The 529621-nt window shown below is 39.2% G+C and overlaps 6 protein-coding genes and 3 long non-coding RNA genes across 12 annotated transcripts; 3 read left to right on the forward strand and 6 right to left on the reverse strand.

The window, feature by feature from the left end:
- Window positions 1-8562: 8562 nt before the first annotated feature.
- LOC138912142 (uncharacterized) lies at window positions 8563-9522 on the reverse strand. The gene is made up of 2 exons (XM_070212002.1): window positions 8953-9522; window positions 8563-8790 (listed from the first exon to the last, which is right to left on the reverse strand). The coding sequence occupies exons 1-2, from the start codon at window positions 9520-9522 to the stop codon at window positions 8563-8565; spliced, it is 798 nt and encodes a 265-aa protein (XP_070068103.1).
- Window positions 9523-15766: 6244 nt separating this feature from the next.
- Window positions 15767-16777, reverse strand: LOC138912143 (uncharacterized). The gene has a single exon (XM_070212003.1). The coding sequence runs from the start codon at window positions 16775-16777 to the stop codon at window positions 15767-15769; it is 1011 nt and encodes a 336-aa protein (XP_070068104.1).
- Window positions 16778-85147: 68370 nt separating this feature from the next.
- On the reverse strand, window positions 85148-86930 carry LOC108065260 (uncharacterized). Its single transcript, XR_006412369.2, has 4 exons — window positions 86789-86930; window positions 86633-86714; window positions 86199-86305; window positions 85148-86138 (listed from the first exon to the last, which is right to left on the reverse strand). It is a non-coding gene; the product is annotated as an uncharacterized lncRNA (long non-coding RNA).
- A 14205-nt stretch (window positions 86931-101135) lies between these two features.
- LOC138912337 (techylectin-5B-like) lies at window positions 101136-448021 on the forward strand. 4 transcript variants are annotated; one of them, XM_070212977.1, is made up of 7 exons: window positions 101136-101817; window positions 187237-188244; window positions 188298-188601; window positions 257164-257295; window positions 257346-257533; window positions 392706-392892; window positions 447700-448014. In XM_070212977.1, exons 1-7 carry the CDS (start codon window positions 101531-101533, stop codon window positions 447889-447891), a joined length of 2298 nt encoding a protein of 765 aa, XP_070069078.1. In that variant the 5' UTR covers window positions 101136-101530; the 3' UTR covers window positions 447892-448014. The 4 variants fall into 4 exon arrangements, with proteins under 4 accessions (XP_070069078.1, XP_070069081.1, XP_070069079.1 ...); XM_070212978.1 differs by lacking the exon at window positions 101136-101817 and adding an exon at window positions 140600-140736; XM_070212980.1 differs by lacking the exons at window positions 187237-188244; window positions 188298-188601 and having other exon boundaries at window positions 101705-101817; window positions 447700-448015.
- On the reverse strand, window positions 436697-437858 carry LOC138912658 (uncharacterized). Its single transcript, XR_011418221.1, has 3 exons — window positions 437524-437858; window positions 437071-437186; window positions 436697-437006 (listed from the first exon to the last, which is right to left on the reverse strand). It is a non-coding gene; the product is annotated as an uncharacterized lncRNA (long non-coding RNA).
- Window positions 448022-487033: 39012 nt separating the features above from the next.
- Window positions 487034-493442, forward strand: LOC138912144 (uncharacterized). Its single transcript, XM_070212004.1, has 4 exons — window positions 487034-487201; window positions 487437-487761; window positions 487926-488934; window positions 493067-493442. The coding sequence occupies exons 1-4, from the start codon at window positions 487034-487036 to the stop codon at window positions 493440-493442; spliced, it is 1878 nt and encodes a 625-aa protein (XP_070068105.1).
- Window positions 493443-493547: 105 nt separating this feature from the next.
- On the forward strand, window positions 493548-495640 carry LOC138912145 (uncharacterized). The gene is made up of 4 exons (XM_070212005.1): window positions 493548-493715; window positions 493951-494173; window positions 494290-494463; window positions 494628-495640. Exons 1-4 carry the CDS (start codon window positions 493548-493550, stop codon window positions 495638-495640), a joined length of 1578 nt encoding a protein of 525 aa, XP_070068106.1.
- An 8222-nt stretch (window positions 495641-503862) lies between these two features.
- On the reverse strand, window positions 503863-504360 carry LOC138912146 (uncharacterized). Its single transcript, XM_070212006.1, has one exon. It carries the CDS (start codon window positions 504358-504360, stop codon window positions 503863-503865), a length of 498 nt encoding a protein of 165 aa, XP_070068107.1.
- Window positions 504361-511986: 7626 nt separating this feature from the next.
- On the reverse strand, window positions 511987-514470 carry LOC138912424 (uncharacterized). Its single transcript, XR_011417968.1, has 2 exons — window positions 512966-514470; window positions 511987-512914 (listed from the first exon to the last, which is right to left on the reverse strand). It is a non-coding gene; the product is annotated as an uncharacterized lncRNA (long non-coding RNA).
- Window positions 514471-529621: the final 15151 nt, after the last annotated feature.

Genomic DNA, 529621 nt, shown 5'->3' on the forward strand with positions numbered 1-529621 from the left:
TAAGGGTTTGTGCTGGAAGTTTGCAACTTGGCATGTTGATTACATAGTTCTTATATAATTTAAACAAATTTTAATTTTTTTTGTATCTTTCAAAATGGCGGCCGTAGAAAATTTTTTGACAGGCCTTTTTTAAAAAAGTAGGCCAGCTGCGGATCGTCTACAGGTCGCTGTGTAGATCCGATTTTTGTGAAACCAAATTTATTTTGTTGAGAAATAATGTAGAAACTGTCTGAACCTAACTTACATAGAATATCTCAAAAACTCTGGTTGGGGCACTCTTTTAAAGTCAAAAATAAATTTTTGTCTTATTTTTCTTGTTGTTTTTGCTTTACAAAAAAAATTTCAATGTACAAATTTTTAGAAAAGTAGGTTCAGGCAGTGGGCAATTTCATTACAAACATTTCCGTAAAAGCAGCATGATGATCGAAGCACTACTTTTTGAGATACACGATCCGCAGCTGAGAAAAACATGGTTTCGAGAAAAAAGCATTTAAAGTAATGAAATATATCTACTGCACAAGGAAGACGGGTGCCGTCATACTGAAAAAAGTTCCAAAATAGTTCGAATTTCTTCGTGAAACTTTCATGACACATTCTTAAAGAGTTAAACTACCAATTTAAATAATAAAAAAATATTGCATTTTTTTTTCTATATATATATATATATACATATATGTATCTCCCCCCTTAATTTGATCCTAGTGCCAAAAGAAAATAAGTCCTGGAAGATGGTTTTGTTCACCTTTATGAAACTCGCGTGCGACAGCAGAGAATTGCCCATATACTAAAAAACCATTCTCAAAATCGAGATAAGAATTTTTAGTATGAGTCTTGGCTAGCTTTTGAGATCGAAAATACTGAAGTCAACATCGATGAGATCGGTTTTTTTTTCTCGGTGTACAAACACAAAAGCACCCCCCAAAAAATGGGGCTGGGTTCGGTGTCAATCTCTGGCATGCAATAATATAAATTTCGGGCCACACACACAGCCTTTTAATCGTGGTACGGCGGCTAAATGCTGAAAAAATCCAACATCAAACTATAAATAAAGTCAGGAATTACTAATTTTAACAAGAAAGGAAGCTAGCTTCGGCAAGCCGAAGCTTATATACCCTTGCAGATCATTCTATTAATTTACAAATCGCAAAAATGTTAAATTTCTTATTATTTCACATTAATTTTTCGATCGTTTCTATCACAGCTATATGATAATGTAGTTCAATCTTTTAAAAATTAAAATCGAAATTCGGAAATATTTCAAAATAGTCATATCCCAGAGTAGAAGGAAATGTAATAAAAACCAACAAAGATATAATTTTTTTCCCATTAATTTCCATTTAATTTTTCGACCGTTCCTATGGCAGCTATATGATATAGTGATCCGATTTAAAAACCAAATATCAGAAATATATAAAAAAAAATATTCCCAAGAGTAGAAGGTAAAATTTTAAAAAGCGCCGGAGCTAGAATTTTTTTACGTTTTTTTTTTTTGATTTTTCCTATGGGAGCTATAAGATATAGTTGTCCGATCCGGTCGGTTCCGACATATATACAACCTGCAAAATAAATACGACTTTTACGAAAGTTTCATCCCGATAGCTTTAAAACTGAGAGACTAGTTTGCGTAGAAACGGACGGACAGACAGACGGACAGACGGACGGACAGACGGACATGGCTAGATCGACTCGTCTAGTGATGCTGATCAAGAATATATATACTTTATGGGGTCGGAAACGTCTCCTTCACTGCGTTGCAAACTTCTGACTGAATTCATAATACCCTCTGCAAGGGTATAATAAATTACATAAAACAGAAAAATAATAAATAAAAAAAATTTTAAATTATTGCTTATTAAATGGACGGTTAAATTGTGAGTTTTTAATAGATTAAAAAATGATTTTTTAAGGATCCGATGTTTTTTCATAAAAAAAACAAACTCGATATTTTAAAAACTAAAAGTGGCTCCAAATTTTTACAAAAACCGATTGAAAGTAACAATATGGCGTAAGTATTAAAAAAAAAAAATTTTTTTTGTGGGAAAAATATTAAAAAATTAAAAAAAAAATCTAACTAATAAAATAGTTTTTTTTTTTTCCGAGTAGTACGTGTAAAAAAGTTTCAGGCAAATCAAAAATGTGACATTTTTTTTTGGCAAAATCTGTTCAGTTTGTAAAGGACCTGCCCAGGTGCAAAAAAGTTTCACAGCCCTTTGAAAAAAGTATAACTCCAAGAGAAACAAAATAATCTCACGAGTTCAGTGACGACATAGGCAACATTTGGAATAATAAACTCGTATTTGCCAATACACAGAAGCTAAGCCCCATTATCCAGGAGAAAAATCATTGCTGCGAGTTGGGGGTCGGTTATCGAATTCTCTTATCCCGTACGAAGCCAAATTCCCGATGTTGTTATCAAAAGGCTCGCAGTTTGTTAAAACTGCTGGCCCTCGAGCTCTTGTAACTCTGTTACGAGAAAATATATGGTTGGTCTATGCGCAGGATGTTTGCCGCAGAACAGTTCGTTCTTAATTTTGCTGCTTTCGGTGCAAGCCTCAACTCTTATGTGGCATTGATTTTTGTGTCCCATTGAACATCCGTGCCAAGCCACCGTACAAGTGTCGTTGCTTATACGTTTTGCGTCCAAAGCGGTCCACTGAGAGTTAGTGTCTGATCTCACCACTGATGCGTTTTTCAGCGATCAGCTAAGCCCAGGTCATCTTCTGATCTGCGGCCCCCTCCTGGCTCCACCATCAGCAGCGCTTCCGGACCAAGTCCGCCTAAACTGCTTTCGACGATGGCGCTGTGTCTCGTCTCTCAGGCACATGTTTTGGCAGCGATGGTCCCGGTAGTACGTCTCCAGCCTCCAGGCAAGGAGCAAGTGGCACCAGGAGGTTTCGAACGCCGCCGTGGGAGCTCTCGTCGTCGTCGCCGAGGACAACCTTCCGCTATAGCAGTGGATGATCGGAAAGGGCGGTGTTCACGCATTTCGCTTTTTTTGGTTTTGAAATTTGTTGGAGAGTATAGGGCTGGAGCGGGAGAGCAATAAAGTTTTCCTCTGCTCTCACGAATTCGCCCGTCTCTCGCCCCTTAGTTAAGAGGCTTAAGCGACGTAAAATGGAATGAAATGGTTCAGTTCTTAGATAAGAATCATTGCCCACACTCTCTTTCGTCATCGATAAATAAATTTGCGTTTTTGTTAGTACGAAATAGTATTTAATTTTCAATAACAAACGCTTGTTTGGCTCCGAATTGTTTGCGCCAGTTAGTCTAACTTTGACTTCCTGAGTCGCTCGCTAGCCTTGATTGCAGGTATGACTTCCTCCTCGTTTGTTAGACTGTCTAGGTCCTCTATCTCTAACTTTTACATCGTCCTGATAGTCCTCACTGGGGCGTTTTATTTGCGCGTGTGCTTAATGCTTTCGCAAAGCTTCTTGGACTTACTTCCTTTTGATAACTCGAGAAGCAAATCTTCTGACTTGGTTTTACTGACTGAGCGGATGGCTATATCGTTGCGCTTCAAGTTTTCTTTAAGATCCCTTAACACATCGGTGTAACTCCTGGCTTCTGCGTGCTTTGGGGTTTTCTCCTTTCTTCTCTGGGTTAATAGTGACCGTTTCTTTCGTTCCCTCTGTTTGGGATTTTTGGGATGTTTTGGGTTTGTCCTTCTTCTGAGTCACTGTTTTATAGTCGTCCTTTGCTTCTTTACTGTTTGGCTTTTTAGATGCCCCTTGCTAGGCCGGGCTAGAGGCAGTCCGCTTTTTTCGGGAGGAAACTGGTGTGTCAGATCATTTTATCCTTTGATTGGCTTCAGCTGCCACTTTCTCTATTATGACCCTCTCTGTTTCGGCAGTCTACCAGCTTTTCCTCTAATTTTCGACAATATCGTAGAGTTCACTCAGTTCTTACGCTCCGTCCTTTCATACTGATGCCTTAATATCGCACACTTTATTATTCGAAGCACTGCTCTGCACTTTTTGATCGCTTCCTCTTCTAGAGTTCTCATCTTATAAATAAGATCAAATCTTGGGATGGAGCAGGGATTTGCTGATTGTCGTGTTGTTTTTCCGTAGTTGGGTTTGGTTATTGCTCGGGAATAACAATTTGCGCTGTATTTCCTTCTATTGTAACGCCTTGATGTGATGACCTCGTAATTCTTTTACTCTTCTGGAATGCTTTTCTCTCTTCCTCTTCGGGTTTATTATGGGCTCAAACCACAAAAAATTAATAAATCAATGAAAATAATTCATACATAACACAGGTCAACAAAATGGACTTTATTAAAAGGTGCAGGCTTATTGGCATTAAAACATGTTAATATTGACGTATATAAGCATATCTGCATACTTAGTTTTCGCGTTTAACGGGTGGTATTTGGGCAATCGCGGCTTGAAAAAAATAGCAACATTTAATTTTTTGATTTAAGATATCTTCGAGGGTCTGTGCTCAGTTGTAATAATACCTATGCCAAGAAATTGCTTAGATGCCCTTCTACATTATTGCACTTAAGGTTCCATCATAATTTGAGTCAATCACAGCCTATGAGCCATTGAAGTAATTTGTTCACCTCTATTCCCAACCAACTTAATGCGGTGAACACGCTTAAAAAAATACAAGGAAAAATATATGCCCTAAAATATTTTACAGGCATCTAGAGGCGTCTTTTACCGAATTTTTAAGACAAATAAGACCATTGTACGTCGAAGGATGGAATTTATAGAATTTTTTCCGTAAGAACTTAAAAAGTAACAACTATTTTTAAATCCCATTTTACATAAATATCTGACACATTCGTAAAAATTTGCCTTTCAATTTGGTTGGCAGTAGGCGCCGAACATAGACAAATTATATTTTTAAGGGGTTAATATGCCTTAAAAAAAATCCCCACCACAATTTTAAGGCGACGCCACTGTTATCTTTACAAAGCCTACTGTGTAAAATCACGACAAACTCGTTACGTAAGAGTGACTCTAAAATACTTGTTACTTTTCCCATTCTTACGGAAAAAATTCTATAAATTCCATTTTTCGAAGTACAATAGTGGGATTTATCTCAAAAATTCGGGAAAAGACGCCTCTAGATGCCTGTAAAATATTTTAGGGCGTATATTTTTCCTTGTATTTTTTTAAGCCTGTTCACCGCATCAAGTTGGTTGTAAATAGAGGTGAACAAATTACTTCAATGGCTTTTATTAACTCAAATAATGATGGAACCTTAAATGCAATTATGTAGAAGGGCATCTAAGCAATTTTTTGGCATAGGTTTTATTACAACTGAGCACAGACCCTCGAAGATATCTTAAATGAAAATATAAAATGTTGCTACTTTTTTCAAACCGCGATTGCACAAATACCACCCGTTAAACTCGAAAACTAAGTATGCAGATATGCTTATATCCGTCTATATTAACACAATTTAATGCCCATAGGGCTGCACCAAAAACACTGTTGGCCTGTGTAATTCCACAAGATAGATCCCACTTTGAAACCAGTGGCAAAAAATCCCATAAATCTGGGGCCTTTTGAGAAAAATATAATGGTATTTTTGCAGACTGGCCCTTTAGACGAAATCCTACTTTTAGACTTTAAAAACGCTATCGTTTGGTCATTTACGGTCTAATAAAATCCATTATTTTTCTCGTAATCGGTCATGGAAAGACAGATTTTTCTTCTTTTGAACCATGCCGATTGTGTCTTTTGTTCGCAGGTTGAAAATGATTTTGTGTTTTCTTTTCAGCGCGACTATACGGCGAAAGAGTGGTAACATTGACAAAATAGGTATGAGGTAAAATATTGGAAGCAAGGGACTTTGCAATCAATGTGGTATTGTTCACATTCAAAAAAAATCAAAAAAGGGTGTGGCCGGGTTGATATGGAACGTCCCATATATGACTTATCTTATTGATATTAGCATCTAAAGGTTTACTGGCAGAAAGTGTCAGCTGCCTTAACATTTCTCATATTTTTTTCTGTTGCTTTAGTAATATTTGGTAGTGTTAAAAGTTACACAAGTTATCAAAATTCTGTATATATTTATGGGAAATATTATTAAGGACAAGACGGAGCGAGTTATTATTTTCAAGTTTTTTTTTTAATAGTTTGAGAGCCGCTACACGCACGCAGTCATCTTGAGCCAAGGAAGGCACAACGCCGACCAGGCGAGCCGCAACAGCCAGCTGACGAATTGGATATTTTGCATTTTCTTGGGTCACTATACTTTTTGAGCTAGTCGCTGCGTTACGTAGCCATCAAATCTGGGAGTTTGATAAGAGTTATTTGTCAACTTTTATAATAAAAATTGAAAAATAAAACTTATTTGTCAATTTTTTTAAAAAAGTAACTCTTACTTGCGATCCCTGCTCCCAGAGAGAAACGTATAAAAGTAATTTTAAATGTTAAAAATATTAAAGTATAAAAAAATATTACTGAGCTTATATATGAGCATATGTAAAGTTGCTTTCGGATATTCTCAACAATTCTATTCTTAGTGAACTCCGATGGTATCTAACTTAACAGCAGCTTATTTTTATAAAAAAAATTGCATCTGCGGTGCTATTAATTATCAAAGACCTTGGCCAGGAATGGCAAAATAGAGATTTGTCTGTTATCATTATAACTTTTTGTTATAAGTAATATTTTAGCTATTTTCCGGGTACAAGGAGAGGATGTCATTAATACAGTATTCATTATGTGAGTTATATACATATAAACGCTAGGCAGTAAAATTCGAATAAATTTGGGACTTATACTGTCCAGACTTTTTATTTTGCAAATGATTTTACATTAAAAATAGACTTTAATACATCTCAGTTATTAACACATAAAGTTAAAGCTGATATCACAGGATGGTTGCAGGTTCAGGTACTCATTGCACAAGGCATCAGGTATCTTCACCAGATGGATTAAAAAAATTTTGAATATAATTTGTTAGGATCAGCCTTAATACTGCAGTACTGCTTTGACTTTCTAATAAATAGGTTGCGCAGTTTAGCCCAGATTTTTTTTATAGACGAAAAGTTGGGGAATTTATTTAAAATAAATTATTTTACTGTATTTGATTAAATTTTAATTATAACATAAAATATTATTTTGTATCTTGTTGCTTTTTTCTTACCAATGGTGGGGAAAACAAGAGTCAATTATTCTTTAACACCTTAAAGTTTAAGTTTCCAGCTTGTTGGCAGCACTCTACGTTCCTGACATCGACTTTGCCGCACACCCAGCAAAACAACAAGCGCTGGTTTCGACAGCCGCGTTCCCAGTGTCTGGACCCGCCACATTTTCGACAAGCCTTCTGGGGGTCTGTGATGTGGGTATTATTAGCGAGTTAGCGTAATAGCTGCGCGGCGAAGAGAGTGTGGAGAATGAGAGTTAAGAGAATGAGAGAGTGGAGAGTCTAGCTCCGGAGAGAAAAAACTCGGATGAAGAGTGTATGAGTCGGGAGAACAATGGTGCAGAGAGAAAGAGAAAGAGTGAAGACTTCTCTGGCAGAGCGAGAGTGCCGGGTGCAAAAGGAAATAACGGAACTGCACCAGACGTTGGACTCTGCCGTGGACTTTGGACCAGGAGGACAAGTGCCACATCTTAGCAACGGAGCGGCATCACTGGCGTGCCACATGCACCATTGGAATCAGCGGGACGGCGGCAATATCCGGAACTACAATTGGAAACCGTGCGTGAAAGACAAGTTGGTCAAACAGAAACCGCGGACTTTGGACCTGGATTGGAGAGCACAAAAGGGAAATAACGGTTCCCGGAAGCAATATATATATATATGGCAGCTAGATCAGTCAATCACGAGGAGTCAATCTATCAAGATCAGTCAAGATATCAAAGTGAACAAGTCAGCCAGAACAGGGAACTACAATTAAACAACAACAAGTCGAGTCGCCGGAAGCAACGCCGTGCCTACAAGGAGCAAGATCGGTACGACGAGACGTTCGGGATTGGATTACCGAAAATTTTCGAATTGAGACACAGGGCATAACACGGCTAGGTCAATGCGATCCGTTCTCATTACTGTCTCAACTAAATCCTTGCATTCTGCCTGGACGGTCGATCGGAGTTTGAGCGGTGTAAGCCTGCGACAAGAAATCGTGAACTCGGGGAGAAACCTATCTAGACCCAGTGTACCTTACCGAGCAGGTCCTGGCGCGTTCAGCCAGAGGGAGATCGGTCAATCGTTTGTGGTTTTGAGTGGAAAACTCCAGAAGAGCTCTGCGGTGTGAGTCATGTAGTCCCTGGGCGGCGTGTGTCTGAGCCCCGAGTGAAACTAGCCAGAAGGGAGATCGTAAATCAGTTCGTTACAAGTTGATGACGAAAGGAACGCAATGACTTTTAGCGAATCAGCCTTTGCAGAGCACTCATAGGATATTAAGTGGTATAGTTCATTATAGTTGTCACATAGCATTCGGAAGGGAAGTGCTAATGGACGGAATTGGCGAGTAGCTGTGCAAGGAACGTTCCTAATGAGGGTAGATTTAAATTTCCTATTATTTTTTCTGACCTTCGTATGATAAAGTCGTCCGATTTTTTTTCAATTTTATCCGAAATTCACTAATTCCCACTAACAGTCTGCAGTCTTTCCGTGGTAGACGCAGTACTTACTGGCTGAGTTTGCCGTTGATTGGCAGGTCTTGGTATTCCTCCACCTGCTTTTTGCTCGCGTGTCCTCCTGTTTCTCCAGGGCGCTTTGGAGCGTTCGGAGGGAAACAGGCACGTTCTCCGTTCTGTCGTTTGCCAGCTCTACGCCCTCCTTTGCAAGAACGTCAGCTGTCTCGTTGCCATCGATGCCCTGGTGACTGGGAACCCAATAAGTGCTAAGGTGGTCTAATGCCTACCTGCTTGTCATCACATTTTTGGAACTGACTGTTGACGACTGCATGGATCTTATCGCCGCTTGGCTGTCCACAAACAAGTTGACCACATCGTGTGGTCAATTTATATTTTGAGTAACTTCAGCAGCTTTCCTTATGGCGAAGACTTCCGCCTGGAATATGCTGCAGTCATTGGGTAGCTTAAAGGACAGCCTTATTTCAGGGTCCGTACAGTATAAGCCCGCTCCTACTCCTCCTTCCATCTTGGAGCCGTCCGTGTATATATTGAGGTGTTGAGTCTGGTCCCGACCCGTTTTCCAGTCATCTAAGCCCATGAACGAGGTTGTTTTAACCTCCGGGCACGTTCTGGGGGTCATATGGTCCGTTTTGTTGATCATGCTTAGGCCAATTGAACTATTCCCGAAGCTTTGCGCCGTCATGTTACCTGATGCAACTAGACGTTGAGCTGCCTTTCCTGCAGTCAGTTGTGCTTGGATGTCTATGGGGTCGACTCCGAGGATCGTTTCTAGAGCTTTAGTTGGGGTTGACTTCAGCGCCCCCGTTATGCAGACCAATGCCTGCCGCTGAATTCTCTCCATAAGCTCGGTGTACGTCGTCTTTTCAGTGGCTTGCCACCACACTAGGGCTCCATACAGCAGAGTCGGACCGAGATGTAGATCCAGTGCATCAGAGCAGGTGACAGGCCCCATGTGCTGCTAAGCATCTTCTTGGATGTATATAGCGCAATGGTGGCCTTTTTCACCCTTTCCACTACATTGGGTCTCCATGCCAGCTTGCAGTCCAGTACTGTGCCTAGGTAATTGACCTGTGTTTTTGGGGTCAGCCTGGTTACGCCGATTTTCGGAGGGGTCCATTTTGGTACCTTGTATCTCTTAGTAAAGAGAATGAGCTTCTTTTGTCCGCATTGATACTGAGTCCTACCTTTTCCCCCCACTCACATATCTCCCTGAGTGTCGATTCCATTATTGAGCTGAGGGTCGATGGACAAACTCCCGTAATAATTAGGCCTATGTCGTCCGCATAGGCTATTATTTTTGGGGCTCTCCTCTCGAATCTCTTGATTAGATCGTCGACCACCAAATTCCATAGGAGAGCTGGCTCTGTATGGTAGGTGGCTTTGAAAGCAGCTTCCGGAGTCTAGCTGTTTCCGGGACCTTCTCGATGCTGGAGCAGAAGTTTCTCCACGAGCTTCTCTGCGCCCTGCGTGTTTCCTTCTTGTAATCCCTCAGTAGGATTTTGTATTCCTCGTTAATTATTTCATCGTCTGCCTTTTTGGCGATTTTTAAGAATTCTCGGAGGTTATGTCTTTGGAGTGTAAGTTCCCGATTCCACCATGGTGGCCTGGTCTTCTTCCTTGTTCTTAAAGTCGGGCATGATGCGTGATACGCATCCAGTATTTTCTTGGACAGGGTCTCTAGGGACCTTTTTATGTCTCTCTCGGATTTTACTATGCCTGGGCTGGTCGCGAGTTTCGAGGTCACTGTCCTTGTAAACTTTTCCCAGTTCGTGTTCCGGGGGTTTCTATAGACAGCTACCTTTGGAGTGCTTTTCAAATCATATCTGAACTGAATATACTTATGGTCCGAGAAAGATGGTGTTATATCTAGCACGTTTGACGAGGTGGGACCTACGAAGGTGTGCTCCTCCCCCACGTTTGCTATATATAGATTAGTAGATAGAATAAAGTCTAAGAGTGACTCACCTCTGTCGTTGATGTCTGAGCTTCCCCACACGCTGTGGTGTGCATTGGCATCTGCACCAATGAGGAGTTGGTCATCCTTCGAGCCTAGCTCCACCAAGATGCTCGGCTCGTCTGGTGGCGCCGATCTGCCGTGTGTCATGTAGCAGGAGGCTACTAAGAGGCGCTGCTCCTCGCTTTCTAGCATCACCGCAGTCAAGTAGTCAGAGCTGTAAAGAGGCATAAGGTTAGCATGGATACCCTTCCGCACAAGTACGGCGCTTCTTTTCCTGCTTACCGTTGGTGAGTAGAATGTATTGTAGTTTGAGGACCTTAGTCCGGCCACGATATTGCCCGAGGAAAATCCATGGCTCTTGAACCAAGGCTATGTCGACGGGCCCTTGCTCTAGGGCAATCAGGAGCTCCGCCGATGCGAGTCTGCTTTTATGAAGATTGAGCTGCAGCACCCTCAACGTCATGGGTTGCTGGCTCATCTCCGCTTAACGGGTTGGCTATTACAGTCAGGTCACCGTCCTCTTCGTCTTCCGAGTCGTTCAGAGCAAGTTCCTGGGCGGCATCCACGATGGCTTCCAGACCTAGGTCCTTCTCCACCTCGCCTGCTTGCAGGATGTGTGCGCCTTTGTCGTCGGGGTGTCGCTTCTTGAGGCGCAGGTAGACGCTACCCATGCCCCACGCCATCTTCCCGAATCTTGGTTGATTTGGAGAACCACACTTTGGCTCCCCTCGTTGGGTAGAGGGCTGGCCATGTGCAGAATCTTCCAATTCGCCGTCGGGACGTCTGGATTCTGCCGTTGAAGCAGCTTCAGCACTTTCACCTTTGGTATGGATGGGATTAATTCCCTGTCCACAACCTCTAGCTTGGCGCCCTCCCACAGCGCCTCCAGTTGGCAGACCATTTGCGTCAGCCAGTTCCTGGTCGGATCGTCGGTTCACTTCAGGATTTTCACGCCGTTCAACCACCCTGCACCATCGAATGTGGGCTTGGGGGTGTGGGTGATTCATCCATCCGTGCAAAGAGAGACTCGATCAGTCGCGCATAGACGATCTTCCATTTTCGTCGTTCCTGTCCATTAGTGCTACGATCAGGTGTCGGTTGACTACATCACTGATTTGATCACTGATTTTAGCCCTCTTGTTGGGCTTCTGTGCTGCTTTGGTTGGCGGAGGGCCTGTCTCCTTGGGCCCGCGTTTCCGCTTGCTCACCGGAATGTCCATGGCGGCACTCTGGTGTGAGCGTTGCCTTTTGTAGGCAAGCATCTCCTCCACCTTATTGGCAAATCCGCCTGTCGACGCCATTGCGGGTTTGCTTGCTTGCTCGGGGTAAACCAGTGACCATTTCCCAGCCGGCACCCTCGTGGAGGGTTCAGCTGGAGGATTTTTGCCAGGCCATTCTTTACAAAATGGCCGTTCTTTTACAAACCGAACAGATTTGTCAAAAAAAAAAATTCACATTTTTGATTTGCCTGAACCTTTTTTTACACGTACTATTTGACCGAAAAAAATAATTTTTATACCCTTGTAGAGGGTATTATAATTTCAGTCAGATGTTTGCAACGCAGTGAAGGAGACGTTTCCGACCACATAAAGTATATATATTCTTGATCAGCACCAATAGCCGAGTCTATCTAGCTATGCCCGTCTGTCCGTCTGTCCGTTTCTATGCGAACTAGTCTCTCAGTTTTAAAGCTATCGCGATGAAACTTTCCTGAAAGTCTTCTTTCTATAGTACATATGTCGGAGCGAGCCGGATCGGACCACTATATCTTAAGGCTTCCATAGGAATATTCAAACAAATATAAGAAAATTCATTGTAACTTTGTAGGAAGTAGGCGATTTGATTCTTGACTACTTAAAAACAAAATTGAAATAGAAACGCTGAATCTGGAATCCCTGGAACTATATCGAGTGAGCATTACATTGTCTGCTAGGGTATATAAGCTTCGGCTGGCCGAAGGTAGCTTCCTTTCTGGTTTTAGTTGGAATTTTTTTAAGTTTGCCAAAAATTGCCAAATTTGAAAAGTACTCTCTTATTGAAAATCTGTATCTCCGGTTATATGAATCTAATTGACTTCGTGTCTTTTGCATTAATTCCTCTAAAACCTCATCTTTCAAAATAAGGACAAATTAAGATCTAAAAAAAATTTTTAACCATACTTGCGCCATATTGTTAGTTACAATCGGTTTTTGTAAATAGTTGGAGCCACATTTAGTTTTTAAAATATCGAATTTGTTTTAGCAAGGCCTCGGCTTTTTTCTATTAAAAAACGTCGCAGCATCCTTATGGAATTCATGTTTTCTCATCGTTTACTGGTCCTTTAACAATTGTTAATGATTAAAAGTTAAGTTTTAAGTCTTTTGACAATTTCTGAATGACAAAAAGTAAAAAGTAATTTTTAATCTATTAAAAACTTCCAATTATTTATTTTACCGTCCTGTTGCGAAAATAACCTGGTTATTACAGCGCCGTACAATAAATTAAACTTCAATTCAAGCAAAGTATTTATTTCAGCTGCACCTTTTCGTGGTGCAGCGGCTGTGACGCTTAAAATTTCTGCAAATGCAACGTTTTACATGTGATCTGAAATTTACGTAGATTGCCTTACCCTAGCCCTTCGCTTTTCTATTCACAACTGAACCACAAAATAAAATTGGCAATCTTACCAGACTTGTGTGTGTATGTATGTAAAGCTCTGCTAGCGTGCTGAGTAAGAGCGACTCAGCGATTAAACAGCTGGACGAGCCGTAAGCAAAGGAAAATGGGATAAAAAATGAACAGAGTTGTCAACTTCGCAAACATGTTCTCACTGGGTGCTTCAGCCGTTGTCGATTTCGATTTGAAATCCTCCTAAACGGGCTGAAGGGAGCGGAGCCATAATAGGTGGTTGAGGTTTGGCTCTGTCCATCGCCGGCCGCATACCAGTTACGGCGAATTAGCGTAGTAGCGGCGCGGCGAAGAGAGAGTGGAGACTTCAAGGTGAAGAGAGAGTGAAGACTCTAAAGGAGAGAGTTTGGAGAGTGTGAGTCGGGAGAGCGAGAGTGCAGACAGAGAGAGAGAGAGTGGAGACTTCTCCGGCAGAGCGAAAGTGCCGGGTGCAAAAGGAATTAACGGAACAGGCACCGGACTTTGGACTCTGCCGTGGACTTCGGACTAGGAGGTCAAGTGCCACATCTCGGCAACCAAGCGGCTCACAGGCGCGCCACATGCATCATTGAAAGTAGCGGGACGACAGCAACAAGCAGAACAACAACTAGAGGCCGTGTGCGAAGTGCGAGGGAGTCAATCAGGAACCTTGGACTTTGGACCTGCATTGGAGAGTTGCCGCGGGCAGAGCGCAGAAGTAAATAACGGAACTGCGCCGGACTTTGGACTCTGCAGTGGACGTTGGACAAAAGCCACATCTCCGCAACGGAGCAACACACAAGCGTGCCACATGCACCATCGGGAACAGAGGGATGGCAGCCACACGCAGAAATAAAAGCGGAGGCCATGCGTGAAGGACAAGTTGGACAAACGGGAACCATGGACTTTGGACCCAGAGTGGAGAGACGCCGCGGACAGAGCGCAAAGGGAAAATAACGATACCCGGAGGCCCTATATAAAGCCGCCGAGCGCTGGCAGCAGGATCAGTCGATCACGATCAGTCAATCTATCAAGATCCGTCCAGATATCAAAGTGAGCAAGTCAGCAAGTACAGTGAGCTACAAGTAAACACCAACAAGTCGAATCGCCGGAAGCAGCGCCGTGGGAGCCTGCATGGAGCAAGATCGCTACGTCAAGACGTTCGGGATTGAATCACCAGGAATCTCCGAATTGAGACACACGGCTAGGTCAAGGCGATCCGTTTCATTCCTGTCTCACCAAATCCTCGCATATAGCCTGGAGCGTCGAACAGAGTTTGAGTGGTGGAAGCCTGCGACAAGAAACGTGAAACTCCTGGAGAAACCTATCTAGACCCAGTGCGCCTTGCATAAGGCGCGATCAGCCAGAAGGGAGATCGGTCAATCGATTGTGGTCTCAAGTGGAGATCTCCAGAAGAGCTCTGCGGTTTGAGTCGTGTAATCCCAGAGCGGCGTGTGTCTGAACCCCGAGTGAAGCTAGCCAGAAGGGAGATCGGTCGAGCGTTCGTGGCCTCAAGTGGAGAACTCCAAAAGAGCCCTACGGTTGAGTCGTGTAGTCCCGGATCGGCGTACAACCACGATCCCGAGTACCAGAAGCCACGCCTACGTCCAACCGCGCAGCCAGAATATCCAGGAGCAGAGCGAAGGACATCGTCAGCGGCAAGCCAGCCAACGCATCGCGACAGATCGCGCTACGAGGAAACGTCATGGACGATAAGCCAAAGGGTGAAGCTAGGGCGGAACGTTCGTCTGCACTAGGCGTAGAAGCGAAGTGAAACGCTCGGCAGTGTCCATGCGTAACTTGGGCGATCTGAGTGAAACACTAGTGGGACCATCCGGGACGGAGCAAGGGACAGGTGGTGGCATCGACAGGAGAGATTCCTTGAGATCGCGGCATCCGTTCACCCTAGTCTGAGAACGGTGACGCTTCCCTAAACCCGCGCAGCTGATCTCCTGGCGAGTCTGGGGCACTACGAGTAGTCGTCGATCCCCCGCATCAGTGACGGGCAACGCCAAGCGTCTTCAGGGAGCTTCAGCGTCTTCAGGGAGTTTTAAGGATCGTCGAGGGAGCTACAGAGCCTGAACGTTAATTCGACGAGGAGAGCACCGAGTCATCAGGGCGACCAGGAGTCACCGAAGGCCAATAGTGGCAACAACAAGACCAGCCGAGCCTACAAAAACACTGTACTACCACACCCGCAATAAAACCACTAAGAACCCGAGAATTCTGTGCTTTCTCACTGATCTACTGGGCGGTCACGTTTATATAAATTTGGTGGGACGAACACACAACCTTACTGAGCTAGCCGCACGAATCTCGTAGCGAGCAGACCTAAATAATCAGTTTGTTACAGAGCCTATAAAATACCGAAATGCGAGTGGGCTTTGACTGCTTGCGGCTTTGGCTGGTCAGCTGTTCCTTAAATAGGAACAAATAGGCAACGGCTCTCGACAGCGTAATCCATTTTGAAAAGGCTTCGTAGTTTGGTCTTATTGTGGCCTGTCGTATATATAGAAATCGCGGTCGCAGTTCTTCTGTTGTTGAATGAGTTGATTCTGTGATGGGCCAAGTTTCCGCTGGTAGCCTCAGAAATTCCGGTCCTGCAAACCATCGCTCATACGCCTCGGGTCCACGACGTAGCGACGTCCGCTATGTTGTGCTTGCTAGGAACCCATCTCCTGTGGTTGACGTCCGGGAGCTCCGAAATTTCTGCGACACGAAACATAACGAACTGCTGGTAGTTGCGTGGATCGCCATTTAACCAGGCCAGAACGGACGAATCAGTCCACAAATGTGTCTCCGTGAACTTGATGTCATGCTGGGCTTTTATATCTCGAAATAAACGTGCACCTGTCAGTGACGATTGTAGCTCCATTCTTGGTATAGAGAGTGGCCGTACTGGGGCTACTTTGGATTTGGCTGAAACGAGACAAACAGTTATTATGCCTTGGAATTGGATACGGAAGTTCGCTAAGGCTGCATAAGCTTCTTCCCCTGCATCAAAAAATATATGCAGCTGGGTGCTGCAATCCTCAGGGGTTCCGTTTTCAAAGTAGAGTCTTGGTATGGGGACCTGTGAAATCAATGGCAGATATGACAGCCATAAGTTCCACTGATTGTATAGCTCCGGCGGTAGTTCGTCGTCCCAGCCCATTTTCGTGCGCCAAATATTTTGCAGCAGGATCTTGAAATACATCATAATACACGATACAAATCCCATGGGATCAAAGACAGACATCAGGACTTGTAGGACTTCTCTCTTGGTAGGTACTATGTTCTTCTTGAAAATATTTCGCTTTAAACGATCAAAGCGGAGAGCATACGTAAACGCATCTTGACTTGGGCTCCATTGCATGTCTAAAATTATTTCGAAGGAATGAATTTCTTCGTTATTGTAGAACTCCTTCTCTTCTTGTTCTGCACACCCGTTTAGATCGGCAACCACTTCTTTGTGGTTCGAGCACCACTTATGGATGTGAAAGCCACCTCTGGAATGTACCTTCTTAACTTCCTTAGCTAATATGATAGCTTGTTGTGGAGTGTCGCACGAATCAATATAGTCATCGACATAGTGAAATTTGGTGATAGCTCGTGCCGCTGACTCGAATTCCTCTGTCACGCACATAATGTGCTATGCAGGGCGAGCAAGCTGCACCAAATGTTAGCACGTTGAGTTGGTAAACATCGGCAGTGCCTGACTCGTTGCACCAAAGGAAACGTTGGGCGCAAGCATCCTCTTGTCTTACAGATGTGCGGTGGAACATCTCCGCTATGTCTCCGCTGATTGCGACGGCTCTCATTCGGAAGTTGTACATTATCCTTAAAAGTGGGACCAAAAGGTCAGGGGCTTTCAACATATAGTCGTTTAAGCAATATTTCGAGGCCAAACCAATTGTACCAGGTTTGGCTTGTGGGTTTTGCACAGTAAATATTGGCAAATACCATGCGCCGGCAGCATCCTTTTTGGTTTCTTCGCTCGACAGCTTTTTTTGCGTATCCCTTGTCGACCAAATTTTGTATTTGCTGGTTCAGCTCAACAGCAAGTTCAAGATCGTTATGCATTTTTCGCTGCAGGCATTTTAGCCGTCTATGTGCCATTGGAAAACGGTAATACTCTAGTTTACGGTCCTCACCCCTAAAATTCGCGAAAGAATTATCCTCGACGGATCGCGAATTCCGTGGTTCACTAATAATCGAATTTCAAAGTTACGTGTTTTGTTATGGGAATACAGTTGGCTTTTCTACGACTTGCTATAAAAAACATATATGAGTTTCATCAGTTCCTTCTGAAAAATTCAACCAAAATGTGTAATTGCTATAATAGGGCCAGACCCCACAGCCGCGAATTTAATATTCTCGATGGACAGCGATTTCTTAAGAATTTATTTGACCATCGATGACAAACTTTTTAAAGCGAGTCTGAAGAAATCGCAGTTGTTGACTGACAGGAGCCAACATAGTACTTCATGGACCGCGACCTACAAAAAAGTCGTGATTGCAGACAAATTTTATCTAACTCTGTAAAGCATTAAATATTACACAGCTTCTGTTTTTTTTTCTATTTAATCATTAAAATTTTTCCGCACCTCCATATTGTATCGGGAATCAAAGAATTGGACTAATTATTTTCAAAGTCTGCATCTGCTGGATCCTAAATAAATAAATATTTATGAGAATATATTTGATGTAAGTTAAAAAAAAGAAAACTAAAAATTCGTAAAGATAAAAATTAAAAAAAAAAATTAGCATAACATTTAAAAAAAATCGCCAATGAGGATTTTTTATTTTCCTTATACTGAAAAGCATTATGGCATTTTGTTTAATGCTTACATTGCGTTCAAAATTATAAATATCGCCTATGGCTGAGATGTACGAACCATTCGTAATGGGCTTGTCAAGACCACAAAATACTATTTTGAAAATAGGTCGTTAGACCGCGATTTCTTCAGATTTGCTTTAAAAAGCTATATATCGACAGAGTAACAAAAAGATGTCGAAAATTGCACATGTTTGGAATTATTTTAAAAGGCCCGACGACAATAATGTCTCGAATGTGTCTCGATTGTGGCAAGGAATACAAGACAAGCGGCAATACATCTAACTTGCGCTACCATTTAACAAGGTTCCATCCTGGCGTGAAAAGTAATAGCCCAGAATCGAGCACACAAGTTGTACATGCTGAGAGAAACGACTCTGCATCTACAAGCAGCCGTTGCAGATCGATCATGAACTCTGTAGCTTCTTACTTTAAAAGAGCCGTCGTGTATGATTCAAATTCTAAAAGAAAGACCGACATAGATAAAGCTCTAACTGAAATGGTTGCCAAAGATGTGCAGCCCTACAATATTGTAGGAAACGAAGGGTTCGTGCAATACACTCAGGTATTGGATCCACGGTATAAATTACCCAGCAAGACGCACTTAAGAGATGTGCTGATGTATAATTATTTTACCGAAACTTCTGCCTAGCTATCAGCAATACTTGTAAATGTTTCGAATATCGCAGTTACGTGTGATTTGTGCCAATGCTAGTTTTTTGACTGTGACGGGTCATTTCGTATATAAGTACGAATTAAAAACAGCATCCTTAGCAACAAAAAAACTTCTAAGCACAACTAATCACTGTTCTCAAAACATTGCTGATACATTGCTGGATATTTATATTGAGTGGAACATTTTGGAAAAAATTATATGTATTGTTACCGACAATGCGAGCTCCATGCTTAAAGCATGTGTGCTATTGCATATTCCCAATCTTCCATGCTTTGCGCATACAAAAAATCTCGTGGTGCAAGATGCTCTAAAAGTTGATGACCCAGTGCTTCGAGCTTTATTTATGAAGTGTAAAAAAATCGTTAGATTTTTCAAGCAAAGCACCATATCAAATGAAAAGCTCAAATTAGCTCAAGAAGGCTCAGTATATACTCTGTTGCGAGAAACACCAACTAGGTGGAATAGTTTTTATTTCATGATTGAGCCTATTATAAAAGTGAACGATGCTATTGCCAAAGTTTTACTATCAGCAAGGAATGCACCGCATCCATTTACTGCTGAGGAAATACTTATGCTGAAAGATTTTGAAAAAGTATCGTGAAAGAAAGCCAACTCTCTCTTACGATATCGCTTATTATTCCTATGACATATGGATTTTTTCGGAAAATCGAAGGTGTTGTACCTTTGCTACAAACTCTTCAAGGACAAACTTTTAACAGATATTGGCTCAGATTTAAAACCACAGAAGGTGGTTTTATAAAGACTTCTTGGCAGTGAGCTTGACAGGAATGTTTATTGGCCAAACGCCATAGAAAAACAAGAAAGAAAGCTAGCTTCGGCAAGCCGAAGCTTATATACCCTTGCAGATCATTCTATTAATTTTTCGATCGTTTCTATCACAGGTAGGGGAGAGTGGGGGAATTTCGTCACAGGGGCAATTTCGTCACCTGCAATATATCGGAATCCATAAGTCTTAAAAATATATAATTTTTTAGTTTTAGTCCTTCAAGACGGCCAGACACAACCAATGCATTTGTTTTGCACAGAAGGCCAAAATAATTAAGCTATAATATTAAATGTGTTTTAACTGTTCAAAAGCTACATTTAGTTCTCGACGAAATTTTTTCTGTATGCCACAATTCAAAAGGAATAAAATACACGATTTTTTATATAATACACAGTGCTATAATGTGCATTTCTGCGTCAGTGATTTTTAACTTCGCGCCTAATTTCGCAAGAAAAATAATTATTTCTAAAAAAGTACGGTCTGGGGAAATTTCGCCACCCTACGCTAAGGGTAAATTCGCACCTATTTTAAATACATATTTTTATATTTGACGAGCTGGCTAACGAACAGACTACCAGCAGCAGCAACAAATATAGGACGTCAACAAAAATGGTACGCTTGATCAGTGTAGCATATTTTCAGGCGTTAAACTCCCTACATTTTTCAGGTGACGAAATTTCCCCAGTTGTGTGGTGATTTTACCCCCCTGTGTGGTGAGATTGCCCAGTATATTGGTTTTACATTTTATTTTTTTATAAATCACCAAGCTAATTAAAAAAATAGGGGAATGTCACATTTTAAAGCTTGGTGCTAACCGCGTTCAACAATAAAAATAGAAATATGATAACGTGTCTCAAGATGGACAAAAAATAGCTTTGAAAAAATGCTGACGAAATTCCCCCACTCTCCCCTATATGATATAGTAGTTCGATCTTTTAAAAATTAAAATCGAAATTCGGAAATATTTCAAAATAGTCATATCCCAGAGTAGAAGGGAATGTAATAAAAACCAACAAAGATATAATTTTTTTCCCATTAATTTCCATTTAATTTTTCGACCGTTCCTATGGCAGCTATATGATATAGTGATCCGATTTAAAAAACAAAAAAACCGAAATTCATAAATATATAAATAAAAATATTTTCAAGAGTAGAAGGTAAAATTTCAAAAAACACCGGAGCTAGAATTTTTTTACGTTTTTTTTTTGATCTTTCCTATGGGAGCTATAAGATATAGTTGTCCGATCCGGTTGGTTCCGACTTATATACTACCTGCAATAGAAAAAAGACTTTTGGGAAAGTTTTATCCCGATAGCTCAAAAACTGAGAGACTAGTTTGCGTAGAAACAGACAGACGGACAGACGGACGGACAGACGGACAGACGGACAGACGGACATGGCTAGATCGACTCGTCTTGTGATGCTGATCAAGAATATATATACTTTATGGGATCGGAAACGTCTCCTTTACTGCGTTGCAAACTTCTGACTGAAACCATAATACCCTCTGCAAGGGTATAAAAATACACAATTATAAATGGTTGAATAAGAGCTAGAACTTAAAAGTTTAGATTAGCTGTATTAATACATTTTGCCAGCTCCCTTGAATGAAGCGGATCTTTTTTGGTTAGTAATTCGTTAAGATCTTTATAATATTTGAAAATTTTGAATTTACTAAGGATGTTGATTAGTTTTTGGCAGGTAAAAATCGAATGCTCGGCATATTACACAGATCACATAGGTTAGTATCGACATCTTTTATTTTGTGAAGAAATACCTTGTCATATGTTGAGTCGACCATAGGTCTTTTTAATACTTTAATACTTTGGGCATTCCATTTTAAGAAATGGTGTCAGGGTTTATTGGGAATATTTGGGAAGATCTTTAAAAGATTTGATCCCTTAATCATGCATTTATTTTTATATTCTTCATTCCACTTGTATTGTAGGATTCTTATACCCTTGCAGAGGGTATTATGATTTCAGTCAGAAGTTTGCAACGCAGTGAAGGAGACGTTTCCGACCCCATAAAGTATATATATTCTTGATCAGCATCACAAGACGAGTCGATCTAGCCATGTCCGTCTGTCCGTCTGTCCATCTGTCCGTCTGTCCGTCTGTCTGTTTCTACGCAAACTAGTCTCTCAGTTTTTGAGCTATCGGGACGAAACTTTCGCAAAAGTCTTCTTTCTATTGCAGGTAGTATATATGTTGGAGCCGACCGGATCGGACAACTATATCTTATAGCTCCCATAGGAAAAATCGGAAAAAAAAAAACTTTAAAAAATTCTAGCTTCGGTGTTTTTTGAAATATTACCTTCTACTTTTGGGGATGTTATTTTTTAAATATTTCTGAATTTCGAATTAATTATTTAAAAAATCGGACTACTATATCATATAGCTGCCATAGGAACGACCGGAAAATTAATGGAAAAGTAATAGGAAATAAATTCTAGCTTCTTTGGTTTTTATTGTATTATCTTCTACTCAAGGAAATGACTCTTTTTAAATATTTCCGAATTTCAATTTTAATTTTATCAAAATCGGACGACTATATCATATAGCTGCCATAGGAACGATCGGAAAATTAATGGAAAAGTAATAGGAAATAAATTCTAGCTTCTTTGGTTTTTATTGTATTATCTTCTACTCAAGGAAATGACTCTTTTTAAATATTTCCGAATTTCAATTTTAATTTGATCAAAATCGGACGACTATATCATATAGCTGTCATAGGAACGATCGGAAAATTAATGAGAAATATTAGAAAATTGAACATTTTTGCGATTTGTGAATTAATAGGAATGATCTGCAAGGGTATATAAGCTTCGGCTGGCCGAAGCTAGCTTCCTTTCTTGTTTTAATCTCTCTTAAAGCATCTTTGATGTTGAGACCTTTGTCTATTTCTACCCCTTTATTTACGGCTATTTTAGCAATACTATCAGTCTGTTCATTTATGTTAATGCCTTTGTGGTCAGGTACCCAAACTAATTCTACAATTTCCACCTCCGAATCTTCAATTAACCTATGTATTTCTTGTACCATTAACCTATGTATTTCTTGTACCATGTACGCCTCAGACTTTTTGGTATACCCGTTACTCGTAGAGTAAAAGGGTATATTAGATTCGTGCCAAAGTATGTAACAGCTAGAAGGAAGCGTTTCCGACCCCATAAAGTATATATATTCTTGATCAGGGGCACTAGCCGAGTCGATCTAGCCATGTCCGTCTGTCCGTCTGTATGAACGCTGAGATCTCAGAAACTACAAACACCACACATATTCATTGGTTTCCTACGCAAGTTTATTTTAGCCGAGTGCCACGCCCCCTCTAACGCCCACTAACGATTTTAAAATGGGTCCTGCGCCCACATTTTTAAAGATTTCCGAGAAGTATAAATGCAATTTTGTTGTGTATATTTATACCTATCGAAATGTTGAAGACATTTTTCAAATCGGACCATTAATTAAAAAGTTATACGCAATCCAAATTTATATATCTATCTCCCTCGCACTATTCAGTACAGCGTTCGCACTCCCTTTAGCTGAGTGACGGGTATTAGACAGTCGGGACACCAACTCGACTATAGCGTTCTCTCTTGTTTTTTATTAAGCTAATGGCACCCAAGCAATCACAAATTATAAATACATTTTTGTACTTGGATCTGTGCAAAATCTCACATGTCATTTTGATTCCAGCAAGCTCGGCACTTACTGAAGAGAGTGGCACATCAAATTTAATTTTGTGAGTCGCACCGGTGGGCACTTCGAGTACACCAATACCGCTTATGGACCTATGGACGCGTCTGTGGAGATTATGTTCCACCCATTTTTCATGTATTTCTCAATATTTTCCCCGTAAAAGGCACAGAGTTCCTCAACTGAATACTAATCACACTCTGAAGCACACCAACGCATCTTCTCAGCCTGAGCACTGTCTAAGCTCTTGTTCGCTCCACTACCCATGTCGGCAATGCTGGTTATGGCGTATTCCTGCTTGCTTCTTACAAAAAATTTAAAAAGATTTACACTAATTTTGGGTATCAGCCCAGACTTGATAGTAGTAGCATAGTGCAGAATTTTTTAACTAGTCTTGGTATCGGCTTTAATCTTTTTGACATTCTTTTTATCCGACATGATTCCAGATATAATTCTACCAAGAAAAGAAACACTTTTGAGATTTGGCACAGCCACATTTTCCACTGCTACATTCACTACTTTTTTGCTTCCTCTACCGACATTTATTACCACCGACTTGCTCGGGTTAAAAGTAAAACCAAAGTCCTTGCAGAGTAAATTTAAATCTGTGAGTGTGTTTTGCAAATTTTCAACCGCACTGTTAAATGCTTTTCCTGATGAAATAATCATGAAATCATACGCAATCTGCATAATCTGAGTGTTTTTCATCGTTTATTTGGTGCAATCTTTTTGTGTATGTGTTGAACAAGATTGGAGATAAACAGGATCCTTGAGGAACCCCACCATTCGGCACCTGTACTGCATTTCCCAACTTCAAAGCACGATAAGATAGAAAACTAAGTCTATGAAGACTTTAGGGAAGCCATAATTTTCCATAATCAACTTTAGAAAATTCCGATTTACACAGTTGTATGCATTTGACAGGTCGACAACAGCTAGTGAAACATTAACCTATTCTTTTCCCTTAAAGCAATGACATTTATCACAGCATTTATGCACATCTCCGCTCACTTTCCTTTCTGGTATGCATAAGACCTATATGACAGTAATTTCTTTTCATTTATGAAAAGTTCTAATCTCTTTTTATACCCTTGCAGAGGGTATTATGATTTCAGTCAGAAGTTTGCAACGCAGTGAAGGAGACGTTTCCGACCCCATAAAGTATATATATTCTTGATCAGCATCACTAGACGAGTCGATCTAGCCATGTCCGTCTGTCCGTCTGTCCGTCTGACCGTCTGTCCGTCTGTCCGTCTGTCCGTCTGTCCGTCTGTCTGTTTCTACGCAAACTAGTCTCTCAGTTTTTGAGCTATCGGGATGAAACTTTCCCAAAAGTCTTCTTTCTATTGCAGGTAGTATATATGTCGGAGCCGACCGGATCGGACAACTATATCTTATAGCTCCCATAGGAACAATCGGAAAAAAAAAACTTTAAAAAATTCTAACTTCGGTGTTTTTTGAAATATTACCTTCTACTTTTGGGGATGTTATTTTTTAAATATTTCTGAGTTTCGAATTAATTATTTAAAAAATCGGACTACTATATCATATAGCTGCCAAAGGAACGATCGGAAAATTAATGGAAAAGTAATAGGAAATAAATTCTGGCTTCTTTGGTTTTTATTGTATTATCTTCTACTCTAGGATATGACTCTTTTTAAATATTTCCGAATTTCAATTTTAATTTAATCGAAATCGGACGACTATATCATATAGCTGCCATAGGAACGATCGGAAAATTAATGGAAAAGTAATAGGAAATAAATTCTAGCTTCTTTGGTTTTTATTGTATTATCTTCTACTCTAGGATATGACTCTTTTTAAATATTTCCGAATTTCAATTTTAATTTAATCGAAATCGGACGACTATATCATATAGCTGTCATAGGAACGATCGGAAAATTAATGAGAAATATTAGAAAATTGAACATTTTTGCGATTTGTTAATTAATAGGAATGATCTGCAAGGGTATATAAGCTTCGGCTGGCCGAAGCTAGCTTCCTTTCTTGTTAATCATACAGTTAGTTGTTTTGGCAAGACAGGATATAAGCGATATGGGCCTGAAATTTTTGACGTCTGATAAATCTTTGTTTGTTTTGGGAATCGGATTAATTTTAGAATTTCTCCATTCCTGTGGAAAATCACAGCTTGCAACCTTGTTGTTGTATAAGGCTACCAACTCAATCTTGGCTTCTGTACTAAGAGACTCAATCATTTTGTACGTTATTAAATCCGCTCCTCCTGCAGTTTTTTGTCTTGATCAAGAACTTCTTGAAGATCTTCCAGAACAAATTCCGGATTTTCATTGTTCTGTTTCATTCTTTCAATAAAGAAATCAAAAAAAGAACTTGATTTATCCAGATCAAACTTATCTAACTTTTCTTCCTGACAGTTTTTTAAGTTTTTTAAAAACCTCCACGCGTTTTTCGTGTTTGGTTGGGTGTTTAATTCAGTAATCTTTTTTAAAAAACTAGTTTTCTTTGCTATTTTGACTGACTTCTTCCATTTGATTTTGGGATTGGATGCATTTACATAGTTTTCATACGACGGATCACGACATGCTTTACTCTGTTCAACTCAGCATTTATTTTGTAAACAATTGGAAAATGTCGCCTCCCACCAATGAAAAAGCTTTTACATGTCCATTCAGTGCAGTGAATACCTTTGGTGAATGGCAAATTTAGCACTGATCCCGAGACTGAGTCTATGTTTCTTTTAAAAGTTGAACTGTCATTGTTTTCAAGTCTGTATCCAGCACTTGACATTACTCTTTTTAGAAAAACGCCCTTCCTGTTACTTACACTGCCTCCAAAATCACTTTTGGCTTTCACTTTCACGCATTGAAATCACCAGATATAATAACTTTGTCAAAAGAGTCAAGTTTTTCTATTAAGTTGTTTACTTCATCTTTGAAGTTGTCGAGAGAAATGCTGGGTTGAAAATACACAGATGTTTATTAGAAGCACTTGCAATGACGATGTCACAGTTGGAGTTGTATTTAAATTTCTTTAGTTTTAGGCTATTTTTGTAAGCTATTGCTACTCCTCCGTAACCATCATCTCTGTACTTTCCATTAAGTTTAAAATTATTATATTTCTATGTGATAAGTCGTCAAAAAAAAAAGTAAAAAAAAAACTTCGTCCCTACCTATCTTCTTGATTGTCATGATTTTGTTTATATCCTGCTCCTTTGCCCACACCGGACATATTTGACTGTTCCTGGCTCTATGGTTGCACAGAATGCATTTGAGCACCGAGCAGGTACCACTACATTCCTTCTCACCACATTTCCTACAACGTTCTAATGACTTGCATGTGAAAGCAGTGTGACCCAGTCTACCGCACTTAAAACACTGACGCACTTTCGGTATGTAGTGGTCAACCTTCAAAGAACATATTTCAAACAGGACAACTTTCTCCGGTAAATCAGCTACGTCGAAGCTAACCTTAACAGTCTCAGTTGGTATCAAGTTATACTTCACACCCTCAGCTGCATTTGTGCTTTCCTGACGCCTCATCTTTCGCTCAACACGGATAACCTTAACTGCAGAATTTAAATTCTCGAAAATTTCTTGCTCTGAGAAATTTGTGGGAATACCCCTAATAACTCCTAGAAACTCTACAAAGTTTCGTAGAATAAAAACATTTATCTTCATCTTCTTTAACTCAGCATTTAGGACTAGGGAGTTGGCAACTCGAGCATTTTGAAAGTATATTTTGCATAGAGAAGCTGCAAGCGGAATGATTTTCTTGAAACCATTTAAATGTATTTTAATTCTTTTATTTTCAAAAAGCTGACACTCCTTGGTCGAAACTAAAACTGCAGCAACACCAACATGATTAGATCCATATAATCAAGATAGACGCTTTTCCTCAACTTTTGTTGTATTGAAATCACTATTAGTTTATGTATTGGAACTTGAAAATGTATTGCTATTTTTTTTTTGGTGACATCCTGGGAATTTTGACTACAGTCGGCTGCAGCCACATTTTTACTGTTTAGGTTTCCACTCTCTTCGCTACCTGACTTGGCGGCCATGGTTTTTGTGTTCACATAACTGTTAATTTGGTCTTCGCTTGTGTCCATCTGATTCACACTAACATCTGCATACTCAGTTTTGCCCTTGCACATTTTTTTTGCACTAATCTTCTCGGAAGAACAACCTTTCAAAAAACTGGGTGATGGTTGCTGATCAAGGTTTCACAATTTTTTTGCTGTATACATTAAGATCGGGGGGTTTGCTCTTGGCCAACACCGTTTTACCGGCGTACGCCATGTTAGTCGCTGGTTTTACCAGCCTGCCAACAACTCACCAGACCACACCACTTGGAAGTAATTTTCCATTTTTATTCACTGATAACACAAAAAGAAAGCTTTTAAACAGTTTTCTACTTTATTTCACACACTTTTTACCAGAGCCTTTGACACTCAAAAAGTTTTTCGCTGAAACGGAGCAGAAAACAACCGGTCGTGCTTGCTGCCGAAATAGAAGTCGTACGGAAGTCTGTGTCGTTGTGTTTGGTTCATCCATGTGAATTTTGTTGACAGTCTTTTTTAAGGCTCGCAAAATTTTGTGTAGCGTCATAAGTGTTTGTGTATAAGTGTGTTAAGTGCTGTGACTATTCACAAGGTTTCATAAGGAAATAAAGTGAAATGGCGTTGTGATTTATTTTGCGCATCCTTGTAAAATTGGTTTGGATTCTTTTTACAGACTTGCTATTTTTTCAAGTTTGTTGAATTTAAATTTAAATTTTATATTTTTCTAAGGCCTGCATTTAATGTGTGCGTTTACTTTCCTTCTGCCTAAGAATTTTGTTTAAAGTTTTAAAAACTTGCAAATTTTTAAAATTTTATTGAGAACTTTTTCAATTTTTTCTAATCTTATTTTTAAATCAATTTTTAGTCGTTTCTGTTTTAGGGCCGTTTTCTCGTCCGTACTTTAATTTGCATGCCGGGACAACGGAGCGATAAACAAAAAATGGTTTACTCGTCCTTATGTTAGCGCAGGTAGCGACGAAGTGCGTTTTTCTCGAAACCACGTTTTGAAAGTCCGTGTTCATCGGCATTTCTAAACGGCTCAACCGATCGCTTTCAAATTTGTCGCAAATTTTTCTGCATAAAAAAAACCCGCCCCTATGAAGCGTTTTTTTCATTTTCCTAAGCGAAATGTAAAAACAAAATGGAACTCCGATAATTTTTAGCGGAGGTACAGTGAACACCGCAAAACGCCTTTTTTAATAGTGTTCCAGCAATCGTTTTGCCACCGATATATTAGCCGATAGTATCGGCTATAAAAATTAGTGGATGTTAATTAAATGACACTTAATAACACAGGCCGACAAAATGTGACATGGGTCGGTGTCCAGGCCTGCCACCATTTTATTTCGATAAATGAGGCTTTTCTAAGCATAAGTTGCCACTACGCCTATAGTCCATCAGCTCTGGTATTTGCGGTATCTTTAATTTAAGAAAATCACAAATTTTCTTCGTCTTTTGGGATATATCTTCAAAAGTGGTCAACCAATTTTGGTAATCTTTTCGGAATTAAATAGTTACATGTCTCTTTTATACGGTCGTTTTGGAAAATTCAATCTAACTAAACCACAAGAGAAGGTGGGCGCATTTAAAATTTTAAAGTCACAGCAAAGTTTAAAAATCTTCATTTGTGAACAGCGTTTAAAAATTAAATAAAAATATTTTCTTCTACAATGCATTTTTGATCCAAAGACACCTTATGTCCCTAATTTTTAGGACACTCATCAGGCTTTTGTGTATTGTTTTGGAATTTTTAAAATTGTTTTTCTTACTTCCTTCACAGTGACAATTCACAAACAGTGCCCAAAAAAAAAAATGGCCCGGCCAAAGGTTTTTCGCAATATCGATTTGAGGAAGGGCGCACAGCGGTTTCCCATACAAAAACGGCTTGCTCGTGGTCAACACACGCCGTAGCGAGCGTAGCGTCAACCGACTACAGCTGTCTATGGGGGACTTTTTATCGTTTTGTATGGGAAACCGCTGTGCGCTTACCGAAAAATAGGTATTGCAAAAAACCTTTGGCAAGGCCATTCTTTTATTTTTTGGATCCTTTTTATAATGAATCAAGCTTCATTTTGAAATGGTTTTAAAATCGGACCTTCGGAACAGGTGTGGCTCACTTGGCAGATTTTGCCTCTTTTTAAATCCCATTGTACATAAATATCTGACACATTCGAAAAAATGTGCCTTTCAATTTGGTAAGCAGTAGGCGCCAAACATAGAAAAATTATATTTTTAAGGAGTTAATATTTCCCCCCACAATTTTAAGGCTACGCCACTGTTATCTTTAAAAAACCTACTGTGTGAAGTCACGACCAACTCGTTACGTAAGAGTAACTTAAAAATACTTGTTACTTTTCACGTTCATACGGAAAAATTCCTATAAATTCTATCCTTCGAAGTACAATAGTGTTATGTGTATATGTGTTATATGTGTATTAAGTTGGTTGGGAATAGAGGTGAACAAATTACATCAATGGCTCATAGGCTTTGATTCAATCAAATTATTATAAAAACTGAAATGCAATTATGTAGATGGGCATCTAAGCAATTTTTTGGCATAGGTTTTATTACAACTGAGTACAGACCCTCGAAGATATCTAAATCAACAAATTAAATGTTGCTACTTTTTTCAACTGCGATTGCATATATATATATACCACCCGTTAAACTGGAAAAATAAGTATGCAGATATGCTTATATCCGTCTTTATTAACACAATTTAATGCCAATAGGTCTGCACCAAAAACACTGTCGGCCTGTGTTATCATCCAATAAAAGCTTGAGTACCCCAAGGAAGTGTGCTTGGGCCGACATTGTATATTATTTATACAGCAGATCTACCGCCAACCACTCTTACAACAACCTGCCATCCTAAGTCGGGGTAAATGTCCTCTTAGAGCAACGCAACACATAGTAGATCACCTCGTGCTTCAGGAACAATGGCTAGCAGACTGGCACATAAACGTCAATGAACAAAATTACTTTTATCCCAAACAGACAAACCTGCTTTCCACTATCCCTGAACAACATTATTTAGGCTTAGTTAAAGACGAACTCGACAAAGCGAAAGCAAAGTACAATCTCAAGTTCCAGGCCCATCCTAATGACCTTCCGCGTTCTCTAACCTAGACCACAAGCTATACACGACTCCGGCAAAGAGACCTCCCCACCCAACAACAATAGTTAGGGCAGTTATTCTAAAAATTTAATTTGTAATTAATTAAAATATATAAACTAGATTAAGATTTGCAAACTTGTCGTTAGTCTCTAAGAGAGAAGATTCGATAAATAAAATACCGCTTTAAAAAAAAAAACCCAGTTGTCCTAGCTAAAATAACAAATGTCACCGCGAATGCATCGATTACAGACGAATCAATAAACTCATCATCAAAGACCATTTTCCTCTCTCTTTGATCGAGGATCAACTTGACAGATTACAAAATGCGCGTATTTTTAGCTCGATTGATTTGAAAAACGGGTTCTTCCACGTCGGTATAGAAGAAGAAAGTCGCAAGTATATGTCGTTCGTCATAGACAACGGACAGTTTCAGTTTCTTTCGAGTTCCTTTCAGGCTCTCCGATTCGCCGGACGTATTCCAACGACACGTGAATGCTATCTTCAGAGACCTGACTTGTAAAGGAGTGGCCATATCGTACGTCGACGACATTATAATCCCTGCAAAAACCGAGAAATAAGCGGTCGAAAACATCATCGTTCTAAAGTTCTGAAGAGCTGCTCAGAGTATAGACTTTTAATTAACTTAAAAAAATGTCAGTTTCTGAAAACCAAAATCAAGTACATTTTATGTGACCCATAATTAAAAATCAGAAAATAAGTTCATCGATGTTCCGAATAACCTGAAACAGCTACACATTCTTTTTGGCTTAGTGGGCTATTTCCGAAAGTTCATCGCCAACTTCTCGCAGATAGCTAAACCCTAAGCTGTTGTGGAAGCCTTCAAAAAGTTGGAGCTAAATATAGTCTTATGATTATTCCCATTACTCGTAGAGTAAAAGGGTATATTGTATTCGTGCAAAAGTATGTAACAGCTAGAAGGAGGCGTTTCCGACCATATAAAGTATATATATTCTTGATCAGGATCACTAGCCGAGTCGATCTAGCCATGTCCGTCTGTCTGTCTGTCTGTCTGGATGAACGTTGAGATCTCGGAAACTACAAAAGATAGAAGGTTGGGATTTCCTGGCCGCCGGTGCATGTCCAGGCACGTCCACCGCGTTTTGTACACGACTCGGTGACCCGAGTAAGAATTTCATAAAGAAAACGCCTGCAGGAACTGCGGGGAAAACGGCCATTTTTAACGGGAGTGCCGACAGCCCCAAATTTTAGTCTGCTGGAACTGTGGCAGACGTGGTCTTCGTACCGTGGAATGCTGCCGGAGATCGGGAAACGGCTACGGGCCTCGAGCAGGCGGGAACCGCCCGAGGAACCCGAGAGATTCCCCAAACCACTTAGTCAAGTTTTAAAGCAGGGATCGCACGTAAGAATTACTTTTTTAAAAAAATTGACAAATAAGTCTTATTTTTCAATTTTTATTATAAAAGTTGACAAATAACTCTTATGCTTCAATTTTGTTGATTTTTATAATAAAAATTGAAGCATAAGAGTTATTTGTCAACTTTTATAATAAAATAAAGATTGAATTGAAATAACTCTTGAACTGTGGGGTACATTGGTTTAAAATTTATATATGTATAATCTACGCTTTAATACCTTTCTGTTGATATGCCATATGTCCCCAACATATTTTTTATAATAATAATATTTTTTACATCATCAAAAATATTTTGGGGACATATGGCATATCAACAGAATGGTATTAAAGCGTAGATTATACATATATAAATTTTAAACCAATGTACCCCACAGTTCAAGAGTTATTTCAATTCAATTTTTATTATAAAAGTTGACAAATATTTGTTGATTCTTATAATAAAAATTGAAGCATAAGAGTTATTTGTCAACTTTTATAATAAAAATTGAAAAATAAGACTTATTTGTCAATTTTTTTTAAAAAAGTAATTCTTACTTGCGATCCCTGTTTTAAAGTTAGAGCAGGCACAGGTCCGCATCAAAGGGAAACCGTTTAAGGCCACCCTGGATACGGGAGCCACACGGAACTTTATTAGCGAACAACGCGAAGTGGAGATCGGTCGTGGAAGAGACTCGCTCCCGGATCCGATTGGCCGATGGATCCCACCATGACCTTTCGAGGGGCCTGGTAGTAACCATCCACCTGGGCCTCCAACAAGTAAAGCTGTTCCTGCTAGTGATGCCCACGGTAGAAGAAGATCTTCTGCTAGGAATCGATATTACAACTGGACTCGAGGGCTGCGCTAACCAGCGATCGGCGAGGCGACGAGGAAACCGTGAAAATTTCAGCGAGGAACAACGCGTCGGACAAGGAGTGCGTGACTGCTCCCTCTGAAATATCCAGGGGCAACGAGGACACAACGGAGACCCCCACAGTAAATTCTAAACGACCGAATTAAACTCGACGGACCCGAAACCGCCACGAGGGCAAGGGAAGCCCAACCTAGTTGGACTGCGGCATTGCCCCGAAGAAACCAAGCGGCTCAGCAGCGTAACCCTTTCCGACAAGGTATAGGATCACCTCTATCGACCAAAAGAGTTCGATTTCGGGATCCAGTCGTGGAAAGCGTACACGAGTCTAGGCCCGACCAATCGTCGTCGATAGACTTCCGATGCGTGGAAAGTCTGGCCATCATCGACACCAACTCGAGCTTGACAACGGCGAAATAAGCTATGGATCCAAGGGTGAGTAATTTTCTGCAGACCGAGCTAGACAAGTTCGACTATCTGAAGGGCACATCTAATATCGCGGAACTTCAAATCGTTATAAGGGATGGTAAGCCCATCAAACAGCGATATTACCCGAAAAATCCAGCGATGCAAGACGTTATCAATAAGCAGGTGGACGAGCTATTGCGTGATGGACGGATCAAACCATCAAAGGGTGCCCATAGCGCGCCCATAGTGCTAGTCGGCAAGATGACAGGTGATATCCATATGTGCGTGGACTATCGGCAGCTGAATGCGCGATCCATATCCGATCCATACCAGAATCCACATTCTGGAACGGTTACGAAACGATCGGAATATCTCAACGCTCAATCTTAAGAGTGGATACTGGCAAATCCCGGTCGCACCCGCCAGTCTGGAATACACCGCTTTTACTGTGCCGGGTCGAGGCCTCTTCCATTGGAAGGTGATGTCATTCGGGTTACAGTCGGCCCCCGCAACCTTCCAAAGAGCCCTCGATAGTGACATAGGTCCGGATTAAGAACCTTCGGCATTCGCGTACTTAGATGACATTATTATTATCAGTACGACCCTCGACGAGCATATCGAAAACCTGCGCGAAGTCTTTAGACGACTTAGGCAAGCTAAACTAAACTTAACCGGGACAAATGTAGCTTTTCCAGCGGAGTCAGAAACTTTGCATCCATCGTTGAGCCAATATCAACACTCCTCCGAAAAGGCAAGCAATGAAGTTGGGACACGGAACAGGAACAAGCTTTCGAAACACTGAAGACCCGACTCACTGAAGCCCCAGTCCTTGCGTGCCCTGACTTTGCTCAGAAATTCTCCCTACAAACCGATGCTAGCGATCACGGGTTAGGAGCAGTCCTGCTTCAGAGCATCGACGGAGTAGAGCGAGTCATAGCCTACGCCAGCCGACAATTAACACGAGCCGAGGAAAACTACACAGTAACTGAGAAAGAGTGCCTGGCGATCGTATGGGCCATTCGGAAAATGCGTTGCTACCTTGAGGATCGTCAAGGAAAACAGCGAGCGAGCATCGAACGAACAGAGACGACACTACAATCTCAGACGCCGGGAATGGCGTCCTCCGTTGCCACGTGCTATCCAAGGCCTCAGAGGGATTTACCGCAAAACTGGCGGCCAAATACGACGGACTATACAGCAAGACGACTTACAATTACAGGTACCTGGGAGTCGGAGGCGACGCACAGCCGGCCTAAGTGATATAAAGGAATACCATCACAACGACACCGACGACGACGAGCCACCTGATGCCACCGAAGAAGCCACGTCCTGAGTAATGGGGCCACTTTCTGGTAGTCGCGACTACCCAACGTCCCTCCCCGCCCGGGGAACTCAGTGACAAGCCACCAAATAATGTTACGACCGAGGCTTATTATTACTATTGAATACCGAAGACGATGACTACGAGGTCATCACCAATCAGATGGACGAGGCTCTACAGCTTTTCATGAGAGACCTCCTGACTGACCCGTTGTGGGGGCCAGACGAACTCATGCAAGAGGCAGAGGCCACCGGTCTTTCCATCGACGACGTGCTCGACCTCTGCGCCCCAATAGGAGAACACCTTGGGAGCGCCAGCGACATGGACGTGGAAAACCAGACGGCCGATTCGGAAATTACCACAACCCGATCCCACCAAGGCCCAGCGACGTCGTGATGTCCATTATTGGCGAATTGTCCCACGATACCTTGCTGGCTACTATTGGCGAGTTGCCCAGCGCCGCTGTCGCCGTATGGTCCACTCCCGCCGAAATGCCGACCCTACCGACGGGGTATGAGGACATTTCCAGCGCCGACGAATCGGAGACCACGGCCAGGTCAACCGCCACGACGAACGGAAGTACGGCGTCCAGAACGCAGTCATCCCTCCCTACTCCAGTCGAAGTCATCGAGCTCTCGGACTCCGACGACTACCGCCCAACCCTGTGGAGACGCAACCACCTATCCAACCAACCTATCGAAGGAGCCACCAACAACGAACCGCTGTTCGATGTCCCCAGTACTTCCATCCAAGCAGCCAGGGCGCGGGCCGAACTACAACGACGAAACCCCCATAATCCGGACCCCGACGACAGCCGAAGAGGATACGCGGCCGCTAAGAGGGAACGTCGACGCAATAAGGCCAGGGCACGGTTTCAACGGCAACGTATGGAAACTGTCCACCAGACATTGGAAGAGGTCGCAAGCAGGGCCGTGCACGAGATCGAGTGCCCAGTGGCCGGTCCAAGGTCCAGTCATCGTCGCCGAGCCGTACGATCAAGGAGCAACTCGTCCACAGACAGCTCACCCGAGCCGAGGCCTGGACCGACCAGACCACTCACCAGTGCGGTCGAACACCAGGAACCATCCATGGTAGTAGCCCCGGACCAGTGGCGAGTGGAGACAACCAGACGAGAGATCCCGACAATGCTCCGAACCCGGATTGAGCAGGAACTATCGCAACCCCGGACGAGGGACATACGACACTTGAAGAAAGTCGACGGAGCGCAATACCGGATTCACCTGTCCAAAAACGGGCGCGTCACGGTTCATCCACACCCCACCCCGAAGTAAAGAGGGGGTGTGAAGAATCACATTTGGAGCTAAATATAGTCCTATGATTTTTGGTTAGATTTAAGTAAATAGTTAAAGTATAGGATCAGAGTTGTGTCTATAAGCATTAACATTGTTTTTGAAATATCATGAAAAAAGTAATGCTACTGAAAACAAATTTCATTAAAGTAATGCTACTGAAAAATATTTCATTGGCATTGGAAGCTTTCAATGCTACTGAAAACACATTTCATTGGCATTGGAAGCATTCACTGCTACTGAAAATATATTTCATTAAATTCTCCAAAAACAATGCTACTTAGAAATGTAATTCCAAAAAGTAATGATAGTTAAACAAGAAAGGAATCTACCTTCGGCCAGCCGAAGCTTATATACCCTTGCAGATTAAAGAATGCTCACTCGGTGCAGTTCCAGGGATTCCAGATTCAGCGTTTCTATTTATTTAAATTTCGTTTTTAGGTAGTCAAGAATCAAAAAGCCTACTTCCTACAAAGTTACAATGAATTTTCTTATGTTTGTTTGAATATTCCTATGGGAGCCTTAAGATATAGTGGTCCGATCCGGCTCGCTCCATCATATGTACTACCTGCAATAGAAAGAAGACTTTCGCGAAAGTTTCAACGCGATAGCTTTAAAACTGAGAGACTAGTTCGCATAGAAACGGACAGACGGACAGACGGACAGACGGACATGACTAGATAGACTCGGCTATTGGTGCTGATCAACAATATATATACTTTATGTGGTCGGAAACGTCTCCTTCACTGCGTTGCAAACATCTGACTGAAATTATAATACCCTCTACAATCCCAAAAGTCTTCTTTCTATTGCAGGTAGTACATATGTCGGAACGAGCCGGATCGGACCACTATATCTTATGGCTGCCATAGGAATAATTAACAAAATAATAGAAAAAACTTTACAGAAAGTAGGCTTTTTGATTTTTGACAATGTAAAAACAACATTTTAGGTAGGCATACCTGCAAGGGTATATAAACTTCGGCTGGCCGAAGTTAACTTCCTTTCTTGTTTAACACTAATATTTACACATTAATAAAAAAAAATGTATTGCATTTTTTTTTAGCTCATGAACAATTATATTTTCATATAAATGATGTTTAAGTTTTTCAAATTTGAAACATTCAATTACTGTTACTATTGAACCATAATAAATATATAAATATTAATATTAATCAATAAATATTTAAAAGCAAAATTAAATGAACAACTAAAAGGAATAACCAGAAGGGAGCCAGATCAATTTGAGTAAAAATAGGAGAACAAAATGTGAATAGACTTTTTACAGCGCCCCACGCAGCTAGTAGAGTGCTTGACTGCAAACTGTGAGGCGAGCGGTTAGCGGTTCGATTCCCGGGTGCGGCGACCAAGATGTTTTTCTCAAAATAGTAAGTTATTGGGTTTTTATATTTATAATTTGTATACTCATTTCAGTTATTATTACAGTTCCAATTTGAAACCACCCATGCACTATGGGCAAATATTCAGTCTTTGAGGCATAAACTCCAGTTTTAAAGACACAAATCTAAAATTTTTGTTATATACTTTTAAGGCTAAGATGTAATTTCGGTTTTGGTTGCTTTTTGAATCGGACCACATCTTCATCCTACGCCCACGCCGCATATATACATTTGAAGGCAAGGATTTAAAGAAAATGTTATTTGTGTTGGTAACTGTAATACAATTTCTGTTTTTGTTAAATTTTGAATTGGACCAAGTCTCCATCAACCGCCAACGCCGCATATTTACTTTTAAAGGCAAGGATCTAAAAAAAATTTATTTGTTAACAAATATTTCATATTTAACGCCTTTCGCAACAAAACTGAAGTATCCTCTTGTTTGATATTTTTTGCTAAATAGAAGCACCATGCAAAAGCAATGGCATCGAATTTTCTTTTTCTTTCGCCAATTGAGATGCCACCTTACGCTTTAATCGTGGTCCTGCCTCATTAGAAGTTAGGCATTTGCGACCAGGTTTGTCGCTTGGCAAGCCCTTTTCCAAAAATGAAATTTTCATGTTCGGCGAAAGCCACAGGGAATGTTTTTCCTTGAATCGGTCTATTATTCTATGACATTTGGGCAAATTACGACTAAGAAAGGCAACAATCTGCTTAATTTTTTTTTGACTATTGTGTGCTGACTATCGCTTAATTCGATTCCGTTCAGAGTTTGCAAAACAAATTCCATCACAGCGGATTGTTGCCGGTTGTTGTCGATCCAAACATTAAGCAATGTGTAGTGACAGAACTCGAATGCAACTACAACATGGAGGTTTTACGTAAAACGTGAAAAAAGTATTGATAGGGTTCGATTAGCAATTGTTTTGTTTATAACTTCCTATTTTTACCTTGCCTATACTCTCCTATACTCACAACTTACACTTCACAGAAAGCAAAAATACATTTCTTATTTTTCATCTAAAAACTAAGCGACAACACATTAAACAAATGGACAAAGAAACACATATAATAAACATTCAGTGTTTATAATTTATTTAACAATCCTTCACTCAAAAAAAAAATAAAATTCTTTGAAAATGGATTTTAGGTTCCTTCAAGTATTGTAAATAACCACAGAAGGTCATTTATGTAATACTGAAAAACAAAAAAATGTAAAAATGCCTCACTTTGGAATTTTTTGCCCATAGTGCCATGTGCTCAATGATTCTCTTGCTCTTTATTACACGTGCTCATATTGTTTAAACAAATTCAAATGTTTAAACAATTTGATTCACGGCTTCCCCGCCCACCTGCCCTCCCTATCTATATCAATATTTGTCTTGATTAAAAAACGGTCAGTAGCAAATTCCACCCAGAACGGATTGACCTAAAAATCTAAAAAAATCAAATTAATTCGGAAATAATTAAGCGCAGAGTGTGACGTAGAGATTTAAACAAAAAACGACCCCAAAGTGCCCCAAAAATCGATTTGCTTTTTTTTAATTCTTTCTTTTGCCATTTCTCTGTTATAAATGTTGTTAAAATGGTTTAAAAATGTGATGTTCATAATCTCATGGCATACCCGCAAATAACTGCACTTAAATTTCTTGGAGATTCAGCATCCTTAACCAAGTCCCCAATATTTTCAAATTTGGCTAACATAATGTGACGTCACGCGTCCCCATATGTTTGTATGTATGTTCTGCTGGCGCATGTATGTATGTGCATATATATGTCCTACTGTCGCAATTTAAATGTGACCGCGCAAGGGGAAAATGAAAATACCACAGCCAAAAAAAATCGATTATATCGCAAATCTTAAGTAAACGTTAAATTTTAATATATCGGAAGACCTTACAGAAATCCCATTAAGCCGAATTTTACAGTCGCAATTTTCCTTAAAATTGCTTTTGCAATTCCAAATCAAATACATCAAATACATCAAATACATGTATCAAATACATAAAGCAAAACATTGCTCCGCATATTTGTTTCCCTTATAATAGTTGTCTACTGTGGATACCTTCCAAAAACCCCCCGGTAGCAAATTCGCCAAGAGTATTTGGTTTGTAATAGTTTAAATAGATAGTTTAAAAATTGCATCGTTAAAAAACAAAAAATAGAAATAGAAAATAGAAATAGAAAATGTAGAACGAGGTAGCAAGGCCAATATCAAGGGACCGATGAAATAAAATTAAGCCTAAAATTATCCTAACTCTGGCATTAATTTTTTTTAAATAAGAATTGGAGACATTACATTTTTTTTTTACTGTCGAAGGATAAACATTCCATCACATCACGCTAATCGATTTGGAATTGAATTACAAACTTAACGCGGCGTGATAATCCATATTTTGGCAGTTTTTTGCTTTGTTTTCGATAAAGTACTGCTTTGAAATTCATATTTTTGCACTCTTAATTCATACAAAAAAATGCATAAATTTATCTGGGTAAGAGCGAGACAGCAATAGTCAAAACTTTTCGAAATTGAAAAAGAGTTTAATATTTTTAACATGTAAATTTAATCAAATTCGTATCCTATATATTTTTTTCTTAAAGAAATTTTTTTTAAATAATGTTTCTAGGCTTTAATGGCAATGGATTGGGAATTTAATTACATGCTCAACGCAGTATGACATTCCATATTTAAATAATATGTTTTGGACAAAATTCTAATGTTTTGAATGAAATTAGTGTAAGGATTTGTGTCGAAAAAGGAATGTGTTTGTTTCTGTTTTGTCCATCTGTTAACTTATGCAAACAATCCATAATAATTTTAAAAAGATTTAAAAACAAGAAAGGAAGCTAGCTTCGGCCAGCCGAAGCTTATATACCCTTGCAGATCATTCCTATTAATTAACAAATCGCAAAAATGTTCAATTTTCTAATATTTCTCATTAATTTTCCGATCGTTCCTATGACAGCTATATGATATAGTCGTCCGATTTTGATAAAATTAAAATTGAAATTCGGAAATATTTAAAAAGAGTCATATCCTAGAGTAGAAGATAATACAATAAAAACCAAAGAAGCTAGAATTTATTTCCTATTACTTTTCCATTAATTTTCCGATCGTTCCTATGGCAGCTATATGATATAGTCGTCTGATTTTGATTAAATTAAAATTGAAATTCGGAAATATTTAAAAAAGGTCATATCCTCGAGTAGAAGATAATACAATAAAAACCAAAGAAGCTAGAATTTATTTCCTATTTCTTTTCCATTAATTTTCCGATCGTTCCTATGGCAGCTATATGATATAGTAGTCCGATTTTTTAAATAATTAATTCGAAATTCAGAAATATTTAAAAAATAACATCCCCAAAAGTAGAAGGTAATATTTCAAAAAACACCGACGCTAGAATATTTTAAAGTTTTTTTTTCCGATTGTTCCTATGGGAGCTATAAGATATAGTTGTCCGATCCGGTCGGCTCCGACATATATACTACCTGCAATAGAAAGAAGACTTTTGCGAAAGTTTTGTCCCGATAGCTCAAAAACTGAGAGACTAGTTTGCGTAGAAACAGACAGACGGACAGACGGACAGACGGACGGACAGACGGACATGGCTAGATCGACTCGTCTTGTGATGCTGATCAAGAATATATATACTTTATGGGGTCGGAAACGTCTCCTTCACTGCGTTGCAAACATCTGACTGAAATTATAACACCCTCTACAAGGGTATAAAAACATGTGTTTTTAAAGTATAAAGTATATATATTCATGATCAGCATCACTAGACGAATCTAGCCATGTCCGTCTGTCCGTCTGTCTATCAATTTCTACGCAAACTAGTCTCTCAGTTTTAAAGCTATCGCGATGAAACTTTCCCAAGCCTTCTTTCTATTCTATATGTAAACTTCGGCTTCAGGGATTACTTTCTTTCTTGTTTTATTTTTAATTTTAGTTTTCCGACAGTTTTTATGACAGCTATATGATATGGTGATCCGGTTTTTTTAACATTTATTTCGAAATTCAGAAATTTTAAAAAATGAAGAAAGGAAGCTTGCTTCGGCCAGCCGAAGCTTATATACAATTGCAGATCTCTATGGACGGCAGTCCATGTAGTGACGAAGCGCACCACGAGAGTGTGCGAAGGCGACTACTATATATACACGAAGAAATGAATCTACTGTGATGGTCCGATCATAATGAATGATACACCTATCGAAAGGTATTGCGAAGACTAACAGGATTGCATTCCAAGACTTTAAGAAAATCAATTGGCTTGGGAGAGAGAGCGGTGAAAGTGAAAAATTGAAAATTTCGAAATTTGGAGCTGTTGGGGCCGGTGGGGATAAATGCCCCCTCGCAATGTTTTAGTTGTATTCCTTTTGAAAATACCCGTCGAATGAGGGGTCATATGATAATCCGACGCTCCGTTCAAAAGTTATAGCCAAAATAAGATTTTCTTCGTCTTCCCATAATGAAAATTTAATTCTGTTTGTCAGTTTGTCCAAAACATGTTTTTTAAGTTTTGAAAATTTGATATGACGTTCATCACATCGATATAAAAAACTTTTGTTCTACCACTTTTGGAAAAACTCGCTAGTTTAGCGGGAAAACAGCTATAAATAGCTAAAATTTGGAAAGCCGTAACTTCTATACTACTAATGCTACAGACTTGTGCTGCATCTCGTTTGAAAGGTATTTTTAAATGCTATAAACGCTCTTTATATGCAATTTGTGTAAATGTAATAGTTAAAAAGATATGAACAATAGAATTTTTTTTAAACTTTCTTTTTAGCTTTTTTTAAATTTTCTCAAAAACGGCTCTAACGATTTTCCTTACAACTTTAAACTGAGCACCTCTTAACGAGGTAAAAAACTAGTGACGATCGCGCCTTCAACATACAAAAGTTCTGATATCAACATTTGTGACGAAAAATTATTACACTTGTCATTAAATAGACTTTCTAATATTTTCTCATTCGGCACGCTGCAATAGAAAATGCCTGTAAAGGGAAAAAGGCTGAAATAGTTTGGGCGGGCCGAATGAGAAAATATTAGAAAGTCTATTTAATGACAAGTGTAATAATTTTTCGTCACAAATGTTGATATTAAAACTTTTGTATGTTGAAGGCGCGATCGTCACTAGTTTTTTACCTCGTTAAGAGGTGTTTTTATTTGATATGAAAAACAACGTCAAAAAATTTTGTTTCATATGAAGTTTTTGTTTTGGACGACTTTTTGTTGGGTTGAGTACTAGCCCTTAGAGTTAAAAAAAACCGATCCTTATATTTTAATCCTCTATCGAAAAAAAAAGTTTCGATTGATTCTGAGATTTGATCCAAATGGGCCTGTCACGTTTCACGTGGAATTACCCTTCTACATTTTGATAGGTACATATAAACGCAGCCAAATTGCATTAATACCAAAATCTTTAAAAATTTTATAAATTTTAAATTTAAATTTAAATAAAGTTATTTTTATTTATGAACAGCACATTTTTAAACCATTTTGACAACATTAATAGCAGACAAGTGGCAAAAGAAACAATAGAAATAATAAACAAATGGATAATTATTTCCGAATTAATTTGATTTTTTAAGATTTTTATGTCAATCCGTTAAGGGTGAATTTTGTTTCTGACCGTTTTTATACCCTTGCAGAGGGTATTATAATTTTGGTCAGAAGTTTGTAACGCAGTAAAGGAGACGTTTCCGACCCCATAAAGTATATATATTCTTGATCAGGATCAATAGGGGAGTCGATATAGCCATGTCCGTCTGTCCGTCTGTTTCAATACCGTTTGCGAGCTCAGTTTAAAAGCTAGCGCCTTGAAACTTTTACAGTCGTCCTAAAACATGTGTACGCAGATCAAGTTTGAAAGCCGACCCGATCGGACATCCATATCCTATAGCTCCCATGGGAACAATCGGATATAGCTTTCACAAAATGAAGATATTTCGCTCAGTGTAAGAGCTATTGACAAGAATCTTTCTAAATCTTATTATTTTACGCATACCTTGATCAAGGTAAAAGCGCGTGCCGATCGGACATCTATATCCTATAGCTCCCATAGGAACAATCGGATATAGCTTTTACAAAATGAAGATATTTCGCTTAGTGTTAAAGCTATTGACAAGAATCTTTCTAAATCATATTATTTTACGCATACCTTGATCAGGGTAAAAGCGCGTGCCGATCGGACGTCTATATCTTATAGCTCCCATAGGAACAATAGGGTGAAATCGGTCAAAATTTGTCGTTTTTCAGGATATTTCGCGCAGAATATAAGCTATTCCCATGAAACTTTCCAAATCGTATTTTTTTGTGCGTACCTTGATCAGGGTAAAAGCGCGTGCCGATCGAACGTCTATATCTCATACTTTCCATATTAACAATAGTTAAATGCTGTAAAAATATCTCTTTTTTTATATTTTTACATGACATTTTTGCAGTACTAAACTACTGACATGAAACTATGCAAATCTAATTTATTTATGTATACCTTGCTCAGGGTAATAGTTCTTGCCAATCAGACAACTGTATACTAAAGCTGCCGTTTAATAATTAATTTGGTTACATATAGGAAATATTTTTATACCCTTGCAGAGGGTATTATAATTTTGGTCAGAAGTTTGTAACGCAGTAAAGGAGACGTTTCCGACCCCATAAAGTATATATATTCTTGATCAGGATCGATAGGGGAGTCGATATAGCCATGTCCGTCTGTCCGTCTGTTTCAATACCGTTTGCGAGCTCAGTTTAAAAGCTAGCGCCTTGAAACTTTCACAGTCGTCCTAAAACATGTGTACGCAGATCAAGTTTGAAAGCCGACCCGATCGGACGTCTATATCCTATAGCTCCCATAGGAACAATCGGATATAGCTTTCACAAAATGAAGATATTTCGCTCAGTGTAAGAGCTATTGACAAGAATCTTTCTAAATCTTATTATTTTACGCATACCTTGATCAAGGTAAAAGCGCGTGCCGATCGGACATCTATATCCTATAGCTCCCATAGGAACAATCGGATATAGCTTTCACAAAATGAAGATATTTCGCTCAGTGTAAGAGCTTTTGACATGAATCTTATTCATTTACGCATACCTTAATCAGGGTAAAAGCGCGTGCCGATCGGACGTCTATATCATATAGCTCCCATAGGAACAATAGGGTGAAAAATTTAAAATTTTTATTTTTTTCAATTATAGAATATTTTGTTGTTTATTAATTCATGTTGCTGTTTTAGTCAAGTTTTCATTAGTGAAATCTGCAAGGGTATTAAAACTTCGGCTTGCCGAAGTTAGCTTCAGTCCTCGTTTTACAGAACATTTGCATTTGCTTAAGCAATATTGATTAAACAATTATGATGCACATTTAAGGAAGATCAAGAGAATCAATTAATTTGAATATTTAGTTTTACCCTTGCAGTGGGTATTATAATAGCCGTGTCCATCTACCCATGTCCGTCTGTCCGTTTCTATGCGAACTAGTCTCTCAGTTGTAGGATTGCTTGTCGTTTGGCTTGAAAATGTTTCGGCCCAAAAGTAGGCAACGGAAATTGGACAGAACGATTTTGGACGGGGATAAGTCTCTTGAGCCAAAATTCCGGAATTTCACCACAGTGGTGAGCGAGGTCGTACTCAGGGTCCCGACCCGAAGTAAATTTCATATAGTATCACACCAGAATTACCAGTTGCAAGTGCAGTGAGCAGTGCATATATCATCATATAACTGAGCAAAGGAAAATTCAAAAATTACCAGAATTAGCAAAACTACCGGCAATTGCCGTCTCAATTTGTGAAAGTGCCCCTAGAGGGTAAGTTTTTTTGTAGAGAAAGTGTGGAAACGGCGGCTGAACGCCTTAATATTTCAGGTGGCACCCGGTTACATAAACCCGGTCCGCCAAAAGCCAGGCTTGGGTTTAAGAAGCGTTTGAAGAACAAATGGCCAACAGGAGTAAATTTATAAACCTGCAACCTCCAATCAAACCAGCAGCAGCAGCAGCATCCGAGATCCCGCAGCAGCAAACATAGCGCTGGAAATTTTATTTTACATTTACCCATAAATATATTTTTCTACATACCCTTTTATATGTTGTAGAGTAGCCTAGTAGCTAACAAAATTTAGGCTAGGGACAATTTACCGGCAATACCGTCCATAAGCCGTAGGGAAACACAGCCCCAAGAAAAAAATGAAATAACTATCCTTTGAAATACAAAATCAACTCTAATCACATTTAAAAACTAAAAGTTACGAATTTTACGCGTCATTTTACGCCGCTAGACACAGATCGAAGCAGAAATTTAGTTTAAGTAGTTTTAAGAGTATAGATTTAGCCATCATCAAAAGAGAAGGTCAATAACAGGAAAAACATGCATTAGAGCAGAGCAGTCCCTTCTTCCCATGTACGTTTCCTTTCCCTCTCCCATATCTTAACGGCAGAGTACCGTACCGCTGTAGATTGCGAGTAAGGCGAGTAAGAGTAACACATGTGATCTCTTAAGTAGTTGAGGTTCTCTTTCACAGGCCCGCCGAGAAGCGCTTCATTGTGGGAAAACAAAGTGAGTCTATTGTAATGTAGGGGAAAGTGGGGTAATTTTGTCACAGGGGCAATTTCGTCACCTGCAATATCTCGGAATCCATAAGTCTTAAAAATATATAATTTTTTTGTTTTAGTCCCTCAAGACGCATGACACAACCAATGCTTTTTTTTTGCACAGATAAGATAATTAAGCTTTAATATTAAATGTGTTTTAACAGTTCAAAAGCTACATTTAGTTCTCGATGAAATTTTTTCTGTATGCCACAATTCAAAAGGAATAAGATACACGATTTTTTATATAATACACAGTGCTATAATGTGCATTTCTGCGTTAGTGATTTTTAACTTCGAGCCTAATTTCGGAAGAAAATTAATTATTTCTAAAAGAGTACTGTCTGGGGAAATTTCGCCACCCTATGCTTAGGGTAAATTCGCACCTATTTTAAATACATATTTTTTTATTTGACAAGCTGGCTAACGAATAGACTACCGGCAGCAGCAACAAATATAGGACGTCAACAAAAATGGTACGCTTGATCAGTGTAGCATACTTATAGGCGTAAAGTTCCCTACATTTTTCAGGTGACGAAATGGCCCCAAAGGTGTGGCGATTTTTCCCCCCCATGTGGCAAGATTGCCCCAGTATATTGGTTATACTTTTTAATTTTTTATAGATCACCAAGGTAATTAAAAAAATAGGGGAATGTTACATTTTAAAGCTTGGTGCTAACCGCATTCAACAACAAAAATAGAAATATGATAACGTGTCTCAAGATGGACAAAAAATAGCTTTGAAAAAATGCTGACGAAATTACCCCACTCTCCCCTACTACATTCATAAGAATCTCAACTACCTTTTTTTAAAATAAAACAAAAGTCTAAAGAGAAAACAAACTCGTTACAAAATTAAAAATTCACCCCTTACTAAATGCAGTACTAAAAAATAATTAAAGAAACTCCAATTCCAAAAATTTTTTCCCCGTAAAGCCCAACCTACAACTCCCTGCTCAATAATATACAAATTTCAAACTACACATATAATGTCATAATTTTACATACATTCACCAATTCTACCCGATCTCTACTTTAATTTTGTTCCATGTAAAATCGGAGCCTTATCTACATGAGCTCTAGGAAAATTAAGCGATCGCTAAATTTAGTTTTTATACATTATATTTAAATTTTTATACACAACTTATACTGTAATCACTTCTTAGGATCCTAATGCTCTTGTTTAGAACTAATTTTTGTCATTTAGTAGGATTATTCTATGTTTAAAAATAAAATTTATAATGTTCACTGAAGTTGAGTAGTTGTCTATAGGGAAGCCATGCAAATTATATATAGTTATTTTAACTCGATATTTTATTTAATTTAATTTTATATTTCATTTATTTTATTTCGTTTGATGGTTTTTTTTTAAATTTGTTTGGACAGAGTTTTATTGTGGGATCTACTCTCGTTGACGTTGACTTAAGTACTGAAGCTTAAAGTTAAATTTATAAAGAGGTACAGCCTAATTGAATGGCGCCTCGTGGTAACATAACCGTTTATTCGCTGGCTTATCTGGAGCTTGAGCTTGCTGATAAGATCCACAGCGTTATCTGCATAAGCGAGCGAAAGAACGGAGAGAGAATCTGACAAAAAGAAACCACACTGTAAAAAGTTTTATATATAATAATCTAGATATATAACTCCTCCCCTCTTAAGAATGATTAACGTCCTCGTTATATTATATATAATACTCACTTAAAAATAACATGTTAAAAACAAAGTTCCATTTTATAATTTATACAACAATTCTTAAACTAAACTTGTTCGCTGCGGCTTTCATTTGAGTTACAATTTTCGTTCCTTTTGTTTTCATTTGAGTACTTCGAATTTCTAATTAATTTTGTTCGTTTAAATTTAGATCTGTGCCGCCTTATATTTCTATTGTTTATGTATTCCTTATAATGAGTATCATCAAGCTTCGATATTTCTTTAGTTTTCCGAAATGGGTTATCAATTTTTAATTTTCTTTTCAGCTTCATATCAACTTTAGCAAAAGCTGTATCTATTTCATGTTCCTTTCTCTCTTTATTTAATCGCTTAATTTTATTTTCCTTACTTTGCTGTACGTCTATCGTTGGCTCTTCGTATATAAAAATATGGATGCTGGCGTTTTGCCTGTAGCATTATGAATAGTTTTGTGATTATAATTATAAATAATTTCTTTCATATCCATTGCAACAGTTTCTAGTTTGTTTTCTGTTCTAATTATACGCATTTTTTCATTTATTGTTCTATGACAACGTTCAATATCAGCTATTCCATTTTTAGAGCTTGTTATTTCAATGATTATATTTTCTTTTTCTAACCATAACCCTAAGGCTCTACTTGTCATACCTGGATCTTGATCCATTTTCAGTACCTTGGGTTTACCTAGAAAATTAAAAACCTTTAACAATGCCTTTTTTGTTTCGATCCAATCAGTTGATGTGGTTTCGGTTGCTGACAAAAATTTTGATTTTAAATCAATACAAGTTAAACGAGGACTGAAGCTAACTTCGGCAAGCCGAAGTTTTAATACCCTTGCAGATTTCACTAATGAAAACTTGACTAAAATAGCAACATGAATTAATAAACAACAAAATATTCTATAATTGAAAAAAATAAAAATTTTAAATTTTTCACCTTATTGTTCCTATGGGAGCTATATGATATAGACGTCCGATCGGCACGCGCTTTTACCCTGATTAAGGTATGCGTAAATGAATAAGATTCATGTCAAAAGCTCTTACACTGAGCGAAATATCTTCATTTTGTGAAAGCTATATCCGATTGTTCCTATGGGAGCTATAGGATATAGATGTCCGATCGGCACGCACTTTTACCTTGATCAAGGTATGCGTAAAATAATAAGATTTAGAAAGATTCTTGTCAATAGCTCTTAAACTGAGCGAAATATCTTCATTTTGTGAAAGCTATATCCGATTGTTCCTATGGGAGCTATAGGATATAGACGTCCGATCGGGTCGGCTTTCAAACTTGAAATGTGTACACATGTTTTAGGACGACTGTGAAAGTTTCAAGGCGCTAGCTTTTAAACTGAGCTCGCAAACGGTATTGAAACAGACGGACAGACGGACATGGCTATATCGACTCCCCTATCGATCCTGATCAAGAATATATATACTTTATGGGGTCGGAAACGTCTCCTTCACTGCGTTACAAACTTCTGACCAAAATTATAATACCCTCGCAAGGGTATAAAAATATTTCCTTTATGTAACCAATTTAATTATTAAACGGCAGCTTTAGTATACAGTTGTCTGATTGGCAAGAACTATTACCCTGAGCAAGGTATACATAAATAAATTAGATTTGCATAGTTTCATGTCAGTAGCTTTAGTACTGCAAAAATGTCATGTAAAAATATAAAAAAAGGGATATTTTTACAGCATTTTACTATTGTTAATATGGAAAGTATGAGATATAGACGTTCGATCGGCACGCGCTTTTACCCTGATCAAGGTACGCACAAAAAAATACGATTTGGAAAGTTTCATGGGAATAGCTTATATTCTGCGCGAAATATCCTGAAAAACGACAAATTTTGACCGATTTCACCCTATTGTTCCTATGGGAGCTATAAGATATAGACGTCCGATCGGCACGCGCTTTTACCCTGATCAAGGTATGCGTAAAATAATATGATTTAGAAAGATTCTTGTCAATAGCTTTAACACTAAGCGAAATATCTTCATTTTGTAAAAGCTATATCCGATTGTTCCTATGGGAGCTATAGGATATAGATGTCCGATCGGCACGCGCTTTTACCTTGATCAAGGTATGCGTAAAATAATAAGATTTAGAAAGATTCTTGTCAATAGCTCTTACACTGAGCGAAATATCTTCATTTTGTGAAAGCTATATCCGATTGTTCCCATGGGAGCTATAGGATATGGATGTCCGATCGGGTCGGCTTTCAAACTTGATCTGTGTACACATGTTTTAGGACGACTGTGAAAGTTTCAAGGCGCTAGCTTTTAAACTGAGCTCGCAAACGGTATTGAAACAGACGGACAGACGGACATGGCTATATCGACTCCCCTATTGATCCTGATCAAGAATATATATACTTTATGGGGTCGGAAACGTCTCCTTTACTGCGTTACAAACTTCTGACCAAAATCATAATACCCTCTGCAAGGGTATAAAAAGATCTATTATTTGTGAAGAAATAATCAATAATGTATTTATCTCTTATATTATTAGGTGTTGGAGTAATTTCATATGGTAAATAGTCCGGGTAAAAATATAAATTTCTGAAGTCTATTATCATTTTTTGTATTCCTTGGTGAATTTTATCTTCGTGTATTTTATTAAATGGGGTCTTAAAATTCTGAATAGGTACTTATATTTATACGATTTTTTGTAGCTTTATAGAGTTTAGTTCCAGTGTTTGGTCGAATTATTTTCATATATTCATTTTGAAATATAACAAAATCATTAATATCTTCGAACGAAATAGTAGAGGTTTGTCCACAAATGGCTTCTAGTATTATGTCGTTTGCCTTTTCACTGGTCATTTCAGAATAGAATATTTTTAGAATAGTTCCTCGTCACCTTTAATTAATATTAATTGCCTTTTATAAATATTAAGAGGGCGCTCTGTAATTGGAATACCTAGAAAGCCATCTTCTTCTGCACTATGAATTGTAGGGACTAACGATTCAAAATCTTCGGTTCTTGATACAGATGAATCTAATTCATTGTTCATAAAGTTTGAGGCTGTTTCTTGACTGCTATCTGATATATTTACTCTGGAAAGAGCGTCTGCTACATAGTTTTGTTTGCCTTTAATGTGCTCAATTTCAAAGTCGTATTCGTTTAGTCTGATTTTCCACCTCTGTAACTTCATGTTTGGCTCTTTTACATTGTGTAACCAGGCCAAAGGCTTGTGATCAGAAATGATTTTAAACTTTCTACCGTAAAGGTAACATCGGAAGTACTTGGTTGCCCACACTATCGCCAATAATTCTTTTTCTATAACAGAATACCTAGTCTCATGTTCGTTGAGAGTGCGGCTTGCGAAACAAATTGGATTTTGGTCTTGCGACAAAACAGCACATAACGCAAAGTTGCTGGCGTCTGTCGTCAATGTAAATTGCTTATTGAAGTTCGGATAAATTAGAATAGGATCACTTGTAATCAATAATTTTAATTTGTTAAATGCGTTGTTATATTCTATGTTATTTATATCGATTGACTGACCCTTTTTTAAACTTTTTGTAATAGGCTTAGCAATTTTAGCAAATTTTTTAATGATCTTTCTATAAAAACCACATAAACCAAGAAAGGATTTAATTTGTTTGTCTGTTTTTGGGATGGGAAAATCTAATATGGCTTTTATTTTGCATGGGTTCGGCTTAATACCATTAGGTGTAATTATATGCCCAAGAAAGTTTGTTTCACGTTTTAGGAACTCACACTTTTCCAATTGTAATTTTAAATTAGCTTCTCTTAATTGATCGAAAACTTTAGTAATAGAAAGGATATGTTCCTGCAGTGATGTAGAAAAAATAACGATATCGTCGAGATAAACTAAGCAGTGAACACCAATTAAATTCTTTCGAATTTCATTCATACACCGTTGAAATGTCGCTGGGGCGTTTTTCAACCCAAAAGGCATTCGAGTGTACTCATAATGCCCGTTTTGCGTAGAAAATGCGGTTTTTTCGATTGACTCCGGGTCCATTTCGATCTGATGAAATCCTTTGGCAAGGTCAAGGGTCGTAAAGTATTGACATTTTCCCAGCTTGTCTAGTATTTCATCAATATTAGGAATTGGGAATTTGTCGTTAATTGTAATATTATTTAAGTTTCTATAATCGATCACTAAGCGAAATTTCTTTGTCCCCGAAGCATCATCTTTCTTTGGGACTATTCATATTGGACTACAATACGGAGAAGATGATTTTCGTATTATACCCTGACTAATTAATTCTTTTATTTGTTTCTCGACCTCATCTCTATAAATGTATGGGTATCTGTATGGTTTTACATAGACAGGACTTCCATGTTTAGTTTTTATTATATGCTTAATGGTATGTGTAAAGGTCAAATTGTCACCTTCAACAAATTGTAGATCTCTATATGTTTTTATTAAATGCATTATTCTTCACTATTAAGATGACTAATTCAAATTTTATTAGAATAATTAATTTCTTCATTAAGCGCATAATTAAAGTCATTATCCTCTAATTTTTCGTCCAAATTTTCGACTTTTTTAATTGTGGTATAGTTATGTTTAATTTCTTTATTTAAGTCGCTTGGAAAATGAATATTGTAATTAGGTTTTTTGGAGGTGAAGTCAAATATTATGTTATTTAATTTTACATATTCTTCTTCAAAGTTTATTTGGGCCTTAGTTAATTCTAGAATATCTCTTCCAATCAAAATATCATATTTTGTCGAAAAATCATGGATAAAAAGTTTTAATTTTCCAGGTTTGCCTGTTAAAGGTTTGGCGTTTATATCTCTAACAGTACCTAAAATTACTTTACCTATCATTGTAAATATTACTTTCGGACTTGTTTCATGCCACGGAAGAGTATTTAATATATCTGGCCGTATTAGACTAATACTAGATCCTGTATCTACGAGACATAAATATTTTTCATTTCTTATTTGTATGCAAATTGTGGCGTTCCTTGATCGACCGAGGCTTCTATTAGAAAATTTTCATTAGTATCCATCGCTTCGACTCGCTTGTACTGACCAGAATCTGACATACGTTTTCTTTTCTGATTCTGAAATTCGAAAGGCCTAAAATTGGTTGAATTGGCTTGTTGTTGAATGTTTCTGCTATCATAATTATTTTGGAACCTGTTGTTGTCAAATCTATCGTTTCTAATTTGCCTAGCTTGATTTCTAAAATAATTTTGACTTTGGACTTGCTGATTAATATGTGGATATGGATGGTTATTATTTATATTTTGAATCGGATTCTGATTAAATGGATTAAAGCAATTTGGGTTTTGCATAAGTGGGGGCTGATAGTCAAGATTAGACAGCATTTGAGGGTTGTTATAACATTTCTTATTTAGATAATTTTGATGTTGCTTAATATTGTTGTTATAATTTTCGTATATTCCTAGTTCTTGAGCAACACGTCTTAGTTTACTTGGGGTACTAACATCAAATCTACACACAGACATAAATTTTCGGTCTGGTAATTTTTTTCGAATAATATCACAAATAGCTAAGTTCATTGCTTCGGTGAACAGGTATCTATTATTTATACTACCATCTAAGTGTAATTTGTTACAAATAATGGATGATTTTAACTCTTAGTCATCGACAAATTTTCGTAAATTTCCAGAATATTTTGTTTTGTAATTGAGGGATTGGTGTTTGGGTGTTATACTCTCCGATTAGTAGCTCCTTCAGATCCGTCCATCCTCGTGGTGTAGACCGCATGAGCAAGTGTTGAGCGTTTCCAATGATGAGGCTCTCGAGGGTTCCATAAATAATGCTGGACTGGGTTATTGGTGGAGTACAGGCCAAGTTGTTGTTCGACTCTTTTGATGAAAAGGGCCAGGTAGAGTACGTCGCCATCAAACGGAGGTATTTGTCGGATCTGTGTTAAGCATTGGGATAACGCTTGATCCGAAAGGACATGATCTCCTGCCATCCTGTGTTGTTACGATTCGCAATTTAAACTTTTACTCAGCTAGCTGATTTTTGTTTTAAATTTTGTTTTGCGAATTTTTCGTAAGTCGTGCGTTGTAAATCCACGTGTTCGGGATTTGTTCACGAGGTACTTTTGCGGGTCTGGGTTTTATTTTTTCAGACCGCACCGACTGCGCCAATTATATATAGTTATTTTAACTCGATATTTTATTTAATTTAATTTTATATTTCATTTATTTTATTTCGTTTGATGGTTTTCTTTTAAATTTGTTTGGACAGAGTTTTATTGTGGGATCTACTCTCGTTGACGTTGACTTAAGTACTGAAGCTTAAAGTTAAATTTATATCTCGTACACTTTAGCACGCGAATTAAGATTTTGTTGTTTAGCCATAGAGCAAGTAGCAGCGTTCATAAAACATATCCCCGACCCCCCTCTACTGGTAACGCGTGCTTAACGTAGGCTACAATTCCATCAGCTCTCAAAACGTAGTTCGCTACACAGTTCTAAAGCTATCGCGATAAAACTTTCCCAAAAGTTTTATTTCTATTGCAGGTAGTACATATGTCGGATCGAGCCTGATCGGACCACTATATCTTATGGCTCAGATAGAAATATTCAAAAAAATAATAGAAAAAACATTGTAACTTTGTAGGAAGTAGGCGTTTTGATTTTTGACAATTGAAAAACAACATTTTAAATAGGCATACGTGCAAGGGTATATAAACTTCGGCTGGTCGAAGTTAACTTTCTTTCTTGTTTTTTTTTTTAATGCGATTTGAATTTTAAAACACAAAAGTCTGTAAGAAAATGTATTAAATCGGTTGTGGAAATGTTAATGAAATATTCGAGAACGTGAATTTAAGCAAATCTCACTTCCTTACACGTACACACGCATATATCTACCCTGCAGTTCCATTCATCACCTTTTTAGCAGTGAATCACTGTCAAAAATTGAGCACTAAGCTCTCAATCACTAGTTAATTTGTTTGAAAAATAACGATGATTTTAACATGGGCATGTCCTAGGGGTTCATCACTGCCAGAATCATCGCCTGTTCATCACCATTTTTCACCGCCTAATTCATCATCTTTTCCAGTGCCTAATTATCAGCTAAAATCATCACCTATTTACTGCCCATTTTCATAACCTGTTTACCGCCAATTGTCATTAAAAATATGTTGAATTTTGTCGCCTTTATCAAAACGTTTATTTCTTTTCAATTTTCTTTCTTTCTTTTCATTTTTTTTTATTTTACTACATCATTTTTGGTAAGTTATTTTTATACTTTTACATTAAATTAATAGAGTTTTACAAACTTCTGTGACTTGTAGGGATCTTCGTTCTTAGCAGGTAAGAGTCACACGCGTTTGTTTTATTTCTGTTTTACATTTATTTAATTCTTATATATATCCAAAGAAACACATGTAGATCTGCTCTCGGTAGATGCTTGATTAGTAATGAGAGTCCGCGTGATCGGCATCCTGGGACAAACCATCGTCTCTCCCTGTGGTCAGTAGAGAGTCGCTTGCAGCTTCGGAGAGTCATCCGATTAAACATTAGTTCAGAAGGACAGGTCCCTGTTGTGCTGTGTGGAGTAACATTGTGCATTAAAATAAATTCTTGAATGTCTTCTTGAAAATTGGCTTTGTTCAGTTGAGCTATTTTCAGCCTTTTCATTAGAGATCGATTCATATTTTCGACTTCGCCATTCGCCTGTGGCCAGTATGGTGGAGTCCTTATTAATTCAATGCCATTTGTGCTACAATATTGTTCAAACATCGCACTAACATATTGTCTGCCGTTATCCGTTCGCAGATATCTTGGGAAACCCAATCTACATAATATTTCTTTCATGGCTCCAATAATCGATTCCGATGATATTGACGATAAAAACTTTATTTCCATATATCTGGAAAAATAGTCTATGAATACGAGAACGTATTTGCCGTTTGGAAGTGGGCCCAGTAGATCGCTAGCTAAAGAGTTCCATGGGCTTGTCGGAAAAACTGTTCTTTGCATCGGGCCCGGCCTCAACGGTTGAGAGACTAATATGCAATCTTTGCATGATTTCACAAAGTGTTCTACATCTCGATCGATGCGTGGGTAAAGAAAATGTCACAGTTTGAAGCTGCTGTCCCCCCAAATGTAATAATTAGCTTTTTTTTCTAATAGGCAGCACGATTACTTCGGCTTGAAGGTAAATCTCAAAAGCTCGTAACCACTTCTCCCACTCAATGCGCAAAAGAGTTTTTTTAATAATCTCGCATAGATTATGCCTGAAATAGAAATAAAAATCTTGCTTATTTGGCTAACTGCCACTGACTAAGTCAGATCGCATTAAATATCGAGTTTTACTTTGTAAAACTCCCAGACTTAGAGTCAGCTTGAAATTATTTAAATTCTGCCCGTACTCTTTGGTACTGCCCCTGACTAAAAGTCAGCTTCAAATTATTTAATTTTTTTTTAATTCGGCCCGTACTGTTTGGTACAGCCCCTGACTAAGAGTCAGCTTCAAATAATTTTAATTCGACCCGTATCAACAAACTCTCTTAAAAGATTCTCTTTAAATGTACGTCACGATTAGCTTTTACACCTTTCTTTCCATTTTCGTTACTCTCATTTGCTAATGCAAATTGTTCTCCTCTTTTCCTTTTACTGTACACCACTAGTAAATGCATGTACGAAAACGGAATTTGAGAGAATAATTAACGGCACTTTTAACTGTAAATATCCTGGTGTCCCTTTTAATTTGCACAAAACATTCACTTTATTTATTTTATTTTTTTTAAATTTACCTCGTCGCCAATTTAATAACCCGCAGGTAAGAGTCACACGCGTTTGTTATATTTCTGTTTAAATTTATTTAATTCTTATTTATATCCACAAACACATGTAGATCTGCTCTCGGTAGATGCTTGATTAGTAATGAGAGTCCGCGTGATCGGCATCCTGGGACAAACCATCGTCCCTCCCTGTGGTCAGTAGAGAGTCGCTTCGAACGCTCTCGCGCACCGGTTCCCACAAATAGCATGGAGATTTTTCACACATCTCCGAATCCTCTCCGGAGGCTCTGTAGGCTCCACCTGACCTATGGGATTTAAATTTGGAAAATATATATTTTTATAAATCACAATCGATTTAGCATCGCTTGCGAACGGTTGTGTTTACTTTTGTGCTCTGCGTTATTTTGTGTTTTCAGTGATTTTTGCGAGTGTTTTGTGATTCTTTACAAAGAAAGCGTAGCCTAACAATTGTGTTAGTGTTTTAAACTAAAACTCCCAATTAACGGGTGCATTGTTTTAGTTATTTTAATCATTTCTATTTGGATTTGTTTAAATCGCTTGTCTTTGTTAGTGTAATTACACGCTCTAAACCTGCTAAAACTCTTGTAATCTCTTTTCCACTCTCCCACTCTTACTCTCTCTGAACTTGCTGTATTTCTGATTTCTCTCTCTCTTGCTTGCTTTACACTTGTAACTGTTCGTGTGTATAGTTGTTAGTGTAACACAATCCACGCTCAGTCGATAGACTTTTTTTCTCTCACGCTCTCTTGTTTCTAATTAAACTCGCGATCTCGCGCTCTTATACTTTTTGTTGTTTTTGTGTCTTTGCGGTTTTGCGAATTCAAACCCAGTGTCAAATTTAGTTGAGTTATTTTTCATTATTTTCATATTTTTATTCTTATTATATTTTATTTATTTTGAATTAACATATTTTTCCTATAATGTCTTTTGCCTGTATTAAGAAAAATTGTAGGACATCATTCAATGACCCGTTTATTCACTGTTGGCTCTGCGAAGCGATGATGCATTCTAAATGTGCAGGGTTCACTGGCAGAGTTAAATACTTCATTGAACTTCGGGTTGGTCTCATGTGGGTATGTGAGTCCTGCAGGGAATTGGAAATTGAGATGAGCAGCTTTATGAGGCAGACTCGAGACGGCCTATGTAATCTTTCACGAGTTTTTAAACAGCTCAATGATGGATTAAATTCCGTTTGTGAACAATTTAACAACAAAAAATTATTAACCGATTCGCCCAAACATAAAAAAGCTAGCTCAACGATAAATGCGAGTGTAGAATCTGCCTTAGATCCAAATTTAGTAGCTGCTGCAGTTTCGGGTGACGCAGGGGTAACTGAACATCCTGTGCCAATGGATACTGCTAGTTCCGGTGTAGTCCCGGTATCTGAAACTCAGGCTCTGATAAGATCTCCAGAGCCGGCGGAGTCAACCAGTTCGGTGCCGACCATACCCATAGGTATAGTAGGCGCCGTTTCTGTCTCTCAGCCGAATGAGGTTCAGGCTGCTGCTGGGGGGCGCAAAAATCTCTCAGTTGTATCCAGAGGTACAGTAGGTGCCGCTTCTGACTCTCAGCTGAGTGAGGTTCAGACTGCTGCTGGGGGGCGTAAGAAACTCTCAGTTGTTTCTCATAGGAAGCAACTATTTGTTTCAAGATTTACGCCTGATACCACATCTGAGGATGTTTTGGAATTCAATTGTGAAAAATTCCCATCCGAGGATATTGCGGTTGAACAATTTAGATTTTCATTCGCCCGCAGGATATCATCTTTCAAAATTTTTGCTCCGCCTGATGTGTTTAAAGTACTGCTATCTGAAAGCTTTTGGCTTAATGATGATTTGGTTATAAAAGAATTTGTTCCTAATAAACCGAGAACAAATAACAGGCCTTCCACGGTGCCAAAAAACTGAAAAGTTTATTCTTGGCTTACCAAAATGTTAGAGGGGTTAACTGAAGCTACCCAAGCTTTATGCATTCACTGACGATGTCTTAGCTTTTACAGAAACTTGGCTGAAACCAGAGATAAACGACTCTGAAGTTCTGTCAAATAATTTTAATACCTACAGAACCGATCGGCTTTCCCGTAGGGGGGCGGCGTCCTAATTGCCGTTACCTCTACCCTAAATTCTGAGAGAATTCACTCTCATGTCCCTAGTGACATTGAATTTGTTTGTGTGAAAGTTACCCTCAAATCTTTGTCTATCTTTATTACATGTTCCAATGTTCCACCTGGCTCTGACCTTATAATTTATGAGCAACATCTAGCTGCTATTAAATCTATTCTATCCTTTCTTTCCAATAGGGACCTTTTGATCGTTTTGGGTAACTTCAATCTCCCTGATATTTCTTGGTCCCCTCCTACTGACTCACTTGTCGCTCTACCTTTATCAGCCCATGACTTTGTGGATGGCCTTTTAGAATTATCGTTACAGCAAGTTGGCTTTATACTAAATTCTTTAAATAGACAATTAGATCTTGTGTTTGTTTCAGATCCGTCTGAAGTCACAGTATCTAGAATTGACGCTCTTGTGGTACCAGAAGACCGATACCACCCATGGAATTGACACTTTGTCTCCGCTACCTTGATACCACCTCTCCTTTAGTTTCTCCAACTAAAATGAGATGCTTTCGGAAATGTGACTATAATAAACTTAACCTTATGATTTCGCAATATAATTTGACAGATCTTTATAACTGTGTGGACATCGAAAGTGCAACTGAACTTTTCTATAGCGTTCTAAACACTTTTTTTAATGAATGCGTTCCTGATAGGCTTCCTCCAAAGCCGAACAGCCCCCTTTGTGTACAAATGCGCTTCAAAGACTAAAAAATCTTAAAGCAAACTGTTATAAAAAGTATAAAAAATCGGGTAAGCCATCCGATTTTTCGAAATATGTGGTGGCTCGATCTGATTTTAATGTCCTTAACAGTCATTGCTATTCTATGTATTTAAATCGTTGTAAATTTGAATTTACAAATGATCCGAAGCAGTTTTATAACTTTGTTAACGCCAAGCGTATGTCATCAGCTTTGCCTTCATCGGTTCGTTTTAACTCAATGGAGGCATCGACAGATTCTGAAATTGCTGAAATTGCTATTTATTAGCCGACTTTTTCCAAACTAATTATAGCTCCCCTATAATTACCGAAAGTTCTCAACCTATTCTCCCGGTCCTGATGGACTTCCTGGGTGTGTGCTTAAGTTTTGTGCATCAACCATCTGCAAACCTATTCTTAAACTTTTTCAATTGTCTATTTCATCATCAGTTTTTCCAACTATCTGGAAAGATTCTTTTATTATTCCACTTCACAAAAAGGGTACGAAGGCGGATGCCCAGAATTATAGAGGTATTTCTAAATTGTCGGCAATTCCAAAAGCCTTTGAACGTATTATCACATCTCATTTGCAACATTTATGTTCCTCGCTAATATCACCGTGTCAGCATGGTTTCGTTAAGCGAAGATCGACTACCACCAACCTACTTGAATTGTCATCTATTGTAATAAATGGATTTAACAATAAAATGCAGACCGACGTTATATATACAGATTTCAGTAAAGCCTTTGATTCCGTTAACCACTCTCTTCTTTTATTCAAACTAGACTTGCTTGAATGGGAGGACTCAGAGGGACTGTTTCTAAAATGATCCACGTGACATCTGGAGTGCCCCAGGGTAGTCATCTGGGTCCTTTGCTGTTTACTCTGTTTATAAATGATCTTCCCTCTATCATAACAAATTCTCGAGTAATAATGTATGCTGATGATGTTAAGCTTTGTTTGACATACAATAATATAGAGTCTGGTTTCGGCATACAATCAGACATTGATAATCTTCAAGTATGGTGTGAGTATAACCTCTTAAATTTGAACTGCCTGAAATGTAACGTAATGACCTTACATAGGGTTACTCCAACGTTTATAAGTTATTTGCTTCAGAACCTGCCACTTGACCGTATATATTCAGTAAATGATTTAGGCGTTCTTCTGGACCTGAAGCTTAAATTTGACTGCCACATAATGCTGACTGTCAACAAAGCTATGAGTGTTTTTGGGTTTATAATGCGTTGGTCAAAAGAATTTGATGACCCTTATATAACCAAATTACTATTTACCTCCCTTGTCCGTTCTATATTGGAATATTGTTCTTCGGTTTGGAGCCCACAATACCAAATGCACATTGACCGTATAGAGTCGGTACAAAAAAAAATTTCTCCTTTTTGCCCTTCGTAGTTTGAACTGGGATCAAAACGTAAGGCTACCTTCCTACCAGAGTAGATTATTATTGCTTAATTTACCGACACTTGCTAATCGTAGAATAATGCTTGGTACCATTTTTATGCATAATCTTATAAGAGGTGATATTGATTCTGTAGAACTTGTTAGCCGCCTAACTTTTAATGTTCCCGTTAGACTAACACGTAATTATCATCCTCTTAATTTACCTCGATGTACATCAAATTTTGGTCTGCACGAGCCCTTTCGCGTACTATGTAATAACTATAACGTTCTTTATCATTTAATTTGCACATCAACTTCTATCCCGGTATTAAAAACTAGCATTTTAACTCATTTGCTTCACTCCTAACTGCATGTTTTTTTTTATTATTTGTCCCGTCTTTATTGGTTTTATGTATTCTTCCTCGCGAACTCGCATTTTTGCACAAATTTAAAAAAAGGCCCCGCGCGTAACAAGCACGTGCTTGGTGTCGTTGGGCCACTTGTTTGTACTTCTCGTAGTGCATCAACGTCCATCATATATTATCTACTCCTAAATTTTGTCAAATTTTAAATAAGTCAAGGCATCCTACAGAATGGGAGTAAACATATACATTTCTCTATGTATTCTTAGTTCTAGAGGTTGCCATGACTTATTCAAAATTTGACAACATTTAGGAGTAGATAATATATGATGGACGTTGATGCACTACGAGAAGTACAAACAAGTGGCCCAACGACACCAAGCACGTGCTTGTTACGCGCGGGGCCCTTTTTTAAATTTGTGCAAAAATGCGAGTTCGCGAGGAAGAATACATAAAACCAATAAAGACGGTTCAAAAAAATTACTTCTTTTTGCTCTTCGTAATTTGAACTGGGCTCAAAACGTAAGGATACCCTCCTACCAGAGTAGATTATTATTGCTTAATTTACCAACACTTGTAAATCGTAGAATAATGCTTGGAACTATTTATACCCGTTACTCGTAGAGTAAAAGGGTATACTAGATTCGTGCAAAAGTATGTAACAGCTAGAAGGAAGCGTTTCCGACCCCATAAAGTATATATATTCTTGATCAGGGTCACTAGCCGAGTCGATCTAGCCATGTCCGTCTGTCCGTCTGTCCGTCTGTCTGTCTGTATGAACGCTGAGATCTCGGAAACTACATAAGCTAGAAGGTTGAGATTTCCCACACATATTCTTTGGCTTCCTACGCAGCGCAAGTTTATTTTAGCCGAGCGCCACGCCCCCTCTAACGCCCACAATCGCCCACTAACGATTTTAAAATGGGTCCTGCGCCCACATCTTTAAAGATTTCCGAGAAGTATAAATGCAATTTTGTTGTGTATATTTATACCTATCGAAATGTAGAAGACATTTTTCAAATCGGACCATTCATTAAAAAGTTATACGCTTTATAAATTGTCAACATATATCTATCTCCCTCGCACTCCCTTTAGCTGAGTTACGATTATTAGTCGGGACACCAACCCGACACAGCGTTCGCACTCCCTTTAGCTGAGTGACGGGTATTAGATAGTCGGGACACAAACCCGACTATAGCGTTCTCTCTTTTTTTATGCATAATCTTATAAGAGGTGATATTGATTCTCTAGAACTTGTAAGCCGCCTAACTTTTAATGTTCCCTTTAGACGGACACGAAATTATCATCCTCTTAATTTACCACGTTGTACATCAAATTTTAGTCTGCATGAGCCCATTCGCGTTCTTTGTAATAATTATAACATCCTTTATCATTTAATTTGCATCTCAACTTCTATCCTGGTATTAAAAACTAATATTTTAGCTCGTCTGCTTCACTCCTTATTGCTTCGTTACGCTTATTATGTGTCCCGTCTTTATTTGTTTTATGTATTCTTCCTCGCGAACTCGCATTCTTGCCCAAATTGATAAAAGGGTCCCGCGCGTAACAAGCACGTGCTTGGTGTCGTTGGGCCACTTGTTTGTACTGCTCGTAGTGCATCAACGTCCATCATATATATAATATTGTATAACGCGACAAGAATGATAAAAACTTACTTAGCAGTCCAAGAATAACATCCTTCTGGGCTGCAGGACAAAATGATCTCATTTGAAACGATATTGTTTATGCACCTTTTCAGGGTGATCTAAAAATATTAAAAATAAAACATACATACATACATGTTCTAAAAATGAGAAGATATAATAATTTAGACAAGACAAATATTTAATACCCTTGAAAATTACTTACCTAACAATGTATTTTTGATTATTATCACTTGTTCACGCCAAAAGGGCATTTAATTTCGGGAGACAGTGTCGAGCGGAAGTATTCTCTAGATATCCACATCTCGCTCGCTCGCACTGCCCTTCGCTCTCCCTCTCCAACTTTCCAGCAACTCTCCTACATTTGGTCCTTTGTGCCGGATTTCTAAGTATCTGGACTTTTCCTCTCCTGGAATTTTCTGGATTTTCACCAGCAGCTACGGTGGCTTGAACCGCTCTAGATAAGTTCCACTTACTATTATTATTTGCCGGTAAAACAGCGAGTCGTTTGAATCCCACTTTGTTCAACTTGTTGTCTGATTTCTTGTCTAAGTCCAATAGAGATTTAATCCGACGCAACGGCATTTAATGTACATATATATTTCGCAATTCCTTTGTGACCGAATTTCGTACACTCGAAATTATTCCGAGCCCAAATTTCCGATTTCGTAGTGCTTATTTATTTAAATAACAAATATATATTCAAAAAAAGTGCGTGTAGAAATATAACCCACCCAAAGTTTTCGATTTCTTCAAATTGTGTCCCAAAAATTGCAGTCTGCATTTTTTACATAAATATTTTATTTTATATTTTTACATAAATATTCCAAAATACAGTCCACTTCTCCTACTCTATGTATATCTCAAAATTAATTCTAAAATCCTTAATATACAACGACAAAAACTTGCAATAATAGCGTGCAGTTATAAACAAACGCACAGATATACATGTATACAAAGTCTCCTGTTGAAAAACAGTACCATTTAAAAGCCTTAAAGAGTCTTCAAAACACCATTCAAGGATGTTTAACTGCCTTAGAACTATCCGGCATTCAAATTGAGAATTGGGACTAGTTGAATGTTCACATTAAAAGGGGCGTTTAATTTCGGGAGGCAGTGTCGAGCGGCAGTTTTCTCCAGATGTCCACATCTCGCTCGCTCGCACTGCCCTTCGCTCTCCCTCTCCAACTCTCCCGCAACTCTCCGCTCCGCTCTGGAGCTTCTAAGATAAGCTAGGCTTAAACACTTCCAATGTACAAGTGCACAAACAAAGTTTTCCACCGTGTTTTCGATATAATTCTGCGCGGACCCCTTTTTCCTGGGACTCATCATCTCCTACAATATCTCCCGCCTCAATATCACTTTTGTTTGAACTTGAAACAAACTTAGCACATTCAAAATGCAGTTGAAAATAGCGGAAAATCGGCACCTACCTTTGAGAAATAAAAAAAAATACTGAAAACCAAGATCTCGCTTTGTCTCTAATTTGTCTCTACCCTGCGCACGCAGAGAAAGAGATTAAGAGAGAAATTTGGGCGCCGTTTTGTTCGGCTCGGTCGGCGACATTGTTGGCCTAGAGATGATTTTGTGATGAGTTTTGACCAAATTCTGCCGGCGCACATTGGGGCGGAAAAGCCAAAAGTCTGCCTTAAATCAGCGGAGCCTTACAGCGAATATCTATTGTAGGGATATTGTTTAAGGCAATTAAATGCGTAAAAAAACTTTTTTAGTGAAATTATTTTGTTGTAGGAAACTTTTAAGTTTCAATTAGTGATTTAACTTGACCTGTTTTTAACATAAATGTGAGGATTCTAGCGAACTCAAGGTTATAGTTCGTTATAAATAACTCAATAATTTAGGATTTCAACACACTTGCACTTGCTGAGGAGTGAACCTCGGACTTTCTAGAAAACTTTACAAAATGTTTTTTTTAGAAAGAAAATATAATATTTCTTATAGGGTTCTAAGTTTCCCAATATTTTGTTCTAATTTAACTTGATTTTTGGAAAAACAAATTATTCAAATCGAGCAACTATATCTTATAGCTGCCATATAAACGCTTATTAAACAAGAATGGAAGCTAGCTTCGGCCAGCCGAAGCTTATATACCCTGGTAGATCATTTCTATTAATTTACAAATCGCAAAATTGTTCAATTTCCTAATATTTCTCATTCATTTTCCGATCGTTCCTATGGCAGCTATATGATATAGTAGTTAAATTTTGATAAAATTAAAATCGAAATTCGGAAATATTTAAGAGAGTCATATCCAGAGTAGAAGAGAATACAATAAAAGCCAACAAAGCAATAATTTTTTATACCCTTGCAGAGGGTATTATGATTTCAGTCAGAAGTTTGCAACGCAGTGAAGGAGACGTTTCCGACCCCATAAAGTATATATATTCTTGATCAGCATCACAAGACGAGTCGATCTAGCCATGTCCGTCTGTCCGTCTGTCCGTCTGTCCGTCTGTCCGTCCGTCTGTCCGTCTGTCCGTCTGTCCGTCTGTCCGTCTGTCTGTTTCTACGCAAACTAGTCTCTCAGTTTTTGAGCTATCAGGATGAAACTTTCCCAAAAGTCTTCTTTCTATTGCAGGTAGTATATATGTCGGAGCCGACCGGATCGGACAACTATATCTTATAGCTCCCATAGGAACAATCGGAAAAAAAAAACTTTAAAAAATTCTAGCTTCGGTGTTTTTTGAAATATTACCTTCTACTTTTGGGGATGTTATCACTATGGACGGCAGTCCATGTAGTGACGAAGCGCACCAGGAGGGTGTGCGAAGGCGACTACTATATATACACGAAGAAATGAAAATCTACTGTGATGGTCCGATCATAATGAATGATACACCTATCGAAAGGTATTGCGAAAACTAACAGGATTGCATACCAAGACTCTAAGAAAATCAATTGGCTTGGGAGAGAGAGCGGTGAAAGTAAAAAAGTGAATATTTCGAAATTTGGAGCTGTTGGGGCCGGTGGGGATAATTGCCCCCTCTCAATGTTTTAGTTGTATTCCTTTTGAAAATACCCGTCGAATGAGGGGTCATTTGTCAAAATCCGACGCTCCGTTCAAAAGTTATAGCCAAAATAAGATTTTCTTCGTCTTCCCAAAATGAAAATTTAATTCTGTTTGTCAGTTTGTCAGTTTGTCCAAAACATGTTTTCTAAGTTTTGAAAATTTGATATGACGTTCATCACATCGATATAAAAAACTTTTGTTCTACCACTTTTGGAAAAACTCGCTAGTCTAGCGGGAAAACAGCTATAAGTAGCTAAAATTCGGAAAGCCGTAACTTCTATACTACTAAAGCTACAGACTTGTGCTGCATCTCGTTTGAAAGGTATTTTGAAATGCTATAAACGCCATCTATATGCAACTTGTGTAAATGTAATAGTTAAAAAAATATGAACAAAAGACAATTTTTTAAAACTTTTTTTTTAGCTTTTTTTTATTTTTTTCAAAAACGGCTCTAACGATTTTCTTTAAAACTTTAAACTGTATAGCCCTTGAGATTCCTTAAATTTTGGTATATAACACATTACTGTAAAAAGTCACGTTTAAAAGTTATTTTTATACGAAAATAGCCACTTTTGCAAGCTCGAACTACTAACGCTCCCTGAGTATTGAATTTTGTGTGAGGGTATCCGAACTGTATTTTAGGGTCATGGAATCAGTAAATTTGCACTTAAGAGTTCCATATAGGAATCTTTTGTTCTACGACTTTTGGAAAAAGCCGCTACTTTAGCGGGAAAAAGCTAAAAATAGCTACATTTCGTTAGTTTGTAAGTTCTACACTACTAAAGGTACAGACATGTGCTATACCTCGTTTAAAAGGTATTTTGAAATACTTCAACGCCTTTTTAACTGAATTCGTTAAAATACAATAGTTTAAAAATTATGATTTATGACCAATTTAAATTTAAATGTTTATATTAGCACCTATGAGAGCAAAAGTAAACAAACAAAAACTTCTGATATCAAATAAAAACACCTCTTAACGAGGTAAAAAACTAGTGACGAACGCACCTTCAACATACAAAAGTTCTGATATCAACATTTGTGACGAAAAATTATTACACTCGTCATTAAATAGACTTTCTAATATTTTCTCATTCGGCACGCTGCAATAGAAAATGCCTGTGAAGGGAAAAAGGCTGGAATAGTTTGCTAGGGCGGGCCGAATGAGAAAATATTAGAAAGTCTATTTAATGACGAGTGTAATAATTTTTCGTCACAAATGTTGATATCAGAACTTTTGTATGTTGAAGGTGCGTTCGTCACTAGTTTTTTACCTCGTTAAGAGGTGTTTTTATTTGATTTTTTAAATATATCTGAATTTCGAATTAATTATTTAAAAAATCGGACTACTATATCATATAGCTGCCATAGGAACGATCGGAAAATTAATGGAAAAGTAATAGGAAATAAATTCTAGCTTCTTTGGATTTTATTGTATTATCTTCTACTCTAGGATATGACACTTTTTAAATATTTCCGAATTTCAATTTTAATTTAATCAAAATCGGACGACTATATCATATAGCTGCCATAGGAACGATCGGAAAATTAATGGAAAAGTAATAGGAAATAAATTCTAGCTTCTTTGGTTTTTATTGTATTATCTTCTACTCTAGGATATGACTCTTTTTAAATATTTTCGAATTTCAATTTTAATTTGATCAAAATCGGACGACTATATCATATAGCTGCCATAGGAACGATCGGAAAATTAATGAGAAATATTAGAAAATTGAACATTTTTGCGATTTGTTAATTAATAGGAATGATCTGCAAGGGTATATAAGCTTCGGCTGGCCGAAGCTAGCTTCCTTTCTTGTTTCCTATTAATTTTCCGACCGTTCCTACGGCAGCTATATGATATAGTGTTCCGATTTTTTCTAAATTTTATTCGAAATTCATAAACAAGAGTGGAAGCTTATCTTTAAAAAAACTCCGAAGGTAGAAATTTTTTTACGGTTTTTTCCCGATCTTTCCTATGGGAGCTATAAGATATACTTGTCCGATCCGACCGGTTCCGGCTTTTATACTACCGGCAATAGAAAGAAAACTTTTGGAAAAGTTTCAGACAGACGGACATGGCTAGATCGAATCGTCTTGTGATGCTGATCATGAATATACATATATACTTTATGGGGTCGGATACATCTCCTTCACTGCGTTGCAAACTTCTGACTGAAATCATATCAAATCAGAAAGTTATGCATACCATTTTTTTAAATATTCTATGTTATCTTATAGGTGTGATAGAATCAATCAAAAAAATATAGCAAATTCAAAAAAATCTGGTATTTATTTCATATCTATATTTTTAGTAATTTTTCTAATTATTTTTAATTATCTATATCTCTTGCTAACTTAAACTGCAGTTTTCTTAGAAGAGGCACAAAAGGGCGGACTATTTTTTTTCAGAATTTGAAGTTAAATATCTAATTTTTTTTTTAAGAATTAAACGGAAATATAGTGTGTATCACTACTTTACGTCCAGACTATCCAAAAAAACCATTTTTTTGACCACTTTTATTAACTTAATTTAAAAATTAAAAAATTTTTAAAATATTGTTCTGAAAGATATTAACATGTCCCACAAAGTTGCATAACAAATATTTAAATATCTCAAACGAGTCTCAAGTGCTGCATAACTTAAAAATCGGAGATTTTTAAAAAAATATTTTTTTTAAATAAACGGTAAGAGTTAAAAAAAAACCGATCCTTATATTTCAATCCTCTATCGAAACAAAAAGTTTAGATTGATTCTGAGATTTGATCAAAATGGGCATGTCACGTTTCACGTGGAATTACCCTTCTACGTTTCGATAAATTAAAATCTACATACAACAAAATTGCAATACTACCGAAATCTTTAAAAATTTTATAAATTTTAAATTTAAATGCAGTTATTTGCGGGTATGCAATACTGTTATGACCAGCATATTTTAAAACCATGTTGACAACATTTATGACAAAAAAAAAAAATAGAAATAATAAAAAAATTGGATTTTCGGGGCCTTAGGGTCGTTTACTGTTCTAAATTGTAGCTCACACGCTCAACTGCCTAATTATTTCCAAATTAATTTGATTTATTAAGATTTTTATGTCAATCCGTTAAGGGTGAATTTTGTTACTGACCGTTTTTTACATATTTACATATTTATTTATTTTAAGCGATTAACTGCTAACTTTGACTTGAACAATAAAACTAACAGTTATACATTAAATGCGGCATACAATAATAAATTTACATGTTAGAACTTAGGTAATTGTAAATTTTACACGGTAGAGAACTTAAAGTTACCTCAGGGGAAAGGATATCAGATTGTAATTGTGGCAAAGAACACAAAAAGGTTCGCGTTGAAACCTACATATTGGCAAGCGCAAAGGTCGAAATGTGCGTGTAAATCTTGAAGGAACCGTGAGATCAATATAGGAAAGCAGAGTTTGTGAATCAACTAAACCGAGAAGAAGCATATGAAGCTTATAGTCTGTTGTTCCATGTATTGTAGGCTTCAAACACAAGAACAATACTAAGCACTAACGATACATACAGAGTCTTGGTAGTAAACGGGTCATAAAATTCCTTACCATGGCTGATGATGATTGAAACACAGTTTGTGATCAAAAAGAACACCAAGGTCATTTGTCACAGAAATTCGATCAAGGGTATGATTTCTAAGGGAATATGATACAAGATGAGGAGAGGAACGGTGAAAAGTCAAAACTTTACATTTTGTATGGTTAAAAAAAAGAAGATTATTTTGGAACTAATTCTGGAATTCATCCAGGTCGAGCTGAAGGCGCGTGTGCAGATACCAGTCAGAACAGGACAAACAGATTTTAACATCGTCAGCATACATGAGAATGGAAGAGCTTAAAATTACTTGAAGAAGGTCATTTATAAAAAGTATGAAAAGTAATGGAGCCAGGTGGCTCCCTTGTAGAACACCAGAAGTTACATTGACAACATTTGAAATAGAGCCCTGCATGAATCAACAGTTTTCGAGACATTTTATGTTTCGAAACATTTTTACAGTAAGATTCAAATGATTCGAAACATCTACAACAGTGTGATACTGACGATTCGGTCTCCAAACGTGACTTATAAACAAAAGCTGTAATAGATAATTTTGTATTAGCAGGTTTGGAAATTAAACAAAATTGTATTTTAATTTATGGTTTTCACAAATATTTTATTTTATGTTGTTTCACTAAAATTTAGATTGCTGTTCAAAAACATAATTTCATTCACCAAGCTCGGATTGTTCCCTATGGTGCTCCTTTTTTCACTCAGCAAATGCCTTGCTCGTGAAAATGCCCTCTCCGATGAGGCGCTACTGGCGGGTATGGCAAATACTTTTTGAGACAGTTTATATAGCGACGGAAGTTGCGATTTGCTGCTCTCCCACCACGTCAAAACATTAAATTCGCTAGTATATGGAACTTCCATATTTATGTATAAATTAATTTCATTATTGATTCTATCCTGTGTATTATTGCGGTTTTGTTGTGGAATATATTCCATGAAAATATGTTCTATATTGGCTTCAACGCCAGCATAGTTGGTATTATCAAGGTACTGCTTCATCATTCCCTTACAGATTTCCATTGTTTCCTTTTTATCCTGGTCGCTGAATTTTATCATTTGATTTGTTGGAGGAAACAAAAAATGGGCCAACTTGTGAAATTTTGTAATGTATGGAGAGACCACATTGTCCAAAGCGTGCTTCAAAAATGTTTTGATTTTTTCAGCGATTTCTGTAGTTGTTGCGTTGTCGCTACAAGATTTTTTTAGTTTACCAATATATGGTATTACGAAATGCAGAGTAGGGTATAATTCTCCCTCAAAAACCTTAGAAGTTTCTTCAAAGGGCGTTAAAACTTTAACTATTGAGCTCAGATCCCTCAAGTTAAGGTCCATAATCCTCTCAAATTCATTTTTCCGGACTAATATAGAAGTTATTTCATGCCAGTTTTCTTCAATAGATTTAACGGTATAAAATATGGTATTCCATCTTGTAGGACAGACACTTTTCAAGCTGGAGTTTAAATTTACATTTTCTCCTGACTTCTTAAAATATTTTACTAATTTACTCGATTTAGATAATAGTAGTTCTAGTTCAGGGTGGATCTTGAACGCTTTTTCAATTATGTTGTTCAATAGGTGGTTCATACAGAATAAATGATCATACCCTCTAAAAGCTGCTACCATATTAGATCCTCGATCGGTGACTATAATAGTTTTTTCTATAGCAAGGTTGAACTTCTTAAGGCAGGACGCTACTTTACTGCGTACTCTCGAGCCTAGGAGTTAATATATAAGATAAAGAATTTCTTACTAATTTTACATAAATACCTGTGCAGGATTCTCCGTCCATTGATATCATTGTTAACAGCCGGTTTACTAATTTGTCTTCACAAATGTAGTGAGTTGTAATGCCGAGGTATGACCTTTTGAGGAACATGTCCGTCCATATATCGCATGTTATTGAAAATCCGTTTTCATTAGTTTTCTAGTTTTATCTTCGATACTTCTGCTTCGTAAAGGTCTTTGATATTTCTTGAGATCGTTGTGGGATGAGGCATGCATGTTTTAATGTTGATATTTGAACCGTGCCGCGCTCCGATGTCAACGAAAATTTCTGCCAGGTTCAGCAGCCCTTCGTCAGCAACCATTTTAAAGGACCTCCAGTTTTTCAGGGTCCATTTTGTCATTGCTTTGGTAATTTTTGATTTTGTTTCCGCGTCTAAGAAGTGGCTGCAGGTACATCAGAGGAGGGTTTTCTTTGCTTGTAGCACTTATGTCTCACAAGATTTGATGTATTCCCGAAATACTTCATGCAAGATAGGAAAGTGCGACACGCAACTAATCCACTGATCTCTTGCTTGTTATCGTCTAAAGTTTTTCCGAAAACCTGCCAAACCTTACTGCGACCATTCTTCTCGCTAAACGTAAATTTCCCTGAAACAAGTTTAGCTTTTAATATAGCATGGCTTTTTTCTTGAATTGTTTGGAGGGCCTAGTTATGCAAAATTATCATGGTGACTCTTTTATTAAATTTCAAAATATACTCACAGAACTGCTGGAGCCACTTGGCAAATCAACGTCCATTTTGGAAAGCACTTTTAGACAAACAAAATAAACTGATATACTGTCAAAGCTAGGCATCCCCAATGTTTCGAAACACCTTAGAATCAAAAGCCTTGCTAAAGTCGGTGAAAATTACGTCGGTTTGCAAGCGGCTCTGAAAACCTCGATTAATGAGAGAAGAAAACTCGAGAAGATTAGTCGCGGTTGGCCGATGTTTAAAGAAACCATGCTGAGATGGAGATATAAGACTGCTGCAGAGGTGTTGCAGTTGGTGCGTGATTAGATGTTCGAGCAGTTTGGGAATAGCCGAAAGCTTTGCAATGCCTCAGTAATTTTCAATGTCAGACCTTGAACCTTTTTTGTGCAGAGGAATAATATGGGATTCATTCCAAATAACTGGCATGCAGGGTTGGTTCATAGATAGATAGAAGCAAATAAGTTTTATATACCAAGATTAGAAGATTCAGCACTATTACGATAACGGAGGGACGAAGGAAATGCCTTAGATTTAGGTTGGAGTTAACAAACGAGTACGCGCGAAAGTTTTCCTTGCACTGGGAGAGATAGTTCATGTAACATTGACTATTCGTGGTAAGGAATTGGGAGCGGGTGAAGGAATATTAAGCGAAGTCAACCAAAGATCCAGATTTATGGTATTTTTTTAATAGCCTAGATTTTTTATTTTTTAAATAAGAAAGATTCCTTGTAAACTACGGATGCTTGGAAGTTGAAGTAATACTAACTTCGGGAACAAATGTATCCAGGGCCGAGAGAATAGAAGCGTAGAAAGCATGAACGGCACAATCAATATTCTGGAATGCATATAAAAATAAGGGTGAAAGCTATAGTCGAGTTCCTCGACTATTAAATACCCGTTACTCAGCTCAACAACTTTAATAAAAATATGCCTTCTTGTATGCTTTTCGCGCGCCCCATTTCAAATAATTTAAATTTTGCCTTCACATATGAGTGATTCCTTGTGAAACGTATCGAGATTTTCTTAATTGCCTCAAAACGATTTCTCATTTTTATCACGATATTACACCATTTAAATAGGATTTTTAAAGAAGTAAAAAAAATAATCTATTTGACAGAAGCGAAGATATGGCGATGCTTTATTTTTGTTTATTTTATTTATAACTGTAAATTACGTGGGGCAAAAAATAGATAAATATACTCAAAAAATATTATTTTTGCCAAGCTTTCTGATAAAAATAACACCTATAATGGTCCAAACTTGAAAAAAATAATTTCAATCGCGGTTTTCTGCAAATCGGCATTTTTTATCTTTATAAATAAATAGTATAATGTTCGATACTTAATCCTTGTTGGCCACTGAAAGTTTCGACATGGGACCTCCCTTACTTTCTGCATAATAGAATAAAACAATAAAAAACAAAGCAGTCTTTCCTTGTTAAACATTTTTAATAATGTTGTAACGAACTGTTTTTAACCATTCTGATCGCTACGAAAACATTGCAACTAGCTGAGATATACATTCGTCCCACCTAATTTATATTGCGTGACCGCCCAAAACTCACGAAAATGCAAGATATCCGATTGGAACATATCGGCTGCGCTCCTGGTGGGTGACGCACCTCAGTACCTTTTCTTTTTAAATTTTAGCCGCCTTTCTCTTTTTCTCATAAATCCATTACTATCAATTTCAATTATTTATTGAACATCCTATTTTTTTAGAATGCACTAAAATATATTTTTTAAATTAAGTTGCAAGAAGTTATGGTCCCACGTCGAAATTGGTAGGGATTTCTTTGTTGTACTAAACTAAATTTTTCTTATTTACTTCACCTAAATGGGAACGGTCGATCTCCTGGAAATCATAAAGAACAATAGTGTTCGTCTAACTTAACTAAGGGCCGGTTTCTCGAGTCCCTGTCAAAGTCCCTGATAGCTATCTGTTCGGAAAACTTAAATACCAGATAAACTGTTCGTAAAAGCAAATCCGCTTTCTCGACTACTTTAATTTATCTGAACGAGAAACAATTACAGAGTGCTGTTAACGCACAGAATTGTGCTGTGAAGTGCAAAAAATGGCTTGCTTCGATTATTTCATCAGCTGTTTGTGTATAATTCAAAGGAAAAGTCAGCTGTGATTTCGTTTCTTCTTCATAGTTTGCTTTGGGAAATCAGCTGTCATTCTATCGAGTCGAAAACGCTTAACAGGGACTCCGAGTCCCTGTCAAAGGTAGCTCTCACATTTATGCTCGAGAAAGCCAAAATGCCTTAGCAGGGACTTTATCTGTTCGAGAAATGTTAGCCGGCACTCGAGAAACCGGCCCTAAAAGTATTACAAGAAAAGACTGCTATGTATTTTACTGTTTTATTAAATTATGCAGAAAGTAATGGAGGTCCCATGTCGAAACTTTCAGTGGCCAACAAGGATTATGCATAGAACATTATACTATTTTTTCATAAATATTAAAAATGCCGATTTGCAGAAAACCGCGATTAAAATTATTTTTTTTCAAGTTTGGACCATACTTTGCACTGGAACTATTATGGGTGTTATTTTTATCTGAAAGCTTAGCAAAAATAATCATTTTTGAGAATTTTTATTTATGTTTTACCCCACGTAATTTACAGTTATAAATAAAATAAACAAAAATAAAGCATCGCCATATCTTCGCTTCTGTCAAATAGATTTTTTTTTACTTTTTTAAAAATCCTATTTAAATGGTGTAACATCGTGATAAAAATGAGATAGCGTTTTGAGACCATTAAGAAAATCTCGATACGTTTCACAAAGAGTCACTCATATTCCAAATTAGAGTGACAAGCTTTTTTCCAGCACCAGCAGGAGTGTTGAACACGCGGCGACGGCGCCATCTTTGGCTCGGAATTGGTACTGTTTGTACACAAAACTGTGGGCGCCACGTCTTTTTGCGGTTTGTGGGCGCTAGAGGGGGCGTGGCACCTTGATAAAATAAACTTGCGCTGCGTAGGAAGCCCAAGAATATGTGTGGGAAATCTCAACCTTCTAGCTTTTGTAGCTTCCGAGATCTCAGCGTTCATACTGACGGACAGACAGACAGACAGACGGACAGACGGACATGGCTAGATCGACTCGGCTAGTGACCCTGATCAAGAATATATATACTTTATGGGGTCGGAAACGTTTCCTTCTATCTGTTACATACTTTTGCACGAATACAATATACCCTTTTACTCTACGAGTAACGGGTATAATGACCAGTCGATCCCCGAAAGATGCAAGTTAAGACCGTTAAAATCTGTTCTTCTGAAACATTTAGCACGGCACGCAGTTACAGAATTGGAACTTGGGATTGAAAACTCAACAGAAATAGCTAGGCTTGTGTGATAAGGATCTTCCGGAAGAGATATCGGGTTAGCTCTCGACACAGTTGCAAGCGAAGAATCGCTTACAAACAACAGGTCTAAAAGTCTGTCGCGGCTATCTTTTACGGAGTTAATTTGAACAAGAAAAAGATTGGTTATCCCTTCGATGAAATCATGAATAGTGTTAGGTAACAAATAGTTTGTATCATCGCAAGGAAGCCATGAAACGAGTGGAAGGTTAACGTCACCCATCACAATAAGGCTGTCAGCGCAGCCTAAGGCTGACATCACAAGTTGAATGGCAGAAAGGTGGCTTGAATAAACGCTTATGTCGGAGCAAGGAGGGATGTACCATCAATTTAGGAAAATAAAAGCAGCACCGACGCGGACTTTTACTGCAATAAATTCAATTCCATCATTGTTGGCGTAAGGGAACAACTCTGAGGAAAAATCGTTTTTAACTGCTATAAGAACCCCACCCGCAAAAGAAGGACGATCCCTTCTATAAGTGGTGAACTTATGAATAAAAATTTCAGGATCGGAGACAAAAGAATTAGGCCAGGTTTCGATTAAGGCGATTGCAACAAAGTCTTTTCCACCCCACCCCTGAGGTATAGAAATTAGCGCGTTTTTATATCTGTTACTCGTAGAGCACCCGTTCTCTCTTGTTCTGTCTTATAATCTGCCTGCACTCGGCGCTAGCAGAGACAAATTTCGGCCGGTCCGTCATTCTCTTTGCGCATAACCGTTATTGTCAGCTAGCGACCAAAATTTGGCTGGACTAATTTTCGTGAAGCAGCGACATGTGTATGCCCTTATATTTTAGGAGCATTATTGTATTTCGAAATAAACAAATTAATTTCCTGTTGTAGTGGATGGAGAATATGTTTTCTAGTTTTTTGGATTGGTAATTTTGGAACTCGGGTTAGAATCTTTTTGCAAAAATTCATGAACTATCGTGTGTTCAGGCCATATTGTAGGTTTAAGAGCTCGGGATAATAGAAAAGTTGGAAGAAACATTTTAAATGAAGAAATTTTGCGCGCATTGTTAAAATTAAATTTGGTTACAATAAAATTTTCGGAAGTAACTGCAAGTTTAGAGGATAAATGGTTTTTAACGGCATCGGATGTAGCATCAGGAACGAGACGGGATACAAAAATAGCTCTACGAGAGCTGACAGCCCTTATACGTGATCCAGAAGACCGTGAGGGAGGCGGTACTCCCATAAGAGGTGGATCCACAGGGGTAGTACTTGCAGCGGCGTCAGCTTGACGAGTATCCAGTTGAGCGGAACCAGGAAAAACGCCAGTTTGGCGCCGTACGCTAGCAGATGAACTATCAGTAGCAGGAGCAACAGGAGCTACTGTGAGATGGTTGAGATGGGTTCACCGTGAAGGGCAGCAGGAGGTTCAGTTAAGCCTTGGGCAGGTTCGGTATAATCCATCCGATTATATGTAGGTCCGGGTGCAGCGGGTAGAGATAGATGCGTGGCAGTTATGGCAGCGAGCGCAATAGTAGAGTTAGACGCCAAGTTGGTTTCAGTTGGTGATTCGCTTAGCAGTTTCATCTCACGAAACCGCGACTCCACAGAAAGGAATTCATTCAATTTCTCGGCATGCCCCACAATACCAGGTGAATCCAAATTTTTTGGATAAGAGATCGGCTATGCGACCATTATGGCCACCACCACCACATTTAACATGCGAGCAGTTATCGCAAAGCCAACACAATAGGTATGTTTCGCAGGCAATGTTGTTACCAAAATCGCATTTCTTAGCGGCATTTTGGCAGTTATTTGAACCACTGTGTGGGCAGAGTACAGACCAAACTAAGAGCGATAGATAAGAGAGCAAGTAGCAAGCAGCAAATCCAGCGGCGATGAGTACCACGAAGAGATGAGCACGGCAGAGACGTATTTTCAAGTGGTTCTAGAGGTGGGAGAAAAGAGCATTCGACAATAAATGCTACTACATTTCGATATTCTCGTGCCTAAAATACCAAATATCTGAGTATTTTTTGACTATTGACAAAACGGCCATCGCAAAATTTTCGAAATATTCAAGGCCCACCATAAATGATTTCTCTGCAGAAAAAAAATTACGAATAACTGCAGTTAACAAAACCTGACCAGTCTTTTGCCGCTCAGTTTTGTTACAGGAAGTAAGAGGCAACATACCAACATATCGATAAGACCACCGAAGGATTGCAAAATCAACAATAAAACAAGAAAGAATGCTATAGTCGGGTGCCCCGACTATCAGATACCCGCTACTCAGCTAAAGGAAGTGCGAAGGAGATGGAGATAAAAGCTTTGATCCGCCGTAACTTTTTAACGAATGGTCCGATTTAAAAAATTTCTTCTACATTTCGATAAGTATTGATAAACACCATAAAACTGCATTTTTACTTTTCCGAAATATTAAAATTTTTAAAATCATATATAAGCGATTGTGGGCGTTAGAGGGGGCGTGGCACCCTTTTGAAACAAACTTGCGCTGCGTAGGAACTCCTAGAATCTGCATGCAAAATGTCAATCTTCTAGCTTTTATAGTTTCCGAGATCTCAGCGTTCATACAGACAGCCAGACGGACAGACAGACGGACAGACGGACATGGCTATATCGACTCGGCTAGTGATCCTGATCAAGAATATTTATACTTTATAAGGTCGGAAATGCTTCCTTCTAGCTGTTACATACTTTTGCACGAATCTAGTATACCCTTTTACTCTACGAGTAACGGGTATAATGATCCCAAAAAAAGATCTAATGTGCATGCATAGCTTAAATAATAAACAATAAAGATAATGCAATATATAATGCAAAAAACAAAAGCTTAATAAAAGATTCAAATCTTTATTGTCCATGGTCAATACATTTGTTCAAATCCCCTGCTTGCGGATGATAGTATTTGAGAAATTATGCCCATATTTCAGGTTTTGAAAAATGTCTTCCTCATAAAAAGCTTTCAACGTTTTCCTTTATGTTTCCGTGCCTGTGCTTTTTCTCAAGCTGTTTCTGAATTTTCAGCAGAAAACACATGACAAAAATAAGATAATTTTTATTAGCATTGAATATTTTGAATTTAAAAGCAAAGCACATCTGTTTTCCAAATAATAAATGCTGAATGCTAAATGCTGTCCCGTGCGGACAGGAAATAGCATTTTTTTTTACCGAAAAAATACTACAGTATGTACATCAGTGAGGAAATGGCATAAGAAATATTGATTAAACAATTAAGATGCACATGTAACGAAGAGCATAAGAATCAATTAATTTGTTGCATTTCAAGCAAAAGTCCAGCGTTAAATAGCGATTCGCACCTTGCCCGGGCTTCTTCGCCATAGTCCGCCATTAGGCAGCTTTCAGTCTGCGCCGCAGCAATTCCGCAGTGAAGCTGAAAACCAACAAATAGTTATTTAAGAAATTAAAATATGTATATATAACTTACCCTTCCTTGTCCATTGATGTGGATTTAAATAAGTCCATCCTTTTTCGCACGTAAAGTAGCTCGATTTGGTCGTGGGAATCCCTGGAAATGAGGAAACCACATTAGTCGATAGGCACTTACCTCATTAGATTTGTAAGCACGTCCTTTCTCGTCCCTCGGAGCTCCTCAGGACTAGGCGACCCAAAAAGGTGCACTCGTCCAAATACCGCCTGCGCGAAGTATTGCTTTCGCGGCGTCTATAGTCTTCTAATCTTCACTGGTGCTACCGCTGTGACCTCTTTTAAATATTCAGCTAGGAAGCCTAGTTAAAGAAACATCAATTTAAGTACCTGCAATGAAAGATATTGTTAATTATTAAATGTAATCAGAGAATGGAAATGATTGTGTGAGTCGCTTACCTGTTGGGGGAGATGGACCGGTCGTAGACCGCCTGGAGGTGAATCCGGCCGTTGGCGATGGGTGGTGCCTCCCTCGTATCCCTTGGGGCACCACAAGAAGGGTGGGTGCGCTGTGGCAGCCACATCTAATGTCACTTTTCCGTCAAATTGTCCAAAATTTGCAAGTTTTAGCCTTTGTTTACGTTTTGTTGTTAGAGATGTGTTGATATATGTACAGTGAGACGTCGATAGTTATCGATATTTAGTGTTGCGGAACTGTGGGACATTGGGGGTACTCCGCCCTGAGAATTCCGGAGCTAGCCGGTGCTGTCCCGGGAGATTAAATCTTAGCAGTTCCATAACAAATTTGAGTATTTATACCCTTGCAGAGGGTATTATGATTTCAGTCAGAAGTTTGCAACGCAGTGAAGGAGACGTTTCCGACCCCATAAAGTATATATATTCTTGATCAGCATCACTAGACGAGTCGATCTAGCCATGTCCGTCTGTCCGTCTGTTTCTACGCAAACTACTCTCTCAGTTTTTGAGGTAACGGAATAAAACTTTCCCAAAAGTATTTTTTCTATTGCAGGTAGTATAAGTTAACTAAAGTCAACCGGACAGAGTCGATGACCGGCTGTCCGAATACCATGCACCGGCCAAATCGCTGACACAGCATTTGACCGGATGCTCGTGCATAGCCGGCAAACACAGCACTTTTGCGTGGCCGCTATGAGTTAGCTTCTGTTAGCTTTAAGTCCAAATTCATATTCAGTTCTGTTTGATATCTTGAATAATGAGCACACTGCTCGTGAACATTACTCCGGCCACTGCCGTCAATATCTCTTGTTATTTTTGCACTGTCTGAGTCTCTAGGCCAGCAGGTGAAGGAGGCAGTTACCTCCCAACGTAAATCAACCTAATCATCAATTGTAAAAGGTACAGCCATCCGGCTCTGACTGCAGCGGGGGATTACCAATCTCTACGAGAATCAAATTAAGGCACCTTCTTCCCCCGCACTACCGAGCGGGCTTCAGCAGCAGCCTACAACAAGGACCTTGCCGGTACCCCCTGCATCCAGCGAGCGCACGGTCGGTGCTTCCTCGATCTACATCCAGCAAGCACCCCTTCGGTGCCCCCTCGCTCTATATCCAGCAACCACCTTACTGGTGCCCTTCCAACCCCGACCCGAGCAGGAATTATACCGCCACTGGGCAGCATACAAAAAGTATAATTGGCGCTCAACGTAAATTAATTTAGGAATAAATTTGAGGGAACACAACACACACACACTAAAAAAAATGTAAGTGAGCCCCTTATTTAAATATTTTCTAATCTGCACAAGGTTATAAACAGTTTAAAAAAAAAACTTATTTAAAATAGAAAAAAAAAATTTAATTTGTTTAAATAAAAAGAACAATAACTTATTACTGAAAACTAATTCTGCAACTCCATGTAAAAATCAATGCCTTAATAAATAATAAGTAAAAGAGTTACAACGGACTCAGATTTAGGTATTGCAGATAAATTTTTTCCCAACAAGAGTTATATAACGCATCGCTCTTATTTACGCTACATCCCAAATAATTCATATTAGTTTATTATTGCTATTAGCACTATATTCGCTAGCTTTGCATTTAGTGAACGGAACCACCCGTTCGCCGTCTTAAAGAAATATGACCCCGCATTCCTCGTCGTCTTTTTGTCTTTGTTGTTCTTTCGTTTAATTGCTTGCGTTCGCGTATAGTCGATAGGGTATTTAAGCCCATGAGTGCACAATTTCGTCAGTATAGAAACGCTGACCAGTACCCTAGCGATTCAGATTCCGATAGCGAAGAATTCCTTCGGGCTTCAACTCCAATAAACGCGGGAATAGACCCCCCAGCAGGTAGTGGGATGGATCCCGAGCAACTTAGGCAGGTTGTGCAGGCGGCCATTGACAATGCGTTGGCAGAGCAGGCCACCCTAAATCGACAAAGGGAGGAACAATTAAGGTTAACTATCAATACACTGGCCAGCGAGGTGGCAGAGTTACGCGCGGCACCCGCCGCAGCCCAAGCACCGGCGCCGGCTCCAGTAATTAAAGTTTATGAAGCCATAGAAATTAGTGACGCAGTTCAATGCAGCGAGAATTTGCGGGGGCACAGGAGGCATATGTTTCGTGGAGGCAAGCCGCCACCGCGGCCTATCACATATTTAGAAGATACAATGGTAGTTCACGCCATTATCAGGCAGTGATCATCATTAGATGTAAAATAAGAGGACCTGCTGACGCAGTGTTGTCATCCTTTGGCACAATTTTAAATTTTGACGCGATCATAGACCGTTTGGATTTCATTTACAGAGACAAACGGCAGATCCACGTCATTGAACAGGAGATGGGCACCCTCAGACAGGGAAGCTTCACACTCCTGCAATATTACGATGAGGTTGAGAAAAACCTCACCTTACTCACAAATAAAGCCACGATGTCGTACGAGACATCGGCGGCAAGAGTTCTGTGTGATAAATTCCGGGACGATGCGTTCCGGGTATTTATTTCGGGTCTTAGACGCAGCCTATCTGATGTCCTCTTCTCGGCAAAGCCGAAGGACATGCCAACTGCGTTGGCATTAGCGCAAGAAGTGGAATCAAACCACGAGAGGTACACGTTCGCAGCATCATTTGCAAAGAGCCTAGAGGATAAGGACCGTAAGACGAACCCAAAGGAGCAAAAGCGCCAGCAAACAGACCCTCAGGTTGGCGTTAATAAAAATCCCCATTATACCAAACAAGTTAAAGCGCAGGTACATCCTGACTCGCACAATAACAAATGGCAGAGTAGACCGGAGCCGATGGAAGTCGACCCCTCTACAAAGGTTGGCATTCCTGCCCAAACTCCACCCTATCAGAATAGGAGACCGGCAACGTCTGAGCGCACAGGCGCCCCTAGAAAACAGCAGAGGGTAAACCACGTCACCCAAAGCTCAGATCAGGAAGGGAAATCTTAGGCCAACACTGCGTCCAGCGCAATAGCAGAGATCAACGACGATGCTATTTGCGATTACGATTCAGACGTGGTTCATTTTTTAAAGGAAAATCCCTGCTGCCCGTCATCAGACGAAGAGTAGCGGGGATAAATATGAAACTGCTTGTTGACACGGGCGCCTCGAAAAATTTCATCCGACCGTTCAAAGGATTGAAATGCGTCCCGGTAGAAAGCCCCTTCGAAATTCACTCAATTCACGGCAACACCACAATCACGAAGAAATGCTTCGTGTCACTTTTTGATTTGAAGGCCACCTTCTTCATCTTACCCGACTTATCTTCTTTTGATGCAATTGTAGGCCTCGACCTTCTTAAACAGGCGGGAGCATCTCTTTGCCTGGCCTCCGGCCACATCAAATGGGGCAACAAAGAGGAAAAAATTGATTTTCACTCGTGCCCTGATGTCAATTTCACCGAAGTGGATTGCTTAGATGCGCCACCTTTGGTCAGAAAGACATTTTTAACAATGCTCCGCGACAGGAAAGCCTTTGCGGACCCCAATGAGGCTTTACCTTACAACACATCGGTGGTAGCCACCATCAGAACTGTTGATGAGGAGCCCATTTATGCCAAACTCTACCCATACCCAATGGGCGCAGCCGATTTCGTCAATGGTGAGATTCAAGAGCTGCTAAAAAATGGCATAATCCAGAAGTCGAGATCCCCCTACAATAACCCGATATGGGTTGTAGACAAAAAGGGCACCGACGAAACGGGCGGCCGTAAAATGCGACTCGTATTGGACTTTCGCAAATTGAACGAGAAGACAATACCTGATCGCTACCCCATGCTAAATATCTCTATGATACTAGGGAATTTAGGCAGAGCGAAACACTTCACTACGCTCGATTTAAAATCTGGCTACCATCAAATAACACTGGCAGAACGCGACCGTGAAAAGACTTCCTTTTCCGTAAATGGAGGAAAGTACGAGTTTCGCAGAATGCCATTTGGACTAAAAAATGCTGCCAGCATTTTCCAAAGAACGATAGATGACATACTGCGAGAGCAGATAGGCAAATTTTGCTATGTTTATGTTGATGACGTTATCGTCTTCTCAGAGGACGAAAAATCTCACATCCAGCACGTAGAATGGGTTCTCAAAAGCCTTTACGATGCTAATATGAGGGTATCAACTGAAAAATCTAAATTCTTAAAAAAAAGCGTTAGCTTCTTGGGTTTTATAGTCACCAGCAACGGTGCTACCACTGACCAAGAAAAAACCAAGGCCATTCAGGAATTCCCGGAACCCAAAAACGTGTTCGAAGTTAGATCATTCCTTGGCCTGGCCAGCTATTATAGATGCTTTATTAAAGATTTTGCGTCCATTGCTCGGCCCATTTCAGACATCCTGAAAGGAGAATTCGGTAGTGTCAGCAGACACAGGTCGAAAAATATCCAGGTGCAGTTCAGCGAGCCGCAATGGCTAGCTTTTCACAAGCTGCGTAACATTCTAGCTTCCGAGGAGGTCATCCTCAGGTATCCCAACTATAAAAAAGCATTTGATCTAACGACAGATGCCTCAGCTTACGGCATTGGCGCAGTCCTATCCCAAGGGGGGCGGCCCATTACCATGATCTCGAGAACCCTAAAGGATCGAGAGATCAATTATGCCACCAATGAAAGGGAGCTGCTAGCAATAGTTTGGGCATTGGCCAAATTACGTCACTATCTATATGCAGTGAAAGATATCAACATCTTTACTGACCATCAACCACTGACCTTCGCGGTATCGGAATCTAATCCGAATGCAAAGATCAAACGGTGGAAAGCTCGCATCGACGAGTCCGGCGCCAAAATTTTTTACAAGCCCGGCAAGGAAAACCTCGTTGCGGATGCCCTCTCAAGACAGCAACTTAACGTTCTGGGAGAGGAAGAAGCTTTTTCAAGTGCGGCCACGATTCACAGTGAGCTGTCACTGACCCACACAATTGAGGTAACGGATAAGCCCTTAAATTGCTTCCAAAACCAGATAACTATGGAGGAAACTCGCTTTCCGCAAAAACGCAGCTTTGTCCTCTTTGGAAACAAGAGACGGCATGCGATCAGCTTCTCCTGCAAAGAGTCATTACTCAATGAGCTCGCAGATTTAATTCTTCCTAAGGGCGTAAACGCCATTCATTGCGATTTGCACACACTCGCAATGATACAGGACCAACTGGTACGCCAATTTCCAGCAACAAAATTTTGGTATTGCAAAAATCGCGTTACGGACATTTTTGCAGTCCCGGAGAGACGGGAAATTTTGTCCACTGAACACAACAGGGCGCACAGGTCGGCCCAAAAAAATGTAAAGCAGGTACTCTTCGAGTACTACTTCCCGAAAATGGCCAAGATAGCTAGCGAAATCGTCGCTAACTGCAAAACATGTGCTAAAGCTAAATATGACAGGCATCCCAAAAAGCAGGAGCTTGGGGAAACACCGATCCCGTCCCAAGTTGGGGAAATATTACACATAGACATCTTCTCAACGGATAAAAAATATTTTCTTACATCCATTGACAAAATTCTCAAAATTTGCAATGGTCCAACCAATTCCCTCTAGAACCATAGAGGACATTAAACCTGCACTGCTACAACTCTTGAATGTTTTCCCGAAAGCCAAGGTCATATACACTCATAGAAATTTTCCGGTAAAATCGCCCTAAAAACAAGGAAAATCGCCCTAAAACGGGGGTCAATGGCGACTAGACAACAAAATTAGGGCAAATTGCCCTAAAAATACGGGTGAATTTGTCACACATTTAGGGCGATTTTTCGTAGATGTAGGGCGATTTTTTTATTTTCAAAGCTAATTGCCCTAAAAATAGGAAATGAGACTCTTACACTAAAGGCAGTTTCCTTTAAATCCAGGGCCATTTTTTTGGATTATAGGCGAATTGCCCTGGAAATCGGAAAAAATACCTTTAAACTAAAGGCAGATTTTCATAAATCTAGGGTGTTTTTCTGGATTTTAGGGCAAATTGCCCTAGAAATATGAAAAAATATCCTGAAACTAAAGGCAGATTTTCATAAATTTAGGGCGTTTTTCTGGATTTATAGGCGAATTGCCCTAAAAAAAGCAAAGTGCTTCCAAAAATTTCACGGCTTTTTTTTATAAATAAAAATACGATTTAATTATATTTTTTTGTTTTTTTTTATATTTTTGTTTGTTGTTATTTACACAATTTCTAATTATATACATTTACATACTTTTCTACTTATTCTTATTGCTAAAAGAATTACATCGATCTTAAAAATAATGTTTTGGCTTAATGTATTTTTTGGTCTTTAGGTTGTGTGCTTCCGCCGGAGGGAATTTTAGGTCTTTTAAGATTTATTACAATAAGTACTGATTATCAAATTTTACTTCTAATTGAATGCATAGAAATAATATTTTTTTTTTGAATGAACAGATTGTTTCTTTAAAATAGTTACAGTTTTAAGGTTTTATAATCCTTCAAGAGTTCGGATAAAGCTTTACCTTTCTTATCAGACTCTAAATGAATTTCATAAAACATTTTTTGGATAAATGTCGTGGTTTAAAACAAAAAATATTTTGAAGCACACATCAATACTTTTCAATAAGGTTCGCATTCTATAAAAAAACCTCTGATAGGTAAACTGGAAATTCACTAAGGTCAAAAAGGGCTTGTTCCCACGTTGCAGCTGAATGGTTGCAGTTTCGGCTTTCCGGATTAGCAATTTTCCGTCAATGCCTTTAGATGTGTTTGCAGTTCCCCAACAGTAGCCTTCCAAACCTAGAAACGGCTTCGCGGGTCCGCAATGGTGTGCTTCGCGTTCTTGCTCCCGCCGTCCTTTTTATACCCTTGCAGAGGGTATTATGATTTCAGTCAGAAGTTTGCAACGCAGTGAAGGAGACGTTTCCGACCCCATAAAGTATATATATTCTTGATCAGCATCACTAGACGAGTCGATCTAGCCATGTCCGTCTGTTCGTCTGTCCGTCCGTCTGTCCGTCCGTCTGTCCGTCCGTCTGTCCGTCCGTTTCTACGCAAACTAGTCTCTCAGTTTTCAAGCTATCGGGATAAAACTTTCCCAAAAGTCTTCTTTCTATTGCAGGTAGTATATAAGTCGGAACGAGCCGGATCGGACAACTATATCATATAGCTCTCATAGGAACAATCGGGAAAAACAATGTAAAAAAATTATATCTTGGGTGTTTTTTAACATATAACATCCTACTTTTGGAAATGTCATTTTTTATCTAATTCTGAATTTCGAATAAAATTTTTTCAAAATCGGGCGACTATATCATATAGCTGCCATAGGAACGATCGGAAAATTAATGGGAATATAATTGGAAATAAATTATTGCTTCGTTGGTTTTTTTTGTATTCTCTTCTACTCTAGGATATAACTCTTTTCAAATATTTTCGAATTTCGATTTTAATTTTATCAAAATCGAACTACTATATCATATAGCTGCTATTGAAACGAACGCAAAATTAATGAGAAATAATAGGAAAATTAACATTTTTGCGATTTGTAAATTAATAGGAATTATCTGCGAGGGTATATAAGCTTCGGCTGGCCGAAGTTAGCTTCCCTTCTTGTTTGTCATTGCTGTCGCACCAACACTGAATGGATCGCAAGCCAAATTAAAGTTGATTGTATCTCTATTAAATAAAAACAGTCTATTTATTGAATGAGAAAAGAAAAAGAGAAAAAGCACATACCTTCAGCGTGGCTTTCCAAAGATTTGAGCAGTTTCATTCCCTTACTTTCGCTTTTAAAAAGTGGGAAAAGTGGTTTGCGAAAGCTGGATCTCAAAGACGTTCTCAATCTAAAACAAGAGAAAAAATTGTTAGAAATTAATATAAAAATGCACTACTAACAGTCAGAATTTTCATTTAGCCTACGATTGCGTTTGCTGCTACTAAAAAGAAGCAACAAAAGCAAATTTCGGTTACTGACGAAATGACGCAATATAAATTTGGGGGTTATTTTGGCATATGCACTTGTGAATGCGGTTTGTCCGGTGCATAAATACAGATTTCTTGTAAATATATACATATGTACACATGTGTGTATTCTGTTGCATCATCTTTTTACCTCAAGCATTATTTACATATACACATACATATATGTATACTCTTATTAATGTTCTTACTTTGTTCTGCCACACTTCCAAAACTCTACATCTGGACCGCTGCTTCCAGTCAAATCTTTTTAAGTTTCAGCTGCATTTTCCTCTGTTACAGATACATATGTAAGTTCAATTAGTTATTAATATCCAAATTGCACAATTATATATTTATGTACTCACCAGAAAACTGAGAAAGAATCGCCTCCCAAGTCCTTTAATAGCGTTTACATTTTTCACTTTTTCACAAACAAAAGGTTTCACACAAACACGTCTTTCACTGCCAATCGCCCGAAAAATTGTGACAAATGCAACTCTTTCTACCCCCACCCTTGCCACTGCAACGGACGAAAAGTAGCGAAGAAGAAGAAAAAGGGTGGACTTCTCTAAAGTCAAATGCGCTCAGCATTTGTTTCGCCCTAAAAAGAAGGAATTACTTTTGGAGTCGACTCATAAAAATTCGCCCTAAAAAGTAGGGCAAATTGGCCTTTTTGAAAAAACTAACCCTAAAAAATATTTTCCATGGCGATTTTTCGTATCTTTAGGGCTAGCCACCCGTATAATAAGAAAATTTTTCGTAGTTTTAGGGCGACCTCGGGTTTAGGGCGACTTTTCTAGTATTTAGGTAAAAATTTCTATGAGTGTATTGTGACAACGAACCATCGTTGAATTCGCACACCATTTTGTCCATGCTGGAGAACCATTTCGGCGTGAGCATCTCGAATGCACCGCCCCTCCACAGTGTCTCAAACGGACAAGTGGAACGTTTCCACAGCACTCTAGTAGAGATTGCTAGATGCCTTAAAATTGATAAAGGCATCAGTGACACCGTCGAACTAATCTTGCTGGCCACGGCCAGGTACAATAAATCTATCCATTCGGTCATCGATAAGAGGCCAGCCGACGTAATTCAAACACAGTCGGACCAACCACAATATGAGATTCAGGATAAGATCAAAATCGCCCAAATCGGAAAATGCTACCCGACAGAACAGGGTGTTCAAAACTGGTGAAAAAGTCCTGGTAAAATCCAACAGGCGGCTAGGAAACAAACTCTCACCATTGTGTGAAGAGAAGATTGTGGAAGCGGACATGGGGACCACAGTCCTCATCAAGGGGAGTGTGGTTCACAAAGACAACCTGAAATAATTTAACCAACCAGAAAAAACAATGTCTTTTATTTCTGTTTAGCCACTTGGCACAAATTTTTAATTCTATTCGTAGCCAATTGGCCCAACTTTTAATAGTTATAGGCATAGATGGTAAAACATATTTTTTAAGTTTAAGCTAATTTCCGTTGGTGGTGGGCAACCTTGTCATAAACAAAAATATAGCTTCAAATTCATTTCACAGGTTCAAAATCGCTCTCTTCATCTTGTCTCTAACTACGGCATCGACCCACATAACTGACTATTCCCAGGCGAAATACATTCCCATCATTGATGGTCGCATCCTGGTTTGGGAAGAGTATGCGTTCGTAAGGCACTCGGCAAATCTGTCTGAATATAGGCGCGTAGTTGAGGAAACGGACAACATGAGCGAAATGTTTTCCCTATCGCACATGAAAAAGCTTTTGAGCGTGGATACCGCTCCTCTCCGAGACCTACTTGACTCATTGGGCGTACACCATAGGGTGGCTAGAAGTTTGGATTGTCTAGGGTCAGCATAAAAGATCGTGGCAGGAACACCAGACGCAGAAGATTTAAAAAAGATCAAATTTACTGAGTTGCAACTTATTAACTCAAACAATAGACAGGTGGAAATTAACAATAGAGTACAAGATCAAATTAATAAGCTTACCGCAACAGTCAACCAAATCCTGAAATCAGCTAAAAATTCACAAATTGACACTGGTCATTTATACGAGACATTGCTTGCTTGGAACAGGATGATCATGATGGAATTGCAGAACTTAATACTTGCGATCACACTTGCAAAAATTAATATGGTTAGTCCAAATATATTAGACCACGCAGACTTAGAGAATGTTTGGCTTGAGGAGCCCACCGACACTCCCATAAGGGACATTTTGTCTGTTGCGTCCGTAAAAGTTCTAAAATCCGATAACATTTTACACTTCATCATTAAATTTCCTAAGGTCAAACTAGCATGTAAGAAAATCACAATTTTCCCCGTAGCACACCATAATGTGATGTTACGATTAGTTGGTAATACAGTAGCCGAGTGCAACGGAGAAGTCTACTCGATTAAGAACTGCTCGGTGGCACCAGGAGTCACCTTTTGTCGACTAACGGCGGAGAGCTCGTGCGCAAGAGAGCTACATGCTGGTGGAATAGCGCACTGCGAGACCCAGCCAAGTGATCTACATCCAATCACCTACGTCGACGAGGGATTCATCATCATCAATGACCAGTCAGCCCAAGTGCAGGTGGGCAACGGAACCAGCGTCTGGGTGCATGGAACGCACCTTGTCACTTTCGATGAACGCGCCACCGTTAACGAAACCCTGTTCGTAAATCACGACACTGACCGGAAGAGGACTGCAGGGTAGCCAATTCGCCCTCTCTAAATATCACCATCAGTCGAAGCACTCTGAGTCTTCCCTACCTTCATCGTTTAAGTGAACGTAATTTGGAATATATTCAGAAGTTCGGAGAGGAAATTAATACCAATCGAACACACATGGTAGCGCTAATCGCAGGAGCAATATTTTGCGCATTGATTTGTGTCGGTCTCACCTATCAGCGACTCACCAGGGCCAGAAGATCAGCGATCCAACTAAGGGAGGTGATTGCCACAATAGGGTCGGCCGAGGGCGGCCTCAATCTTGAGGGGGGAGTAGTTAACTAAAGTCAACCGGACAGAGTCGATGACCGGCTGTCCGAATACCATGCACCGGCCAAATCGCTGACACAGCATTTGACCGGATGCTCGTGCATAGCCGGCAAACACAGCACTTTTGCGTGGCCGCTATGAGTTAGCTTCTGTTAGCTTTAAGTCCAAATTCATATTCAGTTCTGTTTGATATCTTGAATAATGAGCACACTGCTCGTGAACATTACTCCGGCCACTGCCGTCAATATCTCTTGTTATTTTTGCACTGTCTGAGTCTCTAGGCCAGCAGGTGAAGGAGGCAGTTACCTCCCAACGTAAATCAACCTAATCATCAATTGTAAAAGGTACAGCCATCCGGCTCTGACTGCAGCGGGGGATTACCAATCTCTACGAGAATCAAATTAAGGCACCTTCTTCCCCCGCACTACCGAGCGGGCTTCAGCAGCAGCCTCCAACAAGTACCTTGCCGGTACCCCCTGCATCCAGCGAGCGCACGGTCGGTGCTCCCTCGATCTACATCCAGCAAGCACCCCTTCGGTGCCCCCTCGCTCTATATCCAGCAACCACCATACTGGTGCCCTTCCAACCCCGGCCCGTGCAGGAACTATACCGCCACTGGGCCGCATACAAAAAGTATAATTTATACATGTCGGAACCGACCGGATCGGACAACTATATCTTATAGCCCCCATAGGAAGGATCGGAAAAAAAACTTTGAAACAAGAAAGAAAGTTAACTTCGACCAGCCGAAGTTTATATACCCTTGCCTTTTTAAAATGTTGTTTTTCAATTGTCAAAAATCAAAACGCCTAGTTCTTACAAAGTTACAATGTTTATACCCGTTAGTCGTAGAGTAAAAGGGTATGTTGTATTCGTGCAAAAGTATGTAACAGGGAGAACGAAGCGTTTTCGACCCTATAAAGTATATATACTCTTGTAAAAATCGGATCTTTCATTAAAAAGTTATACGCAATTAAAAAATGTTATATATTAGCCGAGTGACGGGTATTAGATAGTCGACTATAGCGTTCTCTCTTGTTTTTCTATTATTTTTTTTTGAATATTCCTATCTGAGCCATAAGATAGGTTAGGTTAACCCGGACGGCCCTCACGGGGCCACGCATAGGCCAATATGGCCCTAAGTTGTGCGGTTGATGCGCATGAACCTTGAGATAAGTTAAGAGGTTTTTATGTCCATAAGGATCGAGGTGTTTTTGGCGAAAGCAAGTAGTTCTCCTGGTTCCCTGCTGGAGGCGTCTCCTAGTGATGCCAGTACTGGGGCACCGAGGTATCTTCTTCTCGCTCTTGAGAGAGCCGGTCAGTTGCAGATAAGATGCCAGTCAGTGGCCTGTAAGGATTCCCACTAACAGTCTGGAGTCTTTCCGTGGTAGACGCAGTACATACTGGCTGAGTTTGTCGTTGCGCTCTTTGCACGTAGTTCTTGACCTGCTTTTTGCTCGCGTGTCCTCCTGTTTCTCCAGGGCGCTTTGGAGCGTTCGGAGGGAAACAGGCACGTTCTCCGTTCTGTCGTTCGCCAGCTCTACGCCCTCCTTTGCAAGAACGTCAGCTGTCTCGTTGCCATCGATGCCCTGGTAACTGGGAACCCAATAAGTGCTAGGGTAGTCTAATGCCTACCTGCTTGTCATCACATTTTTGGAACTGACTGTTGACGACTGCATGGATCTTATCGCCGCTTGGCTGTCCACAAACAAGTTTACCACATCGTGTGGTCGATTTATATTTTGAGCCACTTCACCATAAGGAATGGTGAAGACTTCCGCCTGGAATATGCTGCAGTCATTGGGTAGCTTAAAGGACAGCCTTATTTCAGGGTCCGTACAGTATAAGCCCGCTCCTACTCCTCCTTCCATCTTGGAGCCGTCCGTGTATATATTGAGGTGTTGAGTCTGGTCCCGACCCGTTTTCCAGTCATCTATTGATTGAACTATTCCCGAAGCTTTGCGCCGTCATGTTACCTGATGCAACTAGACGTTGAGCTGCCTTTCCTGCAGTCAGTTGTGCTTGGAAGTCTATGGGGTCGACTCCGAGGATCGTTTCTAGAGCTTTAGTTGGGGTTGACTTCAGCGCCCCCGTTATGCAGACCAATGCCTGCCGCTGAATTCTCTCCATAAGCTCGGTGTACGTCGTCTTTTCAGTGGCTTGCCACCACACTAGGGCTCCATACAGCAGAGTCGGACCGAGATGTAGATCCAGTGCATCAGAGCAGGTGACAGGCCCCATGTGCTGCTAAGCATCTTCTTGGATGTATATAGCGCAATGGTGGCCTTTTTCACCCTTTCCACTACATTGGGTCTCCATGCCAGCTTGCAGTCCAGTACTGTGCCTAGGTAATTGACCTGTGTTTTTGGGGTCAGCCTGGTTACGCCGATTTTCGGAAGGGTCCATTTTGGTACCTTGTATCTCTTAGTAAAGAGAATGAGCTTCTTTTGTCCGCATTGATACTGAGTCCTACCTTTTCCCCCCACTCACATATCTCCCTGAGTGTCGATTCCATTATTGAGCTGAGGGTCGATGGACAAACTCCCGTAATAATTAGGCCTATGTCGTCCGCAGAGGCTATTATTTTTGGGGCTCTCCTCTCGAATCTCTTGATTAGATCGTCGACCACCAAATTCCATAGGAGAGCTGACTCTGTATGGTAGGTGGCTTTGAAAGCAGCTTCCGCAGTCTAGCTGTTTCCGGGACCTTCTCGATGCTGGAGCAGAAGTTTCTCCACGAGCTTCTCTGCGCCCTGCGTGTTTCCTTCTTGTAATCCCTCAGTAGGATTTTGTATTCCTCGTTAATTATTTCATCGTCTGCCTTTTTGGCGATTTTTAAGAATTCTCGGAGGTTATGTCTTTGGAGTGTAAGTTCCCGATTCCACCATGGTGGCCTGGTCTTCTTCCTTGTTCTTAAAGTCGGGCATGATGCGTGATACGCATCCAGTATTTTCTTGGACAGGGTCTCTAGGGACCTTTTTATGTCTCTCTCGGATTTTACTATGCCTGGGCTGGTCGCGAGTTTCGAGGTCACTGTCCTTGTAAACTTTTCCCAGTTCGTGTTCCGGGGGTTTCTTTAGACAGCTACCTTTGGAGTGCTTTTCAAATCATATCTGAACTGAATATACTTATGGTCCGAGAAAGATGGTGTTATATCTAGCACGTTTGACGAGGTGGGACCTACGAAGGTGTGCTCCTCCCCCACGTTTGCTATATATATATTAGAAGATAGAATAAAGTCTAAGAGTGACTTACCTCTGTCGTTGATGTCTGAGCTTCCCCACACGCTTCGGTGTGCATTGGCATCTGCACCAATGAGGAGTTGGTCATCCTTCGAGCCTAGCTCCACCAAGATGCTCGGCTCGTCTGGTGGCGCCGATCTGCCGTGTGTCATGTAGCAGGAGGCTACTAAGAGACGCTGCTCCTCGCTTTCTAGCATCACCGCAGTCAAGTAGTCAGAGCTCTAAAGAGGCATAAGGTTAGCATGGATACCCTTCCGCACAAGTACGGCGCTTCTTTTCCTGCTTACCGTTGGTGAGTAGAATGTATTGTAGTTTGAGGACCTTAGTCCGGCCACGATATTGCCCGAGGAAAATCCATGGCTCTTGAACCAAGGCTATGTCGACGGGCCCTTGCTCTAGGGCAATCAGGAGCTCCGCCGATGCGAGTCTGCTTTTATGAACATTGAGCTGCAGCACCCTCAACGTCATGGGTTGCTGGCTCATCTCCGCTTAACGGGTTGGCTATTACAGTCAGGTCACCGTCCTCTTCGTCTTCCGAGTCGTTCAGAGCAAGTTCCTGGGCGGCATCCACGATGGCTTCCAGACCTAGGTCCTTCTCCACCTCGCCTGCTTGCAGGATGTGTGCGCCTTTGTCGTCGGGGTGTCGCTTCTTGAGGCGCAGGTAGACGCTACCCATGCCCCACGCCATCTTCCCGAATCTTGGTTGATTTGGAGAACCACACTTTGGCTCCCCTCGTTGGGTAGAGGGCTGGCCATGTGCAGAATCTTCCAATTCGCCGTCGGGACGTCTGGATTCTGCCGTTGAAGCAGCTTCAGCGCCCGATCCCCTTGGATTACGACAGGGGAGAGCACTCTCGCCTTCGGTATGGATGGGATTAATTCCCTGTCCACAACCTCTAGCTTGGCGCCCTCCCACAGCGCCTCCAGTTGGCAGACCGTTTGCGTCAGACACTTCCTGGTCGGATTGTCGTTGCACTTCAAGATTTTCACGCCGTTCAACCACCCTGCACCATCGAATGTGGGCATGGGGGCTGTGGGTGATTCATTCATCCGTGCAAAGAGAGACTCGATCAGTCGCGCATGGACGATCTTCCAGCACGCCTCCGTCATCTTCCCATTTTCGTCGTTCCTGTCAATGAGTGCTACGATCAGGTGTCTGTTGACTACATCACTGATTTTAGCCCTCTTGTTGGGCTTCTGTGCTGCTTTGGGTGGCGGAGGGCCTGTCTTCCGCTTGCTCACCGGAATGTCCTTCGCGGCACTCTCGTGTGAGCGTTGCCTTTTGTTGGCAAGCATTTCCTCTACCTTGTTGGCAAATCCGCCTGTCGACGCCATTGAGGGTTTGCTTGCGAAGTGCAGCCTTCCTTCCTCTTTGTTTTGGCTTCGTGTAGCACGCTCTCCGAGTCCGAGTCTACTACATCTACGGCACCCGTGCGGCTTAACTTTGCCTGAGATGTTATGGCAGTAACATTGCCTCTGGAATGACCTGCTCCCGTCATCCCAGGGGTTCGACCGCTGGCGACACGCACCGTGCTCGGGGTAATGCAGTGACCATTGCCCAGCCGGACAATACTAAGTTTATTTCTGAGCACAAATTTTGTATGACACTTATATAGCTCAATAAGGCTCAGAGTCCGTATGCACAGTTTTCTGCCGCACCTAGTCGCTGTATCCATCCTTAAACTTATTTTTTTTTTTTGGAGCTATGAAATAATTTTTAATTTGAGGTTCTCATATTTGTCCTCCACCAAAGTCATTATGTTTCGAGAATTTACAACGGGCATATCCAGTCCTTTAAATATGTGCCCCGTTAAGACTCTAAAACCGTTTGAGTCCAATACCGATAATGGCAACTATTCAGTCGTCACTAGCTCCACACACGCATCTTTAACTTCGCCCTTGCTCAACGAGGAAGAAAACTTAATCAAGCCATACTCACTTGGATGACGACTTTCTAAATGGCGTTTTAAATTGCTAACATAATTACCCGAAAACGTCTCGTTACATATTTTACATATTGATACCTTTTTCTCAGCATCACTGGTAAAAAAACTTCAGGGAATTCTATCCGATTTTCCACCCATCTCTATTATTTGACTTTGATACGTATATTAAATCAAATCCAATAAAACGAATTGGGAATATTTTGCAATGAGTACTAGAGCTTGATTACTTAACTTAGAATAATAATTTATATAAACAAATTTTTTTAATATTTCATATTACATATAACACATTTTTTTTATCAAATAATTGTGAAAGAAAAATTAAAGCATTAGCAAGTCCCGTGGCTTTTTGGGAAAAGATTTGAATTCTTCAGTCAAAAGATTTCGAATTCTTCAAGTAAAGCGGATTATTCGACTTTAGCAATATCAGAATCATATGAATCATATCGAATTCTTCAAGTAAAGAGAATCCGCGAATTCTTCAGGTCAAAAAATACGCGAATTTATTAGGTCAAATGAATCGCGAATAGTGAAAACAGTCACACAACTGAAATATTGCTGCATTCTCAATTATGACCATGATATTTTCCCGTCATAATTTTATGGAAGAACAATTTAAATACAATTCGTTAACTCTTCCGGCTTAACTTTGAATTGCGAAAAACTTAAAAGATCATGCAACTTAATCGAAAGTTATCAGATCCATAAAAACCAATATTTATCCTGCCTTCACAAAAAAGTTGTACAAAAAGGCCCATTTTTCACCTTTAATCAATTTTTAAAATAGTTTAATGTTAAAATAAAATTTTTTTTATTAAATGTACTAAAACTACATGGCCAAACGAACATAAACCAATTTAAACCATATTTAAATTCCCAATACAATGGCCGCAAAAGCGAATTGAGTTTTGTTTTGAGTTATATAAAATAAAACTCACACATGATCGTTATTGATGATTTTTATTTTTCTTACTCATCATGATCATGAGTTTTATAAAAAAACTCAAAAAATAATTATTACCATTGATTTTTAAAAATAAAACTCACAAAATAAAAATCATTGCAGATTTGCATAACTTGACCAATTTGGAACTCATTGGTGTTCTTGATTTTTTTATATCACTTTTCTAAGTGGATGATTTTTATAGTCAGGAAAATTTGAAATAACTGTTATTTTCGGTCCCTGCTCAAAATCATCTCCAAAATCCTAATATACAACGACAAAAACTTGCAATAATAGCGTGCAGTTATAAACAAACGCACAAATATACATATAAAACTCGAAGTCTCCACAATTCCCGCAATCGGTACCCATCCGCTATCCAGCTGGTTAGTTAAACACGTACATACATACACAAGCTCTTTACATCTTAGCGGCGCACCGTGTGCAAAGGATATCCAAAACATTATAATATATTATTTTTTCTAATATATTTAAACAAAAATTACAAATAACTAATACAGTTAGTAAATTAATGTACGCATACACGAGTGTCAGTATGACTTAAATATTTCCGGTCGAAATTATTTCTAAAAATGTATATTACGGTTACAGTATGACCGTATATCCTTGCGGATTTTCAATTGGTTTCTAAATTCCAAAGTGATTATTAATTTTGTACCCACTTCTATAAAAAGTAATTACACAGGAACACAAAATTTAACTTTGTGAAATTTCCACGAACCATTTCAGGTTTTCCATGATATTTGGTTGCTCCTGAGTAAAAGTCCCATACAAAATTATTTTCCATCACTTACAGGTTCCGCGGTGTAGCTAAGAATACAAAAACCCGATGTTTGCCGACATTTTTAATTACGTGGCCTATATAATTGGACTAACCTTTATTATTTTCGATAGGACCTACTCTCAATACATCACGGCACTACTTAAAAATAGTCCCCATCGTGAACAATTGTCTATGTCTTTGGAATTCGACGACAAAGTTGAAACTCCCAAAATTTTCACAATTTCTGTGATGAAAAAACAATTCTGAGAATTAAATGTTTATTGTATTCTTTAATTTCGGTTTAAAGCAATGAGGATATTATTTATTGGATATATTATACTAATAAAACCGTTTTTTTTATTTCATTATTTACTCCTAAATGTTGTCAAATTTTAAATAAGTCAAGGCATCCTACAGAATGGGAGTAAACATATACATTTTCCTATGTATGTTCGTGAACGAATTTATTTTCTTAGTTCTAAAAATTTGACAACATAATGTACATAATGAAGCTAACTTCGGCAAGCCGAAGTTTTAATACCCTTGCAGATTTCACTAATGAAAACTTGACTAAAATAGCAACATGAATTAATAAACAACAAAATATTCTATAATTGAAAAAAATAAAAATTTTAAATTTTTCACCTTATTGTTCCTATGGGAGCTATATGATATAGACGTCCGATCGGCACGCGTTTTTACCCTGATCAAGGTACGCACAAAAAAATACGATTTGGAAAGTATCATGGGAATAGCTTATATTTTGCGCGAAATATCCTGAAAAACGTCAAATTTTGACCGATTTCACCCTATTGTTCCTATGGGACCTATAAGAAACTTTCGACCCCCTTTTTGGGAGTTTACCCACTCCTACAGCTTTAACAGGAAAAATAATAATGCAGTTCTGTTTTAAATGTTATTATTATTCAAAAACCAACCAGCAGAATACAGCTGCCAATCTTTCAGGTCCAGCACGTTCCTATGCATAATTTGTACCCAGATGTTTTCAAATTGTGTTCTAATATGGTCTTTTACTAAAAAGAAACCATAATACCTTCGACGAAGACCAAATTACCTTCTCGCAAGGCTTCAACTGATTCCCACACCATGACTTTCCCTCCATAGTCCCACCACAGTACTAATTTGGACCAAAAAGCACTTCCGTAAGAGTGTCATTGTGGGCGCCTACGCCCCCAATTGAATGTTGTGCTAAAATTTGATTGCTCCAGCTCTTACGGGTTGGGCTGTGGTCGTATCCCCTTAAAAATCGGTCTTTCATTTTATAAACTTTAGAGATGGTGGTGTTGGGTTGCTCATGAGTTAGTGTTGAGTGAGTTAGTTCTTTATTGTTCACTTCTTCATTTTTGCTCACTTGCCCTTTTTTGTTCACTTGTTCATTTTTGCTTGCTAATTGGATCTTTTTAATTCCTTGCTCAGTTGATCAGTTCCTTTCTTGCTGTTTTGGCTTAAAAAATTGTTTCTTTTTGGATGGATTTTGCATACGGTTCGACAATCAATCAGAGCCAGTGAGAAAGTAAAGGACAAAACATGTGAGCAAGTGTGCAAGTGAACAAGTGAGCAAGTGAACAAGTGAGCAATTGAGCAAGCGAGCAATTGAGCAAATGATTTTAATACACTATGCAAGGGTGCAATAAAAACATAAACAATTTTTTTTACTTTTATTTTCCTGATCTAGGGGCCGAACTCTACCAGGAACTACCATCATCCTTTTTGGTGTATTTTCAAAATTTATTTTATAAACTAGTATACAAAATATGTTATTGTTAATCCTTTTTTAAGCATTCCAAGCATAACAAAATTATATGTCTTCTTTCGTTTAAAATTCCTAAAATTGTTTTGACGCTGGGGCTTGAAAGATAAAGAGTTTCACCAAATATTTGACTGCATAACAAACAAAGACAAAAGGATAAATAATGCTTCAATTTAGTGTCACAGTGTAGTATTACAAATTTGTTTTCATATTCTTCGTAAAAAATCTCTAACCGAATAGAATTCAAAGGATAAAATTTGGTCAGTAGCAAATTCCACCCAGAACGGATTGACCTAAAAATCTAGAAAAATCAAATTAATTCGGAAATAATTAAGCGCAGAGTGTGACGTAGAGATTAAAAAAAAGCGACCCCAAAGTGCCCCAAAAATCGATATGTTTTTTTTTTAATTTTTTCTTTTGCCATTTCTCTGTTATAAATGTTGTTAAAATTGTTTAAAAATGTGATGTTCATAATCTTATCGCATATTCGCAAGTAACTGCATTTAATATTTTTGGAGATTCAGCATCCTTAATCAAGTCCCCAATATTTTCAAATTTGGCTAACCTGATGTGACGTCACGGCCTCCCCATATGTTTGTATGTAAGTTCTACTGGCGCATGTATGTATGTATGTATGTCCTGCTGTCGATAATGAAAATACCACAGCCAACAGTTTTAAAACGAAACTACCACACTCATAATACGTTTAAAATTCGCGGTTAAAAAATCGATTATATCGCACATCTTTTCTTTTGCTCCTTTTTCTTAAGTAAACGTTAAATTTTAAAATATCGGTAGACCTTACAGAAATCCCATTAAGCTGAATTTTACAGTAGAAATTTTTCTTAAAATTGCTTTTGTTTTTTTTTAAATGCAAATGCCCGATCAGCAAACTATTTCGACAAACTTTGGATTTGTAAAAAACAAAAACGAACAATGTTTTGCTCTGCTATGTACACATACACGCACAAAATAAATATATCCAATAAATGCGTATTTTACGCACACAGCCATTAGATACATATATGCGTGTGAACGTTTGTGTGTGTGCATTGCAGCTGACTAAGGAATTGAGATTCGATCAAATTCAAATTCAAGATAATACTGATATCCTTTTGCTAAAAGAATATTTCATTTACATTTCCACAACATACTTACATAAGACATTTTGTAACCGATTTTTGTTAACTAAAATTCAAATCGCATTGATAATATTAAAAGAACATTAAATATTGAAACCAATTGATTCTCTTGCTCTTTATTACCCGTGCTCATATTGTTTAAACAAATTCAAATGTTTAAACAATTTTATTTACGGCTTCCCCGCCCACCTGCCTTCCTTATTATTAATATAATTCTAATCAAGGTGAAAAATTAATGTGAAAACAAAAATACTGAAACAAAATATCAATGGTAAAATGCAGCAATATGGAATTGCCTTTCTTGATGTCTTTTCTTAAATTAGTCGAATATATAAAGCAAAACATTGATTCGCATAAATATTGGTTTCCCTTATAAGAGTTGTCTACAGTGGATACCTTCTAGAAACCCCCATATTAGCTAAATCGCTAAGTATTTGGATTTTATTTACCTTTTCGTTACCTAAACAAAAATATTTCCTCTAACTTAAACTTAACTAAATCTTAACCAAAATAATCATATTGGTTTTTGGAGAGCTATCTTTTAGAGAAAGAGGTATGTTTAAGCGATGTTTTGGTGTATTTTTTTAAGAAAACAAGCTAATTTTCTAGATTTACACGCTTATCGATTTGAAATTTAATTACATGCTCAATCCAGTATGACATTCTATATTTAAACAATATGTTTTGGACAAAGTACTAATGTTGTGAAGAAAATTAGTGTAAGGATTTGTGTCGAAAAATTAACTTGTTTCAGTTCTGTGTTTCAGAAATTTTTTCGCAAGTTTTTTTTTATATATTCTAAGAAGCCTGCATAGGACAATATACAATATAAAAACAAGAGAGAACGCTACAGTCGGGTTGGTGTCCGACTATTTAATACCCGTCACTCAGGAAGTGCGAACGCTGTAAAGGGAGTGCGAGGGAGATAGATATATGTAGATATTTTGATTGGGTATAACTTTTTAATGAATGGTCCGATTTAAAAAATGTCTTCTAGATTTCGATAGGTATAAATATACACAACAAAATTGCATTTATTTTTCTCGGAAATCTTTAAAAATGTGGGCGCAGGACACATTTTAAAATCGTTAGTGGGCGATTGTGGGCGTTGGGGGGGGGGGGGGGCGTGGCGCTCGGCTGAAATAAACTTGCGCTGCGTAGGAGGCCCAAGAATATGTGTGGAAAATCTCAACCTTCTAGCTTGTGTAGTTTCCGAGATCTCAGCGTTCATACAGACGGACATTACTAGATCGACTCGGCTAGTGACCCTGATCAAGAATATATATACTTTATAGGGTCGAAACCGCTTCCTTCTACCTGTTACATACTTTTGCACGAATCTAATATACCCTTTTACTCTACGAGTAACGGGTATAATAAGGAATTTGTAAATTTAAAATAATTAGCAAATATAAAGGTACGCATAATTTTCAGTTATAATTTCCGCAGGCGAAGCTGCGGGCTACAGACCCTGCTAGTTATAAATAAAAATCGATGTATTTTAAACAATTTTTAGAGTTTATTCCAAAAAATTCGACATTATGACCATAGTGCGAAGGTGAAAAAGTGAAAAACGCAACGGAATTGTTTCTGTTACCTTTTGTCTGTTCTGATATCCGTAAAAGTAGTTAGGTCCACGGAGACATGGAATTCGAAGGGCTTACTTTTTCATCTTAGTACTAATTTTTGCGCACACTCTTTATAAACATAAACATAAACATAAACTTTTTTTAACTCACTTACAGTATATCTAAGTGAAGTCTGCTTGTGTGTGTCTTTATAATAAACTGTAAAGCAACTCTCACTTTCAAACAGAGTAAACAAGTTCCATGGTATCTATTATTGTGGTGTGTTTCTGGGCATGTTTGAAAATTGTTGCTTGTGGATTCACTACTACTAACGTCTATAACAAAAAAGTTTCTCCAAACGTGTTAGTCGCTTGTGAATAGTTAAATGTCTACCACAAAATTGAATTGTAATGAAAAAAAAACATGAAATGACTTACTAAATAATGATGTGCCCACTTAAGAATTAAATTATATTCACTTTTAATCAGTGGTATATAAAATTAATTAGTATTTCACTACTTTTAATGTTTTATGGGTAAATTGATCTGTTAAAACTTCCCGAAACAATGTCTTACCTAAATCCCATCAAAAAATTCGGCGTTGTGTTACCCGCTTATTAAAATATATTTTCGTTGACTGTGTGTTTATACAAAAGCTGTTTTGTTGTTGCAACAATTCGGTAGTTGCATGCAAAATACTTGAAGCAGTAGAGATTGCGAGAATTAACATCAATAATGGTAAAATATCAGAAAAAGTGCTGGCGGCATATTTTCATTGGTCGGGTGGCGCTGATACTTACTTGTTATTACATTATAAATATTACACATCCACATATTTTACCAAATGCTCAAGCAACTACCGCTAGTGTTGCGTCGCGAACTCTTGCAGGGAACGGAAGTTTAAATCATCGATTACCGCGTACAAGTGCCAGCCAACTTAGTAATGGATTTAGTGCCACCACAGGTTTTAAACTTGCTTCAAAATCCCTAAATACAACCAGAAACGGAAGCTTTCGGATTAGGTAAGTTAAATGTTCTTAAAAAATTCTTTTTATACCCTTTTATAAAAATATAAAGTTGTATATTTTCATCCCTTCGGTGGTTCTAAAGAAACCTTTTCTTGATGCTAAACATTTTTTAATTAAACTTAGAAGAATTTCTGCAAAGTGGTTTGAATTAAAACAAGAAAGAAAGTTAACTTCGACCAGCCGAAGTTTATATACCCTTGCCCTACCCTGCCTATTTAAAATGTTGTTTTTCAATTGCCAAAAATCAAAATGCTACTTCCTACAAAGTTACAATGATTATACCCGTTACTCGTAGAGTAAAAGGGTATGATGTATTCGTGCAAAAGTATGTAACAGGGAGAACGAAGCGTTTCCGATCCTATAAAGTATATATATTCTTGATAAGGGTCACTAGCCGAGTCGATATAGCCATGTCCGTCTGTCTCTCCGTCTGTCTGTCTGTATGAACGCTGAGATCTCGGAAACTACAAAACCTAGAAGGCGCCCACACCTTTAAAGATTTCCGAGATGTATAAATGCAATTTTGTTGTGTATATTTATACCTATCAAAATGTAGAAATCGGATCATTCATTAAAAAGTTATACGCAATCAAAAAAATGTTATATAATAGCCGAGTGTTAGCCGAGTGACGGCTATTATAATATCCACTGCAAGGGTATAAAAAACTTGCAAAAATGTTAAATTTCCTATTATTTCACATTAATTTTTCGATCGTTTCTATGGCAGCTATATGATATAGTAGTTCGATCTTTTTAAAATTAAAATCAAAATTTGGAAATATTTAAAAACAGTCATATCCCAGAGTAGAAGAGAATGTAATAAAAATCAACATAGATATGCTTTTTTTCCTAATAATTTCTATTTAATTTTTCGACCGTTCTTATGGCAGCTATATAATTAAGTGATCCGATTTTTTAAATATTTAATTCGAAATTCAGAAATGTATAAAAAACAAGAAAAGAAGCTAGCTTCGGCAAGCCGAAGCTTATATACCCTTGCAGATCATTCTATTAACTTATAAATTGCAAAAATGTTAATTTTCCTATTATTTCACATACATTTTTCGATCGTTTCTATGGCAGCTATATGATATAGTAGTTCGATCTTTTTAAAATTAAAATCGAAATTCGGAAATATTTAAAAATAGTCATATCCCGGAGTAGAAGAGAATGTAATAAAAATCAACAAAGATATAATGTTTTTCCTATTAATTTCCATTTAATTTTTCGGACGTTCATATGCCAGCTATATGATATAGTGATCCGATTTTTTAAATATTTAATTCGAAATTGAGAAATATATAAAAAATAATATTCCCAAAAGTAGAAGGTAATAGTTAAAAAAAACCTCTGCAAGGGTATAATAATATTCCCAAGAGTAGAAGGTAATAGTATAGTTTTTACAACGATTTTTTTTCGATCCTTCCTATGGGGGCTATAAGATATAGCTGTCCGATCCGGTCGGTTCCGACATATATACTACCTGCGATAGAAAGAATACTTTTGGGAAAGTTTTATTCCAATAGCTCAAAAACTGAGAGACTAGTTTGCGTAGAAACGGACGGACAGACCGACGACATGTCCGTTTCTATGCGAACTAGTCTTTCACTTTTAAAGCTATCGCGATAAAACCTTCCCAAAAGTTTTATTTATTTATCTTATGGCTCAGATAGGAATATTAAAAAAAATAATAGAAAAACAAAAGAGAACGCTATAGTCGGGTGGGTGTCCCGACTATCTGTTACCCGTCACTCGCCTAACACTCGGCTAATATATAACATTTTTCTGATTGCGTATAACTTTTTAATGAATGATCCGATAACTACATTTTGATAGGTATAAATATACACAACAAAATTGCATTTATACTTCTCGGAAATCTTTAAAGGTGTGGGCGCCTTCTAGGTTTTGTAGTTTCCGAGATCTCAGCGTTCATACAGACAGACAGACGGACAGACGGACATGGTTATATCGACTCGGCTAGTGACCCTGATCAAGAATATATAGTTTATAGGGTCGGAAACGCTTCGTTCTCCCTGTTACATACTTTTGCACGAATACAACATAAAACCAACATAAACATTGTAACTTTGTAGGAAGTAGGCGTTTTGATTTTTGACAATTGAAAAACCAGAAAGGAAGCTAGCTTCGGCTAGCCGAAGCTTATATACCCTTGCAGATATTTCCTATTAATTTGCAAATCGCAAAAATGTTAATTTTCCTATTATTTCTCATTAATTTTGCGTTCGTTTCAATGGCAGTTATATGATATAGTAGTTCGATTTTGATAAAATTAAAATCGAAATTCGAAAATATTTGAAAAGAGTTATATCTTAGTGTAGAAGAGAATACAATAAAAACCAACGAAGCATTAATTTATTTTCTATTATATTCCCATTAATTTTCCGATCGTTCCTATGGCAGCTATATGATATAGTTGTCCGATCCGGCACGTTCCGACTTATATACTAACTGCAATAAAAAGAAGACTTTTGGGAAAGTTTTATCTCGATAGCTTGAAAACTGAGAGACTAGTTTGCGTAGAAACGGACGGACAGACGGACGGACAGACGGACAGACGGACAGACGGACGGACAGACGGACATGGTTAGATCGACTTGTCTAGTGATGCTGATCAAGAATATATATACTTTATGGGGTCGGAAACGTCTTCTTCACTGCGTTGCAAACTTCTGACTGAAATCATAATACCCTCTGCAAGGGTATAACAACATTTTAAATAGGCATACCTGCAAGGGTATATAAACTTCGGCTGGTCGAAGTTAACTTTCTTTCTTCTTTGTTCTGAAATACTTTTACAATAACGTATTATACAACAAAATTCAAATAATCTCAAGGGCTTTACAGTTTAAAGATGAACAGAAATCGTTAGAACCGTTTTTAATAATAATAATCAATAAATTGTTATTAATTTAATTGTTAAACTACACCCAGGAAAAATATGGACTTAAAACACAACAAATTAACTTAAACTAAGGTAATATGGACTAAATTTGTACCTAAGCAATTTTAGACTTACGTTAAATCCATCATGGTTAAGGGGTTATATACCTTTTTGAGCGAAAAAATTAATTAATAAATATTACCAAACAATTAGATTTCCATCTAAACTTACAAAAACAGTTAGACACTCGAAAATTAAATAAGGGTTTTTTAACCGGGTTGTATTTCAATTTTATTATATATATTCTGTCTTATATATCTGTCTGCCTGTCTGTCCGTCTGTATGAACGCTAAGATCTCGGAAACTACAAAAGCTAGAAAGTTGGAATTACCCACACATATTCTTGGGCTTCCTACGCAGCGCAAGTTTGTTTCACCTAAAACAATTCTAAAAAGTGTCTGCTGCCCACACCTTTAAAGATTTTTGAAAAATAAAAATGCAGTTTTATTGTGTTAATTATACCTATCGAAATGTTGAAGAACTTTTTAATATCGGACCATTCGTTAACAGCTATAAGAAAGCATTTCCGACCCTATAAAGTATATATATTCTTGATCAGGGTCACTAGCCGAGTCGATATAGCCATGTCCGTCTGTCCGTCTGTCTGTCTGTCCGTATGAACGCTGAGATCTCGGAAACTATAAAAGCTAGAAGATTGACATTTTGCATGCAGATTCTAGGAGTTTCTACGCAGCGCAAGTTTGTTTCAAAAGGGTGCCACGCCCCCTCTAACGCCCACAATAGCTTATATACCATTTTAAAAATTTCAATATTTCGGAAAAGTAAAAATGCAGTTTTATTGTGCTTATGAATACCTCTCGAAATGTAAAAAAAAATTTTTTAAATCGGACCATTCGTTAAAAAGTTATGGCGGATCAAAGTTTTTATCTCCATCTCCTTCGCACTTTCTTTAACTGAGTAACGGGTATCTGATAGTCGGGGCACCCGACTATAGCGTTCTCTCTTGTTACTATTATTAAGTCCGCAATGTACACTCAGAAAAAAAAATCCCTTTGAATTTTAGAAAATCGTCATACTTTTTAAGCCAAAGGCATCTAGCCTTAACTTTAAAAAAAAAAAGAAAGGAAGCTACCTTCGGCCAGCCGAAGCTTATATACCCTTGCAGATAAAGTAAATAAGGCTCACTCGGTGCAGTTCCAGGGATTCCAGATTCAGCGTGTTTATTTTAATTTTGTTTTTAAGTTGTCAAAGATCAAAACGCCTACTTCCTACAAAGTTACAATGAATTTTCTTTTATTTGTTTGAATATTCCTATGGGAGCCTTAAGATATAGTGGTCCGATCCGGCTCGCTCCGACATATGTACTACCTGCAATAGAAAGAAGACTTTCGGGAAAGTTTCATCGCGATAGCTTTAAAACTGAGAGACTAGTTCGCATAGAAACTGACAGACGGACAGACGGACATGGCTAGATAGACTCGGCTATTGGTGCTGATCAAGAATATATATACTTTATGTGGTCGGAAACGTCTCTTTCACTGCGTTGCAAACATCAGACTGAAATTAAAATACCCTCTGCAAGGATATACAAATTCCTAAAAAACAGAAAAATTAAGAGAGAAGGCTATATTCGGGTTGGTGTTCCGATATATAAAATTTTGATTGCGCATTACTTTTTAGTTAACAATCCGATTTGAAAAATGTCTTCCACATTTCGATAGGTAAAAATACACACAACCAGATTGCATTTATACTTCTCTGAAATCTTTAAAGGGATGGGCGCCAGACATATTTTAAAATCAATAGTGGGATATTGTGTGTGAGTAATCCCAACCATCTAGCTTTTGTAGTTTCCGAGATCTCAGCGCTCATACGGACAGATGGACATGGCTAGATCGACTCGGCTAGTGACCCTGAATTATGACGGTTACTCCCTTCTGAAGGTGATTGTTGTTGATTCCCGTTTCGCAACTTATGATTCTAAACATATGGATGATGTCACGATGTACGCACTTAAACACACCTTTAGTTTCATATTTTAATTGAAATAATAACAAAAAATATTATATAACTTACAAATGATATATATAAAAATCAAATAACTTACTATCTTGAAAAAAACATCTTGGTCGCTCGTTGGCGTTTTTTTTATGAGTTTCAAAGAAAAATTTCTGAAACACAAAAAGGATTTTCTATTAGTGGATAACGAGAGGAGTTGATCTAATCAGGGTAAGTTTTTCTTATTTTTTAGAAAAATATTTCTAAAATCACCATCTTAGGCAATGTATTTCATGTTCCCTTAAATATAAACAATATCTTAAATAAAAGTATTTTAGAAGTAGTTCAGAAGTTACGAATTTATAAAATTATTCTATTAATAGTAGCTAAACTATAGTCGCTAAACTAGCTGGTTTTCCAAAAGGCGATAAACAAAAATTTCCTATATGGAACGGTTTAAATCATTTTAAATGATTGCATGACCCTAAGTACAGTTTGGATACGCACACACAAAATTCCATGCTCAGGCACCGTTAGTTGATATTATACTGTGTTTATGTGTTGCCGAATTCACGCTTTCATTTAACGCCTTTTTGTGAATTCGGCAACACACGAAAGTTGACTACACCCAGAAAAAAAAATGACCTAAAATGTCTAAAAATGGCCTAGAATTTAGGTAAAATTAGCCTAGAACTGGAGCTAAGTCCTTGAATGGCCTAAAATTTAGGATTTTATGACCTAAAATGTTAGGCCATTAATGGCCTAAAATGGGGTAATTTTTGGCCTAGATTTTAGGTAATTGGCTGCCTTAAAAAAAAATTTTAGGCTTTATTTGGCCTAAAAATTTGTACTGAAAAATGTTTCATATTATAAAGTAAATACAGAGAAATTTATAGCTAACTCGAGGTCAATGTCGGCTTAGTCTTCAAGAAGTCGTCATTATTCCAACACACAAAAACGAGCGAAGAGGCTTCACTGTTCAGCAGTGAAATCGCTGTTTTATTCAACGATCGAAGTGGGTTACCATGCAAGCCGCGCTATAACTGGTTGGGAATTATAGCGTCGCTAGAACGGTATCAGAGTTCCGTGCAAATTTATTTAGGTAAAATGCATTAATTTTAAGGCCTACGATGAACTAAAATATTAGGCTATACGGGACCTAAATAGTAGCGCAAATATACCAAAAATTTAAATTTTTAGGCTGTACATGACCTAAAAAGGAACTTTTAGTCCATTTAAAATGTTTTAGGCTATGCATGACCTAAAATGTTGTCCATCATTTTTCTGGGTGCACCCAGAAAAAAAAATGACCTAAAATGTCAAAAAATGGCCTAGAATTTAGGTAAAATTGGACTAAAACTGGAGCTAAGTCCTTGAATGGCCTAAAATTTAGGATTCCATGACCTAAAATGTTAGGCCATTAAAGGCCTAAAATGGGGGTAGTTTTTGGCCTAGATTTTAGGTAATTGGCTGCCTAAAAATATGAGAAAACCCCCATCCAAAATTTTAGGCCTTGTTTGGCCTAAAAATATGTACTGAAAAATTTATAATATTATAAAGTAAATACAGAAAAGTTTATAGCTAACTCGAGGTCAATGTCGGGCTTAGTCTTCAAGAAGTCGTCATTATGCCAACACACAAAAACGAGCGAAGAGGCTTCACTGTTCAGCAGTGAAATCGCTGTCTTATTCAACGATCGAAGTGGGTTACCATGCAAGCCGCGCTATAACTGGTTGGGAATTATAGCGTCGCCAAAACGGTATCAGAGTTCCGTGCAAATTTATTTAGGTAAAAGGCATTAATTATAAGGCCCACGCTGACCTAAAATATTAGGCTATACGGGACCTAAATAGTAGGGCAAATATACCAAAAATTTAAATTTTTAGGCAGTACATGACCTAAAAAGGAACTTTTAGTCCATTTAAAATGTTTTAGGCTATGCATGACCTAAAATGTTGTCCATCATTTTTCTGGGTATAGGGGAGAGGTCTGTAGGTTGGTACACCTTTTGTTTTTAATCTGCCATTTCGACATTCACTTGTGAAACTTCACGTATTTGGTACTGATCGAAAGGTTAGTCTAATAGCTGTAAAAAAACCAAAAAAAAATTTTTTTTTTGTTAGAGAAAACTAAAAAATAATTTTTTTTGAAAAGTATCAAAAATTGACATTTTGAAAAAGAGGTCTGTAAGTTGGGACACTTTTATAAGTCAATAATACCCACAACAAAAGTACTCCAAACTTTTAAAAACTATTTATTTATGTTAATTTAATCAATTTTAGTTCGTTTAAATTATTTAAAGATTTAAGATTAAATAACAATTAAATAACAATTAAAACCAAGAGGCTCATTGAACATTCACTTTTCCCCTAATATCAATGAAATGTACTAGGCAGAAAGCGACCTCTGTCGGGCTAAGGCCTTTTTATATGAAAAACGAGTGTCTCAACTTACACGCTCAAAGTGTCTCAACTTACACAAAATGGGATGTTTTGGGAAAAAATTAATAACTTTTTTTCTGACTGTCACATTAAGCTGATTCTTTTTATACCCTTGCAGAGGGTATTATGATTTCAGTCAGAAGTTTGCAACGCAGTGAAGGAGACGTTTCCGACCCCATATTCCTGATCAGCATCACAAGACGAGTCGATCTAGCCATGTCCGTCTGTCCGTCTGTCCGTCCGTCTGTCCGTTTCTACGCAAGCTAGTCTCTCAGTTTTAAAGCTATCGGCTTGAAACTTTCCCTAAAGTCTTCTTTCTATTCAAGGTAGTATATAAGTCGGAACCGACCGGATTGGACAACTATATCTTATAGCTCCTATAGGAAGGATCGGAAAAAATTACATTCTACACTTGGGAATTTTATTTTTTTAATATTTCTGAATTTCGAATTAAATATTTAAAAAATCTGACGACTTTATCATACAGCTGCCACGATCGAAAAATTAATGCGAAGGTAATAGGAAATAAATGTTAGCTTCTTTGGTTTTTATTGTATTCTCTTCTACTCTTGGATATGACTCTTTTTAAATATTTTCGAATTTCAATTTTAATTTTATCAAAATCGGACGACTATATCATATAGCTGCCGTAGGATTGATCGAACAATTAATGGGAAATTAATTGGAAACAAATTACACAGGTGAACAAAATTGACTTTATTAAAAGGAGCAGACTATTGGCATTAAAATATGTTAATATAGACCAGCGGCAGCGCCCTATTAAGTGACCATAGGCATTTGTTCTGCCCAGCCGCTGCTCGCTCACGTATACTGTAGAACAACGGTCTGCACACACACTCTGATGATCTGCCCACTGCAACCCCCCTGCAAGCATTTTCTGTCGCGGAAGTCACTATTTAGTGACGTCTAGAAGATGAAAACGATCGTCCCCGATGCCGCATTCGGATCGCCAAAATCACCCCCGTCGGGAAGAACTGTTCCACTACGGTGACACTTCGCGAAGTCACTTCCAGAAGTGACTTCGGCGACGCTTCTAAAAGTGCCGCCGTAGTGGAACATTTCTTCCCGACTTCGGCGATCCGAATGCGATATCGCTTAAGTCACTTCCAGAAGTGAAATTCCTTCATTTTGAGACGTAGTATCGACCGAAATCAAATATTTTTGGAATAAAAAAGATTTTTTCCAAACACGCAGTTCTTTAAAAAATGATTTTTGAGGTCTGTTTCGTGCACGTAATATACTGAACAGGATTCATATTTGATTCAAAAGTATTAAGAATATTGACCAGACAAAAGTTAAGACGAATTGTGGGAAATGACTTCGAAAAAAAAATTTTTTAAGGTATAGAGAGAAGTATTCAATATTTATGTATGGGCCGAAGATTAGAAGGATCAAAGATCCAGCCCAAAGCTGGATTACTCTCAAAATCGTCCTGCGCCACTCCCGCAACGTCCTGCGGAGCAGAAACGCACGAGTCTGGTAAGGCGACAAGGAAGGTGGGAGCCGCAAGCGAAAGGCCAGACTCCAGAATGGCCAGTACTACCAAAAGAAGAAGGCGCTGGAGGCAGAGAGCGGAAAAGTAGAGGAGCTTAAGGAAAGCAATAGGCTGCAGGCTGAGCAGAACGATCTCCTAAAAGAATGTTTAAGCAAAATGAACAAGTAAATAAAAATAAAAACAAGGTTATAGCATAATGAAGAAGTGAAAATAAATACATAGTTATAGTTATAAGAGATCTCATTGCAAACTTTGTAAAGTGTAAAAGTGTATATCAATTCCAACAACAATTTCTATACAAAATAGTTTTAAAGGCCTACTTTTGAAAACTATTTTGTATAGAAATTGTTGTTGGAACTGCCTTACACTTTTACACTTTACAACGTTTGCAACGCAATTGAACATCCTAAATACATATACTTTATAACATATTTTTATTAAAAAAGCTTATTGTAACATATTTTTAATAGTATCTCTTTTTATAGACGCCTTAGATAATTGTCTTTCCGATTCTGTTGACCAATTACAAGTCACTATTTCCTCATCGTTGTCTTCCAAAATATCCCAGTCTTCTTTATCACCATTGATCAAAATAAAATTGTGCAACATGCATGACGCCAGTCATGATTTTACACAGCGCCTCTTTTTCTTAAAAAGACGAGTTGTTAAATCTATATCGTCCACCGCCGCAATTACAGCATTGCACACTGCATTGGTAGCCACATTAAAATCAAAGAATTCTTGCAAAATGACAATAGATTCAACCGAATTCATGGTTTTTCATTTATATTTGCCTTTGTTTACATTCTTCTTCTTATGTCCATTCTACTCGATATTTCGTCCGTCTGTCCGTTTCTATGCGAACTAGTCTCTCAGTTTTAAAGCTATCGCGATTAAACTTTCCCGAAAGTCTTCTTTCTATTGCAGGTAGTACATATGTCGAAGCGAGCCGGATCGGACTACTAAATCTTAAGGCTTCCATAGGAATATTCAAAAAATATATAAAAATTCATTGTAACTTTGTAGGAAGTAGGCGTTTTGATTCTTGACTACTTAAAAACCAAATTTAAATAGAAACGCTGAATCTGGAATCCCTGGAACTGCACCGAGTGAGCATTACTTTATCTGCAAGGGTATATAAGCGTCGGCTGGCCGAAGGTAGCTTCCTTTCTTGTTTAAAATTATATAACGAGACAATGGGCGCGTTCGGCAGAACAACATGATACCTGATGGATTTCTTACGATAGTTCTGCTGAACGCACATGATTACTAATCATGATGCAAGAATTTTGCATTTCTTGATACATGATACATGGCTTCTGGCACGTATAGATTGTCGAAATATCGAAACTTATAAACATAATAAAAAAAAAAAGAGAAAGCTATAGTCGGGTTGGTGTCCCGACTATCTAATACCCGTCACTCGGCTAAAGTGCGAGGGAGATGGATATATAAAATTTGTCGGATTGCGTATAACTTTTTAATAAATTGTCCTATTTTAAAAATAAATATACACAGCAAAATTTCATTTATACTTCTCAGTAGTCTTTGAAGATGTGCGCGCCAGACACATTTTAGAATTTTAGTTAGAATGGGCGTGGCGCTCGGTTGAAATAAACTTGCGATGCGTAGGAAACCCAAGAATATGTGTGGGAAATCTCAACCTTCTAGCTTTTGTAGTTTCCGAGTTCTCAGCGTTCATACGGACGGACAGAAGGACATGGCTATATCAACTCGGCTAGTGACCCTGATCAAGAATATATATACTTTATAGGGTCGGAAACGCTTCCTTCTCCCTGTTACATACATTTGCACGAATACAATATACCCTTTTACTCTACGAGTAACGGGTATAAAAACATAAATTCGGTTGAATTCTTTAAATTTGTTCAGCCATTTTTTTTTTATGTATCCGCTAGCGGCTTTTAATTAGTAACTTCTAAACGAAAATAGATGTCTTCAGTCGGTTTTTTTGCACTGATCAAAAAAAGTTTTTAAAGTAAAAACTTTTTTTTTTTAATTAAAAAAAAAAACGTTTTTTAAAAATTATTTTTTTAAACTTTATCTAAAAAAGGCTAGAATGTTATTCGGAATCATCGGAATCTGAGAGAGGCATATCTAGATGCGTTATTAGAAGCAAACTCTTAACATCATCGTCCATAATAATTGTTTTTGTAGAAGTAATTGCAGACCCATTTGACAATTAAGTTATCAAAGGGTCGGAAAAAACTAATAGGGCATTTATCACATCTTCCATGGTATTTTTCCTGCAATTTTTTCTTGTATTGCTCTCTCGTACGTTTCGGAAGTCCTTGTTCCTGGCTTCAAGAGCTTCTTCGGACATCATACCAATTGGAAGGCAAATATGGCTCATTCCACGTGAAACGTGACAGGCCAATTTGGGTCAAATCTCAGAATCAATCGAAACTTTTTTTTTCGATAGAGGATTGAAATATAAGGATCGGTTTTTATTTTTTTTTTTTTTAACTCTTACCGTTTATTTTAAAAAAATTATTTTCTAATTAAGCTCCGACTTTTCAATTATGCATCACTTGAGACTCGTTTGAGTTATTTCAATATTTGGTATGCAACTTTGTGGGATATGTTCATGTCTTTCAGAAAAATAATTTAAAAAATTTTTAATTTTAAAATTAAGTATTTTTTAAGAGAATTTAAATTTTAAAAAATTCTGTACGCCGGAATACACGCGGTTTCCGAATAAAAAAATTATCCTCATATTGCTTCATCAATTCTTCACGAAGTGGTAAAATAAAATTTTTGTATTTGCAAGACCTACTAGTAAAGACAACGATTTTAGTTTAGCAACTTTCTTTTCTCTGCTTTCTGGTGAGTACATACCTCAGGGAAAGAAGTATATGTGCACTTTTTAATTTGCTTATATTTTCTCTAAAGTTAACGGTACAGTTTTTGTAGGTATGCAAGTTTGTAGTGCGAATTATTATGAAGATCGTCTACTTGAACGGTCCTATTTGGGCTTCATTCGTTGTACCGTTTTTAATAAAATGTGCTGCAACTTGCTGTTTTCATAGGAAATAAGTATATGTGCAAAACAATATTATTGTGCTATTAATAGCGAGTCAGCTAACAATGTTATTCAAAAAAATTCTATAATCAGCAGAACGTAAGTAACATTATTTTTGAATGCTTTTGGAATAAAATAATTAATAATATTTTTAGTTTTACTCTAGAATTCCTCGTGGAACACATTTGTCAAAGAAAGATCGCAGTATGATCCATTTTCTACAGGGCGCTGTGCGCCCTTCTTCAAGTCGATAATGCGAAAAACCTTTGGCCGGGCCACTCTTTTTTTTTTTAATCTTTTTCGTAATGAATCGAACTTCATTTTCAAATGGTTGTAAACTTTATAGCTGGTGAAGAACGCTGAAAAAAAAAAACTAAAAAAAAATTTTGATTTATTTTTTGGAAAAATAAATTTTAATTTTTTTTACATTTTTTATGGAAAGCCATAATAATTCTTGAGCGATAAGTGAAAACATCATAAAGATATCTCATACCGTTCCGAAGTTATGAATTAATGACTGAGTGCAACTTTTTCGAAAAAGTGTCAAAAATGCCATATTTTGACCCCAATAACTCCGGTAAAACTCAAAATTTCGCAAAACCGTTCAAATGAAGTTCTTATATTATCGTTGTGAACCGGAAAAGTAAAAAAGTTCGATGAAAATCGGACCTTCGAAACAGGGGTGGCCCACTTGGCAGATTTTGACTCACCTCTAAACCAAATTTTGAATGAGAACGAAATGGTTACATATGCTTCATGCGATGCTGTGTCAGGGCTGCAAGAACGACACATAACCGCTCGCCTACAATTTGCTGAGAAGACCAAATTTTGGTCTGAGGAGCTTAAAAAATTATATTTTCAGACAAAAGAAATGTAATTTAGACGGCCCTGACTCATGTCAAAAGTATTGGCGCGATAAATGGCAACCACGACTGGTCTGCCTTACACGAAACAATGGTTTGATGATTTTGGCAGGATTTGGGTATGCTGGGAAGTCTTTTCTTTGTTTTATATCAACTAGAACCAATGCGTAAGTATAAATAAAATTGCTAGAAACAGTACTCATAGAATTTGCTTGAGACATTTACGGAGATGAGTGGATATTTCAGCAAGACAACGCGTTAATCCACACGTCTCTTAAAACAAAGGACTTTTTGGCAGCTAGAAACCTACCTTTTTTGCAATGGCCAGCAATCAATCCGGATCTAAGCCCAATAGAAGATCTTTGGGGAATATTATCCAATAAAGTTTATAAGAATGGACGCCAGTTTGACACCGTAAATTACCTCAAGAAGGCATTAATCTAAGAATGGCATCAAATTAATCCTACAACTCTACAAAATTTGGCAACGTCAATGCTTAACCAGATTAATCAAGTTGTTATTAAAAAAAGCAAACACATTAATTATTTAAAAGTTAAAAAAAAATTCTTTAAAAAAATTTAGAACAGTATTTTGAATTTTTATTAAGTATGCATTGCACATATACTTATTTCATATGAACTTAAAGTTGATTATTAAATTTTAACTTAACTTAGAAAATTACGGAAACAATATTCCTATTTTTTTTGTTAATATGAATTCAAAGGATATCACAAAATTTAATCCAAAACATTATCTTTGTTTTTAATTGTTTTTCTCCAATTCTTTTCAACGCACATATACTTATTTCCCTGAGGTATGGGCGGCTTACAAACCGAATACCTCGTATTGGGTCATATTTTTGATTTGCCTGAAACTTTTTTTACACGTACTATTCGGAAAATAAGTAAACACGTGTATCAGGACTTAACCAAAAAAAAAAAATTTTTATTTAGTTATAATTTTTTTAAGTTTGTCAAAAATTGTCAAATTTGAAAAAATACCCTCTCGTCGAAAATCTGTATCTCCGGTTATATGAATCCGATTGACTTCATGTCTTTTGAATTAATTCATCTTTCTTTCTTTTCTAAAAAAAAAGTTTTTAATTTCTTAAAAATAAAAACAAATTAAGATTTAAATATTGCTATTGTAAAAAGTCATTTTTTAATGTATACAAAAATTACAATTATATTTGTAACCCCCCATTTCAAAATAAAATATTAAAAAATAATTATTTAAATAAGGTTATTTAAATACAAATACAAAATTTTTGATTACATTTTAAAATTTTTTATTTTTTTTAAATATGTTTTTTGAAAAAATTAAAAAATATGTATTTAAAAATGTTTAGTAAATTACATAATACAAAAAAATAATAAATAAAAAAATTTTAAAATGATTGTTTATTAAATGGAGGGTTAAAAAAATAATTGTAATTTTTTAATAGATTTTTAATGATTTTTTACTATTTGTCATTCAGAAATTGTCAAATGACTTAAAACCTAACTGTTAATAATAAATATTTGTTTTTGACTTAAAACCTAACTTTTAATAATAAATAATTGTTAAAGGACTATGTAAATTAACATACAGCAAACCAAAAATAGATGGAATCGAACTCGAGCTATCGGGTAATGCTAAGTATCTAGGAGTGATACTATACCAAAAGCTCTCGTGGAAACTGAACACCACGGAACGAGTAAGAAAGGCCAGCATAGCATTCTACTCGTGCAGAAAAATGTTCGACAAAAATTGGGGTATACACTCTAAAATAATATTATGGCTTTACACAGCAGTGGTAAGGCCAATTCTCACATACGGGTGTAGCGTGTTGCGTGTAGATGTTGCGGGACAACAATTTGAGTGTTTAGAGACAATCGGCGACTGCGGGACCCTTTAAACGGTAGCTCATTCGGGGTGGGGTAGGTTCTTGCCGAAGGCTAAACACGACACTACTAAATTTTACTTTTAATTTTTATTTTTGCTTCTTTAACGAAGATGGGACTTATTTGAATATAAAGAAAGAATTTTTAGGTTAATTCCTTTTCCAATAATTACTCTTTTATCAGTTTCTAGTTTGGATGTTGGGCGCTTAATTTAGTAATGAATCTATTTAGATTTTATTCTTGTTCCAAAAGATATTAATTCATTTTCATTATGGTGGACTTCCCTTTACGTTACGTTATTTTACTTCACAATTTTCTCTAAAATCAATCACCATTCTCATAACAACACCAGCTGGAATAAATGTGAATATATGTGCATAGCAATAGTAATCAAAACAAATAGCAAAATCAACGGTCTAATCAGCCAAGGCAAAGACAACAGTGCATAAAGATCATAATCACAACGAACATGCCTGAAATTCAAGGTCGGTTTCTGAAAACGGCATGCCTGTTTCACGTGATCGTTGTGTACTGTTTTCGCCAACGGGTTACATGATTTTGGGTTGTATTCTTTCTGAAATCTTCTTTTCGTTTTTCAGGTTTGCTTTTGTTTTAATTTGGAGTTAGGTTTTAGATGTTTGCATTTGATTTTCTTTTACTGATTTTACGTTTGCATGTATGTATTTATGTCTCGAATTTTTCGCACTTCACACTGCGAAAACTCACCCACTCAGGTTGCTTGATGAAGGCCTTCACGTTGCTCCAGAGGGTTGATGGGTGTATAGATGCACGTTGGTTATGATTGTTATCTAGACTCCTTTATATTTGCTGAACGTTTGATCCCAATTTGCACTCTTTTTGCTGGTTGTTTTTGTTAGGAGAGGTTTTTGTTGATTGTTTGATTATGTCTTGATTGTTTTTAGTTTGTCTTTTAGAATAATTTAGTTTGCTACTTTTCCCACGTTTGCCATGTTGTTTTGGGCACTATGGCCACAAAAGGGTCGTAATTGGGTCGCTGCTGTTTAGTGAAGGCTGTGCAGCTTCGTATGCATGTGAAGATGTTTGGCGGCAGTAAGTCAGGTGAGCCACGAGGGGGCAGGTCCGAGTTTTACCGCAAGTGGATATTGATATACATAGGGGAGTGTAGGGTAAGGTGACGAACGATTCGTTTTTTGAATGTAACTTTTCTAAAAATCAATATTTTTCAAAAGTGTAATCGCAGAAAGTTGCTTACATCTACTGAGCATATCCCTGTAAAATTCGGATTCGAAATTCCAATGCAGCCAAATCCCACAGCGATTGGCGTGAACCCCTCTTTTTTTGCACTTTCAAAAGTTGTAGGGTAATGTGACGAACGATTTGTTCTTTAATGTAACTTCTCCAAAAATCAATATTTTTTAAAAGTGTAAAAGCAGAAAGTTACTTACAATTCCGTTTCCACAAAAAAAAATTTTTTTTTATATATAATTTACGGAAAAGTTATTTTCGATACGGAAAAGAAAGAAGTAATAAGATAATACCGAAAAAATGGTCAAAGTGCAATTTTTTAAATTAAAAAATTTTTTTTTGTTTAATTAAATTAAACTGACCTCACTATTAAAAACAACAATAAAACTGCAGCAGTAAATGTTATCTGGTATTATTATATTTTTTTTACAAATAATCAACGATACCAATTAAAATTCTTGAATAAAAAAAGTTCGTCACAATACCCTACAAAAAGTTCGTCACGATACCCTACAAGGTAGACTTGGAGCAAAAACGGTGTCACTCTCAAACGGCGCAAAAGAAAAAAACGCGAGGTACCAAAAACTGTTGATAAAGATCTCATGTATACGTGCATATATTTGCCTGATTTTATTTTCCACTCATCTTTTCTCTGGCACTGCTGAAACACAAGTAAATTGAATGGGTTTGCTAGTTTGCGCACCACATTTTTAGCGAAAATTACCTCACGAACAAATTACGGGACTTCTTATTAATATTACTGTAAATACATTGTCGACACGATAAGGGGAGACGACTACATTTATTTGGAATTTTTGTCGTGACGTCATATTACCCTACTCGTCAAATTACCCTACACTCCCTCATGTATGTAGGTTTCTGCCACACCTCAGCTGCCTGCTTACGCTGTTCGCCGATCCCGAAGACAGAGCTTTTTTTTTTTTTTTGGGGACAACTTCAGGGTGATCATACGAAGACTGCGCTGCTGGTAAAAGGGGACACGTTTATTAGATGGGGATGCCTGTGATAATCACAAAAAGGTCACTTGCTCGAAAAATTCTGGTTCTGCCACTAGAAGAGTTTGATGGGATCCTATAGACGGGTTTTAGTCAGCTTTTGCTGTTAGCTAAAACGTGTCTGTCCTCTATTTAAAAAGGTTAGGTTAGGATTTACTTCATTTTGTTCAAAAATAATCGCGAATATTTACCTTGTAGAGTTAATTAACACTTTTTAAGCTGAGGTGGGCCCTTACTAATCACTGATTAGTATTTATGGCAACGTATGCCTATGGATTGTGGACTTTTAAATTCTTCCACGTTTCTGTGCAATGGCTTTATTTATCAAAGACTGGGAGCGATTAGAACTGCTCAGTGGCACGACTTGAAAAGGAAAGACAGTAAGATCGGCTTACGAACCTTATCTCGCCCATCCGAAGGTTAAAGAGATGCGTTTCGATAAACCACTATTTTGCTTGCGCTGTGAATTTTCAAAGCGGGCAGAGAAATGGGTCACCCTAAGGCGGAATTTTATCGAATTTTAATTAATTATAATTAATTATTTCTAAAATTATTTTCTTCTCCAAAACCATAAGCATAGGAGAAAAAACCACTGACTGAACCTAGACCCGACCATTACAAAACCAGATAATTCTGACAACTCCTAGGAGGAAGATTAGCTGGAATTATACACGGATATCCTTGGCATGGAAAGTTCCTATCTCACGTCCTTGCAAAGTTTCTAAGATATAGTAAGCTTTTCCCAACTTACGTTTTATTCTACACTTAGTAAATTGTGGACCAAGTTTTTTGTTATAGTTCTGACTAAAGTTGCTGAGACTAAAACTTCTTTTGAAGACTTCCTGACCCTCCTTATAGTAAACTGGTTTTGATCTCAAATTGTACTGTCTAACATTTCGGCCATAGGCAGATTTACTGCTGTCCTGGATGTCCTTTCTTATTAATGCTAAGTTATCAGGCCAATCTAACGGAACAGATTCCTCTAACAAGTTTAAGATTTTTAGTAAGCGAAAGTCTGAACCATGCTTTATCATGTTGATCCCGAATAAAGCCTTGTACGGTGAGCATCCTATAGATTGGTGCAAAGCGGATCGTAAAGCGCAAGATATATGAGTCAGGTATTTATCCCATTCTCTCTGGTCTTGGCTAATGTATGCTCTAACCGCGGATAACAATGATCTGTTAACGCGTTCAGCCGCATTACTCTGGAGCGAGTAATTGGCAGTAAAAACATGGCTTATACCAAATTTTGTTAAAAAGGCCTCGAACCCTTTTGCTTTAAATTGAGATCCATTGTCGCTAACCACTGTCTCAGGGACACCATAACAATAAAAAATACTGTTTTCCAAAAATTCTTGGACTTTTTTGGATGTAAACTGTTTTAGTGGGCATAGCCAATGATACCTGCTAAAGTGATCTAACACAATCAGAAGGCCTATATGCCCCGCTTTACTTCTAGGGTATGGACCTAAGATATCAATTTATAATTTCTGAAAGGGTCTGTAAGATACACTCTGTTGACGCATCGGTGGTCTTAAGGTAGAATTTGGTGCCTTTGTTTCCTTACACGTATCGCACGATCGAATGTAATTACGAATGTCCTTAGAGAGACCTGGCCAAAAAAAATGTCTGCGGACGGTTTTAATGGTTTTGTGCATTTCTCCATGGGCGGATAGTACGCTATCATGGGCTGGCTGACTACATTGGGTCTTAATTTTTCGGGGACCCACAGTCGCCAACCATTGGAATCACCAGTAGAATCTCCTGTTGAATGCTCGGTACGAATATAGACAAAGTTATCCACCACCCTTAAGTCTGGAAATGTATCTGCGTTATCTACAACTCGTTGCTTTAGATCCTTTCCTTTTCTGTGCGAGATTGAGAATTTAAACGATTGAAGACGAAAGATCCACCTAGCCAAGCGACCTGAAACACTTTGTTGCCGCATTAGCCACAAGAGGCTAGAATGATCGGTGATAACTTCAAATTCCTGCAATTCTAAGTAACATCTAAATTTTTCAACTGCAAGTATCACCGCTAAACATTCCCTCTCGGTAACACTATAATTTTGCTGGCTTTTACTGAGTTTCTTAAAAAAATATGCTATGGGTCTTTCATCTAGGGTTTCTGATATTTGAACGAGGACTGCTCCCACGCCGTAATCACTAGCGTCGCAGTGCAAATAAAATTTCTGAGAAAAGTCGGGGTTTTGCAAGACTGGTGCAGTTGTCAATCGATTTTTTAACGGATCCATGGCTTGCTGAGCTTCCTCATTCCACTTAAATACATTTAAAAGTTTCCGTTATTGGATAACTGATTTCGGCAAAGTTATGCATGAAACTGCGATACCAACCACAGACTCCTAAGAATCCTCTTACTTGTTTTAAATTTCTATGACTGGGCCAGTTTAAAATGCAAGATATTTTTGTTGGATCAGTTGATATGCCACCGCTACCTATAATATATCCCAAGTAATTTATTCGAGTTACGCAGAAATTACTTTTCTCAATATTAAGAGTCAAATTAGATTTTCTAAACTGCTCTGCAATACGGACAAGAATGGCAAGATGAGAAGAAAAGCTCTCTGAGACGATACACATGTCGTCCAGATATCCGAATACACAAGTTCGTAGATCTGGAGGAATAAGCGAATCCATCAGCCTACACATTGTCGACGGGGCATTGCAAAGACCAAATGGCATTACCGTAAATTGGTACAATGGTCGACCGGGTACGGTAAAGGGTGTTAAAGGTTTTGCTTCTGCGGTTAACCCGATCTGCCAGTAGGCGTCCTTCAAATCTAATTTGGATTTTATATTGGCTTTCGGTAAACGGGCAAAAATTCCTTCAATACTTTGTAAGGGGTAAGCATCCTTTTTAGTTACGTTATTTAGCCTTCTCGCGTCCAGACAAAGGCGAACTTTGTTGGGTTTCACTACTAATCTCATAGGCGAACTCCATTCGCTTTCGGCGGGTTCTATAACTCCTAGTTCTAGCATTCGGTCTATTTCAGCAAACATAAGTTTTTCTACGGCTGGACTAACCAGGTAATATCGTTGCTTTACAGTTTTAGCTTCGCCTATCTCATTGTCATGCTGAATGAGAGGTGTACGACCTAGACCTTGTTTTTGAAAATCCGGGAATAATTTCTTAACTGCTTCTAATTGGCTAATTTCAATCTCCGACAAAGGAAATTTTTCCGAGTCTTCTTGGTTACTACTAAAGGTTAGTTGATTTTTTTCAATCCTTTCCTTTGCTTCTGTAGATAAGTGAACTATTGCTTCGGGAGCATCTGGCTGTTCTGCTGCGATGCCCCTTTCTGACGGTTTTCCGACCTACGTAAACAAGTTTGGCAATCAGGACTATGCACATTCTTAAGTCCACATCTGTAACAAAATATCTTTTAAATTTCACGACAATTTTCCAAGATATGCCCCTCCTTATCGCAATTCCAGCAAATTACCCGAGTGGAGGGTCTTTGCATGGCCGCAATATCTCCGGTGCATTCGTCTGCAGTTTCGTCCTCACTGAGGGTTCTTTCAACGGTATAAACTTTATACGTCGCTGGCTCTCTGTTCTTTGAGGGTAAGGTTCGAGTTTTTCCTAATTCCCTTAGGAAATTTTCCCTTCGCTGCACCAACTTACGCAGTTGAGCTATTGATAAGATAAATCTTCGAATAACAGTCTATCCTTAATATCGGTCAGCAAATTTCCTTGAACTATTTCCACTATTTCACTTTCATCTACGCTAACTGCAAGTCTATCCATTAATTTACTAATGCTTTCGTAGTAGACCTCGAAAGTTTCGCCTACTTTCTGTTTTCGTGCTCGAACTTGTTCTCGTAATTCATTATTGGACCTACTCTCCTTGTACTGTATACTATTTCAAAAATCATTCCAGGTGTTTTCTGTGGCTGCTTTGCGGTATCGCCAATACCAGTCCTTCGCTTTCCCTATCAGTAGTGCATGAATGTTTGTGTTTACTGCTGCAAAATCGTTGTTAAGGTTCTGTGCAGTTAGCGTTTTAAATCGGTATAGAAATTCTTCTACCGGTAACCCCGTAGTAGCGCCATCGAAATGAATTCCCCATTTCTGCATTATGTCTGCAATCTTAGCTGACGAAATAGTTAGGGCATTATCGCGCAGTGACGAATGATTTACCACATGACTTTCTTGGCGAGAATTATTTTGCGACTCCTGCGCAGTACTAATATGGCAATTTTCTATTTGCTGCTGTCCACTATTTTGCCTAGATGCCGAAGGCAAATTCTGAAAATGTGGTGCACTTTGCGAAATGAATGCTTGAGCTACTGCTTGTTGAATCCACGACTCTAATTGTCCATAATCTATGTTATTCGGGCTGGTTGGATTATGATCTCTCTGTTGCTGTGAACGTCCGCTACCTCTTCTAGGTCTTCCCGGACCTCTTCCTCTAGCGCCACCTCTAGGCGGATTTTCTCCTCTATTTGTACTGTGACTGATTTCTAGAGGCGGAAGATTTTCCATGCTTGAATTTCTCTAGCAGCTGCTCTAGTTTGTACTCTTTCGGACACTGGGGCTGGAACTTTTGAGTTTGGGGAACAGTTTACTACAACTACTTTTAGATCTTTTATGTGAACAATGGCACAGCACGATGGACAGTCTGCATGCGATTGTAGTCGATTCTCGATGCAGGACTTGTGATGTATATGTTTGAACAATGTAATTGAACATGTCTGAGTGTCAGACATTACTTCGCTGCACACAAGGCAAACGTTATCTTCCTCATTTGGGGTTTGATTTTCAAAACTGTGTTTTAAAACCATTTTAATTTGTATTTAAAAATATATTGACAATTCTGGGGCACACTAAAGTTCAAAGGGATGTATTTACTTCTCCCTAACTTTTCTTTGAAGATGAGAATGTATACTGGGCTATGAAAATTTAATACGGATTTTTTTTTTTTTTTTTTTTTTTGCTAAAGAAAAAAGTTAGTAGTTAATCGCGCACCGAAGTAAGGTTGAAAAATTCAGAAACATAAATAACCGATTTCCATAAAACGTGTACGACTTCCACCTAAATCTTGTACTTCTACTAAATCAAAAACTTTCTTTATCGGAAACAAAAGAGTTAGATCCATACATAATTGATGTAGTTTGATATTTATTGGGTCGACTTCTTTTTCTATTCAAATTGATCGAATCCTCAGGAAATACTAATTACAACAACTCTGTGTGGCGGGCTTTGTAAACCAAAACAAACTCCTATCGGAATTGTGTCTATTCGTCAACATGCCCCATTCTTGGGCGCCAAAAATTTGTAGCGTGTTGCGTGTAGATGTTGCGGGACAACAATTTGAGTGTTTAGAGACAATCGGCGGCTGCGGGACCCTTTAAACGGTAGCTCATTCGGGGTGGGGTAGGTTCTTGCCGAAGGCTAAACACGACACTACTAAATTTTACTTGATAGAGTCCCTAAAAACAAAACAAACTTTCTTTCAGGCGAAGTAACTACATAAAGGTCAAACAAACTACTAGAAAAGGGTGATCCTCAAGGAATAGAAAAGGGGGTGGCGATGATGTTAGGGGACACAAGTTTTCTTAACCCACCCAACCATGTTTCTCGTTGCCGATGAAACCCAAATGTTAATTCTCCCTCTTTTATTTAGTTACACCCCCATGTCTTTTAAAACTCTTAGCAATTCATATTTCAATGTATGTACATTCTTTAATTATTCATCATTGACGGTGTTAAAAGTAATAGACAACTTCATGGTAAATAACTTCTATTTTATGTTTGCTTCTTTAACGAAGATGGGACTTATTTGAATATAAAGAAAGAATTTTCAGGTTAATTCCTTTTCCAATAATTACTCATTTATCAGTTTCTAGTTTGGATGTTGGGCGCTTAATTTAGTAATGAATCTATTTAGATTTTATTCTTGTTCCAAAAGATATTAATTCATTTTCATTATGGTGGACTTCCCTTTACGTTACGTTATTTTACTTCACAATTTTCTCTAAAATCAATCACCATTCTCATAACAACACCAGCTGGAATAAATGTGAATATATGTGCATAGCAATAGTAATCAAAACAAATAGCAAAATCAACGGTCTAATCAGCCAAGGCAAAGACAACAGTGCATAAAGATCATAATCACAACGAACATGCCTGAAATTCAAGGTCGGTTTCTGAAAACGGCATGCCTGTTTCACGTGATCGTTGTGTACTGTTTTCGCCAACGGGTTACATGATTTTGGGTTGTATTCTTTCTGAAATCTTCTTTTCGTTTTTCAGGTTTGCTTTTGTTTTAATTTGGAGTTAGGTTTTAGATGTTTGCATTTGATTTTCTTTTACTGATTTTACGTTTGCATGTATGTATTTATGTCTCGAATTTTTCGCACTTCACACTGCGAAAACTCACCCACTCAGGTTGCTTGATGAAGGCCTTCACGTTGCTCCAGAGGGTTGATGGGTGTATAGATGCACGTTGGTTATGATTGTTATCTAGACTCCTTTATATTTGCTGAACGTTTGATCCCAATTTGCACTCTTTTTGCTGGTTGTTGTTGTTAGGAGAGGTTTTTGTTGATTGTTTGATTATGTCTTGATTGTTTTTAGTTTGTCTTTTAGAATAATTTAGTTTGCTACTTTTCCCACGTTTGCCATGTTGTTTTGGGCACTATGGCCACAAAAGGGTCGTAATTGGGTCGCTGCTGTTTAGTGAAGGCTGTGCAGCTTCGTATGCATGTGAAGATGTTTGGCGGCAGTAAGTCAGGTGAGCCACGAGGGGGCAGGTCCGAGTTTTACCGCAAGTGGATATTGATATACATAGGGGAGTGTAGGGTAAGGTGACGAACGATTCGTTTTTTGAATGTAACTTTTCTAAAAATCAATATTTTTCAAAAGTGTAATCGCAGAAAGTTGCTTACATCTACTGAGCATATCCCTGTAAAATTCGGATTCGAAATTCCAATGCAGCCAAATCCCACAGCGATTGGCGTGAACCCCTCTTTTTTTGCACTTTCAAAAGTTGTAGGGTAATGTGACGAACGATTTGTTCTTTAATGTAACTTCTCCAAAAATCAATATTTTTTAAAAGTGTAAAAGCAGAAAGTTACTTACAATTCCTTTTCACAAAAAAAAAATTTTTTTTTATATATAATTTACGGAAAAGTTATTTTCGATACGGAAAAGAAAGAAGTAATAAGATAATACCGAAAAAATGGTCAAAGTGCAATTTTTTAAATTAAAAAATTTTTTTTTGTTTAATTAAATTAAACTGACCTCACTATTAAAAACAACAATAAAACTGCAGCAGTAAATGTTATCTGTTATTATTATATTTTTTTTACAAATAATCAACGATACCAATTAAAATTCTTGAATAAAAAAAGTTCGTCACAATACCCTACAAAAAGTTCGTCACGATACCCTACAAGGTAGACTTGGAGCAAAAACGGTGTCACTCTCAAACGGCGCAAAAGAAAAAAACGCGAGGTACCAAAAACTGTTGATAAAGATCTCATGTATACGTGCATATATTTGCCTGATTTTATTTTCCACTCATCTTTTCTCTGGCACTGCTGAAACACAAGTAAATTGAATGGGTTTGCTAGTTTGCGCACCACATTTTTAGCGAAAATTACCTCACGAACAAATTACGGGACTTCTTATTAATATTACTGTAAATACATTGTCGACACGATAAGGGGAGACGACTACATTTATTTGGAATTTTTGTCGTGACGTCATATTACCCTACTCGTCAAATTACCCTACACTCCCTCATGTATGTAGGTTTCTGCCACACCTCAGCTGCCTGCTTACGCTGTTCGCCGATCCCGAAGACAGAGCTTTTTTTTTTTTTTTGGGGGACTACTTCAGGGTGATCATACGAAGACTGCGCTGCTGGTAAAAGGGGACACGTTTATTAGATGGGGATGCCTGTGATAATCACAAAAAGGTCACTTACTCGAAAAATTCTGGTTCTGCCACTAGAAGAGTTTGATGGGATCCTATAGACGGGTTTTAGTCAGCTTTTGGTGTTAGCTAAAACGTGTCTGTCCTCTATTTAAAAAGGTTAGGTTAGGATTCACTTCATTTTGTTCAAAAATAATCGCGAATATATACCTTGTAGGATTAATTAGCACTTTTTAAGCTGAGGTGGGCTCACACAAAAAAACAACGGTAATAATTGTCAAACAGGCCCCAACCAGCAAAATTGTCAATTCTACTAAGTAAATAGTTATTCCACAACAACAAAATACACACAATTAGCAAAGACACACACCCAAAGCAAAAACAAAATACACGTAACTATTTTAATAGTTAGGTAACTATCTTTGTTGGTCAATTTTACCAAGCAAATTCTTTGTGTGCTCTTACTAATCACTGATTAGTATTTATGGCAACGGATGTCTATGGATTGTGGACTTTTAAATTCTTCCACGTTTCTGTGCAATGGCTTTATTTATCAAAGACTGGGAGCGATTAGAACTGCTCAGTGGCACGACTTGAAAAGGAAAGACAGTAAGATCGGCTTACGAACCTTATCTCGCTCATCCGAAGGTTAAAGAGATGCGTTTCGATAAACCACTATTTTGCTTGCGCTGTGAATTTTCAAAGCGGGCAGAGAAATGGGTCACCCTAAGGCGGAATTTTATCGAATTTTAAATAATTATAATTAATTATTTCTAAAATTATTTTCTTCTCCAAAACCATAAGCATAGGAGAAAAAACCACTGACTGAACCTAGACCCGACCATTACACGGGGCACTAGTCTGGTGGCCAGCCCTGACAAGATCATACAATATTACCAAGCTGACAAGAATACAGAGATCAGCTTGCGCAGGAGCTACAGGGGCATTAAGGCCATGCCCGGCTGCCGCGTTGAACACTTTTCTGGATATAATGCCTATAGAACTTTTCATAACGGAGCGCCGAGTGCGGCCAGACTGAAGGCTACCACACAGGGCACTGCCGTATCTCAGAGGACAGTAACTATCTGGCAAAGAACAAAACGGACTATATGACAGCGGTGATAAGATTTGGAAACGGATTTACGACTACCTTTCCAACGAGAGAAGACTGGGAGAATGATAGAGTAACCGGACAAGATGAGGTATCTCTCTACACTGACGGCTCCAAGATGGCCTGTGGTGTAGGGGCTGGAATTTTCGCTGAAAGCTGGGGGATGGAATCGAAATTCCACCTCCCAGAATCAGCGACAGTTTTTCAGGCTGAGGTACTTGCTATTTTAGAAGCAGCCAAGTTTTCGATTCAGCAATGCCTCAGGAATACCAAGGTAAGGATATACTCTGATAGCCAAGCGGCTATCAAATCTCTCGCAGCAGCAAGAACCAACTCGACACTAGTAGCCGATTGTAAGTCGGCTCTTAACATACTAGCAACAAACAATCATGTACAGATAACATGGGTGCCATGGCACAACGACATACCAGGAAACGAAAAGGCGGATGAACTTACACGAATGGGGTCGGCAGACGACTCCTATACAACTAGTCTACCTGAATCCCTAAATACTGTCCAAGCTAGGATTCACGAACACTACAAAACACAAGTTAGTAAAAGTTGGTCAATAGCAAGAGAACTCGAGAGCTAATAACCAAAAGCAAAAGGGATATTAGAAGGAACACGGCACTCATCACAGGTCATTGGGCCATTGGCACGCAAGCCATGAAGATCGGGCTTCCGTACAACGCTAATTGCAGAAGCTGTAAAGAAACAGACACACAGGAGACACCTGAGCACATGATGTGTCATTGCCCAGCACTAAACCATATCACGGCGAGATACTTCGGGGCGTATCAGCTAGAATCATTGGGAGAAATAGGAAAGCAGAGGATAGCTGCAATCCTAGGTTTTCTAAATGACGCAGGCTGGTACTGAAGAAAACGCGGAAACAACAATTTACGAGGGTGTGGATCAAAACGGAGCTCAGCTCTACTTGGAGTTCCTCAGAGAGGACCTCATCACTTCTACCTACCTACCTACCATTAAAATGAATTTCATAAGGATCCGATAAGAGTGAGAGAGTACCCCTACTTGCTGTGACGTTTTTTCATACGAAATTGCCGAGGCCTTGTTAAAAAATTCGAATCTAAAAATGGCTCCAACTTTTTACAATAACCGATTGAACTAACAATATGGCGCAAGTATTAAATCAAAAAAAATTTTTTTTTTTGTGGGGGCAATAGCTAAAAAATTTATTTAAATCTTAATTTGTTTTTATTTTTAAGAAATTAAAAATTTTTTTTTTTTTTAATTTTATTTTGAAAGAAGAGGTTTTAAAAGAATTAATGCAAAAGACATGAAGTCAATAGGATTCATATAACCGGAGATATAGATTTTAATGTAAGAGTACTTTTTCAAATTTGACGATTTTTGGCAAACTTAAAAAAATTCTAACTAAAACAAGAGAGAACGTTATAGTCGGGTGCCCCGACTATCAGATACCCGTTACTTAGGTAAAGGGAGTGCAAGGGAGATGGAGATAGAAAACTTTGATCACGCATAACTTTTAAACGAGTGGTCCGATTTGAAAAATTTCTTCTACATTTCGATAACACAATAAAACTTACTTTTCCGAAATACTTAAATGTTTTGAATCGTATATAAAGGATTGTGGGCATTAGAGGGGGCGTGGCACCTTCTTAAAACAAACTTGCGCTGCGTAGGAACTCCTAGAATCTGCATGCAAAATGTCAATCTTCTAGCTTTCTTAGTTTCCGAGATCTCAGCGTTCATACGGACAGACAGACAGACAGACAGAATATATATACTTTATAGGGTCGGAAATGCTTCCTTCTAGCTGTTACATACTTTTGCACGAATACAATATACCCTTTTACTCTACGAGTAACGGGTATAAATATTATATATCCTGTCGCACTTCCTTTAGCCGAGTGACGGGTATTAGATAGTCGGGACAGCAACCCGACTATAGTGTTTTTTAGTAAATGCATTTAACAACTGAAAAAACTCATTTGCACCAGTGGGACTCTAACCGGGGTCCTCTCGCTTCAAGGGCAGACACCTTACCAGTAGCACCATCTGACAAAGTTAAGTACATGTGTCTAAGCGATCTCTTAAATACAAGTGTATATAAAAAAATATTATTTTTTAAAATTTTAATTAGATAAAAAATTATTAAAAAATAATTAATAATTGTGAACGACGCACTCTCTCACTGAGCTAACATCTCATATTGGGCAACATTTAAGATAAACATTGTTTATAGTTAACATATTTACGACTATTTACAAAAAAAAATGTCAAAAAATATTTCAACCTAGTTCGATTTATATTAAACAAATTTTGAGTGTTATTGTTTTTGGTTTGTGTATGTTTTTTTAATGCCGCAATTAAGAGCGTCTTTGATTGCAGGTTATGTTCCTTTTAGGGACCCTAAAAATACATTGAAGCTTTGAAAGACAACGATTTTAGTTCATCAAACTTTGGGGCTGTCCATATATTACGTAATCACCAAATAATTACTGTAGTGCAAAAAAAATATTTTTTGTTAATATTAAGCTATTTTACAAAGTTGCATACCAAATATTAAAATAATTCAAACGAGTATGAAGTGCTGCGTGACTTTCCAAATCAGAGCTTAATTCTAAAATGATTTTTAAAAAATTTGCCTGTCACGTTTCACGTGGAATGAGCCTATGGTAAAGAATTTAGTTAAATTAACGGTTTCGCCATTTAAAAAATTTTACTTTACTTTACGGCAATAAATCTTAAAATGAAGAAAAATTTTCTTGAAAATATAAAAATAAAAGTATATTTGTTTATGGACTAATTTTTTTTAAATATACTCATATATGGGTAAACTTTTGATAAGTACCAAGATCGTAATTTCCCTCCGAATATAAAAAATTATTTGTTTTTAGGAGTGGTGGTGGGGGGGGGGGGGGGGGGGGTGATTACGGTCTTTGCACAACAAAATCGACTAAGGGCCGCTTTCTCGAGTCCCTGTCAAAGTCCCTGATAGCTATCTGTTCGAAAAACTTAAAGACCAGATAAACTGTTCGTAAAAGCAAATCCGCTTTCTCGACTGCTTTAATTTATCTGAACGAGAAACAATTACAGAGTGCTGTTAACGCACTGTAAAGTGCAAAAAATGGCATGCTTCGATTATTTCATCAGCTGTTTGGGTATAATACAAAAGAAAAGTCAACTGTGATTTCGTTTCTTCTTCATAGTTGGCTTTGGGAAATCAGCTGTCATTCTATCGAGCCGAAAACGCTTAACAGGGACTCCGAGTCCCTGTCAAAGTTAGCTCTCACATTTATGCTCGAGAAAGCCAAAATGCCTTAGCAGGGACTTTATCTGTTCGAGAAATGTTAGCCGGCACTCGAGAAACCGGCCCTAACTTTGCGATTTTTTCTGGTTGGATGGATTTCATTCAAACCGTTTGTATATTGGGTAAGAATTTCTCAACTGCGCTTATGAAATTTTAGATTTTCTTCAAACTCGGGTACTTCGTAGAGTTTGGCTTGGTTATCATCTGTGATTTTTTTTAAATTTGTTGGTGTCCATTTGGGGGCGCACTGTGGGGCGCCTAGAACAAAAAGCCTGCCAAAATGGTTCTTTTTTTAAGATTTTTCAAAATGTTGCAATGCAACTTTAAAAACAATTGAATTCTCTTTACAAATTAAAAGGAAAGAGTGATCTGTGATGAATGGTTTTCCCACTACAGATTTATAAAGTGGATTTTTCGAATCAAAAGGTATTTTTACACATCTTTGAAATTTTTCTGAAAGCGCCCAAGGGCCTAAGTTGTATATGTAACGATTGAAATTTTAAGAGCAACCAATTCTTAAAATATTAAAAAAAACAATACAAATTTTTAAAATTTTTTTTAATTTTTTAAAAGGGGTCCAAAAAAATTTTGATTTTTTGGATATTTTTGGACGTAAAGTAGTGTTACACCCTAGATCCCCGTTTAATTCTTTTTTTTTTAAAGTTTAGATATTTAACTACATTTTCTGAAAAAATGAGCCTGCCCTTTTGTTCCTCTTCTTAGAAAACCGCAGTTTAAGTTAGCAAGAAATGTTCATAATTTGAAATATCGTCAGCCCTGGTTATCCGCGCGCCCTAACATCATGAAGATATTTTACTTATGTGAAGGTATTGATGAAGATAATGATAAATTAATAAACAAATTTGGGTTTAAAATTTTAAATTATGTTATTTTACTAAAAATACAGATATGAAATAAATACCGGTTTCTACCAGTTTTTTTTGAAAATATGCTATATTTCCTTGATTGATTCTATGACATCTATAAGATACCATTGACCAATTAAAAAAAAAAGGTAAGCATAGAGCTAAAATGATAAATAATGCCATAATCCCAATTTATATGAACCAATATTGAAATAGAACCGAGACATTCCCCTTTGTAATAAGCGTTTATATGGCAGCTATAAGTTATAGTTGACCGATTTGAATAATTTTTTTTTCAAAAAACAAGTTAAATTAAAAAAAAAAATATTGGGAAACTTAGAACCCTATAACTAATTTATTTATATTTTTTTTTCTTAAAAAAACAATTTTCTACAACAAAAAAATTTTATTAAAAAAATTCACCTTATGATGTTTTTTTACATATTTAATTGCCTTTAAGAATGCCCCATCAAAAGATATTTGCTATAGGGCTCCGCTGATTTAAGGCAGACTTTTGGCTTTTTCGCCTCACTGTGGGGCGCTGTGAATTTTTGAAGTTAAGAACTTAAAAAATGTTCTCAAACTTCAATTTAGTATATCTCGAGAACGGCTTAGAAGAACAACGTGCAACTTTACACGTTTTTAAATGTGTACGGGGGGAGTTAGAAAATAAAATTCTTAAATTTTTTGTTGTCCAATAAGTATGAATTTTAATTATTTGAAATTTTTTATTGCGGTTCTGAATGTGTTCTTCATCCTATAAAAGAAACTTAACTATCCAAGATTGTCCATTTCATAACCAACTTAATTTACCCGAAGAAACATTTTGGTTCCTTTTCATCATTTCCATTTTATGCGAATTTAGAAAAACCCTATTTATATTTCCAATGAGTACAATTCTTACATGTTTAAGCTGAAAGTTTGCACAACTCAATTACTCACTGATATTATGCACATATATTAATATCATAATTTTACCACCGTCCCTTCATATAGCTGCCATACAAATCGATGGATTTTCTTATTGTTAAGAAGGTAGGCTTTGAAAAATTAAAATTACAACTTGAAACAACAAATTTTTTCAAAGCCTACCTTCTTAACATTAAGAAAATCCATCGAGTTGTATGGCAGCTATATGAAAAGACGGTGGTAAAATTATGATATTAATATATCTGCATAATATCAGTGAGTTATTGAGTTGTGCAAACTTTCAGCTTAAATATGTAAGAATTGTACTCATTGGAAATATAAATAGGGTTTTTCTAAATTCGAATAAAAAATTATATATCTTGGAAATGATAAAAGGGAACAAAAATGTTTCTTCGGGTAAATTAAGTTGCTTATGAGGTGGACAATCTTGGATGGTTAAGTTTCTTTTATAGCATGAAGAAGACATTTAAAAGCGCGATAAAAAATTTCAAATAATTAAAGTTCATACTTATCGGACAACAACAAATTTAAGATAATTATTTTCTAACTCTCTCAATACACATTTAAAAACGTGTAAAGTTGCAGGTAGTTCTTTTAAGCCGTTCTCGAGATATACTAATTTGAAGTTTGAGAACATATTTTAAGTTCTTAACTTCATAAATTCATAGCGCCCCTAAATGGACACCAAAAAATTTTAAAAAAATCACAGATGATAACCAAGCCAAACGCTACGAGGTACCCGAGTTTGAAGAAAATCTAAAAGTTCATATGCGCAGTTGAGAAATTCTTACCCTATTATAAAGTGTCATACTGTGGGGCGTCTAGAACAAAAAGCCTGCCAAAATGGTTGTTTTTTTTTTTAGATTTTCCAAAATGTTTTAATGCAACTTTAAAAACAATTGAATTCTCTATACAAATAAAAAAGAAAATGTGATCTGTCATGAATGGTTCTCCCACTAAAGATTTTTAAAGTTGATTTTTCGAAATGGAATTGTAGCCAATAAGAAAAAAAAGTAGTTTTATACATTTTTTAAATTTTCAGGAAAGCGCCTAAGGGCTTAAGTTGTATATGTAACGATTGAAATTTTAAGAGCAACAAATTCTTAGAATATTAAAAAAAAGATATAAATTTTAAGTGCATAATTAATATTTTCTTTTTTTTTTTAAAGTGGTCAAAAAAAGTTGGGTTTTTTTGCATATTCTTGGACGTAAAGTAGTGTTAAACCCTAGATCCCCATTTAGTTTTTTTTTTTTAATTTTATATATTTAACTACAAATTCTGAGAAAATTTGACTGCCCTTTTGTGACTCTTTTGGGAAAACCGCAGTTTAAGTTAGCAAGATATGTTCATACTTTGAAATATCGTCAGCCCTGGTTCATCCGCGCGTCCTAACATCATGAAGATATTTTACTTATGTGAAGCTATTGATGAAGATAATGATAAATTAATACACAAATTTCGGTTTTAAAATTAAAATTATGTTATTTTACTAAAAATATAGATATGAAATAAATACCCATTTCTACCAGATTTTTTTGAAAATATGAGGTATTTCCTTGATTGATTCTATGACACCTATAAGATATCATTGACCAATTTAAAAAAAAAAAGGTAAGCATAGAGTTAAAATGATAAATAATGACTTAATCCCGATTTATATGAACCAATATTGAAATAGAACCGAGATATTCCCCTTTGTAATAGGCGTTTATATGGCAGCTTTAAGATATAATTGACCGATTTAAATAATTTTTTTTTTTCAAAAATCAAGTTAAATTTAAAAAAAATTGGGGAAACTTAGAACCCTGTAAGTAATTTTTTTGTATTTGTTTTCTTGGAAAAACAATTTTTTTTTCTTAAAAATTTCCTACAACAAAAAATTTTCACTAAAAAAATTCACCTTATGATTTTTTTATACACTTAATTGCCTTTAACAATACCTCATCAAAAGATAATCGCTATAGCGCTCCGCTGATTTAACCCTCTAGTGCCCAAATTTTCTTTTCCAAAAAAAAAATTATTTTTGGATTCATTACACAGGCCGACAAAATGTGACATGGGTCGGTGTCCAGGCCTGCCACCATTTTATTTCGATAAATGAGGCTTTTCTAAGCATAAGTCGCCACTACGCCTATAGTCCATCAGCTCTGGTATTTGCGGTATCTTTAATTTAAGAAAATCACAAAATTTCTTCGGCTTTTGGGATATATCTTCAATAGTGGTCAACCAATTTTTGTAATCTTTTCGGAATTAAATAGTTACATGTCTATTTTATACGGTCGTTTTGGAAAATTCAATCTAACTCAACCACAAGAGGAGGTGGACGCATTCAAAATTTTAAAGTCACAGCAAAGTTTAAAAATCTTCATTTGTGACCAGCGTTTAAAAATTAAATAAAAATATTTTCTTCTACGATGCATTTTTGATCCAAAGACACCTTATGTCCTTAATTTTTAGGACACTCATTAGGTTTTTGTGAATTGTTTTGGAATTTTTAAAGTTGTTTTTCTTCCTTCCTTCACAGTGACAATTCACAAACAGTGCCCAAACCTGTCACTATTTTAAGTAACGCATAACTATTTTTGAGCACAAGTGACCCTTGCTTTAAAAATATTTATACATGGGCGTAAGTTAAAAGCTGGAGGGGGATTACACTTCAGGCATTTCAGCCCCCAAAGATTAGTAGGCTACGCTCAAGTGCTTATATTCAAAGCAAAACTACTTAGATCGTTTAGAAATATGTTATTTAAAATTGTGACAGGTTTGGGCACTGTTTGTGAACCGTCACTGTGAAGGAAGGAAGAAAAAAAATTTTAAAAATTCCAAAACAATTCACAAAAACCTGATGAGTGTCCTAAAAATTAAGGACATAAGGTGTCTTTGGATCCAAAATGCATCGTAGAAGAAAATATTTTTATTTAATTTTTAAACGTTGTTCACAAATGAAGATTTTTAAACTTTGCTGTGACTTTAAAATTTTGAATGCGCCCACCTCCTCTTGTGGTTGAGTTAGATTGAATTTTCCAAAACGACCGTATAAAAGAGACATGTAACTATTTAATTCCGAAAAGATTACCAAAATTGGTTGACCACTCTTGAAGATATATCCCAAAAGCCGAAGAAATTTTGTGATTTTCTTAAATTAAAGATACCGCAAACACCAGAGCTGATGGACTATAGGCGTAGTACAACTTATGCTTAGAAAAGCCTCATTTATCGAAATAAAATGGTGACAGGCCTGGACATCGACCCATGTCACATTTTGTCGGCCTGTGTTATGTATTAAAAGTGAATGTTTGTTTTAGAAAAACTTTTGCTATTGCATGGATCGAGTTTTATAGGACTACATCCATGGACTGCCTAGACCTTATAAAAGCTATAGAAAGCTAACGAAATCTTATTTTTAGTGTAGGTTTCGTTTTTTGAGTCCTTGAGACTATCAGTAACACGATACAATTTTTTTCCAGCAACAAACTTTTTATAATATTTTACAAAAAATATTTATATTTTGCACTTATTTTGCCAAAAATTATTTCGTCCGAGTTGCACAAATTTTCTGCTTCAAATGACTACAGCAGCTTGCGCAAGCTCTAGTATGTATTCCAAACGCAACGAACTTAATTTTTGGACTTTACCGAATTAGAAAAAACGCAAAACGGAGTCAAAAGGAATAAAAAGTCTAAAATAACGGTGTTTTTAACCTTACCCGTCTGGAGGCGGTCTTGGGCACTAGAGGGTTAAGGCAGACTTTTGGCTTTTTCGCCCCACTGTGTGTTATTTAAATAACATCCACTAATTTTTATAGCCGATACTATCGGCTAATATATCGGTGGCAAAGCGATTGCTGGAACACTATTAAAAAAAGGCGTTTTGCGGTGTTCACTGTACCTCCGCTAAAAATGATCGGATTTCCATTTTGTTTTTACATTTCGCTTAAGAATTAAAAAAAACCCGCCCCCTATGAAGCCCTTTTTTAATTTTTTATTTTTAAGCACTTTTTTCGATATTCCAAAGTCAAAAATGCGTTTTTTACCTAAAAAATTTGACTTTCGGCTTAAATATAAAATATTTAAAGTTAAAAAATAAAAAAAGCGCTTCCCAGGGGGCGGTTTTTTTTATGCAAAAAAATATGGGACAAATTTGAAAACGATCGTTTGAGCCGTTTAGAAATGCCGATGAACACGGACTTTCAAAACGTGGTTTCTGTAGGTTGAGACGGTCTGTAAGTTGAGACACTCAATTTTCTCAAAACTTATCCACTAAAAAAACTGTTTTTAATTTTTTTTTATAGTCCTTTTTAGTGACAAAACTTTCGGGGAAAGCATTAAAAGCCAGGCTCTAGCCAGATTTAAGCTGTGAGAGTCGTGTACCATTTTTCACCAAAAAAGTTTTTGTCTACTTTTTTCAAAATTCCATTTAAAATTAATAACGTCCTTAAATTAACTTGGTAAGATATTTAAAACATTAGTATATTAACTGTTAACTAATTAAAAATAGAATCAGCTTAATGTGACAGTCAGAACAAAAGTTATTAATTTTTTCCCGAAACATCCCATTTTGTGTAAGTTGAGACACCCGTTTTTCATACAAAAAGGCCTTAGGCCAACAGAGGTCGCTTTCTGCCTAGTACATTTCTTTGATATTAGGGGAAAAGTGAATTTTCAAGAAGCCTTTTGATTTTATTGTTATTTGGTCTAAGTTCTTAAAAAATGGATGGGAAATAATTTAGGACGAACTAAAATTGATTAAATCAACATAAATAAATAGTTCCTTATAGTTTGGAGAACTTTTTGTGGGAGTATTATTGACTTTTAAAAGTGTCTCAACTTACAGACCAGTACCAAATGCGTAAAGTTTCATAAGTGAATGTCGAAATGGCAGATTAAAAACAAAAAGTGTACCAACCTACAGACCTCTCCCCTACCTAAAGTCTTAGAGGTTAGGGTACTAGTTTTAGCATAACTTCTAACGTTTTTGTCCGATTGACTTAAAACTTTTTTTTGTATACTCTTAAGGTGTTAATCTGCAAGAAAAAAAATTTAAAAAAAAATGTACCTTTTTTTTTTTTTGCTAGACCCCACTTCCCCCTTAAATTAAAGCTTACAATTTTCGTGAACACGGAATACATTCGACGGCCCACACAAAAATATACACAACAATATTAAGCTAAAAATTACTAAAAGTAAATTATTTGCGCCAACACAAGCCAAAGGCAATACACAATAGAAAGACAAAATCACTCAGAGTAAAATAACTAAAAAAATAATTTTTTTTCGGTCAAATCCTGATACACGTGCTTACTTATTTTCCGAATAGTATGTGTAAAAAAAGTTTCAGGCAAATCAAAAATGTGAAATTTTTTTTTGACCAAATCTGTCTGGTTTGTAAAAGAACGGCCCATATACGCAGATGATGTCCAGATGTATGTTAGCCGTCCCATTAGTACAATTAACGAGTGTGTGTATATATATAATCAAGAGCTTGAGCAAAACTACTTAGATCGTTTAGAATTATGATATTTAAAATTGTGACAGGTTTGGGCACTGTTTGTGAATCGTCACTGTGAAGGAAGTAAGAAAAACAATTTTAAAAATTCCAAAACAATACACAAAAGCCTGATGAGTGTCCTAAAAATTAGGGACATAAGGTGTCTTTGGATCAAAAATGCATTGTAGAAGAAAATATTTTTATTTAATTTTTAAACGCTGTTCACAAATGAAGATTTTTAAACTTTGCTGTGACTTTAAAATTTTGAATGCGCCCACCTCCTCTTGTGGTTGAGTTAGATTGAATTTTCCAAAACGACCGTATAAAAGAGACATGCAACTATTTAATTCCGAAAAGATTACCAAAATTGGTTGACCACTCTTGAAGATATATCCCAAAAGACGAAGAAAATTTGTGATTTTCTTAAATTAAAGATACCGCAAATACCAGAGCTGATGGACTATAGGCGTAGTGGCAACTTATGCTTGGAAAAGCCTTATTTATCGAAATAAAATGGTGGCAGGCCTGGACACCGACCCATGTCACATTTTGTCGGCCTGTGTAGTTTAACGCTCACTCGGTGCAGTTCCAGGGATTCCAGATTCAGCGCGCCTATTATTTAAATTTTGTTTTTAAGTTGTCAAAAATCAAAACGCCTACTTCCTACAAAGTTACAATGAATTTTCTTATATTTGTTTGAATATTCCTATAGTGGTCCGATCCGGCTCGCTCCGACATATGTACTACCTGCAATAGAAAGAAGACTTTCGGGAAAGTTTCATCGCGATGGCTTTAAAACTGAGAGACTAGTTCGCATAGAAACTGACAGACGGACAGAAGGACAGACGGACATGGCTAGATAGACTCGGCTATTGGTGCTGATCAAGAATATAGTTAGATCGCGGCTTGGCCCATTGTACGCGATATCGTCAGTTGACTTTCTCAAGGGTATCGACTTGGGTAAAAAGGCGTTCTTAGCCAATTTTAATTGCCGGTTTCGATCGAGTCGTTGTTACAAGTCTAAATGCTAGTTAGGTCCCGCATAGATTAAGTTCCAATAATGAAATCTCATTTAAATCGTTTCAAAGAGATATTTGTTTAAAGCGAGCTGTTGCTTGTGCGGTCTGTACACGACTGCCAGATCAGAGCTTTTATTGTAATGTCTTTCTTTCTTATCTTTATTCTTATGCTAAGCTTATACATGTAGGTTACAATTAAGGGTATACAAATAGTTATACTTGGATATGTGACTCCCCCACGACAAGTTTCTGCGATCTTAATTGTAGAAATTTATAAATTGTAATTACATGTATAACTCTTAAAAACTTTTTTTTTTTTTTTTTAATTTTGGAATGTGTATTTTCTTTTGACTTGGTCTTTGTATATTTTTGCGTTTGCGTCTTCATTTGATATTAGGTAATTTCCATCTTGATGATAGTTTTGAACTAGCTTATATTTAGGATTTGATTTACCAATTTTATTATTTTTAACATAATCATTTTCAAAATTTTCCCTATTAATACTATTATTTTTTAAATTTAAGAGTTCCTTATTATGTTTGATTTTATTCGCGATGTTTTGTTGTTGTTCTGCACTTAGGATGTTGTTTAGGAAATCGATTGGTTTCATCTTTGTAATAGAGTGAATAGTATTATTGTAGCATAGCATTGCTTTAAATACTTTGTTTTGAACCGTATCATTGTTTTTCTCGTCTGCATTAAAAAGTCGGATGTGCTCATTTAATGTCAAGTGTAGTCTCTCAACATCTGAGTTCCCTGTTTTTTTATACGGTGTCGTGAAATGGATTTCTATATTATTATCTATAAGAAACTGTTTTATGCAATTTATATTAAATTCATTATCCGTTATAATAAGCTTGGGCTTGCCTAGGTACTGGATTCTCTCTTGTATAGCCTTTAGCAACGAAACCCAAGATCTATCTTTAATATGACAAGCAGTAGCGTATTTTGTGAATTTGTCTATTGTAGTAAGGTACATAATGTTTCGCATGGGGAACCAAATATCTAGATGGATTGTTTCGTTGTGTTGCGAAGGGGTATCGGTTATGTTTAGCTTATATTTTAAGGGGTTTCGATCATATTTGGCCAAGTTACAAATTTTACAATTATTAACATATTTTGGAATTTCTTTCTGAAGATTCGGATAGTAATACATTTTTTTTATTTCGGCAAAGATTTCGTTAATACCTCTATGGTTGTTTTTTAAATGTTCTTCGTTTATTATTTTTAAAATTTGTTCTTTATCTGTTACATCTTTTAGCAAAATAAACGATCTTATTAGTTTTAAGTTTTCGTTGCATGCGAAGTATTGTCTGTAACATTCCTGGAATTTCACGTACAAATTAACGTCTTCGCAATAAATGGCTACTAGGCCTTTATCTGGTAAGATTTCCTGCATTAATTCTAAAATGGTGGACTTATTTCCTATTGTTTCTATAATGTGTCTTATTTTTCGTTTATACAAGATTTTGGTGGCTCGCGATTGCTTTTGCGATACTTTTAGTACTATTTGTGACTTATATATGTTTAATGCGTTATCTGTATTTTTTATATAGTTTAAGTTATCGGATTGAGCACTGTGGATGGTTTCACAATTAGTAGATTGATTTGAAAAAAGGTTTATTGGGTCTAACGAAAAGTCGTTGTTTAGTTCGTCAATTGTTTCGACGGTTTGCGCTGTATTGTCGAGTTTGCCTACTAATATACAAGCTTCATTCAGCTGGATTAGATCACTTATATTTACTTCGGGACAATCTAACAAATTATTATCAGTGCATATCCTACTTAGTCCGTCTGCTAGAGCATTTTCTTTTCCTTTAATAAAGGCGATATCGAAATCATATTCATTTAGTTGAATTTTCCATCTCTTTAAATTGGGTTCTTTTAAGTTGTTTAGCCATACTAGTGGGCGGTGGTCGGTTTTTATTAAAAACTTTCTCCCATATAAATAATAATGAAAATATTTGACGCCCCAGAAAATAGCTAGAAGTTCCTTTTCAATCGTGCTATAGTTCAGTTCGTGCGTTTTTAAAGTACGGCTGGCATAACATATTACTTTGTTATCCTGCATTAGCACCGCTCCCAAGGCATGGTTGCTAGCGTCTGTAATAAGTTTAAACTGTTTTTGAAAGTCAGGGTAGGCTACAATTGGTTCGCTTTTAATTAGGACTTTTAGCTTTTCGAATGATTCTATAAATTCTAAATCATTTGTATTAATTTTAGAATTTTTTTTCAGGTATTTTATTAAATGTTTTGCAATTTTAGAATAATCTTTTATGTATCGCCTTAAGTAGTTAGTCATGCCCAGAAAACTTTTTATTTGTTTTTGCGTTGTTGGCAATTTAATCCTATCGATTGCCTCAACTTTTTTTTTGCTGGGTTTCAGACCGTCTGAATTTAGAACGTGCCCTAAAAACTCTATTTCGGATTTGGCAAACTCGCATTTGTCAGTTTGAAGCTTTAAGTTTGCATTCTCCAAGCAATTTAGTATTTTGGTAAGATGCTCAATATGTTCTTCGATTGTTTTCGAAAATATAAGAATATCGTCCATGTATACAATATAAAAATGGTCAATATAGTTTCTGAGTAAATGGTTCATAAGCTGTTGGAAGGTTGCGGGAGCATTTCGAAGACCGAATGGCATACGCAAGAATTCGTAGTGCCCGCTAGCAGTTGAAAATGCCGTCTTTTGGATATCGCCCTCGCTCATTTCAATTTGATAGAAACCCTTTGCTAAGTCTAAGGAAGAAAATATTTTACATCCGTCCAGCTTATGAAATATCTCATCTATATTAGGAATAGGATAACGATCTTCAATTGTTTGCGTGTTTAATTTTCTGTAGTCGACAACGAGTCGCCATTTCGGTTGATTTGATTTATCCAATTTCTTTTGGACAACCCATAAGGGACTGTTGTACGGACTATTCGAATGTCTTATTATTCCTTGTTTTAGCATATCGGATATTTGTTTGTTTACTTCGTCATTATGGGCCTCGGGATACCTATAGGCTTTCGAATAGACGGGAATATCATTTTTTGTATGAATTTGTGTTTAACTTCACTCGTAAAGGTTAAATTATCTCCTTCTTTATAAAATATACCTTCGAATCGTTTCAAAACTGGAGTGAATAGTTTCTGAGAAATAGGATTTAGATATTCTAACGACACGCTATGGCTAGTGTTAACTTCCGGACTATTTAACGTATTTGGGTGCCTTGTGTAGAAGTTTAGTTTAACATTATTCAAAGTAATTGTCTGTTCTGAATAGTTTATTATTGCGTTTAAATCATTTAATATGTTTCCTCGTGGAAGTTGTATTCCAAGAACTCACACGAATAATTATTTGCTTCAAATGAAGAAAATCTACATAGTTTATGTATCTGAATAATGTTTCCCATTGCTTTTACTTGGAATTCGATGTTTGTTTTCCATTTTGGGTGGCATATGTTTCCATTAATGATACTGAATTCCGCTCCAGTGTCGATAATGAATAGAAGGTTCCTTTGAGTTGATCGAAGTTTTATATAAGGTAGTCTTGCTGGTTCCCTAATTGAAAATTTGCATTAATATGACCTACGTCCATTTGACCTACCGAATTATTATTTTGGGTGTTACGGCTAGCTACCTGTTGAGGCTGGATAGTGTTATAGGACATTCTAGAATTACTAGATGGATTAGCGGCATAATTGTTATTATAACTGGCCCTATTTTCATACCTATTTGTATTTTGCCTGTTGGAATTGCCAGGATTTTCCTCTACTTGTGGTTGATTATGGTATCCATTTGGAGTTCTTTCATTTCGATTGTTACTATCGTTACTGAAATATTTTCTAAAAGAGGGTTTGTTGCTAAATTGTTTTCGAATTGGTCCATACAAGGTATAACTTTGATGACGGGCATCTTCAATAATTTTGTATGCGTCGTCCAATGATGGAGGGTTTCTGGCAAAAATCATTGTTTTCGTTGGCTCAGGAAGATTGTCCCTAAATACTCTAAGTGAAATTCTGTTTACTTCTTCAGTGGTATACGTCCCGTCAGAATGTGTTAATATTCGATTGTGCAGTCTATTGGCAATTTCATTTATTTTGTCGTAATATTGCTCTATTGTCGATTCTATTCTACATAGTTTTAATGCGTCCATCAATTCGTCACTACTTTCCTATTCCCCAAAATGTTTTATTAGTATTTCTTTTAGTCTTTCCCAGGACGTAACGTTTTCGTACCTATGTAAAACGGGTCTTACTAGTCCACAACATTTATTTTTTATAAAGTTAAAGAGGAATTCTCTCGATTGCTCGTCGAACACTCGAAAACATGGCATTAATACGTTGATTTGATTTATAAAGTCGGGAAGCTGATTTTTATCTGAGCCATCGAAATCTTGGAATTTTTTATACATTTTAAAAAAATAGTAAATGATGCGGTTACTTCGGGATTCCTTTTTAGGCCTAGTTTTTGTTTTTTTTTTTAAATGTAAAATAAAATTAGAACTTACTTAAGATTAACAAAGACTTCTGGATCATGAAAAGAAAGTAATACACAATGATAGATTGTACGACTCCAGTATTCCTAGGCGGAAGCTTTTCCTCTTAGAAATATTTTTTTTTCTGTGTCGCCGTCTCCTCCGAAGTCCAAAATAATGAGAAATAGTACGGTATCATCTATTTCTCATTATTTTGGACTTCGGAGGAGACGGCGATGATGACGTTGACAACGTGGTAATTGCTGGAGCTCGTCGTAGCGAAAATCGGTGAATAAGTTGAGCGCAAAAACAGAGCTTTGTCTTTTGCTGATAAGGATGACGTATGTGGAGCTTGGTGTAATGTTTTCGAGCCGCTTGTCTCAGACCATTACGCAATATCGTGTGCACTCAAATACACGTGGTAATTTGGAAAATGTAATTCCAAAATCGGTGGTTTTTAGATCCTCGTCGCCAGTTAGATCGCGGCTTGGCCCATTGTACGCGATATCGTCAGTTGACTTTCTCAGGGGTATCGACTTGGGTAAAAAGGCGTTCTTAGCCAATTTTAATTGCCGGTTTCGATTGAGTCGTTGTTACAAGTCTAAATGCTAGTTAGGTCCCGCAAAGATTAAGTTCCAATAACACAGGCCGACAAAATGTGACATGGGTCGGTGTCCAGGCCTGCCACCATTTTATTTCGATAGATGAGGCTTTTCTAAGCATAAGTTGCCACTACGCCTATAGTCCATCAGCTCTGGTATTTGCGGTATCTTTAATTTAAGAAAATCACAAATTTTCTTCGTCTTTTGGGATATATCTTCAAGAGTGGTCAACCAATTTTGGTAATCTTTTCGGAATTAAATAGTTACATGTCTCTTTTATACGGTCGTTTTGGAAAATTCAATCTAACTGAACCACAAGAGAAGGTGGGCGCATTTAAAATTTTAAAGTCACAGCACAGTTTAAAAATCTTAATTTGTGAACAGCGTTTAAAAATTAAATAAAAATATTTTCTTCTACAATGCATTTTTGATCCAAAGACACCTTATGTCCCTAATTTTTAGGACACTCATCAGGTTTTTGTGTATTGTTTTGGAATTTTTAAAATTGTTTTTCTTACTTCCTTCACAGTGACGATTCACAAACAGTGCCCAAACCTGTCACTATTTTACGTAACTCATAACTGTTTTTGAGCACAAGTGACCCTTGCTTTAAAAATATTTATACATGGGCGTAAGCTAAAAGCTGGAGGGGGATTACACTTCAAGCATTTCAGCCCCCAAAGATTAGTAGGCTACGCTCATGTGCTTATACTCAAAGCAAAACAAGAGAGAACGCTATAGTCGGGTTGTTGTCCCGACTATCTAATACCCGTCAATCAGCTAAAGGGAGTGCGAACGCTGTGTCGGGTTGGTGTCCCGACTAATAATCGTAACTCAGCTAAAGGGAGTGCGAGGGAGATAGATATATAATTTTTGATTGCGTATAACTTTTTAATGAATGGTCTGATTTGAAAAATGTCTTCTACATTTCGATAGGTATAAATATACACAACAAAATTGCATTTATACTTCTCGGAAATCTTTAAAGATGTGGGCGCAGGACCCATTTTAAAATCGTTAGTGGGCGATTGTGGGCGTTAGAGGGGGCGTGGCGCTCGGCTAAGATAAACTTGCGCTGCGTAGGACGCCAAAGAATATGTGTGGAAAATCTCAACCTTCTAGCTTTTGTAGTTTCTGAGATCTCAGCGTTCATACAGACGGACAGACAGACAGACGGACAGACGGACAGACGGACAGACGGACAGACGGACAGACGGACATGGCTAGATCGACTCGGCTAGTGACCCTGATCAAGAATATATATACTTTATGGGGTCGGAAACGCTTCCTTCTAGCTGTTACATACTTTTGCACGAATCTAGTATACCCTTTTACTCTACGAGTAACGGGTATAACTACTTAGATCGTTTAGAATTATGATATTTAAAATTGTGACAGGTTTGGGCACTGTTTGTGAATCGTCACTGTGAAGGAAGTAAGAAAAACAATTTTAAAAATTCCAAAACAATACACAAAAGCCTGATGAGTGTCCTAAAAATTAGGGACATAAGGTGTCTTTGGATCAAAAATGCATTGTAGAAGAAAATATTTTTATTTAATTTTTAAACGCTGTTCACAAATGAAGATTTTTAAACTTTGCTGTGACTTTAAAATTTTGAATGCGCCCACCTCCTCTTGTGGTTGAGTTAGATTGAATTTTCCAAAACGACCGTATAAAAGAGACATGCAACTATTTAATTCCGAAAAGATTACCAAAATTGGTTGACCACTCTTGAAGATATATCCCAAAAGACGAAGAAAATTTGTGATTTTCTTAAATTAAAGATACCGCAAATACCAGAGCTGATGGACTATAGGCGTAGTGGCAACTTATGCTTGGAAAAGCCTTATTTATCGAAATAAAATGGTGGCAGGCCTGGACACCGACCCATGTCACATTTTGTCGGCCTGTGTAGTTTAACGCTCACTCGGTGCAGTTCCAGGGATTCCAGATTCAGCGCGCCTATTATTTAAATTTTGTTTTTAAGTTGTCAAAAATCAAAACGCCTACTTCCTACAAAGTTACAATGAATTTTCTTATATTTGTTTGAATATTCCTATAGTGGTCCGATCCGGCTCGCTCCGACATATGTACTACCTGCAATAGAAAGAAGACTTTCGGGAAAGTTTCATCGCGATGGCTTTAAAACTGAGAGACTAGTTCGCATAGAAACTGACAGACGGACAGAAGGACAGACGGACATGGCTAGATAGACTCGGCTATTGGTGCTGATCAAGAATATAGTTAGATCGCGGCTTGGCCCATTGTACGCGATATCGTCAGTTGACTTTCTCAAGGGTATCGACTTGGGTAAAAAGGCGTTCTTAGCCAATTTTAATTGCCGGTTTCGATCGAGTCGTTGTTACAAGTCTGAATGCTAGTTAGGTCCCGCATAGATTAAGTTCCAATAATGAAATCTCATTTAAATCGTTTCAAAGAGATATTTGTTTAAAGCGAGCTGTTGCTTGTGCGGTCTGTACACGACTGCCAGATCAGAGCTTTTATTGTAATGTCTTTCTTTCTTATCTTTATTCTTATGCTAAGCTTATACATGTAGGTTACAATTAAGGGTATACAAATAGTTATACTTGAATATGTGACTATATATATACTTTATGTGGTCGGAAACGTCTCCTTAACTGCGTTGCAAACATCTGCAAGGGTATAAAAAGCTATATTTTGAAGGCTTATAGTTTCTGAACGACTAAAACTACCGACGTGCTATACCTCGTTGTAAAGATAATTTAAAATGCTAAAGAAGCTGCATTTTTATAAAATTAGCTGAATGCAATAGTTTAAATAGTTTAAAATTAATGGCTAACTGCTCTAACGATTTCTTTTTAGCTCTAAAACTACATAGCCCTTGAAATTCCTCAACTTTTGATACTTATCACTTTTTGTCATAAAAATGCGCATTTGGATGAAGTTCAGCGATAAAAAGTGCAACCAGTTTCAGTTTAGTATGGAAAACACTGCAAGCTTACTTGAATGACCAAAAAACCAATTAGATGAGAAAAAATCCTTATTAGATATTTTTAAGGTGCACATAAGGAAAACATATGTGGAAAGCAAAAATTTCTGATATAAAACAAAAACACCTCTTAATGATGTAAAAAAGAAGTGACGATCGCACCATCAACAAACAAAAGTTCTGATATCACATTTTGTGACGAAAAATGCTTAAACATTCGACTCAATAAATATACTTTCTCGTTTGGCACGCTGCAATCCGAAACTGGACAGGCTGTACAAAAGAAGCCAAAGCCCCCACCAATTTACATAAGGGAACAGAACTCAAATGCCTTAGTTAAGAAAATTGTTGCGCTGGTTGGGAATGACAACTTTTATGTTACTCCTCTTATCAAAGGAAATATACACGAAACCAAGCTTCAATCTAAAACTGAAGATCCATTCAGAGCTGCAACCAAATACCTAGATGAGGCTAAGAAACCCTACTACACGTACCAGCTCAAGAGTAGCAAGGGCTTGCAAGTTGTGCTGAAGGCCATAAAGCCCGACGTATCCAAAAATGAGATAATAGAGGCACTGAAAAAAAAAGGATTTCTGCAAAAAATATTATTAATAGTATCAACAGAATTAAAAAGCCGCAAACACTTTTTAAGGTCAAACTGGAGACAGAAAGCAGAGCCCTGAAGAAAAATGAAGTGCACCCGATCTATAAACTGCACTTCCTGTGGCATAGATGGATTACTGTCATTCTAGCTTTCGCTCTTTCAGTGAACGGTCGTGTTTTTGTCTTGCGCTCCGAATTTTTGTTCTTTTTGTCCATTAACCATCGGGGTTTAATTTAAATTTCCTTACATTTATATAGCTTTTTATGTCCCTAACAACAGCCGTTCGCTTCGCGAGTGCATAGTGATTGTTTTGTGTTAAAATTAACAAAATTAGCTTGCACGCCCAGTCTCTGTGCAGTGTTTGTTGTTATTGTTTTATCTAATTGCATTCTCCCTTTCTACCAAACGCTGTTTGGAGCGGTAAGAATCTATACGGTAGTTACCCGCTCTCCCGCACTCCCGCATAAAACGTTGTTGTTGGCACAGCTAACGTTGGGGAGCTAACGCTTCCCCGCTTACTCACTCCCGCTCACTCTCTCCCGCTCTCTCTTACTCTCGTAGCTTTTTTCTCTTTGCACCGTGGTTCGGAAAATAGCGATAATGGCTGTCTGTTGTTCGAAGAAATGCAAGTCGTTGATTTTGGCTGGACAACAGAGTATTCCGTGCCATTCGTGCCATACTATTTTTCATGCAAAATGCCTTGGCTATTCGGTCCTGGTTCGCGATGCAATCGACATGAGAAGTGGCTTGGGCTACTATTGTGAATACTGTGTTGCTTATGAAACCCAGGCAATCTCTATAAGACGGCTCAACAAAAGCACTGTGACAGAATTAATTCGAAACAGCCGTAGAAATACGGAACTGCTTGTGGCGCTTGAGTCGCAGCTCACTAGCCGTATGCTATCCGAGCCCGATTCTCCTAAGCGTAAAAAGATCGCGGTCGATAGACCACCCACGGTAGTCGTTAGTGAAACTCTCTCTGGCGATCCGGGGGCTGCAGCACAGCAGTCGATCTCAGCTGCCGCACAAATGGTACTGAGGTCGAAAGCTAAAAAAGATTCGGTTTCCGAATGTAACGGACGTGAGATTTTGCCGCATGAGACACCCGAAATAAATGCAGAGATTATTCCAACGCCGCATGTTGACTTAACGTCTGGAGTACCGACTGGAACTGGTAGTGCAGCCATAAATGCTGTAGTACCAAAACCTGTCACATGCGTGGTACCTAAAACAGTCACCTGTGTACCGCAGCGGAAACAATTTTTTGTTTCTCGGCTGAATCCTGACCTTTCATCCCTGGACATTACGGCCTATATCCGTAACAAAGTTCAGATTGATGATCTAAAGGTTGAACGATTTAATTTTCCATATGCTAGGGAAGTATCATCATTTAAGATCGGTGTTCCCTATGCTCATTTTGCAACGATGTGATCAGCCAATTTTTGGCCTGCAGGCATTTTTGTTAAAGAGTACGAAGCTAGAAAAAAGAAAATTCGTTCAAAGGAAGTTGGAAATCCTTTTAAAGAGCCATCCATATCTTCATCTTTACCTGTCTCAAAAAACTAGGTTCTTTCCTTCTGCTTCCTTCTAGTTTACAAAGTAAGTTGACCAAATTGTATACTGATAGTTTTTCCTTGTCTTCCCATGTTATTGTGTTCACAGAAACTTGGTTAAATCCGGAAATACTTAGTTCCGAAGTTTTTCCAAGTAAGTTCACAACGTACAGGCTTGATCGTCCCTCCCGACGTGGAGGTGGAGTTTCAATTGCAGTCAACTCAGAATTAACGTCTGAAGAAATAACGTCCGACGAAATAATGGACATTGAATTTCTGTGAATATAGTTTTAGGTGACTTTAATATACCTTGAGCGACATGGTCCACCGTCAAAACCTCGAATATATTGTTACCTTCAACGCAACATGATTTTCTTGATGGTTTGCTTGATATTTTATTGTCTCAAGTAAACCATATTTTAAATTCGTTAGGACGATTACTGGATCTATGCTTTGTTTCAAGTCCAGATTGTGTCTGCATAGTTAAAACCTCTGCAATTACTTTACCAGAAGACCCATATCACCCAACGCTAGAGCTGACTGTTGACACGGGTACAAAATTAATTGAAATATGTGAAAAGTCAGCTAAACGCATCCCCTGCTTCCGTAGAGCAAACTTTGCACTTATCAATAGCCTTATCGCTTGCTCGGATTGGTCTAATCTGTACTTATGTACTAATATGACTGAAGCTGATAAAATATTTTATAATGTATTAAACGCAGTTTTTGATACATGCGTACCTACGTATTATCCTAAAATTTCTAGCCAACCTCCGTGGTTTAGTAAAGAGTTGTCACGACTAAAAAATGTGAAGTCTAGACTCTATAAAAAGTTTAGAGCTTCCGGATCACAAGCTGCCTTTTCCCGATACTTAAGTGCTCGGTCGGATTTTACCGTGCTTAACGCTCAGTGTTACAAAAACTATTTAGCTCGTTGTAAGACGCAGTTTACTCTGGATCCAAAACAGTTTTATAATTTTGTTAACACAAAGCGTAAATCTTCAAGTTACCCATCAACCCTTAAATTTGAAAATTCCGCCGCAAAAACTGATCAGGCCATAGCCGATGCACAGTTTTTCCAAACCACCTATTCAACAACAAGTCCGTCAGATCAGTCTTACCCATATGACATTTATAAGTCAAACTTTATTTTTTGTCCAGTTATAAGTGAAAGCTCACTTCTGTTAGATTTGCAAAGGGTCAAACCAGTCTACTCTCCGGGTCCTGACGGAGTCCCTGGATGTGTGCTCAAGTATTGCGCTGAGACTTTGTGTAGACCATTGCATAAACTTTTTACTTTGTCTTTAGAAAAGTCAGATTTCCCGCATAGATGGAAGGAATCGTTTGTTATCCCGCTTCATAAAAAGGGGAGCAAATTGAACGCATGTAACTACAGAGGTATTTCAAAGCTATCAGCTATTCCGAAGCTCTTCGAGAACATTATTACTCCCCATTTGCAACGCAGTTGTAGGTCTCTTATTTCCTCTTGTCAGCACGGATTTATAAAACGTAGGTCAACGACAACCAACCTTTTGGAGTTTACTTCATTTATGTTAAATGGTTTTAGAACAAATTGTCAGACTGATGTGGTTTACACTGATTTCAGTAAGGCGTTTGACTCTTTAAACCATCCGATTTTAGTTCGGAAATTGGACCTTTTGGGGTTTCCTGATCATCTTCTTAGGTGGATCTTAAGTTATTTGAATGGCAGGACTCAAAGGGTCATTTTTAAAAACTCTTTATCATCCCTAATCCGAGTTACGTCCGGTGTACCACAAGGAAGTCATCTTGGTCCGCTCCTGTTTACATTATTTATAAATGACCTTCCTCTAGTCCTAACGAACTCGCGTGTACTTATGTACGCAGATGACGTTAAGTTGTGCCTGCAATTTAATGATCCCGCACAAAGTTTAGCTTTACAATCTGATCTCAATGCATTTCAAACATGGTGCTTGAATAATGATTTAAATTTAAATGGTTCTAAGTGTCAACTAATGACCTTTTTTCGTGTCAGCCCTCACTATTCAACTTATACTTTGAGCGGTTGTGTGTTAGATAGAATAACGCATGCTGACGACCTTGGAGTCTATATGGATCCCAAACTTAAATTTTCGGATCACATTACTACCATGGTAAATAAAGCCAGGGGCGTGCTTGCATTTATCAAAAGGTGGTCGAAGGAATTCGATGATCCTTATGTCACAAAGACCTTGTTTATTTCATTGGTCCGACCAATTCTTGAGTACTGCGCTCCAGTTTGGAGTCCCCAATATGGGGTGCATATAGACCGGATTGAGTCTGTGCAAAAAAACTTTTTACTATTTGCCTTACGGGGACTTAACTGAGACACAAGCCTACACAAAAAAAAAACTTGTTAAAATCAACTGTAATAATTGTCGAACAGGCCCCAACCAGCAAAATTGTCAATTCTACTAAGTAAATAGTCATCTCACAACAACAGAATACACACAATTAGCAAAGACACACACCCAAAGCAAAAACTAACTATCTTTGTTGGTAAATTTTACCAAGCAAATTTTTTTGTATGTAATACTGCCATCCTACTCTAGTAGACTACTTCTAATTAATTTACCATCATTGGTTAACCGAAGAACTATGCTTGGTATTACGTTTATCAGAAATCTTATTCATGGTGATGTGGAGAGCCCCGAGTTACTGGGTCGCCTGCATTTTAATATGCCTAATAGATTCACAAGAAACTATATTCCTTTAGTTCTAAATCATTGTATCTCTAATTACGCAATGCATGAACCTTTTAGAGTACTCTGCAATGACTATAATAGACTATACCACCTAATATCTACTACCGACCTACTGCATACCTTTAAATCAATAATACTATCCTACCTAGCAAATAATTAGTTTTACTTATGTATCTTGACTATTCGTATTTTGACCTGCAAATTAATAAGTCGCTTAGCGAATTTTAGAAAAACATATATTTTTATTTTTTCACCTTTCTTATTCACTAGTTTACACAATTTCTATTAGTACCGAACTTATTTAATTTTCACTGCTCACAATACTCTCTTGGGTCGACCGATCAATTCGGATGCAAAAACGGACTGCCTGATCAAGGGCCGATTATCTGATAAGCAAACATCGGTTTAAGAGAATCTAGGGACTTGTCAAGAATTGAATAAGAGATGGACTCAAGAGAGTCGGAATAAATTGGGTGATGCAATTACACCAGTTTACAAAATAAAATCGACCTCTTCCTCATCGAAGACAACCTTAATTTTCCGGTTAAGTACACCCAGAAAAAAAAGAACGAAAAAAATCAAGAACATTTTTCTTGATTTAAGAACAATCCGTTCGCTATTTTTCGTTTATGAAAAACGAACGCCGCGGGGTCAAATCATTAACTATTTGGTAAAATTATGAACGCGTCACAGAATAGTGTTAAGCTTTGAACGATTGTGGTCAGAATATGAACAATGGTTCTGAAAGTGCGAACGCTGTTCATAAACCATTTCTTGCCCGGACCAAAAAACATGCTAGCCTAGTGCCCCGTTTGTGCGTACTTGAAAAATTGGTTCCGTGGTCCAGCTGTTAGACCGTCCGCCTTTGACATCGAGTAGCCCAGGCTCGAGCCCGCGAGAGGACGTCGTGAATCGTAAGTTTTAATAAAATATTATTTCCAATGTTAATATGTACTTCTAATAATAAATAAATTATATGACAACAACAAATTCTAAAATATAACATGTATTAAAAATAATTCAACCACTTAAATTAAGAATATCAAATACATCTCTACCAGGCGCACAGTAAAAACAGCAAGTGGCAAGTCCAGAAATCTAGTTTATTTTTGTTTTTTTTTATGAACTTTATGTTCTCAAATTAACCCCAAAATGTTCTAAAAGTGACCCCATTCGTTCGCAAAACATACCAAATACTTCGGTCAAATTTTATGAACAAGCGTTCATGAACTGACAACAAACGGGCTTACGCATTTTTTGACCCCGTTTGGGCTTGGTTTTTGAACGTTTCGAACGGATTTTTTTCTGGGTGTAGGGGAGAGTGGGGGAATTTCGTCAGCATTTTTTCAAAGCTATTTATTGTCCATCTTGAGACACGTTATCATATTTCTATTTTTATAGTTGAATGCGGTTAGCACTAAGCTTTAAAATGTGACATTCCCCTATTTTTTTAATTAACTTGGTGATTTATAAAAAATTAAAAAGTAAAACCAATATACTGGGGCAATCTCACCACATAGGGGGGTAAAATCACCACACAACTGGGGAAATTTCGTCACCTGAAAAATGTAGGGAACTTTACGCCTGTAAGTATGTTACACTGATCGAGCGTACCATTTTTGTTGACGTCCTATATTTGTTGCTGCTGCTGGTAGTCTGTTCGTTAGCCAGCTCGTCAAATATAAAACTATGTATTTAAAATAGGTGCGAATTTACCCTTAGCGTAGGGTGGCGAAATTTCCCCAGACCGTACTTTTTTAGAAATAATTATTTTTCTTCCGAAATTAGGCGCGAAGTTAAAAATCACTGACGCAGAAATGCACATTATAGCACTGTGTATTATATAAAAAATCGTGTATGTTATTCCTTTTGAATTGTGGCATACAGAAAAAATTTCGTCGAGAACTAAATGTAGCTTTTGAACTGTTAAAACACATTTAATATTATAGCTTAATTATCTTGGCCTTCTGTGCAAAACAAATGCATTGGTTGTGTCTGGCCGTCTTGAAGGACTAAAACAAAATAATTATATATTTTTACGACTTATGGATTCCGAGATATTGCAGGTGACGAAATTGCCCCTGTGACGAAATTCCCCCACTCTCCCCTACATCTCCCTGATTAAGAAATGGGCACTTAAAATTTTTTAGTATGGTGCCAATTTTTTTTTAAGTGTATAAAACTTTTTTGCCACTTTTTATTTTCTATCTTGAGTTTTGATAACCTGATTTGGGTCATAATATCACTATGGACGGCAGTCTATGTAGTGACGAAGCGCACCAGGAGAGTGTGCGAAGGCGACACCTATATATAACACGAAGAAATGAAATTCTACTGTGATGGTCCGATCATAATGAATGATACACCTATCGAAAGGTATTGCGAAAACTAACAGGATTGCATACCAAGACTTTAAGAAAATCAATTGGCTTGGGAGAGAGAGCGCTGAAAGTGAAAAATTGAAAATTTCGAAATTTGGAGCTGTTGGGGCCGGTGGGGATAAATGCCCCCTCGCAATGTTTTAGTTGTATTCCTTTTGAAAATACCCGTCGAATATACCCGTCATATGTCGAAATCCGACGCTCCGTTCAAAATTTATAGCCAAAATAAGATTTTCTTCGTCTTCCCAAAATGAAAATTTAATTCTGTTTGTCAGTTTGTCCAAAACATGTTTTTTAAGTTTTGAAAATTTGATATGACGTTCATCACATCGATATAAAAAACTTTTGTTCTACCACTTTTGGAAAAACTCGTAGTTTAGCGGGAAAACAGCTATAAATAGCTAAAATTTGGAAAGCCGTAACTTCTATACTACTAATGCTACAGACTTTTGCTGCATCTCGTTTGAAAGGTATTTTTAAATGCTATAAACGCTTTCTGTATGCAATTTGTGTAAATGTAATAGTTAAAAAGATATGAACAATAGAATTTTTTTTTAACTTTCCTTTTAGCTTTTTTTAAATTTTTTTTAAACCTGCTCTAACGATTTTCTTTAAAACTTTAAATTGTATAGCCCTTGAGCTTCCTTAAATTTTGGTATATAACACATTACTGTTAAAAGTCACGTTTAAAAGTTATTTTTATACGAAAATAGCCACTTTTGCCAGCTCGAACAACTAACGCTCCCTTAGTATTGAATTTTGTGTGAGGGTATACGAACTGTATTTTAGGGTCATGGAATCAGTAAATTTGCACTTAAGAGTTCCATATAGGAATCTTTTGTTCTACGACTTTTGGAAAAAGCCGCTACTTTAGCGGGAAAAAAGCTAAAAATAGCTAAATTTCGTTAGTTTGTAAGTTCTGCACTACTAAAGGTACAGACATGTGCTATAACTCGTTTAAAAGGTATTTTGATATACTTCATCGCCTTTTTAACTTAATTCGTTTAATACAATGGCTTACCAATTTAAATTTAAATGTATATAAAAGCTCCTATGAGAGCAAATGTAAACAAACAAAAACTTCTGATATCAAATAAAAACACCTCTTAACGAGGTAAAAAACTAGTGACGATCGCGCCTTCAACATACAAAAGTTCTGATATCAACATTTGTGACGAAAAATTATTACACTTGTCATTAAATAGACTTTCTAATATTTTCTCATTCGGCACGCTGCAATAGAAAATGCCTGTAAAGGGAAAAAGGCTGGAATAGTTTGGCCGGGCCGAATGAGAAAATATTAGAAAGTCTATTTAATGACAAGTGTAATAATTTTTCGTCACAAATGTTGATATCAGAACTTTTGTATGTTGAAGGCGCGATTGCCACTAGTTTTTTACCTCGTTAAGAGGTGTTTTTATTTGATACTTAATTTACAGGTAATAGAATGTTCTTTAACTTTCCCATACACAGCATTGAGTTGCAGTCATTAGTTTAGAAGCTGCACCTCGTCAAAGCTGAAAAAGTTGGAAAAAATGCAAAAAAGGTGACATAAATGGCATTTTTAAAAATACACGCATAAAAACCGAAATTATTTTTATAACTTCTACTTAAAGATACATCTTTAAGCAAACTAACAAGACCATCAACTCAATAAACAACCAAAGGTTCGATTTTATATAGATTATTTCAGTTGGAAAAAAGGTGTATTACAGCCCTGTTAGAGCCCTGTTAACCTCAGTTAACAGCTGTAAACGGCCAAAAAACCACCGTTCTTCCGAGCTTAAAAAATTCATATCAAAATAATTTCCTGGTGGATTGTTACGATCATTAGCTTGTTTTCTTTTGTCGAAGTACTATCTAACAATATAAGTTATAAAAATAATTTCGGTTTTTATGCGTGTATTTTTAAGGATGCCATTTATGCCAGCTTTTTTCCATTTTTTCACAATTTTTTACACTTTTTCAGCCTCGACGAAGTGTACCTCATAAACTTATGACTGGAACTCAATGCTGTGAAAGGAAAGTTAAAGAATATTCTATTACCTGTAAATTGAGTATAATATGACTCAAATCAGGGTATCAAAACTTAAGATAGAAAATAAAAAGTGGCAAAAAACGTTTTATTCACATAAAAAAAAAAATTGACACCATACAACAAATTTTAAGTGCCCATTTCTTAATCAGGGAGATGTACTTAACCGGAAAATTAAGGTTGTCTTCGATGAGGAAGAGGTCGATTTCATTTTGTAAACTGGTGTTATTGGTTTGATTGTGGAAATCGATTAAACAGATTACTCTGCAATTTTGGGCCTCGCTGGGTGCTGACCGGATGATAATGTTTACATTTGGGAGACCCGGCTTAGTTTACAGTAGATGGACCGCGGCGCATTTGGAACTTAATAATGAATTCTTATTGGAGTGGGGAAGATAAATAAGAGCTCTGGATTTCGTGGGAAAGCTGAGTAAGAAGTTCCCAGCTAGAAGTTGTTTACAAACTGGGTAAGGAGCCTGAAATCTTGGGTTGGATAACCCCCCATCCTAAATTGGATCGTCCCGATTCATTGGAACTGATGGATAAAGCGAAATTAAATGAGTGGTCATCTTCTATGGTATTTGCATTGTTGGATATAATATTTTTGGGCTCTGCTTCAATATGAGCTTGTCGTGGTTTGCATATTAGATATTTTTATACCCTTTACTCGTAGAGTAAAAGTGGTTTTTTTTTTGTTTGGTATAAGCCGAAGTAGGCACATTTTTATTTAACACGCCTCACAAGAAAATAGTTCTTGTTTTCATGTTTGTCGTCATATAATTAAAGAAAAATAATCCCGAAATATGCGGGTAGTTTAGCCACAGTGGGGCATGTTACTTCATCTGGGTTAATTATAAAAGTCGCCCGTGTCTATCACGGCCGAGAATCCATAAGTCCGCCGGGTGTCGTCTGCGGAGACGACGGCGGCCCAGTGGTGTGGCAAGACGTCTAGCCAGGCGGTTAGAATGCACCAGAAGCCGATCCCTGTATCGATTCGAGAACTGAGTTATCATCTCAGTCACTGTTGGTACTCTTGTGTCTCGAAATAAAACGCTATTTTCAACGTAATGATGCCACTTCACCCCAAGCATCCTCCGTAATGCTTTTGTGATGCAAGTCTATACCCTTCTTAGCGACGTGTCGCAAGCGGTGCCCCAGCATGTTATTCCCCAATTTAGGGTCGGGAGAACAATGGCTTTAAATAGCCGCACCTTGGCCTGAAGGGATAATCCGCTATCTGAGTGAAGTAGCCGGTCCATTTTGTCCAGTTTCGTCCTTGCTGACCCACAGACACGGTCAATCTGACCCTTCCAGCATAGACGGCGGTCTAAGGTAACACCGAGGTATGTTACTCTCTGCTCGTGCTTAAGTCTATCACCATCCAAGTAAAGACTGCGGGATCGGCCAGGTCGAAGAGCAAAGGTGGCGTGTTGCGTTTTATCAACGCTTAGCGCAATATTCCAACGAGAGGCCCAACATTCAAACTCGTTCAAAAATGTCTGGACACGCCACGAGTCCGAGGAGGGGGTGCTGCCAGTAGCTAGGAATGCAGTATCATCTGCATAGGTGGCAAGGAGAGTACCACGAACCACTGGGTTTGGGAGATCCGAAGTGTAAATTGTGTACAGAACCGGGCCAAGGACGCTTCCCTGTGGGACACCAGCACGAATTAGACGTAGTCCAGAAAGATGTCCACGAATGTCAACGGCAAACATCCTATGGTCCAGAAATGACACAATGAGCTTCCAGAGTCCCTCAGGCAGTAGTGGCATTAATTTATAGAATAGACCTTCATGCCAAACCCTGTCAAAAGCCTGTCTGACATCAAGAAAAACAGCCGAGCAATATTTATGATTTTCTAAGGCATCTAGAATGTGGTTTACGACTCTGTGAACCTGTTCGACAGCGGAGTGGCGACTACGGAAACCAAATTGATGGTTTGGTAGAGCGTCATTAAAGGTGTCAATATCCAGGAGCCTGTTAAGTACGATCCGCTCAAAAATCTTGGAAAACGTGGACAGGAGACTTATTGGCCTGTAGGTCTCAGGGGAGCACGGATCTTTGCCCTTTTTGGGAACCATTGTAACTAGAGCACTTTTCCAAGGTGATGGAAAATGGCCAAGGTTGAGTGACGCATTAAAGAGGAGGCAGAGCTGTGCAATGACAGAGTTGGGAAGTGACATTGCAACTTTACCATCGACCTTATCCATACCAGGAGCTTTTGTTGGGACCAATCGTTTAATATGATCACGGACCTCTTCCTCATCCACTGGTCGCACAACAACAGGAGGACCGAAAGAGAGTCCAAACCTAGAAATTGTGGCTCGAACTTCCTAGTCAGTTGCGAAATCGAACGGAGTAAATCGGTTTTCCAGATCATCTGCAAATACATCTGCTATTTCAGAATCACTGTGAGTCCAAGTGCCATCGCTTCGTTTAAGAGAAAACCTGTGAAGAGGTTGTCTTTTCAGATTTCGTGTGCATTTCCATAATGCAAACCCATGATCCTGGTTGGGATCAATGGCACTGAGATGATTCACGAAAAATTCAGATTTTGCCAATCGAAGGACTTTTCGAAGTTCTGACACGGCAGCCCTCCACCTTGCCAAGTCCAGGGTATGCCTTGTCCTCATCCAAACGCGGCGAAGTGTACGACCTTGTCTGGTCAAGACTGCAATTTCAGGTTTCGAAGTAGCCCATGTTGGCGGCGGAATAGGTACACTTTTAGCAGGAGGGGCGGCTTGATGGATCTTGTCTACCAAAACCTGAGCAAACGAATCAACGTCATCCGCAGTGACAAGCGGAGGGTTTTCTTCAGTCAAAGCAGTGAGTCTGGCACTGAAACTTCTAATATCCGAGCCCCGAGGTAGAAGCCTAGTTTTGGTGTTGACCTGATAGGCAGCCACAGAGAAATATATCAGGAGCGGGATATGATCAGAAGAAAGGCCCGAACATTCAGAGATGGAAAGGTGGCTGCACGGGATACCTCTATACACTGCAAAATCAATGGCAGTCGGAAGATGATTATTAATCCAGGGTAAATGCGTGGGTCCCCCCGTGGCCAGAATCTGCATGGTTGAGCTAGAGACAACTGACATCAGAGTGTTTCCACGAGGGCAGGACCGTCTGCAACCCCAGAAGCTATGGTGTGCATTCCAATCACCTCCAATAATAAAGCGGCTACCCACAGAGCCGAAAAGGCGCAGAAATTCCGCAGCTGGCCACAAGTGACGATGACCAGGAGGACAGTAGACAGCGCTAAACGAAATTCTTCCAAACGACGTGACCAAACTCATAGCAATTGCTTGCAGATGAGGCTCAGTTATTGTGGTGCTCAGGTGATAGTCCAGGGACGATTTAATAATGATAGCAGCACCAACTCGATTTCTATCATCAGGGTGGTTGGCGCAGTGCACAGCATATCCATGGATTCGAAAGAATGAACAGCTGGTAAAATGAGTCTCTGAGATTACCAAAATATCAATGTTACGTTCCTGGAGGAAGTGCTCCACCTCCAGGGATTTGCTAACTAAATTGTTAGCGTTCCGTTCTGGAGTGCTATTAGATTTGCGTTTCTCACACTGTTCTAGATAGGCAGGACAACTGCGGTAGGAAGCACTATGATTTGAGCCACAGTTGATACACTTAAACTGATCCTCTTTCAGAGCTGGGCATTTATCCTTCTCCTTGGTGTCATGGTCGCCAGCGCACCTAGCACATTTAGGTGAAAACATGCAAAAGTTTTTTGAATGATTAAACGATTGACATTTAAAACACCTTAAAGGGCCTTTTCTTTGAATCTGTGGTTTTATAGTAACCACTTAATAATCAATTACTCGAATGTTATAAATATCTTTGTTATTTTTAGCTGGTTCTAATTCAACAAAGAATATGTCGCGTTTGGCCTTGCCATTTTCACCAGGAGGGTTATATACATTTCGAGGGTTGTGCCCCAATTCTTTGAGTCTGGCAATGATTTCATCAACTTCAGTTGAAGCATTAAGGCCCTTAATGACAATTCGGAAAGCTCTCTCGTTTTTGAATTGAAAAGTGCTGTATGGAATTCCATTGTCCTTGAATAGTTTTTGGACAACACGGTATATACTGCCATCATCCACAGTAATTCTACAGGAGGATCGTCCAGTTGTCTTAAGGCGAAAGCCAGTAGTCACGGGTGATAGTAATCCTATCAGTTGCTTAAAATCCGTGACGCCTCTTAATAAAAAGGGTGGAGGACGAGGTTCTCGCTTCTTATTCTTGCTTTGGGCAGAGGCATTGGCCGAAAACATCGTGCACTTATCAGATTGAGGCAAGAGTGTATCGCCAGTAGAGTTCATTGTATCTTCATCATCAGATAGAATACCAAAACTATTATTCGTTCCTAAATATGAGGATGAGGGCTTTTCTCTATTAGAAGGGGGTGACAGTAAGTTCACATTTTTAACAGAAGCCTGAGGATAGTTTTGATCCTGGTCCGACTTTCGAAGTGCAGACTTATGAGTACTACCATTGAGTTGGTCAAGGTTCCTTCTTTTTCTTAGGTACTTTACCTGAGTGAAACGCTCTTCATCAGCAACACTCTTGCTAATCCACCTGGGGCTTATTTGCTTATTCGACTTCACATCAACATTAATCATTTCTAGATCCTCGTAAGCTGATTCATCAGAAACGTCAGAGAGGCACCTATTTGCATCAAAGGCAGTTGCCTTGGCATTTCTGGATGCCTTGAACACGGCTTCTTTTACGACCTCATCGGTATTTACTGGCGGTCGAGATACTTGGTCTTTGGCAGAGACTGAATGTTTCGTTCCATGTGATTCGTTATCCTTCGAGTGAGCTACCTTATTTTCACGACCGTCGGCCGTAGATTCAGCTCGAAAATAATAGACATCTTTGCTCATTGGAGCTTTAGCATCCGACATTGAAACAGTTAGTGGAACAGCCGACCTGCCAATAGCGTGGGCTAGGCCGGCAAAAGCTACAGAACGCAGGAAAAAAACCAAAAAATGATGAAAAAATCAAATTTTTATGAAACACGATATCTGCGAAATAAACACAACCGGTTAGCTTGACACTAAAGTCGAAACTCAGAGTAAAAGGGTATATTAGATTCGTGCAAAAGTATGTAACAGCTAGAAGGAAGCGTTACCGACCCCATAAAGTATATATATTTTTGATCAGGGGCACTAGCCGAGTAAATCTAGTCATGTCCGTCTGTCCGTCTGTATGAACGCTGAGATCTCAGAAACTTTAAAAGCTAGAAGGTTGAGATTTCCCACACATATTCTTTGGCTTCCTACGCAGCGCAAGTTAATTTTATCCGAGCGCCACGCCCCCTCTAACGCCCACAATCGCCCACTAACGATTTTAAAATGTGTCTGGCGCCCACATATTTAAAGATTTCCATGAAGTATAAATGCAATTTTGTTGTGTATATTTATATCTATCGAAATGCATTTTTCAAATCGGACCTTTTATTAAAAAGTTATACGCAATCAAAATATCTACATATATCTATCTCCCTCGCACTCCCTTTAGCTGAGTTACGATTATTAGTCGGGACACCAACCCGCGTTCGCACTTCCTTTAGCTGAGTGACGGGTATTAGATAGTCGGGACACCAACCCGACTATAGCGTTCTCTCTTGTTTTGAATTAATTTTCTGTAATTTAAAACAAATTGTGTTTAAAATTTGATGTTGTCTTTATGAATAGTACGGTTTCTATTATTTATAATAACCTTATTGGGTAGATTTTCCTTAACTACTTGTCTTTTATATCGAGAATTAAGCTTGTTTCTTTCCCCATGCTTCTTTTCAAAAATAACTTCCCCTACGAGATAGTCCTTCTCCTTTCTGTCCTTGTTATGTCCCTCTAACATTTTCTCTTGTGTAGTTTTTAACAATAGAGGAATAGTATCGTGCTCAATTTTATTATAAAGTATGTCGAAGGGTTTTTGGTTGGTTGTTGAATGAATGGTTTTATTATATTCTTGCGCGGCTCGTATTATAATTTCGGTATAGTCGGTTAAATTAAATTGCTCTTTACGGCAGCGGGCTAATTCTGTTAATGTCGAATGTGCCCTTTCGACTTGACCGTTTGAGGTACTGTGTCTTGGATCTGCGTAATGTAAAGTTAAGCCGCTTCTTTGTGTAAAAGACTTACATTGTGCAGAAGTAAAGCTCGGTTCCCCAGCGGGAATGTGAGAAGTTGGTTTTTGTGTTCTTGAAATCCTGTTCCTTTTTGCAGGCGGCGGTGTGGGGATAGATAATTTCTGAGCGTTAAATGGGGGTGGGTTTCTGAGTAGCATCAATATCAGGCCACTTATGCGCTGTGTGATTTCTGTGGCACTACGATTATAATATTTTTTAACAAAAAAATCACCAACTTATAATATTCAAAAATCCTATGATTTACACCAAAACCAAAAGACTTGTTCTCACATTTAGTTTTAATTTTTAGTAATTTTAAAATTCGTAGAAAAAATATTAATAACTGTTAATCAAAAAAATTAAACTATATAACTATTATCATAATGTCTATAATGATAATATTAATTTATTTTACTCAACATTTTTCAAATAATTATAAGAATGAATGTGGGATTCAACCAAATTATAGAGAAAAGCCACGGTAAGACGATTAAAATATTTGATTACATTTATCAAGGAAATACATTAAATTACAAAGAAAACTATTGTTGTTTTTTACATTTTTAAACATTTTCTGTGAAATAAAATAATTTGATCGTCAGATCGTGGCCTAAGCCATTTTTAAGTGTTGTTAAAATATAAAAATTCGTGTTGGTGGTATTGATAACACGAAAAATGCCTAATATACCTATAATATACGTAACCTTTAATGATTACGGTCCCTGAAAAGTATTGTTCATATTTTATTTTTTCTTCTCATAGTTTTTGATATAGATACCCGACATAAAACAACTGAACAGAGGGTAAACGATCGGCCATGGCAAACCAGGCATAATTTCTGGAGAGATCCTTTAATTTTGTGCGGAGACCTAATAATGATAATTACTCTTATTATTACTCCTGGTCTTACATTCATATCTAAATTATTTTTGATATTTTCAGAAGACAGACAAGAAATGGATATCTAAGAACTGCATTCGGCCAAGCAAAACCCGGGAATGCTTCAGGCATTAAAAATTTGTAGTTCCAATGCTTCGATTGTAAATATTATTAATAAACACACAAACAAATATTACAAAAAACATGATTTTTATTGTGGAAAATAAGATACTGCAAAACAGTGCAAAACCAAAACTGCGAGGGTCTGGAAAAACCAAAACTGGGAGGGTGTAGAAAAGCAGACATTGCAAGTGGAGGAAAACCATAACTGGGTACGTGTGCAAAATCTATAATGCGGGAATTCGAAAAACCAGTGGATTTTGTCCTGCATTCTTCTGCCAGAGATCCAGATAGAAACCTCATTTCCCCCTTTCTTTTTGTGTCACCCCCGTGTATTTTGAAACCAGAGATGGAAGAAAAGTAAGGGGTGAATGAGGTTTTGTCCCTTCCGCTTCTATGGAGAAACCTCTTGAAAATATGTTATTTTCCAGAGGAATTTTCCCGGTGGGAATGCACCAAGAATCTTCCAAAGAGCAATGGACGACATTCTAAGGGAAAAAGTAGGTAAAACATGCCATGTTTATATGGACGACATAATTATTTTCTCTAATACACTTGAACAACATTATGTCGATTTAACTAAAATAATTGATATATTATTAAAAGCTAATATGAAGATATCTTTGGAGAAATCAAAGTTTTTTAAACTCGAAACCAGTTTTTTAGGATACGTTGTATCCTATTACGTCATCAAGACGGATCCGGAAAAAATTGACACCATTCATGGTAATCATCATGGTAAAATCTCGAAAAGAATGTCAACTAAAACGTTAATTCAGCTGGATGACCCAGCTATTAAAGCTTTTAACGAGCTAAAAGAAAGTCTCATTGCGCAAATAGAATTGGTTCAACCAGACTATAGTAAAAGATTCACACTTTCACTATAGTAAAAGATTCACATTAACCACAGATGCTTCGGACGTCGCTACCCACCGGGAAAATTCCTCTGGAAAATAACATATTTTCAAGAGGTTTCTCCATACAAGCGGAAGGGACAAAACCTCATTCACCCCTTACATTTCTTCCATCTCTGGTTTCAAAATACACGAGGGTGACACAAAAAGTAAGGGGGAAATGAGGTTTCTATCTGGATCTCTGGCAGAAGAATGCAGGACAAAATCCACTGGTTTTTCGACTTCCCGCATTATAGATTTTCCACACGTACCCAGTTATGGTTTTCCTCCACTTGCAATATCTGCTTTTCTACACCCTCCCAGTTTTGGTTTTTCCAGACCCTCGCAGTTTTGGTTTTGCACTGCTTTGCAGTATCTGATTTTCCACAATAAAAATCATGTTTTTTGTAATATTTGTTTGTGTATTTATTAAAAATATTTACAATCGAAGCATTGGAACTACAAATTTTTAATGCCTGAAGCATTCCCGGGTTTTGCTTGGCCGAATGCAGTTCTTAGATATCCATTTCTTGTCTGTCTTCTGAAAATATCAAAAATAATTTAGATATGAATGTAAGACCAGGAGTAATAATAAGAGTAAATACCATTATTAGGTCTCCGCACAAAATTAAAGGATCTCTCCAGAAATTATGCCTGGTTTGCCATGGCCGATCATTTACCCTCTGTTCAGTTGTTTTATGTCGGGTATCTATATCAAAAACTATGAGAAGAAAAAATAAAATATGACAAACGCAGGCGCAACACTTCTGGTCCCAAGAAGTCTCAGTCGGCCTGGCTGAAATAAATGTAATATTTTGATTAAGTTAAATAACTAAGTTAGTACTAAAGTACTATTTATACAACCATTTAATGAACACCTCACACTATTTACCACTGGTAAAGATTAAAAACATTTGAAGTGTCACTGAAATGCAGAATTTGTGTTGAAGATAGCATCCGGAGGCGTATATTTATTAATGGCGAAAATATCTGTGATACTAACCTTTGTAACGCTGAAATAAATATTATAAAAAGACAAAATTTATTTTATCACTCACCTTTTTATTGTTTTTTAGATTAAAATTAACTATTTTTACTTTTTTTTCAATTTTTCCAACAATTTTAAAAATGATGTGACCCTGCATTATATTCTTGATAATACCATACAAAATGCAGATAAATTTGGTGTAAATTTCGTTGTAAAGTAGGGTCACACTTTGGCGCCGAATAAATATTTCGTTTAAACACTACTTTTCAAGTGTCACTGAAATGCAGAATTTGTGTTGAAGATAGCATCCGGAGGCGTATATTTATTAATGGCGAAAATATCTGTGATACTAACCTTTGTAACGCTGAAATAAATATTATAAAAAGACAAAATTTATTTTATCACTGACCTTTTTTTGTTTTTTAGATTAAAATTAACTATTTTTACTTTTTTTTCACTTTTTCCAACAAATTTAAAAATGATGTGACCCTGCATTATATTCTTGATAATACCATACAAAATGCAGATAAATTTGGTGTAAATTTCGTTGTAAAGTAGGGTCACACTTTGGCGCCGAATAAATATTTCGTTTAAAAACTACTTTTCAGGGACCGTAATCATTAAAGGTTACGTATATTATAGGTATATTAGGCATTTTTCGTGTTATCAATACCACCAACACGAATTTTTATATTTTAACAACACTTAAAAATGGCTTAGGCCACGATCTGTCGATCAAATTATTTTATTTCACAGAAAATGTTTAAAAATGTAAAAAACAATAATTTTTTTCTTTGTAATTTAATGTAATTCCTTGATAAATGTGATTAAATATTTTAATCGTCTTACTGTGGCTTTTCTCTATAATTTTGTTGAATCCCACATTCACTCTTATTATAATTTGAAAAATGTTGAGTAAAATAAATTAAGATTATCATTATAGACATTATGAAAATAATTATATAGTTTAATTTTTTTGATTAACAATTATTAATATTTTTTCTACGAATTTTAAAATTACTAATAATTAAAACTAAATGTGAGAACAAGTCTTTTGGTTTTGGTGTAAATCATAGGATTTTTGAATATTATAAGTTGGTGATTTTTTTGTTAAAAAATATTATAATCGTAGTGCCACAGAAATCACACAGCGCATAAGTGGCCTGATATTGATGCTACTCAGAAACCCACCCCCATTTAACGCTCAGAAATTATCTATCCCTACACCGCCGCCTACAAAAAGGAACAGGATTTCAAGAACACAAAAACCAACTTCTCACTTTCCCGCTGGGTTGGTCAATCCAAACGGCATCCTTAAGAATTCATAATTCCCGTTATTTATTGAGAAAGAATTCTTTCCCACATCTGATTCTTTCATTAGAATCTGATGAAACCCTGATTCTAAGTCTATGGTTGAAAAATATCTAGCCTTTCCCAAATTAGCTAGAATTACCGACGGGTCTTGCATGGGATACCTGTCGGGTATGGTACTTTCGTTCAACTTTTTATAGTCAATTGTAAGGACTCCGGCTGGGTCGTATTATTCCTTCTTTAAGCATTATACTGATTTCGTTATTAAGGGGTTATATACCTTTTTGAGCGAAAAAAATTGAGGGAACTTTGGATTTTTTTTCAGGTGTGTAGCAATTATTTTATGAAACTGAAGTTATTATTTATTGATAGTACATGTTTTTATCGAAACAACAAGCCTTTGATCTTGAAAATATATGAAGAATTTACAAAGTTATGGCAATTCTCTCGGAACCCTTTTTTTTATAGCGGCTTGCGGTGAGAATCTTCCAAGAATCTTCCAAAGAGCAATGGACGACATTCTAAGGGAAAAAGTAGGTAAAACATGCCATGTTTATATGGACGACATAATTATTTTCTCTAATACACTTGAACAACATTATGTCGATTTAACTAAAATAATTGATATATTATTAAAAGCTAATATGAAGATATCTTTGGAGAAATCAAAGTTTTTTAAACTCGAAACCAGTTTTTTAGGATACGTTGTATCCTATTACGTCATCAAGACGGATCCGGAAAAAATTGACACCATTCATGGTAATCATCATGGTAAAATCTCGAAAAGAATGTCAACTAAAACGTTAATTCAGCTGGATGACCCAGCTATTAAAGCTTTTAACGAGCTAAAAGAAAGTCTCATTGCGCAAATAGAATTGGTTCAACCAGACTATAGTAAAAGATTCACACTTTCACTATAGTAAAAGATTCACATTAACCACAGATGCTTCGGACGTCGCTACCCACCGGGAAAATTCCTCTGGAAAATAACATATTTTCAAGAGGTTTCTCCATACAAGCGGAAGGGACAAAACCTCATTCACCCCTTACATTTCTTCCATCTCTGGTTTCAAAATACACGAGGGTGACACAAAAAGTAAGGGGGAAATGAGGTTTCTATCTGGATCTCTGGCAGAAGAATGCAGGACAAAATCCACTGGTTTTTCGACTTCCCGCATTATAGATTTTCCACACGTACCCAGTTATGGTTTTCCTCCACTTGCAATATCTGCTTTTCTACACCCTCCCAGTTTTGGTTTTTCCAGACCCTCGCAGTTTTGGTTTTGCACTGCTTTGCAGTATCTGATTTTCCACAATAAAAATCATGTTTTTTGTAATATTTGTTTGTGTATTTATTAAAAATATTTACAATCGAAGCATTGGAACTACAAATTTTTAATGCCTGAAGCATTCCCGGGTTTTGCTTGGCCGAATGCAGTTCTTAGATATCCATTTCTTGTCTGTCTTCTGAAAATATCAAAAATAATTTAGATATGAATGTAAGACCAGGAGTAATAATAAGAGTAAATACCATTATTAGGTCTCCGCACAAAATTAAAGGATCTCTCCAGAAATTATGCCTGGTTTGCCATGGCCGATCATTTACCCTCTGTTCAGTTGTTTTATGTCGGGTATCTATATCAAAAACTATGAGAAGAAAAAATAAAATATGACAAACGCAGGCGCAACACTTCTGGTCCCAAGAAGTCTCAGTCGGCCTGGCTGAAATAAATGTAATATTTTGATTAAGTTAAATAACTAAGTTAGTACTAAAGTACTATTTATACAACCATTTAATGAACACCTCACACTATTTACCACTGGTAAAGATTAAAAACATTTGAAGTGTCACTGAAATGCAGAATTTGTGTTGAAGATAGCATCCGGAGGCGTATATTTATTAATGGCGAAAATATCTGTGATACTAACCTTTGTAACGCTGAAATAAATATTATAAAAAGACAAAATTTATTTTATCACTCACCTTTTTATTGTTTTTTAGATTAAAATTAACTATTTTTACTTTTTTTTCAATTTTTCCAACAATTTTAAAAATGATGTGACCCTGCATTATATTCTTGATAATACCATACAAAATGCAGATAAATTTGGTGTAAATTTCGTTGTAAAGTAGGGTCACACTTTGGCGCCGAATAAATATTTCGTTTAAACACTACTTTTCAAGTGTCACTGAAATGCAGAATTTGTGTTGAAGATAGCATCCGGAGGCGTATATTTATTAATGGCGAAAATATCTGTGATACTAACCTTTGTAACGCTGAAATAAATATTATAAGAAGACAAAATTTATTTTATCACTGACCTTTTTTTGTTTTTTAGATTAAAATTAACTATTTTTACTTTTTTTTCACTTTTTCCAACAAACTTAAAAATGATGTGACCCTGCATTATATTCTTGATAATACCATACAAAATGCAGATAAATTTGGTGTAAATTTCGTTGTAAAGTAGGGTCACACTTTGGCGCCGAATAAATATTTCGTTTAAAAACTACTTTTCAGGGACCGTAATCATTAAAGGTTACGTATATTATAGGTATATTAGGCATTTTTCGTGTTATCAATACCACCAACACGAATTTTTATATTTTAACAACACTTAAAAATGGCTTAGGCCACGATCTGTCGATCAAATTATTTTATTTCACAGAAAATGTTTAAAAATGTAAAAAACAATAATTTTTTTCTTTGTAATTTAATGTAATTCCTTGATAAATGTGATTAAATATTTTAATCGTCTTACTGTGGCTTTTCTCTATAATTTTGTTGAATCCCACATTCACTCTTATTATAATTTGAAAAATGTTGAGTAAAATAAATTAAGATTATCATTATAGACATTATGAAAATAATTATATAGTTTAATTTTTTTGATTAACAATTATTAATATTTTTTCTACGAATTTTAAAATTACTAATAATTAAAACTAAATGTGAGAACAAGTCTTTTGGTTTTGGTGTAAATCATAGGATTTTTGAATATTATAAGTTGGTGATTTTTTTGTTAAAAAATATTATAATCGTAGTGCCACAGAAATCACACAGCGCATAAGTGGCCTGATATTGATGCTACTCAGAAACCCACCCCCATTTAACGCTCAGAAATTATCTATCCCTACACCGCCGCCTACAAAAAGGAACAGGATTTCAAGAACACAAAAACCAACTTCTCACTTTCCCGCTGGGTTGGTCAATCCAAACGGCATCCTTAAGAATTCATAATTCCCGTTATTTATTGAGAAAGAATTCTTTCCCACATCTGATTCTTTCATTAGAATCTGATGAAACCCTGATTCTAAGTCTATGGTTGAAAAATATCTAGCCTTTCCCAAATTAGCTAGAATTACCGACGGGTCTTGCATGGGATACCTGTCGGGTATGGTACTTTCGTTCAACTTTTTATAGTCAATTGTAAGGACTCCGGCTGGGTCGTATTATTCCTTCTTTAAGCATTATACTGATTTCGTTATTAAGGGGTTATATACCTTTTTGAGCGAAAAAAATTGAGGGAACTTTGGATTTTTTTTCAGGTGTGTAGCAATTATTTTATGAAACTGAAGTTATTATTTATTGATAGTACATGTTTTTATCGAAACAACAAGCCTTTGATCTTGAAAATATATGAAGAATTTACAAAGTTATGGCAATTCTCTCGGAACCCTTTTTTTTATAGCGGCTTGCGGTGACCACGATTGCCCAAGAACTATTTGATCGATCTTCTTCATTTTTTTTTTTAAATTATTCGTAATGATTGTGCCGAGTTCGTGAACGATTATTTTCAAGAATATTTGCTTTTTTCTGCATACAGTAACAATTTTTCCAAAAAGTTGATTTTTCGAGTACTAAAAATTTTATTAAAAAAATTTTTCTGCGAAATCAAAATTGACGCATAAAAACTGAATCGTTCACGAACTCGGCACAATCATTACGAATAATTAAAAAAAAAACAAGAGAGAACGCTATAGTCGGGTTGTTGTCCCGACTATCTAATACCCGTCACTCAGCTAAAGGGAGTGCGAACGCTGTGTCGGGTTGGTGTCCCGACTAATAATCGTAACTCAGCTAAAGGGAGTGCGAGGGAGATAGATATATAATTTTTGATTGCGTATAACTTTTTAATGAATGGTCCGATTTGAAAAATGTCTTCTACATTTCGATAGGTATAAATATACTCAACAAAATTGCATTTATACTTCTCGGAAATCTTTAAAGATGTGGGCGCAGGACCCATTTTAAAATCGTTAGTGGGCGATTGTTGGCGTTAGAGGGGGCGTGGCGCTCGGCTCAAATAAACTTGCGGTGCGTAGGAAGCCAAAAAATATGTTCATACAGACGGACAGACGGACAGACAGACAGACGGACAGACGGACAGACGGACATGGCTAGATCGACTCGGCTAGTGACCCTGATCAAGAATATATATACTTTATGGGGTCGGAAACGCTTCCTTCTAGCTGTTACATACTTTTGCACGAATCTAGTATACCCTTTTACTCTACGAGTAACGGGTATAATGAAGAAGATCGATCAAATAGTTCTTGGGCAATCGTGGTCACCGCAAGCCGCTATAAAAAAAAGGGTTCCGAGAGAATTGCCATAACTTTGTAAATTATTCATATATTTTCAAGATCAAAGGCTTGTTGTTTCGATAAAAACATGTACTATCAATAAATAATAACTTCAGTTTCATAAAATAATTGCAACACATCTGAAAAAAAATCCAAAGTTCACTAAATTGTTTCGCTCAAAAAGGTATATAACCCCTTAACGAAATCGGCGACTGACAATGAGTACGGATATTGCTTTCCGTATATAGGTCTGTCGTGAACTAAAGTGATTTCCCCTTTTATATCTGTACGAAATGGGATTTGCATTTTGATTTTCGAATGCTCAGTTTTAACTTTCTTTAATATTCGGTATCTCATATCAGAACTATTTTTACTGATTTCACAATTGAGATTGTTTAAATTGTCAGTGACGGATAATTGAACGTCGGCGTGTTCAGGATTTGTGTATCCCAAACTATTATTAAAGACGGATAATTCAACGTCGGCGTGTTCAGGAGTTTTTAATCCCAAACTATTATTAAAGACGGATAATTCAACGTTGGCGTGTTCAGGATTTTTTAATCCCAAACTTGTACTTTTGTCGAATAATTCTACGACGGCGCGTTCAGGATGTTTGAATCCCAAACTTGTTCTGCTTTGATTTGCCTCTTCAGAGTCAGTTTTGATTTGGGCTTTTTCATCAAAGTATTTTTTGATAATAAATTCTTTCAATGCTGTGCCAATGGTTTTTTCTTCAGATAATGAAAGTTGGTTGCAAGAGCTGTCGTTATAATAAATCAATTTTTCTTCTTTATCCCCATATTTCATTACCCCTTTTTCGGTGTCGATTACAGCTCCGATTTTTATACCCGTTACTCGTAGAGTAAAAGGGTATATTAGATTCGTGCAAAAGTATGTAACAGGTAGAAGGAAGCGTTTCCGACCCTATAAACTATATATATTCTTGATCAGGATCACCAGCCGAGTCGATCTAGCCATGTCCGTCTGTCCGTCTGTCCGTCTGTCTGTCTGTCTGTATGAACGCTGAGATCTCAGAACCTACAAAAGCTCGAAGGTTGAGATTTCCCACACATATTCTTTGGCTTCCTACGCAGCGCAAGTTTATTTTAGCCGAGCGCCACGCCCCCTCTAACGCCCACAATCGCCCACTAACGATTTTAAAATGGGTCCTGCGCCCACATCTTCAAAGATTTTAGAAAAGTAAAAATGCAATTTTGTTGTGTATATCTATACCTATCGAAATGTAGAAGACATTTTTCAAATTGGACCATTCATTAAAAAGTTATACGCATTCAAAATTTATATATCTATCTCCCTCGCACTCCCTTTAGCTGAGTTACGATTATTAGTCGGGATACCAACCCGAGTACAGCGTTCGCACTCCCTTTAGCTGAGTGACGGGTATTAGATAGTCGGGACACCAACCCGACTATAGCGTTCTCTCTTGTTTTCAATAAATTGTAACCTATTAGTAAGTCTGATTTTAACCCCTCGATTTCATAAAATGTGTAACGAGTATCGAATATCGTTACCATGTGATAATATTTAATTATAGAATATCCATTGACCGTAGATACTCTTTTATATATAGAAAGTTCGTTTTTATACCCTTGCAGAGGGTATTATAATTTTGGTCAGAAGTTTGTAACGCAGTGAAGGAGACGTTTCCGACCCCATAAAGTATATATATTCTTGATCAGGATCAATAGAGGAGTCGATATAGCCATGTCCGTCTGTCCGTCTGTTTCAATACCGTTTGCGAGCTCAGTTTAAAAGCTAGCGCCTTGAAACTTTCACAGTCGCCCTAAAACATGTGTACGCAGATCAAGTTTGAAAGCCGACCCGATCGGACGTCTATATCCTATAGCTCCCATAGGAACAATCGGATATAGCTTAAACAAAATGAAGATATTTCGCTCAGTGTAAGTGCTATTGACAAGAATCTTTCTAAATCTTATTATTTTACGCATACCTTGATTAGGGTAAAAGCGCGTGCCGATCGGACATCTATATCCTATAGCTCCCATAGGAACAATCAGATATAGCTTTTACAAAATGAAGATATTTCGCTCAGTGTAAGAGCTATTGACAAGAATCTTTCTAAATCATATTATTTTACGCATACCTTGATCAGGGTAAAAGCGCGTGCCGATCGGACGTCTATATCTTATAGCTCCCATAGAAACAATAGGGTAAAATCGGTCAAAACTTGTCGTTTTTCAGGATATTTCGCGCAGAATATAAGCTATTCCCATGAAACTTTCCAAATCGAATTTTTGTGCGTACCTTGTTCAGGGTAAAAGCGCGTGCCGTATTAACAATAGTTAAATGCTGTAAAAATATCCCTTTTTTATATTTTTCCATGACATTTTTGCAGTACTAAAGCTACTGACATGAAACTAGGCAAATCTTATTTATTTATGTATACCTTGCTCAGGGTAATAGTTCTTGCCAATCAGACAACTGTATACTAAAGCTGCCGTTTAATAATTAATTTGGTTACATATAGGAATTATTTTTATACCCTTGCAGAGGGTATTATAATTTTGGTCAGAAGTTTGTAACGCAGTGAAGGAGACGTTTCCGACCCCATAAAGTATATATATTCTTGATCAGGATCGATAGGGGAGTCGATATGGCCATGTCCGTCTGTCCGCCTGTCCGTCTGTTTCAATACCGTTTGCGAGCTCAGTTTAAAAGCTAGCGCCTTGAAACTTTCACAGTCGGACTAAAACATGTGTACGCAGATCAAGTTTGAATGCCGACCCGATCGGACGTCTATATCCTATTCGGCTTGCCGAAGTTAGCTTCCGTCCTCGTTATTTTTATAGATCCCCATTCTGATGTAGCATGAAGTTGCCCCTGTGTCAATTAAAATTTTTAGTTTTTTATTTAGCTTACTATCTTTTTGTATTATGTAGGGTAATCCTACTCCGGATTCTCTCCTAAAAAATGGTCCTCTTCGATGTTATTTAAACGCATTGTCTTATTAGCCGGTTGGTTAACTGTCCCTGTTGGTTGTCTATTATTTTGTGGTTGATCTTGCTGAGTTGCTTGTGCCTCTGGCTTTTTATATTGATTCCATTTATACTGGTTATAATTAGTGTTGCTATAATTATTATAACCCTGATTATTGTTATACGTTGGCCTATTCTGAACCTGTATGGATTCGTCAACGTCCATCGGTTCTGGTTTATTCTGTTGAGGTTTATAGGAGTTCCATTGATTTTGACTATTTTGTTGGGGATAATATTGTCTACCCTTATTCCAATTTTGATTTTTATTCTGATTGTAATTATTTTTATTCTGATTATCGGGTTGAATAAACCTCAAGTTGTTGGTATTCCTATAATTATTATTATAGTTATTATAGTTATTTTGCCTGGGTTTAATATTTGAGTTTTGTTGACCATATAGGTTTGCCTCATTAGTCTTGCGTTGTGAAATTATATAATTGTTCGCGAATTGGGCCCTCAAATTGTTGCTTTCTAGTTCTTGTACTATTACCATTGCAATAGGTAAATCTGGTGGATTCATAGAAAATATTACATCTGAAATATGACCGTTAAGGCCAGTTATGAACACTCGTAGTGCTGTCTTTCTATGTTTTTCATTAAGTTCAGATGTAATTGGCTTATTCCTCCCATGTGTCATAATGGTTTTGTTAATAAGGAGAGTTAATTTTTTATTTACCAATTTATAAATGACAAATGACTTATTACACTTAAGTCCTGCTCTAAAATATGTATTGGTCGTTTGTCACTGAAAACAAATTCAAGTCTTGCCATTATGGCATCAAAATTCAATACGGTTCCATTATGGGTTAGGGCATCATTGGCAATGCCTGTAATTTTATTTCGAAGAATAGATAGTGCCGAAAAGTATTTTTCACTTCCCCTTTTGTATTGTCCCATGGCTACTTGCGCCGATTCTCTCCAACTAGCATAGCTATCTTCTTCGCCTTTATATTCTCGGACCGACTTAATGATTTCATAAGAAGTATCGCACTTAACGTTTGGATCAACAGCTTCTACTTGAAAATCCTCGACTTTCTTTATATTGTGATTTAATTGTGTCTTTAAACTCGCGATCTCATTCTTCAAAGGATTCAATTCATTATTAACTATTTGTGCTATTAAATCGCTTACATTAAACGTCTGGGTATTAGCCTGGCTGCTAGAAGCCACTGCAGGTATGGGTGGAGTCATGGTGAGAATTTTATCAAAGTCGTTGATTAACTCTTTCACCTTGTTTGTTATACCCTTGTAAAGGGTATTATAATTTCAGTCAGATGTTTGCAACGCAGTGAAGGAGACGTTTCCGACCACATAAAGTATATATATTCTTGATCAGCACCAATAGCCCAGTCTATCTAGCCATGTCCGTCTGTCCGTTTCTATGCGAACTAGTCTCTCAGTTTTAAAGCTATCGCGATGAAACTTTCCCGAAAGTCTTCTTTCTATTGCAGGTACTACATATGTCGGAGCGAGCCGGATCGGACCACTATATCTTAGGGCTCCCATAGGAATACTCAAACAAATATAAGAAAATTCATCGTAACTTTGTGGGAAGTAGGCGTTTTGATCCTTGACTACTTTAAAACAAAATTTAAATAAATAGAAACGCTGAATCTGGAATCCCTGGAACTGCAAGGGTATATAAGCTTCGGCTGGCCGAAAGTAGCTTCCTTTCTTGTTTTTATTTAATTTTTTTGAAATTAATTCTTAAAAATATAAAACTTTAATTAAACAGCTCACTACTTTTCTTCTTTCTTTGATATGGGATGTCTTCTTGCGCTTGATGATCCTGTTTGGGGTCGTCGTATAGCGAGGGATGGCCCTCAGCTCTTCCTTCAATTTATTTCTTTCAGCTCTTCTTTTTTGCCTAATTCTTTTTGACTCTTTATTTTAGATTTTTTTTTATTTTTAATTTCCTTTTTTTATTTCTGTTGAGTTGTATTTGATTTTTTATTTTTGTTGAATTTGATATTTGGTTTTTTGTTCGTCCGTTTAATTTTTTTATTTTTGCTTGAAATTCGGTTTTGAGAGTATTTGTTTTTAGAGCAGCTTGTCTTTTTTGTTACGGTCACTAATTAACGGGTTGTTGTAAACAAAAGGGGGATTATTATATTTATTGATTTCCTCCTTTAGCTATTTTCACGATGCAAACACTTTTTATTATGTCATCGGTTAGGTTTTTGAGCGGCGCGAATTCCCTTTTGTTTTTGAAAACTGTTTTGTTTTAAAACTTCTTTCAGGAATTTTTAAATAGCACCGCCCCACGTTGGGCGCCAATTAATAAGTCGCTTAGCGAATTTTAGAAAAAAATATATTTTTATTTTTTCACTTTTCTTATTCACTAGTTTACACAATTTCTATTAGTACCGAACTTATTTAATTTTCACTGCTCACAATACTCTCTTGGGTCGACCGATCAATTCGGATGCAAAAACGGACTGCCTGATCAAGGGGCGATTATCTGATAAGCAAACCTCGGTTTAAGAGAATCTAGGGACTTGTCAAGAATTGAATAAGAGATAGACTCAAGAGAGTCGGAATAAATTGGGTGATGCAATTATTGGTTTGATTGTGGAAATCGATTAAACAGATTACTCTGCAATTTTGGGCCTCGCTGGGTGCTGACCGGATGATAATGCTTACATTTGGGAGACCCGGCTTAGTTTACAGTAGAAGGCCCGCGTCGCAAATGTTTATATTAGAAGGACCGCGGCGCAAGCGCAATTGTTTACAGTAGATGGACCGCGGCGCATTCGGAACTTAATAATGAATTCTTATTGGAGTGGGGAAGATAAATAAGAGCTCTGGATTTCGTGGGAAAGCTGAGTAAGAAGTTCCCAGCTAGAAGTTGTTTACAAACTGGGTAAGGAGCCTGGAATCTTGGGTTGGATAACTTGCATGTATTTTTAATTGTCTATTGTGAAATTGTCTTTTTCTTTGTCCGCGATTTCGTTTACTCGCCCAAAACGGTGTAGGGCTCCGCGCGTAACAAGCATTGCTTGTTGTCGTAAGAGCCACTTGATTCTACTGACCATAGTGCATCAACGTCCAGAATTAAGAACCGCATAAGCGAAATGGTCTGCTGCAATGCATAAACTGCCAAGAGTACGGATACACAGAAACAACTGCGGGCTTCGATCTGTCTGTGTAGCTTGTGGAGGCTTCCACAACTCTGAACCGTGCCCTGCAAGCAAATAAGACCAAAAGACGAAGAATTGCGCAAACTGTGGAGAAAACCATTCCGCAAACTACAGAAGCTGCCCGGTCTATAAAAAGCTGAAGAGTCGGCTTCAACAAGCAAAATATGCACGCTACCAGAATGCACAAAATGCACACCTTCAATCCCAAACCACACCTAATGTTTTCTTTGCGAAAGCAGCCAGATCCTTATTTGGACCCCTCAACACAAATGGGTGAGTTTCATATGCCAGTGCCCTAAAAACAGGACTTGCCAACCACACGGGAATCCCACAAGCTCAATGCTCCGACAAAAATATAATAACAGCTCAGCAAACAATAGGACAAATACCAAACAGTATCGAAACTTAAAGTCTGCATGAATGCATTCAAATCGCCCTATGAATCATTCATTTCCTTATGAATGAGTGAAACTTCAATAGAATTTGAGTGAATTTGAATGAGGACCTTAGACTCAGTCTCACAACATTCAAGCTATATCGCCCGAATGGGAATGAAACATACCCTGCAGAAAAAATGCGAACTAGTCTGAAAAACAACTAGTTAAATAACTAATATAAAGCAACCGGAATTTGTCTGAATGCATTTGGACTACACAGGGTCTAGAAAATTTGTGCTAGTCGAAAAAATGATTAATACAAAACTAGTAAAAAAGAAACTTGTCTCGGACTAGTACCTTTCTGACAAAAAAAACCTTAAAAATATTTAATTGGTAGAACAAATACATGTTAGGGTCTAGTTAAAAGGCAACTGGAATTTAACTAGTTGCAAATTTATAAAAATATAGCCTAGAGTGTAAATGTCTTGGGAAATTTAACACTAAACAAATCAAACACTCGAGGTCCTCGGTTCACTCCCCAGTCTCTGTACATTTTTTTTTGTTTTTTGTTTGCTAGGTGATGCTTTAGTTTTATTTTAAACTTTGTTAATCACTGTTTTTGAATTATGTCACACTAAAATTCATAAACCTTGTTAGGGCATTACAAAATGTGATGCGTGTATGGCTCAATCAGTTAGTGTGTCTGCAAATCCAAAGGTCCCGGGTTCAAGTCCTAGAGAGGGCGACTTGCCTCAAAAAAAGTAAGTTTGTTTTAATTCCATTTAATTATCATTTACTGTATTTGATTACATAACAAGAGAGAACGCTATAGTCGGGTTGGTGTCCCGACTATCTAATACCCGTTACTCAGCTAAAGGGAGTGCGAACGCTGTGTCGGGTTGGTGTCCCGACTAATAATCGTAACTCAGCTAAAGGGAGTGCGAGGGAGATAGATATATGTTGACAATTTATAAAGCGTATAACTTTTTAATGAATGGTCCGATTTGAAAAATGTCTTCTACATTTCGATAGGTATAAATATACACAACAAAATTGCATTTATACTTCTCGGAAATCTTTAAAGATGTGGGCGCAGGACCCATTTTAAAATCGTTAGTGGGCGATTGTGGGCGTTAGAGGGGGCGTGGCGCTCGGCTAAAATAAACTTGCGCTGCGTAGGAAGCCAAAGAATATGTGTGGGAAATCTCAACCTTCTAGCTTTTGTAGTTTCTGAGATCTCAGCGTTCATACAGACGGACAGACGGACATGGCTAGATCGACTCGGCTAGTGCCCCTGATCAAGAATGTATATACTTTATGTGCTCGGAAACGCTTCCTTCTAGCTGTTACATACTTTTGCACGAATCTAATATACCCTTTTACTCTACGAGTAACGGGTATAAATATCAAAGGGCAGGGCTTGTAAATTACAAGTTGTAATGCATCTAAATAGAACAAAATCATAAATTGATAATATTAAAGTAAAAAAATAAAACATTTTTTTAATTTTTAAGATTTATTTATATTGGCGTGTAAAAACATAATTTTGTTAATGCTGTCCGCGTTAGTGGCAATTAAACAACGTTTTCCTGTTATTAAGTTTCGTGCATCTAAAACCCTTTCGGAAGCAGCACTACTAGCTGGTATACACAAAAATTTGCAGCTTGTTTTGTACAAAAGAGGAAAAATATGGGCACTTCCACCAAAAAGTCCACCAAGCCAAAAACCTTGGAACTTGAATAAAACATATTTCCACATGATTTTGCCCCGATATTAGTTTCTAATTAGTTTGATCCTGAGCTTAACTACAAATTTTGAGTATAGTTTGATTATTTTTATGATTACTATATTACTATATGATTATTATACAAACACCTCCAATATACGCAAAAATCAGTTTTGGGCTATTTTTTTGTTATTTTTTGGATCCGTCTTCAGTTGTGAATTTATCCTTTGGAAATGCTATTATGTGACATTTTTCTGTACTGAATGCTTCATTTAAATGTTAAACTATTAAGTTAAAAGCAAAACAGACAGTAATTGAGGGTTAGAGGTAAAGAAATACACTTTACAAAACGCTAAGAAAAAATGTCCCGAGCGACATGTCCCGAGCGAATGTGGTTGAAACTGCATAAAAAAAAACGACAAACAATTTTTGAGTAAAACCAAAACCATTTCACAGCGACACTCAAATATCCTATCAAAATTCGCTAAATTCTAGTGTTAAATGAACTTCCCCGAAAATCACTTCTATTTTTGTCCCGAGCGAATACGGCAGTTTTTTAACGATATCTTAAGGACTAAAAGTTGTACAAAATCAAGATTTTTACACAAAATAGAGCTTGGGAAGAGTGAAAAGGAAAGCCCATTATTAAAATTAAAATCCAATTTTTTTTCAACTTTAAAGGTGTGCAAATGTCCCGAGCGACAATATGGAAGTGCCCATATGCTTTTGGGAGTTCCACCATTCAAGGCATTTGAAATCTGGCGAGTAAGTCACGTTTGTGTTTGAATAGCTTCTGATTTCACTTTCCACTTGATCTGCATTTTCAGCAATATCTGGAAAATCAATATATTCCGCAAATTCGACTTCTTCTTTTTTTCCGTTTATAATATTTGAAAACAAGTCCCACACCTTGTTTCTTCCTCTCTTCTTACCCAAGGTAGAAGAAGTCTCTGCTTTGTTTCTAAAAGCTCTTCAGTGGATAAGACCTAACAGACCACATTATTTCAAAACACTGATAAAATTAATAATAGAAAGAAACAAATAACATTACAGGATTGTTCATTTTTACTAATAATAACTCGAATAACTCGAATGATTCGAATGTTATTGACATGCCTACCTTGTCGTTTTATATTAAGCAATATTTTAGTATAATTCATCTGAATTGAATGTCGAAAATTGTCAAACTCAGCATCATTCAAATTCACTCGCTTTCATTTGACTGTGGGATGTCACTCAATTCATGAATGATGATTTGAATTAATTCCAATATATTTAACTTTCAAATGTATTTAAACAGACCTCGATTCGAAACCGTAATGCCGACTCTACAATAGGGTATGATGGCATTTATGTCTTTCATGAAACAACAATGCAAAACCTTATGCAAAATCAAAACATTTTAATAAATTTGCTCACATCCTAACAATCTAAATAATCGATGTCCAGCCTTCGAATGTCCATGTGGAATGCCAATGGCATTTCACGGCACAAACTTGAAATAGCTCAATTCCTCAAATAGATGTTATGCTGCTGGCAGAAACGTATCATACAAGTAAATACAACTTCCAAATAAGGGGGTATACCTTATATTGCACAGATCATTCGGATTTAGGATTTAGTAATTTAGTAAGCGCCAAATCGCTATCGGACTCATCATCGGATCACTCGCCTGTTTTAATAACTCTCCTTCAAAATCCCAAAGTAATAAGGCTGACCAGGCTCAAGTACAAAAAGTACATAAGTTCCTACATTGAGCTTACACCACAGCTTAACACTGAGAATGACATCGACTTCTGTGCCGATGCCCTGGAGTCGGTACTCGTGGCAGCAGCCAAAATCTCAACACCAGAAGAGAATATTGTCCGTAGCAGCATTACAAAACTAATCTGCAAATCGAACAACTGGTTTGGGAAAAACGACGCCTACGACGAGCTTGGCAATCTTGCAGATCGCCCCATTCGAAGCAACTGCTTTGCACCTACAAAATGTATTTCAGCCAAACGCCGCCACAATTTCTTTTCAACTACCGCCGCTTAGCTCTGAAATTGCAATTAACCCGATTTTGTTTCAAGCACCTGAAATTGCTAATCTCATTAGAAAGCAATTAAAACCGAAAAAGGCTTCAGGGGGCGACCTAATAACCCCAAAAATTATAATTGAGCTTCCAAACTGTGCAGTGGATGTTTTATTTAACGGGATCACAAAACTTGGCTACTACCCCAAAAAATGGAAAAAGTCTGTGGTTATAATGATACCGAAGCCTGAAGAGGCCAATAAGGTTACTATCGTGCCTGTCCAAACTACTAGAAAAATGCCTGCTCACGCGCATAGCACCATATTTACGAGAACAAAACGTAATCCCGGCACATCAATTCGGGTTTCGAGAAAGCCACATCAGAAATCCGTACAGCCTTCGAACATCGGGAATATTGAAGTGCGATATTCCTGGACGTCTCCCAGGCATTCGACCGAGTGTGACTTGAAGGCCTTATGAATAAAATCATAACATTACTGCCAGAAAATACTCATACTCGTATCTCTACCACAGAGTCTTCGAGGTTATATGCAATACAACGTCATCCAACGAGTATAACATTGAAGCTGGAGTCCCACAAGGTAGAGCACTGGGCCCTACCCTGTTTGTCCTATACACAGCAGACATCTCTACGAACTAGAGGCTGACTACGTCCACATTTGCGACACTGCAATCCTGAGCCGCTCTAGATGCCCAACTAGAGCAACAGCTTAACTAGCTGATCATTTGTTGGTGGTTGAAAATGGCTATCAGACTGGCGTATCAAAATTAACGAACAAAAATGTAAAAATATAACGATTACCCTTAATAGACAATCGTGCCCCCGCTAACTTTGAATAGTACGCAGATCCCCCCAGCCAGCGATGTAACATATTTGGCGTCCACCTCGACAGACGCCTAACCTGGCGGAGGCACATTGAATGCAAGAATGTACACCTATGACTTAAAGCTAGCAGCCTACACTGGATTCAACTTAACCCTTAAGCCCATTTGGACTTAGGCTCCCAGCTTTGGGGGAATGCGAGCAACAGCAACGTTGACATTATACAGCGCTCAGAATCAAAAATCTTGCGAACTATCACTGGGGCACCATGGTATGTTCGGAACGAAAACATCCACAGGGATCTGGGAATACAAGATGAAATATCAAAGCAGAAAGCGGCCTACCATAACAAGCTTACACTGCACCCAAATAATCTCGCAAGAAACCTAACACGGGTTTCAAACCGAACTCGTCTACATCGAAACGATCTGCCAGCCCAGCTATAAATATTAGCGCCCGTTAGTCCAAATTCATTCTACATGACTGTAATTTAAGTTATATTTTTAAGATTTGATATACTTATTGTTAGTCTCATTATAGAGAAGATTCAATAAATAAAGCATATTTATAAAAAAAAAATAAAAATCTTTACGCAATCCAGTTTATTGAATATTACTATAAAAGAGTAGATGTCGATTTGCGTCATGTTCCCCCAGCCTGCAGGACTCACAAGGCCACATGAGACCAGTATGCAGATCAATAAAGTCTTTAACTTTGCCAGAAAATCCTGCACATTTAGAATGCATCAGCGCTTCGCAGATCCAACAGTACACAAAAGGGTTTTTAGATGTAAACGAAAGAGTACAATTTTTTTAGAAAAGATATGAGCCATTATAAGAAACTTAGTTAATTGAAGAGAATACAATTTGGCACTGTGATCAAATTTCAAATCCGCAAAAACTGAGAAAACCAAAAGTATGAGAGCGCGAGATCGCGAATTCAATCGAAACCAAGAGAGCGCGAGAGAAAAGTCTTCTATCGAAAAGAGCGTGGCTTGTGGGGTACCAACAGATTAACGCACGAACATTTACAATGTGAAGCAACAAAACAAAGCCAAGATATTAACCAAATGTAATGGAATTGTTAAAAAAACTATAATCACGTACCCGATAACTGGGAGATCTATTAAAAACACCAGCACGACTGTTAGGCTAAACTTTGTTAATAAACAAACAATCACAAAACAAAATAAAAACTCAGAGCACAATGGTAATAACAACCGATCACAAGCGAGGCTAAGACTGACATCGCATATAACTAACTGGCTAAAGACTAACTAACTAAAGACAAAAGGACTCACCAAAACCCTCAAGCAAGAAGAAGAGCTTGCGCAGCGCCAAAAAAGACTCTAAGTGGCGACCGAATAACCTCAAATCTGAATGGGTGAGTTATAACCCCAATGAAGTGGATAATTATAATAATTATAATTGAACTTTCAAACTGCGCAGTGGAAGTTATATGCAAACTGTTTACCGTGACCACAAACCTGGAAACTACCCCAAAAAATCGAAAAAGTTTATTGCTCACACAAAATTTGATCACCGTACAGTCCAATAAGTGTACTATCGTGCCTGTCCAAATTACTGGCAAATGCTTGCTCACGCATAGGAAATCAATACGTTATCCCGGCACATCAATTTGGGTTTTCTAGAAGGCCACGAAACCATTGAGGCCAATAGGTCAACAGGATAACATCAGAAATTATTTATCGACGTCCCTCCGGCGTTCGACCGATTGTGGTTTGAAGGCCTTATGCATAAAACCATAATATACCATGCGTAACGATCTAGTTTCGGGAGGGAAGTTAACTTCGGCCAGCCGAAGATTATATACCCTTGTAGGTATGCAGGTTTGTAGGTAAAATGTTGTTTTTACATTGTCAAAAATCAAAAAGCCTACTTCCTATAAAGTTTTTTCTATTATTTTGATAATTATTCCTATGGCAGCCATAACATATAGTGGTCCGATCCGGCTCGTTCCGACATACGTACTACCTGCAATAGAAAGAAGACTTTTGGGAAAGTTTCATCGCGATAGCTTTGAAACTGAAAGACTAGTTCGCAAAGAAACGGACAGACGGACATGGCTAGATGGACTCGACTATTGAAGCTGATCAAGAATGTATATACTTTATGTGGTCGGAAACGTCTCCTTCACTGCGTTGCAAACATCTGACTGAAATTATAATACCCTCTGCAAGGGTATAAAAAAACTCGATCTGATTACCTTAAGAAACATCTTAACTAATGGACATTTTTATACCCGTTACTCGTAGAGTAAAAGGGTATATTAGATTCGTGCAAAAGTATGTAACAGCTAGAAGGAAGCGTTTCCGACCCCATAAAGTATATATATTCTTGATCAGGTGCACTAGCCGAGTCGATCTAGCCATGTCCGTCTGTCCGTCTGTCTGTCTGTCCGTCTGTCCGTCTGTCCGTCTGTCCGTCTGTCCGTCTGTATGAACGCTGAGATCTCAGAAACTACAAAAGCTAGAAGGTTGAGATTTTCCACAAATATTCTTTGGCTTCCTACGCAGCGCAAGTTTATTTTAGCCGAGCGCCACGCCCCCTCTAACGCCCACAATCGCCCACTAACGATTTTAAAATGGGTCCTGCGCCCACATCTTTAAAGATTTCCGAGAAGTATAAATGCAATTTTGTTGTGTATATTTATACCTATCGAAATGTAGAAGACATTTTTCAAATCGGACCATTCATTAAAAAGTTATACGCATTCAAAATATCTACATATATCTATCTTCCTCGCACTCCCTTTAGCTGAGTTACTATTATTAGTCGGGACACCAACCCGCGTTCGCACTTCTTTTAGCTGAGTGACGGGTATTAGATAGTCGGGACACCAACCCGACTATAGCGTTCTCTCTTGTTTTTTGTTTCATTTTGTTATGCTGTTCACTGCAAAGCCTCTTTTTTTTGGAGGCGGCTACGGCCGCAGACGGCTCCTTATACCCGTTACATGTAGAGTAAAAGGGTATATTGTATTCGTGCAAAAGTATGTAACAGCTAGAAGGAAGCATTTCCGACCCTATAAAGTATATATATTCTTGATCAGGGTCACTAGCCGAGTCGATATAGCCATGTCCGTCTGTCCGTCTGTCTGTCTGTCTGTCCGTATGAACGCTGAGATCTCGGAAACTATAAAAGTTAGAAGATTGACATTTTGCATGCGGATTCTAGGAGTTCCTACGCAGCGCAAGTTTGTTTCAAAGGGGTGCCACGCCCCCTCTAACGCCCACAATAGCTTATATACGATTTTAAAAATTTCAATATTTCGTAAAAGTAACAAGAGAGAACGCTATAGTCGGGTGCCCCGACTATCAGATACCCGTTACTCAGCTAAAGGGAGTGCGAAAGAGATGGAGAAAAACTTTGATCCGCCGTAACTTTTTAACGAATGGTCCGATTTAAAAAATTTCTTCTACATTTCGATAGGTATTGATAAACACAATAAAACTGCATTTTTACTTTTCCAAAATATTGAAATTTTTAAAATCGTATATAAGCGATTGTGGGCGTTAGAGGGGGCGTGGCACCCTTTTGAAACAAACTTGCGCTGCGTAGGAACTCCTAGAATCTGCATGCAAAATGTCAATCTTCTAGCTTTTATAGTTTCCGAGATCTCAGCGTTCATACAGACAGACAGACAGACAGACAGACAGACAGACAGACAGACAGACAGACAGACGGACAGACAGACGGACAGACGGACATGGCTAGATCGACTCGGCTAGTGATCCCGATCAAGAATATATATAGTTTATAGGGTCGGAAACGCTTCCTTCTACCTGTTACATAGTTTTGCACGAATCTAATATACCCTTTTACTCTACGAGTAACGGGTATAAAAATGCACCATTCGTTAAAAAGTTACGGCGGATCAAGGTTTTTATATCCATCTCCTTCGCACTCCCTTTAGTTGAGTAACGGGTATCTAATAGTCGGGGCACCCGACTATAGCGTTCTCTCCTGTTTTTTAATTTTTTTCAATGAAAATTTCAGAAAATATAGTTTAAGTGTTGTACTTTGATATAATAATAAAATAATAAATCTAACATTAACCGTATCGTGTGAAAAAATTCATGAAAATATGACTTTTTTTTTGGCCGAATTAACCATAATGACAATGATGAGTTTAAGTTTATATTCATCCTACACTTAAATTTTCTGACCACATTGACCGGGTTGAGTCCGTGCCAAAAAATACTTAATATTTGCACTACGGGGACTGGGATACAAGCCTAATACCACCATCCAACATTATAAATGTTGCTGAGCAACTCGGTATTTTTCAGTACTTTTAGGAAGCGCCGACCTCGGGAAATTTAAAATCGAAAAGAAAACAAGAAAGAACGCTATAGTCGGGTTGGTGTCCCGACTATCAAATACCCGTCACCCAGCTAAAGGGAGTGCGAATTTGTATATGTCTAATACTTACACCCTATAATATACCAAATTATATTTGACGTTCATCTTTTTTCAGGGAACAACAGTTATTAAACATATTTGAAATTATAATAAGCACCCTTGACGGAAAACTGAAGCGTATTGACCGTCTTGACGAAACAGTAGATCTTATAATGAAAAATATGGAAACCATGCAAAATCGGGTAGTGAACAACATAGAAAAAACGGATTTAATTATATCTCATCTGCATAATATAGAGAAATCGATTTCCAATGGGATGCCCGAAATACAATCATCTTACTCGGAAATAAGCAATCAAACCACGAAACAAGCCAAAAATTCGTCGACCTTAATAAAAGATCAAATTGTAAAATTGGATCAAAGAGTAACTGATTTAGATAATAAGCTAGAGGGTCTTAAAGTCCAAATAGATAATAACTTTTTGCAAGTTGAAGACTTTAATGGCGAAGCTAGCGAGAAAAAGCCCGTCACAACACATGTTAATGACATTACAAAATCATTGAGCCATGAAGATATGAGACATGTGTCATCTGAGTTAAGCGAACTTCGCGATTCAACTGACAGCATTGATAAAAAGTTACAGTTTCATATAAATATCGTTTCTGAAAATATTGGAAGAATGATGAGTATGATGCATGACATTCACTTTGCTGTGGTTGATAGTAATAAACCATTTAAAAATCTAAATGTAACTACCGTACAGCCACCGACAAAATCAAGCAAACTGGATGTTCTAGTTAAGCAAATAAGACCAATGGTTGCCGTATCTGAAAAAATTGATGAGGTTTGGGACGTCGTGGTAGACACAAAATCAACTGTGGATCATCTTCTCCCCAAGTCTGCTGCTCTTTTAACACAAACTCAACGCCAGGAACGTGCAATAGATGAAATCCATCAAGATCTTAAGACCAAAACCAATCTGATTATCAATAACTTAGATATAGTTGAGAAAAGATTAAAAAAACAGGAGAATTACGTTCAAATATTAGCTAATCTTCCGGAGCATCCTGAGATGACAACAGAAAAAGCGCTTACCCGTTTTCTGGAAAACGAGTCAAAAAAGTAAAATGTTTTCTATTTGATTACTTTATTCTCTAACCAATCTATCTTTTAAGCCACTCTGTTATTGATGAAATTTTAAAAAGATCGAATTCATCTTTGTCCCTCCCCTACATTCAACCGTCCATAGTGACCACCTCATTGCCTACACTGCTTGCACCCTCAACTGAAGATATAGTGCTTAGTCAATTACATTCAACTTCAACAAACACCAACGTCACTTACAATAACGGATCTTTAGCCAATGGATCTAAATCTGGAACCCGAAAAGACGGAATTATTTTTCCAAGCATAAAAAAAAAGCCAGCTTTTATAAATACCACGATGGCCAATGATATTTTAGCTCTAAAGGATGTTAAAGTAAGTGTTAAATTAAACTTATAACAAATAGGAGTGTTAAAGTGAGTGATAAATATTTTTATAATAGTCTGAACTCAAAAATATAAAGAGAACTAAGTTATTTCAAGTAATAGAGGGCTCAAATAGTCCAAGGGCATCAATAGTATGTGGCTCTTGTGACCAAACGGCTCGTTTAAATTGCGCGCCATGTTTACTGAAGGTTCCTTAGAACATCAGAGGGCTGCATTAAAAATTTGAGCTTAAAGCGCCATTAGTTGAATAAATTACGAACCAATTTCCGTCAATGTCAAATTCCTGAAAATCGTCTCATTCTGTTCGCTCGCAAGATTGTTAGAAAAATTTTTTTTCTGAAGCCCAATTTTTGGCCCAACGCGTTTCTCTTACTAAATATTTTGTTGGTCTTCAATCTTCGTGGTTTTAAGCAAAACTTCAATCATTCCTTCTGGGGTGGAAATAGTAGATGGTTCTATATGATAACACATGGTCTTTATTTTATTTCTTATGACTTCTGGAGGTTGGTAGAACTATTGGTCATAGTCACAGTATTGGTTTTGCTCATGGTCGTAATTGTAGGCGAGAGTTTTATGAGCTAGATTGCAGTCAAACTGAGCAAAGTGACCTTAGTAGCGGTAACGCGTAATTTTTAAAGAGTAATGGAATTGTAGAAATCAAGGAAGAACAAGAGAGAACGTTATAGTCGTGTTGGTGTCCCGACTATCTAATAATCGTAAACTCAGCTAAAGGAAGTGCGAGAGAGATAGATATATAAGCAATTTTGATTGCGCATAACTTTTTAATTAATGATCCGATTTGAAACATGTCTTCTGAATATACACAGCCGAGTTGCATTTAAACATCTCGGAAATTTTTAAAGGTGTGGGCGCCAGACACATTTAAACATCGTTAGTGATCGATTGTGGGCGTTAGAGGGGGCGTGGCGCTCGGCTGAAATAAACTTGCGCTGCGTAGGAAGCCCAAGAATATGTGAGGGAAATCTCAAACATCCAGCTTTTGTAGTTTCCGAGATCTCACTGAGATCATCTCAGCGTTCATACGGACGGACAGACGGACATGGCTAGATCGACTCGGCTAGTGATCAAGAATATATATGCTTTATGGGGTCGGAAACGCTTCCTTCTCTCTTTTACATACTTTTGCACGAATACAATATACCCTTTTAATCTACGAGTACCCCATAATCTACAAGTAACAAGTATAAAAACACAACAAATGTACTCCATTTTAGATCAAAGGAAAAGTGTCCAAAGAGACCAATAAAATTTTATGAAAATTATCTCTTTTACTCTATACCGTTGGGGCTAGACCAGCTTGACAAGTATATTGACATTTTGCAACATTCCTCGAAGGCTTTGCAATTGACTTCAAAATAATGAAGGAAAAAGTTATAGCCAAAAGAACAGCCTTTGCGGTGATACCAGTCTCATTTCAATGACTCTTTATTTATAAATGGGTCACTCTCCCCTACTATTTGGATACCAAACGGATTATCTAACGCTGTTGTTGCTTGATGCAAAATTGATAAACTAAAATCGTTGTCTTTACTATTAGGTCTTGCAAATATAACAATTTTATTTTACCACTTCGTGAAGAATTGATGAAGCAACTTGAAGATAATTATTTTTTTCGGAAATCACGCGAATTTTTTAAATTTAAAATTCTCTTAAAAATACTAAATTAAAAAATTAAAATTTTTTTAAAATATTTTTCTGAAAGATATTGAGATGTCCCACAAAATATTTAAATTTCTCACGAGTCTCAAGTGCTGCATAACTTAAAAATCTGAGCTTAATTAGAAAAATATTTTTAAAAAATAAACGGTAAGAAAAAAACCCATCCTTATATTTTAATCATCTATCAAAAAAAAAATTTTTCATTTGATTCTGAGATTTGACGTGGAATGAGCCATATAGGAATACACACATACATACGTACATATGGGCACTTCCACCAAAAGGTCCACCAAGCCAAAAACCTTGAAACTTGAATAAAACAGATTTCCACATGATTTTGCTCCGATATTAGTTTCTAAATAGTTTGATCTTAAGCTTAACTAAAAAAGTTGGAGTATAGTTTGATTATATTTATGACAAACGCCACCAAAATACACAAAAATCAGTTTTAGGCTATTTTTTTGTTATTTTTCGGACCTGTGTTCAGTTGTTAATTTATCCATTAGGAATGCTAATATGTGACATTTTTTTGCACTAAATGCTTCATGTACATGTTAAACTATTAAGTTAAAAGCAAAACATCCGGCAATTGAGGGATAGAGGTAAAGAAATCCACTTTAAAAAACAGTCGGAAAAAATGTCCCGAGCGACATGTCCCGAGCGAATGTGTTTGAAACTGCATACCAAAAAAATGGCAAACAATTTTTGAGTAAAAAAAAAAAAATCGCATTCAAATATTTCATCAGAATTCGCTAAATTCTGTTGTTGAATGAACTTCCCCGAAACCCACTTCTATTTTTGTCCCGAGCGAATACGGCAGTTTTTTAACGATACCTTAAAAACTAAAAATGGTCAAAATCAAGATTTTTACACAAAATGAAGCTTGGGAAGAGTGAAAAGCCCATTATTAAAATTAAAATCCATTTTTTTTCCAAATTTTTTTCAACTTTAAAGGTGTGCAAACGTCCCGAGCGACAATATGGAAGTGCCCATATGCATTTATGTACTTAAAAAACTAAAATGTAATTTATGAGTGCACAAATAACATTCTAATTTAATATTCGCACAACGTTGATAATCTGAAAATTGTACCAGCCAGAACCTACCTACAAAAAATTTAAAAAATTGGTTTTAAATTGTGTTAAATGCACAAAGAAACTTTTTGGAAAATGTAGTCTCCCAAAGGCTTACAGGTTGAATTACACCCACAGCTTTCACCCAAGATTTGGAGCTTTATGTGCGTTTGTTTTTTTAATTTTTTTAACGTTCTTTTGGGGGTCATAATAAAAAAAATCTGCATTCGCTTAGATAACCAAAATGATAGATTTAGAGCCCTTTTCTCATCCGCCTGTTAAATTTAGAGTAGGGTTAAACCTCTGATTTTCCATACGATTTCAAGGTTTTAACCCTACTTTAAATTTAACAAACGGACGAGAAAACGGTCCTTAGGCTACCAGAACGGTTGAGTTAAGGTGGGAATAAGGTGAGGCTAATGCGGGCTAAGTTGTGGCTAAGGGGTACTAGATAGAAAGGTGACACACAAGTTTTATTAAAAAAAAAGAAGTTAAAGTAAGTAAGTATAGTAAGGAAATATTTTAAAGTTAGGTTTGCTAAGGAGGGAAAAAATTGGTGTTAAGGTGGAGAAAGGTGGTTAAAATTATGTTAATTCGTCGTGAAGGTTGAGTATGGACGGGTTACACTAGGGTTAAGACGAGAAAATTGTGTAAAAAGCATTAAGGTGCTGAAAAAGTGTGCCATGACTAAGATTAAAAAAGGAAAGAGGTGGGGTTAAGGTGAGGTAATATTGGAGTAAATGCGGTTTAAGGTAAGGTATAATATGGTTAGAAAGATATGGTTAGAATATTAGTGCGTTCTAGGTGGGTTTACTGTTTAGCTAAGGTTAGGCGGGATTTTACTCGGATATTAATTTGAATTTGGAAATATGAAAAAACCAGCTTTGCTTATAGTAGCGGACAACGGCGCTTCGGGTATTGCTAGTTTATGATAATGTTATGCAATGAGACACGATTGCAGATAAAAGGTTCTTATTATGTAATTAAAGTATTTAAGGGATGCGCAAAGGGGGAAAAGGTCTTGCCTGCCGTTTAAGTTTAAGAGACTACAATTTCCTCTAAAACTTTGCTTTGCAATAGCAATAAATTAATTGCAAGGGCAGACTTTGAAGATGGCTGGACTAGACCTTAAAGAAAATTGCTTCTTTCATGGACAATTTTATGTCGCATGCTCTAGAGTTAGCTCTGCCTGCAGCCTTATGATTCTCGCTCCTTTTACAAATGTGGTTTACACAAAGGTTTTAAAGTAATCATGTTACAAAGAAGAAAGGATGCTAGGATGCTTATACCCTTGCAGATCAATCCTATTAATTTACGCATCAGAAAAATGTTAAATTTCCTATTATTTCTTATTAATTTTCCGATCGTACCTATGGCAGCTGATATGATATGATATAGTAGTTCTATTTTGATGAAATTAAAATCGAAATTCGGAAATATTTAAAAATAGTCATATCCCAGAGTAGACGAGAATACAATAAAAACCAACGAAGCAATAAATTATTTCCCATTATACTATTATTAATTTTCGGATCGTTCCTATGGCAGCTATATGATATAGTCGTCCGATTTTGATCAAATTTAATTTAAAATTCAGAATTAGATAAAAAACTGTATTTCCAAAAGTAGGAGGTTATACGTTAAATAACACCCAAGATATAATTTTTATAACCTTGCAAATGGGAATAATTAGGGTGTTCAATTGCGTTGCAAACTCTGTAAAGTGTAAAAGTGTAAATCAATTCCAACAACAATTTCTATACAAAAAAGTTTTAAAGGCCTACTTTTGAAAACTATTTTGTATAGAAATTGTTGTTGGAATTGATTTACACTTTTACACTTTACAACGTTTGCAATATAAGCTTCGGCTGGCCGAAGGTAGCTTCCTTTCTTGTTTTTTAAATATTTCTGAATTTCGAATTAAATATTTAAAAAATCGAACGACTATATTATATAGCTGCCATGGGAACGATCGAAAAATTAATGGGTAATTAATTGGAAACAAATTATAGCTCCGTTGGTTTTTATTGTATTCTCTTCTACTCTAGGATATGATTTTTTTTTAATATTTCGGAATTTCGAAATGAATTTAACTAAAATCGGACGACTATATTATATAGCTACTATAGGAAACGACAGAAAAATTAATGACAAAACAAGAAAGGAAGCTACCTTCGGCCAGCCGAAGCTTATATACCCTTGCAGATAAAAAAATGCTCACTCGGTGCAGTTCCAGGGATTCCAGATTCAGCGTTTCTATTTATTTAAATATTGTTTTTAAGTAGTCAAGAATGAAAACGCCTACTTCCTACAAAGTACTATGGGGCATTCGACCTGTTTTTTTTGGCATAAATGTGTTTTTTACAAGTATTTAAATTTTTGAAACATTATTGGAAACGTATTAAGAATAGATCAAAATGAAATGTTACATACCGCAAATGTTAAGTTAACAGTCCAATGTTAAAATAAGAGCTGTTAAAGTCAGGCGCAGCAAGCGAACACAAAGTGTTCATACTTTGCTTGATTTTGCAGTGCATATATAAATTAATATCTCTTCAACGACAAGACGTAGAACCATAAAACTTGAAATGGATATTCATTAAAACTGTCCTTACTTCTTGTAAATACTACTGTGATGCTTATTTCGTGAGTGTATTTGTAGCAATGGCTTCATATACCAAGTAGTCTCTCTTAAAGGTTTGGAAAAAAAAAGCTCAACTTGGAATAGAGATTAGAAGAAATGTTGAAATTTGTTGAGCCTGTGGGTTGAATCATTTTAAAGGGGGGTCAATTCTCGATTCGGGACAGCCAGTCTTAATGTGCACTTTTTGCGACTTTAAGAGAAATTCAGTTTTTACGGCACTGCCAAAAATGGTCAAATTAACACTTTATTTGTCTTCTTCTTGTTTTGTAAGATGAAATGTTAAATAAATTTAATGCAAAAGTCTTCGCCATAACATTATATTTGATTTAAAAACATTCCGCGTCTTATTTTCATGGAAAATATTTTTTTATACGGCATATCCAGTATTTGGCATACAAAAATGTCGGATTTTACAGGAAAAAGTCAATATCTCTTTAAAGAAGAAAGTTTTCAAAAAAATGTTTTTTTGTTAGTTTTAATATGTTTCTTCATTATTAGAAACCATAAAAGAAAAAATTTTTTTTGTAGGTTTAAGAAAAAAAAAAGTCGTTTTTTTTGAATAAATTTATTTTAGTGTTTAATTTTTGTTCAAAAAGATGTATTTAATTATTATAAACATATTTCAAAAAACCAAACTCAAAAAAGTTGCTTTGTTTTGGGATCATTAATTAATGCCAAAAAAACAGGTCAAATACCCCATAGTGCAAAGATATAATGAATTTTCTTATATTTCTATGAATATTCCTATGGGAGCCTTAAGATATAATGGTCCGATCCGGCTCGCTCCGACATATGTACTACCTGCAACAGAAAGAAGACTTTTGGGAAAGTTTCATCGCGATAGCTTTAAAACTGAGAGACTAGTTCGCATAGAAACGGACAGACGGATAGACGGACAGATGGACAGACGGACAGACGGGCATGGCTAGATAGACTCGGCTATTGGTGCTAATCAAGAATATATATACTTTATGTGGTCGGAAAAGTCTCCTTCACTGCGTTGCAAACATCTGACTGAAATTATAATACCCTCTACAAGGGTATAACAATACGGAAATTAAAATGTTAGCGATAGGAATGATCTGCAATTGTATGTAAGCTTCGGCTGGCCGAAGCTATCTTCCTTTCTTGTTTTTTTTTAATATTTCTGAATTTCGAAATAAATGTTAAACAAGAAAGGAAGCTACCTTCGGCCAGCCGAAGCTTATATACCCTTGCAGATAGAAGAATACTTACTCGGTGCAGTTCCAGGGTTTCCAGACTCAGCGTTTCAATTTATTTAAATTTTGTTTTTAAGTAGTCAAGAATCAAAACGCCTACTTCCTACAAAGTTACAATGAATTTTCTTATATTTCTATGAATATTCCTATGGGAGCCTTAAGATATAGTGGTCCGATCCGGCTCGCTCCGACATATGTACTACCTGCAATAGAAAGAAGACTTTCGGGAAAGTTTCATCGCGATAGCTTTAAAACTGAGAGACTAGTTCGCATAGAAATGACAGACGGACAGACGGACATGGCTAGATAGACTCGGCTATTGGTACTGATCAAGAATATATATACTTTATGTAGTCGGAAAAGTCTCCTTCACTGCGTTGCAAACTTCTGACTGAAATTATAATACCCTCTGCAAGGGTATAAAAAAAACAATAGTAGCGTCACTCCTAGCAAAATAACTGCCAAACTAAAGAATAAAATGACATGAAATTTTAACAGCTGTTTCTCAAAGGTTAGTATTAACAGAAAACAAGAAAGAAAGCTAGCCTCGGCAATCATTCCTATTAACTTACAAAAACATTAAATTTATATTCACTTGCTTGTATGTTAAAACAATCGAAACTTTAGCTGCTTTTTAATCCTTCCTATGGAAGCTATATAATATAAGTTTAATTCGAAATTTTGAAATGTTAAAGAAAAACAAGAGAGAACGCTATAGTCGGGTTGGTGTCCCGACTATTTAATACCCGTCACTCAGCTAAAGCGAACGATGTACTCGGGTTGGTGTCCCGACTATAATCGTAGCTCAGCTAAAGGGAGTGCGAGGGAAATAGATATATATAGGTCCGATTTGAAAAATGTCTTCTACATTTTGATAGGTATAAATATACACAACAAAATTGCATTTATACTTCTCGGAAATCTTTAAAGATGTGGGCGCAGGACACATTTTAAAATCGCTAGTGGACGATTGTGGGCGTTACAGGGGGCGTGGCGCTCGGCTGAAATAAACTTGCGCTGCGTAGGAGGCCCAAGAATATGTGTGGAAAATCTCAACCTTCTAGCTTGTGTAGTTTCCGATATCTCAGAGTTAATCCAGACGGACAGACAGGGATTTCGGAAAAGTATAAATGCAATTTTGTTGTGTATATTTATACCTATCGAAATGTAGAAGACATTTTTCAAATCGGACCTATATATATCTATTTCCCTCGCACTCCCTTTAGCTGAGCTACGATTATAGTCGGGACACCAACCCGAGTACAGCGTTTTTCAAATCGGACCATTCATCATTATATGTCCATCTCCCTCGCACTCCATTTAGCTGGGTGACGGGTATTTGATAGTCGGGACGGACAGACGGACATGGCTATATCGACTCGGCTAGTGACCCTGATCAAGAATATATACACTTTATAGGGTCGGAAACGCTTCCTTTTCCCTGTTACATACCTTTGCACGAATACAATATACCCTTTTACTCTACAAGTAACGGGTATAAAAAGAAAAGGGGTGTGTTCAAGCCTACGCACGACAAAAGTGAAACTTCTAGTATTCCTCTCTCGTTTATCATTTTATGGACCGACCTGGAAATATAAACATGTAATTTGTCTTATTTTTCTTCTCGATCGGTTTGTTTACCTTTGAAAGTCGACAGCTGTGCGGTGCAGTCTAAAGGGTGAGAGGTGTGTGCAGCTTAATTGATGTCACAGAAATGATTTCGGCTTAAAAATCGTATTCTCACACAAGCTCTCTACTTTGTGCGTGCGCATGTTGCAACTATATTGTAGCGAGCAAAGTACTTTACTTATTTACTTCATCAAATACACACTTATTAATCTCAACATTTGGTTGACAACGGCCTGCATACCGGCCATGCTAAAATGCTGACTATGCAAGCTAAGGTTTTGGATAATGAGGCAATGCAGTTGCCGGCCTTATCCTCCGCCTGTACAGCCCGTGCAGGGGGTTGACACCGTGGCACGTCGCTGCTTACGGAGATGTTGGTCCTTAGATGGGTGTTGCGGCAAGTTGGTGCCCACAACAACCAGTCACCTTGTGATCGCCTCGGTTGCTATAGAGTGCGAATCGAGACGCTGCTGACCTTCCTCGTGTAATTGAACAAGCCGATTGCTGGGTCCTAGCTTCGGCTCTGATACTCGCAGTGACAAAGAACAAATATCGTTCAATTTAGAAGTGCCTTTATTGTTTGGCGGTCAGCGAAGAACTGACTTAAAGTCAGTGACTTTACAAAGTGAGAGAAATTAAACTTAACCCTAGCTCGCACGGATCACGACCGATGTAAGTCTTCGTGTCCCGTTTATCTTCGTGCACTGCCCAACTTCTCTTGCAGCTCACCGTTGTTTTGTTAACTACTCCCCTTCTTTTAAAAAATGGACGTCCTCGGCCATGTCCATGTTAGAAAGGCTGCGCTTCGCCGACTGTTGATAAGCCTTAAAAATCTTTGTTTCGCAGCACGCGAAACAGATTGACGCCGCTGCTATCTATTTTAAGCATTTGCAACTCCGATATATGCTGCAGGTTTCCTTCGTTTAGCTAGTAAAGAAAGGGCAGGCTTCAAAAGGGGTAGTGTCATATTGCATTTCGTTGACGTGGAGAGCTTGCTTTTGGGAGCGTTCAAATTGGTGGAAAGTAATTGGCATATCTTTATAACGGGTGCTAGTCGCTGGGCTGAGCTGACCAAAGGGTCCAAGTGGATAGTAGCACATTCCTTGACGTGATAGCGAGGATTTCAGTTTTAACCTCCGCTACAATGTCTTCATCGATGTAAGAAATGCGGGCGGTTTGTGCAATTGGAAATAACATCGTATTGTCTACTATAAAAACTAAAATAAGTGGTACAAAATTCAGTGATTTCTTACTATCTAGTGATTTCATGTTAGCCACATTAAGCAGCTGTCTAAGCTAACCTCTGTGATACCTTCTTTCAGAATCGCTTTTGGGATATTAGAGTCAACTTTGCCAAATCCAAAACACTTATTTTAGGGAGACTGAGGGCAATCCAGATGTTTTTATATTTAAATTTAACGAGCAACGCCATTGCTGATAAGATACTGCATAGATGACGACATTTAAATCATTAATTTGTGGAATGCTGTATTATTGTACTGACCCTGGTTGTGTAAGCGTTTATCTGAGCTTGCGTTTTAAAATTTATGGTTAGTCGCTACCTTACCTTACCTACCTTACCTCTTCAACCTGATACAGCAAGCCTAGGCAAAAATGATGTATGTGGCCCTTATCGAATGTTGTCCTTGCGGACCACCCTCCCCTTAATTAGGACAGGTGTCCCAATATCAGCATCGACCTTGTTCTCGACATACAGAGGCGTAAGTTTGTCCCCCAATCTCTTATTGGTTTTTACTAAAACCATTTCACCTACCTCAAATACCCTGTTCTGCCGAGCTGGATTATTTTGATCCAACTGCTCTTGCTGTGCCTTCTTTAGGTTCATGATTATAACCGGGCCTAATTCAGCGCCAGCATAAATGATCTCAATAGGTTTCTTGTTTGTAATAGAGTGAAATGACCTGTTATATTCTATGGCCGCCTAAAGGAATAATTGAGTGACATCGTCTATCTTCCTTTCCAATTTTAGACACCTGGCAATCTCTATAAGAGTGCTGTGGAACCTTTCCACTTGACCATTCGATGTACTGTGTAAAGGTGGGGCATTTGCCATATCAATATCGTACATATTTTCAGCATGAATCGTATCGTTTCGGATTTAAATGATGCCTCATTATCGCAATATATTGATTTAACATTAGGGAAAAGGTTGACCAGCTGAAGGATCGGGACCTTTACATCCAATATAGCACACGATGCTATTGGCTGGATGACTGCAAACTTGCTAAATTTATCAACAGCAGTGAGGAAGTACTTTCCCCCTGTTGAGAAGATGTCCATATGTAACATCTCTCCTACGCGCGTTGGTATTGGGGTTATTCCTAACTCCTGCTTTAATAGGTGCCTATTATATTTTGCCTTTTGACAAACTCTGCAGCTTAGAACAATTTCGGCAGCGATTTTACCCATCTTTGGAATATAATAATCTAGCAGCACTTGTTTAATATTCTCCTGAGCAGCCCTGTGGGCCCTGTTATGCTCCACAACTAGTATTTCTTTTTGTTCGTCTGGATAACGTCCGCCACCCAATTCTTGCAGTACCACAACTTAGTGGCAGGGAAGAGCCGAATCAGACCATCCTGAATACGGGCCAGGACTGGAAGCTTGCATTGTATGGCATTCACTACATTGGGCGTTACTACATCTTTCACTAAATCCAGTAATGTCTCCCAATCGGTGAAATCGATTTGATGGCGAGTTTTGGTACCAAACTCTATAAATAGTCGCTTATTCGGAGTGGACGCCTCTTCTAACACAATTTGGTTCTGGAAACAGTTAAGTGGCTTTTCCGTGGCCTCAATGACAAATGTTGACGATTCTTCACTATGAATAGTGGCTTGATCTGATTCTGCTGAGCTTTGCAAAGCATGAATATCTTGTCGCGACAAACCGTCTACCACACAGTTTTCTTTCCCTGGCTTGTAAAAAACCCTTGCGCAGCTCTCTTCAATGCGGGCTTTCCAACGCTTAAGCTTCGAAATTGGATTCTTGTCAGAGACTGTAAATATAAGGGGCTGATGGTCCGTAAATATGTTTATGTCACTTTTCCCATAAAGGTAGTGTCGGAGACTATCCTATCTCGCTCGTTTGTGGCATAATTTAATTCCCTATCTTTCAGCGTTCTGGAAATCATTGTTATAGGCCTGTTTCCCTGAGACAAGACTGCACCTATGCCTAAGGATGACGTCAAATCAAATGGTCGCGTAAAGTCTGGATAATGAAGAATAACGTCCTCTGAAGCAAGGATATTTCTAAGCTTGTCAAATGCGCTTAACTGAGACTTATCAAAGCTCACCTCAATGCCTTTTGAACGGTATTTGCTGACCCTGCCACCTTCACCCTTCAGAATATTCGTCAAAGGTCTCGCTATTGATGCGAAATCCTTGATAGAGCATCTGTAATAGCTTGCTAAGCCCAAGAATGATCTCAGCTCAAACAAATTGCTAGGCTGCTTAAACTCCCTGATGGCTTTGACCTTGTCGTGGATTGTTTTAGTACCCTTTTTTTGTAACAACAAAACCAAGGAAGTCGACACTTTCTTTAAAGAATTGTGACTTTTGCCTGTTGGCTTCTTGCAGGCTCTTTAAAACCTGTCCAATATGGAAAATATAAGACTTTTCAGTCTCTGAAAAGACAATAACGTCGTCCACATAGACGTAACAGATCCTCCCTATCTTATCCCGTAGAACATCGTCTATGGCCTTTTGAAAGATGCTTGAGGCATTTTTCAGACCGAAGGGTAGGCGGCAGAACTCATATTTGCCTCCGTTGACCGAAAAATAAGTCTTCTCCCTGTCCAACTCAGAAAGTTCAATCTGGTGATATCCAGACTTTAAGTCGAGGGTGGTGAAATATTTTGCCATCCCGAGATTTGACAGAATCATATTAATACTCGGCATTGGATATCTATCAGCAATAGTTTTTAAATTTAATTTCCTAAAATCTACTACTAAGCGTTTATTAGGCGATCCCGAAGCGTCGGTGCCTTTTTTATCGACAACCCATATGGGGTTATTGTAGGGAGACCGAGATGGTCGAATAATGCCATTTTAGAGTAGGTCTTCGATTTATCGATTGAAGAAATCGGCAGGGCCCATAGGGAACGGATACAGCTTGGAATAAACCGGCTCATTATCCTCTGTCCGAATAGTCGCCACAACATTTGTATTGAACGGAAATTTCTTATTTGGGTCAGCAAAAGCACCCGAGTATTTTGACATCATCTGCTGAAAGTCTTCTTGCACTGTAGGGACGACGACAATATCCTCAATTTTGAAAGTGCAGGTCCTCACGTCCGCCATTAAACCTAATAGAATTGGTTTTGAGATCAATAGTCGCACCTACTTGCGCTAACAGGTCAAGACCGATTATACCGTCAAACGTTTTAAGTCCTGATAATAAGAAAAAAGGGCTTTCTACACCAAAAAGACCCAACTGACATTTGCGTTCTATTTTTTCAAACCCATGAAGCGACTTTACAATAAAAGGTGAGTCGACGGAAACTGAAGACGGCAACCCTATCTCACTCTTAATGTAGCTTTTAGAGGCCCCCGTATCCACTAGAAACTTTAGAAATTCCCCCGCTACTGTTCGTTGGATGAACGGAAGCAGGGATGAACCCCTAAAAAATTCACAGAATCGCTTTCATAGTCCGTCTCTTCTTCACCGTCTATATCATCTACCGCATTATTAGCAATCTGATTATAATGCTCTTCAGCTTGATTATCTTGATCAACTTTAACCAGATGGTTAAGTCTTTGACGCCTAAAGTCAGACAATCTTTGAGAGTTACTCGGTCTCTTTTCTGTACTCTGCTGCTGAGCATCGAGTCGCTGTGGCAACAAAGAACCCTGAGGGCGCTGGAAGTTTACTGATTGCTTGAAGTTTGACAATGCTGGATCTACGTCCATCTTCTCGAACGGTCTGTTATCACCAACGGGTCGTTGACCTTGATCCCTAGTAAAATACGGAGTTCTCCACCCGTTCTTAACTGTCTGTTCATGGCTCGATTCGGGTGACCTTTGTAATGGACGACTCTGGGCCTGTCTAAAATATTTATCTTCTATGGATCTGGCGTACTGTGCCGCAAAGGCATGCCGATCGTGGTTTGCCTCTATCTCCTGAGCCATCGCTAGCGCTGAAGGTAAGTCCTTAGGCTGAGCAGCAAAGAGCACATCTGTTAAGTTTCTCTTCAGACCAGAAATAAACACACGCAGGGCATCAGCCCTATGCTTATCATTCATATACCGAGCCTGGTCAGCCTCATATGTCATAGTTGTCTTGTTTGTAAGTAGTGTGAGCTTCTTCTCAACCTCCTCATAAAACTGTGTAATAGACATCTGTCCCTGCCTGAGTGTTGTGAGCTCTTGCTCGAGCAAGTGTAGTGGACGCTTATCGGAATAGGTAAAGCAAGGCGGCTAATAATAGCATCAAAATTAAGGACGGTATTAAAGGATGAAAGGACAGAGTCAGCAGATCCCCTAACTTTGTTGCGGATTATAAGAACAGCCTGATAATGTTTTGAACTACCGCTATATCCTCTGAACAATTCATATGCAGCAACTGCTGCCTGTCGCCAAGAAACATATTTTCCCTGTGACCAATCAAACTCAGGCAATGACTTCACCGCATCAAGGCCTTCTTCACAACTCACATTACCGGATACTGCAACAGGCAAGTAAACAGCAATTTCAGGAGCAGATACAGTTGCAGCGCTAAACCTATCAGTTACTTCTTTCAATTTTTCTTCAAAATCAGCTCTTTGCACACTTAATGCGGCCGCAACCGCTGCATTTATGACTGGAGGTAGTTGTTGTGGCATACAAATTATGTTTTAATTATGAAGCCACGATCTATCCCTCCCCGCTGTCTGTGAGGGTGAGGTGAGGTGAGGAGAATTGCCACCGTGGCTGGTCCAGGTAAAGGGGTGATGATGCAGTTGCCACCGTGGCTGGCTGCTATTCTGGAAGAGTTGGGCGGTTGCCACTTCTCTCTTCTTAGGAAGACTACGTTGGGAGTAACTAACTCCATCGCTAACGGCCCTTAAGGCTCGATAACCAATTTCAAATAATACAAGAAAGGAAGCTACCTTCGGCCAGCCGAAGCTTATATACCCTTGCAGATAAAGTAATGCTCACTCGGTGCAGTTCCAGAGATTCCAGATTCAGCGTTTCTATTTACTTATATTACTTATATTTCTATGAATATTCCTATGGGAGCCTTAAGATATAGTGGTCCGATCCGGCTCGCTCCGACATATGTACTACCTGCAATAGAAAGAAGACTTTCGGGAAAGTTTCATCGCGATAGCTTTAAAAAACATTTTACTTTACGTAAGCTATGCGCGGCCGGCAAGCCGACCGCTCGTGCAGCAAAGTGCCGACACTAGCAAAATCAACATAACTCACCATACAGTGCATCAATAAGAACCAGGCACGGCCCTTTAAGATGTTTATGCTGATTTTGCAACTAAACACTAGGGTGATCCAAAAATCACCCAAGATCTGTATCGACTTATAATCACTCCTTAACAGTGTTAACAACTCCCCCCTTAGGAATATGACTGTCCTCGGTCATCTGGAATTTGTCAACGACTTGTTGGATCTCCCGTGCGTCTCGTCTCCTCCTCAGCATCTTGATGAGTAGGAAGAAGCAGCTGATGAGAAGACTGGCTCCCAAGCCAACCGCGAACCAGGTGTCGATAGTTCCAGCCGATTTCACTTCTTCCTTAAGCCCTTGAATAACCTCCAAGTTTTGGGTGTTAATTCTTTGGAGAAGTGGCATGCTTAGTGTGGAATCGTGGCCGATGATGTTGAGTAACGGGGATGCCGCCATGCCCGGAGTTTTTCTTATGGCTTCACGTTAGTTTGAGTATTTGGTGCCATTGATGAAAGCCACTCGCTCGAACGTAATGAGGTGTGTCCCGTCGGTGGCTATTTCAGGGCCGACGTCAGTGCTGACCTTAGCTGGGCACTCGTTGATTATTATTACTCCGTCATCTATTATCTCGCATAGTGCGGTACTCCCCGCGTGTAGGCCTCGAGCACAAGTATCATGGGTCGCCAGCTTGCAAAACGACGCGTAAGTTGTTGTTACGCAATCGGTGACTGCTAAGACGTCGTTATTGCATTCGGCTACTGTGTTCTTCTTCAATTGCAGGATAATATGTTGGTGTGATACAGGGAAGATCGTGACTTTTTTACAAATAAATTTAATCTTAGGGTATGCGATTAGCACATGGATTATACTATCGGACTGAAGGACTCTAATGTTAGACGCCTCTAGTAGGCTAATGATGGGGACTTCTGTGGGGTGATCATCAAATACAGACTTCAAATCATTTTGATTAAAAATTGCTGGGTTTATGATGTTGGCTTTTGCAAGTGTGACTGTAAGCATTACGTTTTGAATCTCGGTTATAAGAATCTATTTCTGGCCAAAAGTACCTCGTACAGGTGGGAAGTGTCAACAATATTATTTTGTTTTGCCTTGATAATTTTATTAACGGCCTCTGTTAATTCTTTAATTTTATTCTGCATCTTTATTATAGCCTGTCGGTTATTTGACTCAATTAAACGTGCCTCGGACACTTTTAGCATATCGAAGTCGGCCGCATCAGGTGTGCCCGCAATTACTTTGAGTGTGGTGCCTAGGAAGTCTAGGCTCCTGGCCATCCTATTTTTAAGACAGACAATAAACTTCTAACATGTTCGGTATCGACGTCTAACAATTTTTTCATATGAGACTGTGGGAATAAATCGGACAACGTAGTAGTTTCTTCTACTATAATTGAAAATTCGGACAAGTTACTTGAATGTCGAAGCAAGTTTCTCTGTTCCCATACCAACGCGATTCCGTCCGAAATTGGGATATACTGAGCATGCGAATAATCCGTTACTCTACCGTTAACTACAGTTAACGTTATCAATAAAATTCCCGCGATCCTGTAAGAAGGCGAAATGTTAATCTACTGTGTATAAAATGGAGTAACTATGCTAAGGTGTAAGTATATATGAAAATAAAGTAAAAAAGGTAAAAAATAATGAGGGGTATTTATACCCGTTACTCGTAGAGTAAAAGGGTATACTAGATTCGTGCAAAAGTATGTAACAGCTAGAAGGAAGCGTTTCCGACCCCATAAAGTATATATATTCTTGATCAGGGTCACTAGCCGAGTCGATCTAGCCATGTCCGTCTGTCCGTCTGTCCGTCTGTCTGTCTGTCCGTCTGTCCGTCTGTATGAACGCTGAGATCTCAGAAACTACAAAAGCTAGAAGGTTGAGATTTCCCACACATATTTTTTGGCTTCCTACGCAGCGCAAGCCGAGCGCCACGCCCCCTCTAACGCCCACAATCGCCCACTAACGATTTTAAAATGGGTCCTGCGCCCACATCTTTAAAGATTTCCGAGAAGTATAAATGCAATTTTGTTGTGTATATTTATACCTATCGAAATGTAGAAGACATTTTTCAAATCGGACCATTCATTAAAAAGTTATACGCAATCAAAAATTATATATCTATCTCCCTCGCACTCCCTTTAGCTGAGTTACGATTATTAGTCGGGACACCAACCCGACACAGCGTTCGCACTCCCTTTAGCTGAGTGACGGGTATTAGATAGTCGGGACAACAACCCGACTATAGCTTTCTCTCTTGTTTTATCTAAGGTTGTCCTTGTGGACCACCCTCCCTCTAATAAGGACAGACGTTCCCATGTCTGCTTGTACACGCTCTTCTGTGTAAAGTGCGGTTAGTTTATTTCCCAACCTTTTGTTATTTTTGAGGTATACTTTTTCTCCTACCTCAAAAATTCTGTTTTGTCTAGTAGGGTTGATCCTGTCTAGATTGGCCTGTTGTGCCTTTTCAATATTACCTATTATTGCCAATTTTTGTTCGGCATTAGCTGAGTGCAAGGCCTGCTTAGGTGACAGTCTTGTCACTGAATGTATTGTCTTATTATATTCTACCGTGGCTCTCATAATAAGCTCAACGGTGTCGTCAACCTTTTGGTCGATTTTCATGCACCTAGCTATCTCAGTTAGGGTACTGTGGAAGCGCTTTACTTGCCCGTTTGAGCTGCTGTGTAGAGGGGGTGCATTAACAATGTTAATGTCATATTGATTTTTCAATAATGAGGTTATAGTCTCCGAGTTGAAAGACGCCTCATTATCACAACATATTGTTTTAATGTTTGGGAAAAAATGTATTAGTTGTAAATTGGGGCTGCGCACATCGACTATGGCCCTAGAAAGTAATGGCTGTACTACAGCGAACTTTGAAAATTTACCTATGCAGGTTAAAAAAAATCTCTTCTCCGTAGAGTTTATGTTGTAACGAACTGATTTTCGTGGTTTGCTCGCTACGAAGATCGTGCGGCTAGCTCAGTAGATTTGTGTGTTCGTCTCACCAAATTTATATAAACGTGACCGCCCGGTTAACAGTAAAACACTTCAGAACTCGGTTCAAGGAGGCGTTTATTTACGGCTCAGGGTTACAATAATTGTTGTGTCTCGTGCTGACGATGCTCCTGCGACTCCGCTCGGTGGTTCCTCGCTGCCGGTGCTCCGGGATGCTCCGGGATGATCCAGGTACTCTCGCTGCCACTCGTCGACGAGGGCGTGGAGTTGGGTCGTTGGGCTTAGGGAAGCGTCACCGTTCTCAGACTAGGGTGAACAGGCACCACGCTCGCAAGACCTTCGTCCTGCCAGCCGCAGTCTCCTGTCCCTTGCTCTGTCCCGGCCGGTCCCGCCAGACGCCTACTCAGTTTCCTTTGACGCTCCGGTACTACGGCCGGTTTACGCCAGCAGTCCCTGTAGCAAACGCCCAGAGAAAGACGAACGTTCCACCCTAACCTTCCCTCCTGGCTGGTGCGATCGTACCTGATGCCTGGTTCTCGGCACGGTCCCTGGATGCTGGTCCTCGTCGATGTCCTGGGCGACTCGTTGCTGCGTTGTCCTGCGTTGCTCCCTTGAAGTCCGCTGCTCGTGCCCACACTCTGCTGGTCGGGATGCCCGTGCTAAGTCTGCCCACGTTCTTCTCAACTGATCGGTACTACGGCCGACGCAGCGGGACTAATCGGTATTACAGCCAATGTAGTCGGACTAGTCGGTATTACAGCCAACTTAGCCGGACTAATCGGTATCACAGCCGATGTGGTCGTGATGGTCGGTACTACGGCCAACCTTGATGTTCTGCAGACTTAGCCGTGCGTTGCCTTGAAGGACCTCAGCTACCTGTGTCGCAATTCGGAGACTTGCTTGGTCCCGAACGTCTTGACGTAGCGATCTTGCTCCTTGCTGGGTTTTCACGGCTATTTCTCCTTGACTTTGATTTTACTAGACGTTGTTCACTCGCGATTTGATGCTCGATGACTGGTCCCGACTCCAGCGCAGGGCCCGCTTATATAGGCCTCCGGGTCCCGTTAATCCTCGGCCTCTCCTTTTCATCTCTCCAATTCAGGGTCCAAAGTGCACGGTTTTACCGTTCGACCTTTCGCCCTCTGCGCACGACACCACTCTAGGGTCCAAAGTGCGGCGCTTTACCGTTAACTCCTTGCTCACGGCACGCCTGCGCTCTCTCGTCTCTCCCTCAGGCTAGTGCCGTCTCGCTCTGACGCCTCTCTTTGCTCTCTCTCTCTCTGGGTTGATACTCTCCCAACTCTCCACTTCAGGGTCCAAAATGCACGGTTTACCGTTCGACCTTTCGCCCTCCGCACACGGCACTACATTAAAGTCCAAAGTGCGGCCGGTCTCCATGTATTTTTGTGTTTATTTGTGCGGAGTTATTTAACTCCTCACATTCCCCCCTTTCTTCGGGTGACGAAAGTGAGCTTGTTCCTCCTCTCCGGCTGTCATCCTGTGTATCCTGTGTAGCCTTTGAGTCCATTCATTCTTCTTCTTGATTTAGTCCCCCCTCAGATGTTTTCCCCACAGACGTAAGAATTCTCGTTGTTCCTCTCCGGCTTTTATCCTGTGTATCCTCGTCGCCCTTGAGTCTCCCCGATCCTTCTATCGACGCCTACAGCTCCTTTTTGAGTTAGACTGCGCCGATCCGTTTGTCACGATTTTCTCCCACGATGCTCCCTCGTTGATTCGACATTTCTTGATTCCTACTGTTGCCGTTAAAATTTAAATATCCCGCTCTAGTATGATTCGCGGTCTTCGGTAGCTCGTCCTGGTCACACTAATCTCTTGCGATCGATAACATGACTCGCCTATCGATATCGCCTTGGGCGGCGTTGCCACCTAAACATCGCGATGTTTATTAGAGTGACCCTCCATATGCCGATATTTCCATTGTCTCGTGCCCATCGATCGGCTGTTACACGATAGTGCCAATCGACCGCCAAATATCGCTGGCGCCCCCTTCCCTAAGCATATGGTGAATTGGCAAAAATGACTTGGTAAGTGCAGTTTCTGGATGTTTGTTTTTGTGTTCTAATTTTCCATCCCTTTTCAGCTCCAGCCATATTGCCCTTATGTCCTTTGCTGCCCTTGTGGTGGGGTCAATGCCCCTACCGGTTGTAGCTGCCTGTTGGTCTGGTTGGTTGTTCTCTGTCCATGGACCGTGGTGAGTTGGCTTTCGTTGCAGACTTGTATTCACCCTCTGCTTTTCTTTCAGCCTTCAGCTTTCGCAAAGATTTTGCTTTCTTAGGTTGCTTGGCAGGCTACAGTATAGCTATTGAGCTTTACTGTCTCCCCCCTTTCTTCAGATGACGAGTGAATCCTTGGATCGTGGCTGTTGGCACAGAGTTGTGGTTTAAAATATGACTTGCGTGCTTCTACGACTGTGTTCAAATGTAGTGGCTTGGCTTGGACCGTTGACTCCGGCTTCGGCCTGACGAAGAAACGGCCGACTTTGCCTTCTGCATCCCTGGACCTAATTGTTTTCTGTGGTCAAATAGAAACGGCTCCCGCATCTGCCTCCAGCTGGCTACTCCTTCCGTTGACTCCGGCTGCTGCCTGACGATTAAACGGCTACTTGTAATCCTGTTCCTTTGTTCGTCGTTGACTCAGGTGTGTGCTAGAACGATCAGCGTCTTAGTGTGTGGCGTGCTCTGTTGACTCCGGCTTTTGCCTGACGATTAAACGGATGCTGCTGCCCAACGCGGACTTGGACTCTGGTGGTTCTGTATTCGCTTGACGATTAAACGACCTTTTCTGTCTGTCCACCTCCCCTTTCCGTTGACTCCGGCTTGTCCTGACGATTAAACGGCTTCTTGTAATCCCGATCCTTCTGCTGCTTGAGACCCGCTCGTATCTCTGTCCTCGATCTTTTCTCCTGCATATTCTTGGTGCCTTTAGGTCGCTGATATGCACGGTGCGTTCCTTCTTGTTTCTCTGGTGGCGAATTTTGCAGATTACGGGGGATACAAAATCGACCACCTGGAATGGACCATCATATCTTGGCGCTAGTTTGGCCGCGAAACCTTCTGCCGCTTTAGATAAATGGTGCTCCTTGGCCCAGACGATGTCGCCGATCCGTGGATTCCACTGTCTCCTTCTGAGGTTGTAGTGTCTGGCTTGATCCTGCGCTGCCTTCTCTAAATTTCGTCGGACTACTTCGAAGATTTCTTTTAGTTTTTCGGCGTTCCCCTCTGGTGACTCTGTCTGTCTTCCTGTGCCCAGTGTTTCTCTATCATACAGCGCGTTTGGCAACCGTGGTTCTCTGCCCTGCGTCAGAAAGGACGGCGAGTATCCTGTGGACTCGGATACGCTTGAGTTCACTGCTAGCATTATTTCTGGCCATTTTTCATCCCAGTTCCTTTGATTTTGTCCGGCAAACTGTGCGATCATGGTTTTTACGGTTCGGTTCGCGCGCTCGGTGGGATTTTCTTGAGGAGTGTATGGTGCCGTGAAACTGAACCCCGTTGTCCGTAATCACCACTTTCGGAACTCCGAACCGGGCGATTATTCGTTCTCTAAACGCCTTTTGCAGGGTTTCTGCTGTTGCGGTTCGTAATGGCACCAATTCTGTCCATTTTGAGAACCGGTCGATTAGCACCAACAACATTTGGTTACCGTGTTTCGATCTTGGCAGCGGGCCGACAAAATCCGCGCACACCGTTGCCCATGGTTCTTCCGGGATTTGAGTCAGCATTTTCCCCGCCGCTTGTCTCTGATTAGGTTTATATTTTAGGCACTTTTCGCATTTCCGAACGTATGCTCTTGCGTCCCTTTGCATTCCTGGCCAGTAGTATCTGGCAGCTAGACGGGCAATCGTCCTCCGGCTTCCTACATGGCCGGCCGCTGGGGAGTCGTGCTTTTCTTGTAGAACCGTTTCCCTTAGATCTGTAGGGACGCATAGCTTCCAGGCCACCACATCTTCGTTGCCAGCTCTGTGTGGGATCTGCCTATACAGCGTTTCGCCATCAAACACGTAGTCTGTGAATTTCTGCGGCTGAGCGTCTATTTTCTCACGCATGTCTCTGATCCAGTTGCATTCCGTATTTGGCACCAATTCTTTTGCTCTCCGGAGGGTTTCCGGCATCTACTGTCTGGACAGTGCGTCGGCTACCACGTTCAATTGGCCCTTTCTGTACGCAATCTCAAAGTCGTATTGTTGCAACTCAAGGGCCCACCTGGCGCGTCTTCCGGATGGGCTTTCAATGCTGTTCAACCATTTCAGTGCCATGTGATCCATTACCACCTTGAAGTGGTAGCCTTCCAGGTAGGGCCTTAGTTTTCGAATTGCCCAGACAATGGCCAAGCACTCTTTTTCCGTTGTCGAATAGTTTTTCTCGGCTCCGTTTAACGTTCGACTGGAGTATGAGATAACTTTCTCGCCGTGTTCCGTGTTCTGTGTCAGAATCGCCCCTATGCCGTAGTCGCTGGCGTCCGTTTGCAGGATGAATGTTCTCCCAAAATCTGGACATGCTAGCACTGGGTCAGTTACCAGCCTCGCCTTCACCTCCTCGAATGCCTGTTGATGGTCTTGCGTCCACACCCATTTCACGCCCTTGCGAAGTAAGTCGTTGAGCGGCTTAACGATGCGTGCGAAGTCCGGCACAAATCGTCGGTACCACGATGCCACTCCCAGGTATTGCCTTAGCTCGCGGACGGTTGCAGGTGGTTCTAACTGGGCTATGGCAGCAACCTTCTCTGGGTCTGTGCCAATTCCTTGGCTTGTAACTCGATGTCCCAGGTACAGCAGCTCCTTTTTGAAAAATTGACACTTCTCGGGGTTTATTCTCAGGTTCGCCTCCTTCAGACGCCGAAACACTTCTCTAAGATTGTCCTTGTGTTCTTGCTGAGTGCGTCCGATGACGATTATGTCGTCCTGATAGGCAAACGCATGAGGAGACATCTCTGGTCCAATCACTTGGTCCAAGGCCCGTTGAAACGTTGCGGATGCCGAGTGTAATCCGAATGGCATCACTCTCCATTGGAAAAGCCCCTTTCCTGGCACCGTGAACGCCGTGAACTTTCTGCTTGCTTCCTCCAGCGGAATCTGCCAGTATCCATCCTTTAAGTCCAGGCTGCTGATATAGCGTGCTTCTCGTAGTTGGTCCAGGATGTAGTTGATACGTGGCATTGGGTACGCGTCCTTCACCGATTTTGCGTTTATCTGTCGGAAGTCGACGCACAATCTCCACTTGCCGGTTTTTTTCTTCACCATCACTATGGGAGAGCTATACGGGCTTTTCGAGTGTTCTATGAAACCCATTTCCAGAAGTTCGTCCACCTTTGCATTGATCTCCCCTTGAACTTTGGGGTTCTTAGGGTAGTATCTTTGTTTTATGGGTTTGTCGTCCTTCATGGTGATCTGGTGCTCGGCCACGTTCGAAGTTCCGCTCATGGCTCGGAATTCTGCCAGCTCTGCTTCTAGGAATTGCTCGATGTTTCCTTCCTCGCGGTTTTCTTGAACAACAGCCACCGACAATTTTTCCTCCAGCCATCCGTTGTGTCTGTTCCTGGCCGGTATGCGGATTTCGTGACCTGCGCACTTTATCTCAGCTCCAACTTGTGTGAGAAAGTTCCATCCCAGCACCAATGCGTCTACTACCCCTGGTAATATCAGCAGGCTCATGGTCAGTCGTTTGTTGCCGAATTCGACTTCTACCTCGAGCTGCGCGCCTACTTCGCTGTACCTTCCGTCTGCCAACCTAACTTGCCGTCTCGTCCGTGTAATCTTTCCCAGAGCAGCCAGATTGTCCGCCAGCTCTTCGCTAATAAAGCTCGCTGTTGCCCCGGTGTCAATTGTGGCTTTGTACGAGTTTCCACCAATCGTCACCGCTGCGGACAACTGCTGCTCCTCTTCGATTAGCCTGCCAGTTAGATTGGAGAGGTATCCGCGTGCGACCCCCGCTCGCCTCTCTGCGGCTGGGATCGCTGGCCATTTCCCGCTCTCTGGCAGCATTCCATGCATCTCACTCCGACTTTTCCGCATATCCAGCAGAACAATATCCGCTGGTTCCGGCAACCTCGTGCCCAATGGCCGTGTCCTCCACATTTGCGACAGGCCTCTTGTGGATCATTGATGTGGGTTTCGGCTCTGCCTGTGCCTTGTGACCTCTGAGTTGTGATCGGTGGTCTCCATAGGGTGCTGATCGGATGTCCTTGGTGGAGTAAGTTCGGCGGGATCCGCTGGTTGGTGGCTGGAATGTCTTGTCTAGCGTTGTCGTCGCACCTTCTGCACGTGACCTGATCCGGGAATGCTGCCTTTGTCCTGCTGAATTTGTTCTCATGGGAGAACGCTTCCCGCTCTTTTTCCAGTTCTTCGTACTCGTCGGCCAGGATCATGAGGGCTTCCAGGTTGTCGACTTTGTATGCTCGGAGGGAAATTCTTAGGTCTGGTGTGCTGTTTTCCCTTATGATCTCGAGTATTTTCTCCGGACTATACCCGAGCGGTCTTACCATGGTTTGCATTTCCACCATGTAATCTTTGAACGGCTCCCTGAATCCCTGCTTCCGAGCCTTCACCTGGTCCTCTAGTTTGGCAAAATACCCTCTGGGTAGGAAGAATGTTTGGAAACTCTCCATAAATTCTATCCATGTTTTCCAGTGCCTGTTGTTTGAGATGAACCATTTTAATGCTCTTCCTTGAAGTAGCTCAGGCATCGCTCGAGGTATTAAATTCAAATCCAACCCGTAGGTATTCGCGGACCATTCCACCTGCTCCAGGAATTCGAGTGTTTTCTCTGTGCCATCGAATCTGAAAGACCATTCTCTGACCTGCTTCGCGACTTTGGCATAATCTGGGTTGCTGGGTGTAGAGGTCGGTGTCGGTTCTGTCTTTTGCGTTGCCTTTTGCCTTTCCTGGCTTGGCTCTCTCTTTTGCGCCTCCTTCTGCATGTTTTCGACGCTCAAACTTTCCAATAGATCTTAATCCTCGGCGTTAGTTATCTTTATACTGGTGCCTGGCCTGTCGCCGTATTTTGCTTCAAGCTCGGCCCAGATATCGACTAGCTTGGGGTCGTTCTCAGTCTGTGAATAATATTCGGACAATGCCTTTCTGATGTCTTCCGATCTGCCTTCCAGACTAATGTTCAACCTCTGTGAGACATGGGCAAAGTCCTCTTTCTTCAGACGGTAGATCCAACTCTTCCCCATTCTGATTTTTATTTGTTTTTACTGCCGGGACAATCACGTTTTGGGCGCCAGATGTAACGAACTGATTTTCGTGGTTTGCTCGCTACGAAGATCGTGCGGCTAGCTCAGTAGATTTGTGTGTTCGTCCCACCAAATTTATATAAACGTGACCGCCCGGTTAACAGTAAAACACTTCAGAACTCGGTTCAAGGAGGCGTTTATTTACGGCTCAGGGTTACAATAATTGTTGTGTCTCGTGCTGACGATGCTCCTGCGACTCCGCTCGGTGGTTCCTCGCTGCCGGTGCTCCGGGATGATCCAGGTACTCTCGCTGCCACTCGTCGACGAGGGCGTGGAGTTGGGTCGTTGGGCTTAGGGAAGCGTCACCGTTCTCAGACTAGGGTGAACAGGCACCACGCTCGCAAGACCTTCGTCCTGCCAGCCGCAGTCTCCTGTCCCTTGCTCTGTCCCGGCCGGTCCCGCCAGACGCCTACTCAGTTTCCTTTGACGCTCCGGTACTACGGCCGGCTTACGCCAGCAGTCCCTGTAGCAAACGCCCAGAGAAAGACGAACGTTCCACCCTAACCTTCCCTCCTGGCTGGTGCGATCGTACCTGATGCCTGGTTCTCGGCACGGTCCCTGGATGCTGGTCCTCGTCGATGTCCTGGGCGACTCGTTGCTGCGTTGTCCTGCGTTGCTCCCTTGAAGTCCGCCGCTCGTGCCCACACTCTGCTGGTCGGGATGCCCGTGCTAGGTCTGCCCACGTTCTGCTCAACTGATCGGTACTACGGCCGACGCAGCGGGACTAATCGGTATTACAGCCAATGTAGTCGGACTAGTCGGTATTACAGCCAACTTAGCCGGACTAATCGGTACCACAGCCAATATAGTCAGACCAATCGGTATCACAGCCAATATAGTCGAGCCAGTCGGTATTACAGCCAACTTAGCCGGACTAATCGGTATCACAGCCGATGTGGTCGTGATGGTCGGTACTACGGCCAACCTTGATGTTCTGCAGACTTAGCCGTGCGTTGCCTTGAAGGACCTCAGCTACCTGTGTCGCAATTCGGAGACTTGCTTGGTCCCGAACGTCTTGACGTAGCGATCTTGCTCCTTGCTGGGTTTTCACGGCTATTTCTCCTTGACTTTGATTTTACTAGACGTTGTTCACTCGCGATTTGATGCTCGATGACTGGTCCCGACTCCAGCGCAGGGCCCGCTTATATAGGCCTCCGGGTCCCGTTAATCCTCGGCCTCTCCTTTTCACCTCTCCAAATCAGGGTCCAAAGTGCACGGTTTTACCGTTCGACCTTTCGCCCTCTGCGCACGACACCACTCTAGGGTCCAAAGTGCGGCGCTTTACCGTTAACTCCTTGCTCACGGCACGCCTGCGCTCTCTCGTCTCTCCCTCAGGCTAGTGCCGTCTCGCTCTGACGCCTCTCTTTGCTCTCTCTCTCTCTGGGTTGATACTCTCCCAACTCTCCACTTCAGGGTCCAAAGTGCACGGTTTACCGTTCGACCTTTCGCCCTCCGCACACGGCACTACACTAAAGTCCAAAGTGCGGCCGGTCTCCATGTATTTCTTGTGTTTATTTGTGCGGAGTTATTTAACTCCTCACAATGTCAATATGCAGCATTTCGCCAGCATATAAGGGGGTTGGTGTGATATCTAACTCTTGCTTCTTGAGGTGTCTGTTGCTCTTCCCCTTGGTGCGTGTCTTCAGTTTACAACCACTTCGTTGGCGAGTTTGGACATATTTGGAAAGTAGTAATCCTGAAGGTCTTATTTAATATTTTCCTGGGCTGCCCTGTGAGCGCGGTTGTGTTCGCAGATAATTATTTCTTTTTGTTCATTTGCATCCGTGATGTCATTCACGAATTCTTTGCAATGCCAGAACTTGGTTGCTGGGAATTCGGTCACCAAGGAATGTTGGATGCATGCTAGTGTGGAGTGGTCGCAGTAAATGGCGTTAACAACGTCTACGTTTACTACCTCTTTGACCAATCCTAACCGCGAGTCCCTGTTATTGAATTGGATTATGTGTCGGTTTTTGGTCCCGAAAACTATTAAGTGTCGCCGTAAAGGCTGCTCTGCTTCCTCCAGGATTATTTTATTCCTGTAGCAGTTCAGGGGTTTATCGGTAGATTCGACCGTGTAGGTTAAGGAATGTTCACTGTGAATAGTGGCTACGTCAGATTGGGGTTCGTTTTGTATAGCGTTTATGTTTTGACGTGACAAAGCATCTGCCACAAAATTTTCTTTTTCGGGTTTGTAGAACACCTTGGCGTTATGTTCTTCGATGAATGCTTTCCATCGTTTAATTTTAGAATTCGTATTTCGCTCGGATACAACGAAAGTAAGAGGTAATCCTGATCTCTTTTGTGCCATATAGGTAGTTTTGTAGCTTTCCTATAGCCCAAACAATTGCCAATAATTCTCTTTCGTTGGTTGCGTAATTGAGTTCACAGTCTTTCAACGTACGAGATATCATTGTGATTGGCCGCCTTTTTGGGAAAGTACCGCACCGATACCGCTTGCTGAGGCATCGGTGGTCAAATCGAAAGGGAGTTTGAAATCTGGAATCAGTCTGGTATATGTCACATCTTCTGATGACAAAATGTCTCGCAGGCGCTCGAACGCTCTGCGTTGGGACTCATCAAATTCGATTGCCACCTTTTTCGACATGTGTTTATTAACCGTGCCATTCTCTCCCTTAAGTATGGAGGTAAGTGGCCAGGTAACGAAGTCCCTGACAAAACTCCTGTAGTAACTAGCCAACCCTAGAAAAGACCTGAGGCTGAACAAATTTTTTGTTCAGTGTACTCCTGAATGGTTTTTACCTTTTCCGGGTCTGCTTTGGCTCCGTTCGAAGTAACAATAAAACCTAAAAATTCAACACTTTCTTTGAAAAATTGTGTTTTCTCTGGTGCCACTCTCATGTTGGCTTCGCACAGGCATTTAAGGACTGTGTCAATGTGTATAATGTGGTCAGCAGCGTTTTCGGAGAAAATTATCACGTCGTCTACGTAGACGTAACAAATCTTCCCAATCTGATCACGTAGTACGTCATCGATCGCCCTTTGAAAGATGCTTCCCGCATTTTTCAGTCCAAAGGGTAGACGACAAAATTCATACTTTCCTCCGTTTATGGAGAAAGCAGTTTTTTCGCGGTCTTTTTCAGCCAGATAAATCTGGTGGTACCCCGATTTTAGGTCGATTGCCTTTCCTAGATTCGCTAGAATCATAGGAATACTTGGCATAGGGTAACGGTCGGCGATAGTTCGTTCATTCAGTTTCCTGAAATCGATCACCAGCCGTTTTTTCTTGTTGCCATCTGCATCAAGTCCCTTTTTGTCAACAACCCATGTTGGGCTGTTAAATGGGGACCTAGAAGGTCGGATAATGCTTTAATGATTTCTGTGTTAACGAAATCTGCTGCTCCCATGGGGTAGGGATATAGCTTGGAATATACGGGTTCGTTAGTCTCCGTACGAATTGTGGCAATGATCGAGGTGTTAAAAAATAGCGCCTCGTTAGAGTGAGAAAACGCTTGTTTCCTCTTAAGGGTCATTTTTTTAAATGTAGCTTTCACTGAATTTGGGACTATTAAGTCATCGATATTTGTGAAGTTCACGTTATCGCATTCGTGGTATTTGAGCTGTTCAGATATGTTTCCATATCTGATTACGCTGTTTTGTAAATCTAATGCCGCTCCGGCCTGTGTTAGCAAGTCGAAACCTATTATGGCATCAAAAGTGTTGATAGTATCGAGTAAAAAAAATTGAGCCTTTAGGCCGAATATGTGCATGAAGCTTTTTCTTTTATATTATTGGAGCCATGAATGGAACTCACAGTGAATGAGGAGTCGACAGGCATTATATTAAATATTTTGTTTAAACAATACTTTTCAGGGACCGTAATCATTAAAGGTTACGTATATTATAGGTATATTAGGCATTTTTCGTGTTATTAATACTACCAAAACGAATTTGTATATTTTAACAACACTTAAAAATGGCTTAGGCCACGATCTGACGATCAAATTATTTTATTTTACAGAAAATGTTTAAAATTGTAAAAAACAATAATAGTTTTCTTTGTAATTTAATATAATTCCTTGATAAATGTGATCAAATATTTTAATCGTCTTACCGTGGCTTTTCTCTATAATTTTGTTGAATCCCACATTCATTTTTATTATTATTTGTAAACATTTTGAATAAAATAAATTAAAATCATAAATAAACAAGAAAGGAAGCTAGCTTCGGCCAGCCGAAGCTTATATACCCTTGCAGATCATTCCTATTAATTCACAAATCGCAAAAATGTTCAATTTTCTAATATTTCTCATTAATTTTCCGATCGTTCCTATGACAGCTATATGATATAGTCGTCCGATTTTGATAAAATTAAAATTGAAATTCGGAAATATTTAAAAAGAGTCATATTCTTGAGTAGAAGATAATACAATAAAAACCAAAGAAGCTAGAATTTATTTCCTATTACTTTTCCATTATTTTTTCCGGTCGTTCCTATGGCAGCTATATGATATAGTAGTCCGATTTTTTAAATAATTAATTCGAAATTCAGAAATATTTAAAAAATAACATCCCCAAAAGTAGAAGGTAATATTTCAAAAAACACCGAAGCTAGAATTTTTTAAAGTTTTTTTTTTCCGATTGTTGATCCGGTCGGCTCCGACATATATACTACCTGCAATAGAAAGAAGACTTTTGCGAAAGTTTCGTCCCGATAGCTCAAAAACTGAGAGACTAGTTTGCGTAGAAACAGACAGACGGACAGACGGACAGACGGACAGATGGACAGACGGACAGACGGACAGACGGACATGGCTAGATCGACTTGTCTTGTGATGCTGATCAAGAATATATATACTTTATGGGGTCGGAAACGTCTCCTTCACTGCGTTGCAAACTTCTGACTGAAATCATAATACCCTCTGCAAGGGTATAATATTATGATTATAGACATTATGATTATAATTATTTAGTTTAATTTATTTGATTAAAATTAATAATATTTATTCTGTGAATTTTAAAATTACTAAAAATTTAAGATATATGTGAGAACAAGATTTTTGGTTTTGGTGCAAATCATAGGATTTTTTAATATTATAAGTTGGTGATTTTTTTTGTTAAAAAAATTATAATCGTAGTGCCATAGAAATCACACAGCGCATAAGTGGCCTGATAGTGATGCTACTCAGAAACCCACCCTCATTTAACGCTCAGAAATTATCTATCCCCACACCGCCGCCTGCAAAAAGGAACCGGATTTCAAGAACACAAAAACCAACTTCTCCCGTTCCCGCTATGTCACTCCCCCATTCTTTGAATTTGGCATGTCCTCAGGTAGATAGTGTTGGGTATAGCATTACATTTTCTTTTATGTTAATTTGCTTTTGTAGATCATATACAATTTTTGTGCTCTTTTGTGTATCTTCCTTTGGTTTTACATATTTTACAATAAGTTTTCTTGGTATGCTCTAAAATTTATACAATAAGTACAATAAAATGCTTATAAGAATGATTACAAAAGTTGTTAAAGTGATTATTTGGAATACATTATAATATTTTGTGTGTTATCCTATTATCTCTTTCTTTTGAATATAAGATAATGGTTCTAACTTTGTCACATTGTTATTTACGTAAACGCTCTGTGTGTAATCTAACATTGTATTTGAAAGAGTGAATTCAAATAATTGTACTGAACAATTAAGGATTTTAACGAGGTTACTTCCAACTATAGAAATTTCTTTATTAATGCAATATTGATTTAATAATGTTTTAGGGATATTCCAAGTCAATAAAATATTTGGTTCAACATAATTAATTTGAAAATTTTTATATGTTTTGGTATACTTGCATTCAGTATTTTCTTGTTTAATTATTCCATTTATATATATTTGTCGAATATATTTTTTTTCTCAAAATATTTTTGCTTTCATCGGGATAAGGAATAATTTCAAAAACGGGCGATTAAACTATCTCTGAAGGAATATGGGAAATGATCAAAATTTCATTTGTGTCTGTTTTAAGCCAAGTGGAAGTTTTGATTTTCAACAATTTCTCAGGCTTCACGTTTTTTAAATAGTCATATTTAAATAATTTTGGATTGAATAAACCTAGTCTTGTCAGTTGCATCCTCAATTCGATATCTTCTACGTATTCTGTAAAGTGTTGTAAATTAAATATTAAGACGCTGGCTTGTTGTTCCCTTTCTCCGTCTGCCTTTAATTTATTGATTACTTCAATTCCATTATTTATGACATCAATAATTATATTTAAATAGTTGTTCTGAATACTAGTATCTACTAAAATTTAATTTTTTCTTCCATCTCATCTTTATCATCTTGGTCTAATGTTCCGAATAGGTATTTATAAACTGATCCTACAATATTGAATAAACATCTCTTACTGCGTTTTGCTAATGTAATTCCGTTAATTTCTCTTTTAAGTTTTTCTACTAGATATCGGATTTGTATTACGTCATTAAATTCATTAGCTTCTTTCAAAAGACTTTCAAAAGTTTGTTCAGTTTTTGTTATGTTTACACTTAGATAATGATATTCATACCCTGCAGGAAAAATGCGAACTAGTCTGAAAAACAACTAGTTAAATAACTAATATAAAGCAACCGGAATTTGTCTGAATGCATTTGGACTACACAGGTTCTAGAAAATTTGTGCTAGTCGAAAAAATGATTAATACAAAACTAGTAAAAAAGAAACTTGTCTCGGACTAGTACCTTTCTGACAAAAAAAACCTTAAAAATATTTAATTGGTAGAACAAATACATGTTAGGGTCTAGTTAAAAGGCAACTGGAATTTAACTAGTTGCAAATGAAACACATATGATCCAAAAATATAGCCTAGAGTGTAAATGTCTTGGGAAATTTAACACTAAACAAATCAAACACTCGAGGTCCTCGGTTCAATCCCCAGTCTCTGTACATTTTTTTTTGTTTTTTGTTTGCTAGGTGATGCTTTAGTTTTATTTTAAACTTTGTTTAATCTGTCCGAGGCAATATATATGTGAAAAATCACTGTTTTTGAATTATGTCACACTAAAATTCATAAACCTTGTTAGGGCATTACAAAATGTGATGCGTGTATGGCTCAATCAGTTAGTGTGTCTACAAATCCAAAGGTCCCGGGTTCAAGTCCTAGAGAGGGCGACTTGCCTCAAAAAAAGTAAGTTTGTTTTAATTCCATTTAATTATCATTTACCGTATTTGATTACATAATAATTATCAGAAATTCTCTAAGGACCGCGACTATTGATTGGATACTAAATTAGGAGAGCATCAAGTTTGGCATCGTCAGGTACTAGTGAAATTCAATCACTTGTTGGTTTGGAGATTAATTTTTAGTTTTTTCGTGAAAATATTTTTTTTAGTGTAGTTTAACAGCTGTAACCGTAAATTGGTTAACAGTAACTAGTGCAAAACTAGTAGCAAATGGACTAGTTGTTTCCGACGACAAGCATATGAAAAATGGACCACTTCGTTACAAGGAAATGGACATAACTTGAACTAGTTAACCCTGCTTGACCCAACTAGTATTTTAATAGTCCAAAACTGATTCCGTTTCCTGCAGGGTAATTAATCGGGATATCTATTGATCCTGTTTTTAATACAAGATATCCATTTTGGGCCTTAATGGGATTTATTTCAATGCTCTCTCCGATTGTTAGTTGAATTATAGTTGTTAGTATTATGGAGAAGGTCATTGTTTTCATTAAGTTGTTGTTGTTGGGTCCGTTCATTTTCTTCTGCTTGCCTGGAATTATCATCGTATTTACTTTTATTAATTTTCTTCTTCTTTATACCCTTGTAGAGGGTATTATAATTTTAGTCAGATGTTTGCAACGCAGTGAAGGAGACGTTTCCGACCACATAAAGTATATATATTCTTGATCAGCACCAATAGCCGAGTCTATCTAGCCATGTCCGTCTGTCCGTCTGTCCGTTTCTATGCGAACTAGTCTCTCAGTTTTAAAGCTATCGCGATGAAACTTTCCCGAAGGTCTTCTTTCTATTGCAGGTAGTACATATGTTGGAGCCAGCCGGATCGGACCACTATATCTTAAGGCTCCCAAACAAATATAAGAAAATTCATTGTAACTTTGTAGGAAGTAGGCGTTTTGATTCTTGACTACTTAAAAACAAAATTGAAATAAATCGAAACGCTGAATCTGGAATCCCTGGAACTGCACCGAGTGAGTATTCTTTTATCTACAAGGGTATATAAGCTTCGGCTGGCCGAAGGTAGCTTCCTTTCTTGTTTTAAATTTCGATTTATAATGAATACAATTTCTTCCCTTATTTATTTCCTCAAAATGTTTTTCGTCAATTTTTCTTAAGGTTCCTGTCTTCTTAAATGGATTTGTAGTATTGGACTTTACTAAAGGTGCTTGTCTATATTTTGTGTCTATTTCGTAATCATGACGTTTTTCATTAAGCTTTTCAATTTCTATTTCTATTCTATTTATTTTCCTTTCCTGTGTGTCGTAACCAGGAGTTCCTGCATACATAAATATGTTGGCTGGTACTTGATTTGTAGCATTATGTTTTGTTTTATGATTATAAATATACAGAATTAATTCAAATTTGGTATACCTGTTTTCAAAGTCCGGTTCCCTTCCTATGATTCTCAGCTTCTCATTTACCATTTTATGAAATCTTTCTACGTCCGATATACCGTTTTTACTTGTTGTACTCTTTCTGAATTTAACTAATTGTGTAAAGCTACACACATAAATGCTGAATCCTTATCTGCTTTGATTTCTTGTGGTTTTCCCATTTCGTTAAATACTTTCATGATAGCTCTTTTAGCTTCTAACCAATCCCTACTTGTGACTTCTACTAAAGTAGCAAATTTTGAGTAAACGTCGATACATGATAAAAATTGTTGGTTACCCACCATATAAAAATCCATAACAAATTTCTCTCTTTATTTTGAATTTCTGGTGTAAGTTCGAATGTCAATTTAGTATTTCTATGTTCCGTTTTAGCAATGTTGCAAATTTGATGAATTAATTTTTGATAATCAGGGAAGTAATATTTTTATCTAAACCATTTAGTAGTTTTTCCGATTCCTGGATGTAAGAGGTCTTTGTGTCGTTTCAATATTTTTTTCTTAAAGTCTGCGTATGTCAGTATGTCTTCAAGTCGTGCCGTACATCTTACTAATTTCGTCAAATGACTTGTGTTTATAATTTCCACATAAGCTTTTTGGAATATAAGGAAATCTGAATTGTTATGGAAACATATTGCGCTCTTCTTGGTACATAGGTATTCTTTAATTATCTCTTTTGCTAAAGTTTCCGTCATTTCTTTATATATAATTTGAATTTTTAATTTGTGGAAATAATGCGTTACTTCTGTTTTATCTTCATCTCCTTTAATTACTTCTGTTGAGGAACCCTATAACAAATCATAATAATTTGGTATATTTTATAGCATGTAAGATTTTCCCTCTTGAGATGGTCTGGTCTTGCTTTTTCTCGCTCTCTCTCTCTTGTTTCTGACCACGAACGGTCGACATGAAATAAAGCGTTCAATCTTATTGTGAAATAATTGTGTATTATTCGATCAACCCAATTCGAAAGTGGTCTTACAAACCATTTAGCGTGATCTATTCACCATCATTGTCTGGTCCTTCGAGAGCCGGATTACTTCCGCATCTTTATAATTGAATCTGCACACCATGGAGCAACAGACGCTTAAACGTCTTATCCAAGCACGTGGTCGGCTAAAGGCTACCATAACTCGCTTGGTGAATTACATCGAGAATCCACCTCCACAGAGCACTTACTCCGGAGTCGATGCCATGCTGGAACGGCTAAATCAAGCATTCAAGAGCCTTGAGGAGGTCACCGACGAAATGCACTTGTACGATAATGTTGAGGGTTTCGAGGATCCTACCGAAGACTTCCAAACGTATGAGGAGAAGTACTTGCACGCGCTTACCTTATTCGCGTCGTTAAAGAGCGACCTTCAGCCAAGCGCCATACCGCAAGCGGATCACAACATGGCCACATTGCTGCAACAGCAAAGTGAGTTCCTTCAGCGACTTTCAGAGAACGGAACATCTACCTTAGCCACGCCGCCGCCTGCTGCAGTTTCTTTAACTGAAAATCCGTTGCCGAAAATCCACATAAAACCCTTTGGTGGAGACTACAAGGAATGGCCAGCCTTTAAGGATATTTACGAGAGCACCGTTCACAACAAGACTCATCTGGGAAAGATTCAAAAGTTTCACTACCTTAAATCTTTCATAGTTGGTGAAGCAGCCAATCTTCTTAGTCACATGTCCATTACGGAATCAGCTTATGATTCAGCATGGGAACGCCTCAATGAACGCTATAACCGCCCAAGGCATATCGTGAACTCTTTACTGGACACCTTCATGGAACTGGTTGCTGCCCCCAACGGCGATGTATCTAATCTACGCAAACTTACTGATGGCGCCAATGAAATCATTCGTGGGCTAGATGCAGTTGGGGAGACCAACCGTGACTGCTGGGTGATTCACCTTGTACTGGCTAAAATTGATCCCGACTCTAGAAGGAAGTGGATAGAGGACACCAGAGGCGCTGCGACGTTAACTGTTACAGACTTGTTTAAATTCCTTGATGATCGTTGCGAGGATTTTGAATTAAGCCAAGCTACATCGGCAATCAAACTCGATCCTGGCAGCCACACAGACAAGCCTGCCAAAGCAAAGCGCGCACTTATTGCAGTGAGCAGTGGCAATTGTGGTAAGTGTGGCTCTGCTGACCATCAGCTATATAGATGCTCTTAATTTCAAAATCTGAACATCGAACATCGGCGCTCCTTTGTGAAAGGAAAGTCGCTTTGCTTCAATTGCCTACGCCCTGGCCACCGATCTTCGCAATGTAAATCGAAACATTCGTGCAAGCACTGCAATGGCCGTCATTACTCTCTTGTACACCCTGAAAACATGGATTCCATGACAATTGCTTCTGCGGACACTGCACAGGCCAATTCTCAAACTTCTGGATGTAGCTCAACTTTGGTCGCCCAGACGCAAAACAGCACATCATTAACACAGTCACCGGGACTCAAAAGAAGCACTTTGCCCACAGCTTTGGTGTATGTCCAAAACACTAAAGGTACTTACACAATTTGCCGTGTTCTTTTGGATAGCGGTTCTGAGCTGTCATACGTTTCTGAACGATGCGTCAACGCACTTGGGCTCGCACGTTCACCCTCAAGAATACTAGTTTCCGGAATATCTTCCGTCAAGGCCGAAACTACTAGAGGATTGGCAACGCTGCATATCAAATCAATGGTGTCACTGCATACGATTGTTGTCGCAGCCCATGTGCTGGGCAAAATCACATCATCACTTCAACGGGACGACATTGACGAAACAGCTTTAAGGATCTACGATGGACTCCAGTTAGCCGATACATCCTTTAACACATCTTCACCAGTAGACATTTTACTGGGAAATGAACAAATTTGGTCCGTTTTGTCAGGTGATAAAAAATATGACGCCGATGGAAATATTATTGCCATCAGCTCGATTTTTGGATGGATAATCACTTCCGTTGCAATGCCGCATCCATTAACCGCCAACACGCTCGTGACTACTGTTGACATAAACGCCTCTCTTCAACGCTTTTGGGAGATCGAGGATAACACTGACCACAAACAACAAGACCCTTCGCACGAAAAGGTGGAGCAGCACTTTTTGACCACACATTCCCGAGACCCAGACGGCAAATACATCGTTGAATTGCCTTTCAAACACGAAAGCCAAGAGTTTGGAGACAGCCTGCAGGGCGCTGTCTCACGCTTCTATGCTGTGGAACATCGCCTACGGCGTGATATGGAGCTACGCAAGCAATATTCAAAATTTATGAACGAATATCTAAGCCTAGGACATATGCGTAAGCTGGCCCCAGAGGAATGCAATACATCAGGCAAAACGTTTTACATGCCACACCACCCAGTTCTAGGAAAGAAGCTGCGCGTGGTATTTGACGGGTCATTTGAAGACGTAAACGGCCACGCTCTAAATGATGCCTTACACATTGGGCCCAGCATTCAACGTAACCTTTTTCACGTATGCCTTCGCTTTCGAATGCACAAGTTTGTGTTCTCGGCGGACATAGTCAAAATGTTTCGCCAGGTCTGGGTTGCCCCTAAGCACCGCAACTTTCAACGGATCGTATGGAGAGATGCTCCGAATGATCCTCTTCAACACTTTCAACTCTGCACAGTTACCTATGGAACAAGCTGTGCGCCGTTTCTTGCTGTCAGGGTCCTGGAACAACTAGCGCGAGACCACCAGGATGAGTTTCCCACAGCATCAAAAATTGTGCTTGAGGACTTTTACGTAGACGATGTCCTTACTGGCGCAGAAACCGAAGACGAATTACTTAGCCGCCACGACGAACTCATCCAGCTGATGTCCAAGGCTAAGCTTGAGCTTGGCAAATGGGTGTCCAACAGCAGCCGCCTCAGCCACACCATACAAGAGGAGCTCCCAATAACCAGTGCGGTGAAGGTTTTAGGAATGCATTGGAATCCCCAAGACGACGTCCTGTCCTACAAGACTTCACTTTCCACGGAACCAGAAGCTACTAAACGGCAAGTATTGTCAGATGTCTCACGAATTTTCGATCCTCTAGGTATTCTGGCGCCTGTGGTAGTACAGTTCAAAATCCTTTTCCAAGAACTTTGGCTACTTGACCTGGACTGGGATTCAAAGCTCCCACCGAAGCTGGCTGAGTGGTGGCAGACCTGTCGCGACGATATTAACTGCATAACAAACCTAAGCATTCCACGTTTTGTACCCAGCGAATCGGGAAAAATCGAATTACATGGATTTTCAGACGCGTCTATAAAGGCATATGCCGCTGTCGTATACAGCCGTGTAAGCAACGCAGACGGCACCTGCTGGGTGTCACTTATGGCAGCCAAAACACGTGGTGCGCCACTGAAGCAACAAAGTCTTCCTTGGCTGGAACTCTGTGGAGCGGTATTGCTCACTCGCCTTCTCCGAGCTGTTAAGGAGGGCTTACAGCACAAGGACATAATTGTGCATGCTTGGTGCGATTCCACGATTGTCCTTTCGTGGCTGTCGCACACCCCATCAAAGCTGAAAACCTTTATTGCCAACCGTACTTCGGAGATCCTGGATGTCATACCACGCAGCGCATGGCATCACGTTGGCTCAAAAGATAACCCGGCTGATTGCGCATCGAGGGGAATGCTAGCAGCCAATCTCATGAGCTATGAGCTGTGGTGGAAGGGTCCACATTGGCTACACCATAACGATCTACTTGCTTCAAAGCTTCGTAGTGGCAACAATCCCAACACAATTTTGGACACGCCCGTTATGGAAGGGCTGAAATCCTCTTCACTATGCAGCCGTATTGAATCTAAACCTGAAGCGTCCCCGATTGAGTGTCTATCGCTTCGAGTTTCTTCCTGGACCAAGCTGATTCGCTGCACTGCTTATGTTCTTCGCTTTATGAATCGAAGCAGAATGAAGAAGCGGATTCCGTCAAGCCTCACACTCACGTTTGAGGAAATCAGCGAGGCCCGCATATATTGTCTCAGGCACGCTCAAGAAGGCTTCTCATCCGATATACACCTGTTGAAAAGGGGAAAAGCTGTTGCAAATTAGTCTACACTTCGAACACTTTCACCCATGGTTTGCAAGAACGGCCTGCTTCGTGTAGGTGGATGCCTCTCAAACTCGCTACTACCGGAGGAAGTCATGCATCCAATTATTCTGCCAAAAGGTCATCGCATTTCTGTGCTTATTTTGGAGCACGAGCACAGGATACATCTTCATCCAGGTGTGACACCACTTTTCGTCATCGTTCGGCAACAATATTGGATAGTTGGCGCACGCAACATGATTCGCAAGCTTACACATTCTTGTCACAAATGTTTTCGCCAACGCCACAAAACAGCTGATCAATACATGGCGGACTTGCCAGCTGTTCGGGTACGTCAAGCATATCCATTTGAAAATACTGGGTGCGACTATGCCGGACCGCTTCTGCTCAAGGTGCACAAGGGAAGGAATCCACGAAAGGAAAAAGGATACATCTGCCTATTTGTCTGCCTAGTGAGCTCCGCAATTCATTTGGAGTTGGCTACAGATCTCAGCACGGAGACATTTCTCGCTACACTTCGTCGTTTTATCTCCCGTCGAGGCAAGTGTACCCACATCATCAGCGACAACGGTCGCAACTTTGTGGGAGCTAAGAAGGTGTTAGACGACATGTATAAGCTCATCCTGTCACAGCAGCATAACACAAGTAACTCAATCGTTGGCCAGCGAGGGTATCAAATGGAGTTTCATACCACCGCACGCACCCCACTGGGGCGGAAAATGGAAATCAACTGTTCGCTCCGTAAAGCTTCATCTGCGTCGTGTCATCGGGAATTCCATCCTCACATTTGAGCAGATGCACACCCTTCTGGCTCAAATTGAGTGCGTCGTCAATTCACGCCCTCTCTTCGCTACGTCAGACACCGAGGTTTCCTACTTGTCACCCGCACACCTGCTGATTGGACGCCCTTATACATCAGTTCCAGAGGGCGATCTTGGCCACATAGCAGTTAACCGACTGGATTACTGGCAAAATGTACAGGCAATGCTACAAGGCTTTTGGGAGAGATGGCATCAGGAGTACCTCACTACACTTCAACAGCGCCCTAAGTGGAATACGGAGAGGAAGAACGTTGCTACTGGGGATATGGCGATCATCAAGGATTCAAATACACTCCCCGCTGCTTGGGCTTTGGCGCGCGTAATTGAAGTCTATCCGGGCAAGGACGGGCTGGTACGCGCCGTAAAGCTGCGAGCTTCATCAGGAGAACCTGTTAGACCCATTTCTAAAATTGCCATTCTGCCTAATTCAGAAACTTAGTTTCAGGGTGGGCCGGGATGTTGAGGAACCCTATAACAAGTCATAATAAATTGGTATATTTTATAGCATGTAAGATTTTCTTTCTTGAGATGGTCTGTTACGTCGGCATATTAGTGCCCCAGTCCTGAGAAGGACTTGGGCCGAGGAAGTTGCGACCTGAGCAGGCACGCTGGCTGCCGGCTAAGCTCGCCGTATTTGGGGTGGGTTCTTTGGAGGCCACTTCCTCTCCAACATAATGAGAATAAATTTATCGTGCCTGAAAAGTGGATAGAATTCGTAAAGTTCGTCGGTCTTCTGTCTGCACTGCCCCACAAGCTTAGCTGTCGCTTGATCGTAACACGATCGGGCTGTGTTTCGGCCACATTCCCTCCCCTTCACACGTTCGTGTGCCAAATGGATCGTCGCGGGCCGCGCAATACGATCCCCTAATGTCGCGGTCGTCAGTCAAAAGTTATGTCATTGTTCTTGACCCCTTCTTCCATGTTTACCAGCTCCCCTTTTAATTGGTTTCTACCAAGACATTATAAAGTTTGATTTACATTATAAACTTTATTGTAGGAAATATTGGCAAGTGCCACTTATGAGTAACATTATGATTGGTATTACATATGAAATTAATTGTAGTTGACAACAAAGATTGTTAGCGGAGAGTATCGAATTTACCACCTGTATAAGGTGCACACGTCAACAAATTGCTGACTATTCACGACTACAAACGTCGCTCTGAGGCTCTTATGATCGTTCATACGAACACAAGGCTGATACTCGCCGCTGAAAAATCAAGGTGTTATTAAATTATAAAAAAGTTATAAAAAAGGTTAACCTACGTCAAGATATGATTAAAATTAGTTGGATTATATGGTAGTGTGTTTTTTTGTTAAATAATTGTATTGGACTTTAACTAATTCATCAGACGGATGACAAAGGTATTAACTTCACCAAGAAATTTATTTGAAAAGCTTTCAGAGTAAACATTAGTGTTGGGTATTGTAGCACAAACTAAGGCCTTTTCTACTTTATTACAGTGTATGAGCGGTGAAAAGTTAAGACGGAAGGTCTCAATGTATAAAAGTTCCAAATCATTTATCGTTATAGGTGAATTTACTTTAGACAGAATATATTTCACTTTAATATAAAAATGTGGTTCATTTCTGAGAGTGACCGCGAGGGCCTGTGTATTAATCATGGTGTATGTATATATATATATAAATATGTTTCTGGTAAAAAGGAACCGTGTTCCGGCAAACTTACCCCTTTAAGTCCTGGGCGATGAGATCTCGACGCTCTGGATCATTTGGGTTGGCGATAAATATTAAATTAAATTGGGCATATATATATATATATATGTATATGTATGTGTATGTGTATTAGTGCACTTAAAAATAATATTTATTTTGGGTGTAATTTATATCTTGGACATCGCGTCTTTCGCGTAACTATTAATTTTCTTTTCTCATAAACACTGAACAGACAATTAAAAAAACTATGAGAACATGGCGGGAATAAAAGAAGCGGCACTCGGTCATCCAGGTGAACTCCACGGCGGTGACTTCTCGCTGAGCTTCGTATTACACATGCACGTTCGTTGTGGTGGCTGGATTGGGTTTTCAGTGTTGTTACTGATAATTATTTGTTTGTTTTTCTGTTGTTTGGTTCTTGTTGCGGTTGTTGATTGTTTTATTTTTGGTTTAGTTCACTTTATTGTTGGTGCTTAATCCCGGTTTCGCTCGGGCCAGTTAGCGGCAGCGGTTACGATCCTTTCTAAATCGTGTCCGTGATCCCGACGGAGTTGTACGGATCTTTTGTACATCCTGAGTCCTCGGAGGACTATAAGGACCATTATTAACACTGCTATCAGACACAAGACATTAAACACTTTTACAATTTCGTCCTTGTGGTCTACCACTTCGACATTATTTATAACATTGGCAGTGTTGCCTTCCGCTTTTGAAACTTTGGATCCCATTTTGCTGTTTTGGGTCCTTTACACGGAGTTTATGTGCAACGCGAAACGAGGATTCATGTTCACTGTTTGGAACTTTCCGTCGAACGGATTATTTTGTTCTTTGCGCTCGATTTGTAATAGTACCGGCCGTATCTGAGAATCTGACTGACTTCTCCGTGGAGTTTTAGTTCTTTTATACAGCAGCTGAGCTTTTCTTTTTGCTTCCGGGTTCTTATTTTCGTACCTAAGTGTTCCCATCTAGGTACTCATTTCCCCTTTTTCTAGCTAACTGGCACTCTTTGGATTTAGCTGTCGTCAGCTCTCGGGTTCATATCAGTCTTTCGTTGCTTTGCGGACCGCTATATTTTTCCATTGAATTGCCCAATTATTGCATTATATTGCATTGTGCAAATTTTGGTCTTTCTTTTCTCTTTCGCAACTTTAGAGACTGTGGCTTCTGCTGCCCCCTTTTTGACTCGCTTCCCGCCCTAACCGGCCATCGTAACAGGCTCGATGTCGTCGATGCGGATTCCGTATGGAACGACCTCGCAAAAAGAATTCTACGACAGGCGGTTACAGGGTGTTTTTTTTTTCATGTGCCTGAGTCCAGCCCAACGTGTGGCCTCGACCCATACCCTGGGATACAGAGTCTCGTGCTCTATCGACAGAACTAGCCGGGATAATTTTTTTGTAAAAACATTTGTGAAAAAAAAAAAAATATGGGACTATTGTTTTTTTTTTTTATCTTGGATATTCCATTTAATTTTATTTATTTATTTATATATATATATATATATATATATATATATATATATATATATATTTTTTTTTTTTTTTTTTTTTTTTTTCCTTTTATAATCGGATCTGGCTCTTGGGTGCGGGTCGCGTCACCCATCCTTCCAGCCGCCGCAGCTCCATTCGTGCCTGAGAGACGGACAGGAGGTCCCAGTCCACATGTCCGTGTGCCCTCCGTAGGCGGTCCTGGTCATCTTCCATATCCCTCTTGAGAGTGTTAACCTGCTCCTGTAGTCGGGTTATTTCTTCCGGGTCCTCTTCCTTCTGCATTTGTCTTAATTTCTGGCGGATTTGCTCCTGCCTCCATGGGATTTCATGCTGGTAGCAACCCAGCAGCTCGAGTGAAATCTCAAGCAAGTATATTTTTTCTGCTACCTCCTTCTTGGCCTTGGCGACTCCATTCAAACGCTTTTGGGGCCCCATAGTCATTGCTGTCGGATTTGTCGTGTTGTCGGGTTTATATAGCAGGTCTCTCCTGGCCTGATTCCGTAATTCTTACAAACTCTCTTGGCTGGCGGAGATTCTTCGGATTTCATTCAGGGGGTCAGGCTATATACAGGTCTTTGGCATGGTATACACCAACACTTTTGCCAACTCCATTGCCTAATTCGTACAACGAATTCCCTTGTCGTTTAAGTATGACACACCGAACTCGGTTTGGCCCTAACTTTGCATTATACCCTTCCGCTCGGTTACTTTGCCGATAGTTTTTTCGGTATACCACCTGTCCTACGGCAAATTCGACTTCTCTGCTGCGGGTATTATATGTCCTTTCCGCTTTCTCGTGTGCACGTGCTAGACCTTTCTTCACGTGATCTCGGGTTAACTCCATCTTGTCCGCTAAGCACACTGCTTGGTCGGTTGCTGAGACCCCGCCAAGGCTTCGCATAATCGCATACGCACTGGCGTGCGTGACCATCCGTGTCCCAAACATTGCATAGTATGGTTCCAATCCCAACGCTTCATGATAGCCACTTCTTAGAGTACACGCTATTCGACTTAAGTGGGAGTCCCAATTCCGCTGGTCTTTCTCAGTCGTTGCCCGGAGCATTTGCAATATGGATCGGTTTACCCTCTCAGCTGCATTAGCTTGTGGAGCATAGAAGCCAGTTCGTATGTGTCGTATTCCATGTTGCTCGAGCAGTTCTGCGAATACCTGAGAGACGAACTGCTTGCCGTTATCAGAGTGTATAAACTCTGGCACCCCAAACTGATGGAAAATTGACTTCTCCAGAAAGCTGACGACACCTCCAGCGGTGGCTTTCCGCATTGGTTCTAACCAAACGAACTTAGTAAAATGATCTAGACATACAAAGATTACGGTGTTTCCAGATTTTGTTCTGGGGTATGGCCCCATGAAATCAATATATAATCTTTGCCCTGGGCGTTCTGTTATGATTTGTTTGCCCATTGGGGGTCGGTTCGTTTTGTTGGCGGTTTTGCTGACTTTGCATACTTCACAATTCTTTATTACTTCTTGTACGCTGACTGTCATGCCGGGCCAGTAATAAAACTGTCGAATTCTTTCCAGTGTTTTGTGGATCCCTCCATGACCTGCCGTCTTGCCGTGATGAGCTTGAAAGGCGATCTCCTGCCTAAGCTCTAGCGGAACCCCTAGTTTCCAAGCTCGGTCTTCGTTAATTACTTCTCCTGACCGGAAGCCTAATCGCTTGTACACATAGCCTTCAGAAACCTGAATGTCTGGTGTCTTTTCTGCGTGCCTCTCCACTGCCAGAACCAGCTCTCGGTACTCTTTTGACTGGAATGCGTCCGCCTTTAGATCCACTTGGATTTCTGCTGGGTCTTCTGTAGCTATCTCGTCCATATGTGTTCTCGAGAGCGCGTCGGGGACTACGTTCAATGCCCCTTTCCTATGCTCAATCTGGAAATCAAAAGCTTGCAATTTTAAACTCCACCTTGCCAGTCTTCCTGACAAATCTTTTTGTCCCATGAGCCACTTTAAACTAGCATGATCCGTGATTACTTTAAAAGGCATGCCTTCCACATATGGTCGGAATTTACTAATACTTAAAATCGCAGCATAACACTCCAGTTCCGTAATGGAATAGTTCCGCTGAGCTTTATTCAACTTTGCAGACATGTATGCGATTGGATGCTCTCCGCCGTCCTCGTCGGTTTGAAATAACACGCCTCCTACTCCCGTTGTGGATGCGTCGCATTGAATTGTGAACGGTTTGGAGAAATTCGGGGTTATTAGTACTGGCGCGGAAACCATGCTGGTTTTCAGAGCCTCAAATGCTTTCACTCCTTCCTGGTCAAGTTCATATTTCTTAATCCGATCTTTTTTTAGACTCTCATGGAGCGGCGCCGCCGTTTGTGAGTAATTCTGAATAAAACGCCGATACCATCCTGTCATACCCAAAAATCTCCGCATTTGCTTGGCGGAAGTGGGCTGCGGAAACTCTTGAATCGCCTGTATTTTTGTCTGGTCTGTTTTTATGCAACCTCCGCCTACAATATACCCTAGATATTTAGCTTGGCTGTAGCAGAATTTACTTTTATCCACGTTAATCGTCAGCTTTGCTCTTCTCAAGCAGTCACTGACCTGCCGCAACATATTTAAATGTTCCTCAAACGTAGGCGAACATACCAACAGATCATCGAGATATACAAATACATGCTCCCGTAGTGCAGCTGGAATAACTTTGTCCATTAGTCGGCACATTCTCTGTGCTGCATTGCATAAGCCAAACGGCATAACCGTAAACTGATACAACGGCCGACCTGGCACCGTGAATGCTGTTTTCTCCCTGCTCTTGGCTTCTAAGGGTATTTGCCAGAAGGCGTCTTTCAAATCGATTGCTGAAATATAATATGTTTCTTGCAGCCGACTCAATAAGCCCTCAATGTGTGGTAAAGGGTACGCATCTTTTATAGTCCGAGAATTTACTTTGCGGGCATCTAAGCAAAGACGGTTTTTCGTGCCTTTCTGCACCAAGGTGACTGGGGAGCTCCAGCTACTGTTACTTTCCTCAATCACTCCCAAACTTAGCATTCGATCAAGTTCGGTAAACACCAGCTGTTGTTTTGCTGGCGAGATGGGATAGTGCCTTTGCTTAATCGGCAGATTTTCCTGGGTAACTTCTATGACATGCTCTTCTAAACCAGTCTTCCCTAAGCCCATGTCTGAACATGATGGAAAGGTTGCCACCAGTTGGTTTAAGAAGGTTTCTTGTTCTATCGAGAGTTTATGCGGAGTGTATGCGGTCTCCTGCCGTGCCGGCTTGTCTTCTTCTATGGGTGGCACTGGATCTACCTCGGCTACCCGCACGTAGCGCTGTCCTGGTAGAGGAAGTCCAAACTCCTCCCAGAACTCAATCCCAAAATAAAACGACTGCTGTAAGGCTGGCACTATCAAGAACTCTAGTTCTTTCGTTTCTCCTTCCCATTCTACTGGTAAGGTAATCATGCCCGTAACCTGGGTTTTTCCCCCGCTAGCGGTTTGGACGTTCTGCTTTGTTAGCTTTTTCACCTTCTGTTCCCGCCCTTGCAAAAACACCTCCGCTCCTTTTCCAATGCAGTTGGCGCTTGCTCCGGTGTCGAGTAACGCAACTATCTCCTCGCCGTCTACTCTAGTCTTGGCAAACAAACGGTTGTCGTTTTTAAGGCTGACAATGGAAGCCACTAATTTTTTCCTAAATTCCCGTGTGGTATCCATAGAATGATGAAGGTGTTGAAGCTTCTTGTCCTTCCGGTGCTGTCTCTCGTCCTTTTTTTTATCCTCCGGGTTAAAAATTCGTGCGCGAGCCGTCTCATACTCCGTCTTCCGCTGCTGAAATGATTTATGCGGAGAAATCTGCGCCGGGCTCGCTATCGTGTTCTCTATTGCTTCTGTGTCTCGTTTTTCTGACCGGGCTCCCCTGCGTCCCTGGTCAGACCTTTCGATAAAAAAGGAGCCTGCGTTGAGTGATACGAGTCACTTTTGCCACAGTAATGACACTGTGTGTCATGGAACCGGGCTTGGCATACGGTCCCGTCTGCTTGGTTACGGTGGCGATAGAAATCGGCCGGCTTGTTGCACGTGTAACACAAGTACGTGTGAAACGGGGATGAGCACTCTCCTTCTGATTCTGGTCCGTTCCCTCCTGCGAAAACTTTTTTGTTTGAGTTTTGCCGGAATGGGTTCATCCTGCTCGGTTTTTCCGCCTTCGCTCCCTGTGATCGTCGGTCTTTTTGGAACGCCTCAAGTTGGTACTCTTCTGATTCGCTGTCTTCTTCCGACTCGTTGACAATCTCGTTGACGTGTCGCGGCCGTGCTCTCTTATCTCTTATCCACTTCTCCAACCGTCTTCCCTTCTTTTTGAACTCTGCTAACGAATCTATTGGAGAAGCCAACATAAATGCTCCGAGTTGGGAGTTCAAATTCTCTTTCAAAATCTCCACCAGATCTGATTCCGGAATTTTCCTTCGCATCTTAAAATGCAGATTGTGCATTGCCGAGATGTAATCGTCCAAACTCTCATTATACCCCTGGTGCCGCTCCACCAGATCTTTGATGGTAACATAATCGTTTTCCGAGGCTGAGAACGCCCTGGTCATTTCTCGTGTCAGCGAAAAGTAGCCGAATTCGTACTCCTCAGCTTTGTCTTCTAACAGTTGCCAATACCACTTTAAGGCGGGGCCTGTGAGTAACACATGAAACTCTCTGAACACCTGTTCCTCCGTGCACCCGTATAAATCCTTCATCCTTTCCACCCGAAACAGAAAACTCTCCACGGACATACCCCTGGCAGTGCCATCAAACTTGAGATTCCACTTGTCGAGTCTGGCGTTTTGATTTCCAGCTGATCGACTAATGAGCTGTGAAACTTCCTGCATACTAGTAGTCTCTCCCCTCTCTCGTTCATTCGGAGTAGGCGGATCCCCTGAAGCCTGTCCAGGATATCTTGGTGGTTCTGATTCTGAACCCATCCCGTCGTGATTCCTATGTCTGGTATCTCGACCATTTGCTGTTGGTTCTTGTCCCCTTGCTAGTTGTGGAGTGGAGCTATTGCCTCCTGATAAGTTTCCGGATCCCTGTGCTTCGCTTACTTCAGCGACTCGCAACTGGAGATTTATCATTTGTGTGTTTAACTCTGTGATCTGCGTTGCGAGTGTTGCCTTTAGTTCGTTGCCTTGTATAATAATGGCTGACATCATCCTCTCCAACCTACTTTCGGAGGTGGAATGACGTGGCCTGGCTCCTGTGTTTGGGAGCATGCTGGACCTTCCTTGCGGTTGGCCTAGCCGGTTTGTAACTCCCCCTACGGCTCCTAATGAGTCGTCCATCCCTGAGTTGTCGTATTCCGCCAGGCTTCCCAAATTATCGAGCTTACTGCTGAAGCTCACCGATTGATTGGGTGCTGAATCCGTTGAGCGGCTGGTGCTCGCTTGCTCCTGATCTCTTCTACTACCGCTTATTCTAGCTTGACCAGCCTGTCTTGCCGCTAATGTGGATGCCCGTGCCGACCTAGTCAGAGGTAATCTTAACGCCACTTGCTTTCGTTTCCCTGCCATTAATGTTCACTAATATACTCCACTCGCTAGCTTGGCTCGTATCTTACCTACCTTTATATTCTCCTACGTTTAGCTTGTGCCGTGGTAATAAGAAACTGACTGGCACGCGCCCTTCAGACGACCAAAAAAAAACAAATAAATATTGAAGAATAAAAATAATTGAGGTAAATCTTCAAATTACCAAAGTGACGGTCAAAGACGATGACGACTATATATGTGTATGTTGACGTATGGGTGTATTTATGCTGACTACACTTCTTTCTATGCATACACTGTCTTTCAATGGACAAAGACTTGAAACAAATATAAATCAAATTTTTAAGTCGGGTTTGCTGGTATGATTGGGTATATACGGGTCAAGAAACCGTCCGAAATTAAGCCCCCGAAACTAAAAAAAAAACAAACACAATAGAAATCCATGGGTGAATTCAACTGGCCTCCACCGGAGTTACCAGTTCCGCCCATGTCCTACTGACCTCTTCCCAGGACTACAGCCTCCACCGGAGTGCTGATTCCCCGTAGAAGATATTGTCCGAACCCCTCCCCCCGTCATCGGAAAACAGCTAAGCTCACTCATAGACAGACGAAAAGAGCTTTATTCCAAAACAGACACTAGGAACTGCCTCGCTGCTTCCTCTCTCTCTGGTCTCGAACCTCTCGAGCGACCTGGCATCGCCTAGTACAAACGGATAGCGTCGGCCAGAGAGATATATTTCGTCACCCGCCCTTGTAGTTGTGGTATCCATACAGACTCGAACCTCTCGAGCGACCTGGCATAGCCTAATACAAACGGATAGCGTCGGCTGTATGGATCCGGTCAGTACGCCCCCTCCCCCCTGGTCATGAGCTCGCTGATTAGCAACGTAATCGCAACATCCTGACACCGCCAGTTGTTACGCCGCAGCCTTTGCAGCCACTCAGCTTGATCTGGACTCGAACCTCTCGAAAGACCTGGCATAGCCTAGTCAAGCGGATAGCGTCGGCCAAAGGAAGCCCTTGAATTTAAATCCCTACAAAAAAATAAAAAGTCGGTCTTGCACGTAGTGTTATAATAATATTATAAAAAGGAACACTCATATTTCTCTCCGAACGTCTTAGTAATTTTTGCCATGTTCAAACAAAGGATATCTATGATTTTAAAAAGGAACCAAAGTATAAAGTCATACCTCAATTCTGAGACAATTTTCCTATTGAGAGGCCTTCTCAATTCTGACTGTCGCAGAAGTTGCGGACTTTACATTCTAAATATTTTGCAATCTACCATAAAACAAAACAACAACAACAAAAATGAAGCTAGCATTGATTTAAATTACTTATCTCCCTTGCGTTAACCATAGCGAAATTAAATTTTGGTATTTAGAGATGTGGGTTATACCGAAGGTAGAAGGTACACCAACTCAGACACCATAAGTATCTAAATGGTGGATCCTACAAAAATTCCTTAAAGAATATACAAAAGTCCTTCGTTGGGCGCCAATTCTGTTACGTCGGCATATTAGTGCCCCAGTCCTGAGAAGGACTTGGGCCGAGGAAGTTGCGACCTGAGCAGGCACGCTGGCTGCCGGCTAAGCTCGCCGTATTTGGGGTGGGTTCTTTGGAGGCCACTTCCTCTCCAACATAATGAGAATAAATTTATCGTGCCTGAAAAGTGGATAGAATTCGTAAAGTTCGTCGGTCTTCTGTCTGCACTGCCCCACAAGCTTAGCTGTCGGTTGATCGTAACACGATCGGGCTGTGTTTCGGCCACATTCCCTCCCCTTCACACGTTCGTGTGCCAAATGGATCGTCGCGGGCCGCGCAATACGATCCCCTAATGTCGCGGTCGTCAGTCAAAAGTTATGTCATTGTTCTTGACCCCTTCTTCCATGTTTACCAGCTCCCCTTTTAATTGGTTTCTACCAAGACATTATAAAGTTTGATTTACATTATAAACTTTATTGTAGGAAATATTGGCAAGTGCCACTTATGAGTAACATTATGATTGGTATTACATATGAAATTAATTGTAGTTGACAACAAAGATTGTTAGCGGAGAGTATCGAATTTACCACCTGTATAAGGTGCACACGTCAACAAATTGCTGACTATTCACGACTACAAACGTCGCTCTGAGGCTCTTATGATCGTTCATACGAACACAAGGCTGATACTCGCCGCTGAAAAATCAAGGTGTTATTAAATTATAAAAAAGTTATAAAAAAGGTTAACCTACGTCAAGATATGATTAAAATTAGTTGGATTATATGGTAGTGTGTTTTTTTGTTAAATAATTGTATTGGACTTTAACTAATTCATCAGACGGATGACAAAGGTATTAACTTCACCAAGAAATTTATTTGAAAAGCTTTCAGAGTAAACATTAGTGTTGGGTATTGTAGCACAAACTAAGGCCTTTTCTACTTTATTACAGTGTATGAGCGGTGAAAAGTTAAGACGGAAGGTCTCAATGTATAAAAGTTCCAAATCATTTATCGTTATAGGTGAATTTACTTTAGACAGAATATATTTCACTTTAATATAAAAATGTGGTTCATTTCTGAGAGTGACCGCGAGGGCCTGTGTATTAATCATGGTGTATGTATATATATATATAAATATGTTTCTGGTAAAAAGGAACCGTGTTCCGGCAAACTTACCCCTTTAAGTCCTGGGCGATGAGATCTCGACGCTCTGGATCATTTGGGTTGGCGATAAATATTAAATTAAATTGGGCATATATATATATATATATGTATATGTATGTGTATGTGTATTAGTGCACTTAAAAATAATATTTATTTTGGGTGTAATTTATATCTTGGACATCGCGTCTTTCGCGTAACTATTAATTTTCTTTTCTCATAAACACTGAACAGACAATTAAAAAAACTATGAGAACATGGCGGGAATAAAAGAAGCGGCACTCGGTCATCCAGGTGAACTCCACGGCGGTGACTTCTCGCTGAGCTTCGTATTACACATGCACGTTCGTTGTGGTGGCTGGATTGGGTTTTCAGTGTTGTTACTGATAATTATTTGTTTGTTTTTCTGTTGTTTGGTTCTTGTTGCGGTTGTTGATTGTTTTATTTTTGGTTTAGTTCACTTTATTGTTGGTGCTTAATCCCGGTTTCGCTCGGGCCAGTTAGCGGCAGCGGTTACGATCCTTTCTAAATCGTGTCCGTGATCCCGACGGAGTTGTACGGATCTTTTGTACATCCTGAGTCCTCGGAGGACTATAAGGACCATTATTAACACTGCTATCAGACACAAGACGTTAAACACTTTTACAATTTCGTCCTTGTGGTCTACCACTTCGACATTATTTATAACATTGGCAGTGTTGCCTTCCGCTTTTGAAACTTTGGATCCCATTTTGCTGTTTTGGGTCCTTTACACGGAGTTTATGTGCAACGCGAAACGAGGATTCATGTTCACTGTTTGGAACTTTCCGTCGAACGGATTATTTTGTTCTTTGCGCTCGATTTGTAATAGTACCGGCCGTATCTGAGAATCTGACTGACTTCTCCGTGGAGTTTTAGTTCTTTTATACAGCAGCTGAGCTTTTCGTTTTGCTTCCGGGTTCTTATTTTCGTACCTAAGTGTTCCCATCTAGGTACTCATTTCCCCTTTTTCTAGCTAACTGGCACTCTATGGATTTAGCTGTCGTCAGCTCTCGGGTTCATATCAGTCTTTCGTTGCTTTGCGGACCGCTATATTTTTCCATTGAATTGCCCAATTATTGCATTATATTGCATTGTGCAAATTTTGGTCTTTCTTTTCTCTTTCGCAACTTTAGAGACTGTGGCATCTGCTGCCCCCTTTTTGACTTGCTTCCCGCCCTAACCGGCCCTCGTAACAGGTCTGGTCTTGCTATTTCTCTCTCTCTCTTGTTTCTGACCACGAACGGTCGACATGAAATAATAGTTTATTATTCGATCAACCCAATTCGAAAGTGGTCTTACAAACCATTTAGCGTGATCTATTCACCATCAACTTCAATTTCTCGGGAAAAATAATTAAATGGTCTCTCAGTTATAGAAATATAGTTCTGGTTATCTTCTTCAGCACTGTGTGCTGTTGCTTTTCCACTATCAATATTCCTCAATATCATCTGTAAACATATTTTCTCCTATTTTGATCCTGGATAAAGCGTCAGCAACATAATTTTCTTTACCTGGCAAATATTTAATCTGATAATCAAATTCGTTTAATTTTATTTTCCACCGTTGTAGTTTCTTATTTGATTCTTTTATATTATTCAGCAAGACTAAAGATTTATGGTCGCTTAATATTTCAAATGACCTACCGAATAAACAAGATCTAAAATATTTGGTAGCCCATACGATTGCTAAAAGTTCTTTTTCAATAGTCGCGTAATTTATTTCGTGCTCGTTAAGAGTTCTGCTACCTAACAGATTGGTTTATGATTTTGTGACAGTAGGGGAGAGTGGGGGAATTTCGTCAGCATTTTTTCAAAGCTATTTTTTGTCCATCTTGAGACACGTTATCATATTTCTATTTTTATTGTTGAATGCGGATAGCACCAAGCTTTAAAATGTGACATTCCCATATTTTTTTAATTAGCTTGTTGATTTATAAAAAAATAAAATGTAAAACCAATATACTGGGGCAATCTCACCACACAGGGGGGTAAAATCACCACACAACTGGGGAAATTTCGTCACCTGAAAAATGTAGGGAGTTTAACGCCTGAAAATATGCTACACTGATCAAGCGTACCATTTTTGTTGACGTCCTATATTTGTTGCTGCTGCTGGTAGTCTGTTCGTTAGCCAGCTCGTCAAATATAAAAATATGTATTTAAAATAGGTGCGAATTTACCCTTAGCGTAGGGTGGCGAAATTTCCCCAGACCATACTTTTTTAGAAATAATTATTTTTCTTGCGAAATTATTCGCGAAGTTAAAAATCACTGACGCAGAAATGCACATTATAGCTTTGTGTATTATATAAAAAATCGTGTATCTTATTCCTTTTGAATTGTGGCATACAGAAAAAATTTCGTCGAGAACTAAATGTAGCTTTTGAACTGTTAAAACACATTTAATATTATAGCTTAATTATCTTGGCCTTCTGTGCAAAACAAATGCATTGGTTGTGTCTGGCCGTCTTGAAGGACTAAAACAAAAAAATTATATATTTTTACGACTTATGGATTCCGAGATATTGCAGGTGACGAAATTGCCCCTGTGACGAAATTCCCCCACTCTCCCCTACTGCTCCTATAGCCATGTTACTTGCGTCCGTTGTTAGAGAAAATGGTTTATTAAAGTCAGGATAAATTAAAATTGGGTCTGAGGTAATTAAAACTTTCATTTTTTCAAATGCTTCTATGTAGGGTTTGTCTTTAGTATTGATAGTGGCGCCTTTTTTTAATTTCACTGTCATGGGCTTTACGATATGTGCAAAGTCTGTAATGAGTTTTCGATAAAATCCACACAATCCTAGAAATGATTTAATTTCTTTTGGAGATATTGGTATTGGAAAATTTATAATGGCACTTAACTTTTGTGGATTTGGTTTAATACCTGTAGTAGTTACTACGTGACCTAAAAATTCTGTTTCCTTTTTCATGAATTCTCATTTGTCTAGTTGTAATTTTAAATTTGCATCACGTAATTTTTGAAATACCTTTTTCAATGATAAAATGTGTTCTTCCAATGAAGTGGAAAAAATTATAATATCATCTAGATATACCAAACAATCTGTATAGATTAAAACTTCTAATAAATTGTTCATTCATCTTTGGAAAGTGGCGGGGGCGTTTTTAAGACCAAATGGCATTCGTGTGTATTCGTAATGACCGTGTTTTGTTGAGAATGCTGTTTTAGCTATTCATTCTGGTTCCATTTGAATTTGATGGAATCTTTTGGCTAAATCAATGGTAGTGAAATATTGACATCTTCCCAATTTGTCTAATATTTCATCCATTCTGGGTATCGGAAATTTATCATTGATAGTGATCTCATTTAAATTTCTGTAATCCACCAGCAGGAAACGGAATCAGTTTTGGACCATTAAAATACTAGTTGGGTCAAGCAGGGTTAACTAGTTCAAGTTATGTCCATTTCCTTGTAACGAAGTGGTCCATTTTTCATATGCTTGTCGTCGGAAACAACTAGTCCATTTGCTACGAGTTTTGCACTAGTGACGGTTAACCACTTTACGGTTACAGCTGTTAAACTACACTAAAAAAAAAATTTTCACGAAAGAACTAAAAAATAATCTCTAAACCATCAAGTGATTGGATTTCACTAGTACTTGACGATGCCTAACTTGACGCTCTCCTAATTTAGTATCCAATTAATAGGCGCGGTCCTTAGAGAATTTCTGATAATTATTATGTAATCAAATACGGTAAATGATAATTAAATGGAATTAAAACAAACTTTCTTTTTTTGAGGCAAGTCGCCCTCTCTGGGACTTGAACCCGGGACCTTTGGATTTGTAGACACACTAACTGATTAAGCCATACACGCATCACATTTTGTAATGCCCTAACCAGGTTTATGAATTTTAGTGTGAAATAATTCAAAAACAGTGATTTTCACATATATTTTGTCTCGGATAGATTAAACTAAGTTTAAAGGAGCGGTCGGCAGCGTCCTATTAAGTGAGCATAGGGAATTGTTCTGCCCATCCTCTGCTTCTCACGTATACTGTACTGCACACACACTCTGATGATCTGCCCAGTGCCCAGTGCAATTTACTCATTAAACAAAATATAATTGTATGTGTGTGCCGACCGCTGGCTTAAAATAAAACTAAACCATCACAAAAAAAAAAACAAAAATCAAAAAAATAATTTACAAATTTACAAAACCGAGAATTCATTCAGTTTGAATGGTTTGGTGTTAAATTTCCCAAGACATTTACACCCTAGGCTATACTTTTGGATAATACGTGTTTCAATTGCAACTAGTTAAATTCCAGTTGTCTTTCAACTGGGCTACCAATAAAATATTCGTAAGGTTTTTTTTTGTCAGAAAGGTACCAGTCCGAGATAAAATGCTTTTTCACTAGTTTTGTATTATTCATTTTTTCGACTAGCACAAATTTTGTAGACCCTTTGTAGTCCAAATGCAATCAGAAAAATTCTGGTTGCTTTATATTAGTTGTATAAATAGTTGTTTTTCAGACTAGTTCGCATTTTTCCTGCAGGGCCACTACTAATCTAAACTTCATTTTGCTTGATGCATCGCTCTTTTTTGGAACTATCCAAATAGGGAGATTTTGATTTACGAATTATGCCCTGTTTAATCATTTCATTTATTTGTTTATTAACTTCTTCATCAAAGGTTTGAGGTTATTTATTTGGCTTCCTACCCTGCAGGAAACGGAATCAGTTTTGGACTATTAAAATACTAGTTGGGTCAAGAAGGTTAACTAGTTCAAGTTATGTCCATTTCCTTGTAACGAAGTGGTCCATTTTTCATATGCTTGTCGTCGGAAACAACTAGTCCATTTGCTTCTAGTTTTGCACTAGTGACTGTTATCCAATTTATAGTTACAGCTGTTAAACTACACTCAAAAAAATATTTTCACGAAAAAGTTAAAAATAATCTCTAAGCCATCCAGTGATTTAATTTCACTAGTACTTGACGATGCCTAACTTGACGCTCTCCTAATTTAGTATCCAATCAATAGGCGCGGTCCTTAGAGAATTTATGATAATTATTATGTAATCAAATACAGTAAATGATAATTAAATGGAATTAAAACAAACTTACTTTTTTTGAGGCAAGTCGCCCTCTCTAGGACTTGAACCCGGGACCTTTGGATTTGTAGGCACACTAACTGATTGACCCATACACGCATCACATTTTGTAATGCCCTAACAAGGTTTATGAATTTTAGTGTGACATAATTCATAAACAGTGATTTTTCACATATATATTGCCTCGGACAGATTAAACAAAGTTTAAAATAAAACTAAAGCATCACCTAGCAAACAAAAAACAAAAAAAAATGTACAGAGACTGGGGATTGAACCGAGGACCTCGAGTGTTTGATTTGTTTATTGTTAAATTTCCCAAGACATTTACACTCTAGGCTATATTTTTGGATCATATGTGTTTCATTTGCAACTAGTTAAATTCCAGTTGCCTTTTAACTAGACCCTAACATGTATTTGTTCTTTCAGTTAAATATTTTTAAGGTTTTTTTTGTCAGAAAGGTACTAGTCCGAGACAAGTTTATTTTTTACTAGATTTGTTTTAATCATTTTTTCGACTAGCACAAATTTTCTAGACCCTGTGTAGTCCAAATGCATTCAGACAAATTCCGGTTGCTTTATATTAGTTATTTAACTAGTTGTTTTTCAGACTAGTTCGCATTTTTCCTGCAGGGTATATACTGGGTCTTCATGTTTTGTTTGTATTGTATGTTTAATACACTCATAAAAAAAAATCGAAGATTTCCGTTAAATCCACAAAATTTTTTTTTGAATTTTTGCCAAAGGTGACCTCGCCTTTGTTTCAAGAAATGGTTTTTTTGAAAGGCACCTTTAAAACAAGAAAAAATATTATTGAAACAAGAAATTAAATTTCTTAACACAAGAAATGGTCTTTAGAAACACACCATTAAAAGAAGAAAAAATATTTCTTGAAAGAAGAAAGGCGATTCTTGTTTCTAAGGTGCTTTCTTTCTTGTTTCAAGAAATTAAATTTCTTGTTTCAAGAAAGGGTTTTTTAGAAAGGCACCTTTTAAACAAGAAAAATTCTTTCTTGTTCAAATTTCCTTTCAAGAAATTTTATTTCTTGATTTGAGAAATAATATTTCTTGAAAGCAAGTTTTATATTAACACTGAAACTAAAAAAATGTAATGTAAATGTACATGTAAATGTAAAATGTAAAATGTAAAATGTAAAATGTAATAAAATGTAACTTGGTTTTTTCTTTTGTATGTTATATTTATTTACATTTAAAACATTTAACATTTAAACATTTTTAAATAACACATTTTTGACTCAAGAAAACATTATTATTACCCAAGGTCTGTTGAACTAAATACTTCAACTTCAACTTCACCTTAGGTCGATCCATTTTCTTCGCATTTCCCCATTATTGGGATATCAATGTTTTGTTTTTGGATAAACAACTTTTTTAAAATAATGTAATGTTAATAATAGCCAAAATACAAACACGTTGGTCAGACGACCGAGAGAGAGGAGGAAGACAAGTAGAAAATGAATGGTTGAAAATCAGAATTTCAGAGACAGAGAGTCACGGGAGAGACACGTACATACATACATATATATTTACATACAGTCCTTTGCGCGAAGGGAGACCGAATGTAAGCAGGGCAGATCATGACAATTTTAAGAAGGAGAAAAGAGAAACGTCGCGACGCGTTGGTCAAGCGGGCGAGAGAGAGGAGCAATATATGAAAGGGTTGAAAATCGGGTTTCAGATCGGGTGAGCCGCGTACACGCATAGATATTTACATGCATACATACCCTGCAAGCAAACAGGCGATATTTCTATCGCCTATCGTCCAGAAGTCACTTCTTAGTAACTTCTGGAAGATAGAAACACGACAGAACACATTTTACAAAAACAAAATATACATCTATCGCGAAGAAGTCACTTCTTGGTCACTTCTGGACGATTAAAATTCGATAGAACACATTTTACAAAAACAAAAAGGGTCACGATCGTGGAGAAGTAACTTCTAAGCCACTTCTAGGCGATAAAAAGACGATAGAACACATTTTACAAAAACAACAAGAAGGGAAGCTACCTTCGGCCAGCTGAAGCTTATATACCCTTGTAGATTAAAGAATGCTTACTCAATGCAGTTCCAGGGATTCCAGATTCAGCGTCTCTAATTATTTAAATTTTGTTTTTAAGTAGTCAAGAATCAAAACGCCTACTTCTCACAAAGTTACAATGAATTTTCTTATATTTGTTTGAATATTCCTATGGGAGCCTTAAGATATAGTGGTCCGATCCGGCTCGCTCCGACATATGTACTACCTGCAATAGAAAGAAGACTTTCGGGAAAGTTTCATCGCGATAGCTTTAAAACTGAGAGACTAGTTCGCATAGAAACGGACAGACGGACAGACGGACATGGCTAGATGGGCTCGGCTATTGGTGCTGATCAAGAATATATATACTTTATGTGGTCGGACACGTCTCCTTCACTGCGTTGCAAACATCTGACTGAAATTATAATACCCTCTACAAGGGTATAAAAAGGGTTCAAATCGCGAGGAAGTAACTTCTGAGGCACTTCTGGGCGATAGAATGGCGATAGAACACATTTGACTACCTAAAAAGGGTTCAAATCGCGAAGAAGTAACTTCTGAGGAACTTCTGGACGATAGAATGGCGATAGATCACATTTGACTACCTAAAAAGGCTTGCGATCGCGAAGAAGTAACTTCTGAGACACTTTTGGGCGATGAAAAGGCGATAGAACACATTTTACAAAAACAAAACCAATGGGAAAAAAACATATTCCAATTAACTTCTGGAAGTTAAATAGGGGAGAGTGGGGGAATTTCGTCACAGGGGCAATTTCGTCACCTGCAATATCTCGGAATCCATAAGTCGTAAAAATATATAATTTTTTTGTTTTAGTCCTTCAAGACGGCCAGACACAACCAATGCATTTGTTTTGCACAGAAGGCCAAGATAATTAAGCTATAATATTAAATGTGTTTTAACAGTTCAAAAGCTACATTTAGTGCTCGACGAAATTTTTTCTGTATGCCACAATTCAAAAGGAATAAGATACACGATTTTTTATATAATACACAGTGCTATAATGTGCATTTCTGCGTCAGTGATTTTTAACTTCGCGCCTAATTTCGCAAGAAAAATAATTATTTCTAAAAAAAGTACGGTCTGGGGAAATTTCGCACCTATTTTAAATACATATTTTTATATTTGACGAGCTGGCTAACGAACAGACTACCAGAAGCAGCAACAAATATAGGACGTCAACAAAAATGGTACGCTTGATCTGTGTAGCATATTTTCAGGCGTTAAACTCCCTACATTTTTCAGGTGACGAAATTTCCCCGGTGGTGTGGTGATTTTACCCCCCTGTGTGGTGAGATTGCCCCAGTATATTGGTTTTACATTTTATTTTTTTATAAATCACCAAGCTAATTAAAAAAATAGGGGAATGTCACATTTTAAAGCTTGGTGCTAACCGCATTCAACAATAAATATAGAAATATGATAACGTGTCTCAAGATGGACAAAAAATAGCTTTGAAAAAATGCTGACGAAATTCCCCCACTCTCCCCTAGAAGATAGAAAGGAATTTGGTTTTATTTTTTTGAAGTCTTTGGGGTACAGTCCGCTCTTGGCTCTCTCTTTATACCTGAAAACTACCCTTTTTTCTCTTTGACCTACGCACTTTGTATTTTGAATTTCTGATTTCTTTGTGATCAGTGCGATTTATTCTAAATTTCTGTGTTTGTGATGAAATGCGGTGAACCCGATATTTTTTAAATATTACATACCGGTGGAATATAAATAAAATACAATATTCATTTACATCAAAAATTAAAGTGATTGCAGAAATCGAGATTTAAGCTTGTACAAGGCTGTCATGCGAAAGAAAAAGGAATTACTTGGCGTGAAACTCTGGGCAAACAGAAAACTTAACTATACTCCACTTATTTAATTATAAAAGGTAAATAGCTCCTCCGATTTTTATATGGCACAATATTAATTATTTTTTTGTTGTTTTAAGCATTTTCATAGACGGAACACGGAGCTGGACTTAAATAAAATAATACAGCGCCATTTCCTACAAGCTTATGGACCGTGCTTACATGCCGCAATGCTTTTGTAACTATATATTTCAATAAATGTGTTGAAAGAATAAACATAAAGAATGAGCACAAAAAACATATTTTCCAATTGGGAAAGGGTCTTCTAGGTATCTTCTACAAGTGTCTTCTGAGTAACTTCCAGAAGTGACTTCGGCGACACTTCTACAAGTGACTTGCACGATATCGCATTCGGATCGCCGAAGTCACCCCGTCGGGAAGAACTGTTCCACGACGGCGGCACTTCTAGAAGTGTCGCCTAAGTCACTTCTGGAAGTAACTTCCGCGATATCGCATTCGGATCGCCGAAGTCACCCCCGTCGGGAAAAAATGTTCCACTACGGCGGCACTTCTAGAAGCGTCGCCGAAGTCACTTCTGGAAGTGACTTCTAGAAGTGTCGCCTAAGTCACTTCTGGAAGTGACTTCCGCGATATCGCATTCGGATCGCCGAAGTCACCCCCGCCGGGAAGAACTGTTCCACTACGGCGACACTTCCCGAAGTCACTTCTGAGTGACTCTTAGTTCTTAGGCGACACTTCTAGAAATGCCGCCGTAGTGGAACAGTTCTTCCCGACGGGGGTGACTTCGGCGATCCGAATGCGATATCGTGCAAGTCACTTGTAGAAGTGTCGCCGATTTGATTTGATTTTTGACAACTTAAAAACAAAATTTAAATAACAGGCACGCTGAATTTGGAATTCCTGGAACTGCACAAAGTGAGCATTAAACTATGTTTGCTTTATCTGCAAGGGTATATAAGCTTCGGCTGGCCGAAGCTAGCTTCCTTTCTTGTTGTTTTTGTAAAATGTGTTCTATCGTCTTTCTATCGCCTTGAAGTGTCTTAGAAGTTACTTCTCCACGATCGTGACCCTTTTTGTTTTTGTAAAATGTGTTCTATCGTATTTTAATCGTCCAGAAGTGACCAAGAAGTGACTTCTTCGCGATAGATGTATATTTTGTTTTTGTAAAATGTGTTCTGTCATGTTTCTATCTTCCAGAAGTTACTAAGAAGTGACTTCTGGACGATAGGCGATAGAAATATCGCCCGTTTGCTTGCAGGGTCTATGCACATGTCCATACCCTGCAAGCATTTTCTATCGCGGAAGTCACTATTTAGTGACGTCTAGAAGATGAAAACGATCGTCAGCGATATCGCATTCGGATCGCCGAAGTCACCCCCGTCGGGAAGAACTGTTCCACTACGGCGACACTTCCCGAAGTCACTTCTGAGTGACTCCTAGAAGTGCCGCCGTAGTGGAACATTTCTTCCCGACGGGGGTGACTTCGTCGATCCAAATGCGATATCGCGGAAGTCACTTCCAGAAGTGGAACATTTCTTCCCGACGGGGGTGACTTCGGCGATCCGAATGCGATATCGTGCAAGTCACTTGTAGAAGTGTCGCCGAAGTCACTTCTGGAAGTTACTCAGAAGACACTTGTAGACGATACCTAGAAGACCCTTTCCCAATTGGAAAATATGTTTTTTGTGCTCATTCTTCATGTTTATTCTTTCAACACATTTATTGAAATATATAGTTACAAAAGCATTGCGGCATGTAAGCACGGTCCATAAGCTTGTAGGAAATGGTGTTGTATTATTTTATTTAATTCCAGTTCCGTGTTCCGTCTATGAAAATGCTTAAAACAACAAACAAATAATTAATATTGTGCCATATAAAAATCGGAGGAGGTATTTACCTTTTATAATTAAATAAGTGGAGTACAGTTAAGTTTTCGGTTTGCCCAGAGTTTCACGCCAAGTAATTCCTTTTGCTTTCGCACGACAGCCTTGTACACGCTTAAATCTCAATTTCTCCAATCACTTTAATTTTTGATGTAAATAAATATTGTATTTTATTTATATTCCACCGGTATGTAATATTTAAAAAATAACGGGTTCACTCCGCATTTCATCACAAACACAGAAATTCAGAATAAATCGCACTGATCACAAAGAAATCTCGAAACGCACTGACGCTCGAATTCAAAATACAAAGTGCGTAGGTCAAAGAGAAAAAAGGGTAGTTTTCAGGTATAAAGAGAGAGCCAAGAGCGGACTGCACCCCAAACATTTCAAAAAATAAAACCAAATTCCTTTCTATCTTCAATTTAACTTCCAGAAGTGAATTGGAAGATGTTTTTTTCCCATTGGTTTGTTTTTGTAGAATGTGTTCTATCGCCTTTTCATCGCCCAAAAGTGTCTCAGAAGTTACTTCTTCGCGATCGCAAGCCTTTTTAGGTAGTCAAATGTGATCTATCGCCATTCTATCGTCCAGAAGTGCCTCAGAAGTTACTTCTTCGCGATTTGAACCCTTTTTAGGTAGTCAAATGTGTTCTATCGCCATTCTATCGTCCAGAAGTGCCTCAGAAGTTACTTCCTCGCGATTTGAACCCTTTTTGTTTTTGTAGAATGTGTTCTATCGTCTTTTTATCGCGTAGAAGTGTCTTAGAAGTTACTTCTCCACGATCGTGACCCTTTTTGTTTTTGTAAAATGTGTTCTATCGTATTTTAATCGTCCAGAAGTGACCAAGAAGTGACTTCTTCGCGATAGATGTATATTTTGTTTTTGTAAATGTGATCTGTCATGTTTCTATCTTCCAGAAGTTACTAAGAAGTGACTTCTGGACGATAGGCGATAGAAATATCGTCCATTTGCTTGCAGGGACCCTTCAAATAACCTTAGTACGCCACCAGCCAATATCTAATTGCAAATGTACCCAGGCTTTAGACTAAACATCAAGAACGAATCAAATTACGTTATCAGTTCGTTCCCACACTTTTCGGACCCACAATGGAAAATTACCATGAGAAAGAATCCCCAAAAGATTTAGACTAAACTATCGGATTGAGTCGCCGGTGCATTATCAATCAACAATCCATAGGGCAATTTTAAAACTCACTCAATTAAAGCTAACTCCACTCATAGAAAGCTCTAAAGCTCAGAACCGAGGTATGATCATCAAAGAAGTTTAAGTTAAGAAGCGAGTTCAGTTTGAGACTTGTCTAAAGACAGTCAGTGTTCTTCCAAATAAAAAAATATTGTAACCAGTTTAAATTTAAATTAAATAAAGTTTTTTTTATATTAAACTTATGGTGCAAACATTTTATTATATACTTTATGTGGTCGGAAATGTCTCCTTCACTTCGTTGCAAACTTTTGACTGAAATTATAATACCCTCTGCAAGGGTATAAAAATACCAGAAGTGCCTATCTGTTTTTACGATTTTGCTCATTAATTGCTCATTGGAGCTGACATTTGTATGTCTTGCTCGCACCTATGTAAAATCGTATAGGCTGTGAACAAAATGCTCTAATAAATGAGCCGAACAACGTTGTGGAATAACCGCATTAGCATAAGTAGTTAAAAGTTATATTTTGTATCCCATTCATTGTGAGTGATATAAGTAATCACTTTGTTGCAGTTGGAGTCGATTGTGGGATAAATTCTATCGATATGTAAGGACGATAGGGCGATGGTTTCGGTGGCGCCCCCCTGTGGGGAATCTGGCGGACGATCTGGCCATTTGGCTTAATCCCGGTTCGCTCAGGGATTATCGTCCATGGCCTTGAATATGTCCAATGACCCAATTCCGGGAGAGACAAGAGAATATGGCGGGATGAGAATGATGATAGGCAGATATTGGGATAGCCATATTGTCGAATGAGGCACACGCAGCGGGAGTTACTTAAATCAGAGTTTGTGCAAGAAAACAGAAAGAAGGCAAACGGGGTCCCAACACCAAGGGCCCCCGAAGATTTATTTTGGACGTTGATTTTGGAAATTCTCCTACAACCCATACGCACCTTAACCCGGATCCGAGAGCCTGATGTGTCGATGTCCCTGAAGCCGTTTGACTCAGCTAGACGTACTTGGACCAGCCTACCCTGCCTTTCTCGTACGCCGCCAATGCCAGGAAAACCATCCCCGGTGAGTCCGTTCCGGGATATCAGTCCCACTCGCCGTCGGGATCATCCGGCGTCAATTTGCGCGGCGGTGAACAGCCACGCCAATTTATAAGCCATCACCGTTCCTCGGAATAGCCCTCGTCTGGGGTATAATAACGCCCCTTTATCCAGCCCAGAAGTGGCTAAGAATTATAATAGTTAATTATATATGTACCATTGTCAATATTAATCTGAATACTTCCCGTGTTCCTTTGTAAATTTGTCCGGATTCAGACCCGAAAACTGTAGTTGTCCTCGGTGTTGCCTGTAAAAAAGGTCGCGAGTCTTGGTTTTTGGCGGGGGAGGTTGCAGCTCGTACTTACCTATTTGGCCTGTCCCTTCTTTTCCCCATGAGCTTCTCAGGATTAGGTGACCCAACTCATGGTGGAACTATACAAGGTGATCTCGTCGCAAGGGCTGCCCTCTTTTGAGGACGTTATTTGTGTCAGTCTCTATCTAGCTATCTCATTCTATCGCCTAAGAGAGACAGAGAGGTAAACATATTTAACGTCCTCAGCAGAGCTACATTGTCGTTTTGGCGCTCTCTCACACCGCTTGCTCTGCTACACCTCCCAACTTCAGTCACCGGCTCTCATTTTCGATTTAACGGTTCTTTGCTGAATTGGTCTTATTGCGCTCTTTTCTTTCCTCTGTGTTCTTATAGCCACACAGCTGTTTGTTGGCACTCATCTTAAGCTCTCTGTTTACATTTTTCTACATTCTACATTTTTATCTTACTTTAACTTGTAAACAATGTCCGCCTGCAGTGTTGTTGGTTGCCAATTTATTGGCAAAATCACTTCTCGGCAGCCGATTGTTAGTTGCTGGTTATGTGAAAACAATGCGCACGCTAAATGTGCAGACTCTGGGCATAGTGCGGCCCAAATTGCGGATCGTACTAGGTCTAATGCCAACCTGGACTGGACGTACCCTACATGCCTACATGATGATCTGACTGAAATTATAATACCCTCTGCAAGGGTATAACAAATAGAATTTTTGGGGTCGTCTTTATACCCGTTACTCGTAGAGTAAAAGTGTATATTGTATTCGTGAAAAAGTATGTAACAGCTAGAAAGAAGCGTTTCCGACCCCATAAAGTATATATATTCTTGATCAGAGTCACTAGCCGAGTCGATCTAGCCATGTCCGTCTGTATGAACGCTGAAATCTCGGAAACTACAAAAGCTAGAAGGTTTAAATTGTCCACACATATTCTTGGGCCTCCTACGCAGGGCAAGCATACCTAAAACAAGAGAGAACGCTATAGTCGGGTGCCCCGACTATCAGATACCAATTACTCAGCTAAAGGGAGTGGGACTGAGATGGAGATAAAAACTTTTTTTAACGAATGGTCCGATTTAAAAAAGTTCTTCTACATTTCGAAAGGTTTTGATAACCACCACAAAACAGCATTTTTACTTTTCCGAAATATTGAAATTTTAAAAATCGTATATAAGCGATTGTGGGCGTTAGAGAGGGCGTGGCACCTTGCGCTGCGTAGGAACTCCTAGATTCTGCATGCAAAATGTCAATCTTCTAGCTTTTATAGTTTCCGAGATCTCAGCGTTCATACAGACAGACAGACGGACAGACCGACATGGCTAGATCGACTCGGCTAGTGATCCTGATAAAGAATATACAACCCTAGTCAAAAGTATTTTCTCAAATTTGAATGTTAACTGTACTCATATTTTGAACTTATAATATAAACATTTTGGCACCTATGGAAAGAGCACTTCAATTCCGTTTAAATGACACAAAAATGTTCTTAACCCATTAAGACCCCTTTGAAAAGTGCGCAAATTAGACAATTTTTTTTGAAAATAAAATTTTTAACTTTTTCCCTGGGGCTTTAAACAAAAATATTTTGATGCAAAGTTCTTCCCCAATCAAAATTAATAATAACTGCAAAACAAAAAATTTCAAAATATTTTTCCTTGTATTTTTTATGATTTTTTGAAAATAGCTATTTTAGCCGCTTTTTCTTCCTTTTCATACAAAATTTTACTGAGATGTCTCCATTCAAAAAATCATAAAAAATGCAAGGAAAAATATTTTGAAATCTTTTTTTTTGCAGTTATTAATAATTTTGATTGGGGAACAAATTTGCATCAAAACGTTTTTGTTTTAAGCCCCTGGAAAAAAGTTGAAAATTTGACTTTCGCAAAATTTGCTCACTTTTCAAAGGGGTCTTAGGGCCGGTTTCTCGAGTGCCGGCTAACATTTCTCGAACAGATAAAGTCCCTGTTAAGGCATTTTGGCTTTCTCGAGCACCAATGTGAGAGCTAACTTTGACAGGGACTCGGAGTCCCTGTTAAGCGTTTTCGGCTCGATAGAATGACAGCTGATTTCCCAAAGCCAACTATGAAGAAGAAACGAAATCACAGCTGACTTTTCCTTTGAATTATACCCAAACAGCTGATGAAATAATCGAAGCACGCCATTTTTTGCGCTTCACAGCACAATTCTGTGCGTTAACAGCACTCTGTAATTGTTTCTCGTTCAGATAAATTGAAGTAGTCGAGAAAGCGGATTTGCTTTTACGAACAGTTTATCTGGTATTTAAGTTTTTCGAACAGATAGCTATCAGGGACTTTGACAGGGACTCGAGAAACCGGCCCTTAATGGGTTAAGAACATTTTTGTGTCATTTAAACGGAATTGAAGTGCTCTTTCTATAGGTGCCAAAAGTTTATATTATTAGATCAAAATATAAGTACAGTTAACATTTACATTTGTGAAAATACTTTTGACCACCCCTGTATATAATTATAGGGTCAGAAACGCTTCCTTCTACCTGTTACATACTTTTGCACGAATCTAATATACCCTTTTACTCTACGAGTAACGGGTATAATTAGCAGACTGCCAAGTTCCAGAGGTCACAACCAACACGTACCTGAATTCAGTACCTGAAAACATCTGTGATACTAAGTTTAGATTTATATGTGTTGACTAATGTGATGTCTTAGATAATATTCTTAAAGTTAACTCTAACGCAGTTGAGCCTGACGATATTCATCTTAAATCAGGGACCGTAACTGTTATAAGTTTTATTTTAAAAATCACACTTTAACAGTTATTTTCTGATTTGTAAAGTAAAACTCAAAGAATAACTGTTATTTTTTGAGTTTTATAATAAAAGTTGACAAATAACAGTTATTCGTCGTGATCAAAAATAAAACTCAAACTTGATTTATGGCGATTTTGTGGGTAAAATAAATTAAAAAAAAATATAGTTATAAAATATGCGCGGTTGCCTTTCTTAACAAATTTTTAGTAAATTATATAAAACACGGTAGGCATGTTTTTTTTTTAATTATTTCATTTTTTTAAACATGTCAAGGGAATAACTGTTATACATAAAAATCAACAAATAACAGTTATTTTTTGAGTTTTATTATAAAAATCATAAAATAAAAATCATTATGGATTTGTAAACTAAAATGACTAATAATAATAGTGGTGTATTTAAAAAAAATTTTGGACCTTTCTAAGTGCGTGATTTTTTTTGTATGAAAAATTTACAATAACTGTTATTTTAAATAAATAAATATATAAAAACACTATTTCCCAAACTTATCCCCTACCTTACGCACACATTTAACACGGCCCTTACCACGTCCACGTTCCCAGATTGCTGGAAAACCGCCAAAATTATCACAATACCCAAAGCAAGCAAAAATACCGCCCGATATCTATTCTTCCATATCTTTCGAAGACATTTGAAAAAATTGTCGCATCACAAATAAATAAATAAATAATAAATCAATAGCCTCCTTAATGTCCATCAATCTGGATTTAGGAAAAATCGTAGATGCACCTTAGCCATCTTAAAAATAAATGAAGATATTTGTCAACAGACCGACAACTGTTACGTCACCTTCCTACTGTTGCTGGACTACAGCAAAGCGTTCGACACAGTGAATCATGAAATCCTGTGATCAAAACTCAAAAACTTATATTTCTTTTATAATACTGTCGTCAAACTTATGTGTTCGTATCTTAAAAACCGTCGCCAATATCTTGTATCGTCAATTATTTGTTCTTCGTTTGCGTATCTGAAGCGTGGTGTACGCCAGGGCTCGGTTCTTGGACCACTATTATTCACCCTCTATATAAATGATCTTCCGTCTGTGTTGTCGACATTAAGTATCCATTCATATGCTGATGATGTCCAGATGTATGTTAGTCGTCCCTCAAATTGAATTGTATCATGGAGTATCCAAATTGGTAACAGAACCAGGCGCCCAGTTGCACCCACGGCTGGTAATAATTACTGATCAGCATATTCTACAAAGTCAAGACCCGCCAAGCAGTCAGCACTTTCTGCACAAACACATACCTTTGAATATTTGGAATAAGGCTTCACCTCTTATCCGCTTGAAAATCACGTCCATCACTTACGAATTTTTTTTCACAACTGACGCTTGGGTGATCAGAGAAGTCGGTAGCCGGGTAGTAGTCGGGCCCAGTAGGTCCTTTGTCCGACTTCGTTTTTTTTGTCATAAATATTCGGTAGTCAAAGGAAGTCAATGGCCACTTTCTTATATTATATATTCTATATTATTCTTATTAAATTAAGAAATTTTCTTTCTATTTTCAAAGGTAGGCAATTTCAATGTCGAGATTTCTAAAATTTAGAAATTAATTTTTATGAGTGTAGGGCCTTACTCTAGGAATATATTGTGAGTATATAATTTTGATCATACACTGAATATAATTATAATTAATAATTATTAAGGTTATATATTAAAAATATGTATTATTTCATATCTTATAAATGTTTATAATTTCATTAAAGGGATTTTCCTGTGTAGACATTTTAAATGCTGGAATGAAACAATCTGGAGTTTTTTATTTACAAATTCGGGGCACAACATATTGGTTTCTAAAGGTGTACTGTGACCAAGAAACATCCGATGGAGGTTGGACGGTAAGTACTTGTTAGAAGGTGAAATAAGTATTAAATTTCGTTAAATATAGGTCATTCAAAGGCGAGACGATTTCGGAGACCCACGGGAAAACTTTAATAGAGATTGGTCAGATTACAAAAATGGATTTGGTGAACCAAGCAAAGACTTTTGGCTTGGTAATGAGAACATATATATGCTGACAAATAACGAGGAATATTCTTTACGAGTAGAACTAGAGGATTTCGAAGGAAACAAACGGTAAGGATACATATTTTCTAAACTATCTATTACTGAATTACCAAAAAGTCTTTACAAAATGTTTCCGAAATGTATTAAACAATTTTGTATTATAATATTATAACTTATAGTTCTACTTCCTAACGTTTATTCAGTCGTTTCATAAAAAGAACGTGAAGATCACAATCATACACTCATAAAAAATTAATCGAAAAATTTCCTTAAAATCTAGAATATTTTTTTTTTCTTGAATTTTTTTCAAAGACTACCTCAATTTTGTTTCAAGAAATGGTTTTTTTTCAAACATTTAACACATAACATTTAAAAATTTTTAAATATTACATTTTTGACTTAAGACAACATGTATTATTTAGCGTATGAGTTATTATATATATATATAACCCAAGAACTTTTGAACTTCATATGACATAAGGCGATCACAAAACTCAGTAACACTATGGACGGCAGTCCATGTAGCGACGAAGCGTACCAGGAGAGTGTGCGAAGGCGACTACTATTATATAGCCGCAAAATTGAAAATCTGCTGTGATAGTCCGATCGTAATGAGTAATACACCAATCGAAAGGTATTGCGAAAACTTAAAGGATTGCATACCAAGACTTTAAGAAAACCAATTGGATTGGGAAAGAGAGCAGTGAAAGTGAAAAAGTGAAAATTTCGAATTTTGGAGCTGTTGGGGCCGGTGGGGATAAAAGCCCCCTCGCAATGTTTTAGTTGTATTCCTTTTGAAAATACCCGTCAAATGGGGGGTCATTTGTCAAAATCCGACTCTCCGTTCAAAAGCCAAAATAAGATTTTCTTCTTCTTCCCAAAATGAAAATTTAATTCTGTTAGTCAGTTTGTCCAAAATATGTTTTTTAAGTTCTGAAAATTTGATATGACGTTCATCACATCGATATAAAAAACTTTTGTTCTACCACTTATGGAAAAACCCGCTAGTTTAGCGGTAAAAGAGCTATAAATAGCTAAAATTCGGAAAGCCGTAACTTCTATACTACTAAAGCTACAGACTTGTGCTGCATCTCGTTTGAAAGGTATTTTTAAATGCTATAAACGCCTGCTAAATGCAATTTGTGTAAATGTAATAGTTAAAAAGATATGAACAAAAGAAAATTTGTTTAAACTTTTCTTTTTAGCTTTTTTTTAATTTTTTCAAAAACGGCTCTAACGATTTTCCTTACAACTTTAAACTGTATAGCCCTTGAGATTCCTTAAATTTTGGTATGCATCATGTTTATGTAAAAAATCGCGTTTAAAAGTTATTCAGAAACGAAAATAGCCACTTTTGCCAGTTCAGAACAACTAACGGTTCCTGAGTGTTTAATTTTGTGCGTGGGTATCCAAACTGTATTTTAGGCTCATAGAATCATTTCAATTGTTTTAAGGAGTTCCAAATAGGAAACTTTTGTTTTACGACTTTTGGAAAAACCCGCTGCTTTAGCGGAAAAAAAGCTAGAAATAGCTAAATTTCGTTAGTTTGTAAGTTATACACTACTGAAGCTACAGACATGTGCTATACCTCGTTTAAAAGGTATTTTGAAATACTTAAACGCCAATTGACCAATTTAAATTTAAATGTATATACTAGCTCCTATGAGAGCAAATATAAACAAACAAAAACTTCTGATATCAAATAAAAACACCTCTTAACGAGGTAAAAAACTAGTGACGATTGCACCTTCAACATACAAAAGTTCTGATATCAACATTTGTGACGAAAAATTATTACACTCGTCATTAAATACACTTTCTAAGATTTTCTCATTCGGCACGCTGCAATAGAAAATGCCTATGAAGGTAAAAAGGCTAAAATAGTATGCTAGGGCGGGCCGAATGAGAAAATATTAGAAAGTGTATTTAATGACGAGTGTAATAATTTTTTGTCACAAATGTTGATATCAGAACTTTTGTATGTTGAAGGTGCGATCGTCACTAGTTTTTTACCTCGTTAAGAGGTGTTTTTATTTGATATAGTTACAGGCATAAAAACCATTTTCTTCGCATTCCTTCAACTAGAATACATAAAGTAATTTGTGTTTTAAATATTTGTTTTTAGATAAACAACATTTGTATACCCTTGCAGAGGGTATTATATCTTCAGTCAAAAGTTTGCAACGCAGTGAAGGAGACGTTTCCGACTCGGCTATTGATGCTGATCAAGAATATATATACTTTATGTGGTCGGAAACGTCTCCTTCACTGCGTTGCAAACATCTGACTGAAATTATAATACCCTCTGCAAGGGTATAACAAAAGGTGTACCAACCTACAGACCTCTTGTAGTATCCCGCCTTTCAGCAAGCAGTGTTTTTTCTTAAGAGAATAATTTCTTTTATCTTCCTCTCCTCGCCCTGTCCTCTTTGTCGCTCATCAGAAAACGCAGGCAAAAGGCAGCAAAGTTCGGAACATTCGAGATCGCACTGCTCACACGCACGACGATTCCAGCTTGCATACATACACACTCCCAAGCTGCGGTGACCGAATTTCGGCAAAGTCCCGTTAGGATTCTGCTACGCCGAAACCTCATGGCGAATCGAATGATCTGGTCATAGCCAAATTTTCTCTCGAACGTTGCAGACGTGCGTTTATTGAAATTAGATTTCGATGGTACAGTCCGCTTATTCTCAGCGACATAAGTACAGTGAATCGTGAACATTACCTATTAGTGCATCGAACGAGCTTAAATCATCGTTCCCAGAAAAACCAAACATCTCAGTCGACGACTAATCTGGCCGAGTCTTTTGATTTTGCATAAACGGAGATCTGTACGATCCAGGTAATAACCAAAACTAAGTTTCTGTGAAACAGTAATAATTTGCGTGAGTTTAGGAAAGTTATCGGCCAGCCGACAAGCAAGCTTCGCGCTGCTAACGCGCTGCTGACGCCTGCGTTCGGTGGTGAATTTTAACAGTTACCACTAGCCGGTGTTACATAACCTGCGAACCACGAGGTTAGACTCCATTGCTTGGAGCAAGACCTGCCAAAGTACAGGTAACTCCCCCTAAAGTGATTAGAAGCTAATTAGTGGTAACAATTCTTTTATGGTACAGGTCGTTCCGCTCACTAGCACTGTGTTTATTGGGAGAAATAAATCAAGCGAAGTATACTAGCCAGATAATTCCTGAGCACGGTGGGGCTTATATAGCGACCACGTGGAAGTCATCACTGCCTGCTGCAGATCGGTCCGAGTTCCGGTACAGCCTAGTGCGCCCCTCGGTTGCGCTTTCGACATATCCACGTGCGATTCATACCCAGGAGAGAGTTTTTTTCTAAATCGGCACCCCCTGGAGATTTTCACCCTTTTGACGGGTTGGACCCAATGAATGAGGATCAGGATAAGTTCTAAATAAACGCATAAATACCACCTAGTTTAAAATTTACATACTACCGCCTTAGGCAAACCGGCCATTAGCCACGCTTAAGTTGATCTTTTGTCTAAGCCTAGAACGTCGATGAAGACACAATACGGATAATTGATCCGAACACCTTAGTATGATTTAAGTAATTATAATTCATTTAGAATGTAAGAACCATAAAAATAATATTTAAGTACCTCCCTCAAATACAGCTAGATCAGTGGGCCCAGTGAAAAGTAGCTAGGAAGTAAAAGTAAAATTTAAAACCAGTAACAATGTGCTTTTAGAAGAACTAAGGATTGTTCAACTGATTAATAATGAAGTACCATTTTGTGAAATCTTGGAATAGAATTTCATTTCATTTAAACATGGAAGATTAAATAAAATGTAGTCTGTCATAAGTACATCGTGCCACAAATGTATCACAACCAGTAGTCGGAAAGGGGAATTGCTTGGGGCAATACAAATAGTCTCCAGTGTTGCCATGGTCGGGAGGGTATAGGGAGAATGTGAAAACAACATCTAATTCACATACGAAACGGCCTGTTCTACATAACAATATTTACAGACCCACATTATTTTTGTTTAGTCCACCAGTAGTATAGTTTCCGAATGTGCACTTATATTATTATGCAAGCGTGCTTAGGGAAAGAAGAGATAGAAACGAACCCCGACATATCCGACGAGCGAACCATAGAGCGAAGTATAGTGCACAAAACTCTATCTTCTGAAACCCAGATGTGTTGTTGTAGTCGTTTGGATTACAACAAAAGCAGGTGCATGCTACACTCTCCCCTATATATTTTCCAAATTCAGATTCCAATGGCCAGGTGGAGCCTACAGAGCCTCCGGAGAGGATGCGGAGATGCGTACAAAAATCTCCATGCGCGAAAGGGTAGCTCACCAAATCTCCGGAAGCTAAGAACGTACCGAAGACCCCTGGGTAATTCTGGGTAAATCTCAGAATCTATCGAAACATTTTTTTTCGATAGAGGATTGAAATATAAGGATCGGTTTTTTTTTTAAGTATTACCGTTTATTTTAAAAAAATATTTTTCTTTTTAAGCTCCAATTTTTAAGTTATGCAGCACTTGAGACTCGTTTTAGATATTTAAATATTTCGTATGCAACTTTGTGGGACATCTTAATATCTTTCAGAAAAATATTTTTTTAAATGTTAAATTTTTAAGTTAAGTAATTTATAAGAAATTTTTAAATTTAAAAAATTCTGTACGCCGGAATACACGCGGTTTCCGAATGAAAAAATTATCCTCATATTGCCTCATCAATTCTTAACAAAGTGTTAAAATAAAATTTTTGTAATCGCTAGACCTACTAGTAAAGACAACGATTTTAGTTTAGCATCTTTGCATCAAGCAACAACAGCGCAACGTGTTAGAAGAAACCAACAACACGAATACTGAAGAGCAGGAATAGTGCTTTCCCTTTCTATTTTACATACAAATTCAATAGTGATTGAGCGCTTGGTGCTCAATTTTTGGCAGTGATTCATATGAAAGGGTTGAAAATCGGGGTTCAGATCGGGTGAGCCGCGTACATGCATACATATTTACATGCCTAAGTCCCAGCAAGCAAAGAGGCGATATTTCTATCGCCTATCGTCCAGAAGTCACTTCTTAGTAACTTCTGGATGATAGAAACACGACAGAACACATTTTACAAAACAAAAAATACATATATCGCGAAGAAGTCACTTCTTAGTCACTTCTGGACGATAGAAAGACGACAGGACACATTTGGCTACACCCAAAAAAAAATCGACTGAAATCGCCCTTGGTTTTAGAAAATCGCCTATGAATTTGCTTTACTGGCGATTTTGTCTAAATTAAAGAAAGTAGGTTTTTAAAATCAAAGACGTTTTTTCTAAAAATCAAAAAAAATATACTGCAATTTAGAAATATTTTGTTAGAAAGTAAAATTATTATTTCTTAGAATTTAGTAATAAAGGTATTCTAAAAAATAGAAATACGTTTTTTTTTAAATATGGACAAATATTTTTTAAATAACAAAAAAAAATTCTCAAATTTAGAAAATACAAAAATCTATTTTCGGGCTTCGGAATTATACCCGGTTGTTTCTGTGACGCCACGGCCTTTTGTGTTGCTCTTTTTTTTCGTTCTTGTTTGACACCTTATATGAATTTCCTTTAATTGAGCACTTGGGCGGTTTCAAATTGGAACTGTAATAATAACTGAAATGAGTGTTACAAATTAAAACCCAATAACTTACTATTTTGAGAAAAACATCTTGGTCGCCGCACGCGGGATTCGAACCGCTAACCGCTCGCGCCTCACAGTTTGCAGTCAAGCACTCTACTAGCTACGCCACGGAAGCATCACGTGAGGCGCTGTACAAAGTCTATTCACATTTTGTTCTCCTATTTTTACTCAAATTGATCTGGCTTTCTTCTGGTTATTCCTTTTAGTTGATCATTTAATTTTACTTTTAAATATTTATTGATTAATATTAATATTTATATATTTATTATGGTTCAATAGTAACAGTAATTGAATGTTTCAAATTTGAAAAACTTAAACATCATTTTTATCAAAATATAACTATTCATGAGCTAAAAAAATGCAATACATTTTTTTTATTAATATGTAACTATTAGTGTTAAAAAAAAACAAAAAGACACCACGAGTTTTTCGTCTCGACGTGGGTTTGAACTCACTCTTGCAGCCGCAAGCTTGAATAATATATGCACGCACGCACGCGTTACACCCCTAGGCTACCAATCCCGGAAATTTTCTTCGATTAATAGCGATTTTTTCTTAGGCAAAAAAAAATTTCTAAAAAGTGTATAAGAAGGGAAATCGATCAAATACGGTTAAATTTTTTATTTTCTAGAAAAATATTTCTTAATATCACACATTTTTTTCTAAATGTTAGGAAAATTTTCAAAAAAATTTTCTGTTATTAGAAAAACAATATTTCTATTATGTAGAAATATTTATAATTTTGATGGCAATTTTTTTTTAGTTTTAGAAAAGTTCAGTCTTTTTTTTCTAAAATCAATGGCGATTTTAACCCTCAAAAAAAGAAAGGAAGATTAGAAAAATAAACCTTATAATTTAGAAAAAAATGGATTTTTCTGTATTTCAGAAAATGTTTCCTAAAAAAACTCGTTCAATTCAGAATTTTTTTGAAGATTAGAAAATTTTTTCTGAAGATTAGAAAATTTTTCCTCTTTATAGAATACTTTTTTTAAGCCCAGAAAATTTTTATTTTTCTACATTTAAGAAAAAATAATTTTTTGGGTGTACCTAAAAAGGGTTACGATCGCGAAGAAGTAACTTCTGATACACTTTTGGGCGATACAAAGGCGATAGAAAACATTTTACAATAACAAAACCAATGGGTAAAAATCCACCTGCCAATTCACTACTGGAAGTTAAATTGAACATAGAAAGGAATGTGGACCCAGTAGACCCAGTATTTTCTTTGTTGAGGTAGAGTCGTCGCCAAATAATCAGTCAATTACTATCGTCCCTCCTCAACGCCAAGATGATGTTGTTAGGTATTATAAGTGCCAGGATTTTGGACTCACAAAAACATACACCCAGAAAAATGATAGACAACATTTTAGGTCATGCATATCCTAAAATATTTTCAATGAGTGAAAGTTCCTTTTTAGGTCATGTACTCCCTAAAAATTAGATTTTTTGGTATACTTTTTAGATCATCGTGGGCCTTAAAATTAATGCATTTTACCTAAATAAATTTGACAGCTTAACACCCTTTAAAACTAAATATATCTGTTTAATATTTATGGTGTTCCCAACCAAATAATAATTGTATTGCTTCTTATGATTTAATAAATTAATTGAGGCACTATTTTAAGAAAAATTGTATTTAAATATTATAAGGTGATCTGTATAATATACATGCCGTGCAGTTCGTTATGCGCAGTAGGCGAAGTTAGAAATTTCAAAAAATAATGAATATTAAATAGTATTTAATAAATACTCTGAAAATCTCAGAGAAGCTTATAACAGCAAGTCCTTTGGTACCTTTTTTAGCACACATTTTTAGGCCAAAAAAAGCCTAAAATTTTGGATAGGGGTTTTCTCATATTTTACAAAACAGAATGAAAATCCGATCATTTTTAGCGGAGGTACAGTGAACACCGCTAAACGCCTTTTTTTAATAGTGTTCCAGCAATCGCTTTGCCACCGATATATTAACCGATAGTATCGGCTATAAAAATTAGTGGATGTTACTTAAAGGACACTTAATAATGTACAAAAGGTTTAAATTAAATCCATCCAACCAGTTTTTATAGAAAAAATTGCAAAGTTAGTCGATTTTTTGGTGCCAAAGACCCCACCCCCCCTTAAGAAAAGCACTTTATGATGCTAAGTCCGAATTTTTCGTCCGGCAACTTAGTGCTATCGATCCGGATGCTGATCGAGGCTTCGAACTGTGGAAATGCACTCGCGGGCTCAAACGGCAGCCTCTCCAGAAGTTTCCCTTGCTTCAATCGGACGGTACCGGGGCAAATAAAGATGATGAAATAGCTAAGGAATTCGCTGATTCTTTGGAAGAAAGATTTAAGCCTTTTGATTTGGTCACAGATGAAGAGACTGCTATAACAGAAGCTTTTGATGATGTTCCCTCTGGTCCAGCTTCTTAAATTTCATCTATTGATGCATAAGAAGTTAAAGAACAAATAAAGCGACTGAAGACGAACAAAGGCCCTGGCCATGACAACATTGACGGAAAAATGGCTAAAGCTTTGCCAGTAGCAGCTATTTCGTTCCTTACGCGTATCTTTAAAGCTATGATCGTTCTTTCATATTATTCGGAGCAGTGGAAGCATGCGAATGTTGTTCTGATCCCCAAGAAAGGCGTCTCTCCCCGCTGTGCAGATTCTTTTCGGCCTATAAGCCTATCGCCAACCTTTTCTAAGATTTTTGAGCGAATCTTAGCGATTTTTAGTGTTTAGTTCAGGATGCAATTCCAAATCATCAGTTTGGTTTCAGGAGTCTGCATAACGCTGCTGGTCAACCCTATCCTTAAAGCCAGGGATCGCAAGTAAGAGTTACTTTTTTAAAAAAATTGACAAATAAGTTTTATTTTTCAATTTTTATTATAAAAGTTGACAAATAACTCTTATGCTTCAATTTTTATTATAAAAATCAACAAATAAGAGTTATTTGTCAACTTTTATAATAAAAATTGAAAATAAAGATTGAATTGACATAACTCTTGAACTGTACGGTACATTACGGTAAATAATAATAATATTTGTTACATCATAAAAAATATTTTGGGGACATATGGCATATCAACAGAAAGGTATTAAAGCGTAGATTATATATATTTAAATTTTAAACCAATGTACCCCACAGTTTAAGAGTTATTTCAATTCAATCTTTATTTTATTATAAAAGTTGTCAAATAACTCTTATTTGTTGATTTTTATAATAAAAATTGAAGCATAAGAGTTATTTGTCAACTTTTATAATAAAAATTGAAGCATAAGACTTATTTGTCAACTTTTATAATAGAAATTGAAAAATAAAACTTATTTGTCAATTTTTTTAAAAAAGTAACTCTTACTTGCGATCCCTGCTTAAAGCATCCGAGCCGAAAAAGCAGGGACCCTAACTGTTATGAGTTTTATGTTAAAAATCACATTTTAACAGTTATTTTCGGATTCGTAAAGTAAAACTCAAAGAATAACTGTTATTTTTTGAGTTCTATAATAAAAGTTGACAAATAACCGTTATTCGTCGTGATCAAAAATAAAAGTCAAACTTGATTTATGGCGATTTTTTGGGTAAAACAAATTTTAAAAAAATATAGGTATACAATATGCACGGTTGGCTTTTTTTAAAGATTTTTAGTAAGTTATATAAAACACAGTTAGCATGTTTTTTTTAATTATTTAATTTTCCTTTAAATGTCAAAGAAATAACTGTTATACATAAAAATCAACAAATAATAGTTATTTATGACTTTTATTATAAAAATCAAATAAATAAAAATCATTACGGATTTGTAAACTACAATGGCTAACAAAAATAATGGTGTATTTAAAAAAAATTTTGGACTCTTCTAAGTGCATGATTTTTTTGGTAAGAAAAATTTTCAATAACAGTTATTTTCGGTCCCTGCGAAAAAGTATTGTTGCGCAGTATTCCTAGATGTCACGCAAGCCTTCGATCGAGTCTGTCACTGTGGCTTGCTCTATAAGCTGAAACCCATTCTTCCCCCGACATACTTTGATCTCTTTCGCTCATTTCTAATTGATAGAACCTTCCAGGTGGATGTTCGAGGATCCAAGTCTGCCTCAAGGCCTATTCATGCTGGAGTCCCTCAAGGAAGTGTGCTGGGTCCTGTCTTGTATACAATATTCACCTCGGACCTTCCGTCGCCCAGAGGCGAAATGTTTTAACAGCTACCTATGCAGATGACATAGCATTTCTGGCGACAAGTGCTCTGCGAAGAGAGGCGACAGATATGGTGCAGAACATGCTAAATGAGTTTGAGGCTTGATGTGGAACATCACAGTTAATCCTGCCAAATCTCAGCATGCCACCTTTTCATTAAACAGGCTGAACACATATCGCCTAACCTTACCCGGGACTCGAATAAAGCACTCGGACACGGTTAATTACCTTGGGCTTACTCTGGACAGGTGGCTTACCTGGAAGCAGCACATTGTAAGGCAAAAAACGGTGAAAATAAGATGGCTACTTCGATACTGTCGATCACGGCGAAAACCCGGCTCTTCAAACCAACCTTGATGCCTAGTCTACATTGGGGTATACATATCTGGGGCACTGCCTGTAACACTTCTATAAAAAGAGTTGAATCCTGCCAGTCCAAAATTTTAAGACATATGATAAACGCCCCATACTATAAAAGAAACACTACTGTTTTTCGAGATCTCAAAATGAATCCTGATTGTTATTTATCACTACCATCAATTTTGCCATTCGCTTCAGACCAAACCTCATCTCCCACACAAACACAAACACAAACTTACTTTCACACTTTCCAGACCTATGAACAGAAGAAGACTAAAGAGATTGCACCCATCAGACAATTGGATACTTGGTCGGCACGCTTGTGGGAAACTCATTTCAGACTTAGACGCATAGACTGCAACACTGCTCAATTTTTGTAATCAGTCTTTTTTTTATTCGCTGCTTTTGTTAATTTTTTACCATGGGTGAAAGTGAATTAAGTTTTACATAACACTCGCCAATAAACATTCTGTTATGCACATCGAAAAAAAGGCATCTTATAGTTAGTTTATTACGTAAAATTGTTAGTCGATGCAAACTTTTATGTTTTACTTATACCTTAAAAATGTCTAATAAGAATTTGTTTCTATTCTAATTGGTTTTAAGCCTTTCAATTAAGCATGAAATGTTTTCCATACTAAACTGAAACGGTTATAAATTAAAAAGTCTTATATATTAAAAGTTAAGTAATCTCAAGGGCTATTTAGTTTCAATTTTAACAAGACAGGAAGCTACCTTCGGCCAGCTGAAGCTTATATACCCTTGCAGATAGAGTAAATACCTATAGTTTAATGCTCACTCAGTGCGGTTCCAGGGATTCCAGATTTAGCGTATCTATTTTTTAAATTTTGTTTTTAAGTTGTCAAAAATCAAAACGCCTACTTCCTACAAAGTTAAATTGAATTTTCTTATATTTGTTTGAATATTCCTATGGGAGCCTTAAGATATAGTGGTCCGATCCGGCTCGCTCCGACATATGTACTACCTGCAATAGAAAGAAGACTTTTGGGAAAGTTTCATCGCGATAACTTTAAAACTGAGAGACTAGTTCGCATAGAAACGGACAGACGGACACACGGACATGGCTAGATAGACTCGGCTATTGGTGCTGATCAAGAATATATGTACTTTATGGGGTCGGAAACGTCTCCTTCACTGCGTTGCAAACATCTGACTGAAATTATAATACCCTCTGCAAGGGTATAAAAAGAAATCGTTAGAGCCGTTTTAGAGAAATAAGCAAAAAAAGGATTTCAAAAAATTAATTTTGGTTATAAATTTGAAATTATCTTATTTAGCCAATTTTAACAAAGGCAGCGTGGTTAGCATATTAAATTACCTTTTCAACGAGGTATTGAAAACGTTTTTTATATTGACTTGCTTAACACCATAAAAATTATTACAGGATTCTACAACAACGATTGGATCCATACATACAAACAAACGGACAAAAGTTTTCGTTTTGGGAAGAAGAAGAAAATCTAGTTTTCGGTATAACTTTTATACCCGTTACTCGTAGAGTAAAAGGGTATATTGTATTCGTGCAAAAGTATGTAAAAGCTAGAAGTATATATATTCTTGATCAGGGTCACTAGCTGAGTCGATATAGCCAATCTGTCTGTCCGTCTGTATGAACGCTGAGATCTCGGAAACTACAAAAGCTAGAAGGTTGAGATTTCCCACACATATTCTTGGGCTTCCTACGCAGCGCAAGTTTCTTTCAGTGCCACGCCCCCTCTAACGCCCACAATCGCCCACTAACGATTTTAAAATGTGCCTGGCGCCCACACCTTTAAAAATTTCCGAGAAGTATAAATGCAATTTTGTTGTGTATATTTATACCTATGGAAATGTAAAAGACATTTTTCAAATCGGACCATTCATTACAAAGTTATGCGCAATCAAATCTCTATGTATCCATTTTCCTCCCACTCACTTTAGCAGAGTGACGGGAATTAGATAGTCGGGACACCCATCTGACTATAGCGTTCTTTCTTGTTCTTTTTGATATACTTATTTTAGAAGGTTTTAAAACAAAATTACAGCTTCGCCAAACAAATTAATTGGGTGATGCAACTGCAGGTATTTTAGCGATTCATCTGTAATTTTTCACTCTGAAAAATAAATATAATGCGAGTTATAAGGTGAAGTTATTGTAGAACTCTACACATACATATTTATGTAGGTACAAATGTATGTATGTACCTTAGACTGGGTCGATTTGTATGGGCCAAAAGAGTTTTAAATCGTAGGGGGGGAATGCAATCTAGAAAGAATTCTAAGCAATATTGCAAAAGAAACCATATCTTAAAAACTACGTTTGACCCTCCGCATTTTCAAAAGAAAACAAGAAAGGAAGTTAACTTCGGCCAGCCGAAGTTTATAGACCCTTGCAGATATGCCTACTTAAAATGTTGTTTTTACATTGTCAAAAATCAAAACGCCTACTTTATACAAAGTTACAATAGTTTTTATAGCCTTGTAGAGGGTATTATAATTTCAGTCAGATGTTTGCAACGCAGTGAAGGAGACGTTTCCGACCACATAAAGTATATATATTCTTGATCAGCACCAATAGCCGAGTCTATCTAGCCATGTCCGTCTGTCCGTCTGTCCGTTTCTATGCGAACTAGTATTTTAGTTTTAAAGCCATCGCGGTGAAACTTTCCCGAAAGTCTTCTTTCTATTGCAGGTCGTACAAATGTCGGAGCAAGCCGTATCGGACCACTATATCTTAAGGCTCCCATAGGAATATTCAAACAAATATAAGAAAATTCATTGTAACTTTGTAGGAAGTAGGCGTTTTGATTCTTGACTACTTAAAAACAAAATTAAAAAAGAAACGCTGAATCTAGAATCCCTGGAACTGCACCGAGTGAGCATTACTTTATCTACAAGGGTATATAAGCTTCGGCTGGCCGAAGGTAGCTTCCTTTCTTGTTCTATTATTTTTTTGATTATTCTCATGGGAGCCATAAGATATAGTGGTCCGATCCGGCTCGTTCCGACATATGTACTACCTGCAATAGAAAGAAGACTTTTGGGAAAGTTTCATCGCGATAGCTTTAAAACTGAGGGACTAGTTCGCATAGAAACGGACAGACTAACAGACGGACATGGCTAGATGAACTCGGCTATTGATGCTGATCAAAAAATAAAATTCTCTGCAAGGGTATAAAAACCTAGTATTTGATAAAAAACAAGAGAGAACGTTATAGTTGGGTGCCCCGACTATCAGATACCCGTTACTCAGGTAAAGGGAGTGCGAGGGAGATGGAGATAGAGATAGAAAACGTTGATCACGCATAACTTTTTAACGAATGGTCCGATTTGAAAAATTTCTTCTACATTTCGATAGGTATTGATAAACACAATAAAACTGCATTTTTACTTTTCCAAAATATTAAAATTTTTAAAATCGTATATAAGCGATTGTGGGCGTTAGAGGGGGCGTGGCACCCGTTTGAAACAAACTTGCGCTGCGTAGGAACTCCTAAAATCTGCATGCAAAATACCAATCTTCTAGCTTTTATAGTTTCTGAGATCTCAGCGTTCATACAGACAGACAGACGGACAGACGGACAGACGGACAGACGGACAGACGGACAGACGGACAGACGGACAGACAGACGGACAGACGGACAGACGGACAGACGGACATAGCTAGATCGACTCGGCTAGTGATCCTGATCAAGAATATATATACTTTATGGGGTCGGAAACGCTTCCTTCTCCCTGTTACATACTTTTGCACGAATACAATATACCCTTTTACTCTACGAGTAACGGGTATAAAAATCACAGTAGCCCTAAATTTGATTCACTGAAATGGACCCGAAAAAAGATGTAAATCTTTGGGTGGAACATAATCAATTCATTCTAAGACATATTCCAAGAAACTATGTGCCTTAAACCACGTTTGACCCTCCAAGATAATAATACTGGTATTTCGTTTTACTTTTGAGAAAAATAAAATAGTAGCCAACCAATTAATTGTTTGCAATATGCAAAGAATTATTTGACTATAACCGTCTAAGGACGTTTTTAATTATACTTACCCAACACTAGTATTTTATTTGATTAATGCTTTAGCGGCTGTCCTTTGCATCAGAGGTACCAGATTTTCAACTGGGTTTAAAGTCGAGATTTACGAAAGGACTATTGATAACTGTTTTTTTTTACCTTGATAACACAGTCCTGCTCTGAAAAACAACGAGTTTTATTACCAATCTTGGTCCTGGTAGCATTTGTAATGCAGTTTTCTCCCGTTTTGAGTGGTAAAAGCGGATTCTAACCTTTTCGAATATAGTAGGAACAGTGAAGTTCAGCTTGCTTACAAAGTGCATGCATACATGGTTAAGAAATTTTGACTATCGAAAGGCGTTATTATCCTGCACATTTCTGATAAATAATGAAATAATAAAATAATGGGAATTGCAAAAAAGAGCAATTTTTAAAAAAATAAATAAAAAATAAACTAAACTAGAATTTAAACAAGAGAGAACGATATGGTCGGGTTGGTGTCCCGACTATTTAATACCCGTCACTCAGCTAAAGCGAACGCTGTACTCGGGTTGGTGTCCCGACTAAAATCGTAACTCAGCTAAAGGGAGTGCGAGGGAGATAGATATATAAATTTTGATTGCGTATAACTTTTTAATGAATGGTCCGATTTGAAAAATGTCGATAGGTATAAATATACACAACAAAATTGCATTTATACTTTTCCGAAATCTTTAAAGATGTGGGCGCAGGACCCATTTTAAAATCGTTAGTGGGCGATTGTGGGCGTTAGAGGGGGCGTGGCGCTCGTAGGAAGCCAAAGAATATGTGTGGGAAATCTCCACCTTCTAGCTTTTGTAGTTTCCGAGATCTCAGCGTTCATACAGACGGACAGACGGACAGACGGAGAGACGGAGAGACGGAGAGACGGACAGACGGACATGGCTAGATCGACTCGGCTAGTGACCCTGATCAAGAATATATATACTTTATGGGGTCGGAAACGCTTCCTTCTAGCTGTTACATACTTTTGCACGAATACAATATACCCTTTTACTCTACGAGTAACGGGTATAAATATGTTTCTCGAATAGAGTATTTTATTAAATTTAGTTGAAAAAACTGACAACCCACAAACATTTCGAGTTGTCTGTTACTGGTGTATTTTGGAATCCGTACAACATTTTTCCATTTATCTTGCACTTCTTTGCACCATTGTAGAGAAGTTGTTTTCGGTCTATATTTTCTTGGCTACATTAAAACAATTCTAATTCAATTCTATTGAAGAATTAATAAATAAAGTATAAGACAGAGCATGTAAAAAACAGTTGACTATTTGTAACTGTTTCAAAATAACTCTCCCTTTGAAACCCTTTGAGCAAATAGTCACATACAGGTGTGTCCCTGAAAACTCTAACAATCAAAAAACAACCCAAAAGCAATTGTTGGGTTCCTTCAAAAATTTTCCGACATTTCTATAGCTAGAGGCGTTTTGAAAAACATTTCAGTAGGCTTTTTACCATTTTTTCTTCTGTAGCCAATATTCAAAATCTTTTTAACATGAAAAACAACATAATATCAGTTTCATATGATACATTTGAATTTCTTTCGATCAGCATTTTTAATAAGGCCGCCTTACACATAATCCAATGCATTTTGTTAAATCTTCTTCCAAATTAATTCGAAAATAGGTTAACGAAGCCTTGGACATTTATGAAAATGATGCAGATATTTTCAAACTCACAAACTGAACCAAATATAGGACGAAAAAAAATGGCATTTGAAAGCATTAAATTTGAGTTGAGGTGCAAGACCTAAACAAGGAAAACAAGGGAGTTCCTTACTTGTTTGTTGTTTTTGAAAGAAACTCTCCGAGAAAAATCTTGTGATAGAAACTGTTTTTTTTTTGTTTCAAAATCCTTTCGGTCTTTGCTCAACCAATAACCGATTTTTTTGTTTCAAAACTGTTTCTGTTGATCAAAGACCGTTTGAACTGAACGGAGAACATAAACGGTCTTTTGAATTTATTATACCTATGTGTTTAAACACAGAATATTTTCTATACACCAAAAATGTTGTTTGATTTTTCCAAATATTTTAAACCTAATAACATTTTTTAAATTTAATTTTTAAAAATAATTTGGTTGTTTATACCCGTTACTCGGAGAGTAAAAGGGTATATTGTATTCTTGCAAAAGTATGTAACAGCTATAAAGAAGCGTTTCCGACCCCATAAAGGGTGTTTTTTTTAGAGGTATTGAACTTTAAGTTGGCATTACTGTTCAAGATGGCGACCGATTTAACAGCTGTCAAGTGATTTATTCTCAGTTCGGTTTGGCAATTCATCATGAATTGACGCCTGAACAACGCTTCCAAATAGTGCAATTTTATTTTATTTTATTGAAAGACACGTTTGGTGACCGCCTAATTTCATGTTTTGGACCTGTAAATTGGCCTCCAAGATCTTGTGATTTAACACCGCTAGACTACTTTCTGGGGGGCTATGTAAAGTCATTGGTCTATGCGGATAACCCACAAATGCTTGACTTTTGACATTTGGAAGACAACATTCGCCGTGTTATTGCCGATGTATGGCCGCAAATGTTGGGAAAAGTCATGTCCAGATTGGACTACATCCGAGCCAGCCGTGGCGGTCAAATGCCAGAAATTATATATAAAATGTAATGCCACAAGATTATCTTTCGAATAAAAAAAAATGCATGTCAATCGAATAATCCATCGTTGTTTTATTGCAACTTAATGTTCTATACCTCTAAAAAAACACCCGTTATATTCTTGATCAGGGTCACTAGCCGAGTCGATCTAGCCATGTTCGTCTGTCTGTCTGTCTGTATGAACGCTGAGATCTCGGAAACTACAAAAGCTAGAAAGCCTACTCAGCGCAAATTAATTTCAAACGAGCCCCACGATTTTAAAATTTGTCTGGTGCCCACAACTTTAAAGATTTCCGAAAAGTAAAAATGCAATTTTGTTGTGTATATTTATAGGTACCTATCGAAATGTAGAAGACATTTTTCAAATCTGACTATTCATTAAAAAGTTATGCGCAATAAAAAGTTTATATATCCATCTCCCTCGCACTCCCTTTAGCTGAGTGACGGGTATTAGATAGTCGGGACACTCACTTTAGAACTTTAGCAGACCAATATTTCCAGTTATACTTTTAGCTAACGTAAAATATGAAAAACTGCGAAACCACAAACGCGACAGACTTTAAAATTCCATTAAAAGTGTTAACGCGCGTATTTTTGTTCTGAAAAAAATTATAATTAAATTTTTCGTACTATCCTTGCATAAAAGCATAAAAGCTGGTTTACATGTATCGCGACATTGAAACTGTTTAAAAATAAACTTCAATACGGGCATCCAATGCATTAATATTTAAGATGTTTTAATATTTTCTGATATTATTTGCCTCAATCTTTTATGTAGGATTGGTTGCTTGATCTTGAGACTTCCAAAGAAGGCGTTCATAGGGACGGACATGGCTATACCGACTCGACTTCTGAACAGGAATATATACATTTTATAGGGTCGAAAACGCTTCCTTGCAGAGGGTATTATAATTTCAGTCAGATGTTTGCAACGCAGTGAAGGAGACGTTTTCGATCACATAAAGTATATATATTCTTGAGCAGCACCAATAGCCGACTCTATCTAGCCATGTCCGTCTGTCCGTTTCTATGCGAACTAGTCTCTCGGTTTTAAAGCTATCGCGATGAAACTTTCCCGAAAGTCTTCTTTCTATTGCAGGTAGTACATATGTCGGAACGAGCCGGATCGGACCACTATATCTTAAGGCTCCCATAAGAATATTCAAACAAGTATAAGAAAATTCATTGTAACTTTGTAGGAAGTAGGCGTTTTGATTTTTGACAATTAAAAAATAAAATTTAGATAGGCACGCTGAATCTGAAATCCCTGGAACTGCACCGAGTGAGCATTAAACTATAGGTATTTATTTTACCTGCAAGGGTATTTGTTGATTTGTTCGATTTGATTTCGGCAATGATGCAATAGAAAATTCCTGTGAAAGGAAAACGGGTGGAATAGGTTGCTAGGGCGGGTTGAGTGAGGAAATTTTAGAAAGTGTATTTATATATTTAATGGGCGTTAGAGGGGGCGTGGCGCTCCGCTGAAATAAACTTGTGCTACGTAGGAAGCCCAACAATATGTGTGGGAAATCTCAGCCTTCTAACTTTTGTAGTTTCCTAGATTTCAGCGCTCATACAGACAGACAGACGGACAGATGGACACACGGACATGGCTAGATCGACTCGGCTAGTGATACTGATTATAAATATATATACTTTATGGGGTCGGAAACGCTTCCTTCTAGCTGTTACATACTTCAGCACGAATACAATATATATACTTGAGAATAAATTGATAAGATACGAATTCGATGAAATTTACATGTTTTCCATATCGCTTTTTAAACTCTTTTCAAATTTCGGAGCTGTCCCTCTTTTACCCAGATTACTAATTATGGATTTTTTTTAAATGAGAAGTACAAAAATTTGCACAGCAAAGCAGAAAAGGGGCTCAAATTCTGGCTGTTGCGATCGTACATGAAGCTTGGCTCTCGGCGTGATCTCTGGATGCTTGTCCTCGTCGATGTCTTGTGCGACTCGCTGCAGCGTTGTTCCTTGTTGCCCCGTTGAAATCCGCTGCCTGTGCTCCACGTTCTGCTGGTGGTGATGCCGGTGCTAAGTCTGCCTGATCCCTGCTCAATGGATCGGTATTACAGCCAATGTCCAAAGTCTGCGATTTTACGGTTCAACTTTTCGCCCTTTGCGGACGGCACCACACTGAAGTCCAAAGTGCGGCGCTTTACCGTTCTTTCCTCGCTCACGGCACGCCACCGCCCTATCGTCTCTTGACCACTGCCGTCTCGCTCTGGCGCCACTCCCCGCTCCGTCTTTCGCAATCTCTCAAAACACTCTTTGGGTTCGTACTCTGCAAACTCTTTCTCTTCTTGTACTCTCCAAACTCTCTCCGTACTTCTCTCCATTCTCTCTTCAACTGCTTTCGCCAAACTCTCTTCTCCTGCGTGGCCGTTACTACGCGAGTTAGTTGCGTAATTAGCAACTGGCAGTTCTCCATGCAGTTATTTCTGGCGTTATTTTTTTTTATTTTTATATTTATTTATATTTTTCTAGCGCGACAGGTGATTACTTATATTTATTGCGCTAGTCACAATGAATGGCATACAAATTATAGCTTTTAGCTTATAATTATTTATGCGCACTGTTAACCTTACACATTTTTATTAGATTTCAATAAATATTATTATATTATTATTATTTAAAATTATTATTGTAGTGTGTCATCAAAGCATGTTTAAATTGTTGAACACTATTAGTTGTTTTGAGGCGATGTGGTAGTTCATTCCGAAATCGTACAGCATAGACAAAAAACTGATTTTCAGAGACTGACAGTCTATATCTGCGACATATTGCATTATTTGTCCTTCGGGAAGAAGTAAAAATCAGTTCTTCATACAAATAGTTAGGCTCCTTGGTATTTATTATTTTATGAAGAAGCGATAATGCCCTAAGTTTAATCAAGTCGGACAGGTGGAGATCAAATATTTTATGGGAGAAACGCGTGATGGGGTGCCCCCTTTTTACATTAAACACATATCTAGCAACACTTTTAAATACAACATTCAGCTTTTTCTTACTTTGAGCATCACTATTACCAAATATTTCAACTCCATAAAATAAAATCGGGGTGACTATGGCCCTTGCAATTAACAGACGGCAGTTCTCTGGTATGTAAGACTGGGTATAATTAAGAGCCCTAAGGCATCCATATATTTTCCCTACCGCCTGAGTGATATGGTCATTCCACTTCAAACTTTTATTAAAAGTTATACCTAATTTTTTTTCTTTTTCCACATTCCCTTATTCCCTAATTTAAGTGGTTCCAAATCGCTTGTGTCTATTTCGGTTTTATGGATAACAACGCATTTAGTTTTGCTAGGGTTAAGTTGGAGACCATTTTTGAGAGACCAATTTTTTAAAACATCTAGCTCCTTGTTGACTACAGAAACACATTCATCAACTCTGCATAACAGACGAGATACAAACATCTGAACATCGTCTGCAAACATATGGACATTACACGAAGATATTCAGGGTATTCCCTAAACTGTTGAAATTCTGAATTGTTGGAAATTCAACAGAAAATTTCAGCAATTAAGGGAACGACCGAAAATGGTTCCTGTTGAATTTTCAAACAGCTGTTATTTGTTGAAAAGTTTCACTGAACTTAAAGCATGTCAAATTTGATTTATTATTGCTAGTTACTGCCTAAAATTGTTACCAAGGTAAAAAGAACCACAAATATGCTTCCTAAGTTGATTTTGAAATAAATAATTCTTACTGTTGATACTAAAATGTTACAGAGTTGCCATGACTTTTAATAAAAACGGTGAAAGCTCTGGTTTTCAACGATTCAAAAAAATGTTTAACAGCCTCGAGGCTGTTGAATTGCTCAAATTTCTGAAAGTTGACTTTGTATGGAATACCTAATTAACAGCTGACCAAAATTCAACAATTCAACAGTTTAGGGAATACCCTGATTATATTAGTAATTTCATTAACATACATGGTAAACAACAAAGGACCAACACTGACCCCTGTAGGACACCCCTTGTCAGCACAAGGAAGGCTGAGCTTTCCGTCGGTGTTACAACGAATTAACTTCTGTGCTGTATTAGAGAACTTAAACTTATTCGCTAGTTTTGAACATATAATATCGTGATTCGCGGTGTCAAAAGCTTTGCTATAATCCAGCAGTGTCAGTAGTGTTACGTTACCCTCGTCTAGTTTTTTCCTTATGTCTTCTTCAATTTTTAATAAAGCTGTCGTACACCTCATCGCTTTCCTAAAGCCCGACTAAGCCTTTTTTTTTAAATTCTGTTCTTCAATATACTTATTTATTTCATCAGCAATTAAACGTTCGCCGACTTTAGCCAAGAATGGTAGGACTGATATAGGACGAAAATCTTTGTTCGCTTTCGGAATAGGGATGATTCGGACATCCTTCCATTGATCAGGGAAATGTGACATAGTGAACATTGTAGTTATTATGAACGTTATGTGGGGTAACATTTTTGGTAAAATAATTTGTATAAATTTCGGGTCTATTCTATCAAGTCCGACAGCATTCAATTGAATGTTTAAAACAGATTGCAGGACATCACATTCATTAACACAGGAAAAACTAAATCTACTATCACAGGATATATCACAGTAATCATTTTATTTAGTATGTTCAGACAAGTCAGTATAGGAAACCTCAGGTACTTCACATTGGACGAAATTCTTATTTAGCTCATTAGCTCCAGGTCAGCGATAGTTTTTTGTTTTCCTATTCCTAAAGCCTTAAGCTCCTTCCAGGTTTTACCCGCAACTAGAGCCTCTTTAAACTTTCTATTTTTATAATCACTTTTAGCTGTTTGTTGACATTTTTCCTAGCAGTCTTAAACTGATTGCTATACAAATTTTTCTGTTAAACCAATAAATATGTCATAAGGGATGAAAATAAGATCATGTTTAAAAAGGGCAGGTACTGAGACTTGGTCATATAAAAGTGTGTTATCCAGTGTGCTTACGAAGAATACGTCCAGAAGGGTGTTACAGGTACTAGTGAAATGTGTTGCGTAAATTGAGTTTACCATGTACATTGTACGTGTACTCCAGTAACATGTTACTGTTAAGGTCACCGGCTAATTTCATTATACGTCAAAGATAAATCCTGAAAAAAATTATATTAAATCGGTATAGTCAATTGTTGTATTTGACCTGTATGCACATCCTAAAAGCATTTTGCTGTGACAGGAAGAACCAGTTAATTTAGCTTTAAGTCCCTTACAAAGATAAATTATCGGCACCAAATAAATTATAACCATCACAAGATACAAGTTATTCACTAATAATGGACGAGAACCATGTTTCAGAAACGCAAACAACATCAACACCTGAGTTAACAAACAAATATCTAAACTCCTTTATCTTTTTGGTCAAGCTCTGGGCATTTATATGATATAATTTAAAATACATCGCAAGGTCTTTTGTGTTAATAACTCGAACGGGCTTAGCATTTTTAGATAACTTTAGGAAAACAAAGGCTCGGCGACAAAAAACAGCTGAGAAAAGCTTTCGTTTTTTTTATGCCCATTGTTGCCTTAAAAATTTCGGTTTTGTAACGAGTCAGCTGTTTATTAAGGTAAAATGGGACCTGACAGTCAAAGCCCAACTGCTGAAGATTCAACTGTTTCTTATGTTCGCGGCGAAATTGTCCAATTCGCCGTAGTAATTCGATCTTGTCGCTCACGTGTTCCATTTTTATACCCGTTACTCGTAGAGTAAAAGGGTATATTGTATTGGTGCAAAAGTATGTAACAGGGAGAAGGAAGCGTTTCCGACACTATAAAGTGTATATATTCTTGATCAGGGTCACTAGCCGAGTCGATATTGCCATGTCTGTCTGTCCGTCTGTCTGTCCGTCTGTCTGTCCGTCTGTCTGTCCATCTGTCTGTCTGTCCGTCTGTCTGTCTGTCTATCTGTCTGACCGTCCGTATGAACGCTGAGATCTCGGAAACTACAAAAAGCTAGAAAGTTGGGATTACCCAAACATATTCTTGGGCTTCCTACGCATAGCAAGTTGATTTTAGCCGAGCACCACGCCCCCTTTAACGCCCACAAATATACGCAATTAAAATTGTGTATATATCTATCTCCCTCGCACTCCCTTTAGCTGAGTTACGATTATTAGATAGTCGGGACACCAACCCGACTATCGCGTTCTTTCTTGTTTCATGTAAATTCTTAAGAATTCGGGGTCCGTAGAGGATAATTTTTTCGCGAACTTTGGGGGTGTGGACCGTTAACTAGAGAATATTCCTATGGGAGCCTTAAGATATAGTGGTCCGATCCGGATCTCTCCGACATATGTACTACCTGCAATAGAAAGAAGACTTTCGGGAAAGTTTCATCCCGATAGCTCAAAAACTGAGGGAAACGGACAGACGGACATGGCTAGATAGACTCGGCTATCGGTGCTAATCAAGAATATATATAGTGACATATCCATAGTTCCACAAATCTTTATGCACATGTCCATACGCCCACACACTTACACGCACATACACCATCCCAGAATCCACCCTTCAAATAACCTTAGTACGCTACCAGCCAATATCTAATTGCAAATGTACCCAGGCTTTAGACTAAACATCCAGAACGAATCAAATTACGTTATCAGTTCGTTCCCACACTTTTCGGACCCTCAATGGAAAATTACCATGAGAAAGAATCCCCTAAAGATTTAGACTAAACAATCAGATTGAGTCGCCGGTGCAATATCAATCAACAATCCATAGGGCAATTTTAAAACTTGATTTATGGCTCCAGCCATAAAGAACGCCCAACTGCTGAACGATTTGCGGTCAGTACAGTCACCTGCCCAGTCTGCATCCACAAAGCAGTGAACAGGCATACCAGTTCGAACATAGTGCAACTTCAAGTCCGAAGTTCCTTTTAAGTACGAAGGACCCGTTTAGCGGCCACCTCATGTTCCTTATGGGGGTCCCTGTACCTCTGAGCCAACTTTGCCACACAATGAACAATGTCTGGCCTCGTAGTCATTGCTAGGTACAGCAGTGATCCAATAAGCGATTGATACTACTTCTGGTTGACTCGTGGACAGTCTTCCAAAGCACATAGGTTCTGATAACCAACCTCCAAAGGCGTTGCATTCGGCTTACAGTCCTCCATGCCATAATCTCGTAACAGCCCGTCGATATACTGCTTATGGCCAATTGCCACACTGCCCGTCTCTCCATTCCGCTCGATCTCCATGCCTAAAAAGTGATTCAGCTCTCCGCCATCTACTACTGAAAATTCTCGTGCGATTTGAAGTTTTATGTCGACAAGGTCTTCTTTTCTGGAACAAGCAATAACACTGGTCGACAAAAAAAAAGCCCAAGAATAAAAGCTACCAAACCTGAAAGGATTTTAGCTGTATATTACTACCTCATACTTGGAAACTTTCCATCACGTCGAAGTTTTAAGAAATCCGTGGTCAAAGTTCCAAATTTTCGATTTTTAGGCACTTTTTGCGACTCAATAGTAAGAAAGCCCTTCGTAGCCCAGAGCCACAATTTAGCGGAAAAGGTACTTGGAACCTTTAACTTCAAGATTGTCCAATCACAAAGTTGGGCGACCTCTACTTCTTTAGCTACAATGGATTTTACAGAAATACTACTTTTGTAGCCAGATATTTTTAATGTATTGTATGTGTATGCGTCTCAGTTCAACAAGGAAAATATCAGGCTACTATAGATGAAAAAAAGTGACAAAAAGTACTTCTGTAAAATCCATTGTAGCTAAAGAAATAGAGGTCGCCCAGCTTTGTGTTTGGACACTCTTGAAGTTAAAGATTCAAGGTACCACTTCCGCTAAATGGTGGCTCTGGGCTACAAAAGGTTTTCTTACTATTAAGCCGCAAAAAGTGCCGAAAAACCGAAAATTTGGAACTTTGACCACGGATTTCTAAAAACTTCGACGTGATGGAAAGTTTCCAAGTATGAGGTAGTAATCTATAGCTAAAATTCTTTCAGGTTTTGTAGCGTTTATTACTGGGCCAAGAAAAAGTCTTGATTTTGTCGACCTGTGTAATTAGATCATCGACATATACAACAATTAAGGTAAATTTTCCGCCGTGGTTCTTGGTATAAATGCACGGCTCACTGGTACATTGTAAAAAACTAATACGCTGAAGAGTATCATCCAATTTCTTGTTCCATTCACGCCCACTTTGCTTCAGACCGTATAAAGACTTGTGCAACCTCAACACTCTTTTTGGATACGCTGTGGCCACGAACCCTTCCGGTTGCCGCATGTAGACTACATCTTGTAGGTCGCTATTGAGATACGCAGCTGAGACGTCCATTTGATGCATAAACATTTTGTTCTCGACCGCCAGTGCAATGACCAATTGGATGGAAGAATACCGAGCCACTGGGGATAATGTTTCTGTGTAGTTTATGCCGTACTCCTGTCCACAACCTATTGCGACTAAGCGATCCTTGAACCGTTCCACGTTGCCGTACTGGTCTCCTTTAACCGCAAACACCCATTTGCATCCAATAGTTCTCTCACCAGGAGGAATATCTACAATACTCCATGTCTTCAGCCTGTGTCAAGCTCAAAACCTCCTTGACTCCACTCGGTACTTGGACGTCGGCAACTCCAATAGCGTTAAGCATATTGTACTCCTGACGTGGTCGTCCTGGCCTTCCAGTACGAATAATCTTAGGCCTACCTGGGCCTCGCTGAACTCTATTGGCGCTATCAACCAAATCGTCTTCACCATCTTCGGCTCCCTACTGTTTGTCCCTTGCAAGATCTCCGTCATTTCCATCATGACCGCCATTTATCTCCTCACTCATCTCATTCTACGGTCGATATATCCTCGCTTTTTATTATATCGTGCTCAAGGAACACCCCATCTCTAGCTTCCTTGATATTTTGGCTTTGAAGAGTCTATACGCTTTGGCAGTTTCTGAATACCCAACCAGGATATGCTCTATTCCTTTCTGAAAAAATTTTCTTTTCCTTGTCTTGTCTAGCACAATTGCCTTTGTACCAAACACCTTAAGATGGGATACGCTGGGTTTACATCGCAGTCATTATCGCTTCCCCCACAGGTACTCGTTCGCATTAGCGTGAACCATCATGCTCCTTGCCATTTCCACTAGCGTCCGATTGGCACGCTCAGCAACACCGTTTTGCTGTGGAGTGTGGGGAACCGTGAGCTGCCTCTTTATCCCATTGGTTACCAGGAAGTTTTCGAATGCGCCATGGATGTACTCTCTACCATTATCGCCATGAATGTAACAAAATAACTCGCATTGACATTCGCACAACTTTTCGAAAAATTTATTTCGAAACCGTTTTTAGTTGCTTTCGACACCGAAATAAAATTACACTGAAGGTTTTGTACGAACAACACATGAACCAATTCAATAATGTTTTCTTGCCAAAACAGTTTTACTGTTCCAATGCCTTCAGCCTCAATGTAATTTTCTCCAACCAGCATTATTTTTTCCTTATGCTCACGAATTGAAACAAATAACGATTTATTTGCACATAAATGGACTGTTGCCCCACTGCCAACACACCAAATATTTTTCGTTAGTCCACTTTGACTCACTGCGACAGCGAAAACCGAGAACGACGTTTTGTTCTCTCCGCGTTTGCTCTCGCTATTGATGTCCTTTTCTGGACTTGCGTTTTTCTTTGAGTAGCACTTTGCCGAAACATGTCCGTAACGACCGCAGTTCCAACATTCCACATTTTTCATGTCTTTCTTATGCTTGGGCTTTTCCTTTTCGGCACGCGACGAGTACATTTTCTGTTCCGCTCTATTTGCCATTTTGTCTCCCACTTTTCGTCGTTCTCCCTCTTCCAGCAACTTAATTTTCAGAGAACTCAAGGAAGGCAAAGAATCACGAGTCTCCATAGCGATTACGAAATTTTCGTACGAATCACATAGACTGGACAACAAAATTTTTACGGTCATTTCTTCTGGGACTGGTTGATCAATCTCTTGTAATTTCTCGATGACGTCACTGAAATTACCCAAATGCACTGCGATACTGTCTGACTCTGACATCTTCATATACAGCAACTGTTTAAACAACTGTATTCTCCGCGCTGGTCCACTAGGCATGTGAACACTAGCCAGCTTTTTCCAAGCTTCCATTGATGACTTGCAGTGCTTAACATAATTAATCTGGGACGGCTTTATACACAACAAAATACTCGCCAGGGGCCTTTCTATCATTGTTATCAAAGTTTGCCAGCTCCGCAACCGTTCCACTTTCGTTTTTAATTTCACGACCACAAACAATCGACCAAAGTTCTGAGTGTACCAGCAGATTTATCATCTGTACTGCCCACGAACTATAATTGTCACTATCAAGTTTTTCTATTGAGTATTGCGAACTCATCTTGTTCATCTTTTTAAAACACCACCGAATCTCTAATTATCGTAAAATCTTTTCGACTATTACACAGTAGTTTTCTTGCTGTCCTGGGCCCATAACCTATTCGGTTTGACGATTTATTAGAGACTGAAAGAAAATGCTGCACGCAGGTAGAACCAGAACTTAAAGAAGAAAAAGGATTCGTTACTCGTTACATAAGTGTATAACTCAAAAAGGAATAAGACAACATCTACTAATTATAATAAACTTATGTATTTTCTGACTTCAAATAATTTGTAAATTTTTTGTGAGCATGTATTTGAAACTTTCTATTCCCACCGGGAAAATTCCTCTGGAAAATAACATATTTTCAAGAGGTTTCTCCATACAAGCGGAAGGGACAAAACCTCATTCACCCCTTACATTTCTTCCATCTCTGGTTTCAAAATACACGGGGGTGACACAAAAAGTAAGGGGGAAATGAGGTTTCTATCTGGATCTCTGGCAGAAGAATGCAGGCCAAAATCCACTGGTTTTTCGACTTCCCGCATTATAGATTTTCCACACGTACCCAGTTATGGTTTTCCTCTACTTGCAGTGTCTGCTTTTCCGCACCCTCTCAGTTTTGGTTTTTCTAGACCACAATAAAAATCATGTTTTTTGTAATATTTGTTTGTGTATTTATTAATAATATTTACAATCGAAGCATTGGAATTAAAAATTTTTAATGCCTGAAGCATTCCCGTGTTTTGCTTGGCCGAATGCAGTTCTTAGAAATCCATGTCTTGTCTGTCTTCTGAAAATATCAAAAATAATTAAGATATGAATGTAAGACCAGGATCTGGTTTGCCATGGCCGATTGTTTACCCTCTGTTCAGCTGTTTTATGTCGGGTATCTATATAAAAAACTATGAGAAGAAAAAATAAAATATGACAAACGCAGGCGCAACACTTCTGGTCCCAAGAAGTCTCAATCGGCCTGGCTGAAATAAATGCAATATTTTGATTAAGTTAAATAACTAAGTTAGTAATGAAGTACTATTTATACAACCATTTAATGAACACCTCACACCGTTTACCACTGCACACTAGGCCAGAAAGTTAATTTTTTGGCCAAAAATCTGTAATTTCTTTCCTAGGACAGTTAGAAGGATGCAGTTTTTTGCGTTTTTTTCTTAAAAGATTGAACTTTCCAACGAACTAAAAGTAAAATTTCTTGGAATTTTATATGATATAGATAATGCAGACCAAAGTCGGAAAAGTCGGAAAAAAACTAGAAGACGCACTTCTTCCATTTTCGAAAACAATAAAGTATGAGATAAAACAAACTAAAAAAAATTAACATCACTAAAAAATATTATGTCATTTAAGATTTATGAACCGTTAAAAAGTGCAACTTTCGGAGGCTCCCACATCAACGTTTATCAAACAATCGATTTAAAAAAAATTTCTATTTTTTTGTTCTTGTTACCTTTTAAGTTTTATATAATCAAATTATGTAAAAAAAATTATTTAAAAATATTGTTTTTTGATTTGCTTTATGTTAATTTGACATATTCTGAAGTCATCACAAAAGTATGCTACATTTTTATTTGCATAGTCCTGATTAAATAGATAGATATAGGTTTGGAAAATACCATAATCGATTAGTGTACGTAAAAAGTAGATTTTAGATGTTAGTCACACTAAAATTAAATTTTTGAGCGCAAAATGTTCACCAAAACCTGAAGAAATAAAGTATGGCATACTCTTGGGCTCTCTTAGCTAAGCTCTTCAAAATAGCTCGACTTCGAGTTAAGCCTTCAAATAAAACTTAAATTACCGAAAACTAAGGCAAAACCGCATCGAGTCGGTGGGCTACGCTTTTAGTAAATTGATCAACGAATTTTTTTTTGAAGGAATGAACTAATTTGGGGATGGCACTCGAAGGCACTTGAAAAGCAAAGTACTCATTTGCTGAAAAAAAGCGTAAAAATTAACAATTACATTTATTTTAGCAAACAAGTAAGACATACGAGCTATATTATATTTTTTACTTGTTGAAAATAATCCCTTCTGCAAGTTTCGGAAAGAAGTCGAACAGCAACATCAGCATCTTTGACTTCTAAATTTTTTTTCATTTCCATCAATATTTTATGAATTTTTCACTTTGAAAATATGGTAAAAGAAAACTACTTGCCCGAATTCTTCGAAACTTTGGCATAAATTAGTTTAATGTATTATAAAAAGGATCGCAAACTCAATTTGGTCATTTTCTTAAAAAAGAATAACGTATTTTTGGCCAAAAATCTGATTGGCTGGCCCAGTGTGCACTGGTAAAGATTAAAAACATTTCAAGTGTCACTGAAATTCAGAATTTGTGTTGAAGATAGCATCCGGAGGCGTATATTTATTAATGGCGAAAATATCTGTGGTACTTACCTTTGTAACGCTGAAATAAATATTATTAAAAGAAAACATTTATTTTATCACTCAATTTTTTATTGTTTTTTAGATTAAAATTAACTATTTTCACTTTTTTTTCACTTTTTCCAACAAATTTAAAAATGATGTGACCCTGCATTATATTCTTGATAATACCAAAAGAAATACCAGATACATTTGGTGTAAATTTCGTTGTAAAGTTCGGTCACACTTTGGCGCCGAATTAGTATTTCGTTTAAACAATACTTTTCAGGGACCGTAATCATTAAAGGTTACGTATATTATAGGTATATTAGGCATTTTTCGTGTTATCAATACCACCAAAACGAATTTGTATATTTTAACAACACTTAAAAATGGCTTAGGCCAAGATCTGACGATTAAATTATTTTATTTCACAGAAAATGTTTAAAAATGTAAAAAACAATAAAAGTTTTCTTTGTAATTTAATGTAATTCCTTGATAAATGTGATCTAATATTTTAATCGTCTTACCGTGGCTTTTCTCTATAATTTTGTTGAATCCCACATTTATTCTTATTGTTTGTAAAAATTTTGAGTAAAATAAATTAATATTATGATTATAGACATTATGATAATAGTTATATAGTTTAATTTATTAACAATTATTAATATTTTTTCTACAAATTTGAAAATTACTAAAAATTAAAAATAAATGTGAGAACAAGTCTCTTGGTTTTTGTGCAAATCAAAAAAAAAATAGACTGCAATTTATAAATTTTTTGCTAGAAAGTAAAAAAAATATTTCTTAGAATTTAGAAATAAAGGTTTTCTAAAAAATATAAATACGGTTTTTTTTTAAATATAGACAAATATTTTTTAAAAAACAAAAAAAATTCTCAAATTCAGAAAATACAAAAATATATTTTCGGGCTTCGGAATTATACCCGGTTGTTTCTGTGCTTTTTTTTTCGTTCTTGTTTGTCACCTTATTTGATTTTCCTTTAATTGAGCACATGGGTGGTTTCAAATTGGAACTGTAATAATACCTGAAATGAGTATACAAATTACAAATTATAAATATAAAAACCCAGAAACTTACTATTTTGAGAAAAACATCTTGGTCGCCGCACGCGGGAATCGAACCGCTAACCGCTCGCCTTACAGTTTGCAGTCAAGCACTCTACTAGCTGCTCCACGGAAGTGGCAAAGTCTATTCACATTTTGTTCTCCTATTTTTACTCAAATTGATCTGGCTCTCTTCTGGTTATTCCTTTTTGTTGTTCATTTAATTTTGCTCTTAAATATTTATTGATTAATATTAATATTTATATATTTATTATGGTTCAATAGTAACAGTAATTGAATGTTTCAAATTTGAAAAACTTAAACATCATTTATAATTATTCATGAGCTAAAAAAAATGCAATAATTTTTTTTTTATTAATATGTAACTATTAGTGTTAAAAAAAACAAAAAGACACCATGAGTTTTTCGTCTCGACGTGGGATTTAACTCATACTTGCCGCCGCAAGCTTGAATAACATATGCATGCACGCACGCGTTAGACCCCAGGCTACCAATCCCGGAAATTTTCTTCGATTAATAGCGATTTTTTCTTAGGCTAAAAAAAATTGATCTAAAAAGTGTATAAGAAGGGAAATTGATCAAAACGGTTAAATTGTTTATTTTCTAGAAAAATATTTCTTCATATCACACATGTTTATCTAAATGTTAGAAAAATCTTCAAACATTTTTTCTGTTTTTAGAAAAACAATATTTCTATTATGTAGAAATATTTATAATTTTGATGGCAATTTTTTTTTAGTTTTAGAAAAGTTCAGTCATTTTTTTTTCTAAAATCAATGGCGATTTTAACCCTCAACCAAAGAAAGGAAGATTAGAAACACAAACCTTATAAATTAGAAAAAAAAAAATTGATTTTTCTGTATTTGAGAAAAAATTTACTAAAAAAACTGGTTCAACAGAGAACTTTTTTGAAGATTAGAAAATTTTTCCACTTTATAGAATATTTTTTTAAGGCACAGAAAATTTTTTTTTTTCTATATTTAAGAAAAATACTTTTTTGAGTTTAGCAAGCTTTGCTTGGTGTCGTAAGGGCCACTTGTTAGTACTGACCATAGTGCATCAACGTCCAAATATAATATAAAATTTGCGCCTCGCTTTTCTGTGAGCTCCACCAACACATGACTGGTGGAGTATAATTTCCGCGGCGCCTGTAGCCTTTTCCCAGAGAAGCAGGTCTTCAGCTTTGACCGCGTAAATTTTAAGATTTAAGTCTTGAAGGCTGAAGAAAAGAGAAATTAGTTAATGGGAATACGATCATAAAAATGTTTATAATGTAAACATATTTGAATATATACTAAATAGTGAACATACTGTTATGCTATGCATGTTTTTTTTTTATTATACCCGTTACTCGTAGAGTAAAAGGGTATATTAGATTCGTGCAAAAGTATGTAACAGGTAGAAGGAAGCGTTTCCGAGCCTATAAAGTATATATATTCTTGATCAGGGTCACTAGCCGATTCGAACTAGCCATGTTCGTCTGTCCGTCTGTATGAACGCTGAGATCTCGGAAACTACAAAAGCTAGAAGGTTGAGATTTTCTACACATATTCTTGGGCCTCCTACGCAGCGCAAGTTTATTTCAGCCGAGCGCCACGCCCCCTCTAACGCCCACAATCGCCCACTTACGATTTTAAAATGTGTCCTGCGCCCACATCTTTAAAGATTTCTGAGAAGTATAAATGCAATTTTGTTGTGTATATTTATACCTATCGAAATGTAGAAGACATTTTTAAAATCGGACCATTCATTAAAAAGTTATACGCAATCAAAATATCTACATATATCTATCTCCCTCGCACTCCCTTTAGCTGAGCTACGATTATAGTCGGGAGACGAACCCGAGTACAGCGTTCGCACTTTCTTTAGCTGAGTGACGGGTATTAAATAGTCGGGACACCAACCCGACTATAGCGTTCTCTCTTGTTTTTTTTTTATTCAGTATTAGCTATTATACATAAATTGCATTTTAAATATAATAACTAATTTAGGGAAAGGAGTAAATAGCTACTGTGGCCATCAATCAAGATATATTGATGTAACATCTGGCACTTGTAAAAAATTTGCGCCTAAATATAGAGGTCCTTATAAAATAAATAGAGTTTTTGACAACGATAGATATAAAGTTACGGATATAGATAACTGTCAATTAACTCAGTTACCTTATAAAGGGATTTTAGAAGAAGACTGTAGCATTATGTACATAATATTGATCGAGGTCGATATATTTGTCAGGTTGACCGAGTTGTAAACAAATGTGAATATATACTAAATAGTATTAAGTGTGAACATACATACATGGTATTTTGGTGTGTACATTATATTATATAATTTAATATTAGACATCGATAAGACAATAGATAACGATTTAATTGTTAACTCGATTGTCGATACACAACGAAGGTACTATATAAGGGGGATTCCTTAAACTGTTGAATTGCTGAATTGTTGAATTTTGGTCAGCTGTTAATCAGCTGTTCCATACAAAGTCAACTTTCAGAAATTTCAGCAATTCAACAGCCTCGGTGCTGATGAAAATTTTGTTGAATTGCTGAAAAGCCAGAGTTGTCACCTTTTTTTTTAAAAGTCGTGGCAACTCTGTAACATTTTTATATCACCAGTACGCATTATTTATTTAAAAATCAACTTAGAATGCATATTTGTGGTTCTTTTTACCTTGGTAACACTTTTAGACAGTAACTAGCAATAATAAATCAAATTATACATGCTTTAAGTTCCGTGAAACTTTTCAACAAATAACAGCTGTTTGAAAATTCAACAGGAACCATTTTGGGTCGTTCCCTTAATTGCTGAAATTTTTTGATGAATTTTCAACAATTCAGCAATTCAACAGTTTAGGGAATCCCCCTATAATTGAATCAGAAGAGGAGAACGCATGGAACATTGAAAAGAAATAATAAAATCGTAAAAGTTAAACGACATCATTTACAATAACTATTACTTACTGCGAATATTAAATTCTATATGTAAACCGAAATGTGCGAGTGAGTTGTCGCTGTGGGGGAGATGGAACTGAGGTAGGCGCGAGGAGTGACTCCGACGGTCCGAATATGGGTGATGCCTCTGCGGAATCCTCCGAGCATCCTTGGTTGGGTGGGCGTGCTTGGCTAAGTCATCAATAGCCTCCAAAACATTCAATATTTTCCGTCGTTTGTAATAATTTGCCTTTGTTTACGTTTTGTATGTAGTGATGACCGATAGTTTAGTGATGTGAGACCGCGTAGTCGTCGATATTTATGTTGCGAGCTGTGGCATTAGGGGACTCCGCCCTGAGAGAAAACTGAGCTAGCGGCGCAGCCAAAAGGGAAAAATAGCAGTTCGTAACAACTTATCGCGATAGGAAAATATTAATAAATAAATCTGAATCCAAATAAAGTGAAGTAGTGACTTCTAGTTTCATTTAAGAAGTATGGACAAAGTAATAGTTGCTTAACATAACGTACAGATAATAAAATATTTGTCATACATAGAAAACGAGATACCAAAAATTCTATGAAATTAGCTAAACTTGCCATTAATTATCCATTTGGATGAAATCATTATTTTATCAAATAAAAGTAAATAACACTAGTTTACAAAATAATATTCTTGGTGTGCTCCCCAGCAATCGATGGCAAATTCTGTTAGTGTTGGGCCCCTAGATCACGAAAATAGCACTTATTTTTTTTTCGATGGCACAGTTTTTTTTTTAAAGATTTTTTAAAGTTCGAAATGTTAAATTTCTGACTTTTTTCGAATTTCTTCCTATATCTCGGCAGAAATCAACTCGATCGGGCCAGTTTTAGTATTATTTTAAAGTCAATAGATCAGAGCTTAACTTTGCCATACAAATCAATATGATTGGATAAGTAATGGCAGCGCAAATATTTAAAATTCATACTTATTGGACAACAAAAAATTTAAGAAAATATTTACTAACTCCCCCAGTACACATTTTTAAAGCGTGTAAAGTTGCACGTTGTTCTTCTAAGCCGTTCTAGAGATATACTAGTTTGAAGTTTAAGAACATTTTTAAAGTTCTTAACTTCAAAAATTCATAGCGCCCCTAAATGGACACCAAAAAAATTTCAAAAAAATCACAGATGATAATCAAGCCAAACTCTACGAGGTACCCGAGTTTGAAGAAAATCTAAAATTTTATATGCGCAGTTGAGAAATTCTTACCCACATATATATTTTAAAATATCACAATTCCTTTGAGACCGAAAATCGTACACTATAAATTATTCCGAGCCCACATTTCCAATTCCGAAGAGCCAATTTATTTAAAAAAGTATACTTTTTACTCCAATCAAATATAACAGCTAGATGGAAGCGTTTCCGAACATATAAAACCAAATTTTTCAGACAGTGTTTTAGAAATATATAATACACCCACAGTGAATATTTGCAATTCAAAGTGACCCGCCGAAATTGGCAGCTTTGTTTTTACTGTGTTTCCTGTTGGGTGCATATATTTTTACATAAATATTTCAAAATACAGTCCTCCCTATCTACATACACTTGCCAGAAAAAGTATGCGTACAAATATTTTCCGCAACTTTAGAGCTTAAAAAAACGTCTTAAAAAAATTCGTAAAAATGTCATTTTAATTTTAACATTTAGTACACATATTAAGCTTTAATTTGACGTAACTTATTAATTTCTAGCACCTTTACTTTTCCTAATATAAATAAAAATGTACAAATTGGCCGGATTTCGCATCAGAAAAAGTATGCGTACAAATGCATATGGTATTAGAAAAAGCCATATTTTGGGCAAAGTACGTCGAGTTTAGTACGGAGTTTGATACCCTTTATGTTTTATAACTTCAGTCTACATATTCGTCATCGATTGGACCAATGTCCTTGCATCCATCGCCGTTATTTGATTCCATTCCTCGACATTGAGTTTTTTCAGGATATCCTTGGATGCAAGGGTCTGAAGGCGAGTCCTGCCCTCCAGGACATCACAAAAATGCTTTACGGGATTGATATATACTATTTTGATGGCGAATGTAGCTGTTTTACACATAAAAGCTTTGTTTTGTGGGCGCAATGTTTAGGTTCGTTGTCCTCTTGGTACCAAAAGTCCTTTTCGAGTCCCACTTTCAGGACGCTTTAATTTCTTGTCTTAAAGTGCATAAAACAACCAACAAAATGAGGTATCGTTTATTAAAATCGGTCAACAACTTAACGAGAAATGGGTATAAAAACTTTCTTATTTAGATAGAAGGTTAGTTTTTTTTGAAATTCGTATGAAATTCGTGCATTACGCCAAAGCAGTTGTTTGTTTGGTTATATGGCTAGCCATTTCTCGTTAAGTTGTTGACCGATTTTAATAAACGATACCTCATTTTGTTGGTTGTTTTATGCACTTTAAGACAAGAAATTAAAGCGTCCTGAAAGTGGGACTCGAAAAGGACTTTTGGTACCAAGAGGACAACGAACCTAAACATTGCGCCCACAAAACAAAGCTTTTATGTGTAAAACAGCTACATTCGCCATCAAAATAGTATATATCAATCCCGTAAAGCATTTTTGTGATGTCCTGGAGGGCAGGACTCGCCTTCAGACCCTTGCATCCAAGGATATCCTGAAAAAACTCAATGTCGAGGAATGGAATCAAATAACGGCGATGGATGCAAGGACATTGGTCCAATCGATGACGAATATGTAGACTGAAGTTATAAAACATAAAGGGTATCAAACTCCGTACTAAACTCGACGTACTTTGCCCAAAATATGGCTTTTTCTAATACCATATGCATTTGTACGCATACTTTTTCTGATGCGAAATCCGGCCAATTTGTACATTTTTATTTATATTAGGAAAAGTAAAGGTGCTAGAAATTAATAAGTTACGTCAAATTAAAGCTTAATATGTGTACTAAATGTTAAAATTAAAATGACATTTTTACGAATTTTTTTAAGACGTTTTTTTAAGCTCTAAAGTTGCGGAAAATATTTGTACGCATACTTTTTCTGGCAAGTGTACATTTTCGAGCTAGAAGTTTCAATTGTAATAATATTTTGCATTTCAAAGCTATTCCGCTATTCGTAATCGAAGTTTCCACAATTCCCGCAAGCTACACACATACGTACTTACACACAGCTAAGTACTCTCCAAGTATTTGGCTGTGCACAATGGGTCAAGTGCATACAATAACTTAAAAAAAACTCCTAATTCCGATTTTTAATATTGTTAAACAACTAATATATATACACTACTGGTCAAAAGAATAAGTACACACGTTACACCCTCACTTGCTGAGAGATATCTCTATAGTTATTGAGGCCAGACCTCCCCAGACCTATTTGGAAAGGTTATTCTGTTCTGCAATATTTAAATAAACAATGGATACAGTAAAACCTGTCTAATCCATGTTAGCCCTACATTTGTGCGATAGGTCGGTTTTGGTGTGGTCAAAATAATAAGTACACTTGTGTTACTTATAAATTTTAAAATATTAAATCTAGAATGGGGCTACGGTTAGTATTTTATCTTAAGTTAGGATCATGTTTATAAGAAGTCTGTTTCCAAGCCTGGATTTGGTTATTTCAAAGTCATCATCCATGCTAAAATCTGATTTGCTGCTTAAAAGGAACACTTAACACTTAAGTATGGCTTGTGATTCCCTAAAATTTCCTTAAAAATACTACTCTGAATAAATAGAATCGATTTGGAAAAAAATGAGTACTTACACCGTAAAAAATAAGGAAAAAGGGGCAATAAATAAGAAAAAACCAAAGTTACATGCGGTTTTAATTTAAAAAAAAATAGTTAAATTTTAAATTCTTAATTTTTTTATTTTTATTTTGATAGTAGATAAAACGACTAAAAAAATGAGATATGTTTCATCGGTAAACAACTTAAACCGTACTACATGAATCGCACAACGCTAGATATCTATACATAAATACAAATTGCCCGTCCATACAAGTTTGTATGAAATTCGTTTTTAACGATATATATATATATATTTTATATACACACCTGATCATATTAATAGGTGCACACTAGGGTGGACTTATTTTGTATGAAATTTTTAAGGCCATGCTCTCACCCCTTTATATATGGCTTTTTTGTATCATTAATTCATAAAAGAAAGAAAGAGTAAAAAAATAATTAGTTTTAGTCGGTGCGCAACGGCTTTAAAGTTTATTACGCATTTTTCAGATAAATCTAGATGCCGTAGACTTGATTTTATACTTTGATAGTATTTTAAAAAGTATCTTAATCACTTTCCCGAGCAATTTAAAAAGGGATGAAGTCGGTGATAAAATTCAAATCGTTGGGAGACAATTACAACGATTTGAATTTTCCGACCCCATAACGTATATATATTATTGATCAGCATCACTAGACGAGTCGATCTAGCCCTGTCCGACTTTCCGTCTGTCCGTCCGTCTGTCCGTCCGTTTCTACGCAAACTCGTCTCTCAGTTTTCAAGCTATCGGGATAAAACTTTCCCAAAAGTCTTCTTTCTATTGCAGGTAGTATATAAGTCGGAACGAGCCGGATCGGACAACTATATCATATAGCTTTCATAGGAACAATCGGGAAAAAAATGTAAAAAAATTATATCTTGGGTGTTTTTGAACCTATAACATACTACTTTTGGAAATGTCATTTTTTATCTAATTCTGAATTTTGAATAAAATTTTTTCAAAATCGGACGACTATGTTATATAGCTGCCATAGGAACGATCGGAAAATTAATGGGAATATAATAGGAAATAAATTATTGCTTCGTTGGTTTTATTGTATTCTCTTCTACTCTAGGATATAACTCTTTTCAAATATTTTCGAATTTCGATTTTTATTTTATCAAAATCGAACTACTATATCATATAGCTGCCATTGAAACGAACGCAAAATTAATGAGAAATAATAGGAAAATTACCATTTTTGCGATTTGTAAATTAATAGGAATTATCTGCAAGGGTATATAAGCTTCGGCTGGCCGACGCTAGCTTCCTTTCTTGTTTTTTAATTAAAACCGCATGTAACTTTGGTTTTTGACAAGAATTTACCTCATTTTTAATATGATCAGGTGTGTATACATAAAAAACAAGAGAGAACGCTATAGTCGGGTTGTTGTCCCGACTATCTAATACCCGTCACTCAGCTAAAGGGAGTGCGAACGCTGTGTCGGGTTGGTGTCCCGACTAATAATCGTAACTCAGCTAAAGGGAGTGCGAGGGAGATAGATATATAATTTTTGATTGCGTATAACTTTTTAACGAATGGTCCGATTTGAAAAATGTCTTCTACATTTCGATAGGTATAAATATACACAACAAAATTGCATTTAAACTTCTCGGAAATCTTTAAAGATGTGGGCGCAGGACCCATTTTAAAATCGTTAGTAGGCGATTGTGGGCGTTAGAGGGGGCGTGGCGCTCGGCTAAAATAAACTTGCGCTGCGTAGGAAGCCAAAGAATATGTGTGGGAAATCTCAACCTTCTAGCTTTTGTAGTTTCTGAGATCTCAGCGTTCATACAGACGGACAGACGGACAGACGGACAGACGGACAGACGGACAGACAGACAGACGGACAGACGGACATGGCTAGATCGACTCGGCTACTGACCCTGATCAAGAATATATATACTTTATGGGGTCGGAAACGCTTCCTTCTAGCTGTTACATACTTTTGCACGAATCTAGTATACCCTTTTACTCTACGAGTAACGGGTATAAAAATTTTAATATTAATAATCCCTATCCGTGCCCCAGTCTGACCATATTTTCTCTTTGCATAATTAAATAATTCTTTTTTGTACATACACTTTAATATTTATTTCCGAAATTATTTTGAAATCGAGTATTACTATAAAAGAGTAGGGGAGAGTGGGGGAATTTCGTCACAGGGGCAATTTCGTCACCTGCAATATCTCGGAATCCATAAGTCGTAAAAATATATAATTTTTTTGTTTTAGTCCTTCAAGACGGCCAGACACAACCAATGCATTTGTTTTGCACAGAAGGCCAAGATAATTAAGCTATAATATTAAATGTGTTTTAACAGTTCAAAAGCTACATTTAGTTCTCGACGAAATTTTTTCTGTATGCCACAATTCAAAAGGAATAAGATACACGATTTTTTATATAATACACAGTGCTATAATGTGCATTTCTGCGTCAGTGATTTTTAACTTCGCGCCTATTTTCGCAAGAAAAATAATTATTTCTAAAAAAGTACGGTCTGGGGAAATTTCGCCACCCTACGCTAAGGGTAAATTCGCACCTATTTTAAATACGTATTTTTATATTTGACGAGCTGGCTAACGAACAGACTACCAGCAGCAGCAACAAATATAGGACGTTAACAAAAATGGTACGCTTGATCAGTGTAGCATATTTTCAGGCGTTAAACTCCCTACATTTTTCAGGTGACGAAATTTCCCCAGTTGTGTGGTGATTTTACCCCCCTGTGTGGTGAGATTGCCCCAGTATATTGGTTTTACATTTTATTTTTTTATAAATCACCAAGCTAATTAAAAAAAGAGGGGAATGTCACATTTTAAAGCTTGGTGCTAACCGCATTTAACAATAAAAATAGAAATATGATAACGTGTCTCAAGATGGACAAAAAATAGCTTTGAAAAAATGCTGACGAAATTCCCCCACTCTCCCCTAGATGTCGATTTGCGTCATGTTCCCCCAGCCCAAACCATAAGACCTAAAATTCTGGAAAAAATTGTGTCTGAATCGTGTGTTAGAGGAGGTGTGCACTAAGAAAGGATTTTTTAAAATTCGGCTCCTAAGGACTCCCAGGACTCTCGTAAAATTCAAAATTGGTTTATTAAAACAACAACACAGTTTTCAACCAAACAAGTTGATATTTTTTTTAAGCTTTGTTTGTGGAAATCTTCGAAAGCCCAGAAGATGAGCCCCCACCGACTTCCGGTTGGGGCACTTAATTAATTTTTCCGCACCGATTATGCGATCGCATCCGTTTTTGTTTAAGAGTGTGGAGCTATGCTATACAATTAGTAAGGTATTCTTTTTTTTTTTTTTGGACCCACGGTTGATTTTATATGATCCTTTATGTTTGCGGGGGTTGCGGAGGACCTCTTTGGCAGCACGTTTTTTTTGTTTTTCGCAGCACTCACGAACGTCAGCAAAAGCAGAGCGAGAGAGTAGTGAGCAGAGAGAGAGAGTCATTTGAAGCGAATGAGAGGCGGCCAATGTTTTTTTTTTCTGGATACCAGAACGGATTATCTAATGGATGCAATTCCAAGTCAAAGTGTGTAGCCAACCCATTAAATGCTTAAGGAATTTTTGTTTTGATTTTAAAAAAATTTTGGATTGGGTTTCAAGGGGAGAGCAGGGAAAAACTTTCAGTCGTCACATTTGCATGTGAGAAACGCAATGACACACACACATCGATAAATTGGCATGTACATACATAAGTATGTAATGATTAAATTAGGATAAAATAACGGATCACCCAATGCAGCCATTCTAAATCAAATATTTTGCAAAAATTTAAATTATGTTAAAGACGAGGGGCGCACGAAGAAAATTGTTGGCAAATTTCGTCTCCAAAATTATACCCACTGTTTTCTCCAGCTGTTGATCCCCAGCCGACATTGGGGCACTTCTTTTTTTGTTTACCTACCGATCCTGCGAGCGGATCCGTTTTTCGCTTAAAGCATTTTGGCCGTAGCCTTTCATAGGTATTTGTGTGTTATTTTTTATATATTCTTTTTTATGTTTTTAAAGTTGTTGGGGGTTAGATCTGTTCGAAATAAACGGTAAAAAAGAGTAAGAGTTTTTCTCTGCATTCGCTTAGCTAATCAAAATGATATAATTTGCTACCAGAACGGTGGAGCTAAGGTGGGAATAAGGTGAGGTTAGGGGTTAAGTTGCGATTAAAGAGGTGTTACATAGGTTAGGGTAAAAGTAATGTAAGGGAAGGGTGAAGGTGAAGGTGAAAAAGGTAAGGTTCGTTTGGACTTTAGTGAAGATAAGGACAAGGTGACAAACAAGTTTTACTAAAAAAAAGGGAATTTAAAGTAAGTAAGTATAGTAAGGAAAATTTTTTTTCAGGTGAGACTAAAGTTAGGTTAGCTAAGAAGAGGAAAAACTGGTGCTAAGGTGGGTTAAGACTAGGAAATAGTGAAAACAGCATTAAGGAGCTAAAAAAGTGTGCCAAGGGTTAGAATGAACTAGGTGGGGTTAAGGTGAGGTAATATTAGGGTTAATGCGGTGATAAGGTAAGGTAGGTTATGGTTAGAAGGATTAGAATATTAGTGCGTTTTAGGTGGGTTTACTGTTTAGCTAAGGTTACGCGGGATTTTGCTCTGATATTAATTTGATGTAAAAATCAGCAATAAATGCTTTGCTAATAGTAGCGGACAACGTCGCTTCGGGTATTGCTAGTATAAAATAAAATTCCACACAATATTCTCCGCACAATCCAGTGTGACCGTATACCCTTACGGATTTTCAATTGGTTTCTAAATTCCATATTGGTTATTAATTTTTTACCCTTCTTTAAAAAAAGTAATTACACTGGTTGACAAAAAAATAGCCCAAAAATAAAAGCTACCAAACCTGAAAGTATTTTAGCTGAAGATTACTACCTCATACTTGGAAACTTTCCATTACGTCGCAGTTTTGAGAAATTTGTGATCAAAGTTCCAAATTTTAGATTTTTAGGAATTTTTTGCGGCTTAATAGGAGGAAACCCCTTTGAAGCCCAGAGCCACAATTTAGCGGAAATGGTACTTTGAACCTTTAATTTCAAAAGTGCGAGGCTAATTCCTTTTTAACCGGGCGCCATCGAACTTTAGAGACCGTCGATAGCATCCGTTCTGCTAATTCACTCCAAGTTCATTTTAAAGACACAAAACGAATTGTAGAATTGCCAAGACAAAATTATTTTACCACGAGTTTACTTCCAATGCCCATAGGCTGCAATCTGTGTTTAAAAGAAAAACACCGCGTACATATACATCCACGTTTTCTCCAAATGCGGTTAAATGATCGTTTAGCCTACATCTAAGATAAGCAGTTATGCTCCAAATGCTTTGCAAGCAGCCACCAGTTTCAGGATTGCACAAGCGCTCACACTTGTTTCACTTGCCAAAGTCGGCATCATTCGCTGTTGCATCCCAGGCCAGTGTCCGCCTCAATCCCACACAGAATTTCATCCATCTCAGCGCGTGATTCCAACGTGCATAAGACTCCTAGAATTTCTGATCCGGACCCGAGTATAAAGGTTCTTCCAACCAAGAGTCATTCCAGCTATCCCGCCTTGGATGGCAGACGTTCCCAAGGTATTAAATCCTACCAATGCCGAGTGACCAAAAATCCATCCGCTACGGAAATTCCACCGTTTTCTACAGCTTAGCGCCCAGAAAAGGATCCAGGAGGTGAATACGCACAAGAACTGCTCGAATTGCTTGGCCCACGATCATTCCGTAGACTCCTGCCGCAGTGATGACCACTGCCACAAGTGTAGAAAGGGCCACCACACTCTGCTACATAAGGACGACCGATCTGACCAGTTTACAAAAAAAAATCGATGATATACGCACTTAAGGAAACCTTAGTTTTTCCAATTTAAAGTGTAAAAACGTTTTTGACACTCTTTTAATTTTTAACTCGCGTTGTGATAAATCGATTTCGTTCATCAAATACTCATTTTACTGGTAAAAGTATGCCCTCTAACTTTTTTATACACAGCTTAGAAGCTAAACTTCGTCAAAGTTAAAAAAGCAAAAATGCTGGCATAAATGGCTGCTGATAAAAATATAACTTATACTTAGGGCCGGTTTCTCGAGTCCCTGTCAAAGTCCCTGATAGCTATCTGTTCGAAAAACTTAAATACCAGATAAACTGTAGGTAAAAGCAAATCCGCTTTCTCGACTACTTTAATTAATTTGAACGAGAAACAATTACAGAGTGCTGTTAACGCACAGAATTGTGCTGTGAAGCGCAAAAAAATGGCTTCGATTATTTCATCAGCTGTTTGGGTATAATTTAAAGGAAAAGTCAGCTGTGATTTCGTTTCTTCTTCATAGTTGGCTTTAGGAAATCAGCTGTCATTTTATCGAGCCGAAAACGCTTAACAGGGACTCCGAGTCCCTGTCAAAGTTAGCTCTCACATTGGTGCTCGAGAAAGCCAAAATGCCTTAGCAGGGACTTTATCTGTTCGAGAAATGTTAGCCGGCACTCGAGAAACCGGCCCTTAAAGATACAACTTTAAGCAAACTAACCACACCATCAGCTCAAAAATCATTTGATTTATATTTTTCCATTTCCATTTAATTTATATTTTTTAAGTTGGAAAAAAGGTATTACAGCCCTGTTAAAGCCCTGTTAAAGCTGTTGTTCCAAGCTTCAAATATTTATATAAAATTAATTTTCTTTTGGATTCTAATGATCATATTTGTATACACAAGAAAAACAGCTAGTTTCGGCCAGCCGAAGCTTATAACGGGTGTTTTTTTAGAGGTATAGAACTTTAAGTTGCAATAAAACAACGATGGATTGACATGCATTTTTTTTTATTCGAAAGATGATCTTGTGGCATTACATTTTATATATAATTTCTTGCATATGACTGCCACGGCTGGCTCGGATGTAGTCCAATCTGGACATGACTTTTCTCAACATTTGCGGCCATACATCGGCAATAACACGGCGAATGTTGTCTTCCAAATGTCAAAAGTCAAGCATTTGTGGGTTATCCGCATAGACCAATGACTTTACATAGCCCCACAGAAAGTAGTCTAGCGGTGTTAAATCACAAGATCTTGGAGGCCAAATTACAAGTCCAAAACGTGAAATTAGGCGGTCACCAAACGTGTCTTTCAATAAATCGATTGTGGCACGAGCTGTGTGACATATTGCGCCGTCTTGTTGGAACCAGAGCTCCTGGACATCACGGCAGTCCAATTCAGGAATGAAAAGTTAGTAATCATGGCTCTATACCGATCACCATTGACTGTAACGTTCTGGCCATCATCGTTGTTAAAGAACTACGGACCAATGATACGGCGTCTCTGGGTATGCGAGTTATCAATAAGAGTAAACGTGGTGCGAAAACGTTCCATGGTTAATCGAATTAACTGCTTTGATGGACGAATTTTAATTTAGTTTTATCTTTTAAAATGGCGGCTTTGGGAAGTTTTTTGTCAGGCTATAATAAAATAAAGTAGGCCAGCTGCGGATCGTTTACAGGTCGCTGTGTACATAGATGCTGTTTTTAGGAAACCAAGAACACCAAACGTTGGAACACAGTTTTTTTCCAGCTTGTAGGTCCATTTTCTTATAATCCTTTCGGGTGGATGGGATCGAATAAGATCTCTATGGATTCATTAAGGTATATTTTTGCTATAACACAGTTAGAGTGGACAGCAGTTCACGTAGTGACGAAGCGCACAAAATAAAATCGGACTTCTCCACACAGACAAACCTTATTTTCCGTACTTTGAACCTGGAGTGGAGAGATTCAGCGGTCAGAGCACAAAAAAGAAATAACAGTTCCCGAAGGCCCTATATAAGGCCGCGGAGCGCGATGGCAACTGGATCAGTCGATCCCGAGGAGTCAATCTATCGAGATCAGTCAAGATATTAAAGTGAGCAAGTCAGCAAGTACAGTGAACTACAAGTGAACACCAAGTCGAGTCGCCGGAAGCAGCGGTGTGGGAGCCCACAAGGAGCAAGATAGCTACGTTGAGTTGTTCGGGATTAGATCACCAGGAATCTCCTGAACCCCGAGTGAAACGAGCCAGAACGGGGATCGGTCAATCGTTTGTGGGCTTGAGTGGAGAATCGTGTAGTCCAGGATCGGCGTATGACCAAGACCCCGAGTACCGGAAGCCACGCTACGTCCAGCCACGCAGCCCGCACATCTAGGAGCAGAGCGAAGGACATTGTTAGCAGCAAGCCAGCCAACACACCACGACAGATTGAGCTACGAAGAAATGTCACAATAATCCAAAGGGTGTAGTAGGGCGGAACTTTCGCTTACACTAGGTGTAGAAGCGAAGTGAAGAGCTCGGCAGTATCCCTTCGTAACTTGGACTGCCTGCGCAAACTGAGTGAAACACTAGGGGGAACATCCGGGACAGAGCAAGCTACTGGCGGTGGTGTATCGAAAGGACAAAGTCCTGGAGATCGCTGGCTTTCTTCACCCTAGTGTGAGAATTGTGACGCTTCCCTAAACCCGCGCCGCTGATCTCCTGGCGAGGTCTTCAGGGAGCTTCCACGATCTTCAAGGATCTTCAGGGAACTTCTAGGTTCGCCGCGGGAGCTACAGAACCAGACCACCGAATCAACGAGGGGAGCACCGAGTCATTAAGGCGACCAGAAGTTATCGACGCCCCCGAGTGGCAATATCAAGGCCAGCCGAGCCAGCTAGACTATCACGCCCGTTATAAAGCCCACTAAGAACCCATAAATTCTGTGCTTTCTCACTGATCTACTTGGCGGTTACGTTTATATACATTTAATGGGACAAACACACAACTATACTGACCGGTCCCCACGAGTCTCGTAGCGAGCAGACTTAATAAATCAGTTCATTACATCTGGCGCCCAAAACGTGATTGATCGACGGTGTTGAGGAACCAATCAAGTTCTTAGAGCAAGTGGAATGGTCCGCCAAAACATATGGCTTGGACCTGGATATGATTACCTGAGTAGTTGAGTAGTTTAAAGTAGTTTATCTTGAATAACAAACAGTGAATAACTTGGGCGGAATTCATCGAGAGCACTTACACCTACTTTCTGCCAAGAGATTTCTTTACGAAACTGACGGATCAGGTCAAGTGTCGGAAGCAGGGTTGCAGCGAGTCATTTAAGGACTACTTGATTGACATGCAGACGCTGATGACACCTCTCGGGTATTCCTCAAAAGAAACACTCAGCATTATTAAAGAAAACTGCACACCGATCCTCAGAATCTCCTTCAGAGCATTAAAAATATCGGACTTGGACACGCTGATGATCGTAGGCGACGAATGCGTGGAAGAGAATAAGTTCTTCTGCTTAAGAGAATAAGTTCTCCAGAACGAAATCAGCAAGCACGGCGCAAGCTGTTAATACGTTATCCTTAGCGTGAGTGGCGTTACTTCGCCTGGTCACAGGATTTGTATATCGGGGGGTTGGGTAGCATACAGCAAATAAACTGCCTACTGATTAGGTGTCGCACCCAGCACTTGGAACTAGGTGGACGGCGGAGAATGGTGCGCAAGATGAGGTTCTGAAGACACTGCGACAGCCTCTGTTGATTGCGATGGTAGATGAGTAACAGTCAGTGGTATTCTGAGATTGAGACTGATTTTATTGAACAAACTTAACGGTATTTATAGGTACAATAGTGTTTACGTTAACAAAATATGTAGAAAGGGAAAATGAAATTACAGCTATTCTGCATAACTCGCAGTGGGTCAAAGTGCTATATGCAGTGCTACGTTATTGCTCTATTTCCGAGTTGTGGCGTCAGCTATTTTCGCTGCGTCGGCAGATTGACCATTGTTAAGCATACTGAATGTCTAGGTGTATAATTGCAGTATCGGCAGCAAGTGTCATGATATATGATTCTTTGTTCGACCTTCGTAATTGCGATAATAATTATATTATGTAGGTCGATGAGTCTTAACATTTTCCCGGCCGTTGAACAGTTGTTCAACCATCGCTAATGTTGAACGCAAAACTGCGTGGGGTAGGTTCAGGTGATGGCTGCTCGCCGTTCTCTTGGTTGGTGCAGGTTGGTTGTCGTGGATTCCAGTTGACGAATCGCTTTCGGAGACTATATGAAATGATTAATATTATTGATATTGCTAACGCAGCATACGCAGCTCCTGGACATCACGGCAGTCCAATTCAGGAATGAAAAGTTAGTAATCATGGCTCTATACCGATCACCATTGACTGTAACGTCAATCAGTCTGGCCATCATCGTTGTTAAAGAACTACGGACCAATGATACGGCGTCTCTGGGTATGCGAGTTATCAATAAGAGTAAACGTGGTGCGAAAACGTTCCATGGTTAATCGAATTAACTGCTTTGATGGACGAATTTTAATTTAGTTTTATCTTTTAAAATGGCGGCTTTGGGAAGTTTTTTGTCAGGCTATAATAAAATAAAGTAGGCCAGCTGCGGATCGTTTACAGGTCGCTGTGTACATAGATGCTGTTTTTAGGAAACCAAGAACACCAAACGTTGGAACACAGTTTTTTTCCAGCTTGTAGGTTCATTTTCTTATAATCCTTTCGGGTGGATGGGATCGAATAAGATCTCTATGGATTCATTAAGGTATATTTTTGCTATAACACAGTTACAGTGGACAGCAGTTCACGTAGTGACGAAGCGCACAAAATAAAATCGGACTTCTCCACACAGACAAACCTTATTTTCCGTACTTTGAACCTGGAGTGGAGAGATTCAGCGGTCAGAGCACAAAAAAGAAATAACAGTTCCCGAAGGCCCTATATAAGGCCGCGGAGCGCGATGGCAACTGGATCAGTCGATCCCGAGGAGTCAATCTATCGAGATCAGTCAAGATATTAAAGTGAGCAAGTCAGCAAGTACAGTGAACTACAAGTGAACACCAAGTCGAGTCGCCGGAAGCAGCGGTGTGGGAGCCCACAAGGAGCAAGATAGCTACGTTGAGTTGTTCGGGATTAGATCACCAGGAATCTCCTGAACCCCGAGTGAAACGAGCCAGAACGGGGATCGGTCAATCGTTTGTGGGCTTGAGTGGAGAATCGTGTAGTCCAGGATCGGCGTATGACCAAGACCCCGAGTACCGGAAGCCACGCTACGTCCAGCCACGCAGCCCGCACATCTAGGAGCAGAGCGAAGGACATTGTTAGCAGCAAGCCAGCCAACACACCACGACAGATTGAGCTACGAAGAAATGTCACAATAATCCAAAGGGTGTAGTAGGGCGGAACTTTCGCTTACACTAGGTGTAGAAGCGAAGTGAAGAGCTCGGCAGTATCCCTTCGTAACTTGGACTGCCTGCGCAAACTGAGTGAAACACTAGGGGGAACATCCGGGACAGAGCAAGCTACTGGCGGTGGTGTATCGAAAGGACAAAGTCCTGGAGATCGCTGGCTTTCTTCACCATAGTGTGAGAATTGTGACGCTTCCCTAAACCCGCGCCGCTGATCTCCTGGCGAGGTCTTCAGGGAGCTTCCACGATCTTCAAGGATCTTCAGGGAACTTCTAGGTTCGCCGCGGGAGCTACAGAACCAGACCACCGAATCAACGAGGGGAGCACCGAGTCATTAAGGCGACCAGAAGTTATCGACGCCCCCGAGTGGCAATATCAAGGCCAGCCGAGCCAGCTAGACTATCATGCCCGTTATAAAGCCCACTAAGAACCCATAAATTCTGTGCTTTCTCACTGATCTACTTGGCGGTTACGTTTATATACATTTAATGGGACAAACACATAACTATACTGACCGGTCCCCACGAGTCTCGTAGCGAGCAGACTTAATAAATCAGTTCATTACATCTGGCGCCCAAAACGTGATTGATCGACGGTGTTGAGGAACCAATCAAGTTCTTAGAGCAAGTGGAATGGTCCGCCAAAACATATGGCTTGGACCTGGATATGATTACCTGAGTAGTTGAGTAGTTTAAAGTAGTTTATCTTGAATAACAAACAGTGAATAACTTGGGCGGAATTCATCGAGAGCACTTACACCTACTTCCTGCCAAGAGATTTCTTTACGAAACTGACGGATCAGGTCAAGTGTCGGAAGCAGGGTTGCAGCGAGTCATTTAAGGACTACTTGATAGACATGCAGACGCTGATGACACCTCTCGGGTATTCCTCAAAAGAAACACTCAGCATTATTAAAGAAAACTGCACACCGATCCTCAGAATCTCCTTCAGAGCATTAAAAATATCGGACTTGGACACGCTGATGATCGTAGGCGACGAATGCGTGGAAGAAAATAAGTTCTTCTGCTTAAGAGAATAAGTTCTCCAGAACGAAATCAGCAAGCACGGCGCAAGCTGTTAATACGTTATCCTTAGCGTGAGTGGCGTTACTTCGCCTGGTCACAGGATTTGTATATCGGGGGGTTGGGTAGCATACAGCACATAAACTGCCTACTGATTAGGTGTCGCACCCAGCACTTGGAACTAGGTGGACGGCGGAGAATGGTGCGCAAGATGAGGATCTGAAGACACTGCGACAGCCTCTGTTGATTGCGATGGTAGATGAGTAACAGTCAGTGGTATTCTGAGATTGAGACTGATTTTATTGAACAAACTTAACGGTATTTATAGGTACAAAAGTGTTTACGTTAACAAAATATGTAGAAAGGGAAAATGAAATTACAGCTATTCTGCATAACTCGCAGTGGGTCAAAGTGCTATATGCAGTGCTACGTTATTGCTCTATTTCCGAGTTGTGGCGTCAGCTATTTTCGCTGCGTCGGCAGATTGACCATTGTTAAGCATACTGAATGTCTAGGTGTATAATTGCAGTATCGGCAGCAAGTGTCATGATATATGATTCTTTGTTCGACCTTCGTAATTGCGATAATAATTATATTATGTAGGTCGATGAGTCTTAACATTTTCCCGGCCGTTGAACAGTTGTTCAACCATCGCTAATGTTGAACGCAAAACTGCGTGGGGTAGGTTCAGGTGATGGCTGCTCGCCGTTCTCTTGGTTGGTGCAGGTTGGTTGTCGTGGATTCCAGTTGACGAATCGCTTTCGGAGACTATATGCAATGATTAATATTATTGATATTGCTAACGCAGCATACGCGGCTACTTGATGATGCTGCTCGGTGGTAAATTGATTTGACCATGCTGTGTCCTTTAGTTTAGCCAGCCTTTGTTGTAGACGATCCAGTTCGTCTGATTCAGATGGTTGAGTTGCAATCTCTCGAGCTGACTCTGATGTATCTTCTACAACGGGTGTTGTTATGTTGCCAAAACGAATATACGCTAAATATGATTCGGTGATCATCGTGCTGAATGTGCTAATAGTAATGTTGGCGTTTCGTGCGGTGCAGCCTGGGGACAGAGACAATAAGCCCGATCCATCCAGGTGAATGGCATTCCCTTGCATACAGCTTGAAGTTCTATTTGGTTGTGGGTCGCAAACATCCATCTGTTTCGTTGATGCGTTCTTAACCAAAACAACTCTGCCTTCGACTTAATAATCTCACTGAGTGTTTCATATTTGTTGTTGAATAGCTGAAACTCACACCGATTTTCAGCGTTGAATGCGGCTTGATGGTTAAAGCAAATGTGTTCGTTGTTGGATAATACTAGACATTGCTTGAACTCATCCTCAGTAAGACCCATGAATTGATCTCTGTGGGAATTTACAGCTATGATAGGTGACTTAATGTCGAATCGATTCCAGCCTCCTGATTTCCACGTCGGGATGGGAATGATACTGAAGACTTCCTGCTGTGCTGTCGCCACCAGAGACACTGTTGTTTTGAATATAACATGATCTGTAGTTGTGGTTCCCTCAGCGCGAATGATTTTATAGAGTTCCATTACATTTTCCGATGAGACCGGCAACATTTGATCCGGAAGTAGATGATCCCGAATTTTGTCTAATTGGTCTCCTAGCTGCCTAGGAGTTACCAGCATGGGACTGATGGTTCGATGACGAACGTCGGTAAGAACGCTAGCGATTTCCGCTGGCATCCGCTGCATTCCATTTGCCAGCAGAGTTAGCTGGGCAGTTAAGATTACAAATGCTTGCTGTAAGTGGTCGCCTTGATATCTGCCTTGTTCCTTGTTGAGGGTTGGTAGTTGATGCTCCAAATTTTTGATGCGGCTATCAGTGGATGACTTGCTTTTCCTGACTACGTTTATTGTAGAATCCAAGATCGACGTTTGGTTTTTGAGTAGCATCATCAACACGGCTTCTCTAGATTTCACTTCATTTATGACCTTGGCCATGTCGTCTGCGTACCTGGCGTCCAGTACGCCAAATAGTGAGTTAGCCACGTTACCTACTATATCAAGTGGTGATCTTCGCTGTCGGGAATGGTTAATCAGATAGCTTCCTTCTTGTAGCTCGCCATATACATGTTGAAAATGCTCAAATATAAAGTTGCATGCGTTTTCGTTATCCAGCTCAGAACACTTGTGCCTGAGCTCCTTAATCCCAGTGGCCAATATATTCATATCGCTCCAATATGGTTTCAAGTCATAATACGCAATGATGGTCCATTCCGAAATTGCCGTTCTTGACGTGCCGAGTCGTTCATAGAATATCCCGGGGTGGTTTGTGAAACGCGTAATATTGACAGTCTGCGCCAGTGCTACCGGCAGGATCAACAGCAGCGCCAGTAGGACTGAGACTGTGCTGCCCATCACTACTTTTTTCCGACGTACAGGTGGCTCATCACCTGATGAGTCATCAGGTTTCAGACGGGATTCAGCTTCGGACCTTTGGCGCTTGCTACCGCTCTCTTCTGGGAATAATGGCGCCACCCGAGTGACGGGCCTCATAAATATGCCAGATGCTGTTTTTACATCAACAACCCGAACGCGATTATCCGCACCATGATAAGTTTTAATTACTCGTCCCAATGGCCAATTCATTACTGGTAAATTATCTTCTTTTACCCCCACCATTAGTCCTTCCCTGACGTTTTGTGCTTCTGTCTTTCACTTGTGCCGAGCCTGAAGCTCTTGTAAGTACTCGGCTGACCATTGGTTCCAGAATAAATGCTTCAGCCTGGAAACCAATTCCCAGCGCTTTACAAGTGATTTTGGCTTGCGATCGGCATTAATGTCAGGTGGAGCCGTTAGTGGTTCGCCAATTAGGAAGTGTCCTGGCGTGAGGGCCGCCATGTGTATAAAAAATCGGGTAAGCCATCTGATTTTTCGAAATATGTGGTAGCTCGTTCAGATTTTAATGTTCTTAACAGTCATTGCTTAAATAAATGTAAATTCGAATTTTCAAATGATCCTAAGCAGTTTTTTAACTTTGTTAGTGCCAAGCGTAAGTCTTCGGCTTTGCCTTCATCGGTACGTTTAAACTCAAAAACAGTATCGTCGGATTCTGAAATTGCGGATTTATTTGCCGAATTTTACCAAACTACTTATAGTTCGGCTGCTTGGTCAAATTCTATCTATCCTAACCCCTTAAATAGGGCAAATTGTATTTTTACCCCTGTAATTACCGAAAGTTCTCTCTTAAAGGATTTAGCAACAACAACGCCAACGTATTCTCCCGGTCCAGATGGACTCCCTGGTTGTGTGCTTAAGTTTTGTGCTTCAACCATTTGTAAACCGATTCTTAAACTTTTTCATTTCTCTATTTCATCATCAGTTTTCCAACTATCTGGAAGGACTCTTTCATTATTCCACTCCACATTATTCCACTCCAAAATAATTTACTCTACGTTTTGATCCCAGTTCAAACTACGAAGGGCAAAAAGGAGAAATTTTTTTTGTACCGACTCTATACGGTCAATGTGGACTTGGTATTGTGGGCTCCAAACCGAAGAACAATATTCCAATATAGGACGGACAAGGGAGGTAAATAATAATTTGGTTATATAAGGGTCATCAAATTCTTTTGACCAACGCTTTATAAACCCAAGAACACTCATAGCTTTATTGACTGTCGACATTATGTGGCAGTCAAATTTAAGCTTCGGGTCCAGAAGAACGCCTAAATCATTTACTGAATATATACGGTCAAGTGGCAAATTCTGAAGCGAATAACTTATAAAGGTAGGGGTGACCCTATAAAAGGTCATTACGTTGCATTTTAGGCAGTTCAAATTTAAGAGGTTATACTCACACCATACTTAAAATTGATCAATGTCTGATTGTAAGCCAAAACCAGACTCTATATTATTATATGTCAAACAAAGTTTAACATCATCCGCATACATTAGTACACGAAAATGTGTTACAATAGAGGGAAGATCGCTAATAAACAAAGTAAACAGCAAAGGGCCCAAATGACTACCCTGAGGTACTCCAGATGTCACATGGATCATTTTTGAAACAGCGTTCTTAAATACAACCCTCTGAGTCCTCCCATTCAAATAGCTTGAAATCCAAGTTAATAGATTACATGGAAACCCAAGCAAATCTAATTTGAATAAAAGAAGAGAGTGGTTAACAGAGTCAAAGGCTTTACTGAAATCTGTATATACAACGTCAGTCTGCATTTTATTGTTAAATCCATTTATTACAATTGATGACAATTCAAGTAGGTTGGTGGTAGTCGATCGTCGCTTAACAAAACCGTGCTGACACGGTGATATTAGCGAGGAACATAAATGTTGCAAATGAGAAGTGATAATACGTTCAAAGGCTTTTGGAATAGCCGACAATTTAGAAATACCTCTATAATTCTGGGCATCCGCCTTCGCACCCTTTTTGTGAAGTGGAATAATAAAAGAATTCTTCCAGATAGTTGGAAAAACTGATGATGAAATAGACAATTGAAAAAGTTTAAGAATAGGTTTGCAGATGGTTGATGCACAAAACTTAAGCACACACTCAGGAAGTCCATCAGGACCGGGAGAATAAGTTGGCGTTGTTGATGTTAAATCTCTTAAGAGAGAACTTTCGGTAATTATAGGGGAAAAAATACAAATTGCCCTATTTAAGGGATTACGGTAATTTGATTCTGACCATGAAGAAGAGCTATAAGTAGTTTGGAAAAAGTCAGAGAATAAATCAGCAATTTCAGAGTCAGTCGATGCCTCCATTGAGTTAAATCGAACCGATGAAGGCAAAGCTGATGACTTACGCTTTGCGTTGACAAAGTTATAAAATTGCTTCGAATCATTTGTAAATTCAAATTTACAACGATTTAAATACATGGAATAGCAATGACTGTTAAGAACATTAAAATCAGATCGAGCCTCCACATATTTCGAAAAATCAGATGGCTTACCCGATTTTTTATACTTTTTATAAGTGTTTGTTTTAAGATTTTTTAGTCTTTGAAGCGCATTTGTAAACCAGGGGGGCCTGTTCGGCTTGGGAGGAAGCCTATCAGGAACGCATTCATTAAAAAAAGTGTTTAGAACGGTATAGAAAAGTTCCGTTGCACTTTCGATGTCCACACAGTTATAAAGATCTGTCCAATCGTATTGCGAAATCATTAAATTAAGTTTATTATAGTCACATTTCCGAAAACATCTCATTTTAGTTGGAGAAACTAAAGGAGAGAGGGTATCAAGGTAGGGGAGGCAAATTGTCAATTCCATAGTTGGATGGTATCGGTCTTCTGGTACCACAAGAGCGTCAATTCTAGATACTGTGACTTCAGACGGCTCTGAAACAAACACAAGATCTAATTGTCTATTTAATGAATTTCGTATAAAGCTAACCTGCTGTAACGATAATTCTAAAAGGCCATCCACAAAATCATGGGTGGATAAAGGTAAAGCGACAAGTGAGTCAGAAGGGGGGGACCAAGATATATCAGGGAGATTAAAGTCACCCAAAACAATGAAAAGGTCTCTATTGGAAAAAAAGGGTAAAATTGATTTAATAGCAGATAGATGTTGCTCATAAATTATTAGGTCAGAGCCAGGCGGAATATACGAACATGTAATAAAAATAGACAAAGTTTGCAGGGAAACTTTCACACAAACAAATTCAATGTCATTAGAGGCATAAGAGTGAATTCTCTCAGAACTTATGGTGGAGGTGACGGCAATTGAAACGCCGCCCCCCCTACGGGAAAGGCGATCGGTTCTGTAGGTATTAAAATTGGTAGACAGAACTTCAGAGTCTGTTATCTCTGGTTTCAGCCAAGTTTCAGTAAAAGCTAAGATATCGTCCGTAAATGCCGAGGAGTCAGCATAAAGCTTTGGTAGCTTCATGTTAAGTCCTCTAACATTTTGGTAAGCCAATAATAAACTTTTCAGTTTTTTGGCACCGTGGAAGGCCTATTATTTGTTCTCGGTTTATTAGGAACAAATTCTTTTATAATCATTAAGCCAGAAGCTTTCAGAAAGCAGTTCTTTAAACACATCAGGCGGAGCAAAAATTTTGAAAGACGATATCCTACGGGCATATGAAAATCGAAATTGTTCAACCGCAATATCCTCGGATGGGAATTTTTCACGAATGAATTCCAAAACATCCTCAGATGTGGTATCAGGCGTAAATCTTGAAACAAATAGTTGCTTCCTATGTGGAACAACTGAGAGTTTCTTACGCCCCCCAGCAGCAGTTTGAACCTCACTCAGCTGAACGCCAGAAGCGGCACCTACTGTACGTCTGGGTACAACTGAGAGATTTTTACGCCCCCCAGCAGCAGCCTGAACCTCATTCGGCTGAGCGACAGAAACGGCGCCCACTGTACCTATGGGTATGGTCGGCTCCGGATTGGTTGATACCGCCGGATCTGGAGCCTGACATTCAGATACAGGGGCTACAGGGACAGGGACTACACCTGAACTAGCAGTATCCATTGGCACAGGTGGTTCACTTACCCCTGTGTCACCAGAAACTGCAGCAGCTACCAAGTTTGGATTTAAAGAGGATTCAACACTCGCCTTTACTGTCGTTGAGCTAGCTTTTTTGCGTTTGGGCGACTCGGTTAATAATTTTTTATTATTAAATTGTTCACATACGGAATTAAATCCATCATTGAGCTGTTTAAAAACTCGTGAAAGATTACATAGGCCGTCTCGAGTCTGCCTCATAAAGCTGCTCATCTCAACTGCCAAATCCCTGCAGTGCTCACATACCCACATGAGACCAATCCGCATTTCAATAAAGTCTTTAACTCTGCCAGTAAATCCTGCACATTTAGAATGCATCATTGCTTCGCAGAGCCAACAGTAAACAAAAGGGTCATTAGATGCGGTCCTACAATTTTTCTTAGTACAGATAAGAGTCATTATAAGAAAAATATGTTAGAGAATAAAGAGAATAAAATTAGAATAAAAAATTAAAATTAAAAATAAAAAAAGTATAAAAAAATACCTCAAGTAAATTTGGCACTGGGATCAAATTCCAAAACCACAAAATCACAAAAACACAAAAAGTATAAGAGCGCGAGATCACGAATTAAATCGAAAGAGAGCGCGAGAGAAAAGTCTTCTATCGACTGAGCGTGGCTTGTGGGGCACCAAAACAACTCAACGCACGAACAGTTAGATGTAAAGCAAGCAAGAGAGAGAGAGAGACTATGAGAATAGGTCTACCAGAAATTCGGCAGGTTCAGAGAGAGTGAAATTACAGTTATAATAGAGCGGCAGAGAGAGAGAGAGTAAGAGTAAGAGAGAGAATATAAGAGCCAATTTGGAGAGTGCAAATTACACTAACAAAGCCAAGATATTAAATAAATCAAATGGAAATGTTAAAATAACTATAACCACGTACCCGTACGTAATCTGGGAGATCTATGAAAGTCACTAACACGATTGTTAGGCTAAACTTTGTTAGTAAATAAACACAAAATACTTGCGGAAATAACACAATATAAAACAAAAACTCAGAGCACAATGGTAAACACAACCGTTCACAAGCGACGCTAAATCGATTTCGATTTAATGGTAGGACTCAGAGGGTTATATTTAAGAGCGCTGTTTCTAAGAAGATTTATGTGACATCTGGAGTTCCTCAAGATAGTCATTTAGGCTCTTTGCTGTTTACTTTGTTTATTAACGATCTTCCCACTATCGTAGCACATTCTCGTGTACTAATGTACGCTGATGATGTTAAGCTTTGTTTATCGTATAAAGATATAGGGTCAGGTTTCAACTTACAGTCAGTACAACCTTTTAAATTTGGACTGCCTTAAATGCAACGTTATGACTTTTTGTAGGGTACTCCTACGTTTATTAGTTATTTTCTTCAAAATGCATCACTCGACCGTAAATATTCAATCAACGATTTAGGTGTTCTACTCGACCCAAAACTTAAATTGTCAATAAAGCTATGAGTGTTCTTGGGTTTATAAAGCGTTGGTCAAAAGAATTTGATGACCCTTATACAACCAGATTATTATTTACCTCCCTTGTCCGTCCCATTTTGGAATATTGTTCTTCAGTTTGGAGTCCACAATATCAAGTGCACATCGACCGTATTGAGTCGGTATAAAAAAAATTTCTCCCTTTTGCCCTTCGTAGTTTGAACTGGGATCAAAACGTAAGGCTACCTCCCTACCAGAGTAGATTACTATTGCTTAATTTACCTACACTTGGAAACCGTAGAATAATGCTTGGTACTATTTTTATGCACAATCTTATAACAGGTGATATCGATTCTTTAGAACTGGTAAACCGTTTAACTTTTAATGTTCCCGTTAGACTAACACGAAATTATTACCTTTTTACTTTTGCCTCGATGTACATAAAATTTTACTCTGCATGAGCCCTTTCGCGTACTATGTACAAATTATAACAATATTTATCATTTAATTTGCACTTCAACATCTAACGATATATTAAAAACCAAAATATTATCTTATTTGCTGCAATCTTAGCTTTAGCCATTATAATCTTTATGTGTCCTGTCTCTATTTGTTTTATGTATTTTCCCCGCGAACTCGCATTTTTGCCCTAATTGATAAAGGGTCCCGCGCGTAACAAGCAGGTGCTTGGTATCGTTGGGCCACTTGTTTGTACTGCTCGTAGTGCATCAACGTCCATCATATATCATTTTGTGGTAGTGCTGTCCGGTTTGAGGACACAGTGATGAGGTATGAAGCAATGACTTTTGGGAATTTGTGTCCCAATTTTTTATACTCATCCATGAAGTCGGAATACCCTTTCTAAACTTCTGTTGATGTTCTTCGCTCCAATGCGAGGAACCTTTTCTCTTGACTCCCCCAGGGCTGAAGATTGTTCAGAGAACGGGAGTTTTACAATGAATTTTCCATCTGCTGCTGTCCTTAAATTTCCCATGAAATGCTTTTCGCAGTATGCTTCTGTGGGAGACCGATGTTTTTCGGTTGTGTCCAAGTTTTCCAATGTCCAAAAATTTTTCTATTAAATCGTTGGTTTCTTGTATGGAATTAATCGCGCAAACGGCGGACGAACTGTCAGTAGCATTCACCCTACCAGCTACGATCCAGCCAAACTATGTGTTCTTCAGAATTGGACCTTTGGTTGTAAAGTTCTTCTGATTTGGGAGCAGCAAAGAATAATAGTGCTCTGCACCAATGAGCAGGTCTATTTTTCCTGGTTTGTCAAAATTGGGGTCCGCCAAGGCTATTCCCTTGGATAACTTTGTAGCTGCTAGCGAAAGTGGCTGGGCTGGCTGATCAGGTATTATTTGGGGTAATACAAAAGCTTCAATCCGTTTTGTGAAACCACTATGAAGTGATTTAACTAGTATGTTGACTCGTGCTTTACTAGTTTTCTGGAGTCCTTCAATGCCTTCAATTCGTAACTTAGCATTGTGGAGCTTTAGTGATAACATTGACGCCATTCGCTCTGTAATCAGATTTATCTGTGATCCAGAGTCCAGTAGTGCTCTAAAGTTTACACATTGCCCATTGTTGGCATGTACTGAAACCTTAGCCGTGGCGAGTAGATTATAATTCTTATTACTCGCCGCCCCTACAATTGGTGTACGAGGCTCTACTGTAGTGTCGAGATGAAGCAGAGTATTGTGATCCTTCTTGCACTTAAAACACTTTCGACTGCGGCAGTCCTTTGTTTTGTGATCAGTGCCGAAGCATTTGACGCACATTTTATGTTTCAGTACCCAATTCAATCTTTCAGATGTGGGCCTAGATCGGAAGTCTTCACATCTGTATAGGGGATGGGCTTCCTTTTTACAGAATTCACATGCAGTGAACTTTCCAGTTGTTAATGACACACACGTTGAGTTCTTTGGCTCTCTTTTCGACGATTTTTCGGATTTTCCTGTGTTTAGGACTCGTACTCTTTGATCCAAAAAATCTATCATTGTATGTAATGGTTGGATCTCAGTCGAGCTTCGAAGTGATTGCTCATACAACGCCCGGTTATTCATGTCGAGCTTGTCTGTCAGGAGCACGACTAAAATTGGATCCCATGTGGATATGTCGATGCCTATGCCCTTTAGGGAGGCGAGAGACTCAATCGTTGTTATATATAATTCCTGCAATGACTTTACGCTATCACAAGACGCCTGTTGATGCAACAATTTGCGAATTACTGTATTTGCAAGCTGTCTTGGCTTGTCATACGAATCAACAAGTATTTCCCATGCTTGTTCATAATTGTCTTCCTTGAGTTCTATATGCCGAATCAACCTTTCTGCATCACCGGTAAGTGCGGTTTTCAGGTACCACATTTTCTTTATGGTGGGCATGTTGGTTTCATGAACTATGCATGAGAATAAATCGAAGAATTGTCTCCATTTTAACAGTTCTTCATCGAATTTCGGGATGCTTATTCTTGGCAGCTGCACATCAGTGCTGTTTGTGGCGGATGCACTTGGCCCCGCCACGAGCGCCTTTTGCACTTCCACTTGTAACATCCCGTAGGCTTCTTTGTTGTAGCCCTTTTCTATCGGGTTGTCAAATTCTTCATAAATTTTTAAATGGACCTCTTGTACTTGTGCCCACAAAGAACTTATGAAGTTAGTGGAGGCTTGACCCTTTATAGTCGCGTACTCTTTTAGCGCCATTTTTAGGGATTCAATAACCTCTCCTTGGCGTCGGCATAGTGAGGCTAGCCTTTTGTCGCTGACTTCTGCCATAGGTGACTGCCAAGTTTTGATCGAACTTTCACCTTCCTTGCTGTTACTGGCTAGGAGTACGTCAAGACCTTCCTGAAAGATCTTGGTATATTTCTCGTAAGTCGATCGAAGATCGTTTGCGTACTTCTCGTACTTAGATCCTTTCTGTGAGTCTGGCAGATGAGTCTCATTTTCTTTAAACATCTCCCAGGCTTCCTTAATTTCCAATAATCGGGCTTCAAAATATTCAGGCCTTTGCTTTCGGGCAGGTCCATCTTTCTTGAAATTATTAATGCACCTAGCAATGTCATTGCCTATTTCTTGTTGTGCATTTAAAATCTTTTGAATTTCCGATGAAGGATTCTCTTCACCCATGCTGTTAACCATTTTGATCTTGTTCTATGTTACTGACCCGGTGGGAGTGTTTTATTCGCTTTTGCTGGATACGCTCCGATTCGCAACCAGATTTGGTCAGAAACTGAACAGTAATGGTGGATAAAGGTCGCCTTGTTGACCGGTCCTTTATTGATCCTGAGTCGATAGGTTCGATCTTAGGTGTCCCTCTGTGGCCACGATGGCACTTGCTGTGAGGATGGTGTTGGTTATTAAAGTGTCGCCTGTTGACAACTTTGAGAATGTGTCCGGGATTGGATTCACGAATCCTTTCCTGCTGGGATCACAAACGATTTACAGTCTTCCAACTTCCTGAGTCAACCTTTCTCAGGCGTCCTTAATCTGTCGCCTTGTTGACGACTTGGGCAAAAGGACTCGTATGGAAGATATCTCCAACGTTCTGTTCTAGGGTGTGATCTCTTGGTGAGATCACGTCGGGGTCACCAAATGTTAATACGTTATCCCTAGCGTGAGTGGCGTTACTTTGCACATAAACTGTCTACTGATTAGGTGTCGCACCCAGCACTTGGAACTAGGTGGTCGGCGAAGAATGGTGCGCAAGATGAGGATCTGAAGACACTGCGACAGCCTCTGTTGATTGCGATGGTAGATGAGTAACAGTCAGTGGTATTCTGAGATTGAGACTGATTTTATTGAACAAACTTAACGGTATTTATAGGTACAAAAGTGTTTACGTTAACAAAATATGTAGAAAGGGATTGCATATGAGGATCTGAAGACTAGAGCGACAGCCTATATTGAATGCAAAATGAGTAAAACTTGATTGTAGGAGTCAAAATTGTTACTGATTTTATTGTATAAACTTAACGGTATTTATAGGTAAAAAGTGCATAGGTTAACAGAATAGGTATAAAGCAAAGTGTTAGTAATTATGCATTATTGGCAATGGGAGCAAACCCAGTTACAATTCAGCAGATTAAGCTTGTGCCAATAAGTGGGTCATTGATAATGTTGCTGACGGCTTGACCCGATATATGATACTTCAGAGCGCTGACTTATAACTATTGCTGCGACTGAACATTCTCCCGGACGTTGAACAAGTGTTCCACCATCGCTAATGCTGAACGCAAAACTTCGTGGGGTAGGTTCAGGTGATGGCTGCTCGTCGTTCTCTTGGTTGGTGCAGGTTGGTTGTCGTGGCTTCCAGTTGACGAATCGCCTTCGGAGATGATCAATATTATTGATATTGCTAAAGCAGCATACGTGGCTACTTGATGATGCTGCACAGTGGTAAATTGATTCGACCATGCTGTATCCTTTACATTAGCCAGCCTTTGTTGTAGACGATCCAGTTCGTCTGACTCAGATGGTTGGGTTGCAGTCTCTCGAGCTGACTCTGATGTATCTTCCACATCGGGCGTTGTTATATTGCCAAAACGAATATACGCTAAATATGATTCGGTGATCATCGTGCTGAATGTGCTAATGCTAATGTTCACGTTTCGTGGGGTGCAGCCTGAGGACAGAGATAATAAGCCCGATCTATTGAGGTGAATGGTGGATGGCATTCCCTTGCATACAGCTTGAAGTTCTATTTGGTTGTGGGTCGCAAACATCCATCTGTTTCGTTGATGCGTTCTTAACCAAATCAAGTCTGCCTTCGACTTAATAATCTCACAGAGTGTTTCAGATTTGTTATTGAATAGCTGAAATTCACACCGATTTTCAGCGCTGAATGCGGCTTGATTAAAGCAAATGTGTTCGTTGTTGGATAGTACTAGAGATTGCTCGAACTCATCCTCAGTAAGACCCATGAATTGATCTCTGTGGGAATTTACAGCTATGATAGGTGACTTAATGTCGAATCGATTCCAGCCTCCTGATTTCCACGTCGGGATGGGAATGATACTGAAGACTTCCTGCTGTGCTGTCGCCACCAGAGGCACTGTTGTTTTGAATATAACATGATCTGTAGTTGTGGTTCCCTCAGCGCGAATGATTTTATAGAGTTCCATTACATTTTCCGATGAGACCGGCAACATTTGATCCGGAAGTAGCTGATCCCGAATTTTGTCTAATTGGTCTCCTAGCTGCCTAGGAGTTACCAGCATGGGACTGATGGTTCGATGACGAACGTCGGTAAGAACGCTAGCGATTTCCGCTGGCATCCGCTGCATTCCATTTGCCAGCAGAGTTAGCTGGGCAGTTAAGATTACAAATGCTTGCTGTAAGTGGTCGCCTTGATATCTGCCTTGTTCCTTGTTGAGGGTTGGTAGTTGATGCTCCAAATTTTTGATGCGGTTATCAGTGGATGACTTGCTTTTCCTGACTACGTTTGTTGTAGAATCCAAGATCGACGTTTGGTTTTTGAGTAGCATCATCAACACGTCTTCTCTAGATTTCACTTCATTTATGACCTTGGCCATGTCGTCTGCGTACCTGGCGTCCAGTACGCCAAATAGTGAGTTAGCCACGTTACCTACTACATCGAGTGGTCACCTTCGCTGTCGGGAATGGTTCATCAGATAACTTCCTTCTTGTAGCTCGCCATATACATGTTGAAAATGCTCACATATCGAGTTGCACTTGTGCCTGAGTTCCTTAATCCCAGAGTGTCCTATGTTCATATCGCTCCAATATGGTTTCAAATCATAATACGTTCACTCTGAAACTGCCGTTCTTTCAATGCCGAGTCGTTCATAGAATATTCCGGGCTGATTGGCGAACTAAGTTACATTTGTTGGCTCTCCCACTGCGAGCGGAATAATAAGTAGCATTGCTAGTAACGTTGGTAGAACTGGAATTTTTACTTTCTTCCTTTTTGGGACCTCTTCTGAAACTATTGCTCCTTCGTCTGGACAGTAATTCCCATCTTTTTACCAATGATTTGTTGGTTGGGGAGAGATTTACATCGGGTGGGGCCGTCAGCAATCAGAAAATGGCCTGGGGTTAATGCAGACACAACCGTAGGATCGGACGACATGGGTGTAATAGGTCGAGAATTAAGAATTGCTTCGACTTCCACTATTACAGTGTTAAGCTGCTCAAATGTCAATGATGCGGTGGCTGTGACTGATACTAGTAACCGTTTCGCAGATTTTACTGCAGCTTCCCACAGCCCACCGAACGATGGAGCTCGGGCGGTATGAACTGAAAATCCACCTGTCTCTGATTGCAATGGTGGATGATCTGGGCTTGTGCCTTATCCGTGAAGATCGCTTCATCTAAGGCCTTTAGTTTATTTTTGGCACCGACAAAGTTGGTTGCATTATGCAGTGGATGGTCTGACACCTTCCACGTCGACTCAAGAACCGTCAAAGAGCACCTAAAAATGCATCTGTTGTTAGGTCGCTTACCAACTCTAGATGTACTGTCTTCGTAGCGAAACAGCTGAACACTGCAATATAAGCCTTGTCTATTCTCCTTCCACGGAGTTTATGGTGAATCCAAATTGGCCCGCAGTAATCAACACCAGAGCGCTCTTTTTGTCCACGGCCTTGTGGGCTACAAGTTGCTTGTACTGACATGCTAAGTCAATTTTGTGTATGGTGCGCAGTATGCGAGCATGAGTTAGTTCACCAATGCATAGGATGGTTGTACTTGATCTGTTTCTTTTGTAACAGAAACGCATAATATATGCCACAATTCTTTGTAGTTTTTGAAAACTATTGCTATGGTTGCAATTATGGAGTTCTTCCCCTGTCTGATCCTGACATGCTGGAAGACTCACTTTTTGTTCGCCGTTCAAGATCACTTGGACCGATTACGGGCATCTTGATCCATTTGTCACTTGAACCGTGTAGAAAAGTAGTCCATACAGCCAGAGGTTTTGTTCTGATAATTTGCTGGCTGCAATTCCTTTTGATAGCACATCTGCTGGATTGATTGCCGAGGACACGTGTCGCCATTGAGATGGATCTGGGACAGCATGGATTTTTGCTATACGATTCGAGACGAACGTGTGGTATGCGGCCGACGATGCGTTTATCCAGGACAAAACCTACAGTTGAGTCAGTCCAGAAGTATACAGAAGCACTTTCGATCGGTAATCGCAAATCCTTTCTTACTCTGTGTGTTAGTTCCGCGCCCAACAGCGCAGCACATAGTTCAAGGCGGGTCAAAGTTTCTTTCGCGGATGGAGCCACTCGTGACTTGGAGCAAAGAAGTCGTACCGAAATTTGATTGTTTTTGTAGGTAGCTCTTAATAAGAGCCTCTTATATACACTGCTGCTGCACTGATGCATCCACAAATGTGTGTACTTCTTGATGGACTGGAACCTTTCCATTATAGATTTGCCTAGAAACTTGCATACTGTTTAATGCTTACAGATCCGATCGATAGTTCTTCCAATCATTTTGAAGCTCCTGAGGGAGCTGATCGTCCCATCTCAGGTTCAGTGCCCAAAGCGTTTGCATAAATATTTTTGCCTTTACTACCACGGGGGCAAATAGTCCCAGTGGGTCAAAAATTTGTTCTGACTTGAAACTTACCACGCGTTTGGTGTTGATTGACGGCTCGCTTTTCTGGGATCGCCCACACAGTTGATCCCTTTGTGTCATCCATACCAAACCCTACGTCTTGACACTGTAGTGTTTCAATGTTTCGTCTAACTGATGGTGTCTGCTTCGGGAACGTCTGTTAGAATTTGTCCATTATTGGAGCACCATTTTCGGAGCTTGAAACCGGATGGTAACAATATTTGAATATGGACTGCTTCCGCAACGCTGTTTGCTCCAGTGAGACAGTCGTCTACGTAGAAATCGTGCTTTAGAACAGACGATCCAAGCGGGAATTGATCCTTTGCCTTCTCGGACAAGTAATCTAAGCATTTTTTTGCTAGGAATGGGGCTGACATTGTACGGTAATATTTAAGATCATCTAATGGATTCTTTCTCCAGACGACTAGTTGCTGATACTGATCTTCAGGGTGTATCCACACCTGCCGATACATTTTCTCTATGTCCGCTGTAAACACGCATTTATGAGTGCGGAAGCGTAATAGAATTGCAAATAGCTCGCTTTGCACAGTGGGTCCGGCATAGATTATCTCGTTCAAAGACTTGTTGCTGGTGATTTTGCATGAATCGTCGAATACTACCCTCAACTTTGTTGTACTGATTTCCGGCTTTAGCACACAGTGGTGTGGAATGAAGTAGTGATTAGAGGGTATATTTGTTTGGTGCACTCGTTTCATGTGTCCGAGTGCTTCGTATTCTTCCATGATGTCCACGTAGCCCTTCCAGACTTCAGGTGACGTTCTTCTTTCCAGAGCCAGAAATCTATTCGTGGCTGTTTTCTGTTATGCCCCCAGGGCTGAAGACTGTTCAGAAAAGGGGAGTTTCACAAAAAATTTTTCATCCTTTGCCACTCCCAAGTTTCCTACGAAGTGCATTTCGCAATGAGCCGTTATTGGTGATCGATGCCTTTTCTCGGTTTCGAGATTTTCTTGAGTCCAGAGGAGATCCTTCCGGCAATGATCCATCCATGTTTTGTATTCTGAAGAACTGGTTCTCCTGCCTTTAGTATAGTCTGGTTTGGCAGCAGCAATGAATAGTAGTGCTCTGATCCGATAAGCATATCAATCTTTCCTGGCTTATCGAAATTTGGATCGGCTGGAGCTACGTTTGGGATTTGTAGGCTTGCCGAATTTAACTGATGTGCCGGTTGATCAGCTATTATGTGTGGTAGGACAAAGGTTTCAACTTCTTGAGTGAAGGCGTTATGCATTGATTTTATTTGAACATTTGCTTTTGCTCTACTGGTTTTTGTATTGCCTCCAATGCCCTCGATCCGTAGAGAAGTTCCAGGAAGTTTCAGTGATAGTACTGAAGCCATTCGTTCGAAAATCAGATTTATTTGTGATCCTGAATCTAGTAGCGATCTGAAGGTAGCAACTTGACCATTGCTAGCCTTCACTGATACTTTGACTGTGGCCAGAAAGTTATAATTATTGTTGCTTGCTGCACCTAAAGTAGGTAAATGTTGATCGGATGATGCACCTGATGTGGTTTCCAGATGCAACAAAGTATGATGTTTGTGCGACAGTGCGACAGCACTTAAAACACGGGGGACCTCGGCAATCCTTTGCCTTGTGGTCATTGCTGAAACAGTTGACACACAGTCTTTGTTTTTGTACCCAATTAACTCGTTCAGGTATTGTTTTGCTGGGGAAGTCATCGCATTTATAGAGCCAGTGATTCCTTTTGCAAAATTGACAGCATGGTGCTTTTCCAGTACTGGCTGATGAGCATGTTGGACCTTCTGTTCTTTTTTTGATTGTTGTCCCTTTCTTCCTGTTCCAAGAACTTGGATGCGCTGGTCCAGAAAGCTGAGCAGTGTGTCGAGACCCTTTAACTCTCGGGATCCATCTAACGACTGCTCTTATAGGGCTCTGCTTGCAAGATCCAATTTTTGCTTGATGATGGCAATCAATATTGTATCCCAACTTGATACATCTATGCCCAGTCCCTTTAATGATGCTAGAGACTCGATAGTTGTAATGAACAATGACCTTTTAATGACCTTGGATCGTCACTAACTGTGTTTTGATGCAGGAAACGATTGAAAATCGTGTCTGCCACATGTCGGGGATTGTTGTAGGAATCGACTAATATACCCCAGGCGCTGAGCTAATTTTCTTCCTTAAGATCGATGTGTCTTATCAATCTTTCAGCCTCTCCAGTTACGGTGGTTTTTAGGTACCACATTTTCCGTACCGTCGGCATGTTAGTATCATGGACCACGCATTTGAATAAATCAAAAAACTGAGTCCATTTAAGTAGATCCTCATCGAATTTGGGGATGCTGACTCTGGGCAAATGCATATCTTCATTGCTAGAGGAGTTTGATTTTGCTCCTAAGATATCTTGAATTTCCTTTTCAAGTTTAGAAAGGATTTTATATCATATTCTCCCTTGCTTGGATAATCGTATTCTTCATGTACCGAGAAATGGATCTCTTGCGTTTGCGCCCATTTTATCAAATCACTTGTTACGGTCTTTCCCGTACCTGAATACTCTTTCAGAGCGCGCTTAATAGAATCTAATATTGCCTTTTGTCGACGACATGCTGATATTAGTTTCTGGGACTCTATCGTGGGCTGCTGAATGTTTGCAGGGTTACCAGTTGGGGCTGGATTTACCTCGGCTTGGCTTGTTGATTGTTCCATGCCGTCCCGTATGATAGCTCGATATTTGTCGTATGACTCACGACAGTCGTTGTAGAACTTCATGTATACCGTAGTGCTATACTTTTGAGGAATCTTGAGATCATTCTTTGTGAATCGACTCCAAGCGTAATCGAGTATGGTTAGTCTGTTTTCATAATAGTTCGGACTTGATATCCTCTCCGATGAATCTTTCTTGTAGTTGATGATAAATTTTGAGATTTCTTGACTGATCTCCTCTTGCACGTCTAGTGCTTCTGTGACTGCTTGCTCATCCATATCACTCATATTTATTACCTTGTGTTTAAAACTTCTGACCCGTTGGGAGTGTGTTATTTGCTTGTATAGCTGGATACGCTCCTATTCGCAACCGAATTGGTCAAAGAAGCTTTTAACACTTTTGAATGATTTTGGTGAATTTGATGACAGAAACTGTGGTGCTGAGTTCTCGTATTCTGAGAATGTTTGATTCTGGTTTCAAAGTGTCGCCTGCTGACAACTTCGAGAATGTGTCCGGGATTGGATGATCTAAATCCGATTACCGGGATCACAAAAACGATTTTATTAAATCGTTGACGGAATTGGTCGCCTTGTTGACCAGTCTTCCAACTTCCTGAGTCGACTTTGCTCAGGTGTCCTTAATCTGTCGCCTTGTTGACGACTTGGGCAAAAGGACTTGTATGGAAGATATCTCCAAAGTTGTGTTCTAGGGTGTGATCTCTTGGTGAGATCACGTCGGGGTCACCAATATGTTTATTGCTTGGCTTAGATGCTTGGCATACAGTAAATAAACTGTCTGCCTAAAGTCGTCGCAACTAGAACTTGAACCAGTTGGACTAAGGATTTCAAATGAGGATCTGAAGACTAGAGCGACAGCCTCTGTTCAATGCAAAATGAGTAAAACTTGATTTTAGGAGTCAAAGTTGTTACTGATTTTATTGTATAAACTTAACGGTATTTGTAAGTAAAAAGTGCTTAGGTTAACAGAATAGGTATAAAACAAAGTGTCGGTTATTATGCATTACACCAGTTTACAAAAAAAAATCGATGAAATATACCATGAATGAAACCTTTGTTTTCCGGTAAGGTACATCTTCCTGATTAAGAAAATACAAGATACAATTTTTTTTAAAGTGTAAAAAACGTTTTTGACACTTTTTTAATTTGTAACTTGAGTTGTGGGTAACCGATTTCAACCATAAATGGCTCATTTTACAGGTAATAGAATGCCCTCCAACTTTTTTGTACACTGCATTGAGTTCCTTTCATTAGTTTAGGAGCTACATTTCGTCAAAGTTGAAAAAGTTAGAAAAAATGCAAAAATGCTGGCATAAATGGCTTCGTTAAAAATACACGCCTAAAAACCTCTGAACACACAATAGTTAATGAATTTTTGCCAAAAGCTTCTAACCCTAGTTCCAAAATTACCGATCCAAAAAACTAGATAATATATTCTCCATCCACTATCAAAACGTACGCAGCCTTTGGTAAACTTAGTAAAATTCTTTCTTTGACTTTGATGACATCGCCTTTACCGAAACCTGGCTTGATTCTTCTGTCTCCGATCATGAAATTTTTATTCATAAGTTCACCACTTATAGAAGGGATCGTCCTTCTTTTGCGGGCGAGTCCTTATAGCAGTTAAAAACGATTTTTCCTCAGAGTTGTTCCCTTACGCCAACAATGGTGGAGTTGAATTTATTGCAGTAAAAGTCCGCGTCGGTGCTGCTTTTATTTTCCTAACTTGCTCGTACATCCCTCCTTGCTCCGTCATAAGCGTTTATTCAAGCCACCTTTCTGCCATTCAACTTGTGATGTCAGCCTTAGGCTGCGCTGACAGCCGCATTGTGATGGGTGACTTTAACCGTTCACTCGTTTCATGGCTTCCTTGCGACTTTTTGTAACCTAACACTACTCATGATTTCATCGAAGGGATAACCGATCTTTCTCTTGTTCAAATTAACTCCGTAACAAGAAAGGAAGCTAGCTTCAGCCGAAGCTTATATACCCTTGCAGATTATTCCTATACATTTACAAATCGCCAAAATGTTAAATTTCCTATTATTTTACATAATTTTCGATCGTTTCTATGGCAGCTATATGATATAGTAGTTCGATCTTTTTATACCCTTGCAGAGGGTATTATAATTTTGGTCAGAAGTTTGTAACGCAGCTGCGTGCAGTGAAGGAGACGTTTCCGACCCCATAAAGTATATATATTCTTGATCAGGATCAATAGGGGAGTCGATATAGCCATGTCCGTCTGTCCGTCTGTCCGTCTGTCCGTCTGTATGTCTGTTTCAATACCGTTTGCGAGCTCAGTTTAAAAGCTAGCGCCTTGAAACTTTCACAGTCGTCCTAAAACATGTGTACGCAGATCAAGTTTGAAAGCCGACCCGATCGGACGTCTATATCCTATAGCTCCCATAGGAACAATCGGATATAGCTTTCACAAAATGAAGATATTTCGCTCAGTGTAAGAGCTATTGACATGAATCTTTCCAAATCGTATTTTTATGTGCGTACCTTGATGAGGGTAAAAGCGCGTGCCGATCGGACGTCTATATCTTATAGCTCCCATAGGAACAATAGGGTGAAATCGGTCAAAATTTGACGTTTTTCAGGATATTTCGCGCAAAATATAAGCTATTCCCATGAAACTTTCCAAATCGTATTTTTTTGTGCGTACCTTCATTAGGGTAAACCCGCGTGCCGATCGGGCGTCTATATCCTATAGCTCCCATAGGAACAATAGGGTGAAAAATTTAAAAATTATATTTTTTCAATTATAAAATATTTTGTTGTTTATTAATTCATGTTGCTAGTCTAGTCAAGTTTTAATTCGTAAAATCTGCAAGGGTATTAAAACTTCGGCTTGCCGAAGTTAGCTTCCGTCCTCGTTAAAATTAAAATCGAAATTCGGAAATATTTAAAAATAGTCATATCCCAGTGTAGAAGAGAATGTAATAAAAATCAACAAAGATATAATTTGTTTTCCTATTAATTTCCATTTAATTTTTCGACCGTTTCTATGGCAGCTATATGATATAGTGATCCAATTTTTAAAATATTTAATTCGAAATTCAGAAATATATAAAAAATAATATTCCCAAGAGTAGAAGGTAATACTTGAAAAAACACCGAAGCTAGAATTTTTTAAAGTTTTTTTTCCGATCGTTCCTATGGGAGCTATAAGATATAGTTGTCCGATCCGGTCGGTTCCGACATATATACTACCTTCAATAGAAAAAAGACTTTTGCGAAAGTTTCATCCCGATAGCTCAAAAACTGAGAGACTAGTTTGCGTAGAAACAGACAGACGGACGGACAGACGGACAGACGGACAGAAGGACAGAAGGACAGACGGACATGGCTAGATCGACTCGTCTTGTGATGCTGATCAAGAATATATATACTTTATGCGGTCGGAAACGTCTCCTTCACTGCGTTGCAAACTTCTGACTGAAATCATAATACCCTCTGCAAGGGTATAAAAAATAGCCGCGACAGACTTTTAGACCTGTTGCTTGTAAGTGATTCTTCGCGTGCAACTGCGCCAAGAGCTAACCCGACATCTCTTCCGGAAGATCCTTATCACCCAACCCTAGCTATTTCTGTTGAGTTTTCTAGCCCAAGTTCAGATTCTGTAACTGCGTGCCCTGCTAAATGTTTCAGAAAAACAGATTTTAACGGTATTATCTTACATCTTTCGGGATCGACTGTTCATTATACCCTTGCAGAGGGTATTATAATTTCAGTCAGATGTTTGCAACGCAGTGAAGGAGACGTTTCCGACCCCATAAAGTATATATATTCTTGAGCAGCACCAATAGCCGACTCTATCTAGCCATGTCCGTCTGTCCGTCTGTCCGTTTCTATGCGAACTAGTCTCTCGGTTTTAAAGCTATCGCGATGAAACTTTCCCGAAAGTCTTATTTCTATTGCAGTCAGTACATATGTCGGAGCGAGCCGGATCGGACCACTATATCTTAAGGCTCCCATAAGAATATTCAAACAAGTATAAGAAAATTAATTGTAACTTTGTAGGAAGTAGGCGTTTTGATTTTTGACAACATAAAAACAAAATTTATATGGGCACGCTGAATCTTGAATCCCTGGAACTGCACCGAGTGAGCATTAAACCATAGGTATTTACTTTATCTGCAAGGGTATATAAGCTTCGGCTGGGCGAAGCTAGCTTCCTTTCTTGTTTTTATATGCATTCCAGAATATTGGCCCTGGATATATTTGTTTCCAAAGTTACTATTACTTCAACTTCCAAGAATCTTTCATATTTAAAAAATAAGAAATCTAGTCTATTTAAAAAAAAGTAATAGTCCACTTTTACTGGCATTAATTATTACTTAAAAACGACGTAACATTTCAAAGTTTTGTTTATGGAATTTGGTCTATAATATTTAAAGGATTTTAATTTTGAAAAAATGGGCATTTTCGCGCCTTTAAAAAAAAAAAATTTTTTTTTTACAAATTACAAATTTTATACAACAAAAATTATGAAGTTTCCAAACATTTTTTTTTAGGTGAAATCGAATTTATTTAAAATTTCCAATAAAACTCCTAACAAAAATACTAAAACCACCAACAGCAAGGTTAGTATAGTTAAATGATGATGTAAAATCGTTTAAAAGAAATAATATTTAATAATAAAGATAATTGCATAGTGTTTTTCTAAATATTTATCGTATTTAACGTTTACCATACAAAAACACGAGTATTGTACTATTCGCTGCTGCATACAAATCAAAGATGAAAAAAGTGAGGTTATCTGAGAAATATGCAAATTTCTCCAATAGCGCTGAAAAGTGCAGAATGCGACTAACACCAATAGATTCTGTATTGACAAGGCTACAACAAAGTCTTGGTCGCACATTAAAATAATCTAAAACTCTTTTTCAAAACTATGTCCAAAGTTGAAAATAATTTCCCAGAAACCAGCTTAACATGCATTTGTTAAATGACAAACCTTTGTTGTAACTAATATATAGTCCAAACCTGGGAAATCCATATACTAGAGTTGGATTGTTTATTTATTGTTTTGTACGCGAGTAAAAACAAATCAAAGTTCACCACAAAAACTATGCAAACCTAGCGTGTGTGTTTTCGTAAACAACAGCTGACTTTGCAGCTGTTATTTAACATAACACTGTTAATTATTAAAATTTTAAGTATAAGGCAAAACAGTTTGATGTTTTGTTAGTACTTTCTAATTAATTATTTTCCAATTGAAACACTTAAAAAATGACTTAATGCCAGTAAAAGTGGACTTTTACCCCATAGTGCTTTGGTTGACTTCTTACAGTTAATTTTTGCATTGCGTAATTTAAATTGGGACTCTGGTCGATTATTACCACCTTACCGAAGTAGTCTACAATTAATTGACATCCCTACTTTATATCATCGACGAATTTGTAATGGCGTTATGTTTGTTCATAAGCTTCTTCTCGGTTTAGCTAATTCGCAAACTCTGCTTTCCTATATTGATCTCACAGTTTCTTCAAGGTTTACACGCACATTTCGACCTTTGCGCTTGTCAATATGTAGGTCTAACTACCCTTAACACGAACCTTTTCGTGTTCTTTGCCACAATTACAATACTTTATCTAAAATCCTTTCCCCCGAGGTAACTTTAAGTTATTTACCATGTAAAATTTACAATTACCTAAGTTCTAACATGTAAATGTATTATTGTATGCCGCATTTAATGCCTAATTGGTAGTTTTATTGTTCAAATCTAAGTTAGCAGTTAATCGCTAAAATAAAATAAATTCAGACAGGACTGTAAGTGTAGGTGGGCTGTTCTTTTACAAACCGAACAACTTTTTTTGATTTGCCTGAAACTTTTGAACTACTTTTTGAAACACTAACACATAACATCTTGTTAAGTCGTTTTACAAATATATAAATGACAAAAAGTCCTAAGGCTTATACAACTTTTTTATTTATGCATACCTCTTGTAAACTAAAAACCACGTTTTAAAAAGTTTGAATAAAGAAAACATATTCTTTTATTAACACGATATTCGCTCCTTAGTTCTGCCTACAAGCACAAATTTAAAACTTTGTAAAATTCCGGACAGAAAGGCTGCAATCGCACTTTGAGGGATATTTTTAAGCGAAATAATATTATATAATAATAATATATTGTATTCCATTTTAGATTTAAAGATTGGTAACCAAAGAGTTCAAAAAAATAATATATAAACTTAAGAGAATGCTATAGTCGGATTGGTGTCCCGACTACAATTATACAATTTTTTTGGTCCGATTTGAAAAATGTCTTTTGCATTTCGATAGGTATAAATATACACAACAAAATCTCAACCTTTTAGCTTTTGTAGTTTCCAAGATCTCAGCGTTCATACGGACGGACAGACGGACATGGCTATATCGACTCGGCTAGTGACTCTTCTCAAGAATATATATACTTTATGGGGTCGGAAACGCTTCCTGTTCCCTGTTACATATTTTTGCACGAATACAATATACTCTTTTACCCCTTTACTTACTCTTCTACTCTCCCACCAAATTTATATAAACGTGACCGCCCAGTAGATCAGTGAGAAAGCACAGAGTTCACGGGTTCGCATTGGTTTTATTGCGGGTGTGATTACATCGGGCTTGATGGCTCGATTAGCCTTGGTATCGCCACTCTTGGTACTCGATGTCTTCTGGGGATGTTCGTCTCTGCACGTCGGTGCGTCGCCTCGGTGATCGCCTGCCTCGTTGACTCCGTGCTCCGGTCCTGCAGCTCCCTGAAGTTCCTTGTAGATGCTCGACGATGCTCGCCTCTGACTCATAAGGAGATCAGCCGTGCGGGCTTAGGAAAGCGTCACCATTCTCAGACTAGGGTGAACAAGAGCAGCGTTCTATATAACAACGCCTCTAGAGATACAATCGCCTGTCCCTGGCTCTGTCCCAGATGGTCCCACTAGGGTCTTGCTCGGATCGTGCTGACAGTCTAGGTGGTCACCAGGAAGCCGCCTAGTGCCTCACCTTGCTTTTAGGATATCGCCTTGAAATGACAGTCTTCTGCGCGCCCCTCCTGGCTGGTCGCGCAAGGACCTGTTCGATTTCCACTTGACGGACTGGGCTGACGCCGGGATCCGCCAAGTAGTGTTTGAAACAAGGCACCCTGGATTTAGACGGCTCTCGCCCCGAGTACACAATCTCTTGTCGCAGGACTTCACTGCTCAACTTTGATAGACCCGCCAGACGTAATGCGAGGGTTTAGACGTAACAGGAGTAGAAACGGTTCGCCTTGTCTTCCTGTTTGAAAAACTTGTCTTTCACGCACGGCCAATTGTAGTTCCGCATGTTGCCGTCGTCCCCCTGATTCCAATGGTGCATGTGGTGCGCCTGTGTGGCGCTCGGTTGCTGAGATGTGGCACTTGCCCTCCTACACTCAGAAAAAAAATCGCCCTGAATTTTAGAAAATCAATTATTTCCCTTTTATGTTCTGTCCGCGGCATCTCTCCAATCCAGGTCCAAAGTCCGCGGTTCATGTTTGACCAACTTGTCCTTCACGCACGGCTTCCAATTGTAGTTCCGCATGTTGCATGTGGTACGCCTATGTGCCGCTCGATTGGTGAGATGTGGCACTTGACCTCCTAGTCCAAAACCCACGGCAGAGTTCAAGGTCCGGTGCAGCTCCGTTATCTCCTTTTGCGCTCTGCCCGCGGCATCTCTCCAACGCAGGTCCAAAGTCCACGGTTCCTGTTTGATCCCCTTTTCCTTCACGCACGGCCTCCAGTTGTAGTTCCGCATGTTGCTGCCGTCCCGCTGATTCCAATGGTGCATGTGGCACGCCTGTGTACCGCTCCGTTGCTGAGATGAGGCACTTGTCCTCCTGGTCCAAAGTCCACGGTAGAGTTCAAAGTCCGGTGCAGTTCTTTTATTTCCTTCTGCACCCGGCACTCTCGCTCTGCCAGAGAAGTCTCCACCCTCTTTCTCTCTCTCTCTCTCTATCTCTGCACCTTTGCTCCCCCGACTCACACTCTCCAAACTCTCTTCATCCGAGTTCTCTCTCTCCGGAGCTAGACTCTCCACTCTTTCATTCTCCACTCCCTCATTCTCCAAAGTTTCATTATCCACACTCTTATTCTCCAGACTCTCTTCGCCGCGCCGCTACTACGCAAATTCGCCGCGTTATTCTTGCTGCTGTTATTTGTGGGGAGTTATTCAACTACAGCTTTTTTGCCGTTAGTGGTCGTTATGGGCGTGGGCGTGATAAAACAAATTGCGCTGCGTAGAAACTCCTAGAATCTGCTTGCTTAATGCCAATCCTCTATTTTTACAGTTTTCGAGTTTTCAGCGTTCATACAGAAAGACAGACAGACGGACTTTTGCACGTATACAATATACCTTTTTACCAAAGGGTATAAATATATAGAGAGGGCCAGTACCAGTCTAGACTTTAAAGAGTAAGGACGTGCTATAGACAAATCCACGCTAGTGTTATAGGCAACGATTATCCACTAATTTCGTCAAAACAAATAAAACCACAAAGCAAATCCGTCAACTAAAGCAAAAACAATTTCTGCACCTGAACAGTTACCAAGTTACAGTTACAGTTGTTGGGCAGCAGCCCAACAAGAACAACCATTACACGACCACCAGGCATAAACCAAACCACACCGCGAGAAAAAACTCTTTACTATACAGCCGAATTAATAATCATTAAAAGAAAAGATAACAGAGCATCTTTGAAAACAGTTAGTCCATTCGTCATCAAAAAAGCTATTGACTATACATGCTGCACGGAAGTAACGTCAGTTTCAAAGACCAAAGCGGGTCCTCTTCTTGTCAAAAGCAAAGACTTACTCCAAGCTCAATAGCTAATGAAACTCACTAAATTTCACGACTTCGAAGTCGAAACATCTGATCAAACGCCCGAAAGCGGCTCGAACCAAACAACTTGGAAGCTAAGCTCGGCAGCGCCAAAGGCTGCCGACGCCGCCGTCGACTGCAGCATCAAACGGCCGAGAGCAAGAGCCATCGAATGCATGTTTGGTACAGCGAGGGTCCAGCATAGGGTACATACCAAGCAGTGGAATCTGTCGTTGCTATCGCCTTCGATGTGTTGGTCGGGAGTTATATCTCGTCTTCCCCTTTTGGCTTAGTACTCCGAATTCAAATATTTTTGTGGGCTCCAGACACATTTTAAAATTGTTAGTGGGCGATTGTGGGCATTAGAGGAGGCGTGGCGCTCGGCTGAAACAAACTTGCGCTGCGTAGGAAGCCCAAGAATATTTGTGGAAAATCTCAACCTTCTATCTTTTGTAGTTTCCGAGATCTCAGCGTTCATACGGACGGACAGATGGACGGACAGACGGACAGACAGACGGACGGACAGACGGACGGACAGCCAGACGGACAGACGGACGGACAGACGGACATGGCTATATCGACTCGGCTAGTGACCCTGATCAAGAATATATATACTTTATAGGGTCGGAAATAGGGATGTCGAAATATTTAAAAATATCGTATCGCTGATATTTTTTATTTAAACAAAAAATCAAAATGATATTTGATATATCAAAAAAAAAAAACAAGAAAGGAAGCTAACTTCGGCCAGCCGAAGCTTATATACCCTTGCAGATAAAGTAATGCTCACTCGGTGCAGTTCCAGGGATTCCAGATTCAGCGTATCTATTTTAATTTTGTTTATACATAAGTAGTCAAGAATCAAAACGCCTACTTCCTACAAAGTTACAATGAATTTTCTTATACTTGTTTGAATATTCCTATGGAAGCCTTAAGGTATAGTGGTCCGATCCGGCTCGCTCCGACATATGTACTACCTGCAATAGAAAGAAGACTTTCGGGAAAGTTTCATCGCGATAGCTTTAAAACTGAGAGACTAGTTCGCATAAAAACGGACAGACGGACAGACAGACAGACGGACAGACGGACAGACGGACAGACGGACATGGCTAGATAGACTCGGCTATTGGTCCTGATCAAGAAAATATATACTTTATGTGGTCGGAAACGTCTCCTTGACTGCGTTGCAAACATCTGACTGAAATTATAATACCCTCTATAAGGGTATAAATATCTATATATCAGATATTTTTGATATTTTTGTTTTATTTTTTTTTTTTAATTTTTAGCTGCATAAGCAATAACCACTAAACATTAACCCACATACGATCTTAAATTATATTTTTATAATTATACCCTTGTAGAGGGTATTATAATTTCAGTCAGAGGTTTGCAACGCAGTGAAGGAGACGTTTTCGACTACATAAAGTATATATATTCTTGATCAGCACCAATAGCCGAGTCTATCTAGCCATGTCCGTCTGTCCGTCTGTCCGTTTCTATGCGAACTAGTCTCTCAGTTTTAAAGCTATCGCGATGAAACTTTTCGAAAGTCTTCTTTCTATTGCAGGTAGTACATATGTCGGAGCAAGCCGGATCGGACCACTATATCTTAAGGCTCCCATAGGAATATTCAAACAAATATAAGAAAATTCATTGTAACTTTGTAGGAAGTAGGCGTTTTGATTATTGACTACTTAAAAACAAAATGGAAATAGAAACGCTAAATCTGGAATCCCTGGAACTGCACCGAGTGAGCATTACTTTATCTGCAAGGGTATATAACCTTCGGCTGGCCGAAGGTAGCTTCCTTTCTTGTTTTTCTATTCCTCCGCTGGAATGTTGCTCTAGAAATTAAACTAACGCTGCTCGTTTTTAGTTTATATTTATTAATAAATGAAAGAAAACAATATTTATTTTTGCTTTCTTTTGCTTTTATTTATAATACAAGCAGGGTGCCCGCAGCTGAAGCTACTTTTCATATGAAATAGTTTGCAGTAGAATTATATAATTTTGCATTTTAGAAGTTAGTTTAAATTTATTTGTAGTTTTGGATAAAACTTTTATTAACCCTCGTTTCCACACCACCCGGAGGTAGAGGATACGGCGCTTTTTTTTTAACGTGGTTTCCCCTAAATAGCCCTAGTACACAATATAAGTTCAAATATTTTTAAAAGTTATTTTAAAACCTCTCTGTAAACAACATTTTTTGTTTGGCCATCAAGAGATAGGATGATTAAGCTCTTTTCTGAGCTAACTCTTGAATAGGCCACATAAAATTGTCCATGGGAAAAACAATCGTCCCTAAGATCTAATCCAGCTACTTTCAAAGTCTGCCCTTGTGACTTATTTATTGTAATGGCAAAACAGACCTTTACAGGAAACTGTAGACGTTTAAACTCAAATGGTAAGTTGGATGACGTAAGAGGAATTCTTGGTATGAATACTGTCTCTCCTTTGGCACAGCCGGTAAAAATAACGGCTTCAATAACAAATTTGTGAAGAGCTTTAACTTGCAATCTCGTTCCATTGCATAACTTTGGGGGACTTAAGTTTCTTAGCTACATTATTGGTGTACCAATTTTTAGCGTAAGAACGTGCAAAGGCACTCCTGCTGGATTCTGCATGTTGAGAAATTCAGTAGGATAATGCACAGCATCTTCTACCTCAGTAACAGTGTCAACTGATTTGTATGTAACTTCCTCACCGTTAAATTATTTTGAAAGATGATTATTTATTGAAGCAGCTCTGTCATTTCATGAAGCTATTATTGCACTTTCTGATAGCCAGTCCAATGACTTTTGAACAATATTTGAAATATCTGGAAAATTTTTTGATGTAAGTTCTTCCAAAGTGTTAGCAACTGTACCTAAACTTGATGAAATTAATATTTTTCCATCAACAGTTGGATAATCTCCATCTCCTATTTTAGGTAAAGTTTGGGCAAAAACACCGGACGTTCTATCACCTAGTGAAATAAATATAAATATAGTTATACCAACTTTAATTATTTTTTGTAATGGTATTTCGAAGAAAAAAATGACAATCATAAAGCAGAGTCAGGGAGTGGAAAAGAGATGGAGATATATAGTTGCAAGCGTGTGCAACATCGGCTACTTTTAAATCGGGTCCTAAAAAAGTAAAAAGTTAAAAATTGAAACCGTCATATTTTTTAAACTTTAATTATGTTTTTAACTATTTTTTAGCGAAAACACGGTATCGATTGGTTTAACGGTTTAGCGTACAGGATTTAATTTTCTAATTGAATGAGTTTGGGGCACTTTGGTGAGGAATTGGTCACCATTAACTATAAACTAAAGTCTACAGAAATTAAAACCATATTAAAGCACATTTTATATTTTTAACAAGAAAGGAAGCTAGCTTCGGCCAGCCGAAGCTTATATACCCTTGCAGATCATTCCTATTAATTAACAAATCGCAAAAATGTTTAATTTTCTAATATTTCTCATTAATTTTCCGATCGTTCCTATGGCAGCTATATGATATAGTCGTCCGATTTAGATCAAATTAAAATTGAAATTCGGAAATATTTAAAAAGAGTCATATCCTAGAGTAGAAGATAATACAATAAAAAACCAAAGAAGCTAGAATTTATTTCCTATTACTTTTCCATTAATTTTCCGATCGTTCCTATGGCAGCTATATGATATAGTCGTCCGATTTTGATTAAATTAAAATTGAAATTCGGAAATATTTAAAAAGAGTCATATCCTAGAGTAGAAGATAATACAATAAAAACCAAAGAAGCTAGAATTTATTTCCTATTACTTTTCCATTAATTTTCCGATCGTTCCTATGGCAGCTATATGATATAGTAGTCCGATTTTTAAAATAATTTATTCGAAATTCAGAAATATTTAAAAAATAACATCCCCAAAAGTAGAAGGTAATATTTTAAAAAACACCGAAGCTAGAATTTTTTAAAGTTTTTTTTTTCCGATTGTTCCTATGAGAGCTATAAGATATAGTTGTCCGATCCGGTCGGCTCCGACATATATACTACCTGCAATAGAAAGAAGACTTTTGCGAAAGTTTTGTACCGATAGCTCAAAAACTGAGAGACTAGTTTGCGTAGAAACAGACAGACGGACAGACGGACAGACGGACGGACAGACGGACAGACGGACATGGCTAGATCGACTCGTCTTGTGATGCTGATCAAGAATATATATACTTTATGGGGTCGGAAACGTCTCCTTCACTGCGTTGCAAACTTCTGACTGAAATCATAATACCCTCTGCAAGGGTATAAAAAGGCGCAGGGAAATGCATGGCAGAGGGAGAGGGAGGAAGACGGAATCATTTGTTGACAATTTGTATGAAAATGCAGAGAGAGATAGCAATATGCAGGCAGCAAACGTATGATGCTTATGGAGACACTTGAAATTGATAATATATCGACTTTTTCTTATTTTCTTTGTTTAAAAGATAGCTAAAGCTTTGGTAAAACCTTCAAATGAATCGTTAAAGCCTAAGGAAAAACTTTACCGAAGGAATTTTTGATATTCAGTTTAGAAGTACCATTTTTCGACGTTTGAAGATATTTTTGGCTAAATTGTAATTTTAGGAGGGGTTCTAAAAATATTAAAAAGCATTAAATCTAAGCAGTCATATTTTTTAAACTTGTAATATGTCTTAAAGTATTTTTAGGCGAAAACACGGATTTGATTGGTTAAACGGTTTAGCGTCCAGAATTTTTGAAAGGAAAATTTACTTTTTGCCAATTGGAAGCGATTGGGGCCATTGGGCTCCAATTTATTGGGGAGCCCCAATAAATCTTAGCAAATCAGTTTAAAGTTATAAGAATGTAATAGAAATGCATATTAATATTGTTAACCAGTGGTTTTGGCTGTGCGTTGATTCCCAGTTTTCTTACTGACAGCTTTATATCAGCGGTCGGCACACACATACAGTGACATCTTCTTTTATATTTGTGTGAGTGATTTGCTCAGGGCAGCTCATCGATGTGTGTGTGCAGACCGCTGTTCTACATTGTACGTGAGCGACGGAGAATGAGCAGAACAATTCCCTATGCTCATTTAATAGGACGTTGCCGACCGCTGCACTATGGGGCATTTGACCACCTTGGTTGGCCAAAACCCATTTTTTAAAAGTCGTTAAAACAAAAAATGTTGTTTGGGGATGTGTTAACAGAAGACCATTTAATAATGTTACGTTTACAGAAATCCGATAGAGGTCGCCTCAGTGAAGTTAGAAGCTGTTAAATCAGCTGTTCGAAATTCAATAATCGGGCTGTTGTATTTCGACTTTTTGCTTGCAGTTTTAAAATGCTGTAAATTTGAGTTTTTAAGCAATCCAAGTAAACTTTTTGGATTGGATTTAAAGGATTATGCTATGTACTAAGTAGTTGTGTGGTTAGACGACAAAAATCAGACGGCTTTTTCTTATAAATGAGTGTTAAAGGAAGTCATCTAGCAAGTACATTTTCGGAAGAAAACTAAATTTCAAATGGAGCAACACAGTGAGTCCAGCGGAGTCCACTTTTGGAACCTATTGGGATTTGTAGATTATTTAATTGCTGTTAAAATGTATATGGTCAGAGTCGCCACTTATTGCCACTTTTTCTGTAATTTAATTTTTAAGACCTTAACCTCAAATTTCACACACTCCTAACGTTTGCACTGGTAGCTAAGGAAGTAAGTACTTTTCTGGCTTTAAATTATTATCAAAATAGAGTAGAAATACTTAGCTTTGTAATTGACTAACTTAAGTAAACTTTAGCGGCTTTAAAAAAACATTTTGAACAAAAAGGACGTACAAATGTAGATTAAATACTTTCCTTTGCCCTTCTTTTTGAGAACTTTAGGATATAGTCTTCCGATTTGTACGAATCTTTTAATATTGTTTTAAAAACTGACATAATTGCTATTTTTAAAGTTATGTGCATTTATCTCAAAAACCAGCAAAGTAAATTTGATCGTTTCTTTGGCAGCTATATGATATAGTTGTCCGATCCGGATGATTCTCATATATAATATGCGTAGGGACAAAAAATTTCGACTGGTAAAGTTTCAAGTCAATATCTTTTGAATTGACCGAGTTATTAATTTCGGCCAAGAAAAGTGGTCAAATGCCCCATAGTGCGCTGCTTTATATATATGGATGAAGCGCAGGGAAATGCAAGGCAGAGGAAGATTTGTATAAAAATGCAGAGAGAGATAGCAATATGCAGGCAGCATTATGGAGACACTTGAATTCAATAATAGGTCGACTTTTTGCTTAGTTTCTCTATTTAAAAGATAGCTAAAGCTTTGGTAAAACCATCAAATGAATCGTTAAAGTTTAGGGAAAAACTTTGCCGAAGGAATTTTTGATATTCAGTTTAGAAGTACCATTTTTCGACGTTTGATGAGATTTTTGGCTAAATTGTAATTTTAGAAGGGCTGTTAAAAATAGTAAAAAGCCCTAAATCTTAGCGGTCAAATTTTTGAAACATGTATAATGTCTTAAACTATTTTTAGGTGAAAACACGGATTTGATTGGTTTAACAGTTTAGAGCAGCGGTCGGCAGCGCCCTATTAAGTGAGCATAGGGTTTTGTTCTGCCGCCGCGCTGCTCGCACATGTATAACGTAGAACAGCGGTCTGCACACACACATCGATGAGCTGCCCAGTGCAAATTACTCACACAAATATAAAAGAAAATGTCAACGTATGTGTGTGCCGACCGCTGGTTTAGAGTCCAGAATTTTTGAAAGGAAAATTTTGGGGCCACTTGGGGAGCCCCAATAAATCTTAGCAAATCAGTTTAAAGTTATAAGAATGTAATAAAAGTGCATTTTAATATTGTTAATCAATGGATTTGGCTGTGCGTTGATTCCTAGTTTTCTTAGTGATAGCTTTATATATAGAGATTAAAATCAAGTATTTCCAGCGCATTTTTTTACCGCGTTTTCTTGAATTCTGAATGCTATGCTATGCATTTTCACTTGCCGAAAAATACATTTTGGCGGGGCTCATCTTTCACATATGTATTTTTTCTTGTCCCGATAAAAAGTGAAACCACTTAAAAAAATGTGAAAAAAATCGATGATATATGATAATTCATCAAAAAAAATATCACAATAAAAATATTAATTTTTTCGTACAAAATATCGATATATTGATATTTTGATATATTTTCGACATCCCTAGTCGGAAACGCTTCCTTCTCCCTGTTACATACTTTTGCACGAATACAATATACCCTCTACGAGTAACGGGTATAATAATGTCAAGAACCACGTCACACAAACGGCCAGAAACAAAATTTAAATACCTGGGGAACAACATTTTACATCAACCAATGCATATCCAAATACAAGGAAAATTTTCCACACCTATTTGGTTCCACGACATCAAACCCATCCACGATAGGTTAAGAATAAATCTAATATAGATATATAATAAAAGAATGATTTTTTTTTTATTATATACATATATGGGCGGTTCTTTTACAAACCGAACACCTTTTCTTGGGTCACATTTTTGATTTCCCTGATTTTTTTTTACGTGTATTATTCGGAAAATTAGTAAACACGTGTATCAGGATTTAGCCAAAAAATTATTTTATTTTTAGAATTTTTTTAGTTTGACAAAAAACGTGAATTTTGAAAAAGTAGCCCCTTATTAAAAATCTGAATCTCCGGTTGTAGGAATCCGATTAACTTCGCGTCTTTTGCAAAAAAAAAAATCAATTTTTTTTAAATGAGTTTTTAGTTCTTAAAAAATAAAAACAAATTAAGATTTTAAACAAATTTTTTAACGGGTTCCCGACCAGAAATTTTTTTTTATTTTAATACTTGCGCCATATTGTTAGTTACAATCGGTTTTTGTAAAAAGTTGGAGCCACTTTTAGTTTTTAAAATATCGAATTTGTTTTAACAAGGACTCGTCTTTATACCCTTGTAGAGGGTATTATAATTTCAGTCAGATGTTTGCAACGCAGTGAAGGAGACGTTTCCGACCACATAAAGTATATATATTCTTGATCAGCACCAATAGCCGAGTCTATCTAGCCATGTCCGTCTGTCCGTCTGTCCGTCTGTCCGTCTGTCCGTTTCTATGCGAACTAGTCTCTCAGTTTTAAAGCTATCGCGATGAAACTTTCCCGAAGGTCCTCTTTCTATTGCAGGTAGTACATATGTCGGAGCCAGCCGGATCGGACCACTATATCTTAAGGCTCCCAATCAAATATAAGAAAATTCATTGTAACTTTGTAGGAAGTAGGCGTTTTGATTCTTGACTACTTAAAAACAAAATTGAAATAAATCGAAACGCTGAATCTGGAATCCCTGGAACTGCACCGAGTGAGTATTCTTTTATCTACAAGGGTATATAAGCTTCGGCTGGCCGAAGGTAGCTTCCTTTCTTGTTTTTCTATGAAAAAACGTCGCAGCATGTAGGTTTACTCTCTCACTCTTATCGGATCTTTATGGAATTCATGTTTTGACAATTTCTGATAAAAAGTAAAAAGTCATATTTTAATCTATTAAAAACTTACAATTATTTTTTAGCCGTCCATTTAATAAACAATAATTTTAGCATATTTTTGTTTATTATTTTTTTGTATTATGTAATTTATTAAACATAAAATATTTTTTTTAGTTTAAAAAAAAAATTTGGTTAGTAAATATACATAATTATAAAATTTAATACATTTTTTTAAAACATTAGGGTAGGTCTTGCAAAAAAAAAATGTCGATTTTTTTCTTGTAGCTTAACATCTTAAGATTATTCAAAAAAAGTTTTAAGTTATTCGGACAAAAACTTTAGAAGTTATGCTAAAACTAGATCCCTAACCTCTTAGACTTTAGGTACGTAAGTGCATCTTTAAAGCCCGTGGTCATCGGCATTTCTAAACGGCTCAACCGATCGTTTTCAAATTTGTCTCATATTTTTCAGCATAAAAAAAACTCACCCCCTGGGAAGCTTTTTTTTTACGGTAAATATTTTTTTTAAGCCCAAAAACGAATTTTTATGTAAAAAACGCATTTTTGACTTTGGAAGAGCAAAATAAATTCTAAAAAAAAAAAAATTAAAAATCTCTTTTCCAAGGGGGCGGGTTTTTTTTTTCTTAAGCATGTAAAAGCAGAATGGAAACCCGATAATTTTTGGAGGAGATACAGTGGTCACCGCAAAACGCCTTTTTTTAATAGGGTTCAGGCAATCGCTTTGCCACCGTTTTTATAGAAATAAACGCAAAGTTATTTGATTTTATGATGCCAAAGACCCTAACACCCCCCACCACCCACCTCCCCTCTTAAAGGACTAGTAAACGATGAGAAAACATGAATTCCATAAGGATCCGATAAGAGTGAGAGAGTAGAATTACATGCTGCGACGTTTTTTCATAGAAAAAAGCCGAGGCCTTGTTAAAAGAAATTCGATATTTTAAAAACTAAACATGGCTCCACCTTTTTGAAACTATGTTACGTGGGCATATTAGTGCCCCAGTCCCGAGAAGGACTTGGGCCGAGGGAAAGTCATCCGATGTTCAGGCACCAATTTTGCCGGCATTAGCTCGCCGGATGGGGTGGGTTCCTGGTAAGACTTTCTCCTCTCCAACATAACGAGAATAAATATTAAGATGCCTGAAAAATAGTAAGCGTCCATAAAGTCCGTCGGTCATCAGTCTACATTGCCCCACAAGCTTAGCTGTCGCTTGATCGTAACACGATCGGGCAATGTTTCGGCCACATTCCCTCCCCTTCACACGTTCGTGTGCCAAATGGATCGTCGCGGGCCGCGCAATACGATCCCCTATTGTCAAGGTTGTTCGTCAAAAGTTATGTCATTATTCTTCACCTACTCCACTTATCGCGTCAGCACCCCCTTTCTGAAAACTTAGTACTTCATGATTTTAAGTTCGTTTTCACATTATAATTTTATTGGATAAAATATTGGCTAGTGCCATTTATGAGTTTTGTTATTATTAGGAATACATTTGAATTTAATTTTAATTGACCAACAAAGTTTGTTAGCGGAGAGTATCGAATTTACCACCCGTACAAGGTGCACCGTCAGCAAATTGCTGACTATTCACGACTACAACCGTCGCTCTGAGGGCTCTTGTGATTGTTCATACAAACACAAGGCTAATACTCGCCGCTGAAAAGTCAATGTTTTATTATATTATAAAAAGTTAACTTATGTAAAGAGACAATTAAAAATAGTTAGATAATGTATAATTGTGTGTTTTTTTTTGTACTGTATTATTTTTCTGATTAGTTCATCTGACGGATAACAAAGGTACTAACCTCTCCTAAAAATTCATTAGAGATGTTTTCAAAATAAACGGTAGCGTTGGGTACCGAGGCACAAACTATGGCCTTTTCTACTTTTGTACAATGTAAAAGTGGGGAAAAATCCAGACGGAAGGTCTCAATGTATAAAAGTTCTAGATCATTTATGGTGATCGGCGAATTAATTTGGATAAAAGATACTTTACTTTAATGTAGAAATGTGGTTCATTTCTAAGAGTGACCGCTAGGGCCCGATGGTTAATCATGGTGCACGGATATATATATATATATATATGATTGATAAAGGAACCGTGTTCCGACAAACTTCCCCTTTTAGTCCTTAGCGATGAGATCTCGACGCTCCGGATCCTGGGTTCTTTTGAAGAAATTATAAACATATATATATATATGTGCAAAACACTATCGTTAAAAGACACAATTAAAAAAAAAGCTGGTTCTTAAACACAATCACTTATTGTATATATAATAAAATGTTTGCACCATAAGTTTAATATAAAAAAAAACTTTATTTAATTTAATTTTAAACTGGTTACAATATTTTTTTATTTGGAAGAACACCGACTGTCTTTAGACAAGTCTCAAACTGAACTCACTTCTTAACTTAAACTTCTTTGATGATCATACCTCGGTTCTGAGCTTTAGAGCTTTCTATGAGTGGAGTTAGCTTTAATTGAGTGAGTTTTAAAATTGCCCTTTGGATTGTTGATTGATAATGCACCGGCGACTCAATCCGATTGTTTAGTCTAAATCTTTTGGGGATTCTTTCTCATGGTAATTTTCCATTGAGGGTTCGAAAGTGTGGGAACGAACTGATAACGTAATTTGATTCGTTCTGGATGTTTAGTCTAAAGCCTGGGTGCATTTGCAATTAGATATTGGCTGGTGGCGAACTAAGGTTATCTGAAGGGTGAATTCTGGGATGGTGTATGTGTGTGTAAGCGTGTGGGCGTATGGACATGTGCATAAAGTTATGTGGAACTATGGATATGTCACTCCCCCATTCTTTGAATTTGGCCTGTCCTCAGGTGGATAGTGTTGGGTATAACATTACATTTTCTTCTATGTTAATTTGCCTTGGTAGATCATTTACAATTTCTGTACTCTTTTGTGTATCTTCCTTTGGTTTTACATATTTTACAATAAGTTTTCTTGGTATGCTCTTAAATTTATACAATAAGTACAATAAAATGCTTATAATAATGATTACAAAAGTTGTTAAAGTGATTATTTGGAATACATTATAATATTTTGTGTGTGATTCTATTATTTCCTTCGTTTGAATATAAGATAATGGTTCTAATTTTGTCACATTGTTATTTACGTAAACGCTCTGTGTGTAATCTAACATTGTATTTGAAAGAGTGAATTCATCTAATTGTACTGAACAATTAAGGATTTTAACGAGGTTACTTCCAACTATAGAAATTTCTTTATTAATGCAATTTTGATTTAATAATGTTTTAGGAATATTCCATGTTAATAAAATATTTGGTTCAACATAATTAATTTGGAAATTTTTATATGTTTTGGTATACTTGCATTCAGTATTTTCTTGTTTAATTATTCCATTTATACATTCGTCAAATACAATTTTTCCTGTTTCTTTGTTAAATACTTTATCTTCGTATAAGAAATATTTGTCGAATATATTTTCTGTTAAAATATTATTGTTTTCATCGGGATAAGGAATAATTTCAAAAACGGGCGATTTAACTACCTCTGAAGGAATATGGGAAATGATCAAAATTTCATTTGTGTCTGTTTTAAGCCAAGTGGAAGTTTTGATTTTCAACAATTTCTCAGGGTTCACGTTTTTTAAATAATCATGTTTTAATAATTTTGGGTTGAATAAACCTAATCTTGTCAGTTGCATCCCTAATTCGATATCTTCTACGTATTCTGTAAAGTGTTGTAAATTAAATATTAAAACGCTGGCTTGTTGTTCCCTTTCTCCGTCTGCCTTTAATTTATTAATTACTTCAATTCCATTATTTATGACATCGATAATCATATTTAAATCTGTGTTCTGAACACTAGTATCTACTAAATTATTAATTTTTTCTTCCATCTCATCTTTATCATCTTGGTCTAATAATTAATAATTAATCGGGATATCTATTGATCCTGTTTTAAATACAAGATATCCATTTTGAGCCTTAATGGGATTTATTTCAATGCTCTGCCCGATTGTTAGTTGAATTAAAGTTGTTAGTATTATGGAGAAGGTCATTGTTTTCATTAAGTTGTTGTTGTTGGGTCCGTTCATTTTCTTCTGCTTGCCTGGAATTATCACCGTATTTACTTTTATTAATTTTCTTTTTCTTTTTAAATTTCGATTTATAATGAATAATCTTTCTTCCCCTATTTGTTTCCTCAAAGTGTTTTTCGTCAATTTTTCTCAAGGTTCCTGTCTTCTTAAATGGATTTGTAGTTTTGGACTTTACTAAAGGTGCTTGTCTATATTTTGTGTCTATTTCGTAATCATGACGTTTTTCATTAAGCTTTTCAATTCTATTTATTTTCTTTTCTTGTGTATCGTAATCAGGGGTTCCTGCATACATAAATATGTTGGCTGGTATTTGATTTGTAGCATTATGTTTTGTTTTATGATTATAAATATACAGGATTAATTCAAATTTGGTATACCTGTTTTCAATATCCGGTTCACTTCCTATGATTCTCAGCTTCTCATTTACCATTTTATGAAATCTTTCTACGTCCGATATACCGTTTTTACTTGTTGTTACTTGAATTTGTACTCCTTCTGAGTTTAACCAATTGTGTAAAGCTACACACATAAATGCTGAATCCTTATCTGCTTTGATTTCTTGTGGTTTTCCCATTTCGTTAAATACTTTCATCCCTACTTGTGACTTCTACTAAAGTAGCAAATTTTGAATAAACGTCGATACATGATAAAAATTGTTGGTTACCCACCATATAGAAATCCATGACAAATTTCTCTCTTATATTTTGAATTTCTGGTGTAAGTTCGAATGTCAATTTGGTATTTCTATGTTCCGTTTTAGCAATGTTGCAAATTTCACATTCATTTATTATATTCTGAATTAATTTTTGATAATCAGGGAAGTAATATTTTTCTCTAAACCATTTAGTAGTTTTTTCGATTCCTGGATGTAAGAGGTCTTTGTGTCGTTTCAATATTTTTTCTTTAAAGTCTGCGTATGTCAGTACGTCTTCGAGTCTTGCCGTACATCTTACTAATTTCGTCAAATGACTTGCATTTATAATTTCCACAAAAGCTTTTTAGAATATAAGAAAATCTGAGTCGTTATGGAAATATATTGCGCTCTTCTTGGTACATAGGTATTCTTTAATTATCTCTTTTGCTAAAGTTTCCGTCATTTCTTTATAAATAATTTGAATTTTTAATTTGTGGAAATAATGCGTTACTTCTGTTTTGTCTTCATCTCCTTTAATTACTTCAATTTGTCGGGAAAAATAATTAAATGGTCTCTCGGTTATAGAAATATAATTCTGGTTATCTTCTTGCGCACTGTGTGCTGTTGCGTTTACACTACTGGCTGTCTCTTCCAATACATTTTCCTCAATATCATCTGTAAACATATTTTCTTCTATTTTGGTCCTGGATAAAGCGTCGGCAACATAAATTTCTTTACCTGGCAAATATTTAATCTGATAATCAAATTCGTTTAATTTTATTTTCCACCGTTGTAGTTTCATATTTGGTTCTTTTATATTATTTAGCCAAACTAAGGGTTTATGGTCGCTTAATATTTCAAATGACCTACCGAATAAATATGATCTAAAATATTTGGTAGCCCATACGATTGCTAAAAGTTCCTTTTCAATAGTCGCGTAATTTATTTCGTGCTCGTTAAGAGTTCTGCTAGCATAACAGATTGGTTTATGATTTTGTGACAGTACTGCTCCTATAGCTATATTACTTGCGTCCGTTGTTAGAGAAAATGGTTTATTAAAGTCAGGATAAATTAAAATTGGGTCTGAAGTAATTAAAACTTTCATTTTTTCAAATGCTTCTATGTAAGGTTTGTCTTTAGTATTGATTGTGGCGCCTTTCTTTAATTTTACTGTCATTGGCTTTACGATATGTGCAAAGTCTGGTATGAATTTTCGATAAAATCCACACAATCCTAGAAATGATTTAATTTCTTTTGGAGATTTTGGTATTGGAAAATTTATAATGGCACTTATCTTTTGTGGATTTGGTTTAATACCTGTAGTAGTTACTACGTGACCTAAAAATTCTGTTTCCTTTTTCATGAATTCACATTTGTCTAGTTGTAATTTTAAATTTGCATTACGTAATTTTTGAAATACCTTTTTCAATGATAAAATGTGTTCTTCCAATGAAGTGGAAAAAGTTATAATATCATCTAGATATACCAAACAATCTGTATAGATTAAATCTTCTAATAAATTGTTCATACATCTTTGGAAAGTGGCGGGGGCGTTTTTAAGACCAAATGGCATTCGTGTGTATTCGTAATGACCGTGTTTTGTTGAGAATGCTGTTTTAGCTATTGATTCTGGTTCCATTTGAATTTGATGGAATCCTTTAGCTAAATCAATGGTAGTGAAATATTGACATCTTCCCAATTTGTCTAATATTTCATCCATTCTGGGTATCGGAAATTTATCATTGATAGTGATCTCATTTAAATTTCTGTAATCCACTACTAATCTAAACTTCATTTTGCCTGATGCATCGCTCTTTTTTGGAACTATCCAAATGGGTGAACAATAGGGAGATTTTGATTTACGAATTATTCCCTGTTCAATCATTTCATTTATTTGTTTGTTAACTTCTTCATCAAAGGTTTGAGGGTATTTATATGGCTTCCTATATACTGGGTCTTCATGTTTTGTTTGTATTGAATGTTTAATAGTACTTGTAAAAGTCAAATTCTCACCTTCCTTGTACTGTATGTCATTGTATTCAAATAAAACCTTCTTTAAATTTTCTTTTTCTTCCTCATTCAAATGTTCTAGTCTGTATTCATTGCATTCTTTTAATTCATTATTAATGGCAAAATTAAATGATTGATCCTTTGATAAGGGCGGATTAAGGCATTCTAATGCGTTCTTATCCTCTTCAATCTCCTTTTTAACCGATGGTGGACTAAGGCATTTTACTGCGGTCTTGTCCTTTCTTACATCATTCTCACCATATTTTATATAAAGTAATGTATCTCCTAACTTCACTGTTTCTTCTTCGTAATTTATTTTTGCTTTACTTTCTTTCAAATAATCTCTACCTATTAAAATGTCATAATTTTCAGAAAATTTATGTAAATAAAATTTTTGTTTAACTGGACAGATTTTACATGGATCCAATGTAATACTTTTATTTAGTTCCATTGACCCATTTATTGTGAATACTTTTAATTTTTCATCTTGTTCCTCATTATTTCCAAAATTCTGCGTCATTATATTGATAGATGACCCTGTATCTATCATAGCTCTAAGAAGTTTTCCTTTAATCATTACTCTGACATATGGGCAACACTTTCTGTATCCGAGGCAGTTTGCTGAAAATTTACGTCCATTCTATTCTGTGCACTGTCACTCTCTCTTTGTCTTTTAACAGGTGTATTCGGAGAATTATTGGAAGTTGATGCTTGGAAATTTAAGGGGTTTTGGGCCCTACCTTGATCTAAGTTCCTCCTACACTCTTGATAGTTTCCCTGATTTTGGGGGGAAATTTGATTTCTATTTGTTGAACTTTGAGAAGTTGTTGAATTTGAATTATTATTATTATTTCTTGAATAACTATAGGAGTGGGAATTGTTCCTTTGATAATAATAATTTTGATGTGTATTTCCCGAATTCCTTCGACTATCGTTGCGCCTGGGTTTATAATTATCAAAAGGGTCTGCGTCCCAGTGACCTAGAATCATTGCTGCTTCTTTTAGATTGGCAACTGTTGTTATATCTTTTTTGGACAAGGAAGTATACAATCTATCAGGAAGTTTTCTTTCGATACAATCCCTAATTGTTTTCTTCAAGGAACTTGTGTAAATTAGCTTGTCTGTTGGATCTGATTCTAATTCTAACTTATTGTGTACGTTTGATGATCGGGATTTTAGTTCGTTTACGAACTTACTGATGCTTCCTTGGTATGGGGTGTCACGAACGTGCTGTATGATGTCCTCGTATGGCCTGTGATCCTTGAAAGCTTTAATTAGGGCCACTTTTGCTGTTCCCCATGTATTCGATTTTTCTTCCTCGATGACTGCTTGCGCGGAATCGACGATGGTCCTCTCAATGGCTCCATAGATGATGTGGTTTTGGCGAACATCTTGAGTAGGGTAAAGTTGCAGTAAGTACTCTACTCTGGCAATATAGCGACTTAATTCCGATGGGTTGCCGTCGAAATAAGGTAGCTCTTTGATTTGTCCGATAAGCTGATTCAGATGCAGCTCAGACAACTGCGGTAGCACTGGTGGATTTGCCATGTTTAATGTTTTATATTTTGTTTTCAATATTGACACTTTTTAGATTTCAAGCGTGTATTGACCGAATTGGATTTTTATTTTAGTTTCTGCGTGCGAAAATTACACATAGATTCTTTAGCGGATCTCGATATTTGTCGTTTTGTATATTCACGGATTTTTCGCTGATCAGGACAAACTAGTCGTATAGTAATATCCTTTAGTTGATCAGTACCGATGACTTTTAAAATGACTTCAAGATCCTACCGACTGCGCCAATAAAATGTTTGCACCATAAGTTTAATATAAAAAAAAACTTTATTTAATTTAATTTTAAACTGGTTACAATATTTTTTTATTTGGAAGAACACCGACTGTCTTTAGACAAGTCTCAAACTGAACTCACTTCTTAACTTAAACTTCTTTGATGATCATACCTCGGTTCTGAGCTTTAGAGCTTTCTATGAGTGGAGTTAGCTTTAATTGAGTGAGTTTTAAAATTGCCCTTTGGATTGTTGATTGATAATGCACCGACGACTCAATCCGACTGTTTAGTCTAAATCTTTTGGGGATTCTGTCTCATGGTAATTTTCCATTGAGGGTCCGAAAGTGTGGGAACGAACTGATAACGTAATTTGATTCGTTCTGGATGTTTAGTCTAAAGCCTGGGTGCATTTGCAATTAGATATTGGCTGGTGGCGAACTAAGGTTATCTGAAGGGTGAATTCTGGGATGGTGTATGTGTGTGTAAGCGTGTGGGCGTATGGACATGAGCATAAAGTTATGTGGAACTATGGATATGTCACTATATATATATATTTATATAGGTATGTATGTTTTATGCATGTATGTCGGTGTATCCCACGGCGGCACACGTCTGGCTTGATGAGTTGCGATCTCCGATGTCTTGCTCACTTCACTTTGTATCGTTGTTGTGGCACTTGCATTCATAAATGCTTGAGTTCACAATTTGTTTATCTTTTGTTTTGATTCACGTTTATCTGTATTTAAGGCATTTAATTGCCTTTATTCTTGTCACTTTGTTATAGTTTTTGGGTCTTGTTCTGGTACTTTATCTTTCTTTAGACCTGGCGACATATCGCCTGTTCCAGGGCGTGTTTTTGGTCCCGACGTCCTTGTACAGATCGCTTGTACATCTTGACCAATTTAAGGATGATTAAGAAAACAAATATAGCAATGACAATCTTCAGATTATGGTTCACGTCCTGAATGTCGTCCTTGTGATCTATTATTTTGACGGTGTTGATCACATTGGCCGTACTGTGGTCCACTTTGGAACTGGTTCCACCCATGGTAAAGTCCTTGATAATGATAATAACGCTTTTCCAAAACGGGGATACCGTAGGATTTCTTCCCAGGATATGTTCCTTAGCTCCTATGGACTTCTTTCATGGAGGGTTGCTGTTCATCGACTGCGAGCAGGTCTTCCTTCGAGGACGTTGATTTATTTAGCCACTGCAACAGGACTTCCTTCAGGATATGTTGTGGTTCATCAATGGCAAACAAGACTATCTTCAGGATTCCTGGTCTTGGCTGTAGTCATTGGCGGCCTTGGGAATATAGTGCTTACACTATAATGCTGTGAGATCAGAGTGAACTCTGTCTGTCTTTTCTACCTGGCTTCGGTGTTTTATACCAGAGTAGAGCTTTTTCTAGCCTCCCGTGATATTTGGGTTATTTAGGTGTTCCCACCTATGATTTCCCCTATCTGTAGCGTCAACGCCCGACCGATGCACTTTGCCAGCTGCCGGTGTATTGTCACCAGTAGGTCGATCGCGGTCGTTGTTCTGACCGAAAATATCGTCAAATTGCACATTCCTTTGCTTGTTTCGGTGAGTCAACGGGTCGATTGCCCCTCTCCCTTTGCCTTGAGATTCGCTGTTGTTTTCTATGTGCATCTTTCTCCATCAAATAAAATGAAGAAGAGGGCGTACGTAACAGGCTCGAAGATATCGATGCGGAAACGCATGGAATGACTTCGCAAAAAGGAATCTTTGTACGACTATCGAATAAGTGCTTGGTTTCTCCTTTTTTTTTCTATTATTTAGGCGCCCTTAAACGTGTGGCTTCGACCCACTCCTGCACCAAGAGTCTCATGTTCATCCGACTGCTCTAACCGGGCTATTGTCAAACTATTAATTATAGGCCTATACGGATAATTATGTTGGTCTGAAAAAAACTTTCCGTCGCTGGACAGGAACATACATACATATCATTCTTGGACGTTGATGCACTATGGTCAGTACAAACAAGTGGCCCTTACGACACCAAGCAAAGCTTGTTACGCGCGGAGCCCTAAACCGTTTTGGGCAAGTAAGCGGAATCGCGGACATGGAGAAAATACGATCTAACAATAGACAGTTTAAAATACATGCTTACAAAGAATTTATAAATTATTTGAAGACAGAAAATACATAAGTTTATTATAATTAGTAGCATTGGGGGTATCAAACAGTAAGAAGTGGCACAGTGAATTATAGTCGTCACACAGAACACGAAAAGGATCATGCAGGGCATAATTAGATCTACATATTGGCAGGGACAACGGACGAAAACGGCGAACTGTTCTACAGGGCACATTCCAGTTAAGTGAACTAAGAAGGAAAGGGGAGTCGACATCACCATTAATAAGTTTATGTAAGAACATAACTCCATGACACTTTCTACGATGGTAGAGGGTTGGTAAGTCGAGCAGGCGCAACCTCGCAAGATAAGAGGGCAGTCGACTACCTGTGTCCCAGTGTAATCCCCTCAGAGCAAATAAAAGGAATTGTTTTTGGACAGACTCTAACATATTTTGGTAACAGCTAATTTGAGGAGATCATATACAAGAGCAATATTCCATAGACGGACGAACAAGAGAAACATACAAAAGCTTTGTTGTGTAAGGATCATCGAACTCCCTTGACCAACGTTTCATAAATGCAAGAAGACTTCTGGCTTTATTAGATATAGTAGATATATGGTCTTTAAAACTAAGTTTATGATCAAATAAAACGCCAAGATCCTGAACTGATAAAATTCGTTCAAGGGCGTTATTTCCAATAGAATAAGAAAACAGAGATGGATTACAACGATAAAAGGTCATAAAGTTACATTTGGAATAGTTTAAATTTAACATGTTAATCATGCACCACGTATACAAACAGTCAAGATCTAATTGAAGGTCATTAAATGAGCTAGGTAAACACATGGACAAACAAAGCTTGACATCATCTGCATACATTAATACGGTAGACGATTTTATAACATTAGGTAGATCATTAATCATTAAGCCAAAGAGTAAAGGACCCAGGTGGCTACCCTGTGGCACTCCAGAAGTAACATTAATTATTTTGGAAATTCTATTGTTAAAACAGACCATTTGAGTTCTATTTGAAAGGTAGGAAAGTATCCAGTCAAGTAGGTTTGGAGGAAACCCTAAACGGGACAATTTAAAAATAAGAAGTTTATGGTTCACAGAATCAAAAGCTTTAGAAAAATCAGTATAAATCACATCAGTTTGATGATGTGTCAGGAAGCCTTTAGTAATTAAAGATGTAAATTCTAGTAGGTTTGTAGAAGTAGAGCGACGTCTAGTAAAGCCATGTTGACACGGAAAATAATAGACTGGCAATGATGCTGCAACTGACAGGTAATAATTTTTTCGAAAAGTTTCGGAATTGCACTGAGTTTTGCAATACCACGATAATTTGAGATATCTGACTTGTTCCCTTTTTTAAACAATGGAACAATAAACGATTCCTTCCATATGGATGGAAATCTTCCTTGACTTAGCGACAAATTAAATATTAATGTTAAAGGAAAAGCTAGATAGGACGAACAATTCCTCAGTATACAACTTGGTATTTTGTCAGGACCCGGTGAAAAAGAGAGCTTAAGAGTATCAAGACTCTGAAGAACATCGGATACATTAATCACTGGTTTGAAGATAGAGTTTAGATGAGGTAGTGGGTATGGATAATCATTATCAATAACACCATTGCATTCCGTATAAGTCGATTGAAAAAAATCAGCAAATAGGTTGGAAATATCATCGTCATCAGATGCTATATTATTATTAAGAAAAAGAGAATGAGGGTAACAATTAGATTTCCGCTTAGAATTGGCGAAAGAATAAAAAAGTTTAGGATTACTTTTGAAATCACGCTTACAACGAGACAGGTAATTTTGATAACAGTCAGAATTGTGCTGGACAAATTCCGCCTTAGCAGAACTATATTTGGCCCAGTCCGTCAGCAAGCCAGAAATTTTGAAACGTTTAAAAAGTCAGTTTTTTTTTATTTTTTAGATAGGATGGTTGACGAGTAAACCATGGAGAGCTATACGAATTCTTCAAGGAGGAAAGAGGGACATGTACATCAAATAGACGATAAAGGACTTTATAAAAATACCCAACTGCATCATCAACAGGGAGGTCAACAAGATAGGACCAATTAATTGTCGATAAGGATTCAACTAGTTTAGCATAGTCAGTCTTTTTAAAACACAAACTAGGATGTACGTTTATTGCAGTCCTGGGAGCATTAAAAAATCCATTTATACAGAGCTGAAGGGTAGGATGATGATAATCTTTAGGTAGAGATAGTGGCGGAATTCGACTAACTTCAACATCGATACCATCAAAGACGAAGATTAAGTCAAGGAGACGACCAATATGATTGGGAATCCAGTTAACTTGCTGCAGGGATAGTTCAACAAGACCATCAACAAAGTCATGTTGCATCCTAGTAATCATTGCCAATGAGTCATTACTCTCCAACCAAGAAATATTGGGAAGATTAAAGTCACCGAGCACAATGAGTTGGTCAGTTTCAGCAAGCAACAAGGAGATAGACTGTATGGCAGACAGGTGCAATAAATACACGTTAAATTCGGAGTTAGGGGGTATATAGGAGCAAGTTACAAAAATTTTATTTTTTGGGAAAGATAATTTTACACAACAAAATTCAATACCTGATGAACCAGAGATATCAACAAGCTCGGAAGTTAAATCGGATTTGACTTCAATAAGAACGCCTCCACCTCGACGGGTATGACGATCATTCCGATAAACAAAAAAGTTATTTGACAAAATCTCACTATCGTGTACAGATGGGTTAAGCCAGGTCTCAGTGAATACAATAACATAAGCCCCCGTACATTTTGATAGTGGATTATAAAATTTTTTTTTTTAATTTGAAGCAGAGCTGGGCTCCGACAAGGAATTGGGGACGCGAACTATTTTTTTTTATATATTCGTGAACAATTATATTAGCAGGCCAAAAATTTGGGTCAAGAAGTTTGGAGAACAGTTCATCCGGAACAAGTATTTTAAATGAAGAATAATCTCTTATTTGTTTAAAATTAAATTTAGTGATGTCAATACCTTTTTGATTGGGAAGGGAGAGTTTCGAGACAATATAATGCATCACGTCGTTGACTGTGAGTGCTGCATTCAATCTTGACACAAAAATAGACTTCCTAGGTACCATGAGAGTGAGTGGTACCGGAGAAGAGGGAGCCGGGCTATTACTGTCCTTCCTAGGGATCATGCTAGAAAGTGGAACAGGAGGAGGTACAAGGGTATTATCTAGGGTCAGTACGAGGTGCGGCAGAGCCCCCGAAGTGGCAACAGCCGGCGACCGATTAGTAGGCCCTAAAGACTCAGGCGAAGCTACGTTCTGCGAATCTGGCCGAGATTGCATCCTGACATCGGTCGTTGATGATTCGCTCCCATTGGGATCGTCCTCATCGCACGACATATAGCTTGTAGTGGGGCTTGGAAGAGAGAGGTTGCTCGAGAGATCTGAAACATGTAGAGAAATATTAGGCAGTGTAGGATTACGATTTATATTTAAAGATATTTGATTAAGAAGGATACGACCTTTAAAGTTTGAGTCGAAAACATTAAACCGACTTAATAAGTCCGTAAATCCAGCACGTAGGGCCTAGAACTCAAGCTCCATTTGCCTCATAAATGATCTAATATCAATTTTGATATGTAGGCATGTAGGGCACGTCCAGTCCAGGTTGGCATTAGACCTAGTACGATCCGCAATTTGGGCCGCACTATGCCCAAAGTCAACACATTTAGCGTGCGCGATGTTCTTACATAACCAGCAATTAACAATCGGCTGACGAGAAGTGATTTTGCCAGTAAATTGGCAACCAACAACACAGCAAGCAGACATTGTTACAAGTTAAAGTAAGATAAAAAATGTAGAATGTAGAATGTAGAGAAATGTAAACAGAAAGCTTTAGATGAGTGCCAACAAACAGCTGTGTGGCTATGAGGGCGTCGAGGAAAGAAGGAGCGCGATAAGAGGAAAGAAAGAGCGCGATAAGACCAAATCAGCCAAAACGACAATGTAAATAAAAAACAACAACAATGCACAATGCACTCGCGTCGTTAACTATTTTCCAATATCTTTATAAAGACGATGGTTTTAACACAAATCACTAATTTGCATTCAAACGGCGGGCTCAACCGAGTTCAGGATGAAAACTTAGCGAATATAAAAAATCGAAAATTTCGACACTAAGCGAATAAATGTGGGAGCGAATGTAAAACACGTCCGTATGTATATACATACATACCTGAAAAAAAAGACAAAAATTACAACAAAAATTAATTTCTGTAAAAAGAAAATATGCGCTGTAGTCAGCAAAGACAAGGAAAACACAAAAATATATCGTATTGCCGTGTACGAGCATGGGTGCTGCGGCCAGCCAAAATTACCCACTTCTCCGATTGGATTACCATCGCGGTGTCGCTCGAGGTTTTGCTTATTGCACTTTTCCCCCAGAGATGACAAATATTTTTATTCATATTTTTATTATTTATTTATTATTTATTTATTATTATGCTTTTTTTTTTACTTTTTATACCCTTGTAGAGGGTATTATAATTTCAGTCAGATGTTTGCAACGCAGTGAAGGAGACGTTTCCGACCACATAAAGTATATATATTCTTGATCAGTACCATAGCCGAGACTATCTAGCCATGTCCGTCTGTCTGTCCGTCTGTCCGTTTCTATGCGAACTAGTCTCTCAGTTTTAAAGCCATCGCGATGAAACTTTCCCGAAAGTCTTCTTTCTATTGCAGGTAGTACATATGTCGGAGCGAGCCGGATCGGACCACTATATCTTAAGGCTCCCATAGGAATAATCAAACAAATATAAGAAGAATTCATTGTAACTTTGTAGGAAGTAGGCGTTTTGATTCTTGACTACGTATGTATAAACAATATTAAAATAGAAACGCTGAATCTGGATTCCTGGAACTGCACCGAGTGAGCATTACTTTATCTGCAAGGGTATATAAGCTTCGGCTTATAAAATGGGAAATTCTTCTTTTATTTCGCCGGTCCGGCTCTTCTTTTCTGAACTCATGGATTTCCGTCCACAGCTGCTGGATGCAGTGGAAGTCTGCACGCATGCTGTCATGTGCCTCCTTTATTTTGGTGGAGACCACCGTCACGCGGTGGTCACATTCCTCGATAGACCCCCGTAAGGCTTGCACCTTACGAGCGGTCTCGGTAATCTCTTGTAGCTGTTCGAGAGTGGTCTTCATCATGCTGAATGACAGCAGTCCCCTTGTCGAGGTTTATATAGCGGACCCGCTCTCCCGGATTCCATGTTCCCTAGTCCAATTCCGACGTTCCGAGCTTTTCCCTCTCTTGAACTTTGGACGATATTTTTTTCACCCAGGGGGTCAAACGATATAGAGGTCTTTGGCATGGAATATGCCAACGCTCTTTCCACCGACATTTCCCAGCTCATATAACGCCTTGCCTTTACGCTGGAGTACAACACATCGAATTCGATTCGGGCCAAGCTTGGCATTGTATCCCTCAGCTTTGTTACTCTGCCGGTAGTTTTTTCGATAGACAACTTGTCCAACGGAAAATTCCACCGGTTTGCTGCGGGTGTTATAGGCCATTTCAGCTCGTTCATGGGTCCTGTTTAGCCCCTGGTTCACTTTTTGTCGAATAAGATCCATTTTATCCGGTAGGCTTATCTCTGGGTCTCCAGTCTGGATTCCACCCAGCTTCCTTAAGATTGGGTATGCAGTGCAGTGTGTCACCATTTGTGTACCAAACATGGCATAGTAGGGTTCCATGCCTATTGACTCGTGTCGCCCACTCCTAAGGGTACATTCTATTCGGCTTAACTGGTTATCCCAATTTCGCTGATCCGATGCAATCGTTGCTCGCAAAATTTGAAGCACCGATCGGTTTACCCTCTCCGCTGTATTCGCTTGCGGGGAGTAGAGCCCTGTTCTCACGTGTCGAATACCGTAGCGAGTCATTAGCTCGGCAAACATTTGAGACACAAATTGTTTTCCATTGTCAGAGTGTATGTACTCGGGTACTCCGTATTGATGGAAAACTCAGGTTTCGAGGAATTTGACTACCTCTGACGCCACTGCATGTCTCATAGGCTGTAGCCAGACAAATTTGGAGAAATGGTCGAGGCATACAAAAATCACTGAGTTCCCAGTTTTGGTTCTTGGATACGGCCCCATAAAGTCGATAAACAACCTTTGACCGGCTCGTTCCGTGACACTTTGTTCTCCCATGGGTGGTCGGTAATTTTTTTGGTGGTCTTGCTGATCTTACAGACCTCGCGCTCTTTCACTACCTTTTTCACATCTACTGCCATCCCCGGCCAGTAGTAAAACTGTCTCAGTTTGGCTAGGGATTTGTGCAAACCCCCATGCCCTGCGGTCATGGCATGATGTGCTCCAGACTATATCAGATCGCAGCTCTGCGGGTACCCAAAGCTTCCATGCTCGAGTTTCATCGACGGCATCGCCCGAGCTGAACCCTATCCGCTTGTATACAAAGCCGTCCGTTGTTTGTACGTCTGGGCCTTTTAACACACTTTGGTCCACTGCCTGCACTAATTTCACGTATTCCGGGGATTGGAAAGCCGTCGAGTCCAGGTTAATCTGTAGGTCTTGTTCTTGCGCTTTTGCTTTCTGTAGCTCGTCCATATGCACTCGTGAGAGAGCATCTGGTACTACGTTAAGTGCTCCTTTCCGATGCTCGATGGTAAAGTCGAATGCTTGCAGCTTCAGACTCCATCGTGCTAATCTGCCGGATAGATCCTTTTGACCCATCAGCCATTTTAGACTAGCATGATCGGTGATCACTTTGAACGGCATTCCTTCTACGTAAGCGCGGAATTTGGTGATGCTGAGAAGGGCGGCATAGCATTCGAGCTCTGTTATGCTATAGTTCCGCTGTGCCTTGTTCAGTTTGGCTGACATGTAGGCGATCGGATGTTCGCCGCCTGAGTCATCAGTCTGAAACAAAACTCCTCCTACTCCAGTTGTTGATGCATCGCACTGAATGGTGAAGGGTTTTTTAAAGTCAGGGGTGACAAGTACAGGTGCTGATGCCATGTTCGCTTTTAGCTCTTCAAATGCCTTAATTGCCTCTTCGGACAATTCAAATTTCTTAACGCGGTTCTTCAAACAATCATGAAGAGGTGCCGCTGTTTGGGCATAGTTTTGAATAAACCTCCTGTACCAGCCAGTCATTCCCAAAAACCTCCGCATCTGTTTGGGAGGGCTTGGTTGAGGAAATTCCTGGATTGTCTGGATTTTCGAATCGTCCATAGCCTAGATATCTAGCTTGGCTATAGCAAAACTTACTTTTGTCGACATTTATTGTCAGTTTTGCACGCTGCAAGCAGTTACTGACCTGGCTCAACATATCCAGGTGTTTTTCAAAAGTAGGTGAACAAACCAGTAGGTCATCGATGTACACGAATACATTCTCGTGAAGCGACGCCGGTATTACTTTATCCATTAGTCGGCACATTCTGTGCTCTGCATTGCACAGGCCGAAAGGCATGACTGTAAATTGATATAGTGGTCTGCCGGGTACTGTAAACGCGGTCTTCTCTCTACTTTTTGTTTCCAAGGGTATTTGCCAAAAAGCGTCTTTTAAATCGATTGCGGAAATATAGTATGTTTCCTGTAAACGATTTAACAGACCCTCGATGTGTGACAAAGGGTATGCATCTTTGACAGTCCGGGAATTGACTTTGCGAGCGTCGAGGCAAAGGCGATTTTTCTGGCCTTTCTGGACTAGAGTCGCTGGTGAACTCCAGCTGCTGTTGCTCTCTTTGATCACACCTAGACCAAGCATGCGATCTAGCTCGGCATACACCAGCTTTTGCTTAGCTGGGGAAATTGGATAATGCCGCTGCTTGATCGCAAGGTCCTCGTCGGTTACTTCTATTACATGCTGCTCCAAGCTGGTCTTTCCTAAACCTTTATCCAGACATGATGGGTATGTCTCCATTACTCGCCTCAGCTTATTGTGTTGTTCTGGAGATAGCTGATGAGGCATGTAAGCGGTTTCGGGCTTAGGAGGGTCGTTCATATCCAAGTCTCCAGTCATTAAGTCGTATTCCGGTGGTGCTTCGATGGCTGCAAACTCGGTTCCGCCCTTACCAAGGAATGTTTGGCCAAACGTATCCCAGAAGTTAATTCCAAAATAAAAACGTTGTGTCAGACCTAGTACTATCAGAAATTCCAGATCCTTGGTCTCTCCTTCCCATTCCACGGGTAGAGTTATTGCTCCGACTACTCGAGTTTCGCCGCCACTAGCTGTGCGCACACATTCTTCGCTAAGCTTCCTTATGGGCCGCGTCCGGTTCCTTAAGAAGGCTTCCGCCCCTCTGCCAATGCAATCCGCACTAGTGCCTGTATCCAGTAACGCTAGTATTTCTTCTACGTCGACTTTAGTTTTGGCAAAGAAACGGTTATCGTTTTGTATGCTTACTACCGAGTCTACTACTTTCTGCTTAAGCCTGCGATACTCTGCTCGGGTGTCATATAGCTTGTGCATTTTTCGTGTGTCCCGTGTGGTGTTATCAGTATCTTCTGAGCCGTGGAAAATACGCTGTTTTGCCAGATCATTCTCCCTCTCTCGTTGTTCTAGGCTCTTATAAGGAGAGATTTGCCTGGGCGTGGTTGTCTCTACGGGAATGTGACTGCCTTGGTCCGCCCGGCTGCCCCGGTCTGGCCTGACGGACTCCGCGGAAAAACCGCAGGGCTGGCGTCTTCTACCTTCTCACACACTCTACAAGTGGCGTCATGGAATCTAGTAAGGCAGGTATCTTCTTTTGAATGCATTCTATAAAAATTCGCAGATCTGCCGCATTTATAGCAGACCAATTCGTGGAGTGGTCCTTGGCATCTTTGTCCGTTTCCTAGTCCCGATCGGGTGTCTCTTCGCTTCCGGTTAAATTCTTCCACAGTCACCGCGTCTGGAAAATCCTGCGGCGTTTGGGAATCCTCGAGCTCACTAACCGGCCTGCTTCGCGCGGCCCTGCCGTTACTCCGTAACCAGCGATCCACTCTAAGTCCTTCCTTCTTTAGATCCGCTAGAGACCTAATTGGGAATGTCAGCAACAAGCTTCCCATCTGGGCATTTAGATTATCCTTGATGAGCTCAACGAACTTGTCTTCCTCTAGCTTGTTCTGCAATCGGAAATGCAAATTATGCATATCGGATACGTAATCGCTAAAAGATTCGTTTTGTCCCTGTCGCCGTTCCATCAACTCCTTGATCTTCATGAGGTCACTCCCGGATGAAGAAAAAGAGCGTTTCATTTCCGTTGTTAGCGAGTAGTAGTCAAAGTCTAAATCGTCCGCTCGATCCTCCATCAATTGCCAATACCATTTGCTGGCGGCTCCTACCAGTAGGCTATGGAATTCGCGGAAAACTTGGCTCGGCTCTATCCGATAAAGCACTTGTAGCCGTTCAACGCGGAACAAGAAACTTTCAACGGTCATACCGCGGCTGTTTCCGACAAACTTCAAATTCCATTTTTCCAGCCGAACTCCTTTTGGTGCCTGGAATCCAGGGCTCTGGTCGTATGCGGGGTGTCGTGGGTAACTCGTGTCCGGGCCGTAATTTCGGGATTGGTGGTGTTGGGAGTTATCGGGGCGCCGGTGATCTCGAAGTTATTGCCTCTGGCTGTTGAGAGTCTCCTGCGATATCGGTTCGAGAGGCGGCGTCTCTTGGAAACACAAAAAGCTGTCAGATGGGTGTGCCGGAAACCGATTCAGTGGTGGCAATACTGGCTGCTCCACCCTCATGGATTGTGAGGAACGCAGTTCCACTACTTGCGCCTTTAATGCTTCTATCTGCGCTTGCATGGCGGCCTGTGTTTCATTGTTCTGTTTATTCACGGCTCGCATTATCTGCTCTCTTCTCTCGGCAGCTTTAAAACTGCTTGTCGGGTTGAGCTCATATTGCGGGAGCATACTTGAGCGTACGATTGGCTGACCCAGGGGCAAATTTTCTCCCCCTACAGCTCCTTCGGTATCGTTTAATTGATCCATGTTGTCTTCAATGGATCTACTTTCTTCTTGCTCTTCCCGCTCGCTGGACATACTTAGGTTGTCTCTGTCGAGAGAACTGTTTCTTCGCGGTGTGGCGTCGGCACTTGCACTCCGGGGTTTTAGATTTGCTCCTCTTGTTGTTGAATGGGTAATTCTTCCCGTTGCCGATTGGAAAAGCACTTTCTTCTTTGTTCCTTTCATTTGGACCTAAGATTCGTTTATCTTGTCTCAAAAATATATTTTCACTTGCGAGTTCACTTGTGTCTTTCACACTTTACACTTGTCTATGTTTAACTAAAAGTTCACACGCGCTATCAGCCTAGTACGGCTGACTAAGGGTTGCGAATATAAATCAAAGATAATGAGGGGTGCTGTTTTGCGATTACTAAGTATCTCTTTGGTGAAGAATCCGTCCGATATTTAAGCCCCACAAACAAAAAATCAAATATCCCTAACTAGAGGTATTAGCAGCTTCTACACAACTGGGTTCCACTGAACTAACAGCTCTTCTCCCCTTCTAGTCAGCTTTAAAGTTCACAATGGGAACTAGCTGCGCCTAGAAGAAAAGTCTGTCCGAAATCCCCCTCCCGCCAGTCGTCGGAAATCAGGTTATTTGACCGATCATTCTCGGGCTCCACAACCTGCTGCTATCTGACCGATCATTCTCGGGATCCACAGCAGTTTTCCTATTTCTCTGGACTCGAGCCTATCAAACGACCGGACCATCTAGCCCAGTACGTCGTGCAGCGTTGGCCAGAGAAACTAAAAGACGTCCCCCGCCCAAATTAGTCAAAGGATGCCGTAAAGACTCGAGCCTATCAAACGACCAAACTCTTGGCCTAGTACGTCATGTAGCGTCGGCTTTACGTTTCCTGTCAGTTCCCCCACTCACCTTTTTTGTCCTGGATCGACAATCGCACAATAGATCCGCACCGCAATGGCTAAATGCGTTACCGTAACGTCTGCGCTCCTGCTCTTTCTGGACACGAGCCTATCAAACGACCGGGCATCGCCTAGTACGTCGTGTAGCGTCGGCCAAAAAGCACATCTAAATTGTATCTACGTTAATTTAAAAAAAAAAAAAAGGAAAGGTCAGTCGGCACATAGTTATATAGTATTATAAAAGGAAACCTCCTATTTGTTTTAAAGAATTTTTCTTAGTATCTTTACCCATAATAAAACAAAAGATATCTATGATTTTAAAAAGGAAACCATGTTTAAAGTCACCCCCTATTCTGAGACAAGTTCCTGACTGATCAAATCTGACTGTCGCAGAAGTTGTAGACTTTAAATTTACAATATATAATAAAAATTTTAGCTATCATTGTTATTAAATTACTTAACTCCCTTGCTCTAAATATAGTCAAGTCATTTTTGGCATTTAAAGATGGAAGCTATGCCATCCCTAGGTTCGCCAATCCAAATACTAGATGTATCTAGGTGGTTGACCCTAATTCCTTAAAGAATATGAAATCCTTGCGTTGGGCGCCAATTCTGTTACGTGGGCATATTAGTGCCCCAGTCCCGAGAAGGACGTGGGCCGAGGGAAAGTCATCCGATGTTCAGGCACCAATTTTGCCAGCATAAGCTCGCCGGATGGGGTGGGTTCTTGGTAAGACTTTCTCCTCTCCAACATAACGGTAAAAAATATTAAGATGCCTGAAAAATAGAAAGCGTCCATAAAGTCCGTCGGTCATCAGTCTACATTGCCTCACAAGCTTAGCTGTCGCTTGATCGTAACACGATCGGGCAATGTTTCGGCCACATTCCCTCCCCTTCACACGTTCGTGTGCCAAATGGATCGTCGCGGGCCGCGCAATACGATCCCCTATTGTCAAGGTTGTTCGTCAAAAGTTATGTCATTATTCTTCACCTACTCCACTTATCGCGTCAGCACCCCCTTTCTGAAAACTTAGTACTTCATGATTTTAAGTTCGTTTTCACATTATAATTTTATTGGATAAAATATTGGCTAGTGCCATTTATGAGTAATGTTATTATTAGGAATACATTTGAATTTAATTTTAATTGACCAACAAAGTTTGTTAGCGGAGAGTATCGAATTTACCACCCGTACAAGGTGCACCGTCAGCAAATTGCTGACTATTCACGACTACAACCGTCGCTCTGAGGGCTCTTGTGATTGTTTATACAAACACAAGGCTAATACTCGCCGCTGAAAAGTCAATGTTTTATTATATTATAAAAAGTTAACTTATGTAAAGAGACAATTAAAAATAGTTAGATAATGTATAATTGTGTGTTTTTTTTTTGTACTGTATTATTTTTCTGATTAGTTCATCTGACGGATGACAAAGGTACTAACCTCTCCCAAAAATTCATTAGAGATGTTTTCAGAATAAACGATAGCGTTGGGTACCGAGGCACAAACTATGGCCTTTTCTACTTTTGTACTTACCCCTTTTAGTCCTTAGCGATGAGATCTCGACGCTCCGGATCCTGGGTTCTTTTGAAGAAATTATAAACATATATATATATATGTGCAAAACACTATCGTTAAAAGACACAATTAAAAAAAAAAGCTGGTTCTTAAACACAATCACTTATTGTATATATATATATATTTATGTAGGTATGTATGTTTTATGCATGTATGTCGGTGTATCCCACGGCGGCACACGTCTGGCTTGATGAGTTGCGATCTCCGATGTCTTGCTCACTTCACTTTGTATCGTTGTTGTGGCACTTGCATTCATAAATGCTTGAGTTCACAATTTGTTTATCTTTTGTTTTGATTCACGTTTATCTGTATTTAAGGCATTTAATTGCCTTTATTCTTGTCACTTTGTTATAGTTTTTGGGTCTTGTTCTGGTACTTTATCTTTCTTTAGACCTGGCGACATATCGCCTGTTCCAGGGCGTGTTTTTGGTCCCGACGTCCTTGTACAGATCGCTTGTACATCTTGACCAATTTAAGGATGATTAAGAAAACAAATATAGCAATGACAATCTTCAGATTATGGTTCACGTCCTGAATGTCGTCCTTGTGATCTATTATTTTGACGGTGTTGATCACATTGGCCGTACTGTGGTCCACTTTGGAACTGGTTCCACCCATGGTAAAGTCCTTGATAATGATAATAACGCTTTTCCAGGACGGGGATACCGTAGGATTTCTTCCCAGGATATGTTCCTTAGCTCCTATGGACTTCTTTCATGGAGGGTTGCTGTTCATCGACTGCGAGCAGGTCTTCCTTCGAGGACGTTGATTTATTTAGCCACTGCAACAGGACTTCCTTCAGGATATGTTGTGGTTCATCAATGGCAAACAAGACTATCTTCAGGATTCCTGGTCTTGGCTGTAGTCATTGGCGGCCTTGGGAATATAGTGCTTACACTATAATGCTGTGAGATCAGAGTGAACTCTGTCTGTCTTTTCTACCTGGCTACGGTGTTTTATACCAGAGTAGAGCTTTTTCTAGCCTCCCGTGATATTTGGGTTATTTAGGTGTTCCCACCTATGATTTCCCCTATCTGTAGCGTCAACGCCCGACCGATGCACTTTGCCAGCTGCCGGTGTATTGTTACCAGTAGGTCGATCGCGGTCGTTGTTCTGACCGAAAATATCGTCAAATTTCACATTCCTTTGCTTGTTTCGGTGAGTCAACGGGTCGATTGCCCCTCTCCCTTTGCCTTGAGATTTGCTGTTGTTTTCTACGTGCATCTTTCTCCATCAAATAAAATGAAGAAGAGGGCGTACGTAACAACTAACAATATGGCGCATATGTTAAATTACAAAACCAAATTTTAAAATTTAAAAAATTTTTAAATCTTAATTTGTTTTTATTTTTAAGAAATTAAAAACTCATTTTTTAAAAAAAATTTTTTATTAAGAAGAGGTTTTAGAGGAATTAATGCAAAAGACACGAAGTCAATTGGACAACTGTAACCGGAGATTCAGATTTTCAATGAGAGGGTACTTGTTCAAAATTCACGTTTTTTGGCAAACTAAAAAAATTAAAAAAAAATTTTTTTTTGCTAAATCCTGATACACGTGTTTACTAATTTTCCGAATAGTACACGTAAAAAAAGTTTCAGGCAAAACAAAAATGTGAAATTTTTTTTTCGGCCAAATCCGTTCGGTTTGTAAAAGAACCGCCCATATATATAACATTTTCCCAAACACTCGTTTTCCCTGCCGGTTCTCTGATTTGGGTTTTCGGCTGCGTGTGTCGCCACGACCCCACACACGTGAGGTACAAAAAGTGGAAATTTTGCAAATTCACTCGTCCTCTGCCCGTGTCGTAAAACCAGGCGGTACGCTGGCCAAACCGATGTCACCGCTCAGTGGTCGGGCTTATGGCCGCGGCCATAAATACTTCTAAATGTGCTATCGCTATGAAATTTTTACTAAAACTCTAGGTAAATATTATAAATATATGTTACAAAAATTGGCCAGGTCGTACCACAATATCCTATAGCCTCCATAAGAACGATTTTCTTAGGTGCCTGGCATACAGTACATAAACTGTCTGCCTAAAGTCGTCGCAACTAGAACTTGAACCAGTTGGACTAAGGATTGCATATGAGGATCTGAAGACTAGAGCGACAGCCTCTGTTGAATGCAGAATGAGTACAACTTGATTGTTGGAGTCAAAATTGTTACAGATTTTATTGTATAAACTTAACGGTATTTATAGGTAAAAAGTGCATAGGTTAACAGAATAGGTATAAAGCAAAAAGTGTCGGTTATTATGCATTATGCAAGCCCGGATAGTTACAATTCAGCAGAATAAGCTTGTGCCAATAAGTGGGTCATTGATAATGTTGCTGACGGCTTGACCCGATATATGATACTTCAGAGCGCTGACTTATAACTATTGCTGCGACTGAACATTCTCCCGGCCGTTGAACAAGTGTTCAACCATCGCTAATGCTGAACGCAAAACTCCGTGGGGTAGGTTCAGGTGATGGCTGCTCGTCGTTCTCTTGGTTGGTGCAGGTTGGCTGTCGTGGCTTCCAGTTGACGAATCGCCTTCTGAGACTATATGCAATGATCAATATTATTGATATTGCTAACGCAGCATACGTGGCTACTTGATGATGCTGCACAGTGGTCAATTGATTTGACCATGCTGTATCCTTTAGCTTAGCCAGCCTTTGTTGTAGACGATCCAGTTCGTCTGATTCAGATGGTTGGGTTGCAGTCTCTCGAGCTGATTCTGATGTGTCTTCCACATCGGGCGTTGTTATATTGCCAAAACGTATGTACGCTAAATGTGATTCGGTGATCATCGTGCTGAATGTGCTAATGCTGATGTTCACGTTTCGTGCGGTGCAGCCTGAGGACAGAGATAATAAACCCGATCCATTAAGGTGAATGGTGGATGGCACGCCCTTGCATACAGCTTGAAGTTCTATTTGGTTGTGGGTTGCAAACATCCATCTGTTTCGTTGATGCGTTCTTAACCAAATCAAGTCTGCTTTCGACTTAATAATTTCACAGAGTGTTTCAGATTTGTTGTTGAATAGCTGAAATTCACATCGATTTTCAGCGTTGAATGCGGCTTGATGGTTAAAGCAAATGTGTTCGTTGTTGGATACTACTAGACATTGCTCGAACTCATCCTCAGTAAGACCAATGAATTGATCTCTATGGGAATTTACAGCGATGATAGGTGTCTTAATGTCAAAACGATTCCAGCCTCCTGAGTGCCACGTTGGGATGGGGATGATGCTGAAGACTTCCTGCTGTGCTGTTGATACCAGAGGCACTGTCATTTTGAATATAACATGATCTGTAGTTGTAGTTCCCTCGGCGCGCATGATTTTATAGAGTTCCATTACATTTTCCGACGAGACCGGCAACATCTGATCCGGAAGTAGATGATCCCGAATTTTGTCTAATTGGTCTCTTAGCTGCTTAGGAGTTACCAGCATAGGACTGATGGTTCGATGACGAACGTCGGTAAGAACGCTGGCAATTTCCGCTTGCATCCGCTGCATTCCAGTAGCCAACAGCGTTAGCTGGGCAGTTAAGATCACAAATGCTTGCTGTAAGTGGTCGCCTTGATATCTGCCTCGTTCCTTGTTGATGGTTGCAAGTTGCTGCTCCAAATTTCTGATGCGGTTATCCGTGGATGACTTGCCTTTCCTGACTATGTTTATAGTAGAATCCAAGATCGATGTTTGATTCTTAAGCAGCATCATCAACACATCTTCTTTGGATTTCACCTCATTGATAACCTTGGCCATGTCGTCTGCATACCTGGCGTCAAGTACACCAAATAGTGAGTTAGCCACGGTACCTACTACATCGAGTGGTGATCTTCGCTGTCGGGAATGGTTGATCAGATAACTTCCTTCTTGTAGCTCTTCATATACATGTTGAAAATGCGTAACTATCGAGTTGCATGCGTTTTCGTTATGGAGCTCAGAACACTTGTGCCTGAGTTCCTTAATCCCAGTGGACAATATGTTCATATCGCTCCAATACGGTTTCAAATCATAATACGCAATGATGGTCCATTCCGAAACTGCCGTTCTTGCAGTGCCGAGTCGTTCATAGAATATTCCGGGCTGATTGGCGAACTGAGTTACACTTGTTGACTGTCCCACTGCGAGCGGAAGAATAAGTAGCATTGCTAGTAACGTTGGTAGAACTGGAACTTTTACTTTCTTCCTTTTTGGGATCTCTTCTGAAACTATTGCTCCTTCGATGGAAATATTAGACCGCTTTGTCGATACTTCTTCTTTAAGAAGCGGGGCAAGCCGTGTGATTGGTCGCTGAACTACGCGAGAACCAATTTTTACGTCTACTACACGTACGTAATTATCTTTGCCAGGATATGTCTTTACTATTTTTCCCATCGGCCAACTCATCACCGGCAGGTTATCTTCTTTTATTAATACAAGTAGCCCTTCTTTGACGTTCTGCGACATTGTCTTCCATTTGTTGCGCGTTTGAAGCTCTTGAAGGTATTCCATTGACCACTGCTTCCAGAATGCGTGCTTAAGTCTGGACACTAATTCCCATCTTTTTACCAACGTTTTGTTGGTTGGGGAGAGATTTACATCGGGTGGGGCCGTTAGTGGCTCACCAATCAGAAAATGGCCTGGGGTTAATGCAGACACATCCGTAGGATCAGACGACATGGGTGTAATAGGTCGAGAAATAAGAATTGCTTCGACTTCCACTATTACAGTGTTAAACTCCTCAAACGTCAATGATGCGGTGGCTGTGACTGATACTAGTAACCGTTTCGCAGATTTTACTGCAGCCTCCCACAGCCCGCCGAACGATGGAGCTCGGGGCGGTATGAACTTAAAATCCACCTGTCTCTGATTGCAATGGTTGATGATCTGGGCTTGTGCCTTATCCGTGAAGATCGCTTCTTCTAAGGCCTTTAGTTTATTGTTGGCGCCGACGAAGTTGGTTGCATTATCGCAATGGATGGTCTGACACCTTCCACGTCGACTCAAGAACTGTCGAAGAGCACCTAAGAATGCATCTGTTGTTAGGTCGCTTACCAACTCTAGATGTACTGCCTTTGTAGCGAAACAGCAGAAAACTGCAATATACGCCTTGTCTGGTCTCTTTCCACGGAGTTTATGGTGAATCCAAATTGGCCCGCAGTAATCAACACCAGAATTAAAGAATGGTCGAGCTTGTGTTACTCGGTCGACTGGCAGATTGCCCATGATTTGTTGCATTAGTTTGGGCCGTGCCTTTGTACACTTGACACAACAATGTATAATGCTCCTCGCCATTGTTTTATCATTGATAATCCAATATTGCTGTCTGGCAATGGCTCTTAACGCCTGAGCACCGCAATGCATGTTCTCTTCATGCATTTCTCGCAACAGCATTCTTACTATTGGATCATTGTAGGGAAGCAAGATTTGATGCTTTGCGTTATACGGGAGTTTAGATTCTTCTAATCTCCCTCCGACTCTGATGAGGCTATCCTTACCGATCATGGGGAATAGAGAGACGAGAGCGCTCTTTTTGTCCACGGCCTTGTGGGCAACAAGTTGCTTGTACTCACATGCGAAGTCAATTTTCTGAATGGTGCGCAGTATGATAGTACGAGCGTGAGTTAGTTCACCAATGCATAGGGTGGTTGTACTTGATCTGTTTCTTTTGTAACAGAAACGCATCATATATGCCACAATTCTTTGTAGCTTTCGAAAACTATTGCTATGCTTGCAATTATAGAGTTCTTCCCCTGTCTGACCCTGACATGCTGGAAGACTCACTTGTTTTGTTCGCCGTTCAAGATCACTTAGACCGATTATGGGCCTCTTGATCCATTTGTCACTTGAACCGTGTAGAAAAAGTGGTCCATACAGCCAGAGGGTATGTTCTGATAATTTGCTGGCTGCAATTCCTCTTGATAGCACATCTGCTGGATTGTTTGCCGAGGACACGTGTCGCCATTGAGATGGATCTGAGACAGCTTGGATTTTTGCTATCCGATTCGAGACGAACGTGTGGTATGCGGCCGACGATGCGTTTATCCAGGACAAAACTACAGTTGAGTCAGTCCAGAAGTATCCAGAAGCCTTCTCGATCGGTAATCGCAAATCCTTTCTTACTCTGTGTGTTAGTTCCGCGCCCAACAGCGCAGCACATAGTTCAAGGCGAGGCAAAGTTTCTTTCGCGGATGGAGCCACTCGTGACTTGGAGCAAAGAAGTCGTACCGAAATTTGATTGTTTTTGTAGGTAGCTCTTATATACACTGCTGCTCCGTACGCACGCTCTGATGCATCCACAAATGTGTGTACTTCTTGATGGACTGGAACCTTTCCATTATAGATGTGCCTAGGGATTTGCATACTGTTTAATGCTTGGAGATCCGATCGATAGTTCTTCCAATCATTTTGAAGTTCTTGAGGGAGCTCATCGTCCCAACTCAGGTTCAGCGCCCAAAGCGTTTGCATAAATATTTTTGCCTTTACTACCACGGGGGCAAATAATCCAAGTGGGTCAAAAATTTGTGCTGACTCGGAACTTACCACGCGTTTGGTGATGATTGACGCCTCGCTTTTCTGGGATCGCCCACACAGTTGATCCCTTTGTGGCATCCATACCAAACCCAACGTCTTGACACTGTAGTGTTTCAATGTTTCGTCTAGCTTGACGGTTTTGATGGTGTCTGCTTCGGGAACGTCTGTTAGAATTTGCCCATTATTGGAGCACCATTTTCGGAGCTTGAAACCGGATGGTAACAGTATTTTATTTAATTCCTTTTGAATTTGGACTGCTTCCGCAACGCTGTTTGCTCCAGTGAGACAGTCATCTACGTAGAAATCGTGCTTTAGAGCAGACGATCCAAGCGGGAATTGATCCTTTGCATTCTCGGACAAGTAATCTAAGCATTTTGTTGCTAGGAATGGGGCTGACGTTGTACCGTATGTTACGGTTTTGAGCCGATAATATTTAAGATCATCTGATGGATTCATTCTCCAGACGATTAGTTGATGATATTGATCGTCAGGGTGTATCCACACCTGCCGATACATTTTTTCTATGTCCGCTGTAAACACGTATTTATGAGTGCGGAAGCGTAATAGAATTGCAAATAGCTCGCTTTGCACCGTGGGTCCCGCATAGAGTATGTCGTTCAAAGACTTGTTGCTGGTGGTTTTGCATGAAGCGTCGAATACTACCCTCAACTTTGTTGTACTGCTTTCCGGCTTTAGCACACAGTGGTGTGGAATGAAGTAGTGATTAGCGGGTATATCTGTTTGATGCACTTGTTTCATGTGTCCGAGTGCTTCGTATTCATTCATAAAGTCCACGTAGCCTTTCCAGACTTCAGGTGACGTTCTTCTTTCTAGAGCCAGAAATCTATTCGTGGCTGTTTTCTGTGATGCCCCCAGGGCTGAAGACTGTTCAGAAAATGGGAGTTTCACAACAAATTTGCCATCCTTTGCCACTCCCAAGTTTCCTACAAAGTGCATTTCGCAATGAGCCTCTATTGGTGATCGATGCCTTTCCTCGGTTTCAAGATTTTCTAGAGTCCAGAATCGTTCCAATAGTGTGTCAACTTCTTCGTCTGTAGCTGCGGCGGCACAAACCGCCGCTGAATCGTGATCCGAGGAGATCCGTCCGGCAATGATCCATCCAAGTTTTGTATTCTGAAGAACTGGTCCTCCTGTCTTTAGTATAGACTGGTTTGGCAGCAGCAATGAATAGTAGTGCTCTGCTCCGATAAGCATGTCAATCTTTCCTGGCTTATCGAAATTTGGATCGGCTAGAGCTATGTTGCTTGGGATTTGTAGACTTGCCGAATTTAACTGATGCGCCGGTTGATCAGCTATTATGTGTGGTAGGACAAAGGCTTCAACTTCTTGTGTGAAGGCGTTATGCATTGATTTAATTTGAACGTTTGCTCTTGCTCTACTGGTTTTTGGATTGCCTCCAATGCCCTCGATCCGTAGAGAAGTTCCATGAAGTTTCAGTGATAGTACTGAAGCCATTCGTTCGGAAATCAGATTTATTTGTGATCCTGAATCTAGCAGCGCTCTGAAGGTAGCAACTTGACCATTGCTAGCCTTCACTGATACTTTGACTGTGGCCAGCAAGTTATAATTCTTGTTGCTTGCTGCACCTACAGTAGGTGAATGTTGATTGGATGATGCACCTGATGTGGTTTCCAGATGCAACAAAGTATGATGTTTCTTGTCGCACTTAAAACACGGGCGACCACGGCAATCCATTGCCTTATGGTCATTGCTGAAGCAGTTGACACACAGTCTTTGTTTTTGTACCCAATTAACTCGTTCGGGTATTGTTTTGCTGCGGAAGTCATCGCATTTATAGAGCCAGTGATTCCTTTTGCAAAATTGACAGCATGGTCCTTTTCCAGTACTGGCTGATGAGCATGTAGGACCCTTCTGTTCCTTTCTTGATTGTTGTCCCTTTTTTCCTGTTCCAAGAACTCGGATGCGCTGGTCCAGAAAACTGAGCAGTGTGTCGAGACCCTGTAACTCTCGGGACCCATCTAACGACTGCTCGTATAGGGCTCTGCTTGCAAGATCCAATTTTTGCTTGATGATGGCAATCAATATTGTATCCCAACTTGATACATCGATGCCCAGTCCCTTTAATGATGCTAGAGACTCGATAGTTGTAATGTACAACTCTTTTAATGACCTTGGATCGTCACTAACTGTGTTTTGATGCAGGAAACGATTGAGAATCGTGTCTGCCACATGTCGGGGATTGTTGTAGGAATCGACTAATATACCCCAGGCGCTGAGGTAATTTTCTTCCTTAAGATCGATATGTCTTATCAATCTTTCAGCCTCCCAAACACTCGTTTTCCCTGCCGGTTCTCGGCTGCGTGTGTCGCCACGACCCCACACACGTGAGGTACAAAAAGTGGAAATTTTGCAAATTCGCTCGTCCTCTGCCCGTGTCGTAAAACCAGGCGGTACGCTGGCCAAACCGATGTCACCGCTCAGTGGTCGGGCTTATGGCCGCGGCCATAAATACTTCTAAATGTGCTATCGCTATGAAATTTTTACTAAAACTCTAGGTAAATATTATAAATATATGTTACAAAAATTGGCCAGGTCGTACCACAATATCCTATAGTCTCCATAAGAACGATTTTCTTAGGTGCCTGGCATACAGTACATAAACTGTCTGCCTAAAGTCGTCGCAACTAGAACTTGAACCAGTTGGACTAAGGATTGCATATGAGGATCTGAAGACTAGAGCGACAGCCTCTGTTGAATGCAGAATGAGTACAACTTGATTGTAGGAGTCAAAATTGTTACAGATTTTATTGTATAAACTTAACGGTATTTATAGGTAAAAAGTGCATAGGTTAACAGAATAGGTATAAAGCAAAAAGTGTCGGTTATTATGCATTATGCAAGCCCGGATAGTTACAATTCAGCAGAATAAGCTTGTGCCAATAAGTGGGTCATTGATAATGTTGCTGACGGCTTGACCCGATATATGATACTTCAGAGCGCTGACTTATAACTATTGCTGCGACTGAACATTCTCCCGGCCGTTGAACAAGTGTTCAACCATCGCTAATGCTGAACGCAAAACTCCGTGGGGTAGGTTCAGGTGATGGCTGCTCGTCGTTCTCTTGGTTGGTGCAGGTTGGCTGTCGTGGCTTCCAGTTGACGAATCGCCTTCTGAGACTATATGCAATGATCAATATTATTGATATTGCTAACGCAGCATACGTGGCTACTTGATGATGCTGCACAGTGGTCAATTGATTTGACCATGCTGTATCCTTTAGCTTAGCCAGCCTTTGTTGTAGACGATCCAGTTCGTCTGATTCAGATGGTTGGGTTGCAGTCTCTCGAGCTGATTCTGATGTGTCTTCCACATCGGGCGTTGTTATATTGCCAAAACGTATGTACGCTAAATGTGATTCGGTGATCATCGTGCTGAATGTGCTAATGCTGATGTTCACGTTTCGTGCGGTGCAGCCTGAGGACAGAGATAATAAACCCGATCCATTAAGGTGAATGGTGGATGGCACGCCCTTGCATACAGCTTGAAGTTCTATTTGGTTGTGGGTCGCAAACATCCATCTGTTTCGTTGATGCGTTCTTAACCAAATCAAGTCTGCTTTCGACTTAATAATTTCACAGAGTGTTTCAGATTTGTTGTTGAATAGCTGAAATTCACATCGATTTTCAGCGTTGAATGCGGCTTGATGGTTAAAGCAAATGTGTTCGTTGTTGGATACTACTAGACATTGCTCGAACTCATCCTCAGTAAGACCAATGAATTGATCTCTATGGGAATTTACAGCGATGATAGGTGTCTTAATGTCAAAACGATTCCAGCCTCCTGAGTGCCACGTTGGGGTGGGGATGATGCTGAAGACTTCCTGCTGTGCTGTTGATACCAGAGGCACTGTCATTTTGAATATAACATGATCTGTAGTTGTAGTTCCCTCGGCGCGCATGATTTTATAGAGTTCCATTACATTTTCCGACGAGACCGGCAACATCTGATCCGGAAGTAGATGATCCCGAATTTTGTCTAATTGGTCTCTTAGCTGCTTAGGAGTTACCAGCATAGGACTGATGGTTCGATGACGAACGTCGGTAAGAACGCTGGCAATTTCCGCTTGCATCCGCTGCATTCCAGTAGCCAACAGCGTTAGCTGGGCAGTTAAGATCACAAATGCTTGCTGTAAGTGGTCGCCTTGATATCTGCCTCGTTCCTTGTTGATGGTTGCAAGTTGCTGCTCCAAATTTCTGATGCGGTTATCCGTGGATGACTTGCCTTTCCTGACTATGTTTATAGTAGAATCCAAGATCGATGTTTGATTCTTAAGCAGCATCATCAACACATCTTCTTTGGATTTCACCTCATTGATAACCTTGGCCATGTCGTCTGCATACCTGGCGTCAAGTACACCAAATAGTGAGTTAGCCACGGTACCTACTACATCGAGTGGTGATCTTCGCTGTCGGGAATGGTTGATCAGATAACTTCCTTCTTGTAGCTCTTCATATACATGTTGAAAATGCGTAACTATCGAGTTGCATGCGTTTTCGTTATGGAGCTCAGAACACTTGTGCCTGAGTTCCTTAATCCCAGTGGACAATATGTTCATATCGCTCCAATACGGTTTCAAATCATAATACGCAATGATGGTCCATTCCGAAACTGCCGTTCTTGCAGTGCCGAGTCGTTCATAGAATATTCCGGGCTGATTGGCGAACTGAGTTACACTTGTTGACTGTCCCACTGCGAGCGGAAGAATAAGTAGCATTGCTAGTAACGTTGGTAGAACTGGAACTTTTACTTTCTTCCTTTTTGGGATCTCTTCTGAAACTATTGCTCCTTCGATGGAAATATTAGACCGCTTTGTCGATACTTCTTCTTTAAGAAGCGGGGCAAGCCGTGTGATTGGTCGCTGAACTACGCGAGAACCAATTTTTACGTCTACTACACGTACGTAATTATCTTTGCCAGGATATGTCTTTACTATTTTTCCCATCGGCCAACTCATCACCGGCAGGTTATCTTCTTTTATTAATACAAGTAGCCCTTCTTTGACGTTCTGCGACATTGTCTTCCATTTGTTGCGCGTTTGAAGCTCTTGAAGGTATTCCATTGACCACTGCTTCCAGAATGCGTGCTTAAGTCTGGACACTAATTCCCATCTTTTTACCAACGTTTTGTTGGTTGGGGAGAGATTTACATCGGGTGGGGCCGTTAGTGGCTCACCAATCAGAAAATGGCCTGGGGTTAATGCAGACACATCCGTAGGATCAGACGACATGGGTGTAATAGGTCGAGAAATAAGAATTGCTTCGACTTCCACTATTACAGTGTTAAACTCCTCAAACGTCAATGATGCGGTGGCTGTGACTGATACTAGTAACCGTTTCGCAGATTTTACTGCAGCCTCCCACAGCCCGCCGAACGATGGAGCTCGGGGCGGTATGAACTTAAAATCCACCTGTCTCTGATTGCAATGGTTGATGATCTGGGCTTGTGCCTTATCCGTGAAGATCGCTTCTTCTAAGGCCTTTAGTTTATTGTTGGCGCCGACGAAGTTGGTTGCATTATCGCAATGGATGGTCTGACACCTTCCACGTCGACTCAAGAACCGTCGAAGAGCACCTAAGAATGCATCTGTTGTTAGGTCGCTTACCAACTCTAGATGTACTGCCTTTGTAGCGAAACAGCAGAAAACTGCAATATACGCCTTGTCTGGTCTCTTTCCACGGAGTTTATGGTGAATCCAAATTGGCCCGCAGTAATCAACACCAGAATTAAAGAATGGTCGAGCTTGTGTTACTCGGTCGACTGGCAGATTGCCCATGATTTGTTGCATTAGTTTGGGCCGTGCCTTTGTACACTTGACACAACAATGTATAATGCTCCTCGCCATTGTTTTATCATTGATAATCCAATATTGCTGTCTGGCAATGGCTCTTAACGCCTGAGCACCGCAATGCATGTTCTCTTCATGCATTTCTCGCAACAGCATTCTTACTATTGGATCATTGTAGGGAAGCAAGATTTGATGCTTTGCGTTATACGGGAGTTTAGATTCTTCTAATCTCCCTCCGACTCTGATGAGGCTATCCTTACCGATCATGGGGAATAGAGAGACGAGAGCGCTCTTTTTGTCCACGGCCTTGTGGGCAACAAGTTGCTTGTACTCACATGCGAAGTCAATTTTCTGAATGGTGCGCAGTATGATAGTACGAGCGTGAGTTAGTTCACCAATGCATAGGGTGGTTGTACTTGATCTGTTTCTTTTGTAACAGAAACGCATCATATATGCCACAATTCTTTGTAGCTTTCGAAAACTATTGCTATGCTTGCAATTATAGAGTTCTTCCCCTGTCTGACCCTGACATGCTGGAAGACTCACTTGTTTTGTTCGCCGTTCAAGATCACTTAGACCGATTATGGGCCTCTTGATCCATTTGTCACTTGAACCGTGTAGAAAAAGTGGTCCATACAGCCAGAGGGTATGTTCTGATAATTTGCTGGCTGCAATTCCTCTTGATAGCACATCTGCTGGATTGTTTGCCGAGGACACGTGTCGCCATTGAGATGGATCTGAGACAGCTTGGATTTTTGCTATCCGATTCGAGACGAACGTGTGGTATGCGGCCGACGATGCGTTTATCCAGGACAAAACTACAGTTGAGTCAGTCCAGAAGTATCCAGAAGCCTTCTCGATCGGTAATCGCAAATCCTTTCTTACTCTGTGTGTTAGTTCCGCGCCCAACAGCGCAGCACATAGTTCAAGGCGAGGCAAAGTTTCTTTCGCGGATGGAGCCACTCGTGACTTGGAGCAAAGAAGTCGTACCGAAATTTGATTGTTTTTGTAGGTAGCTCTTATATACACTGCTGCTCCGTACGCACGCTCTGATGCATCCACAAATGTGTGTACTTCTTGATGGACTGGAACCTTTCCATTATAGATGTGCCTAGGGATTTGCATACTGTTTAATGCTTGGAGATCCGATCGATAGTTCTTCCAATCATTTTGAAGTTCTTGAGGGAGCTCATCGTCCCAACTCAGGTTCAGCGCCCAAAGCGTTTGCATAAATATTTTTGCCTTTACTACCACGGGGGCAAATAATCCAAGTGGGTCAAAAATTTGTGCTGACTCGGAACTTACCACGCGTTTGGTGATGATTGACGCCTCGCTTTTCTGGGATCGCCCACACAGTTGATCCCTTTGTGGCATCCATACCAAACCCAACGTCTTGACACTGTAGTGTTTCAATGTTTCGTCTAGCTTGACGGTTTTGATGGTGTCTGCTTCGGGAACGTCTGTTAGAATTTGCCCATTATTGGAGCACCATTTTCGGAGCTTGAAACCGGATGGTAACAGTATTTTATTTAATTCCTTTTGAATTTGGACTGCTTCCGCAACGCTGTTTGCTCCAGTGAGACAGTCATCTACGTAGAAATCGTGCTTTAGAGCAGACGATCCAAGCGGGAATTGATCCTTTGCATTCTCGGACAAGTAATCTAAGCATTTTGTTGCTAGGAATGGGGCTGACGTTGTACCGTATGTTACGGTTTTGAGCCGATAATATTTAAGATCATCTGATGGATTCATTCTCCAGACGATTAGTTGATGATATTGATCGTCAGGGTGTATCCACACCTGCCGATACATTTTTTCTATGTCCGCTGTAAACACGTATTTATGAGTGCGGAAGCGTAATAGAATTGCAAATAGCTCGCTTTGCACCGTGGGTCCCGCATAGAGTATGTCGTTCAAAGACTTGTTGCTGGTGGTTTTGCATGAAGCGTCGAATACTACCCTCAACTTTGTTGTACTGCTTTCCGGCTTTAGCACACAGTGGTGTGGAATGAAGTAGTGATTAGCGGGTATATCTGTTTGATGCACTTGTTTCATGTGTCCGAGTGCTTCGTATTCATTCATAAAGTCCACGTAGCCTTTCCAGACTTCAGGTGACGTTCTTCTTTCTAGAGCCAGAAATCTATTCGTGGCTGTTTTCTGTGATGCCCCCAGGGCTGAAGACTGTTCAGAAAATGGGAGTTTCACAACAAATTTGCCATCCTTTGCCACTCCCAAGTTTCCTACAAAGTGCATTTCGCAATGAGCCTCTATTGGTGATCGATGCCTTTCCTCGGTTTCAAGATTTTCTAGAGTCCAGAATCGTTCCAATAGTGTGTCAACTTCTTCGTCTGTAGCTGCGGCGGCACAAACCGCCGCTGAATCGTGATCCGAGGAGATCCGTCCGGCAATGATCCATCCAAGTTTTGTATTCTGAAGAACTGGTCCTCCTGTCTTTAGTATAGACTGGTTTGGCAGCAGCAATGAATAGTAGTGCTCTGCTCCGATAAGCATGTCAATCTTTCCTGGCTTATCGAAATTTGGATCGGCTAGAGCTATGTTGCTTGGGATTTGTAGACTTGCCGAATTTAACTGATGCGCCGGTTGATCAGCTATTATGTGTGGTAGGACAAAGGCTTCAACTTCTTGTGTGAAGGCGTTATGCATTGATTTAATTTGAACGTTTGCTCTTGCTCTACTGGTTTTTGGATTGCCTCCAATGCCCTCGATCCGTAGAGAAGTTCCATGAAGTTTCAGTGATAGTACTGAAGCCATTCGTTCGGAAATCAGATTTATTTGTGATCCTGAATCTAGCAGCGCTCTGAAGGTAGCAACTTGACCATTGCTAGCCTTCACTGATACTTTGACTGTGGCCAGCAAGTTATAATTCTTGTTGCTTGCTGCACCTACAGTAGGTGAATGTTGATTGGATGATGCACCTGATGTGGTTTCCAGATGCAACAAAGTATGATGTTTCTTGTCGCACTTAAAACACGGGCGACCACGGCAATCCATTGCCTTATGGTCATTGCTGAAGCAGTTGACACACAGTCTTTGTTTTTGTACCCAATTAACTCGTTCGGGTATTGTTTTGCTGCGGAAGTCATCGCATTTATAGAGCCAGTGATTCCTTTTGCAAAATTGACAGCATGGTCCTTTTCCAGTACTGGCTGATGAGCATGTAGGACCCTTCTGTTCCTTTCTTGATTGTTGTCCCTTTTTTCCTGTTCCAAGAACTCGGATGCGCTGGTCCAGAAAACTGAGCAGTGTGTCGAGACCCTGTAACTCTCGGGACCCATCTAACGACTGCTCGTATAGGGCTCTGCTTGCAAGATCCAATTTTTGCTTGATGATGGCAATCAATATTGTATCCCAACTTGATACATCGATGCCCAGTCCCTTTAATGATGCTAGAGACTCGATAGTTGTAATGTACAACTCTTTTAATGACCTTGGATCGTCACTAACTGTGTTTTGATGCAGGAAACGATTGAGAATCGTGTCTGCCACATGTCGGGGATTGTTGTAGGAATCGACTAATATACCCCAGGCGCTGAGGTAATTTTCTTCCTTAAGATCGATATGTCTTATCAATCTTTCAGCCTCTCCAGTCACGGTGGTTTTTAGGTACCACATTTTCCGTACCGTCGGCATGTTAGTATCATGGACCATGCATTTAAATAAGTCAAAAAACTGAGTCCATTTGAGTAGATCCCCATCGAATTTGGGGATGCTGACTCTGGGCAAATGCATATCTTCATTGCTCGAGGAGCTTGATTTTGCTCCTAAGATATCTTGAATTTCCTTTTCAAGTTTCAGGAAGGATTTCATGTCATATCCTCCTTTGCTTGGATCATCGTATTCTTCATGTACCGAGAAATGGATCTCTTGCGTTTGCGCCCATAGTGATTTTATCAAATCACTTGTTACGCTCTTTCCCGTACCTGAATACTCTTTCAGAGCGCGCCTAATAGAATCTGATATTGCCTTTTGTCGACGACATGCAGATATTAGTTTCTGGAACCCTATCGTGGGATGCTGAATGCTTGCAGGGTTACCAGTTGGGTCTGGAATTACCTCGGCTTGGCTTGTTGATTGTTCCATGCCGTCCCGTATGATAGCTCGATATTTGTCGTATGACTCACGACAGTCGTTATAGAACTTCATGTATAACGTAGTTCTATACTTTTGAGGAATCTTGAGATCATTCGTTGTGAATCGATTCCAAGCGTCATCGAGAATGGTTAGTCCATTTTCATAATAGTTCGGACTTGATTTCCTCTCCGATGAATCTTTCTTGAAGTTGATGATAAATTTGGAGAGTTCTTGACTGATCTCCTCTTGCACGTCTAGTGCTTCTTTGACGGCTTGTTCCTCCATGTCACTCATATTTATTACCTTGTGTTAAAAACTTCTGACCCGTTGGGAGTGTTTTATTTGCTTGTATAGCTGGATACGCTCCTATTCGCAACCGAAATGGTCTAAGAAGCTTTTAACACTTATGAATGATTTGGGTAAATTTGATGACAGCAACTGTGGTGCTGAGTTCTCGTATTCTGAGAATGTTTGATTCTGGTTTCAAAGTGTCGCCTGTTGACAACTTCGAGAATGTGTCCGGGATTGGATGATCTAAATCCGTTTACCGGGATCACAAAAAACGATTTTATCAAATCGTTGACGGAGCTGGTCGCCTTGTTGACCAGTCTTCCAACTTCCTGAGTCGACTTTGCTCAGGTGTCCTTAATCTGTCGCCTTGTTGACGACTTGGGCAAAAGGACTTGTATGAAAGATATCTCCAACGTTGTGTTCTATGGTGTGATCTCTTGGTGAGATCACGTCGGGGTCACCAAAATGTTTATTGATTGGCTTAGGTGCCTGGCATACAGTACATAAACTGTCTGCCTAAAGTCGTCGCAACTAGAACTTGAACCAGTTGGACTAAGGATTGCATATGAGGATCTGAAGACTAGAGCGACAGCCTCTGTTGAATGCAAAATGAGTAAAACTTGATTGTAGGAGTCAAAATTGTTACTGATTTTATTGTATAAACTTAACGGTATTTATAGGTAAAAAGTGCATAGGTTAACAGAATAGGTATAAAGCAAAAAGTGTCGGTTATTATGCATTATGCAAGCCCGGATAGTTACAATTCAGCAGAATAAGCTTGTGCCAATAAGTGGGTCATTGATAATGTTGCTGACGGCTTGACCCGATATATGATACTTCAGAGCGCTGACTTATAACTATTGCTGCGACTGAACAAAGAGGTTTTAGAGGAATTAATGCAAAAGACACGAAGTCAATTGGACAACTGTAACCGGAGATTCAGATTTTCAATGAGAGGGTACTTGTTCAAAATTCACGTTTTTTGGCAAACTAAAAAAATTAAAAAAAAAAATTTTTTTTGCTAAATCCTGATACACGTGTTTACTAATTTTCCGAATAGTACACGTAAAAAAAGTTTCAGGCAAAACAAAAATGTGAAATTTTTTTTTCGGCCAAATCCGTTTGGTTTGTAAAAGAACCGCCCATATATATAACATTTTCCCAAACACTCGTTTTCCCTGCCGGTTCTCTGATTTGGGTTTTCGGCTGCGTGTGTCGCCACGACCCCACACACGTGAGGTACAAAAAGTGGAAATTTTGCAAATTCGCTCGTCCTCTGCCCGTGTCGTATAACCAGGCGGTACGCTGGCCAAACCGATGTCACCGCTCAGTGGTCGGGCTTATGGCCGCGGCCATAAATACTTCTAAATGTGCTATCGCTATGAAATTTTTACTAAAACTCTAGGTAAATATTATAAATATATGTTACAAAAATTGGCCAGGTCGTACCACAATATCCTATAGCCTCCATAAGAACGATTTTCTCATTGCTTGCGTTTACATTACGCAATTACAATTAAAAATTTAATTTTTGTAATATTAAAAAAGCTGGTTTGTTAACCGTACGTTATTTACAAACTTAGAACTGCAATATAAAAATGTGGGAGTAATTACTAAACTCCAACCGTACCAAAAATATTATAAAAAACAAAACGAACAATGATACGATTTAATATCATTTTTAAATTGTTCGATCAAGTAACGAAATAGTTGACTCTAAAAGAGTTGACTTTTGGTTATAACTAAGTTTTTTTGTCCGTTAATAAATATTTTAGAACTTAAAAGCAATCTGTTTAATAAATCTATATTTGATTTAGCGGCTCCTTTAAAAAGCTTTCCAATCAAAAGCCAACCAAAAAGCTACAAAAGAAACAGCAAAACAAGCTACAAGAACAGCACACACAAAACAAAAAAGAGCTTCCTCCTAGAAAGAGGTGCTAAAATAAATGAGGTTAGGTTAGCACCTGTCGGAAGCTAGGCAAAACATTTTGATAATCTTGAAATATTAATAAATAACAGGATATAAACATCATTGGGGGAAAGGCAGAAACACAGTTTTTACAGTTATGAACAATATCTTTTATATTCGAATTGGGTTAAACCCTGCTTTAGATTTTATTAGATTTTTTTTATTTCACTGCATTGCACTGCACTGTTGACTTATAGCAAGTAAGTAAGCACGTCATCGCTCTTTTCATTCCATTATTGGAAAATTCCGTTAGAAATTCCAAAAAAAAACTATTGTGTAGTAAAGTTTGGACAATCAGCTGATCGTAAAACTGGTTTTCACTAGAATATCCCAAAATCAATTTTTTGATTTTTGGCTAATGGCAGCGACCACTGTGCACCGCCCGAACACGTGGACCCGGCAGCTATAAGGCTATGGGACAGTCGATCACCAGTCATCACCGCGAATACAATCTCAACCGAGGACCTCCAGTGTTTTTAATAATTAAATAAACAAGCTGACGCATATCCTCGAGCAAACCAACAAGGAACTCCAGTGATGTTAATAATTCAATCGTGTATCCTACGCATATCCTCGAGCAAACCCACAAGGACCTCCATTGTTTAATAATTAAATTATCCTCGCACACCGACAAGGATCTCCCGTGGTTTTAATAATCATTAAATATTCCTACGATAAATATTTAAATAATTCTACGCATCCGATATTATAATCAAACAATTGTTCTTCAAACATTCTCGCACATAGACCAGGACCCACAGTTGCCTTGTTAATTAAATCGTGTGCCCTACGTATATAATAGCGCCGCTACAGGCATCCTCGGCGACCGGTAGATTTACGCATAACCTCACGCAGTCTACAAGGATCCTCCCGTGGTTTGCAGATTTAATCCTACCGCTCTCGTGGCGGAGTTTGGGTTGCAATCAACAGGAACGGTTGAGGAACTACGAAGAATATCGCAATTAACATGTGCTCTTCTGCTGGGAGTGCGGAAGAAGGAGCTTACGCACCCTTGACTGCTGCCGACCCACGACTTTGGGAAATGGGCAGGGTCCTCGCCCGCCGGGTGAACCAGTGAGGGCCATGCAACCATCACCCCAGATATAACTCTACCTCTACGGTTTGAGGGGGGACGCATCGTAGCCGCCGTCACCATAGAAGGAAAGCTTTTTCACGCTTCTATAGACACCGGGGCTTCGGGGAGTTTCATCAGTGAGAGGATCGCGCAGGACATTGGGAGCCCCACCAACCAAAGGGACGTGCGAAGGCGAATTTCTCTTGCGGATGGGTCCACAGCAGACGTCACCCACGCCCTGAGTACCCGTATAGCTTTGGGAACGGAAACGGCTACGCCCACACTATTGATACTCCCAAACATCCTGGACAAATTCATACTCGGCATCGACTTTCTCTGTGGAATACAGACCATCATCCAATGTGGTAGAGTCCGATTGGCTCTATTATATTCCCCGCTAGGACCAGCAACATTCCCCAGCCGTCATCAGAAACATCACAGATCAGGATTACCGAAATAGCGGTCTCCACCCCAACAACCGAAGACAACCCGAGCGCGATTCGGGACACACTCAAACCAGCAGCACGATTCGGGACACACCCAAACCAGCAGCAACGACCCCCAGACAGGGCCACAAGGACCTGAGAACAACGCCTCCAATAGTAGCAACTCAGACCCCAACCTGTTCACCAGCGAGGAACGGCGCAACGACTCGCCGAAGTCAACAAGGCCTGGGCCCCAGCAGCTCTGACGACTCGGCCGTAATCAACGATCCCCAGGCGCCCGCAGACAGTAGCTCCATCAGTTCTGGCGACCCTGCAATGATCAACGACCCACAGGGGCCCGAGGACAGCAGCGCTAGTAGCTCCGCCCTATCCAACGGCACTCATGGATCGCAGGACGACCCACAGGAGCCCGAGGACCTCAGCTCGAATAGTTCCGTCAGCGATACTAGCCGCAGCAGCACCGCCCCTAAATCTGTCCATAGGGAATGGAGAGCCAACCCCGGTGACTGTCGAAACCAAAGGGCCATGTCTCCAACAAGGACCGCTCCAGTAACTCCAACGACTCTGACAACCAACCCGTCGCCAACGGCAATGGCGCCGACGAAAACCTCTCATTGTACCGGTCCACAGGCAAGCCAGACCCACAACCGGAACCGAAGCTTTCCGAGCCGGCACCCGCCGAAGGGATGTCCCAATACAAGGAAGACCCGATAGCCACAGCGCGGCTACAACGGATCGTGGAAGTCCCCTCGGGGAGCCAAGTCCTCCAGTCCACATTCGACTAGACAGGACCAGACGGAATAGCGACCGAGCAAGCCCTGTTCGTTGATCTTGATCTCTGCCTCAACGAGGAGGAAGAGAGGAAACTCATATTAATGTAAATATTAACCCTAAAAATCCCAGCCACGAAGGCCAAAGTATTGGTAATTAATTTTAAATCCACCCTCGCCAAACCATCGGACGCAACAGAGCGCGGCCAAAGCCAATCATCGAACCAATGAGCGCAACAAATGCTGCGACCAACATCATCAAACGCCCGAGAGCGGCTCGAACCAAGCCACCTGCAAGCAAAGCTCGGCCAGCGCCCAAGGCTGTCGACGCCGCCGTCAAATGCAGCATCAAACGGCCGAGAACGAGAGAGTCATCAAACGCCCGAGAGCGTCTCGAACCAAAATAATAATCTTGAAGAAACCAGACTCATCATTCTCACCTTCGCCATCACCACCTTACCCGAAACCATAAATATTTGATATGAAAGTGTCAAATTTCGACCACACATTCAACGACCTCTTAAATGCCGAATCTGCCAAAATGCCGAGAACGAGAGAGTCATCAAACGCCCGAGAGCGGCTCGAACCAAAATAATAATCTTGAAGAAACCAGACTCATCATTCTCACCTTCGCCATCACCACCTTACCCGAAACCATAAATATTGGATATGAAAGTGTCAAATTTCGACCACACATTCAACGACCTCTTAAATGCCGAATCTGCCAAAAATGTATTCGCCCCACCAAAGCCTGCAATAACAATAAAGTAAAATAAATAAGTTCACTCCCACGACGACGAAGACTGTACCAAGCCTAAATTCTACATCAACTGCAAACACCTCGACAACCTTCATCATAGCTCTTTGGACAACTTGTATTAAAGCTATTAAAACAATAGAAAATGTTGACTTCAAAAGCGCCACAAAAATCGACATTCAACGTCACTTCCACAAATTCACTCCTTACTCCCAAGTCGCATTACAAGCCCCTTCACTCTTGAGATTACGACCTACGACGACATCATGAAATCTACCCCACATTGCACCAATGGGTAGCACTCCTGATACAAAACTCAATATCGCAAAGACAAATCTCAATCACCCAAGTCTTCGAAGCAACGGTAGTCTCAATAGATACAAAACTTAAACTAAACATAATATCAGCGTACATTTTACCAACTAAGTCCTTAAACAGAAGTAACTTAAAAAACGTCCTCTGCTTCGACAACACACCCACTTCAGTCCTCGGAGACTTTAATAGTTGGCGCCCCTACTGGAGCTCCCCTAGCCCTAATACCAGAGACAATATTATTGCCAAATTCCTGGACCGTTCAGATTACATTTTATTAAACGACAAAAGCCCCACCCACTTCTCCACTCACAGCTCTTTTACACAAATAGACTTATCCTTTTCTTCATGTGCTATAGCCCCAGAATTTCTTTGGGATACAACGACCTCTACGGAAGTGATCATCTCCCTATCTTAATCTCAATGAACCTTAATACCTCACCCTCATCCTACACCTCAAAACCCTCCTTTAACTTAAAGAGAGGTTACTGGGAAGCATACAAAAAATATTTTCGAAACTATTCTACTGACAAGCCACCGAGCGAAAATGTCATAAAGAAACAGCTATGTTAAGAAAAATTATTATCCAAAGCGCGCACCAATCAATCCCCCATAATTCTACTTTTTAATTTCCTAGAACAGTCCCTTGGTGGAATCAAAACTTATCAGTTTTGAAGAAAGCCAAATCGTCAAATATAGTTGAATACAAAAGAGCCAACGCGAGCCAAACGGATCTATATTTTCAATTTCACATTCGATATTAGTCCCTTCTCATATCCATCAAAACCATGGTCAAACATCAGACGACCCTTCTTTCCCCACCCCCAGAACATCACAAAGTGAAATAGCTAACTCTTTTGGGCTTGCTCATAGCAAGAAGATCGCATTCCTTCAAGAAACACATCACATTGATCTCTCTTGATTTCAACAAGGCCTTTGATAAAATAGGCATCCACTCAGTAATTAACCAGCTAAAGGAATGCAAAACAGGCAACACCAACGCTACCGCAAATGTTCCAAATCCCGATGGACTGCCGTTAAATTCTGTTCCTCGCCCATCTGAATTACCATTGCGCTCAGTCAAACTTCGGAAAGCAATATTTGTGTCCCGCTTGTCGCCTGATACTACGCCGGGAGCCGTAAAAAATCAAGTTAAAAGCTACTCCTGATAATTTTATAATTAACAAATTTATATTTATTCACACGGGTAAAATTTGCTCATTTACAATTTTTCCCGACAGTCTCCTATCAGAATCCTGAATTATGGCCTATTGACACTATCGTTCATGAATTTCTGCCTAAAGATTCGATCCAGAACCAATATTACCGGTTCAAAAAACTAAATTGCTTTTTTAACGTTATTTATCAAAACGTACGCAGTCTTTTGGGTAAACTTAACCAAATTCACACTAACAGCGCGTCATTTGACTTTGATGACATCGCTTTTACCGAAACCTGGCTTAACTCTTCCGTTTCCGACCATGAAATCTTTGTTCATAAGTTCTCTACTTATAGAACGGATCGTTCTTCTCCTCTGAGTTGTTTTCTGTTGCTGTAAAAGTTTGCATTGGCTCAGCTTTCATCTTTTTGATCTGCATATATTCCCCCAACGTCAGATTCCACATTATCGGGGGTGTCACAGAAAACCATTCCAACCGAATTTCTCCCGAATAGCAAAACTCGGTGTCACAGACGTCATTTTTGACGGTTTCTAAATCCCCCATATTTTTCCGGACGTTTTGATAAAATTACCCAACTTACAAATGTTTCCCAAAAATATAACTTTATTTAAGACAACTCTAATGAATTTTATGAACTACCTGCATACTATGATTTTTATACCTATTTCGGGTTATATTTAAAAATATGCTTTTTATAAAACCTCTCGAAAAAATTAGCTAAAAAAAATTTGTCGGCAAACCGTCTACCTGGCAGTGTTACCAATTAGCTAGAACTTTAAAATACCAAATTTGTCCAAATTTCGGAGTTAGTTATCGAAATGTTTTGTTAACGAATTATTTATTCAAAGGTACTTAGTATTGTAGTTGAAAATGAAAAAAAATGAAAAATGAAAATGAAATTTCTGGTAAAAATTTCATGGTAAAAGAAGTTGTAGTTATTGAGAAATTAATAAAAACAGACCACCTTTGCAAAAAGTTGGCATCACTGTCGTGAAAAAATGTCCTATTTTTGCCAGGTAAAACACTGGCTGTGAAGAAGAAGAAGAAATGTAAGTAAAAAAGTACAAGATTTTTGTTTATTATTTATTTAAACTAATAAGCTTTGCTAATTTTCAGGGGTAAACATAGGTTCCCAGCGCAAGACACCATATTCTTCCGATTCATTCGCGATAATATCGACATTGCCAAAGGATTTACTCAGGGCGGCCGCATTCTTGTGAAAGGACCTGGCCAATGAGTTAAATCTCTATGGTAGTTCATGTAAAACCGTTTGTAAGGATCTCCTCTGCGTCGTAGCCTCTCGCAGTTTATGCCTTCGCAAGTACTCTAGAGCACACGGCATTTTGGTTCGCTTTTAAAAATCTTGCCAACAACAAATGAAAATAAACCAACGCAGCCGCGGCAAACCGCTGTTCAGGGCTGCAATATGTAGCCTGGCGGGTAATTCAAATTTGTAATTTTTTTCTTTTATTATGTACAACATGCGCTTTAAACATATATTCTTTTTGTAATTTTGCAAGAAAAATATAAATTAAGTTTAAAACTTATTGGAAAATAAAAAATAAGACAAATAAAATTCGATAATTATTGAATATTCGATATTTAGTGTTAGCATCCAGCCCTGGACGGTTTCTGTGACACCCCTGATAGTGCATGTATATAAGCCCTTGCAAAATATGCCGATACTTATGCAATTAAACGATATTTTATTATGACCATGGTTTTCAGGCTCTGTTTATCAGAGTTTTCTCTCCAGCCGCGTATCGGGTAAGCGGCCAGCCATCCGTTTTTATTTCCTCACTCCCGTATTTAAAGAAATTTCGGTCAGAGTATCGCTTGGCAAACGAACTTTAGTTAGACCAAATGAGATCTTGAACACATTAAGGGGTTATATACAGTTGTGATTGATAAAAAAATCGATTTTTTTATTGTATATTCTTGAAGTATATACTGTTGAGAATACTCTTACGAAAATTCAGAACGATCGGAGCATTAGAACCGAAGTTGTAGCGTTGTATGTTGTATTTATAGCGCACTACCTGAACATCGGCCAACATAAAACTTTAAACGCGATTATCTCAGAATCTGGTTTTTTCGAAATTACCTTTGCGGTGAACACGATTACTAAAAAACTATTAATCCGATCGACACCAAATTTTGACAACTTATTAATTATAATAATAGCTAGTCCTTGGACTAAAGATTTTCAATTTTTTTGAAAACTTCCTTTTTTGGAGCATAAAATCGAAAATCTAATACCTTGAAAAAGTACATTTTTTGTTAAAACCGTTGCCATTTTTTTTTTAATCAAAATTTTTACAAATCCTTTGTCCAGGGACTAGGCAATACAATATACTAACGAAACTTTTTTGAATTTTTGATTTGAGATGAACCGTTCTTGGGATATGATGTCCACCGCAAGTCACCATCAAAAAAAGACGATCTTGGAATTCGGCCATAACATTTTAATTATTTAATATTTTTTTATGAAAAATTTTTAATAAGTACCCAGAAAAATGAACTAAACAACGTCGGCAAAACATTTTTAATAAATATTTTTTATGGTGTCAAAAAAAATTCGATAAAATTTCATTTTTTGAGCGGTGCAACTGTATATAACCTTGTAACATGCAGTCTCTACACACAAAAAAAAGCACGTCGCCGTAAAATCGATAAGTCCAGGTAATTTTCTGGTTATTCATACTCATATCGTTTTTACCTGAAATATTCATAGAATTTACATTAAATAATATCATTTTGCAGAATTCTCTCTCTCGGAGATTCTCTAACTTCGAAAAAGAGCGCAGGAGTCAATATGGCGAGCAAAATGACATGAGTGGAAGCGAGAAAGACGTATTCGAAATTCGAACTGACGTACTTCAAGCATGTTTTCTCGCTCGCACTATAATAAGTTTTGGTCAGGAATAATGCAAATTTTCGTTCTTACATTTTCGACCATATCACATTTACCTGGCCCCATATCAAGTTAAAAATGATCTTAAAAAAGGTCAAATTGACCTACGATTAATAACGATTTTTTTTTTGGTGTATTAGTGCCTACGCAGCGCAAGGATTTTGAATCTTTGCCACGCCGAAATTTGTCCATGGTTCGATTGCATAAAAAGTTTTTAATAAAATACGCATAATGCTGTCAGTTCAAACAAGAAGGGAAGATAATTAGATATACTTGCTATATGTTACAACAAAATACGACATAGTAGTCCGATTAAATTTGAAATTTAGAAATACTTGAAATTATGATATTCCCTAGAGTTAAAGATAAAATGTTAAAAATAACATTGAAGCTATTATTTCTTCCCCATTATTTTCCGATCATTTATTTAAGGGAGCTAAAGCATATAGATGTCCGATCCGTCTCGATTTGACCTATATAGTATATACTATGTAACATATTTTAAAATCAATAGAAAGAAGAAAGTTTTATTTTGCTAGCTTAAGAAATTTGAGACTATTTCGCGTAGTTTTGAACAGACGGACATGTCATATCTTTATCTCTCTCACACTCATTTTATTAGTCGGGGTACTTGACTGCAGCATTTAATTTTAATTTTAATTAAATTTAAATGAATATACTTTTTTAATATGGAAAACTCTTGGGGTGTAAGTCGTGTGAACTATGACTTAAAAGGTTCCTGTTTCACACGCGATTAAATCTTTTTGAAATAAATATAGTGTAATTATAAAATACAATTTTTAATATAAATAGATTTTGATTATAATTGTTTGCCTTGTTTTTTAGATATGCTCACTACTCTCATTTTAAAATACACTCAGAGGCAGATTATTATAAACTTGAAATAGACGGATATGAAGGCAACGCTGGAGACTCCTTAAATGACCCATGGTATGGATCAAATAATAGTCCATTTTCCACATACAATAAGGACAATGATCGGAGCTCTCTTAATTGCGCTAGCATGTTAAAGGTATGCTTATTTTATATATACAAATTATGTTTTTGCTTCTGGAAATAAAAAAAAAGTTTTTTTAATATTTAATTTGAATTGTTAATATTATTAATAATAACATAATAACCTTTTATACCCGTTACACGTAGAGAAGGGTTCATTGTATTCGTGCAAAAGTATGTAACATGTAAAAGGTTGCGTTTCCGACCCTATAAAGGATATATATTGTAGCGGTTGACTCAGGTTGAGAAGCGGCCATTTCGCGCCAAATAAAAGTGTTCCCAGCGCGATACACAAGATTAGTTGTTAGTAGCGTTATCTTCCTACTACCCAGTTATGAAAACAGCGGGTGGAATCCTCTAGTGCCTTAGCTCTTTTGGCGACGGGGTAGGTCTGTGTGCTTTCTCTAACTGTCTATACATACTTTATTTTTTTTAGGATTCCTACAGAAAACACTTTATTAATTACCGTTAAAAAGAAAAGAATGGAAAAAAAGAACAACATTTAAATCTGCTACTGTCATGCTAACGTTTTACAAGGTCTGAGCTGATATTCGGCACTTGCTTTCTCTACCCACCCAACCATAATCATCTCGACTATTTGACGAAGATACCCTAGAGATAATTCCGATTTCTTTATTTAAGCATTCGTTTAATCGTTCTATCTCCATCTCCCGCGCACTCCCTTTACCTGAGTAACGGGTATATGATAGTCGGGGCACCCGACTATAACGTTCTTTCTTGTTTTTTTAATTAAAAAGGGGCTTTCGTTGGCTTAACATTTTTTTCGAAGGAGCTAAGATTTCACTATATTCATGTGTGTCTACTTGAGCAGTGTACACAGACACCGGGAAATTATACAAGTTATCTTTTTGTATTCAGTTATTTGGGGGGTATAATAATTGCCAGGCCATAATCTTTATGAGTTACAAGCGGTCACCAAGCTCTCAGTAGGTATATGCAAAACAGAACTCTAATAAGCATCCCGATTGGGGCTTAGACAAAGCAAGACATTCGAGAGATTGGATCGGTTTAAAAATAGATCACAATATAGGTGTGCAAGAGCACATAAGTATGACTCACTTTGTTAAACGTTCAGCTTTGAAAGGCCTTCCAGCGTGATAGTGATGAGACGGTGTTGTGGTTAGCTGTGGATTCTATTTTGGCAGGTACACTGATAAAGATTATATGGGCGAACGATGATTTAGACACAAGTATTAAGTTCGGTAACCACTCTTAATATATATTTCTTGTAGAAGGCTGCATAGAGTTATAGGAGTCCTAGTCTTGAGGGGTCTGTCACGATTCCTAGGTGGGTAGTCAATCGACTCGCTGTCCTGCTTAAAATCTTTGTTCCTTCGGCGCGTTAATAGGTGGGACGGTCGTTAATACCGGGATTTGTTGGGGCCGGAGGAGACCTTTCAGACCCGGAAAAGCCAGGGTAATTCTCTCTCCTACGCCGGACGATGAATACTGGCTCACGAGATAGGTGGTTTTGGCCTTCCAGCGTTACCCGGCCGTCGCAGTATGGGAGCTTGGGCAAGTGGCAGCCCTTTAACTGCCAAGAAAGCTGATTTAATTTAGGGTACGGGTATACTTTAGAGGTGGCCCATACCTGTGATCTAAGAGGTTTTTCCAGGAAGTTAAAAATAAAGCAGTAGCGGAAGAGATCTTCCGCCCGGGTTTCCACTAACCAGCACGTGTTTGGGGCACACAAGGTTATACCATTCAAGAATGGACTACAATCTGCCATATCCGATACGAATATTCTCTTTCACTTATGCAAAAACGAACACGGTTTGGGTTTTGTACCAATTAAAGCGGCGGGATAGAGTTTGTGGCGTTTTCAAGATCGCTTACATGACGATCTGATACGAATACTTTTGCGGGTTGTGAAATAGACTGATTGCCACTGCGTGGCTTTTAGTTCTTGGAACGTCATGGAAATATTGCACCAAGTTGGCGGGGCTGAATAATGCAGCTGATACTCAAAAGCTGAGCTAAGATAACCCCTTGCGGCCGCAAAGTATACTTTGATAGGGTCTAATACAATTACTATTTTTGGGTTTTTCTGGCTTCAAAATAATAGATGCGCATTCAGTCCAGAATGACGACCATTACAATATTCTTGATCAGGATCACTAGCCAAGTCGATCTAGCCATGTATGTATGTCTGTCTGTCGGTCCGTCCATTTAAACGCTGAGAACTCGGAAACTATAAAATTTAGAAAGTTGGGAATACCCATGCAGATTGTTGGGGTTCATGTGCAGCGCAAGTTTATTTCATCAAGGTTCCACGCCCCTCCAATGGTACCCACATCATTAAAGATTGCGAAAAAGTATAAATGCAATGATGTTGTGTTTACTTATAATTAGCAAATATTAAAAGAATATTTTATGATCGGACCATTCATTAAAAAGTTATGGGGAAGTAATAAAATTCAAGCAGTGCAAGCAGTAGCTTTGCTGCATGCGTATCTCTATTTCCATCGCCTTTTCTTTAGCTGAGTAGCAGGTATCTGATAGTCAAGGTACTCGACTATAGCTTTACACCCATCTTAAGAGATCGCGGTCCATCGAGGTTACTTTTTTCCCGAATATCGGGGGTGAGTCCACTAATCCAGAGTATTACCGGCCATTGCAATCTGCAGTTACTGGGGAAAATCTTTGAAAACATTAAGGAACACAATAAATATGATGGAACATCTCAAGCCAGCGAATTTGTCGAGCCCATACTCTTCAGATTCAAAACGGAAAAAAGTAATCAATTTTTTTTGCTTTCTGTATGGCCAAGTTTGTAAAAATTTATTTTTATTTAAAAACATCGATGTTTTTCGTTCCGGTCTGTCTCATGCTCTTGGTAGCAATCTTTTAGCTGAAATTAAAATACCCTCGGCAAAGGTATATTTATGTTCATTTTTATATGTGTAAAAACAAATGCAAATATACGCCAATCCAATAGAAATGTCCATTTTTAGTCAAAGCCATCGAAAAACATCGATGATTTTTGACATAAACATCGAAAACATCGATGTTCCCAAAAATCGATTTTTCTCCACCTCTAATCCCTAGGCATAGATTCTGAGCCAGGATGGCACGATGTGAAACTCAAGCTCCTCAAGCTCAGCGTACGGACAACTATCATGTTTTTTAAAACTTATACAATTTATGGTTTTAATCGAATTCCAAAACGATCTTAATCTTTTAGTATTTCTTGGCATTTTCCTAGGTAATTTCGGACTGTTTTTTCCCGAATTTTTTCGAGTGTGATGTAAACGATATTTTTGCAAATCTTTATTTTTGGCCTCGAGAGCTTCTTCTGACATCATACGTATCGGAAGGGCAAAATGTTGTATTATTTCTGCACCATGCATTAAAATGTTATAGACAGATGTAGGCATGTAAAACCATGGATACAAGTCCACAAATATTATTGCGGTTTGCAATGTATAATGTCGAAAGGCTTCTGTATCAATTTCATATCCACATGCTAAGGTGCGTAAGATCACGCAGAATTGATAAATTATTACAGAGCTTACTCCTTTAATTTTGGCAGGCTTTTTGAGTTCTTGGAAAAATCTTATAGCTGTGTTGCCGTTATTAGTATTACCAGAACCAGGCTTGGGAAGTTCTTAATACTTGCTTAAAATGCTGCAGTCGAAATATCAAAAGTCATCTAATTTTTAATTTTTCTTGTTTCGACTGGCTGTAACTTTTTAATATGAGCTGTTGCTTTTGCTGCTGCTTCTAAAAAAGTCGGCAGTCGCAGTCGAAGCAAAAGCAAAATCCGAGAACTGTCGACTATCAAAGCAGTAGCAAGTCGTTGCTTTCTTATTTTTAGCTGCTGCTGTGTGGCTGCTTTCAGTCGGTAGCAACAGTCGAAGCAGCAGCTCGCAAAAATTTCTGGAAGGTTCTTTTGCTTCTGCTGCTGCTTCTGAATAAGTCGGCAGCCGCAGTCGAAGCAAAAGCAAAATACGAGAGCTGCCGACTGTTGAAGCAATATGCTTCTTCTTCTTTAAAGCAGCAGCAAGGAAACATTTTGGGGAGGAGCTGCCACACGCCTTTTCAAAATGTTTTTATCATTATAAGTTTAATAATAAAAAATCTTGGTAATGATTAAATTTCAATTTTTATATTTTTCTTCAATTGTTCTAACTTTTCTTATCCAGTTAGTCTAATCGGCAAATTTTGTATATCAATAAGATCGTTCATTTTTTTTGGTGTTGTTCCACATATTCCACACACTAGGGATGATGATTCTGCCAGAACACTGAAAACTTTTCCAACTATCATGGTCATATGAAACTTATGATGTACTTCATATTTTTCAAGTCTCGTTAACTGTACTTCGGCTATTTGACTTTTAAATTTGTCCACTTCATCACCTATCAAATCTGATGTTTCTTTAAGACAAAGCAATTTTACTGGCCTACAATAACGTGTGGATGAAGGTTTCATATTTTTCCAGAGTATTGTTAATCCAAAAACTATCTGTAGTGGTACCACGCACTCCGAAAACAGGTATTGATCAATCATACAAGCATTTGTGTCGTTAAAATTTTGACAATGTGTTGCATTGCCACTACTTTTTTTTTTTTTTTTTTATTCATAAATTACATACAAAGAAAAAAATAAATATACATATGATATCCAGACTTGCGGGACTGCCGTGAAGCATTGCTTCGCAAGGCTGGCTGGTCTGTTTAGGGCCTCACGTTCCTTATGAGTTCTAGCCGCCTCAGTTCCGTCGTGACTTCCGCAGCCAGGCTGCATACAGCTGTCCAGTTATCCTGACTCTCCAGCATACTAGGTACCAGTCCCTCCACTGTGATCGGGGTCCCCAGGATTTGTTCGGCTCTTAGGCGTTCTTCTCCGAACCTGACACAATTAGTTAGTGCGTGTTCGGCATTTTCCACTGTTCCGCATGCCTCGCAGATTGGGCTTGTCTCGTGGCCAAATCGATGTAGATACTCCTTAAAGCATCCATGTCCGCTCAGCACCTGCGTCAGATGGAACGTTAGTTCGCCGTGTGTTCTGTTTACCCAAGCTGCTATATTGGGGATGAGTCGGTGCGTCCACCGGCCGGTTCCTGCCCTATCCCATCTTTGCTGCCAGTTTTCAAGGGACTTGGTTCTTGACCTTAGTTTTGCCAAGCGGAGGTCCGCCTGTGTGTCGGCTACTTTTCTCGCTTCGAAGTTCTCCTTGGCCTCCACAACTGCGAGCTCGACTGGTGTTATTCCACTGATGACCAAAATGGCCTCAGTAGAGACCGTGCGGAAGGCGGAGGCTATCCTGAGGGCTCCTATTCTGTAGTCCGACTCTATTCCCTTTGTGTAGCTCTTTTTTGTTGTCGCTTTGGCCCATATTGGCGCCGCATACATGATGGACGACTTTGCTACGTTAAATAGTACCTTCCGGCTCGTGGATTTTGGGCCTCTATGGTTAAGCATCATTCGGGACACTGCCATCGTAACTCCGCGTGCCTTCTTATGAGTCGCCTGCAGGTGCTCCCTGAAGGACAGCCTGGTGTCCAGCATGACCCCTAGGTATTTTATAGCCCTTTTCGTCTCCACTTGGGCTCCGCCCACAGTGATTCGTGCCGTTTCTACCTTTTTCCTGCTGCTGATGAGTACCGCCTCGGTTTTCTGCTCAGCCAGTTCAAGTCCCGCGATTTGTAGCCACTCACTTATCCTGCTTATGGCTGCGTTTGTAGATCTTTCTACCTTGGCTATCGACTTTTTTACCACTATGACCGCGACGTCATCCGCGAATCCAACAACGTTCACGCCATGCTGGAAGTTTAGTCGCAGGATACCATCATACATGGTGTTCCACAATAATGGGCCTAGGACAGACCCTTGTGGCACTCCTCCTGTGATTTTGTAGCGTTGAGGTCCTTCGTCCGTATCGTAGTGGAGCCACCTGTCGCTCAGGTAGTCGCTAACGATCGCCTGCAGGTACTTTGGGATGTTCAACATCCCGAGTGCGGCCGTTATTTTGCTCCAGGATGCAGAGTTGAAGGCGTTTTTGATGTCCAGAGTTGCCACCAAACAGTATTGTTTCTTTCCTCCCAGCCATCTTTTGCCTTCTATGGCCTGCCTGGCTATGCGGTCCACGGCTTCCAGTGCATCTAGGGTTGAGCGGGCCTTTCTAAAGCCATACTGACTTTCTGAGAGCCCTCCGGCAGCCTCAATTGCTTTTCCGAGTCTTGCACTGACAATACTTTCTAGTATTTTGCCGGCCGTGTCCAGAAGGCAAATGGGCCTATATGCCGACGGTTCTTCCGTATCTTTTCCTGGCTTTGGTATAAGCACCAGCTTTTGCTGTTTCCACCGTTCTGGGAAGCGGGCTTGGGCCAGGCACTTAGTGTATGCACTGGCAAAGGTGCTCGGGTACATGCTGATGGCCAGTTTGAGTGCCCGGTTTGGGATCCCATCTGGCCCTGGTGCCTTGTTGTTTGGTACCTTCTGGGCTATGCTGTCCAACTCCTGTAGGGTCACCGGCGGTATCTGATGGTCCGGGACAGCGAACACTTCCGCTTGCCTCGTTTCCTGCGCTGGGAATAGGTGCCTTATAATCACTCCCAGTTTATCAGAGTCAGTTGGGGTCACGTTTTTTACGGCGTTGGTTTTTTTCATGACCACCTTGTAGGCCTTTCCCCACAGGTCGTTTTCTGCTTCATCGCAAAGTTGCAGGAAGCACTGCTTTTTGCTGCTTTTTATTTCCCGCTTTAGGATCTTCCTCTTTTGGGTGAAAACCTCCCTAAGTATATGGAAGTCTTCGGTTCCGCGGGCCCTGTGGTAGGCTCTCCTAGCGCTAATGCATTCGCGGCGTGCATTCTCAATCGCTTGGTTCCACCAGTAGACTGGCTTGCGCCCCTTGAAGCTTTTACTGCGCTGCATGCTGGCGTCGCAGGCTTCTTTGACCTTTTCCATCAATGCCCGTCCGTTGTCCGCTAATTCCGTCCCATCCAGGGCCGCTCTAAATGCTGGTATGTCGAGCGTATTTTCTTTGTAGTGTCCTCGAGTAATTGTCGGTGCGGCTGTTCTTCGCGTGCTGATGGTGCTTATAATTGCACTATGGTCGCTCGCCGTATAGTTCTCACTAATCTCCCATGTCGCCGTCGCCGCCAAGCATGCGCTTACGTAGGTGAGGTCGATTATGGACTGCGCTCCCGCTCTCCTAAATGTAGGGGTGGAACCCGTGTTTTGTAGGACTACGTCCAGCGATGCGAACGTCTCAGTGACTACTCTTCCTCTGGTGTTTGTTGAGGCTGACTCCCACTCCGTTGACCACGCATTGAAGTCCCCGGCTATAATCGCAGGCGAATGTGCTCGTATGTCGTTTGCCAGGCTGTCTATCGTGTCACTAAACTCCTCTAGTGCCCAGCTGGGTGGAAAGTAGCAGCTAAAAACCCAAAGGTCTTTTAGCTTCGCCCTTACATAGCCTTTTGATGCTTTTACGCATGCTAGATGTTGGGCCGGTTGCCCACATGTCCAGATTGCTGCTTTTCCCATTTGATCCTTGACCCACGTGTTGAATCTAATTGCTTTGTAGGGCTCGCTCAGAATTGCCAGTTAATTTTGAGCTCGGAAATTGTTTGGGTGAGAAGGTCCTGGGCCACCCTGCAGTGGTTAAGGTTTAGCTGCATGACCTGTAACGTTCCTGCTATGCTGGGGTAGTTCAACGGTGTCCAGGAGTTCGGTCCAACATTTATTTGTGTCAGGAGTGGTTGCTGTAAGAGTTTGACCCGGTTCCCAGAGTATGACACGAGCGGGGTTCGGTGAAATTGAAGGGGGGTTGCGTTTATTTACTTAAATTTGACAGAGTTTAAAGAACAGGATGGAGCGGCGCGGCTGGTTCCGTCTTCGGCGGTGTCGTCGAGGGCGGTCGTGGGCGGCTACTGATCGTCCTTCGGTAGTTGCGCAGCGGCTGGCGTCCTGTAGATGAGAAAGAAAGAATACGGCTATCTGCGCCGGAAAGTATGCCCCTCGGTGGTTGGATATGAGAGCAACGGCTTCCTGTTTGCGCCGGAGACTATGTCCCTCTGTATGCGTCCCTTTCCCTCTAGATAATTCCCACCAAGATATCAATATCCCCGTGTGTGTGAGAGGGTTTGGAGGCCACTTAGGTCTTCCAGGTTAGGCGAGAGAGTTTTGGAGGCCACTTAGGTCTTCCAGGTTAGGAGAGAGAGTTTTGGAGGCCCCTTAGGTCTTCCAGGTTAGGAGAGAGAGAGAGAGTGTGGAGACCACTGAGGTCTTCCAGGTTGTGAGACGAGTCGCACCCCACTGTGGGTCTACGAAGGTGAGTTCGGTGAGACGAGGGGGGGGAGAGAAACCCGAGCGGGTGGGCGACTCGGTGAACCGAGGGATGGCTCGAGCTTAGAGTCCGCTGCCACTGATGGCGGCTTCGTCGCTCCGAGTTGGTTAGTGGTGGGTGGATGAGCCCCAAAGATCGGCTGGCACTGATGACGGCCGGTCTTTCGGAGGGTGGGTAGAGGAAGGGGGAAGGGGGTTTCGCTAACTACAATGTATTTGGACGGGGTACTAGACCCTATCCTCGAAAAAGACTGCACAAGTAACTCCCAGAGAGGTTGCTCACACCAATGCGTAAGGCTCACCTTCTCCGATCGCTGTCGGTTGCAGAGTGACTTGACCTGGGCAACCGGCACCCTTTTTATACCCGTTGGCGTGACTAAGTGTGCCCGCACCACGTCAAAATCCCTGGTTCTCCGGCTTAGCGCGTGTCGCCAGCTGATCATGGATCAGTGTGACCAGGTAATCGGGGTCAGTGTGACCCGGTGATCGTGGATCAGTGTGCCCAGCTATTTCTATTGGCGCGCCCGCCTTTTTATTTGAATTTGAATTCGTTTCATGTTTTTATTCTCTTAAGCTAATTATTATATTTGTCCTATTCTCTATGTCGCTTCATGCTTTTTATCTCTCTTAACCTAAGCTTATTTTCTATATTTGTTTATATTGTGCGCTCTGGAGCGTCACACCTCCCCCCCTCTTGCGAAGGCACGAAGTGCCGAATCGTGATCTTCGACCCCCTGCCGAAGATGACCTTCCACGACTTCTCTTCATCCTTTACTAGGATGGTCTGCTGCTGCCCCTTCCGTTTCTGCCCCCAGCGTTCCTTTATTTCGTCCACTGCCCTGGCCGACATCGTTGCATCAGCCGGTACTGTCCACCCCATCTCATTGGTGAACACTTCCGGCTGTTCCTGCTGTTGTGCTGCTGCTGGAAGCGGTGGGCCGTGCTGGTCGTAAGTAGCTGGATCGGGTGTAGCTCCATGATGTCCCTATCCGGCGACGGCGTCCCCATCCTTGGCGCCAGTTGGTGTCCGCCGACTTCTGCTCCAGGCAGTCTTTTCGGGGTGTGTGCCACCCTTTGTCGTCCCCCTATGGGCCGTGCCGTCGAGGGTTGCGCCGGTGGTCGGGATGCCGGTAGGTCCTCCTTCGAGCTTGTGCCCCGGTTGCCGTGCTCCGCTAGTCGGCACATCGGTGGTTTGAGGCGAGTTGGCGCTGTCCGTACCCGCACTCCGGTACCCGCTGGTCTGGCCGATATTAGCTGCGCTAATCTCCTCGCCTGCTGTAGCCGCTTGCAGTCCTCCCGAAACTTCTCGCTTGACTTCTGAAACTTGTCCATGTTGTTGTCGTTGTGTACTGAAATGAGTAAGGCGTTACATTGATTACCCTCTGACTCTGAACTATCAGGGTTTGTTAGCGTATGGTTAGTGTGTACATATATTTTCAAGTCCCCAATGTATGCCCGTTTCGATTTCTTAGTTTTTTGATTTTTTAGTCTAACTATTACCGGTGAACAAAAGTTGTCTACTACCCACGGCCCGTCATATTTTGGCGCTAGTTTCGCGTTAAACTTTTCCGCTGCGTTTGATAAATAGTGTGTTTTGCACCAGACTAGCTGCCCTACACTTGGTTTCCATTCTCTTTTCCGTAGATCGTAGTGGAATTTTTGTGTCCCCGCTGCTTCTTCCATGTTCTGGATTGCCTCGCCTCTAATCTCTCTTAGTCGTTTCCACCTCGCTGCTACTGTTTCTGTCGCTAGTCCCGATCCTTTCGTAACTTTGTCGAACAGAGCTCCTGGTAGTCGTAGACTTCTTCCATACAATAATTGTGCTGGACTGAAACCCGTCGACTCGGATATGCTGCTGTTATATGCTAGCATTAGCTCCGGCAGATTCTCGTCCCACTGCTTTGTTCTTCTCCCACCATTTGTGATATCATGGTTTTGATGGTGCGGTTCGTTCTTTCGGTTGGGTTTTGTTGTGGCGTATATGGTGCTGTGAATTGCTGGTGTATTCCCCACTGTTCCATGGCGGTCTTTGTTTTCCTTCCCGTAAACTGGACCCCATTGTCGGATATCAGTGTTTTTGGTGCTCCAACTCTTGCGATTATTCTTTCACGAAATAATTTCAAGAAAGCTTCTGCCGTTGCTTGCCTTATTGCCGCGACTTCGGTCCATTTCGAGAACCTGTCTACTATTACTACTAGTGTGGTGTTTCCATGTTTCGTACGTGGTAGTGGTCCGACGAAGTCTACGCATATGGTTTCCCATGGTGCTTCGGTAATTTTAGTTAGCATTTTTCCCGCGGATTTTTGTTGAGACAGCTTGTATCTTTGGCAGCTCTCGCAAGCCTTTACAAATTTTATAATCTCCATCCTCATTCTAGGCCAAAAATATCTCTCCTTAATCCTTTTCAAAGTCTTGAATATTCCTAGGTGTCCTGCCGTCGCGTTGCAGTGGTTTTCTCGGAGCACCGTTTGAATTTCGCTCCTTGAAATGCAAAGTTTCCATGGTTGTAGGTCTTTTTCGCTGCCGCTTTTCTTGTATAGTCTTTCCCCTTCTATTTTAAATTCTCCGTTACTCGGGTCCTTTTTTACCTCCTCGAATGCTTCCTTTATCCAATCGGCTTGGCTTCTTGCGGTTTTGATTTCTACTGCTGGTGCCCTGGATAAAGCATCTGCCACTGCGTTCAACTTCCCTTTTCGGTATCTGACCTCGAATTGGAATGGTTGTAATCCGAGTGCCCATCTGGCCACCCTCCCCGAGGGGCTTTCTATCGAATTTAACCATTTCAATGCCAAATGGTCCGTTACCACTACAAATTGGTAGCCTTCCAGGTACATTTTGTATTTATTGATGCTCCAGTAAATTGCTAAGCACTCCTTTTCGGTGGCACTATAATTTTGTTCTTCCTTGCTCAACTTTCTGCTTGCGTACGAGATCACATGTTCCCCTTCGGCATCTTCCTGGGTTAACACTGCTCCTATTCCCAGGTCACATGCATCCGTTTGCAGTTTGAACTGTTTTGTAAAGTCCGGGCATGCCAGTACCGGTGCTATAGTTAAGCTTTCTTTTATCTGTTCGAACGCTTTTTGATGTTGGGTCTGCCACTCGAATTTTTTTCCTTTTTTTACCAGCTCTTGTAGTGCACTTGCTTTCTCGGTGAATCCAGGGATGAATTTCCTATACCACGATGCCATACCTAAGAAACTGTGTATCTCCTTTGTGCTTTTCGGTGTCGGTAATTCTCGTATGGCCGCCACCTTTTCTGGGTCCGTTCTGATGCCCTTGTCGGTCACGATGTGTCCCAAGTATTTTAGCTCTGTTTGAAAAAAATGACACTGCTCCGCATTTATCTTTAGGTTTGCATTCTGCAGCCGCCTGAACACTTCCCTTAGTTTCTCTAAGTGTTCTTTTTTGTTCCTTCCGATGACCACGATGTCGTCCAGGTCGATGTCGCGAACGGTTCCATTTCTGGCCCGATGACCGTATCTAGTGCTCTTTGGAATGTAGCCGGAGCTGTTGTGAGCCCAAATGGCATCACCTTCCATTGGAACAAACCTCGTCCCGGTACGGTGAACGCCGTATACTGCTTACTGTGGTCCTCCATTGGTATCTGCCAATATCCGGATTTTAAATCCAGCGTGCTGATGAATTTCGCCTCTCTTAGCTGATTTAAGATAAAGTCCATTCTTGGTACCGGGTAAGCATCCTTTTCGGTTCGTTCGTTCAGTAGCCGATAGTCCACACACATTCTCCATTCGTTGTTTTTCTTCTTTACCAGCACCACTGGTGCGCTGAATGGGCTATGTGATGGTTCTATTAATCCCAATGCTAATAATTCGTCCACTTGTTCGTTGATTATCGCTTGCTGCTTTGGGTTACGTGGGTAGTATCTTTGTTTTACTGGCCTATCATCCTTCATGTAAATCTTATGGGTTGTAATATTACTATTTCCCTTCATTCCTTCGAATACTTGCCTTTGTTTTTCCAGAAATTTGTCGATCTCCTCATCTGTTGGTTCCCTATCGCATGTGGTCTGCCTGGTTTCCTCTTCTTCTGGACATTCATTTGCTTCTGTGATGTCCAATTCCAGATTGCCGCATTGAATCCTTGTCTGTGTCTTCGCCAGAAAGTCCATTCCCAGTAGTATCCCTCCTGTAACCTGGTTTAAAATCAGAAAATCCAATTCGAATTCTTCTCCGGCGAATTTCACTCTGGCTGTGAAGTCTCCATCTGATCTTTGTCTTGATCCGTTTGCCATCGTTATCTCGGTCCTCACTTTCCTCCATCTTCCATGTCTTCTTAACTCGCTGTATCTTCTCTTGCTGCCGTGATGCTCCCGTATCTACTATTCCTTTCGCTTTTACCGCTCCGATCGTTATCATGGCCAATATCTGGAATCCGTCACACCTTAATTGGTCCCATGTAGCTGGTGTTTGAATTTGGTCCTGAGCTACCAGCGTTATCTGCTCGGACCTCCGGTGTTTCCCGTTATGGCTTTGCAACACTCCGTTGTTCTTGTTCCGTTTCTGCCGCATACCCAACAGAACAATCTCGGCGGGTTGGTGCAGGATCTTGTGGCATGTCCTGTTCCCCCGCATCTCATGCAGATATCTGTTGTAACGTTCTGGTTCCCCGTTACCACCGACCGGTTGGTTCCTTCCATTGCCTCTATTTCTTCTACTTCTTCGGCTAACTTCAAGAATTCCGTTAAAGATTTGAACCCTGAGCGTCTAGTATAGAGTTTTATTTTGCTTCTGCAATTTCTGTATATACGGTCCAACTTCGATTCTTCCGAATACTCTGTGAATCTTATAACTTCCTTAGGTTCATTGCGTATTCCCTTGTTAGTTCCGTCTCCCGCTGTCGTAGCTGTGCAATTTGTGTCTCCACCTGTTCCTGGTATCTGGGTGGTAGGAAATATTCCAGCAGTTCTTCCTTGAGTTCCTTCCAAGTACTTATCTCACTCGGTGTGGTGTTCCACCAGTCTATTGCTACCCCTTCCAGGATGAAGGGCATGGTTTGAATCAGAGCGTCTTCGTCTATCCCGTAGCCTTTGGCCCACTCCTCCATCTTGCTGAGGAATTCTAAAGGATTGGTGGTTCCTTGGTATCTTATCCCCCAGCTCCGCACTCGGTCTATGGTTTCCACTTCCATTTTTCGTTCCTTTTTATCCGGCATGTCTGATGTCTTTCCTTCCGACCGTGTTGGTGTTTTAAATTGTTTCACCAGGAGGTCTATCTGGTTTGCTACCTCGCTCAGTTCCTCTGTCGGTGACTTGTTTTTCTCCGTCAACCCTTTCTCCTTGCTGTGTTTCTCCGCTAGCTCGCCAAGCCTCCGCCTGATCTCCTCTGTGTGCTCCGGGTTCTTTACAAATGCTGCTATTCTCTGTCTTAATTCCTCCGCTTTTCCCGTTGCGTCCAATCCGAATTCCTCCGCGTACTCGATCAGGTCCGCCTTTGATGCTAGGTACACCCAGGTGGACATAACTCTCTACCGGCGTCTCCTCTTTGCAACCACTTTAACCTGTTCGGGCGCCATGTAACGTTCCTGCTATGCTGGGGTAGTTCAACGGTGTCCAGGAGTTCGTTCCAACATTTATTTGTGTCAGGAGTGGTTGCTGTAAGAGTTTGACCCGGTTCCCAGAGTATGACACGAGCGGGGTTCGGTGAAATTGAAGGGGGGTTGCGTTTATTTACTTAAATTTGACAGAGTTTAAAGAACAGGATGGAGCGGCGCGGCTGGTTCCGTCTTCGGCGGTGTCGTCGAGGGCGGTCGTGGGCGGCTACTGATCGTCCTTCGGTAGTTGCGCAGCGGCTGGCGTCCTGTAGATGAGAAAGAAAGAATACGGCTATCTGCGCCGGAAAGTATGCCCCTCGGTGGTTGGATATGAGAGCAACGGCTTCCTGTTTGCGCCGGAGACTATGTCCCTCTGTATGCGTCCCTTTCCCTCTAGATAATTCCCACCAAGATATCAATATCCCCGTGTGTGTGAGAGGGTTTGGAGGCCACTTAGGTCTTCCAGGTTAGGCGAGAGAGTTTTGGAGGCCACTTAGGTCTTCCAGGTTAGGAGAGAGAGTTTTGGAGGCCCCTTAGGTCTTCCAGGTTAGGAGAGAGAGAGAGAGTGTGGAGACCACTGAGGTCTTCCAGGTTGTGAGACGAGTCGCACCCCACTGTGGGTCTACGAAGGTGAGTTCGGTGAGACGAGGGGGGGGAGAGAAACCCGAGCGGGTGGGCGACTCGGTGAACCGAGGGATGGCTCGAGCTTAGAGTCCGCTGCCACTGATGGCGGCTTCGTCGCTCCGAGTTGGTTAGTGGTGGGTGGATGAGCCCCAAAGATCGGCTGGCACTGATGACGGCCGGTCTTTCGGAGGGTGGGTAGAGGAAGGGGGAAGGGGGTTTCGCTAACTACAATGTATTTGGACGGGTGTAGCGCTGGTAGCTAAGTGGGAACGCATCGTAGCTGGCGTCATCTGTGGGGTGGTTGCCGAACTAGGCTTAGGGGTAAGAGAAAGCGTGATAGGTCAACAGGGCGAAATGTCAGTTGGATTCTGCTGAGAGCGGTTCCCATTTCGGCTGTTAAGGGGCTTGCCGCCATTGGCAAGCGGCATCAGCGTTCTTTTCCCTTTGAACCCTCCACTGATCGAGACGTGGAAAATTTAAGCCATCGCAAGATCAATCATAGTCGTGGGCCTGGCAGGCATGTAAGCCTTTGCCAAGTGGAAAAGAATACTTTTTTGTGTTTAAACGAGTCAATTCACTTTGGCCGAGTCCTGAGAACGGGGTGAGTTTAAAGAGAATGATAGAAAAATCAAAAGGTTTGATCAGCAGAACTTGGTGCAATTTATAGGGGCTCGGCGATCAGAAGCATATCTACGATATTCGGCAGTGAGAACACTCTGGATTGCAGCCAACTGAGCGCCCGGCAAAGAACTCTCGTTGGAGTGCGATTTTGGAGAGGCCGGCAGTTTCAACGCGGTGTATATTCGGCGAGGAGTGTCGGGGCGGCGCGGCAAGAATTTTTGTTAAATGCAGGCGTAAGTCGTCAAAAACATTCTTTTAATACCCCCGATTTTGTTTGACTAAAGACCCCAAAACCTCATTTTTTTTGTGGCAGTGGAAAGAAAGGAAATCAAAATCCGAGAAAAAAAGCCAGTGGAAAAAAATCCGTAACCTCACAAACGGCGAAAGAGGAGAAAAAAGAAAAAAAGAAGGGAAGAAATACCCAAGATGGCGGAAAAATAGGCCTAAGTTTTTATAAGTTTTTTTTTTATTTTTTGTAAGTGGTTTTTTTCTTAATTTAGTTTAAAGTGTATTATGTGGTTGGTCAATAGTGTTGATGTGCGTGGAGAGCTGCCAAAACTCTGGCATTGTGTTCCCTCTTTCCTAAAGAAGAAAAGTAAAGTTTGAAGGGAAAAATTGTGTGGCCCCTTACCCTCTGAGGAAAAAAAAAGGAAATTTAAAAGGATGAAAAAGTGAAAGCCCCTGTGTTCCCAAAACAAAATACCTTATTTTCATTTCGCAGCGATTTCAGCCGACTTCGAAAAAAGCGCTTTCTTCGAGGACCCCGCTGGAAAAATTGGTGAGCGTTCAAAAAAACATAAAAAAACATATAATTTTGGTGGCGGCAAATTTCAAATTCTTTTTAAATTTTGTCTTGGGGTGAGAGTGTGCGGAAAAAAAAAAAACCTAAAAGAAAAAGAAAGAGTTAATATTTTTCCATCAGTATAAACGGCATTACGTAATGGCCGAAGAGTAAGAAGTAAAGACAATAGCGAAATTTGGTGCCAATACCGTAGATTTGCTCAGCCTAAACGCACTCAACGGCAATATCGTAAATGGTTTTGCGTTGGCACTCATGTTTTGATTTCGTAGGCAAGTGGGAACGGTTACATGTCAACGTAACGTAACGAAATTAAAAGTTGAAAAATCACACCATGAAAAGGCACTTATCTTTGTTTTTCTTTTAAATTTAAAGTAAATGCAAACCTAATTGGCATGCCGTTTTTTAACGTATATATTTAAAAATCTATTTATTGCGCCCTTTTCTATTTATAAGAATTATCTATTATATTTATTATATTTATGCTATTTATTATATATTATCGCCATTCATTTTCTTATGATATTTATACCTATATATTATTTTTATATTATTCCTTGTACTTCATGTTAGTCTCGGTTAGGGTTTTCAGCAAGATTGATTTGTCTAGTATTTTAATTTGTTAGTTAATAAAAGATGTTTATAATGTGGTAAATTTGTGTGTTTGTCCTCGGCGGACATGAGACCCCCGTGAAGCCGTAACCGCGAAGGGGCCGTTCTAAAAAAAGGAAAATGGTAAGGGAACGGCCAATGGAAGGGTGGGCTGAATGCCGCCTCATTAACAGCTGAGGTGGAAAAGCGGTAGGCTCGATCACAGAAGTAGGGGGCCTTACGGCCGACAATAGCCCGAGTGGTAGTAGTGTTTTCTCTCCCCGGCCTTAGTTTGGTTTGTCTTTGCACGCAATCTGAGTTTTGATAATAATCCAAGAGGCAATGACGGGTTAAAGCAAAGATCCACCCCATTAGCCGACGAGCCAAAGCCGATTGACATTTTTGCGTGCGCTCTGACCCGTCCGTAACACCCAGCCTTAGCTTATTGTTTATAGGATGTCCGTTACATTTATAAATAATTAGTTGTTAGTAAGATTATTATAATTATTCTGGCGCCCAACGTGGGGCTGAATTTGTTTTCAGTCCACAACCCACACACTACTACACCCATCAACATTTTTTTTTAAAAACACAAATTCACTTTAAAGTTATAGAAATATCGTTCCGACGCATGTTTTATACTTGTCCGCATTCATTTTTGTTTTTGCAAAAGCACAATCAGGCGCTTGGAAAACGATTGCCAGAATTTCGCGTAATTAGGAATCGGCCACGACTGACGAAATGCAAAAACAATTTTCTTTACTTTTCATTCAGTTATTTTATTTGAGTACCTTAACTTTAACATTCAGACGCATAGGATTTATAGGCCTGCAGTTATTATTAACAGTTCGCCTAGCCACGTCTGATGTCAAATACAGGGTATTCATTCCGTCGTAAAAAAATCAGTACACAGTCATACGCTTTGGATGCACTTAGAAAAATTCTTTGAAAAGAAATTAAGTGCCCACGTTATAAGACTAGCTGATAAGATCAGTGCATAAGGGCATATGGGCGAAATCGTTTGGAACGCAGTCTGAGCGGACCGCTCGCTGACCACGATTTGCATTTAGCTTTGTGTTGTTGTTGTTGCTTGTTTAGAGATAAGCGCAGTCCATACGCATGCCCAGTTATATATTTTTTTTTAGTTTTTTGTCCAATTCTCTTTACACTTGTTTGATCGACGTCTGAAATTTGGTTTTCGCAGGGGAATTAGTCACGCTAGAGACAAACGATTTTGTTTGAGAAATTTTATTTTCGTTTCTTTGTTGAGCACTATTTTTGTTCTCAGTGTTTTTGTTCGGTTCTTATACATACATTCGCTTACATGCACTTATATTAAAGCTGAGCGAAAAGCAAGGAACAGCTGATTTCTGCGTTGGAGGGCATTGAACTCTTGAGATAAGAATCCGAGTCAAAGGGGAATAAGAAATCAGGTGTTTGGTTTGCTATTTGATTTGCATAGGATAAATTCTAGTTTTTAACTTATTTATTTAGTAAATTTATTCTTTTATTAGTATCTTTTTGTGTAAAGCTTATTATTGTTTGTTTTTGTAATTAGTTATTACATTTATATTGAAGTTAGAAGATGGCTGATGAGGAAAACGATAGTGTTCCGCCAGCACCAGAATGCGTGCTGTGTGGAAAAGGGGTAACAGCTGCGACAGTTTTTAAAACCAAATGTGGACACGAATTTCACAAATCGTGTATTGCCATTTATGCCAAAAAGAAACCAACTTGTCCAACCTGTAGCACAGTCTGCTTTGAGAAACCGGGTACGCCCAATACCAGGTCGCAGGGCAAAATAAATCTTGATAGTACAGGTACTTCAGGTGGCTTGAATCAGTCGGTTCGCCAGCCACCGGATTCAAATGCAGGACAAACCGAAGCTATAACAACTGCCATATCAGAGGCCGTCCGAGGAATGCAAAGCGAATTAATGGCCCAACTATCAAGGGAGATGGGACAGCTAATTCAGTCAACCATAGCAGCTCAGTTACAACCAATTAGTGAGCAGCTATCTCAGCGCGGTAGTCTTCCTCCTAGTGGCCAACCATCGCCTGGTAGACTTCCGGAGATAAACTTAGACAATGTTCTAGGTTTTGTTGGCAGCCACGGTCCTGGACCAGGGTCACAGCGAAGTTTTGTCTCTGATTTAGCCCAAAGGCCAGATAAGGTTGCGCATATTATGAATGGTTGGAAGATTCGTTTTAGCGGAAATCAAGATGGTCTTAGTGTCGACAATTTTATATACAGGGTGGAAGCTCTCACTCGTCAGACACTTGAAGGGAATTTTACCATTTTGTGCAGTAATGCCAGCATGCTTTTTGAAGGCAAAGGCAGAGATTTTTATTGGCGGTTCCATAAAACATCTCCAATTTTGAAATGGGATCTGCTTTGTCAAGCTTTTAGGAAACAATTTAGAGACACCCGTACTGATGTTGACATTAGGGAAGCTATTCGTGATCGCAAGCAAAAGGAAAAGGAGAGTTTCGACAGCTTTCACGACGCAATTATGCAGATGATGGACGGATTGGCAGTGCCTTTAGAGGAGTTCACAGTGGTCGATATTCTGAAGAGAAATTTGAGACCAGAAATAAGGCACGAATTGCTAAATGTAGCCATACATTCTGTGGACCGTTTAAGGGAAGTTTGCCGTCGCCGTGAGAGTTTCCTGGACGATGTTAGGAAAAATCAAGGGTATCAAAAGGTTGTTCCCTTTCGGAGACAAGTGGCTGAGCTGGTAGAAGAAGAGGATCTCGAGGAGCGCGTTATGTTTTCAGATGATGATGAATTCGAAGTTGGTGCCTTGGCTTTGATTTGCTGGAATTGTCATAAAGAGGGCCATCGTCACCAAGATTGCCATGAAAAGAAAAGAATTTTCTGTTGGGGTTGTGGGGCTAAAAATATTCTGAAAACTCACTGTGCTCGTTGCCAAAAAAACGTAAAGCAGGGCACACAGTATCGTCAGCCACTGGGTGCTCAGAAAAACAAAGCCACGAACACCGAGCTGAGCCAGTAGAATCGTCATCGTCAAAACTTGAAGAAAATAACACAGATATGTCAGGCGAGGAAAGAATTCATCCGAATTTTTGGCCTCAACTTGCTAAGCAGCAGCTTCTCAATAATATTTCTAAGGTTCCATGCAAATCCATATCAAGGCATACAAAACGCATGCGATCATATTGGAAATCGGTAAAAACAGTAAATACAATTCGGTTTAAAGGAAATGATAAGCGACCCTATGCTGAGGTTCGACTTTTAGATAGGATAGTCATAGGACTGTTGGATACAGGGGCAGCAATCAGTGTGATAGGAGGGAATTTGGCAAAACAAATAATTCAAAGTACACATCCGTTCAAACCAGTCGCTACAGCAGCTTGCACAGCTGATGGCAAAAGACAAGAAGTCGTTGGACGTTTCCGTACTCCAGTCCAATACAAGGGTGTTGTCAAGGATTTGGATCTAAACATAATACCGTCGTTGAGCCAAGACCTCTATTTAGGGATTGACTTTTGGTCCAGGTTTGGTCTGTTACCGTCTGCAATGCAAATAAGCGAAATCGCGTCCGATTCTCACGAGCTATCGGACGAGCAGAATTCGGTTTTGGAAAAAGTAATTGCTAAGTTTCCCTCGTTTGCTGTATCAGGGTTAGGAAAAACAACGCTAATCTCACATTCAATAGACACAGGAGATGCTAAGCCAGTAAAACAGCGGCATTTCCCGGTGTCCCCAGCCATTGAGAAATTGTTGTATGCTGAAATAGACCGAATGCTTAAACTCGGAGTCATCGAGGAATCGGATAGTCCTTGGTCGTCTCCTGTGGTGTTAGTACAGAAGCCTGGTAAAGTAAGACTCTGTCTCGATAGTAGAAAAGTCAACTTAGCTACGAAAAAAGATGCATATCCACTTCCGCAGATTGACGGTATACTAGGTAGACTTCCCAAAGCAGTATATATTTCCAGCTTAGATTTAAAAGATGCCTATTGGCAGATTCCTTTGGAGCCAAGTTCTCGCGAAAAGACAGCTTTTACTATTCCTGGAAAGCCACTCTACCAGTACAAAGTAATGCCTTTTGGTTTGACAAATGCGTCCCAAACAATGACCCGGCTCATGGATAAAGTGATTCCAGCATCATTGAGAAATGAAGTATTTGTGTACTTGGATGACCTGTTGGTGGTATCTGATACATTCGAAGGCCATATGACGGTATTAAGTTTGGTTGCTGATGAAATACGCGCCGCTGGTTTAACGCTTAACGTTGGCAAAAGCAAATTTTGCATGAAATCCGTAAAATACTTGGGCCATATTGTTGGAGAAGGTGTCATTCGCACAGACCCCGAAAAGATTTCGGCTATGAAGGATTTTCCTTTGCCAAAATCTTTAAAAGCACTTCGGAGTTTTCTTGGTATGGTGGGATGGTATCGAAAATTTATAAACAACTTCGCTTCTGTTGCAGCTCCACTCACAGATCTTCTAAAGCCAAAGAAAAAGTTTGTAATGACTCCTGAAGGCAAAGAATCTTTCGAAGCGCTAAAAGACATGCTTTGCTCAGCGCCCGTGCTTCGAAGCCCTGATTTCTCCAGACCTTTCTTTGTTCAGTGTGATGCAAGTAAATCTGGTGTCGGTGGTGTCCTTGTTCAGAAAACCGACGAAGGCGATGAGTTTCCTATCGCATTCGTTTCTAAGAAGTTGAATAAGGCCCAAAGAAATTACTCGGTGACAGAACAAGAGTGTTTGGCAGCCATTGTTTGCATAAAAAGGTTTCGGGCTTATATAGAAGGCCATGAATTCACCGTGATCACGGATCATGCGTCCCTGAAATGGCTCATGACCCAGACAGATCTACATAGTCGTCTAGCGCGTTGGTCGCTAAAGCTACAAGGATTCAACTTTAAAATCGAGCATCGAAGTGGTAGGCTTAATGTGGTTCCCGACGCTTTATCACGTGTGAATGAGGAGGAATTAGCAGCGATAGATGCCAACCACGGTTTGATGGTCGATTTGCAGGATTCAGCTTTTAAGTCTAGTGAATATTTAGAATTGCAGGAAAAGGTTAAGGCAAACATTGATAAATTTCCAGATTTAAGGGTTGATGATGGACTTTTGTATCGCAGAACTGATCATGCCACTGGAGATTTGTTGCACGATACCTTTGCGTGGAAGTTGTGGATTCCAAGCGACTTGGTACCTGATGTGTTGAAAAAGGCTCACGATGACCCGCTAGCGTCTCATGGTGGAGTACACAAGACCTTAGAAAGAATTCGCAGATACTATTTCTGGCCAGGATTAGTGACAGATGTGAAGGAATACATAAGTAGTTGCGACGTCTGCCGAAAAACAAAGGCTCCAAATAGAGTTCAACGGCCACCAATAGGAATTGCTCCCGAATCGCAGAGATTTTTCCAGCGATTATATATTGATTTCCTCGGCCCATATCCTCGATCGCGGTCCGGGAATGTGGGGATTTTTATAGTTTTAGACCACTATTCAAAGTTTGTCTTTTTGAAAGCCGTGAAGAAAATGACTGCCGATGTGGTTGTTAAGTACTTGCAGCAAGAATTGTTTCACACTTTTGGAGTGCCTGAAACGATCGTATCGGATAATGGCTCCCAGTTTAAGTCCGAGCCATTCCAAAAGTTGCTGAAGCAGTACAAAATTTCCCATAACTTGACCGCTGTGTACGCACCGCAGGCAAATGCCTCTGAACGAGTAAACAGGTCAGTGATAGCCGCAATACGGTCATATATCCGAGAAGATCAGAAAGATTGGGACGAATATCTTAGCAGTATTTGCTGTGCTTTGCGTTCATCTATACATTCGGGAATTGGCGCAACACCCTATTACATGGCTTTTGGCCAGCATTTTGTTTCATCTGGCTCGACCTATAAGCTGTTGAGACCTCTCGGAATGCTTGAGGATAGAGCAGCCAGATTCACTCAAGAAGATTCGTTGGAGTTGGTGCGTTCTAAGGCTCGAGAGGTTATGCAAAAACAGAATGAAAAGAACGAACGACAGTATAACTTGCGGTCTCGAGAGGTGGTGTACCAAGAAGGTCAAGAGATTTATCGCAAAAACTTTAGACAGAGCAATTTTGCAGGAGGCTATAGTGCGAAACTCGGTCCGTTATATCTCAAGGCTAGAATCCAGAAAAAGCTAGGAAATTCATGCTATGAACTGGAGGATTTGCAAGGTCGTTCCTTGGGCCGTTATCATGCCAAGGATTTAAAACAATAAGCAGGTTCAGCTACCAGCTTGGTTTGGATCTGTTTTGGGATGTCAAACCCCATTCCAGATCTTGTGGGGGGAGTTTTGTAGCGCTGGTAGCTAAGTGGGAACGCATCGTAGCTGGCGTCATCTGTGGGGTGGTTGCCGAACTAGGCTTAGGGGTAAGAGAAAGCGTGATAGGTCAACAGGGCGAAATGTCAGTTGGATTCTGCTGAGAGCGGTTCCCATTTCGGCTGTTAAGGGGCTTGCCGCCATTGGCAAGCGGCATCAGCGTTCTTTTCCCTTTGAACCCTCCACTGATCGAGACGTGGAAAATTTAAGCCATCGCAAGATCAATCATAGTCGTGGGCCTGGCAGGCATGTAAGCCTTTGCCAAGTGGAAAAGAATACTTTTTTGTGTTTAAACGAGTCAATTCACTTTGGCCGAGTCCTGAGAACGGGGTGAGTTTAAAGAGAATGATAGAAAAATCAAAAGGTTTGATCAGCAGAACTTGGTGCAATTTATAGGGGCTCGGCGATCAGAAGCATATCTACGATATTCGGCAGTGAGAACACTCTGGATTGCAGCCAGCTGAGCGCCCGGCAAAGAACTCTCGTTGGAGTGCGATTTTGGAGAGGCCGGCAGTTTCAACGCGGTGTATATTCGGCGAGGAGTGTCGGGGCGGCGCGGCAAGAATTTTTGTTAAATGCAGGCGTAAATCGTCAAAAACATTCTTTTAATACCCCCGATTTTGTTTGACTAAAGACCCCAAAACCTCAGTTTTTTTGTGGCAGTGGAAAGAAAGGAAATCAAAATCCGAGAAAAAAAGCCAGTGGAAAAAAATCCGTAACCTCACAAACGGCGAAAGAGGAGAGAAAAGAAAAAAAGAAGGGAAGAAATACCCAAGATGGCGGAAAAATAGGCCTAAGTTTTTATAAGTTTTTTTTTTATTTTTTGTAAGTGGTTTTTTTCTTAATTTAGTTTAAAGTGTATTATGTGGTTGGTCAATAGTGTTGATGTGCGTGGAGAGCTGCCAAAACTCTGGCATTGTGTTCCCTCTTTCCTAAAGAAGAAAAGTAAAGTTTGAAGGGAAAAATTGTGTGGCCCCTTACCCTCTGAGGAAAAAAAAAGGAAATTTAAAAGGATGAAAAAGTGAAAGCCCCTGTGTTCCCAAAACAAAATACCTTATTTTCATTTCGCAGCGATTTCAGCCGACTTCGAAAAAAGCGCTTTCTTCGAGGACCCCGCTGAAAAAATTGGTGAGCGTTCAAAAAAACATAAAAAAACATATAATTTTGGTGGCGGCAAATTTCAAATTCTTTTTAAATTTTGTCTTGGGGTGAGAGTGTGCGGAAAAAAAAAAAAACCTAAAAGAAAAAGAAAGAGTTAATATTTTTCCATCAGTATAAACGGCATTACGTAATGGCCGAAGAGTAAGAAGTAAAGACAATAGCGAAATTTGGTGCCAATACCGTAGATTTGCTCAGCCTAAACGCACTCAACGGCAATATCGTAAATGGTTTTGCGTTGGCACTCATGTTTTGATTTCGTAGGCAAGTGGGAACGGTTACATGTCAACGTAACGTAACGAAATTAAAAGTTGAAAAATCACACCATGAAAAGGCACTTATCTTTGTTTTTCTTTTAAATTTAAAGTAAATGCAAACCTAATTGGCATGCCGTTTTTTAACGTATATATTTAAAAATCTATTTATTGCGCCCTTTTCTATTTATAAGAATTATCTATTATATTTATTATATTTATGCTATTTATTATATATTATCGCCATTCATTTTCTTATGATATTTATACCTATATATTATTTTTATATTATTCCTTGTACTTCATGTTAGTCTCGGTTAGGGTTTTCAGCAAGATTGATTTGTCTAGTATTTTAATTTGTTAGTTAATAAAAGATGTTTATAATGTGGTAAATTTGTGTGTTTGTCCTCGGCGGACATGAGACCCCCGTGAAGCCGTAACCGCGAAGGGGCCGTTCTAAAAAAAGGAAAATGGTAAGGGAACGGCCAATGGAAGGGTGGGCTGAATGCCGCCTCATTAACAGCTGAGGTGGAAAAGCGGTAGGCTCGATCACAGAAGTAGGGGGCCTTACGGCCGACAATAGCCCGAGTGGTAGTAGTGTTTTCTCTCCCCGGCCTTAGTTTGGTTTGTCTTTGCACGCAATCTGAGTTTTGATAATAATCCAAGAGGCAATGACGGGTTAAAGCAAAGATCCACCCCATTAGCCGACGAGCCAAAGCCGATTGACATTTTTGCGTGCGCTCTGACCCGTCCGTAACACCCAGCCTTAGCTTATTGTTTATAGGATGTCCGTTACACGGGGTACTAGACCCTATCCTCGAAAAAGACTGCACAAGTAACTCCCAGAGAGGTTGCTCACACCAATGCGTAAGGCTCACCTTCTCCGATCGCTGTCGGTTGCAGAGTGACTTGACCTGGGCAACCGGCACCCTTTTTATACCCGTTGGCGTGACTAAGTGTGCCCGCACCACGTCAAAATCCCTGGTCCTCCGGCTTAGCGCGTGTCGCCAGCTGATCATGGATCAGTGTGACCAGGTAATCGGGGTCAGTGTGACCCGGTGATCGTGGATCAGTGTGCCCAGCTATTTCTATTGGCGCGCCCGCCTTTTTATTTGAATTTGAATTCGTTTCATGTTTTTATTCTCTTAAGCTAATTATTATATTTGTCCTATTCTCTATGTCGCTTCATGCTTTTTATCTCTCTTAACCTAAGCTTATTTTCTATATTTGTTTATATTGTGCGCTCTGGAGCGTCACAGACCCTTAACATCTTTGTAGTGCTTTTACCGCCTCGACATACGCTGGGCATTTCAAGCTCCCAGACGCGTGGTTCGTTGGGAGATCTTTTTTCTGCGCGCAGAGTAGGCAATGTGGGTCCCTATTGCAGCTTCTGGCCTCGTGGTTTTGAAGCATGCTCCGCGTAGGTCCGTTTTTTCTGCGCAGTTCGACGAGATATGGCCGAACCTGAGACACTTATAGCAGCGTTTTGGCGAAAGAATGGGTTTAATCCGGCAGATCACCCATATAATCCTTATTTTCCCAAAGTTTACTAACTTGTTTGCTGTGGGTGTTGGCAGCAATGGTGTGGCTATCTGCAGGCCGTTTCTAGTGGCTCTCAGCGATTTTACGGCCTCCTCAGAAAGAGGGGTATCGCCTAGCTTACTATTTAGCGCCTCCACTATCTCCTCCTTGGTTGTGACTTCATCTAGGTCCATGACCTCAAGTCTAGTTTGCTCGGTCAGGGCCCTTACAACTGCTCTACCTCCGAGAGCGTTTCCGACCGCCTTTTTAACCTCCTCTGCGCTGTGGTCTGGAGACTTCTTTAGTTGCAGCAGGAGATCTCCCTTGGCCGTCTTCCGGATGGTCTGTACGTCCCCACTGACATGCTTTAGCGTGGAGTCTCCTTTAAAGGCCTTGAGAAGTTCCGCGTAGGTAATCTCCCCGACTCTTGCAACCACGATGGCGTCTGGTCTGGCCCTGAGCTGCCTTGTCGACTTTCCCTTAAAGACTCCGTCAGCTACTTCATGGAAATCTTCTTGTCGCTTCTCTTGTAGCCATTCCCGATGTATCCTCTTCGTTGGTGGCGTACATTTTTGGCCTGCTGCTGGCTCTCTTGCCCTTTTCGGTGTCGCTATTATCTTTTCTTTGCCACACAGCACACAGGGGGTTGGGATTTGTCGGATCCTTGACTTGCTGCCCCTAGTTCCCCTATCTGGACTAGTGAAGGAGTTTGGCCTTCGTTTTTGAACTCTTCGCTTCAACCCTTTCAAAAGCTGACTGCTACGAGTTGAATATCTTCTTTGAGCTCAGCCTGGAGGTATGCAATTTCCTAGCTGCTAGCAGCGGCTGGTTTCAGTTACCAATTCTGGCTATGGTTTGGGCGCTTTCCAGCACTATCGGAGTGATCAGCTGTTTGTCCAGTTGCCAATAAAAAAGGGGAAACGCGCGATCACCCGCGGAAAAACTTTGTTTTTGTTTTCCCAGTGGGAAGAGTGCGGGAGAAAACAGAGTCTTGGTGACCCCTCTCTCCTCGACCCTCGGTGGAGCACCAGTTTTAATTGTCTAAGCGCTATGATGTGATGCACTCCGCGCACAGACCCACCCTGGTACGTACCGCCTCCTATGGGGATCACGCTGCTCCCTTTGTTTACCTTTTCAGGGCTGTTTAAGGCTTTCTAGTTGGAAAAACTCAGGAGGTAATTAAAACACGTCTGCACTCACTGACTCGCAGTCACTCTCCTCACTCTGCCACTACTCCCATCACAGTCCCATTTGTATATTAAAGTTATCGTAGGAATATTGTTATTCTCTGCAGCTGGAAAATCTTCGGGATGTGCGGTATAAAATCTGGCAACTGTGTGATAAACCAAGCTTTGTAAGGGTACCTCAAATAAATGATCAGTGACGCTTAGACCACTTCAGAGAGTAGAACATCGTACGTCGGAAATATATTTGCATTCCGTTGTTTGGTACCACTCTGCAGGTCTATATATGCCTTCTTTGTGTAACCACCATCAATATATAACGCTAAGGCTTCCGCTGCTGTGTACTTAATCGGTTGGTTTTCAGCTGATTGAGTAGCTAGTATCTTTTTTTTGGGGTAAATTTGTATCAGAGTTTAATAACGTAATCATCTTAGCTGCACTTCGTTTGCCAGAATTATACAAACTTGTACTAGCCGCAGATACGAGCTCTGTTGAGCTAACAAGCCTTTTTGTCAGCTATTGTAAATAAATCACAAGGCGAGATAAATTTAATACTTCAGTTTATTAAGTGTACTTGAGCAAGGGCTACGGGCTTTGCGAACACCCCAGCTTGCAATTAACAACAACAACAAAATGTATGCGCTGGCGACGAACCGTAGGCGTTGAGGGGCGGGCTCAGACTGAGTAGTCCAATTAATAGAGAGATAAGAGGAGCCGCTTAGAAATGAGTGATTCTGACTCTCTCTTTAGTTGGAGTGGTTTGCCGCTGAGCTCAACCTACTCCCCCCGTTGGAAGCCTGTCTTTCAACTTCATCATTGATGGGCAGCAAACAGCTCTCCTGATGTCACACGTGGACGTCTTCAGATCAGCAACTCGGCAAACGCCATCTCGTCCAGGAATAAGTGCGCTCACCCTAGCTAAGGGCCACCTCATGGGAGGTAGATTTTCATCCTTTATCAGAACTACGTCGTTGACCTTCAGCATTCGTTCAGGAGATCGCCATTTGGTGCGTTGTTGCAGAAGAGTAAGGTACTCCTTCGCCCATCGGGACCAAAATAGTTGCTGCAGATATGTTACACGCTGGCAGCCATCCAAGCGGTTATAATTGAGCTTGGTTAGATCGGGCTCAATGATAGTAGTAGAAGGGCCACCAAAAAGTAGGTGGGCAGGAGTCAAAACATCGAGATCATCTGGATTCTCTGAAATGGATAGCGAGGGGCGAGAGTTAATGATTGATGCAATCTGACAAACCAAAGTGCGAAGCTCATCAAAACTAAGCGTTTGGCGGCCAACAGAACGGTAGAAATGGTGTTTGGCCGTCTTGACTGCTGCCTCCCACAATCCGCCAAAGTGTGGTGAGCGAGGCGGAATAAATAGCCAGTCGATTCCCTCCGCCAAGCAAGCTTGATGAACAGACTGCATATGGGAATCGCTAAGCAGCAGCTGCTTCAAATCCGCCAACTCATTTTTTGCTCCTACAAAGTTGGTAGCATTGTCCGACCAAATTTGACTAGGCTTTCCACGTGTAGAAATGAATCTTTTCAAAGCACTTAAAAACGAAGAAGTTGTTAGATCATTGACAAGCTCTAAGTGCACAGCCTTGCTTGTAAAGCAGATGAACACGCATACGTAGCACTTGATAAGAGACCTGGTGCGAACTTCTGATTTGTGGAAGAAAAGTCCACAATAGTCGACGCCAGAAACTGCAAAGGCCCGTACGCACTCCAAACGTTCCTTCGGAAGATTAGCCATGATTGGTTCCAGAAACTTGGGCCTGGCCCGGAAGCACTCCACATAGCCTTTCACGACATTGGAGACAGTTCGCAGTCCTCCAATAAGCCAGTATTGTAGTCGGATGCTTGCCAACAGAGCGCGCGGTCCTGCATGCAGGTTCATCTTATGGAAGTGCATGATGAGCGCTAAGGTGAGTTGGTAACGACGTGGCACTATCATTGGATGGCGAGCCTCATACGCAAGTGTTGAGTTTTCGAGGCGTCCACCAACTCGAAGGAGGCCACATGCATCTATGAAGGGCAAGAGCGAAGCAATTGAACTGGATTTCTTAACAATGCCATTTGAACGAAGCTCCTTTATATCCTCCCATAAATGAGCCAGTTGGACACCTCGCCAGAGCATATATGTCCCACGTTGCACATCAGATACCACGAGACCACGATGCCACAAGCGGTGAGAAAATTTGTAAATGTACGCGTACACGCGCTGCATGGAAGGGAACGAGTTGCCATACTTGGATCCAAGGGTAACATCAACGTGAGGAGACTTGACCATCAGCACCTGTTTACGTAACTCAAGGCTCGGATGGTCATAATTCAGACGCGTAGGCCAATCTCTGCGACCACCAAGTAAGAATGGTGGGCCATGAAACCATATCTCAGAAAGTGCCAGTAGATTCGGAGTGGAGCCCCTGGACAAAACGTCGGCAGGATTGAGTGCAGTCGGAATATGATGCCATTCCATGTTAGCAGTCAATTCCTGTATAGAAGCCACTCGGTTTGCCACGAAGACGTTGAATTTGAAAGGCTCATTACCGATCCAGGATAGCGCCACAGAGGAATCACACCAGCAGTGAAAAGGACCATTGAACATACCCATTTTAATAACTTCATTCATTAGCTTGGCTAATAGCCGGGCGCCACATAACTCCAGCTTAGGTACAGATAACGTTTTGAGAGGCGCTACTCGGGATTTGGAACATAAGAGATGGCTGCTGGAGAAGTGCCCCTAGACAGCACATATACGCAAGCTCCGTAAGCTTCCTCGCTGGCATCGCAGAAACCATGAATTTCAACATCAGTTTCTGAAGGAAGCAAAAATCTTGGGAATGATATGCGTTGGACGCTCTGAAAACTGATGCACATTTCGATCAAGCAGGTGTTACGGGCCAAGGGCAAACTTTCATCCCAATCCAATTTCTCCTTGCAGAGTTTTTGAAGAAACACCTTGGCCTTTGTGATTACTGGGCCAAGAAGGCCTAGCGGGTCATAGAAACGAGTAATGGTGGCCAGAACAGATCGCCGGCAGGCCTTGGAACAGCAGCTCGTCTGTTGCCAGATCCCATGCAAGTCCAAGGGTTTTGGTTATATCGCTGCCATCGCCGAACTTCAAATACTCCTCCTTGTCATCATCTGACACATCCTTGAAAACCTCGGGGTGGCTGGTGCACCACTTTCGTAACTTGAAGTCACCTCGAGCTGGTATCTCAGTGGTCTGTCGCATTTTCTCGATCGCCTCACCAACAGAGCTACCACCGGAGATAAAGTCATCGACATAGAAATCTTGTTGCAGAGCAACTGAGTCAGCAGGGAAGGAATCCCTCTCATCAATGGCCAGCTGGTGCATTGCTCGAACAGAAAGGAACGAGGCAGGCTTGGTTCCGTAGGTCACTGTATCCAGTTTCTAAACTTCGAGCTCTTCGTCCGGCTCGTCTCGCCATAAAATGCATTGCAAGTAGTTATCGGGTTCATTCACCCTTACGCACCGAAACATCTTGCAAATGTCTCCAGTCAGAGCCACCTGATAAGTACGAAATTTGATCAAAATGTCAAACAGCCTTGGCTGTATAACGGGCCCGGCCATTAGGACATCATTAAGAGACGACCCGGAGGAGGCTAAAGCCGATCCATCGAAAACAACGCGAAGCTTGGTTGTTGGGCTATCCTCCTTTAGAACACAATGGTGCGGCAAGAAATACTTGCAAAGGACCACAGCCTCGGGGCTGACTCGGGACATGTGGTTTAACTCCAAGTATTCCTTAATAAAGGCCACATATTGACGCTTTAAATGGGGATTCCTTTGCAGTTTGCGTTCAAGGTTAAGAAATCTCCGGTGTGCCTGTGTGTAGGAATCGCCAAGGGCTTTAGCATGTTGCTTCAACGGCAAGCGAACGGAGTAAGCGCCAGAGGGAAGACGATAGAAGTTTTTCATAAAATGATCCTCACACTCCAGCTCTTCCTTGCTGGCCATTATGATTCCACTGTCGAGATTTTCGACTTCCCAAAATCGCCTAACCAGATCCTCCAAGCGGACATTATGTAGTATAGCTCCATTTTCCAAGCCTTGAGATGCCAAAAGAGATGTATTGCCGCGAAGCCTATCTCTTCCCTTCCCTTCTGCAGTAGAGGCAACCTATGAACCAGCTTAATTTGGCCCACGCATAACAGGTCATAAAATAGGCCAGCACCAAGTAGCATGTCAACGCGCTGGGGACAGTTGAATGCAGGGTCCGCCAACTGTATATTAGACGGCATATTCCAATCAGCGATGTCAATGATGTAACTAGGCTGACTGTCCGTAATCGTTGGCACAACAAGCGCCGTTAGAGCAACAGAGTATTCAGAAGAACGCGACTGGTGGGAGATGTTGACTGTAGATCCTTCCGAAGAAACAGCTGTATCACCAAGGCCAGTTACCGTTGCTGCTGACCGATATTTCCTTAACTGCAACTCCTGGGCGAAGCGAGATGTAATTAGGTGTAGTTGAGATCCAGAATCCAGTAGGACTCGGCAAGGTACCAGGGAATCGGCTCTGTTCTTCACAAGAACTATAGCGGTGACTAAAAGCACAACATCAGAATGAAATCCTTGGGCCGCAAGCGAGGCAGATGGCTGCGAGGGGGCGGGAAAACATGTAGCGTTTATTTGATGAGCAGGAACTTGCAACGGTGAATCATCAGGGCCTAGATGGAGCAGCGTGTGGTGTTTTCCACCGCATGTGCGGCAATGGCCGGAGTTGCACGTTCGAGTGTGGTGCCCCTTCTTTAGGCAATTGACACACAAGGAAAGTCTTTTTACTTCCCCTTGCCGTAGACTAGAAGACAGATCGGCGAAGGAGCCACAGGAGTATATTCCATGACCAGGAGTATCACAAAAGACGCAGCTACTCTGGCTGACCTGGACACCAAGTAACGTCCTTCTGGCAGGCCTTGGAGCGGTATGGTCATGGGCCATGTTAGAAGCCAAGGCATGCTGAACGCTCTCCAGTTTCTGGCATCGCCCTTCAAGGTACGAGAGCAAATCCTCCTCGCTTGGAATCCTATGCGTTGACAAACTTTCTTCCCAGTTAGCTTGGGTTGCTGCATCCAACTTTTGCACAATCATGTATACAACCATGCAGCTTGAGATTTGTTTTAAATCTCCCAAGGCCTTAAGCGCTCGCATATGCCCAATAATTTTGTTCGAAAAGTCCCGCAATGCCACAGCAGACGCAGACTCGAGCCTCTTGAGCCCAAGAATTTCATTGATGTGTGCCTAGACGTTTATTATTAAAGTGCTTATTTAGGATCTAGTGCCGCACGATAATTGGCACCACATATTTCTAATGATCGAACCGAGTCCAGCGCAGCTCCACCTAAGCATGACCGCAAGTGTTGAAGCTTTTCTATGTCAGCCAAGTAGGGGTCTTTATCTATCACCGAGGTAAACATGGAGAGGAAGTCAGAGTATTCGGTGTATCCATTGGAGAATGTAGGCAGTTTTACTTCCGGCAGGCGAGTCCTATGCCCTCGATCAACCATGACAGTTCACTGATCCAGGCTGGGATCAAGGCGCATAGTGGAAGATGTTGGCATTCGAAGCTGACAGTTTTCAAGTTGCAGCCTTAGCCGGGACTTGACCGTTACCATGGGCATTTCAAAATTGTCGCTAAGGTCACTGCCGATTTCCGAATAGTCTAGCTCCTCCTGCGCATTGTGGGCAAGCCTGAAGGAGGCTTGAGTATGGCCAAGAAGTTCTAGCCGAATTGTCAACTCCGAGGACCCGAACAGAAAAATCGCGTCTTTAGCTAACAAAATATCCAGGCGCTTTAAGCTATTGTACACCGATTCGGCCTTGCACTTCAAAAACCGCACTTTATTTTCAGCCGACATAATATAATGGTCTGACACTGTGTTCCCTTCGTCGGTATTCATCTGCGCGTATATTATATATAAAGCAAACCGAAACGCACTGCACAACTCTGGAGTTTACAGTTTCAGAAGCCTTTGTTTTTGTTGTAACGGCAAGAAAGTACAGTAACCAGTTGGCGAGGCACTGTGTATTAACGAACTATGATATCAAACGGAATACCACCGCACTATATGTATATAAGCCCTTGCAAAATATGCCGATATTTATGCAATTATATAACATACGGTATTTTATTAAGACCAGCTTAAAGCGGAACCAGCCTAATGTAACTGTTGTTTGTTGTCTTCTTTATTCACTGCTTCTTTTGCACAAACGAATTTAAAGATCTCGCCGGGGCCTCCAAATGTTAAGCTAACAAGCCTTTTTGTCAGCTATTTTAAATACATCACAAGGCGAGATAAATTCAATACTTCAGTTTATTAAGTGTATGTGAGCAAGGGCTACGGGCTTTGCGAACACCGCAGCTTGCAATTAACAACAACAACAAAATGTATGCGCTGGCGACGAACCGTAGGCGTTGAGGGGCGGGCTCAGCCTGAGTAGTCCAATTAATAGAGAGATAAGAGGAGCCGCTTAGAAATGAGTGATTCTGACTCTCTCTTTAGTTGGAGTGGTTTGCCGCTGAGCTCAACATACTCCCCCCGTTGGAAGCCTGTCTTTCAACTTCATCATTGATGGGCAGCAAACAGCTCTCCTGATGTCACACGTGGACGTCTTCAGATCAGCAACTCGGCAAACGCCATCTCGTCCAGGAATAAGTGCGCTCACCCTAGCTAAGGGCCACCTCATGGGAGGTAGATTTTCATCCTTTATCAGAACTACGTCGTTGACCTTCAGCATTCGTTCAGGAGATCGCCATTTGGTGCGTTGTTGCAGAAGAGTAAGGTACTCCTTCGCCCATCGGGACCAAAATAGTTGCTGCAGATATGTTACACGCTGGCAGCCATCCAAGCGGTTATAATTGAGCTTGGTTAGATCGGGCTCAATGATAGTAGTAGAAGGGCCACCAAAAAGTAGGTGGGCAGGAGTCAAAACATCGAGATCATCTGGATTCTCTGAAATGGATAGCGAGGGGCGAGAGTTAATGATTGATGCAATCTGACAAACCAAAGTGCGAAGCTCATCAAAACTAAGCGTTTGGCGGCCAACAGAACGGTAGAAATGGTGTTTGGCCGTCTTGACTGCTGCCTCCCACAATCCGCCAAAGTGTGGTGAGCGAGGCGGAAAAAATTGCCAGTCGATTCCCTCCGCCAAGCAAGCTTGATGAACAGACTGCATATGGGAATCGCTAAGCAGCAGCTGCTTCAAATCCGCCAACTCATTTTTTGCTCCTACAAAGTTGGTAGCATTGTCCGACCAAATTTGACTAGGCTTTCCACGTGTAGAAATGAATCTTTTCAAAGCACTTAAAAACGAAGAAGTTGTTAGATCATTGACAAGCTCTAAGTGCACAGCCTTGCTTGTAAAGCAGATGAACACGCATACGTAGCACTTGATAAGAGACCTGGTGCGAACTTCTGATTTGTGGAAGAAAAGTCCACAATAGTCGACGCCAGAAACTGCAAAGGCCCGTACGCACTCCAAACGTTCCTTCGGAAGATTAGCCATGATTGGTTCCAGAAACTTGGGCCTGGCCCGGAAGCACTCCACATAGCCTTTCACGACATTGGAGACAGTTCGCAGTCCTCCAATAAGCCAGTATTGTAGTCGGATGCTTGCCAACAGAGCGCGCGGTCCTGCATGCAGGTTCATCTTATGGAAGTGCATGATGAGCGCTAAGGTGAGTTGGTAACGACGTGGCACTATCATTGGATGGCGAGCCTCATACGCAAGTGTTGAGTTTTCGAGGCGTCCACCAACTCGAAGGAGGCCACATGCATCTATGAAGGGCAAGAGCGAAGCAATTGAACTTGATTTCTTAACAATGCCATTTGAACGAAGCTCCTTTATGTCCTCCCATAAATGAGCCAGTTGGACACCTCGCCAGAGCATATATGTCCCACGTTGCACATCAGATACCTCGAGACCACGATGCCACAAGCGGTGAGAAAATTTGTAAATGTACGCGTACACGCGCTGCATGGAAGGAAACGAGTTGCCATACTTGGATCCAAGGGTAACATCAACGTGAGGAGACTTGACCATCAGCACCTGTTTACGTAACTCAAGGCTCGGATGGTCATAATGCAGACGCGTAGGCCAATCTCTGCGACCACCAAGTAAGAATGGTGGGCCATGAAACCATATCTCAGAAAGTGCCAGTAGATTCGGAGTGGAGCCCCTGGACAAAACGTCGGCAGGATTGAGTGCAGTCGGAATATGATGCCATTCCATGTTAGCAGTCAATTCCTGTATAGAAGCCACTCGGTTTGCCACGAAGACGTTGAATTTGAAAGACTCATTACCGATCCAGGATAGCGCCACAGAGGAATCACACCAGCAGTGAAAAGGACCATTGAACATACCCATTTTAATAACTTCATTCATTAGCTTGGCTAATAGCAGGGCGCCACATAACTCCAGCTTAGGTACAGATAACGTTTTGAGAGGCGCTACTCGGGATTTGGAACATAAGAGATGGCTGCTGGCTGGAGAAGTGCCCCTAGACAGCACATATACGCAAGCTCCGTAAGCTTCCTCGCTGGCATCGCAGAAGCCATGAATTTCAACATCAGTTTCTGAAGGAAGCAAAAATCTTGGGAATGATATGCGTTGGACGCTCTGAAAACTGATGCAAATTTCGATCAAGCAGGTGTTACGGGCCAAGGGCAAACTTTCATCCCAATACAATTTCTCCTTGCAGAGTTTTTGAAGAAACACCTTGGCCTTTGTGATTACTGGGCCAAGAAGGCCTAGCGGGTCATAGAAACGAGTAATGGTGGCCAGAACAGATCGTCGGCAGGCCTTGGAACAGCAGCTCGTCTGTTGCCGGATCCCATGCAAGACCAAGAGTTTTGGTTATATCGCTGCCATCGCCGAACTTCAAATAGTTCTCCTTGTCATCATCTGACACATCCTTGAAAACCTCGGGGTGGCTGGTGCCCCACTTTCGTAACTTGAAGTCACCTCGAGCTGGTATCTCAGTGGTCTGTCGCATTTTCTCGATCGCCTCACCAACAGAGCTACCACCGGAGATAAAGTCATCGACATAGAAATCGTGTTGCAGAGCAACTGAGTCAGCAGGGAAGGAATCCCTCTCATCAATGGTGCATTGCTCGAACAGAAAGGAACGAGGCAGGCTTGGTTCCGTAGGTCACTGTATCCAGTTTCTAAACTTCGAGCTCTTCGTCATTGTAAGTAGTTATCGGGTTCATTCACCCTTACGCACCGAAACATCTTGCAAATGTCTCCAGTCAGAGCCACCTGATAAGTACGAAATTTGATCAAAATGTCAAACAGCCTTGGCTGTATAACGGGCCCGGCCATTAGGACATCATTAAGAGACGACCCGGAGGAGGCTAAAGCCGATCCATTGAAAACAACGCGAAGCTTGGTTGTTGGGCTATCCTCCTTTAGAACACAATGGTGCGGCAAGAAATACTTGCAAAGGACCACAGCCTCGGGGCTGACTCGGGACATGTGGTTTAACTCCAAGTATTCCTTAATAAAGGCCACATATTGACGCTTTAAATGGGGATTCCTTTGCAGTTTGCGTTCAAGGTTAAGAAATCTCCGGTGTGCCTGTGTGTAGGAATCGCCAAGGGCTTTAGCATGTTGCTTCAACGGCAAGCGAACGGAGTAAGCGCCAGAGGGAAGACGATAGAAGTTTTTCATAAAATGATCCTCACACTCCAGCTCTTCCTTGCTGGCCATTATGATTCCACTGTCGAGATTTTCGACTTCCCAAAATCGCCTAACCAGATCCTCCAAGCGGACATTATGTAGTGTAGCTCCATTTTCCAAGCCTTGAGATGCCAAAAGAGATGTATTGCCGCGAAGCCTATCACCACCACCAGTCACGATCCAGCCAAGGCGAGTCTTCTGCAGTAGAGGCAACCCATGAACCAGCTTAATTTGGCCCACGCATAACAGGTCATAAAATAGGCCAGCACCAAGTAGCATGTCAACGCGCTGGGGACAGTCGAATGCAGGGTCCTCAGAACGTTTTGACGTACGGCCATAATTTGTGTTGCTTACAGTGACTTGAAAAAATCAATTTGGCAGAAAATGTAATTAACTCGTGAACATTTTCGCGCAATCATTTTTTACGGCTTTCGACGTAAATTAAAACGACAAGAGTGCATCGATGAACTTAAATCTTTGTTTGGCGATGGGGTATAAAACAAATATTTGTTTTCTATGTTAGTTAATGGCAATTATTTGTTTATTTATTTGTTTATTTCAGGGATCGTAAATAAGAGTTAACCTATTCAAAAAAATCACTATGGACGGCAGTCCATGTAGTGACGAAGCGCACCAGGAGAGTGTGCGAAGGCGACTACTATATATACACGAAGAAATAAAAAACTCTGCTGTGATAGTCCGATCGTAATGAGTAATACACCAAAATCAATTGGATTGGTAGAGAGCGGTGATAGTGAAAAAGTGCACATTTCGAAATTTGGAGCTGTTGGGGCCGGTGGGGATAAATGCCCCCTCGCAATGTTTTAGTTATGTTCCTATTAAAAAATTTAATTCTGTTTGTCAGTTTGTCCGCTTGTCCAAAATATGTTTTTTTATGTTCTGAAAATTTGATATGACGTTCATCACATCGATATAAAAAACTTTTGTTCTACCACTTTTGGAAAAACCCGCTAGTTTAGCGGGAAAACAGCTATAAATAGCTAAAATTCGAAAAGCCGTAACTTCTATACTACTAAAGCTACAGACTTATGCTGCATAAATGCTATAAACGCCTTCTATATGCAATTTGTGTAAATGTAATAGTTAAAAAGATATGAACAAAAGAACATTTTTTTAAACTTTTTTTTTAGCTTTTTTTAAATTTTCTCAAAAACGGCTCTAACGATTTTTCTTACAACTTTAAACTGTATAGCCCTTGAGATTCCTTAAATTTTGGTTATATCATGTCATATCACGTTTAAAAGTTATTAAGAAACGACAATAGCCACTTTTGCCAGCTCAGAACAACTAACGCTTCCTGAGTGTTGAATTTTGTGCGTGGGTATCCAAACTGTATTTTAGGGTCATGAAATCAGTTAATTTGCATTTAACAGTTCCATATAGGAATTTTTTTGTTCTACGACTTTTGGAAAAACCCTCTACTTTAGCGGGAAAAAAGCTAAAAACAACTAAATTTCGTTAGTTTGTAAGTTCTACACTACTAAACACACAGACATGTGCTATAACTCGTTTAAAAGGTATTTTGATATACTTCATCGCCTTTTTAACTTAATTCGTTTAAATACAATAGTTTTAAAATTATGATTGACCAATTTAAATTTAAATGTATATATTAGCTCCTGTTGGAGGAGAACGCCCCCGTTGACTATTATTTCTATCACATTGTAAGAGTTATTTGTCAACTTTTAAAATAAAACAATAGTTATGTGATTCATTGAATTAAAATAACTCTTGAACTGAGGGGTGCATTGGTTTAATATTTATATGTATGTAATCTACGATTGAATACCTTTCTGTTGATATGCCATATGTCCCTAGAATGTTTTTTATAATTTTATAAAACTAATGTTGTTTATTTAACAGGAGTGTACAAAACTGAAAGAAGATGATGATTCGAATCCGACTTAATCTCAAAATTCATCTGAAAGTGGTTTTTTAAGCGACTTTTTAATTTCAATTCATGAAGCAGGCAATAAAGAATCCGACAGCGAGGTTGATCCTCAGCTTAAATTGGCGATTACGGAAATAAACAATCCCCTTACCTTTAAGCCAAATTAAAATCGGACATAATGGAGTATTGGAAAGGAAAAAAGTTTACCTATCCACACTTATACCGATACCAATATACCACCATTGAGGTAAAGTTCCAGGTTTTTTCTTTAATAACCTTTTATGGCCTAGAAATATCTCTGCTGAAGTATTCCCGAATAGGAAGTATTTGAAAGTAGTGCATTTTGAAAAGAAAGTAAAGAAAAGACTGCGACGAATCGCGCGATTTTTTCTTAAATTTTTTTTGCCTGCGTCGCAGTTTTTTTTGTTCAGTATCAAACAAGTAGTTTTAGCTGAATAAGGTTTGTTGTGTCGCTCAGAAAAACAAATTCAAAGAAAGGTTAAAATATATAATCCTCCTTGGACCGCGATTTCTTCTGATTATCATAATAAAAATACACATGTGGTCATCCATGGTTATGAGAGTTCTTTAGAAATCGCTGTCTATCGAGGATCATTTTTACGCGGTTGTGAGAACTAGTTCCCTATAATACCAATTACGCAGATGTTTGGTATCTTAAATTAGTCTTATTTTTACAAAAAAGGAAAAGGGTACATATATACGTGTCGGAGACAGGGGTCTCTTAGCCGCTTCGCGAGTTGATTTGTCCGTCATGACTTAACTTCCACTTGGGTTTTCTTAGTAAGACGCGCAGCGAGTTGCAATTGTTCGTGTTGCCCGTTCGAAGGTTCTCGAAAGAATGAGTCCTGAACCCTCTACTACTTTGCACAACCCTACGTTGCAACCACAATTGCGACACACTCGGCTAAGGTGGGTTCCCACCTAGCCACGCTCTTGAAACCCTTAAACGGTCTAAGAAGGTCACACTTCCTTTTCTCAATACTTTATTTAAAATGACAGGTTTCTCTCAGTTATATTTAACATTGATTTGTATTATTACTAATTCTCTCGACACGGCTATCCTGACTATCACACGTCCTCGTGTGCATGGCTTAACATTGGATTGGCATCACATTTTGCTAATCTGAAACAAATTTGAAGTTACTCATTAACTTAAATCATGACTAATTTTTTTTTTTTTAAATCCCTCAATACACTTTTTGTGTCTTCAAATGACAGTTTGGCAGGATAACTCTTTCTTATTAGTAGCTTGTACTCTTCTGCGCAACCCCGACCATTTGGCTTACAATTTATCACAACACAGTGCAGGCTCTTGCCGCCACTTGCGACGATATGCACCTTTAGTGCCACAATCTCTCATTAGATCAACTTAGCCTCTGTGTGTGATGTCCTGTGCACCCCTCTTAGGTGACAGATCTCAACTCATCTTTTGCTTCTATTTCAACGCCATCACTCTCTTTGAGCAACTCAGATGCAACTCGATTATCTGGTAGTTTTCTCAAGCTCTCATGCGGATACTTGTATGTTCTTTTACTAGTCAATGATTTCAACAGGTAACGATCACCTTCCAACAATTCTGTTACAACAAACGGTCCCTTGAACTTGGGATCCAATTTCGTTTGATGCCGTTCCTCACTTCTTAGCAAGGCATGATCGCCAATCCCATGTTTCACAACTTTTGCCTTATTTTGATCAACTCTACTCTTGTCATATTTTGCATTCTTATCCATATTCTCTTTAGCTTCTGCCCTAGCTTCCTTACAATCTATCTTAGGTTCGGATATTATGGGTAACATGCCCAAAGGTCTTGCCTGCTTTCCTATTAGTAACTCTAAGGGGCTAAAATTAGTCACCCGATTACTAGTACAGTTCATAGCTAATTGGATGTCCATCAATGCATCCTGCCAAGAGCGTTCGCTTGTCTCAACTGCCGTCAACATTCCTTTCAACGTGCTCATCACGCGCTCCACTTGGCCGTTTGCCCTGCTTGCCCCTGTTGCAATTAAATGTAACTGAATTTTATTTAATGAACAAAAATCACGGAATCGACCACTGGCAAAGCTCCTGCCTTGATCTGCAATGATACGGCTAGGAACGCCAAAAAGTGATATACCTGCCTTTACTGCGTTGATACAATTTTCCGTATCCAAATTCAGTGTGTGATATAGGTAAACATACTTGGTGAATGCGTCTATTTGTACTATGATATACTCCTTTAAGTCATTTTTGCCGCTCAGCTTCCCACTAATATCAATATGTACGGTATGCCAGGGAATTTCTACCTTGGGAATGGGGTGCAGTTCCATTTGTACTTTGCCTGTTGAGGGTTTGGAGAGCTTACAGGTTATACAGTTTTCCACAAACTTTCTAACGTACTTCGACATACCTTCAAACCAATATTGTTCATAGACCTTGTTTAGATTTTTCTGCCAGCCAAGATGCATTATAGCCTCGTGTACATGATTAATGACCGACCACCTAAAAGCTCTCGGAATCACTGGTAAGCAACGAGTCTTGCCGCTTCTCTGAATTTTGCGATACAACAATCCGGCTCTTACTTCGTAAGTTTTAGCTCTGTCAACTTGCATCTCACCTCCATTTATTTGTGTCATGATATCAACTATACCTAAGTCCCTCTGCTGTTCAGCGATTAGCCAATTATCCGTTATCGCTGCCAAGTCAACGCGAACCTCAACTACTTTGTTTATCGTTTTCGGGACATCTGGAATAGGATTTCCTTTCCCTTTCTATATTCTACGCTAAAATCGAATGCCTGCAAGAACGCCCACCTTTGCGACTCGCTTTTAAGGAATTGCAGTCAGTATGGACGACGAACTTTCTACCATGCAGGTAATGTCGAAAATGTTTAACAGCATTATACACGGCTAAAGTCTCTAGTTCATATGAATGATATTTTGATTCTGAAGCCGATGTACACTTACTGAAATACTCGATCACCCTACATGTGCCGTCAATCCTGTGAAGGAGCATTGCACCGTAGCCATCCGCGCTGGCGTCTGTATGCAACTCGATCGGAAGCTCAGGGTTGAATATGGTCAGCACAGGGTCACTTGTCAACACGTCAATAATCTTTTTTCGTATTTGTTCATGATTTTCCTTCCAAGCAAATCCATTTACCTTAGAAGTTAATTGATACAATGGTTTCATCTGTTCAGAGAATCGTGGAACAAACTTTCTGAAATATGAAGCCAAACCTATAAATTGTCTTAACTGCGTGGCAGTAGTTGGTTGGCTTAATGCGGATAGAGCTTCTATTTTTCTAGGATTGGGTTTAATTTCGCCATCTTTAATATAAAACCCGAGATACTCTATTCCTGTCTTGAAGAATCTTTAGTATTAAATAGTAATAGTATTATGATGATATTGTGCTATTCAAGTAATTGGTAAGCTCTTTTTCAAATTGCATTGCGTTCCTTAAGTTTTTAATTGTATTAGGGAGGTCATTCCAGTAGCGTATTGCCTGAACGAAAAAATGTTTTTTAGCTATTGATAGCTTTATCCTTTTGGAGATACAATAATTAGTCCAGGAAGACTTTGCCAATTGCAAGTGCTCTATCAAGTATGGGGGTTCGATTGATACAACGACTTTGTGGAGATATAGAAGGGTTCTAAGTTTAATCCATGACTCAAAGCTTAGTCCAAAGATATTTGTAGCGTGTCTTGTAACGTAGTCCCTACGGTTCAGGTTAAAAATATATCGAGCGATCGAATTAAACGCTACTCTGAGTCTTCGCATGCTTAAGGCATCACAGTATGAAAAGATTTCCATTCCGTAAAAGAGAACAGGGATTAAACAAGTCTTCGCCACCAGCATACTGATGTTCTGTGGGATGAGTTTCTGGGATAAGGAAAGCTGTCTAAGCATGCCAAAGCATTTCCAGTAGCTTTAATGATTTGATTGATCCAAGTTAAGGTTGTATTGAATTCGATTCCTAAATTTGTGGCTTGCTCAACAAACTCTATTTTTACGTCATTAACGAGAACTTTGGGAAGATGCATTCGATTATAGGGTTTCTTATAGACAGTGTTGGGAAAGGTACTGTGTTTTTTTTACCTAGGTAAGGTAAAAGGTATTGGGCAAAAATAAATACCTAGGTAAGGTAAAGGTACTGCAATTTCCCAGTACCTAGGTAAAGGTAAATCTATTGTTTTTTTTATTTTTTTATAATTTTTTTGTTTTGTTCAATGTAATCATTGAAACTTAAAATAAGACTAGTTTTCAGTTTTTAGTCGTCTTAATCAAACAATATCTTTTCATTTCATTTAAATTTAAATGTTTTAATTTTGTGCATATATTTTTAAAACACGCGGCATGAATAATTGTATCACTTCATTAATGTATTTATGAAACCCTCATGTACATATTTGGCGCGCAAAAATTCCGTATGTAGAAACATTGACTATGTATATGTATATGCCGTTTGTTTACGTACATACGGCATTTTTGCGCGCCAAATACACTTTGGTTTTATAAATAAATTGATGTAGTGATGGGAACATACATACGTGCACAAAATGATATAAAATAAAATTGCGATTAGTTTTAACTTCACAAAACAAACAATAGAACGGCTGAATTCCAATGACTTTTAATCCTGCGTTCCGACTATTACAATTTCGAAACGAAACGATACAATGAAACGATACTACAGTGTCGCAGTCAGATTTGGCTATTTTAAATCAGAGCAATGTTTAATACCTATGTAAGTACCTTCATAATTCCAAAGGTATATAAAAATCTGTAGCTAGGTAAGGTAAAGGTACTCAATTATTTTTATACCTAGGTAAGGTAAAAGGTAACACTAAATTGTACCTAGGTACATACCTAGGTAAAAGTATCTAGGTATGTCCCAACACTGCTTAGCTTGGACAAGGAACTTTACAAAAAGATAGCAGAAAACAATTGCATGGCACCCTATGTTTTTGAAAGTTTAATTGTGATTTTTTCGATTATTTATTTATTTATTTATGTTTTGTTTATCGAGTATTACTATAAAAGAGTAGATCCCACCGGGAAAATTCCTCTGGAAAATAACATATTTTCAAGAGGTTTCTCCATAGAAGCGGAAGGGACTAAACCTCATTCACCCCTTACATTTCTTCCATCTCTGGTTTCAAAATACACGGGGGTGACACAAAAAGTAAGGGGGAAATGAGGTTTCTATCTGGATCTCTGGCAGAAGAATGCAGGACAAAATCCACTGGTTTTTCGACTTCCCGCATTATAGATTTTCCACACGTACCCAGTTATGGTTTTCCTCCACTTGCAATATCTGTTTTTCTACACCCTCCCAGTTTTGGTTTTTCCAGACCCTCGCAGTTTTGGTTTTGCACTGCTTTGCAGTATCTGATTTTCCACAATAAAAATCATGTTTTTTGTAATATTTGTTTGTGTATTTATTAATAATATTTACAATCGAAGCATTGGAACTACAAATTTTTAATGCCTGAAGCATTCCCGGGTTTTGCTTGGCCGAATGCAGTACTTAGATATCCATTTCTTGTCTGTCTTCTGAAAGTATCAAACATAATTTAGATATGAATGTAAGACCAGGAATAATAATAAGAGTAATTACCATTATTAGGTCTCCGCACAAAATTAAAGGATCTCTCCAGAAATTATGCCTGGTTTGCCATGGCCGATCATTTACCCTCTGTTCAGTTGTTTTATGTCGGGTATCTATATCAAAAACTATGAGAAAAAAAAATAAAATATGACAAACGCAGGCGCAACACTTCTGGTCCCAAGAAGTCTCAGTCGGCCTGTCTGAAATAAATGTAATATTTTGATTAAGTTAAACAACTAAGTTAGTACTGAAGTACTATTTATACAACCATTTAATGAACACCTCACACCATTTACCACTGGTAAAGATTAAAAACATTTCAAGTGTCACTGAAATGCAGAATTTGTGTTGAAGATAGCATCCGGAGGCGTATATTTATTAATGGCGAAAATATCTGTGATACTAACCTTTGTAACGCTGAAATAAAGGTTATAAAAAGACAAAATTCATTTTATCACTCACCTTTTTATTGTTTTTTAGATTAAAATTAACTATTTTCACTTTTTTTTCACTTTTTCCAACAAATTTAAAAATGATGTGACCCTGCATTATATTCTTGATAATACCATACAAAATGCAGATAAATGTGGTGTAAATTTCGTTGTAAAGTTGGGTCACACTTTGGCGCCGAATAAATATTTAAACAATACTTTTCAGGGACCGTAATCATTAAAGGTTACGTATATTATAGGTATATTAGGCATTTTTCGTGTTATCAATACCACCAACACGAATTTTTATATTTTAACAACACTTAAAAATGGCTTAGGCCACGATCTGACGATCAAATTATTTTATTTCACAGAAAATGTTTAAAAATGTAAAAAACAACAATAGTTTTCTTTGTAATTTAATGTAATTCCTTGATAAATGTGATCAAATATTTTAATCGTCTTACCGTGGCTTTTCTCTATCCCACATTCATTCTTATTATTATTTGAAAAATGTTGAGTAAAATAAATTAATATTATCATTATAGACATTATGATAATAATGTTATATAGTTTAATTTTTTTGATTAACAATTATTAATATTTTTTCTACGACTTTTAAAATTACTAAAAATTAAAACTAAATGTGAGAACAAGTCTTTTGGTTTTGGTGTATATCATAGGATTTTTTAATATTATAAGTTGGTGATTTTTTGTTAAAAAATATTATAATCGTAGTGCCACAGAAATCATACAGCGCATAAATGGCCTGATATTGATGCTACTCAGAAACCCACCCTCATTTAACGCTCAGAAATTATCTATCCCTACACCGCCGCCTGCAAAAAGGAACAGGATTTCAAGAACACAAAAACCAACTTCTCACATTCCCGCTGGGATGTCGATTTGCGTCATGTTCCCCCAGCCCAAACCATAAGACCTAAAATTCTGGAAAAAATTGTGTCTGAATCGTGTGTTAGAGGAGGTGTGCACTAAGAAAGGATTTTTTAAAATTCGGCTCCTAAGGACTCCCAGGACTCTCGAAAAATTCAAAATTGGTTGATTAAAACATCAACCATTCCCACAGTTTTCAACTAAACATGTTGATATATTTTTTTAAGCTTTGTTTGTGGAAATCTTCGAAAGCCCAGAAGATGAGCACCAACCGACTTCCGGTTGGGGCACTTAAATAATTTTTCCGCACCGATTATGCGATAGCATCCGTTTTTGGTTTAAAGTGTGGAGCTATGCCATGCAATTAGTAAGGTATTTTTTTTTTTTGGACCCACGGTTGATTTTATATGATCCTTTTTGTTTGCGGGGGTTGCGGGGGGCCTCTTTGGCAGCACGTTGTTTTTCTTTTTCGCAGCACTCGGGAACGTCAGCAAAAGCAGAGCGAGAGAGTAGTGAGCAGAGAGAGAGTCATTTGAAGCAAAAGACAGGCGGCCAATGTTTTTTTCTGGCTTAGAAACAACTGATAAAATTTGTACTATTTGGATACCAGAACGGATTATCTAATGGATGCAATTCTAAGTCAAAGTGTGTAGCCAACCCATTAAATGCATAAGGAATTTTTGTTTTGATTTTTAAAAAATGTTGGATTGGGTTTCAAGGGGAGAGCAGGGAAAAACTTTTAGTCGTCACATTTGCATGTGAGAAACGCAATGACACACACACACATCGATAAAATGGCATGTACATACATAAGTAATGATTAAATTAGGATAAAATAACGGATCACCCAATGCAGCCATTCTAAATCAAATATTTTGCAAAAATTTAAATTATGTTAAAGACGAGGGGCGCACGAAGAAAATTGTTGGCAAGTTTCGTCTCCAAAATCTCTCCATGATCCCCAGCCGATATTGGGGCACTTCTTTTTTTGTTTACCTACCGATCCTGCGAGCGGATCCGTTTTTCGCTTAAAGCATTTTGGCCGTAGCCTTTCATAGGTATTTGTGTGTTATTTTTTATTTATTCTTTTGTATGGTTTTAAGGTTTTTGGGGGTTAGATCTGTTCGAAATAAACAGTAAAAAAGAGTAAGAGTTTTTCTCTGCATTCGCTTAGCTAACCAAAATGATATAATTAGGCTACCAGAACGGTGAAGTTAAGGTGGGAATAAGGTGAGGTTAGGGGTTAAGTTGTGATTAAGGAGGTATTACATAGGTTAGGGTAAAAGTAATGTAAGGGAAGGGTGAAGGTGAGAAAGGTAAGGTTCGTTTGGACTTAAGTGAGGATAAGTACAAGGTGACAAACACGTTTTACTAAAAAAAGTGAATTAAAAGTAAGTAAGTATAGTAAGGACATTTTTTTTTAGGTGAGACTAAAGTTAGGTTAGCTAAGAAGAGGAAAAACTGGTGCTAAGGTGGGTTAGGACTAGGAAAGTGCTAAAAAAGTGTGCCAAGAGTTAGAATAAAATAGATTGGGTTAAGCTGAGGTAATGGGTGCATGTCATAACGCCCGGTGTCATAACGCCCGTGGGCGTTATGACACACTCAAAAGGGTCATAGGGCCCGTGGGCCTTATGACACACTTCAAAGTGTCATAACGCCCGCAGGCGCTATGTCACTTTTTTTGAGGGCCTTATGACACACAGGAAAGTGTCATAACGCCCTCAGGAAAAAAATATATTTAACTAATACTTTAGTAATTAATGTGATTTTTTTTAGATTTTTATGTCCGTTCTGGGTGAAATTTTCTGCTGACCGTTTTTTAGAGTTCCAATTTTATATTAGTTTAGATTATTTATATAAGTAAAAAAGTCGTATTCAGGTTGAGCGCGCGCAGTAAACAATAATGCGGCTTGCACTTTTATTCAAACAAATTTTTGTCTGCGCCCTTTATAACATTTTATTGAAATACTTGTAAATGCGAGCCAATGTAGTAATCAGTTGTGTAGAATAATTTAGCGATGAGTAATGTTGTAGAAGTTAAGTATTTGTAGTAAAGGAAAGCGCCGCTGGCAAAAATTTTTTTTCAAAAAAATCGCGCGATTTTTTAGAAAAAAAATTTTTGTCTGCGGTTTATTTAACAATTTATTGAAATACTTGTAAATGATTTTCAACTATCTGGCTGCAGTTCGGGCAGAGCATTAGAGAGTTTTTTGAACGCTGTTCCAGATTTTTGAAGCACTCAAAGCATATTTTGAAGTGCCAACATGGAAGAAAAACTACGTCCTGCGGCCTGTCAATGCAAATAATACATTTTAGCACGTCAGCCATTTGGCTGAACTGCAAAGTATTTTCCACATCTTCATCTTCTGAATCAGAACCGGAACATAACTCCTGAAATGTTTAACTGACTAAAATATGAAAAAGCATGAAAGGTATCATAACAAACGGTACTCTCTTCTCGGTAATCTCATTGATTCGAATGGGCTTTACAACAAAAAGTAATTCTCTTATCGGTATTCTCATTAACTCAAAATGCATTTTAGAATTTTTTAGAAGTTCAAAAAATACGCGGGATTTTACTCTGATATTAATTTGAATTTGAATATATGTAAAAATCAGCAATAAATGCTTTTCTAATAGTAGCGGACAACGTCGCATCGGGTATTGCTAGTTTATTATATATCACAATGCCTACTGGCAACGACCAAGAACTGTCTTCAGCCCCGACTGAACCTCCAACTGATTTTCAGTGGACAATGACCGAAGCTATCAGGGTAGCCATTTCAGAAGCCTTAACGACTTCATTGGCCCAGCAAACGAAATGTTTCTCTGATGCTTTGGCCCAACACACAAGAACCATGACCCAAGCGTTCGCAGGGAATTGGCAAGCCTAAGCGGCAAATTTTTCGCCTTACCATATAAAGAGTTAAGAAGCCTAGTAAGGACGCAAGAAATTTTTATGCAAACCGTAGAGAAGTCGCAGGGATTTATACCGCGCCACGGACCTCCCAGGCGGCAAGTCTGTGAGGTGCAATGTCAGGTGGAGATGGCAATGTCAGACGGCGAAGAGTCAGATGAAGATCGTTCAACAAGCCGTAGGGATAATTACAAAATTTTAAAAAGGAAAGAACGCAAGCTGCTGTCCTCAGCCATAGTGGGGCAACTTAACGATTTCAGGCCTTACGCACAGGTCGAGAGAGAACGCTATAGTCGGGTTGGTGTCCCGACTATCTACAATTCGTAACTCAGCTAAAGGAAGTGCGAGGCAGCGAGGATTTGAAAAGTATCTTCTACATTTCGATAGGTATAAATATACACCACAAACTTGCGTTTATACTTCTCGGAAATCTTTAAAGATGTGTGCGCCAGGTACATTTTAAAATAGTTAGTGGGGGTCGTTTTTTGTTTTAATATTTACGTCACACTCTGCGCCTAATTATTTCCGAATTAATTTGATTTTTCTAGATTTTTAGGTCAATCCGTTTTGGGTGGAATTTGCTACTGACCAAATTTTATCCTTACAATTCTATTAGTTCAGAGATTGTATATATATATAAAAAAATATATATATCTAAAAATAACAAACAATTGCTGAACATTTTTCTGGTAAATAATGATATTGATATTGCAATTTTATCTAAAATTTGGGTCAAAGACAATTCAATGTGTAGACTTTTAAATTACACTTTCGTCTGTAGGGAACGAGAAGACGGCTATGAAGGAGTTGGAATATACATGAGAAAAAATATACGGTTTGAAATAATTTATTTTAGTACTAACATTGAGTTAATTGGTATTAGAACTTTAAATCTAAACTGTAACATAAATGCTTTCAGTGTATATTCTGCTCCCAATGTGGACTTAGGGCAGTCAGTTGGAGTTCGCGCGACAGTCAGTGCAGTAAGCGCCGCAGTTCATGCAGCTAGGAGGCACGGGACGTGTCGGTCGGAAGACGCGACGCTGGCAGCCGGAGTACAGGAGACAGACAACCAAGATAAGCGAAAGTACAAGTGCAACCAACGAACCAGAGATCAAGATCAAGATACAAGTGCGAGGATTCAATCGAGTGCGTGGCCGTGAGAGTACCGTAGAAACCGAGTGCTCACCACCCAGATCAAGATACCAGAGTCAAGACACTAGGCCAAGGCTGAGACTGCAACGGTGAGATCTGCAGGACACAGAGATTGGAGTGGAGACGAGTGCAGGACAGGAGCAGAGTCGAGAGAAGGACGAGCTACCGGCAGGGTAAGCGCGGATCATGAGTTTGTGCCAGGCGTCGGGGTTACGGTGGACTGACGATAAGGCTGAATCCTCGGATTTGACCTGTCGGGACATTTGTTTCTCAGGCTAGAGCCAGACCTACCCCAGGGAACACGACGAAACAGGTGATCCCAGGATCATTTTGGTCGGACCCGAAAGGAAGGTTGTGCAGACTTCTTGAGTCCTACAAGCCGGGCGGAACTGGAGAAACGCCGTTGGAGAACGACGCCGCAGGAGTCCACAAGCACCACGAAGGGAGAAGAGAGCAGCGACGCCGTCGAGGAGCGCCGCCGAGAAACGCACAAAGTGAATCTTCAGCCGAGGAAGGCACGTCGCCGACCCGGCAAGCCGCAACAGCCAGCTGACGAAGAAACCAATTCCAGCGAAAAGAAAAACTTAATAAAGTTTTCCGATTTGTCCCAATTGGATATCTCTGCATGTTCTTGGGTCACGGGCAGTCACGCAATACAAATTTGGTGGGACGAACACACAATATCTCTGAGCTAGTCGCGGCGTTTACGTAGCGATCAAACAGATGAAAACAGTTCGTTACACGGGTAAAAGGTCAACTCGTGCCGCAGTAAAGATTTCCGTCATATCTCATACTTTTCTTTGGAAAGTTCTAAGTCCATAAATAAAGCCAATGCCTCTTCCCAGCCATACTTCTTAATAAGACCACTCGGTGGCGTAGGAATGCTTTCATTAATCCTTATTAGTCGCTGCGGACTTGCATCAGCAACCGATTATGTAATCTGCACTCTCACTTTTATATTGTCCTTTTTATATTTTAAATTTTATATTTTAAATGGTTAAATCATCAGTTGCATCTTGCAGTTTTCTTTTCCTTGTGCGGACCTGACAATCCTCCATACTTTTGAATCGTCTTCCTCTTGATGTGGTGGGCTCTTCCTCTGCCGATGTATTTAGGGTGTCATTGAGCCAGTCCTCGTATTTTGATGAAAATATCCCGGAGTTGCGGCTGACTTTCAACCATTTTGCCATAATAGTTGCATATATCACGCCCAGATTTCCTACTTGATGCCCGAAACATTTCGAATAATTTCGTGTTGTTCATCTCCATATTTTTAGCAATAAAAAATAAGCAGAATAGGTACAATATACGAGTCTCGCCAACTTTCAGTCAGACTAATGCAGGGATGCCTACATTGTAATATATACCCTGATACCAATAGGGTGGTTATACCCGTTACTCGTAGAGTAAAAGGGTATATTAGATTCGTGCAAAAGTATGTAACAGGTAGAAGGAAGCGTTTCCGACCCTATAAACTATATATATTCTTGATCAGGCGCACTAGCCGAGTCGATCTAGCCATTTCCGTCTGTATGAACGCTGAGATCTCAGAAACTACAAAAGCTAGAAGGTTGAGATTTCCCACACATATTCTTTGGCTTCCTACGCAGCGCAAGTTTATTTTAGCCCAGCGCCACGCCCCCACTAACGCCCACAATCGCCCACTAACGATTTTAAAATGGGTCCTGCGCCCACATCTTTAAAGATTTCCGAGAAGTATAAATGCAATTTTGTTGTGTATATTTATACTTATCGAAATGTAGGAGACATTTTTCAAATCGGACCATTCATTAAAAAGTTATACGCAATCAAAATGTATATATCTATCTCCCTCGCACTATCCAGTACAGCGTTCGCACACCCTTTAGCTGAGTGACGGGTATTAGATAGTCGGGACACCAACCCGACTATAGCGTTCTCTCTTGTTTTGGATTCGTTACGACTTCCCAAGCTAAACTACGTTTTCCAAAAAGTTCCCCGACGCAAGGATTCTTAGCAAAAGGACCTCAAAGTTCGAAAAATGCTGAAATTGGCCAATTTTCCGGAGCTCTCAGAGGCAAACGGATTCATGGTTTGACTCGATGTTAAAGTTTTAAAAAAGATACACTCTTTATCTTTCAATCTTTCGTTAATTTTTGTTTTCTTTTTTTTGTTTTTAATTATTCTCTCACAAGTTTTTTGTTTGAGGTTTTTCATAGATTTTATTTGTAATTTTTTGACGGGTTCGCGTAAACTCGGTTGGGGGCCAGTAAAGACAAGACTGTTTTCCGGTTACTTTATAATATTTATTATTAAGAAGTTATTCCGGAATCTGTTTGGATTTTTGCGAGTCTGTTAAGGAGTGAGATACATATAGAAAACAAAAAAAATTCAATTTTTTTTTATTATTTAAATTGGTAGTATAACTCTTTAAGAATGTGGCATGAAAGTTTGAGGAAGAAATTCGAACTATTTTGGAACTTATACCAGGATGACGGCACCCATCTTTCTTGCGCAGTAGATATATTTCATTACTCTAAATGCGTTTTTCGCGAAACTATGTTTTCCTCAGCTGCGGATCGTGTATCTCAAAAAGTAATGCTTCGATCATCATGATTCTTTTACAGAATTGTTTGTAATGAAATTGCCCACTGTCTGAACCTACTTTATTTAAAAATTTGTACGTTTAAGTATTTTTTGTAAAGCAAAAACAACAAGAAAAATATGAAAAAAATTGATTTTTGACTTTGAAAGAGCCAACCAGAGTTTTTCAGATATTCTATGTAAGTTTGGTTCAGACAGTTTCTACATTATTTCTTAACAAAATAAATTTGGTTTCATAAAAATCGGATCTACACAGCGACCTGTGGACGATCCGCAGCTGGCCTACTTTTTTTACAAAAGGCTTGACAAAAAAATTCCAACGGCCGCCATTTATAAAGAAAAAAAAAAAATAAAATTGGTTAAAATTATATAAGAACTATGTAATCAACATGCCAAGTTGCGAATTTCTAGCACAAACCCTTATTGGTTTAAAAAATATAGGCCGAACGCTGACCTTGTACTTCCCATGCGCTGCACAGCCCGCTGCATTACTTAGCCGTTTTCATTCTTTCAGACTACTGATTTGAAGAATTGCATCCGGTCTTGCAACTCCTTTGGGATCCATGCCAACTGATACAATCAAACGTATTCCATATACGTAAAGTTTTCAGATCCTCGAGCAAATCGAACAGGGCTCCTCCCAATCATCTCATCCTCCAGCATCTTCTCTCCAAGAATATATTTCGTTTGGCTGCCAGCTTCCTCCTATCCACACAGAGGTTTACTCGGGCGATTATCTTCGCTGGCCGTCTTTCCGGGACCTTTTCACGGCGATATATATAGACAATCCGCGTCTTACGCCCGTTGAAAAGTTATTTCATTTAAATTCCAAAACTAATGGCGAAGCTCATTCCATAGTTTTAAAATCGCCACTCACCAATGATGGCTTCCGCTCAGCTTGGACAAATCTAACTGAGCGCTTCGAAAATAAGCGATTACTGGTGAACAGCCACCTGAAAGCTCTCTTCATTGTGTAGTCAATAGCACAAGAGTCTGGAGATGCCTCAAAGGAACTTCAAAACACCGTTCAAGGTTTGCCTAACGTTTTTACAAGTTTCCGGCATTAACATTGAGAATTGGGACCCCATTTTGGTTTATATGTGCTCTACAAAACTGCTAAAGCTTACGCTCTCATTATGGGAGCAATCCTTGTGGAATAAATCTGAGATTCCTACTTGGCAAGAGCTGAATTCCTTCTTAACAGAGGGTCATTTAACCCTAGAGGCCGTCGATAGCATCCGGTCCGCTAATTCACTCTATGTTCAGCCCAAGCAGATGCATCGAATGGCAGAATCGCCAAAACTAAATTCTTTTACCCAATACACAAAGGCTGCAATCTGTGTTTAAGAGAAAAACACCCCGTGCGTATATGTCCACGATTTCTCCAAATGCGGGTAAATGATCGTTCAGCCTACATTGCAAGCAGCTTACAATTGTTTTGCTTGCCATGGTCGGCACCACACATTGTTACATCCAAACATCACTTTTCTAACGACTTCGAGTCCAATAACAGCTACTAGGCCATTGTCTGCCTCAATTCTACATAGAATTGTATCTTTCTCAGCGCAGGCTTCCTTTCTTAAAAAATGTGATTACTGGGTTCCATATCCCGCCTTCGATGGCAGAATGTTCAAGCCAAAAGGGCGTTTATTTTCGGGTCAAAAATGCATTGTAGAAGAAACAATTTTTATTTAACTTTTAATTTAAATTTTTTATGTTATGTCACAGCTAAAGATTTTTAAACTTTGTTGTGACTTTAAAATTTTGAATGCGCCCGCCTTTTCTTGTGGTAAAGTTAGAAAAAATTTTCAAAAACGACAGATACAGGGGCGGTCAAAAGTATTTTCACAAATGTTAATGTTAACTGTACTCAAATTTTGAACTTATAATATAAACTTTTGGCACCTATAGAAAGAGCACTTAAATTCCGTTTAAATGACACAAAAATGTTCTTTACCCATTAAGACCCCTTTGAAAAGTGAGCAAATTTTGTGAAAGTCAAATTTTCAATTTTTTTCCTGGGGCTTAAAACAAAAATGTTTTGATGCAAAGTTGTTCTCCAATTAAAATTAATAATAACTGCAAACAAAATTTTCAAAATATTTTTCCTTGTATTTTTTATGATTTTTTGAATGGAGACATCTCAGTAAAATATTGTATAAAAAGGAAGAAAATGCGACTAAAATTGTAATTTTGAGCTATTTTCAAAAAATCATAAAAAATACAAGGAAAAATATTTACAAATTCTTTTTTTTGCAGTTATTATTAATTTTGATTGGGGAACAACTTTGCATCAAAACATTTTTGCTTTAAGCCCCAGGAAAAATTTTGAATATTGGACTTTAAAAAAAAATTGTCTAATATTCTAGCTTTTCAAAGGGTGCTTAATGGGCTAAGAACATTTTTTTGTCATTTAAACGGAATTGAAGTGCTCTTTCTATAGGTGCCAAAATGTTTATATTATAAGTTCAAAATATGAGTATAGTTAACATTAAAATTTGTGAAAATACTTTTGACTAGGGTTGTATATATCCCAAAAGACAAAGAAAAATTGTGATTTTCTTAAATTAAAGATACCGAAAATACCAGAGCGGATTTTGATTGAAAAAAATGTATGAGACACAACCATATAAAACCATAATTTATTACAATTTTTAGGGTGGCTGGTGGTGGAAATCCTGTGGAAGAGGTCTAAATGGTCTATACCTTCATGATCCCCAAGACTTAACTGCTCGGCAAGGAATTGTATGGTTTCGTTGGAGAGGATGGGACTATACATTAAAGAAGTCCACAATGATGATTCGGCCTAAGATACCACAGCAACAGACAATGTCTGGAATGTCGTTTTAGTTAGAGATTAAACTATTAACCAATTTCTTTAAGTAAATTTAATTTAATTTGTATTATACATTTTTATATAATATTTTTGTTAGTACAATTTCTACGGTAAAGTTCATGTTTAATAAGAAAACATTTATTCATTACTATAATAAATAATTCAAACTGTTTTAATTTGGCTCAATTTGGTAAGTAAATTGGGGAAGTTAATGATTTGGCTACCGAATGTCATACGATAATGCGTCGTTTTTTAAATGGTGGATTATTTATGTGAGTGAAGGTAACACTCTAGGTTAGGGGACTCGCCACCGAAATTCCCGAAAAAATTATTCTTGATGGACCGCAATCTCTGAAGAATTCCAAACAAAACAAATATGCTTTTCAATCATTGTGCAATGTACACTTTACCTTTCTGTCTATATAATTCAAATTTAAAATGCCAGAAATCTGAATAATTTTGTATTATCGGGAACCAGTCCTAACCTAAATGATCCTCGATGAACAGCGATTTTCTAAGAACTCGCATGAGCAACATGTGTATTTATACCCGTTACTCGTAGAGTGAAAGGGAATATTGTATTCGTGCAAAAGTATGTAACAGGGAGAAGAAAGCGTTTCCTACCCTATAAAGTATTAAGAAGACGCTTTTTCACAAGCTCCGTTTCTCGCTGCAACTTACTCCGCCTCCAGTGGCCAAATTAACATTTAGGGTACGTCCGCGACAATTAGGTCAATCATTTGTAGACCCAATAATAATTGTAAAACTGAAAAACGTACGCGGCAAGGTGGAACTACTGAGCGCAATTGAGGCATACCGGCGAGAAAAAAAAGCTCAACTAAGCCTACAGCTGATGGGATTTGAGTCGCCAGCACTGATGTACATGAACGAACAGCTGACCAAATTTAATTATGAGATCATCAAAGAAGCCATGCGACTTAAAAAGCACAAGCAGCTTACAGCTGTTTTTACACGCCGTGGAGTGGTCCACGTGAAGCTGAGCGAAGGAGGGGAACCTCGATATATTCAAAGCTCGCTCGAGCTATCTGAGCTGACCAACGATGTGGGCGGCGCGCATAGGAACTCATTTCGAGAATAATCAGTTTCTCTCAATTTTTATACCCTTGTAGAGGGTATTATAATTTCAGTCAGATGTTTGCAACGCAGTGAAGGAGACGTTTCCGACCACATAAAATATATTCTTGATCAACATCAATAGCCGAGTCCATCTAGCCATGTCCGTCTGTCCGTCTGTCCGTCGGTCCGTCTGTCCGTCTGTCCGTTTCTATGCGTACTAGTCTCTCAGTTTTAAAGATATCGCGATGAAACTTTCCCAAAAGTCTTCTTTCTATAGTACATATGTCGGAGCGAGCCGAATCGGACCTCTATATCTTAAGGCTCCCATAGGAATATTCAAAGATATATAAGAAAATTCATTGTTACTTTGTAGGAAGTAGGTGTTTTAATTCTTGACTCTTTAAAAACAAAATTCAAAAATAGAAACGCTAAATCTGGAATCCCTGGAACAGCACCAAGTGAGCATTACTTTATCTGCAAGGGTATATAAGCTTCGGCTGGCCGAAGGTAGCTTCCTTTCTTGTTTATGTTACATTTTCAATCATAGTCTTTGTATTTCTTAGATTTAAAATTAATGTATGTCGCTTTGTTTATGTTATGTTCTTTGCAGCTCCTTATCAATGTTTATACCCTTGTAGAGGGTATTATAATTTCAGTCAGATGTTTGCAACGCAGTGAAGGAGACGTTTCCGACCACATAAAGTATATATATTCTTGATCAGCACCAATAGCCGAGTCTATCTAGCCATGTCCGTCTGTCCGTCTGTCCGTCTGTCCGTCTGTCTGTCTGTCCGTCTGTCCGTTTCTATGCGAACTAGTCTCTCAGTTTTAAAGCTATCGCGATGAAACTTTCCCGAAAGCCTTCTTTCTATTGCAGGTAGTACATATGTCGGAGCCAGCCGGATCGGACCACTATATCTTAAGGCTCCCAAACAAATATAAGAAAATTCATTGTAACTTTGTAGGAAGTAGGCGTTTTGATTCTTGACTACTTAAAAACAAAATTGAAATAAATCGAAACGCTGAATCTGGAATCCCTGGAACTGCACCGAGTGAGTATTCTTTTATCTACAGGGGTATATAAGCTTCGGCTGGCCGAAGGTAGCTTCCTTTCTTGTTTATTATTGACATAATGCGTGCGCAACTGACAATTTTGGTTAAACATTAAAAATGGAAGACAATTTAAAAGTCTCAAATAGCCATACCCTTTTGCGCATCCTCACCAAACAGAGATCTGGCCTTAAAGTTTGTCATTTAAACGCTCAAAGTCTGCCGAGAAAAATTGAAGAGTTCAGATATACAACCCTAGTCAAAAGTATTTTCACAAATTTGAATGTTAACTGTACTCATATTTTGAACTTATAATATAAACATTTTGGCACCTATGGAAAGAGCACTTCAATTCTGTTTAAATGACACACAAATTTTCTTAACCCATTAAGCACCCTTTGAAAAGTGGGCAAATTAGACAATTTTTTTCGAAAGTAAAATTTTCAACTTTTTTTCTGGGGCTTAAAACAAAAATATTTTGATGCAAAGTTGTTCCCCAATCAAAATTAATAATAACTGCAAAAAAAAAATTCAAAATAGTTTTCCTTGTATTTTTTATGATTTTTTGAAAATAGCTTTTTTTGCCGCTTTTTCTTCCTTTTCATACAAAATTTTACTGAGAGGTCTCCATTCAAGAAATCATAAAAAATACAAGGAAAAATATTTTGAAAACATTTTTTTTGCAGTTATTATTAATTTTGATTGGGGAACAACTTTGCATCAAAACATTTTTGTTTTAAGCCCCAGGAAAAAAGTTAAAAATTTGAATTTCGCAAAATTTGCTCACTTTTCAAAGGGGTCTTAATGGGTTAGGAAAATTTTTGTGTCATTTAAACGGAATTGAAGTGCTCTTTCTATAGGTGCCAAAAGTTTATATTATAAGTTCAAAATATAAGTACAGTTAACATTAACATTTGTGAAAATACTTTTGACCACCCCTGTACATTTGTGAATTCTGGTGTAGATATTATATGTGTATCTGAAACGTGGTTTGCCAAAGATGTCTTGGATACGTTAATTTCATGTGATGGTTATAATGTCTATCGTGCGTAGCAATATATGTTTGTAAACAATTAAAGTGCAAGTTTATGTATAAGCATCCCGATAGTAGCCCAATAGAGTACTTGTTTCTTGAAATTACTAGTAAATACACACCAAAGAAAATTCTTATCGTTAAAAAGATACCTAAAAATCATTAGGTATGAAGCTAGTAAACTCTGTGTTTCCAACACACTTCACCAAAACATGCAGTTCTTTATTAGAAGTTTTCTTTGTTAATGACCTTGCAAAAGTATATGTACATATATGATCAACTTATCGTCCCATCGTTCTCCAAACACGATGTCATATACCTGACCTACAACTTTGACATGCAACACACTGACGAATCATATGGCCGAACTTGACATTTGCAACTGGGATAACATTTTCATATCCCCAACGGTAGACCAGCAGCTCACAGAGCTTCAAAACAACATAAGCTACCAAAGTGATAAAACACTCGTCTAAGCCGTGGTTTAATAATAAGATTAAGATGGCAATAAAAGCGTGAAATGCCGCGTATCAAAAGTGGAAAAGGTACAGGACTCCACAACATTACGGCCGCCTTAGGTTATTAAGACAGTCAGTAACTAAATTAATTGAGTCCGCGAAGATAAGCAATCAATCACAAGCAGGGCCGCAGCTTCGCCTGCAGAAATTAAAATTGAAAATTAAGCATTGCTTTATCTTTGGTACTTATTCTAAATTTAAAAAATTCCTAATTTTTATTCTATAAACCGAGAAAAGATTTTATCAGAACTTTTTCCCTTAATATGCGTAAAAACAAAAATATTTGGTCCTTTGAAAACTACTTAAATAATCATGTGTTTTTTTTTAACTCTTTTTAAAATTATTATGTATGGTTTGCATAAGTTAATAGATGGACAAAACAGAAACAAACAGATTCCTTTTTCGACACAAATCCTTACCCTAATTTCATTCAAAACATTAGTATTTTGTCCAAAACATATTGTTTAAATATAGAATGTCATACTGCGTTGAGCATTTAATTAAATTCCCAATTCATTGCCATTAAAGCCAAGAAACATTATTTAAAAAAAATTTCTTTAAGAAAAAAATAGATTGGATACGAATTTAATTAAATTTACATGTTGAAAATATTAAACTCTTTTTCAATTTTGGAGAGTTTTGACTATTGCTGTCTCGCTCTTACCCAGATAAATTTATGCAATTTTTAAATGAATTAAGAACGCAAAAATATGAATTTCAAAGCAGTACTTTATCGAAAACAAAGCAAGAAACTGCCAAAATATGGATAATCACGCCGAGTTAAGTTCGTAAGTCAATTCCAAATCGATAAGCGTTTAATTCTGGAAAACAAACTTGTTTTCTTAAAAAAAATTGTTAAAAGTTTTACATAGCTCTCCAACAACCAGTATAATAACATTGATTAAGATTTAAAAAATTTGAGGGAATATTTTTTTAATTTAAGTTCGCCTTGAAATGTTACAACCGCTTCAAAATGTGATGGGATGTTTATCCTTCGACAGTTAAAGAAAAATTAATGTCTCCCATTCTTATTTTAAAAAAATGAATACCAGAGATAGGATAATTTTAGGCTTAATTTTATTTCATTGGTCCTTTAAAACAAATCCTATTGATATTGGCCTTGCTACCTCGTTCTACATTTTCTCCTTTGTTAATTGGCCCTGTATTTTTATACCCGTTACTCGTAGAGTAAAAGGGTATATTGTATTCGAAGGAGGCGTTTCCGACCATATAAAGAATATATATTTTTGATCAGGATCACTAGCCGAGTCGATCTAGCCATGTCCGTCTGTCTGTCTGTTTGGATGAACGCTGAGATCTCGGAAACTACAAAAGATTTCCTACACATATTCTTGGGCTTCCTTCGCAGCGCAAGTTTATTTTATCAAGGTGTTACGCCCCCTCTAACGCCCAAAAGCAGCAAAAAGCCGCGTCGCCCACAGTTTTGTGTATAAATAGTACCAATTCCGTGCCATAGATGGCGCGTCGCCGCGTGCTCAACACTCCTGCTGGTGCTGAAAAAATGATGGTCACTCTAATTTGGAATATGTAAATGCAAAATGTAAATTATTTGAAATGGGGCGCGCGAAAAACATACAAGAAGGCATATTTATATTAAAGTTGTTAAGCTGAGTAACGGGTATTTAATAGTCGAGGAACTCGACTATAGCGTTCTCTCTTGTTTGTTTTTTAAAGATGCAATTTTTAAACTATTTAAACCGAGTTATGTTTACTCTTTGTAAAGATGTTAGTTCTTGATAATTAATTAGTTACCGAAGAATGTAGCAAAGCAAATTTTATGCACATGGGTAAATACAAACCAAATACTCTTGGTGAATTCGCTACCGGGGGGTTTTTGGAAGGTATCCAGGCCGACAGTGTTTATGGTGCAGCCCTATGGGCATTAAATTGTGTTAATATAGACGGGTATAAGCATATCTGCATACTTAGTTTTCGCGTTTAACGGGTGGTATTTGTGCAATCGCGGTTTGAAAAAAATAGCAACATTAATTGTTTTGATTTAAGATATCCTCGAGGGTCTGTGCTTAGTTGTAATAAAACCTATGCCAAAAAATTGCTTAGATGCCCTTCTAAATAATTGCATTTAAGGTTCCATCATAATTTGAGTCAATCAAAGCCTATGAGCCATTGAAGTAATTTGTTCACCTGAACAGGCTTAAAAAAATACAAGGAAAAATATGTGCCCTAAAATATTTGACAGGCATCTAGAGGCGTCTTTCACCGAATTTTTAAGATAAATAAGACCATTATACGTCGAAGGATGGAATTTATAGAATTTTTTTCATAGGAACGTAAAAAGTAACAAGTATTTTTGAGTAACTATTACGTAACGAGTTGGTCGTGACTTCACACAGTAGGTTTTTTAAAGATAACAGTGGCGTAGCCTTAAAATTGTGGGGGGAGATATTTAACAGGCATACTAACCCCTTGAAAATACAAATTTTCGATGTTCGGCGCCTACTGCTAAACAAATTGAAAGGCAAATTTCTACGAATGTGTCAGATATTTATGTAAAATGGAATTTCAAAATTCTTGTTACTTTTTCCGTTCTTACGGAAAAAATTCTATAAATTCCATCCTTCGAAGTACAATAGTGGGTTTTATCTCAAAAATTCGGGAAAAGTCGTCTCTAGATGCCTGTCAAATATTTTACGGCACATATTTTTCCTTGTATTTTTCTAAGACTGTCACCGCATTAAGTTGGTTGTGAATAGAGGTGAACAAATTACTTCAATGGCTCATAGGGTTTGATTGACTCAAATAATAATGGAACCTTAAATGCAATTATGTAGATGGGCATCTAAGCCATTTTTTGGCATAGGTTTTAATACAGTTGGGCAAAGACCGTGGAAGATATCTTAAATCAAAACATTAAATGTTGCTATTTTTTTCAAACCGCGATTGCACAAATACCACCCGTTAAACGCGAAAACAAAGTATGCAGATATTCTTATTTACGTCTATATTAACATATTTTAATGCCCATAGGCCTGCACCTTTTAATAAAGTCCATTTTGTTGACCTGTGTTATAAGGGAAACAAATATGGGGAGCAATGTTTTCCTTTATTTATTTGACTAATTTAAAAAAAAGGAATTGATTTTCTTTAATTCGATATTACTGCATTTTACCATTGATATTTTGTTTCAGTATTTTTATTTCCATTTATTTTTCACCTTGATTAGAATTATATTAATAATAGAAGATAATATAATAGAAGATAAGGAAGGCAGGTGGAAGGGGATGCCGTGAATCAAATTGTTTAAACATTTCCATTTGTTTAAACAATATGAGGCACTTGTAAGAAAGGGTAAGAGAATCAATTGATTTGAATATTTAATGTTCTTTTAATATTATCAATGCGATTTGAATTTTAGTTCACAAAAATCGGTTACAAAATGTAAGTATGTTGTGGAAATGTAAATGAAAAATTCTTTTAGCAAAAGGATATCAGTATTATCTTGAATTTGAATTTGAGCGAATCTTAATTCTTTAGTCAGCTGCAATGCACAAACACAATACGCATTTTTTGGATATATTTATTTTGTGCGTGTGTGTGTGTGTACATAGCAGAGCAAATCATTGTTTGTTTTTGTTTTTTACAAATCCAAAGTTTGTCGAAGGCTTGACCGTGCTGTCAGCGACATCAGACGTATTTTTGTATCGCTCCGCCGAATGATTACAAAATATAGTGAAAATAACCGAATTTAATTCGCGAAAAGACGCTCTGGGTAGGCATGGGTACAAGTGCTCGTGTTGCCCATGAAAATTTTAGATTAGTGTGATAAATTACTAATATAATCTATAAAGTATAAATTAAAAGCCAACGTGTCAGAGTGTAAGCTCTGAAACCTAAGTAAAATGAGCACAGCTCGGCAACAACAACAAGACGAACGTCGACTTTCGTCAATCAGAAACAACGCTTACTTTTGTATTCGAGCTGATGAGTCAATAGTACCAAAGAAAACTGCAACATTGCAAGTGAACACAGCGAGAGCGCGCTCGCTCTCCCCTGCATTATTATGTGCAAGCGGCACAGCACCCAATGAGCCGTGGAGTGACCAATGCCCGTCCCCCGACCCCTACGACCTTACAAGCAATATTACCACAACTACCAGCACAATGCCCGTATTTACCACTGTGACTTCGACACTAACAACAACAACCAACACAACAACAACTACATCTACTGCAGTCACTCAGCGCCCGGCATCGTCAGTTCTGACCGGCAAGCTCCCCTTCCCCCAACAAAAACCTACGAAAAATGCTAACGGAACGTTAATACAAACTGGAATCGATCGCTATGTGCAAATAAAAAGAAAATTAAGCCCTCAATCTTCTAAAAAAAACCAATGCATCAAAAGTATTAAAATCAAATACTACCACTGTCCCGAAAAATACGCTGACCAATAATAGATTTTCGATTCTTAGTGACACAGACGAAGATAATGCTGCCACTCAAACAACCACTGTTAAGAAACCAAGGCCACCACCCATATATGTTCGTCAAGGAAATTGTGCTGAGCTAGTCTAAAAAATAACTGACCTAATTGGAGCTAACAAGTTCTATGTCACTTCTATAAAAAGAGGTAACATAAATGAAACCAAAATTCAGGCAAACGATGAACAAGATTATCGATCAGTGGCCAAATACCTAGATGAGGGAAAAACCAATTACTATACCTATCAACTCAAAAGTAGCAAAGGCCTACAAGTAGTTATCAAAGGAATTGAATCAACAGTTCCAACCATTGAAATAATAGATGGGCTTAAAGAAAAGGGTTTTAATGCCAAAACGGCTATAAACATAATAAACAGAAACAAAATTCCCCAGCCAATGTTCAAAATAGAACTGACACCGGAAAATATGCCTTTAAATAAAAATGAAGTTCACCCAATCTACAAGCTTCAATATCTATTGCACCGCAGAATCACGGTTGAGGAACCCCATAAACGGAATGGACCCATCCAATGTACGAACTGTCAAGAATATGATCATACGAGAACATACTGCAAACTTCGCGCAGTCTGCGTTGTCTGCGGGGATGCACATTTAACTATGGACTGCCCTCTAAATAAGGAGAACCAATCTGCCAAAAAATGTAGCAACTGTGGGGAAAACCACACGGCCAACTACAGAGGTTGCCGTATTTATAAGGAGATGAAAAACCGCCTAACCCAAAAAATAACTGCAGCTAGAAACCCAGCCATCCGCCAAAATCTTCCATACATACCATCAACAACGACACCGGGAGTCTCTTTTGCTCAGGCGCTGAGTTACAACAACGGGTCTTACGCTTCAGTTCCAACACCTACATTTAAACAAACCACTCCAGGATTGTTGGAGCAACAGGCATCGAACCATACTTCGGAAAGTATCTGCGTAAACACATCCCAATTACCTGGTGGTATAGAATTAATGCTGGCAACTATAACAAAAACAATGGGAGCAATGCAGCAAACTCTGCAGGAGCTTGTGCGCACTCAAAATCTCCTCCTGGAGCTTTTAGTCAAACAAAAATCTTAGATGATTACTTTTAAAATATCTTTCTGGAATGCGAATGGCATTTCGCAGCACAAATACGAGCTTATGCAGTTCCTTGATCAATATGACATTGACGCCATGCTCATATCAGAGACTCACTTAACAAATAAAAACTATTTTCATCTTACTGGCATTTTACATTTTATTCGACAAATCATCCTGATGGGAAGGCTCATGGAGGTACTGGAATTCTGATAAAGAATCGCATTAGGCATTACGAGATGCCATCATTCGCTACGACTTATATTCAAGCAACAGCAGTACACCTCGAAACCCAAAGCGGCTACCTAAACCTAGCCTCTATATACTGCCCACCGCGCTTCGCTATTACCGAAGCAGAATTCCTAAACTTCTTCGATGTATTGGGTGACCGCTTTTTAGCAGCTGGTGACTACAATGCAAAGCACACCCACTGGGGATCTCGACTCATCAACCCCAAGGGAAAACAACTCTACAACGCGATTATAACTCCGCGAAACAAGCTTGACTTTATTTCTCCGGGTAAGCCTACATATTGGACAACAGATCCAAATAAGAAACCTGACCTGATTGATTTTGCTATCACAAGAAGAGTGCCGCAGGCTCATGTGCGTGTGGAGCACTTATCAGATCTATCATCAGATCATTCGCCCATCTTGCTTCACCTCTACGACCACCCTCAGGTTACAGAACGGTTACATTCTCTAACTACTGGTAAAACAGACTGGCTCAAATACAGAAAGTATGTAAGTACTCATATTAATGACCGCCCAAACATTTCCTGTGAAGAAAACCTCGACAATTCAGTTGAAGAGTTAGTGAGTGTTATTACACTGGCTGCACAACATTCCACGCAACCTATAACATCTAATAAACCATTTAACAGCAGACGTGCTTCTAGGCACATCGAAGAACTGCTATACAATAAGAGAAGGCTTCGTCGAGAGTGGCAATCCCATAGATCCCCAGCCTCCAAGGAGCGCCTAAAAATAGCCAACTGCATGCTCCGCAAAGCACTAGAAGCTGAGAAAAATAGAGATGAACTATCTTTCATGAAGCAACTCTCACCAAATAGCAAAAGATATCCACTGTGGAAAGCTAAGTCAGGCATATGTCCACCAATAGAAAGTGAATCACCCCTACATACGCAAACAGGAACTTGGGCCCGCAGCAACGAAGAGAGGGCGAATACATTTGCCCACCACTTAGAAAATGTCTTCAAACCACTTCCAGCAACGAATAGCTTTGTGCTGCCATTAATCTCCAATCCTGAAGCTAGCCCGCAAATTATATACCATCCAGAAGAAGTTACAAGAATCATACAGTCCCAAGACAAAAAGAAAGCGCCGGGTCACGATCTCATCACCCCAAAAATGATTGTAGAACTGCCAAACTGTGCAATACATCTTCTAACCATAATATTTAACAGCATGATGAATTTGGGATATTATCCTCAACAATGGAGGAAGTCTGTCATCATAATGATCCATAAAGCCGGAAAGGACAAGTCCCAGCCATCGTCATATAGGCCAATCAGCCTTCTGCCGTGCCTATCAAAGATATTTGAAAAGCTCCTCCTCAGTCGTATCAAGCAATACTTACAAGCCCACAATGCAATACCAATGCACCAATTCGGATTTCGTGAAAAACACGGAACTATTGAACAAGTGAACCGGATAACCTCCGAGATACGAAATGCATTTGAAAGGCGAGAGGCCTTCGACCGCGTGTGGCTGGACGGCTTAATTCATAAAATCAGATTAATACTTCCACAAAGCACGCATACAATTTTGGAGTCCTACCTACAAAAAAGAAGCTTCGCAGTGCGATGCAAAGATTTCATCTCTGATTATCATCCAATAAAAGCTGGAGTACCCCAAGGAAGTGTGCTTGGGCCGACATTGTATATTATTTATACTGCAGACCTCCCGACATCCACTCTTACAACAACCTCAACCTTCGCCGATGATACTGCCATCCTAAGTCGGTCTAAATGTCCTCTTAGAGCAACGCAACACCTAGCAGATCACCTCGTGCTTCTAGAACAATGGCTAGCAGACTGGCGCATAAACGTTAACGAACAAAAATGTAAACATGTTACTTTTACCCTAAACAGGCAAACCTGCCTTTCACTATCCCTGAACAACATTATTATGCCACAAACAACTGAAGTAACATATCTAGGAGTCCACCTGGATAGACGACTCACTTGGCGTAAACATATCGAAGCTAAGAGAAATCATTTAAAATTTAAAGCCAGCAATCTACATTGGCTTATTAACGCCCGCTCGCCATTAAAATTAGAATACAAAATACTCTTGTATAATGCAGTCCTAAACCCAATTTGGACATATGGGTCCGAGCTATGGGGAAACGCATGTGCCAGCAACTTAGAAATAATCCAGAGAGCTCAATCAAAGATACTGAGAACTATAACAGGAGCGCCGTGGTATATACGGAACGAAAATATTCATAAAGATCTAAACATAGGCTTAGTTAAAGACGAACTCGACAAAGCGAAAACAAAGTATAATCTCAAGCTCCAGGCCCATCCTAATGACCTTGCGCGGTCTCTAATCTGGACCACAAGCTATACACGACTCCGGCGAAGAGACCTCCCCACCCAGCAGCAATAGTTAGGGCCGTTATTCCAAAAAAAACAAAAAAAAAATTATTAATTTGTAATTAATTAAAATATATAAACTAGATTAAGATTTGCAAACTTGTCGTTAGTCTCTAAGAGAGAAGATTCGATAAATAAAATACCGTTTAAAACACAAAAAAAAAAAAAAAGTTTGTCGATAACTCAACATTTGAAAACTAATAAATAGTTTGCTGATCGGGCTTTTGCATTTTAAAAAACAGAAGCAATTTTAAGGAAAATTTCGACTGTAAAATTCAGCTTTATGGGATTTCTGTAAGGTCTACCGATATTTTAAAATTTGACGTTTACTTAAGAAAAAGGCGCAAACGAATATATTTGCGATATAATCGATTTTTTAACCGCGCATTTTAAACGTATTATGAGTGTGGTAGTTTCGTTTTAAAAGTGTTGGCTGTGGTATTTTCATTTTCCCCTTGCGCGGTCACACTTAAAGTGCGACAGCAGGACATACATACATACATACATGCGCCAGCAGAACATACACACAAACATATGGGGACGCGTGACGTCACATTAGGTTAGCCAAATTTGAAAATATTGGGGACTTGGTTAAGGATGCTGAATCTCCAAAATATTTAAATGCAGTGATTTGCGGGTATGCCATACGATCATGAACATCACATTTTTAAACCATTTTAAACACATTTATAACAGAGAAATGAAAAAAAAAAAAATTAAAAAAAAAACAAATCGATTTTTGGGGCACTTTGGGATCATTTTTGTTTTAATCTTTACGTCACACTTTGCGCCTAATTATTTCCGAATTATTTTACTTTTTCTAGATTTTTAGGTCAATCCGTTCTGGGTGGAATTTGCTACTGACCAAATTTTATCCCTTTAATTCTATTAGATTAGAGATTAGGAATAGGCAAACAAATCTGAAACTGAAATCAGCTATAACAATATGTACCTAAGATCAGTACCTGAAAATGTCTGTGATAATAGGTTAAGATTTGTGTGTATTAATCAATGTGAAGTGCTTTTAAACATCCTTAAAATCAAATCAGATACAGTTGGACTGGACGATATCAACCCCAAATTTTTAAAATTATTGCTTCCCAAAATCATTCAATACATAACACACATTTTTAATACTGCCTTAAGTCAAGGTCCTTAACAACATCCACATTTCCAGACAAATCGCCAAAATAGTCCCCGTCCGATAGGCAAACAATGAATACAGGCCCGTCTCAATCCTTCCCTATTTGTCTAAGGCCTTTGAAAACATAATGGCAGCCCAAATTAATTTGTTTACCATAAACCATATGCAATCCGGAAAAATCATAGTTGCACTTCAGCAATCATAAAAATTTCAAATATGCTGACAAATCCTATGTGACCTTCCTTGTACTCATTGACTATAGTAAAGTCTTTGACACTGTTAATCATGATGTTCTATGTGCAAAATTAAAAAATCAGTTCAGATTTTCAAAATCTGCCGTCAAACGTATGTCTTCATATCTACTAAATCGTCGTCAGTGTGTTGTATCTTCCTTCCGCGTTATCAAATTGTAATGTCCTTATGTACGCAGACGATGTCCAGATGTATGTGAGTCAAAGGGCTAAGGACTTTTTGTTCAAGTTGTACCGGAACTTTCGTTTTAAAGCCGCTAAAGTCCACTTAAGTTAATCAATGACAAAGCTAAGTATTTCTACTCTATTTTGATAATAATTTAAAGCCAGAAAAGTCCTTACTTCCTTGCCACCAGTGCAAACGATAGGAGTGTGTGAAATTTGAGGTTATGGTCTAAAAAATTAAATTACAGAAAAATTGGCAAAAAGTGGCGATTCTTATCATATACATTTTAACAACAATTAAATAATCTACAAATCCCAATAGGTTCCAGAAGTGGACTCCGCTGGACTCACTTTGTTGCTCTATTTGAAATTTAGTTTTCTTACAAAAATGTACTTGACAGACCACTCCCTTTAACACTCATTTATAAGAAAAACCCGTCTGATTTTTGTAGTCTAACCACACAACTACTTAGTACATAGCATAATCCTTTAAATCCAATCCAAATTGTTTACTTAGATTGCTTAAAAACTCAAATTTAAAGCAACTTAAAACGGCAAGCAAAAAGTCAAAATACAACAGCCCGATAATTGCATTTCGAACAGCTGATTTAACAGCTTCTACCTTAACAGAGGCGACCTCTATCGGATTTCTGTAAACGTAACATTGTTAAATAGTCTTCTGTTAACACATCCTCAAACAACAAGGAGCAACAAGGAACAACGCTGCAACGAGTTGCGCAGGACATCGACGAGGACAAGCATCCAGGGACCGCACTGCGAGCCAGGCCTCAGGTAGTATCGCAACCGCCAGGAGGGTAGGTTAGGGTGGAACCTTTGTCTTTCTATAGGGACTGCTGGCGTAATCTGGCCGTAGCACCGGAGCGCCAAAGGAAACTGAGTGAGGGTCTAGCGGGACCGGCTGGGACAGAGCAATGGACAGGAGGCTGCGGCTGGCAGGACGAAGGTCGTGCAGGCGTGGTGCCTGTTCCCCCTAGTATGAGAACGGTGACGCTTCCCTAAGCCCAACGGCCCAACTCCACGCCCTCGTCTACGAGTGGCGGATAGTGGATAGTATCCTGGGCGGTCACGTTTATATAAATTTGGTGGGACAAACACACTATCTACTGAGCTAGTCGCATGAACTTCGTAGCGAGCAAACCATAATAACCAGTTCGTTACATCTGGCGTCCAAAACACGATTGTCCCGGCAGTAAAAACACAAAATACCAGAATGGGGAAAAGTTGGATCTACCGCCTCAAGAAGGAGGTTTTCATCTACTTAGCGCAAAGACTGCGCACTTCCTTGACGAATAGAACTGAAGACATGCGAAAAGCACTGGTGGAATATCACAATGAGACGGAAAACAATCCAGAACTCAAAGAACTCTGGGCCGAACTAGAAGCAAGGTGCAAGTTTTAAACCAACAGACCCCGAGAGAAAAGACGTCATGACAGGCCTTAGCATTGAAGAGATGCAACAAGAAGGCCGGCGAGCCCGACTACGCTAAAGTCGCAAAGCAGGTCAGAGAATGGTCTTTCAGATTCGATCGCACACAGAAACCACTCGAATTCTTGAAACAAGTGGAATGGTCCATTAATACCTATGGGTTGGACTTGAATTTGATACCTCGAGTGATGCCTGAGCTACTACAGGAAAGAGCATTAAAGTGGTTTATCTCAAACAACCGGCAGTGGGGAACATAGGGAGACTTTATGAAGAGTTTCCAAACGTTCTTCCTACCCAGAGGATATTTTGCCAAGCTAGAGGACCAGGTCAAAGCTCGGAAACAGGGATTCTGAGAGTCGCATTCGGCAACAACCGACTGACCATGAGCCTGCTGATATTACCAGGAGTAGTAGACACACTGGTACTAGGATGGAATTTTCTCACACAGATAAAATGCGCAGGTCACGAAGTCCCCATACCGGCCAGGGACAGAAACAATCGATGGCTGGAGGAAACGTTGTCAGTGGCAGTTGTGCAATGCACAATGTGCACAATGTGCATGAAGACCGCGAGGAAGAAAACATCGAGAAATTCCTAGAAGCAGAGCTGGCAGAATTCCGAACCAAGAGTGGAACTTCAAACGTGGCCGAGCACCAAATCACCATGAAGGAGGACAAGCATATAAAACAAAGACACTATTCCAAGAACACCAAAGTTCAAGGGGAGATCAACGAAAAGATGGACGAACTTCTGCAAATGGGTTTCATTAAGCAATGCGATATATAAGCAGCCTGAACTTACAGGATGGATACTGGCAGATTCCTCTGGAGGAAGCAAGCTCTCCAGGGAAGAGGGCTCTTCCAGTGGAGAGTGATGACATTTGGATTTCACTCAGCATCCGCGACGTTTCAAAGGGCCTTGGACCAATTGATTGAACCTGAGATGTCTTCACATGTCTTTGGGCATCAACAATGACCGCAGGGGGGGGGGGGGGGGTTCGGCGGTAGCGCGTACTGGGTCTGGCTCGCGGCACTCGCCACGAGGAGACCGAGAGGGAATCGATTAGGGGACTCCTGGCCAATTCTAGGCCTTGTGGCTGCCTTACATGGAAATCCGCCAGCTGTCGGACCAAGTTATGCGGCCGGCTGAGCCTAACCTCTGACAAAATATCTGGTTAAATAAATCGGGGGTGGTACCGTTGGAGGGCATTTTGAGGCGGTTCAAGTGTGGGCAAGAAAATATAGTGGGTTGTCTAGGCTTCAAGTTGATCTTCGCTGTTTGTTAGGATCTTGAACATTTTTCTTTAAATATTTGCTTTAACAAAGATATAGATAAGTTTTCGTGGTATTCTGGATTTATTTAAATGTATACAGTATTTGGGATGTGAGTTCTTCATGTTTGGCTATAATGGTTTTATATTTCGCATTTTTTTGTCGTTTTGAGGTTAGATTTTCAGTCCCATTAGGGTTACATGTGTTAAGGTTTTATATAAGCAAAGGTTATGGCTGATCTAGCCGTATTCTACCAAGCGATACCGCATCGAGGCCTGCCGAGATTTCTAAGTACACCTACACCCCTTTTTGGCCGGACTTGCTTCGCAGGCCACTCGTTGCGGTCTCACTGACTTGGCACTCACCCGTCTCGCTCTCGCACACACACACACGCAAAGTTTCCGCGCGTAAACTGTTGGTGCTCCGCCGCTGATCCTGGGCCAGCACCACTAAGTTCCAAATCCTCTGCTGTTCCTTGGCCTCGTCAGTCGCCACTCGACGACTGGGTGTTCCACCGCCTTCAGGTGGGGCGGGTGTCCTGGGGTTTTCCTTGCTGTCCACGTGGGTCACGTTGAGCGCTTGGCTTCCCTTTTCTTCGCTGGATTCACTGTCCCGGAGCGGCAAAATCGCCCACTCTTTCCGCACTACAAATTCTCCGTCCGTGTCACACGACCTCTTCCAAAGAACTCTCGAGTTTCGTTTCGCGAAACTTCTCGCCGTTCTGTTTTCCTGGCTTCTCGAAGTTTCGGCATATCTTCCTCTCGCTCTCTCTCATGGGCGCGTGCCAGTTTTCAGGGGTTGATTTCCAACGCGATCATGCGTTCTCTCGCTCGCTCTTATGCGAAGCTGTGTCATGTGACCGCTTTTCGTGGTGAATTTCTCGTTTCAGCGCTGGTATGTGTGTGTCGGTGTGGGGTAAGCCTTCCAGGCTAGCGATGCACGTATCGGTGGCGATGACAGTTTTATTAACTATAGGGTGTGGCCTTGTAGCCTTAAACCTAACTTATAATACTATTCTAAATTAACGCTAGCCTTATTTAATTACTTAAATTCTAGGTGGGGGTTATATATACATTTAGGGATAGGGAAAGGCTATTTGTGGGGAGCCAATTGGCTCCTCACAAACATTGTTTAAAATTCAATTTTCATTTAGTTGATAGAAGTAACTCTGGTTCTAACCAAAACTAGCTAGGCGTACATTGTAAGTAATTTAATTTAACTTTACATTAAAGGCTACAAAATCATGAGATAATAAGTTTGTTGTTTTTCATATATAGTGCTTGGTAGTGGGTGTAATTATTTAGTAAAATACTATTTACTTCATAAAGGCTAAATGATTTTTAAAGGGTTGAGTCTTTCGTTCCTTTTTTGTTTTTTTTTTCAAGAATCAAAACGCCTACTTCCTACAAAGTTACAATGAATTTTCTTATATTTGTTTGAATTTTCCTATGGGAGCCTTAAGATATAGTGGTCCGATCCGGCTAGCTCCGACATATGTACTACTCTATGCGGTCGAAAACGTCTCCTTCACTGCGTTGCAAACATCTGACTGAAATTATAATATCCTCTACAAGGGTATAAAAACAAAGGCTGCAAGCCTCTCCTTTACTGACTAAAATTCAAATACCTTTTAAAGGGATGCAGAGGCCAAGTTCAAGCTTCTTTTAGATAACCCGTGGCGTCCAATTGAGTTTTGTTTTTGATCAAAAAAATAAAAATCAACAATAGTCATTATTATACATGTTACTCGTAGAGTAAAAGGGTATATTGTATTCGTGCAAAAGTATGTAACAGAGAGAAGGAAGCGTTTCCGACCCTATAAAGTATATATGTTCTCGATTAGGGTCACTAGCCGAGTCGATCTAGCCATGTCCGTCTGTCCGTCTGTATGAACGCTGAGATCTCGGAAACTACAAAAGCGAGAGTGTTGAGATTTTCCACACATATTCTTGGGCCTCCTACGCAGCGCAAGTTTATTTCAGCCGAGCCCCCTCTAACGCCCACAATCGCCCATTAACGATTTTAAAGTGTGTCCTGCGCCCACATCTTTAAAGAAATTTCGAGAAGTATAAATGAAATTTTGTTGTGTATATTTATACCTATCGAAATGTAGAAGACATTTTTCAAATCGGACCATTCATTAAAAAGTTATACGCAATCAAAATATCTACATATATCTATCTCCCTCGCACTCCCTTTAGCTGAGCTACGATTATAGTCGGGACACGAACCCGAGTACAGCGTTCGCACTTCCTTTAGCTGAGTGACGGGTATTAAATAGTCGGGACACCACACAGTGGGCGATTTGGTCTCGCTAGCGGCATTTAATTCAAATTTCTATAAATGTGTAGCTCATAAAACGTAGTGGTAATTCAGTGTATTAACAACGAGCCCGGATAAGCGTACACCTGTCTTTCGTGGAGTCGAACTTACCGGATTCAAGTGGATTCAGTCTAACTCTTTTATTAGCCGAGAGTGTGAATCAGTGGCGTCCAAAATGTGTAATATCAACTGCTATTACCTGCTAGCCTTTAAACTGTGGTACTTTTTAGGAATAATGTCAGTAGCAAAAAGGGATCCTTTTTTTAGTATGGCACTCAGAAGTAATCCGAACCAAGAAGTTTGCTGCCATGGAAAACTTTGTATTTGATACTGTTGTAAAAAACATTAAATATACTCTGGAGGATTGGCAAAAAGTTGCGAAATTTTACTAGTCGGCTGATAGTAAAGTGGAAAGAATGTGGAAGAAATAATGATTTTTTCGAGAACAAAAACCAGGAATGGCTAGATCGCCGCTGGTATTAATGACAATCTCATCTTCAAAAGATGTTGGACGTCCACAAAAAGATTTGGCGGATTGTTGCAAAAAAACGCAAGTCAACAAATTGTCAGACCTAACTGAAGATGTCCCATCAGATGCATTGTTGGTAGCTGCAAGCTGCAGCTTGTATAAAGCTGGAAAACGCAGTGCTTCACAGTTGGTCTCAATGATAAACGACGCCGACGAAGAGTTTTGCGGTAATATAACGAAAACGATGACTACCCCACAGCCTCTACCGTCAAAATTTTCTGATGAAAAAGCACTGGCCCTATTTGTAGATGTTGGACATACCAAGTACACATGGAATTTGTCAAAGAGAGCCGCCAAAGGACAAAACGCTGATATATATCCATGCTACGATAAACTGCGTTGTGCGAAAAAAAAATGCTATCCCAGTGTCATCACGGTCACAGATCATTTCGCTGAAGTAGCACTACAAAGCTTAGTGGACCATACGATTGCTAGGATTATTGAAGCACACCCAGAAAGTTTTCCAACCCATATTGAAAACAATAATAACACCCAATTAACTGCTACATACAAATGGGGCTGTGACGGCAGCAGCGGCCATTCAACGTACAGGCAAAAATTTGATGATTTTGATGGAAACATGATAGATCAATATTTATTTTTAATTTGTATGGTGCCATTAACAGTGCAGAACGGACCAATAGTTTTATGGAAAAACAATAGACCTTCTTCTACTCGATATTGTCGACCCATTAAGATACTTTGCGAGAAAGAATCGGCAGACTTAATTCGCAGAGAAAGTGAAAATATTAAAAGCCAAATATCAAATATTTTACCAACATTAGTGAGTGGCTTTAGAATTGATCACCAATTTCAAATGACCATGCTTGATGGCAAAACGTTCAGTGTCATGTCGGAACCTTCTTCGCAAACTTGCGGAATCTGTAACGCAACTCCAAGGAATATGAACGATCTGAATTTGGTGAAGAGCTTGTCTATTAATGAAAAGCTCTTTGAATATGGCTTATCAAGTCTTCACGCCTGGATTAGGTTTTTCGAGTGTGTTTTGGACATTGCATATAGAATTCCTATACAAAAGTGGCAAGCTCGAGGTGTTGACAAGGTTGTTGTTGAAGAAAATAAAAGAAGTATTCAGCAGAAGCTGAGGGAAGAAATGCATTTGCTGGTATATATACCAATTGCTACTGCTGGCAGTACGAACAACGGAAACACTGCAAGGAGGTTTTTCGAACAACCAAATTTGGCTGCTCGTATAACAGGAGTAAGCTATAATTTAATACATCGATTCAGCGTAGTCTTACGCATTGGAAACAGCTGAATTGTTTGTGAATTCATATCCCTGGTTTTATATGCCATCGTCTGTTCACAGAATTTTAATTCATGGAGCAGACATTATAAGCCATTTTTGCCTTCCAATTGGTATGATGTCCGAGGAAGCTCTTGAAGCCAGGAACAAGGACTTCCGAAACGTACGCAAGAGTAATACAAGAAAAAATTGCAGGAAAAATACCATGGAAGATGTGATAAATGCCCTATTAGTTTCTTTCGACCCTTTGATAACTTCATTGTCAAATGGGTCTGCAATTACGTCTACAAAAACAATTGTTATGGACGATGATGTTAAGAGTTTGCTTCTAATAACGCATCTGGATATGCCTCTCTCAGATTCCGATGATTCCGAATAACATTCTAGCCTTTTTTGTATAAAGTTTGTTTATGAAATATATTAATTGAAATTAAAAAGAAATTAAAAGTAAAAAATAAATTTATTTCTAAAAAATTGTTTTTTTTTAATAAAAAAAAAATTTAATTAAAGAACAAATTTTTTTTACTTTTAAAATTCTATGATTTTTTTCTGATCAGTGGAAAAAACCGATTGAAGACATCTATTTTCGTTTAGAAGTTATTAATTTAATGCCGCTAGCGAGACCAAATCACCCACTGTGCACCAACCCGACTATAGCGTTCCCTCTTGTTAATATTAAAATATTCTTTATGCACCCGCAAAATTTGCTCTTTAATGTGATGCAGAGGACGTATTCGAATTTTCTTGCTCTCCCATACCAGCATTTTTGCAACAAGCTGAGCACTTTCAGATAAGGTTTGCTTCAAAGAACTGTCCTGTAGAGCAAAGAGAACAGTGCGGTCCTCTTTGAGGGCAAAGTTTCATTTTCATCAAAATTGAAATTCAGCTTTCCAACCAAAAAAAAGTTGATCTCCATTTTGTTAACGATTATGTACGAAATCAAATATTTGACAAGTGTAGAAATGGGAAAAGATTTGCCTACCCAAAACTCATACTGGCTTACGTGTCGTATGAGTAATCTTTTTAGAAACTTTTAGAAAATTGCGCAGGCCCTTAGACTTAATTTAAAATTTTTTGGCTTTTAGTTTAAGTTATTTTGCATTACCCATAACAAAAAAAAAGATCGTATTAAAATCTAATCTTTGGTTATTTTGCACAAATGTCTTAATGTTTAAAAGGGTGAGTGAAAAATTTCTTACAAAAAACCGCCTTAATGTACAGCTACCTAAAGGACCTGCTATTAGAGACCTACTTCACGCAGACAATTTTATAAATTGGAACAAACAACTGGACAAACGCTGTTTCTGGCAGGATCCACGAACGCAACTGGAACGACCCAAAAGCGTCAAAGTGCGTGTTGGGGTGGACGATCCAGGGATCGGCAACCTCAAACCGTTACGTATCTATGATCCACTGCGATTGCAACTGGCACGAGCTTCATGACGAAGTAAAAGAGCTATTCAAACTAGAGTTAATTCCACCTAAACAACTCCTTTCAAACGAGGATAAACGAGCAGTCTAAATCCTAGAGCAGACTTGTTAAAACAAATGTGAAAAGTATGAAGTTGGTCTTCTTTGGCGGAATGAGAGTCGGAGAGTCGCACTACCGCTCTAAAGCGCCTACAACGCATGAGAAGAGTTCTGAGCGAACCGGATCTGTTTACGAAAGTCGACGACCAAATCAAAAACCTTCTTACCAAAGGATACGCCAAGCAACTGTCTGACGAGGAGGCGGACAAAGAAGAAACTCGCACCTGGTACTTACCCATCTTTATAGCTTTTCATACACAATGTTGCTAAACATGACCAGCAACAAATCAAGCAGTCTCTAAATTGGTAATTGTACCAGGTGCCCGGTTGCACATGCGGCTGGTAATAATTACTGATCAGAATATTCTACAAAGACAAGACCCGAGAAGCAGTCAGCACTTTCTGCAGTGTCAGCCGAACAACTGCGCTAACCTCTACCATAATCAAAACAGACTGACCTACTTTACACTAAACTTTACACACAACTTCAGAATAAATCAGTTATCAACCCATCTTATAACTCCGCGGTCTTACTTTCTGGCCTCCGGGAAGAAGACGCGTACTTCCAAAGCGTCTCTGTGCCGACAGTGCGAGTTATGACTGTTCCTCGGCAGACCCGTCTGTGTGTTTACATTATTGGTGACCCCGACGTGATCATTTACCAACAAAGGATCACACCCAGCAACCCCCTTCAATCCCAAAGCTGATGCTCTAACTGGTGAGAAGCACGGTTAAGTTTACACTCAGCTTTATCCAGATTTACAGGATAGCATAGCTTATCCAGCTTCACAGGACAGCATAGCTTATCTAACTTCACAGGACAGACAGCTCATCCAGCTTCACAGGATAGACAGCTTATCCAGCTTCACAGGATACCCAGCTCATCCAGCTCCACAGGATACGCAGCTTTTTCCAGCTCCACAGGATCGACCACCCGATTTGGGAACCGCAGCTTATCCAGCTTCACAGGAGAGCATAGCTCATCCAGCTCCACAGGATACGCAACTTTATCCAGCTTCACAGGATCGACCACCCAGCTTCACAAGACAGCGTAGCTCATTCAGCTTCACAGGATACAGAGTTTCATCCAGCTTCACAGGATCAATCACCCCACCCGGCCTATCCAGCTTCCTAAAATACCGAGCATCATCCAGCTTCACAGGATTCGTTATTTCCAAAACACGAGTAGTAACTGCAAAAAACAGAGTCAAAACAGAGTCGATTTACACAATCGTCTACTTCACAATTAAAATGAGGTACAAGGCCAAATCCAAAATATAGCAAGGATTGGGTCGATCGACGCAAACGAGACGGCTATTAAGCCGCACAGTGTAAGATTTTGTTAATCTAGCGGGACTATTAGCAACAGTTAACTATTTTTGAGGTCGATGAGCTTTAAGCAGCACTTTAAGAAATGTTCAACTATTACGAAAACAGGCACAAAACAAAACAAAATTTTTTTTTTTGGAAGATATCGGTTTTTAAAGTTGGACTTTAGAAATGCATGCAAAATTGCACTGGGAAGCGAGCATAAGTTGACAAAGTTTAGTCTTATCAATTGCATCGCGTGATCAGTGGGAGCAGCCAAAAGTTATTTTTCCCAGAAACTTTAGACAATTTTTATTCCATTTTCAAAAACAAAAACATTTTTTTGGGACAAAAATTTTTTTTTTCATTTTTTGAAAAAAGTGCCAACAAGTAAGTGTATTTTTTCATGTTTCTGTTTTTTTGTGGAAAAATACTTATATTATCCTATTGTATTCTTTCCAACCAGAACATACATCATTCGCATTCATTCTGATTTAGAATGTAAAATAAAATCTTGCCCATATTTTGCCCATATTAAGCCGTGCTGCATTTTTCGAGGTTTGGTCGAAAAACATAAAAACCACTCAGCGAGACGCTCTTGTAATGGTGATGGTGTTTGGCAATGACATTGATCACTCCAAATTGAAATTACACTGTCTTTTGAGTTTCGAAACCGATCTAGGAGAGATAAAGCCAGGTTTTTTGCTCGTAATGCAAGTGGCCTTCAGGTCACATTAAATGACGAAGACTGTCGCATTGATGTCATTGCTTCCACCTCAAGAACAAAAGGGAGGTCACAAAAAGCCTTTTCTGAGTGTTGTCCTAAAACACAAAAAAGGAAAAGCCAAGAACACTGTGCAGCATTTTTAATGCTTTTTAAATTTACCTCGATGGGTGCTATATTTTTGGATTCGTTATGAATTCCGAAGTTAAACTGCGTTTTCCAAAAAGTTCCCCGACTCAAGGATTCTTAGCAAAAGGACTTCAAAGTTCGAAAAATACTAAAATTGGCCAACTTTGCGGAGCTCTCAGAGGCAAATGGATGCATGGCTTGGTTCGAAGTTAAAGTTTTTTAAAAGATATACCCTTTATCTTTCAAACCCCACACATAAAATAATTTTAGGATTTTTTTGTAAGGCAGAAATAAATTCCAAAAAACATAGTCTAAGAACTGAAAAACATACAGCTGCGGTCAAAATAGTAGCAGTGTCGCCGCCTTGTGTTTTTAAAAGTTTGATGTTGTAATTTTTTCTTATCCAATTAGTCTAATAGTAAAATTATAATCAATACAATATTACCAGGAAAAGATCAATTACAACAACAAACTTTTAAATACACAGGGCGGCAACACTACTACCATTTTGACCGCAGCTGTATACTTTTATGTTTTTTGACTATGTTTTCTAGAATTTGTTTCTGCCTTAAAAAAAATCTTAAAAATTTTTTAAGTATGGGGTTTAAAAGATAAAGGGTGTATCTTTTAAAAAACTTTAACATCGAATCAAACCATGCATCCATTTGCCTCTGAGAGCTCCGCAAAGTTGGCCAATTTCAGCATTTTTCGAACTTTGAGGTCCTTTTGCTAAGAATCCTTGCGTCGGGGAACTTTTTGGAAAACGCAGTTTAACTTGGGAATTCGTAACGAATCCAAAAATATAGCATCCATCGAGGTTAATTTTTGATGCTGCATAGTGGAATTGTTGCCTACGATAGATGAAGATCAATTGCTATCAGCTGCAGAACAGGCTTTGCGGGCGGAAGGAAAACGAGATTCAGCTAAAATAATTATTGAATTACCAAATGCTCCCCCGCCCGTTATAGTCCCCATAATTAAGAAAGCTAAATTATCTTCTAATAGCACTACAAAACGCCTTTCAGCAGATCAAGCACTTGCCCTTCTGATAGACAGTAAATTATCAATGCACCAGTACAATACCACAAAAATTGTCTGTCCACAATTATATCCATGTTATGATCTCGTTAGGGAGTCAAAAATGTTATGCTATCCTACTGGTATAAAAGTAGGAGAATCCTATGATGAAATAAGTTTACAATCCCTTATTGATCATACCGTAAAACGGCTGATAAGTGCTCAGAAAGACATTTTTGAGTCACCGTCTCCACTAGACGATGTACAAATGAAGTTTGAATTGTTACCATTTAATAAAAAAAAATCTTAAAAATATAAACCATATTGTTTTTGTTTTTTTATTAATTATCTTTAATATAAAACCTTATTTGCAGCTGTTTAGCTTATAACTTACAGCTAAAAATATGAGCTCATAACCAAAATTCAACATTTTCAAAAGAAAACAAGAAAGGAAGCTAGCTTCGGCCAGCCGAAGCTTATATACCCTTGCAGATCATTCCTATTAATTAACAAATCGCAAAAATGTTCAATTTTCTAATATTTCTCATTAATTTTCCGATCGTTCCTATGGCAGCTATATGATATAGTCGTCCGATTTTGATCAAATTAAAATTGAAATTCGGAAATATTTAAAAAGAGTCATATCCTAGAGTAGAAGATAATACAATAAAAACCAAAGAAGCTAGAATTTATTTCCTATTACTTTTCCATTAATTTTCCGATCGTTCCTATGGCAGCTATATGATACAGTAGTCCGATTTTTTAAATAATTAATTCGAAATTCAGAAATATTTAAAAAATAACATCCCCAAAAGTAGAAGATAATATTTCAAAAAACACCGAAGCTAGAATTTTTTAAAGTTTTTTTTTCCGATTGTTCCTATGGGAGCTATAAGATATAGTTGTCCGATCCGGTCGGCTCCGACATATATACTACCTGCAATAGAAAGAAGACTTTTGCGAAAGTTTTGTCCCGATAGCTCAAAAACTGAGAGACTATTTTGCGTAGAAACAGACAGACGGACACGGACAGACGGACACGGACAGACGGACGGACAGACGGACGGACAGACGGACATGGCTAGATCGACTCGTCTTGTGATGCTGATCAAGAATATATATACTTTATGGGGTCGGAAACGTCTCCTTCACTGCGTTGAGAACTTCTGACTGAAATCATAATACCCTCTGCAAGGGTATAAAAAAAAGTGGCCTTCAAAAATAAAAAACAAAATTTTTTAAGTTGGCGAAAATTATAACAAACAAGAAAGGAAGCTAGCTTCGGCCAGCCGAAGCTTATATACCCTTGCAGATCATTCCTATTAATTAACAAATCGCAAAAATGTTCAATTTTCTAATATTTCTCATTAATTTTCCGATCGTTCCTATGGCAGCTATATGATATAGTCGTCCGATTTTGATCAAATTAAAATTGAAATTCGGAAATATTTAAAAAGAGTCATATCCTAGAGTAGAAGATAATACAATAAAAACCAAAGAAGCTAGAATTTATTTCCTATTACTTTTCCATTAATTTTCCGATCGTTCCTATGGCAGCTATATGATATAGTCGTCCGATTTTGATTAAATTAAAATTGAAATTCGAAAATATTTAAAAAGAGTCATATCCTAGAGTAGAAGATAATACAATAAAAACCAAAGAAGCTAGAATTTATTTCCTATTACTTTTCCATTAATTTTCCGATCGTTCCTATGGCAGCTATATGATATAGTCGTCCGATTTTGATTAAATTAAAATTGAAATTCGAAAATATTTAAAAAGAGTCATATCCTAGAGTAGAAGATAATACAATAAAAACCAAAGAAGCTAGAATTTATTTCCTATTACTTTTCCATTATTTTTCCGATCGTTCCTATGGCAGCTATATGATATAGTAGTCCGATTTTTTAAATAATTAATTCGAAATTCAGAAATATTTAAAAAATAACATCCCCAAAAGTAGAAGGTAATATTTCAAAAAACACCGAAGCTAGAATTTTTTAAAGTTTTTTTTTTCCGATTGTTCCTATGGGAGCTATAAGATATAGTTGTCCGATCCGGTCGGCTCCGACATATATACTACCTGCAATAGAAAGAAGACTTTTGCGAAAGTTTTGTCCCGATAGCTCAAAAACTGAGAGACTAGTTTGCGTAGAAACAGACAGACGGACAGACGGACAGACGGACGGACAGACGGACATGGCTAGATCGACTCGTCTTGTGATGCTGATCAAGAATATATATACTTTATGGGGTCGGAAACGTCTCCTTCACTGCGTTGCAAACTTCTGACTGAAATCATAATACCCTCTGCAAGGGTATAAAAATACAAAAATAGTTAAAAGTTTCGAAATTTATTTTTTAATTTTTGTTGGGGTTTTTACTTAAAAAAAAAAACAGTTTGTTTTACATTTTCAACGCCCCCAAAAGTGCCACGCCCACATAATCTTTGGGCTTACTAGAATATTCACTCCAAATTCGAAGCCGATATCTTTAAAAATAAGACTCCTACTGATTTAAGTCCCCCTAGACTGGCAAAATCTTACACTGTGAGCCGGTAAGCTAAGCCAGTTGAACGATCTCTAGCAGCAGTTTTTTGAGTGAAAGCGGCATTACCTACCGGAGAGGAGTATGCCTCAAGATTAGCGGCATTATAGGAGCTGGTAGAAAAATATCAGCAAATATTTAAAGACAACATCCCCTCAGGAAGTGGCCCTCAGAAAGCTCAGCAGCGAACACAACAATATAAAGGACCCGGTAGTCAAACACAACTACAGATACGATGCAATGAATTAGATTAGGACATTATACGAAGAATATGAAATAAACTTACTTCGAGAAAACGACGCTCAAATATCAAAGTTGTCAACGCCCGAGTCGTGCAGACGTGATTGGCGCGAGCTCCGGTAAAATCAGCTTAAAAGTGAAAAACAAATAACTACAAATAGTGGAGTAGTGTAATAAGGGCAATTTTATTGCTGAAAACACAATATAAAGACATTCATAATAATATGTGCTATGTATAAAACTAGTGCAAAGTTATTATAAAAACTAAGAGTAATAGCTCAATGAGCGGCGATTTAAAAAATGACTGTAGGATCTTCTACGGAGTGTAGACCAGAGAAACGGTTATATGTCTTATTTCTCAACCCGTGATGCTGAAGTAGAGAGAACTTCTTCAAAGAGCAACTCAGCCTTACTGACCATTGACAGTGTGAGAGCACCAGTGTTGGGAAAGGTACTGTGTTTTTTTTACCTAGGTAAGGTAAAAGGTATTGGGCAAAAATAAATACCTAGGTAAGGTAAAGGTACTTCAATTTCCCAGTACCTAGGTAAAGGTAAAAGGTAAATATATTGTTTTTTTTATTTTTTTATAATTTTTTTGTTTTGCTCAATGTAATCATTTAAACTTAAATAAGACTAGTTTTCAGTTTTTAGTCGTCTTAATCAAACAATATCTTTTCATTTCATTTAAATTTAAATGTTTTAATTTTGTGCATATATTTTTAAAACACGCGGCATGAATAATTGTATGCACGTATCATATCACTTCATTAATGTATTTATGAAACCCTCAGAAAAAAAACCGCCCTACATTTTAGAAAATCGCCATACTTTGAAAATCGCCTTGAAATTTAGAAAATATTTCTATTTTTCAGAAATATTTTTCTAAATAATAAGAAAAACTTACCCTGATTAGATCAACTCCTCTTGTTATCCACTTTTTGAAAAATTTTCTGTTATTCAGAAATTTTTCTTTCAAACTAAGAAAAAACGCCTTACATTTTAGGAAATTGGCCCAATTGGTAGCCTAGGGGTCTAATGCGAGCAGATTATTTGTTTTCTACGCTTATATTCGGAAGCGTGTGTTCGATCCCACGTCGAGGCGGACATTTTTTGCGTCTTTTTTTTTTTGCGCATTAATAATTATACTTTAATACAAATAAGGATTTAGGGAAGCTAACACACACATAATGGATAAATAAGAGTGTAAACCTAGAACCCAAGAGAACAGAATGAGAATGTACTTTGTACAGCGCCTCTCGTGATGCTTCCCTGGCGCAGCTAGTAGAGTGTTTGACTGCAAACTGTGAGGTAAGGGGTTCGAATCCCGCGAGCGACCAAAATGTTTATCTCAAGATAGTAAGTTATTTGATTTTTATGTTTATCATTAATAAGTAATATACTAATTTCAGTTATTATTTCAGTTACAATTTAAAATTAAAAGTGTGTTTGTGTACAAGCATCGTGACGTCATCCATGTGTTTAAATAGAGGAGAGAAAAATAAGTTGAGAAACGAGAACCCCAACAGCAACACCCCACACCGACAGAGGGGTGGAGTCGGCATAACTCCCGATTTTTTTCTTCTTCTTATTCAATTTTGCAAAAACTAACCCTAAATTTTAGAAATTTTTTTTCTAATTTTTAGAAATATTTTTTCTAAAAGCCAAGGCGAGCTGCCTTTGGCTTAAAAAGTATGGCGATTTTTTAAAATTCAGGGCGATTTTTTTTCTGAGTGTATGTAGAAACATTGACTATATATGGTGCATATGTATATGCCGTTTGTTTACGTACATACTGCATTTTTGCGCGCCAAATACACTTTGGTTTCATAAATAAATTGATGTAGTGATGGGAACATACATACGTGCACAAAATTATCGGCCCTGTTCTAGTTTTCACTTCCGAAAGTTTCACACGGATTCGAATTTCCCAGACCTGTTCCAGGACTCACTTCCGAAAGAACTGCACGGAATCGAATTTCCCTCTGTTGTTACTCTGTTAACTTTCGAAAAATTCACACGGAAACTTTCCGCCAAGCGGTAAATTCTAGCTATGACAATTAATGCAAATCCGCCGCCCTTGTTCTAAATTCCGCTCGGATTTGGTAAAAATAGCTTAGAGTTGTCACGGTATGGATATAAGTTAGAATTTCCTCGGGACTTATTCTAAACTTATCCGATAAGGTTAATGGTTCTTTTATACAATGAAACGATACAATGAAACGATACTACAGTGTCGCAGTCAGATTTGGCTATTTTAAATCAGAGCAATGTTTAATACCTATGTAAGTACTTTCATAATTCCAAAGGTATATAAAAATCTGTAGCTAGGTAAGGTAAAAGGTACTCAATTATTATTATACCTAGGTAAGGTAAAAGGTACCACTAAATTGTACCTAGGTACGTACCTAGGTAAAAGTATCTAGGTATGTCCCAACACTGGAGAGCACGGTCGGGCATAGAGCCCGACGTATCCAAAAATGAGATAATAGAGGCACTGAAAGAAAGAAAATATTATTAATGTTCTTATGAGAAATAAAAAGTCGAAACCACTCTTTAAGGTCGAACTGGAGCCGGAAAGCAGAGCCTTGAAGAAAAATGAAGTGCACCCGATCTACAAACTGAAATTTCTGTTGCATAACATGAAAGGATTACTGTTGAAGAACCGCACAAGCGAAATGGTCCGGTGCAATGCATAAACTTACAAGAGTACGGACACACCAGAAATAACTGCGGGCTTCGATCAGTCTCCGTAGCTTGCGGAGGCTTCCACAACCTTGCCCTGCAAGCAAAGAAGACCCAAAGACGAAGAAATGCGCTAACTGTGGAAAAAACCCTACCGCAAACTACAGAGGCTGCCCGGTCTATAAAGAGCTGAAGAATCAGTTTCAACAAGCAAAATATGCACGCTCTCAGATTGCACAAAATGCATACGTGCAATCCAATGCCACACCTGATGTTTTTTTTGCGAAAGCAGCCAGACCTTCATTTGGGCCTCTCAACACAAATGGGGGGTTTCATACGCCAGTGAGTTACCGACCAACTCCCCACACCCCTTCAAGTATAAGTCATCTGCAAACTAGCAAGCATAAGTTGGTTGCGGGCTGCCAAACACCCCGCACCTATTAAATTGTATTATATATAAGTGCTGCCTGTGTGCAGCGTAGGTTATGAATTCTTATTCCGAAATATTAAAATCAGTTCGTCACTAACAAGCAAGCGATTCAGTCTTTCACTCTTCCAAATTCAAATAACTTTATATATATACAACTTCACAAGCCACCCAGCAAACAAAAGGCAAAGAGAAGAAAGAGTCTTTACGGAATTCTTGAGCGAGCCGAGGATGATCCCTAACATGATCATCCTTCCAACCAATTGAAATCGCAACTACATGTGTTCCGCAACTTTCAATAAAAGAAAACAACTTCTAATCCAAATCTTGTTCGTTATCATCTTGGTCATCATCAAATCTACACAACTCAACTAACTTCGTTACCACTCATTATCAACCGTTCGACCCTCGACTGGTAACTAGTGCCCTAAAAACAGGACTTGCCAACCAGACGGGAATCCCACAAGCTCAATGCTCCGAGCAAAATATAATAACACCTTAGCAAGCAATTAGACAAATACCAAACAGCATCGAAACCATGATGCTGACTCTACAACAGGGTATGATGGCATTTATGTCTTTCATGAAACAACAATGCAAAACCTTATGCAAAATCAAAACATTTTAATAAATTTGCTCACATCCTAACAATCTAAATAATCGATGTCCAGCCTTCGAATGTCCATGTGGAATGCCAATGGCATTTCACGGCACAAACTTGAAATAGCTCAATTCCTCAAATAGATGTTATGCTGCTGGCAGAAACGCATCATACAAGTAAATACAACTTCCAAATAAGGGGGTATACCTTATATTGCACAGATCATTCGGATTGCAAGGCCCATGGAGGAACCGGAATCTTAGTCATTTGCAGGCCACATCTATAAAATTACAAGCAGGCAACGGCAGTATCACTATAGCCGCTGTCCATTGCCCACCGTGTTTTACAATAACTGAAGAGCAATTCTTGGACTTTTACATTTCACTCGGAGATCGGTTTATAGCGGGAGGGGACTACAACGCCAAGCACACGCACTGGGCATCAACACTCGTGACCCCCAAAGGAAGCCAACTGTATGAAGTGATCATAAATTTGAGCAACAAAACTCGACTATGTCTCCCCTGGCAGCCCCACATATTGGCCAGCTGACCCCAGAAATCTTCCGGACTTAATTGACTTCGCTGTGACCAAGAAAATCCCCAGAAATTTAGTAAGCGCCAAATCGCTATCAAACTTATCATCGGATCACTCGCCTGTTTTAATAACTCTTCTTCAAAGCCCCAAAGTAATCGAGCACCCCTTCAGGCTGACCTGGCTGACCTACATTGAGCTTCCACCACAGCTTAACACTGAGAATGACATCGACTTCTGTGCTGATGCCCTGGAGTCGGTACTAGTGGCAGCAGCCAAAGTCTCAACACCAGAAGAGACAATTGTCTGTAGCAGCCATTACAAAACAAATCTGCAAATCGAACAACTGGTTCGGGAAAAACGACGCCTACAACGATACTGGCAATCTTGCAGAACCCCCCTATTCAAAGCAACTCTTTAATGAAGCCACCCACAGACTCACCAAAACCCTTAAGCAAGAAGAAGAGCTAGCACAGCGCCGGTACATCGAGAGACTGTCGCCGACCAGCACAAGGGATCCTTTGTGGAGAGCCCACTCAAATTTAAGCTCTCCGATAGAATCAGTCACTACGATTAGAAACTCCTCGGGTATTTGGGCCCGATGTGTCGAAGACAGAGCCGAAACATTAGCTTTGCACCTTCAAAATGTATTTCAGCCAAACGCCGCCACAAACTCTTTTCAACTACCGCCGCTTAGCTCTAAAATTGCAATTAATCCGATTTTATTTCAAGCACCTGAAATTGCTAATGTCATTAGAAAGCAATTAAAACCGAAGAAGGCTTCAGGGGGTGACCTAATAACCCCAAAAATGATAAATGAGCTTCCAAACTTCGCAGTGGATGTTTTTTGAAAGCTATTTAACGGTATCACAAAACTTGGATACTACCCCAAAAAATGGAAAAAGGAAAAAGTCTGTGGTTATAATGATAACGAAGCCTGGGAAAGACCACACAATTCCCTCATCGTACAGGCCAATAAGCTTACTATTGTGCCTGTCCAAGCTACTAGAAAAATGCCTGCTCACGCGCATAACACCATATTTAAAAGAACAAAACGTAATTCCGGCACATCGATTCGGGTTTCGAGAAAGCCACGGAACCATTGAACAAGTCAACCGGATAACATCAGAAATCCGTACAGCCTTCGAACATCGGGAATATTGTAGTGCGATATTCCTCGACGTCTCCAAGGCCTTATGCATAAAATCATAACATTACTGCACTTAAAAGTTACTTGAGTCTTACCTCTACCACAGAGTCTTCGAGGGGAGATGAAATTCAACGTCATCCAACGAGTATAACATTGAAGCCGGAGTCCCACAAGGTAGCGCACTGGACCCTACCCTGTTTGTCCTATACACAGCAGACATTCCTACGAACGAGAGGCTGGCTACGTCCACATTTGCTTACGACACCGAAATCCTGAACCGCTCGAGATGCCCAACTAGAGCAACAGCACATCTAGCTGATTATTTGGTGGTAGTTGAGAAATGGCTATCAGACTGGCGTATTTAAATTAATGAACAATAGTGAAAACATATACCGTTTACCCTTAATAGACGGGTGCATGTCATAACGCCCGTGGGCGTTATGACACACTCAAAAGTGTCATAGGGCCCATGGGCCTTATGACACACTTCAAAGTGTCATAACGCCCGCAGGCGCTATGTCACTTTTTTTGAGGGCCTTATGACACACAGGAAAGTGTCATAACGCCCTCAGGAAAAATATATATTTAACTAATACTTTAGTAATTAATGTGATTTTTTTTAGATTTTTATGTCCGTTCTGGGTGAAATTTTCTGCTGACCGTTTTTTAGAGTTCCAATTTTATATTAGTTTAGATTATTTATATAAGTAAAAAAGTCGTATTCAGTTGAGCGCGCGCAGTAAACAATAATGCGGCTTGCACTTTTATTCAAACAAATTTTTGTCTGCGCCCTTTATAATATTTTATTGAAATACTTGTAAATGCGAGTAACATAGAGGCAATGTAGTAATCAGTTGTGTAGAATAATTTAGCGATGAGTAATGTGGTAGAAGTTAAGTATTTGTAGTGAAGGAAAGTGCCGAAGGCAAAAATTTTTTTTCAAAAAAATCGCGCGATTTTTTAGAAAAAAAATTTTAGTCTGCGTTCTATTTAACAATTTATTGAAATACTTGTAAATGATTTTCAACTATCTGGCTGCAGTTCGGGCAGAGCATTAGAGAGTTTTTTGAACGCCGTTCCAGATTTTTGAAGCACTCAAAGCATATTTTGAAGTGCCAACATGGAAGAAAAACTACGTCCTGCGGCCTATCAATGCAAATAATGCATTTTAGCACGTCAGCCATTTGGCTGAACTGCAAAGTATTTTCCACATCTTCATCTTCTGAATCAGAACCGGAACATAACTCCTGAAATGTTTAACTGACTAAAATATGAAAAAGCATGAAAGGTATCATAACAAACGGTACTCTCTTCTCGGTAATCTCATTGATTCGAATGGGCTTTACAACAAAAAGTAATTCTCTTATCGGTATTCTCATTAACTCAAAATGCATTTTAGAATTTTTTAGAAGTTGCGGGCGTTATGACACTTTTAAAAGTGTCATAACGCCCGGGGGCACCATGTCATTTTTTGAAAGGGCGTTATGACACTCGTAAAAGTGTCATAAGGCCCACGGGTCTTATGACACTTTTTAGTGTGTCATAGCGGCCGCGGGCGCTATGACACCGGGTGTTATGACACGCACCCTAATAGACAATCGTGCCCCCGTTACCTTTGAATAATACGCAGATCCCCCAAGCCAGCGATGTACCATTTCTCGGCGTACACCTCGTCAGGCGACTAACCTGGCGGAGGCACATTGAATGCAAGAAAGTACACCTTAGACTGAAAGCTAGCAGCCTACACTGGATTATATATTCTCGATCACCCCTGTGTCTGGACTTTAAAGTTTTTCTCTACAACTCAAACCTTAAGCCCATTTGGACTTACGGCTCCCAGCTTCGGGGGAATGCGAGCAACAGCAACGTCGACATCATACAGCGCTCACAATCAAAAATCCTGCGAACAATCACTGGGGCACCATGGTATGTTCGGAACGAAACCATCCACAGGGATCTAGGCATACCACCGGTTAAAGATGAAATATCAAAGCCGAAAGCGGCCTACCATAATAAGCTTACCCTGCACCCAAATAATCTCGCAAGAAACATAACACGGGTTTCGAACAGAACTCGTCTACGTCGAAACGATCTGCCAGCCCAGCTATAAATATTAGGGCCCGTTAGTCTAAACTCAGTTTATATGACTGTTATTTAAGTAATCTTCTTAAGATTTGATATACTTATTGTTAGTCTCATTATCAAGATTCCTGAATTGGGTGGCGAATATCTAGATTGGCCCCGATTCTACGACGTATTTGTAGAATTAGTCCATAATGAGCCATACTGAGCCAGCCACACACATTCTTCAGAGCCATACAGTGCAGAAGACTTTCAGCACACTCAAAAACCTTGATATCAGCACGAAATCATGGGATCTAATCCTTGGTCTTCTTATCAGGAGAAAACTAGACCATGAGACCCTCACCGCACTGGAAAATTCAGACGATGCACCAACTGAAATTCCAGCCTTAACGAGTGCACATTGGGATAAAAAGCCTTTTTTTTTGGCATAAAGTACAAAATTATTTTGTGAAATTTTTTTTTGTTTTATTCATTAAAGAAATGTTTAACTAACATAAAACTATTTTTGAAATATTTTTGTGACCATCCCTGGCTTTTTGTCAGGTCTCTAAAGTCAGCTTTTCGAGTTAAGTTGTGTGCGCCTAAATTTTTCTACGAAGTGTCACAAAAGTTGAATTATTTATTCTTTTGCAAATATCGCGCATTCTTTTAGGCTAAATTATGGATGTATAATATTGCTTAGAGGGCTTACACTAGAAATGCTTTTGTTGTTTTAGAGAACCATGTTTTATGTAGAAGTTAATTTATAAATATTTGTGTTTCGTGGAGTAGAACTAGCAAGTGTACGCAGGATTGCGAAAAGTACAAATGTGGTAATATGTGTTATTGTGTATGTTGGGTCAAAACCCAATTGCCCTTGTCATAAATTACTTTGTATTTTAAATCCTGCGCCGATTCTTGATAGTTATCATAAGAAATGTGATGCTGCCAACTCGACCGCAAGAAAGAGAGAAGATAGAAATGGAAAAATATGGAATTTTTTGTGCTCTTATTGTAACCTTCGCACGAGGAAGTCAAGTGCATTGAATTCACCTGAACTCATTAAAGATATTCATAAACTAGCACCGTCCGACTTTAAATTATATTCAAGGAAAAGCCCTTGTCTCAACATTTTGACGACCGTGACAGGACTATGCTAGTTTGAGTGGTTTTTGTATGAGTTGAGGTTAAGTTCTCTGCTACTGTATTTCGCTCCCAATTGTCGCTCGCGCATTGTTAAGTAGCTCGCCTACGCGCAACATATTGGTGCTTTGCTGCCCCACCGCTGCTCAGCGCCACATTCATCAACCTATCGTCGTTGGAGTCGACACACCGTCCTCCAAGTCTATCACCCTGTCGTCGTTGGAGTCGAAAATTTAAGCTCTCCGATAGAATCAGTCACTACGATTAGAAACTCCTCGGGTATTTGGGCCCGCAGTGTCGAAGACAGAGCCGAAACATTTGCTTTGCACCTTCAAAATGTTTTTCAGCCAAACGCCGCCACAAACTCTTTTCAACTACCGCCGCTTAGCTCTAAAATTGCAATTAATCCGATTTTGTTTCAAGCACCTGAAATTGCTAATGTCATTAGAAAGCAATTAAAACCGAAGAAGGCTTCAGGGGGTGACCTAATAACCCCAAAAATAATAAATGAGCTTCCAAACTGCGCAGTGGATGTTTTTTGAAAGCTATTTAACGGGATCACAAAACTTGGATACTACCCCAAAAAATGGAAAAAGGAAAAAGTCTGTGGTTATAATGATAACGAAGCCTGGGAAAGACCACACAATTCCCTCATCGTACAGGCCGATAAGCTTACTATTGTGCCTGTCCAAGCTACTAGAAAAATGCCTGCTCACGCGCATAACACCATATTTAAGAGAACAAAACGTAATTCCGGCACATCGATTCGGGTTTCGAGAAAGCCACGGAACCATCGAACAAGTCAACCGGATAACATCAGAAATCCGTACAGCCTTCGAACATCAGGAATATTGTAGTGCGATATTCCTCGACGTCTCCCAGGCATTCGACCGAGTGTGGCTTAAAGGCCTATGCATAAAATCATAACATTACTGCACTTAAAAGTTACTTGAGTCTTACCTCTTCCACAGAGTCTTCGAGTCTTAATTAAATTATATTCAAGATAAAGCCCTTGTCTCAACATTTTAGCGACCGTGACAGGACTTTGCTAGTTTGAGTGGTTTTTGTATGAGTTGAGGTTAAATTCTCTGCTACTGTATTTCGCTCCCAATTGTCGCTCGCGTATTGTTAAGTAGCCCGCCTACGCGCAACATATTGGAGCTTCGCTGCCCCACCGCTGCTCAGCGCCACACTCATCAACCTTTCGTCGTTGGAGTCGACACACCGTCCTCCAAGTCTATCACCCTCTCGTCGTTGGAGTCGACACCCTGTCCTCCAAGTCTATCAACACTTCGTCGTTGGAGTCGACACCCCGTCCTCCAAGTCTATCAACACTTCGTCGTTGGAGTCGACAGCAGTCCTCCAGATCTATCAGGCCAAAGTTGGGGTCGACATTCGGTCCCCCATCTTCACATCGTACTCGGCGGACACAGCAGCCACCAATATCGGACATAACCTCGATCTTCACATCGATCTTCAGCCTATTGCATATCAAGCCTGGCGAGCCAAAACTTTCCACTACATATCGTCATCTCTTTCGCACTCTCATACGTGTGCCACTGCCACGTATTACGACTACCAGAACTTTATCACATCATTCAACCAAGTCGTAGCGAACCAGTTAAGCCTGTCTAAAATTGAGAAGTTCAACCAGCTGTTGAACTGCCTAAGAGGGCCAGCTCTGGAAACAGTTCGAGCTTTCCAGGTTACTCCCGAAAACTACATGAAGGCGCTGGAGCGCCTGAGAAACCGTTATGATAACCCTACGCTTGTTTTTCTTGACAACATATCGTCATTGTTCGCATTGCAACCTACCGCCAAGTCCAACGGGCAACAGCGATCTCTGGGCACTGAATCGCAGATCTCGCAGGCCATGCTCATATCCATAGTCATGGGCAAGGTCGATCAGGAGACCAAGAGAAAGTGCAACGAATCGCTCGATTACTCCGTATTACCTTCGTGGGACAGATGCGTTCAAATCGTGGAACGGCACTGTCAATATTTAGAATCGGATATAAAGCCATCTGCCGACGCCTTCGTGAGCCAGCCAGGTGGCCACAAGCCTCGCACGCAGGGTAACCCATCAAGTTTGTCTTTCAACTGTACAACCCAAACTTGCAACATGTGTTCAAGCACAGACCACAAGATATTTAGATGTCCCGATCTAATCAAGCTTACGCCGGACAGTCGCTTAGATAAAGTGAAGCGCCTTCGGCTTTGCATCAATTGCCTCAATAAGGGCCATCATGTAGCCAAATGCCGATCTATTCCGAGATGCCGCATATGTTTATCAGCGCATCATTCATTTCTTCATCGACACGTTCCTGAATCCGTTGCACAAAATGCGCTGCAGCCCAGAACAGACACATCGCAGTCACTCATACCCACACTGATACTAGTTCTGATCACACTGATCATACTCGCCACGGCATTAGTATTGGTAAAGAACGCATCTGGATGCTACAAGGAAGGACGAGCCCTACTAGATTCCTGTTCCCAGGCGAACTTCATTTCGGAAGAGTTCGCCCAGAATCTGCGATTGCCTCGGAACAAACGCAACATGGAGATTCGCAGCATCGGGGACACACAAACGCAAATTAAGCATCTTACAGCTACCACAGTTAAATCTCGAAAAAATGATTTTGAGTTTTTCCATCAATATTTTTCAATCGTAGATGTGGACGACGTCATTCACAAAAACTTGGAGCGCTTATGACGCATTGATGAGGTGAAGAACTCGTTAAATACGCTGACACCAGAACAACAGAAATGTGAAGAATTTTACAACAAAACTGTCCGACGTACCGGAGACGGTCGGATAATGGTACGACTACCATTCAAGGACGAACCCAGTCTGCTCGGCTCCTCCTACGACACCGCTAAAAGAAGATTTCTCGCTCTCGAACGAAGCCTTAACCGTAAGCCTGAGGTCAAGGCCAAGTACATTGAGTTCATGCAGGAGTTCGAAGCCTTGGGCCACATGAGCTTGGTAGGCCACCCAAACCTCAATACTTCACATTTCAACATTCCGCACCACTGAGTGCTCAAGCCCAGCAGCACATCGACTAAGCTGAGACGCCTCTTGTCAGACAACATCTCAGAAATCCCTTAACGATCTACTAATGGTGGGACCGACCATTCAGCCAGATCTCTACACATTGCTCCTTCGTTTTCGTATATATCAGTAAGCAATCACTGCTGATGTGGTCAAAATATTTCGTCAGGTGAAGGTATCTGCAGAGGACCGGAGATACCAGTACATCATTTGGAGAAATTCGCAATCAGAGCCACTGCGCACCCTTGAACTGAATACGGTCACTTATGGCACTGCGGCCGCACCGTATTTAGCCATACGCAGCATGGCTTACCTTGCAGATCAACACATCGACAACTATAAGCTCGGAGCTAGAGCCATTAAATCATCGTTCTACGTTAATGACTTCCTTGGTGGAGCAGACACAGAAATGGAACTTCATCAAATTAACGAGGAAGTCACAGCTATCCTAAAAGACGGCCAATTTGAACTCGCTAAATGGCATTCAAATCACAGTAAGTTTGTGAAAGACGATACCATCAAACTGTTAAATTTAGATGAGGGCAAGGTCACCAGACACTTGGTCTAAAATGGGATCAAGATTTGGACATATTCATATTCACGTTTTCGCCTATAACCACCTCTGACCTTGTTACCAAGCGTACTATTCTGTCAATAGCGTCCTCGCTGTTCGACCCATTGGGATTAGTAGCACCAATTATATTAGTTGCCAAAATCATCCTTCAAGAACTGTGGTTATTAAAACTGCACTGGGATGAGTCCGTTCCGCAAGGCATCCATACCGCTTGGACATCGCTCCTTCAATCGCTCACGTCTTTAGAATCTGTAGCCATCCCACGATACTGTCTCCAACCGGCGACATGCTCTCTGGAGATACAAGGATTCTGCGACGCATCTATCAGGGCGTACTGCTGCTGCGTCTACGCTCGGACACTTGGATCAGATGGTCTCATCAAAGTCCAACTCATAACATCCAAGTCCAGAGTTGCTCCAACCAAGAAACTTTCGCTGCCTAAGTTGGAACTCTGTGGGGCACATCTGCTCTCACAACTCTATTGGAAAATCGCAGGAATCTTCGCGGACAGAGAGCCAACCATATACTTGTGGTGTGACTCCCAAATCGTCCTACACTGGAATCGCCAGCACTCAGCCACGTTGTCAACCTTCGTCGGCAATCGAATTTCGGAAATTCAGGAATCAACAGCAGATTGTCATTGGAGACACGTTCCAACACACTGCAACCCGGCAGATCTACTCACCAGAGGCTGTACAGTTGCTGATCTGCAAACCTCGATATGGTTTCAGGGACCTGCATTTTTACGGAGAGATCAGCATCATTGGCCAAAGGACAATAAGGAAGACATCGACATGGAGGTTGTGCAACTGGAGACAAGGAAATCAGCCTTCGTCGTACGCACCGTCAATAACCCACTGCTCTCAGGAATTCGTAAATTCAGCTCGTATTTTCGCTGTCTTCTTGTTGTTGCCTGGATGTACAGATTTTCGGATCGCAGCCGTAAAGGGTTCCTGACTCAGTCGCTATCGCCGAACCCCACAGAGTTGCAGCGGGCATTACACTGCATCGTGTGGAACATCCAAACCGAGCACTTTCATAAAGAAACATCGTTGCTGCACAAGGGCCATCCTCTTCGTAATAACCTAAATTTGTAACCTTAGTTTTTTTATACAGGTTATATACTGATGGCTTCGAGCTTCTAAGGGTTGAAGGGCGTCTGCAACTTGCAAACTACCCAGAAAGCACCCAATTCTTCTACCCAGAAAGGATCACTTCGTAGACTTATTCGTTCGTCATCTCCATCTCCAAAACTATCACGCTGGACCAAAGGCCCTTGTCGCACTAATCCGACAGCACTTCTGGGTAGTGAACGCGATAGATTTGTACTCTTATTGTAATTTTCGCACGAGGAAGTCAAGTGCATTGAATTTACCTGAACTCATTAAAGATATTCATAAACTAGCACCGTCCGACTTTAAATTATATTCAAGGAAAAGCCCTTGTCTCAACAGTGTATATGGAGTTAATAACTTTTGCGCATACTTGGGCCATTTCGTAATATTTAAATAGATTCGGAGCAACTCGACATTAGTAGGGGCGAACTGCTGGAAGTGTGGCTAAAGAATAATCGCAGCTTTGTCGATACCGTTCACTGGTTGTGCGAAAGATTCAAAAATAAAAATCGACTATCTGAAAAATCATGTTAGTAAGCTGCCAAAGAAACACAATAGGCATGTTAAATGCTTCAAAAATGCAAATGCAAGCTGACTTGCATCAGAAATATCATTTTCTAAAAAAAAATGAACAATAAACAAACTGGTCGGACCCATTTAATTGATAACCCGCATTTCGAGTTCGAACAAAATTTGGACTTCAAATTAAATACAGATGATGAGTAAAATAAAAATAAACCACGTACATTTTATTTATATATGGGATTGGGACAGCTGACTTGGCGTGGCCAAAATCAAAAAAGAATAAAACCAGAAATTTTACAAAAATCTTAGTATTATGTAAAAAAAACAAGAGAGAACGCTATAGTCGGGTTGTTGTCCCGACTATCTAATACCCGTCACTCAGCTAAAGGGAGTGCGAGGGAGATAGATATATAATTTTTGATTGCGTATAACTTTTTAATGAATTGTCCGATTTGAAAAATGTCTTCTACATTTCGATAGGTATAAATATACACAACAAAATTGCATTTATACTTCTTGGAAATCTTTAAAGATGTGATCGCAGGACCCATTTTAAAATCGTTAGTGGGCGATTGTGGGCGTTAGAGGGGGCGTGGCGCTCGGCTAAAATAAACTTGCGCTGCGTAGGAAGCCAAAGAATATGTGTGGGAAATCTCAACCTTCTAGCTTTTGTAGTTTCTGAGAAATCAGCGTTCATACAGACGGACAGACAGACAGACAGACAGACAGACAGACGGACAGACGGACAGACGGACAGACGGACATGGCTAGATCGACTCGGCTAGTGACCCTGATCAAGAATATATATACTTTATGGGGTCGGAAACGCTTCCTTCTAGCTGTTACATACTTTTGCACGAATCTAGTATACCCTTTTACTCTACGAGTAACGGGTATAATTAAAATCTTTATCTTTAAAATTACCTTTGCGGCCGGGGGTGGTTCATGTAGGCGTAGTCAAAATCCAAAAATAATGAAAACCGAAATTTTACAATGGTCTTATATATGTACAACAAAATTTAAATCCGTATTATCTTCGCGGTCGGGGGTGGTTCATGTAGGCGTGGTCAAAATAAAAAAATAAGAAAAACCGAAATTGCACTATGGTCTCAATACTATGTAAAAAAAATTGACATCCGTATCTTTAAAATTAGAGTTTATGCAAAAAAAAGGATTTTCATCCCAATGTGGAGTGTACTGACGTTTAGTGAACGCCGCGCTTGCATATTTGAGACGATAAGTGCACAATCTACAACAACACTTGTCAACAAGATTTGTCACCTTACATAAGGGCATGTATCTGTTTTCAAGAAATGGATCCTAAAACGCGGCGCCAAGTTATTATTCAAGTAGAAGGACGCAAAAATTGCTTGTCTACAGCTCATAAGGTCAAATTCTGTAAATCATCAGCATCCTGTCGAGCCTGCCAGCCACAATGCTACATAAGGAACCGTTATGTGGACTGTAATGTTCATATGTACGCAGATGATGTACAAATATATGTAAGTCGACCTTTATGTGAGATGTGTCATTGTATATCTATATGTAATACTGAATTAAACAAAATACATAAATGGGCGCAAAGAAATGGTCTGGGACTAAATCCTAGTAAATCAAAATGTCTGATAATTTACAAAAAAGCACTTAAAACTAATAACTTGCCCCGTATAGTAATTAATAATATTCCCATTAAATATGTACAAAATGCTGTTAACTTGGGTGTAACTTTCAACAATACCTTGCAATGGAGTACACATATTACTAAAGCAACAGGAAAAATATATGGAATGTTAAGGCAGCTGTCAGTATCCCAACACTTTCTGCCAGTAAACCTTAAGATCCTAATAGCAAAAATGTACCTACTACCCTCATTATTTTATTGTGTTGAAATCTTTGGCCATTGCGATACTCGGGACTTTCAAAAATTAAAAGTAGGGTTCAACTCCATAGCCAGATACGTATTTAATAAAAGAAGAGCAGAACACATATCCACCCTGGCAGAGTCTATTTACGATATGAAGTTAGAGCAATGGATAGATTCTAGAACTCTAATTTTCGTTCATAAGATTATAATGACAAATGAACCAACCTACCTCGCTGACAAACTTGTGCATGCCCAATCAAATCGAACTAATAATTTAATACATCCGAGAACAAGACTACTGTGTTCTCAGAGACAGTTCTATGTCAATGCTGTGCGCCTGTGGAACGAACTGCCTCATGTTCTCAAATCAATAAGAAGTGCTAATCAGTTTAAAATTAAATTAAAAGAATTTCTAAAAATAAATAACTCTAACAATTAAAGATAAGTTTAGTTAAGTCCTTTGTAAACAACTATGTAGTAATTTTAAGAAATTTTGTCAGCTATAAATTTACTATAATTATCAACACGGAGTGACTAGCGTACTAATTCATAAGTTTCAAAAACTTGTAACGCTAGGATACAATAAACAAATAAATTAAATTAAATTAAATTAAAGTAATCCAGTGGGCAGCATATTAACCACGCGAGGCTACGACGATCAAACGAATTAACTACGAAAATAAGCGCACCTTCTCATCAGCATTTAAGCCAGAAGACTTCTGAATTGTTGATGAAATGTATACATTTAATCCTGTAACATTGATACAGGAAGTTCGAATACTGTAAAGGCCATTTGATCAATTTCTTTGACGGTAAAATTTCAGTCCCCAGTGGAAGGACGTCACTCAGAAGTTTGAGCCTCGACAGCTGATGGAGACTTACCTCGCTTTCATAGATTTGTTAGCTGCTAACCGACATCGCGCCTTAATTGAGGGTACCCGTCAGTGGGGGGGAGACTGTTCATACACAATGTTGCTAAACATGACCAGCAACAAATCAAGCAGTCTCTAAATTGGTAACTGTACCAGGTGCCCGGTTGCACATGCGGCTGGTAATAATTACTGATCAGAATATTCTACAAAGACAAGACCCAAGAAGCAGTCAGCACTTTCTGCAGTGTCAGCCGAACAACTGCGCTAACCGCTACCATAATCAAAACAAACTGACCCACTTTTCACTAAACTTCCGTGTTATCCAAGTAGTACACACAAAAAAATTTGCTTGGTAAAATTGACCAACAAAGATAGTTACGTAACTATTAAAATAGTTACGTGCATTTTGTTTTTGCTTTGGGTTTGTGTCCTTGCTAATTGTGTGTATTTTGTTGTTGTGGAATGACTATTTACTTAGTAGAATTGACAATTTTGCTGGTTGGGGCCTGTTTGACAATTATTACAGTTGATTTTACCAAGTTTTTTTTTTGTGTGTATATAAGCTTATTCCAACTTCAGAATAAGCTGTTATCAACCCATTTTATAACTCCGCGGTCTTACTTCTGGCCTCCGGAAAGAAGAAGACCAGTACTTCCAAAGCGTCTCCGAGCCGACAGTGCGAATTATGACTTACATTCGCGTAGGCACAAACAATAGCCTTAAATCCGAATAAGCCAGGAAAATTTAGGCTAGTCTGGGACGCAGCAGCAAAAACAAATTGAATATGGTTTAACAACCTTCTGTTAAGCGGACCGGACTGTTTAATCCCACTCATCGACGTTCTTCTAGCCTTCAGAGTCGGAAAAGGCGCCGTAGGCGGCGACATCTCATACCCACACTGATACTAGTTCTGATCACACTGATCATACTCGCCACGGCATTAGTATTGGTAAAGAACGCATCTGGATGCTACAAGGAAGGACGAGCCCTACTGGATTCCTGTTCCCAGGCGAACTTCATTTCGGAAGAGTTCGCCCAGAAGCTGCGATTGCCTCGGAACAAACGCAACATGGAGATTCGCAGCATCGGGGACACACAAACGCAAATTAAGCATCTTACAGCTACCACAGTTAAATCTCGAAAAAATGATTTTGAGTTTTTCCATCAATATTTTTCAATCGTAGATGTGGACGACGTCATTCACAAAAACTTGGAGCGCTTATGACGCATTGATGAGGTGAAGAACTCGTTAAATACGCTGACACCAGAACAACAGAAATGTGAAGAATTTTACAACAAAACTGTCCGACGTACCGGAGACGGTCGGATAATGGTACGACTACCATTCAAGGACGAACCCAGTCTGCTCGGCTCCTCCTACGACACCGCTAAAAGAAGATTTCTCGCTCTCGAACGAAGCCTTAACCGTAAGCCTGAGGTCAAGGCCAAGTACATTGAGTTCATGCAGGAGTTCGAAGCCTTGGGCCACATGAGCTTGGTAGGCCACCCAAACCTCAATACTTCACATTTCAACATTCCGCACCACTGAGTGCTCAAGCCCAGCAGCACATCGACTAAGCTGAGACGCCTCTTGTCAGACAACATCTCAGAAATCCCTTAACGATCTACTAATGGTGGGACCGACCATTCAGCCAGATCTCTACACATTGCTCCTTCGTTTTCGTATATATCAGTAAGCAATCACTGCTGATGTGGTCAAAATATTTCGTCAGGTGAAGGTATCTGCAGAGGACCGGAGATACCAGTACATCATTTGGAGAAATTCGCAATCAGAGCCACTGCGCACCCTTGAACTGAATACGGTCACTTATGGCACTGCGGCCGCACCGTATTTAGCCATACGCAGCATGGCTTACCTTGCAGATCAACACATCGACAACTATAAGCTCGGAGCTAGAGCCATTAAATCATCGTTCTACGTTAATGACTTCCTTGGTGGAGCAGACACAGAAATGGAATGGAGCCACTGCGCACCCTTGAACTGAATACGGTCACTTATGGCACTGCGGCCGCACCGTATTTAGCCATACGCAGCATGGCTTACCTTGCAGATCAACACATCGACAACTATAAGCTCGGAGCTAGAGCCATTAAATCATCGTTCTACGTTAATGACTTCCTTGGTGGAGCAGACACAGAAATGGAACTTCATCAAATTAACGAGGAAGTCACAGCTATCCTAAAAGACGGCCAATTTGAACTCGCTAAATGGCATTCAAATCACAGTAAGTTTGTGAAAGACGATACCATCAAACTGTTAAATTTAGATGAGGGCAAGGTCACCAGACACTTGGTCTAAAATGGGATCAAGATTTGGACATATTCATATTCACGTTTTCGCCTATAACCACCTCTGACCTTGTTACCAAGCGTACTATTCTGTCAATAGCGTCCTCGCTGTTCGACCCATTGGGATTAGTAGCACCAATTATATTAGTTGCCAAAATCATCCTTCAAGAACTGTGGTTATTAAAACTGCACTGGGATGAGTCCGTTCCGCAAGGCATCCATACCGCTTGGACATCGCTCCTTCAATCGCTCACGTCTTTAGAATCTGTAGCCATCCCACGATACTGTCTCCAACCGGCGACATGCTCTCTGGAGATACAAGGATTCTGCGACGCATCTATCAGGGCGTACTGCTGCTGCGTCTACGCTCGGACACTTGGATCAGATGGTCTCATCAAAGTCCAACTCATAACATCCAAGTCCAGAGTTGCTCCAACCAAGAAACTTTCGCTGCCTAAGTTGGAACTCTGTGGGGCACATCTGCTCTCACAACTCTATTGGAAAATCGCAGGAATCTTCGCGGACAGAGAGCCAACCATATACTTGTGGTGTGACTCCCAAATCGTCCTACACTGGAATCGCCAGCACTCAGCCACGTTGTCAACCTTCGTCGGCAATCGAATTTCGGAAATTCAGGAATCAACAGCAGATTGTCATTGGAGACACGTTCCAACACACTGCAACCCGGCAGATCTACTCACCAGAGGCTGTACAGTTGCTGATCTGCAAACCTCGATATGGTTTCAGGGACCTGCATTTTTACGGAGAGATCAGCATCATTGGCCAAAGGACAATAAGGAAGACATCGACATGGAGGTTGTGCAACTGGAGACAAGGAAATCAGCCTTCGTCGTACGCACCGTCAATAACCCACTGCTCTCAGGAATTCGTAAATTCAGCTCGTATTTTCGCTGTCTTCTTGTTGTTGCCTGGATGTACAGATTTTCGGATCGCAGCCGTAAAGGGTTCCTGACTCAGTCGCTATCGCCGAACCCCACAGAGTTGCAGCGGGCATTACACTGCATCGTGTGGAACATCCAAACCGAGCACTTTCATAAAGAAACATCGTTGCTGCACAAGGGCCATCCTCTTCGTAATAACCTAAATTTGTAACCTTAGTTTTTTTATACAGGTTATATACTGATGGCTTCGAGCTTCTAAGGGTTGAAGGGCGTCTGCAACTTGCAAACTACCCAGAAAGCACCCAATTCTTCTACCCAGAAAGGATCACTTCGTAGACTTATTCGTTCGTCATCTCCATCTCCAAAACTATCACGCTGGACCAAAGGCCCTTGTCGCACTAATCCGACAGCACTTCTGGGTAGTGAACGCGATAGATTTGTACTCTTATTGTAATTTTCGCACGAGGAAGTCAAGTGCATTGAATTTACCTGAACTCATTAAAGATATTCATAAACTAGCACCGTCCGACTTTAAATTATATTCAAGGAAAAGCCCTTGTCTCAACAGTGTATATGGAGTTAATAACTTTTGCGCATACTTGCGCCATTTCGTAATATTTAAATAGATTCGGAGCAACTCGACATTAGTAGGGGCGAACTGCTGGAAGTGTGGCTAAAGAATAATCGCAGCTTTGTCGATACCGTTCACTGGTTGTGCGAAAGATTCAAAAATAAAAATCGACTATCTGAAAAATCATGTTAGTAAGCTGCCAAAGAAACACAATAGGCATGTTAAATGCTTCAAAAATGCAAATGCAAGCTGACTTGCATCAGAAATATCATTTTCTAAAAAAAAATGAACAATAAACAAACTGGTCGGACCCATTTAATTGATAACCCGCATTTCGAGTTCGAACAAAATTTGGACTTCAAATTAAATACAGATGATGAGTAAAATAAAAATAAACCACGTACATTTTATTTATATATGGGATTGGGACAGCTGACTTGGCGTGGTCAAAATCAAAAAAGAATAAAACCAGAAATTTTACAAAAATCTTAGTATTATGTAAAAAAAATTAAAATCTTTATCTTTAAAATTACCTTTGCGGCCGGGGGTGGTTCATGTAGGCGTAGTCAAAATCCAAAAATAATGAAAACCGAAATTTTACAATAGTCTTATATATGTACAACAAAATTTAAATCCGTATTATCTTCGCGGTCGGGGGTGGTTCATGTAGGCGTGGTCAAAATAAAAAAATAAGAAAAACCGAAATTGCACTATGGTCTCAATACTATGTAAAAAAAATTGACATCCGTATCTTTAAAATTAGAGTTTATGCAAAAAAAAGGATTTTCATCCCAATGTGGAGTGTACTGACGTTTAGTGAACGCCGCGCTTGCATATTTGAGACGATAAGTGCACAATCTACAACAACACTTGTCAACAAGATTTGTCACCTTACATAAGGGCATGTATCTGTTTTCAAGAAATGGATCCTAAAACGCGGCGCCAAGTTATTATTCAAGTAGAAGGACGCAAAAATTGCTTGTCTACAGCTCATAAGGTCAAATTCTGTAAATCATCAGCATCCTGTCGAGCCTGCCAGCCACAATGCTACATAAGGAACCGTTATGTGGACTGTAATGTTCATATGTACGCAGATGATGTACAAATATATGTAAGTCGACCTTTATGTGAGATGTGTCATTGTATATCTATATGTAATACTGAATTAAACAAAATACATAAATGGGCGCAAAGAAATGGTCTGGGACTAAATCCTAGTAAATCAAAATGTCTGATAATTTACAAAAAAGCACTTGAAACTAATAACTTGCCCCGTATAGTAATTAATAATATTCCCATTAAATATGTACAAAATGCTGTTAACTTGGGTGTAACTTTCAACAATACCTTGCAATGGAGTACACATATTACTAAAGCAACAGGAAAAATATATGGAATGTTAAGGCAGCTGTCAGTATCCCAACACTTTCTGCCAGTAAACCTTAAGATCCTAATAGCAAAAATGTACCTACTACCCTCATTATTTTATTGTGTTGAAATCTTTGGCCATTGCGATACTCGGGACTTTCAAAAATTAAAAGTAGGGTTCAACTCCATAGCCAGATACGTATTTAATAAAAGAAGAGCAGAACACATATCCACCCTGGCAGAGTCTATTTACGATATGAAGTTAGAGCAATGGATAGATTCTAGAACTCTAATTTTCGTTCATAAGATTATAATGACAAATGAACCAACCTACCTCGCTGACAAACTTGTGCATGCCCAATCAAATCGAACTAATAATTTAATACATCCGAGAACAAGACTACTGTGTTCTCAGAGACAGTTCTATATCAATGCTGTGCGCCTGTGGAACGAACTGCCTCATGTTCTCAAATCAATAAGAAGTGCTAATCAGTTTAAAATTAAATTAAAAGAATTTCTAAAAATAAATAACTCTAACAATTAAAGATAAGTTTAGTTAAGTCCTTTGTAAACAACTATGTAGTAATTTTAAGAAATTTTGTCAGCTATAAATTTACTATAATTATCAACACGGAGTGACTAGCGTACTAATTCATAAGTTTCAAAAACTTGTAACGCTAGGATACAATAAACAAATAAATTAAATTAAATTAAATTAAAGTAATCCAGTGGGCAGCATATTAACCACGCGAGGCTACGACGATCAAACGAATTAACTACGAAAATAAGCGCACCTTCTCATCAGCATTTAAGCCAGAAGACTTCTGAATTGTTGATGAAATGTATACATTTAATCCTGTAACATTGATACAGGAAGTTCGAATACTGTAAAGGCCATTTGATCAATTTCTTTGACGGTAAAATTTCAGTCCCCAGTGGAAGGACGTCACTCAGAAGTTTGAGCCTCGACAGCTGATGGAGACTTACCTCGCTTTCATAGATTTGTTAGCTGCTAACCGACATCGCGCCTTAATTGAGGGTACCCGTCAGTGGGGGGGAGACTGTTCATACACAATGTTGCTAAACATGACCAGCAACAAATCAAGCAGTCTCTAAATTGGTAACTGTACCAGGTGCCCGGTTGCACATGCGGCTGGTAATAATTACTGATCAGAATATTCTACAAAGACAAGACCCAAGAAGCAGTCAGCACTTTCTGCAGTGTCAGCCGAACAACTGCGCTAACCGCTACCATAATCAAAACAAACTGACCCACTTTTCACTAAACTTCCGTGTTATCCAAGTAGTATATAAGCTTATTCCAACTTCAGAATAAGCTGTTATCAACCCATTTTATAACTCCGCGGTCTTACTTCTGGCCTCCGGAAAGAAGAAGACCAGTACTTCCAAAGCGTCTCCGAGCCGACAGTGCGAATTATGACTTACATTCGCGTAGGCACAAACAATAGCCTTAAATCCGAATAAGCCAGGAAAATTTAGGCTAGTCTGGGACGCAGCAGCAAAAACAAATTGAATATGGTTTAACAACCTTCTGTTAAGCGGACCGGACTGTTTAATCCCACTCATCGACGTTCTTCTAGCCTTCAGAGTCGGAAAAGGCGCCGTAGGCGGCGACATCTCCGAAATGTTTCACAGGATCAACATTCGCCATGAGGACATGCATTCCCAGCGCTTTCTGTGGTATGACGCTAACCGAAATAAGACAAACAGGCTAATTTGGGTCAAATCTCAAAATCAATCGAAACTTATTTTTCGAAAGAGGATTGAAATAAAAGGATCGGTTTTTTTTATTTGGATTTACCTCTTACCGTTTATTTTTAAAAAATGTTTTTTTAATAAAGCTCCGATTTTTAAGTTATGCAGCGCTTGAGACTCGTTTGAGATATTTAATTATTTGGTATGCAAATTTGTGGGACATATAATATTTTTCAGAAAAACAGTTTAAAAAATTTAAAATTTTTAAATTAATTATTTTTTAAGGGAATTTTAAATTTAAAAAATTATGTACGCCGGAATACACGCAAAGCAATATTCGCGCTCTCCAGTGCTCGTTTTGCTAATCTCTTCTTACACTTTGCGCTGTTGTTGCTTGATGAAAAGTTGCTAAACTAAAATCGTTGTATTTACTAGTAGGTCTAGCGATTACAAAAATTTTATTTAACCACTTTGATAAGAATTGATTGAAGAATAATTTTTTTATTTGGAAACCGCGCGTGTTCCGGCGTAAAGAATTTTTTAAATTTAAAATTCCCTTAAAAAATACTTAGTTAAAAAATGTTTTTAAATATTTTTCTGAATTTTTCTTGCATACCAAATATTTAAATATATCAAAGCTTAATTAGAAAATTATTTTTCAAAAATAAACGGTAAGAGTTAAAAAAAAATAAAAAAAACGAACCTTATATTTCAATCCTCTATCGAAAAAAAAAGTTTCGATTGTTTCTGAGGTTTGACCCAAATTGGCCTGTCACGTTTCACGTGGAATTACCCAAACGTCATGCGTGCCAAGACCTTTGGTATTAGTTGCGCACAATTCATAGCCCATAGCGCGACAAAAATGCTTGGATGTGATTCAGCGTGCGCACTATGAACAGAAAGCCATCGAAATATCCAGCCAAGTAAGAGAGGTCCACGCCAGAGGCGGATTCTCGTATCTTAAGAACGATGGAGACGATAAAAATCAGGAGCCATTGCAGTTCGGCGCTACAGAAATGGTTCTGGCTTGTTTAATGATTCACGAGACTTAAGCGAGACGTCCTTACCGTACCTGCAGTCCCAACGAAAAGATAAGTCTTTCACGTTCTCATGTTGATCTTCGACCCCTAGGGCCTACTGTCATGTCAAACGATCGGATTAAAAATCCTTCTGTAGAAAATCTGGAGTGCAAATATCAGCTGCGACCAAGAGCTGCCAGAATCATTGTTTGAGGACTGGAATTAATGGAAGCTTTTACAGCAGGCTGGATCCTCGCAACGGTCAACAATTTGCGATGCACAGAATCGGCAAAATCCTGGAGACCACTCGAGTGAATCAATGGCGATGGGTCCCATCTAAGCTCAACGTTGCAGACGCGGCAACGAAAGTCATCAAAAAACCTTGTGTGGACAAATGGCTTTACGGACCCGAGTATTTTTTTTTTTTTTTGGCTTTGATTTCAACGAACGTTGAAAATGAAGGTTGGTCGCACGACTAGTGCATATGACCAGATACTTTGTCTTGAATTTTGTAATACACAAACTTAACCTAAAAGTGAATCCACACCACGAGGTCCCTTGCCCTACCCGGCGTGAAATGTGCGTGTTTCTTCAAAGGCCTGTGAATGTGGACTGGACCCGAGTATTTGAAAAGCAGGCTAATAATTCCATCACGGACAACGGAGATCGATCCGACCGAACTACGTAGACACATCTTTACAACTCGTAATGCGAATAAAGTCTTATGCCCTTTCCTCACCAGAGCTGAATGTAGCATTTTGACATTTTTTGGTATATGTTACATTTTTCCCATATATTTTCAAGTGGTTCTAGAGGTGGGAGAAAAGAGCATTCGACGATAAGCGCAACTACATTTCAATATTCTCGTGCCTAAAATACCAAATATCTGTGTATTTTTTGACTATCGACAAAACGGACATCGCAAAATTTTCGAAATAATCAAGGCCCACTATAGATGATTTCTCTGCAGAAAAAAAAAATTACGAATAACTGCGGTTAACAAAACCTGACCAATCTTTTGCCGCTCAGGTTTGTCACAGGAAGTAAGAGGCAACAAACCACCATATCGATAAGACCACTAAAGGATTGCAAAATCAACAATAAAATGATCCAAAAAAAAGATCCAATGTGCATGCATAGCTTAAATAATAAACAATAAAGATAATGCAATATATAATGCAAAAAAACCAAAAGCTTAATACAACATTCAAATCTTTATTGTCCATGGTCAATACATTTGATTGTTTAAATCTCCTGCTTGCGGATAAGTATTTGAGAAATTAAGCCCATATCTCAGGTTTTCAAAAATGTCGTCCTCATGAAATGCTTTCAACGCTTTCCTTTGTGTTTTCTGCGCTGTTTCTGAATTTTCAGCAGAAAGGAAGCTAGCTTCGGCTGGCCCTTGCAGATAGAGTAAATACATATAGTTTAATGCTTACTCGGTGCAGTTCCAGGGATTCCGTGCCTATTTATTAATTTTTTTTTTAAATTGTCAAATATCAAAACGCCTACTTTCTACAAAGTTACAATGAATTTTCTTATATTTGTTGGAATAATCCTATGGGAGCCTTAAGATATAGTGGTCCGATCCGGCTCGCTCCGACATATGTACTACCTGCAATAGAAAGAACACTTTCGGGAAAGTTTCATCGCGATAGCTTTAAAACTGAGAGACTAGTTCGCATAGAAACGGACAGACTGACAGACGGACAGACGGACAGACGGACATGGCTAGATAGACTCGGCTATTGGTCCTGATCAAGAATATATATACTTTATGTGGTCGGAAACGTCTCCTTCACTGCGTTGCAAACATCTAACTGAAATTATAATACCCTCTGCAAGGGTATAATAAGATAATTTTTGTTAGCATTGAATATTTTGAATTTAAAAGCATAGCACATCTGTTTTCGAAATAATAAATGCTGAATGCTAAATGCTGTCCAGTGCGGACAGGAAATAGCATTTTTTTGAATACCGAAAAAATACTACAGTATGTACATCAGTGAGGAAACGGCATTACTCGGCGTGGGATGTTTCTCCGATTGGCGGAGCCTTTAAGGCATTTTTCCACTATGCGGTTTTTTCGGAATTTTTGTGTATTTTCGATTGGCAACGCGACAGGCGGACGTGAGGTGTTTCCATTGGCAAACGCGTCTGAAAACAGCTGTTGTGCTATTGTCATTTGCGAGCTGAAGTAAACAATGGATTTAAATAATTTGTTGTCATGTCCTGCTTTTCGCGCGTTCTTTGCCGGCTAAACAAAGTCTCTCCCAGGGAGGGGAACAACCAAAAAATATTACACGCAGCAGACAAAACAAAAAACAAAACGGAATTTTAAACTTGGACAACGGCTAATTCTTTCTTTTTTTTTTAATACGGATTTTGGAACATCTAGACTGGACCACAATACTAAATTTGTAGTCCTTGGAGTCCCTCCCAACCATGGATGCATCTCCGGACACATCTCCCAAATTTTTTAGTTGTGGGTGCTACCTCGCCTACTTTACCCCATCCCCCATCACGAATGTCTACTCTGACAACTTCATTTCATTGTATTTTCAAAAATTCCTCTTAAATTCTAACATTGGAATAACCTACCCACGGTACCGAAGGACTTTTACATGTAACACAGATATATATATAAATAATTAAATAAATAAATAAATAAACAAGTAATTATTAATCATAGGGCGAGTATTTAGGTTGTAAGATGATGAATAATGGAAATGAATATTCTGCCGATTAAATATGAATTAAATTAAATTAATTTGGGTGGGGTTACATAGTATTATTACATTATTACATAGTAAATGTATTAATTTTTCTTCGCCGTTTTTCGTGTAGTGGTTTGTGTATTGATGTATTGATGTAGGCTTATATATGTTTCAACTTAAAATAAAAACCTGTGGCCACCCAGGAATGAGTGGCCAATTTTTCTCCTAGAAAAATCTTCTTCTTCCTGGTGGCTGGTCTTCCTTCACTACTTCACAAAATTGCCGTTCCTGACCCAGGATTATTCTCTCCGGAATACTCTGGAATTAATTTAATTTTTAACTTCACTCATACTTAACTTATATTTAATTTTTCTTAACTCACTGGAAGAAACTATAATTTTTTTAAAATTTGAAAAATCTCGGCCAACAGAACCGCCTGCGCCTACTGAGTTTCGCCCTTTAAGTCACCTTTGCCTTTTTTTTCTCGGTCCCTCTTCGCCAAAAACCACTCAAACTTTTTCGAAATTTAAACTTCGGTTCATTTGGGAGTCATCCGGTCTAGGGAACCAGTTCCATTTTAAATTCAGTGTCCCGACTCCCTGGACTCACGAGTAATCGATGACCGATTATCGACTAAACGCCTATCGTCATCTGGCCTAGTGTAAACAACCGTGGAATTTGCGAATTTTGTAATTTAATTATAGTTTTCGCACATAACAAGCACACTACGGTTTCGATGCTTGTCTCGGAACAGGAGTGGAGGATGTGCGTGTATGGTTGGTTGTATTGCTCAACTTAGGCCATCGCCCACAACCCTGAGATTTCAGTCTGGCGAGTGTGGTTTGCTAGCCGGGCACTATTATTTGAGGTCCTTTGCATGGAAAACTCCCAAAGGATTGCCACGCAAGTTTTCCAACGCGTACAGCGAATTTCCCAATGCTTTTGTGACTCGGCATTTAGTGTACTTTCGGCAGAACTTGGAGTTTCTATTCTTGCTAAAGTCACTAAGCACAATGTTCCGCTTGTAGATTTCCTGTCCCGGTCAGTATCGAATTTCTCGGGCCTTTAAATTGTAGTTCTTCGCTGCTTTCTCGTAGGCCTGATGTATCCTTTCCTTTATTTTCTCCCGGTACAGCTGTTGTCGTTCGGATCTGGGCAATTGGGCTATCTCGGCTTCATTGAGAGCATTCAGCTTGCGAGCCAGCGAGTAATCTTTCCCATTCGTAAACATATGCTGTCCGAACATGGCAAAGTTTGGAGAAGTTTCGGTGCTTTTATGGACGGATGACCTCAGCGACGCTTGTATGTCCGAAAGGTGTTCATCCCAGCGTGTGTGGTCGTCCTGGATGTTCACTCGAATTGCTGCCAAAACCGACTGGTTTTTCATGTGCGTAATCCCGTATTCTTGCAACATATTCTCAAATTCCTTGGAGATAAACTGTCTTCCGTTGTCTGTGTGTATTGTTTCTGGAACTCCAAATTGGGTGAATATGCCTTCTTGCAGGAATCGAATTACAGCTGTGGATGTGGCTTTTGGCATTGCTTTTAGCCATACAAACTTGGTTAAATGGTCTAATGCGATGAACAACATTGTATTTCCTCGGCGGGAAACACTGCCCCAATTCCTACCTGGCTGGCGTCACACTGGATCCAGAAGTGTTTCTCAAAGTCTGGATGAGCCAATACGGGTGCACAGGTAAGCGCTTTCTTTAGCGTTTCAAATGCTGAAGTCGCTTCCTCCGTCCAAGTAAATTTGGCTTTGTTTTTCAGGCAGTCGGTGAGCGGCGCACTTACACCGGAGAAATTCTGTATAAACCTGCGATACCATCCTGCGGTTCCTAAGAAGCTGCAGTTGTTGTTTTGCCGGGGACACTGGAAAGAATCTCTCCTTGACGGGTACTGCTCCTTCAACTAACTGGATCGAGTGTTCTTCCACCTTGGTGAGTCCTAATCCTTGACTCTCGTATGTCAGAAAAAGCCCTTTTGCTTCTTCCAGCTGCTCAGTTTGTTTCGGGGATTCGGGGATCGGATTCCACCTGGTGTAAAGATTCCACACCCACTACTTCTGGTGCCAATTGGAATTTCCTCCAAAAATCTATTCCCAGATATAACTTTTGCTTCAAGGAAGGACAAAGGAGTATCGGCAATCGATGTGTTATCCCATTGTACGAGATGTTGGGTTGAATCTTTCCCACTACTCGATGCTGCGTACCTCCTGCTGATTTCATTATCGATTGTGACTTCTCTAATCTCAGTCCTAACCTTTTCACTATTTCTAGGCAACCTTCCCCGAGCAAGCTGACTGATGCCCCGGAATCCAAGAGACCCACAATCTCTAGGTCCCCTATCTTGACCTGTGGGAATGGTCTATTGTCTCCTTCACCCGCAGCTCTGATGGCCGAGCAAATCATCCTTCTTTCCGTCTTCCGCTGTTGGCTTCTCCTACGGGCTCTGGCAATTTTTGGAGAAATGTGTCGATCTGGGCTATGTGTTCCCAATATACGGTTCCTGACCTCTTGGTAATTTGCTTCTCGGACTGCTATAGGTTCACGTTTCGACCATTTAATGCTCTGTACTGGTTCATTTACATTCAACAGAATCCTATTAATTTTATTTTCCTTACAGCTATCCTTATCCTTAAACATGCGATTCGACGAGGCCTTTACTTGTTTGTTGCAAACGGATTGGAGCGTGGTTCCTCGTTCTTGCCCAAGCTCCTCCCACCGTTTCCCGTTTGGCATCGCGTACATCTTGGAGTCCTCACACCAGGTAGTCCGCATTTGAAACAGAACACCTTTAATACATCCGATTCACACGCGTTGAATGTATGTCCCACGGTTCCACAATTCCAGCAGGTAAGCGGCTGTCGCTCTCTGTGATTCTCCCAGTGTCTAGCTAATGCCCCCACTTCTTCTTGCTCCACCGGTCCTTTCTCTTCTCCGACGGATTCCGGACAAAGCTCATCTACCCTCGGACGATCCTTATATCCCCGGTGAGCCTCGAGGTGGCTTGGCTGCCTGGTCCATCGAGTCGCCAGGATTCTTTCCGCGTCGTGGCATTCGTGTCGAAGTTGGTCCATGTTAGCGATGTAGATCGGGTATATTATTTTCGAAATCTGATCCCTAATGTTCATCTTTATCACTTTTATCAGGTCGAAGTCGGAGAACGGCATCTCTAGTCGAGATCTGAGAGCTAGCATGGTCTGGATGTACACCTCGTTGGATTCTCCTGGCTTCTGCTTCCGTTCTCGCAGCTCATACTCTCGCTCAAAGTTGGATCGGTGACTCTGGAACTGCTGCTGCAGTGCATACCTCAGGTAAGGCCATTCTTGCTTTTCTGTCGACCTCACGTACATCCAGTACCACTCCTTGGCTTGTCCTTCCACTAACACATGAAATTCTCTTAGGACCTCCTTCCACGGCACCTGGTACGACCTTTGGAGATGTTCTAGGCGGAATATAAATTCGGACACGGGCATACTTCTGGGACTTCCATTGAAACTTAGCCCCCACTTCCGCAGCTGACCTACTTTGAACGCTGACTCGCCTGCTGTCCCGCTTGCTCGTCGCGGATCTTGTCCTGGATTGGCGTTGTGCTGTGTCCCACCGTTTCCAGTAGGATATTCTGGCGGTGTCGTGTGGGACCCATTCCATCTTCTTTGTTCCTGATCCGTCGACCAGGCGGTTTGTCTATACCCTTCCGAGGCCTGACGATTCGGTTCCGAGGCCTGCCGATTCGGTTCCTGCTTCTCGGAGAACAGCCCAGATGATGGCGGCGGGAATCCCATCTGGTGACGTAACCCCGGCAACATGTTTGGTGGAGGTTGCTTTAGCATCCTCGGGTCGAATGGTGGCATTGTATTCGCCAGCGGCTGCGCTGCTATGCTTGGAGGTGGCTGTATCTGCGTCCTCGAAGTGTGTGTTTGGCCCTGTGCAACCTGTTGTTGTTGAGCCTGACGAACCTGTGTAGCTGCCTGCCACACTGCGTTTTCTTTTACGAAATCTCTGCGCCACTCCGCCATGCAGTCATTGATATCCTTCATGAACTGCATCATATCCTGCTGCATCTGATGTTTAAACGCATCATACTCTGCCGACATTCCCACCTGGTAAGTCTGATGTGCTTGCAACAGTGCTGCATTGACCCCTGACTTTATTTCGGTATGGTTCCAGTTTCGCCTACCGACTGATGACCACTAGCTGCTCCAGGACTTCCGCTTGCCATTCCTTCAAGATTCTGCTCCCTTAGCGACTCCATGCCTTCGGGTGCCGATATATTCTCCAACCTCTCCTCTTTATTGGATTGCGAGCGCGTTGTTGGCGGAGTCATACTGGCTGATCCCCTATTCCGAATGAAATCCAAACTTCTCCTTAGTTTTCTTCCGATTTGAATTCTATCCCTATCACTATTTTGCATATCCTAACCTATTTTCGATTGATATTCGTCTATATCCTTTTTATTCAAATTTTTCTAATATTGGGGGGATGAGACGTAGCTATTTTGTCTACCCACTAACTTGTCTCTCCTTTCCTTCAGTTCCTAATCCGTATACATGTAATACATTCACATTTAATTCGAAGATTTTATTAAGTTAAGTTAATTTTCTCTTTTCAGTCTAGCTTCGCAATTGCTGGGCATCGATGTCACACATTGTTCACAGTGTTCATGGACCACACCAATTTCTAACAAAGACAACAGATTTAGATAAGTTATTACAAATTTACTTTACTTCAGACAACACATTAAAAAGATAATTTTTTATTTTAATTTCAGACACTGTGCACCTTCTAGCCTGGCTTCGCATGTCCCGTGTTTATTCGGTCATGGGTCCACTTCCAGTCGGTCTTCACTTTCTCACCCAGGACTATGCTCAGCAGCAAGGACTTTCCGGAATATTCCCCACTGTGGCTACGATGAGTTTGACCTTTTTGGCCTGCTCATGGTCCAAACAGCTGGGTTCCGAGATCTTCTCCTACTGTCAAATTATCCTGGTGAGTGTTTAGTTTTTACGTTACGTTTGACTTTTTTTTTTACTTTTATCTATTCCATTTCATTAATTTTCTTTTATTTTTAGATTGGGCGCCATTTGTCATGTCCTGCTTTTCGCGCGTTCTTTGCCGGCTAAATAAAGTCTCTCCCAGGGAGGGGAACAACCAAAAAATATTTCACGCAGCAGACAAAACAAAAAACAAAACGGAATTTTAAACTTGGACAACGGCTAATTCTTTCTTTTTTTTTTAATACGGATTTTGGAACATCTAGACTGGACCACAATACTAAATTTGTAGTCCTTGGAGTCCCTCCCAACCATGGATGCATCTCCGGACACATCTCCCAAATTTTTTAGTTGTGGGTGCTACCTCGCCTACTTTACCCCATCCCCCAACACGAATGTCTACTCTGACAACTTCATTTCACTAATACATTGTATTTTCAAAAATTCCTCTTAAATTCTAACATTGGAATAACCTACCCACGGTACCGAAGGACTTTTACATGTAACACAGATATATATAAATAATTATATATAAATAAATAAATAATAAATATAAATAAATAATAAATAATATATATAAATAATTAAATAAATAAATAAATAAACAAGTAATTATTAATCATAGGGCGAGTATTTAGGTTGTAAGATGATGAATAATGGAAATGAATATTCTGCCGATTAAATATGAATTAAATTAAATTAAATTGGGTGGGGTTACATAGTGGGTTAATTTAATAAATGTATTAATTTTTCTTCGCCGTTTTTCGTGTAGTGGTTTGTGTATTGATGTATTGATGTAGGCTTATATATGTTTTAACTTAAAATAAAAACCTGTGGCCACCCAGGAATGAGTGGCCAATTTTTCTCCTAGAAAAATCTTCTTCCTGGTGGCTGGTCTTCCTTCACTACTTCACAAAATTGCCGTTCCTGACCCAGGATTATTCTCTCCGGAATACTCTGGAATTAATTTAATTTTTAACTTCACTCACACTTAACTTATATTTAATTTTTCTTAACTCACTGGAAGAAACTATAATTATACCCTTGTAGAGGGTATTATAATTTCAGTCAGATGTTTGCAACGCAGTGAAGGAGACGTTTCCGACCACATAAAGTATATATATTCTTGATCAGCACCAATAGCCGAGTCTATCTAGCCATGTCCGTCTGTCCGTCTGTCCGTCTGTCCGTTTCTATGCGAACTAGTCTCTCAGTTTTAAAGCTATCGCGATGAAACTTTCCCGAAGGTCTTCTTTCTATTGCAGGTAGTACATATGTCGGAGCCAGCCGGATCGGACCACTATATCTTAAGGCTCCCAATCAAATATAAGAAAATTCATTGTAACTTTGTAGGAAGTAGGCGTTTTGATTCTTGACTACTTAAAAACAAAATTGAAATAAATCGAAACGCTGAATCTGGAATCCCCGGAACTGCACCGAGTGAGTATTCTTTTATCTACAAGGGTATATAAGCTTCGGCTGGCCGAAGGTAGCTTCCTTTCTTGTTTTTTTTAAATTTGAAAAATCTCGGCCAACAGAACCGCCTGCGCCTACTGAGTTTCGCCCTTTAAGTCACCTTTGCCTTTTTTTTCTCGGTCCCTCTTCGCCAAAAACCACTCAAACTTTTTCGAAATTTAAACTTCGGTTCATTTGGGAGTCATCCGGTCTAGGGAACCAGTTCCATTTTAAATTCAGTGTCCCGACTCCCTGGACTCACGAGTAATCGATGACCGATTATCGACTAAACGCCTATCGTCAACTGGCCTAGTGTAAGCAACCGTGGAATTTGCGAATTTTGTAATTTAATTATAGTTTTCGCACATAACATTGTTATTGATAATTGTAATCGCAGAACAGCATTTGAACAGCGTGGAAACATTGCTGCAATGATGAAAGCAACAACATCCCACGTTACGCTGCTTGAGCATTTATTACGGCAGAAAGCAAAAGGATCTTCTGCAGAAGGCGTTCATATATATAGATCTAAACAGTCATTTAATTAATTCTTTGACACGACCCGCGACAGCAGTAGCTTCTGCGGCGGCACGTCACTGAACAGAATCTGATACGGGGCAGAAACGCCTACAAGAACATTGTGCGCAAGAAAGAGGGAGATGTTCCCTTTTCCAGCAGTCGCCTGTGAATATGGAATGGCCATCTACGGTATAACCAGGAGGTCGCCTTAATGGACGAATGGCGCACGCGAAGCAAACGTCAAGATCATGAAGACAGGGAAGCCCATGTGGCTGCGCTGCAACGACCAATATTTCGCTTCCGATCCTTTCTAGCCGAGCCATTCCATTGGATAAACGAACTGCTACTGCCCTTTATGCGCTTGAATCATCCTCGGAATTCTGAACTATTGCCAGATCATTTGGCATATATCATATATCAAATACCAATCTATACGAAATAAAGTTCATGTAAATATCAACAATAAATGGTTTTAATATTTCCCGCTTCTTATCAGCCTCTTATCAGTCTCGGGTCCAGAAAAATGTTCATGCCTGGTTAATACTGCTTAAATATACCACAAATTTCACTTTCCAGCCCTGTAACGCGACAAATTTCCACCCTCCCCTCCTCACTCCTCGCCTACAAGTTTTGTATGGGATTTGGGCGCGTTAAACGGTAAATGGATGCAAACGCGACGCGTCCATAATGAGCAGAGGGCATTACAGAGCCGTCGCGAACGGACCGACAAGCCGACAGCAGTGACCGAATTTCACGTCGAAAAAGCACAGACCCTACTACGAGGGTGGTCCGATAAGTAATTAGCCTCCAAAAGAAAAACGACAATTTTGGAAAATTGGCGATTTATTTCTCAACGTAATCTCCTTTAAGCTCGATACACTTGACCCAGAGATGCTCCAACTTCTTTAACCCGTCTGAAAAATACGTTTTCTCGAGGTTTGTAGCCGAATTCGACCAATTTGAAACTACTTCGGAATGCGCTTTAACAGCGTCAAACACTGCTCTGAAGTTGTCTCACGGTTGCGTTTGTTTTCCGACGCACAGTGTAAGATTTGGCCAATCTAGCGGGACTTTTGGCAAAGGTTGAACTATTTTTGAGGTCGATGAGCTTTAAGCAGCAGTTTTAGAAATGTTAAACTATTACGAAAACAGGCACAAAACAAAACAAACCATTTTTTTTTGGAAGATAACGGTTTTTAAAGTTGGTCTTTAGAAATGCATGTAAAATTGCACTGGGAAGCGAGCAACAGTCGACAAAATTTAGCCTTATCAATTGCATCGCGTGATCAGTGGGAGCAGCTAAAAGTTATTTTTCCTAGAAACTTTAGACAATTTTTATTCCACTTTCAAAAACAAAAGCATTTTTTTGGGACAAAATTTTTTTTGTTCATTTTTTAAAAAAAGTGACAAAAAGTAAGTGTATTTTTTCATGTTTCTGTTTTTTGGTGGAAAAAAACTTATATTATTCTATCGTATTCTATCCAACCAGAACATACATCCTTCGCATGCATTCATTCTGATTCAGAATTTAAAATAAAATTTTGCCCATATTTTGCCCAAAGACCTTCTATTTAGAAATGAGTGAAATAAGCCGTGCTGCATTTTTCGAGGTTTGGTCGAAAAACATAAAAACCACTCCGCGAGACGCTTTTGTAGCACGCAGTAATGGTGTTTGGCAATGACATTGATCACTCCCAATTGAAATTACACTGTCTTATGAGTTTCAAAACCGATTTGAGAAATCTAGGAGAGAGAAGCCAGGTTTTTTGCTCATAATGCAAGTGGCCTTCAGGTCACATTAAATGGCGAGGACTGTCGCATTGATGTCATTGCTTCCACCTCAAGTACAAAACACAAAAAAGGAAAAGCCAAGAATTGTTGCCTACGGTAGATGTGTAACGAACACGGCAATGTGTGCGGCTATCTGGCAGCGTACTCTGCCTACAGGGTCGACTGTGCTCAGGGAAAATGGGAGTGGGGTTTTGCTACCTAGAGAACCGCGCCGTCACATAAACTTAAATAGTAGACAGAGTAGGGACCATTGACTAACTAAACCAAAGCCCAAAGAACCTAAATTTATATTAAGTGTGAGGAATTTAAGATGTTATGTAATTCCTCTTCAAAACCCACCCAACCTTGCATAGGCTCGCTTTGCGTATGTGGCCAATGCCCTTAATAATGATGCACAGTTACCTCAGGTGACCCAATTGGCAGAGAATTACTTCATTTTACTTTGGATTACTTAATTCATAAAATCGTACAAAAAAACTTAAAGTAAGCTTGCCCATGGCAACTGCTTAGGAGTCAATTAATGTTAACTAGCCCATGGCAAATTTACCATATAATGGGCAGACACTTCAGGTATATTCTTCATTCAAAATTCGACGATTGGTGTTTACGTTAGCAATTAAAAGTAAACTAAATTGTTCTCAACATTTTTACGGGGTGGCTATTTGAACTATAAGTTATGTAAATTGGCTCAGATTGAGGTTAACTTACGATCGGCTATGCCGTACTTACAACAGGAATTCTTTAAATTTCCTTCCAACGCAGTCGACAAGCCTGTGGACGGTGTATGTAAAGGTGGATGTGTTTGCTGTATGATGTGTGTGTGCTGGGTGAACTACAAAGTTTTGTTAGTTAACGGTCAATCTAATGCCAATAATACATACTGTACCCGTTTACTAAGCTTATTGTCTACAAAACTTAAATCTATATATTTTAATACTACAAAAAATGATTGCTGATGCAGTCAGATCGACTGCCAAGATCGGTTGGTGAATCCTTAGCTGAGGGGCAGTAGAGTCGAAAACAAAGAGGCTCCTGTAGGTCGTTGGAATGGCCAACCTACGCTCAGGGTTTAGGCTACGCACAAGTGATCAGAAAAATCTCTGTACAACACGTGTATCGATCTAGGAACTAGAAACAAAATGAATAACTGGCCCAGGCTGTGTTAACTAAGGGTAGTTTATTTACCTAGATGTCCGTACATATTAAAGCGCTCATGGTTTTGCACTAAAAACTACGCGGCTCGGCTCGAGATGTAGGCCGGCTCCACGTGTTGGCGACCAGAGCGGCCAAAAACGAGCACCTGGCGATTTCTCCGAGGCCCAATCCGCACCTTCTAATAATTACCTATTAGTTTTTTTGATTATCGAGGGCTTGATTGGCTCACCTAATTGGTTTTTTTCGACTTTTAGTTGGAGGTTAGGTTTACCGCCAACAAAAAAAAACCCAGCCAGCCAACGTGGAGAATTGGGATCTAGTTGGTTTCTTCGGTCTCTTAATTCCTGATGCGATGGTTGGGGCGGGTGTAAAGCCCGATGTGGTGCGTTTATAGATATACGCCAGAACTTAGCAATCACTTATAAAAACTCGCTTGGAAATCAAACGCGTGTGCTTTGGCCGAAAGATCAGAAATAAGAGAACGAATAACTGCAATGGCCGCGGCAAGCTGCTGTCAATTGTCATTCTGACAAGCAGTGTTGGAAAGTACTAACATATCGTTTGGTATTTTTCTGGGAGCTGAGGTTGCCACAAAGTTGCGGAACCAGTAGCTCTAGTTTTATATTTTAAAAATATACAAAAATCCTTTTCTAATAATTCACACCACTACAGCACAGGATTAATCTTTAGTCTTTACGACAAAGATAAAACCTGAAAAGGGTGTATACTGTTACCAAATATCCTTTGCGTGATATGTTCCTAGTTCCTTGCCATTTAAATCCTCAAGTAAATAGAGTGAGTTTCCTAATCTTTGTTTAACGCGGACTTTTATTTCTACCGGCGCAAGCTTAGCATTAAAGTTGGCGGCGGCATTGCTAAGGGTAAAGTTTCGTTTTATCACTTCGTCTCCTACCTGAAAAGATCGAGGCTTAGATCGGAGGATATAGGAATGCTCATTCTTTTCATACGCTTTGTCTAAATGCTTTTGGAGATCGAAACGTATTGTAGAGAATTGGTCTTGACGGTTTAGTCGTAAGGAGTTTTCATTAAGCAGATTTAGATTTTTGAGTACTTTATAATCTTTTCCGTGACACATCATATGCTGCCCGAAGACAACAAAGAATGGTGACTCAGCTATTGACTGGTGTATATGACGACGCAGAGAACAATTTATACTACTAAGATATCTATCCCATTCTCTCTGATCGGATCGGGTATATGCTCTTAATGCAGCATTGATAGACCTATTAACTCTTTCTGCGGCATTGGACTGTGGCGAATAGGCTGCGGTGCAAGTGTGGGTAATGCCATGCTTAGAGAGAAAAGAAGAAAAGTCATGACTTTTGAATTGCGAGCCATTATCGCTTACTATAACTTCAGGCGTTCCATAACAATCAAAAATTTCTTCTTTGAGGTACGACGTAATGACTTGAGGAGTAAACTTCTTTACGGGTTTGAGAAACGTGAATTTCGATAGATGATCGAGTACTATAAAGATTCCTATATGACCTCTTTTCGTTCTTGGGAAAGGACCAATAAAGTCTATATAGATTCTTTGAAATACTCGTTCGCTAACAATTTGTTGTCCTATTGGTGGTTTAAGTTTCTGCGTGGGATATTTTGATGTCTTACAAATCTCACAGTTCTTGATGTAAGTGCGTACATCCACAACCACACGAGGCCAGTAAAACTTCCTTCGGATGTTTTCCAAACATTTGGAAGATGTGGGTGGAAGATGGCTGATCGTGAGCTGACTTGATTACACCCTCTCTTAGCTCGACAGGAACAACAAGGGGCTCGGACGAAGTGTTAGAGAAACCAACCCTGTGATACAGAAAACCATCTATGACTTGAAAATCGGGTAGTTGAGACTGTGTTAACTTTTCTTTAAGTTGTGAATAGCTAGAAGACTGAAAGTATTCGGATTCCACATCAATTTCAGGGAGAACATCGATATCAATCGTAGCAAGAACATCATCCGATTCAAATGATCTTGAAATGGCATCAGCTACCACATTTTCGCTACCTCGACGATGTTCTATGCTAAAATTAAATCCTTGAAGTTTAAGTGCCCACCGAGCAAGTCTTCCTTGAAGGTCTTGCTGTGTCATGAGCCATCGGAGGCTGGCATGATCGGTCACAACAGTAAATGGATGTCCCTCAATATACATGCGGAATCTTTTAATAGCTAACACTACGGCTAAGCATTCGAGTTCCGTGGTAGAATAATTCTTTTGAGCTCTATTAAGCTTCTTCGACATATATGCAATAGGGCGTTCTATTCCGTTTTCATCACATTGAGCTAAAAGCGCTCCCACACCATTGATCGAGGCATCACACTGCACTATAAACGGATTATCATAATTGGGATGTACTAATAGTGGAGCAGTGGTCAGATCCTTTTTCAATTGTTCAAAAGAAACTTGGGCGCTGTCATTCCAGTGAAATTCTTTTCCTCGCAACAACTCGGTTAGGTGGAAGGTTCGTTCAGAATATTGGTTAATAAACCGTTGATACCAACCGGTCATCCCAAGGAATCTCTTAAGTTGACGTTTGGTTTTAGGAACAGGAAAGTTGGACACGGCGGTTACTTTATTGGGATTCACTTGCAAAGTTCCTTCTCCAACAATGTATCCTAAGTACTCGACTCTTTTTAAACAAAACTGACTTTTGGCGATATTGATAGTAAGACCTGCCTTGCGAAGTTGTGTAGCAACTTCGGCCAGATGAGAAAGATGCTCTTCGAAACTGGAAGACATGACTAATAGGTCATCTAAGTATACCATCACGTGCGATTTCATTCTATAAGGTATTACTTTATCCATAAGTCTACAGAGAGTTTGTGGAGCATTAGTTAGTCCGAAAGGCATTCGTGTAAATTGATATAAAGGACGGTTGGGTATAGTTATGGCGGTTTTTGGTTTCGATTCTTCGTCCAGACATATCTGCCAAAACGCATCCTTTAAATCAATTTTCGATATGCAGTGTACTGGAGGTAAGCGACTTAGTAAACCTTCAATAAGAGGAGTAGGATATGCATCCTTTGTGGTGACAGAGTTAAGTTTTCTAGAATCTAAACAAATTCGCACTTTGCCTGGTTTTAAGACAAGGACTGCCGGAGAAGACCATGCGGACGCGGGTGCTTCTTCTAGTACTCCCAGGCTAAGCATGCGATCTACTTCTTGGCATAACTGAAGCTCTTTGGCTGGTGATAGGTTGTAATATCTTTGCTTTATTGCCTTCGCTGCACCGGTATCTATATGATGTTCTATTAGGGTTGTTTTTCCTTAACCACTTTTGTCAGACGATGGAAAGAATTCGATAACAGCTTGTAATCGATTTTGATCAGTGGCATTAAGCAGAAGTGTGTCACTTAAGGCATTGGAGTCAGAAATTTCAGAAATTGATGTGGAACTGGATATTCCTAATCCAAATATTTGCCAAAAATCCATTCCGCAGATTATATCTTGTTTAACACTGGGTACTACTAAAAATTCGACATCCTGAGATAAGGAGTTATAGTGAATCGGAACAACAATGGTAGCTGTGACGTCTTGATTTTGACCGTCGGCTGTACGAACAAAACATTTTAACTTCTTTAACCCTGGATAATCTGTAGGAATCAACTTAGCCAAATTACCTCCTATTACGCTTTTGTTAGCGCCACTATCAAGCAAGGCCAAGAACGTTTTGTTAAATAATTCCATCGCGATGTAGGGACGGTTGTCATTGTCCTGCCTGACAATAGAGGATACGACATACTTCTTCATTTCGCGCTGCTGTTTCCAAAATGAACACATGCGCTTAGCCGATCGAGTTTTGTTGGCAGAATCAATTCGAAGAGTAAATATTTCCGCTCTACGCCGATAATAATTACGTACTCGTTCATGGTAGGGGATAATTATAAAGTTTCGTGAGGATACGGGTGGGCTTTTATTTAACTCACTGTTGGGTTTGTCAAATTCTGAGTTAGGTGTTGTCGAATCAGGTTGAGAGTTAGATAAATAAGAAGATGGAATATGATTAGCACCTATTACTGATGCGGGGTTTGAAGCAGGATATCCACCAGTCAGGATTTATGGACATCCTCTTACGAGTTTTCCGCCGGTGGATTACATTTCAAGCAACTAGGCTTATAAGTGTCAGGACGACCACAACCATAGCAAAATATGCGTCTGGCCTTGAGGCAATCATGATATCTGTGTCCGGTCTCCTCACAATTCCAACATTTAAAGCGCTCAGCATTACGCATCGCATTTATTTCTATGTCATTTAAGTTTTGATAATTCTCTTCTTCCCTAAAGTCTTCATCCTGTGCTACCTCATTTACAAATCGCCTGTTTAAAGGAGGTCGGTCTGCCGATCTACCTGCCATGCTATTAAGAAATCGTTCGTGCTTGTGGCACTCTGCTCTCAAGGAGGCTATGTTTGGAGTCAAAACATGTAATAATTCTAGTCGTAATTCAGGTTTAAGGTTCTTTTTAACATTGGTTACTAGCTCACTGTCGGTCATAGGCTCACGCAAAGCATCTGCAATCGTTAGGATAGCATCTAGAAAATCATCAAAATTTTCTCCGCTTTTCTGTTTTCTAAGTCGAAGAGAGTCTTTAATTTCTTCGTCAGTGCGCTGTTCTCTATACCGTTCACGGAGACTTCTGCACAGGTGAAACCAATTCGGTTCACTTGAAGATCTCTGAAAACGCCAGTAAAATTGTAAAGCTGGTCCGGAAAATAATAAGTTGGCAAATTGGTATAGCAAATTCCAGTTTGCGTTTAGGCATTGAATGGTTAAACTATTTATCCTATAGATAAAGTCTTCAACAGGTATATCATTGGCCATGCCAGTAAATTTCACACGCCAATTGGAAATAACGCTTGAAACTTTGTCGGGACGAGTTACGGCTTGGGCCATAGGATCTCCTGAAGGCAAACGAATACTAGAGGCTTGATTACTGTCTACTCTGCTTGCATTGGATCGATTTAAGTTAGAAGGATTCTCCAATGGGATTTCATTCCGCGGATTTTGGGAATTATTAGCCAACTGAAGGTTCCGCATCGTTGTATTGATCTCATCAGCCACAGCAGCAACCATGCTGACGCGAAAGGTTTCTAAGGAATCTGTAATTAGCTGCTGTACTCGCGTTTCGGAAATACTTTGACGTTCCGGTGATCTTTGTGTTGGGTTTAGGCCTCGCAAGCCAGACTGTGCACTTTGATTGGTTGAATTCTGATTGGAATTCGCTATTGTGTTAGGTCTACGTCGGTTGACCGCACCAGAATGTTGATTGGCAGAAGCACCTCGAGCTTCCCTATTATCATCATTAGTAGATCTACTTGGTTGAGCAGTGGGAAAAGTTATCAGTTGTACTAGGGAACAAGCACTTCGGCAAAACGGACACGTTTCATTGGTTCCTAACCAAAGTACTACACATGTTCTGTGAAATTTATGTCTACATGGGGTTTCTGCAAGTTCAGTATCTATAACCATAGTATCATTGCAAATAATACAAAGCGAAGGTTCATCTCCACTAGCGGCGGCTTCAGCCCCGTCTCGATTAAGCTGAACTGACATGTTGTTGTATTATGTATTATTAATATGTTTCTCAAATATTGTAGATTTAAACAAACTCAGTTTTTAAGGTTGGGTCTACCTTTTAGTAACTGTGCATCAAATGAAATTTAATATAAAATTAGGGTTTCTGTTGGGCAAAATAATTTTAATCTGGGGAAGGCAAGTGCACGCCTGCTGAGTGTCTTGCCAAAAACTTTTCGGCTAAAACCAATCTCAAAGCAGTAGTGAACTTAATGTTTGGTCTCTAAGAATACTATCATGAGTGCTTGGCAGAAATTTCTAACAAAGTTAATCTCTAATGACTTTTCCTAGGTGTACCAAATCTTAAAATTAAAGGAATAATGTTGATTGGTGCGAATTCGAGCTTTTCTCAAATTTCACAGTCCGAAACCATACATTTGGTGTTGATAGGGAATTAAAGATTGAGCAATAAAATAATCGAGGTTCAGCACCTGCAAGAACGTGCGATGTGTGAATTCCGTCTGATCACCTTAAGGCTCAAATTAGGAAATTATACAAAAATTTGAATTTTACTTTAGAATTTTCTTTTGGTAGCGACACGAACAATTAAACTCGGTTATCTTCTCAAGATAAGTTATTTTCCTGTTTTCCGTTCGCCCCACGTTGGGCGCCAAAGAATATGTAACGAACACGGCAATGTGTGCGGCTATCTGGCAGCGTACTCTGCCTACAGGGTCGACTGTGCTCAGGGAAAATGGGAGTGGGGTTTTGCTACCTAGAGAACCGCGCCGTCACATAAACTTAAATAGTAGACAGAGTAGGGACCATTGACTAACTAAACCAAAGCCCAAATAACCTAAATTTATATTAAGTGTGAGGAATTTAAGATGTTATGTAATTCCTCTTCAAAACCCACCCAACCTTGCATAGGCTCGCTTTGCGTATGTGGCCAATGCCCTTAATAATGATGCACAGTTACTTCAGGTGACCCAATTGGCAGAGAATTACTTCATTTTACTTTGGATTACTTAATTCATAAAATCGTACAAAAAAAACTTAAAGTAAGCTTGCCCATGGCAACTGCTTAGGAGTCAATTAATGTTAACTAGCCCATGGCAAATTTACCATATAATGGGCAGACACTTCAGGTATATTCGACGATTGGTGTTTACGTTAGCAATTAAAAGTAAACTAAATTGTTCTCAACATTTTTACGGGGTGGCTATTTGAACTATAAGTTATGTAAATTGGCTCAGATTGAGGTTAACTTACGATCGGCTATGCCGTACTTACAACAGGAATTCTTTAAATTTCCTTCCAACGCAGTCGACAGGCCTGTGGACGGTGTATGTAAAGGTGGATGTGTTTGCTGTATGATGTGTGTGTGCTGGGTGAACTACAAAGTTTTGTTAGTTAACGGTCAATCTAATGCCAATAATACATACTGTACCCGTTTACTAAGCTTATTGTCTACAAAACTTAAATCTATATATTTTAATACTACAAAAAATGATTGCTGATGCAGTCAGATCGACTGCCAAGATCGGTTGGTGAATCCTTAGCTGAGGGGCAGTAGAGTCGAAAACAAAGAGGCTCCTGTAGGTCGTTGGAATGGCCAACCTACGCTCAGGGTTTAGGCTACGCACAAGTGATCAGAAAAATCTCTGTACAACACGTGTATCGATCTAGGAACTAGAAACAAAATGAATAACTGGCCCAGGCTGTGTTAACTAAGGGTAGTTTATTTACCTAGATGTCCGTACATATTAAAGCGCTCATGGTTTTGCACTAAAAACTACGCGGCTCGGCTCGAGATGTAGGCCGGCTCCACGTGTTGGCGACCAGAGCGGCCAAAAACGAGCACCTGGCGATTTCTCCGAGGTCCAATCCGCACCTTCTAATAATTACCTATTAGTTTTTTGATTATCGAGGGCTTGATTGGCTCACCTAATTGGTTTTTTTCGACTTTTAGTTGGAGGTTAGGTTTACCGCCAACAAAAAAAAACCCAGCCAGCCAACGTGGAGAATTGGGATCTAGTTGGTTTCTTCGGTCTCTTAATTCCTGATGCGAAGGTTGGGGCGGGTGTAAAGCCCGATGTGCAATAAGCAATCACTTATAAAAACTCGCTTGGAAATCAAACGCGTGTGCTTTGGCCGAAAGATCAGAAATAAGAGAACGAAAAACTGCAATGGCCGCGGCAAGCTGCTGTCAAGCAGTGTTGGAAAGTACTAACATATCGTTTGGTATTTTTCTGGGAGCTGAGGTTGCCACAAAGTTGCGGAACCAGTAGCTCTAGTTTCATATTTTAAAAATATACAAAAATCCTTTTCTAATAATTCACACCCCTACAGATGAGGATCATTTGCTATCAACTGCAGAACAGGCTTTGCGGGCAGAAGGAAAACGGGATTAATGAATTACCAAATGCTCCCCCGTCCACGGAGACTATAATTAAGAAAGCTAAATTATCTTCTAATAGCACTGCAAAACACCTTTCAGCAGATCAAGCACTTGCCCTTCTGATAGAAAGTAAATTATCAATGCAACAGTACAATACCACAAAAATTGTCTGTCCAAAATTATATCCATGTTATGATCTCGTTAAGGAGTCAAAAATGTTATGCTATCCTACTGGTATAAAAGTAAGAGAATCCTATGCTATAATAAGTTTACAATCCCTTATTGATCATACCGTAAAACGGCTGATAAGTGCTCAAGAAGACATTTTTGAGTCACTGTCTCCACTAGACGATGTACACATGAAGTTTGAATTGTTACCATTTAATAAAAAAAAATCTTAAAAATATAAGCCAAATTTTTTTGTTTTTTTTTATTAATTATCTTTAATATAAAACCTTATTTGCAGCTGTTCAGCTTATAACTTCGAAGTTACAGCTAAAAACATGAGCAAATAACCAAAATTCAACATTTTCAAAAAAAAAGAAATTAAAAAGTGGCATCCAAAAATTAAGAACAAATTTTTTTAAGTTGGCGAAAATTATAACAAAAAATACGAAAATAGTTCAAAGTTTCAAAAAAATTTTTTGTAATTTTTGTTGGGGCTTTTATTTAAAAAAAAAACAGCTTTTTTTTTTTAATTTTTAACGCCCTCAAAAGTGCCACGCCCATTTTTTATGTTCAACATAATCTTAGGGCTTACTAAAATATTCACTCCAAATTTAAAGCCGATATCTTTAAAAATACGAATCCTATTAATTTAAGTCCCCCTAGATTGGAAAAATCTTACACTGTGCGACGTGAGCAAACGCGGCACCCATCGCGACGACAGCTTTCATGCCCAAAATTTCATGCATCTTTAATCGGCGGTCTGCCAAAACGAGATCGTGGACTTTTAATTTAATTTAATTTATTTATTTAGTATCCCAGCGCTACAAGTGTACACTTATAATTATGGCGCTAGTCACATTGATTTGATATTTTTAACTTATTATTATTTTTAAATATTTAAACAATTTGCCTAACTTACTTACTTAATTGCTTAATTACTAACATCAAGTATTTTGTAGTTTTCAAATTACTATTATATTATTTTAATTTTTTTTTTTTTTTTTTTTTTTTTTTTTTTTTTTTGCTAAGTACTTATCGGACTACCCTCGTATACAAAGAAGCACAGAGGCTCGAGTTCGCGGACGAAATCCATTCATTGAAGTATAAATTTCAATTGAATGTAAATTTCAATTTATTTTTAAAATGCTTTCCTAACGCTACAAGTTGATAACTTATAATTAGTGCGATAGTCACGTAGGACAAATTACTCATAAATAAAGATTTGACATAGTGTAAAAAACCAATAGGCGCAAAAAGAACATTGACAGGCTTAAACGCATATCTGGACGACAACGAAATCCTGTGCACTAAAGGCCGAGTTAACACAGTCGGATATACTATGGACGCGATAATATTGCCCCCAGAAAGTTGAGTATTCTTATTAGTCTGGTTCTATCATAAAAAATATCAATACCTCGCTCACGAAACCGTGATAAACGATATAAAATCCAACTTATATATTCAGCGCCTAAGAGTACTGCACAAATCCATAAGAAAAGCCTGTCAATTATGTAAAAAACGTAACGCTATGCCTCAGCCTCCACAAATAGACGCGGTTCCAAGAGCTAGGTTGGGAAGTTTTAAACGTACGTACACCGGCGTTGATTATTTTGGGCCTATCCTAGTCAACGTCGGAAGACGCAAAGGGAAGAGATGGGTTGCGCTGTTTACCTGCATTCTACTTCGAAATTGCTCACAGCCTCAATACAAGCTCCTATGTGATGTGTTTGACTAATTTCATGGCACTTCGTGGGACATCAAGGGAATTTTATTCCGTTGGCACTTATTTCAAGGCCACTGGAAAGACATTGCGAGAGGAACTGATCAAGATCGACTTCGACAAAATTGCAATCAAGTTCGATGGCTCTTTAACCCTCCAGGAGTCCCCCATATGGGCTGCGCTTGGGAAAGATTAGTCCGCACTACACAAACGGTCCTAAAAAGTCTCTGCTTTGATGAGTTCATCGAACGGGTACAAACCGATCAAGGAAGAGCACATGAATATAAGACGTCATTGGAACGAGGTAAAACTCTTTATGCTTTTTAAAAAACCTCTCGAAAAAAATTAGCTAATAAAAAACCATTGGCAACCGTCCAAACTGACAGTGGTACCAACTAGTTCGTAGTTTGTAGTTAAAAATAAAACAAATTTTTAGTTATTGAGAAATTAATAAAAACTAGGGACCGTAACAGTTATAAGTTTTATTGATAAAACTCGCACTGAAAAACTTATTTGTATTTGTATTCCCCAAAAATAACAGTTATTGTTTGAGTTTTATTATAAAACTCATGATCATGATGAGTAAAAAAATTAAAAATCATCAATAACGATCATGTGTGAGTTTTATTTTATAAAACTCAAAATAAAACTCAATTCGCTTTTGCGGCCATTGTATTGGGAATTTAAATATGGTTTAAATTGGTTCTTGTTCGTTTGGCCATGTCGTTTTAGTACATTTAATAAAAAAAATTTTATTTTAACATTAAACTATTTTAAAAATTGATTTAAGGTGAAAAATGGGCCTTTTTGTACAAATTTTTTGTGAAGGCAGGATAAATATTGGTTTTTAAGGATCTGATAACTTTCGATTAAGTTGCAAGATCTTTTAGTTTTTCGCAATACAAAGTTAAGCCGGAAGAATTCACGAATTGTATTTGATCCGTTCTTTCATAAAATTATGACGGGAAAATATCATGGTTATAATTGAGAATGCAGCAATATTTCATTTATGTGACTGTTTTCACTATTCGCGATTCATTTGACCTAATGAATTCGCGTTTTTTTTGACCTTAAGAATTCGCGGATTCTCTTGACTTGAAAAATTCGATATGATTCATATGATTCTGATATTGTTAAAGTCGAATAATCCGCTTTACTTGAGGAATTCGCGAATCATTTGACTGAAGAATTCAAATCTTTTCCCAAAACGCCATGGGACTTGCTAATGCTTTAATTTTTCTTTCACAATTATTTGATAAAAAAATGTGTTATATGTAATATGAAATATTAAAAAAATTTGTATATATAAATTATTATTCTAAGTTGAGCTATCACGCTCTAGTACTCATTGCAAAATATTCCCAATCCGTTTTATTGGATTTGATTTAATATATGTATCAAAGTCAAATAATAGAAAAGGCGAGATGGGTCGAAAATCGGATGGAATTCCCCGAAGTTTTTTTACCACTGATGCTGAGAAAAAGGTATCAATATGTAAAATATGTAACGCGACGTTTTCGGGTAATTATGTTAGCAATTTAAAACGGCATTTGGAAAGTCGTCATCCAAGTGAGTATGGCTTGGAAATTTCTGAAGATAGCCACGGATGCCCGCAAAAGAAGATTAAGTTTTCTTCCTCGTTGAGCAAGGGCGAAGATAAAGATGCGTGTGTGGAGCTAGTGACGATTGAAAAGTTGCCATTCTCGGTATTGGACTCAAACGGTTTTAGAGTCTTAACGGGGCACATATTTAAAGGACTGGATATGCCCGTTGTAAATTCTCGAAACATAATGACTTTGGTGGAGGACAAATATGAGAACCTCAATATAAAAAAATTTTTTCATCGCTCCAAAAAAAAAAAATTAATTTTAAAGATGGATACAGCGACTAGGTGCGGCCGTGGAATATTGGGGTTAAATGTTCAATTTTACCATGACAGAAAACTGTGCATACGGACTCTGAGCCTTATTGAGCTAGATAAGATATTGTCCGAATTTGGTATAGAAAGCAACCAATTATATTTCGTTACCACCGACAACGATCGAAACATGATAAAAGCTGTTAATTTAATGAATGACGACTGTTCAGATTATGATAACGACTGCGATTATGCTTCTGACTTGACGAACCAGGATGATAATGAGCTTCTGACAGACATTGATATCAAGTCTATTAAATCAATCAAATGCGCAGCGCACACCTTGCAGCTAGCCGTAAAGGATTTCTATCAAATGTTAGGTTCAATGGATGGTATTGACAAAGCTCGAAAGCTTGTCAAGCCCCTTAGAACTCCTACGCTTAGGTAAGTTTTTGGCCTTTTTTTGCGAAATTAATATTATACCCATTAAGATATTTGATAAAAGCAAATTCCCTACCGCAACCTGAGCTTGATGCTAAAGAACCTTATAAAGTTCAAGAGCTTTTGTAAGGATGATGTGAGGCCTGAAATAAATCTTCAAAACTTTGAATGGACTGAGATAGAATGCCTTGTAAGTTCGTTGAAGCCACTGTACAGTGCAACTTTGAAATTACAAAGTGCCCAGCTGTTTATGGGAGATTTTTATAAGGCCTGGCTAGAACTAAAACTGTTGGTGAAAGCATCGAAGTCATCCCATAGCGCCCAATTGCTACAATGTATTGAAAAACGGGAGCAATCGCTGATGGATAATTACGTCGTCGTGAGCAGCATTTACTTGGATCCAAGAATCAGAAGGGTTTTGATCAAAAGGCCATCCAGCATCATACTAGCAAAAGTCGCTCTGAAGAAACTTATGGGTAAAATTTTATCAATAAATCGAAGCGTAAGTTAATTTACATGCATATTCTGTTACAGTACTTTTACTAGTTTATTTTTTAATAAAATAGGTCTCTGAAGCTATATTGACTGAACAGCCAACAACATCTTGTCATGCTGCAAACAATGTCCAGGACCCACCTGAATCTTGCATGCTCACTGAATATTTAAATTCAATCGAAAACGAAAATGGAACAGATGAATATGACGATATGGATACCAATTTAAAATCCGCGTTCCGTGAAATTGAGGAATACAACCCTAGGCCAGTACCAATAGGTGTACAAATTATGGAGTATTGGGAGCAGAAAAAATTCCAGTTACCAAATCTTTACCAGTTGGCTAAGGTGGTACACGCCGTGCCCGCCACGCAAGTGAGCGTGGAAAGAAGCTTTTCGGCCCTCAAAATGGTGTTAACTGATCTTCGCTGCAATTTATCGCCAATAGCTTTAAAAAAACTTATATTTGTAAAACTAAATAATATATAACATTTTTACAGGAATTTCTTTAAAGAAGTGCTATTATTAATACATTTTTATGGATTATTGCGACCTGATTTTTATACCCGTTACTCGTAGAGTATAAGGGTATATTAGATTCGCGCAAAAGTATGTAAGAGGTAGAAGGAAGCGTTTCCGACCCTATAAACTATATATTCTTGATCAGGATCACTAGCCGAGTCGATCTAGCCATGTCCGTCTGTCTGTCCGTCTGTCTGTCTGTATGAACGCTGAAATCTCGGAAACTACAAAAGCTAGAAAGTTGAGATTTCCCAGACATATTCTTGGGCTTCCTACGCAGCGCAAGTTTATTTTAGCCGAGCGTCACGCCCCCTCTAACGCCCACAATCGCCCAATAACGACATTTTTTAAATCGGACCGTTCATTAAAAAGTTATACGCAATCAAAAAAATGGTCTATATCCATCTCCCTCGCACTCCCTTTAGCCGAGTGACGGGTATTAGATAGTCGGGACACGAACCCGACTATAGCGTTCTCTCTTGTTTTACCATGAAATGATTGGATTGGAATTTTATTCACTTTCTATAAAAATTTGCAATATTTCCCGCTTAACGTTTGTTTTGGCGGATTGAAATTTATTTGGTTTATTTTCTTCAGTCAAATGTTTCGCGAATTTTTAAGGTAAAAAAAAACGCGAATTCATTAGGTCAAATGAATGGCGAATAGTGAAAACAGTCACATAACTGAAATATTGCTGCATTCCATGACCATGATATTTTCCCGTCATAATTTTATGAAAGAGCAAATCAAATACAATTCGTGAATTCTTCCGGCTTAACTTAGTAATGCGAAAAACTTAAAAGATCTTTCAACTTAATCGAAAGTTATCAGATCCATAAAAACCAATATTTATCCTGCCTTCACAAAAAAGTTGTACAAAAAGGCACATTTTTCACCTTAAATCAATTTTTAAAATAGTTTAATATTAAAATAAATTTTTTTTTATTAAATGTACTAAAACTTTAAACCATATTTAAATTCCCAATACAATGGCCGCAAAAGCGAATTGAGTTTTATTTTGAGTTTTATAAAATAAAACTCACTCATGATCGTTATTGATGATTTTTATTTTTTTACTCATCATGATCATGAGTTTTATAATAAAACTCAAAAAATAATTATTACCATTGATTTTTAAAAATAAAACTCACAAAATAAAAATCATTGCAGATTTGCATAACTTGACCAATTTGAAACTCATTTGTGTTCTTGATTTTTTTGTAGCACTTTTCTAAGTGGATGATTTTTATAGTCAGGAAAGTTTGAAATAATTGTTATTTTTGGTCCCTGATAAAAACATGCCGCATTTGCAAGTAGGTGGCAGCACTGTCGTGCTAAGAAAGAAGAAGAATAAAAAATTAAACTAAAAGTAAACAATTTGTGTTTATTGTAACGAACTGTTTTCAACTCTTGGATCGCTACGTAAACGCCGCGACTAACTCAAAGATATTGTGTGTTCGTCCCACAAAATTTGTATTGCGGGACTGCCCGCGACTCAAGAAAATGCAGTGATATCCGATTGGGACAAATCGGAAAATTTTATTAAGTTTTTCTTTTCGCTGGAATTGGTTTCTTTGTCAGCTGGCTGTTGCGGCTTGCCGGGTCGGCGACGTGCCTTCCTCGGCTCAAGATTCACTTCGTGCGTTTCTCGGCGGCGCTCCTTCGTGCTGCTTGTGGACTCCTGCGGCGTCGTTCTCCAACGGCGTCTCTCCAGTTCCACCCGGCTTGTAGGACTCAAAAGTCTATACAACCTTCCTTTCGGGTCCGACCAGAATGATCCTGGGATCACCTGTTCCGTCGTGTTGCCTGGGTCTGTCTGGCTCTAGCCTGAGAAACTAATGTCCCGACATGTCGAATCCGAGGATTCAGCCTTATCGTCAGTCCACCGTAACCCCGACGCCTGGCGCAAACTCTTGATCCGCGCTCACCCTGCCGGTAGCATGTCCTTCTCTCGACTCTGCTCCTGTCCTGCACTCGTCTCCACTCCAATCTCTGTTTCCTGCAGATCTCACCGTTGCAGTCTCTTATTTGGCCTAGCGTCTTGACTCTGGTATCTTGATCTGGGCGTTGAGCACTCGGTTTCCACGGTACTCTCACGGCCACGCACTCGATTACATCCTCGCACTTGTATTCTTGATATCTGGTTCACTTGTTATACCCTTGCAGAGGGTATTATGTTTTCAGTCAGAAGTTTGCAACGCAGTGAAGGAGACGTTTCCGACCCCATAAAGTATATATATTCTTGATCAGCATTACTAGACGAGTCGATCTAGCCATGTCCGTCTGTCCTTCTGTCCGTCTGTTTCTACGCAAACTAGTCTCTCAGTTTTAAAGCTATCGGGCTTAAACTTTCCCAAAAGTCTTATATCTATTGCAGGTAGTATATAGGTCGAAACGAGCCGGATCGGACAACTATATCATATAGCTCCCATTGGAATATTCGGGTAACAAAATTTAAAAAAAATTATATCTTGGGTGTTTTTGAACCTATAACCTCCTACTTTTGGAAATGCAATTTTTTATCTAATTCTGAATTTCGTATAAATTTTTTTCAAAATTGGACGACTATATCATATAGCTGCCATAGGAACGATCGGAAAATTAATGGGAATATAACAGGAAATAAATTATTGCTTCGTTGGTTTTTATCGTTTGTCTTAAATGTTTCCGAATTTCGATTTTAATTTTATCAATATCGAACTACTATATCATATATCTTCCATAGGAACGATCGGAAAATTAGTGATTAATAGGAATTATCTGCAAGGGTATATAAGCTTCGGCTGGCCGAAGCTAGCTTCCTTTCTTGTTGCACTTGTACTTCCGCTCGCGTATCTTGGCTTGCTGTCCTTTCTGTCTGTATTCCGGCTGCCAGCGTCGCGTTTTCCGACCGACACGTCCCGTGCCTCCTGACAGCATGAACTGCGGCGCTTACTGCATTGACTGTCGCGCGAACTCCAACTGACTACCTTGAGCTGCGCCTGCGCCTTATTCTTCTTATTCTTCTTATTTCTGGTAAAAATTTCATGGTAAAAGAAGCTGTAGACTAAAGTTGTAAACTAGTGTTATTTATTGAAAAGTACTTAGTATTGTAGTTAAAAATGAAACTTATTTCTGGTAAAAATTTCATGGTAAAAGAAGATGTAGTAATTGAAAAATTAGTAAAAACAGGCGGCCTTTTTAAAAAGTTGGCATCACTGTAGTGAAAAATGTCCTATTTTTTCCGGGTAAAACGCCGGCTGTGAAGAAGCAGAAGACATGTAAGTAAAAAAGTACAAAATTATTGTTTGTTATTAATTTAAACTAATAAGCGTTGCTCATTTTCAGGGGTAAACATAAGTCACCAGCGCAAGACACCATATTCTTCCGATTTATTCCGCATTCTTGTGTTCACTGCTTGAAAGGACCTGGCTAATGAGTTAAATCCCCATGGACTACCACGTAAAGCCGTTTATGCCTTCGCAATACTCTAGATCAGATGTCATTTTGATTCGCTTTTAAAATTCTTCTTACAAATATAAATAAACCAACGCAGCCGCGGCAAACAACTGTTCAGGGCTGCAATAAGTAGCCTGGCGGGTACTTCAAATTTTTAATTTTTATTTTTATTGTGTACAATATGCGCTTTAAACAAGTCTTCTTTTTGTAATTATGTTAGAAAAACATAAATTAAATTTAAAACTTATTGGAAATTGTCAAAATAAGTCAAAAAAAATTCGATAATTATTCAATATTCGATATTTAGTGT

This window comes from Drosophila takahashii, chromosome 2R (assembly GCF_030179915.1).
Source record: "Drosophila takahashii strain IR98-3 E-12201 chromosome 2R, DtakHiC1v2, whole genome shotgun sequence".
NCBI classification, from domain to species: domain Eukaryota; kingdom Metazoa; phylum Arthropoda; class Insecta; order Diptera; family Drosophilidae; genus Drosophila; species Drosophila takahashii.

Excerpts from the sequence above, each read along its gene's own strand:
- LOC138912337 (XM_070212977.1), top strand. The coding sequence starts at position 101,531 with ATGGTAAAATATCAGAAAAAGTGCTGGCGGCATATTTTCATTGGTCGG. Across the intron at positions 188,245-188,297 it reads CTGGAAAACGAGTCAAAAAA|CCACTCTGTTATTGATGAAA; the intron begins GTAAAATGTTTT and ends CTATCTTTTAAG. Across the intron at positions 188,602-257,163 it reads TAGCTCTAAAGGATGTTAAA|GGATTTTCCTGTGTAGACAT; the intron begins GTAAGTGTTAAA and ends ATTTCATTAAAG.
- LOC138912146 (XM_070212006.1), bottom strand. The coding sequence starts at position 504,360 with ATGCCAAAAGCCACATCCACAGCTGTAATTCGATTCCTGCAAGAAGGC.
- LOC138912142 (XM_070212002.1), bottom strand. The coding sequence starts at position 9,522 with ATGGGGCCTGTCACCTGCTCTGATGCACTGGATCTACATCTCGGTCCG. Across the intron at positions 8,791-8,952 it reads CCATAAGGAAAGCTGCTGAA|GGCATCGATGGCAACGAGAC; the intron begins GTTACTCAAAAT and ends CCCAGTCACCAG.
- LOC138912143 (XM_070212003.1), bottom strand. The coding sequence starts at position 16,777 with ATGTGCGTGACAGAGGAATTCGAGTCAGCGGCACGAGCTATCACCAAA.
- LOC138912144 (XM_070212004.1), top strand. The coding sequence starts at position 487,034 with ATGGTACGACTACCATTCAAGGACGAACCCAGTCTGCTCGGCTCCTCC. Across the intron at positions 487,202-487,436 it reads CCTTGGGCCACATGAGCTTG|GTGAAGGTATCTGCAGAGGA; the intron begins GTAGGCCACCCA and ends ATATTTCGTCAG. Across the intron at positions 488,935-493,066 it reads CTTCGTAATAACCTAAATTT|CCTTCAGAGTCGGAAAAGGC; the intron begins GTAACCTTAGTT and ends ACGTTCTTCTAG.
- LOC138912145 (XM_070212005.1), top strand. The coding sequence starts at position 493,548 with ATGGTACGACTACCATTCAAGGACGAACCCAGTCTGCTCGGCTCCTCC. Across the intron at positions 494,174-494,289 it reads CTACGTTAATGACTTCCTTG|ATCAACACATCGACAACTAT; the intron begins GTGGAGCAGACA and ends CTTACCTTGCAG. Across the intron at positions 494,464-494,627 it reads TAAATGGCATTCAAATCACA|CGTCCTCGCTGTTCGACCCA; the intron begins GTAAGTTTGTGA and ends TTCTGTCAATAG.